The sequence below is a fragment of the Engystomops pustulosus genome, chromosome 3 (genome assembly GCF_040894005.1).
Source record: "Engystomops pustulosus chromosome 3, aEngPut4.maternal, whole genome shotgun sequence".
Classification (NCBI taxonomy): domain Eukaryota; kingdom Metazoa; phylum Chordata; class Amphibia; order Anura; family Leptodactylidae; genus Engystomops; species Engystomops pustulosus.
Genome location: NC_092413.1, coordinates 234,830,546 through 235,407,261, shown reverse-complemented (window position 1 = coordinate 235,407,261; position 576,716 = coordinate 234,830,546). Strand labels below are relative to the sequence as shown.

Below are 576,716 nucleotides of genomic sequence, written 5' to 3'. Positions count from 1 at the left end.
TTTGGGGATATAATTATTTTATACTGGGGGGGGTGCTATATATATTATTTGGGGATATAATTATTTTATACTGGGGGGGATGCTATAGATATTATTTGGGGCTATAATTATTTTATACTGGGGGGGGGTGCTATATATATTATTTGGGGATATAATTATTTTATACTGGGGGGGTGCTATATATATTATTTGGGGCTATAATTATTTTATACTGGGGGGGGTGCTATAGATATTATTTGGGGCTATAATTATTTTATACTGGGGGGGATGCTATATATATTATTTGGGGTTATAATTATTTTATACTGGGGGGGGGATGCTATAGATATTATTTGGGGTTATAATTATTTTATACTGGGGGGGGTGCTATATATATTATTTGGGGCTATAATTATTTTATACTGGGGGGGATGCTATATATATATTATTTGGGGCTATAATTATTTTATACTGGGGGGGATGCTATATATATTATTTGGGGCTATAATTATTTTATACTCGGGGGGGATGCTATAGATATTATTTGGGGCTATAATTATTTTATACTGGGGAGATGCTATAGATATTATTTGGTGCTATAATTATTTTATACTGGGGGGGGATGCTATATATATTATTTGGGGCTATAATTATTTTATACTGGGGGGGTGCTATAGATATTATTTGGGGCTATAATTATTTTATACTTGGGGGGTGCTATATATATTATTTGGGGCTATAATTATTTTATACTGGGGGGGGGGGGCTATAGATATTATTGGGGCTATAATTATTTTATACTGGGGGGGGGGGCTATAGATATTATTGGGGCTATAATTATTTTATACTGGGGGGGTGCTATATATATATTATTTGGGGCTATAATTATTTTATACTGGGGGGGGATGCTATAGATATTATTTGGGGCTATAATTATTTTATACTGGGGGGGTGCTATATATATATTATTTGGGGCTATAATTATTTTATACTGGGGGGGGATGCTATAGATATTATTTGGGGCTATAATTATTTTATACTGGGGGGGGATGCTATAGATATTATTTGGGGCTATAATTATTTTATACTGGGGGGGGGATGCTATATATATTATTTGGGGCTATAATTATTTTATACTGGGGGGGTGCTATAGATATTATTTGGGGCTATAATTATTTTATACTGGGGGGGTGCTATAGATATTATTTGGGGGTATAATTATTTTATACTGGGGGGGATGCTATAGATATTATTTGGGGCTATAATTATTTTATACTGGGGGGGTGCTATAGATATTATTTGGGGCTATAATTATTTTATACTGGGGGGGGGATGCTATAGATATTATTTGGGGCTATAATTATTTTATACTGGGGGGGGTGCTATATATATTATTTGGGGATATAATTATTTTATACTGGGGGGGGGATGCTATAGATATTATTTGGGGCTATAATTATTTTATACTGGGGGGGATGCTATATATATTATTTGGGGCTATAATTATTTTATACTGGGGGGGGATGCTATATATATTATTTGGGGCTATAATTATTTTATACTGGGGGGGTGCTATAGATATTATTTGAGGCTATAATTATTTTATACTGGGGGGGGATGCTATAGATATTATTTGGGGCTATAATTATTTTATACTGGGGGGGGATGCTATATATATTATTTGGGGCTATAATTATTTTATACTGGGGGGGTGCTATAGATATTATTTGGGGCTATAATTATTTTATACTGGGGGGGTGCTATATATATTATTTGGGGCTATAATTATTTTATACTGGGGGGGGTGCTATATATATTATTTGGGGCTATAATTATTTTATACTGGGGGGGGGGCGCTATAGATATTATTTGGGGCTATAATTATTTTATACTGGGGGGGGATGCTATAGATATTATTTGGGGCTATAATTATTTTATACTGGGGGGATGCTATATATATTATTTGGGGCTATAATTATTTTATACTGGGGGGGGATGCTATATATATTATTTGGGGCTATAATTATTTTATACTGGGGGGTGCTATATATATTATTTGGGGCTATAATTATTTTATACTGGGGGGGGATGCTATATATATTCTTTGGGGCTATAATTATTTTATACTGGGGGGGGTGCTATATATATTATTTGGGGCTATAATTATTTTATACTGGGGGGGATGCTATAGATATTATTTGGGGCTATAATTATTTTATACTGGGGGGGGATGCTATATATATTCTTTGGGGCTATAATTATTTTATACTGGGGGGGGTGCTATATATATTATTTGGGGCTATAATTATTTTATACTGGGGGGGGGATGCTATAGATATTATTTGGGGCTATAATTATTTTATACTGGGGGGGTGCTATATATATTATTTGGGGCTATAATTATTTTATACTGGGGGGGGATGCTATAGATATTATTTGGGGCTATAATTATTTTATACTGGGGGGATGCTATAGATATTATTTGGGGCTATAATTATTTTATACTGGGGGGGATGCTATAGATATTATTTGGGGCTATAATTATTTTATACTGGGGGGGGGGGTGCTATATATATTATTTGGGGCTATAATTATTTTATACTGGGGGGGGTGCTATAGATATTATTTGGGGCTATAATTATTTTATACTGGGGTGGGTGCTATAGATATTATTTGGGGCTATAATTATTTTATACTGGGGGGGGGTGCTATATATATTATTTGGGGCTATAATTATTTTATACTGGGGGGGATGCTATATATATATTATTTGGGGCTATAATTATTTTATACTGGGGGGGTGCTATAGATATTATTTGGGGCTATAATTATTTTATACTGGGGGGCTGCTATATATATTATTTGGGGATATAATTATTTTATACTGGGGGGGGGGCTGCTATATATATTATTTGGGGCTATAATTATTTTATACTGGGGGGGGATGCTATAGATATTATTTGGGGCTATAATTATTTTATACTGGGGGGGATGCTATAGATATTATTTGGGGATATAATTATTTTATACTGGGGGGGGATGCTATATATATTATTTGGGGCTATAATTATTTTATACTGGGGGGGATGCTATAGATATTATTTGGGGATATAATTATTTTATACTGGGGGGGTGCTATATATATTATTTGGGGCTATAATTATTTTATACTGGGGGGGGGTGCTATATATATATTATTTGGGGCTATAATTATTTTATACTGGGGGGGGGTGCTATAGATATTATTTGGGGCTATAATTATTTTATACTGGGGGGGTGCTATAGATATTATTTGGGGCTATAATTATTTTATACTGGGGGGGGGGTGCTATAGATATTATTTGGGGCTATAATTATTTTATACTGGGGGGGGATACTATAGATATTATTTGGGGCTATAATTATTTTATACTGGGGGGGGGATGCTATAGATATTATTTGGGGTTATAATTATTTTATACTGGGGGGGGATACTATAGATATTATTTGGGGCTATAATTATTTTATACTGGGGGGGGATGCTATAGATATTATTTGGGGCTATAATTATTTTATACTGGGGGGGTGCTATATATATTATTTGGGGCTATAATTATTTTATACTGGGGGGGGGCGCTATAGATATTATTTGGGGCTATAATTATTTTATACTGGGGGGGGATGCTATAGATATTATTTGGGGCTATAATTATTTTATACTGGGGGGGTGCTATATATATTATTTGGGGCTATAATTATTTTATACTGGGGGGGGGCGCTATAGATATTATTTGGGGCTATAATTATTTTATACTGGGGGGGGATGCTATAGATATTATTTGGGGCTATAATTATTTTATACTGGGGGGATGCTATAGATATTATTTGGGGCTATAATTATTTTATACTGGGGGGGGATGCTATAGATATTATTTGGGGCTATAATTATTTTATACTGGGGGGGATGCTATATATATTCTTTGGGGCTATAATTATTTTATACTGGGGGGGTGCTATATATATTCTTTGGGGCTATAATTATTTTATACTGGGGGGGGGATGCTATAGATATTATTTGGGGCTATAATTATTTTATACTGGGGGGGTGCTATATATATTATTTGGGGCTATAATTATTTTATACTGGGGGGGTGCTATAGGTATTATTTGGGGCTATAATTATTTTATACTGGGGGGGATGCTATAGATATTATTTGGGGCTATAATTATTTTATACTGGGGGGGGGGTGCTATATATATTATTTGGGGCTATAATTATTTTATACTGGGGGGGATGCTATATATATATTATTTGGGGCTATAATTATTTTATACTGGGGGGGTGCTATAGATATTATTTGGGGCTATAATTATTTTATACTGGGGGGGATGCTATAGATATTATTTGGGGCTATAATTATTTTATACTGGGGGGACGCTATAGATATTATTTGGGGCTATAATTATTTTATACTGGGGGGGGGTGCTATAGATATTATTTGGGGCTATAATTATTTTATACTGGGGGGGATGCTATAGATATTATTTGGGGCTATAATTATTTTATACTGGGGGGGGGGGTGCTATATATATTATTTGGGGCTATAATTATTTTATACTGGGGGGGATGCTATATATATATTATTTGGGGCTATAATTATTTTATACTGGGGGGGTGCTATAGATATTATTTGGGGCTATAATTATTTTATACTGGGGGGGGATGCTATAGATATTATTTGGGGCTATAATTATTTTATACTGGGGGGGATGCTATAGATATTATTTGGGAATATAATTATTTTATACTGGGGGGGGATGCTATATATATTATTTGGGGCTATAATTATTTTATACTGGGGGGGTGCTATAGATATTATTTGGGGATATAATTATTTTATACTGGGGGGATGCTATAGATATTATTTGGGGCTATAATTATTTTATACTGGGGGGGGGTGCTATATATATTATTTGGGGCTATAATTATTTTATACTGGGGGGGGGATGCTATAGATATTATTTGGGGTTATAATTATTTTATACTGGGGGGGTGCTATATATATTATTTGGGGTTATAATTATTTTATACTGGGGGGGGTGCTATATATATTATTTGGGGCTATAATTATTTTATACTGGGGGGGATGCTATATATATATTATTTGGGGCTATAATTATTTTATACTGGGGGGGTGCTATAGATATTATTTGGGGCTATAATAATTTTATACTGGGGGGGTGCTATAGATATTATTTGGGGCTATAATTATTTTATACTGGGGGGCTGCTATATATATTATTTGGGGCTATAATTATTTTATACTGGGGGGTGCTATAGATATTATTTGGGGCTATAATTATTTTATACTGGGGGGGTGCTATATATATTATTTGGGGCTATAATTATTTTATACTGGGGGGGATGCTATATATATTATTTGGGGTATAATTATTTTATACTGGGGGGGGGTGCTATAGATATTATTTGGGGCTATAATTATTTTATACTGGGGGGGGATGCTATATATATTATTTGGGGCTATAATTATTTTATACTGGGGGGTGCTATATATATTATTTGGGGCTATAATTATTTTATACTGGGGGGGGATGCTATATATATTCTTTGGGGCTATAATTATTTTATACTGGGGGGGGTGCTATATATATTATTTGGGGCTATAATTATTTTATACTGGGGGGGATGCTATAGATATTATTTGGGGCTATAATTATTTTATACTGGGGGGGGATGCTATATATATTCTTTGGGGCTATAATTATTTTATACTGGGGGGGGTGCTATATATATTATTTGGGGCTATAATTATTTTATACTGGGGGGGGGATGCTATAGATATTATTTGGGGCTATAATTATTTTATACTGGGGGGGTGCTATATATATTATTTGGGGCTATAATTATTTTATACTGGGGGGATGCTATATATATTATTTGGGGCTATAATTATTTTATACCTGGGGGGGTGCTATAGATATTATTTGGGGCTATAATTATTTTATACTGGGGGGGGATGCTATAGATATTATTTGGGGTTATAATTATTTTATACTGGGGGGGGGTGCTATATATATTATTTGGGGCTATAATTATTTTATACTGGGGGGGGTGCTATAGATATTATTTGGGGCTATAATTATTTTATACTGGGGGGGGATGCTATAGATATTATTTGGGGCTATAATTATTTTATACTGGGGGGATGCTATAGATATTATTTGGGGCTATAATTATTTTATACTGGGGGGGATGCTATAGATATTATTTGGGGCTATAATTATTTTATACTGGGGGGGGGGTGCTATATATATTATTTGGGGCTATAATTATTTTATACTGGGGGGGGTGCTATAGATATTATTTGGGGCTATAATTATTTTATACTGGGGTGGGTGCTATAGATATTATTTGGGGCTATAATTATTTTATACTGGGGGGGGGGTGCTATATATATTATTTGGGGCTATAATTATTTTATACTGGGGGGGATGCTATATATATATTATTTGGGGCTATAATTATTTTATACTGGGGGGGTGCTATAGATATTATTTGGGGCTATAATTATTTTATACTGGGGGGCTGCTATATATATTATTTGGGGATATAATTATTTTATACTGGGGGGGGGGCTGCTATATATATTATTTGGGGCTATAATTATTTTATACTGGGGGGGGATGCTATAGATATTATTTGGGGCTATAATTATTTTATACTGGGGGGGATGCTATAGATATTATTTGGGGATATAATTATTTTATACTGGGGGAGGATGCTATATATATTATTTGGGGCTATAATTATTTTATACTGGGGGGGATGCTATAGATATTATTTGGGGATATAATTATTTTATACTGGGGGGGTGCTATATATATTATTTGGGGCTATAATTATTTTATACTGGGGGGGGGGTGCTATATATATATTATTTGGGGCTATAATTATTTTATACTGGGGGGGGGTGCTATAGATATTATTTGGGGCTATAATTATTTTATACTGGGGGGGTGCTATAGATATTATTTGGGGCTATAATTATTTTATACTGGGGGGGGGGGTGCTATAGATATTATTTGGGGCTATAATTATTTTATACTGGGGGGGGATACTATAGATATTATTTGGGGCTATAATTATTTTATACTGGGGGGGGATGCTATAGATATTATTTGGGGTTATAATTATTTTATACTGGGGGGGGATACTATAGATATTATTTGGGGCTATAATTATTTTATACTGGGGGGGGATGCTATAGATATTATTTGGGGCTATAATTATTTTATACTGGGGGGGTGCTATATATATTATTTGGGGCTATAATTATTTTATACTGGGGGGGGGGCGCTATAGATATTATTTGGGGCTATAATTATTTTATACTGGGGGGGGATGCTATAGATATTATTTGGGGCTATAATTATTTTATACTGGGGGGGTGCTATATATATTATTTGGGGCTATAATTATTTTATACTGGGGGGGGGCGCTATAGATATTATTTGGGGCTATAATTATTTTATACTGGGGGGGGATGCTATAGATATTATTTGGGGCTATAATTATTTTATACTGGGGGGATGCTATAGATATTATTTGGGGCTATAATTATTTTATACTGGGGGGGGATGCTATAGATATTATTTGGGGCTATAATTATTTTATACTGGGGGGGGATGCTATATATATTCTTTGGGGCTATAATTATTTTATACTGGGGGGGTGCTATATATATTCTTTGGGGCTATAATTATTTTATACTGGGGGGGGGATGCTATAGATATTATTTGGGGCTATAATTATTTTATACTGGGGGGGTGCTATATATATTATTTGGGGCTATAATTATTTTATACTGGGGGGGTGCTATAGATATTATTTGGGGCTATAATTATTTTATACTGGGGGGGATGCTATAGATATTATTTGGGGCTATAATTATTTTATACTGGGGGGGGGTGCTATATATATTATTTGGGGCTATAATTATTTTATACTGGGGGGGATGCTATATATATATTATTTGGGGCTATAATTATTTTATACTGGGGGGGGATGCTATAGATATTATTTGGGGCTATAATTATTTTATACTGGGGGGATGCTATAGATATTATTTGGGGCTATAATTATTTTATACTGGGGGGGGGTGCTATAGATATTATTTGGGGCTATAATTATTTTATACTGGGGGGACGCTATAGATATTATTTGGGGCTATAATTATTTTATACTGGGGGGGGGTGCTATAGATATTATTTGGGGCTATAATTATTTTATACTGGGGGGGATGCTATAGATATTATTTGGGGCTATAATTATTTTATACTGGGGGGGGGTGCTATATATATTATTTGGGGCTATAATTATTTTATACTGGGGGGGATGCTATATATATATTATTTGGGGCTATAATTATTTTATACTGGGGGGGTGCTATAGATATTATTTGGGGCTATAATTATTTTATACTGGGGGGGGGTGCTATATATATTATTTGGGGCTATAATTATTTTATACTGGGGGGGTGCTATAGATATTATTTGGGGCTATAATTATTTTATACTGGGGTGGGTGCTATAGATATTATTTGGGGCTATAATTATTTTATACTGGGGGGCTGCTATAGATATTATTTGGGGCTATAATTATTTTATACTGGGGGGGGATGCTATAGATATTATTTGGGGCTATAATTATTTTATACTGGGGGGGGATGCTATAGATATTATTTGGGGCTATAATTATTTTATACTGGGGGGGATGCTATAGATATTATTTGGGGATATAATTATTTTATACTGGGGGGGGATGCTATATATATTATTTGGGGCTATAATTATTTTATACTGGGGGGGTGCTATAGATATTATTTGGGGATATAATTATTTTATACTGGGGGGATGCTATAGATATTATTTGGGGCTATAATTATTTTATACTGGGGGGGGGTGCTATATATATTATTTGGGGCTATAATTATTTTATACTGGGGGGGGGATGCTATATATATTATTTGGGGCTATAATTATTTTATACTGGGGGGTGCTATAGATATTATTTGGGGCTATAATTATTTTATACTGGGGGGGTGCTATATATATTATTTGGGGCTATAATTATTTTATACTGGGGGGGTGCTATATATATTATTTGGGGCTATAATTATTTTATACTGGGGGGGGGATGCTATAGATATTATTTGGGGCTATAATTATTTTATACTGGGGGGGTGCTATAGATATTATTTGGGGCTATAATTATTTTATACTGGGGGGGATGCTATAGATTTTATTTGGGGCTATAATTATTTTATACTGGGGGGGATGCTATATATATTATTTGGGGTATAATTATTTTATACTGGGGGGGGGTGCTATAGATATTATTTGGGGCTATAATTATTTTATACTGGGGGGGGGTGCTATAGATATTATTTGGGGCTATAATTATTTTATACTGGGGGGGATGCTATATATATTATTTGGGGCTATAATTATTTTATACTGGGGGGATGCTATAGATATTATTTGGGGCTATAGTTATTTTATACTGGGGGGGGGGATGCTATATATATTATTTGGGGTTATAATTATTTTATACTGGGGGGGTGCTATATATAATATTTGGGGTTATAATTATTTTATACTGGGGGGGGATGCTATAGATATTATTTGGGGCTATAATTATTTTATACTGGGGGGGGATGCTATAGATATTATTTGGGGCTATAATTATTTTATACTGGGGGGGTGCTATATATATATTATTTGGGGCTATAATTATTTTATACTGGGGGGGGATGCTATAGATATTATTTGGGGCTATAGTTATTTTATACTGGGGGGGGGTGCTATATATATATTATTTGGGGCTATAATTATTTTATACTGGGGGGGGGTGCTATAGATATTATTTGGGGCTATAATTATTTTATACTGGGGGGGGGGGTGCTATATATATATTATTTGGGGCTATAATTATTTTATACTGGGGGGGGGTGCTATAGATATTATTTGGGGCTATAATTATTTTATACTGGGGGGGTGCTATAGATATTATTTGGGGCTATAATTATTTTATACTGGGGGGGGGGTGCTATAGATATTATTTGGGGCTATAATTATTTTATACTGGGGGGGGATACTATAGATATTATTTGGGGCTATAATTATTTTATACTGGGGGGGGATGCTATAGATATTATTTGGGGTTATAATTATTTTATACTGGGGGGGGATACTATAGATATTATTTGGGGCTATAATTATTTTATACTGGGGGGGATGCTATAGATATTATTTGGGGCTATAATTATTTTATACTGGGGGGGTGCTATATATATTATTTGGGGCTATAATTATTTTATACTGGGGGGGGGGCGCTATAGATATTATTTGGGGCTATAATTATTTTATACTGGGGGGGGATGCTATAGATATTATTTGGGGCTATAATTATTTTATACTGGGGGGGTGCTATATATATTATTTGGGGCTATAATTATTTTATACTGGGGGGGGGGCGCTATAGATATTATTTGGGGCTATAATTATTTTATACTGGGGGGGGATGCTATAGATATTATTTGGGGCTATAATTATTTTATACTGGGGGGATGCTATATATATTATTTGGGGCTATAATTATTTTATACTGGGGGGGGATGCTATATATATTATTTGGGGCTATAATTATTTTATACTGGGGGGGGATGCTATAGATATTATTTGGGGCTATAATTATTTTATACTGGGGGGGGATGCTATATATATTCTTTGGGGCTATAATTATTTTATACTGGGGGGGGTGCTATATATATTATTTGGGGCTATAATTATTTTATACTGGGGGGGGGATGCTATAGATATTATTTGGGGCTATAATTATTTTATACTGGGGGGGTGCTATATATATTATTTGGGGCTATAATTATTTTATACTGGGGGGGGATGCTATAGATATTATTTGGGGCTATAATTATTTTATACTGGGGGGGGTGCTATAGATATTATTTGGGGCTATAATTATTTTATACTGGGGGGGATGCTATAGATATTATTTGGGGCTATAATTATTTTATACTGGGGGGGGGTGCTATATATATTATTTGGGGCTATAATTATTTTATACTGGGGGGGGTGCTATAGATATTATTTGTGGCTATAATTATTTTATACTGGGGGGGATGCTATATATATATTATTTGGGGCTATAATTATTTTATACTGGGGGGGTGCTATAGATATTATTTGGGGCTATAATTATTTTATACTGGGGGGGGATGCTATATATATTATTTGGGGATATAATTATTTTATACTGGGGGGGGGCTGCTATATATATTATTTGGGGCTATAATTATTTTATACTGGGGGGGGATGCTATAGATATTATTTGGGGCTATAATTATTTTATACTGGGGGGGATGCTATAGATATTATTTGGGGATATAATTATTTTATACTGGGGGGGGATGCTATATATATTATTTGGGGCTATAATTATTTTATACTGGGGGGGTGCTATAGATATTATTTGGGGATATAATTATTTTATACTGGGGGGGTGCTATAGATATTATTTGGGGATATAATTATTTTATACTGGGGGGGGATACTATAGATATTATTTGGGGCTATAATTATTTTATACTGGGGGGTGCTATAGATATTATTTGGGGCTATAATTATTTTATACTGGGGGGGTGCTATATATATTATTTGGGGCTATAATTATTTTATACTGGGGGGGGATGCTATAGATATTATTTGGGGCTATAATTATTTTATACTGGGGGGGGTGCTATATATATTATTTGGGGATATAATTATTTTATACTGGGGGGGTGCTATATATATTATTTGGGGATATAATTATTTTATACTGGGGGGGGGTGCTATATATATTATTTGGGGATATAATTATTTTATACTGGGGGGGGGTGCTATATATATTATTTGGGGATATAATTATTTTATACTGGGGGGGGTGCTATATATATTATTTGGGGATATAATTATTTTATACTGGGGGGGATGCTATAGATATTATTTGGGGCTATAATTATTTTATACTGGGGGGGGGGTGCTATATATATTATTTGGGGATATAATTATTTTATACTGGGGGGGTGCTATATATATTATTTGGGGCTATAATTATTTTATACTGGGGGGGGTGCTATAGATATTATTTGGGGCTATAATTATTTTATACTGGGGGGGATGCTATATATATTATTTGGGGCTATAATTATTTTATACTGGGGGGGGGTGCTATATATATTATTTGGGGATATAATTATTTTATACTGGGGGGGGGGTGCTATATATATTATTTGGGGATATAATTATTTTATACTGGGGGGGGTGCTATATATATTATTTGGGGATATAATTATTTTATACTGGGGGGGATGCTATAGATATTATTTGGGGCTATAATTATTTTATACTGGGGGGGGGGTGCTATATATATTATTTGGGGATATAATTATTTTATACTGGGGGGGTGCTATATATATTATTTGGGGCTATAATTATTTTATACTGGGGGGGGTGCTATAGATATTATTTGGGGCTATAATTATTTTATACTGGGGGGGATGCTATATATATTATTTGGGGCTATAATTATTTTATACTGGGGGGGGATGCTATAGATATTATTTGGGGCTATAATTATTTTATACTGGGGGGATGCTATAGATATTATTTGGGGCTATAATTATTTTATACTGGGGGGGGGTGCTATAGATATTATTTGGGGCTATAATTATTTTATACTGGGGGGACGCTATAGATATTATTTGGGGCTATAATTATTTTATACTGGGGGGGGGTGCTATAGATATTATTTGGGGCTATAATTATTTTATACTGGGGGGGATGCTATAGATATTATTTGGGGCTATAATTATTTTATACTGGGGGGGGGGTGCTATATATATTATTTGGGGCTATAATTATTTTATACTGGGGGGGATGCTATATATATATTATTTGGGGCTATAATTATTTTATACTGGGGGGGTGCTATAGATATTATTTGGGGCTATAATTATTTTATACTGGGGGGGGGTGCTATATATATTATTTGGGGCTATAATTATTTTATACTGGGGGGGTGCTATAGATATTATTTGGGGCTATAATTATTTTATACTGGGGTGGGTGCTATAGATATTATTTGGGGCTATAATTATTTTATACTGGGGGGCTGCTATAGATATTATTTGGGGCTATAATTATTTTATACTGGGGGGGTGCTATAGATATTATTTGGGGCTATAATTATTTTATACTGGGGGGGGATGCTATAGATATTATTTGGGGCTATAATTATTTTATACTGGGGGGGATGCTATAGATATTATTTGGGGATATAATTATTTTATACTGGGGGGGGATGCTATATATATTATTTGGGGCTATAATTATTTTATACTGGGGGGGTGCTATAGATATTATTTGGGGATATAATTATTTTATACTGGGGGGATGCTATAGATATTATTTGGGGCTATAATTATTTTATACTGGGGGGGGGTGCTATATATATTATTTGGGGCTATAATTATTTTATACTGGGGGGGGGATGCTATATATATTATTTGGGGCTATAATTATTTTATACTGGGGGGTGCTATAGATATTATTTGGGGCTATAATTATTTTATACTGGGGGGGTGCTATATATATTATTTGGGGCTATAATTATTTTATACTGGGGGGGTGCTATATATATTATTTGGGGCTATAATTATTTTATACTGGGGGGGGGATGCTATAGATATTATTTGGGGCTATAATTATTTTATACTGGGGGGGTGCTATAGATATTATTTGGGGCTATAATTATTTTATACTGGGGGGGATGCTATAGATTTTATTTGGGGCTATAATTATTTTATACTGGGGGGGATGCTATATATATTATTTGGGGTATAATTATTTTATACTGGGGGGGGGTGCTATAGATATTATTTGGGGCTATAATTATTTTATACTGGGGGGGGGTGCTATAGATATTATTTGGGGCTATAATTATTTTATACTGGGGGGGATGCTATATATATTATTTGGGGCTATAATTATTTTATACTGGGGGGATGCTATAGATATTATTTGGGGCTATAGTTATTTTATACTGGGGGGGGGGATGCTATATATATTATTTGGGGTTATAATTATTTTATACTGGGGGGGTGCTATATATATTATTTGGGGTTATAATTATTTTATACTGGGGGGGGATGCTATAGATATTATTTGGGGCTATAATTATTTTATACTGGGGGGGGATGCTATAGATATTATTTGGGGCTATAATTATTTTATACTGGGGGGGTGCTATATATATATTATTTGGGGCTATAATTATTTTATACTGGGGGGGGGGTGCTATAGATATTATTTGGGGCTATAATTATTTTATACTGGGGGGGGATGCTATAGATATTATTTGGGGCTATAGTTATTTTATACTGGGGGGGGGGTGCTATATATATATTATTTGGGGCTATAATTATTTTATACTGGGGGGGGGTGCTATAGATATTATTTGGGGCTATAATTATTTTATACTGGGGGGGGGGTGCTATATATATATTATTTGGGGCTATAATTATTTTATACTGGGGGGGGGTGCTATAGATATTATTTGGGGCTATAATTATTTTATACTGGGGGGGTGCTATAGATATTATTTGGGGCTATAATTATTTTATACTGGGGGGGTGCTATAGATATTATTTGGGGCTATAATTATTTTATACTGGGGGGGGGTGCTATAGATATTATTTGGGGCTATAATTATTTTATACTGGGGGGATGCTATATATATTATTTGGGGCTATAATTATTTTATACTGGGGGGGTGCTATATATATTATTTGGGGCTATAATTATTTTATACTGGGGGGTGCTATAGATATTATTTGGGGCTATAATTATTTTATACTGGGGGGGATACTATAGATATTATTTGGGGCTATAATTATTTTATACTGGGGGGGGATGCTATAGATATTATTTGGGGTTATAATTATTTTATACTGGGGGGGGATACTATAGATATTATTTGGGGCTATAATTATTTTATACTGGGGGGGATGCTATAGATATTATTTGGGGCTATAATTATTTTATACTGGGGGGGTGCTATATATATTATTTGGGGCTATAATTATTTTATACTGGGGGGGGGGCGCTATAGATATTATTTGGGGCTATAATTATTTTATACTGGGGGGGGATGCTATAGATATTATTTGGGGCTATAATTATTTTATACTGGGGGGGTGCTATATATATTATTTGGGGCTATAATTATTTTATACTGGGGGGGGGGGGCGCTATAGATATTATTTGGGGCTATAATTATTTTATACTGGGGGGGGATGCTATAGATATTATTTGGGGCTATAATTATTTTATACTGGGGGGGATGCTATATATATTATTTGGGGCTATAATTATTTTATACTGGGGGGGGATGCTATATATATTATTTGGGGCTATAATTATTTTATACTGGGGGGGATGCTATAGATATTATTTGGGGCTATAATTATTTTATACTGGGGGGGGATGCTATATATATTCTTTGGGGCTATAATTATTTTATACTGGGGGGGGTGCTATATATATTATTTGGGGCTATAATTATTTTATACTGGGGGGGGGATGCTATAGATATTATTTGGGGCTATAATTATTTTATACTGGGGGGGTGCTATATATATTATTTGGGGCTATAATTATTTTATACTGGGGGGGGATGCTATAGATATTATTTGGGGCTATAATTATTTTATACTGGGGGGGGTGCTATAGATATTATTTGGGGCTATAATTATTTTATACTGGGGGGGATGCTATAGATATTATTTGGGGCTATAATTATTTTATACTGGGGGGGGGTGCTATATATATTATTTGGGGCTATAATTATTTTATACTGGGGGGGGTGCTATAGATATTATTTGTGGCTATAATTATTTTATACTGGGGGGGATGCTATATATATATTATTTGGGGCTATAATTATTTTATACTGGGGGGGTGCTATAGATATTATTTGGGGCTATAATTATTTTATACTGGGGGGGGATGCTATATATATTATTTGGGGATATAATTATTTTATACTGGGGGGGGGCTGCTATATATATTATTTGGGGCTATAATTATTTTATACTGGGGGGGGATGCTATAGATATTATTTGGGGCTATAATTATTTTATACTGGGGGGGATGCTATAGATATTATTTGGGGATATAATTATTTTATACTGGGGGGGGATGCTATATATATTATTTGGGGCTATAATTATTTTATACTGGGGGGGTGCTATAGATATTATTTGGGGATATAATTATTTTATACTGGGGGGGTGCTATAGATATTATTTGGGGATATAATTATTTTATACTGGGGGGGGATACTATAGATATTATTTGGGGCTATAATTATTTTATACTGGGGGGTGCTATAGATATTATTTGGGGCTATAATTATTTTATACTGGGGGGGTGCTATATATATTATTTGGGGCTATAATTATTTTATACTGGGGGGGGATGCTATAGATATTATTTGGGGCTATAATTATTTTATACTGGGGGGGGTGCTATATATATTATTTGGGGATATAATTATTTTATACTGGGGGGGTGCTATATATATTATTTGGGGATATAATTATTTTATACTGGGGGGGGGTGCTATATATATTATTTGGGGATATAATTATTTTATACTGGGGGGGGGTGCTATATATATTATTTGGGGATATAATTATTTTATACTGGGGGGGGTGCTATATATATTATTTGGGGATATAATTATTTTATACTGGGGGGGATGCTATAGATATTATTTGGGGCTATAATTATTTTATACTGGGGGGGGGGTGCTATATATATTATTTGGGGATATAATTATTTTATACTGGGGGGGTGCTATATATATTATTTGGGGCTATAATTATTTTATACTGGGGGGGGTGCTATAGATATTATTTGGGGCTATAATTATTTTATACTGGGGGGGATGCTATATATATTATTTGGGGTTATAATTATTTTATACTGGGGGGGGGATGCTATAGATATTATTTGGGGTTATAATTATTTTATACTGGGGGGGGTGCTATATATATTATTTGGGGCTATAATTATTTTATACTGGGGGGGATGCTATATATATATTATTTGGGGCTATAATTATTTTATACTGGGGGGGGATGCTATATATATTATTTGGGGCTATAATTATTTTATACTGGGGGGGATGCTATATATATTATTTGGGGCTATAATTATTTTATACTGGGGGGGGGTGCTATAGATATTATTTGGGGCTATAATTATTTTATACTGGGGGGATGCTATATATATTATTTGGGGCTATAATTATTTTATACTGGGGGGGTGCTATATATATATTATTTGGGGCTATAATTATTTTATACTGGGGGGGGTGCTATAGATATTATTTGGGGCTATAATTATTTTATACTGGGGGGGGATGCTATATATATTATTTGGGGCTATAATTATTTTATACTGGGGGGGGTGCTATATATATATTATTTGGGGCTATAATTATTTTATACTGGGGGGGTGCTATATATATATTATTTGGGGCTATAATTATTTTATACTGGGGGGGGATGCTATATATATTATTTGGGGCTATAATTATTTTATACTGGGGGGGATGCTATATATATTATTTGGTGCTATAATTATTTTATACTGGGGGGGGATGCTATATATATTATTTGGGGCTATAATTATTTTATACTGGGGGGGTGCTATAGATATTATTTGGGGCTATAATTATTTTATACTTGGGGGGTGCTATATATATTATTTGGGGCTATAATTATTTTATACTGGGGGGGGGCTATAGATATTATTGGGGCTATAATTATTTTATACTGGGGGGGGGCTATAGATATTATTGGGGCTATAATTATTTTATACTGGGGGGGTGCTATATATATATTATTTGGGGCTATAATTATTTTATACTGGGGGGGGGATGCTATAGATATTATTTGGGGCTATAATTATTTTATACTGGGGGGGTGCTATATATATATTATTTGGGGCTATAATTATTTTATACTGGGGGGGGATGCTATAGATATTATTTGGGGCTATAATTATTTTATACTGGGGGGGGATGCTATAGATATTATTTGGGGCTATAATTATTTTATACTGGGGGGGGATGCTATATATATTATTTGGGGCTATAATTATTTTATACTGGGGGGGTGCTATAGATATTATTTGGGGCTATAATTATTTTATACTGGGGGGGGATGCTATAGATATTATTTGGGGCTATAATTATTTTATACTGGGGGGGATGCTATAGATATTATTTGGGGATATAATTATTTTATACTGGGGGGGGATGCTATATATATTATTTGGGGCTATAATTATTTTATACTGGGGGGGTGCTATAGATATTATTTGGGGATATAATTATTTTATACTGGGGGGATGCTATAGATATTATTTGGGGCTATAATTATTTTATACTGGGGGGGGGTGCTATATATATTATTTGGGGCTATAATTATTTTATACTGGGGGGGGGATGCTATATATATTATTTGGGGCTATAATTATTTTATACTGGGGGGTGCTATAGATATTATTTGGGGCTATAATTATTTTATACTGGGGGGGTGCTATATATATTATTTGGGGCTATAATTATTTTATACTGGGGGGGTGCTATATATATTATTTGGGGCTATAATTATTTTATACTGGGGGGGGATGCTATAGATATTATTTGGGGCTATAATTATTTTATACTGGGGGGGTGCTATAGATATTATTTGGGGCTATAATTATTTTATACTGGGGGGGATGCTATAGATTTTATTTGGGGCTATAATTATTTTATACTGGGGGGGATGCTATATATATTATTTGGGGTATAATTATTTTATACTGGGGGGGGGGTGCTATAGATATTATTTGGGGCTATAATTATTTTATACTGGGGGGGGGTGCTATAGATATTATTTGGGGCTATAATTATTTTATACTGGGGGGGATGCTATATATATTATTTGGGGCTATAATTATTTTATACTGGGGGGATGCTATAGATATTATTTGGGGCTATAGTTATTTTATACTGGGGGGGGGGATGCTATATATATTATTTGGGGTTATAATTATTTTATACTGGGGGGGGTGCTATATATATTATTTGGGGTTATAATTATTTTATACTGGGGGGGGATGCTATAGATATTATTTGGGGCTATAATTATTTTATACTGGGGGGGGATGCTATATATATTATTTGGGGCTATAGTTATTTTATACTGGGGGGTGCTATAGATATTATTTGGGGCTATAATTATTTTATACTGGGGGGGGTGCTATATATATATTATTTGGGGCTATAATTATTTTATACTGGGGGGGGGGTGCTATAGATATTATTTGGGGCTATAATTATTTTATACTGGGGGGGGATGCTATAGATATTATTTGGGGCTATAGTTATTTTATACTGGGGGGGGGTGCTATATATATATTATTTGGGGCTATAATTATTTTATACTGGGGGGGGGTGCTATAGATATTATTTGGGGCTATAATTATTTTATACTGGGGGGGGGGTGCTATATATATATTATTTGGGGCTATAATTATTTTATACTGGGGGGGGGGTGCTATAGATATTATTTGGGGCTATAATTATTTTATACTGGGGGGGTGCTATAGATATTATTTGGGGCTATAATTATTTTATACTGGGGGGGGGTGCTATAGATATTATTTGGGGCTATAATTATTTTATACTGGGGGGGGATACTATAGATATTATTTGGGGCTATAATTATTTTATACTGGGGGGGGATGCTATAGATATTATTTGGGGTTATAATTATTTTATACTGGGGGGGGATACTATAGATATTATTTGGGGCTATAATTATTTTATACTGGGGGGGATGCTATAGATATTATTTGGGGCTATAATTATTTTATACTGGGGGGGTGCTATATATATTATTTGGGGCTATAATTATTTTATACTGGGGGGGGGGCGCTATAGATATTATTTGGGGCTATAATTATTTTATACTGGGGGGGGATGCTATAGATATTATTTGGGGCTATAATTATTTTATACTGGGGGGGTGCTATATATATTATTTGGGGCTATAATTATTTTATACTGGGGGGGGGGCGCTATAGATATTATTTGGGGCTATAATTATTTTATACTGGGGGGGGATGCTATAGATATTATTTGGGGCTATAATTATTTTATACTGGGGGGATGCTATATATATTATTTGGGGCTATAATTATTTTATACTGGGGGGGATGCTATATATATTATTTGGGGCTATAATTATTTTATACTGGGGGGGGATGCTATAGATATTATTTGGGGCTATAATTATTTTATACTGGGGGGGGATGCTATATATATTCTTTGGGGCTATAATTATTTTATACTGGGGGGGGTGCTATATATATTATTTGGGGCTATAATTATTTTATACTGGGGGGGGGTGCTATAGATATTATTTGGGGCTATAATTATTTTATACTGGGGGGGATGCTATAGATATTATTTGGGGCTATAATTATTTTATACTGGGGGGGGGGGTGCTATATATATTATTTGGGGCTATAATTATTTTATACTGGGGGGGGGTGCTATAGATATTATTTGGGGCTATAATTATTTTATACTGGGGTGGGTGCTATAGATATTATTTGGGGCTATAATTATTTTATACTGGGGGGGGGGTGCTATATATATTATTTGGGGCTATAATTATTTTATACTGGGGGGGGGTGCTATAGATATTATTTGGGGCTATAATTATTTTATACTGGGGGGGTGCTATAGATATTATTTGGGGCTATAATTATTTTATACTGGGGGGATGCTATAGATATTATTTGGGGCTATAATTATTTTATACTGGGGGGGGTGCTATATATATTATTTGGGGCTATAATTATTTTATACTGGGGGGGATGCTATATATATATTATTTGGGGCTATAATTATTTTATACTGGGGGGGTGCTATAGATATTATTTGGGGCTATAATTATTTTATACTGGGGGGGGATGCTATATATATTATTTGGGGATATAATTATTTTATACTGGGGGGGGCTGCTATATATATTATTTGGGGCTATAATTATTTTATACTGGGGGGGGATGCTATAGATATTATTTGGGGCTATAATTATTTTATACTGGGGGGGATGCTATAGATATTATTTGGGGATATAATTATTTTATACTGGGGGGGGATGCTATATATATTATTTGGGGCTATAATTATTTTATACTGGGGGGGTGCTATAGATATTATTTGGGGATATAATTATTTTATACTGGGGGGGTGCTATAGATATTATTTGGGGATATAATTATTTTATACTGGGGGGGGATACTATAGATATTATTTGGGGCTATAATTATTTTATACTGGGGGGTGCTATAGATATTATTTGGGGCTATAATTATTTTATACTGGGGGGGTGCTATATATATTATTTGGGGCTATAATTATTTTATACTGGGGGGGGATGCTATAGATATTATTTGGGGCTATAATTATTTTATACTGGGGGGGGTGCTATATATATTATTTGGGGATATAATTATTTTATACTGGGGGGGTGCTATATATATTATTTGGGGATATAATTATTTTATACTGGGGGGGGGTGCTATATATATTATTTGGGGATATAATTATTTTATACTGGGGGGGGGGTGCTATATATATTATTTGGGGATATAATTATTTTATACTGGGGGGGGTGCTATATATATTATTTGGGGATATAATTATTTTATACTGGGGGGGATGCTATAGATATTATTTGGGGCTATAATTATTTTATACTGGGGGGGGGGTGCTATATATATTATTTGGGGATATAATTATTTTATACTGGGGGGGTGCTATATATATTATTTGGGGCTATAATTATTTTATACTGGGGGGGGTGCTATAGATAATATTTGGGGCTATAATTATTTTATACTGGGGGGGATGCTATATATATTATTTGGGGTTATAATTATTTTATACTGGGGGGGGATGCTATAGATATTATTTGGGGTTATAATTATTTTATACTGGGGGGGGTGCTATATATATTATTTGGGGCTATAATTATTTTATACTGGGGGGGATGCTATATATATATTATTTGGGGCTATAATTATTTTATACTGGGGGGGGATGCTATATATATTATTTGGGGCTATAATTATTTTATACTGGGGGGGATGCTATATATATTATTTGGGGCTATAATTATTTTATACTGGGGGGGGGTGCTATAGATATTATTTGGGGCTATAATTATTTTATACTGGGGGGATGCTATATATATTATTTGGGGCTATAATTATTTTATACTGGGGGGGTGCTATATATATATTATTTGGGGCTATAATTATTTTATACTGGGGGGGGTGCTATAGATATTATTTGGGGCTATAATTATTTTATACTGGGGGGGGATGCTATATATATTATTTGGGGCTATAATTATTTTATACTGGGGGGGGTGCTATATATATATTATTTGGGGCTATAATTATTTTATACTGGGGGGGTGCTATATATATATTATTTGGGGCTATAATTATTTTATACTGGGGGGGGATGCTATAGATATTATTTGGGGCTATAATTATTTTATACTGGGGAGATGCTATAGATATTATTTGGTGCTATAATTATTTTATACTGGGGGGGGATGCTATATATATTATTTGGGGCTATAATTATTTTATACTGGGGGGGTGCTATAGATATTATTTGGGGCTATAATTATTTTATACTTGGGGGGTGCTATATATATTATTTGGGGCTATAATTATTTTATACTGGGGGGGGCTATAGATATTATTGGGGCTATAATTATTTTATACTGGGGGGGGGCTATAGATATTATTGGGGCTATAATTATTTTATACTGGGGGGGTGCTATATATATATTATTTGGGGCTATAATTATTTTATACTGGGGGGGGGATGCTATAGATATTATTTGGGGCTATAATTATTTTATACTGGGGGGGTGCTATATATATATTATTTGGGGCTATAATTATTTTATACTGGGGGGGGATGCTATAGATATTATTTGGGGCTATAATTATTTTATACTGGGGGGGGATGCTATAGATATTATTTGGGGCTATAATTATTTTATACTGGGGGGGGATGCTATATATATTATTTGGGGCTATAATTATTTTATACTGGGGGGGTGCTATAGATATTATTTGGGGCTATAATTATTTTATACTGGGGGGGTGCTATAGATATTATTTGGGGGTATAATTATTTTATACTGGGGGGGATGCTATAGATATTATTTGGGGCTATAATTATTTTATACTGGGGGGGTGCTATAGATATTATTTGGGGCTATAATTATTTTATACTGGGGGGGGGGATGCTATAGATATTATTTGGGGCTATAATTATTTTATACTGGGGGGGGTGCTATATATATTATTTGGGGATATAATTATTTTATACTGGGGGGGGGATGCTATAGATATTATTTGGGGCTATAATTATTTTATACTGGGGGGGATGCTATATATATTATTTGGGGCTATAATTATTTTATACTGGGGGGGGATGCTATATATATTATTTGGGGCTATAATTATTTTATACTGGGGGGGTGCTATAGATATTATTTGAGGCTATAATTATTTTATACTGGGGGGGGATGCTATAGATATTATTTGGGGCTATAATTATTTTATACTGGGGGGGGATGCTATATATATTATTTGGGGCTATAATTATTTTATACTGGGGGGGTGCTATAGATATTATTTGGGGCTATAATTATTTTATACTGGGGGGGTGCTATATATATTATTTGGGGCTATAATTATTTTATACTGGGGGGGGTGCTATAGATATTATTTGGGGCTATAATTATTTTATACTGGGGGGGTGCTATATATATTATTTGGGGCTATAATTATTTTATACTGGGGGGGTGCTATATATATTATTTGGGGCTATAATTATTTTATACTGGGGGGGTGCTATATATATTATTTGGGGCTATAATTATTTTATACAGGGGGGGGATGCTATAGATATTATTTGGGGCTATAATTATTTTATACTGGGGGGGATGCTATATATATTATTTGGGGCTATAATTATTTTATACTGGGGGGGATGCTATATATATTATTTGGGGCTATAATTATTTTATACTGGGGGGGATGCTATATATATTATTTTGGGCTATAATTATTTTATACTGGGGGGGGGTGCTATATATATTATTTGGGGCTATAATTATTTTATACTGGGGGGGATGCTATATATATATTATTTGGGGCTATAATTATTTTATACTGGGGGGGTGCTATAGATATTATTTGGGGCTATAATTATTTTATACTGGGGGGGGATGCTATATATATTATTTGGGGCTATAATTATTTTATACTGGGGGGGGTGCTATAGATATTATTTGGGGCTATAATTATTTTATACTGGGGGGGGGATGCTATAGATATTATTTGGGGCTATAATTATTTTATACTGGGGGGGATGCTATATATATTATTTGGGGCTATAATTATTTTATACTGGGGGGGGTGCTATAGATATTATTTGGGGCTATAATTATTTTATACTGGGGGGGTGCTATAGATATTATTTGGGGCTATAATTATTTTATACTGGGGGGGGGTGCTATAGATATTATTTGGGGCTATAATTATTTTATACTGGGGGGGGATGCTATAGATATTATTTGGGGCTATAATTATTTTATACTGGGGGGGGATGCTATATATATTATTTGGGGCTATAATTATTTTATACTGGGGGGGGGGTGCTATAGATATTATTTGGGGCTATAATTATTTTATACTGGGGGGGATGCTATAGATATTATTTGGGGCTATAATTATTTTATACTGGGGGGGTGCTATATATATTATTTGGGGCTATAATTATTTTATACTGGGGGGGGGGGGCGCTATAGATATTATTTGGGGCTATAATTATTTTATACTGGGGGGGGATGCTATAGATATTATTTGGGGCTATAATTATTTTATACTGGGGGGATGCTATATATATTATTTGGGGCTATAATTATTTTATACTGGGGGGGGATGCTATATATATTATTTGGGGCTATAATTATTTTATACTGGGGGGTGCTATATATATTATTTGGGGCTATAATTATTTTATACTGGGGGGGGATGCTATATATATTCTTTGGGGCTATAATTATTTTATACTGGGGGGGGTGCTATATATATTATTTGGGGCTATAATTATTTTATACTGGGGGGGATGCTATAGATATTATTTGGGGCTATAATTATTTTATACTGGGGGGGGATGCTATATATATTCTTTGGGGCTATAATTATTTTATACTGGGGGGGGTGCTATATATATTATTTGGGGCTATAATTATTTTATACTGGGGGGGGGGATGCTATAGATATTATTTGGGGCTATAATTATTTTATACTGGGGGGGTGCTATATATATTATTTGGGGCTATAATTATTTTATACTGGGGGGGGATGCTATAGATATTATTTGGGGCTATAATTATTTTATACTGGGGGGATGCTATAGATATTATTTGGGGCTATAATTATTTTATACTGGGGGGGATGCTATAGATATTATTTGGGGCTATAATTATTTTATACTGGGGGGGGGGTGCTATATATATTATTTGGGGCTATAATTATTTTATACTGGGGGGGGTGCTATAGATATTATTTGGGGCTATAATTATTTTATACTGGGGTGGGTGCTATAGATATTATTTGGGGCTATAATTATTTTATACTGGGGGGGGGGTGCTATATATATTATTTGGGGCTATAATTATTTTATACTGGGGGGGATGCTATATATATATTATTTGGGGCTATAATTATTTTATACTGGGGGGGTGCTATAGATATTATTTGGGGCTATAATTATTTTATACTGGGGGGCTGCTATATATATTATTTGGGGATATAATTATTTTATACTGGGGGGGGGGCTGCTATATATATTATTTGGGGCTATAATTATTTTATACTGGGGGGGGATGCTATAGATATTATTTGGGGCTATAATTATTTTATACTGGGGGGGATGCTATAGATATTATTTGGGGATATAATTATTTTATACTGGGGGGGGATGCTATATATATTATTTGGGGCTATAATTATTTTATACTGGGGGGGATGCTATAGATATTATTTGGGGATATAATTATTTTATACTGGGGGGGTGCTATATATATTATTTGGGGCTATAATTATTTTATACTGGGGGGTGCTATAGATATTATTTGGGGCTATAATTATTTTATACTGGGGGGGTGCTATATATATTATTTGGGGGTATAATTATTTTATACTGGGGGGATGCTATATATATTATTTGGGGCTATAATTATTTTATGCTGGGGGGGTGCTATAGATATTATTTGGGGCTATAATTATTTTATACTGGGGGGGGGTGCTATATATATTATTTGGGGATATAATTATTTTATACTGGGGGGGGATGCTATAGATATTATTTGGGGCTATAATTTTTTTATACTGGGGGGGGTGCTATAGATATTATTTGGGGCTATAATTATTTTATACTGGGGGGGGTGCTATATATATTATTTGGGGATATAATTATTTTATACTGGGGGGGTGCTATATATATTATTTGGGGATATAATTATTTTATACTGGGTGGGGGTGCTATATATATTATTTGGGGATATAATTATTTTATACTGGGGGGGGGTGCTATATATATTATTTGGGGATATAATTATTTTATACTGGGGGGGGTGCTATATATATTATTTGGGGATATAATTATTTTATACTGGGGGGGATGCTATAGATATTATTTGGGGCTATACTTATTTTATACTGGGGGGGGGTGCTATATATATTATTTGGGGATATAATTATTTTATACTGGGGGGGTGCTATATATATTATTTGGGGCTATAATTATTTTATACTGGGGGGGGTGCTATAGATATTATTTGGGGCTATAATTATTTTATACTGGGGGGGATGCTATATATATTATTTGGGGTTATAATTATTTTATACTGGGGGGGGATGCTATAGATATTATTTGGGGTTATAATTATTTTATACTGGGGGGGGTGCTATATATATTATTTGGGGCTATAATTATTTTATACTGGGGGGGATGCTATATATATATTATTTGGGGCTATAATTATTTTATACTGGGGGGGGATGCTATATATATTATTTGGGGCTATAATTATTTTATACTGGGGGGGATGCTATATATATTATTTGGGGCTATAATTATTTTATACTGGGGGGGGTGCTATAGATATTATTTGGGGCTATAATTATTTTATACTGGGGGGATGCTATATATATTATTTGGGGCTATAATTATTTTATACTGGGGGGGTGCTATATATATTATTTGGGGCTATAATTATTTTATACTGGGGGGGGGATGCTATAGATATTATTTGGGGCTATAATTATTTTATACTGGGGGGGGCTATAGATATTATTGGGGCTATAATTATTTTATACTGGGGGGGGGGCTATAGATATTATTGGGGCTATAATTATTTTATACTGGGGGGGTGCTATATATATTATTTGGGGCTATAATTATTTTATACTGGGGGGATGCTATAGATATTATTTGGGGCTATAATTATTTTATACTGGGGGGGGATGCTATAGATATTATTTGGGGCTATAATTATTTTATACTGGGGGGGGATGCTATAGATATTATTTGGGGCTATAATTATTTTATACTGGGGGGGGATGCTATAGATATTATTTGGGGCTATAATTATTTTATACTGGGGGGGATGCTATAGATATTATTTGGGGGTATAATTATTTTATACTGGGGGGGGATGCTATATATATTATTTGGGGCTATAATTATTTTATACTGGGGGGGTGCTATAGATATTATTTGGGGCTATAATTATTTTATACTGGGGGGGGATGCTATATATATTATTTGGGGCTATAATTATTTTATACTGGGGGGGTGCTATAGATATTATTTGGGGCTATAATTATTTTATACTGGGGGGGTGCTATAGATATTATTTGGGGGTATAATTATTTTATACTGGGGGGGATGCTATAGATATTATTTGGGGCTATAATTATTTTATACTGGGGGGGTGCTATAGATATTATTTGGGGCTATAATTATTTTATACTGGGGGGGGGATGCTATATATATTATTTGGGGCTATAATTATTTTATACTGGGGGGGTGCTATAGATATTATTTGAGGCTATAATTATTTTATACTGGGGGGGGGATGCTATAGATATTATTTGGGGCTATAATTATTTTATACTGGGGGGGGATGCTATATATATTATTTGGGGCTATAATTATTTTATACTGGGGGGGTGCTATAGATATTATTTGGGGCTATAATTATTTTATACTGGGGGGGTGCTATATATATTATTTGGGGCTATAATTATTTTATACTGGGGGGGGTGCTATAGATATTATTTGGGGCTATAATTATTTTATACTGGGGGGGTGCTATATATATTATTTGGGGCTATAATTATTTTATACTGGGGGGGTGCTATATATATTATTTGGGGCTATAATTATTTTATACTGGGGGGGTGCTATATATATTATTTGGGGCTATAATTATTTTATACTGGGGGGGTGCTATATATATTATTTGGGGCTATAATTATTTTATACTGGGGGGGGATGCTATAGATATTATTTGGGGCTATAATTATTTTATACTGGGGGGTGCTATATATATTATTTGGGGCTATAATTATTTTATACTGGGGGGGGGATGCTATATATATTATTTGGGGCTATAATTATTTTATACTGGGGGGGGGTGCTATATATATTATTTGGGGCTATAATTATTTTATACTGGGGGGGGATGCTATAGATATTATTTGGGGCTATAATAATTTTATACTGGGGGGGAGGCTATAGATATTATTTGGGGCTATAATTATTTTATACTGGTGGGTGCTATATATATTATTTGGGGCTATAATTATTTTATACTGGGGGGGAGGCTATAGATATTATTTGGGGCTATAATTATTTTATACTGGGGGGGGATGCTATATATATATTATTTGGGGCTATAATTATTTTATACTGGGGGGGATGCTATAGATATTATTTGGGGCTATAATTATTTTATACTGGGGGGGGATGCTATATATATATTATTTGGGGCTATAATTATTTTATACTGGGGGGGGGGTGCTATAAATATTATTTGGGGCTATAATTATTTTATACTGGGGGGGGATGCTATAGATATTATTTGGGGCTATAATTATTTTATACTGGGGGGATGCTATAGATATTATTTGGGGATATAATTATTTTATACTGGGGGGGGGTGCTATAGATATTATTTGGGGTATATTTATTTTATACTGGGGGGGGGTGCTATATATATTATTTGGGGCTATAATTATTTTATACTGGGGGGTGCTATATATATTATTTGGTGCTATAATTATTTTATACTGGGGGGGGATGCTATAGATATTATTTGGGGCTATAATTATTTTATACTGGGGGGATGCTATAGATATTATTTGGGGCTATAATTATTTTATACTGGGGGGGGATGCTATAGATATTATTTGGGGCTATAATTATTTTATACTGGGGGGGTGCTATATATATTATTTGGGGCTATAATTATTTTATACTGGGGGGGGATGCTATAGATATTATTTGGGGGTATAATTATTTTATACTGGGGGGGGGGGTGCTATAGATATTATTTGGGGGTATAATTATTTTATACTGGGGGGGGGGTGCTATAGATATTATTTGGGGCTATAATTATTTTATACTGGGGGGATGCTATAGATATTATTTGGGGCTATAATTATTTTATACTGGGGGGGATGCTATAGATATTATTTGGGGCTATAATTATTTTATACTGGGGGGGTGCTATATATATTATTTGGGGCTATAATTATTTTATACTGGGGGGGTGCTATATATATTATTTGGGGCTATAATTATTTTATACTGGGGGGGTGCTATATATATTATTTGGGGCTATAATTATTTTATACTGGGGGGGGTGCTACATATATTATTTGGGGCTATAATTATTTTATACTGGGGGGGGTGCTATATATATTATTTGGGGCTATAATTATTTTATACTGGGGGGGGATGCTATATATATTATTTGGGGCTATAATTATTTTATACTGGGGGGGGTGCTATATATATTATTTGGGGCTATAATTATTTTATACTGGGGGGGAGGCTATAGATATTATTTGGGGCTATAATTATTTTATACTGGTGGGTGCTATATATATTATTTGGGGCTATAATTATTTTATACTGGGGGGGTGCTATATATATTATTTGGGGCTATAATTATTTTATACTGGGGGGGATGCTATATATATTATTTGGGGCTATAATTATTTTATACTGGGGGGGGATGCTATAGATATTATTTGGGGCTATAATTATTTTATACTGGGGGGGGATGCTATAGATATTATTTGGGGCTATAATTATTTTATACTGGGGGGGGATGCTATATATATTATTTGGGGCTATAATTATTTTATACTGGGGGGGTGCTATATATATTATTTGGGGCTATAATTATTTTATACTGGGGGGGTGCTATAGATATTATTTGGGGATATAATTATTTTATACTGGGGGGGGATGCTATAGATATTATTTGGGGCTATAATTATTTTATACTGGGGGGTGCTATATATATTATTTGGGGCTATAATTATTTTATACTGGGGGGGGTGCTATAGATATTATTTGGGGCTATAATTATTTTATACTGGGGGGGTACTATATATATTATTTGGGGCTATAATTATTTTATACTGGGGGGGATGCTATATATATTATTTGGGGCTATAATTATTTTATACTGGGGGGGTGCTATATATATTATTTGGGGCTATAATTATTTTATACTGGGGGGGATGCTATAGATATTATTTGGGGCTATAATTATTTTATACTGGGGGGGTGCTATATATATTATTTGGGGCTATAATTATTTTATACTGGGGGGGCTGCTATAGATATTATTTGGGGCTATAATTATTTTATACTGGGGGGTGCTATATATATTATTTGGGGCTATAATTATTTTATACTGGGGGGGGATACTATAGATATTATTTGGGGCTATAATTATTTTATACTGGGGGGGGGATGCTATAGATATTATTTGGGGCTATAATTATTTTATACTGGGGGGGGATGCTATAGATATTATTTGGGGCTATAATTATTTTATACTGGGGGGGGTGCTATATATATTATTTGGGGCTATAATTATTTTATACTGGGGGGGGTGCTATATATATTATTTGGGGTTATAATTATTTTATACCGGGGGGGGGGGTGCTATAGATATTATTTGGGGCTATAATTATTTTATACTGGGGGGGCTGCTATAGATATTATTTGAGGCTATAATTATTTTATACTGGGGGGTGCTATATATATTATTTGGGGCTATAATTATTTTATACTGGGGGGGGTGCTATAGATATTATTTGGGGCTATAATTATTTTATACTGGGGGGGTGCTATAGATATTATTTGGGGCTATAATTATTTTATACTGGGGGGGGGATACTATAGATATTATTTGGGGCTATAATTATTTTATACTGGGGGGGTGCTATAGATATAATTTGGGGTTATAATTATTTTATACTGGGGGGGGATACTATAGATATTATTTGGGGCTATAATTATTTTATACTGGGGGGGGGATGCTATAGATATTATTTGGGGTTATAATTATTTTATACTGGGGGCGGATACTATAGATATTATTTGGGGCTATAATTATTTTATACTGGGGGGGGGATGCTATAGATATTATTTGGGGCTATAATTATTTTATACTGGGGGGGTGCTATATATATTATTTGGGGTTATAATTATTTTATACCGGGGGGGGGGGTGCTATAGATATTATTTGGGGCTATAATTATTTTATACTGGGGGGGTGCTATATATATTATTTGGGGCTATAATTATTTTATACTGGGGGGGTGCTATATATATTATTTGGGGCTATAATTATTTTATACTGGGGGGGTGCTATATATATTATTTGGGGCTATAATTATTTTATACTGGGGGGGTGCTATATATATTATTTGGGGCTATAATTATTTTATACTGGGGGGGTGCTATATATATTATTTGGGGCTATAATTATTTTATACTGGGGGGGGTGCTATAGATATTATTTGGGGCTATAATTATTTTATACTGGGGGGGTGCTATAGATATTATTTGGGGCTATAATTATTTTATACTGGGGGGGTGCTATAGATATTATTTGGGGCTATAATTATTTTATACTGGGGGGGATGCTATAGATATTATTTGGGGCTATAATTATTTTATACTGGGGGGGTGCTATAGATATTATTTGGGGCTATAATTATTTTATACTGGGGGGGTGCTATAGATATTATTTAAGGCTATAATTATTTTATACTGGGGGGGTGCTATAGGTATTATTTGGGGCTATAATTATTTTATACTGGGGGGATGCTATAGATATTATTTGGGGCTATAATTATTTTATACTGGGGGGGGATGCTATATATATTATTTGGGGTTATAATTATTTTATACTGGGGGGGTGCTATAGATATTATTTGGGGCTATAATTATTTTATACTGGGGGGGGGTGCTATATATATTATTTGGGGCTATAATTATTTTATACTGGGGGGGTGCTATAGATATTATTTGGGGCTATAATTATTTTATACTGGGGGGGATGCTATATATATATTATTTGGGGCTATAATTATTTTATACTGGGGGGGTGCTATATATATTATTTGGGGCTATAATTATTTTATACTGGGGGGGATGCTATAGATATTATTTGGGGCTATAATTATTTTATACTGGGGGGGTGCTATAGATATTATTTGGGGCTATAATTATTTTATACTGGGGGGGTGCTATATATATTATTGGGGCTATAATTATTTTATACTGGGGGGGTGCTATAGATATTATTTGGGGCTATAATTATTTTATACTGGGGGGGGGATGCTATATATATATTATTTGGGGCTATAATTATTTTATACTGGGGGGGTGCTATAGATATTATTTGGGGCTATAATTATTTTATACTGGGGGGATGCTATAGATATTATTTGGGGCTATAATTATTTTATACTGGGGGGGGATGCTATAGATTTTATTTGGGGCTATAATTATTTTATACTGGGGGGGTGCTATATATATTATTTGGGGCTATAATTATTTTATACTGGGGGGGTGCTATATATATTATTTGGGGCTATAATTATTTTATACTGGGGGGGATGCTATATATATTATTTGGGGCTATAATTATTTTATACTGGGGGGGTGCTATAGATATTATTTGGGGCTATAATTATTTTACACTGGGGGGGATGCTATAGATATTATTTGGGGCTATAATTATTTTATACTGGGGGGGGATGCTATAGATATTATTTGGGGCTATAATTATTTTATACTGGGGGGGTGCTATAGATATTATTTGGGGCTATAATTATTTTATACTGGCGGGGATGCTATAGATATTATTTGGGGCTATAATTATTTTATACTGGGGGGGATGCTATAGATATTATTTGGGGCTATAATTATTTTATACTGGGGGGGGGATGCTATAGATATTATTTGGGGCTATAATTATTTTATACTGGGGGGGTGCTATAGATATTATTTGGGGCTATAATTATTTTATACTGGGGGGATGCTATAGATATTATTTGGGGCTATAATTATTTTATACTGGGGGGGTGCTATAGATATTATTTGGGGCTATAATTATTTTATACTGGGGGGGGTGCTATATATATATTATTTGGGGCTATAATTATTTTATACTGGGGGGGATGCTATAGATAGTATTTGGGGCTATAATTATTTTATACTGGGGGGGGTGCTATATATATATTATTTGGGGCTATAATTATTTTATACTGGGGGGGATGCTATAGATAGTATTTGGGGCTATAATTATTTTATACTAGGGGGGGTGCTATAGATATTATTTGGGGCTATAATTATTTTATACTGGGGGGGGTGCTATAGATAGTATTTGGGGCTATAATTATTTTATACTGGGGGGGGTGCTATAGATATTATTTGGGGCTATAATTATTTTATACTGGGGGGGGATACTATAGATATTATTTGGGGCTATAATTATTTTATACTGGGGGGGATGCTATAGATATTATTTGGGGTTATAATTATTTTATACTGGGGGGGGATACTATAGATATTATTTGGGGCTATAATTATTTTATACTGGGGGGGTGCTATAGGTATTATTTGGGGCTATAATTATTTTATACTGGGGGGTGCTATATATATTATTTGGGGCTATAATTATTTTATACTGGGGGGGGGGCGCTATAGATATTATTTGGGGCTATAATTATTTTATACTGGGGGGATGCTATAGATATTATTTGGGGCTATAATTATTTTATACTGGGGGGGTGCTATATATATTATTTGGGGCTATAATTATTTTATACTGGGGGGGTGCTATATATATTATTTGGGGCTATAATTATTTTATACTGGGGGGGTGCTATATATATTATTTGGGGCTATAATTATTTTATACTGGGGGGGGTGCTACATATATTATTTGGGGCTATAATTATTTTATACTGGGGGGGGTGCTATATATATTATTTGGGGCTATAATTATTTTATACTGGGGGGGGATGCTATATATATTATTTGGGGCTATAATTATTTTATACTGGGGGGGGTGCTATATATATTATTTGGGGCTATAATTATTTTATACTGGGGGGGATGCTATATATATTATTTGGGGCTATAATTATTTTATACTGGGGGGGGGGATGCTATATATATTATTTGGGGCTATAATTATTTTATACTGGGGGGGTGCTATATATATTATTTGGGGCTATAATTATTTTATACTGGGGGGGGATGCTATATATATTATTTGGGGCTATAATTATTTTATACTGGGGGGGGATGCTATATATATTATTTGGGGCTATAATTATTTTATACTGGGGGGGGGATGATATATATATTATTTGGGGATATAATTATTTTATACTGGGGGGGGTGCTATAGATATTATTTGGGGCTATAATTATTTTATACTGGGGGGTGCTATATATATTATTTGGGGCTATAATTATTTTATACTGGGGGGGGATGCTATAGATATTATTTGGGGCTATAATTATTTTATACTGGGGGGGGATGCTATAGATATTATTTGGGGCTATAATTATTTTATACTGGGGGGGAGGCTATAGATATTATTTGGGGCTATAATTATTTTATACTGGTGGGTGCTATATATATTATTTGGGGCTATAATTATTTTATACTGGGGGGGTGCTATATATATTATTTGGGGCTATAATTATTTTATACTGGGGGGGATGCTATATATATTATTTGGGGCTATAATTATTTTATACTGGGGGGGGATGCTATAGATATTATTTGGGGCTATAATTATTTTATACTGCGGGGGGATGCTATAGATATTATTTGGGGCTATAATTATTTTATACTGGGGGGGATGCTATAGATATTATTTGGGGATATAATTATTTTATACTGGGGGGGGATGCTATAGATATTATTTGGGGCTATAATTATTTTATACTGGGGGGTGCTATATATATTATTTGGGGCTATAATTATTTTATACTGGGGGGGGTGCTATAGATATTATTTGGGGCTATAATTATTTTATACTGGGGGGGTACTATATATATTATTTGGGGCTATAATTATTTTATACTGGGGGGGATGCTATATATATTATTTGGGGCTATAATTATTTTATACTGGGGGGGATGCTATAGATATTATTTGGGGCTATAATTATTTTATACTGGGGGGGTGCTATATATATTATTTGGGGCTATAATTATTTTATACTGGGGGGGCTGCTATAGATATTATTTGGGGCTATAATTATTTTATACTGGGGGGTGCTATATATATTATTTGGGGCTATAATTATTTTATACTGGGGGGGGTGCTATATATATTATTTGGGGTTATAATTATTTTATACCGGGGGGGGGGGTGCTATAGATATTATTTGGGGCTATAATTATTTTATACTGGGGGGGCTGCTATAGATATTATTTGAGGCTATAATTATTTTATACTGGGGGGTGCTATATATATTATTTGGGGCTATAATTATTTTATACTGGGGGGGGTGCTATAGATATTATTTGGGGCTATAATTATTTTATACTGGGGGGGTGCTATAGATATTATTTGGGGCTATAATTATTTTATACTGGGGGGGGGATACTATAGATATTATTTGGGGCTATAATTATTTTATACTGGGGGGGTGCTATAGATATTATTTGGGGTTATAATTATTTTATACTGGGGGGGGGATGCTATAGATATTATTTGGGGTTATAATTATTTTATACTGGGGGGGGTGCTATAGATATTATTTGGGGCTATAATTATTTTATACTGGGGGGGTGCTATAGATATTATTTGGGGCTATAATTATTTTATACTGGGGGGGGGATACTATAGATATTATTTGGGGCTATAATTATTTTATACTGGGGGGGTGCTATAGATATTATTTGGGGTTATAATTATTTTATACTGGGGGGGGGATGCTATAGATATTATTTGGGGTTATAATTATTTTATACTGGGGGGGGATACTATAGATATTATTTGGGGCTATAATTATTTTATACTGGGGGGGGGATGCTATAGATATTATTTGGGGCTATAATTATTTTATACTGGGGGGGTGCTATATATATTATTTGGGGCTATAATTATTTTATACTGGGGGGGTGCTATATATATTATTTGGGGTTATAATTATTTTATACCGGGGGGGGGGGGTGCTATAGATATTATTTGGGGCTATAATTATTTTATACTGGGGGGGTGCTATATATATTATTTGGGGCTATAATTATTTTATACTGGGGGGGTGCTATATATATTATTTGGGGCTATAATTATTTTATACTGGGGGGGTGCTATATATATTATTTGGGGCTATAATTATTTTATACTGGGGGGGTGCTATATATATTATTTGGGGCTATAATTATTTTATACTGGGGGGGTGCTATATATATTATTTGGGGCTATAATTATTTTATACTGGGGGGGTGCTATAGATATTATTTGGGGCTATAATTATTTTATACTGGGGGGGTGCTATAGATATTATTTGGGGCTATAATTATTTTATACTGGGGGGGTGCTATAGATATTATTTGGGGCTATAATTATTTTATACTGGGGGGGATGCTATAGATATTATTTGGGGCTATAATTATTTTATACTGGGGGGGTGCTATAGATATTATTTGGGGCTATAATTATTTTATACTGGGGGGGTGCTATAGATATTATTTGGGGCTATAATTATTTTATACTGGGGGGGTGCTATAGGTATTATTTGGGGCTATAATTATTTTATACTGGGGGGATGCTATAGATATTATTTGGGGCTATAATTATTTTATACTGGGGGGGGATGCTATATATATTATTTGGGGTTATAATTATTTTATACTGGGGGGGTGCTATAGATATTATTTGGGGCTATAATTATTTTATACTGGGGGGGGTGCTATATATATTATTTGGGGCTATAATTATTTTATACTGGGGGGGTGCTATAGATATTATTTGGGGCTATAATTATTTTATACTGGGGGGGATGCTATATATATATTATTTGGGGCTATAATTATTTTATACTGGGGGAGTGCTATATATATTATTTGGGGCTATAATTATTTTATACTGGGGGGGATGCTATAGATATTATTTTGGGCTATAATTATTTTATACTGGGGGGGTGCTATAGATATTATTTGGGGCTATAATTATTTTATACTGGGGGGTGCTATATATATTATTGGGGCTATAATTATTTTATACTGGGGGGGTGCTATAGATATTATTTGGGGCTATAATTATTTTATACTGGGGGGGGGATGCTATATATATATTATTTGGGGCTATAATTATTTTATACTGGGGGGGTGCTATAGATATTATTTGGGGCTATAATTATTTTATACTGGGGGGATGCTATAGATATTATTTGGGGCTATAATTATTTTATACTGGGGGGGGATGCTATAGATTTTATTTGGGGCTATAATTATTTTATACTGGGGGGGTGCTATATATATTATTTGGGGCTATAATTATTTTATACTGGGGGGGTGCTATATATATTATTTGGGGCTATAATTATTTTATACTGGGGGGGATGCTATATATATTATTTGGGGCTATAATTATTTTATACTGGGGGGGGTGCTATAGATATTATTTGGGGCTATAATTATTTTACACTGGGGGGGATGCTATAGATATTATTTGGGGCTATAATTATTTTATACTGGGGGGGGGATGCTATAGATATTATTTGGGGCTATAATTATTTTATACTGGGGGGGTGCTATAGATATTATTTGGGGCTATAATTATTTTATACTGGCGGGGATGCTATAGATATTATTTGGGGCTATAATTATTTTATACTGGGGGGGATGCTATAGATATTATTTGGGGCTATAATTATTTTATACTGGGGGGGTGCTATAGATATTATTTGGGGCTATAATTATTTTATACTGGGGGGTGCTATATATATTATTGGGGCTATAATTATTTTATACTGGGGGGGTGCTATAGATATTATTTGGGGCTATAATTATTTTATACTGGGGGGGGGATGCTATATATATATTATTTGGGGCTATAATTATTTTATACTGGGGGGGTGCTATAGATATTATTTGGGGCTATAATTATTTTATACTGGGGGGATGCTATAGATATTATTTGGGGCTATAATTATTTTATACTGGGGGGGGGATGCTATAGATTTTATTTGGGGCTATAATTATTTTATACTGGGGGGGTGCTATATATATTATTTGGGGCTATAATTATTTTATACTGGGGGGGTGCTATATATATTATTTGGGGCTATAATTATTTTATACTGGGGGGGATGCTATATATATTATTTGGGGCTATAATTATTTTATACTGGGGGGGGTGCTATAGATATTATTTGGGGCTATAATTATTTTACACTGGGGGGGATGCTATAGATATTATTTGGGGCTATAATTATTTTATACTGGGGGGGGGATGCTATAGATATTATTTGGGGCTATAATTATTTTATACTGGGGGGGTGCTATAGATATTATTTGGGGCTATAATTATTTTATACTGGCGGGGATGCTATAGATATTATTTGGGGCTATAATTATTTTATACTGGGGGGGATGCTATAGATATTATTTGGGGCTATAATTATTTTATACTGGGGGGGGGATGCTATAGATATTATTTGGGGCTATAATTATTTTATACTGGGGGGGTGCTATAGATATTATTTGGGGCTATAATTATTTTATACTGGGGGGATGCTATAGATATTATTTGGGGCTATAATTATTTTATACTGGGGGGGGATACTATAGATATTATTTGGGGCTATAATTATTTTATACTGGGGGGGGGATGCTATAGATATTATTTGGGGTTATAATTATTTTATACTGGGGGGGGATACTATAGATATTATTTGGGGCTATAATTATTTTATACTGGGGGGGTGCTATAGGTATTATTTGGGGCTATAATTATTTTATACTGGGGGGTGCTATATATATTATTTGGGGCTATAATTATTTTATACTGGGGGGGGGGCGCTATAGATATTATTTGGGGCTATAATTATTTTATACTGGGGGGGATGCTATAGATATTATTTGGGGCTATAATTATTTTATACTGGGGGGGGGCGCTATAGATATTATTTGGGGCTATAATTATTTTATACTGGGGGGGGATGCTATAGATATTATTTGGGGCTATAATTATTTTATACTGGGGGGGTGCTATATATATTATTTGGGGTTATAATTATTTTATACTGGGGGGGATGCTATAGATATTATTTGGGGCTATAATTATTTTATACTGGGGGGGATGCTATAGATATTATTTGGAGCTATAATTATCTTATACTGGGGGGGATGCTATATATATTATTTGGGGTTATAATTATTTTATACTGGGGGGTGCTATATATATATTATTTGGGGCTATAATTATTTTATACTGGGGGGTGCTATAGATATTATTTGGGGCTATAATTATTTTATACTGGGGGGGGGGTGCTATATATATTATTTGGGGCTATAATTATTTTATACTGGGGGGGGGATGCTATATATATTATTTGGGGTTATAATTATTTTATACTGGGGGGGTGCTATATATATTATTTGGGGCTATAATTATTTTATACTGGGGGGGGTGCTATAGATATTATTTGGGGCTATAATTATTTTATAGTGGGGGGGTGCTATATATATATTATTTGGGGCTATAATTATTTTATACTGGGGGGGATGCTATAGATATTATTTGGGGCTATAATTATTTTATACTGGGGGGGTGCTATAGATATTATTTGGGGCTATAATTATTTTATACTGGGGGGGGGCGCTATAGATATTATTTGGGGCTATAATTATTTTATACTGGGGGGGGATGCTATAGATATTATTTGGGGCTATAATTATTTTATACTGGGGGGGTGCTATATATATTATTTGGGGCTATAATTATTTTATACTGGGGGGGTGCTATAGATATTATTTGGGGCTATAATTATCTTATACTGGGGGGGATGCTATATATATTATTTGGGGTTATAATTATTTTATACTGGGGGGTGCTATATATATATTATTTGGGGCTATAATTATTTTATACTGGGGGGGGTGCTATAGATATTATTTGGGGCTATAATTATTTTATACTGGGGGGGGGGTGCTATATATATTATTTGGGGCTATAATTATTTTATACTGGGGGGGGGATGCTATATATATTATTTGGGGTTATAATTATTTTATACTGGGGGGATGCTATAGATATTATTTGGGGCTATAATTATTTTATACTGGGGGGGTGCTATATATATATTATTTGGGGCTATAATTATTTTATACTGGGGGGGATGCTATAGATATTATTTGGGGCTATAATTATTTTATACTGGGGGGGGGTGCTATAGATATTATTTGGGGCTATAATTATTTTATACTGGGGGGTGCTATAGATATTATTTGGGGCTATAATTATTTTATACTGGGGGGGGGATGCTATAGATATTATTTGGGGCTATAATTATTTTATACTGGGGGGGTGCTATAGATATTATTTGGGGCTATAATTATTTTATACTGGGGGGGTGCTATATATATTATTGGGGCTATAATTATTTTATACTGGGGGGGGATGCTATAGATATTATTTGGGGCTATAATTATTTTATACTGGGGGGGTGCTATAGATATTATTTGGGGCTATAATTATTTTATACTGGGGGGATGTTATATAGATATTATTTGGGGCTATAATTATTTTATACTGGGGGATGCTATAGATTTTATTTGGGGCTATAATTATTTTATACTGGGGGGGTGCTATATATATTATTTGGGGCTATAATTATTTTATACTGGGGGGGTGCTATAGATATTATTTGGGGCTATAGTTATTTTATACTGGGGGGTGCTATAGATATTATTTGGGGCTATAATTATTTTATACTGGGGGGGTGCTATAGATATTATTTGGGGCTATAATTATTTTATACTGGGGGGGGATGCTATAGATATTATTTGGGGTTATAATTATTTTATACTGGGGGGGGGATGCTATATATATTATTTGGGGCTATAATTATTTTATACTGGGGGGGTGCTATAGATATTATTTGGGGCTATAGTTATTTTATACTGGGGGGTGCTATAGATATTATTTGGGGCTATAATTATTTTATACTGGGGGGATGCTATAGATATTATTTGGGGCTATAATTATTTTATACTGGGGGGGGATGCTATAGATATTATTTGGGGCTATAATTATTTTATACTGGGGGGGTGCTATATATATTATTTGGGGCTATAATTATTTTATACTGGGGGGGGATGCTATAGATATTATTTGGGGTTATAATTATTTTATACTGGGGGGGGATACTATAGATATTATTTGGGGCTATAATTATTTTATACTGGGGGGGGGATGCTATAGATATTATTTGGGGTTATAATTATTTTATACTGGGGGGGGATACTATAGATATTATTTGGGGCTATAATTATTTTATACTGGGGGGGGATGCTATAGATATTATTTGGGGCTATAATTATTTTATACTGGGGGGGTGCTATATATATTATTTGGGGCTATAATTATTTTATACTGGGGGGGGCGCTATAGATATTATTTGGGGCTATAATTATTTTATACTGGGGGGGGATGCTATAGATATTATTTGGGGCTATAATTATTTTATACTGGGGGGGTGCTATAGATATTATTTGGGGCTATAATTATTTTATACTGGGGGGGGTGCTATAGATATTATTTAAGGCTATAATTATTTTATACTGGGGGGGTGCTATAGGTATTATTTGGGGCTATAATTATTTTATACTGGGGGGGGATGCTATATATATTATTTGGGGTTATAATTATTTTATACTGGGGGGTGCTATATATATATTATTTGGGGCTATAATTATTTTATACTGGGGGGTGCTATAGATATTATTTGGGGCTATAATTATTTTATACTGGGGGGGTGCTATATATATTATTTGGGGCTATAATTATTTTATACTGGGGGGTGCTATATATATTATTTGGGGCTATAATTATTTTATACTGGGGGGGATGCTATATATATTATTTGGGGTTATAATTATTTTATACTGGGGGGGTGCTATAGATATTATTTGGGGCTATAATTATTTTATACTGGGGGGGGGTGCTATAGATATTATTTGGGGCTATAATTATTTTATACTGGGGGGGTGCTATAGATATTATTTGGGGCTATAATTATTTTATACTGGGGGGGGATGCTATAGATATTATTTGGGGCTATAATTATTTTATACTGGGGGGGTGCTATAGATATTATTTGGGGCTATAATTATTTTATACTGGGGGGGGATGCTATATATATATTATTTGGGGCTATAATTATTTTATACTGGGGGGGGTGCTATAGATATTATTTGGGGCTATAATTATTTTATACTGGGGGGGGTGCTATAGATATTATTTGGGGCTATAATTATTTTATACTGGGGGGGTGCTATATATATTATTTGGGGCTATAATTATTTTATACTGGGGGGGATGCTATATATATTATTTGGGGCTATAATTATTTTATACTGGGGGGGGATACTATATATATTATTTGGGGTTATAATTATTTTATACTGGGGGGGTGCTATAGATATTATTTGGGGTTATAATTATTTTATACTGGGGGGGTGCTATAGATATTATTTGGGGCTATAATTATTTTATACTGGGGGGGGATGCTATAGATATTATTTGGGGCTATAATTATTTTATACTGGGGGGGTGCTATATATATTATTTGGGGCTATAATTATTTTATACTGGGGGGGGGGGCGCTATAGAAATTATTTGGGGCTATAATTATTTTATACTGGGGGGTGCTATATATATTATTTGGGGCTATAGTTATTTTATACTGGGGGGGGATGCTATAGATATTATTTGGGGCTATAATTATTTTATACTGGGGGGGTGCTATATATATTATTTGGGGCTATAATTATTTTATACTGGGGGGGTGCTATATATATTATTTGGGGCTATAATTATTTTATACTGGGGGGGATGCTATATATATTATTTGGGGCTATAATTATTTTATACTGGGGGGGTGCTATATATATTATTTGGGGCTATAATTATTTTATACTGGGGGGGTGCTATATATATTATTTGGGGCTATAATTATTTTATACTGGGGGGGATGCTATATATATTATTTGGGGCTATAATTATTTTATACTGGGGGGGTGCTATAGATATTATTTGGGGCTATAATTATTTTATACTGGGGGGGGTGCTATAGATATTATTTGGGGTTATAATTATTTTATACTGAGGGGGTGCTATAGATATTATTTGGGGCTATAATTATTTTATACTGGGGGGTGCTATAGATATTATTTGGGGCTATAATTATTTTATACTGGGGGGGGTGCTATAGATATTATTTGGGGCTATAATTATTTTATACTGGGGGGGTGCTATATATATTATTTGGGGCTATAATTATTTTATACTGGTGGGTGCTATATATATTATTGGGGCTATAATTATTTTATACTGGGGGGATGCTATAGATATTATTTGGGGCTATAATTATTTTATACTGGGGGGATGCTATAGATATTATTTGGGGCTATAATTATTTTATACTGGGGGGGATGCTATATATATTATTTGGGGCTATAATTATTTTATACTGGGGGGGGGATGCTATATATATTATTTGGGGTTATAATTATTTTATACTGGGGGGTGCTATAGATATTATTTGGGGCTATAATTATTTTATACTGGGGGGGGGATACTATAGATATTATTTGGGGCTATAATTATTTTATACTGGGGGGGTGCTATAGATATTATTTGGGGTTATAATTATTTTATACTGGGGGGGGGATGCTATAGATATTATTTGGGGTTATAATTATTTTATACTGGGGGGGGATACTATAGATATTATTTGGGGCTATAATTATTTTATACTGGGGGGGGGATGCTATAGATATTATTTGGGGCTATAATTATTTTATACTGGGGGGGTGCTATATATATTATTTGGGGCTATAATTATTTTATACTGGGGGGGTGCTATATATATTATTTGGGGTTATAATTATTTTATACCGGGGGGGGGGGGGTGCTATAGATATTATTTGGGGCTATAATTATTTTATACTGGGGGGGTGCTATATATATTATTTGGGGCTATAATTATTTTATACTGGGGGGGTGCTATATATATTATTTGGGGCTATAATTATTTTATACTGGGGGGGTGCTATATATATTATTTGGGGCTATAATTATTTTATACTGGGGGGGTGCTATATATATTATTTGGGGCTATAATTATTTTATACTGGGGGGGTGCTATATATATTATTTGGGGCTATAATTATTTTATACTGGGGGGGTGCTATAGATATTATTTGGGGCTATAATTATTTTATACTGGGGGGGTGCTATAGATATTATTTGGGGCTATAATTATTTTATACTGGGGGGGTGCTATAGATATTATTTGGGGCTATAATTATTTTATACTGGGGGGGATGCTATAGATATTATTTGGGGCTATAATTATTTTATACTGGGGGGGTGCTATAGATATTATTTGGGGCTATAATTATTTTATACTGGGGGGGTGCTATAGATATTATTTGGGGCTATAATTATTTTATACTGGGGGGGTGCTATAGGTATTATTTGGGGCTATAATTATTTTATACTGGGGGGATGCTATAGATATTATTTGGGGCTATAATTATTTTATACTGGGGGGGGGATGCTATATATATTATTTGGGGTTATAATTATTTTATACTGGGGGGGTGCTATAGATATTATTTGGGGCTATAATTATTTTATACTGGGGGGGGTGCTATATATATTATTTGGGGCTATAATTATTTTATACTGGGGGGGTGCTATAGATATTATTTGGGGCTATAATTATTTTATACTGGGGGGGATGCTATATATATATTATTTGGGGCTATAATTATTTTATACTGGGGGGGTGCTATATATATTATTTGGGGCTATAATTATTTTATACTGGGGGGGATGCTATAGATATTATTTTGGGCTATAATTATTTTATACTGGGGGGGTGCTATAGATATTATTTGGGGCTATAATTATTTTATACTGGGGGGTGCTATATATATTATTGGGGCTATAATTATTTTATACTGGGGGGGTGCTATAGATATTATTTGGGGCTATAATTATTTTATACTGGGGGGGGGGATGCTATATATATATTATTTGGGGCTATAATTATTTTATACTGGGGGGGTGCTATAGATATTATTTGGGGCTATAATTATTTTATACTGGGGGGATGCTATAGATATTATTTGGGGCTATAATTATTTTATACTGGGGGGGGATGCTATAGATTTTATTTGGGGCTATAATTATTTTATACTAGGGGGGTGCTATATATATTATTTGGGGCTATAATTATTTTATACTGGGGGGGTGCTATATATATTATTTGGGGCTATAATTATTTTATACTGGGGGGGATGCTATATATATTATTTGGGGCTATAATTATTTTATACTGGGGGGGGTGCTATAGATATTATTTGGGGCTATAATTATTTTACACTGGGGGGGATGCTATAGATATTATTTGGGGCTATAATTATTTTATACTGGGGGGGGGATGCTATAGATATTATTTGGGGCTATAATTATTTTATACTGGGGGGGTGCTATAGATATTATTTGGGGCTATAATTATTTTATACTGGCGGGGATGCTATAGATATTATTTGGGGCTATAATTATTTTATACTGGGGGGGATGCTATAGATATTATTTGGGGCTATAATTATTTTATACTGGGGGGGTGCTATAGATATTATTTGGGGCTATAATTATTTTATACTGGGGGGGTGCTATATATATTATTGGGGCTATAATTATTTTATACTGGGGGGGTGCTATAGATATTATTTGGGGCTATAATTATTTTATACTGGGGGGGGATGCTATATATATATTATTTGGGGCTATAATTATTTTATACTGGGGGGGTGCTATAGATATTATTTGGGGCTATAATTATTTTATACTGGGGGGATGCTATAGATATTATTTGGGGCTATAATTATTTTATACTGGGGGGGGGATGCTATAGATTTTATTTGGGGCTATAATTATTTTATACTGGGGGGGTGCTATATATATTATTTGGGGCTATAATTATTTTATACTGGGGGGGTGCTATATATATTATTTGGGGCTATAATTATTTTATACTGGGGGGGATGCTATATATATTATTTGGGGCTATAATTATTTTATACTGGGGGGGGTGCTATAGATATTATTTGGGGCTATAATTATTTTACACTGGGGGGGATGCTATAGATATTATTTGGGGCTATAATTATTTTATACTGGGGGGGGGATGCTATAGATATTATTTGGGGCTATAATTATTTTATACTGGGGGGGTGCTATAGATATTATTTGGGGCTATAATTATTTTATACTGGCGGGGATGCTATAGATATTATTTGGGGCTATAATTATTTTATACTGGGGGGGATGCTATAGATATTATTTGGGGCTATAATTATTTTATACTGGGGGGGGGATGCTATAGATATTATTTGGGGCTATAATTATTTTATACTGGGGGGGTGCTATAGATATTATTTGGGGCTATAATTATTTTATACTGGGGGGATGCTATAGATATTATTTGGGGCTATAATTATTTTATACTGGGGGGGTGCTATAGATATTATTTGGGGCTATAATTATTTTATACTGGGGGGGGTGCTATATATATATTATTTGGGGCTATAATTATTTTATACTGGGGGGGATGCTATAGATAGTATTTGGGGCTATAATTATTTTATACTGGGGGGGGTGCTATATATATATTATTTGGGGCTATAATTATTTTATACTGGGGGGGGTGCTATAGATATTATTTGGGGCTATAATTATTTTATACTGGGGGGGGTGCTATAGATATTATTTGGGGCTATAATTATTTTATACTGGGGGGGTGCTATATATATTATTTGGGGCTATAATTATTTTATACTGGGGGGGGATACTATAGATATTATTTGGGGCTATAATTATTTTATACTGGGGGGGGGATGCTATAGATATTATTTGGGGTTATAATTATTTTATACTGGGGGGGGATACTATAGATATTATTTGGGGCTATAATTATTTTATACTGGGGGGGTGCTATAGGTATTATTTGGGGCTATAATTATTTTATACTGGGGGGTGCTATATATATTATTTGGGGCTATAATTATTTTATACTGGGGGGGGGCGCTATAGATATTATTTGGGGCTATAATTATTTTATACTGGGGGGGATGCTATAGATATTATTTGGGGCTATAATTATTTTATACTGGGGGGGGGCGCTATAGATATTATTTGGGGCTATAATTATTTTATACTGGGGGGGGATGCTATAGATATTATTTGGGGCTATAATTATTTTATACTGGGGGGGTGCTATATATATTATTTGGGGTTATAATTATTTTATACTGGGGGGGGATGCTATAGATATTATTTGGGGCTATAATTATTTTATACTGGGGGGGATGCTATAGATATTATTTGGGGCTATAATTATCTTATACTGGGGGGGATGCTATATATATTATTTGGGGTTATAATTATTTTATACTGGGGGGTGCTATATATATATTATTTGGGGCTATAATTATTTTATACTGGGGGGTGCTATAGATATTATTTGGGGCTATAATTATTTTATACTGGGGGGGGGGGTGCTATATATATTATTTGGGGCTATAATTATTTTATACTGGGGGGGGATGCTATATATATTATTTGGGGTTATAATTATTTTATACTGGGGGGGTGCTATATATATTATTTGGGGCTATAATTATTTTATACTGGGGGGGGTGCTATAGATATTATTTGGGGCTATAATTATTTTATAGTGGGGGGGTGCTATATATATATTATTTGGGGCTATAATTATTTTATACTGGGGGGGATGCTATAGATATTATTTGGGGCTATAATTATTTTATACTGGGGGGGTGCTATAGATATTATTTGGGGCTATAATTATTTTATACTGGGGGGGGGGCGCTATAGATATTATTTGGGGCTATAATTATTTTATACTGGGGGGGGATGCTATAGATATTATTTGGGGCTATAATTATTTTATACTGGGGGGGTGCTATATATATTATTTGGGGCTATAATTATTTTATACTGGGGGGGTGCTATAGATATTATTTGGGGCTATAATTATCTTATACTGGGGGGGATGCTATATATATTATTTGGGGTTATAATTATTTTATACTGGGGGGTGCTATATATATATTATTTGGGGCTATAATTATTTTATACTGGGGGGGGTGCTATAGATATTATTTGGGGCTATAATTATTTTATACTGGGGGGGGGTGCTATATATATTATTTGGGGCTATAATTATTTTATACTGGGGGGGGGATGCTATATATATTATTTGGGGTTATAATTATTTTATACTGGGGGGATGCTATAGATATTATTTGGGGCTATAATTATTTTATACTGGGGGGGTGCTATATATATATTATTTGGGGCTATAATTATTTTATACTGGGGGGGATGCTATAGATATTATTTGGGGCTATAATTATTTTATACTGGGGGGGGGTGCTATAGATATTATTTGGGGCTATAATTATTTTATACTGGGGGGTGCTATAGATATTATTTGGGGCTATAATTATTTTATACTGGGGGGGGATGCTATAGATATTATTTGGGGCTATAATTATTTTATACTGGGGGGGTGCTATAGATATTATTTGGGGCTATAATTATTTTATACTGGGGGGGTGCTATATATATTATTGGGGCTATAATTATTTTATACTGGGGGGGGATGCTATAGATATTATTTGGGGCTATAATTATTTTATACTGGGGGGGTGCTATAGATATTATTTGGGGCTATAATTATTTTATACTGGGGGGATGTTATATAGATATTATTTGGGGCTATAATTATTTTATACTGGGGGATGCTATAGATTTTATTTGGGGCTATAATTATTTTATACTGGGGGGGTGCTATATATATTATTTGGGGCTATAATTATTTTATACTGGGGGGGTGCTATAGATATTATTTGGGGCTATAGTTATTTTATACTGGGGGGTGCTATAGATATTATTTGGGGCTATAATTATTTTATACTGGGGGGGTGCTATAGATATTATTTGGGGCTATAATTATTTTATACTGGGGGGGGATGCTATAGATATTATTTGGGGTTATAATTATTTTATACTGGGGGGGGGGATGCTATATATATTATTTGGGGCTATAATTATTTTATACTGGGGGGGTGCTATAGATATTATTTGGGGCTATAGTTATTTTATACTGGGGGGTGCTATAGATATTATTTGGGGCTATAATTATTTTATACTGGGGGGATGCTATAGATATTATTTGGGGCTATAATTATTTTATACTGGGGGGGGGATGCTATAGATATTATTTGGGGCTATAATTATTTTATACTGGGGGGGTGCTATATATATTATTTGGGGCTATAATTATTTTATACTGGGGGGGGATGCTATAGATATTATTTGGGGTTATAATTATTTTATACTGGGGGGGGATACTATAGATATTATTTGGGGCTATAATTATTTTATACTGGGGGGGGGATGCTATAGATATTATTTGGGGTTATAATTATTTTATACTGGGGGGGGATACTATAGATATTATTTGGGGCTATAATTATTTTATACTGGGGGGGGATGCTATAGATATTATTTGGGGCTATAATTATTTTATACTGGGGGGGTGCTATATATATTATTTGGGGCTATAATTATTTTATACTGGGGGGGGCGCTATAGATATTATTTGGGGCTATAATTATTTTATACTGGGGGGGGATGCTATAGATATTATTTGGGGCTATAATTATTTTATACTGGGGGGGTGCTATAGATATTATTTGGGGCTATAATTATTTTATACTGGGGGGGTGCTATAGATATTATTTAAGGCTATAATTATTTTATACTGGGGGGGTGCTATAGGTATTATTTGGGGCTATAATTATTTTATACTGGGGGGGGATGCTATATATATTATTTGGGGTTATAATTATTTTATACTGGGGGGTGCTATATATATATTATTTGGGGCTATAATTATTTTATACTGGGGGGTGCTATAGATATTATTTGGGGCTATAATTATTTTATACTGGGGGGGTGCTATATATATTATTTGGGGCTATAATTATTTTATACTGGGGGGTGCTATATATATTATTTGGGGCTATAATTATTTTATACTGGGGGGGTGCTATATATATTATTTGGGGCTATAATTATTTTATACTGGGGGGGATGCTATATATATTATTTGGGGCTATAATTATTTTATACTGGGGGGGGATACTATATATATTATTTGGGGTTATAATTATTTTATACTGGGGGGGTGCTATAGATATTATTTGGGGTTATAATTATTTTATACTGGGGGGGTGCTATAGATATTATTTGGGGCTATAATTATTTTATACTGGGGGGGGATGCTATAGATATTATTTGGGGCTATAATTATTTTATACTGGGGGGGTGCTATATATATTATTTGGGGCTATAATTATTTTATACTGGGGGGGGGGGCGCTATAGAAATTATTTGGGGCTATAATTATTTTATACTGGGGGGTGCTATATATATTATTTGGGGCTATAGTTATTTTATACTGGGGGGGGATGCTATAGATATTATTTGGGGCTATAATTATTTTATACTGGGGGGGTGCTATATATATTATTTGGGGCTATAATTATTTTATACTGGGGGGGTGCTATATATATTATTTGGGGCTATAATTATTTTATACTGGGGGGGATGCTATATATATTATTTGGGGCTATAATTATTTTATACTGGGGGGGTGCTATATATATTATTTGGGGCTATAATTATTTTATACTGGGGGGGTGCTATATATATTATTTGGGGCTATAATTATTTTATACTGGGGGGGATGCTATATATATTATTTGGGGCTATAATTATTTTATACTGGGGGGGTGCTATAGATATTATTTGGGGCTATAATTATTTTATACTGGGGGGGGTGCTATAGATATTATTTGGGGTTATAATTATTTTATACTGAGGGGGTGCTATAGATATTATTTGGGGCTATAATTATTTTATACTGGGGGGTGCTATAGATATTATTTGGGGCTATAATTATTTTATACTGGGGGGGGTGCTATAGATATTATTTGGGGCTATAATTATTTTATACTGGGGGGGTGCTATATATATTATTTGGGGCTATAATTATTTTATACTGGTGGGTGCTATATATATTATTGGGGCTATAATTATTTTATACTGGGGGGATGCTATAGATATTATTTGGGGCTATAATTATTTTATACTGGGGGGATGCTATAGATATTATTTGGGGCTATAATTATTTTATACTGGGGGGGATGCTATATATATTATTTGGGGCTATAATTATTTTATACTGGGGGGGGGATGCTATATATATTATTTGGGGTTATAATTATTTTATACTGGGGGGTGCTATAGATATTATTTGGGGCTATAATTATTTTATACTGGGGGGGGGATACTATAGATATTATTTGGGGCTATAATTATTTTATACTGGGGGGGTGCTATAGATATTATTTGGGGTTATAATTATTTTATACTGGGGGGGGGATGCTATAGATATTATTTGGGGTTATAATTATTTTATACTGGGGGGGGATACTATAGATATTATTTGGGGCTATAATTATTTTATACTGGGGGGGGGATGCTATAGATATTATTTGGGGCTATAATTATTTTATACTGGGGGGGTGCTATATATATTATTTGGGGCTATAATTATTTTATACTGGGGGGGTGCTATATATATTATTTGGGGTTATAATTATTTTATACCGGGGGGGGGGGGGTGCTATAGATATTATTTGGGGCTATAATTATTTTATACTGGGGGGGTGCTATATATATTATTTGGGGCTATAATTATTTTATACTGGGGGGGTGCTATATATATTATTTGGGGCTATAATTATTTTATACTGGGGGGGTGCTATATATATTATTTGGGGCTATAATTATTTTATACTGGGGGGGTGCTATATATATTATTTGGGGCTATAATTATTTTATACTGGGGGGGTGCTATATATATTATTTGGGGCTATAATTATTTTATACTGGGGGGGTGCTATATATATTATTTGGGGTTATAATTATTTTATACCGGGGGGGGGGGGGTGCTATAGATATTATTTGGGGCTATAATTATTTTATACTGGGGGGGTGCTATATATATTATTTGGGGCTATAATTATTTTATACTGGGGGGGTGCTATATATATTATTTGGGGCTATAATTATTTTATACTGGGGGGGTGCTATATATATTATTTGGGGCTATAATTATTTTATACTGGGGGGGTGCTATATATATTATTTGGGGCTATAATTATTTTATACTGGGGGGGTGCTATATATATTATTTGGGGCTATAATTATTTTATACTGGGGGGGTGCTATAGATATTATTTGGGGCTATAATTATTTTATACTGGGGGGGTGCTATAGATATTATTTGGGGCTATAATTATTTTATACTGGGGGGGTGCTATAGATATTATTTGGGGCTATAATTATTTTATACTGGGGGGGATGCTATAGATATTATTTGGGGCTATAATTATTTTATACTGGGGGGGTGCTATAGATATTATTTGGGGCTATAATTATTTTATACTGGGGGGGTGCTATAGATATTATTTGGGGCTATAATTATTTTATACTGGGGGGGTGCTATAGGTATTATTTGGGGCTATAATTATTTTATACTGGGGGGATGCTATAGATATTATTTGGGGCTATAATTATTTTATACTGGGGGGGGGATGCTATATATATTATTTGGGGTTATAATTATTTTATACTGGGGGGGTGCTATAGATATTATTTGGGGCTATAATTATTTTATACTGGGGGGGGTGCTATATATATTATTTGGGGCTATAATTATTTTATACTGGGGGGGTGCTATAGATATTATTTGGGGCTATAATTATTTTATACTGGGGGGGATGCTATATATATATTATTTGGGGCTATAATTATTTTATACTGGGGGGGTGCTATATATATTATTTGGGGCTATAATTATTTTATACTGGGGGGGATGCTATAGATATTATTTTGGGCTATAATTATTTTATACTGGGGGGGTGCTATAGATATTATTTGGGGCTATAATTATTTTATACTGGGGGGTGCTATATATATTATTGGGGCTATAATTATTTTATACTGGGGGGGTGCTATAGATATTATTTGGGGCTATAATTATTTTATACTGGGGGGGGGATGCTATATATATATTATTTGGGGCTATAATTATTTTATACTGGGGGGGTGCTATAGATATTATTTGGGGCTATAATTATTTTATACTGGGGGGATGCTATAGATATTATTTGGGGCTATAATTATTTTATACTGGGGGGGGATGCTATAGATTTTATTTGGGGCTATAATTATTTTATACTGGGGGGGTGCTATATATATTATTTGGGGCTATAATTATTTTATACTGTGGGGGGTGCTATATATATATTTTGGGGCTATAATTATTTTATACTGGGGGGGTGCTATATATATTATTTGGGGCTATAATTATTTTATACTGGGGGGGATGCTATATATATTATTTGGGGCTATAATTATTTTATACTGGGGGGGTGCTATATATATTATTTGGGGCTATAATTATTTTATACTGGGGGGGTGCTATATATATTATTTGGGGCTATAATTATTTTATACTGGGGGGGATGCTATATATATTATTTGGGGCTATAATTATTTTATACTGGGGGGGTGCTATAGATATTATTTGGGGCTATAATTATTTTATACTGGGGGGGGTGCTATAGATATTATTTGGGGTTATAATTATTTTATACTGAGGGGGTGCTATAGATATTATTTGGGGCTATAATTATTTTATACTGGGGGGTGCTATAGATATTATTTGGGGCTATAATTATTTTATACTGGGGGGGGTGCTATAGATATTATTTGGGGCTATAATTATTTTATACTGGGGGGGTGCTATATATATTATTTGGGGCTATAATTATTTTATACTGGTGGGTGCTATATATATTATTGGGGCTATAATTATTTTATACTGGGGGGATGCTATAGATATTATTTGGGGCTATAATTATTTTATACTGGGGGGATGCTATAGATATTATTTGGGGCTATAATTATTTTATACTGGGGGGGATGCTATATATATTATTTGGGGCTATAATTATTTTATACTGGGGGGGGGATGCTATATATATTATTTGGGGTTATAATTATTTTATACTGGGGGGTGCTATAGATATTATTTGGGGCTATAATTATTTTATACTGGGGGGGTGCTATAGATATTATTTGGGGCTATAATTATTTTATACTGGGGGCGTGCTATATATATTATTGGGGCTATAATTATTTTATACTGGGGGGATGCTATAGATATTATTTGGGGCTATAATTATTTTATACTGGGGGGGGGATGCTATATATATTATTTGGGGCTATAATTATTTTATACTGGGGGGGGACGCTATAGATATTATTTGGGGCTATAATTATTTTATACTGGGGGGGGGTGCTATAGATATTATTGGGGCTATAATTATTTTATACTGGGGGGGTGCTATATATATTATTTGGGGCTATAATTATTTTATACTGGGGGGGGATGCTATATATATTATTTGGGGCTATAATTATTTTATACTGGGGGGGGATGCTATATATATTATTTGGGGCTATAATTATTTTATACTGGGGGGGGATGCTATAGATATTATTGGGGCTATAATTATTTTATACTGGGGGGGATGCTATAGATATTATTTGGGGGTATAATTATTTTATACTGGGGGGTGCTATATATATTATTTGGGGCTATAATTATTTTATACTGGGGGGGATGCTATAGATATTATTTGGGGCTATAATTATTTTATACTGGGGGGGGGATGCTATAGATATTATTTGGGGTTATAATTATTTTATACTGGGGGGGGATACTATAGATATTATTTGGGGCTATAATTATTTTATACTGGGGGGGGATGCTATAGATATTATTTGGGGCTATAATTATTTTATACTGGGGGGGTGCTATATATATTATTTGGGGCTATAATTATTTTATACTGGGGGGGGCGCTATAGATATTATTTGGGGCTATAATTATTTTATACTGGGGGGGGATGCTATAGATATTATTTGGGGCTATAATTATTTTATACTGGGGGGGTGCTATAGATATTATTTGGGGCTATAATTATTTTATACTGGGGGGGGTGCTATAGATATTATTTAAGGCTATAATTATTTTATACTGGGGGGGTGCTATAGGTATTATTTGGGGCTATAATTATTTTATACTGGGGGGGGATGCTATATATATTATTATGGGTTATAATTATTTTATACTGGGGGGTGCTATATATATATTATTTGGGGCTATAATTATTTTATACTGGGGGGTGCTATAGATATTATTTGGGGCTATAATTATTTTATACTGGGGGGGTGCTATATATATTATTTGGGGCTATAATTATTTTATACTGGGGGGTGCTATATATATTATTTGGGGCTATAATTATTTTATACTGGGGGGGATGCTATATATATTATTTGGGGTTATAATTATTTTATACTGGGGGGGTGCTATAGATATTATTTGGGGCTATAATTATTTTATACTGGGGGGGGGTGCTATAGATATTATTTGGGGCTATAATTATTTTATACTGGGGGGGTGCTATAGATATTATTTGGGGCTATAATTATTTTATACTGGGGGGGGATGCTATAGATATTATTTGGGGCTATAATTATTTTATACTGGGGGGGTGCTATAGATATTATTTGGGGCTATAATTATTTTATACTGGGGGGGGATGCTATATATATATTATTTGGGGCTATAATTATTTTATACTGGGGGGGGTGCTATAGATATTATTTGGGGCTATAATTATTTTATACTGGGGGGGGTGCTATAGATATTATTTGGGGCTATAATTATTTTATACTGGGGGGGTGCTATATATATTATTTGGGGCTATAATTATTTTATACTGGGGGGGATGCTATATATATTATTTGGGGCTATAATTATTTTATACTGGGGGGGGATACTATATATATTATTTGGGGTTATAATTATTTTATACTGGGGGGGTGCTATAGATATTATTTGGGGTTATAATTATTTTATACTGGGGGGGTGCTATAGATATTATTTGGGGCTATAATTATTTTATACTGGGGGGGGATGCTATAGATATTATTTGGGGCTATAATTATTTTATACTGGGGGGGTGCTATATATATTATTTGGGGCTATAATTATTTTATACTGGGGGGGGGGGCGCTATAGAAATTATTTGGGGCTATAATTATTTTATACTGGGGGGTGCTATATATATTATTTGGGGCTATAGTTATTTTATACTGGGGGGGGATGCTATAGATATTATTTGGGGCTATAATTATTTTATACTGGGGGGGTGCTATATATATTATTTGGGGCTATAATTATTTTATACTGGGGGGGTGCTATATATATTATTTGGGGCTATAATTATTTTATACTGGGGGGGATGCTATATATATTATTTGGGGCTATAATTATTTTATACTGGGGGGGTGCTATATATATTATTTGGGGCTATAATTATTTTATACTGGGGGGGTGCTATATATATTATTTGGGGCTATAATTATTTTATACTGGGGGGGATGCTATATATATTATTTGGGGCTATAATTATTTTATACTGGGGGGGTGCTATAGATATTATTTGGGGCTATAATTATTTTATACTGGGGGGGGTGCTATAGATATTATTTGGGGTTATAATTATTTTATACTGAGGGGGTGCTATAGATATTATTTGGGGCTATAATTATTTTATACTGGGGGGTGCTATAGATATTATTTGGGGCTATAATTATTTTATACTGGGGGGGGTGCTATAGATATTATTTGGGGCTATAATTATTTTATACTGGGGGGGTGCTATATATATTATTTGGGGCTATAATTATTTTATACTGGGGGGGTGCTATATATATTATTTGGGGCTATAATTATTTTATACTGGTGGGTGCTATATATATTATTGGGGCTATAATTATTTTATACTGGGGGGGGTGCTATAGATATTATTTGGGGCTATAATTATTTTATACTGGGGGGATGCTATATATATATTATTTGGGGCTATAATTATTTTATACTGGGGGGATGCTATAGATATTATTTGGGGCTATAATTATTTTATACTGGGGGGGATGCTATATATATTATTTGGGGCTATAATTATTTTATACTGGGGGGGGGATGCTATATATATTATTTGGGGTTATAATTATTTTATACTGGGGGGTGCTATAGATATTATTTGGGGCTATAATTATTTTATACTGGGGGGGGTGCTATAGATATTATTTGGGGCTATAATTATTTTATACTGGGGGGGTGCTATATATATTATTTGGGGCTATAATTATTTTATACTGGTGGGTGCTATATATATTATTGGGGCTATAATTATTTTATACTGGGGGGATGCTATAGATATTATTTGGGGCTATAATTATTTTATACTGGGGGGATGCTATAGATATTATTTGGGGCTATAATTATTTTATACTGGGGGGGATGCTATATATATTATTTGGGGCTATAATTATTTTATACTGGGGGGGGGATGCTATATATATTATTTGGGGTTATAATTATTTTATACTGGGGGGTGCTATAGATATTATTTGGGGCTATAATTATTTTATACTGGGGGGGTGCTATAGATATTATTTGGGGCTATAATTATTTTATACTGGGGGCGTGCTATATATATTATTGGGGCTATAATTATTTTATACTGGGGGGATGCTATAGATATTATTTGGGGCTATAATTATTTTATACTGGGGGGGGGATGCTATATATATTATTTGGGGCTATAATTATTTTATACTGGGGGGGGACGCTATAGATATTATTTGGGGCTATAATTATTTTATACTGGGGGGGGGGGTGCTATAGATATTATTGGGGCTATAATTATTTTATACTGGGGGGGTGCTATATATATTATTTGGGGCTATAATTATTTTATACTGGGGGGGGATGCTATATATATTATTTGGGGCTATAATTATTTTATACTGGGGGGGGATGCTATATATATTATTTGGGGCTATAATTATTTTATACTGGGGGGGGATGCTATAGATATTATTGGGGCTATAATTATTTTATACTGGGGGGGATGCTATAGATATTATTTGGGGGTATAATTATTTTATACTGGGGGGTGCTATATATATTATTTGGGGCTATAATTATTTTATACTGGGGGGGATGCTATAGATATTATTTGGGGCTATAATTATTTTATACTGGGGGGGGGATGCTATAGATATTATTTGGGGTTATAATTATTTTATACTGGGGGGGGATACTATAGATATTATTTGGGGCTATAATTATTTTATACTGGGGGGGGATGCTATAGATATTATTTGGGGCTATAATTATTTTATACTGGGGGGGTGCTATATATATTATTTGGGGCTATAATTATTTTATACTGGGGGGGGCGCTATAGATATTATTTGGGGCTATAATTATTTTATACTGGGGGGGGATGCTATAGATATTATTTGGGGCTATAATTATTTTATACTGGGGGGGTGCTATAGATATTATTTGGGGCTATAATTATTTTATACTGGGGGGGGTGCTATAGATATTATTTAAGGCTATAATTATTTTATACTGGGGGGGTGCTATATATATTATTTGGGGCTATAATTATTTTATACTGGGGGGGGATGCTATATATATTATTTGGGGTTATAATTATTTTATACTGGGGGGTGCTATATATATATTATTTGGGGCTATAATTATTTTATACTGGGGGGTGCTATAGATATTATTTGGGGCTATAATTATTTTATACTGGGGGGGTGCTATATATATTATTTGGGGCTATAATTATTTTATACTGGGGGGTGCTATATATATTATTTGGGGCTATAATTATTTTATACTGGGGGGGATGCTATATATATTATTTGGGGTTATAATTATTTTATACTGGGGGGGTGCTATAGATATTATTTGGGGCTATAATTATTTTATACTGGGGGGGGGTGCTATAGATATTATTTGGGGCTATAATTATTTTATACTGGGGGGGTGCTATAGATATTATTTGGGGCTATAATTATTTTATACTGGGGGGGGATGCTATAGATATTATTTGGGGCTATAATTATTTTATACTGGGGGGGTGCTATAGATATTATTTGGGGCTATAATTATTTTATACTGGGGGGGGATGCTATATATATATTATTTGGGGCTATAATTATTTTATACTGGGGGGGGTGCTATAGATATTATTTGGGGCTATAATTATTTTATACTGGGGGGGGTGCTATAGATATTATTTGGGGCTATAATTATTTTATACTGGGGGGGTGCTATATATATTATTTGGGGCTATAATTATTTTATACTGGGGGGGATGCTATATATATTATTTGGGGCTATAATTATTTTATACTGGGGGGGGATACTATATATATTATTTGGGGTTATAATTATTTTATACTGGGGGGGTGCTATAGATATTATTTGGGGTTATAATTATTTTATACTGGGGGGGTGCTATAGATATTATTTGGGGCTATAATTATTTTATACTGGGGGGGGATGCTATAGATATTATTTGGGGCTATAATTATTTTATACTGGGGGGGTGCTATATATATTATTTGGGGCTATAATTATTTTATACTGGGGGGGGGGCGCTATAGAAATTATTTGGGGCTATAATTATTTTATACTGGGGGGTGCTATATATATTATTTGGGGCTATAGTTATTTTATACTGGGGGGGGATGCTATAGATATTATTTGGGGCTATAATTATTTTATACTGGGGGGGTGCTATATATATTATTTGGGGCTATAATTATTTTATACTGGGGGGGTGCTATATATATTATTTGGGGCTATAATTATTTTATACTGGGGGGGATGCTATATATATTATTTGGGGCTATAATTATTTTATACTGGGGGGGTGCTATATATATTATTTGGGGCTATAATTATTTTATACTGGGGGGGTGCTATATATATTATTTGGGGCTATAATTATTTTATACTGGGGGGGATGCTATATATATTATTTGGGGCTATAATTATTTTATACTGGGGGGGTGCTATAGATATTATTTGGGGCTATAATTATTTTATACTGGGGGGGGTGCTATAGATATTATTTGGGGTTATAATTATTTTATACTGAGGGGGTGCTATAGATATTATTTGGGGCTATAATTATTTTATACTGGGGGGGTGCTATATATATTATTTGGGGCTATAATTATTTTATACTGGGGGGGGTGCTATAGATATTATTTGGGGCTATAATTATTTTATACTGGGGGGGGTGCTATAGATATTATTTGGGGCTATAATTATTTTATACTGGGGGGGTGCTATATATATTATTTGGGGCTATAATTATTTTATACTGGTGGGTGCTATATATATTATTGGGGCTATAATTATTTTATACTGGGGGGATGCTATAGATATTATTTGGGGCTATAATTATTTTATACTGGGGGGATGCTATAGATATTATTTGGGGCTATAATTATTTTATACTGGGGGGGATGCTATATATATTATTTGGGGCTATAATTATTTTATACTGGGGGGGGGATGCTATATATATTATTTGGGGTTATAATTATTTTATACTGGGGGGTGCTATAGATATTATTTGGGGCTATAATTATTTTATACTGGGGGGGGGATACTATAGATATTATTTGGGGCTATAATTATTTTATACTGGGGGGGTGCTATAGATATTATTTGGGGTTATAATTATTTTATACTGGGGGGGGGATGCTATAGATATTATTTGGGGTTATAATTATTTTATACTGGGGGGGGATACTATAGATATTATTTGGGGCTATAATTATTTTATACTGGGGGGGGGATGCTATAGATATTATTTGGGGCTATAATTATTTTATACTGGGGGGGTGCTATATATATTATTTGGGGCTATAATTATTTTATACTGGGGGGGTGCTATATATATTATTTGGGGTTATAATTATTTTATACCGGGGGGGGGGGGTGCTATAGATATTATTTGGGGCTATAATTATTTTATACTGGGGGGGTGCTATATATATTATTTGGGGCTATAATTATTTTATACTGGGGGGGTGCTATATATATTATTTGGGGCTATAATTATTTTATACTGGGGGGGTGCTATATATATTATTTGGGGCTATAATTATTTTATACTGGGGGGGTGCTATATATATTATTTGGGGCTATAATTATTTTATACTGGGGGGGTGCTATATATATTATTTGGGGCTATAATTATTTTATACTGGGGGGGTGCTATATATATTATTTGGGGTTATAATTATTTTATACCGGGGGGGGGGGTGCTATAGATATTATTTGGGGCTATAATTATTTTATACTGGGGGGGTGCTATATATATTATTTGGGGCTATAATTATTTTATACTGGGGGGGTGCTATATATATTATTTGGGGCTATAATTATTTTATACTGGGGGGGTGCTATATATATTATTTGGGGCTATAATTATTTTATACTGGGGGGGTGCTATATATATTATTTGGGGCTATAATTATTTTATACTGGGGGGGTGCTATATATATTATTTGGGGCTATAATTATTTTATACTGGGGGGGTGCTATAGATATTATTTGGGGCTATAATTATTTTATACTGGGGGGGTGCTATAGATATTATTTGGGGCTATAATTATTTTATACTGGGGGGGTGCTATAGATATTATTTGGGGCTATAATTATTTTATACTGGGGGGGATGCTATAGATATTATTTGGGGCTATAATTATTTTATACTGGGGGGGTGCTATAGATATTATTTGGGGCTATAATTATTTTATACTGGGGGGGTGCTATAGATATTATTTGGGGCTATAATTATTTTATACTGGGGGGGTGCTATAGGTATTATTTGGGGCTATAATTATTTTATACTGGGGGGATGCTATAGATATTATTTGGGGCTATAATTATTTTATACTGGGGGGGGGATGCTATATATATTATTTGGGGTTATAATTATTTTATACTGGGGGGGTGCTATAGATATTATTTGGGGCTATAATTATTTTATACTGGGGGGGGTGCTATATATATTATTTGGGGCTATAATTATTTTATACTGGGGGGGTGCTATAGATATTATTTGGGGCTATAATTATTTTATACTGGGGGGGTGCTATATATATTATTTGGGGCTATAATTATTTTATACTGGGGGGGTGCTATAGATATTATTTGGGGCTATAATTATTTTATACTGGGGGGGTGCTATAGGTATTATTTGGGGCTATAATTATTTTATACTGGGGGGATGCTATAGATATTATTTGGGGCTATAATTATTTTATACTGGGGGGGGGATGCTATATATATTATTTGGGGTTATAATTATTTTATACTGGGGGGGTGCTATAGATATTATTTGGGGCTATAATTATTTTATACTGGGGGGGGTGCTATATATATTATTTGGGGCTATAATTATTTTATACTGGGGGGGTGCTATAGATATTATTTGGGGCTATAATTATTTTATACTGGGGGGGATGCTATATATATATTATTTGGGGCTATAATTATTTTATACTGGGGGGGTGCTATATATATTATTTGGGGCTATAATTATTTTATACTGGGGGGGATGCTATAGATATTATTTTGGGCTATAATTATTTTATACTGGGGGGGTGCTATAGATATTATTTGGGGCTATAATTATTTTATACTGGGGGGTGCTATATATATTATTGGGGCTATAATTATTTTATACTGGGGGGGTGCTATAGATATTATTTGGGGCTATAATTATTTTATACTGGGGGGGGGATGCTATATATATATTATTTGGGGCTATAATTATTTTATACTGGGGGGGTGCTATAGATATTATTTGGGGCTATAATTATTTTATACTGGGGGGATGCTATAGATATTATTTGGGGCTATAATTATTTTATACTGGGGGGGGATGCTATAGATTTTATTTGGGGCTATAATTATTTTATACTGGGGGGGTGCTATATATATTATTTGGGGCTATAATTATTTTATACTGTGGGGGGTGCTATATATATATTTTGGGGCTATAATTATTTTATACTGGGGGGGATGCTATATATATTATTTGGGGCTATAATTATTTTATACTGGGGGGGGTGCTATAGATATTATTTGGGGCTATAATTATTTTACACTGGGGGGGATGCTATAGATATTATTTGGGGCTATAATTATTTTATACTGGGGGGGGGATGCTATAGATATTATTTGGGGCTATAATTATTTTATACTGGGGGGGTGCTATAGATATTATTTGGGGCTATAATTATTTTATACTGGCGGGGATGCTATAGATATTATTTGGGGCTATAATTATTTTATACTGGGGGGGATGCTATAGATATTATTTGGGGCTATAATTATTTTATACTGGGGGGGTGCTATAGATATTATTTGGGGCTATAATTATTTTATACTGGGGGGGTGCTATATATATTATTGGGGCTATAATTATTTTATACTGGGGGGGTGCTATAGATATTATTTGGGGCTATAATTATTTTATACTGGGGGGGGGATGCTATATATATATTATTTGGGGCTATAATTATTTTATACTGGGGGGGTGCTATAGATATTATTTGGGGCTATAATTATTTTATACTGGGGGGATGCTATAGATATTATTTGGGGCTATAATTATTTTATACTGGGGGGGGGATGCTATAGATTTTATTTGGGGCTATAATTATTTTATACTGGGGGGGTGCTATATATATTATTTGGGGCTATAATTATTTTATACTGGGGGGGTGCTATATATATTATTTGGGGCTATAATTATTTTATACTGGGGGGGATGCTATATATATTATTTGGGGCTATAATTATTTTATACTGGGGGGGGTGCTATAGATATTATTTGGGGCTATAATTATTTTACACTGGGGGGGATGCTATAGATATTATTTGGGGCTATAATTATTTTATACTGGGGGGGGGATGCTATAGATATTATTTGGGGCTATAATTATTTTATACTGGGGGGGTGCTATAGATATTATTTGGGGCTATAATTATTTTATACTGGCGGGGATGCTATAGATATTATTTGGGGCTATAATTATTTTATACTGGGGGGGATGCTATAGATATTATTTGGGGCTATAATTATTTTATACTGGGGGGGGGATGCTATAGATATTATTTGGGGCTATAATTATTTTATACTGGGGGGGTGCTATAGATATTATTTGGGGCTATAATTATTTTATACTGGGGGGATGCTATAGATATTATTTGGGGCTATAATTATTTTATACTGGGGGGGTGCTATAGATATTATTTGGGGCTATAATTATTTTATACTGGGGGGGGTGCTATATATATATTATTTGGGGCTATAATTATTTTATACTGGGGGGGATGCTATAGATAGTATTTGGGGCTATAATTATTTTATACTGGGGGGGGTGCTATATATATATTATTTGGGGCTATAATTATTTTATACTGGGGGGGGTGCTATAGATATTATTTGGGGCTATAATTATTTTATACTGGGGGGGGTGCTATAGATATTATTTGGGGCTATAATTATTTTATACTGGGGGGGTGCTATATATATTATTTGGGGCTATAATTATTTTATACTGGGGGGGGATACTATAGATATTATTTGGGGCTATAATTATTTTATACTGGGGGGGGGATGCTATAGATATTATTTGGGGTTATAATTATTTTATACTGGGGGGGGATACTATAGATATTATTTGGGGCTATAATTATTTTATACTGGGGGGGTGCTATAGGTATTATTTGGGGCTATAATTATTTTATACTGGGGGGGTGCTATATATATTATTTGGGGTTATAATTATTTTATACTGGGGGGGGATGCTATAGATATTATTTGGGGCTATAATTATTTTATACTGGGGGGGATGCTATAGATATTATTTGGGGCTATAATTATCTTATACTGGGGGGGATGCTATATATATTATTTGGGGTTATAATTATTTTATACTGGGGGGTGCTATATATATATTATTTGGGGCTATAATTATTTTATACTGGGGGGTGCTATAGATATTATTTGGGGCTATAATTATTTTATACTGGGGGGGGGGTGCTATATATATTATTTGGGGCTATAATTATTTTATACTGGGGGGGGGATGCTATATATATTATTTGGGGTTATAATTATTTTATACTGGGGGGGTGCTATATATATTATTTGGGGCTATAATTATTTTATACTGGGGGGGGTGCTATAGATATTATTTGGGGCTATAATTATTTTATAGTGGGGGGGTGCTATATATATATTATTTGGGGCTATAATTATTTTATACTGGGGGGGATGCTATAGATATTATTTGGGGCTATAATTATTTTATACTGGGGGGGTGCTATAGATATTATTTGGGGCTATAATTATTTTATACTGGGGGGGGGGCGCTATAGATATTATTTGGGGCTATAATTATTTTATACTGGGGGGGGATGCTATAGATATTATTTGGGGCTATAATTATTTTATACTGGGGGGGTGCTATATATATTATTTGGGGCTATAATTATTTTATACTGGGGGGGTGCTATAGATATTATTTGGGGCTATAATTATCTTATACTGGGGGGGATGCTATATATATTATTTGGGGTTATAATTATTTTATACTGGGGGGTGCTATATATATATTATTTGGGGCTATAATTATTTTATACTGGGGGGGGTGCTATAGATATTATTTGGGGCTATAATTATTTTATACTGGGGGGGGGGTGCTATATATATTATTTGGGGCTATAATTATTTTATACTGGGGGGGGGATGCTATATATATTATTTGGGGTTATAATTATTTTATACTGGGGGGATGCTATAGATATTATTTGGGGCTATAATTATTTTATACTGGGGGGGTGCTATATATATATTATTTGGGGCTATAATTATTTTATACTGGGGGGGATGCTATAGATATTATTTGGGGCTATAATTATTTTATACTGGGGGGGGGTGCTATAGATATTATTTGGGGCTATAATTATTTTATACTGGGGGGTGCTATAGATATTATTTGGGGCTATAATTATTTTATACTGGGGGGGGGATGCTATAGATATTATTTGGGGCTATAATTATTTTATACTGGGGGGGTGCTATAGATATTATTTGGGGCTATAATTATTTTATACTGGGGGGGTGCTATATATATTATTGGGGCTATAATTATTTTATACTGGGGGGGGATGCTATAGATATTATTTGGGGCTATAATTATTTTATACTGGGGGGGTGCTATAGATATTATTTGGGGCTATAATTATTTTATACTGGGGGGATGTTATATAGATATTATTTGGGGCTATAATTATTTTATACTGGGGGATGCTATAGATTTTATTTGGGGCTATAATTATTTTATACTGGGGGGGTGCTATATATATTATTTGGGGCTATAATTATTTTATACTGGGGGGGTGCTATAGATATTATTTGGGGCTATAGTTATTTTATACTGGGGGGTGCTATAGATATTATTTGGGGCTATAATTATTTTATACTGGGGGGGTGCTATAGATATTATTTGGGGCTATAATTATTTTATACTGGGGGGGGATGCTATAGATATTATTTGGGGTTATAATTATTTTATACTGGGGGGGGGATGCTATATATATTATTTGGGGCTATAATTATTTTATACTGGGGGGGTGCTATAGATATTATTTGGGGCTATAGTTATTTTATACTGGGGGGTGCTATAGATATTATTTGGGGCTATAATTATTTTATACTGGGGGGATGCTATAGATATTATTTGGGGCTATAATTATTTTATACTGGGGGGGGATGCTATAGATATTATTTGGGGCTATAATTATTTTATACTGGGGGGGTGCTATATATATTATTTGGGGCTATAATTATTTTATACTGGGGGGGGATGCTATAGATATTATTTGGGGTTATAATTATTTTATACTGGGGGGGGATACTATAGATATTATTTGGGGCTATAATTATTTTATACTGGGGGGGGGATGCTATAGATATTATTTGGGGTTATAATTATTTTATACTGGGGGGGGATACTATAGATATTATTTGGGGCTATAATTATTTTATACTGGGGGGGGATGCTATAGATATTATTTGGGGCTATAATTATTTTATACTGGGGGGGTGCTATATATATTATTTGGGGCTATAATTATTTTATACTGGGGGGGGCGCTATAGATATTATTTGGGGCTATAATTATTTTATACTGGGGGGGGATGCTATAGATATTATTTGGGGCTATAATTATTTTATACTGGGGGGGTGCTATAGATATTATTTGGGGCTATAATTATTTTATACTGGGGGGGGTGCTATAGATATTATTTAAGGCTATAATTATTTTATACTGGGGGGGTGCTATAGGTATTATTTGGGGCTATAATTATTTTATACTGGGGGGGGATGCTATATATATTATTTGGGGTTATAATTATTTTATACTGGGGGGTGCTATATATATATTATTTGGGGCTATAATTATTTTATACTGGGGGGTGCTATAGATATTATTTGGGGCTATAATTATTTTATACTGGGGGGGTGCTATATATATTATTTGGGGCTATAATTATTTTATACTGGGGGGTGCTATATATATTATTTGGGGCTATAATTATTTTATACTGGGGGGATGCTATATATATTATTTGGGGTTATAATTATTTTATACTGGGGGGGTGCTATAGATATTATTTGGGGCTATAATTATTTTATACTGGGGGGGGGTGCTATAGATATTATTTGGGGCTATAATTATTTTATACTGGGGGGGTGCTATAGATATTATTTGGGGCTATAATTATTTTATACTGGGGGGGGATGCTATAGATATTATTTGGGGCTATAATTATTTTATACTGGGGGGGTGCTATAGATATTATTTGGGGCTATAATTATTTTATACTGGGGGGGGATGCTATATATATATTATTTGGGGCTATAATTATTTTATACTGGGGGGGGTGCTATAGATATTATTTGGGGCTATAATTATTTTATACTGGGGGGGGTGCTATAGATATTATTTGGGGCTATAATTATTTTATACTGGGGGGTGCTATATATATTATTTGGGGCTATAATTATTTTATACTGGGGGGGATGCTATATATATTATTTGGGGCTATAATTATTTTATACTGGGGGGGGATACTATATATATTATTTGGGGTTATAATTATTTTATACTGGGGGGGTGCTATAGATATTATTTGGGGTTATAATTATTTTATACTGGGGGGGTGCTATAGATATTATTTGGGGCTATAATTATTTTATACTGGGGGGGGATGCTATAGATATTATTTGGGGCTATAATTATTTTATACTGGGGGGGTGCTATATATATTATTTGGGGCTATAATTATTTTATACTGGGGGGGGGGGGCGCTATAGAAATTATTTGGGGCTATAATTATTTTATACTGGGGGGTGCTATATATATTATTTGGGGCTATAGTTATTTTATACTGGGGGGGGATGCTATAGATATTATTTGGGGCTATAATTATTTTATACTGGGGGGGTGCTATATATATTATTTGGGGCTATAATTATTTTATACTGGGGGGGTGCTATATATATTATTTGGGGCTATAATTATTTTATACTGGGGGGGATGCTATATATATTATTTGGGGCTATAATTATTTTATACTGGGGGGGTGCTATATATATTATTTGGGGCTATAATTATTTTATACTGGGGGGGTGCTATATATATTATTTGGGGCTATAATTATTTTATACTGGGGGGGATGCTATATATATTATTTGGGGCTATAATTATTTTATACTGGGGGGGTGCTATAGATATTATTTGGGGCTATAATTATTTTATACTGGGGGGGGTGCTATAGATATTATTTGGGGTTATAATTATTTTATACTGAGGGGGTGCTATAGATATTATTTGGGGCTATAATTATTTTATACTGGGGGGTGCTATAGATATTATTTGGGGCTATAATTATTTTATACTGGGGGGGTGCTATAGATATTATTTGGGGCTATAATTATTTTATACTGGGGGGGTGCTATATATATTATTTGGGGCTATAATTATTTTATACTGGTGGGTGCTATATATATTATTGGGGCTATAATTATTTTATACTGGGGGGATGCTATAGATATTATTTGGGGCTATAATTATTTTATACTGGGGGGATGCTATAGATATTATTTGGGGCTATAATTATTTTATACTGGGGGGGATGCTATATATATTATTTGGGGCTATAATTATTTTATACTGGGGGGGGATGCTATATATATTATTTGGGGTTATAATTATTTTATACTGGGGGGTGCTATAGATATTATTTGGGGCTATAATTATTTTATACTGGGGGGGTGCTATAGATATTATTTGGGGCTATAATTATTTTATACTGGGGGCGTGCTATATATATTATTGGGGCTATAATTATTTTATACTGGGGGGATGCTATAGATATTATTTGGGGCTATAATTATTTTATACTGGGGGGGGGATGCTATATATATTATTTGGGGCTATAATTATTTTATACTGGGGGGGGACGCTATAGATATTATTTGGGGCTATAATTATTTTATACTGGGGGGGGGGTGCTATAGATATTATTGGGGCTATAATTATTTTATACTGGGGGGGTGCTATATATATTATTTGGGGCTATAATTATTTTATACTGGGGGGGGATGCTATATATATTATTTGGGGCTATAATTATTTTATACTGGGGGGGGATGCTATATATATTATTTGGGGCTATAATTATTTTATACTGGGGGGGGATGCTATAGATATTATTGGGGCTATAATTATTTTATACTGGGGGGGATGCTATAGATATTATTTGGGGGTATAATTATTTTATACTGGGGGGTGCTATATATATTATTTGGGGCTATAATTATTTTATACTGGGGGGGATGCTATAGATATTATTTGGGGCTATAATTATTTTATACTGGGGGGGGTGCTATAGATATTATTTGGGGCTATAATTATTTTATACTGGGGGGGGTGCTATATATATTATTTGGGGATATAATTATTTTATACTGGGGGGGGATGCTATAGATATTATTTGGGGCTATAATTATTTTATACTGGGGGGGGTGCTATAGATATTATTTGGGGCTATAATTATTTTATAATGGGGGGGGATGCTATATATATTATTTGGGGGTATAATTATTTTATACTGGGGGGGGATGCTATATATATTATTTGGGGGTATAATTATTTTATACTGGGGGGGGGATGCTATAGATATTATTTGGGGCTATAATTATTTTATACTGGGGGGTGCTATATATATTATTGGGGCTATAATTATTTTATACTGGGGGGGGGGATGCTATATATATTATTTGGGGTTATAATTATTTTATACTGGGGGGGGATGCTATAGATATTATTTGGGGCTATAATTATTTTATACTGGGGGGGTGCTATAGATATTATTTGGGGCTATAATTATTTTATACTGGGGGGGTGCTATATATATTATTTGGGGCTATAATTATTTTATACTGGGGGGGGGATGCTATATATATTATTTGGGGTTATAATTATTTTATACTGGGGGGGGGATGCTATAGATATTATTTGGGGCTATAATTATTTTATACTGGGGGGTGCTATAGATATTATTTGGGGCTATAATTATTTTATACTGGGGGGGGTGCTATATATATATTATATGGGGCTATAATTATTTTATACTGGGGGGGTGCTATATATATTATTTGAAGCTATAATTATTTTATACTGGGGGGATGCTATAGATATTATTTGGGGCTATAATTATTTTATACTGGGGGGGTGCTATAGATATTATTTGGGGCTATAATTATTTTATACTGGGGGGTGCTATATATATATTATTTGGGGCTATAATTATTTTATACTGGGGGGGGATGCTATAGATATTATTTGGGGCTATAATTATTTTATACTGGGGGGGATGCTATATATATTATTTGGGGGTATAATTATTTTATACTGGGGGGGATGCTATATATATTATTTGGGGCTATAATTATTTTATACTGGGGGGGTGCTATAGGTATTATTTGGGGCTATAATTATTTTATACTGGGGGGGGGGATGCTATATATATATTATTTGGGGCTATAATTATTTTATACTGGGGGGGGATGCTATAGATATTATTTGGGGCTATAATTATTTTATACTGGGGGGGATGCTATAGATATTATTTGGGGCTATAATTATTTTATACTGGGGGGGATGCTATATATATATTATTTGGGGCTATAATTATTTTATACTGGGGGGGGATGCTATAGATATTATTTGGGGCTATAATTATTTTATACTGGGGGGGGGATGCTATATATATATTATTTGGGGCTATAATTACTTTATACTGGGGGGTGCTATACATATATTATTTGGGGCTATAATTATTTTATACTGGGGGGGTGCTATAGGTATTATTTGGGGCTATAATTATTTTATACTGGGGGGGGATGCTATATATATTATTTGGGGTTATAATTATTTTATACTGGGGGGGGGATGCTATAGATATTATTTGGGGCTATAATTATTTTATACTGGGGGGGGGTGCTATAGATATTATTTGGGGCTATAATTATTTTATACTGGGGGGGTGCTATAGATATTATTTGGGGCTATAATTATTTTATACTGGGGGGGGGATGCTATATATATTATTTGGGGTTATAATTATTTTATACTGGGGGGGGATGCTATAGATATTACTTGGGGCTATAATTATTTTATACTGGGGGGGTGCTATAGATATTATTTGGGGCTATAATTATTTTATACTGGGGGGGTGCTATAGATATTATTTGGGGCTATAATTATTTTATACTGGGGGGGTGCTATAGATATTATTTGGGGCTATAATTATTTTATACTGGGGGGGGGTGCTATATATATTATTTGGGGTTATAATTATTTTATACTGGGGGGGGATGCTATAGATATTGTTTGGGGCTATAATTATTTTATACTGGGGGGGATGCTATAGATATTATTTGGGGCTATAATTATTTTATACTGGGGGGGTGCTATAGATATTATTTGGGGCTATAATTATTTTATACTGGGGGGGGATGCTATATATATTATTTGGGGTTATAATTATTTTATACTGGGGGGGGATGCTATAGATATTACTTGGGGCTATAATTATTTTATACTGGGGGGGTGCTATAGATATTATTTGGGGCTATAATTATTTTATACTGGGGGGGTGCTATAGATATTATTTGGGGCTATAATTATTTTATACTGGGGGGTGCTATATATATATTATTTGGGGCTATAATTATTTTATACTGGGGGGGTGCTATAGATATTATTTGGGGCTATAATTATTTTATACTGGGGGGGGATGCTATATATATTATTTGGGGTTATAATTATTTTATACTGGGGGGGGATGCTATAGATATTATTTGGGGCTATAATTATTTTATACTGGGGGGGATGCTATAGATATTATTTGGGGCTATAATTATTTTATACTGGGGGGGGTGCTATAGATATTATTTGGGGCTATAATTATTTTATACTGGGGGGGGATGCTATATATATTATTTGGGGTTATAATTATTTTATACTGGGGGGGGGTGCTATAGATATTATTTGGGGCTATAATTATTTTATACTGGGGGGGGGTGCTATAGATATTATTTGGGGCTATAATTATTTTATACTGGGGGGGTGCTATAGGTATTATTTGGGGCTATAATTATTTTATACTGGGGGGTGCTATATGTATATTATTTGGGGCTATAATTATTTTATACTGGGGGGTGCTATAGGTATTATTTGGGGCTATAATTATTTTATACTGGGGGGGATGCTATATATATTATTTGGGGTTATAATTATTTTATACTGGGGGGGTGCTATAGATATTATTTGGGGCTATAATTATTTTATACTGGGGGGGGGGTGCTTTAGATATTATTTGGGGCTATAATTATTTTATACTGGGGGGGGGGTGCTATAGATATTATTTGGGGCTATAATTATTTTATACTGGGGGGGGGTGCTATATATATTTTATTTGGGGCTATAATTATTTTATACTGGGGGGGAATGCTATATATATTATTTGGGGCTATAATTATTTTATACTGGGAAGGATGCTATATATATTATTTGGGGCTATAATTATTTTATACTGGGGGGGGGATGCTATAGATATTATTTGGGGCTATAATTATTTTATACTGGGGGGGGATGCTATATATATTATTTGGGGCTATAATTATTTTATACTGGGGGGGGATGCTATATATATTATTTGGGGCTATAATTATTTTATACTGGGGGGGTGCTATAGATATTATTTGGGGCTATAATTATTTTATACTGGGGGGGGGTGCTATATATATTATTTGGGGCTATAATTATTTTATACTGGGGGGATGCTATATATATTATTTGGGGCTATAATTATTTTATACTGGGGGGGGTGCTATATATATTATTTGGGGCTATAATTATTTTATACTGGGGGGGTGCTATATATATTATTTGGTGCTATAATTATTTTATACTGGGGGGGGATGCTATAGATATTATTTGGGGCTATAATTATTTTATACTGGGGGGGGGATGCTATAGATATTATTTGGGGCTATAATTATTTTATACTGGGGGGGGAATGCTATAGATATTATTTGGGGCTATAATTATTTTATACTGGGGGGGTGCTATATATATTATTTGGGGCTATAATTATTTTATACTGGGGGGGTGCTATAGATATTATTTGGGGCTATAATTATTTTATACTGGGGGGATGCTATAGATATTATTTGGGGCTATAATTATTTTATACTGGGGGGGATGCTATAGATATTATTTGGGGCTATAATTATTTTATACTGGGGGGGATGCTATAGATATTATTTGGGGCTATAATTATTTTATACTGGGGGGGTGCTATATATATTATTTGGGGCTATAATTATTTTATACTGGGGGGGTGCTATATATATTATTTGGGGCTATAATTATTTTATACTGGGGGGGATGCTATAGATATTATTTGGGGCTATAATTATTTTATACTGGGGGGGGATGCTATAGATATTATTTGGGGCTATAATTATTTTATACTGGGGGGGGGGTGCTATAGATATTATTTGGGGCTATAATTATTTTATACTGGGGGGGGTGCTATAGATATTATTTGGGGCTATAATTATTTTATACTGGGGGGGTGCTATAGATATTATTTGGGGCTATAATTATTTTATACTGGGGGGGTGCTATAAATATTATTTGGGGCTATAATTATTTTATACTGGGGGGGATGCTATAGATATTATTTGGGGCTATAATTATTTTATACTGGGGAGATGCTATAGATATTATTTGGGGCTATAATTATTTTATACTGGGGGGTGCTATAGATATTATTTGGGCTATAATTATTTTATACTGGGGGGGATGCTATAGATATTATTTGGGCTATAATTATTTTATACTGGGGGGGATGCTATAGATATTATTTGGGGCTATAATTATTTTATACTGGGGTGGGTGCTATAGATATTATTTGGGGCTATAATTATTTTATACTGGGGGAGATGCTATAGATATTATTTGGGGCTATAATTATTTTATACTGGGGGGTGCTATATATATTATTTGGGGTTATAATTATTTTATACTGGGGGGGGATGCTATATATATTATTTGGGGCTATAATTATTTTATACTGGGGGGGGATGCTATATATATTATTTGGGGCTATAATTATTTTATACTGGGGGGGATGCTATATATATTATTTGGGGCTATAATTATTTTATACTGGGGGGGATGCTATATATATTATTTGGGGCTATAATTATTTTATACTGGGGGGGTGCTATATATATTATTTGGTGCTATAATTATTTTATACTGGGGGGGGATGCTATAGATATTATTTGGGGCTATAATTATTTTATACTGGGGGGGTGCTATAGATATTATTTGGGGCTATAATTATTTTATACTGGGGGGGTGCTATAGATATTATTTGGGGCTATAATTACTTTATACTGGGGGGGTGCTATAGGTATTATTTGGGGCTATAATTATTTTATACTGGGGGGGGGTGCTATATATATTATTTGGGGCTATAATTATTTTATACTGGGGGGGGTGCTATAGGTATTATTTGGGGCTATAATTATTTTATACTGGGGGGATGCTATATATATATTATTTGGGGCTATAATTATTTTATACTGGGGGGGGATGCTATAGATATTATTTGGGGCTATAATTATTTTATACTGGGGGTATGCTATAGATATTATTTGGGGCTATAATTGTTTTATACTGGGGGGGGATGCTATAGGTATTATTTAAGGCTATAATTATTTTATACTGGGGGGGATGCTATATATATTATTTGGGGTTATAATTATTTTATACCGGGGGGGGTGCTATATATATTATTTGGGGCTATAATTATTTTATACTGGGGGGTGCTATAGATATTATTTGGGGCTATAATTATTTTATACTGGGGGGGGGCTATATATATTATTTGGGGCTATAATTATTTTATACTGGGGGGGTGCTATAGATATTATTTGGGGCTATAATTATTTTATACTGGGGGGGTGCTATATATATTATTTGGGGCTATAATTATTTTATACTGGGGGGGGATGCTATAGATATTATTTGGGGCTATAATTATTTTACACTGGGGGGGATGCTATAGATATTATTTGGGGCTATAATTATTTTATACTGGGGGGGGTGCTATAGATATTATTTGGGGCTATAATTATTTTATACTGGGGGGATGCTATAGATATTATTTGGGGCTATAATTATTTTATACTGGGGGGGGGTGCTATAGATATTATATGGGGCTATAATTATTTTATACTGGGGGGGATGCTATAGATATTATTTGGGGCTATAATTATTTTATACTGGGGGGATGCTATAGATATTATTTGGGGCTATAATTATTTTATACTGGGGGGGATGCTATAGATATTATTTGGGGCTATAATTATTTTATACTGGGGGGGGGATGCTATAGATATTATTTGGGGCTATAATTATTTTATACTGGGGGGGATGCTATAGATATTATTTGGGGCTATAATTATTTTATACTGGGGGGGGGTGCTATAGATATTATTTGGGGCTATAATTATTTTATACTGGGGGGGGTGCTATAGATATTATTTGGGGCTATAATTATTTTATACTGGGGGGGTGCTATAGATATTATTTGGGGCTATAATTATTTTATACTGGGGGGGTGCTATAGATATTATTTGGGGCTATAATTATTTTATACTGGGGAGATGCTATAGATATTATTTGGGGCTATAATTATTTTATACTGGGGGGTGCTATATATATTATTTGGGGTTATAATTATTTTATACTGGGGGGGGATGCTATAGATATTATTTGGGGCTATAATTATTTTATACTGGGGGGGATGCTATATATATTATTTGGGGCTATAATTATTTTATACTGGGGGGGATGCTATATATATTATTTGGGGCTATAATTATTTTATACTGGGGGGGATGCTATATATATTATTTGGGGCTATAATTATTTTATACTGGGGGGGGTGCTATAGATATTATTTGGGGTTATAATTATTTTATACTGGGGGGGGATGCTATAGATATTATTTGGGGCTATAATTATTTTATACTGGGGGGGTGCTATATATATTATTTGGGGTTATAATTATTTTATACTGGGGGGGGATGCTATAGATATTATTTGGGGCTATAATTATTTTATACTGGGGGGGTGCTATAGATATTATTTGGGGCTATAATTATTTTATACTGGGGGGGTGCTATAGATATTATTTGGGGCTATAATTATTTTATACTGGGGGGGTGCTATAGGTATTATTTGGGGCTATAATTATTTTATACTGGGGGGGGGTGCTATATATATTATTTGGGGCTATAATTATTTTATACTGGGGGGATGCTATATATATATTATTTGGGGCTATAATTATTTTATACTGGGGGGGGATGCTATAGGTATTATTTGGGGCTATAATTATTTTATACTGGGGGTATGCTATAGATATTATTTGGGGCTATAATTATTTTATACTGGGGGGGGATGCTATAGGTATTATTTAAGGCTATAATTATTTTATACTGGGGGGGATGCTATATATATTATTTGGGGTTATAATTATTTTATACCGGGGGGGGTGCTATATATATTATTTGGGGCTATAATTATTTTATACTGGGGGGTGCTATAGATATTATTTGGGGCTATAATTATTTTATACTGGGGGGGGATGCTATATATATTATTTGGGGTTATAATTATTTTATACTGGGGGGTGCTATATATATATTATTTGGGGCTATAATTATTTTATACTGGGGGGATGCTATAGATATTATTTGGGGCTATAATTATTTTATACTGGGGGGTGCTATAGATATTATTTGGGGCTATAATTATTTTATACTGGGGGGGGTGCTATATATATTATTTGGGGCTATAATTATTTTATACTGGGGGGTGCTATAGATATTATTTGGGGCTATAATTATTTTATACTGGGGGGGGGTGCTATATATATTATTTGGGGCTATAATTATTTTATACTGGGGGGGGGATGCTATATATATTATTTGGGGTTATAATTATTTTATACTGGGGGGGGGTGCTATAGATATTATTTGGGGCTATAATTATTTTATACTGGGGGGGGTGCTATAGATATTATTTGGGGCTATAATTATTTTATACTGGGGGGTGCTATAGATATTATTTGGGGCTATAATTATTTTATACTGGGGGGGGATGCTATAGATATTATTTGGGGCTATAATTATTTTATACTGGGGGGTGCTATAGATATTATTTGGGGCTATAATTATTTTATACTGGGGGGGGGGTGCTATAGATATTATTTGGGGCTATAATTATTTTATACTGGGGGGGTGCTATAGATATTATTTGGGGCTATAATTATTTTATACTGGGGGGGGTGCTATATATATTTTTTGGGGCTATAATTATTTTATACTGGGGGGTGCTATAGATATTATTTGGGGCTATAATTATTTTATACTGGGAGGGTGCTATAGATATTATTTGGGGCTATAATTATTTTATACTGGGGGGGGTGCTATATATATTATTGGGGCTATAATTATTTTATACTGGGGGGGATGCAATAGATATTATTATTTGGGGCTATAATTATTTTATACTGGGGGGGTGCTATAGATATTATTTGGGGCTATAATTATTTTATACTGGGGGGGGGGTGCTATATATATATTATTTGGGGCTATAATTATTTTATACTGGGGGGGGGGTGCTATAGATATTATTTGGGGCTATAATTATTTTATACTGGGGGGGTGCTATAGATATTATTTGGGGCTATAATTATTTTATACTGGGGGGGGGTGCTATATATATTATTGGGGCTATAATTATTTTATACTGGGGGGGGATGCAATAGATATTATTTGGGGCTATAATTATTTTATACTGGGGGGGTGCTATAGATATTATTTGGGGCTATAATTATTTTATACTGGGGGGGGGGTGCTATATATATATTATTTGGGGCTATAATTATTTTATACTGGGGGGGGGTGCTATAGATATTATTTGGGGCTATAATTATTTTATACTGGGGGGGTGCTATATATATATTATTTGGGGCTATAATTATTTTATACTGGGGGGGGTGCTATAGATATTATTTGGGGCTATAATTATTTTATACTGGGGGGGGATGCTATAGATATTATTTGGGGCTATAATTATTTTATACTGGGGGGGTGCTATATATATTATTTGGGGTTATAATTATTTTATACTGGGGGGTGCTATAGATATTATTTGGGGCTATAATTATTTTATACTGGGGGGGGTGCTATAGATATTATTTGGGGCTATAATTATTTTATACTTGGGGGGATGCTATAGATATTATTTGGGGCTATAATTATTTTATACTGGGGGGGGGTGCTATAGATATTATTTGGGGCTATAATTATTTTATACTGGGGGGGGTGCTATAGATATTATTTGGGGCTATAATTATTTTATACTGGGGGGGATGCTATAGATATTATTTGGGGCTATAATTATTTTATACTGGGGGGATGCTATAGATATTATTTGGGGCTATAATTATTTTATACTGGGGGGGATGCTATATATATATTATTTGGGGCTATAATTATTTTATACTGGGGGGATGCTATAGATATTATTTGGGGCTATAATTATTTTATACTGGGGGGGGGATGCTATAGATATTATTTGGGGCTATAATTATTTTATACTGGGGGGGTGCTATATATATTATTTGGGGCTATAATTATTTTATACTGGGGGGGTGCTATATATATTATTTGGGGCTATAATTATTTTATACTGGGGGGGATGCTATAGATATTATTTGGGGCTATAATTATTTTATACTGGGGGGGGTGCTATAGATATTATTTGGGGCTATAATTATTTTATACTGGGGGGGGTGCTATAGATATTATTTGGGGCTATAATTATTTTATACTGGGGGGGTGCTATAGATATTATTTGGGGCTATAATTATTTTATACTGGGGGGGTGCTATAGATATTATTTGGGGCTATAATTATTTTATACTGGGGGGGATGCTATAGATATTATTTGGGGCTATAATTATTTTATACTGGGGAGATGCTATAGATATTATTTGGGGCTATAATTATTTTATACTGGGGGGTGCTATAGATATTATTTGGGGCTATAATTATTTTATACTGGGGGGGATGCTATAGATATTATTTGGGGCTATAATTATTTTATACTGGGGGGGTGCTATAGATATTATTTGGGGCTATAATTATTTTATACTGGGGAGATGCTATAGATATTATTTGGGGCTATAATTATTTTATACTGGGGGGTGCTATATATATTATTTGGGGTTATAATTATTTTATACTGGGGGGGGATGCTATAGATATTATTTGGGGCTATAATTATTTTATACTGGGGGGGGATGCTATATATATTATTGGGGCTATAATTATTTTATACTGGGGGGGATGCTATAGATATTATTTGGGGCTATAATTATTTTATACTGGGGGGGATGCTATATATATTATTTGGGGCTATAATTATTTTATACTGGGGGGGGATGCTATAGATATTATTTGGGGCTATAATTATTTTATACTGGGGGGGATGCTATATATATTATTTGGGGCTATAATTATTTTATACTGGGGGGGATGCTATATATATATTATTTGGGGCTATAATTATTTTATACTGGGGGGGGATGCTATAGATATTATTTGGGGCTATAATTATTTTATACTGGGGGGGTGCTATATATATTATTTGGGGCTATAATTATTTTATACTGGGGGGGGATGCTATAGATATTATTTGGGGCTATAATTATTTTATACTGGGGGGGATGCTATAGATATTATTTGGGGCTATAATTATTTTATACTGGGGGGGATGCTATAGATATTATTTGGGGCTATAATTATTTTATACTGGGGGGGTGCTATATATATTATTTGGGGCTATAATTATTTTATACTGGGGGGGATGCTATATATATTATTTGGGGCTATAATTATTTTATACTGGGGGGGATGCTATAGATATTATTTGGGGCTATAATTATTTTATACTGGGGGGGGATGCTATATATATTATTGGGGCTATAATTATTTTATACTGGGGGGGATGCTATATATATTATTTGGGGCTATAATTATTTTATACTGGGGGGGATGCTATATATATTATTGGGGCTATAATTATTTTATACTGGGGGGGATGCTATATATATTATTTGGGGCTATAATTATTTTATACTGGGGGGGGATGCTATATATATTATTGGGGCTATAATTATTTTATACTGGGGGGGTGCTATAGATATTATTTGGGGCTATAATTATTTTATACTGGGGGGGATGCTATATATATTATTTGGGGCTATAATTATTTTATACTGGGGGGGATGCTATATATATATTATTTGGGGCTATAATTATTTTATACTGGGGGGGGATGCTATAGATATTATTTGGGGCTATAATTATTTTATACTGGGGGGGTGCTATATATATTATTTGGGGCTATAATTATTTTATACTGGGGGGGGATGCTATAGATATTATTTGGGGCTATAATTATTTTATACTGGGGGGGTGCTATAGATATTATTTGGGGCTATAATTATTTTATACTGGGGGGATGCTATAGATATATATTTGGGGCTATAGTTATTTTATACTGGGGGGGGTGCTATAGATATTATTTGGGGCTATAATTATTTTATACTGGGGGGGGATGCTATATATATTATTTGGGGCTATAATTATTTTATACTGGGGAGATGCTATAGATATTATTTGGGGCTATAGTTATTTTATACTGGGGGGTGCTATAGATATTATTTGGGGCTATAATTATTTTATACTGGGGGGGTGCTATAGATATTATTTGGGGCAATAATTATTTTATACTGGGGGGGGATGCTATATATATTATTTGGGGCTATAATTATTTTATACTGGGGGGGATGCTATATATATTATTTGGGGCTATAGTTATTTTATACTGGGGGGTGCTATAGATATTATTTGGGGCTATAATTATTTTATACTGGGGGGGGGTGCTATATATATATTATTTGGGGCTATAATTATTTTATACTGGGGGGGGGTGCTATAGATATTATTTGGGGCTATAATTATTTTATACTGGGGGGGGATGCTATAGATATTATTTGGGGCTATAGTTATTTTATACTGGGGGGGGGTGCTATATATATATTATTTGGGGCTATAATTATTTTATACTGGGGGGGGGTGCTATAGATATTATTTGGGGCTATAATTATTTTATACTGGGGGGGGGTGCTATATATATATTATTTGGGGCTATAATTATTTTATACTGGGGGGGGGGTGCTATAGATATTATTTGGGGCTATAATTATTTTATACTGGGGGGGGTGCTATATATATATTATTTGGGGCTATAATTATTTTATACTGGGGGGGGGTGCTATAGATATTATTTGGGGCTATAATTATTTTATACTGGGGGGGTGCTATAGATATTATTTGGGGCTATAATTATTTTATACTGGGGGGGGGGTGCTATAGATATTATTTGGGGCTATAATTATTTTATACTGGGGGGGGATACTATAGATATTATTTGGGGCTATAATTATTTTATACTGGGGGGGGATGCTATAGATATTATTTGGGGTTATAATTATTTTATACTGGGGGGGGATACTATAGATATTATTTGGGGCTATAATTATTTTATACTGGGGGGGGATGCTATAGATATTATTTGGGGCTATAATTATTTTATACTGGGGGGGTGCTATATATATTATTTGGGGCTATAATTATTTTATACTGGGGGGGGGCGCTATAGATATTATTTGGGGCTATAATTATTTTATACTGGGGGGGGATGCTATAGATATTATTTGGGGCTATAATTATTTTATACTGGGGGGGTGCTATATATATTATTTGGGGCTATAATTATTTTATACTGGGGGGGGGCGCTATAGATATTATTTGGGGCTATAATTATTTTATACTGGGGGGGGATGCTATAGATATTATTTGGGGCTATAATTATTTTATACTGGGGGGATGCTATAGATATTATTTGGGGCTATAATTATTTTATACTGGGGGGGGATGCTATAGATATTATTTGGGGCTATAATTATTTTATACTGGGGGGGGATGCTATATATATTCTTTGGGGCTATAATTATTTTATACTGGGGGGGTGCTATATATATTCTTTGGGGCTATAATTATTTTATACTGGGGGGGGGATGCTATAGATATTATTTGGGGCTATAATTATTTTATACTGGGGGGGTGCTATATATATTATTTGGGGCTATAATTATTTTATACTGGGGGGGTGCTATAGATATTATTTGGGGCTATAATTATTTTATACTGGGGGGGATGCTATAGATATTATTTGGGGCTATAATTATTTTATACTGGGGGGGGGGTGCTATATATATTATTTGGGGCTATAATTATTTTATACTGGGGGGGATGCTATATATATATTATTTGGGGCTATAATTATTTTATACTGGGGGGGTGCTATAGATATTATTTGGGGCTATAATTATTTTATACTGGGGGGGGGGATGCTATATATATTATTTGGGGTTATAATTATTTTATACTGGGGGGGGATGCTATAGATATTATTTGGGGCTATAATTATTTTATACTGGGGGGTGCTATATATATTATTGGGGCTATAATTATTTTATACTGGGGGGGGGGATGCTATATATATTATTTGGGGTTATAATTATTTTATACTGGGGGGGGATGCTATAGATATTATTTGGGGCTATAATTATTTTATACTGGGGGGGTGCTATAGATATTATTTGGGGCTATAATTATTTTATACTGGGGGGGTGCTATATATATTATTTGGGGCTATAATTATTTTATACTGGGGGGGGGATGCTATATATATTATTTGGGGTTATAATTATTTTATACTGGGGGGGGGATGCTATAGATATTATTTGGGGCTATAATTATTTTATACTGGGGGGTGCTATAGATATTATTTGGGGCTATAATTATTTTATACTGGGGGGGGGTGCTATATATATATTATATGGGGCTATAATTATTTTATACTGGGGGGGTGCTATATATATTATTTGAAGCTATAATTATTTTATACTGGGGGGATGCTATAGATATTATTTGGGGCTATAATTATTTTATACTGGGGGGGGATGCTATATATATTATTTGGGGTTATAACTATTTTATACTGGGGGGGTGCTATAGATATTATTTGGGGCTATAATTATTTTATACTGGGGGAGGTGCTATAGATATTATTTGGGGCTATAATTATTTTATACTGGGGGGGGTGCTATAGATATTATTTGGGGCTATAATTATTTTATACTGGGGGGTGCTATATATATATTATTTGGGGCTATAATTATTTTATACTGGGGGGGGATGCTATAGATATTATTTGGGGCTATAATTATTTTATACTGGGGGGGATGCTATATATATTATTTGGGGGTATAATTATTTTATACTGGGGGGGATGCTATATATATTATTTGGGGCTATAATTATTTTATACTGGGGGGGTGCTATAGGTATTATTTGGGGCTATAATTATTTTATACTGGGGGGGGGGATGCTATATATATATTATTTGGGGCTATAATTATTTTATACTGGGGGGGGATGCTATAGATATTATTTGGGGCTATAATTATTTTATACTGGGGGGGATGCTATAGATATTATTTGGGGCTATAATTATTTTATACTGGGGGGGATGCTATATATATATTATTTGGGGCTATAATTATTTTATACTGGGGGGGGGATGCTATAGATATTATTTGGGGCTATAATTATTTTATACTGGGGGGGGGATGCTATATATATATTATTTGGGGCTATAATTACTTTATACTGGGGGGTGCTATACATATATTATTTGGGGCTATAATTATTTTATACTGGGGGGGTGCTATAGGTATTATTTGGGGCTATAATTATTTTATACTGGGGGGGATGCTATATATATTATTTGGGGTTATAATTATTTTATACTGGGGGGGGGATGCTATAGATATTATTTGGGGCTATAATTATTTTATACTGGGGGGGGGTGCTATAGATATTATTTGGGGCTATAATTATTTTATACTGGGGGGGTGCTATAGATATTATTTGGGGCTATAATTATTTTATACTGGGGGGGTGCTATAGATATTATTTGGGGCTATAATTATTTTATACTGGGGGGGTGCTATAGATATTATTTGGGGCTATAATTATTTTATACTGGGGGGGGTGCTATATATATTATTTGGGGTTATAATTATTTTATACTGGGGGGGGATGCTATAGATATTATTTGGGGCTATAATTATTTTATACTGGGGGGGATGCTATAGATATTATTTGGGGCTATAATTATTTTATACTGGGGGGGTGCTATAGATATTATTTGGGGCTATAATTATTTTATACTGGGGGGGGATGCTATATATATTATTTGGGGTTATAATTATTTTATACTGGGGGGGGATGCTATAGATATTACTTGGGGCTATAATTATTTTATACTGGGGGGGTGCTATAGATATTATTTGGGGCTATAATTATTTTATACTGGGGGGGTGCTATAGATATTATTTGGGGCTATAATTATTTTATACTGGGGGGTGCTATATATATATATTATTTGGGGCTATAATTATTTTATACTGGGGGGGTGCTATAGATATTATTTGGGGCTATAATTATTTTATACTGGGGGGGGATGCTATATATATTATTTGGGGTTATAATTATTTTATACTGGGGGGGGATGCTATAGATATTATTTGGGGCTATAATTATTTTATACTGGGGGGGATGCTATAGATATTATTTGGGGCTATAATTATTTTATACTGGGGGGGTGCTATAGATATTATTTGGGGCTATAATTATTTTATACTGGGGGGGGATGCTATATATATTATTTGGGGTTATAATTATTTTATACTGGGGGGGGGTGCTATAGATATTATTTGGGGCTATAATTATTTTATACTGGGGGGGGGTGCTATAGATATTATTTGGGGCTATAATTATTTTATACTGGGGGGGTGCTATAGGTATTATTTGGGGCTATAATTATTTTATACTGGGGGGTGCTATATGTATATTATTTGGGGCTATAATTATTTTATACTGGGGGGTGCTATAGGTATTATTTGGGGCTATAATTATTTTATACTGGGGGGGATGCTATATATATTATTTGGGGTTATAATTATTTTATACTGGGGGGGTGCTATAGATATTATTTGGGGCTATAATTATTTTATACTGGGGGGGGGGTGCTTTAGATATTATTTGGGGCTATAATTATTTTATACTGGGGGGGGGGTGCTATAGATATTATTTGGGGCTATAATTATTTTATACTGGGGGGGGGTGCTATATATATTTTATTTGGGGCTATAATTATTTTATACTGGGGGGGAATGCTATATATATTATTTGGGGCTATAATTATTTTATACTGGGGGGGGGTGCTATAGATATTATTTGGGGCTATAATTATTTTATACTGGGGGGGTGCTATATATATATTATTTGGGGCTATAATTATTTTATACTGGGGGGGGTGCTATAGATATTATTTGGGGCTATAATTATTTTATACTGGGGGGGGATGCTATAGATATTATTTGGGGCTATAATTATTTTATACTGGGGGGGTGCTATATATATTATTTGGGGTTATAATTATTTTATACTGGGGGGTGCTATAGATATTATTTGGGGCTATAATTATTTTATACTGGGGGGGGTGCTATAGATATTATTTGGGGCTATAATTATTTTATACTGGGGGGGATGCTATAGATATTATTTGGGGCTATAATTATTTTATACTGGGGGGGATGCTATAGATATTATTTGGGGCTATAATTATTTTATACTGGGGGGGGTGCTATAGATATTATTTGGGGCTATAATTATTTTATACTGGGGGGGATGCTATAGATATTATTTGGGGCTATAATTATTTTATACTGGGGGGATGCTATAGATATTATTTGGGGCTATAATTATTTTATACTGGGGGGGATGCTATATATATATTATTTGGGGCTATAATTATTTTATACTGGGGGGGATGCTATAGATATTATTTGGGGCTATAATTATTTTATACTGGGGGGGGGATGCTATAGATATTATTTGGGGCTATAATTATTTTATACTGGGGGGGTGCTATATATATTATTTGGGGCTATAATTATTTTATACTGGGGGGGTGCTATATATATTATTTGGGGCTATAATTATTTTATACTGGGGGGGATGCTATAGATATTATTTGGGGCTATAATTATTTTATACTGGGGGGGGTGCTATAGATATTATTTGGGGCTATAATTATTTTATACTGGGGGGGGTGCTATAGATATTATTTGGGGCTATAATTATTTTATACTGGGGGGGTGCTATAGATATTATTTGGGGCTATAATTATTTTATACTGGGGGGGTGCTATAGATATTATTTGGGGCTATAATTATTTTATACTGGGGGGGATGCTATAGATATTATTTGGGGCTATAATTATTTTATACTGGGGGGGATGCTATAGATATTATTTGGGGCTATAATTATTTTATACTGGGGAGATGCTATAGATATTATTTGGGGCTATAATTATTTTATACTGGGGGGTGCTATAGATATTATTTGGGGCTATAATTATTTTATACTGGGGGGGATGCTATAGATATTATTTGGGGCTATAATTATTTTATACTGGGGGGGTGCTATAGATATTATTTGGGGCTATAATTATTTTATACTGGGGAGATGCTATAGATATTATTTGGGGCTATAATTATTTTATACTGGGGGGTGCTATATATATTATTTGGGGTTATAATTATTTTATACTGGGGGGGATGCTATAGATATTATTTGGGGCTATAATTATTTTATACTGGGGGGGGATGCTATATATATTATTGGGGCTATAATTATTTTATACTGGGGGGGATGCTATAGATATTATTTGGGGCTATAATTATTTTATACTGGGGGGGATGCTATATATATTATTTGGGGCTATAATTATTTTATACTGGGGGGGATGCTATAGATATTATTTGGGGCTATAATTATTTTATACTGGGGGGGATGCTATATATATTATTTGGGGCTATAATTATTTTATACTGGGGGGGGATGCTATATATATTATTTGGGGCTATAATTATTTTATACTGGGGGGGATGCTATATATATATTATTTGGGGCTATAATTATTTTATACTGGGGGGGGATGCTATAGATATTATTTGGGGCTATAATTATTTTATACTGGGGGGGTGCTATATATATTATTTGGGGCTATAATTATTTTATACTGGGGGGGGATGCTATAGATATTATTTGGGGCTATAATTATTTTATACTGGGGGGGATGCTATAGATATTATTTGGGGCTATAATTATTTTATACTGGGGGGGATGCTATAGATATTATTTGGGGCTATAATTATTTTATACTGGGGGGGTGCTATATATATTATTTGGGGCTATAATTATTTTATACTGGGGGGGATGCTATATATATTATTTGGGGCTATAATTATTTTATACTGGGGGGGATGCTATAGATATTATTTGGGGCTATAATTATTTTATACTGGGGGGGGATGCTATATATATTATTGGGGCTATAATTATTTTATACTGGGGGGGATGCTATAGATATTATTTGGGGCTATAATTATTTTATACTGGGGGGGATGCTATATATATTATTTGGGGCTATAATTATTTTATACTGGGGGGGGATGCTATAGATATTATTTGGGGCTATAATTATTTTATACTGGGGGGGATGCTATATATATTATTTGGGGCTATAATTATTTTATACTGGGGGGGATGCTATATATATATTATTTGGGGCTATAATTATTTTATACTGGGGGGGGATGCTATAGATATTATTTGGGGCTATAATTATTTTATACTGGGGGGGTGCTATATATATTATTTGGGGCTATAATTATTTTATACTGGGGGGGGATGCTATAGATATTATTTGGGGCTATAATTATTTTATACTGGGGGGGTGCTATAGATATTATTTGGGGCTATAATTATTTTATACTGGGGGGATGCTATAGATATATATTTGGGGCTATAGTTATTTTATACTGGGGGGGGTGCTATAGATATTATTTGGGGCTATAATTATTTTATACTGGGGGGGATGCTATATATATTATTTGGGGCTATAATTATTTTATACTGGGGGGGTGCTATATATATTATTTGGGGCTATAGTTATTTTATACTGGGGGGTGCTATAGATATTATTTGGGGCTATAATTATTTTATACTGGGGGGGTGCTATAGATATTATTTGGGGCAATAATTATTTTATACTGGGGGGGATGCTATATATATTATTTGGGGCTATAGTTATTTTATACTGGGGGGTGCTATAGATATTATTTGGGGCTATAATTATTTTATACTGGGGGGGGGTGCTATATATATATTATTTGGGGCTATAATTATTTTATACTGGGGGGGGGTGCTATAGATATTATTTGGGGCTATAATTATTTTATACTGGGGGGGGATGCTATAGATATTATTTGGGGCTATAGTTATTTTATACTGGGGGGGGGTGCTATATATATATTATTTGGGGCTATAATTATTTTATACTGGGGGGGGGTGCTATAGATATTATTTGGGGCTATAATTATTTTATACTGGGGGGGGGGGTGCTATATATATATTATTTGGGGCTATAATTATTTTATACTGGGGGGGGGGTGCTATAGATATTATTTGGGGCTATAATTATTTTATACTGGGGGGGGGGTGCTATATATATATTATTTGGGGCTATAATTATTTTATACTGGGGGGGGGTGCTATAGATATTATTTGGGGCTATAATTATTTTATACTGGGGGGGTGCTATAGATATTATTTGGGGCTATAATTATTTTATACTGGGGGGGGGTGCTATAGATATTATTTGGGGCTATAATTATTTTATACTGGGGGGGGATACTATAGATATTATTTGGGGCTATAATTATTTTATACTGGGGGGGGATGCTATAGATATTATTTGGGGTTATAATTATTTTATACTGGGGGGGGATACTATAGATATTATTTGGGGCTATAATTATTTTATACTGGGGGGGATGCTATAGATATTATTTGGGGCTATAATTATTTTATACTGGGGGGGTGCTATATATATTATTTGGGGCTATAATTATTTTATACTGGGGGGGGCGCTATAGATATTATTTGGGGCTATAATTATTTTATACTGGGGGGGGATGCTATAGATATTATTTGGGGCTATAATTATTTTATACTGGGGGGGTGCTATATATATTATTTGGGGCTATAATTATTTTATACTGGGGGGGGCGCTATAGATATTATTTGGGGCTATAATTATTTTATACTGGGGGGGGATGCTATAGATATTATTTGGGGCTATAATTATTTTATACTGGGGGGGTGCTATATATATTATTTGGGGCTATAATTATTTTATACTGGGGGGGGATGCTATAGATATTATTTGGGGCTATAATTATTTTATACTGGGGGGGGTGCTATATATATTATTTGGGGCTATAATTATTTTATACTGGGGGGGATGCTATATATATTATTTGGGGCTATAATTATTTTATACTGGGGGGGTGCTATAGATATTATTTGGGGCTATAATTATTTTATACTGGGGGGGGATGCTATAGATATTATTTGGGGCTATAATTATTTTATACTGGGGGGGTGCTATATATATTATTTGGGGCTATAATTATTTTATACTGGGGGGGGCGCTATAGATATTATTTGGGGCTATAATTATTTTATACTGGGGGGGGATGCTATAGATATTATTTGGGGCTATAATTATTTTATACTGGGGGGATGCTATAGATATTATTTGGGGCTATAATTATTTTATACTGGGGGGGGATGCTATATATATTCTTTGGGGCTATAATTATTTTATACTGGGGGGGTGCTATATATATTCTTTGGGGCTATAATTATTTTATACTGGGGGGGGGGATGCTATAGATATTATTTGGGGCTATAATTATTTTATACTGGGGGGGTGCTATATATATTATTTGGGGCTATAATTATTTTATACTGGGGGGGTGCTATAGATATTATTTGGGGCTATAATTATTTTATACTGGGGGGGATGCTATAGATATTATTTGGGGCTATAATTATTTTATACTGGGGGGGGGGTGCTATATATATTATTTGGGGCTATAATTATTTTATACTGGGGGGGATGCTATATATATATTATTTGGGGCTATAATTATTTTATACTGGGGGGGTGCTATAGATATTATTTGGGGCTATAATTATTTTATACTGGGGGGGATGCTATAGATATTATTTGGGGCTATAATTATTTTATACTGGGGGGACGCTATAGATATTATTTGGGGCTATAATTATTTTATACTGGGGGGGGTGCTATAGATATTATTTGGGGCTATAATTATTTTATACTGGGGGGGATGCGAAAGATATTATTTGGGGCTATAATTATTTTATACTGGGGGGGGGGGTGCTATATATATTATTTGGGGCTATAATTATTTTATACTGGGGGGGATGCTATATATATATTATTTGGGGCTATAATTATTTTATACTGGGGGGGTGCTATAGATATTATTTGGGGCTATAATTATTTTATACTGGGGGGGGGTGCTATATATATTATTTGGGGCTATAATTATTTTATACTGGGGGGGTGCGATATATATTATTTGGGGTTATAATTATTTTATACTGGGGTGGGTGCTATAGATATTATTTGGGGCTATAATTATTTTATACTGGGGGGGTGCTATAGATATTATTTGGGGCTATAATTATTTTATACTGGGGGGGGATGCTATAGATATTATTTGGGGCTATAATTATTTTATACTGGGGGGGATGCTATAGATATTATTTGGGGATATAATTATTTTATACTGGGGGGGGATGCTATATATATTATTTGGGGCTATAATTATTTTATACTGGGGGGGTGCTATAGATATTATTTGGGGATATAATTATTTTATACTGGGGGGGGGTGCTATATATATTATTTGGGGCTATAATTATTTTATACTGGGGGGGGGATGCTATAGATATTATTTGGGGCTATAATTATTTTATACTGGGGGGGGGTGCTATATATATTATTTGGGGCTATAATTATTTTATACTGGGGGGGGGATGCTATATATATTATTTGGGGCTATAATTATTTTATACTGGGGGGTGCTATAGATATTATTTGGGGCTATAATTATTTTATACTGGGGGGGTGCTATATATATTATTTGGGGCTATAATTATTTTATACTGGGGGGGTGCTATATATATTATTTGGGGCTATAATTATTTTATACTGGGGGGGGGATGCTATAGATATTATTTGGGGCTATAATTATTTTATACTGGGGGGGTGCTATAGATATTATTTGGGGCTATAATTATTTTATACTGGGGGGGATGCTATAGATTTTATTTGGGGCTATAATTATTTTATACTGGGGGGGATGCTATATATATTATTTGGGGTATAATTATTTTATACTGGGGGGGGGTGCTATAGATATTATTTGGGGCTATAATTATTTTATACTGGGGGGGGGTGCTATAGATATTATTTGGGGCTATAATTATTTTATACTGGGGGGGATGCTATATATATTATTTGGGGCTATAATTATTTTATACTGGGGGGATGCTATAGATATTATTTGGGGCTATAGTTATTTTATACTGGGGGGGGGATGCTATATATATTATTTGGGGTTATAATTATTTTATACTGGGGGGGGTGCTATATATATTATTTGGGGTTATAATTATTTTATACTGGGGGGGGATGCTATAGATATTATTTGGGGCTATAATTATTTTATACTGGGGGGGGATGCTATATATATTATTTGGGGCTATAGTTATTTTATACTGGGGGGTGCTATAGATATTATTTGGGGCTATAATTATTTTATACTGGGGGGGGGTGCTATATATATATTATTTGGGGCTATAATTATTTTATACTGGGGGGGGGGTGCTATAGATATTATTTGGGGCTATAATTATTTTATACTGGGGGGGGGATGCTATAGATATTATTTGGGGCTATAGTTATTTTATACTGGGGGGGGGTGCTATATATATATTATTTGGGGCTATAATTATTTTATACTGGGGGGGGGTGCTATAGATATTATTTGGGGCTATAATTATTTTATACTGGGGGGGGGGTGCTATATATATATTATTTGGGGCTATAATTATTTTATACTGGGGGGGGGGGTGCTATAGATATTATTTGGGGCTATAATTATTTTATACTGGGGGGGTGCTATAGATATTATTTGGGGCTATAATTATTTTATACTGGGGGGGGGTGCTATAGATATTATTTGGGGCTATAATTATTTTATACTGGGGGGGGATACTATAGATATTATTTGGGGCTATAATTATTTTATACTGGGGGGGGATGCTATAGATATTATTTGGGGTTATAATTATTTTATACTGGGGGGGGATACTATAGATATTATTTGGGGCTATAATTATTTTATACTGGGGGGGATGCTATAGATATTATTTGGGGCTATAATTATTTTATACTGGGGGGGTGCTATATATATTATTTGGGGCTATAATTATTTTATACTGGGGGGGGGGCGCTATAGATATTATTTGGGGCTATAATTATTTTATACTGGGGGGGGATGCTATAGATATTATTTGGGGCTATAATTATTTTATACTGGGGGGGTGCTATATATATTATTTGGGGCTATAATTATTTTATACTGGGGGGGGGGCGCTATAGATATTATTTGGGGCTATAATTATTTTATACTGGGGGGGGATGCTATAGATATTATTTGGGGCTATAATTATTTTATACTGGGGGGATGCTATATATATTATTTGGGGCTATAATTATTTTATACTGGGGGGGGATGCTATATATATTATTTGGGGCTATAATTATTTTATACTGGGGGGGGATGCTATAGATATTATTTGGGGCTATAATTATTTTATACTGGGGGGGGATGCTATATATATTCTTTGGGGCTATAATTATTTTATACTGGGGGGGGTGCTATATATATTATTTGGGGCTATAATTATTTTATACTGGGGGGGGGATGCTATAGATATTATTTGGGGCTATAATTATTTTATACTGGGGGGGTGCTATATATATTATTTGGGGCTATAATTATTTTATACTGGGGGGGGATGCTATAGATATTATTTGGGGCTATAATTATTTTATACTGGGGGGGGTGCTATAGATATTATTTGGGGCTATAATTATTTTATACTGGGGGGGATGCTATAGATATTATTTGGGGCTATAATTATTTTATACTGGGGGGGGGTGCTATATATATTATTTGGGGCTATAATTATTTTATACTGGGGGGGGGTGCTATAGATATTATTTGGGGCTATAATTATTTTATACTGGGGTGGGTGCTATAGATATTATTTGGGGCTATAATTATTTTATACTGGGGGGGGGGGTGCTATATATATTATTTGGGGCTATAATTATTTTATACTGGGGGGGATGCTATATATATATTATTTGGGGCTATAATTATTTTATACTGGGGGGGTGCTATATATATTATTTGGGGATATAATTATTTTATACTGGGGGGGGGCTGCTATATATATTATTTGGGGCTATAATTATTTTATACTGGGGGGGGATGCTATAGATATTATTTGGGGCTATAATTATTTTATACTGGGGGGGATGCTATAGATATTATTTGGGGATATAATTATTTTATACTGGGGGGGATGCTATATATATTATTTGGGGCTATAATTATTTTATACTGGGGGGGTGCTATAGATATTATTTGGGGATATAATTATTTTATACTGGGGGGGTGCTATAGATATTATTTGGGGATATAATTATTTTATACTGGGGGGGGATACTATAGATATTATTTGGGGCTATAATTATTTTATACTGGGGGGGTGCTATATATATTATTTGGGGCTATAATTATTTTATACTGGGGGGGGATGCTATAGATATTATTTGGGGCTATAATTATTTTATACTGGGGGGGGTGCTATATATATTATTTGGGGATATAATTATTTTATACTGGGGGGGGTGCTATATATATTATTTGGGGATATAATTATTTTATACTGGGGGGGGGTGCTATATATATTATTTGGGGATATAATTATTTTATACTGGGGGGGGGGTGCTATATATATTATTTGGGGATATAATTATTTTATACTGGGGGGGGTGCTATATATATTATTTGGGGATATAATTATTTTATACTGGGGGGGATGCTATAGATATTATTTGGGGCTATAATTATTTTATACTGGGGGGGGGGGTGCTATATATATTATTTGGGGATATAATTATTTTATACTGGGGGGGTGCTATATATATTATTTGGGGCTATAATTATTTTATACTGGGGGGGGTGCTATAGATATTATTTGGGGCTATAATTATTTTATACTGGGGGGGATGCTATATATATTATTTGGGGTTATAATTATTTTATACTGGGGGGGGGATGCTATAGATATTATTTGGGGTTATAATTATTTTATACTGGGGGGGGGTGCTATATATATTATTTGGGGCTATAATTATTTTATACTGGGGGGGATGCTATATATATATTATTTGGGGCTATAATTATTTTATACTGGGGGGGGATGCTATATATATTATTTGGGGCTATAATTATTTTATACTGGGGGGGATGCTATATATATTATTTGGGGCTATAATTATTTTATACTGGGGGGGGTGCTATAGATATTATTTGGGGCTATAATTATTTTATACTGGGGGGATGCTATATATATTATTTGGGGCTATAATTATTTTATACTGGGGGGGTGCTATATATATATTATTTGGGGCTATAATTATTTTATACTGGGGGGGGTGCTATAGATATTATTTGGGGCTATAATTATTTTATACTGGGGGGGGATGCTATATATATTATTTGGGGCTATAATTATTTTATACTGGGGGGGGTGCTATATATATATTATTTGGGGCTATAATTATTTTATACTGGGGGGGTGCTATATATATATTATTTGGGGCTATAATTATTTTATACTGGGGGGGGATGCTATAGATATTATTTGGGGCTATAATTATTTTATACTGGGGAGATGCTATAGATATTATTTGGTGCTATAATTATTTTATACTGGGGGGGGATGCTATATATATTATTTGGGGCTATAATTATTTTATACTGGGGGGGTGCTATAGATATTATTTGGGGCTATAATTATTTTATACTTGGGGGGTGCTATATATATTATTTGGGGCTATAATTATTTTATACTGGGGGGGGCTATAGATATTATTGGGGCTATAATTATTTTATACTGGGGGGGGGCTATAGATATTATTGGGGCTATAATTATTTTATACTGGGGGGGTGCTATATATATATTATTTGGGGCTATAATTATTTTATACTGGGGGGGGGATGCTATAGATATTATTTGGGGCTATAATTATTTTATACTGGGGGGGTGCTATATATATATTATTTGGGGCTATAATTATTTTATACTGGGGGGGGATGCTATAGATATTATTTGGGGCTATAATTATTTTATACTGGGGGGGGATGCTATAGATATTATTTGGGGCTATAATTATTTTATACTGGGGGGGGATGCTATATATATTATTTGGGGCTATAATTATTTTATACTGGGGGGGTGCTATAGATATTATTTGGGGCTATAATTATTTTATACTGGGGGGGTGCTATAGATATTATTTGGGGGTATAATTATTTTATACTGGGGGGGATGCTATAGATATTATTTGGGGCTATAATTATTTTATACTGGGGGGGTGCTATAGATATTATTTGGGGCTATAATTATTTTATACTGGGGGGGGGGATGCTATAGATATTATTTGGGGCTATAATTATTTTATACTGGGGGGGGTGCTATATATATTATTTGGGGATATAATTATTTTATACTGGGGGGGGGGATGCTATAGATATTATTTGGGGCTATAATTATTTTATACTGGGGGGGATGCTATATATATTATTTGGGGCTATAATTATTTTATACTGGGGGGGGATGCTATATATATTATTTGGGGCTATAATTATTTTATACTGGGGGGGTGCTATAGATATTATTTGAGGCTATAATTATTTTATACTGGGGGGGGATGCTATAGATATTATTTGGGGCTATAATTATTTTATACTGGGGGGGGATGCTATATATATTATTTGGGGCTATAATTATTTTATACTGGGGGGGTGCTATAGATATTATTTGGGGCTATAATTATTTTATACTGGGGGGGTGCTATATATATTATTTGGGGCTATAATTATTTTATACTGGGGGGGGTGCTATAGATATTATTTGGGGCTATAATTATTTTATACTGGGGGGGTGCTATATATATTATTTGGGGCTATAATTATTTTATACTGGGGGGGTGCTATATATATTATTTGGGGCTATAATTATTTTATACTGGGGGGGTGCTATATATATTATTTGGGGCTATAATTATTTTATACAGGGGGGGGATGCTATAGATATTATTTGGGGCTATAATTATTTTATACTGGGGGGGATGCTATATATATTATTTGGGGCTATAATTATTTTATACTGGGGGGGATGCTATATATATTATTTGGGGCTATAATTATTTTATACTGGGGGGGATGCTATATATATTATTTTGGGCTATAATTATTTTATACTGGGGGGGGGGGTGCTATATATATTATTTGGGGCTATAATTATTTTATACTGGGGGGGATGCTATATATATATTATTTGGGGCTATAATTATTTTATACTGGGGGGGTGCTATAGATATTATTTGGGGCTATAATTATTTTATACTGGGGGGGGATGCTATATATATTATTTGGGGCTATAATTATTTTATACTGGGGGGGGTGCTATAGATATTATTTGGGGCTATAATTATTTTATACTGGGGGGGGGATGCTATAGATATTATTTGGGGCTATAATTATTTTATACTGGGGGGGATGCTATATATATTATTTGGGGCTATAATTATTTTATACTGGGGGGGGTGCTATAGATATTATTTGGGGCTATAATTATTTTATACTGGGGGGGTGCTATAGATATTATTTGGGGCTATAATTATTTTATACTGGGGGGGGGTGCTATAGATATTATTTGGGGCTATAATTATTTTATACTGGGGGGGGATGCTATAGATATTATTTGGGGCTATAATTATTTTATACTGGGGGGGGATGCTATATATATTATTTGGGGCTATAATTATTTTATACTGGGGGGGGGTGCTATAGATATTATTTGGGGCTATAATTATTTTATACTGGGGGGGTGCTATAGATATTATTTGGGGCTATAATTATTTTATACTGGGGGGGGGTGCTATAGATATTATTTGGGGCTATAATTATTTTATACTGGGGGGGGATGCTATAGATATTATTTGGGGCTATAATTATTTTATACTGGGGGGGGATGCTATATATATTATTTGGGGCTATAATTATTTTATACTGGGGGGGGGGTGCTATAGATATTATTTGGGGCTATAATTATTTTATACTGGGGGGGTGCTATAGATATTATTTGGGGCTATAATTATTTTATACTGGGGGGGGGTGCTATAGATATTATTTGGGGCTATAATTATTTTATACTGGGGGGGATGCTATATATATTATTTGGGGCTATAATTATTTTATACTGGGGGGGATGCTATATATATTATTTGGGGCTATAATTATTTTATACTGGGGGGGGTGCTATAGATATTATTTGGGGCTATAATTATTTTATACTGGGGGGGTGCTATAGATATTATTTGGGGCTATAATTATTTTATACTGGGGGGGGGTGCTATAGATATTATTTGGGGCTATAATTATTTTATACTGGGGGGGGATGCTATAGATATTATTTGGGGCTATAATTATTTTATACTGGGGGGGGATGCTATATATATTATTTGGGGCTATAATTATTTTATACTGGGGGGGGGGTGCTATAGATATTATTTGGGGCTATAATTATTTTATACTGGGGGGGTGCTATAGATATTATTTGGGGCTATAATTATTTTATACTGGGGGGGGGTGCTATAGATATTATTTGGGGCTATAATTATTTTATACTGGGGGGGGATGCTATAGATATTATTTGGGGCTATAATTATTTTATACTGGGGGGGGATGCTATATATATTATTTGGGGCTATAATTATTTTATACTGGGGGGGGGGTGCTATAGATATTATTTGGGGCTATAATTATTTTATACTGGGGGGGTGCTATAGATATTATTTGGGGCTATAATTATTTTATACTGGGGGGGGGTGCTATAGATATTATTTGGGGCTATAATTATTTTATACTGGGGGGGGAGGCTATAGATATTATTTGGGGCTATAATTATTTTATACTGGGGGGGGGATGCTATATATATTATTTGGGGCTATAATTATTTTATACTGGGGGGGTGCTATATATATTATTTGGGGGTATAATTATTTTATACTGGGGGGGATGCTATATATATTATTTGGGGCTATAATTATTTTATACTGGGGGGATGCTATAGATATTATTTGGGGCTATAATTATTTTATACTGGGGGGGATGCTATAGATATTATTTGGGGCTATAATTATTTTATACTGGGGGGGGATGCTATATATATTATTTGGGGCTATAATTATTTTATACTGGGGGGGTGCTATATATATTATTTGGGGCTATAATTATTTTATACTGGGGGGGGATGCTATAGATATTATTTGGGGCTATAATTATTTTATACTGGGGGGATGCTATAGATATTATTTGGGGCTATAATTATTTTATACTGGGGGGGGATGCTATATATATTATTTGGGGCTATAATTATTTTATACTGGGGGGGTGCTATATATATTATTTGGGGCTATAATTATTTTATACTGGGGGGGGATGCTATAGATATTATTTGGGGCTATAATAATTTTATACTGGGGGGGTGCTATAGATATTATTTGGGGCTATAATTATTTTATACTGGGGGGGATGCTATAGATATTATTTGGGGCTATAATTATTTTATACTGGGGGGGGGGGTGCTATATATATTATTTGGGGCTATAATTATTTTATACTGGGGGGGGTGCTATAGATATTATTTGGGGCTATAATTATTTTATACTGGGGGGGGATGCTATAGATATTATTTAAGGCTATAATTATTTTATACTGGGGGGGGGTGCTATATATATTATTTGGGGCTATAATTATTTTATACTGGGGGGGGGTGCTATATATATTATTTGGGGCTATAATTATTTTATACTGGGGGGGATGCTATATATATATTATTTGGGGCTATAATTATTTTATACTGGGGGGGTGCTATAGATATTATTTGGGGCTATAATTATTTTATACTGGGGGGCTGCTATATATATTATTTGGGGATATAATTATTTTATACTGGGGGGGGGCTGCTATATATATTATTTGGGGCTATAATTATTTTATACTGGGGGGGGATGCTATAGATATTATTTGGGGCTATAATTATTTTATACTGGGGGGGATGCTATATATATTATTTGGGGCTATAATTATTTTATACTGGGGGGGATGCTATAGATATTATTTGGGGATATAATTATTTTATACTGGGGGGGTGCTATATATATTATTTGGGGCTATAATTATTTTATGCTGGGGGGGTGCTATAGATATTATTTGGGGCTATAATTATTTTATACTGGGGGGGGGTGCTATATATATTATTTGGGGATATAATTATTTTATACTGGGGGGGGATGCTATAGATATTATTTGGGGCTATAATTTTTTTATACTGGGGGGGTGCTATAGATATTATTTGGGGCTATAATTATTTTATACTGGGGGGGTGCTATATATATTATTTGGGGATATAATTATTTTATACTGGGGGGGTGCTATATATATTATTTGGGGATATAATTATTTTATACTGGGTGGGGGTGCTATATATATTATTTGGGGATATAATTATTTTATACTGGGGGGGGTGCTATAGATATTATTTGGGGCTATAATTATTTTATACTGGGGGGGGGGTGCTATATATATTATTTGGGGATATAATTATTTTATACTGGGGGGGTGCTATATATATTATTTGGGGCTATAATTATTTTATACTGGGGGGGGTGCTATAGATATTATTTGGGGCTATAATTATTTTATACTGGGGGGGATGCTATATATATTATTTGGGGTTATAATTATTTTATACTGGGGGGGGATGCTATAGATATTATTTGGGGTTATAATTATTTTATACTGGGGGGGATGCTATATATATATTATTTGGGGCTATAATTATTTTATACTGGGGGGGATGCTATATATATTATTTGGGGCTATAATTATTTTATACTGGGGGGGATGCTATATATATTATTTGGGGCTATAATTATTTTATACTGGGGGGGGGGGTGCTATAGATATTATTTGGGGCTATAATTATTTTATACTGGGGGGATGCTATATATATTATTTGGGGCTATAATTATTTTATACTGGGGGGTGCTATATATATATTATTTGGGGCTATAATTATTTTATACTGGGGGGGGTGCTATAGATATTATTTGGGGCTATAATTATTTTATACTGGGGGGGGGTGCTATATATATTATTTGGGGCTATAATTATTTTATACTGGGGGGGTGCTATATATATTATTTGGGGCTATAATTATTTTATACTGGGGGGGGGATGCTATAGATATTATTTGGGGCTATAATTATTTTATACTGGGGAGATGCTATAGATATTATTTGGTGCTATAATTATTTTATACTGGGGGGGGATGCTATATATATTATTTGGGGCTATAATTATTTTATACTGGGGGGGTGCTATAGATATTATTTGGGGCTATAATTATTTTATACTTGGGGGGTGCTATATATATTATTTGGGGCTATAATTATTTTATACTGGGGGGGGGCTATAGATATTATTGGGGCTATAATTATTTTATACTGGGGGGGGGCTATAGATATTATTGGGGCTATAATTATTTTATACTGGGGGGGTGCTATATATATATTATTTGGGGCTATAATTATTTTATACTGGGGGGGGATGCTATAGATATTATTTGGGGCTATAATTATTTTATACTGGGGGGGGATGCTATAGATATTATTTGGGGCTATAATTATTTTATACTGGGGGGGGGATGCTATAGATATTATTTGGGGCTATAATTATTTTATACTGGGGGGGATGCTATAGATATTATTTGGGGGTATAATTATTTTATACTGGGGGGGGGATGCTATATATATTATTTGGGGCTATAATTATTTTATACTGGGGGGGTGCTATAGATATTATTTGGGGCTATAATTATTTTATACTGGGGGGGGATGCTATATATATTATTTGGGGCTATAATTATTTTATACTGGGGGGGTGCTATAGATATTATTTGGGGCTATAATTATTTTATACTGGGGGGGTGCTATAGATATTATTTGGGGGTATAATTATTTTATACTGGGGGGGATGCTATAGATATTATTTGGGGCTATAATTATTTTATACTGGGGGGTGCTATAGATATTATTTGGGGCTATAATTATTTTATACTGGGGGGGGGATGCTATATATATTATTTGGGGCTATAATTATTTTATACTGGGGGGGTGCTATAGATATTATTTGAGGCTATAATTATTTTATACTGGGGGGGGGGATGCTATAGATATTATTTGGGGCTATAATTATTTTATACTGGGGGGGGATGCTATATATATTATTTGGGGCTATAATTATTTTATACTGGGGGGGTGCTATAGATATTATTTGGGGCTATAATTATTTTATACTGGGGGGGTGCTATATATATTATTTGGGGCTATAATTATTTTATACTGGGGGGGGTGCTATAGATATTATTTGGGGCTATAATTATTTTATACTGGGGGGGTGCTATATATATTATTTGGGGCTATAATTATTTTATACTGGGGGGGTGCTATATATATTATTTGGGGCTATAATTATTTTATACTGGGGGGGTGCTATATATATTATTTGGGGCTATAATTATTTTATACTGGGGGGGGTGCTATAGATATTATTTGGGGCTATAATTATTTTATACTGGGGGGGTGCTATATATATTATTTGGGGCTATAATTATTTTATACTGGGGGGGTGCTATATATATTATTTGGGGCTATAATTATTTTATACTGGGGGGGTGCTATAGATATTATTTGGGGATATAATTATTTTATACTGGGGGGGGATACTATAGATATTATTTGGGGCTATAATTATTTTATACTGGGGGGTGCTATAGATATTATTTGGGGCTATAATTATTTTATACTGGGGGGGTGCTATATATATTATTTGGGGCTATAATTATTTTATACTGGGGGGGGGATGCTATAGATATTATTTGGGGCTATAATTATTTTATACTGGGGGGGGATGCTATAGATATTATTTGGGGCTATAATTATTTTATACTGGGGGGGATGCTATATATATTATTTGGGGCTATAATTATTTTATGCTGGGGGGGTGCTATAGATATTATTTGGGGCTATAATTATTTTATACTGGGGGGGGGTGCTATATATATTATTTGGGGATATAATTATTTTATACTGGGGGGGATGCTATAGATATTATTTGGGGCTATAATTATTTTATACTGGGGGGGTGCTATAGATATTATTTGGGGCTATAATTATTTTATACTGGGGGGGGTGCTATATATATTATTTGGGGATATAATTATTTTATACTGGGGGGGTGCTATATATATTATTTGGGGATATAATTATTTTATACTGGGGGGGGGTGCTATATATATTATTTGGGGATATAATTATTTTATACTGGGGGGGGATGCTATAGATATTATTTGGGGCTATAATTATTTTATACTGGGGGGGGGTGCTATATATATTATTTGGGGATATAATTATTTTATACTGGGGGGGTGCTATATATATTATTTGGGGCTATAATTATTTTATACTGGGGGGGTGCTATAGATATTATTTGGGGCTATAATTATTTTATACTGGGGGGGATGCTATATATATTATTTGGGGTTATAATTATTTTATACTGGGGGGGGGATGCTATAGATATTATTTGGGGTTATAATTATTTTATACTGGGGGGGGTGCTATATATATTATTTGGGGCTATAATTATTTTATACTGGGGGGGATGCTATATATATATTATTTGGGGCTATAATTATTTTATACTGGGGGGGGATGCTATATATATTATTTGGGGCTATAATTATTTTATACTGGGGGGGATGCTATATATATTATTTGGGGCTATAATTATTTTATACTGGGGGGGGTGCTATAGATATTATTTGGGGCTATAATTATTTTATACTGGGGGGATGCTATATATATTATTTGGGGCTATAATTATTTTATACTGGGGGGGGTGCTATATATATATTATTTGGGGCTATAATTATTTTATACTGGGGGGGGTGCTATAGATATTATTTGGGGCTATAATTATTTTATACTGGGGGGGGATGCTATATATATTATTTGGGGCTATAATTATTTTATACTGGGGGGGGGTGCTATATATATATTATTTGGGGCTATAATTATTTTATACTGGGGGGGTGCTATATATATATTATTTGGGGCTATAATTATTTTATACTGGGGGGGGGATGCTATAGATATTATTTGGGGCTATAATTATTTTATACTGGGGAGATGCTATAGATATTATTTGGTGCTATAATTATTTTATACTGGGGGGGGATGCTATATATATTATTTGGGGCTATAATTATTTTATACTGGGGGGGTGCTATAGATATTATTTGGGGCTATAATTATTTTATACTTGGGGGGTGCTATATATATTATTTGGGGCTATAATTATTTTATACTGGGGGGGGGCTATAGATATTATTGGGGCTATAATTATTTTATACTGGGGGGGGGGCTATAGATATTATTGGGGCTATAATTATTTTATACTGGGGGGGTGCTATATATATATTATTTGGGGCTATAATTATTTTATACTGGGGGGGGGATGCTATAGATATTATTTGGGGCTATAATTATTTTATACTGGGGGGGTGCTATATATATATTATTTGGGGCTATAATTATTTTATACTGGGGGGGGATGCTATAGATATTATTTGGGGCTATAATTATTTTATACTGGGGGGGGATGCTATAGATATTATTTGGGGCTATAATTATTTTATACTGGGGGGGGATGCTATATATATTATTTGGGGCTATAATTATTTTATACTGGGGGGGTGCTATAGATATTATTTGGGGCTATAATTATTTTATACTGGGGGGGTGCTATAGATATTATTTGGGGGTATAATTATTTTATACTGGGGGGGATGCTATAGATATTATTTGGGGCTATAATTATTTTATACTGGGGGGGTGCTATAGATATTATTTGGGGCTATAATTATTTTATACTGGGGGGGGGATGCTATATATATTATTTGGGGCTATAATTATTTTATACTGGGGGGGTGCTATAGATATTATTTGAGTCTATAATTATTTTATACTGGGGGGGGGATGCTATAGATATTATTTGGGGCTATAATTATTTTATACTGGGGGGGGATGCTATATATATTATTTGGGGCTATAATTATTTTATACTGGGGGGGTGCTATAGATATTATTTGGGGATATAATTATTTTATACTGGGGGGGGATACTATAGATATTATTTGGGGCTATAATTATTTTATACTGGGGGGTGCTATAGATATTATTTGGGGCTATAATTATTTTATACTGGGGGGGTGCTATATATATTATTTGGGGCTATAATTATTTTATACTGGGGGGGGGATGCTATAGATATTATTTGGGGCTATAATTATTTTATACTGGGGGGGGATGCTATAGATATTATTTGGGGCTATAATTATTTTATACTGGGGGGGATGCTATATATATTATTTGGGGCTATAATTATTTTATGCTGGGGGGGTGCTATAGATATTATTTGGGGCTATAATTATTTTATACTGGGGGGGGGGTGCTATATATATTATTTGGGGATATAATTATTTTATACTGGGGGGGGTGCTATATATATTATTTGGGGCTATAATTATTTTATACTGGGGGGGTGCTATAGATATTATTTGGGGCTATAATTATTTTATACTGGGGGGGGGTGCTATATATATTATTTGGGGATATAATTATTTTATACTGGGGGGGTGCTATATATATTATTTGGGGCTATAATTATTTTATACTGGGGGGGTGCTATAGATATTATTTGGGGCTATAATTATTTTATACTGGGGGGGATGCTATATATATTATTTGGGGTTATAATTATTTTATACTGGGGGGGGGATGCTATAGATATTATTTGGGGTTATAATTATTTTATACTGGGGGGGGTGCTATATATATTATTTGGGGCTATAATTATTTTATACTGGGGGGGATGCTATATATATATTATTTGGGGCTATAATTATTTTATACTGGGGGGGGATGCTATATATATTATTTGGGGCTATAATTATTTTATACTGGGGGGGATGCTATATATATTATTTGGGGCTATAATTATTTTATACTGGGGGGGGTGCTATAGATATTATTTGGGGCTATAATTATTTTATACTGGGGGGATGCTATATATATTATTTGGGGCTATAATTATTTTATACTGGGGGGGTGCTATATATATATTATTTGGGGCTATAATTATTTTATACTGGGGGGGGTGCTATAGATATTATTTGGGGCTATAATTATTTTATACTGGGGGGGGATGCTATATATATTATTTGGGGCTATAATTATTTTATACTGGGGGGGGGTGCTATATATATATTATTTGGGGCTATAATTATTTTATACTGGGGGGGTGCTATATATATATTATTTGGGGCTATAATTATTTTATACTGGGGGGGGGATGCTATAGATATTATTTGGGGCTATAATTATTTTATACTGGGGAGATGCTATAGATATTATTTGGTGCTATAATTATTTTATACTGGGGGGGGATGCTATATATATTATTTGGGGCTATAATTATTTTATACTGGGGGGGTGCTATAGATATTATTTGGGGCTATAATTATTTTATACTTGGGGGGTGCTATATATATTATTTGGGGCTATAATTATTTTATACTGGGGGGGGGCTATAGATATTATTGGGGCTATAATTATTTTATACTGGGGGGGGGGCTATAGATATTATTGGGGCTATAATTATTTTATACTGGGGGGGTGCTATATATATATTATTTGGGGCTATAATTATTTTATACTGGGGGGGGGATGCTATAGATATTATTTGGGGCTATAATTATTTTATACTGGGGGGGTGCTATATATATATTATTTGGGGCTATAATTATTTTATACTGGGGGGGGATGCTATAGATATTATTTGGGGCTATAATTATTTTATACTGGGGGGGGATGCTATAGATATTATTTGGGGCTATAATTATTTTATACTGGGGGGGATGCTATATATATTATTTGGGGCTATAATTATTTTATACTGGGGGGGTGCTATAGATATTATTTGGGGCTATAATTATTTTATACTGGGGGGGTGCTATAGATATTATTTGGGGGTATAATTATTTTATACTGGGGGGGATGCTATAGATATTATTTGGGGCTATAATTATTTTATACTGGGGGGGTGCTATAGATATTATTTGGGGCTATAATTATTTTATACTGGGGGGGGGATGCTATATATATTATTTGGGGCTATAATTATTTTATACTGGGGGGGTGCTATAGATATTATTTGAGTCTATAATTATTTTATACTGGGGGGGGGATGCTATAGATATTATTTGGGGCTATAATTATTTTATACTGGGGGGGGATGCTATATATATTATTTGGGGCTATAATTATTTTATACTGGGGGGGTGCTATAGATATTATTTGGGGCTATAATTATTTTATACTGGGGGGGTGCTATATATATTATTTGGGGCTATAATTATTTTATACTGGGGGGGGTGCTATAGATATTATTTGGGGCTATAATTATTTTATACTGGGGGGGTGCTATATATATTATTTGGGGCTATAATTATTTTATACTGGGGGGGTGCTATATATATTATTTGGGGCTATAATTATTTTATACTGGGGGGGGTGCTATATATATTATTTGGGGCTATAATTATTTTATACAGGGGGGGGATGCTATAGATATTATTTGGGGCTATAATTATTTTATACTGGGGGGGATGCTATATATATTATTTGGGGCTATAATTATTTTATACTGGGGGGGATGCTATATATATTATTTGGGGCTATAATTATTTTATACTGGGGGGGGGGTGCTATATATATTATTTGGGGCTATAATTATTTTATACTGGGGGGGATGCTATATATATATTATTTGGGGCTATAATTATTTTATACTGGGGGGGTGCTATAGATATTATTTGGGGCTATAATTATTTTATACTGGGGGGGGATGCTATATATATTATTTGGGGCTATAATTATTTTATACTGGGGGGGGTGCTATAGATATTATTTGGGGCTATAATTATTTTATACTGGGGGGGGGATGCTATAGATATTATTTGGGGCTATAATTATTTTATACTGGGGGGGATGCTATATATATTATTTGGGGCTATAATTATTTTATACTGGGGGGGGGTGCTATAGATATTATTTGGGGCTATAATTATTTTATACTGGGGGGGTGCTATAGATATTATTTGGGGCTATAATTATTTTATACTGGGGGGGGGGTGCTATAGATATTATTTGGGGCTATAATTATTTTATACTGGGGGGGGATGCTATAGATATTATTTGGGGCTATAATTATTTTATACTGGGGGGGATGCTATATATATTATTTGGGGCTATAATTATTTTATACTGGGGGGGGGGTGCTATAGATATTATTTGGGGCTATAATTATTTTATACTGGGGGGGTGCTATAGATATTATTTGGGGCTATAATTATTTTATACTGGGGTGGGGTGCTATAGATATTATTTGGGGCTATAATTATTTTATACTGGGGGGGGATACTATAGATATTATTTGGGGCTATAATTATTTTATACTGGGGGGGATGCTATAGATATTATTTGGGGTTATAATTATTTTATACTGGGGGGGGATGCTATAGATATTATTTGGGGCTATAATTATTTTATACTGGGGGGGTGCTATATATATTATTTGGGGCTATAATTATTTTATACTGGGGGGGGGCGCTATAGATATTATTTGGGGCTATAATTATTTTATACTGGGGGGGGATGCTATAGATATTATTTGGGGCTATAATTATTTTATACTGGGGGGGTGCTATATATATTATTTGGGGCTATAATTATTTTATACTGGGGGGGGGGGCGCTATAGATATTATTTGGGGCTATAATTATTTTATACTGGGGGGGGATGCTATAGATATTATTTGGGGCTATAATTATTTTATACTGGGGGGATGCTATATATATTATTTGGGGCTATAATTATTTTATACTGGGGGGGGATGCTATATATATTATTTGGGGCTATAATTATTTTATACTGGGGGGTGCTATATATATTATTTGGGGCTATAATTATTTTATACTGGGGGGGGATGCTATATATATTCTTTGGGGCTATAATTATTTTATACTGGGGGGGGTGCTATATATATTATTTGGGGCTATAATTATTTTATACTGGGGGGGGATGCTATAGATATTATTTGGGGCTATAATTATTTTATACTGGGGGGGGATGCTATAGATATTATTTGGGGCTATAATTATTTTATACTGGGGGGGGATGCTATATATATTATTTGGGGCTATAATTATTTTATACTGGGGGGTGCTATATATATTATTTGGGGCTATAATTATTTTATACTGGGGGGGGATGCTATAGATATTATTTGGGGCTATAATTATTTTATACTGGGGGGATGCTATATATATTATTTGGGGCTATAATTATTTTATACTGGGGGGATGCTATATATATTATTTGGGGCTATAATTATTTTATACTGGGGGGGTGCTATATATATTATTTGGGGCTATAATTATTTTATACTGGGGGGGGATGCTATAGATATTATTTGGGGCTATAATTATTTTATACTGGGGGGATGCTATAGATATTATTTGGGGCTATAATTATTTTATACTGGGGGGGGATGCTATATATATTATTTGGGGCTATAATTATTTTATACTGGGGGGGTGCTATATATATTATTTGGGGCTATAATTATTTTATACTGGGGGGGGATGCTATAGATATTATTTGGGGCTATAATTATTGTCAGGCTTAGAGGTTGTGGATCCTCTGAACCACTGCGGACGATGGCACAAGCCACTACCTGGGACCGGAGTCTAAGTGGCACCCGGTTTTCACCAGAGCCCGCCGCAAAGCGGGTTGGACTTGCTGCGGCGTGGTACCACCAGGTCGTTCCACAGGCGTGACTTGTCCGCAGTGGCAGCCAAGGTCGAGGTACAGAATCGGCAGGCAATCTCGTAGTCGGGGTCAGGCAGGAGGTCAGGACGGGCAGCACAGGTTCGTAGTCAGAGTCGTAGCAACAGGTCAGGACAGGCGGCAAAGGAGCGTAGTCAAAAACGGAACTGGGGTCACAACAGGAAATCTCAAGAACAGCACAAGGCATCAAAATACAGCTTTCTCTAGGGCGCAAGGCACAAAGATCCGGCAAGGGTAACAGGAAGAGGCAGGGTTAAATAATTAAAGGGAAAAGGCCAGCGCCAATTAGTGGCGCGCTGGCCCTTTAAATTTACAGAACTTGCCGCGCGCGCGCCCTAGCTGTCGGGGACGCGCGCGCACAGCCGAAGGGGACGAGGAAGCTGCGGACGGAGCCGACGCCGGAGGGGCAGGAGCCGGGACCCGTGAGTAGCGCTTGCGGTGCGCTGGCGGGGGACCGACGGCACGGGTGAGCCCGCGATCCGTGACGGGGATCGCGGGACCACCCGTGACAGTACCCCCCCCCTTCGGCCTCCCCCTCTTTCTGGGCTGGAGGAATCTCTGCAGGAGATCCTGGTCCAGGATATTGTCCTCGGGCTCCCAGGATCTCTCCTCAGGCCCGAACCCCTTCCAGTCAACCAAGAAGAACCGCTTACCTCTTACAGTCTTAGCATCAAGGATCTCCTTTACCTCATAGATGTCAGAGGAGTCGGCCACTGGAGCAGGAGGAGACAGCTGTCGGGAGAAGCGGTTCAAGATGACAGGCTTGAGCAGGGATACATGGAAGGAGTTCGGGATGCGCATGGTAGGAGGAAGGCGCAGCTTATATGAGACTGGATTGATGCGATGCATCACCTCGAAGGGACCCAGGAAACGAGGACCGAGCTTGTAGCCAGGAATTTTAAGCCGGACGTATTTGGAGGACAGCCAAACCTTGTCACCAGGAGAGAAGACGGGGGAAGGTCTGCGTCTCTTATCGGCTTGAATCTTAGTTTGCGTCGAGGCCTGTAATAAGGAAAGGCGGGTCTGCTCCCAGATGGTTTTTAAGTCCTGTACCAACTCCTCAACTGCAGGAACATCAGAAGCCACGGGTAGAGGTAGAGGCGGGCGAGGATGGAGTCCATAGTTGACAAAAAATGGAGCAGAACCCGCTGATGCAGAGTCCAAGGAGTTATAGGAAAACTCCGCCCAAGGCAACAATTGGGACCAATCGTCCTGACGGGCAGAAACAAAGTGGCGTAGATAGCAGCCCAAAGTCTGGTTAACTCTCTCCACCTGCCCGTTCGACTGGGGATGATAGGCAGAAGAGAAGTCCAACTTCACCTGTAGTTGGTTACAGAGAGAACGCCAAAATTTCGAGACAAACTGTACTCCACGGTCAGAGACTATGTGTCGTGGAAGTCCATGGAGTCGGAAGATGTGGTGAAAGAACTGTTCGGCAAGACATGGAGCAGCTGGCAAACCTGGTAGAGGAATAAAATGGGCCATCTTAGAGAACCGGTCAGTCACCACCCAGATGACAGTATTGCCTGAAGAAGATGGTAGATCCGTGATGAAATCCATAGCAATATGAGTCCATGGACAGCTGGGTATTGGCAACGGCAGAAGAAGACCAGCAGGCTTAAGACGTGAAGGCTTATTCCGGGCACAGGAAGTACAGGCACCCACAAAATCCCGGACATCTCTGGCCAGGTCTGGCCACCAGTAGAATCGGGTAATGAGGGCGATAGAACGCTGCACCCCAGGATGCCCAGCCACACGGGAGCAATGTCCCCAAGACAGAATTCTCCTCCGTAGCGCAGGTCGTACGTATGTCTTGCCAGGAGGTAATAGACGAAGATCCACTGGCGCGGCCAGTACAAGTCGGTCAGGAGAGATAACATGACGAGGAACCGGTTCTTCCCCAACAACATCCGAAGCACGGGAAAGGGCGTCTGCCTTGATGTTCTTCTCGGCCGGACGAAAATGAATGAGAAAATCGAACCGGGCGAAGAAGAGTGACCAACGAGCTTGGCGTGGGTTGAGTCGCTGAGCAGTCTGGAGATAGAGGAGGTTTTTGTGGTCTGTATAGATGCTGACCGGAAACCGAGCTCCCTCCAGGAGATAACGCCACTCTTCTAGGGCAAGCTTGATCGCCAATAATTCTCGATCTCCTATCCCGTAATTCCTCTCCACGTTCTCTAAATCGCACATCAATCCGGGTGGCTAAGGTGATAAGACCACCCAGGGTAGACGGCAGATCTCGAGCGGCCAGAGCGTCTTTAATATGAGGGGCAAGTCCCTTCTTAAAGGTTGCGGACAGGGCCGCATCGTTCCAGGAAAGTTCCGTGGCCAAGGTACGGAACTGGACCGTATATACTCCCACGGATGAGCCCCCCTGGCGGAGATTCAACAGCGCAGTCTCGGCAGAAGAGGCCCGTGCAGGTTCCTCAAAAACGGACCGGAACTCCGCCAGAAATGCAGTGAGATTGTCTGTGACCGGGTCGTCTCTGTCCCAGAGAGGAGTAGCCCAGGCCAGGGCCTTACCAGAGAGAAGGCTGACGATGAAGGCCACCTTGGATCGTTCCGTGGAGAATTGAGACGGCATCAACTCAAAATGCAGGGAGCACTGGGTTATGAAGCCCCTGCAAGACTTGGGATCACCATCATACTTCCCGGGCATAGACAGCCGTAGCCTCGGTTCAGCGGCGGGAAGAGAAGCCGGGATAGCGGGAGCCACTGGAGCGGCCTCAGGAACCTGTTGTTGCTGCTGGGTGGCCAGCAGCTGCTGCAGCATGGCGGTAACCTGTTCCAGCTGTTGGCGTTGAGCGACAATCTCTCGGGATTGTTGACCCACGATGGCAGCCAGAGTCGGCCGAGTAGGAAGCGGCACCTCAGCGGGATCCATGGCCGGATCTTACTGTCAGGCTTAGAGGTTGTGGATCCTCTGAACCACTGCGGACGATGGCACAAGCCACTACCTGGGACCGGAGTCTAAGTGGCACCCGGTTTTCACCAGAGCCCGCCGCAAAGCGGGTTGGACTTGCTGCGGCGTGGTACCACCAGGTCGTTCCACAGGCGTGACTTGTCCGCAGTGGCAGCCAAGGTCGAGGTACAGAATCGGCAGGCAATCTCGTAGTCGGGGTCAGGCAGGAGGTCAGGACGGGCAGCACAGGTTCGTAGTCAGAGTCGTAGCAACAGGTCAGGACAGGCGGCAAAGGAGCGTAGTCAAAAACGGAACTGGGGTCACAACAGGAAATCTCAAGAACAGCACAAGGCATCAAAATACAGCTTTCTCTAGGGCGCAAGGCACAAAGATCCGGCAAGGGTAACAGGAAGAGGCAGGGTTAAATAATTAAAGGGAAAAGGCCAGCGCCAATTAGTGGCGCGCTGGCCCTTTAAATTTACAGAACTTGCCGCGCGCGCGCCCTAGCTGTCGGGGACGCGCGCGCACAGCCGAAGGGGACGAGGAAGCTGCGGACGGAGCCGACGCCGGAGGGGCAGGAGCCGGGACCCGTGAGTAGCGCTTGCGGTGCGCTGGCGGGGGACCGACGGCACGGGTGAGCCCGCGATCCGTGACGGGGATCGCGGGACCACCCGTGACAATTATTTTATACTGGGGGGATGCTATATATATTATTTGGGGCTATAATTATTTTATACTGGGGGGGGATGCTATATATATTATTTGGGGCTATAATTATTTTATACTGGGGGGTGCTATATATATTATTTGGGGCTATAATTATTTTATACTGGGGGGGGATGCTATATATATTCTTTGGGGCTATAATTATTTTATACTGGGGGGGGTGCTATATATATTATTTGGGGCTATAATTATTTTATACTGGGGGGGGATGCTATAGATATTATTTGGGGCTATAATTATTTTATACTGGGGGGGGATGCTATAGATATTATTTGGGGCTATAATTATTTTATACTGGGGGGGGATGCTATATATATTATTTGGGGCTATAATTATTTTATACTGGGGGGGTGCTATATATATTATTTGGGGCTATAATTATTTTATACTGGGGGGGGATGCTATAGATATTATTTGGGGCTATAATTATTTTATACTGGGGGGATGCTATATATATTATTTGGGGCTATAATTATTTTATACTGGGGGGATGCTATATATATTATTTGGGGCTATAATTATTTTATACTGGGGGGGTGCTATATATATTATTTGGGGCTATAATTATTTTATACTGGGGGGGGATGCTATAGATATTATTTGGGGCTATAATTATTTTATACTGGGGGGATGCTATAGATATTATTTGGGGCTATAATTATTTTATACTGGGGGGGGATGCTATATATATTATTTGGGGCTATAATTATTTTATACTGGGGGGGTGCTATATATATTATTTGGGGCTATAATTATTTTATACTGGGGGGGGGATGCTATAGATATTATTTGGGGCTATAATTATTTTATACTGGGGGGGTGCTATAGATATTATTTGGGGCTATAATTATTTTATACTGGGGGGGATGCTATAGATATTATTTGGGGCTATAATTATTTTATACTGGGGGGGGGGTGCTATATATATTATTTGGGGCTATAATTATTTTATACTGGGGGGGGTGCTATAGATATTATTTGGGGCTATAATTATTTTATACTGGGGGGGATGCTATAGATATTATTTGGGGCTATAATTATTTTATACTGGGGGGGGGTGCTATAGATATTATTTGGGGCTATAATTATTTTATACTGGGGGGGGGGGTGCTATATATATTATTTGGGGCTATAATTATTTTATACTGGGGGGGATGCTATATATATATTATTTGGGGCTATAATTATTTTATACTGGGGGGGTGCTATAGATATTATTTGGGGCTATAATTATTTTATACTGGGGGGCTGCTATATATATTATTTGGGGATATAATTATTTTATACTGGGGGGGGGGCTGCTATATATATTATTTGGGGCTATAATTATTTTATACTGGGGGGGGATGCTATAGATATTATTTGGGGCTATAATTATTTTATACTGGGGGGGATGCTATAGATATTATTTGGGGATATAATTATTTTATACTGGGGGGGGATGCTATATATATTATTTGGGGCTATAATTATTTTATACTGGGGGGGGATGCTATAGATATTATTTGGGGCTATAATTATTTTATACTGGGGGGGTGCTATATATATTATTTGGGGATATAATTATTTTATACTGGGGGGGTGCTATATATATTATTTGGGGCTATAATTATTTTATACTGGGGGGTGCTATAGATATTATTTGGGGCTATAATTATTTTATACTGGGGGGGTGCTATATATATTATTTGGGGGTATAATTATTTTATACTGGGGGGATGCTATATATATTATTTGGGGCTATAATTATTTTATGCTGGGGGGGTGCTATAGATATTATTTGGGGCTATAATTATTTTATACTGGGGGGGGGGGTGCTATATATATTATTTGGGGATATAATTATTTTATACTGGGGGGGGATGCTATAGATATTATTTGGGGCTATAATTTTTTTATACTGGGGGGGTGCTATAGATATTATTTGGGGCTATAATTATTTTATACTGGGGGGGGTGCTATATATATTATTTGGGGATATAATTATTTTATACTGGGGGGGTGCTATATATATTATTTGGGGATATAATTATTTTATACTGGGTGGGGGTGCTATATATATTATTTGGGGATATAATTATTTTATACTGGGGGGGTGCTATAGATATTATTTGGGGCTATAATTATTTTATACTGGGGGGGGGTGCTATATATATTATTTGGGGATATAATTATTTTATACTGGGGGGGTGCTATATATATTATTTGGGGCTATAATTATTTTATACTGGGGGGGGTGCTATAGATATTATTTGGGGCTATAATTATTTTATACTGGGGGGGATGCTATATATATTATTTGGGGTTATAATTATTTTATACTGGGGGGGGATGCTATAGATATTATTTGGGGTTATAATTATTTTATACTGGGGGGGGTGCTATATATATTATTTGGGGCTATAATTATTTTATACTGGGGGGGATGCTATATATATATTATTTGGGGCTATAATTATTTTATACTGGGGGGGGATGCTATATATATTATTTGGGGCTATAATTATTTTATACTGGGGGGGATGCTATATATATTATTTGGGGCTATAATTATTTTATACTGGGGGGGGGTGCTATAGATATTATTTGGGGCTATAATTATTTTATACTGGGGGGATGCTATATATATTATTTGGGGCTATAATTATTTTATACTGGGGGGTGCTATATATATATTATTTGGGGCTATAATTATTTTATACTGGGGGGGGTGCTATAGATATTATTTGGGGCTATAATTATTTTATACTGGGGGGGGGGGTGCTATATATATTATTTGGGGCTATAATTATTTTATACTGGGGGGGTGCTATATATATTATTTGGGGCTATAATTATTTTATACTGGGGGGGGGATGCTATAGATATTATTTGGGGCTATAATTATTTTATACTGGGGGGGAATGCTATATATATTATTTGGGGCTATAATTATTTTATACTGGGGAGATGCTATAGATATTATTTGGTGCTATAATTATTTTATACTGGGGGGGGATGCTATATATATTATTTGGGGCTATAATTATTTTATACTGGGGGGGTGCTATAGATATTATTTGGGGCTATAATTATTTTATACTGGGGGGGGGTGCTATATATATTATTTGGGGATATAATTATTTTATACTGGGGGGGATGCTATAGATATTATTTGGGGCTATAATTATTTTATACTGGGGGGGTGCTATAGATATTATTTGGGGCTATAATTATTTTATACTGGGGGGGTGCTATATATATTATTTGGGGATATAATTATTTTATACTGGGGGGGTGCTATATATATTATTTGGGGATATAATTATTTTATACTGGGGGGGGTGCTATATATATTATTTGGGGATATAATTATTTTATACTGGGGGGGGGTGCTATATATATTATTTGGGGATATAATTATTTTATACTGGGGGGGGTGCTATATATATTATTTGGGGATATAATTATTTTATACTGGGGGGGATGCTATAGATATTATTTGGGGCTATAATTATTTTATACTGGGGGGGGGGTGCTATATATATTATTTGGGGATATAATTATTTTATACTGGGGGGGTGCTATATATATTATTTGGGGCTATAATTATTTTATACTGGGGGGGGTGCTATAGATATTATTTGGGGCTATAATTATTTTATACTGGGGGGGATGCTATATATATTATTTGGGGTTATAATTATTTTATACTGGGGGGGGGATGCTATATATATTATTTGGGGCTATAATTATTTTATACTGGGGGGGTGCTATAGATATTATTTGAGGCTATAATTATTTTATACTGGGGGGGGGGATGCTATAGATATTATTTGGGGCTATAATTATTTTATACTGGGGGGGGATGCTATATATATTATTTGGGGCTATAATTATTTTATACTGGGGGGGTGCTATAGATATTATTTGGGGCTATAATTATTTTATACTGGGGGGGTGCTATATATATTATTTGGGGCTATAATTATTTTATACTGGGGGGGGTGCTATAGATATTATTTGGGGCTATAATTATTTTATACTGGGGGGGTGCTATATATATTATTTGGGGCTATAATTATTTTATACTGGGGGGGTGCTATATATATTATTTGGGGCTATAATTATTTTATACTGGGGGGGTGCTATATATATTATTTGGGGCTATAATTATTTTATACTGGGGGGGGTGCTATAGATATTATTTGGGGCTATAATTATTTTATACTGGGGGGGTGCTATATATATTATTTGGGGCTATAATTATTTTATACTGGGGGGGTGCTATATATATTATTTGGGGCTATAATTATTTTATACTGGGGGGGTGCTATAGATATTATTTGGGGATATAATTATTTTATACTGGGGGGGGATACTATAGATATTATTTGGGGCTATAATTATTTTATACTGGGGGGTGCTATAGATATTATTTGGGGCTATAATTATTTTATACTGGGGGGGTGCTATATATATTATTTGGGGCTATAATTATTTTATACTGGGGGGGGGATGCTATAGATATTATTTGGGGCTATAATTATTTTATACTGGGGGGGGATGCTATAGATATTATTTGGGGCTATAATTATTTTATACTGGGGGGGATGCTATATATATTATTTGGGGCTATAATTATTTTATGCTGGGGGGGTGCTATAGATATTATTTGGGGCTATAATTATTTTATACTGGGGGGGGGTGCTATATATATTATTTGGGGATATAATTATTTTATACTGGGGGGGATGCTATAGATATTATTTGGGGCTATAATTATTTTATACTGGGGGGGTGCTATAGATATTATTTGGGGCTATAATTATTTTATACTGGGGGGGGTGCTATATATATTATTTGGGGATATAATTATTTTATACTGGGGGGGTGCTATATATATTATTTGGGGATATAATTATTTTATACTGGGGGGGGGTGCTATATATATTATTTGGGGATATAATTATTTTATACTGGGGGGGGATGCTATAGATATTATTTGGGGCTATAATTATTTTATACTGGGGGGGGGTGCTATATATATTATTTGGGGATATAATTATTTTATACTGGGGGGGTGCTATATATATTATTTGGGGCTATAATTATTTTATACTGGGGGGGTGCTATAGATATTATTTGGGGCTATAATTATTTTATACTGGGGGGGATGCTATATATATTATTTGGGGTTATAATTATTTTATACTGGGGGGGGGATGCTATAGATATTATTTGGGGTTATAATTATTTTATACTGGGGGGGGTGCTATATATATTATTTGGGGCTATAATTATTTTATACTGGGGGGGATGCTATATATATATTATTTGGGGCTATAATTATTTTATACTGGGGGGGGATGCTATATATATTATTTGGGGCTATAATTATTTTATACTGGGGGGGATGCTATATATATTATTTGGGGCTATAATTATTTTATACTGGGGGGGGTGCTATAGATATTATTTGGGGCTATAATTATTTTATACTGGGGGGATGCTATATATATTATTTGGGGCTATAATTATTTTATACTGGGGGGGGTGCTATATATATATTATTTGGGGCTATAATTATTTTATACTGGGGGGGGTGCTATATATATATTATTTGGGGCTATAATTATTTTATACTGGGGGGGGTGCTATAGATATTATTTGGGGCTATAATTATTTTATACTGGGGGGGGATGCTATATATATTATTTGGGGCTATAATTATTTTATACTGGGGGGGGGTGCTATATATATATTATTTGGGGCTATAATTATTTTATACTGGGGGGGTGCTATATATATATTATTTGGGGCTATAATTATTTTATACTGGGGGGGGGATGCTATAGATATTATTTGGGGCTATAATTATTTTATACTGGGGAGATGCTATAGATATTATTTGGTGCTATAATTATTTTATACTGGGGGGGGATGCTATATATATTATTTGGGGCTATAATTATTTTATACTGGGGGGGTGCTATAGATATTATTTGGGGCTATAATTATTTTATACTTGGGGGGTGCTATATATATTATTTGGGGCTATAATTATTTTATACTGGGGGGGGGCTATAGATATTATTGGGGCTATAATTATTTTATACTGGGGGGGGGGCTATAGATATTATTGGGGCTATAATTATTTTATACTGGGGGGGTGCTATATATATATTATTTGGGGCTATAATTATTTTATACTGGGGGGGGGATGCTATAGATATTATTTGGGGCTATAATTATTTTATACTGGGGGGGTGCTATATATATATTATTTGGGGCTATAATTATTTTATACTGGGGGGGGATGCTATAGATATTATTTGGGGCTATAATTATTTTATACTGGGGGGGGATGCTATAGATATTATTTGGGGCTATAATTATTTTATACTGGGGGGGGATGCTATATATATTATTTGGGGCTATAATTATTTTATACTGGGGGGGTGCTATAGATATTATTTGGGGCTATAATTATTTTATACTGGGGGGGTGCTATAGATATTATTTGGGGGTATAATTATTTTATACTGGGGGGGATGCTATAGATATTATTTGGGGCTATAATTATTTTATACTGGGGGGGTGCTATAGATATTATTTGGGGCTATAATTATTTTATACTGGGGGGGGGATGCTATATATATTATTTGGGGCTATAATTATTTTATACTGGGGGGGTGCTATAGATATTATTTGAGTCTATAATTATTTTATACTGGGGGGGGGATGCTATAGATATTATTTGGGGCTATAATTATTTTATACTGGGGGGGGATGCTATATATATTATTTGGGGCTATAATTATTTTATACTGGGGGGGTGCTATAGATATTATTTGGGGATATAATTATTTTATACTGGGGGGGGATACTATAGATATTATTTGGGGCTATAATTATTTTATACTGGGGGGTGCTATAGATATTATTTGGGGCTATAATTATTTTATACTGGGGGGGTGCTATATATATTATTTGGGGCTATAATTATTTTATACTGGGGGGGGGATGCTATAGATATTATTTGGGGCTATAATTATTTTATACTGGGGGGGGATGCTATAGATATTATTTGGGGCTATAATTATTTTATACTGGGGGGGATGCTATATATATTATTTGGGGCTATAATTATTTTATGCTGGGGGGGTGCTATAGATATTATTTGGGGCTATAATTATTTTATACTGGGGGGGGGGTGCTATATATATTATTTGGGGATATAATTATTTTATACTGGGGGGGGTGCTATATATATTATTTGGGGCTATAATTATTTTATACTGGGGGGGTGCTATAGATATTATTTGGGGCTATAATTATTTTATACTGGGGGGGGGTGCTATATATATTATTTGGGGATATAATTATTTTATACTGGGGGGGTGCTATATATATTATTTGGGGCTATAATTATTTTATACTGGGGGGGTGCTATAGATATTATTTGGGGCTATAATTATTTTATACTGGGGGGGATGCTATATATATTATTTGGGGTTATAATTATTTTATACTGGGGGGGGGATGCTATAGATATTATTTGGGGTTATAATTATTTTATACTGGGGGGGGTGCTATATATATTATTTGGGGCTATAATTATTTTATACTGGGGGGGATGCTATATATATATTATTTGGGGCTATAATTATTTTATACTGGGGGGGGATGCTATATATATTATTTGGGGCTATAATTATTTTATACTGGGGGGGATGCTATATATATTATTTGGGGCTATAATTATTTTATACTGGGGGGGGTGCTATAGATATTATTTGGGGCTATAATTATTTTATACTGGGGGGATGCTATATATATTATTTGGGGCTATAATTATTTTATACTGGGGGGGTGCTATATATATATTATTTGGGGCTATAATTATTTTATACTGGGGGGGGTGCTATAGATATTATTTGGGGCTATAATTATTTTATACTGGGGGGGGATGCTATATATATTATTTGGGGCTATAATTATTTTATACTGGGGGGGGGTGCTATATATATATTATTTGGGGCTATAATTATTTTATACTGGGGGGGTGCTATATATATATTATTTGGGGCTATAATTATTTTATACTGGGGGGGGGATGCTATAGATATTATTTGGGGCTATAATTATTTTATACTGGGGAGATGCTATAGATATTATTTGGTGCTATAATTATTTTATACTGGGGGGGGATGCTATATATATTATTTGGGGCTATAATTATTTTATACTGGGGGGGTGCTATAGATATTATTTGGGGCTATAATTATTTTATACTTGGGGGGTGCTATATATATTATTTGGGGCTATAATTATTTTATACTGGGGGGGGGCTATAGATATTATTGGGGCTATAATTATTTTATACTGGGGGGGGGGCTATAGATATTATTGGGGCTATAATTATTTTATACTGGGGGGGTGCTATATATATATTATTTGGGGCTATAATTATTTTATACTGGGGGGGGGATGCTATAGATATTATTTGGGGCTATAATTATTTTATACTGGGGGGGTGCTATATATATATTATTTGGGGCTATAATTATTTTATACTGGGGGGGGATGCTATAGATATTATTTGGGGCTATAATTATTTTATACTGGGGGGGGATGCTATAGATATTATTTGGGGCTATAATTATTTTATACTGGGGGGGATGCTATATATATTATTTGGGGCTATAATTATTTTATACTGGGGGGGTGCTATAGATATTATTTGGGGCTATAATTATTTTATACTGGGGGGGTGCTATAGATATTATTTGGGGGTATAATTATTTTATACTGGGGGGGATGCTATAGATATTATTTGGGGCTATAATTATTTTATACTGGGGGGGTGCTATAGATATTATTTGGGGCTATAATTATTTTATACTGGGGGGGGGATGCTATATATATTATTTGGGGCTATAATTATTTTATACTGGGGGGGTGCTATAGATATTATTTGAGTCTATAATTATTTTATACTGGGGGGGGGATGCTATAGATATTATTTGGGGCTATAATTATTTTATACTGGGGGGGGATGCTATATATATTATTTGGGGCTATAATTATTTTATACTGGGGGGGTGCTATAGATATTATTTGGGGCTATAATTATTTTATACTGGGGGGGTGCTATATATATTATTTGGGGCTATAATTATTTTATACTGGGGGGGGTGCTATAGATATTATTTGGGGCTATAATTATTTTATACTGGGGGGGTGCTATATATATTATTTGGGGCTATAATTATTTTATACTGGGGGGGTGCTATATATATTATTTGGGGCTATAATTATTTTATACTGGGGGGGGTGCTATATATATTATTTGGGGCTATAATTATTTTATACAGGGGGGGGATGCTATAGATATTATTTGGGGCTATAATTATTTTATACTGGGGGGGATGCTATATATATTATTTGGGGCTATAATTATTTTATACTGGGGGGGATGCTATATATATTATTTGGGGCTATAATTATTTTATACTGGGGGGGGGGTGCTATATATATTATTTGGGGCTATAATTATTTTATACTGGGGGGGATGCTATATATATATTATTTGGGGCTATAATTATTTTATACTGGGGGGGTGCTATAGATATTATTTGGGGCTATAATTATTTTATACTGGGGGGGGATGCTATATATATTATTTGGGGCTATAATTATTTTATACTGGGGGGGGTGCTATAGATATTATTTGGGGCTATAATTATTTTATACTGGGGGGGGGATGCTATAGATATTATTTGGGGCTATAATTATTTTATACTGGGGGGGATGCTATATATATTATTTGGGGCTATAATTATTTTATACTGGGGGGGGGTGCTATAGATATTATTTGGGGCTATAATTATTTTATACTGGGGGGGTGCTATAGATATTATTTGGGGCTATAATTATTTTATACTGGGGGGGGGGTGCTATAGATATTATTTGGGGCTATAATTATTTTATACTGGGGGGGGATGCTATAGATATTATTTGGGGCTATAATTATTTTATACTGGGGGGGATGCTATATATATTATTTGGGGCTATAATTATTTTATACTGGGGGGGGGGTGCTATAGATATTATTTGGGGCTATAATTATTTTATACTGGGGGGGTGCTATAGATATTATTTGGGGCTATAATTATTTTATACTGGGGTGGGGTGCTATAGATATTATTTGGGGCTATAATTATTTTATACTGGGGGGGGATACTATAGATATTATTTGGGGCTATAATTATTTTATACTGGGGGGGATGCTATAGATATTATTTGGGGTTATAATTATTTTATACTGGGGGGGGATGCTATAGATATTATTTGGGGCTATAATTATTTTATACTGGGGGGGTGCTATATATATTATTTGGGGCTATAATTATTTTATACTGGGGGGGGGCGCTATAGATATTATTTGGGGCTATAATTATTTTATACTGGGGGGGGATGCTATAGATATTATTTGGGGCTATAATTATTTTATACTGGGGGGGTGCTATATATATTATTTGGGGCTATAATTATTTTATACTGGGGGGGGGGGCGCTATAGATATTATTTGGGGCTATAATTATTTTATACTGGGGGGGGATGCTATAGATATTATTTGGGGCTATAATTATTTTATACTGGGGGGATGCTATATATATTATTTGGGGCTATAATTATTTTATACTGGGGGGGGATGCTATATATATTATTTGGGGCTATAATTATTTTATACTGGGGGGTGCTATATATATTATTTGGGGCTATAATTATTTTATACTGGGGGGGGATGCTATATATATTCTTTGGGGCTATAATTATTTTATACTGGGGGGGGTGCTATATATATTATTTGGGGCTATAATTATTTTATACTGGGGGGGGATGCTATAGATATTATTTGGGGCTATAATTATTTTATACTGGGGGGGGATGCTATAGATATTATTTGGGGCTATAATTATTTTATACTGGGGGGGGATGCTATATATATTATTTGGGGCTATAATTATTTTATACTGGGGGGTGCTATATATATTATTTGGGGCTATAATTATTTTATACTGGGGGGGGATGCTATAGATATTATTTGGGGCTATAATTATTTTATACTGGGGGGATGCTATATATATTATTTGGGGCTATAATTATTTTATACTGGGGGGATGCTATATATATTATTTGGGGCTATAATTATTTTATACTGGGGGGGTGCTATATATATTATTTGGGGCTATAATTATTTTATACTGGGGGGGGATGCTATAGATATTATTTGGGGCTATAATTATTTTATACTGGGGGGATGCTATAGATATTATTTGGGGCTATAATTATTTTATACTGGGGGGGGATGCTATATATATTATTTGGGGCTATAATTATTTTATACTGGGGGGGTGCTATATATATTATTTGGGGCTATAATTATTTTATACTGGGGGGGGATGCTATAGATATTATTTGGGGCTATAATTATTGTCAGGCTTAGAGGTTGTGGATCCTCTGAACCACTGCGGACGATGGCACAAGCCACTACCTGGGACCGGAGTCTAAGTGGCACCCGGTTTTCACCAGAGCCCGCCGCAAAGCGGGTTGGACTTGCTGCGGCGTGGTACCACCAGGTCGTTCCACAGGCGTGACTTGTCCGCAGTGGCAGCCAAGGTCGAGGTACAGAATCGGCAGGCAATCTCGTAGTCGGGGTCAGGCAGGAGGTCAGGACGGGCAGCACAGGTTCGTAGTCAGAGTCGTAGCAACAGGTCAGGACAGGCGGCAAAGGAGCGTAGTCAAAAACGGAACTGGGGTCACAACAGGAAATCTCAAGAACAGCACAAGGCATCAAAATACAGCTTTCTCTAGGGCGCAAGGCACAAAGATCCGGCAAGGGTAACAGGAAGAGGCAGGGTTAAATAATTAAAGGGAAAAGGCCAGCGCCAATTAGTGGCGCGCTGGCCCTTTAAATTTACAGAACTTGCCGCGCGCGCGCCCTAGCTGTCGGGGACGCGCGCGCACAGCCGAAGGGGACGAGGAAGCTGCGGACGGAGCCGACGCCGGAGGGGCAGGAGCCGGGACCCGTGAGTAGCGCTTGCGGTGCGCTGGCGGGGGACCGACGGCACGGGTGAGCCCGCGATCCGTGACGGGGATCGCGGGACCACCCGTGACAGTACCCCCCCCCTTCGGCCTCCCCCTCTTTCTGGGCTGGAGGAATCTCTGCAGGAGATCCTGGTCCAGGATATTGTCCTCGGGCTCCCAGGATCTCTCCTCAGGCCCGAACCCCTTCCAGTCAACCAAGAAGAACCGCTTACCTCTTACAGTCTTAGCATCAAGGATCTCCTTTACCTCATAGATGTCAGAGGAGTCGGCCACTGGAGCAGGAGGAGACAGCTGTCGGGAGAAGCGGTTCAAGATGACAGGCTTGAGCAGGGATACATGGAAGGAGTTCGGGATGCGCATGGTAGGAGGAAGGCGCAGCTTATATGAGACTGGATTGATGCGATGCATCACCTCGAAGGGACCCAGGAAACGAGGACCGAGCTTGTAGCCAGGAATTTTAAGCCGGACGTATTTGGAGGACAGCCAAACCTTGTCACCAGGAGAGAAGACGGGGGAAGGTCTGCGTCTCTTATCGGCTTGAATCTTAGTTTGCGTCGAGGCCTGTAATAAGGAAAGGCGGGTCTGCTCCCAGATGGTTTTTAAGTCCTGTACCAACTCCTCAACTGCAGGAACATCAGAAGCCACGGGTAGAGGTAGAGGCGGGCGAGGATGGAGTCCATAGTTGACAAAAAATGGAGCAGAACCCGCTGATGCAGAGTCCAAGGAGTTATAGGAAAACTCCGCCCAAGGCAACAATTGGGACCAATCGTCCTGACGGGCAGAAACAAAGTGGCGTAGATAGCAGCCCAAAGTCTGGTTAACTCTCTCCACCTGCCCGTTCGACTGGGGATGATAGGCAGAAGAGAAGTCCAACTTCACCTGTAGTTGGTTACAGAGAGAACGCCAAAATTTCGAGACAAACTGTACTCCACGGTCAGAGACTATGTGTCGTGGAAGTCCATGGAGTCGGAAGATGTGGTGAAAGAACTGTTCGGCAAGACATGGAGCAGCTGGCAAACCTGGTAGAGGAATAAAATGGGCCATCTTAGAGAACCGGTCAGTCACCACCCAGATGACAGTATTGCCTGAAGAAGATGGTAGATCCGTGATGAAATCCATAGCAATATGAGTCCATGGACAGCTGGGTATTGGCAACGGCAGAAGAAGACCAGCAGGCTTAAGACGTGAAGGCTTATTCCGGGCACAGGAAGTACAGGCACCCACAAAATCCCGGACATCTCTGGCCAGGTCTGGCCACCAGTAGAATCGGGTAATGAGGGCGATAGAACGCTGCACCCCAGGATGCCCAGCCACACGGGAGCAATGTCCCCAAGACAGAATTCTCCTCCGTAGCGCAGGTCGTACGTATGTCTTGCCAGGAGGTAATAGACGAAGATCCACTGGCGCGGCCAGTACAAGTCGGTCAGGAGAGATAACATGACGAGGAACCGGTTCTTCCCCAACAACATCCGAAGCACGGGAAAGGGCGTCTGCCTTGATGTTCTTCTCGGCCGGACGAAAATGAATGAGAAAATCGAACCGGGCGAAGAAGAGTGACCAACGAGCTTGGCGTGGGTTGAGTCGCTGAGCAGTCTGGAGATAGAGGAGGTTTTTGTGGTCTGTATAGATGCTGACCGGAAACCGAGCTCCCTCCAGGAGATAACGCCACTCTTCTAGGGCAAGCTTGATCGCCAATAATTCTCGATCTCCTATCCCGTAATTCCTCTCCACGTTCTCTAAATCGCACATCAATCCGGGTGGCTAAGGTGATAAGACCACCCAGGGTAGACGGCAGATCTCGAGCGGCCAGAGCGTCTTTAATATGAGGGGCAAGTCCCTTCTTAAAGGTTGCGGACAGGGCCGCATCGTTCCAGGAAAGTTCCGTGGCCAAGGTACGGAACTGGACCGTATATACTCCCACGGATGAGCCCCCCTGGCGGAGATTCAACAGCGCAGTCTCGGCAGAAGAGGCCCGTGCAGGTTCCTCAAAAACGGACCGGAACTCCGCCAGAAATGCAGTGAGATTGTCTGTGACCGGGTCGTCTCTGTCCCAGAGAGGAGTAGCCCAGGCCAGGGCCTTACCAGAGAGAAGGCTGACGATGAAGGCCACCTTGGATCGTTCCGTGGAGAATTGAGACGGCATCAACTCAAAATGCAGGGAGCACTGGGTTATGAAGCCCCTGCAAGACTTGGGATCACCATCATACTTCCCGGGCATAGACAGCCGTAGCCTCGGTTCAGCGGCGGGAAGAGAAGCCGGGATAGCGGGAGCCACTGGAGCGGCCTCAGGAACCTGTTGTTGCTGCTGGGTGGCCAGCAGCTGCTGCAGCATGGCGGTAACCTGTTCCAGCTGTTGGCGTTGAGCGACAATCTCTCGGGATTGTTGACCCACGATGGCAGCCAGAGTCGGCCGAGTAGGAAGCGGCACCTCAGCGGGATCCATGGCCGGATCTTACTGTCAGGCTTAGAGGTTGTGGATCCTCTGAACCACTGCGGACGATGGCACAAGCCACTACCTGGGACCGGAGTCTAAGTGGCACCCGGTTTTCACCAGAGCCCGCCGCAAAGCGGGTTGGACTTGCTGCGGCGTGGTACCACCAGGTCGTTCCACAGGCGTGACTTGTCCGCAGTGGCAGCCAAGGTCGAGGTACAGAATCGGCAGGCAATCTCGTAGTCGGGGTCAGGCAGGAGGTCAGGACGGGCAGCACAGGTTCGTAGTCAGAGTCGTAGCAACAGGTCAGGACAGGCGGCAAAGGAGCGTAGTCAAAAACGGAACTGGGGTCACAACAGGAAATCTCAAGAACAGCACAAGGCATCAAAATACAGCTTTCTCTAGGGCGCAAGGCACAAAGATCCGGCAAGGGTAACAGGAAGAGGCAGGGTTAAATAATTAAAGGGAAAAGGCCAGCGCCAATTAGTGGCGCGCTGGCCCTTTAAATTTACAGAACTTGCCGCGCGCGCGCCCTAGCTGTCGGGGACGCGCGCGCACAGCCGAAGGGGACGAGGAAGCTGCGGACGGAGCCGACGCCGGAGGGGCAGGAGCCGGGACCCGTGAGTAGCGCTTGCGGTGCGCTGGCGGGGGACCGACGGCACGGGTGAGCCCGCGATCCGTGACGGGGATCGCGGGACCACCCGTGACAATTATTTTATACTGGGGGGATGCTATATATATTATTTGGGGCTATAATTATTTTATACTGGGGGGGGATGCTATATATATTATTTGGGGCTATAATTATTTTATACTGGGGGGTGCTATATATATTATTTGGGGCTATAATTATTTTATACTGGGGGGGGATGCTATATATATTCTTTGGGGCTATAATTATTTTATACTGGGGGGGGTGCTATATATATTATTTGGGGCTATAATTATTTTATACTGGGGGGGGATGCTATAGATATTATTTGGGGCTATAATTATTTTATACTGGGGGGGGATGCTATAGATATTATTTGGGGCTATAATTATTTTATACTGGGGGGGGATGCTATATATATTATTTGGGGCTATAATTATTTTATACTGGGGGGGTGCTATATATATTATTTGGGGCTATAATTATTTTATACTGGGGGGGGATGCTATAGATATTATTTGGGGCTATAATTATTTTATACTGGGGGGATGCTATATATATTATTTGGGGCTATAATTATTTTATACTGGGGGGATGCTATATATATTATTTGGGGCTATAATTATTTTATACTGGGGGGGTGCTATATATATTATTTGGGGCTATAATTATTTTATACTGGGGGGGGATGCTATAGATATTATTTGGGGCTATAATTATTTTATACTGGGGGGATGCTATAGATATTATTTGGGGCTATAATTATTTTATACTGGGGGGGGATGCTATATATATTATTTGGGGCTATAATTATTTTATACTGGGGGGGTGCTATATATATTATTTGGGGCTATAATTATTTTATACTGGGGGGGGGATGCTATAGATATTATTTGGGGCTATAATTATTTTATACTGGGGGGGTGCTATAGATATTATTTGGGGCTATAATTATTTTATACTGGGGGGGATGCTATAGATATTATTTGGGGCTATAATTATTTTATACTGGGGGGGGGGTGCTATATATATTATTTGGGGCTATAATTATTTTATACTGGGGGGGGTGCTATAGATATTATTTGGGGCTATAATTATTTTATACTGGGGGGGATGCTATAGATATTATTTGGGGCTATAATTATTTTATACTGGGGGGGGGTGCTATAGATATTATTTGGGGCTATAATTATTTTATACTGGGGGGGGGGGTGCTATATATATTATTTGGGGCTATAATTATTTTATACTGGGGGGGATGCTATATATATATTATTTGGGGCTATAATTATTTTATACTGGGGGGGTGCTATAGATATTATTTGGGGCTATAATTATTTTATACTGGGGGGCTGCTATATATATTATTTGGGGATATAATTATTTTATACTGGGGGGGGGCTGCTATATATATTATTTGGGGCTATAATTATTTTATACTGGGGGGGGATGCTATAGATATTATTTGGGGCTATAATTATTTTATACTGGGGGGGATGCTATAGATATTATTTGGGGATATAATTATTTTATACTGGGGGGGGATGCTATATATATTATTTGGGGCTATAATTATTTTATACTGGGGGGGGATGCTATAGATATTATTTGGGGCTATAATTATTTTATACTGGGGGGGTGCTATATATATTATTTGGGGATATAATTATTTTATACTGGGGGGGTGCTATATATATTATTTGGGGCTATAATTATTTTATACTGGGGGGTGCTATAGATATTATTTGGGGCTATAATTATTTTATACTGGGGGGGTGCTATATATATTATTTGGGGGTATAATTATTTTATACTGGGGGGATGCTATATATATTATTTGGGGCTATAATTATTTTATGCTGGGGGGGTGCTATAGATATTATTTGGGGCTATAATTATTTTATACTGGGGGGGGGGGTGCTATATATATTATTTGGGGATATAATTATTTTATACTGGGGGGGGATGCTATAGATATTATTTGGGGCTATAATTTTTTTATACTGGGGGGGTGCTATAGATATTATTTGGGGCTATAATTATTTTATACTGGGGGGGGTGCTATATATATTATTTGGGGATATAATTATTTTATACTGGGGGGGTGCTATATATATTATTTGGGGATATAATTATTTTATACTGGGTGGGGGTGCTATATATATTATTTGGGGATATAATTATTTTATACTGGGGGGGTGCTATAGATATTATTTGGGGCTATAATTATTTTATACTGGGGGGGGGTGCTATATATATTATTTGGGGATATAATTATTTTATACTGGGGGGGTGCTATATATATTATTTGGGGCTATAATTATTTTATACTGGGGGGGGTGCTATAGATATTATTTGGGGCTATAATTATTTTATACTGGGGGGGATGCTATATATATTATTTGGGGTTATAATTATTTTATACTGGGGGGGGATGCTATAGATATTATTTGGGGTTATAATTATTTTATACTGGGGGGGGTGCTATATATATTATTTGGGGCTATAATTATTTTATACTGGGGGGGATGCTATATATATATTATTTGGGGCTATAATTATTTTATACTGGGGGGGGATGCTATATATATTATTTGGGGCTATAATTATTTTATACTGGGGGGGATGCTATATATATTATTTGGGGCTATAATTATTTTATACTGGGGGGGGGTGCTATAGATATTATTTGGGGCTATAATTATTTTATACTGGGGGGATGCTATATATATTATTTGGGGCTATAATTATTTTATACTGGGGGGTGCTATATATATATTATTTGGGGCTATAATTATTTTATACTGGGGGGGGTGCTATAGATATTATTTGGGGCTATAATTATTTTATACTGGGGGGGGGGGTGCTATATATATTATTTGGGGCTATAATTATTTTATACTGGGGGGGTGCTATATATATTATTTGGGGCTATAATTATTTTATACTGGGGGGGGGATGCTATAGATATTATTTGGGGCTATAATTATTTTATACTGGGGGGGAATGCTATATATATTATTTGGGGCTATAATTATTTTATACTGGGGAGATGCTATAGATATTATTTGGTGCTATAATTATTTTATACTGGGGGGGGATGCTATATATATTATTTGGGGCTATAATTATTTTATACTGGGGGGGTGCTATAGATATTATTTGGGGCTATAATTATTTTATACTGGGGGGGGGTGCTATATATATTATTTGGGGATATAATTATTTTATACTGGGGGGGATGCTATAGATATTATTTGGGGCTATAATTATTTTATACTGGGGGGGTGCTATAGATATTATTTGGGGCTATAATTATTTTATACTGGGGGGGGTGCTATATATATTATTTGGGGATATAATTATTTTATACTGGGGGGGTGCTATATATATTATTTGGGGATATAATTATTTTATACTGGGGGGGGTGCTATATATATTATTTGGGGATATAATTATTTTATACTGGGGGGGGGTGCTATATATATTATTTGGGGATATAATTATTTTATACTGGGGGGGGTGCTATATATATTATTTGGGGATATAATTATTTTATACTGGGGGGGATGCTATAGATATTATTTGGGGCTATAATTATTTTATACTGGGGGGGGGGTGCTATATATATTATTTGGGGATATAATTATTTTATACTGGGGGGGTGCTATATATATTATTTGGGGCTATAATTATTTTATACTGGGGGGGGTGCTATAGATATTATTTGGGGCTATAATTATTTTATACTGGGGGGGATGCTATATATATTATTTGGGGTTATAATTATTTTATACTGGGGGGGGGATGCTATAGATATTATTTGGGGTTATAATTATTTTATACTGGGGGGGGTGCTATATATATTATTTGGGGCTATAATTATTTTATACTGGGGGGGATGCTATATATATATTATTTGGGGCTATAATTATTTTATACTGGGGGGGGATGCTATATATATTATTTGGGGCTATAATTATTATATACTGGGGGGGATGCTATATATATTATTTGGGGCTATAATTATTTTATACTGGGGGGGGTGCTATAGATATTATTTGGGGCTATAATTATTTTATACTGGGGGGATGCTATATATATTATTTGGGGCTATAATTATTTTATACTGGGGGGGTGCTATATATATATTATTTGGGGCTATAATTATTTTATACTGGGGGGGGTGCTATAGATATTATTTGGGGCTATAAATATTTTATACTGGGGGGGGATGCTATATATATTATTTGGGGCTATAATTATTTTATACTGGGGGGGGTGCTATATATATATTATTTGGGGCTATAATTATTTTATACTGGGGGGGGGATGCTATAGATATTATTTGGGGCTATAATTATTTTATACTGGGGAGATGCTATAGATATTATTTGGTGCTATAATTATTTTATACTGGGGGGGGATGCTATAGATATTATTTGGGGCTATAATTATTTTATACTGGGGGGGGTGCTATATATATTATTTGGGGCTATAATTATTTTATACTGGGGGGGGTGCTATAGATATTATTTGGGGCTATAATTATTTTATACTTGGGGGGTGCTATATATATTATTTGGGGCTATAATTATTTTATACTGGGGGGGTGCTATATATATATTATTTGGGGCTATAATTATTTTATACTGGGGGGGGGATGCTATAGATATTATTTGGGGCTATAATTATTTTATACTGGGGAGATGCTATAGATATTATTTGGTGCTATAATTATTTTATACTGGGGGGGTGCTATAGATATTATTTGGGGCTATAATTATTTTATACTGGGGGGGTGCTATAGATATTATTTGGGGCTATAATTATTTTATACTGGGGGGGATGCTATATATATTATTTGGGGCTATAATTATTTTATACTGGGGGGGTGCTATAGATATTATTTGGGGCTATAATTATTTTATACTTGGGGGGTGCTATATATATTATTTGGGGCTATAATTATTTTATACTGGGGGGGGGCTATAGATATTATTGGGGCTATAATTATTTTATACTGGGGGGGGGATGCTATAGATATTATTTGGGGCTATAATTATTTTATACTGGGGGGGATGCTATATATATATTATTTGGGGCTATAATTATTTTATACTGGGGGGGGGATGCTATAGATATTATTTGGGGCTATAATTATTTTATACTGGGGGGGTGCTATATATATATTATTTGGGGCTATAATTATTTTATACTGGGGGGGATGCTATAGATATTATTTGGGGCTATAATTATTTTATACTGGGGGGGATGCTATAGATATTATTTGGGGCTATAATTATTTTATACTGGGGGGGGATGCTATATATATTATTTGGGGCTATAATTATTTTATACTGGGGGGGTGCTATAGATATTATTTGGGGCTATAATTATTTTATACTGGGGGGGTGCTATAGATATTATTTGGGGGTATAATTATTTTATACTGGGGGGGATGCTATAGATATTATTTGGGGCTATAATTATTTTATACTGGGGGGGTGCTATAGATATTATTTGGGGCTATAATTATTTTATACTGGGGGGGGGATGCTATATATATTATTTGGGGCTATAATTATTTTATACTGGGGGGGTGCTATAGATATTATTTGAGGCTATAATTATTTTATACTGGGGGGGGATGCTATAGATATTATTTGGGGCTATAATTATTTTATACTGGGGGGGATGCTATATATATTATTTGGGGCTATAATTATTTTATACTGGGGGGGTGCTATAGATATTATTTGGGGCTATAATTATTTTATACTGGGGGGGTGCTATATATATTATTTGGGGCTATAATTATTTTATACTGGGGGGGGTGCTATAGATATTATTTGGGGCTATAATTATTTTATACTGGGGGGGTGCTATATATATTATTTGGGGCTATAATTATTTTATACTGGGGGGGTGCTATATATATTATTTGGGGCTATAATTATTTTATACTGGGGGGGGTGCTATATATATTATTTGGGGCTATAATTATTTTATACTGGGGGGGATGCTATATATATTATTTGGGGCTATAATTATTTTATACTGGGGGGGGATGCTATATATATTATTTGGGGCTATAATTATTTTATACTGGGGGGGTGCTATAGATATTATTTGGGGCTATAATTATTTTATACTGGGGGGGGATGCTATATATATTATTTGGGGCTATAATTATTTTATACTGGGGGGGGGTGCTATATATATTATTTGGGGCTATAATTATTTTATACTGGGGGGGATGCTATATATATTATTTGGGGCTATAATTATTTTATACTGGGGGGGGATGCTATATATATTATTTGGGGCTATAATTATTTTATACTGGGGGGGTGCTATAGATATTATTTGGGGCTATAATTATTTTATACTGGGGGGTGCTATAGATATTATTTGGGGCTATAATTATTTTATACTGGGGGGGTGCTATAGATATTATTTGGGGCTATAATTATTTTATACTGGGGGGGGATGCTATATATATTATTTGGGGCTATAATTATTTTATACTGGGGGGGGTGCTATAGATATTATTTGGGGCTATAATTATTTTATACTGGGGGGGGGATGCTATAGATATTATTTGGGGCTATAATTATTTTATACTGGGGGGGATGCTATATATATTATTTGGGGCTATAATTATTTTATACTGGGGGGAGGGTGCTATAGATATTATTTGGGGCTATAATTATTTTATACTGGGGGGGTGCTATAGATATTATTTGGGGCTATAATTATTTTATACTGGGGGGGGGGTGCTATAGATATTATTTGGGGCTATAATTATTTTATACTGGGGGGGATGCTATAGATATTATTTGGGGCTATAATTATTTTATACTGGGGGGGGATGCTATATATATTATTTGGGGCTATAATTATTTTATACTGGGGGGGGGGTGCTATAGATATTATTTGGGGCTATAATTATTTTATACTGGGGGGGTGCTATAGATATTATTTGGGGCTATAATTATTTTATACTGGGGGGGGGTGCTATAGATATTATTTGGGGCTATAATTATTTTATACTGGGGGGGGATACTATAGATATTATTTGGGGCTATAATTATTTTATACTGGGGGGGGATGCTATAGATATTATTTGGGGTTATAATTATTTTATACTGGGGGGGGATGCTATAGATATTGATTGGGGCTATAATTATTTTATACTGGGGGGGTGCTATATATATTTTTTGGGGCTATAATTATTTTATACTGGGGGGGGGCGCTATAGATATTATTTGGGGCTATAATTATTTTATACTGGGGGGGGATGCTATAGATATTATTTGGGGCTATAATTATTTTATACTGGGGGGTGCTATATATATTATTTGGGGCTATAATTATTTTATACTGGGGGGGGGGCGCTATAGATATTATTTGGGGCTATAATTATTTTATACTGGGGGGGGATGCTATAGATATTATTTGGGGCTATAATTATTTTATACTGGGGGGATGCTATATATATTATTTGGGGCTATAATTATTTTATACTGGGGGGGGATGCTATATATATTATTTGGGGCTATAATTATTTTATACTGGGGGGTGCTATATATATTATTTGGGGCTATAATTATTTTATACTGGGGGGGGATGCTATATATATTCTTTGGGGCTATAATTATTTTATACTGGGGGGGTGCTATATATATTATTTGGGGCTATAATTATTTTATACTGGGGGGGGATGCTATAGATATTATTTGGGGCTATAATTATTTTATACTGGGGGGGGATGCTATATATATTATTTGGGGCTATAATTATTTTATACTGGGGGGGTGCTATATATATTATTTGGGGCTATAATTATTTTATACTGGGGGGGGATGCTATAGATATTATTTGGGGCTATAATTATTTTATACTGGGGGGATGCTATATATATTATTTGGGGCTATAATTATTTTATACTGGGGGGGTGCTATATATATTATTTGGGGGTATAATTATTTTATACTGGGGGGGTGCTATATATATTATTTGGGGGTATAATTATTTTATACTGGGGGGGATGCTATAGATATTATTTGGGGCTATAATTATTTTATACTGGGGGGGGGATGCTATAGATATTATTTGGGGCTATAATTATTTTATACTGGGGGGGATGCTATAGATATTATTTGGGGCTATAATTATTTTATACTGGGGGGGATGCTATAGATATTATTTGGGGCTATAATTATTTTATACTGGGGGGGGATGCTATATATATTATTTGGGGCTATAATTATTTTATACTGGGGGGGTGCTATATATATTATTTGGGGCTATAATTATTTTATACTGGGGGGGGATGCTATAGATATTATTTGGGGCTATAATTATTTTATACTGGGGGGATGCTATAGATATTATTTGGGGCTATAATTATTTTATACTGGGGGGGGATGCTATATATATTATTTGGGGCTATAATTATTTTATACTGGGGGGGGGTGCTATAGATATTATTTGGGGCTATAATTATTTTATACTGGGGGGGTGCTATATATATTATTTGGGGCTATAATTATTTTATACTGGGGGGGATGCTATAGATATTATTTGGGGCTATAATTATTTTATACTGGGGGGGTGCTATAGATATTATTTGGGGCTATAATTATTTTATACTGGGGGGGATGCTATAGATATTATTTGGGGCTATAATTATTTTATACTGGGGGGGGGGTGCTATATATATTATTTGGGGCTATAATTATTTTATACTGGGGGGGGTGCTATAGATATTATTTGGGGCTATAATTATTTTATACTGGGGTGGGTGCTATAGATATTATTTGGGGCTATAATTATTTTATACTGGGGGGGGGTGCTATATATATTATTTGGGGCTATAATTATTTTATACTGGGGGGGATGCTATATATATATTATTTGGGGCTATAATTATTTTATACTGGGGGGGTGCTATAGATATTATTTGGGGCTATAATTATTTTATACTGGGGGGCTGCTATATATATTATTTGGGGATATAATTATTTTATACTGGGGGGGGGGGCTGCTATATATATTATTTGGGGCTATAATTATTTTATACTGGGGGGGGATGCTATAGATATTATTTGGGGCTATAATTATTTTATACTGGGGGGGATGCTATATATATTATTTGGGGCTATAATTATTTTATACTGGGGGGGATGCTATAGATATTATTTGGGGATATAATTATTTTATACTGGGGGGGTGCTATATATATTATTTGGGGCTATAATTATTTTATGCTGGGGGGGTGCTATAGATATTATTTGGGGCTATAATTATTTTATACTGGGGGGGGGGTGCTATATATATTATTTGGGGATATAATTATTTTATACTGGGGGGGGATGCTATAGATATTATTTGGGGCTATAATTTTTTTATACTGGGGGGGTGCTATAGATATTATTTGGGGCTATAATTATTTTATACTGGGGGGGTGCTATATATATTATTTGGGGATATAATTATTTTATACTGGGGGGGTGCTATATATATTATTTGGGGATATAATTATTTTATACTGGGTGGGGGTGCTATATATATTATTTGGGGATATAATTATTTTATACTGGGGGGGGTGCTATAGATATTATTTGGGGCTATAATTATTTTATACTGGGGGGGGGTGCTATATATATTATTTGGGGATATAATTATTTTATACTGGGGGGGTGCTATATATATTATTTGGGGCTATAATTATTTTATACTGGGGGGGGTGCTATAGATATTATTTGGGGCTATAATTATTTTATACTGGGGGGGATGCTATATATATTATTTGGGGTTATAATTATTTTATACTGGGGGGGGATGCTATAGATATTATTTGGGGTTATAATTATTTTATACTGGGGGGGGTGCTATATATATTATTTGGGGCTATAATTATTTTATACTGGGGGGGATGCTATAGATATTATTTGGGGCTATAATTATTTTATACTGGGGGGGATGCTATATATATTATTTGGGGCTATAATTATTTTATACTGGGGGGGATGCTATATATATTATTTGGGGCTATAATTATTTTATACTGGGGGGGGGGTGCTATAGATATTATTTGGGGCTATAATTATTTTATACTGGGGGGATGCTATATATATTATTTGGGGCTATAATTATTTTATACTGGGGGGTGCTATATATATATTATTTGGGGCTATAATTATTTTATACTGGGGGGGGTGCTATAGATATTATTTGGGGCTATAATTATTTTATACTGGGGGGGGGTGCTATATATATTATTTGGGGCTATAATTATTTTATACTGGGGGGGTGCTATATATATTATTTGGGGCTATAATTATTTTATACTGGGGGGGGATGCTATAGATATTATTTGGGGCTATAATTATTTTATACTGGGGAGATGCTATAGATATTATTTGGTGCTATAATTATTTTATACTGGGGGGGGATGCTATATATATTATTTGGGGCTATAATTATTTTATACTGGGGGGGTGCTATAGATATTATTTGGGGCTATAATTATTTTATACTTGGGGGGTGCTATATATATTATTTGGGGCTATAATTATTTTATACTGGGGGGGGGCTATAGATATTATTGGGGCTATAATTATTTTATACTGGGGGGGGGCTATAGATATTATTGGGGCTATAATTATTTTATACTGGGGGGGTGCTATATATATATTATTTGGGGCTATAATTATTTTATACTGGGGGGGGATGCTATAGATATTATTTGGGGCTATAATTATTTTATACTGGGGGGGGATGCTATAGATATTATTTGGGGCTATAATTATTTTATACTGGGGGGGGATGCTATAGATATTATTTGGGGCTATAATTATTTTATACTGGGGGGGATGCTATAGATATTATTTGGGGGTATAATTATTTTATACTGGGGGGGGGATGCTATATATATTATTTGGGGCTATAATTATTTTATACTGGGGGGGTGCTATAGATATTATTTGGGGCTATAATTATTTTATACTGGGGGGGGATGCTATATATATTATTTGGGGCTATAATTATTTTATACTGGGGGGGTGCTATAGATATTATTTGGGGCTATAATTATTTTATACTGGGGGGGTGCTATAGATATTATTTGGGGGTATAATTATTTTATACTGGGGGGGATGCTATAGATATTATTTGGGGCTATAATTATTTTATACTGGGGGGGTGCTATAGATATTATTTGGGGCTATAATTATTTTATACTGGGGGGGGGATGCTATATATATTATTTGGGGCTATAATTATTTTATACTGGGGGGGTGCTATAGATATTATTTGAGGCTATAATTATTTTATACTGGGGGGGGGGATGCTATAGATATTATTTGGGGCTATAATTATTTTATACTGGGGGGGGATGCTATATATATTATTTGGGGCTATAATTATTTTATACTGGGGGGGTGCTATAGATATTATTTGGGGCTATAATTATTTTATACTGGGGGGGTGCTATATATATTATTTGGGGCTATAATTATTTTATACTGGGGGGGGGTGCTATAGATATTATTTGGGGCTATAATTATTTTATACTGGGGGGGTGCTATATATATTATTTGGGGCTATAATTATTTTATACTGGGGGGGTGCTATATATATTATTTGGGGCTATAATTATTTTATACTGGGGGGGTGCTATATATATTATTTGGGGCTATAATTATTTTATACTGGGGGGGGTGCTATAGATATTATTTGGGGCTATAATTATTTTATACTGGGGGGGTGCTATATATATTATTTGGGGCTATAATTATTTTATACTGGGGGGGTGCTATATATATTATTTGGGGCTATAATTATTTTATACTGGGGGGGTGCTATAGATATTATTTGGGGATATAATTATTTTATACTGGGGGGGGATACTATAGATATTATTTGGGGCTATAATTATTTTATACTGGGGGGTGCTATAGATATTATTTGGGGCTATAATTATTTTATACTGGGGGGGTGCTATATATATTATTTGGGGCTATAATTATTTTATACTGGGGGGGGGATGCTATAGATATTATTTGGGGCTATAATTATTTTATACTGGGGGGGATGCTATAGATATTATTTGGGGCTATAATTATTTTATACTGGGGGGGGATGCTATAGATATTATTTGGGGCTATAATTATTTTATACTGGGGGGGATGCTATATATATTATTTGGGGCTATAATTATTTTATGCTGGGGGGGTGCTATAGATATTATTTGGGGCTATAATTATTTTATACTGGGGGGGGGTGCTATATATATTATTTGGGGATATAATTATTTTATACTGGGGGGGATGCTATAGATATTATTTGGGGCTATAATTATTTTATACTGGGGGGGTGCTATAGATATTATTTGGGGCTATAATTATTTTATACTGGGGGGGGTGCTATATATATTATTTGGGGATATAATTATTTTATACTGGGGGGGTGCTATATATATTATTTGGGGATATAATTATTTTATACTGGGGGGGGGTGCTATATATATTATTTGGGGATATAATTATTTTATACTGGGGGGGGATGCTATAGATATTATTTGGGGCTATAATTATTTTATACTGGGGGGGGGTGCTATATATATTATTTGGGGATATAATTATTTTATACTGGGGGGGTGCTATATATATTATTTGGGGCTATAATTATTTTATACTGGGGGGGTGCTATAGATATTATTTGGGGCTATAATTATTTTATACTGGGGGGGATGCTATATATATTATTTGGGGTTATAATTATTTTATACTGGGGGGGGGATGCTATAGATATTATTTGGGGTTATAATTATTTTATACTGGGGGGGTGCTATATATATTATTTGGGGCTATAATTATTTTATACTGGGGGGGATGCTATATATATATTATTTGGGGCTATAATTATTTTATACTGGGGGGGGATGCTATATATATTATTTGGGGCTATAATTATTTTATACTGGGGGGGATGCAATATATATTATTTGGGGCTATAATTATTTTATACTGGGGGGGGTGCTATAGATATTATTTGGGGCTATAATTATTTTATACTGGGGGGATGCTATATATATTATTTGGGGCTATAATTATTTTATACTGGGGGGGTGCTATATATATATTATTTGGGGCTATAATTATTTTATACTGGGGGGGGGTGCTATAGATATTATTTGGGGCTATAATTATTTTATACTGGGGGGGGATGCTATATATATTATTTGGGGCTATAATTATTTTATACTGGGGGGGGGTGCTATATATATATTATTTGGGGCTATAATTATTTTATACTGGGGGGGTGCTATATATATATTATTTGGGGCTATAATTATTTTATACTGGGGGGGGGATGCTATAGATATTATTTGGGGCTATAATTATTTTATACTGGGGAGATGCTATAGATATTATTTGGTGCTATAATTATTTTATACTGGGGGGGGATGCTATATATATTATTTGGGGCTATAATTATTTTATACTGGGGGGGTGCTATAGATATTATTTGGGGCTATAATTATTTTATACTTGGGGGGTGCTATATATATTATTTGGGGCTATAATTATTTTATACTGGGGGGGGGCTATAGATATTATTGGGGCTATAATTATTTTATACTGGGGGGGGGGCTATAGATATTATTGGGGCTATAATTATTTTATACTGGGGGGGTGCTATATATATATTATTTGGGGCTATAATTATTTTATACTGGGGGGGGGATGCTATAGATATTATTTGGGGCTATAATTATTTTATACTGGGGGGGTGCTATATATATATTATTTGGGGCTATAATTATTTTATACTGGGGGGGGATGCTATAGATATTATTTGGGGCTATAATTATTTTATACTGGGGGGGGATGCTATAGATATTATTTGGGGCTATAATTATTTTATACTGGGGGGGGATGCTATATATATTATTTGGGGCTATAATTATTTTATACTGGGGGGGTGCTATAGATATTATTTGGGGCTATAATTATTTTATACTGGGGGGGTGCTATAGATATTATTTGGGGGTATAATTATTTTATACTGGGGGGGATGCTATAGATATTATTTGGGGCTATAATTATTTTATACTGGGGGGGTGCTATAGATATTATTTGGGGCTATAATTATTTTATACTGGGGGGGGGATGCTATATATATTATTTGGGGCTATAATTATTTTATACTGGGGGGGTGCTATAGATATTATTTGAGTCTATAATTATTTTATACTGGGGGGGATGCTATAGATATTATTTGGGGCTATAATTATTTTATACTGGGGGGGGATGCTATATATATTATTTGGGGCTATAATTATTTTATACTGGGGGGGTGCTATAGATATTATTTGGGGCTATAATTATTTTATACTGGGGGGGTGCTATATATATTATTTGGGGCTATAATTATTTTATACTGGGGGGGGTGCTATAGATATTATTTGGGGCTATAATTATTTTATACTGGGGGGGTGCTATATATATTATTTGGGGCTATAATTATTTTATACTGGGGGGGTGCTATATATATTATTTGGGGCTATAATTATTTTATACTGGGGGGGGTGCTATATATATTATTTGGGGCTATAATTATTTTATACAGGGGGGGATGCTATAGATATTATTTGGGGCTATAATTATTTTATACTGGGGGGGATGCTATATATATTATTTGGGGCTATAATTATTTTATACTGGGGGGGATGCTATATATATTATTTGGGGCTATAATTATTTTATACTGGGGGGGGGGGTGCTATATATATTATTTGGGGCTATAATTATTTTATACTGGGGGGGATGCTATATATATATTATTTGGGGCTATAATTATTTTATACTGGGGGGGTGCTATAGATATTATTTGGGGCTATAATTATTTTATACTGGGGGGGGATGCTATATATATTATTTGGGGCTATAATTATTTTATACTGGGGGGGGTGCTATAGATATTATTTGGGGCTATAATTATTTTATACTGGGGGGGGGATGCTATAGATATTATTTGGGGCTATAATTATTTTATACTGGGGGGGATGCTATATATATTATTTGGGGCTATAATTATTTTATACTGGGGGGGGGTGCTATAGATATTATTTGGGGCTATAATTATTTTATACTGGGGGGGTGCTATAGATATTATTTGGGGCTATAATTATTTTATACTGGGGGGGGGGTGCTATAGATATTATTTGGGGCTATAATTATTTTATACTGGGGGGGGATGCTATAGATATTATTTGGGGCTATAATTATTTTATACTGGGGGGGATGCTATATATATTATTTGGGGCTATAATTATTTTATACTGGGGGGGGGTGCTATAGATATTATTTGGGGCTATAATTATTTTATACTGGGGGGGTGCTATAGATATTATTTGGGGCTATAATTATTTTATACTGGGGTGGGGTGCTATAGATATTATTTGGGGCTATAATTATTTTATACTGGGGGGGGATACTATAGATATTATTTGGGGCTATAATTATTTTATACTGGGGGGGGATGCTATATATATTCTTTGGGGCTATAATTATTTTATACTGGGGGGGGTGCTATATATATTATTTGGGGCTATAATTATTTTATACTGGGGGGGGATGCTATAGATATGATTTGGGGCTATAATTATTTTATACTGGGGGGGGATGCTATAGATATTATTTGGGGCTATAATTATTTTATACTGGGGGGGGATGCTATATATATTATTTGGGGCTATAATTATTTTATACTGGGGGGGTGCTATATATATTATTTGGGGCTATAATTATTTTATACTGGGGGGGGATGCTATAGATATTATTTGGGGCTATAATTATTTTATACTGGGTGGGGGTGCTATATATATTATTTGGGGCTATAATTATTTTATACTGGGGGGATGCTATATATATTATTTGGGGCTATAATTATTTTATACTGGGGGGATGCTATAGATATTATTTGGGGCTATAATTATTTTATACTGGGGGGGGATGCTATATATATTATTTGGGGCTATAATTATTTTATACTGGGGGGGTGCTATATATATTATTTGGGGCTATAATTATTTTATACTGGGGGGGGATGCTATAGATATTATTTGGGGCTATAATTATTTTATACTGGGGGGATGCTATAGATATTATTTGGGGCTATAATTATTTTATACTGGGGGGGGATGCTATATATATTATTTGGGGCTATAATTATTTTATACTGGGGGGGTGCTATATATATTATTTGGGGCTATAATTATTTTATACTGGGGGGGGGATGCTATAGATATTATTTGGGGCTATAATTATTTTATACTGGGGGGGTGCTATAGATATTATTTGGGGCTATAATTATTTTATACTGGGGGGGATGCTATAGATATTATTTGGGGCTATAATTATTTTATACTGGGGGGGGGTGCTATATATATTATTTGGGGCTATAATTATTTTATACTGGGGGGGGTGCTATAGATATTATTTGGGGCTATAATTATTTTATACTGGGGGGGATGCTATAGATATTATTTGGGGCTATAATTATTTTATACTGGGGGGGGGGTGCTATAGATATTATTTGGGGCTATAATTATTTTATACTGGGGGGGGGGTGCTATATATATTATTTGGGGCTATAATTATTTTATACTGGGGGGGATGCTATATATATATTATTTGGGGCTATAATTATTTTATACTGGGGGGGTGCTATAGATATTATTTGGGGCTATAATTATTTTATACTGGGGGGCTGCTATATATATTATTTGGGGATATAATTATTTTATACTGGGGGGGGGGCTGCTATATATATTATTTGGGGCTATAATTATTTTATACTGGGGGGGGATGCTATAGATATTATTTGGGGCTATAATTATTTTATACTGGGGGGGATGCTATAGATATTATTTGGGGATATAATTATTTTATACTGGGGGGGGATGCTATATATATTATTTGGGGCTATAATTATTTTATACTGGGGGGGGATGCTATAGATATTATTTGGGGCTATAATTATTTTATACTGGGGGGGTGCTATATATATTATTTGGGGATATAATTATTTTATACTGGGGGGGTGCTATATATATTATTTGGGGCTATAATTATTTTATACTGGGGGGTGCTATAGATATTATTTGGGGCTATAATTATTTTATACTGGGGGGGTGCTATATATATTATTTGGGGGTATAATTATTTTATACTGGGGGGATGCTATATATATTATTTGGGGCTATAATTATTTTATGCTGGGGGGGTGCTATAGATATTATTTGGGGCTATAATTATTTTATACTGGGGGGGGTGCTATATATATTATTTGGGGATATAATTATTTTATACTGGGGGGGGATGCTATAGATATTATTTGGGGCTATAATTTTTTTATACTGGGGGGGTGCTATAGATATTATTTGGGGCTATAATTATTTTATACTGGGGGGGGTGCTATATATATTATTTGGGGATATAATTATTTTATACTGGGGGGGGATGCTATAGATATTATTTGGGGCTATAATTATTTTATACTGGGGGGGGGATGCTATAGATATTATTTGGGGCTATAATTATTTTATACTGGGGGGGGATGCTATAGATATTATTTGGGGCAATAATTATTTTATACTGGGGGGGGATGCTATAGATATTATTTGGGGCTATAATTATTTTATACTGGGGGGATGCTATAGATATTATTTGGGGCTATAATTATTTTATACTGGGGGGGGGGTGCTATATATATTATTTGGGGATATAATTATTTTATACTGGGTGGGGGTGCTATATATATTATTTGGGGATATAATTATTTTATACTGGGGGGGGTGCTATAGATATTATTTGGGGCTATAATTATTTTATACTGGGGGGGGGTGCTATATATATTATTTGGGGATATAATTATTTTATACTGGGGGGGTGCTATATATATTATTTGGGGCTATAATTATTTTATACTGGGGGGGGTGCTATAGATATTATTTGGGGCTATAATTATTTTATACTGGGGGGGATGCTATATATATTATTTGGGGTTATAATTATTTTATACTGGGGGGGGATGCTATAGATATTATTTGGGGTTATAATTATTTTATACTGGGGGGGGTGCTATATATATTATTTGGGGCTATAATTATTTTATACTGGGGGGGATGCTATATATATATTATTTGGGGCTATAATTATTTTATACTGGGGGGGGATGCTATATATATTATTTGGGGCTATAATTATTTTATACTGGGGGGGATGCTATATATATTATTTGGGGCTATAATTATTTTATACTGGGGGGGGGTGCTATAGATATTATTTGGGGCTATAATTATTTTATACTGGGGGGATGCTATATATATTATTTGGGGCTATAATTATTTTATACTGGGGGGTGCTATATATATATTATTTGGGGCTATAATTATTTTATACTGGGGGGGGTGCTATAGATATTATTTGGGGCTATAATTATTTTATACTGGGGGGGGGGTGCTATATATATTATTTGGGGCTATAATTATTTTATACTGGGGGGGTGCTATATATATTATTTGGGGCTATAATTATTTTATACTGGGGGGGGGATGCTATAGATATTATTTGGGGCTATAATTATTTTATACTGGGGGGGAATGCTATATATATTATTTGGGGCTATAATTATTTTATACTGGGGAGATGCTATAGATATTATTTGGTGCTATAATTATTTTATACTGGGGGGGGATGCTATATATATTATTTGGGGCTATAATTATTTTATACTGGGGGGGTGCTATAGATATTATTTGGGGCTATAATTATTTTATACTTGGGGGGTGCTATATATATTATTTGGGGCTATAATTATTTTATACTGGGGGGGGGGCTATAGATATTATTGGGGCTATAATTATTTTATACTGGGGGGGGCTATAGATATTATTGGGGCTATAATTATTTTATACTGGGGGGGTGCTATATATATATTATTTGGGGCTATAATTATTTTATACTGGGGGGGGATGCTATAGATATTATTTGGGGCTATAATTATTTTATACTGGGGGGGGATGCTATAGATATTATTTGGGGCTATAATTATTTTATACTGGGGGGGATGCTATAGATATTATTTGGGGGTATAATTATTTTATACTGGGGGGGGGATGCTATATATATTATTTGGGGCTATAATTATTTTATACTGGGGGGGTGCTATAGATATTATTTGGGGCTATAATTATTTTATACTGGGGGGGATGCTATATATATTATTTGGGGCTATAATTATTTTATACTGGGGGGGTGCTATAGATATTATTTGGGGCTATAATTATTTTATACTGGGGGGGGGTGCTATAGATATTATTTGGGGCTATAATTATTTTATACTGGGGGGGGGATGCTATAGATATTATTTGGGGCTATAATTATTTTATACTGGGGGGGTGCTATATATATTATTTGGGGCTATAATTATTTTATACTGGGGGGGTGCTATATATATTATTTGGGGCTATAATTATTTTATACTGGGGGGGTGCTATAGATATTATTTGGGGGTATAATTATTTTATACTGGGGGGGATGCTATAGATATTATTTGGGGCTATAATTATTTTATACTGGGGGGGTGCTATATATATTATTTGGGGCTATAATTATTTTATACTGGGGGGGTGCTATATATATTATTTGGGGCTATAATTATTTTATACTGGGGGGGTGCTATAGATATTATTTGGGGGTATAATTATTTTATACTGGGGGGGATGCTATAGATATTATTTGGGGCTATAATTATTTTATACTGGGGGGGTGCTATAGATATTATTTGGGGCTATAATTATTTTATACTGGGGGGGTGCTATATATATTATTTGGGGCTATAATTATTTTATACTGGGGGGGTGCTATAGATATTATTTGAGGCTATAATTATTTTATACTGGGGGGGGGATGCTATAGATATTATTTGGGGCTATAATTATTTTATACTGGGGGGGGATGCTATAGATATTATTTGGGGCTATAATTATTTTATACTGGGGGGGGATGCTATATATATTATTTGGGGCTATAATTATTTTATACTGGGGGGGGATGCTATATATATTATTTGGGGCTATAATTATTTTATACTGGGGGGTGCTATAGATATTATTTGGGGCTATAATTATTTTATACTGGGGGGGATGCTATATATATTATTTGGGGCTATAATTATTTTATACTGGGGGGTGCTATAGATATTATTTGGGGCTATAATTATTTTATACTGGGGGGTGCTATATATATTATTTGGGGCTATAATTATTTTATACTGGGGGGGGTGCTATATATATATTATTTGGGGATATAATATTTTATACTGGGGGGGTGCTATATATATTATTCGGGGCTATAATTATTTTATACTGTATGCTCAGGGACACCCCAACCATGACTATCACTGTATCTATAGGGCCGACTGTATGCTCAGGGACACCCCAACCATGACTATCACTGTATCTATAGGACTGACTGTATGCTCAGGGACACCCCAACCATGACTATCACTGTATCTATAGGACTGACTGTATGCTCAGGGACACCCCAACCATGACTATCACTGTATCTATAGGACTGCCTGTATGCTCAGGGACACCCCAACCATGACTATCACTGTATCTATAGGACTGACTGTATGCTCAGGGACACCCCAACCATGACTATCACTGTATCTATAGGACTGACTGTATGCTCAGGGACACCCCAACCATGACTATCACTGTATCTATAGGACTGACTGTATGCTCAGGGACACCCCAACCATGTCTATCACTGTAACTATAGGGGTGACTGTATGCTCGGGGACACCCCAACCATGACTATCACTGTATCTATAGGACTGACTGTATGCTCAGGGACACTCCAACCATGACTATCACTGTATCTAAAGGATTGACTGCATGCTCAGGGACACCCCAACCATGACTATCACTGTATCTATAGGACTGCCTGTATGCTCAGGGACACTCCAACCATGACTATCACTGTATCTATAGGGCTGACTGTATGCTCAGGGACACCCCAACCATGACCATCACTGTATCTATAGGACTGACTGTATGCTCAGGGACACTCCAACCATGACTATCACTGTATCTATAGGACTGCCTGTATGCTCAGGGACACCCCAACCATGACTATCACTGTATCTATAGGGCTGACTGTATGCTCAGGGACACCCCAACCATGACTATCACTGTATCTATAGGACTGCCTGTATGCTCAGGGACACCCCAGGCATGACTATCACTGTATCTATAGGACTGACTGTATGCTCAGGGACACCCCAACCATGACTATCACTGTATCTATAGGACTGACTGTATGCTCAGGGACACCCCAACCATGACTATCACTGTATCTATAGGACTGACTGTATGCTCAGGGACACCCCGACCACGACTATCCCTGTGTCTATAGGACTGACTGTATGCTCAGGGACACTCCAACCATGACTATCACTGTATCTATAGGACTGACTGTATGCTCAGGGACACTCCAACCATGACTATCACTGTATCTATAGGGGTGACTGTATGCTCAGGGATACTCCAACCATGACTATCACTGTATCTATAGGACTGACTGTATGCTCAGGGACACCCCAACCATGACTATCACTGTATCTGTAGGACTGACTGTATGCTCAGGGACACCACAACCATGACTATCACTGTATCTATAGGACTGACTGTATGCTCAGGGACACCCCAACCATGACTATCACTGTATCTATAGGACTGACTGTATGCTCAGGGACACCCCAACCATGACTATCACTGTATCTATAGGACTAACTGTATGCTCAGGGACACCCCAACCATGACTATCACTGTATCTATAGGACTGACTGTATGCTCAGGGACACCCCAACCATGACTATCACTGTATCTATAGGGCCGACTGTATGCTCAGGGACACCCCAACCATGACTATCACTGTATCTATAGGACTGACTGTATGCTCAGGGACACCCCAACCATGACTATCACTGTATCTATAGGACTGACTGTATGCTCAGGGACACCCCAACCATGACTATCACTGTATCTATAGGACTGCCTGTATGCTCAGGGACACCCCAACCATGACTATCACTGTATCTATAGGACTGACTGTATGCTCAGGGACACCCCAACCATGACTATCACTGTATCTATAGGACTGACTGTATGCTCAGGGACACCCCAACCACGACTATCACTGTATCTATAGGACTGACTGTATGCTCAGGGACACCCCAACCATGACTATCACTGTATCTATAGGACTGACTGTATGCTCAGGGACACCCCAACCATGACTATCACTGTATCTATAGGACTGACTGTATGCTCAGGGACACCCCAACCATGACTATCACTGTATCTATAGGACTGACTGTATGCTCAGGGACACCCCAGGCATGACTATCACTGTAACTATAGGACTGACTGTATGCTCAGGGACACCCCAACCATGACTATCACTGTATCTATAGGACTGACTGTATGCTCAGGGACACCCCAACCACGACTATCACTGTATCTATAGGACTGACTGTATGCTCAGGGACACCCCGACCACGACTATCACTGTATCTATAGGACTGACTGTATGCTCAGGGACACCCCAACCACGACTATCACTGTATCTATAGGACTGACTGTATGCTCAGGGACACCCCAACCATGACTATCACTGTATTTATAGGACTGACTGTATGCTCAGGGACACCCCAACCATGACTATCACTGTATCTATAGGACTGCCTGTATGCTCAGGGACACCCCAACCATGACTATCACTGTATCTATAGGACTGCCTGTATGCTTAGGGACACCCCAACCATGACTATCACTGTATCTATAGGACTGACTGTATGCTCAGGGACACCCCGACCACGACTATCACTGTATCTATAGGACTGACTGTATGCTCAGGGACACCCCAACCATGACTATCACTGTATCTATAGGACTGACTGTATGCCCAGGGACACCCCAACCATGACTATCACTGTATCTATAGGACTGACTGTATGCCCAGGGACACCCCAACCATGACTATCACTGTATCTATAGGACTGACTGTATGCTCAGGGACACCCCAACCATGACTATCACTGTATCTATAGGACTGACTGTATGCCCAGGGACACCCCAACCATGACTATCACTGTATCTATAGGACTGACTGTATGCTTAGGGACACCCCAACCATGACTATCACTGTATCTATAGGACTGACTGTATGCTCAGGGACACCCCGACCACGACTATCACTGTATCTATAGGACTGACTGTATGCTCAGGGACACCCCAACCATGACTATCACTGTATCTATAGGACTGACTGTATGCTCAGGGACACCCCAACCATGACCATCACTGTATCTATAGGACTGACCAGGATGCCCCCAGGGTAGGAGATTTTACCTACGGTTGGTGCAACAAGACAATGACCTTCTATACCACTGACAGCACAGGTAACCCTGTATTAGCAGTGTCTGATGTGTATTGGATTTGTGGGGATAGGAGAGTCAGGTCAGGCCTAGAGGCTGGGAAGGTTAGTGTAAGATTTGTGCATTCCTTCCTCGTGATCCCCAGGGATAAGGTTGATCAGACACATAAGAAAAGGTGGAGAATCCCAAAGGATTCTGGAGGTCTGAGAGAAGCACCTAGATGACAACGTTTATATAGATACAGTGGGAGCACCAAGGGGGGTCCCAGATGAGTACAAGGCCCACAATCAGATATGTGCAGGTCTAGAGTCCATTATTCCCCAGAGAGCTATGAGCAAAGATGTTGGTTGGGTTATAACTGGTGTTATTGTAATCAACAGAGATTTGTGATTATATCCGAGATGCTTCCCAGAACCGCATGGCTTTGGACATGATCCTTGCTGAGAAGGGAGGAGTCTGTAAGATGGTGGGAGTGGCTTGTCGCATGTACATCCAGGATGACATCGCCCCCTATGGATCCATTACCCATGCACTTGAAGAGATTGAAGGACTGTCCAGGGAACTCAAGAGAAACTCTGGGGTGGACACTTTGTCCTTCACTTTGTGGTTGGGGGATTGGAAGGGTTTCCTGTAAGTGGGGGGGATATTGGGGATTGTGATTTTGCTCTCGTCACTTATTACGTGTTGTGTGGTCCTCCTCATCAAGTCCACCATGTCCCAGATGGCCGTCCAGGCGGTAAGAACCATGACAGGAGAAGTCCCGGTGTGGAGGATACCGTCTTGTTGAAGAACCAGCTTGTTAATAAACTATGGAAACACAATTATGTAATTTGAGTGTGCAGGCCTGTAACCCCCGAGTGACTGGCCTCCAGGGGATCTGGTGAAGAGTTAACAAGTCCAGCAGGTAAGGGCTTAGCCTACCTGTATGTACCTGGAGCTTGAGGAGGTCACCCTGGACAAAAGTTACAGGCCATGCAAAGCTCAAAAGGGGGGAAATGTTAAAGATATTACACTGGACTCAGACCCATCTTACGTATTGTCGGATATTTTAAAGATTTAGTATCCATTTCATATAACTTTGTGTAGTGATAACTAAGTTTGGGTGTTTCCCTCTGCACACAAAGGCTTAGTGCTCACTAGCAGCACCTAGTGGAAGGTATCCAGGCGAGCACCTGGGAAGTTTCAGTATTTGCATGTAGCCAATAGTATTAGACTCGTTTGTGTGCTTACATCCAATAGTGTTACATTTCCTGGGTGAGAACACCCAATTATAGTTGCTGCTTTCCTAATTACACGCCTTATGTAAAGTGCCTTATGGTTTTCTATAAATGTCCGTCCCTCAATAAACTTATCAGTCTTGTTGCTAACTTCCTGCAAGGACAGGTCTTGTCTTTTCATTCAAGTTAGTCAATTCCAGCGCTGGACACAGACTCATTTAATTTGAAAGTCACCTTACAATGATTAGGGGTTTGAGCCCCAGATATAAATCTATAAGATAATTCATACAGAGCCGACAAATCACATGACTAGGGAGGACGGTACCTCTACTTATAACCTCTCACTGCTGAGCTCTGCCCCTCATGTACTAGTCACATGGTGGGGACATCATCACAGGTCCTTCAGCCTCTCCTCTCACTGCTGAACTCCGCCCCCTGTACTGGTCACATGGTGGTGACATCATCACAGGTCCTGCAGCCTCTCCTCCCACTGCTGAGCTCTGCCCCTCATGTACTAGTCACATGGTGGGGACATCATCACAGGTCCTTCAGCCTCTCCTCTCACTGCTGAACTCCGCCCCCTGTACTGGTCACATGGTGGTGACATCATCACAGGTCCTTCAGCCTCTCCTCTCACTGCTGAGCTCCGCCCCCATGTACTGATCACAAGGTGGTGACATCATCACAGGTCCTTCAGCCTCTCCTCTCACTGCTGAGTTCCGCCCCTGTGTACTAGTCACATGGTGGTGACATCATCACAGGTCCTTCAGCCTCTCTTGTCACTGCTAGGCTCCGCCCCCATGCACTGGTCACATGGTGGTGACATCATCAAAGGTCCTTCAGCCTCTCCTCTCACTGCTGAGCTCCGCCCCCTGTACTGGTCACATGGTGGTGACATCATCACAGGTCCTTCAGCCTCTCCTCTCAACTGCTGAGCTCCGCCCCCTGTACTGGTCACATGGTGGTGACATCATCACAGGTCCTTCAGCCTCTCCTCTCACTGCTGAGCTCCGCCCCTTGTACTGGTCACATGGTGGTGACATCATCACAGGTCCTTCAGCCTCTCCTCTCACTGCTGAGTTCCGCCCCCGTGTACTGGTCACATGGTGGTGACATCATCACAGGTCCTTCAGCTGTTGCAGGTCCTGGTGGGTGGTCGGGGCTGTTGTCTCTCTGTTATCAGCCATTATCAGAGGATATATATACACATATACAGCACTGGCTGCCGGCGCCTCTCACACTCACACCTGCCCCCAGTGACCCCGCTATAAGGTAAGAAGACACCAGGGGAGGGGATATTGTACACCGGGGAGGGGCTGGAGGATATTATACATCGGGGAGGGGCTGAAGGGGGAGGATATTATACACCGGGGAGGGGCTGAAGGGGGAGGATATTATACACCGGGGAGGGGCTGGAAGGGGAGGATATTATACACCGGGGAGGTGCTGGAGGATATTATACACCGGGGAGGGGCTGGAGGGGGGGGAATATTATACACCGGGGAGGGGCTGGAGGGGGGAGGATATTATACACCGGGGAGGGGCTGGAGGGGGGGGAATATTATACACCAGGGAGGGGCTGGAAGGGGAGGATATTATACACCGGGGAGGTGCTGGAGGATATTATACACCGGGGAGGGGCTGGAGGGGGGGGAATATCATACACCGGGGAGGGGCTGGAGGATATTATACACCGGGGAGGGGCTGGAGGATATTATACACCGGGAGGGGCTGGAGGGGGAGGATATTATACACCGGGGAGGGGCTGGAGGGGAGGATATTATACACCGGGAGGGGCTGGAGGGGGGGGGATATTATACACCGGGGAGGGGCTGGAGGGGAGGATATTATACACCGGGAGGGGCTGGAGGGGGAGGATATTATACACCGGGGAGGGGCTGGAGGGGGGAGGGGCTGGAGGGGGAGGATATTATACACCGGGGAGGGGCTGGAGGGGGAGGATATTATACACCGGGGAGGGACTGGAGGGGGAGGATATTATACACCGGGGAGGGGCTGGAGGGGGAGGATATTATACACCGGGGAGGGGCTGGAGGGGGAGGATATTATACACCGGGGAGGGACTGGAGGGGGAGGATATTATACACCGGGGAAGGATATTATACACCGGGGATGGGCTGGAGGGGGAGGATATTATACACCAGGGAGGGGCTGGAGGGGGGAGATATTATACACCGGTCTTATAGATTTATATCTGGGGCTCAAACCCCTAATCATTGTAAGGTGACTTTCAAATTAAATGAGTCTGTGTCCAGCGCTGGAATGTGACTAACTTGAAAGAAAAGACAAGACCTGTCCTTGCAGGAAGTTAGCAACAAGACTGATAAGTTTATTGAGGGACGGACATTTATAGAAAACCATAAGGCACTTTACATAAGGCGTGTAATTAGGAAAGCAGCAACTATAATTGGGTGTTCTCACCCAGGAAATGTAACACTATTGGATAGTAGCACACAAAGGAATGTAGAACCATTGGCTGTCTTCACATACACCAAATGCCCCGGTGCTCCCCTGGATACCTTCCCCTAGGTGGTGCTAGCGAGCACTAAGTCTTTGTGTGCTGAGGGACAAACCCAAACTTATCACTACACAAAGTTATATGAAATGAATGCAGAGTCTTTAAAATGTCCGACAATATGTAAGATGGCGTCTGAGTCCAGTTTCCCCCCTTTTGAGCTTTGCATGGCCTGTAACTTTTGTCCAGGGTGACCTCCTCAAACTCCAGGTACATACAGGTAGGCTAAGCCCTTACCTGCTGGACTTGTTAACTCTTCACCAGATCCCCTGGAGGCCAGTCACTCGGGGGTTACAGGCCTGCACACTCAAATTACATAATTGTGTTTCCATAGTTTATGGGTTTATTAACAAGCTGGTTCTTCAACAAGACGGTATCCTCCACACCGGGACTTCTCCTGTCATGGTTCTTACCGCCTGGACGGCCATCTGGTTCATGGTGGACTTGATGAGGGGGACCACACAACACGTAATAAGTGACGAGAGCAAAATCACAATCCCCAATATCCCCCCCACTTAAAGGAAACCCTTCCAATCCCCCAACTACAAAGTGAAGGACAAAGTGTCCACCCCAGAGTTTCTCTTGAGTTCCCTGGACAGTCCTTCAATCTCTTCAAGTGCACGGGTAATGGATCCATAGGGGGCGATGTCATCTGGGATGTACATGCGACAAGCCACTCCCACCATCTTACAGACTCCTCCCTTCTCAGCAAGTATCATGTCCAAAGCCGTGCGGTTCTGGGAAGCATCTCGGATATAATTCATAAATCTCTGTTGATTACAATAACACCAGTTATAACCCAACCAACATCTTTGCTCATAGCTCTCTGGGGAATAATGGACTCTAGACCTGCCCATATCTGATTGTGGGCCTTGTACTCATCTGGGACCCCCCTACGGCTCCCACCGTATCTATATAAACGTTGTCATCTAGGGGTGCTTCTCTCACACCTCCAGAATCCTTTGGCATTCTCCACCTTTTCTTATGTGTCTGATCAAACTTATCCCTGGGGATCACGAGGAAGGAATACACAAGTGTTATCACCGTACACTCACCTTCCCAGCCTCTAGGCCTGACCTGACTCTCCTCTCCCCACAAATCCTGTACACATCAGACACTGCTAATACAGGGTTACCTGTGCTGTCAATGTTAAAGAAGGTCATTGTCGTGTTGCACTAACCGTAGGTAAAGTCTCCTACCCTGGGGGCATCCTGGTCACTCCTATAGATACAGTGATAGTCATGGTTGGGGTGTCCCTGAGCATACAGTCAGTTATTCTTCTTGCTAGCTGGTCTCTTCTGACTAAGTTTGCAACCGTAAGTGTGGGAAGCGTGCTGACTTCCCTCTAGCTTCACAGACGTGGCACTGGTCAGCAGGACTTGGAAAGGACCGTCGTAGCGAGGCTCCGGACCCTCTCCCTGGTGTCTCTTTACCACCACGTAGTCTCCAGGCTTCAGGTTATGCGTCCTGAGGTCTCTGTCTGGATCTGAAAAAGTAATCAGAAACACTTTCGCGGAGCTTTTCCAAGGCCTGGCTCAACTGTGTGGCATGTTCCACCTAGTTTCCTGCCATCAGCTATAGGGTCTGTGGGAAGTAGGGGCCTAGCCTGGGTGCACAGCCATAAAGTATCTCAAACGGGGACAATCTTATCTTTCTGTTGAGGTTGGTCCTAACTGAATGGTGGGCAGCAAGGAAGGCACTCGCGCCATGGTTTCCCTGTTACTTCCATGGCCTCCTTGGTGCCGTTTAGTCTTTCAATCCCACCACTAACTTGGGAAGGGTATGGGGTGTGCAGGGCCTGTTCTACACCCAGGAGGGACAAGGTTTCAGGTCTTTACCTGTCCAGTGAGTGGGTTCTGCGACTGGGCTCTATGGTCTCTGGAAGTCCAAACCTGCAGAAAAATCTCACTCACCACCTTCTTGGCTGCAGCTCTGGCAGTAGCCTTGGTCATGGGAGAAGCTTCTGGCCACCCTGGAAAGAGATCAATGCACAAACGCACGTATTCCTACGTGCCACTTTTTGGTAGCTGGATAAAATCCATCTGCAGTCTCTGGAAGGGATACAGCGGCTTGGGTGTCACCTTCTGTGGGGTCTTTACCACCTTACCCGGGTTGTGGCGGGCACAGACTATAAAGGCTTTCACTAGTCTAGTGACAGGGGTAGTAATGCCCGGGGCAAACCACTTATGGTTTATGAGCACTAGCATGGCCATTTTGGATGTGTGTGTGTGTCCGTGGGCTACTTGACTTACTGTCGGGTGCAGGGCTCTGGGCAGGCACACCCTCTCTCCCAGCATCCAGGTCCCATCGGCATCTGGGCTCCAGCTTTCCTCCACACTCCCTTCACTTCTGATGACTCTTGGGCCACCAGGGACTGGAACACCTGTGGATCAAACTTTTTAGGTCAGAACTCAGCGCTGAGACTTCAGGACAGTCTCCGGGCTCCATCTGTGCAGCTGCCTTCACATCCCGTCAGCCACATACTTGCCCTTGGCTTGTGGAGTTACCAAATTGTGTGTGCTTTTAGTTTTACTATCCTCACCTCTTGTGGAAGTAAGAGAGCATCCATGAGCTCTATAACCAGCGTGCCATGCTTAACGGGGGTCCCTGCTGAGGTGAGGATATCTCTAGCCTTCCATATGGGTTCATAGTCATGTTTAGACCCCAGAACTATACCTTGAGTATAGATGTTTGCCCTTTTACCTTCCACCGGCTGTAGCACTTCCCTGAGTGCCGTCACTCCACCTCCTGTGCTGACCTGTGTGGAGGGAGTGGTTCTGCTTGTACTACCTCATGTGTGCCACTGACCACTGTATATCCAGTGTAGAACCGTCTGTCTTCTCCTGCAGACCTGGAGCCATCTATGAGAAAAAACTCAACATCTGCATTAATCACCCTTCTCTCCCCCCTCTCTGAATCCTGGAAGACTGGCGATAGAATGAAGGATTCAGAGCTGTGCACCTTATCAGTGTATCCTGGGGCATCAGGAGTGCACACTGGAGTCTGAGCTGTCTGGCCTTTGCTCAGATGCTTGGGCTGTACTTGGGTGAGGACACTGTGCAAGGTATGTGGGGTTTGCACTGTAACTGAGTGATCTAGGATCTGGGATCAACTCACTGGCCTTGCTGAGCAGATTGCTGGCTGCAGCTACTGACACATGAGGGGCTCCCCTCACGACTGAGTCTAAGCGGGCCTAATAATGGGCCACTGGGGAGGCCACCACATTCCTGGACTCGACACCTGTGGCGTGGCCTAGATACTCAGTGCAAAATAAAACAAAAGTTTTATCCAGTGGGATGTGCCTAGGGCCGGGGCAGACAGGATTTGCCAGCTTAAGGCTATAGAATGCATCAATTGCCTCCTGACTAAGGGCAAATGGGGAAGAGGCAATGCAGTCATCAAGGGGCAGCATCAGGCTGGAGGCAGCAGACCTTATCCCAGGCTGCAGGAGCTGGCCAGTCCTAGAAACATGTGAAGAGGCTTAGGGCCTCAGGGCAGGGGCACATTCTGGACTGCCAGCTTTCTTTCTTCTATCAGGTATCTGCCTGTGGCTGAGAAGCAGTGGCCTAGGAAGACCACCTTCTCCTGGCAGTACTGGAGTTTGTCTCTGGGAACTTTACAACCCTTCTGGAACAGAAAACACATAAGGTCAATAAATGCATCCTGGCAAACAACAACAGTAGGTCCTCCGCATACTGAAAAGGAGAACATCCAGTAAGGGGCTAGTCTGCCAGTCTACTCCCTGTAGGGCCGTGTAGTATGGAGCACTGGCTGGGAGAGTTTTACCCCCTTGTGGGAATCTGCATCAGGTACTGAAATACTACACTGGTAAAGGCAAATAGGTCCTGGCAATCCTCCTGTAGGGGCACAGAAAGGAAAACATTTGCCAACAGGGAAGAGTTCTACAATGAACGGCACAAACTCTATTTGGGGGGACTGTTCTTTCAGAAGAGGGGGACTGTTCTTGCTGGCATCCTTGTCCATTACCATCCCCCTTGTCCCGCCCTGTTGGGGCCGTCTCCGTTTCCTAGAGTGTGGGAAGTCACTTCAGTAATGTCTCCTCCCCGTAACGCCTACTTGGGTCGGGGGGGGGTGTCGGCAGAACCCAACTTTCTCTCAGTCTCTTTTTGGCGCGGTCTGTGAAACTAGTCTCTCTTCTTCCTGGCTTTCTGTCACAAGTCTGGCAGAGACGTCTCTAGTCTGCTAACACCGGTCTCCGCTTTATCTCATCTAGCAATATAAGATTCTCTCAACCATCTCTAGTTCAGTGTTCTGTGCTCTCTATAAAGTTCTGGCCAGACTCCAAGTCTCAAACAGAAGTCATGTACAATTGTGTTGGTTTTTAATCAAAAAGGAACAAAAGTCAGTCATAGGCTCTGTAATACAGTTGGGAGGCTTGTTCTTGCTTAGTCTGTTCGTGGGGTACACAGGAGGACGTCACATCATACTGTCTTTTTGTATTCTTATCACAAGCAAATTCCTTTAAGTCTTTTAGATTGTCAGCTCTGTTTCCCCCACTCAACACAGATGCTTTCTGTGTGCTTCAAGGCCACTTCTCACAGACATAGATAAGACAAAGCAAAGCCCAGCTGCACAGAGATCTCCCCCTGATTAACTCTTTCAACTCCAGAAAGCAGGTACCAGAGACATTGCAACACTTTTTCTAGTAATTTTTCTGCAATTGTCAAGATCAAATAAAATAAACAAACAGGGTTGCACACTCAAGACCCTTAGCAAATGTTTGAAATTGTTGAAAATATTCACCTGCCGGCATTTATCTCAAACATCCGCAAAGACGCCTCAAGGGTGACTCAGCTGCTATCCTACAACCAGCCTAAGATGTAGTCATAGGCAATTAACTTACAGGGACTTGAAAAGAATGTACTGTCTTAAGATGGCTGCCACTGAAAAATGGTAGGGCGTGTCATTTTCTCTAACCCCCATACGGGGGTGGAGTCTAAGAGGGTGCTGGTCTGCATTCCAAAAGATTTTTCTTTTCTTTTTTTTCTTTAATGAGCACTCTCTAGGATTCCTGTCCCTCTGTCCTGGTCCGTCCTTTTAGTCACTGGTCTAAGTCTCCAGTAATCAACCCCATCCACTTTCCTTTGTCATTAACTCTCTACTTACATCAAAACAACCTTCTGCCTGGGTGTGCCACTTTTTGTCTTTGAGCCAGCCACCATTTTCATCAAGTGCTGTCTCCCACCTTTGCACACTCAGGGGATCATCTAACATACCCAAAAACTTCAATACCTCATAACTTCCTTTTACCCACTCTTTACCTTTCCCGTGTGACACTATGTCAGTTGCCTTTTTAGGTCTGCAGTGTCCAGCTACAGTCTTACTTTGCTCACTACCCATTTTGTGGAATCTGTGGAATACCTGATTTTGTTCAAGGGCTATAGATATCCTCCGTACATACAGCTCCAGACTACCCCGCTACCTATCAGTAAGTACAAATTAGAGACCTTCACACAATATTTCAGAAATCAAGGAGAACCCTCAACTGTAAAATTCCCGTCAGTGTCCTTCCTGCCTCTACTGTCCTTTCCGCATCAGGGGGCCGATCCCAATCCCGAAGGAACGATACGTAAATTTGGCCAGAATTTGTCTCTGCAAACTTCCAGATTCTATCCGCGCTTACATGAACAAAAATCTCCACCATCACAAACTTTCTGAACTACATCAACAATTCACAAGAGGGCACTGCAGACCTTTTTCTACAACCTACATAGTCACGTCCAGTCTCTGTCAATCACCTTACAAGATATCCTTTGCCGAAATTATAGTGAACATACTATTATATATGGACATGTAAGGCAAAGTACATAATATCACACAAGGAGATGACCTTACCCAGTCCCTTTCAGCCAGTGAAACAGAACTACAGTCAAGGTAGACAAAAATAGACTTGACTTACCCCGACGAGCGCTCATTGTCAGTTCTGGTCACTGGCCGCCTGGACTCTTGCGGAGGTCAACTCGATGGTTAGATGTCCATAAAAGTATGGCCACCCTAGGGGACGCCAATTCTTATAGATTTATATCTGGGGCTCAAACCCCTAATCATTGTAAGGTGACTTTCAAATTAAATGAGTCTGTGTCCAGCGCTGGAATTTGACTAACTTGAATGAAAAGACAAGACCTGTCCTTGCAGGAAGTTAGCAACAAGACTGATAAGTTTATTGAGGAACCGACATTTATAGAAAACCATAAGGCACTTTACATAAGGCGTGTAATTAGGAAAGCAGCAACTATAATTGGGTGTTCTCACCCAGGAAATGTAACACTATTGGATGTAAGCACACAAAGGAATGTAGAACCATTGGCTGTATTCACATACACCAAATGTCCAGATGTTCACCTGGATACCTTCCACAAGGTGGTGCTAGCGAGTGCTAAGTCTTTGTGTGCTGAGGGACAAACCCAAACTTTAGTTATCACTACACAAAGTTATGTGAAATGAATGCTGAGTCTTTAAAATGTCCGACAATATGTAAGATGGCGTCTGAGTCCAGTGTAATATCTTTAACACCGGGGAGGGTCTGGAGGGGGGAGGATATTATACACCGGGGAGGGGCTGGAGGGGGGAGGATATTATACACCGGGGGGGGCTGGAGGGGGGAGGATATTATACACCGGGGAGGGGCTGGAGGGGGGAGGATATTATACACCGGGGAGGGGCTGGAGGGGGGAGGATATTATACACCGGGGAGGGGCTGGAGGGGGGAGGATATTATACACCGGGGAGGGGCTGGAGGGGGGAGGATATTATACACCGGGGAGGGGCTGGAGGGGGGAGGATATTATACACTGGGGAGACGGGGGAGGATATTATACGCTGGGGTAGTTTCCCTGCTCTCTGGGCAGTTACTGCAGTGAAGTTGCGTCCATGGAGATTGTTGCACTTTCTGCAGATACATTTGCAGGACAATCCTTCTCTCCTTGGCTCCGCCCTCACGTTCTGCCATCCAGGTGATTATCTGAGGAAGCTTTTCCCAGGTTAGGTCTGTCCGGGGCGCTACAGTTGGCTGCGATCTTTCTTTAGTAAGCAGCCGTGCCGAGGAAGGACACCTTTTTGGTGTGGGCCCAGGCTCCGTCGGCCACTACCCCCCCCCCATCTCATCAACACACAAGACCCTCCAGCAGCCAGAAAGCGGCCATGGATTTCTCGTGTTATGTGACCTCATGATGGTGGCAGATCTACAGGAGCCTCAGTCTCTCCAGGTGCCAGTGCTAGGGGCCCCACACGTCTTCTATAGCGGGTGAGGAAGATGCTTCTCCCAGTCTCCTCCCTTGAGCAGTTGTTTCATGGCCACGTGTCTGTGAATGACGTGGCTCCAAGGTGTTTATGGGTAAATCCTGGAGACTATCCATGAGCAGAGCATCTGTTGGAGGAGCCAGCGCCGTTGCTGAGTAGCGTCGTATCCTAGGACAATGTTCATCTATAACCGGCAGAGGACGGGCTTTGGGTTGTGTCAGGCTTTGGTGTGTGACACATGAACGGCAATAGTTGGATATATCGGGTCCAGTTTCAGGCCTTAGTTTTAAGAATCTCTAAAGGCCCAGCTAGAGGAACCTCATGGGGACCTGCAGCAGCTCTCCCCCAATGGCTGAGGGACTATGAATTGGCCACAGGGAACGTTCTCGCTGTATAACTTCCCTTTGCACCAGAAGATCCTTTCCTTCTCTGAATCACCAGCGGGTTGCCCGGCCCGGACCCACGGCACCGCCAAATTAGGATCTTAATATAAAGTAGCCTGTCACGAACCCAACTCACCCGAGTGCACACACGGGATATCTACTCTATGGAGTCCCAGAATTTAGCCCTTAAGCTCCGCCCACTCTTACAAAATGGCGTCCTTACGCTAAATTTACTCCACGCAATCTCGGCACCCCGTCCACACTGCCACCACCCACGAGTTACTTGCGCAAAGAAGGCCGTAGGCACCTCAACCACACGGACAATGCACCCTGATTATAACTCAGCGCATGCGCTCTCTACTTACACGATATTACAATTATAAATTCACACAGAACCTGCAATCGCTTACTACATGGACTATGCTAATAATGACCTCTGGTAACACTGACCTCTGGTAACACTGACCTCTGGTAACGTGATTCCCTTCGGAGACTCAGATTCTCTAATGCTACAAGCAGAGACTTATTAAAATTTAACACTTTAATTTACATAAAAAATGCAGAAAACTCACAGAATAAAATTGTCAGATAAAGCGAAAAAGATAAAAGCAATCCACATCCGATACTTACAAACAGTTAGAGAAGAAAGAAACAAACTCCTAGTGGAATAGTAAGAAATTCTTTGACCCGAGGACAGGGCATAGACATCGATCCGGCCTTCTAGTGATATATAGAGTCACTCAGACTGAACACTACTATGTGGCTGCTTCAGCAATGTAAACCCAGGTGATTTTTGCCCCCCCCACCCCTGGCTGTGATGTCACTGTGAGGGGGAGTTTCTCTATTCCCCTCCCATCAGTGAGCTACTTTTTGGGTCTGGATTTTTATCAGAACCCCATAACCTTTGATTGTAAGATGGCACAATTGTGCCATGGCCTCCAACCAGATGGGTACCTTATTCCCATTAACCCCATACCAAACTCGGGGTGTCTTAGCCTAATATCAGGGGTGTTCTGCTATTGGCTGCCTTCCCCTGGAGCTAACGTTCTGATTTTCGGTCCAGGAGTGTGTCTAGACCCCATAACTGTCCTGTGTAACTGGGGACCCATAATTATGAATTATTCCCCATTTATGGACAGCTAGGATATTCCCATTGTGTAAGTTTTGGAGGGAAAAAACTACAGTCTGCTCCTACTTTCACCCCCCACTTCCTGGACCACTCTGGCCTAAGGTATTAATTTCATCACCTGGGAAGAGCACGTTTTCCTAGTCAAACAGAGACTCCCTGGAGTGCTGGTCGTAAATAGCAATGTGCCCATTCAGCCATGTGCTCCGGCCAAAGGGAGCCTCACGACAGATTGAAACAACACAAAGAAAGACAAGAAATTAGGGAAAAAAAAAATAATATTAGTTATATTATCACCTGGCCTAAAACTTGCGTCCCTGTGCAGCTAATGGGCGAGATACAAAGAACGTCTCGCTGGACTCTCTGGGCCATTAGCTCATCCCTTCCCCCACAGGTTATTGTCCAGAACTAAGGGGTCCGGCTAAGGGATCCGGCTCACCCCAGTTACCTGCCACCACTTGCATTTCAAATCATAGATCATCATCATTCATTTAGGTTGGTGCTGGGATCCGTACATTTAACATATAACTTTCCTATTATTCTGCATTTGGACTGCGGGGGGGACACTAGTTGCCCCTGATCTCTCCCCTGTTGCCCATTTGTGGGGATAGTGACAGACAATTGTCCTTCTTTTAACCCCTCCCGGCATCCCAATCTAGGGGCACACGAGTCTCTGACAGCGATGTCTCCCCTGATCCCACTGTGTGGACCCGGACTCTTATCCCTTAGTGACTGTTCTGCCCATGATAACCAGTTGTAGATTGTCTCAGGGTTTTGTCTCTCTCCTTGCCACACGAGACAGATGGTGAGGAGACACGGGATTGGGTGCCACAGGTCCCAGCCCGAAGGGCATATGATGATTTTATTACGTGCTTGTGAGTAGATTATAATAAGCTTTTACCCTGCAGAAGCTTCAGCATTATCTGCTCTACGTGCGCCTCATATTTATCTATAAACCCAATGGACTTAGTGTCAGTGAGGAGGCTGAAGTCCTGAGGAATATGTCTGCGCTGTTGGTGTCAGTATAGTCCTACTTGCCCCCTCTTCCAGCCTGGGGCAGCGATATTCTGTGCCTCCGGCCTGTGGCTGGGGGCAAATGCATCTGCTTCTCTAGGACAGATGTGGGGGACTGGTCCATCAGGTCCTGTGTCACCCTTAGTCCTCATGTGTGTTCTGCGTGGCTGTCGGTTCCCTGCACTGTACAGTTATAAACCATTCTGTTATACCAATGTGTTGAGGTCAAATCTTTGGATTAAGTCGTCTCCTCCGCCCCTAATGTTTTTTTACATTCTGAAATAGACTTTTCATCCAGTAATTGTTGAACGCTGGAAAGTTTGGGAAGATAGCGATCTATAAGCACCAGAAATAAGTAGGTCTTGGAGATCCCGATACGTTCAGAAGTGTAAGGCCCTAGCAATAGGTGTCTGGTGGACCCTGCGAGCCCTTTCTATGGCAAACAGTGAGGACAATACATCATCTCAGACTTCTCCTTAAGCCGGGCTTCAGAGATGTTCAGTAGGTGTGACCCTCAGCCTGTTTTACAACAAAGCCTCGTTTCCAAATCTTCTGACTGCATGAATCAGAAGGCGCTCGATTCTCTGTCAGTAACTCAATGTGTGTGTTCACCATGTGCAAATCATGGCTGTGTAGACTCCTTCATTGTGGGCTCCGCAGCAGGGACAGTGGTTGGGCTGAGGACTGGTTACCTGATACTGGAGCTGTGGGGCCTCCAAATGTTACAGGAGCCAACATCTCTGCTACCGACCCCCATTCTTCGATACCTGGTCACCCTGTGTAGGGGTGGAGGCGGCTCGAGGAAGGTTGAGGCGGATACTCTTCTCCAGCCGCACCTTTACCTTGTGCACTTATGGCTGGGGAGCCATCATATTCTGCCCGTCCTTCCTCAGCTGTGACTTACACATCACCGTGGACTGCATTGGCTCCAGGGGACATCGGGCAGTAAATCGCTGCAGGTTGTTTTTTTATATTCCACTCTTTATTTACTGAGATAACGGCGGATGAGAAATAAACCGTAGCAGAAAACATTGAACCAAAAAAAAGGAAAATAACATTTGTCACACACCACAGATATTCTCATGACACGACCGTGATATTTCAGGAAAACCATCTAGAGTTATAGTCGCCCCATTGAGTCCAGGTCTGCTCTGTAGTGTGGTGAAGCACAGCGGGGATATATTCTATGGATCTGCCGTATAACTCCAGAGCTCCAAAATATATGGAACAGGGAGGCGTCCAATCCTCCACACCTCCAATATGTGTAAAAGCGCCGGCGTGCAATACCAGTTTAGAAACATATGATTCTCCTTATATAGGGGGCAGACAGAAGATTTACGCCCTCGCCCAGACTGCCTGCCTTTCCCACCTAGGACTCCCGTCCGGCCATATATGGATGTGACGCATTAACTCGCATGTTAAGGATTGAGTCCAGGATGGAAAACCTTAGTAGAGGGGCCCTGAGAGCAAATCGGCAAAGGTTTTGGGGTTAGGGGCGCCCTCAGACCCTACAAGGGAAAAAATAAAATGCTTTATTTGATTGTAGGAAAATTAGGCTCCAGCGAGACACGGATCACATCAGATCACTCATAGGATGCAATGTACGTGTAATGGATCTTGTAGTGCTCTAATGTGGAAAGTGCCGGCCTGCACCCAAGGCCTATAGCAATGGTTAAAGGGAACCTGTCACCAGAAACCTCATTTTTCACTAAAGCCAGATTGCAGAAGCCCATGACACCTGCAGAGCACATCGGCCTTTCTGCCTTTTCTAAGCATTTGCATTACAATATAATTGTGTGTTATAACTTACTCTTGCTCCCTGACAAAATCCTGGGGTAGTCACAGGGCTGGACTATGGTTTGGATGCATTTCAAAAAACAACATGTGGCTTGTCTGTGTTACTCCCTCCTCAGAGCTTGGCCCCCACCTTTGTGCTCCTGTACGGCTCCTCCTCCTGCTTCTTCTCAGAGGTCTCAGCCTGACATCAGTGGGGGAGGGATAAGCTGCACAGGAGCACAAACATGGAGGCAGCCTGCAGCTCAGACAGGTCACATGTTGTTAATTGAAATGTATCCAAACCAAAGTCCAGCCCCTGTGACTACCCAGGATTTTGTCAGCATGCAAGGTAAGTTATAACACACAATTACACTGTAAGGCAAATGCTTAGCAAAAAAGGCAGAAAGGCCGATGTGCACTGCAGGTGTAATGGGCTTTTACAATCTGTCTTTAGTGAAAAATGAGGTCCCTGGTGACAGGTTCCCTTTAAGGGAGATGAGGCGTGAACAGAATCGGGGGGGGGGGGGGGGAGTAGAGATTGAATTTGGGCCAATTGAAAACGTATCCTACATTTGTGTCAGATATCACGGGTAATCTGCATAGGACCCAATAGCACTGCTGAGGATGGACAGACAGGGGGGCCCATTTCAAGGTGGCCGGATTTATCAAATCAAAGTTTTCAAGCTCCGTCCATCTGTTTTAGACAGGAAAGATGGCCCACGAGGCGATATCGCGGAGATGGGTCACAAAATAGTACAATATCATATCAGGTAAGGCTAATCCCCTTCTGGATACTCCTGACTTAGCATTCCTATGACTCCTGTCTCCCCACACACACCCAGGCATGGCCATTGGAACCTAAACCGGGAGGGTCTCAAATCGATACAGTAAATAAGGAGAATAGACATTTTAATAGCCGCTATACCCCCTAACAGTGACAAAGGCAATGGCTGCCATTTCGCTACAAGACTCTGAATCTCCTTAATCAAAGGTGGAAAATTGGCTGCATACAATGTTTTAATATTTAATAATATTGAGTGATCTGAACTCCCAAATATCTTAGCGATTCAGCCCCCCCATCTGAAAGAGCTCGAGAGCCGCCAGCTCGTCCAAGGGGATGTTAATAGGAAGGAAGTGTATATATCTGAGATGTTCTGAAGGTTGGGGAGGTTTACAATGGGGTTAGTGTAAGTTATACGTCATCTGCAAAGTGCGAGATCGTAAATGGTTTGTCCGTCACTCGTATTCCAGTGACATCTGTAGAGGATCTAATGTATGCGGGTAAAGGCTCAATGCTCAGGACGTAAAGAAGAGGGGAAAGTGGGCAACCCAGCTGCGGGTAGGGAAAAAAAAGGAGTTAGCATGGGGGAGGTGTATAGCCGCACTGGGAGCAGAGTTTCGCCCTTTCAATGCCTGTAAGAAAGGATCTCTTATACCAAGACGGTACAGGGTTGCCATCATAAAGTCCCAGTCTAGGCGCTCACACGTCTTTTTTTGCGTCTAAGCTAAGTAGAAGAGAACCCCGGCCTGATCCTTGATGAAGTCCAGTAAGTCAGCCAGTCGCCGAGTGTTGTCCCCCGCCTCGGTATTTTTACATCATACTTTAAAAGCGATACGGGCTGATAGCTTGTACAGTCAAGAGGATCTTTTCCTGCTTTTGGGATGACCGTAACATAGCCTCCGGTATTGTGATCCCTGACATAGATGCATTGTACAGCCGGACCTTATACGGGGTCAGGATATCACTATATATAAGTATGTATATGGTAGGCCGCCGGGGCCTGGGGATTTTCCGTGTGGGAGTTCCTTAATTTCCCTTACATCTTCCTCTGACACTTCCTGATTCATTGAAGCAGGTGCACTCGTTGACGGGAGTAGCGTAGTAATTTTTCTGCCCTTGCTAAATCTATTTCCTGCAGTTGGGCTCGTAGGGCTGTGACTTTTTGCAAGATTGTAAGAGATGGGTGAAGCTTTAGGCTCCTGCATACATTGCAGCCTTACTGCCCTCTTTATAGACAGCTTAGGAGATAGCATGACCGCAAAAGACGACTTTATGTGCTTCCCACAATAGTGACAAAGAGGGAGCTGAAGAAGAGTTATCAGCAAAATATTGGAGAGGTAATGTCCGTAATTCCACCCTTACACTGTGTAAAGAAGAGTCTTGTTTAACCTCCAATGCAATGGTCTGGGTGGGGAATTTAGACGTGATAGTTCTACCGTGACTGGGGCGTGGTTCAACCAATAAATTAGCCCTATATTTGTGTAATGTTCTTGGCATCGTTCCATCCATGAAAAAATAATCTATGCGGTTGTGTGTTTTGTGTGCTGGTAAATTATGTGGTGGTAAATACAGTAAGAAGGGATCGTAGGGTTATCCACTCACCACAAGTCAAAAAGATCTTATCTACGGATCAATTTCCTAAAACCAGATGACAATCTAACCATCTGTAATGACGGAGGGGTATTGTGTATAGATAAGTAATCCCGCACTTCAGAGAAGATGATATTAAAGGGAACCAAAAAACTCATCTAAGACAGGTTCCCATAGAGCCCTTTAGTCTCAAGGGCTCCCCTTTTTCAACTAACACCAGCCATGCTTAGAAAAGCAGATAATCAAGTTTTATTCTGTACCTGGTAACTTGGGAGAACCCAGCGAGTCAATTTTTTTGAAACAGTGGTGACCGGTTCCCTTCAAAGTCACCCCCTATTATCATCGGTGAGGACCTGTAGGGCGCTGAATGTGATAGGACTATAAAATTAAATCCTAATTTGCCATAATTCGGGGAGTAGATATTGCATAAAACAAGCTGATGGCCACCTAGCACCCCCTGCAAGATAAGAAATCGACCTTCGGGGTCTGTGTAGGAGTCGGACACCTTGAAGGGACAATGCGAGCAATTAGTAACGCTACCCCTGCCATCTTAGTTGCTACAGTAGCCAAGAAACTCTGGGGTAACCATCTCCTAGCAAACCGAAAGGTACCCGGAGCCGGTAGATGTGTTTCCTGTAGGAATGCTATGTCTGGCCTAAGTCTATTCAGCTCCTGCAACAACAAACAAGAGTTCATCCCTTTGACATTACCATTATGTAAAACCCAGGCCTGTAAGATATGGGTAGAAGATTTGAGAAGCAAGGGGTCACCGTCCCATAACTGCAATAAAGATTAAACACCAAGAGGGGAAAATGGTAACGCTTCATCACTGAGCTCTCACTCTCAGGCTTGGGCCTTGAAGAGGCGGGGGAGGCAAGATGATCTTCATCGCTGTTTCTGAGGTGCACTGTTGGTGATAATGTAGGGATCACTGCGGGAGAATTCCGGAATGACTGGGACAGGAAGGTCCAAGGATTTGCAGAGGTTTTGGAGATCCAAAGACCGGAGTACAACAGATCTGCCCTCTTTGCGGGCCGTCAAGCTGAAGGGGAATCCCCAGCGTTATGGTATACTAGCACTACACAGTGAGCACAGGAGTCTCCGGTGCTGCAGGTTGACCAAGGAGAGATCTTGAAAGAGTTGCACTTGAGAGCCCTGTTAATCTATATGGGGCTTATTGCATGCCTTGGCTATGCAGCGGATAATATCTCTGGGGCATCCTCATTTTGGTCTGAGGGCTCGGTGGGCTCAATCCATCTTAATCCCTATCAATGTACTGAACAGGAAATTATGAACTGTCAGAGCCTCAGGGATCCCCCTTCTAATAGATTCCTTCTATTAGCCACCGCCATTAGGTCTTGTTGTATTTTGGCTATAGCCGATCTACAAGTGTCTACAAGTATCAGCTCCTGAATGTCCTGCTTTGTAGGTAACTGATGCACATGTGTTATTAAGCTCTTAGAGAAGGATCCAAGGGGCTGCTAGCTAGCTATTAGTACCCTCTGTCCCTCTTACTCCTTTCCTTTGCAGGACTACTCCTAGAGCCCATGCACACCTTAGCTAAGTTGAAGTGACTCTACAGAATTTCTCCCTAACATAAGGCCCGGAAGGAGAGCTCTGATCCCTAGACTGCCCAACGACTCCCCACTTAGGGTCCCCCTCCAGGTGTATTCCTGATAGACGGATATACCCTGGTGTAGTAGACTACGTTCACTAGTAATTGAGTTTAGAGAGCCGGCCCACCTGGCCACTTCCCCCCCCTTTAGTCGGCTTCCCCCTGCTTATTTTCCCCTCTGATACCCCCCCCCCACCCCCCTTTTTTTTTTTCTACCTCTCCGCCTCTCTATTTGTTCCCCCCCCCCTTTTTTTCTCTACCTCCCCCAGCAAACCCGTGGATCTAAAAAACTAATGTTTAAATTGTCTCTTTTAATGTTAGAGGACTGCGTACTCCAGAGAAGCGACAGATGCTCCTGAGAGACCTATGGCGCCTGAGAGCACAGGTGACTTTCCTCCAAGAAACGCACTTTCGCAACTACAAGATCCAGAGACTCTCCAGCCGCCGCTTTCCGTACTGCTACCATGGCTGTTCAGAGGATTCCCGATCTAAGGGTGTGAGTATTATCATCTCACAGTCACTCCCCTGGGTCTTTTCGGAGTCCAGATCGGATCCGGAGGGACGCTATGGTTTGTCAAGGGAACCATACATGCTCAGACTGTCACCCTCGCGAACCTGTACCTACCAAACTCATGCCAGTCTTCCGCCCTGTCTAAATACCTAGAGGAGCTATACTACTTCCAGGAGGGAATCCTTATTGTAGGGGGAGACTTAAACTTTGCCTTGTCCCCTGACCTGGACACCGGGAGAGGAGTATCCCATGTCCCACGATCACAGTTGACCCGTGTGAGAGACCTCCTACACTCTCATAGGGTAGTAGATGTCTGGAGGACTATGTACCCGAGCTCCCGGGATTACACATGCTTCTCCTCCACCCACGACACATACACATAGACTACTTTCTCATTGATCATTTCCACCTAGATAGAGTAGTGGACACCACCATTCACACCTCTCCACTGTCAGATCATGCCCCCATCTCAATGACACTGAACTTGGCTCCCCCGTCACACTCGATGGGTAGGTGGATTCTCAACAATTCACTCTTGACAGACCCAGAACATGTTCAGGAAGTGAATAGAGAGCTAGAACATTACTTCTCCTCAAACGCCGACTCAGTTACCAACCCCCTGGTGTACCGGGAAGCTCATAAATGTTACATTAGGGAACGTGTTAATGAGAATAGGGGGAAGAGTGAAAAGGGAGCAATACGCTCGAGCAACGGACTTATTGGCCCAGATAAAAGAGACAGAGGATAGACATAAACGGACCCAGAATCCCTCAGATAGGACCTTGATACAATCCCTAAGAGACCAACTTCGTGCCCTATACTTAGTGAAGGCAAAAGACTCACTAGTGAAGTGCCGTAAGATCTTTTATGAGCACGGTAATAAGCCTGGTCGCATACTTGTAAACGCCCTCAGAATGCAAAGAGCCAGAAATTATGTCCCTCACGTTAATACCAGCGCGGGCACTAAGACCACATCCCCAGCGAGCATTGCAGAGGCCTTTAAGAGCTTCCATTCTTCACTTTATCAGCTGCAACCACACAGACCCCCCACCTCAGATGACATAACAGACTACTTGTCCTCTGCAAACTTCCCGACTCTGTCCACAGAGGAGAGACAGTCTAGAAGCCCCGATCACTCCAGATGAAGTAAAATTAGCACTTGACACTGCACAAACAGGAAAGTCCCCAGGCCCAGACGGCCTTTCAGTCCAATATTTCAAAACATTTAAAACCCTCCTCACACAACACTTCCTAGATGCCTTCAATGCCCTCTCTAGTGGACTTACTGCCCCACGCGACATACTTCGAGCGCACATAGTAGTAATTCCCAAGGAGGGCAAGGATCCAGCCACCTGTGCGAGTTATAGGCCAATTTCTCTTCTCAACACCGATCTTAAACTCTTCTCCAAAATCTTAGCCAACCGCTTGGCCCCCTTACTGCCGGATCTAATTCACTACGATCAGACAGGCTTCATCCCCACTAGAGAAGCGAGGGATAACATGACAAAAGCACTTAATTTGATCCACCTGGCCAATGCAAACTCCACCCCGACGGTTATACTGTCAGCAGATGCTGAAAAGGCGTTCGATCGGGTTGGCTGGCCTTTCCTCTTGGGCACCCTGAGACATCTGGGCCTGGGTTCTAACATGATGGCCTGGATAGAGGCATTATACTCGAAACCATCTGCAGTGGTGAGGGTAAACGGGGTCTACTCAGATTCATTAGAAATAAAAAAAACGGAACAAGACAGGGCTGTCCATTATCCCCACTAATTTTTGCCCTAACAATGGAACCCCTCCTCCGCAGAATTAGAAGCAACCCTGACATCTCGGGTCTGAAAGTTGGCTCGCAAGAGGTCAAAGTGGCAGCATACGCTGACGACCTGTTATTTTTCCTCACAACACCCCTCATTACTCTTCCAAACTTGCTCAAAGAACTTTTGGAAGGCTCTCCAATTTTAAGATCAATATGACAAAGTCTGAGGCCATGATGCTAAACACCCCCCGAGATTTGAGAGATCACCTTAGGGAACAATTTTCCTTTAGGTGGGCATCTTCATCACTTCAGTATCTGGACATTCACCTCCCTATAGACACGGAAGATACTTTTCGTCTTAATTTTCCCCCATTACTACAGACACTTAAGTTAGACTTGAAAAGATGGCCCGCGGGCTACCTGTCGTGGTTTGGTAGGATTGGAGCAATCAAAATGAATGCTCTTCCTCGTCTACTATACCTTTTTCAAGCTCTACCCATCAGGATACCAACTAGCTATCTCATTGAGACCCAACGACTGTTTGCATCCTTTGTCTGGGACAATAAACCCGCTAGATTAAAGAGGTCTATACTGCATACGGCAAAAAGGGATGGTGGACTGGCCCTGCCAGATGTCACCCGATATTACCAATCATCACATTTGAACAGAATCATTGATTGGCTAAATCATGAGAGCTCTAAAGCATGGGTTCCATTGGAGAAGCTCGCCACTCAGATTCCACTTTCCTGCCTCCCGTGGATACGGAAGAGGTGGCGGAAGGACCTTAACCGACACCCCACAATCCACACTACCATGACAGTGTTTGATAGGTGCAGGCAGACCTGGGATATCTCCCAGGGAGACTCACCTCTCACGCCAATACTGGGTAATCCGGATTTCCTCAGGGGCTTTCGTCACCGGTCTTTAAGCAGTGGTTGGCCTCTGATCGTTTTAGCGCATGCCACTTTATTGTAGAGGATGAATGGTGCAGAGGGGAGACTCTAACGGCCCCAGCAGACTTGCCTCGGGCATCTCCGTGGCAGGGCATCCAACTGACTCACTACTTAAACTCTCTACCAGCCCCCTCTCTATTCGCAAGACAACGGACGGGGTTTGAGGGGCTTTGCACACGGACGTGCCAGATTAGAGGAGCTCTCTCATCCTCTTACAAGTTATTAACTGCCCCAACACAGGATCACATACCGCCCTACATCCTAAAATGGGAGAGAGACCTGGACATTAGCTTCACGGAAGAGGAGTGTGAGAAAGTGATCCTCATGGCCCACAAAACAACTATAAGCACACTCTACCGAGAAACCAATTATAAGATCCTCACGAGATGGTATAGAGTTCCACATGTCTTACACAAAATGTTTCCAGAGGCCCCCTCATGTTGCTGGCGATGTAGGGTGGAATAGGGAACACTCCTACATATTTTCTGGGAGTGTCCTAAACTCTCCTCTTATTGGGATCCCATACTTGAGGTGGTTCGCGAGGTGACAGGCAAAGCATTACAAAACAACCCGGGCCTGGGTTTTGTTACATCATAATGAGGTCTCCCTTGCCACATACAGGCGTTTGCTGTTCGACATTTATTGAACGCGGCTAAATCCTGTATACCAGCTTGCTGGTTATCTACTGAACCAGTGGTTGAGGAGGGTGGAGGAGATTAGTCGGATGGAGAGTCTGCTGAACTCGGATCCTAAGAGCGCGGCACGCTATCAGAAGACTTGGCAACACTGGTTTATCTTTAAATCATCATTGGCCTACAATACTCTGATGCGCGGTGCCCCGGAGGAGACTGAGGAGATCTGATTGGAAATGGGTTGCTGGGCTGGGGAGAAGGGGGGTCCAAGCCTTCCCTTCCCACCCCCTTCCCCCCTTGGGCTCATGCCTCGTCCTTCTTTTCCTAACCTTACCCAACCCTCTTTCCTCTCTCTATTCTCTCCCCCAACCTGTTTTTTTTTTTTTTTTCAATCAATCTTGTTAAATCATCTGTTACGAGTGCGCCTCACTCTTTATGAGGTGGCTAAGACCCTGTTATTACTGTTAAATGTCTGATACTGGGCTTCAACCCAGTTGTTTTTGCTGGATTATTTTTCTTTTTTGTTTTCTAGACGCTCCTAAAGAGCACTGTTTGTGAAAATTTTGTTTGAAAAATAAATAAAAATTTAATATGAAAAAAAACTGATGCACATGTGACCACCAATCTATCAGTGGGGGCGGTAGCTAGCTAGACAATGAGGAATGTTGGGATTCAGGAGACAACCCCTGGGATGAGAATGGGACCTCAGGGTGGGAGGCATATTGGCGTACTTCATTCCTTCCGGATCCCTGGCAGGAGAACCCTGATGGTAATACTGTGGCCTCTGAGAAAGGGGTAAGGCAGCGAGGGACATTGTGGTCGGGTGATCCAGTCTTGGTTGCAAGCACATATGGCCAGCTGGGATGGCTAGGTTGATCAGCAGAGGCTTTCCCAAGTGAAGTGTAGTACCTTATGGTGGACGGTCTCCTGTCCACTGTTAGCTGCTGCTGTCCCCCTGGGTCTCCCCCTTTGCCGTGCGGAACTGCAGTAGGTGAGGAGGGTGGGCTCTGCTGTGTTCCGAATCACATAATACCAACCGGGTTCAGGAGCAGGGGTGCTGGACTGGTATGAAGAGGCTCCCGGAGCTTTGGTGTGGCGACAGTTCCCCATCCTGGGCCGATACAGGCCGGTAAGTAGCTGCAAGCACTGGCAAGTAGTATTTGGCCTGGGTGGACAGAGCAGTCAATCTGCACGTCCTACTCGGCCGGGGATATGTAGTAGAAGGAGAGGAGGTAGATTGTTTGAGCACTAGCTGCCTGCAGTACTAGACCCTCCAGCTCATCCAGTTTCCTCATCTTCTCCTCCAGACGCTCCTTCTCCTGAGTGACCACCAAGGATGGACAAGGACGAGATCACCAGAAGAATATTCAGCCTCGCCCTGGAGATCATCTACCTGCTGAGCGGAGAGGTAATGGCCTCCAGATATCATCTTTATGGGATGAAGTAACCAGACTGCTATTAGGCGGAGATGTCATAACAGAAGTGACAGGAAGTTGGGGGAAGTGACATCATAGTCAAGACTCCATACATCAGGGATATATTGTGTATATACTAATATATCATAGTGTCTCTACATACACAGGATTACACATTAGTGAACAAGACATCAGATGCCCCTGTGACCCCCAGTAGCCATCTCCAGGAGCCAGGAGGAGGAGGGAGCAGGAGCCGGGGCTCCATCACAGAGCCTCCCCCTCTCTCCCTGATCCATGAGCAGAGGATCCTAGAACTGACCATGAAGATGACTGCGCTGCTGACTGGAGAGGTGACACTGCTGGGGATGCTGGGAAATGATCCGGCACTGGAGGGGTCTGGGTGATGACTGTGTCATTGTGTGTGTCAGGTTCCTATAAGGTGTCAGGATGTGGCTGTGTATTTCTCCATGGAGGAGCGGGAGTATATAGAGGGACACAAGGACCGGTACCAGGACGTCATGATGGAGGACCCCCGGCCCCGCACATCACACGGTAAGAGGGGACCGATACCAGAAGACTTCACTTGCAGCAGCTGTTGGTCTGGTGCATTGTGGTAATATTACAGAAATTATACAATCTCTTATTCACCTTTTCTAGTACAATCTAATTACACTTTTGGATACAGACGTAGAACTAGAATTAAAAACAGACCCAGAGTGCAGTTTGTTTATGGAGAAGGTGCTGCCTTTTCTCACCTTTCAGACCAATGTGTCCATAGAATAAAAGAGTCTATTTTTGGGCCAAAGGGAAATAAATAATTCTAAATATTTTGAACTTTACCTGTATTTATGAGCCCCCGCTATCAGGGTAGCGTCAGGGGAAATCATTTCTGCAAAACCTCAAGCCTACTCAGGGAACCTCCTAGATTTTAAGCCTTGGACCCCCAAATTTGTAATGAGGTAATAGAGAAAGGGGTACAAAGTCAATTGAAGATGTTTTTTTTTTTGTAACCAGAAAATATAAATTATTGGGCTATGCAAATTTGCAAAGTTATTTTGAGCAAGGCTGCCCGAAATTCTCATGCTGGGTCTGAAGGCTCGAGCAACTTTCTAGTATTCACTAGTTAGGATTTTCGCTTTTATCACTTTCTATTTTATAACTGTTTGTATGTTTTGTATGTTTGTTTTTTTTAACCGTTTTCTTTTATATAAAAACTGTGTGTTTTATGTCTGCACTGCATTGTATTGTATTAAATCTTTAAATCTTAATAAATCTCTAAAATAGGATATTGACTTATCTGTAAATTGGGTTTTTAAATTGTTGAGGGACTTGCGTAGAGAGGCTCCTATTTGCTTTTTATTATAATTTAATAGGAAAAGTGTAAGTGGAAGCAGTGAAAGATCTGAGTGCCAGGGCTAAGAGAGTAGAATTTAACGTAAAGCCCCTTCTTGCATAGATGGACAGGGCTTTATGTACGAAATTGTGAGGCCCTCTGGCGTAAGTGCCTGAGAGTGGAGCTTAATGTAATTTTTCACGTAGAAACTACATTCAGCGTAACCCAGGAACAATGGCGTCTACGTATTGGTTTTCTTTTTTATCTTCGGGGCTCTTCTCTCAGACATTGGAGAGTTTGAGTAACTCAAGTCCATGATCCTTTTTTGAAGATCAATGAGTGAGGTTGGTTTCATCTGTAGATGAAGCTTTTTAGATGACTGCAGAAGAAAAAGTCCAATGGCAACAAGTCATGAGAAGAAGCTCCAACTCGCTGGATCTTCCAATCCAATGTCTGTCTAAAAACTGTCAAACTCTTGCAGCAAAGTGCGGTCCTGCAGCCTCTTGCTGACCTTACAGTACATCATAAAAGTTATCAGCTACACCCCGAGCGACCAATGGGGATGGCAATCCATCATTGGTTCACAAGAATCTAAATGGCAATCAAAGTCCCTTCATTTAATGTACTGGATGAATTTTGTAAGGATGAAACCTAATTTTATGCTAAAACCTGCCCACAGCCGTGACACTGATGTCATGTACTTGAGATGAGGATCGTCAATGAACGAGAGAGAAACTTCAAGCTGTTTAACCCCAAGAAGTCGATGTTTTTGATTGACCGGGAATGTTAGGGTTTCTAATAATCGCTGTTTCCAGTTTTCTTGACAGAGGATTTCTAAATAGGATTGTTTGACCAACAAAAATCTGCTTTAAATATTGTCCTTCCTTCAGCATCCGACCTAACACTCCACACATGCATCATCAAAATAGGGATTTTTTTCAGAAAGGTCAACGTTACATTTGAGTAAACCTTAAATATTTCACATCTACCGACTGGTATGACAGTGGCTATAGAAAAGCTGCAGAGCCGCAGAGTATCCCAAGTGATGCCCAGACAACTCGGGGATGTTCCCTAACTTGCATCTTTAATGTGAACAAGGACAAACACAAGCACAGACATGAGGTCAACAACAAATCTTATGTCACAACAAGATGGCAAACAAGGTCCCAAATCACAAAAACAGAAGAATAAATCCTCGTACTCCAGGTGCTGGAGGAGAACCTGAGCCTGAGCTTTATCACCTTGAGCTATAGCACCTCTACTAAGGAATTCCCACCGTATACTACTACTAACTGTGCATTGGAGGTGATAGAACCTGAGCCTGAACTATATCAACTTGAGCTATAGCACCTCTACTAAGGAATTCCCACCGTATACTACTACTAACTGTACATTGGGGGTGATAGAACCTGAGCCTGAGCTTTATCACCTTGGGCTATAGCACCTCTACTAAGGAATTCCCACCATATACTACTACTAACTGTGCATTGGGGGTGATAGAACCTGAGCCTGAGCTTTATCACCTTGAGCTATAGCACCTCTACTAAGGAATTCCCACCATATACTACTACTAACTGTGCATTGGGGGTGATAGAACCTGAGCCTGAGCTTTATCACCTTGAGCTATAGGACCTCTACTAAGGAATTCCCACCGTATACTACTACTAACTGTGCATTGGGGGTGATAAAACCTGAGCCTGAGCTTTATCACCTTGAGCTATAGCACCTCTACTAAGGAATTCCCACCGTATACTACTACTAACTGTGCATTGGGGGTGGTAGAACCTGAGCCTGAGCTTTATCACCTTGAGCTATAGCCCCTCTACTAAGGAATTCCCACTATATACTACTACTAACTGTGCATTGGGGGTGATAGAACCTGAGCCTGAGCTTTATCACCTTGAGCTATAGCACCTCTACTAAGGAATTCCCACCGTATACTACTACTAACTGTGCATTGGGGGTGGTAGAACCTGAGCCTGAGCTTTATCACCTTGAGCTATAGCACCTCTACTAAGGAATTCCCACCGTATACTACTACTAACTGTGCATTGGGGGTGGTAGAACCTGAGCCTGAGCTTTATCACCTTGAGCTATAGCACCTCTACTAAGGAATTCCCACTATATACTACTACTAACTGTGCATTGGAGGTGATAGAACCTGAGCCTGAGCTTTATCCCCTTGAGCTATAGCACCTCTACTAAGGAATTCCCACCGTATACTACTAACTGTGCATTGGGGGTGATAGAACCTGAGCCTGAGCTTTATCACCTTGAGCTATAGCACCTCTACTAAGGAATTCCCACCGTATACTACTACTAACTGTGCATTGGAGGTGATAGAGCCTGAGCTTTATCCCCTTGAGCTATAGCACCTCTACTAAGGAATTCCCACCGTATACTACTACTAACTGTGCATTGGAGGTGATAGAGCCTGAGCCTGAGCTTTATCCCCTTGAGCTATAGCACCTCTACTAAGGAATTCCCACCGTATACTACTACTAACTGTGCATTGGAGGTGATAGAACCTGAGCCTGAACTATATCACCTTGAGCTATAGCACCTCTACTAAGGAATTCCCACCGTATACTACTACTAACTGTGCATTGGAGGTGATAGAACCTGAGCCTGAGCTTTATCCCCTTGAGCTATAGCACCTCTACTAAGAAATTCCCACCGTATACTACTACTAACTGTGCATTGGGGGTGATAGAACCTGAGCCTGAGCTTTATCACCTTGAGCTATAGCACCTCTACTAAGGAATTCCCACCGTATACTACTACTAACTGTGCATTGGAGGTGATAGAGCCTGAGCTTTATCCCCTTGAGCTATAGCACCTCTACTAAGGAATTCCCACCGTATACTACTACTAACTGTGCATTGGAGGTGATAGAGCCTGAGCCTGAGCTTTATCCCCTTGAGCTATAGCACCTCTACTAAGGAATTCCCACCGTATACTACTACTAACTGTGCATTGGAGGTGATAGAACCTGAGCCTGAACTATATCACCTTGAGCTATAGCACCTCTACTAAGGAATTCCCACCGTATACTACTACTAACTGTGCATTGGAGGTGATAGAACCTGAGCCTGAGCTTTATCACCTTGAGCTATAGCCCCTCTACTAAGGAATTCCCACTATATACTGCTACTAACTGTGCATTGGGGATGATAGAACCTGAGCCTGAGCTTTATCACCTTGAGCTATAGCACCTCTACTAAGGAATTCCCACCGTATACTACTACTAACTGTGCATTGGGGGTGATAGAACCTGAGCCTGAGCTTTATCACCTTGAGCTATAGCACCTCTACTAAGGAATTCCCACCGTATACTACTACTAACTGTGCATTGGAGGTGATAGAGCCTGAGCTTTATCCCCTTGAGCTATAGCACCTCTACTAAGGAATTCCCACCGTATACTACTACTAACTGTGCATTGGAGGTGATAGAGCCTGAGCCTGAGCTTTATCCCCTTGAGCTATAGCACCTCTACTAAGGAATTCCCACCGTATACTACTACTAACTGTGCATTGGAGGTGATAGAACCTGAGCCTGAACTATATCACCTTGAGCTATAGCACCTCTACTAAGGAATTCCCACCGTATACTACTACTAACTGTGCATTGGAGGTGATAGAACCTGAGCCTGAGCTTTATCACCTTGAGCTATAGCCCCTCTACTAAGGAATTCCCACTATATACTGCTACTAACTGTGCATTGGGGATGATAGAACCTGAGCCTGAGCTTTATCACCTTGAGCTATAGCACCTCTACTAAGGAATTCCCACCGTATACTACTACTAACTGTGCATTGGGGGTGGTAGAACCTGAGCCTGAGCTTTATCACCTTGAGCTATAGCACCTCTACTAAGGAATTCCCACCGTATACTACTACTAACTGTGCATTGGGGGTGGTAGAACCTGAGCCTGAGCTTTATCACCTTGAGCTATAGCACCTCTACTATGGAATTCCCACCGTATACTACTACTAACTGTGCATTGGGGGTGGTAGAACCTGAGCCTGAGCTTTATCACCTTGAGCTATAGCACCTCTACTAAGGAATTCCCACCGTATACTACTACTAACTGTGCATTGGAGATGATAGAACCTGAGCCTGAGCTTTATCCCCTTGAGCTATACCACCTCTACTAAGGAATTCCCACCATATACTACTACTAACTGTGCATTGGAGGTGATAGAACCTGAGCCTGAGCTTTATCACCTTGAGCTATAGCCCCGCTACTAAGGAATTCCCACTATATACTGCTACTAACTGTGCATTGGGGATGATAGAACCTGAGCCTGAGCTTTATCACCTTGAGCTATAGCACCTCTACTAAGGAATTCCCACCGTATACTACTACTAACTGTGCATTGGAGGTGATAGAACCTGAGCCTGAGCTTTATCCCCTTGAGCTATAGCACCTCTACTAAGGAATTCCCACCGTATACTACTAACTGTGCATTGGGGGTGATAGAACCTGAGCCTGAGCTTTATCACCTTGAGCTATAGCACCTCTACTAAGGAATTCCCACCGTATACTACTACTAACTGTGCATTGGAGGTGATAGAGCCTGAGCTTTATCCCCTTGAGCTATAGCACCTCTACTAAGGAATTCCCACCGTATACTACTACTAACTGTGCATTGGAGGTGATAGAGCCTGAGCCTGAGCTTTATCCCCTTGAGCTATAGCACCTCTACTAAGGAATTCCCACCGTATACTACTACTAACTGTGCATTGGAGGTGATAGAACCTGAGCCTGAACTATATCACCTTGAGCTATAGCACCTCTACTAAGGAATTCCCACCGTATACTACTACTAACTGTGCATTGGAGGTGATAGAACCTGAGCCTGAGCTTTATCACCTTGAGCTATAGCCCCTCTACTAAGGAATTCCCACTATATACTGCTACTAACTGTGCATTGGGGATGATAGAACCTGAGCCTGAGCTTTATCACCTTGAGCTATAGCACCTCTACTAAGGAATTCCCACCGTATACTACTACTAACTGTGCATTGGGGGTGGTAGAACCTGAGCCTGAGCTTTATCACCTTGAGCTATAGCACCTCTACTAAGGAATTCCCACCGTATACTACTACTAACTGTGCATTGGGGGTGGTAGAACCTGAGCCTGAGCTTTATCACCTTGAGCTATAGCACCTCTACTATGGAATTCCCACCGTATACTACTACTAACTGTGCATTGGGGGTGGTAGAACCTGAGCCTGAGCTTTATCACCTTGAGCTATAGCACCTCTACTAAGGAATTCCCACCGTATACTACTACTAACTGTGCATTGGAGATGATAGAACCTGAGCCTGAGCTTTATCCCCTTGAGCTATACCACCTCTACTAAGGAATTCCCACCATATACTACTACTAACTGTGCATTGGAGGTGATAGAACCTGAGCCTGAGCTTTATCACCTTGAGCTATAGCCCCGCTACTAAGGAATTCCCACTATATACTGCTACTAACTGTGCATTGGGGATGATAGAACCTGAGCCTGAGCTTTATCACCTTGAGCTATAGCACCTCTACTAAGGAATTCCCACCGTATACTACTACTAACTGTGCATTGGGGGTGGTAGAACCTGAGCCTGAGCTTTATCACCTTGAGCTATAGCACCTCTACTAAGGAATTCCCACCGTATACTACTACTAACAGTGCATTGGGGGTGATAGAACCTGAGCCTGAGCTTTATCACCTTGAGCTATAGCACCTCTACTAAGGAATTCCCACCGTATACTACTACTAACTGTGCATTGGGGGTGATAGAACCTGAGCCTGAGCTTTATCCCCTTGAGCTATAGCACCTCTACTAAGGAATTCCCACCCAACCTATCAGAGAGAGCCAGACTTACACAGATGCTTTTTTTTTGCAAAAGATTTCAAAAAAAGTTTATTGATTATAATCATAAATCAGGAAGGGGACAGACGTTTTTACAGAAATGTCAGCTGATGCTGATCTAATACATCTGGGGGACATGACATTTAACTTACATGACATTTTACTATTCATCTAAGTGTCAGGGACCACAGTTAAATACATTAAGTTACACTCAGGAAATGCTCAATTAAAAATGCTTCAATTGAAGATGGAGATGACTCCCCCAGCCGCACCCTAATGTGATACAAGTGACGATGACTCCCCCAGCCGCACCCTAATGTGATACAAGTGACGATGACTCCCCCAGCCGCACCCTAATGTGATACAAGTGACGATGACTCCCCCAGCCGCACCCTAATGTGATACAAGTGACGATGACTCCCCCAGCCGCACCCTAATGTGATACAAGTGACGATGACTCCCCCAGCCGCACCCTAATGTGATACAAGTGACGATGACTCCCCCAGCCGCACCCTAATGTGATACAAGTGACGATGACTCCCCCAGCCGCACCCTAATGTGATACAAGTGACGGAGGTTCAAGCGATGGAATCGTCAATGGAAAAATAATGAAATAAATTACACTTTAATATCAAGCGACTTGGAAAATCAGACTAAAGAACTGAGCGAGGAAATCCCTGCACTCGGTGATCGCACAATGTGGTGGTCACCGGCAACTCTTCAATACCTCCAGCCAGCGGCAAGAGCTAAACCGATGGAACTGGAAGAACAACCTACGCTTTAGGGGGATTATACAATCAGTAACGGATGCCGAGCTCCATAATTTTGTATGGGATCTGATGACCATGGTTCTTCCCGAGGCTACTGACTCTGAATAGATGATTGCCAGCCACATAATGCTCCGTCAGCAGCTGGAAGAGACCTAAGAAAGGACTGGATCCCGGAGAAATGCAAAAATACCAAGGTCTTCAATGACGTCTCGCCAGCAACAATCTCCAAAGGAGGGAATTCAATGCAAAAACAACAATCCTACAACAAAAATATATTCGCTATAAGGGGGATTTCCTTTGAGACTTAGATTTCAGAAGGACTCAGAGACTTTTTTATGACGCAGAGAACCTGCTTATAGGCTGGGGTTAGTGGGGTTAGTGGATGTGACCATCATGAACGCTCCGCAATTTCCTACAAAGCCGTCAGTTGAATGGCATACAGTGTAACAGGTCGCTTCCTGTTGGTCTCTCCCGGCCAGGTGTCCGATACTTAGTTTTGGATCCTGGATATGGATTGGTCCTACAGCCTCCTATGGGTGGTAGATGGGTTTAGAGGAAAGGACAGCGGAATCTGTCTGACCACTGGTATAAATAATGTTTTCTCTCACTAGGTTTTCTCATTTTTTTCTTTCTGTCCGCATAATTCCAGGTCCATCCCATTGTCCCATCAGGGGATGGGACCACTATTATTTGGAGCATGACAGTGGTGTATAATCTATTACATAAATACAATTATTCTGGCTGGTTTGTATATCTGTATATAAATAATTAGCATGGATAGTTTCCACATTCTTAGCTGGAATGTTACCAGTTAAAAGACTTAGAGTTTGGAAAGAAGTTAAAAGAAATAACTGTGATTAATACTTTGACGCATTTATTGGGAAAAGATAATGACAGATCTACCGACCTTCAGTTTCCTGTAATATTCCATATAAAGTATAAAGGGCAAAAGAATTATTATCTCATAAATTAAAGAAAAAATAAGGAAAATAGAAAAATAAATATTTATATAAAATAAACGAGAGTTTTAGTGAGTTTTAGTGCCGGGGAAGTAGTTAGACCCTCGAGAGAAGTAATGAGGGAGCAGCCGGACACCTCAGGACTCCCGGAATTAAATTCTAATCAAAATCTGGTTCTGGGCTCGGTGAAGTGAAACTGTCCATTGAAAAAGGAGAATCCCGGCCCGATGGGTTTTCGAATGAATACGATACTGAGTTGAAAGATGCCCTGCCCCTCACCTGACTCAATACATTTAGGTTGGGGGAGGAAATACCAGAGGAAATGTTGGAGGCAAAATTAGTCACTATTCCTAAAGATAATAAAGATCCATCACGGCCCAATAATTACAGACCAATATCCCTCTTGTACAACGATCTTAAAATGTTGTCTTCCATGTACGCCTCCAGATTGGCTTCAGTTCTAAACGCCTTATCACACCTCCCAGACCAAGTGCCACACGCAGAATACTCCAGGGGTCCCGGGTGCAGTCCTGTCCATAGAGAAAGCGCTGGGTGCACTGGGGATTCCTGGAAACTGTCCTAACCCAGTCGGGTTTTTCTCCTACATTTTTGGGATAAATAATGTCTTTATATTCAAATCCAAAAGCATTTGTTTCGGGGTTGGGGCATATTTCAAACAAGTTTTTAATCTGTAATGGGGTTCGGCAGGACTTCCCCCTATCACCATTGATTTCCAATGTAATAATGGAGCCTCTAACTCAGCCTAAGACAAAACCTGGACATTCATGGGATGAAAAGTAAAGAGTCAGAGCATAGAATAGGCCTATACGCGGCTATGTAATCTTTATCCCTGGAAGCCGTAAGTATCTATCATACTACTTTAGTATCTGTTTAGTTCATGAAACAAGGGACCTTAAACATCATATCAGCCCGAAATTCTCTTTTGCTTGGGCGCAAAGCGGTTTGAAATATTTGGGAATTGTGTCAGGCCCCACAATGGAGTCAATTATTAATATGAATAGAATAAATGTAATAAATACATTAATAAACGACCTAACTCATCATCGTGGTTGGAAAGAATAAGTTCCATTAAAAGTCATTCACTTCCAAAGATACTTAATTATTTCCGTAACATTTCCCGATCATTCCCTAAATATCTGTTCAAGAAAATTCCAAGTATTCTGATTCCATTTGTGTGGAACAACAATCCTTCGAGAGTCTCTAGAGAATAGATGGTGGGGAGGGGTAGGACATTCTTATATACCACCAGGCGGTGATCTTGGAGGCCGGCAGTCAGATACCCCCAAGATGCCTGGATGCGGATGGAGGCGGACTATGCCGCGCATGAGCAACTAAAAGACCTGCTTATATTCACCAACCTAAATCTAATAAAGGGAAACCTCGAACTCCTGGATACCACTAGGTAGAGATGATCAGTGCCTGGCTTAGATTCTGTAAAAAAACATTAGGGGGGTAGAAAACATCTAATACTGGAACCATCACATATAAGATTGTCCCTGCCGAACAAATGCGTAACTAACCGAAGCCTAAACAGCTGGGAAAGACAAGGGGTCTCCTCATTCCCTGACATCTGGCAGAAGGGGGTCCATGTTTAAGTTTCATATCCCCTCATCAGAACTTCTGGCTTATGCAGAATTGATTTTTTGCCTAAGGACCATCAGAAGTTTTATTTGTATAAATAGTGAAGAGTCAAAGCTTTAGATTTTTAACATTGAAAGTTAAATTTAAAGGCAGAATCTCGATAGCCTAGTAAAGGGGAAACTCTGTTATATGAGCAAATGGGAGCAGGACCTGGGGAGGTCCTTTGCCCTAGTTAGGACGGCCAATAAAAATTATATTTTGTACCAACTACAGTGAGATCTTATCTAAGATACAAACCAGATGGTATTAACTCTCCCCCCCCCCCCCCGCGCTTCTCTCACATGGTCACTGATCATTCTGACTTCTGCTGGAGACGCTGCGGACACAGTTTACTTCATGTACTTTGCCTGTGTCCCAAGTTAAGTAGTTACTGGTTGGGTGTTGCCAAAATCATAGAGTTGGTAGTCAAAGATTTCTTTGTACTGTCTCCAGAACGGGAACTTTTAAACATTATGTCAAGAGCCTTAACAGAAAAAAAGAAGGAATATGGATGGATGATCCACAAAATTCTGACGGTGGCTCGAGTGGTACTCTGGGAGGGTGGAGCTTCCACAACCATACATGATGTCATGTACATAACTCCACATGGAGAATGGAACCAATGTCTCTGGGAACAAGATATTATAAAGGCTAAACATTTAGATACTTATGGAATCCTGGCTATGAAAATATTACTATTTATATTTACCTTGTGACAAAAGAAAACCTTTAATTCTCATATTTCCTTTTCTTTACCTCTTCGTCCTCTACCTCTCTCTCAAAGCATTGAACACACGAGGCAGAATATATAAAACGCTACAAATGGAAGTAATTTACCATAGAAATATTTATTGGTATACTCTAAAAACACCTAAAAGGCACTCCCAAAATGTGCCATCCTATCTCTGTAAAAATAAGACAGAGTAATCCTCCTCACTAATGCCTAAATGTCTGGCATACACATGGACAAAGTGCAGATAGTTTTCTCCTCCTTACACACATGGACTTGGGTGATATTTATTTATAATATTCACATTTCCATTCAGCTAGTATGTTTATCTTCCATTGTTGTATTATTGACCTGTACTATCTGCACTTTGTCCATGTGTATGCCAGACATTTAGGCATTAGTGAGGAGGATTACTCTGTCTTATTTTTACAGAGATAGGATGGCACATTTTGGGAGTGCCTTTTAGGTGTTTTTAGAGTATACCAATAAATATTTCTATGTTTTATCTTTATTAGTGATTGGTTTTTGGTACATGACACTGACCTAGTAGTTTGTTCAGCATGTTGTGCAATTTCAGTGTTTCTTCCACTTATATTATATACTAGTGGAGAGGCTATCAGCTTTACACACAAATGGAAGTAATTGTTATTATTTTCTTATTTGAATTCTGTGTTTTTGTATCTTGTAAATAAATAAATAAGATTTTTAAATCCCCACCGCCCCCACCAGCAGGGGGGGAGGGTAGGAGGGCAAGTTTGGTATCATGGAATAGATTTTTGAAAAATATTTACACATATTTTAGTTTTTTTGGATTTGATACTGGGAAACTCCCGCTTTCTATCGCTGATGGAATGTTTAGACGTGATGTCACCGTCTCCTATCCTCATGGTGAGCGGCCAAAATGGCTTCTCTCCTGTATTTCTCTCTCCACACTTGCTGTATGTGACTGGCAGAGAAGGTGGGATCTCCTGCTAGTTTTCTCTCTAGGGCCTATTGCCCATGAGCGGGTCTAATGCGTCCAACTTGCTGGAACATCCACCACGAACACTCAGCAACCGCCAGGGAAGTGACATCCCGAGTTCAGTTCAGTTGCTGAGTGTTGAGAGCTGATGTTCCAGCAAGCACATGATGCAGTTGGACACATCAGGCTTGTTCGTGTGCAATTGACCTAAAAACAGATCGCACCAAGGATGAAAGCTGAAACTCTGGAGTAAACAGCAGCTTCTGGTTTGTGGTCCTCGTTTCAGAAGATTATATTACAGCAGAAGGTTGGTGAGGATTGTTATTAGGTGTTGATAGAGTTTTCATAGATAGACCCGTGTACAGCAGCTCATGTATTCTGTCGCTATGTTATTGCATCTCCATAGATGGATTCAGTAGGAGAAATCCACCAGAGACGTTTCCCAGTCGCCTGTATCCCCAGGACGACCCAGAGGAGGTTGAGATTAAAGAAGAGGCAGGTGAAGAGACGGATCCATGGACTGATCACCAGTGTAAGTAGGAGACTTCTTTGTCATCTAGATACTTCTCCCCATCACCTGCAAATCATCTATCCCATCACTGTGTCTCCTACAGTTGGAATCATTGATGGAAATCCACCAGAGAGATGTCCCAGTCTTCTGTATCCCCAGGACGTTCCAGAGGAGACGCCCAATGTCCCAGAGAGTCATCAGGTAGATGGAGCTGAACCCGGGACCTCATCTATACAGGGGGTGGGGCGGCTGTCCTGTGCTCATAGATTGTGGGGGCTCTTGTGTCATCTGTTCCTCCTGTCTCCTGTAATGTACTGACAAATCAGGGAGAAGATGGGACTTATATTATATCGGAGGCTGAAGAAGAGAGGATGAGGGGCGATCACCCGTATAAGAGGGAAGTGGTGGAGGACATTCCTGGAGGTGACACCACAGGTAGGTGATAATGGAGGGAGAAGAGAGGATGAGGGGCGATCACCCGTGTAAGAGGGAAGTGGTGGAGGACATTCCTGGAGGTGACACCACAGGTAGGTGATAATGGAGGGAGAAGAGAGGATGAGGGGCGATCACCCGTGTAAGAGGGAAGTGGTGGAGGACATTCCCAGAGGTGACACCACAGGTAGGTGATAATGGAGGGAGAAGAGAGGATGAGGAGCGATCACCCGTGTAAGAGGGAAGTGGTGGAGGACATTCCTGGAGGTGACACCACAGGTAGGTGATAATGGAGGGAGAAGAGAGGATGAGGGGCGATCACCCGTGTAAGAGGGAAGTGGTGGAGGACATTCCCAGAGGTGACACCACAGGTAGGTGATAATGGAGGGAGAAGAGAGGATGAGGAGCGATCACCCGTGTAAGAGGGAAGTGGTGGAGGACATTCCCGGAGGTGACACCACAGGTAGGGGATAATGGAGGGAGAAGAGAGGATGAGGGGCGATCACCCGTGTAAGAGGGAGGTGGTGGAGGACATTCATGGAGGTGACACCACAGGTAGGTAATAATGGAGGGAGAAGAGAGGATGAGGGGCAATCACCCGTGTAAGAGGGAAGTGGTGGAGGACATTCCTGGAGGTGACACCACAGGTAGGTGATAATGGAGGGAGAAGAGAGGATGAGGGGCGATCACCCGTGTAAGAGGGAAGTGGTGGAGGACATTCCTGGAGGTGACACCACAGGTAGGTGATAATGGAGGGAGAAGAGAGGATGAGGGGCGATCAACCGTGTAAGAGGGAAGTGGTGGAGGACATTCCTGGAGGTGACACCACAGGTAGGTGATAATGGAGGGAGAAGAGAGGATGAGGAGCGATCACCCGTGTAAGAGGGAAGTGGTGGAGGACATTCCTGGAGGTGACACCACAGGTAGGTGATAATGGAGGGAGAAGAGAGGATGAGGGGCGATCAACCGTGTAAGAGGGAAGTGGTGGAGGACATTCCTGGAGGTGACACCACAGGTAGGTGATAATAGAGGGAGAAGAGAGGATGAGGGGCGATCACCAGTGTAAGAGGGAAGTGGTGGAGGACATTCCTGGAGGTGACACCACAGGTAGGTGATAATGGAGGGAGAAGAGAGGATGAGGGGTGATCACCCGTGTAACAGGGAAGTGGTGGAGGACATTCCTGGAGGTGACACCACAGGTAGGTGATAATGGAAGGAGAAGAGAGGATGAGGGGCGAGCACCTGTGTAAGAGGGAAGTGGTGGAGGACATTCCTCGAGGTGACACCACAGGTAGGTGATAATGGAAGGAGAAGAGAGGATGAGGGGCGAGCACCTGTGTAAGAGGGAAGTGGTGGAGGACATTCCTCGAGGTGACACCACAGGTAGGTGATAATGGAGGGAGAAGAGAGGATGAGGGGCGATCACCTGTGTAAGAGGGAAGTGGTGGAGGACATTCCTGGAGGTGACACCACAGGTAGGTGATAATGGAGGGAGAAGAGAGGATGAGGGGCGATCACCCTTGTAAGAGGGAAGTGGTGGAGGACATTCCCGGAGGTGACACCACAGGTAGGTGATAATGGAGGGAGAAGAGAGGATGAGGGACGATCACCCGTGTAAGAGGGAAGTGGTGGAGGACATTCCTGGAGGTGACACCACAGGTAGGGGATAATGGAGGGAGAAGAGAGGATGAGGGGCGATCACCCGTGTAAGAGGGAAGTGGTGGAGGACATTCCAAGAGGTGACACCACAGGTAGGGGATAATGGAGGGAGAAGAGAGGATGAGGGGCGATCACCCGTGTAAGAGGGAAGTGGTGGAGGACATTCCTGGAGGTGACACCACAGGTAGGGGATAATGGAGGGAGAAGAGAGGATGAGGGGCGATCACCCGTGTAAGAGGGAAGTGGTGGAGGACATTCCTGGAGGTGACACCACAGGTAGGGGATAATGGAGGGAGAAGAGAGGATGAGGGACGATCACCCGTGTAAGAGGGAAGTGGTGGAGGACATTCCTGGAGGTGACACCACAGGTAGGGGATAATGGAGGGAGAAGAGAGGATGAGGGGCGATCACCCGTGTAAGAGGGAAGTGGTGGAGGACATTCCTGGAGGTGACACCACAGGTAGGTGATAATGGAGGGAGAAGAGAGGATGAGGGGCGATCACCCGTGTAAGAGGGAAGTGGTGGAGGACATTCCTGGAGGTGACACCACAGGTAGGTGATAATGGAGGGAGAAGAGAGGATGAGGGGCGATCACCCGTGTAAGAGGGAAGTGGTGGAGGACATTCCTGGAGGTGACACCACAGGTAGGGGATAATGGGGGGAGAAGAGAGGATGAGGGGCGATCACCCGTGTAAGAGGGAAGTGGTGGAGGACATTCCTGGAGGTGACACCACAGGTAGGTGATAATGGAGTGAGAAGGGAGGATGAGGGGCGATCACCCGTGTAAGAGGGAAGTGGTGGAGGACATTCCTGGAGGTGACACCACAGGTAGGTGATAATGGAGTGAGAAGGGAGGATGAGGGGCGATCACCCGTGTAAGAGGGAAGTGGTGGAGGACATTCCTGGAGGTGACACCACAGGTAGGTGATATTGGAGGGAGAAGAGAGGATGAGGGGCGATCACCCGTGTAAGAGGGAAGTGGTGGAGGACATTCGCGGAGGTGACACCACAGGTAGGTGATAATGGAGGGAGAAGAGAGGATGAGGGGCGATCACCCGTGTAAGAGGGAAGTGGTGGAGGACATTCCCGGAGGTGACACCACAGGTAGGTGATAATGGAGGGAGAAGAGAGGATGAGGGGCGATCACCTGTGTAAGAGGGAAGTGGTGGAGGACATTCCTGGAGGTGACACCACAGGTAGGGGATAATGGAGGGAGAAGAGAGGATGAGGGGCGATCACCCGTGTAACAGGGAAGTGGTGGAGGACATTCCTGGAGGTGACACCACAGGTAGGTGATAATGGAGGGAGAAGGAGGTTCAGGGGTTGGTTCCTCCTTAGTGATGTTACAGAAACACCTCAGCAGTGGGAGGCCTCTGCTTCTCGCTCTTGGTCTTGCAGTGTCCAATCTTTAGGATTTGTGCCATCAATGGTTCCTACTAGGGTGACAAGTCCTGGAGCGGATGTTTCCTGTGCTGAACGGTCTTCAGGGGAGGCCCAGGCCGGGCTCTAGCTGGTTTATGATCCAAAGCTTCGCGTTATTACTTGTACTTCTGCCTTCTGCTGACTGTTTTCTGTCTACATAGAAGTGGATTTCCTACGTTACTTCGCGTTAGTAAGAGGAGATGTTCATCTACTTTGTGATAAGTCAATCCTGAAATCCTTAATTTTATGTTAACAGAATATTCCCATCAGAATTCCGGGGGAAACATCATGTTATCGTCAGGAGAAGATGAAGATGTCACTGAGGACTCCACAGGAGAAGACCTCAGTAATGATCCTCCAGGAGATCCTTCATCTAATCCTCCTCATCCTGAGGAACCTTCTCCTGACCCGTCACACGTGGTCACCACAAGCACCGGACAAGAAGGGAGTAAGAAGTTCCAATGTGATGAATGTGGAAAACTCTTTACACAAAGATCACATCTTAATACCCACAGAAGAACCCACACGGGAGAGAAGCCCTATTCCTGTTCACAATGTGGGAAATGTTACGCGGATCGTTCAGCTTTTGCTAGACATAAGAGAAGTCACACGGGCGAGAAGCCACACACGTGTTTAGAATGTGGGAAACGATTTGTAGATAAATCCGACCTTGGTAGACACATGAAGATTCACACAGGAGAGAAGCCGTATCCGTGCCCAGAATGTGAGAAATGTTTCAGAAAAAAATCACATCTTGCTGTACATCAGAGAACTCACACGGGAGAGAAGCCATATCCATGCTCAGAATGTGGGAAATGTTTTGCTACTCCATCACAAGTTGCTAGACATCTGATCAGTCACACAGGAGAGAAGCCGTATCCGTGCGCAGAATGTGGGAAATGTTTCACTGATAAATCTGACCTCGTTAAACACCAGAGAGGTCACAGAGGAACAAAGCCATTTCCATGTTCAGAATGTGCGAAAGGTTTTACAAGAAGAACAGATCTCGTGAAACATCAGAGAAGCCACACAGGGGAGAAGCCATTTCCATGCCTAGAATGTGGCAAGTATTTTGCAACTCAGTCAAATGTTATGAGACATCAGAGAATTCACACAGGAGAGAAGCCCTATCCATGTCCAGAATGTGGGAAGAGTTTTACAGATAAATCAGATCTTATTAAACATCAAAAAATTCACACAAGAAAGAAAACCTATCAATGTGCCGTGTATCAAAATAGTTTCATTTTATTTTGCTAAAGATAAGCCGGAGAACTCACACGGGGAAGCCCTTTAGGAGCTCGCACTTTTGAGTCTCATTTGCGGAGCTGGGAATTACATACAGATGGTTAAAATAACATCAGAGTGATAAACATTCCAATCAAACGGTAATGGGTGCAGCGGTGCCGGAGCGGGCGAGGATCCTCCATAGACAGAACCCAGAAGATAAGCGGCACCAAACATCAACAATGGTGGAAAATGTGCGGAGCCTTCCTCAAGCCAACAATCCGTGTACACAGCAGGGCAGTCATGTGACTGTGTAAGCCCCGCCCACCACATTCATATACATAGTATCAATGTGATATATATTTCATTATACAAAGTGTCCATAGTTATACATTTATAATACAAAGTATAGAGCAATAAATCGAATAATCCCGACATCGATAGAGTGTAACGTGTGCCATCTGAGGCTGGAGAAATTTCCTCCGTGTGTTCACAATCCTCATATTGTCCTGATAAGTTGTGTGTAACACCATCTAGATGGAGCGCAAGCCTGGAGAACTGGACTGCGCATGCGTCAGACTGCCGGAAGTGCCCGGACGCTGCAACAGTCAGACCGCAGCATGTAGCCGCTAGATCGTAACCTTAAAAACTAAGTACACATAAAAAGGGACCATGACGCGTCCTGGGGGCGTCCACTCTACTGTGTATAATACAAAATATAACACAAAACGTCCCGTTATATCAGGCGCCAACACTTCTGTGTATCCGAGTGTGTACGGGCCTGGGGGTCCGCAATACATGAGCTCCCACCACTACACTATGATGTAAGGTAGACGCCCCCAGAAAACCGCGGGCAGAATTGTGTGTGACCGGAGTTCATAATATCAGAAATAACTAAGTATCTGTGTGTGTGGGCACCAATCACCTCCCAATCATTTACATCATGGGGAACAACCGGATAAACGGATCCCTAATACTCTGTCATCTCCGGTAGGGGATTCTCAAATTCTGGAGCTCCTATTGCTGCCGGATAATCTCGAGCAATGTTTGGGGACAGTCTTGGCGATCACTCTGATCCTTGTATGTAGAGATACCTGGAATAGCTTTCATGTCCTGGACCTCTGTTGTCTTTGAGGTCCAATCTCCATCAGTTCTGGGACATGATAGCCTCAGGGTGACGGCGGTTTTTACATTTTCTGGCCTTGTCCATATTAGATGTCAGTCTAGATGGGTCACTTGTCATCCTTGTACCCTCCACATGTGGCTATAGGGTAGAGATTGATGGCGGCTCGAGGGCGGTTACTGTCTGTCGGTTTAGTGTAAATATCCGTGTCAAATCTGTCACCACGTGGTCACAAGAACATCAAGAAATTGTGAACACGTCTGGGAAAAGACTCCTATATGCTGCCAGTGTTACACACAACTTATCAGGACAATATGAGATCGGAGGATTGTGAAGACACGGAGGAAAGTTCTCCAGCCACAGATGGCACACGTTACAATCTATCGATGTCGGGATTATTCGATTTATTGCTCTATACTTTGTATTATAAATGTATAACTATGGACACTTTGCACTTTATATATTTGTATTGAAACAATGAAATATATATCACATTGATACTATGTATATGAATGTGGTGGGCGGGGTTTACACAGTCACATGACTGCCCTGATTGTTGGCTTGAGGAAGGCTCAATGTGAGCCGAAACGTTGCTGTTGCTGCACATGGAATAAAAGAGACCACATTTTTTCACCATCATTGATGTCTGGTGCTGCTTATCTTCAGGATATTGGCTTACACAAAGTGACAATCAGGTGGTTTATTTATGGGAGGAATAGACTTAGATTTGCCAAATCCACAAATTTAATTTTCCTGTGGTCACTAGTGAGAGGGATCCGTGGAGGAGATTGTCGTGGATGGAAGGAGGAATAGAAGATCCTCGTTTACTACCAAAGTCGTGAGGCTGAACTGTCCCCATGACGTCTTCTTATTACTGGAGTCATATAATACCCGCCCTGCAGGAGGCGCCAGGGGGACATCGAGGACAGGAAGGACTTGTGTCAAGATCTGATCTTCACCCATACAAGATAGAAAGTTGAAGATGATGAGATTCAAGAAAACCAAAGACAGACTGAATGTTTTATAATTAAATAAAAAACTCAGGATTGGATTATTGTTTTGTCTTTTTTTTGTTATGAAAATCTTAATAATTATTAAGTAACATAACAAACTGTAAAGCAAAAACCATAAAGGAGAGGCACGTGACCTCACAGAAACGGAAAGGAACCAACAATGTGGATGCACTGGCAGATTGTTAATGGATCAAGCAGTCAGGTGCTTGATACAAGGACCTGAAGCTCGAACACCTGTACTCTGTAGGCGCATCCTCTGTAGGCACATCCTCTGTAGGCCTGTCCTCTGTAGGCACATCCTCTGTAGGCGCATCCTCTGTAGGCATGTCCTCTGTAGGCGCATCCTCTGTAGGCGCATCCTCTGTAGGCCTGTCCTCTGTAGGCGCATCCTCTGTAGGCATATCCTCTGTAGGCCTGTCCTCTGTAGGCATATCCTCTGTAGGCCTGTCCTCTGTAGGCGTGTCCTCTGTAGGCGTATCCTCTGTAGGCATATCCTCTGTAGGCCTGTCCTCTGTAGGCATATCCTCTGTAGGCCTGTCCCCTGTAGGCGCATCCTCTGTAGGCCTGTCCTCTGTAGGCGCATCCTCTGTAGGCCTGTCCTCTGTAGGCCTGTCCTCTGTAGGCACATCCTCTGTAGGCCTGTCCTCTGTAAGCGCATCCTCTGTAGGCCTGTCCTCTGTAGGCCTATCCTCTGAAGGCCTGTCCTCTGTAAGCGCATCCTCTGTAGGCCTGTCCTCCTGTAAGCGCATCCTTTGTAGGCCTGTCCTCTGTAGGCCTGTCCTCTGTAGGCCTATCCTCTGAAGGCTTGTCCTCTGTAGGTCTGTCCTCTGTAAGCGCATCCTCTGTAGGCCTGTCCTCTGTAGGCGCATCCTCTGTAGGCCTGTCCTCTGTATCCTGTCCTCTGTAGGTCTGTCCTCTGTAGGCATATCCTCTTTAGGTCTGACCTTTGTAGGTGTGTCCTCTGTAGGTGTGTCCTCTGTAGGGGTGTCCTCTGTAGGCGCATCCTCTGTAGGCCTGTCCTCTGTAGGCGCATCCTCTGTAGGTCTGACCTCTGTAGGCCTGTCTTCTGTAGGTGCATCCTCTGTAGGCCTGTCTTCTGTAGGTGCATCCTCTGTAGGCCTGTCCTCTGTAGGCACATCCTCTGTAGGCCTGTCTTCTGTAGGCACATCCTCTGTAGGCCTGTCCTCTGTAGGCGCATCCTCTGTAGGCATGTCCTCTGTGGGAGCATCCTCTGTAGGCATGTCCTCTGTAGATGCATCCTCAGTAGGTCTGTCCTCTGTAGGCGCGTCCTCTGTAGGCGCGTCCTCTGTAGGCCTGTCCTCTGTGGGCCCCTTCTCTATAGGCCTGTCCTCTGTAGGCGCATCCTCTGTAGGCCTGTCCTCTGTAGGGCTGTCCTCTGTAGGTGCATCCTCTGTAGGTCTGTCCTCTGCAGGCATGTCCTCTGTAGGCCTGTCCTCTGTAGGCACATCCTCTGTAGGCGCGTCCTCTGTAGGCACGTCCTCTGTAGGCCTGTCCTCTGTAGGCACATCCTCTGTAGGCGCGTCCTCTGTAGGCACGTCCTCTGTAGGCCTGTCCTCTGTAGGCACATCCTCTGTAGGCGCGTCCTCTGTAGGCACGTCCTCTGTAGGCGCATCCTCTGTAGGCCGGTCCTCTGTGGCCTCAGGTCGCACACGTTACACTCTATCGATGTCGGGATTATTCGCTTTATTGCTCTATACTTTGTATTATAAATGTATAACTATGGACACTTTGCACTTTATATATTTGTATTGAAAAAATGAAATATATATCACATTGATACTATGTATATGAATGTGGTGGGCGGGGTTTACACAGTCACATGACTGCCCTGATTGTTGGCTTGAGGAAGGTTCAATGTGAGCCGAAACGTCGCTGTTGCTGCACATGGAATAAAAGAGACCACATTTTTTCACCATCATTGGTGTCTGGTGCTGCTTATCTTCAGGATATTGGCTTACACAAAGTGACAATCAGGTGGTTTATTTACGGGAGGAATATCCACAAATTTAATTTTCCTGTGGTTGCTAGTGAGAGGGATCCGTGGAGGAGATTGTCGTGGATGGAAGGAGGAATAGAAGATCCTCGTTTACTACCAAAGTCGTGAGGCTGAACTGTCCCCATGACGGCTTCATATAACCGGAGTCATATAATACCCGTCCTGCAGGAGGCGCCAGGGGGACATCGAGCACAGGAAGGACTTGTGTCAAGATCTGATCTTCACTCATACAAGATAGAAAGTTGAAGATGATGAGATTCAAGAAAACCAAAGACAGACTGAATGTTTTATAATTAAATAAAAAACTCAGGATTGGATTATTGTTTTGTCTTTTTTTTGTTATGAAAATCTTAATAATTATTAAGTAACATAACAAACTGTAAAGCAAAAACCATAAAGGAGAGGCACGTGACCTCACAGAAACGGAAAGGAACCAACAATGTGGATGCACCGGCAGATTGTTAATGGATCAAGCAGTCAGGTGCTTGATACAAGGACCTGAAGCTCGAACACCTGTACTCTGTAGGCGCATCCTCTGTAGGCACATCCTCTGTAGGCACATCCTCTGTAGGCCTGTACTCTGTAGACACATCCTCTGTAGGTCTGTCCTCTGTAGGCGCATCCTCTGTAGGCCTGTCCTCTGTAGGCCTGTCTTCTGTAGGTGCATCCTCTGTAGGCCTGTTCTTTGTAGGCGCATCCTCTGTAGGCCTGTCCTCTGTAGGCGCATCCTCTGTAGGCCTGTCCTCTGTATCCTGTCCTCTGTAGGCATGTCCTCTGTAGGCGCGTCCTCTGTAGGCACATCCTCTGTAGGCCTGTCTTCTGTAGGCACATCCTCTGTAGGCCTGTCCTCTGTAGGCGCATCCTCTGTAGGCATGTCCTCTGTGGGAGCATCCTCTGTAGGCATGTCCTCTGTAGATGCATCCTCAGTAGGTCTGTCCTCTGCAGGCATGTCCTCTGTAGGCGCGTCCTCTGTAGGCCTGTCCTCTGTGGGCCCCTTCTCTATAGGCCTGTCCTCTGTAGGCGCATCCTCTGTAGGCCTGTCCTCTGTAGGGCTGTCCTCTGTAGGTGCATCCTCTGTAGGTCTGTCCTCTGCAGGCATGTCCTCTGTAGGCCTGTCCTCTGTAGGCACATCCTCTGTAGGCGCGTCCTCTGTAGGCACGTCCTCTGTAGGCCTGTCCTCTGTAGGCACATCCTCTGTAGGCGCGTCCTCTGTAGGCACGTCCTCTGTAGGCCTGTCCTCTGTAGGCACATCCTCTGTAGGCGCGTCCTCTGTAGGCGCATCCTCTGTAGGCCGGTCCTCTGTGGCCTCAGGTCGCACACGTTACACTCTATCGATGTCGGGATTATTCGCTTTATTGCTCTATACTTTGTATTATAAATGTATAACTATGGACACTTTGCACTTTATATATTTGTATTGAAAAAATGAAATATATATCACATTGATACTATGTATATGAATGTGGTGGGCGGGGTTTACACAGTCACATGACTGCCCTGATTGTTGGCTTGAGGAAGGTTCAATGTGAGCCGAAACGTCGCTGTTGCTGCACATGGAATAAAAGAGACCACATTTTTTCACCATCATTGGTGAAAAACAGGAAAATTGCTGCTTATCTTCAGGATATTGGCTTACACAAAGTGACAATCAGGTGGTTTATTTACGGGAGGAATATCCACAAATTTAATTTTCCTGTGGTTGCTAGTGAGAGGGATCCGTGGAGGAGATTGTCGTGGATGGAAGGAGGAATAGAAGATCCTCGTTTACTACCAAAGTCGTGAGGCTGAACTGTCCCCATGACGGCTTCATATAACCGGAGTCATATAATACCCGTCCTGCAGGAGGCGCCAGGGGGACATCGAGCACAGGAAGGACTTGTGTCAAGATCTGATCTTCACTCATACAAGATAGAAAGTTGAAGATGATGAGATTCAAGAAAACCAAAGACAGACTGAATGTTTTATAATTAAATAAAAAACTCAGGATTGGATTATTGTTTTGTCTTTTTTTTGTTATGAAAATCTTAATAATTATTAAGTAACATAACAAACTGTAAAGCAAAAACCATAAAGGAGAGGCACGTGACCTCACAGAAACGGAAAGGAACCAACAATGTGGATGCACCGGCAGATTGTTAATGGATCAAGCAGTCAGGTGCTTGATACAAGGACCTGAAGCTCGAACACCTGTACTCTGTAGGCGCATCCTCTGTAGGCACATCCTCTGTAGGCACATCCTCTGTAGGCCTGTACTCTGTAGACACATCCTCTGTAGGTCTGTCCTCTGTAGGCGCATCCTCTGTAGGCCTGTCCTCTGTAGGCCTGTCTTCTGTAGGTGCATCCTCTGTAGGCCTGTTCTTTGTAGGCGCATCCTCTGTAGGCCTGTCCTCTGTAGGCGCATCCTCTGTAGGCCTGTCCTCTGTATCCTGTCCTCTGTAGGCATGTCCTCTGTAGGCGCGTCCTCTGTAGGCACGTCCTCTGTAGGCCTGTCCTCTGTGGGTCCCTCCTCTATAGGCCTGTCCTCTGTAGGCCTGTCCTCTGTAGGCCTGTCCTCTGTAGGCGCGTCCTCTGTAGGCGCGTCCTCTGTAGGCACATCCTCTGTAGGCGCGTCCTCTGTAGGCACGTCCTCTGTACGCCTGTCCTCTGTGGGCCCCTCCTCTATAGGCCTGTCCTCTGTAGGCGCATCCTCTGTAGGTGCGTCCTCTGTAGGCATGTCCTCTGTAGGGCTGTCCTCTGTAAATGTATCCTCTGTAGGCGCTTCATCTGTAGGCCTGTCCTCTGTAGGTGCATCCTCTGTAGGCGCGTCCTCTGTAGGCCTGTCCTCTGTAGGGCTGTCCTCTGTAGGTGCATCCTCTGTAGGCACATCCTCTGTAGGCCTGTCTTCTGTAGGCATGTCCTCTGTAGGCGTATCCTCTGTAGGCCTGTCCTCTGTAGGCGTATCCTCTGTAGGCCTGTCCTCTGTAGGCGTATCCTCTGTAGGCGTGTCCTCTGTGGGCCCCTTCTCTATAGGCCTGTCCTCTGTAGGCGCGTCCTCTGTAGGCCTGTCCTCTGTAGGCCTGTCCTCTGTAGGCATGTCCTCTGTAGGCATGTCCTCTGTAGGCCTGTCCTCTGTAGGTCAGTCCTCTGTAGGCATGTCCTCTGTAGGCATGTCTGTGATTGGCTGGGCTGGACTGCAGTAATTGTATAGGAATTTCACAGCACTCCTTGTAGTATTTGACGGTGGCAAGCTAAGGTTCCAACCCCAGATATACATGAAAGTAGAGAAGACGGCACTCCTAACAATCCACTTTCATACATGATTTTTTTTTGGTCTAAATGACCTTCAGATGCTGTGGATAATATATACAGTGCGAATAACAAATGCACAAAAAGTAGGAAATGTGGAAAAAAAAAATGACCATTTCAAATGGCACAAATACAATCCATAAGTTCTCATGAAGAAAGGTTCACAGTAGACTTCACAGAGAGTCCAGCGGAAACTTCGTGCATGGTCCCGAACACGGCAGAAAGGGAGGGGAAGCTGTAAAATACTGAATGTATGGGTCTGACAGTACAACTGGTTTAGGTATATACGAGCCAATGGTATCTTGTATAAAGGGGACCTGTCTTTGATCCTATATATAGTCGTGTACAATCCTATGGGTCTCCTACATAGCGATGCAAAACGGTGCTGATCCAGCATAGAGCTTGCAGACCATAGTAAAGTCACTCACCGGATTGCTGCGAATAGCGATCATAGAAATGTGCGGTGGAATGTCCATGTGATAAGATAAAGGATGGAGCTGGAATCACACGTGTGGTAATAATAATAATCTTTATTTATTTAGCGCCATCAAATTCCGCTTAACAAATCATTAGATACCTCTTGCCAGTGTCAGGCTCCAGGGGTAGTGGACCCACTGGACCACCATGGACGATGACGTAAGTCGAATACCTGGGACCGGATACTAAGTGGCACCCGGTTTCCACCAGAGTTTGCCGCAGAGCGGGATGGATTTGCTGCGCCTGGAACCAGGCAGGGTGTGATACACATAGAAGAATCACATCCAGTTTAAGGTCATTGACTCGCCCAAGCCAGATAACTACTACGATATATGGTGAGGTATCTGATTGTGTCATCCTGGAGAGTTTTATAGGGCCCAAGTATAGAGCCTGACCATATCCAGAAGTCTAGGCCCCACTCCAATTTGGGCAGAAGCTCCCCACTTTTTGGCATCCACAGATCAGCTGTTTTGCAGTTTTAGCCCTCAAGATTAACAAGAGTGTTGGTGTTGTCCCGAGGAATTCCTGGCCCTATACCCAAGATATTTCTGATCTATTATGTTCTTCAATTCCTCTCTGGTATTTAGCAACTTGTTCAACACTGTTTGGGAGCCCATTTCTTTATAGGACCTCTCCAGCATCTGGATCTCATTAAGCCTTCTCATGCTTCACGAGCACTCTGTTTGATCAGTTCCCCTCGGATCATACCTTTTAAGGTTTCCCACTACCCGGAGGGAAGGCCGATCATCAGAGCTGGAGATCCATTGCCTGTCATCCGCCATACAGTCCGCATCTTAAAGGAGGTTATCATTTAAATGCCATCCCCAAGGAGTTGAGTAGTGGCTGGGTATATTCAGAGTGAAGGAGATTGGGGCGTGGTCAGACCATCGCGCCAGAGCAAAAATGGCCACAGACTGCCAGGACAGAGCATATCAATGCTTGGGTCCACGGTAAAGTGGCACCCCTAGTATAATTACACGGACCAGCAGCAATAATAGTGAGCACACGGCATAAGTCAAAGAGGTGAGTGGACACTCACTGGAGCACAAAACATACTCAAGAACAAACTGTTGCCCTATGAGCACTTCTTTCCCTTTTCTTATTTCATTATACAATTTATACTTCTATATAAGGAAATAACGCCTTCTGCCCATGGTCTTAACCCGGGGACTTATAAACCATCACCAGGAGCAGGAAGGATCCAACCGCTTTCCCCAATTAGTCCATCCCAAGGAATTACTCAGGAATTGCTTACCCTCACCCTACGCTTGTCTCTATTGTACATAGTATTTTGCCCCTAAGGCAATTGAATATAAAATGTAACTTGCAATGTTCTTTTATCTGGATCCATGAATCCCTACAATACGCTAGGGAGGTGACTCTGACAGTACCGACCGGTATCTACGAGAGTTGGTGGCAGTCTACTGTGCGGCGCTGTCCAGTTGTGAGCTCGTGTTGTGCCCTACCGGAGGAGCACTCCACGAATAAAAATCTTGTAGTCTTTATCTTACCCCAGCACAGTAACACGACGTTTCGACTCACCAAGAATCTTTATCAAGCACTGAAACATCGTGCTAATACGCTTGGATAAGATAAAGACTACAAGATATTAATTCCGCGGTTGCTGTGGCTTCCTCCGTTGAATGTATGGATATTGGGTTTGTGCACCCGGACCATCAGCTGCGAGCACCGACTCTGGGCCACACAGACTTTTTATGGTTCAGTAAAAGGTTAATCGAAAGACTGAATGACAAGTAGTGGTAACAATAATAGTAACAATACGAACAGTAATGCAAGTACCAGGTGACCTACATGGCGGTCAAAATATTCAGGACGCAGCCCCATAGTGCGGACAAGAAAAGAGCTTATATCGCTAATGTAAGTATTCAAGGTACTTTTAACAATATATATTAAAAACACAAACTAAGAGGTAGAGGGATAGGAGAGGATAGGGAGGGTGGGTGAGGGGGAAGGGGGGGGGCCTGGCTCAGCGGAGTCGTGGTGAAGGCAAGTCTAGTTCAAGGGGGAAAGAGAGAGAACCCCTTTAGGGGTTGCCAGAGAGCCAGTTATTGAGCGAGTCTGAGTTTCTCCACTGGATCTATTTAGACCAGGTGGAGTAATAAGCCTCCATCCGGTTGCCGTCTGATGCCCGGAGTTCTTCCATACGACTGATACTTAATTTAAGCAAACAAATATTTACTTCGTCACATGTCAGCCTTTTGTCCAAAAGTTTAAAGTACATCCCAGATAGGAGGATGAATAAATTTGATGTATTCATAGATCCATAAACCTCAAAAAATATTTTATGTTGCTCCCCTATGAAATCTCACAGAAATCTACTAAATACATTCATAGTGGTCTGAAAGAAAAATCCCAGTGTACCCCGAATTTGTCAAATAATGATTGTATAACAAGCGGTAAACAGTGTAAATCTAACTCTACCCTTTCTAATAAAGAGAATAATGCATTACACGACCTTCAGAAAGACCGCTCAATAGTGGTAACACCAGCGGATAAGGGGGGGGGGGTTATTATTATGGATAGAAATTACTATTTGGATGAGATGTACCGGATATTATCTGATGAAACCACATACTGTAAAAGATAATCCCACTGAAAAATTTAAAACAGAATTGAGGTTGATCTTAATGGGAGCAAAAGAGTTAAGTATTATTGATAATAAAGAGTATGAATTTCTTAATTAAATTTCCAACTATATATTTTTTTCCTAAGTTACACAAGAACAAAAAGACTCCCCCAGGACGGCCGATAGTCGCGGGCATTGACTCTCAGCCCTACGTGTGCAGCGCCCCTCAGGTGCCCCACTAACAATCATTGAGGATATGGATGTAGACGAGGGCACTCTCCTTCGTACCGGTGACCTCACCTCATTATACACTTGTACCGCACCCGAAAGGTTTAGCTGCTGTCAGAGACTTTCTAGAGAAAGATCCGTGCGTTTTAGAAGAACAAAAAAACTTTAGAATTGATTTGATAAATTTTGGTTTGGAGAGGAATTATTTTGGTTTGAAGGAAAGTTCTTCTTACAGATATCAGGGGCGGCTATGGGGATACATTTGCCCCCTGTTATGTGAATTTGTAGATGGCCACCGGGAGGAGAAGTAGATTATTAATAATAACCCGTTTAAAGGTCATTTAAAATTGTACAAGAGGAACAAAGATGACGTCATAGTTTTATGGCCCTCGAGAATTACTAGAGGAGTTTATTAGGTTTATTAATTTAAATGATTTTTACCTCCAATTAGGTTTATCAAATATACAATTTTTAGACTTAGTATAAATTGTATTCTTATCTTTATTTAGCTCTAAGACCTTTTTCAAAGATACCGATAAGATACACGCCGCGGCTGAGGAACATTCCTAAGGGACAACTAAAAAGAATAAAAAGAAATTGTACCAGGAAGGAAGACTACGAGGCGCCGGCCGCAATACTAAAAGAAATGATAAAATGGAAGATTTAAATAAAGCCCAAATCGAATTGGAGCAGGAAACCCCCTGCCAACGACAAATGGGGGGAAGAGTAAAATAATGGAGGAGAATGAGAGTAGTTGTCCCATTCATTACTGATTGTACGAAGGATTCATATGTTATTAAAAAATGTATTTAACAAAAGTGGCATATCCTAAAACATGACCCAGTCACAGGACGCCTTTTAACGGAACCTGAGATTGTCCATCGAAAATCAAAAAATGTGAAGGATTTTATAGTACAGAGCAGAATAAATCAGGACGATCAGCACAGAGAGGGTGTTATAGGTGCGCACATTGCAAGGTATGTAGGAGCACGGGAGAATCACTTACAGGAGGCATCCACAATTTTACTTTGTCGGATAATTTACAAGTGTATAATATAAAGCATTTTGCCACTTGTGACTCCAGAAGAGTCATATATATGATCATTTGCCCTTGCGCCTTGAAATACATCGGGAGAACTAGAAGAAAACTAAAAGTTAGGATTGGAGAACATTTTAGAAATATTAAAAATGCTCTGTCTGCTCACTATGCTAAATTTCACCAGAAAAACCCAAAGGGTACAAAGTTCTGTAGTTTAGAAAAGTGTCCCCACACTGGAGAGGAGAAGAAAATGAGCCAAAGAGAATCCTTCTGGATTTTTCAAATAAAAACTTTGATCCCAATGGAACTCAATGCGGATTTCGAAATTAAATGTTTCCTTTAACCTCCCCGGTATCTGGATATAACACTATGGAAGTAGCTCACGTAGCACTTTATGTCTTCTACACATAAACACTACAAGTAATGGGTATATATTATGTTTTACATTTTTATATGTCATTTATTATACATAGAACCTTCCTTATAATTTTAGAATATATAAAAATATTTTGTCACCGGTGATATCAACTTTAAGAAAACGCCATAAAAATTAATGTTGGAGAAGAATTTGTTTTTTAAATATCAATTAGATATTATAGTTTTTTCTGGTCACTATATTCACTACTTTGTACGTCTCACTAAAGGATGAATATATTGAAAATGCATGACAATATCAGTAAACCTGGGATAGATCAATTTCTATAAATAGTTAACAATGCACGCACGTCGGTAAGCCCCGGAAGAAGCCGTGGAGGCGAAACTCGGAGTCGGGCAAGGAGGACCGAACGTGCTTTTTAATAATTAATTTTTGCTATCTACATCTATACACCTATCAGAGATGACCATAAGGGTCTTTGGATACACGAGGCTTTATCCGTCCTCGTCCGCATTGTAAAGGTGAGTTTGGAATTATTTGAGTCTGGTTTCCAGCACTGGAATGGAGTAACACAGGAAAGACGCACTGTCCTTTCTGAAGATTAGCTCTAGACTGCTTTATTCTCCTGGCACTGAAACTCTTATATGGAAAGTCATAACACACTCTGCAAGGGGCGTGCAAGTACACAAGCGGGCGATACTATTGGGTGGTGTGACCCTGGAAATGCAACACTATTGGATGTAAGCACACAAAGGAATGTAGAACCATTGGCTGTCTTCACATAAACAAAATGCCCCGGTGCTCCCCTGGATACCTTCCTCTAGGTGGTGCTAGCGAGCGCTAAGTCTTTGTGTGCTTTGCTTATGGATGAACCCCACCCAAACTTTAGTTTTCACTACACAAAGTTATGTGAAATTAATTCTGAGTCTTTCACTAGTCTAGTGACAGGGGTAGTAATGCCCGGAGAAACCACTGGTGGTTTATGAGCGCTAGCATGGCCATTTTGGATATGTGTGCGTGTCCGTGGGCTACTTGACTTACTGTCGGGTGCAGGGCTCCGGGCAGGCACACCCTCTCTCCCAGCATCCAGGTCCCATCGGCATCTGGGCTCCAGCTTTCCTCCACACTTCCTTCACTTCTGATGACTCTCGAGCCACCAGGGACTGGGACACCTGTGGATCAAACATTTTAGCTCAGAACTCAGCGCTGAGACTTCACGACAGTCTCCGGGCTCCATCTGTGCAGCTGCCTTCACCATCCCGTCAGCCACATACTTGCCCTTGGCTTGTGGAGTTACCACATTGTGTGTGCTTTTACTTTTACTATCCCGACCTCTTGTGGAAGTGAGAGAGCATCCATGAGCTCTGTAGTCAGCGTACCATGCTCAAAGGGGGTCCCTGCGGAGGTGAGGAAATCTCTAGCCTTCCATATGGGTTCATAGTCGTGTTTAGACCCCAGGACTACACATTGAGTATAGATGTTTGCCCTTTTACCTTCCACCAGCTGTAGCGCTTCCCTGAGTGCCGTCACTTCACCTCCTGCGCTGACCTGTGTGGAGGGAGTGGTTCTGCTTGTACTACCTCATGTGCGCCACTGACCACTGTATATCCAGTGTAGAACCATCTGTCTTCTCCTGCAGACCTGGAGCCATCTATGAGAAAAAAACTCAACATCTGGGTTAATCACCCTTCTCTCCCCCCTCTCTGAATCCTGGAAGACTGGCGACAGAATGAAGGATTCAGAGCTGTGCACCTTATCAGTGTGACGCTCTCGGAGTTCACACTGGAGTCTGAGCTGTCTGGCCTTTGCTCAGATGCTTGGGCTGTACTTGGGTGAGGACACTGTGCAAGGTATGTGGGGTTCACACTGTAACTGAGTGATCTAGGATCTAGGATCAACTCACTGGCCTTGCTGAGCAGATTGCTGGCTGCAACTACTGACACATGAGGGGCTCCCCTCACGACTGAGTCTAACCGGGCCTAATAGTGGACCACTGGGGAGGCCACCATGTTTTCTGGGCTAGGACACCTGTAGCCTAGATACTCAGTGCAATATAAAACATAGGTTTTATCAAGTGGGATGTGCCTAGGGCCGGGGCAGACAGGATTTGCCAGCTTAAGACTATGGAATGCATCAATTGCCTCCTCAGGGCTGCCAGCTTTCTTTCTTTTTTTTGCCTCAAATTCTTTCCACATCAAAAACTTTGAAATGTCCCTTATTGCCCATCTCTTTCTCAATGGGCACTCTGTAGGATTCCTGTCACTCTGTCCTGGTCCGTCTGTAGTAACTGGTCTAAGTCTCCAGTAATCAACCCCATCCACTTTCCTTTCCTTTGTGACACTATGTCAGTTGCCTTTTTAGGTCTGCAGTGTCCAGCTACCTTACTTTGATCAATGCTCATATTGTGATCTGTGGAACACCTGTTTTTGTTCGAGGGCTATAGATATCCTCCATAAATACAGCTCCAGACTACCCCACTACCTATCAGTAAGTACAAATTAGAGACCTTCACACAATGTTTCAGAAATCAAGAAGATAACGCTCAACTGTAAAATCTCCATCAGTGTCCCTGAGACTCTACTGTCCCTTACCGCATCACAGGGCTGATCCCAATCCTGGAGGAAAGGTATGTAACCTGGCCAGGGTTTGTCTCTGCAAACTTCCTGATTCCATACGCCACTTAAAGAACAAAAACTCAACACAGTCACAAAAAACTTGCTGAACTGCCTCAACAATCCACAATAGGGCACTGCAGACCTTTTTCTACAACATATATGGTCACTGCCAGGTCTCAAAGGTCATCTCACCTTGCAAGGGTTCTTTGTCATCATTACAATGAACTCAGGTTATAGTGAACAGTTTAAATATATTACACACAGAGGCAAGCTTGCTCTATCCAACCAGTCCACTTCTGAAACAGAAGTGATATATCAAGGTAGACAAAAAAATAGTTTGCTTACCTTTGGTGCACCATTGTCAATTCAGTTCACAAGAGCGGCACAGACTAATATGAAGCTTGCCTAAGTGGTCAGCTGTCCACACCTGAGCCCCACGATTTGGGCGTGAAAACATGAGAGATGACCATAAGGGTCTTTGGATACACGAGGCTTTATCCGTCCTCGTCCGCGTTGTAAAGGTGAGTTTGGAATTATTTGAGTCTGGTTTCCAGCTTTAGAATGGAGTAACACAGGAAAGACGCACTGTCCTTTCTGAAGATTAGCTCTAGACTGCTTTATTCTCTTTGCACTGAAACTCTTATATGGAAAGTCATAACACACTCTGCAAGGGGCGTGCAAGTACACAAGCGGGCGATACTATTGGGTGGTGTGACCCTGGAAATGCACCACCATTGGATGTAAGCACACAAAGGAATGTAGAACCATTGGCTGTCTTCACATAAACAAAATGCCCCGGTGCTCCCCTGGATACCTTCCCCTAGGTGGTGCTAGCGAGCGCTAAGTCTTTGTGTGCTTTGCTTATGGATGAACCCCACCCAAACTTTAGTTTTCACTACACAAAGTTATGTAAAATGAATTCTGAGTCTTTAAACTGTCTGACAGTATGTAAGATGGCGTCCAAGACCAGTGTGATATCCTTAACACATCTATACATCATTAAGCTGTGTTAAGGTGCAGTATTAAAGTTTTCATCTGACAAAAACGTGAAAATAGATTCAAATGACAGAAAGGTTACGGAGAGAGGTGTCATCATCCACCCATGGACCAGATGCAAAAGTCCCATAAAAACTTTGGAGTTTATTTAGCAAAAATGGTAAAAACTGATTTGTAGAAAAATAGAAGACAAATACCAGGATCTGCAGGCAAAGCGATTGGACAGAATATCTCAGTAACGGCTCAGCCTATAGATCTGACGTATTCCCTCGATGAACCGCTGTCACGTGATGCTCGTTACTGCCGGAATCCATTTCTATACTTACTCATATGGTTCTCTGTACTAGACACCAGATAAAATAGACGACGTTTGTCACATTATAAATCCGTAATGACTGATAAATATATGTGACGTCTTGGTGACTGTTCAGACCTCAGGGAATGCCTTATGTTTTCGCATCTTTTATGCCCCTTCTTGGTTTGCCCACCTTTTCATCCGCCACCACTCTGCAGGAAGCGCAGTCTCGGGCATGTACGTCTGGGAAGGGCTTTGGTAGTGAGAAGGTAGATGACATGTGGCGTGCTGCAGTTGTACAGACATCATGGCCTCTCTGTAGCCCCTGGAGAACAGGCTGGGAGATCGCTGCATTGCCAAACAGCACTCCAGGTGCTAAAAGTGGATAAAGTGCCGTTTGGAGTTCAGGTAGTGGTGTCCTTTCCCTGATCCTGTACGTTATAGGTGCTGGAGAAGGTCAATGGACTACTGATATCACCGTCTCTATGGATTTTGGTGACCTCTGCTCGTTTCCCCATCCACGGAGAATATTTTGTCGCTGTGACAAGTTATTAAACATCTCAGGTTTTTTTTCTGATTCAAAAACTTTTATGTGCAATTTGTCTTTCATCTGATAAGTTCACCCAGCGGAATATTAATAATTAGATGTTGAGGGTGGGATGAATCCGCGCGGAGGTTTTGTGTACGGGGAGATACGTTTGGTCTGGTCACTGGTCTCAATGTATCGCAGACTATTTGATGGTTCCCTCGGCCATTGTGGCCGGCATTGGGTCTCGGAGTGAGAGATTGGGAGAATGGGTGGAGAGTTACCTGCGCCCCTTAGTTGTGTCACTCCCCAGCTATTTAAGGGACACCAAACATGTGGGTAAAAGGTGACGTGTGGCTTTCATGTGTGTGACTTCTCTCCCTACAGTGCTTACATCTCTGACATAAAGCAATTTCTGACGATGGCCGTGGAATATTTATTATTGCTACAGAAATGTGGAGCCTCTATGGGCGGTAAGTGCTCCCCATCGTTGGCCAATATTTATATGAGCAGATGGGAGGAACTTTTTTTTTCCAAATTTTATCTTTTCCGCCCCCGTATCAGGTGGTAAGGTCGTTATATCTGCCCCTTATAGGGGGGGGGGGACGAGACAAGGGGCATTAGATTTCATTCAATTCATAAACAGCAACAACATGAATTTTAAAATTTACTTTTTCATTACATGATAAAATTATAATTTTTTTAAACTCTTACCAGTGACCAGACCATAGACATCTCCCCAGACACTAAACCATAGGCTAAAGCGCAGGCTCTATGGACAATATACAGGCTGGGCGCAGGCACTACAGACAATACATGAGCCGGGCGCAGGCTCTGGGGACAATGTACGAGCCGGGCGCAGGCTCTAGGGACAATGTAGGAGCCGGGCGCAGGCTCTAGGGACAATGTACGAGTCGGGCGAAGAGTCTAGGGACAATGTACGAGCCGAGCGCAGGCTCTAGGGACAATGTACGAGTCGGGCGCAGGCTCTAGGGACAATGTACGAGTCGGGCGCAGGCTCTAGGGACAATGTACGAGCCGGGCGCAGGCTCTAGGGACAATGTACGAGCCGGGCGCAGACTCTAGGGACAATGTACGAGCCGGGCACAGGCTCTAGGGACAATGTACGAGCCGGGCGCAGGCTCTAGGGACAATGTATGAGCCGAGCGCAGGCTCTAGGGACAATGTATGAGCCGATCGCAGGCTCTAGGGACAATGTATGAGTCGGGCCCAGGCTCTAGGGACAATGTATGAGTCGGGCGCAGGCTCTAGGGACAATGTACGAGCCGGGCGCAGGCTCTAGGGACAATGTACGAGTCGGGCGCAGGCTTTAGGGACAATGTACGAGTCGGGCGCAGGCTCTAGGGACAATGTACGAGTCGGGCGCAGGCTCTAGGGACAATGTACGAGTCGGGCGCAGGCTCTAGGGACAATGTACGAGTCGGGCGCAGGCTCTAGGGACAATGTACGAGTCGGGCGCAGGCTCTAGGGACAATGTACGAGTCGGGCGCAGGCTCTAGGGACAATGTACGAGTCGGGCGCAGGATCTAGGGACAATGTACGAGTCGGGCGCAGGATCTAGGGACAATGTACGAGTCGGGCGCAGGATCTAGGGACAATGTACGAGTCGGGCGCAGGCTCTAGGGACAATGTACGAGCCGGGCGCAGGCTCTAGGGACAATGTACGAGCCGGGCGCAGGCTCTAGGGACAATGTACGAGCCGGGCGCAGGCTCTAGGGACAATGTACGAGCCGGGCGCAGGCTCTAGGGACAATGTACGAGCCGGGCGCAGGCTCTAGGGACAATGTACGAGCCGGGCGCAGGCTCTAGGGACAATGTACGAGCCGGGCGCAGGCTCTGGGGACAATGTACGAGCCGGGCGCAGGCTCTAGGGACAATGTACGAGCCGGGCGCAGGCTCTGGGGACAATGTACGAGCCGGGCCCAGGCTCTAGGGACAATGTACGAGCCGGGCGCAGGATCTAGGGACAATGTACGAGCCGGGCGCAGGCTCTAGGGACAATGTACGAGTCGGGCGCAGGCTCTAGGGACAATGTACGAGCCGGGCCCAGGCTCTAGGGACAATGTACGAGCCGGGCCCAGGCTCTAGGGACAATGTACGAGCCGGGCGCAGGATCTAGGGACAATGTACGAGCCGGGCGCAGGCTCTAGGGACAATGTACGAGTCGGGCGCAGGCTCTAGGGACAATGTACGAGCCGGGCGCAGGCTCTAGGGACAATGTACGAGCCGGGCGCAGGCTCTAGGGACAATGTACGAGCCGGGCGCAGGCTCTAGGGACAATGTACGAGTCGGGCGCAGGCTCTAGGGACAATGTACGAGCCGGGCGCAGGCTCTAGGGACAATGTACGAGTCGGGCGCAGGCTCTAGGGACAATGTACGAGCCGGGCGCAGGCTCTAGGGACAATGTACGAGTCGGGCGCAGGCTCTAGGGACAATGTACGAGTCGGGCGCAGGCTCTAGGGACAATGTATGAGCCGGGCGCAGGCTCTAGGGACAATGTACGAGCCGGGCGCAGGCTCTAGGGACAATGTACGAGCCGGGCGCAGGCTCTAGGGACAAGGTCAGGATCAGGGTCGGGGTCAGGGTCCGTTCCAGAAGTTTATACTTGTTGTCTGGTTACTATGGCGATTACCCGGATCACAGCGCGTGTAACATCCGGGAGCGGCCGCCGCTGGTTTCCATAGGATGAAGGAATTATCCAGGGACACCAATGGTTAATTACACAGCCCCTCCTGTGCTGGTCACATGGTGGTGACATCATCACAGGTCCTTCGGCCTTCCCGCTCACTGCTAAGCTCCGCCCCCATGCACTGGTCACATGTGAGTGACATCAACATAGGTCCTTCAGCCTCTCCTGTTACTGCTGAGCTCCGCCCCTCATTTACTGATCACATGGTGGTGACATCATCACAGGTCCTTCAGCCTCTCCTCTCACTGCTGAGCTCCGCCCCCTGTACTGGTCACATGGTGGTGACAACATCACAGGTCCTTCAGCCTCTCCTCTCACTGCTGAGCTCCGCCCCCTGTACTGGTCACATGGTGGTGACATCATCACAGGTCCTTCTGCTGTTGCAGTGCAGGTCCTGGTGGGTGGTCGGGGCTGTTGTCTCTCTGTTATCAGCCATTATCAGAGGATATATATACACATATACAGCACTGGCTGCCGGCGCCACTCACACTCACACCTGCCCCCAGTGACCCCGCTATAAGGTAAGAAGACACCGGGGGAGGGGGTATTATACACCGGGGAGGGGCTGGAGGGGGGGGATATTATACACCGGGGAGGGGCTGGAGGATATTATACACCGGGGAGGGGCTGGAGGGGGGGGATATTATACACCGGGGAGGGGCTGGAGGATATTATACACCGGGGAGGGGCTGGAGGGGGAGGATATTATACACTGGGGAGGGGCTGGAGGGGAGGATATTATACACCGGGGAGGGGGAGGATATTATACACCGGGGAGGGGGGAGGATATTATACACCGGGGAGGGGCTGGAGGGGGAGGATATTATACACCGGGGAGGGGAGGATATTATACACCGGGGAGGGGATATTATACACCGGGGAGGGGCTGGAGGGGAGGATATTATACACCGGGGAGGGGCTGGAGGGGGAGGATATTATACACCAGGGAGGGGCTGGAGGGGAGGATATTATACACCGGGGAGGGTCTGGAGGGGAAGGATATTATACACCGGGAAGGGCTGGAGGGGAGGATATTATACACCGGGGAGGGGCTGGAGGGGGAGGATATTATATACCGGGGAGGGGCTGGAGGGGGAGGATATTATACACCGGGGAGGGGCTGGAGGGGAAGGATATTATACACCGGGAAGGGCTGGAGGGGAGGATATTATACTCCGGGGAGGAGCTGGAGGGGGAGGATATTATACACCGGGGAGGGGCTGGAGAGGGGAGGATATTATACACCGGGGAGGAGCTGGAGGGGGAGGATATTATACACCGGGGAGGGGCTGGAGGGGAGGATATTATACACCGGGGAGGGGCTGGAGGGGGAGAGGATATTATACACCGGGGAGGGGCTGGAGGGGGGAGGATATTATACACCGGGGAGGGGCTGGAGGGGGAGAGGATATTATACACTGGGGAGGGGCTGGAGGGGGGAGGATATTATACACCGGGGAGGGGCTGGAGGGGGGAGGATATTATACACCGGGGAGGGGGGAGGAAATTATACACCGGGGAAGTGCTGGAGGGGGAGTATATTATACACCGGGGAGGGGCTGGAGGGGGGGAGGATATTATACACCGGGGAGGGGCTGGAGGGGAGAGGATATTATACACCGGGGAGGGGCTGGAGGGGGGAGGATATTATACACCGGGGAGGGGCTGGAGGGGGGAGGATATTATACACCGGGGAGGGGCTGGAGGGGGGAGGATATTATACACCGGGGAGGGGCTGGAGGGGGAGGATATTATACACCGGGGAGGGGCTGGAGGGGGGAGGATATTATACACCGGGGAGGGGCTGGAGGGGGGAGGATATTATACACCGGGGAGAGGGGAGGATATTATACACCGGGGAGGGGCTGGAGGGGGGAGGATATTATACACCGGGGAGGGGCTGGAGGGGGGAGGATATTATACACCGGGGAGAGGGGAGGATATTATACACCAGGGAGGGGCTGGAGGGGGGAGGATATTATACACCAGGGAGGGGCTGGAGGGGGGAGGATATTATACACCGGGGAGGGGCTGGAGGGGGGAGGATATTATACACCGGGGAGGGGCTGGAGGGGGGAGGATATTATACACCGGGGAGGGGCTGGAGGGGGGAGGATATTATACACCGGGGAGGGGCTGGAGGGGGGAGGATATTATACACCGGGGAGGGGCTGGAGGGGGGAGGATATTATACACCGGGGAGGGGCTGGAGGGGGGAGGATATTATACACCGGGGAGAGGGGAGGATATTATACACCGGGGAGAGGGGAGGATATTATACACCGGGGAGAGGGGAGGATATTATACACCGGGGAGGGGCTGGAGGGGGGAGGATATTATACACCGGGGAGGGGCTGGAGGGGGGAGGATATTATACACCGGGGAGGGGCTGGAGGGGGGAGGATATTATACACCGGGGAGGGGCTGGAGGGGGGAGGATATTATACACCGGGGAGAGGGGAGGATATTATGCACCGGGGAGGGGCTGAAGAAGGAGGATATTATACACCGAGGGGAGGATATTATACACCGGGGAGGGGCTGGAGGGGGAGGATATTATACATCGGGGAGGGGCTGGAGGGGAAGGATATTATACACCGGGGAGGGGGGGAGGATATTATACACCGGGGAGGGGCTGGAGGGGGGGAGGATATTATACACCGGGGAGGGGCTGGAGGGGGGGAGGATATTATACACCGGGGAGGGACTGGAGGGGGGGAGGATATTATACACCGGGGAGGGTATTATACACCGGGGAGGGGCTGGAGGGGGGGAGGATATTATACACCGGGGAGGGTATTATACACCGGGGAGGGGCTGGAGAGGGAGGATATTATACACCGGGGAGGGGCTGGAGAGGGAGGATATTATACACCGGGGAGGGGCTGGAGGGGGGGAGGATATTATACACCGGGGAGGGACTGGAGGGGAGGGTATTATACACTGGGGAGGATATTATACACCGGGGAGGGGCTGGAGAGGAAGGATATTATACACCGGGGAGGGGCTGGAGAGGAAGGATATTATACACCTGGGAGGGGCTGGAGAGGGAGGATATTATACACCGGGGAGGGGCTGGAGAGGGCGGATATTATACACCGGGGAGGGTCTGGAGAGGGCGGATATTATACACCGGGGAGGGTCTGGAGAGGGCGGATATTATACACCGGGGAGGGTCTGGAGGGGGGAGGATATTATACACCGGGGAGGGGCTGGAGGAGGAGGATATTATACACCGGGGAGGGACTGGAGAGGGAGGATATTATACACCGGGGAGGGGCTGGAGAGGGAGGATATTATACACCGGGGAGGGGCTGGAGAGGGAGGATATTATACACTGGTATCAGAGATGACCATAAGGGTCTTTGGATACACGAGGCTTTATCCGTCCTCGTCCGCGTTGTAAAGGTGAGTTTGGAATTATATGAGTCTGGTTTCCAGCTCTGGAATGGAGTAACACAGGAAAGACGCACTGTCCTTTCTGAAGATTAGCTCTAGACTGCTTTATTCTCCTGGCACTGAAACTCTTATATGGAAAGTCATAACACACTCTGCAAGGGGCGTGCAAGTACACAAGCGGGCGATACTATTGGGTGGTGTGACCCTGGAAATGCAACACTATTGGATAGTAGCACACAAAGGAATGTAGAACCATTGGCTGTCTTCACATAAACAAAATGCCCCGGTGCTCACCTGGATACCTTCCCCTAGGTGGTGCTAGCGAGCGCTAAGTCTTTGTGTGCTTTGCTTATGGATGAACCCCACCCAAACTTTAGTTATCACTACACAAAGTTATGTAAAATGAATGTTGAGTCTTTAAATTGTCTGACAGTATGATGGCGTCCAAGACCAGTGTGATATCCTTAACATTTCCCTCCTTTTGAGTCTTGCATGGCCTGTAATTCCATCCTGAGTGACCTCCTCAAACTCCAGGTACCCACAGGTAGGCTAAGCCCTTACCTGCTGGACTTGTTAACTCTTCACCAGACCCCCTGGAGGCCAGTCACTCAGGGGTTACAGTCCTGCACGCTCAAATTACATCATTGTGTTCCCATAGTTCACAGGTTTGTACACAGGATGGTTCTCCAACAGGCAGCATCCTCCTCCGCACCGGGCACTTCTCCTGTCGTGGTTCTTACCGCTTGGACGGCCATCTGGGACATGGTGGACTTGATGAGGGGGACCACACAGTGCGCAATAAGTGACGAGAGCAAAATCACAATCCCCAATATCACCCCCACTTACAGGAAACCCTTCCAATCCCCCAACTACAAAGTGAAGGACAAAGTGTCCACCCCAGAGTTTCTCTCGAGTTCCCTGGACAGTCCTTCAATCCTTCCAAGTGCATGGGTAATGGATCCATAGGGGGCGATGTCATCCGGGATGTAACAAGGCGCTCTGGTCTCTGGAAGTCCAAACCTGCAGAAAAAAAAACTTACCACCTTCTTGGCTGCGGCTCTGGCAGTAGCCTTGGTCATGAGAGAAGCTTCTGGCCACCCTGGAAAGAGATCAATGCACACAAGCACGTACTCCTACGTACCACACTTTGGTAGCTGGATAAAATCCATCTGCAGTCTCTGGAAGGGATACAGCGGCTTGGGTGTCACCTTCCGTGGGGTCTTTACCACCTTACCCGGGTTGTGGCGGGCACAGACTATAAAGGCTTTCACTAGTCTAGTGACAGGGGTAGTAACGCCCGGGGAAACCACTGGTGGTTTATGAGCACTAGCATGGCCATTTTGGATGTGTACGTGTCCGTGGGCTACTTGACTTACTGTCGGGTGCAGGGCTCCGGGCAGGCACACCCTCTCTCCCAGCATCCAGGTCCCATCGGCATCTGGGCTCCAGCTTTCCTCCACACTTCCTTCACTTCTGATGACTCTCGGGCCACCAGGGACTGGAACACCTGTGGATCAAACTTTTAGCTCAGAACTCACCGCTGAGACTTCAGGACAGTCTCTGGGCTCCATCTGTGCAGCTGCCTTCACCATCCCGTCAGCCACATACTTGCCCTTGGCTTGTGGAGTTACCACATTGTGTGTGCTTTACTCATTCTAACCTCACCTCTTGTGGAAGTAAGAGAGCATCCATGAGCTCTGTAGTCAGCTGCTTAAAGGGAGGGGGGAGGATGATATTATACACCGGGGGGGGAATTTTATACACCAGGGAGGGGGGGAGGATATTATACACCGGGGAGGGGGGAGGATATCATACACCAGGGAGGGGGGAGGATATTATACACTGGGGAGGGGCTGGAGGGGGGAGGATATTATACACCGGGGAGGGACTGGAGGATATTATACAACGGGGAGGGGGGAGGATATTATACACCGGGGAGGGACTGGAGGATATTATACAACGGGGAGGGGGGAGGATATTATACACCGGGGAGGGGCTGGAGGGGGGAGGATATTATACACCGGGGAGGGGGGAGGATGTCATACACCGGGGAGGGGGGAGGATGTCATACACCGGGGAGGGGGGAGGATGTCATACACCGGGGAGGGACTGGAGGGGGGTCCCTAGAATACTAAAGTTTGAAGACAGAGTGGGACATACCATGGAGGAAGTCCAAGTTTGCCAGCACTGGTGTCGGGGAGATGCCATGGGAGATGTCTACTCTTTTCTTACATGTCTCAAACACCAAGAAAGTGGGAAATATCTTTTGATGGAACCACGAAAAAAGCTGATGGACTATTTATTGAAATCTGAATAGTTCCAGCAGGGAGGGGGGATTAGATGTGAAGGTGCGTTCTACCCTAGAGGACAGTAATTGATGGAGTTGCTGTATCTGTTGCTGTGACCTGTTTAGTGCTACGTGGATTTCTGATACCTCGGCTGAACATTACAGGAAAGCTGCTGCTATCAGTGCGATCTGCTGTGGTCCTCCCTTTATAACCAGATCCCATCACTGCTGCCCGAAGGACAAGAGAAAGACCAAAGTGTTACTTACTTTTACAATAAAATAGTTTTATGCTGCGTCATACGATAGTCACAGAGCAGTCAGCCCTTTATAGCTAACCTATAGGACCTCTGACTCCGTATCCATCAGGTAAGTGAAATGTACAGAAGCTGCTGCTCCCACCCAGACATCACGGGAGGAGAAACCATCACAGGAGGGAATGTGTGAGGCTTCCACGCTACACAAAGGAGACGCACATAAAAGCAAAACAATAAAATCTAAGGGGATAAAAGAACCGAGGACCTTGATCAGCTCTGCAGGTTGGACCTGATTCTGATGGAGAATCTTTTGCATATCTCCCTAATCCCGCCCCTTTTTGTGTGAGGGGTGTGGCCACACCTGCACCGGGGTGAGAGGATGGGGTTATCTTCTCTCTGTCTAGTAATATCCGGCTTCATGATGATCATTGATGCAGCCAGAGGGCGCAATAACAGTTTTCTGAGAAAATACTTTTAAGGAGTATTATTAAAGGAGGAGGAACAAGAAATTTTTGAGTAAAGCAAATTAACATGTAAGAAGATACATTATATATAAAAAACTACTATTTGGATGTCTACTCGCATCTGTGAACGGGTAACAAAGAGCCTTAGCCCTGCACAGTCCTATTTTACAGGAGTTTAGAGGACAATAGGGCCACCGCTCATCTGAAGACGTAAGTGTGACCTCAGCTCTACCCACCTAAGCCCCAGACTAGGAACAGGCCCCGGGGTATACGGCTCTCACCTGCTGCAGGAATAGAGACCTCCCGAATGAAGCCTCACTGCCTATTCATGAGCAGTATCACTTAGCCGCAGCTCGGCCCCTACGGCAAGCGCAGGGAAGACGCCGCGTGTGTGCATGATGTCCACCACACTTGTGCAGATGTTAATGCAAGAAATATCCAAGAATCTGGATCAAAAAAGTATAAACAAGGAATTAAAATCTATGAATTATGACAGCGTTTGCTTTGAAGTATTGTTTTTGCATAGTCCTAAGTAGCCATTTCAGTAGACGAGACACAAGGAGTGACGGCGGGTGACGATACATCTACTGGCCTAGTGACCAAGAGTGACTCCGGTGATCCTGCTCACCCTGGAGTAAATATCAGCAATTGGCCTTGATAACCGTTCATATAACAGAAGGTTTTTTTTATTTAGTATTTTTTTCCTGCATATTATTCCAACCCTACGTGATGACTTCTCCAATCTTCTGCTGATCTTCAGTATGGTATATATTAGATGGTGCCTGTGAGGTCTGGCCCTCGTAGACATTTGTAGCTGGTGGCCTGGAGACCATTGACATGCCTGTGACATCTAGATGGGTAATTCTTTCCAAACCTGTTACTTCTGAATCTTGTAGTAATGTTAAGGAGTCCGCACCGCACTGCAGACTTTCGGTTCTGGTTCAGTCGCAGCGCCAGACAATTAATGTGCTGGGGGAACATTTCCCGCACAGGTGTAATCGCATGGTGGAGAGTAGGAATAGTAAATCCAGCAGTGGAGGCTCAGGTGATGTGGCCCCTGTATGGGTGAGGGCCCCTCCTCTCACCATGCACCTGCCTACAGTAGTGGGCCCTCCAGCTTATCCAGTTTCCTCATCTTCTCCTCCAGACGCTCCTTATCCTGAGTGACCACCAAGGATGGACAAGGACGAGATCACCAGAAGAATATTCAGCTTCACCCTGGAGATCCTACATCTGCTAAGTGGGGAGGTAAACCTTTTTTTGAGTTTATGAGTGAGAAACGCAGTAGTCGATGGAAGGAGGCATCACAAGAAAATAAAGTACCATCAGGGAAAGAGAGGAGCTGTGACCAATTACTACTGACCAATCATTTAACCAATTATAGCTCCGATTAGAAGAGACATGACTGCTGTCATTGTGCCATATTATGTTCCCATGGTTTTATCCAATGGCGCACTTCATGTCTGATGGTTTTCAAGTGCAGAAACTTTTCCAGGTTTGAAAGGAGAATCCTAAGCAAAAGTATTTTGGATAGAGGGGGTCTAGTCCCAACCAGGTCTGTAGAATAGCTTGTAGTTGTACATAGAGATTAAGAAGAGTGGGTCCATGTGGATAGGAGTGTTCGGAAGTGTAGACCACAAACCTTTGCTACAGCATCTAATAAAGGAGAAAGAATTTCCCTAAATCTGTCCAAGGGCTGAAATTTGTAAGTTTCAGTCATTTAATTGAGCATAGTTTTCCAGGATAGAGCAGAATGCTTCAGACGTCATTTTGTAAGTGTGATATTTGAAGTCACATGAAACGTTGTGTGAGGGGGGAAGCATCACATTTGGAAAACAACTTCTAAAGCAATAGGTCCCATTCCACTTCACTTAGACAAACTGTATGGAAAAAATTAGCTCTTGCAGTTCGAATTGACCATAGGCTAAAGGGCAGACGTAAAGTGATAGTAGAGCTTGTTCATCCCTTTGTGTTGTCTTCTCTTACTTCTAAAACATCTTCCTCCCTTCTGCTATCTCTGAACCAAAACCAAAGCAACTGGGGCCTATGGATGCAAAGAATTTCACGTGTCTGTATTGCTGTAAACGAGGCCACTTCCTGCGGAACTGCCCCACCAGACCCAGGTCATCGTAACCGCCCCCTCCCCTCCCAGTGCCTGAGTAGTAGTCGGAAGATTTACCTTTATTGATTTTGCATCTGGCTTGGTAGAAGTGAAGCGGGACCAGATTGGCTTGGGGGAAAATCAGTTTCAAAACATTTCAGGTATACATGCAGGTTAATAGTGGCATCGAAAACCAGCTCACCTTCCAGCAATGTAAAGTGTCCTGGTAGGGCACGGATCGCCCCTCTGTTCGGGCCATATAGACAATTAAAAAATTCCGATATCCAGCCTTGTCAGGAACAACTTATTTTCTTTATTTCAGGCAAATATTAAAATTCCATAGCAAGTAATCTTGGCCAACGCGTTTCAAACAGGCTAGCCGTTCTTAGTCATTGACCTAGTCGTTGTCATGCTGGAAAGGTTGTGTGAGCAGCAGCAGGCAATAGTGGAATTCCAGCTCCTGGAAAGTAGTAGCAAACAGCACTTCACCAATGACTGGGCCTGCGTGAGGGACATTTGTTCAGTGCTGCACTGCTTCCACTATACCACCAATATGATGCCATTATCCGATTTACCATCCCCATTTTCTGCCTGCTTGAAAAATCTCTTGAGACCATGAGGGATGATGTAATGTTGGCACAGGAGGAAGAAAAGGAGGAACAAATGTCAGGCCGATCCACACATGGCACGCAGGTTGGGTTGCTGATTAGTGGTTAGTTACTGCACTGTATAGCTAAGGGACAGTTTTGGAAGAGGAGAATTAGGTTGAGGTTTCCCCAAGCAGGATAACTCCCAGAGAAGCTCAGAGACATCACTGAAGCGTGGCTGAGGGATACTGAGGACAGCTTGTCCTTGATTCTGCTGCAGCTGTAGTGCCTGCACAATGACACCTGAGTTGCCAGAATAGTCACCATAGTCAATAGGAGACAGACTGTCATTCACCTGGTGGAAGATTACCTGTCCACTTGTCTCTTGATACTAAAGATGGGTCCTTCCCGTTCAATTTCTGAGGTGCTGTCCGGCCCTGTGGCTAGTGTGCTGTCAGAGCGCTTGTTCAGCATGGGCCATGATCCATCCTCTACAACCAACGTGGACATCCTTTTGTCCATTAAGATGAACCAGGCAGCGCTTGTATGAGTGGTTAGGGAGTCCAATAGTTAGAGTCCAAGTCAAATTCACTGGATATAAAATTGAAATGGTCAAATACCACATTCAATGAATTTCAAAATGTGGCAGCTGCCCTGTTCTTACCCCATTACACCTTATGACTTCCATTTTAAGGCCATTTTTGGATGTTAAAATTCGAGTTCCCATTGACTTTAATAAGGTTTGCGTTCGTCTGTATTCCGAACCAGATTTTACAATCTTTCGACAAACTTAATTGCTCATCAATACTCGCAAACCATAGTAGTAAGGGACAAGTATGAGACATTCCCTCCCTGCACAAAAGTAAAAAACATAGAGGTGACGACAATGCAAAAACAGAAGAATATTCTCCATAGCCAGATCACAGCCAAGGGAGCAAACCCAGTACAAAATCACAGGGTGCAAGAATAAACAGAAAAAAGGCAAGAGTACAGAGAAAATAGGATACCAAGATACCAGGAGTTCACTACAAACTAAGACTATAGTAAGCAAAATGTATCGACCAGCAGGAGCGTATAGCAGAACTGTGGTTCTGGCCCAGAATGTGATTGGAATCAGTCACCGTCAGTCACCCTTATTCCTTCAGCCAGGCTTCATCATGGTCTGCTTAGCTAAGTCGTCTTATACCTCACTAATGAGAGGCGATCCCAGACACCTGACTTTTCTCCAGATCAATCGCAAGGCGTGGACTGAAGAGGGTGAGAATGGCAAGTACCAACCTACCTGCTATTCCCTACAAATCCATCCCAATACACAGTTTCTTTTACTGATAATGAAGCATTGTGAATTTCTTTTCATCTTTCCTATCTAAGTAACCGGGTGAGATGTAGCCCCCTTCATTGAACAGACATTGGGGGCCTTTAGTGTCCACGAGAAAAAGAGATCGGATCTTGTCTAGTCTCAGAAAATAGCCAGAGACCAGGTAAACGGCTGAATATCGAGAACAAAAGCTGTGGGAGGACCAGCAGGAAAGTGACTGGTTTGTTCCTCCTAGCTTCCTCCTTTCTTGCTTGCGATCATCCATGGTGGATGTAACCAGTCAAACAATGGGATAGATAGTGATAACGATCTTGTGAACCACTATTAGACTCCGTAATGACTTTGGCTCAGGCCGTTCTAAATAAAGGAGTGCTAGAGACTGTGAAATGTGTTATGGAAGGATATTGTGTATGTAAAAATGTCATAGAGTTTCTCTATACACAGGAGTATACATTAGTGAAGAGGACTTCAGGAGATGGTGTGGCCTCTAGCAGCCATGAGTCCAAGGGATGTAGGACCCCCATCCCAGAGCCTCCCCCTCTCCCCCTGATCCATGAGCAGAGGATCCTAGAACTGACCATGAAGATGACTGCGCTGCTGACTGGAGAGGTGACACTGCTGGGGATGCTGGGAAATGATCCGGCACTGGAGGGGTCTGGGTGATGACTGTGTCATTGTGTGTGTCAGGTTCCTATAAGGTGTCAGGATGTGGCTGTGTATTTCTCCATGGAAGAGTTGGCATATTTAGAGGGACACAAGGATCTGTACCCGGATGTCATCATGGAGAACCCCCGGCCCCGCACATCACACGGTAAGAGGGGACAGATCCTATGATAATATTCTGGTGTGTGGGATATGTTGTATTCTAGCTAATTAAATACATAATGTTCTAGCGATGAAAGCTCTAACACAACAATATGTCCTGGGCCACATGCACGGCCATTTCTAATTGTATATGATCCACCTAATAAGTCAAAGCTTAGGAAACTCGTATCGCCACAATCACTTGTACTTCCCGAGCTTCATGGAGTGTCCCTTGCTGGCAGCTGTCCTCGGGTTTCATCCTCAGGGATTGGCATTGGCATTGATAATATAGTAAAACTAGCACATTGGAGGAGATATATATATAGAGAGAGAGAGAGGTATATAGACAGATATCGCCACTTACGAAATTTACTTTCAATCCTAACAGATAATTTCAGTAAGAATTCTGAGGGAAACGTCCTGATATTTTTACAAGGAGCAAATGAAGTTGTCCTGCCGCCCTCTTCCAGAGAAAATCTCATTACCTTTATTATATCTCCAGGATCTCAGGTTACAAATCCGTTATACGAACCTTCTTCCAGCCAGATTATCGCCACAAATGAAGGGTTTAAGTGCAGTGAATGTGGACAGCTGTTTGTTAATAAATCAGGGCTTGTTAAGCACAGCAAAGTCCACGCACGAAAGATGCTCTGCTCATGTTCAGAGTGTGGGAGAAGCTTCACCGACATGACAAGTCTTGTTATACACGAGAAGAGCCATGCAAAGAAACGGCACGCAAAGGAGAAGCCGCATCCGTGCTCCGTGTGTGGGAAACGCTTCTCTGATCCGACCATTCTGGCTGCCCACGAGAGAAGCCACAACGCAGAGAAACTGCTTTTATGCTCAATATGTGGAAAACACTTTACGGATAAATCGTCGCTCGCTGCACACGAAGAAGTCCACAAAGTAGAGCGGCCGTTCTCCTGCTCGCAATGTGGCAAGAGCTTCATAACGATTATTGGTCTTAAGGCACATAATAAAGTTCATAGGGAAGAAAAACCCTATTGCTGTTCGGTGTGTGGGAAACGCTTTGCAGGTAAATATGGTCTAACCGTACACCTAAGAATTCACACCGGAGAGAAGCCATTTTCTTGTTCAGAATGTGGGAAAAGTTTTACAAATAAATCGGATCTTGTTAAACATCATAGAAGTCACACGGGAGAGAAGCCTTTCTCATGTACAAAATGTTTGAAATGTTTTATTACTAAAACCAAACTTCGAGATCATCAGCGAACTCACACGGGAGAGAAGCCCTATTCATGTTCTATCTGTGGAAAATGCTTTGGTGATAAAGCCCAACTGCTTAAACACGATAAAACTCATACGTGATAGAAGCCAAATGCATCTCCAAAGGTCATAAAGCTACGAGCCGCGCAGCAGAGAAGCAAATCACACGAAAACCCGAGGGATGGAAAATGCTAAAAGAGCGCAAATGGATTTGTTGTTAATTTAGTTTTTTGGTTTCTTACCTATCACTCCTTCCGTCTGACTCCTCTATTCTTCCCTTTATTTGTATGACATCTACATTTACGTGATTTACTCTCTACCGCTCCCTGCTTGCACCTACTGCTCTTAACCCCTTAACACTTTGCGCCATAGCTCTATGTCGCAGAGGTGCAGGGAAAGTATGAAGAGGGCTCACAGGCTGAGACCTCTTCATACAAGGGTGGGGGTTGTTGCATATTGCTGCAAACCCCCACCGCTAATAACCTCTCCGTTGCCACCGGTGGCATTTAAAAGACGGCGGCACGTGGTTGCTATGGTAGCCTCAGGTCTTCGTTTGACCCGAAGCTATCTGGCTTCTGCAGATTCGTTACAATGAGCCAGTGGCTCATTGTAATGAATGACCTGCAAAAATGCCATATATTGCAATACAGAAGTATTATACAGGAGTATTGTCCAAATGTCCGAAATGCGACTTTTACACCATTTTACATGACATAAAAAATGGAATAAAAAGTGATCAAAATGTCGCACAGACCTCAAAATGGTAGCAATGAAAACGTTGGCTCATTTCACAAAAAATGACCCCTCCCCCAGCTCCGTACCCCAAAGTATGAAAAAGTTATTAGCGTCAGAAGATGTACACATTCATTTAATTTTTGAAATTGTATTAAAATGCAATAAAACCTATAAATCTGGAGTCACCGCGATCGCACCGAACCACAGAATAAAGCTGAGGTGTTATTTGGAGTGCACAGTCAAAGTCGTAAAAACTGAGCCCACAAGCACGTGACGTGCATTTTAAAAAAATTTTTTTCCACATTTGGAATTTTTTTTCAGCTTCGCAGTACACGGCATGTTAAAATAAATAACATTACGGGAAAGTAAAATTTGTTACGCGCAAAATAAGCCCTCACACAGGTCTGCACACGGAGACAGGGAAAAGTTATGGATTTATGAAGATGGAGTGCGAGAAATGAGCGGAAAAAAAACAGCGTCCTTAAGGGGTTAAATTACAGGTTTGTTGCTGTATATTTCATTCTCCTGGAAACGTTTAATAAAAACTGTTTTTAAAAAGGTGGCAAATTCTTCACAGCTAATTTAATTTTTTTTATACAATTTCCCTGAGGTCATTGGTGAGCGGGATCCAAGGAGGAGAAATATTGTGGATAGAAGGAAGAAGACAAGAGCCGCGTTTAGTACCAAAGCCGTGATGCTTCTTATTACTGCAGTAACACACGGGGGACAGGAAGGACCACGAGATTATCACTTCTATCAGATCTCATCTTCACTCATACAAGATAGAAAGATAAGGAGATTGAATAGAAGAAATCCAAAAACAAACTAAATTTACAGAGAAAAAGAGAGAAGAAAAAAGAATAGGACCTAAACAGTTCCAGGCAGGATCAGTACAAACCTAATGTGCAAAGGGAGAGCAACTATAAAGCGATCTCCCTGCAAGGATCAACTAGTGTGTTACTGTAGAGGCAAAATCATTGCCAGACCGTATAGCGAGCAGAGACTTTGTCGTAATACCATGGTACTTTAGCCACCATTAGGGTCAGTGGACCACTGCGGGAGATGGCACCTGGGACCGGAATCTAAGTGGCACCCGGTCTTCACCAGAGCCCGCCGCAAAGCGGGAGGGTCTTGCGGTGGCGTGCTGCCACCAGGTTGGTCCACCACGAATTCAGCAGGCAGTCTCGTGGTCAGGAGCAAGCAGAAGTTCTGGGCAGGGGGCAGAGGTGCAGAGTCGGGAACGGAGCAGAAGGTCAAGGTTGGCAGAACAGGAGCAATGTCAGGGTCAGATCCGGGGTCACAACAGGAGATCAACGCAGGAGAATAGGGAATGCAGGGAACACGCTAAGGAAGCTTTCTCTAAGGCTGGTATCTCAAATATCCGTCGGAGGTTGATGGGAGCAGCCGACCTTTATGGAAAACCCAAAAGTGGCAGCGCCAATCAGCGCTGCGCTGGCCCTTTAAATTTTCTAGAGCCAATACAAGTGCACCCTAGCCAGGACAGGAGCAGTAACGTGGAGAGGTGAGTGCAACCAGGGGAAGGGCGCCACGAAGAGGGGCACGGGTGTGCCTGTGATCCGAGTCATGGATTGCAGGGACACCCATGACAGTACCCCCCTTCAGCCTCCCCCTCTTCTTGGTTTGAAGAGACTTCAGTCCAGGTGATCTCTTCAGGCTCCCAGGATCTCTCCTCTGGCCCGAACCCCTTCCATTCTACAAGGAAGAACTGCTTACCTCTCACGGTCTTCATGTCCAACACCTCCTTGACCTCATAGATATCAGTGGAGTCAGCCTCAGGAGGAGTAGATTGCTGAGAGAAGCGGTTCAAGATGACGGGTTTCAGGAGGGAGACATGGAAGGAATTCGGGATGTGCATAGTAGGAGGAAGTGGCGTTTGTACGCCACAGGATTGATGCACTGAATTACCTCAAAGGGACCAGGAAAGAGAGGACCAAGCTTGTAACTGGGGATTTTCAGCCAGACGTATCTGGAGGATAACCACACTTTGTCACCCGGAGAGAGGACCGGAGGATTTCTGCTCTTCTTATCAGCCTGGGCCTTGGTGTGGTCAGTGGCACGGAGAAGATACTGATGAGTCTGTTTCCAGATGGATTTGAGGTCCTGCACCAGTCCCTCTACCGCAGGAACATCCAAAGGAGTGGACAGAGGAACCGGAGGAAGAGGCATACATCCGTAAATCACAAAGAAAAAAGCTGCCCCAGCAGACCCAGAGTCCAGGGAATTATAGAAGGACTCAGCCAAAGGTAACAGATCGGACCAGTTATTTTGACGGGCAGAGACGAAGTGGCGGAGGTAACATCCCAAAGTCTGATTCACCCTTTCTACTTGATCATTCGACTGTGGGTGATAGGCAGAAGAAAAGTCTAGATTAACTTGCAGCTGGTTACACAAGGAACGCCAGAACTTGGACACAAACTGAACCCCTCGGTCGAACATGATGTGTTGCGGATGTCCGTGCAGCTGGAAGATATGCTGCAAGAAGAGCCCTGGAAGGGGAACAAAATGGAACATCTTGGAAAACTTGTCAGTCACCACCCAGATGACGGTATTGCCAGAGGAGAGAGTAAGATCAGTGACAAAGTCCATAGCCACGTGAGACCACGGGCGACTGGGTACTGGCAGTCCAGCCGAGACAGAAGTAACAGTCCAGTCGGTTTAAGGCGTGAGGCCTTGTTACGTGCAGGTACTGACACTGAGGAGTACAGGAATTGTCAGGCGTGGAGAAGCTGTATCCACACCTAGGGACGCTTCTCCCAAGAACCCTAGGTGCTGGCGTTTCTTAGACGTTGGGGGCGCACAGGACAGGACCCAATGAAGTGCTTAGGACTGGCACAGTACAGGCAGAGATTCTCCTGACAACGTCTGGAATGTTCCTGGATGGAGAGTCGTGTTTTATCCACTTGCATAGGCTCCTCTGCAGTGCGGCCGGAGGCTGGAGCGGCCTTTGGAAGGCAGGAGCCAAGGGAGGTTGACATCGAAGCCGGGCTTGCAGATGCTCATGACGCAACTCCTCATCACGCTCCATGAACTGGTTGTCAATCCAGGTGGCCAGGGTGATGAGACCACTCAGAGTAGCCGGTAGTTCACGGGCGGCCAATGCGTCCTTAACTTCAGAACAGTCCCTTTTTAAATGTTGCAGACAGAGCCGCATCGTTCCAGGAGAGCTCGGAATCCAGGATACAGAAGTGGACTGCATACTCGCCAACCGATAAGCCCCCTTGGCGCAGGTTCAGCAGCGCTTTTTCAGCTGAGGAGGCTCATGCAGGTTCCTTAAACACTGACCGGAATTCCGCCAGGAATGCAGTATGGGTAGCCGTGACTGGATCACCTTGTCCCATAGAGGGGTAGCCCAGGCCAGGGATTTCCCAGAGAGTAAACAATAAATGCCACCTTGGACCGCTCAGTGACAAACTGAGCTCATGAGTTCTATGTGCAAGGAGAACTGAGTAATAAAGCCCCTGCACAACTTGGGGTCCCCATCATACTTGTCAGGCATAGGCAGTCTGAGCCTAGGTTCAGCGGCAGGGAGACAAGCCGGGGTAACAGGAGACGTCACAGGAGTAGTCGCAGGAACCTGACGTGGAGTAATCAGCAACTGTTGTAGCACGGCCGTGACTTGTCCTAGGTCTTCTCCTTGTGAAGAAATCTGCTGGTAAGATCAGACCGTTTCGGAAGCAGCACCTTGGCGGGGTCCATGGCCAGACCTTACTGTCAGGGCTCGGGGTCAGTGAACCTCCTGGACCACTGCTGGAGATGAGGCTAGCCGACACCTGGGCAACCGGTCTTCATCAGAGCCGCCGCCAAGCGAGATGGTCTTGCTGTGGCGTGGTGCCACCAGGTGGTTCCACAGGTGCAACCAGCCAACAATGGCAGCCAAGGTCAAAGTACCAATTCAGCGGGCAATCTCGGAGTCAGGAGCAGGCAGATGTTCAGGGTAGGCGGAAGAGGTGCAGAGTGGGGAACGGAGCAGAAGGTCAAGGCTGGCAGAACAGGAGCAATGTCAGGGTCACAACAGGAGATCAATGCAGGAGAATAAGGAACACAGGGAACACACAAAGGAAGCTTTCTCTAATGCTGGTAGCTTAAAGATCCGGCGGGGTTTGATGCTAGCAGCTGGCCTTTATGGAGAACCTGGAAATGCCAGCGCTTGCCTTGAAATTTTTGAAAGCCGGCACGCGGCCCTAGGGAGCAGGGATGCTTGCGCTGCCTAGCCGGGACAGGAGAAGGAGCATGGAGAGGTGAGTGCTGGTCAGGGGACGGGGCGCCACGGAGAGGGGCACGAGTCATCCGAGTCATGATTTGCAGGGACACCCGTGACAGTTTCCATGCGTTTAATGGTGGGTAACAGAGGATTTCTGTGGTCTTTACAGCATGAGAAAGTATTGCAGGAGTCCATTTTTAATAGTTGAAATGGGAGAATAAGAGAGCGGAACCCAAATAATGATGTCACACAGGACATTATATGATATATATATATAACTATACAGACACCTAATAGATGTCACACAGGACATTATATGATGTATATATGACTATACAGATACCTAATAGATGTCACACAAGTAGGTTTGTCCCTTGGGCAATCCCAATGTGAAGTTCCAATAAAGGACTGCAAGTTGAATATTTTACCAACGTTGCCTCTGAGTGATCCCTGTGCCAGGCTGTTTACCCCCAAGGTTGCCCCATCCTCCATCACCCAGGATTGCCCCAGGGACAAACCAACACCTTCAGCCTTTTCTTGTACCTTCCACCTGCCAGGCTGTGGCCTCCGTTCTCTGGTACCAAGCACCGCGACCACCTACAAGTGCTAGGCCATGCTCAGCCAGCTGCTCAGGTACCCAGGGTTCTGACTCCCACAAGCCCCCCAAAAGACTAGGCCCTGGTGGGGGATGTTGCACATTAAGAGGCTAATATTGATGTATTGCACCCATTCACATTGTAAGAACCATTGTCGGCCTTTATAAAAACTTTTTTGACTACTTAAAAGTTCCATGCACTAAGTTGGGATTCCCGTCACTTGAAATATGTATGGCTGTTAGTTTCTTAAAGTTGTTTGCCCGTAAAAGAAAGTTCTCAAATTCTCCTTTATTGTACAGTGTTATTGGGGTTTAGCTCCTATCACTCAGTGATGGTCGGTGTAAGATTCCAGAGTGCGAGCGGCGACTCTCTGAGCAGACACTTCATGATCCCTCTGTGCTGTGAGCGGGGAGTCTCTGAGCAGACACTTCATGATCCCTCTGTGCTGTGAGCAGGGACTCTCTGAGCAGACACTTCATGATCCCTCTGTGCTGTGAGCGGGGACTCTCTGAGCAGACACTTCATGATCCCTTTGTGCTGTGAGCGGGGACTCTCTGAGCAGACACTCCATGATCCATCTGTGCTGTGAGCGGGGACTCTCTGAGCAGACACTTCATGATCCCTCTGTGCTGTGAGCGGGGACTCTCTGAGCAGACACTTCATGGTCCCTCTGTGCTGTAAGCGGGGACTCTCTGAGCAGACACTTCATGATTCCTCTGTGCTGTGAGCGGGGACTCTCTGAGTAGACACTTCATGATCACTCTGTGCTGTCAGAGGGGACTTTCTGAGCAGACACTCCATGATCCCTCTGTGCTGTGAGCGGGAACTCTCTGAGCAGACACTTCATGATCCCTCTGTGCTGTGAGCGGGGACTCTCTGAGCAGACACTTCATGATCCCTCTGTGCTGTGAGCGGGGACTCTCTGAGCAGACACTTCATGATTCCTCTGTGCTGTGAGCGGGGACTTTCTGAGCAGACACTTCATTATCACTCTGTGCTGTGAGCGGGGACTCTCTGAGCAGACACTTCATGATCCCTCAGTGCTGTGAGCGGGGACTCTCTGAGCAGACACTTCATGATCACTCTGTGCAGTTAGCGGGGACTCTCTAAAAAGACACTTCATGATCCCTCTGTGCTGTGAGCAGGGACTTTCTGAGCAGACACTTCATGATCCCTCTGTGCTGTGAGCGGGGACTTTCTGAGCAGATACTCCATGATCCATCTGTGCTGTGAGCGGGGACTCTCTGAGCAGACACTTCATGATCCCTCTGTGCTGTGAGCGGGGACTCTCTGAGCAGACACTTCATGGTCCCTCTGTGCTGTAAGCGGGGACTCTCTGAGCAGACACTTCATGATTCCTCTGTGCTGTGAGCGGGGACTTTCTGAGCAGACACTTCATGATCACTCTGTGCTGTGAGCGGGGACTCTCTGAGCAGACACTTCATGATTCCTCTGTGCTGTGAGCGAGGACTCTCTGAGTAGACACTTCATGATTCCTCTGTGCTGTGAGCAGGGACTCTCTGAGCAGACACTTCATGATCCCTCTGTGCTGTGAGCGGGGACTCTCTGAGCAGACACTTCATGATCCCTCTGTGCTGTGACCGGGGTCTCTCTGAGCAGACACTTCATGATTCCTCTGTGCTGTGAGCGGGGACTTTCTGAGCAGACACTTCATGATTCCTCTGTACTGTGAGCGGGGACATTCTGAGCAGACACTTCATCAACCCTCTGTGCTGTGAGCAGGGACTCTCTGAGCAGACACTTCATGATCCCTCAGTGCTGTGAGCGGGGACTCTCTAAGCAGACACTTCATGATCACTCTGTGCAGTTAGCGGGGACTCTCTAAAAAGACACTTCATGATCCCTCTGTGCTGTGAGCAGGGACTCTCTGAGCAGACACTTCATGATCCCTCTGTGCTGTGAGCGGGTACTTTCTGAGCAGATACTCCATGATCCATCTGTGCTGTGAGCGGGGACTCTCTGAGCAGACACTTCATGATCCCTCTGTGCTGTGAGCGGGGACTCTCTGAGCAGACACTTCATGGTCCCTCTGTGCTGTAAGCGGGGACTCTCTGAGCAGACACTTCATGATTCCTCTGTGCTGTGAGCGGGGACTCTCTGAGTAGACACTTCATGATCACTCTGTGCTGTGAGAGGGGACTTTCTGAGCAGACACTCCATGATCCCTCTGTGCTGTGAGCGGGAACTCTCTGAGCAGACACTTCATGATCCCTCTGTGCTGTGAGCGGGGACTCTCTGAGCAGACACTTCATGATTCCTCTGTGCTGTGAGCGGGGACTTTCTGAGCAGACACTTCATGATCACTCTGTGCTGTGAGCAGGGACTCTCTGAGCAGACACTTCATGATTCCTCTGTGCTGTGAGCAGGGACTCTCTGAGTAGACACTTCATGATTCCTCTGTGCTGTGAGCGGGGACTTTCTGAGCAGACACTCCATGATCCCTCTGTGCTGTGAGCGGGAACTCTCTGAGCAGACACTTCATGATCCCTCTGTGCTGTGAGCGGGGTCTCTCTGAGCAGACACTTCATGATTCCTCTGTGCTGTGAGCGGGGACTTTCTGAGCAGACACTTCATGATTCCTCTGTACTGTGAGCGGGGACATTCTGAGCAGACACTTCATCAACCCTCTGTGCTGTGAGCAGGGACTCTCTGAGCAGACACTTCATGATCCCTCAGTGCTGTGAGCGGGGACTCTCTGAGCAGACACTTCATGATCACTCTGTGCAGTTAGCGGGGACTCTCTAAAAAGACACTTCATGATCCCTCTGTGCTGTGAGCGGCGACTCTCTGAGCAGACACTTTATGATCACTCTGTGCAGTGAGCAGGGACTCACTAAGCAGACACTTCATTAACCCTCTGTGCTGTGAGCGGGGACTCTCTGAGCAGACACTTCATGATACCTCTGTGCTGTGAGCGGGGACTCTCTGAGCAGACACTTCACGATTCCTTTGTGCTGTGAGCGGGGAATCTCTGAGCAGACGCTTCATGATCCCTCTGTGCTGTGAGCGGGGACATTCTGAGCAGACACTTCATCAACCCTCTGTGCTGTGAGCAGGGACTCTCTGAGCAGACGCTTCATGATCCCTCGGTGCTGTGAGCAGGGACTCTCTGAGCAGACACTTCCTGATCCCTCTGGGCTGTGAGCAGGGACTCTCTGAGCAGACACTTTATGATTCCTCTGTGCTGTGAGCGGAGACTCTCTGAGCAGACGCTTCATGATCCCTCGGTGCTGTGAGCAGGGACTCTCTGAGCAGACACTTCCTGATCCCTCTGGGCTGTGAGCAGGGACTCTCTGAGCAGACACTTCATGATCCTTCTGTGCTGTGAGCGGGGACTCTCTGAGCAGACACTTCATGATCCCTCTGTGCTGCGAGCGGGGACTCTCTGAGTAGACACTTCATGATCACTCTGTGCTGTGAGAGGGGACTTTCTGAGCAGACACTTCATGATCCCTCTGTGCTGTGAGAGGGGACTCTCTGAGCAGACACTTCATGATCCCTCTGTGCTGTGAGCGAGGACTCTCTGAGCAGACACTTCATGATCCCTCTGTGCTGTGAGCGGGGACTCTCTGAGCAGACACTCCATGATCCCTCTGTGCTGTGAGCGGGAACTCTCTGATCAGACACTTCATGATCCCTCTGTGCTGTGAGCGGGGACTCTCTGAGCAGACACTTCATGATTCCTCTGTGCTGTGAGCGGGGACTTTCTGAGCAGACACTTCATGATCATTTTGTGCTGTGAGCGGGGACTCTCTGAGCAGACACTTCATGATTCCTCTGTGCTGTGAGCAGGGACTCTCTGAGTAGACACTTCATGATTCCTCTGTGCTGTGAGCGGGGACTTTCTGAGCAGACACTCCATGATCCCTCTGTGCTGTGAGCGGGAACTCTCTGAGCAGACACTTCATGATCCCTCTGTGCTGTGAGCGGGGTCTCTCTGAGCAGACACTTTATGATCCCTCTGTGCTGTGAGCGGGGACTCTCTGAGCAGACACTTCATGATTCCTCTGTGCTGTGAGCGGGGACATTCTGAGCAGACACTTCATCAACCCTCTGTGCTGTGAGCAGGGACTCTCTGAGCAGACACTTCATGATCCCTCTGTGGTGTGAGCGGGGACTCTCTGAGCAGACACTTCATGATCACTCTGTGCAGTTAGCGGGGACTCTCTAAAAAGACACTTCATGATCCCTCTGTGCTGTGAGCGGCGACTCTCTGAGCAGACACTTCATGATCACTCTGTGCAGTGAGCAGGGACTGTGCAGTGAGCAGGGTGGTTTGCAGCCAGATCTTGTGCAGTGAGCTCTGCAGATTTTTGTGGCAGATAACTTATAAAAAAGCATTAGCAAAGCGAGTGTATGAGCTTGGCGGCGAGTGTGCATTGATCCTCAGTGTGTGCAGTGTCTTAAGTGTGACTTACGTTTAAGGGACTTAAGTTTGAGGGGCTTTAGCGGTAACTTCTGTGTTCTGTGTTACTTTGACTGTAAATTCTTCTTTCTGTGCATAATTCTATTGTAATCCCCATTAGAATAATGGACTCCATAAGTGGAATTGCTACACGGTGTACATCCTGTGCCATGTATGCTTTCCTTGAACAGCCGTTCGAGGGGGAATACTGCTGTGTGGGGTGTGTGAAAATTGCTCATCTGGAAGCCCAGATTCTGGATCTAAATGAGCAGGTTTCAAGGCTACGGGCAATTGATAATATGGAACGAAGTTTGCTGCTCCTGGAGCACAAACTCTCTGGGGAAGATGGGTGTGGGGAGGGAAGTATGGAGGTGCAGAGTGAGGGGGCAGATGGGTGTGGGGAGGGAAGTATGGAGGTGCAGAGTGAGGGGGCAGATGGGTGTGGGGAGGGAAGTATGGAGGTGCAGAGTGAGGGGGAAGATGGGTGTGGGGAGGGAAGTATGGAGGTGCAGAGTGAGGGGGCAGATGGGTGTGGGGAGGGAAGTATGGAGGTGCAGAGTGAGGGGGCAGCTAGTTGGGTAACATGTAGAAGGCGGGGTAGAGGGAAGAGTTGTAGAGAGTCTAGTCCTGATCTGGTGCACCCCAATAAGTTTGCCAGGCTGGCGGATGAGGGGGATATCAGCTCTGGGGTAGCAATGCTGCAGAAAGATGTGGCCGCTAGCAACCAGGGGAATGTCTGCTCCAGTAAGAAGGGTAATGGGAGCACAGGCAATGTCAGACAGGTGCTGGTAGTGGGAGATTCGATTATTAGGGGAACACACAGGGCAATCTGTCACAAAGACCGTGCATACCGAACAGTGTGTTGTTTGCCGGGTGCTCGGGTTCGGCATGTTGCGGATTGGGTTGATGGATTACTGGGAGTGGTTGGTGAGGAACCAGCGGTCATGGTCCACATTGGCACTAATGACAAAGTAACAGGTAGGTGGAAGGTCCTTAAAAATGATTTCAGAGATTTAGGCCATAAGCTCAGGGCAAGGACCTCAAAGGTAATTTTCTCCGAAATACTGCCTGTACCACGTGCCACACCAGAAAGGCAGCGGGAGATCAGGGAGGTAAATAAGTGGCTCAAAAGTTGGTGTAGGAAGGAGGGGTTTGGGTTCATGGATAACTGGGCTGACTTTTCTGTGGGCTACAGGCTCTACAGTAGGGATGGGCTGCACCTCAATGGGGAGGGGGCTGCTGTTTTAGGGGAAAAAATGGCCAGAAGGTTGGAGGAGTGTTTAAACTAGAGACCTGGGGGGAGGGCAACTACACTTGTGCAGGGCACATAGACGGTGTACATAGAGAGCTGGGAAGGGTCATAGTCCATGGGGGAGGAAGGGGGGCTGGAATGAGATTGGGGAATAAGGACAAAAGGTATACGGACAGGGAAAACAATATAAAGTGCATGTACACAAATGCCAGAAGCCTCACAAACACAATGGAGGAACTGGAACTCTTGATGTTGGAGAGGAAATCTGATATAGTGGGTATCAGCGAGACATGGCTGGACAGTAGCTACGACTGGGCTGTTACTATAGATGGTTATAGTCTTTTTAGAAAGGATCGTATAAATAGACAAGGGGGAGGGGTTTGTTTATATGTGAATTCTTGCCTCAAGCCCGTCCTGCGAGATGACATCAGTAACGCAAATGCAAATGTGGAGTCCCTATGGGTGGAGATAAGGGGAGGGAAAAAGAATAATAAAATATTACTAGGGGTTTGTTATAAGGCTCCAAATATAATGGAGGCAGCAGAGGAAATGCTGATAAGTGAAATGTATGCGGCTTCAAAGCACAAGGAAGGACTTATCATGGGGGACTTCAATTACCCAGATATTGACTGGGGGGCAGAAACCTGCAGGTCCTTCAAAGGTAGCAGGTTCTTGTCAACAACAAAAGACAATTACCTGTCGCAACTAGTCCTGGAGCCAACAAGAGGGGGGGCAGTGCTGGACCTTATCCTTACCAACAGACCTGATAGGGTATCAAAACTACAGGTTGGGGGGAACCTGGGGAATAGTGATCATAATATCATTGATTTTGTATTACGCTTTACTAAGCACGTTAGTGAAGGGACAACCAACACTCTAAACTTCAGGAGGGCAAATTTTCATCAACTAAGGGAAGACCTTAAAGGCATAGACTGGGATAATGTTCTCAAAGACAAAAGCCCCCCCCCCAAAAATGGGACTTTTTCTCATATATTCTGAAAAAGTCCTGTGAGAAACACATACCTTATGGGAAAAAGCATAAAAGAAACAAGAAAAACCCTATTTGGCTAACTAGTCTTGTAAGGAAAGCAATAAGCGAGAAAGATAAAGCGTTTAAGGTGCTAAAACGTGAAGGTAGCGATGAGGCATTACAGGATTATAGAGAGAAAAATAAATCCTGTAAAAAGCAGATAAAGGCCGCAAAAATAGAGACTGAGAGAAATATTGCCAGGGAGAGCAAAAATAATCCCAAATTATTTTTCAAGTATATAAATGATAAGAAACTAAAAACAGAGAGTGTGGGTCCCCTTAGAAATAACATGGGGGTCATGGTGGAAGGAGATGAGGAAAGGGCCAATCTACTGAATGTCATCTTCTCAACTGTCTTTACCCAGGAAAATCCCCTGGTGGAAGACACAATGAGGAATAATGTAAATTCTTTTTATAATGTCAACAGTTTAACCCAGGAAGAGGTACGGCGCCGCCTCGCAACCACTAAGATAGATAAATCACCGGGGCCAGATGGCATACACCCCCGGGTTCTGCATGAGTTATGTACGGTGATAGACAGACCGTTATTTTTAATATTTGAAGATTCACTGAGGACTGGTTATGTTCCACAGGACTGGCGCATAGCAAATGTGGTACCAATATACAAAAAAGGATCAAATAGCGATCCTGGAAACTACAGACCCGTGAGTCTAACTTCTGTGGTGGGGAAAATATTTGAGGGGTTTATTAGAGATGCTATCCTGGAGTATCTCACTGTGCACAACCTTATAACCCAGCGTCAGCATGGCTTTATGAGAGATCGGTCCTGTCAGACTAATCTGATTGGTTTCTACGAGGAGGTAAGTTCAAGACTGGATCTGGGGGACGCTGTGGATGTTGTATATCTGGACTTTTCAAAGGCATTTGACACCGTGCCACATAAAAGGTTGGTATATAAAATGAGACTGCTGGGAATAGGAGAAAATCTGTGTATCTGGGTAAGTAATTGGCTTAGTGATAGAAAACAGAGGGTGGTCATTAATGGCACATTCTCAGATTGGGTTGATGTTACCAGTGTAGTGCCACAGGGGTCAGTATTGGGGCCACTTCTTTTTAATATTTTTATTAATGACCTTGTAGTGGGTTTACACAGTCAAGTTTCAATATTTGCAGATGATACTAAGCTGTGTAAAGTAATAAATACTGAGGTCGATAGTTTAGCATTACAGAGGGATTTGTGGAAGCTTGAGGGATGGGAAGAGAAATGGTTGATGAGGTTTAATGTAGATAAATGTAAAGTTATGCACTTGGGCCATGGAAACAAAAAGTATAATTATGTTCTAAACGGTCAATTACTTAGTAAAACTGAAGCTGAAAAGGACTTGGGGGTATTGGTGGATGGTAAACTTAATTTTAGTGACCAGAGCCAGGCGGCTGCTGCTAAAGCAAATAAAATAATGGGATGTATCAAGAGAGGAATAGATTCTCATGATAAGGACATAGTTTTGGCCTTATACAAATCCCTGGTCAGACCACACATGGAATATTGTGGACAGTTTTGGGCACCAGTATATAAAAAGGATATAGTAGAGCTGGAACGGGTGCAGAGGAGAGCAACCAGGATTATTAGGGGAATGGGGGGACTAGAATACAATGACAGATTACAAAATTTGGGATTATTCAGTTTAGAAAAAAGACGACTGAGGGGAGACCTCATTACAATGTACAAATACCTGAACGGACAGTACAAGGATCTCTCCAAAGATCTTTTTATACCTCGGCCTGTGACCAGGACAAGGGGGCATCCTCTACGCCTAGAGGAGAGGAGGTTCTACCATCACCATAGACAGGGGGCATCCTCTACACCTAGAGGAGAGGAGGTCCTACCATCACCATAGACAAAGGTTCTTTACTGTAAGAGCAGTGAGACTATGGAACTCTCTGCCGCAGGAGGTTGTTATGGCCGACTCTATGTACATGTTCAAGAGAGGCCTGGATGACTTTCTGGAGAGAAAAAATATCCCGGGTTATGGGGATAAAACATTTATTTAATTCTTGAAGGTTGGACTTGATGGACTTGCGTCTCCTTCCAGCCTTATATACTATGATATACTAAGCAGACACTTCATTAACCCTCTGTGCTGTGAGCGGGGACTCTCTGAGCAGACACTTCATGATACCTCTGTGCTGTGAGCGGGGACTCTCTGAGCAGACACTTCATGATTCCTCTGTGCTGTGAGCGGGGAATCTCTGAGCAGACGCTTCATGATCCCTCTGTGCTGTGAGCGGAGACTCTCTGAGCAGACGCTTCATGATCCCTCGGTGCTGTGAGCAGGGACTCTCTGAGCAGACACTTCCTGATCCCTCTGGGCTGTGAGCAGGGACTCTCTGAGCAGACACTTCATGATTCCTCTGTGCTGTGAGCGGAGACTCTCTGAGCAGACGCTTCATGATCCCTCGGTGCTGTGAGCAGGGACTCTCTGAGCAGACACTTCCTGATCCCTCTGGGCTGTGAGCAGGGACTCTCTGAGCAGACACTTCATGATTCCTCTGTGCTGTGAGCGGAGACTCTCTGAGCAGACGCTTCATGATCCCTCGGTGCTGTGAGCAGGGACTCTCTGAGCAGACACTTCCTGATCCCTCTGGGCTGTGAGCAGGGACTCTCTGAGCAGACACTTCATGATCCTTCTGTGCTGTGAGCGGGGACTCTCTGAGCAGACACTTCATGATCCCTCTGTGCTGCGAGCGGGGACTCTGAGCAGACACATCATGATCCCTTTGTGCTGTGAGATGCTGTGTGCTGACAATGTGCTTAGATTATCAGGGTACAGGGTTATATAAACTTTTATTTACCTTCTGAACATTCACTAGTATCTGACACATAGAAAGAGATGAGACAGATCAGAGATGATGAGATTCATGAGATGGATACAAGATACAATAACACACTCAGCACTGCTATGCCCCCTTCCCCTTGGATCCAGAGTTTATCTTGTCTGTAGAGCTGCTGCTGGACAGGAAGTGCCTGTGTCTGTGGTGCTCTCTGCCTCTGTAAGCAAGAGGAATCTGCCCGACCGTAGTCAGGAGTTTACGGTCAGATTCAAGGACAACCAAATTATAAACAGCAGAACTGATAGAGAGAGGTCTGTGAAATGCTGGATTAGAGAATGTGATATTTTGTTATCCTGAGTCTATTTAAGAATCTCATCTTCTTGGGAGGAAAACACCTTTACTGATAGAACTGGAGACTTTATGACATGCAAAACCCCAGTACCCAGGAGTGTTTTACTGGCTCCATCACGGGATTTTATATAAATTCAAGGCCTTTTTATTTATAGTTTGTGAATATATCAAATAAATGCTTAAGATTCTTGTATGTGTCTGCACATTATTGCTGATCCTTCCTTCCACAGAACAGACTCCGGGACTAATGGCCTCTTTCTTTGAGATCTGCGATTGATTCCGGCAAGAAAGATTTTACATGGATCTCTACTCCGGATTACGAATAGACCTTGTTACTACAATTTTCACTTCGCGTTTGGAATGAGAATTTGGTAGCAGAAAGGTGCAGTTCTATATGTCCAGGATGAGTAGAGTGTGAAGTGTCTACCCTCTGATCCGCTGCCTCCATCTGTTGCTGTAATGTTCCTGCACTGAGGTAGCACTCATCTTACTCTGCTGATCAGAATCTCTGGAGGGATCTCAGAGCGCTCAACGTTTCTAAGCCAAAGAGGAGGATTTTGTTTTTCAGGTTTTGAATATCCACGTCAGCGGCCAGAAGTAAGCGGAATATTTTTGAGCCTTTAAACAATCCGAAGATGGTAAAGAGTCTGTTTAGTGGGGAGCCTTGTACATGGAGCCTTGTACATCCGTTCAGTCCCGTAGGCATAAGAAATATTCCAGTGAATCTGGTGGCGACTCGTTATATTCTTGTTGCTGAGCTCTAGGATGTCATGAAACGTTTTTACAGAACGTGTTTAAATACTTGGGTCAGAAATGGAGACAATACATTGTAAAATGATTTATAGATTTTGTGGTTACTGAAGAGAGATCCTTTAATCACCTGTGTGACCTCCACTAACGAGTAAAGTAAGGTGTGCATCAGGCACAGTGGGCAAGGCCGTCTCTTCACAATGGGTGTCCAGGAGACGGGTCTGAGCTGCTAATAGCGTAAAGATTCTTTATTAAGTTTAAATGCATCAGTTGTGTATAAGTCTTGTGTAGGGCATTCCAGAGAATTGGTGCAGCTCAGGAGAAGTCGGGAGAGCAGGGATGTAAGGCCCTAGCCAAGGGTCTGCCACAATCGTCTGCAAACTCATAAAAGTGTCTGTGATAATAATATTACCACTCTACAGTTTGTTTTATTTTTTTTAATTTTCTTTTGTGGTGTTTCAGTCTGTCCTGTTATGAGTCATTAGGCTCCATTTGTTTTAAGAGCAGCCAGGAAGAGGAGCTGGGCAGTATGTTTATAACACCCCAGGGAGTCTCTGTTTGATCAGAGGAGAATGGACTTCCTGAGTGGTAGATTTGGCACCTTTGGCCAGAGATGGTCCAGGAAGGGGGGGGGGGGGGGGGTGAAAGAACCAGCAGACTTTGTTCTTCCCTCCAAATTTAAACAATGGGAATATCCTAGCTGTCCGTAACTGAGGCATACTTCATAATTATGGGTCCCCAGTTACACAGGACAGTTATGGGGTCTAGACACACTCATGGAGCGAAAATCATAATGTTAGCACAAGGGGAAGGCAGCCAATAGCAGAACACCCCTGATATTAGGCTAAGACACCCCGAATTTGGTATGGGGTTCATGGGAATAACATGCCCGTTTGGTTGGAAGCCATGGCACAATTGTACCATCTTCCAATCAAAAGTTATGGGGTTTTGTTAAAAACCCAGACCCAAAAAGTAGCTCACTGATGGGAGGGGGATAGAAAAACTCCCCCTCACAGTGACATCACAGCCAGGGGTGGGGGGCAAAATGCCCCTGGGTTTAAATTAGTGAAGCAGCCACATAGTAGTGTTCAGTCTGGGTGACTCTATATATCACTAGAAGGCTGGATCGATGCTTATGCCCTGTCCTCGGGCCAAAGAATTTCTTCATATTCCACTAGCAGGAGTTTTTTGTTTCTTTCTTCTCTAACTGTTTGTAAGTATCGGATGTGGATTGCTTTTATCTTTTTCAGTTTATCTGACAATTTTATTCTGTGAGTGTTCTGCATTTTTTATGTATATTAAAGTGTTAACTTTTAATAAGCCTCTGCTTGTAGCCTTAGAGAATCTGAGTCTCCGAAGGGAATCCCGTTACCAGAGGTCATTATTACCAGAGGTCATTGTTACCAGAGGTCATTGTTACCAGAGGTCATTGTTAGCGGAGTCCATGTAGTAAGCGATTGCAGGTTCTGTGTGATCATCAGTGTAATATCTTTTAAGTAGTGAGTGCATGCGCTATGCGTTATCATCAGGGGCATTGTCTGTGTGGTTGAGGTGCCTACGGCCTTCTTTGTGTAAGTAATTCTTGGGTGGTGGCAGTGTGGATGGGGTGCCGAGATTGCGTGGAGTAAATTTAGCGTAAGGACGCCATTTTGTGGAAGTGGGCGGAGCTTAAGGGCTAAATTCTGGGACTCCATAGAGTAGGTATCCCCGTGTGTGAACTCCGGTGAGTCGGGTTCGTGACAGTGTCATCTAACTTTATCTTTGAAAACACAAGGAGAGTCACAGGTAGAGAAAAGTTTTGCCAGGAGAGAGGGTGACTGAGACATTTATGGGTGACCTCTAGGTCTTGCTAGACGAGACATTTCACAGTGCGAGCTTTTTCTATGCGAGGCTGGAGCCATTATGATATCATGTTCATGAACCTTTAAGAACAGGGCGGCAATAAGAGCGAGGAAAGAATCTATGAATCAATGGCGTTTGAAGGAGATCGATGGATGTGGGACAAATCAAGAAATGAATTCTCCAGCGTTCAGACCAGTGAAACAAATGGCCACTCTCAGCGCTCTGTATCCCCCGACTATCTGCACCGCGCTCCTCGGATCCATATCTCCGTTTCTATCGTCTTGGTATCTGTGTTTGCACAGAACATGTCGCTTCCTACTAGTAAGAAGGAGAAGACCCTCAGGACCCACCGTCTCGGTCACCTCTCTGTTCCCTGCACATCACAGAGATTGGAGGATCTGATCCTGATTCGGGTCACAAGTTCTGATGATTGAGCCCGGGTTCCACGAGATAAGAACATTTTTTTTTGTAGACCTGAAACTGAATCCAAACTCTATTGAAATCACTGGGGGCCCAAACTTTGTGACCAGAAAATGGCTGTAAAATGAGGGCAGTAACCGGGCAATCACCCTAAAAGGGGAAACTACCGAAAACAACAACAAACTAAAACAAAAGAAGATAAAGAAAAATAATTAAAACGAGTGGGGGGGGGGGGGGGGAGGTTCGGTCCGGGCGTCAGCCCTGGCTCACAGCTTTGGTTTCCTAACGTCAGCCCTGGCTCACAGCTTTGGTTTCCTAACGTCAGCCCCGGCTCACAGCGTGGGGGGTCCGAGCGTCAGCCCTGGCTCACAGCGGGGGCGGTCCGAGAGTCAGCCCTGGCTCACAGGGGGGGGGGGGGTCCGAGTGTCGGCCCTGGCTCACAGCGGGGGGGTCCTGAGGGAGGGGCAAGCGCTTTATTTCTTCATTCCATGATGACCACTTTAATGTCCTGGAAATATGAGATGTAACTCCCTGCCCCGGGAGGGGCAATTATCAACCTCTCCTCGTCCTTCCCTCCTCCACCTCCTCTCCCTGTCCTTCCCTCCTCCTCCTCTCCCTGTCCTTCCCTCCTCCTCCTCTCCCTGTCCTTCCCTCCTCCTCCTCTCCCTGTCCTTCCCTCCTCCTCCTCGTCCCTCCCTCCTCCTCCTCGTCCCTCCCTCCTCCTCCTCGTCCCTCCCTCCTCCTCCTCCCCTTGTCCTTCCCTCCTCATCTCCTTGTCCCTCCCTCCTCCTCCTCTCCCTGTCCTTCCCTCCTCTCCTTGTCCTTCCCCCCTCCTCCTCTCCCTGTCCTTCCCTCCTCTCCTTGTCCTTCCCCCCTCCTCCTCCTCTCCTTGTCCTTCCCCCCTCCTCCTCCTCTTGTCCTTCCCCCCTCCTCCTCCTCTCCTTGTCCTTCCCCCCTCCTCCTCCTCTCCTTGTCCTTCCCCCCTCCTCCTCCTCTCCTTGTCCTTCCCCCCTCCTCCTCCTCTCCTTGTCCTTCCCTCCTCCTCCTCTCCTTGTCCTTCCCTCCTCCTCCTCTCCTTGTCCATCCCTCCTCCTCTCCATGTCCTTCCCTCCTCCTCCTCTCCTTGTCCTTCCCTCCTCCTCCTCCTCTCCTTGTCCTTCCCTCCTCCTCCTCTCCTTGTCCTTCCCTCCTCCTCCTCTCCTTGTCCTTCCCTACTCCTCCTCTCCTTGTCCTTCCCTCCTCCTCCTCTCCTTGTCCTTCCCTCCTCCTCCTCTCCTTGTCCTTCCCTACTCCTCCTCTCCATGTCCTTCCCTCCTCCTCCTCTCCTTGTCCTTCCCTACTCCTCCTCTCCTTGTCCTTCCCTACTCCACCTCCTCCTCTCCTCGACCTTCCCTCCTCTCCTTGTCCTTCCCTCCTCCTCCTCTCCTTGTCCTTCCCCCCTCCTCTCCTTGTCCTCCCCCCCCTCCTCCTCCTCTCCTTGTCCTTCCCCCCTCCTCTCCTTGTCCTTCCCCCCTCCTCCTCTCCTTGTCCTTCCCTCCTCCTCCTTCTCTCCTTGTCCTTCCCCCCTCCTCCTCCTTATCTCTGTCATGGCAGCTCCGGCTCACAGATCAATGCCCCGGCGCAATGCTGGGTCATGTGCTGCTCAGCTGCGCCCCCATGTACTGGTCACATGGTGAGGACATCATCACAGGTCCTTCAGCCTCTCCTGACTCTGCTGAGCTCCGCCCCCTGTACTGGTCACATGGTGGTGACATCATCACAGGTCCTGCGGCCTTCCTTGTCTCTGCTGAGCTCCGCCCCTCATGTACTGGTCACATGGTGATGACATCATCACAGGTCCTTCAGCTTCTCCTGTCTCTGCTGAGCTCCGCCCCCTGTACTGGTCACATGGTGGTGACATCGGCACAGGTCCTGCTGCCTTCCTTGTCACTGCTGAGCTCCGCCCTCTGTACTGGTCACATGGTGATGACATCATCACAGGTCCTTCAGCCTCTCCTGTGTCTGCTGAGCTCCGCCCCCTGTACTGGTCACACGGTGGTGACATCATCACAGGTCCTTCAGCCTCTCCTGTCTCTGCTGAGCTCTGCCCCTCATGTACAGGTCACATGGTGGTGACATCATCACAGGTCCTTCAGCTCTTGCATTGTTTCAGATGAGCAGCCGCTGGGTCAGTAGTTATTTCTTGTATCTCGTCCTGTCTCCGGGCTGTGGGGGGGCTGAGAGTCTGCGGGGGTGGAAGTGCCGGGGGGACTGAGGGGGGCTGCGGGGGTGGAGGTGCCGAGGGGACTGAGGGGGGCTGCGGGGGTGGAGGTGCCGGGGGGGCTGCGGGGGTGGAGGTGCCGGGGAGGGAGGGGGGGGGGGGGGGGGTGCCGGTGGGGTGCGTCTCGTCTCATGAGTCTCTGTCACCGGTGCGATGTACACTTGGGGCCTTTCCATAGAGTGACAGCAAGCAGAGATCTGGCAATATTCCGCACTGTATGTAGGTTGTGAGAAATATATTTTTCCGTATTTGCATCATTTAAGGGTCTCAGTTATGAGGAAAGATTAAAACAACTGGATTTATTTAGACTGGAAAAGAGACGACTACGAGGGGACATGATTAATGTATATAAATATATGAATGGTCCATACAAAAAATGTGGTGGTAAGTTGTTCCAGATTAAATCAAATCAAAAGACAAGTCTGTGCCTGGCTTTTTTACTATGAAAACTCAATCTATGGAATGGCCTGCCTCAGGCGCTGGTCACAGCAGGGACAGCAGAGAGCTCAGGCGCTGGTCACAGCAGGGACAGCAGAGAGCTCAGGCGCTGGTCACAGCAGGGACAGCAGAGAGCTCAGGCGCTGGTCACAGCAGGGACAGCAGAGAGCTCAGGCGCTGGTCACAGCAGGGACAGCAGAGAGCTCAGGCGCTGGTCACAGCAGGGACAGCAGAGAGCTCAGGCGCTGGTCACAGCAGGGACAGCAGAGAGCTCAGGCGCTGGTCACAGCAGGGACAGCAGAGAGCTCAGGCGCTGGTCACAGCAGGGACAGTAGAGAGCTCAGGCGCTGGTCACAGCAGGGACAGCAGAGAGCTCAGGCGCTGGCCACAGCAGGGACAGCAGAGAGCTCAGGCGCTGGTCACAGCAGGGACAGCAGAGAGCTCAGGCGCTGGTCACAGCAGGGACAGCAGAGAGCTCAGGAGCAGAGCACAGCAGGGACAGCAGAGAGCTCAGGCGCTGGTCACAGCAGGGACAGCAGAGAGCTCAGGCGCTGGTCACAGCAGGGACAGCAAAGAGCTCAGGCGCATAGCACAGCAGGGATAGCAGAGAGCTCAGGCGCTGGTCACAGCAGGGACAGCAGAGAGCTCAGGCGCTGGTCACAGCAGGGGCAGCAGAGAGCTCAGGTGCTGGTCACAGCAGGGACAGCAGAGAGCTCAGGCGCTGGTCACAGCAGGGACAGCAGAGAGCTCAGGAGCAGAGCACAGCAGGGACAGCAGAGAGCTCAGGCGCTGGTCACAGCAGGGACAGCAGAGAGCTCAGGAGCAGAGCACAGCAGAGAGCTCAGGCGCTGGTCACAGCAGGGACAGCAGAGAGCTCAGGCGCTGGTCACAGCAGGGACAGCAGAGAGCTCAGGAGCAGAGCACAGCAGGGACAGCAGAGAGCTCAGGCGCTGGTCACAGCAGGGACAGAAGAGAGCTCAGGCGCTGGTCACAGCAGGGACAGCAGAGAGCTCAGGCGCTGGTCACAGCAGGGACAGCAGAGAGCTCAGGCGCTGGTCACAGCGGGGACAGCAGAGAGCTCAGGCGCTGGTCACAGCGGGGACGGCAGAGAGCTCAGGAGCAGAGCACAGTTGGGACAGCAGAGAGCTCAGGCGCAGAGCACAGCAGGGACAGCAGAGAGCTCAGGCGCTGGTCACAGCAGGGACAGCAGAGAGCTCAGGAGCAGGGGACAGCAGAGAGCTCAGGAGCAGAGCACAGTTGGGACAGCAGAGAGCTCAGGCGCAGAGCACAGCAGGGACAGCAGAGAGCTCAGGCGCTGGTCACAGCAGGGACAGCAGAGAGCTCAGGCGTTGGTGACAGAAGAGAGCTCAGGAGCAGAGCACAGCAGGGACAGCAGAGAGCTCAGGCGCTGGTCACAGCAGGGACAGCAGAGAGCTCAGGCGCTGGTCACAGCAGGGACAGCAGAGAGCTCAGGCGCTGGTCACAGCAGGGACAGCAGAGAGCTCAGGCGCTGGTCACAGCAGGGACAGCAGAGAGCTCAGGCGCTGGTCACAGCAGGGACAGCAGAGAGCGCAGGCGCTGGTCACAACAGGGACAGCAGAGAGCTCAGGCGCTGGTCACAGCAGGGACAGCAGAGAGCTCAGGAGCAGAGCACAGCAGGGACAGCAGAGAGCTCAGGAGCAGAGCACAGCAGGGACAGCAGAGAGCTCAGGCGCTGGTCATAGCATGGACAGCAGAAAGCTCAGGCGCTGGTCATAGCATGGACAGCAGAGAGCTCAGGAGCAGAGCACAACAGGGACAGCAGAGAGCTCAGGGGCTGGTGACGGCAGGGACAGCAGAGAGCTCAGGCGCTGGTCACAGCAGGGACAGCAGAGAGCTCAGGAGCAGAGCACAGCAGGGACAGCAGAGAGCTCAGGAGCAGAGCACAGCAGGGACAGCAGAGAGCTCAGGCGCTGGTCACAGCGGGGACAGCAGAGAGCTCAGGCGCTGGTCACAGCGGGGACAGCAGAGAGCTCAGGCGCTGGTCACAGCGGGGACAGCAGAGAGCTCAGGCGCTGGTCACAGCAGGGACAGCAGAGAGCTCAGGCGCTGGTCACAGCAGGGACAGCAGAGAGCTCAGGCGCTGGTCACAGCAGGGGCAGCAGAGAGCTCAGGCGCTGGTCACAGCAGGGGCAGCAGAGAGCTCAGGAGCAGAGCACAGCAGGGACAGCAGAGAGCTCAAGAGCAGAGCACAGCAGAGAGCTCAGGCGCTGGTCACAGTGGGAACAGCAGAGAGCTCAGGCGCTGGTCACAGCGGGGACAGCAGAGAGCTCAGGCGCTGGTCACAGCGGGGACAGCAGAGAGCTCAGGCGCTGGTCACAGCGGGGACAGCAGAGAGCTCAGGCGCTGGTCACAGCGGGGACAGCAGAGAGCTGAGGCGCTGGTCACAGCGGGGACAGCAGAGAGCTGAGGCGCTGGTCACAGCGGGGACAGCAGAGAGCTCAAGCGCTGGTCACAGCGGGGACAGCAGAGAGCTCAGGCGCTGGTCACAGCGGGGACAGCAGAGAGCTCAGGCGCTGGTCACAGCGGGGACAGCAGAGAGCTCAGGTGCTGGTCACAGCGGGGACAGCAGAGAGCTCAGGCGCTGGTCACAGCGGGGACAGCAGAGAGCTCAGGCGCTGGTCACAGCGGGGACAGCAGAGAGCTCAGGCGCTGGTCACAGCGGGGACAGCAGAGAGCTCAGGCGCTGGTCACAGCGGGGACAGCAGAGAGCTCAGGCGCTGGTCACAGCGGGGACAGCAGAGAGCTCAGGCGCTGGTCACAGCGGGGACAGCAGAGAGCTCAGGCGCTGGTCACAGCGGGGACAGCAGAGAGCTCAGGCGCTGGTCACAGCGGGGACAGCAGAGAGCTCAGGCGCTGGTCACAGCGGGGACAGCAGAGAGCTCAGGCGCTGGTCACAGCGGGGACAGCAGAGAGCTCAGGCGCTGGTCACAGCGGGGACAGCAGAGAGCTCAGGCGCTGGTCACAGCGGGGACAGCAGAGAGCTCAGGCGCTGGTCACAGCGGGGACAGCAGAGAGCTCAGGCGCTGGTCACAGCGGGGACAGCAGAGAGCTCAGGCGCTGGTCACAGCGGGGACAGCAGAGAGCTCAGGCGCTGGTCACAGCGGGGACAGCAGAGAGCTCAGGCGCTGGTCACAGCGGGGACAGCAGAGAGCTCAGGCGCTGGTCACAGCGGGGACAGCAGAGAGCTCAGGCGCTGGTCACAGCGGGGACAGCAGAGAGCTCAGGCGCTGGTCACAGCGGGGACAGCAGAGAGCTCAGGCGCTGGTCACAGCGGGGACAGCAGAGAGCTCAGGCGCTGGTCACAGCGGGGACAGCAGAGAGCTCAGGCGCTGGTCACAGCGGGGACAGCAGAGAGCTCCGGCGCTGGTCACAGCGGGGACAGCAGAGAGCTCAGGCGCTGGTCATAGCGGGGACAGCAGAGAGCTCAGGCGCTGGTCACAGCGGGGACAGCAGAGAGCTCAGGGGCAGAGCACAGCAGGGACAGCAGAGAGCTCAGGCACTGGTCACAGCAGGGACAGCAGAGAGTTTAGGCGCTGGTCACAGCGGGGACAGCAGAGAGCTCAGGGGCAGAGCACAGCAGGGACAGCAGAGAGCTCAGGAGCAGAGCACAGCAGAGAGCTCAGGAGCAGAGCACAGCAGGGACAGCAGAGAGCTCAGGAGCAGAGCACAGCAGGGACAGCAGAGAGCACAGCAGGGACAGCAGAGAGCTCAGGAGCTGGTCACAGCAGGGACAGCAGAGAGCTCAGGCGCTGGTCACAGCAGGGACAGCAGAGAGCTCAGGCGCTGGTCACAGCAGGGACAGCAGAGAGCTCAGGAGCAGAGCACAGCCGGGACAGCAGAGAGCTCAGGAGCAGAGCACTGCAGGGACAGCAGAGAGCACAGCAGGGACAGCAGAGAGCTCAGGAGCAGAGCACAGCAGAGAGCTCAGGAGCAGAGCACAGCAGGGACAGCAGAGATTTCAGGAGCAGAGCACAGCAGGGACAGCAGAGAGCTCAGGAGCAGAGCACAGCAGGGACAGCAGAGAGCTCAGGCGCTGAGCACAGCAGAGAGCTCAGGAGCAGAGCACAGCAGAGAGCTCAGGCGCTGAGCACAGCAGGGACAGCAGAGAGCTCAGGAGCAGAGCACAGCAGGGACAGCAGAGAGCTCAGGGGCTGGTCACAGCAGGGACAACGGAGAGCTCAGGCGCTGGTCACAGCAGGGACAGCAGAGAGCTCAGGAGCAGAGCACAGCAGGGACAGCAGAGAGCTCAGGAGCAGAGCACAGCAGAGAGCTCAGGCGCTGGTCACAGCTGGAACAGCAGAGAGCTCAGGCGCTGGTCACAGCAGGGGCAGCAGAGAGCTCAGGAGCAGGTCACAGCAGAGAGCAGAGAGCTCAGGCGCTGGTCACAGCGGGGACAGCAGAGAGCTCAGGCGCTGGTCACAGCGGGGACAGCAGAGAGCTCAGGCGCTGGTCACAGCGGGGACAGCAGAGAGCTCAGGCGCTGGTCACAGCGGGGACAGCAGAGAGCTCAGGCGCTGGTCACAGCGGGGACAGCAGAGAGCTCAGGCGCTGGTCACAGCGGGGACAGCAGAGAGCTCAGGCGCTGGTCACAGCGGGGACAGCAGAGAGCTCCGGCGCTGGTCACAGCGGGGACAGCAGAGAGCTCAGGCGCTGGTCACAGCGGGGACAGCAGAGAGCTCAGGCGCTGGTCATAGCGGGGACAGCAGAGAGCTCAGGCGCTGGTCACAGCGGGGACAGCAGAGAGCTCAGGGGCAGAGCACAGCAGGGACAGCAGAGAGCTCAGGCACTGGTCACAGCAGGGACAGCAGAGAGTTTAGGCGCTGGTCACAGCGGGGACAGCAGAGAGCTCAGGGGCAGAGCACAGCAGGGACAGCAGAGAGCTCAGGAGCAGAGCACAGCAGAGAGCTCAGGAGCAGAGCACAGCAGGGACAGCAGAGAGCTCAGGAGCAGAGCACAGCAGGGACAGCAGAGAGCACAGCAGGGACAGCAGAGAGCTCAGGAGCTGGTCACAGCAGGGACAGCAGAGAGCTCAGGCGCTGGTCACAGCAGGGACAGCAGAGAGCTCAGGCGCTGGTCACAGCAGGGACAGCAGAGAGCTCAGGAGCAGAGCACAGCCGGGACAGCAGAGAGCTCAGGAGCAGAGCACTGCAGGGACAGCAGAGAGCACAGCAGGGACAGCAGAGAGCTCAGGAGCAGAGCACAGCAGAGAGCTCAGGAGCAGAGCACAGCAGGGACAGCAGAGATTTCAGGAGCAGAGCACAGCAGGGACAGCAGAGAGCTCAGGAGCAGAGCACAGCAGGGACAGCAGAGAGCTCAGGAGCAGAGCACAGCAGAGAGCTCAGGCGCTGAGCACAGCAGGGACAGCAGAGAGCTCAGGAGCAGAGCACAGCAGGGACAGCAGAGAGCTCAGGGGCTGGTCACAGCAGGGACAACGGAGAGCTCAGGCGCTGGTCACAGCAGGGACAGCAGAGAGCTCAGGAGCAGAGCACAGCAGGGACAGCAGAGAGCTCAGGAGCAGAGCACAGCAGAGAGCTCAGGAGCAGAGCACAGCAGAGAGCTCAGGCGCTGGTCACAGCTGGAACAGCAGAGAGCTCAGGCGCTGGTCACAGCAGGGGCAGCAGAGAGCTCAGGAGCAGAGCACAGCAGAGAGCTCAGGCGCTGGTCACAGCGGGGACAGCAGAGAGCTCAGGCGCTGGTCACAGCGGGGACAGCAGAGAGCTCAGGCGCTGGTCACAGCGGGGACAGCAGAGAGCTCAGGCGCTGGTCACAGCGGGGACAGCAGAGAGCTCAGGCGCTGGTCACAGCGGGGACAGCAGAGAGCTCAGGCGCTGGTCACAGCGGGGACAGCAGAGAGCTCAGGCGCTGGTCACAGCGGGGACAGCAGAGAGCTCAGGCGCTGGTCACAGCGGGGACAGCAGAGAGCTCAGGGGCAGAGCACAGCAGGGACAGCAGAGAGCTCAGGCGCTGGTCACAGCGGGGACAGCAGAGAGCTCAGGGGCAGAGCACAGCAGGGACAGCAGAGAGCTCAGGAGCAGAGCACAGCAGGGACAGCAGAGAGCTCAGGAGCAGAGCACAGCAGGGACAGCAGAGAGCTCAGGAGCAGAGCACAGCAGGGACAGCAGAGAGCACAGCAGGGACAGCAGAGAGCTCAGGAGCAGAGCACAGCAGGTACAGCAGAGAGCTCAGGCGCTGGTCACAGCAGGGACAGCAGAGAGCTCAGGCGCTGGTCACAGCAGGGACAGCAGAGAGCTCAGGAGCAGAGCACAGCCGGGACAGCAGAGAGCTCAGGAGCAGAGCACAGCAGGGACAGCAGAGAGCACAGCAGGGACAGCAGAGAGCTCAGGAGCAGAGCACAGCAGGGACAGCAGAGAGCTCAGGAGCAGAGCACAGCAGGGACAGCAGAGATTTCAGGAGCAGAGCACAGCAGGGACAGCAGAGAGCTCAGGAGCAGAGCACAGCAGGGACAGCAGAGAGCTCAGGAGCAGAGCACAGCAGGGACAGCAGAGAGCTCAGGAGCAGAGCACAGCAGAGAGCTCAGGCGCTGAGCACAGCAGGGACAGCAGAGAGCTCAGGAGCAGAGCACAGCAGAGAGCTCAGGGGCTGGTCACAGCAGGGACAGCGGAGAGCTCAGGCGCTGGTCACAGCAGGGACAGCAGAGAGCTCAGGCGCTGGTCACAGCGGGGACGGCAGAGAGCTCAGGCGCTGGTCACAGCGGGGAGAGCAGAGAGGTCAGGCGCTGGTCACAGCAGGGAGCTCAGGCGCTGGTCACAGCAGGGACAGCAGAGAGCTTCAAGAAGGGTCTAGATGCCTTTTTACACCTAAATAACATTGATGGTTCTGTTATATAGAATTGTTTCCCCTAAATCCCTTCCTTATCCAATCCCTTCCCTTCCTTGGTTGAATTTGATGGACAAGTGTCTTTTTTCAACCGTATAAACTATGTCTGATGTCCCATGAGCCGCAGACGTGTTCTAGAAGATGTTTGTAGGAATTTTCTTAAGACCTGAGGGAACATTTGTCTTTTTATGCAGAGTGGAATGTGGTCCCACCCAATACGTGTCTCCGGTCATACAAGGGCGGTTCTCGTTCTCGTGTTAGAAATGAAGACAACATTTTTCTAAATTTTTTTTTAACATAGTCCCCTTTTAGAAGGATTCACTTCTCCCAACGTTCCTGCCTTTTTTTTTAACCCCTCCAAAAATAAGAATTTGTCAAACTCTCCAAAATACTCCTCTGTCTCGGCGAAGACTTCCTTGTTTTAGCAAAAAAATTTTTCCAGAGAGCCATCGTGTTCGGGAACTAGAAAATGTCACAGGGAGCCCGATGGGGTGAATACGGGGGGTGTGGCAGGGAGGCCAGATGGGGTGAATACGGGGGGTGCGGCAGTCGCGGGGAGGCCAGATGGGGTGAATACGGGAGGTGCGGCAGTCGCGGGGAGGCCAGATGGGGTGAATACGGGGGGTGTGGCAGTGAGCCAGATGAGGTGAATACGGGGGGTGCGGCAGTCGCGGGGAGGCCAGATGGGTGAATACGGGGGGTGCGGCAGTGGCAGGGAGCTAGATGGGGGGAATACGGGGGGTGCGGCAGTCGCGGGGAGCCAGATGGGGTGAATACGGGGGGTGCGGCAGTGGCGGGGAGCTAGATGGGGGGAATACGGGGGGTGCGGCAGTCGCTGGGAGCCGGATGGGGTGAATACGGGGGGTGCGGCAGCAATTCATAACGCAATTCATGGAGTTTGACAACTCCGGATGAATGTGCTGGTGCGTTATCGTGGTCATGCGGCTGAGTCTCCTTCAATTTTTTGTCGAAGCGTTCCAATAACTCGCTGTAGTATTGTCCAGTGATCGTTCTTTCTTTTTCTAAAAAATCCATGAGGATGATGCCGTTTGCATCCCAAAAAATCGTTGCCATGACTTTTCCGGCAGATGGGAGCGTCTCCGCCTTCTTTGGAGCGGATTCCCCGGGATTGTTCTGATTGCTACTTAGTTTCTGGTGTGTAATGATGAATCGAGGTTTCATCAACGGCGACAACTCGACGCAAAAACTCTTCGGATTTCGCTTAAATTGCTCCAAACACGAAGCTTCGGAGTTACCAGCCGCATCCGCTTGTTGTCCACCGTGAGCAATCGCGGAAGCCATCGGCCGACAATTTTTTTCAGTGCCAACTTATCATGTAAAATATGACTTGCTGTTCCGGTCGTCGCACCTACGTCTTCTGCTACTTTGCGCACTTTCGTTCGCCGAGTTTCATGTTGTGGACTTTTTGAATGATTTCCTCGGTAACCGCGTCTGCCGGGCGTCCTGGTCGCTCCTCATCAAAAACTGATGATCGCCCACATTTAAATTCATTGAACCAATGTCTAACTGTGGTCATAGATGGCGAAGTGTCCCCATAAACAGCCAATCACTTTGCTTCTATCTCCTCACATTTTTTCCCATCCAAAAACAAAAAGCAAATTAGCGAACAATAATCACTAAACACGTCTTACTCAAATGGCGCCAAATCCAAACTAACCAATCAATCAGTCTGCAATTGGTTTTGTCGTTGTTTGATAGATGGCAGCACATCGATGATAACACCAACTTCCCTCAGGAACGTCCTCTGTCCTCAAACACGGGGACTTATTGTACCGCCCTCGTATTTGGTCTCTTCGGTCACGAGTTTTTCCAGCTGCTTTTCATCTCCGATGGATCATGTGAGGTGATGGGATAAGGATTGGTGCCGCTGCACGTTAAAGCCCTACGTGACAAGTCTCCAGTATCCCATTACCCAGTCATGATCGGGCCAGTTCCTTCAGGGAAACCAACTGTTCTGTGCACATATTTGGTCTTCGGTTTCCTCCATCTTGGCACCTTCTCACCTATCAGCTTTTCCACCTTGACTTCTAGGATGATAACATGGACCTGCATTTGCTCACAATATTTTTGCATATCACTTATTAAAACATAAGACTCTTAATCTGACTGCTCCACCAATACCTCCTCCCATCCATGTACAGCGGCTGAGGTATCATGTAGCGTTGGTTCAGGCAGAGGCTCACTATTTCCTGGAGAAGAACTAGTAATTCTTTCCCACAATACTTACTATGTAAGACTATTGTCCCGGATGATGTGGCCCCTGTATGGATGAGGGCCCCTCAAGTACTAGATCATCCAGTTTCCTCATCTTCTCCTCCAGACGCTCCTTCTCCTGAGTGACCACCCAGGATGGACAAGGACGAGATCACCAGAAGAATATTAAACTTCACCCTGGAGATCATCTACCTGCTGAGCGGAGAGGTAATGGCCTCCACATTTCTAATAAATTCAGAAGAGACCTGGATGTGTGGAAGGGTTCCCCCTAAATGTCCTTTCCCATACACAGGCTTATACATTAGTGAAGAAGACATCAGATGACCCTGAGGCCCCCAGCAGCCATCTCCAGGAGTCAGGAGGATGGAGTTGGAGCCCCAGTGCAAAGCTTCCTCCTCACCCCCAGATCCATGAGCAGAGGATCCTAGAACTGACCATGAAGATGACTGCGCTGCTGACTGGAGAGGTGACACTGCTGGGGATGCTGGGAAATGATCCGGCACTGGAGGGGTCTGGGTGATGACTGTGTCATTGTGTGTGTCAGGTTCCTATAAGGTGTCAGGATGTGGCTGTGTATTTCTCCATGGAGGAGCGGGAGTATATAGAGGGACACAAGGACCTGTACCAGGACGTCATGATGGAGGACCCCCGGCCCCGCACATCACACGGTAAGAGGTGATCTATATACAGGATAATCTATAAACCAAGAGTAAAAGTCACATACATAAATTATTTTATCATAAAAATACTATAAACAACGATTCCCAAACTTACAAAAGTCCTGAAAAGTCTTATATGGGATAATCCTCCCGACATGTAACCTATCAGTATAAATACGTAGTGTACAGTATATATATATACATAGGATGCGGCCGATGGATACCCCCCTGCGTTTCGCTGTAATCCTGCTTCCACAGGAATGTACAAGGTAAGTATTCAAAGCAATTACTTGGTTCAGATTAGCAAAAGCAAAACCTAAAAGCAATAAATAACTAGTCACTTGCTCTCCTTGCTTATGAAATCAACTTTTAAAATGATGCTAATGAGCATGGAGTGTTTTCACCAGGTGGTCTATCTTCACAGGCTGTTACACTGTCTCGCTCACCCCCTGCAACCCTCCCTCTTCTTCCCTCTTATTGTGTGTTGCTGCTTTGAGCTTACAGTAGGCAGAGGAAGGGGGAGACAGTGTAACAGCCTGTGAAGACACAGTACGGAGGGGCTCAGGAAGAGTCCTTTGGTTTATTAGCATCATTTTAGAGTAAAGGAGGCCGTGGATAACAAGTATGAGACGCTTTCCACAGTCCTTGTGCCTGGACCTGTGAGTCTCTCTGCTCTATCATGATGGATTCTGATGGGTGATTTCCTTTCATGGCTCTCAGCTCTGAGAAGATTGAATATGACATGGAACCCCTGTTGCTCCAAAAAGGGGCCCTGTATTCTGAGAGAATCTGCTTCTTTGTTCTGCCAAAGATCAAGTTCTAGTGGGTCTTCCCTGATTTCGGCTACATACACCAGTTTTGAACTGGGTCAGTGATGAAGTCCTGCAATAGGGACCTCGCTGCTGTCTGAGACACTGGCCATGTTTGCGTATATCAAGAGAACCTAGAAAGGTTCCGGAGACAAAGTCTTCTCCAGCCTGAGCTGGGCTTTTCATAGAGAAGAAGGATGGATCTCTCCGTCAATGCAAAAACCACCGTGGTCTGAACACGATCAAGAAAAAGTTTCCCTTGCTGGTAATCTTGGATCTCTATGCCAGGATCTGAGGAGCTGAAACCTTCACAAAGCTGCATCTCCAAGGGAGGGACCTATAACTTGAGTTGTATCCATGAAAATGATGACGTTCAACACCAGAGACGGTCGTTATGAGAATCCAGTGAAGCCCTGTGGTATTTGTAACGCTCCAGTTGTATCCCATGATTTTCTGGAGGACGTCTTGTTGTACACCTTCTGGTTGGCATCTGTTCCTCTGATTTGACGATGCACTGGAGAAACGTTTGTTTAGATTTATCGGAGTTGAGTCATCTGTCGGGAGGATCTGCAAACCCAGTGATTATTTATACTGACACAAATCCTGACTGACTTATAATCTGTGTCTGAATATCAAGCTCCATTTCATCATCCTGAAAGAGGATCATTAGTGTATATATATATATATCTCAAAGTGTATTGACCAAGAAAATGTACGGATTATAGAAGCCAATGGCCAGAGAAGAAAATCGACTCCCGTAGCAATGGTATAAGCACAATAAAACACCTACATCTTATACTGACAATGAAAGCTACACAGTTACATCTTTACACGATTCTTCAAAAATGGGAAAATCCGAACGTTTCTGCAACCATGTGTCATAGTGTAATGATAGGATTAGATCAGGGATCAGAAGGACAGCCCTAAAGCATCTTAAAGTCAAGGCAGTGCAGGTTCCTCACAGAATACAATCCCACGCTAGGGCCTCAATTGCCTCCATTGGGGAAGCTCCATGAGCATATCATTGACCCTTCTCTAATTGTTGTTCCACTCCATCCAATAACTTACAAGAGTAGAATTGCACAGGCACTGCTAATTATCTGGACAATATCCCATTAAGAATGGGGGGTCGGAAGGCGCCGGTGTGCTCACAGGTGGTTCTCAACTGCTTCAAACTGACACATATGCAATGAATGGAGAAGCAAAGAATAACGGCACCGAAGAAAGTGAAAACACACGGGGGGTGAGCGGCACCAGGCAGCGCCGTCTCCAGGCAATGCGGCTCTCAAGATTTTTCACTGCCACTTTTGTTCCTACAGCTGACAGAGAAAAGATTATCTCATGGGGCACAATTCTTGTTTATTCCTAGACTCGAAAGACTCTGGACTTTATTGCTCTCCAATACTGGTAACCTACATTCTCCAAGAATGTGCAGGAGTCTCTACCCATTCTAGACCCACAGCCGCGTCCTGATAGACCTTGACATCATATCGCCATGGATTTCATCACTTACTCCCTACATTGACCATATATTATACCATCTGGGTCTATGTTGACTACTTTTTTAAAATGGTGCGCGTCATTCCGCTGTCTGATCTTCCCTCATCTTCCTTCTCGTCTTGCAATTCTGTTTATTCCGCACAAATTCCCTTCATTGTCTCTGACCGAGGTGTCTAATTCACATCTACATTCCGGAGAGCTTTATGTGAACTGCTAGATATAAAATTGGACTTTTCTTCCGCATAACATCCAGATTCCAATGATCAAGTAAAACGTTTCAGGCTGATTTTTGAGGGACACCATTGCCTAGATTTTTTTGGCCCATTTGAAGTTCTGCAACGAATTATCCCTGTGCCTTACAATCTTTGTTTGCCTAGGAATTCTTTACTCCTTCCATGTTTCTCTACTCAAACCCCGTGGCCCCTTATAGTTTTTGTATAAACTCGGTTGCACTTTTTTCTCCAGGTGGTTCCACTGATGTTTTGGAGGTTGCGGTTACCTTTTGTCTTGTAGACTGGAGGGGCTTTGGTGCTCAAGAAAGAACATTTAAAGAAAATATGAATTCTCCAGTTTCAAAAGGCTTCTCAAAACCTTGTTTTGTGCCTGTGTTTCCCTGTGTGGCTTGTTTCCGATCCTGTCCTGCCTGCCACAACTGTCTGTCCTTTCCCGGACACTGCTTGTATGCAGGCCATTCACTTGCCTGATCCCTTGATGCCACGCATCTGTGCCTCCTTGCCCACTGGGCCAGCAGCTATCCACACTGGGACCACCACAAGAGAAAGCAGCTCTGCAGCAAAGTCCAGGTCCCTGTATAGGGGTGAAAGGGTGAATAGCAGAGAGGAGAATGGAGAAGAAGCTAAATGCATGAAAACATGAATGCCCGTGGCAGCCTGAAGAAGTCCAATCCTTTCGCTTTCTCGCTTGTACTGTGTGAAGGTCGGTGATTAACTGTTCCCCATGAACCAAGTCCCAGAGGTGATCAACGGGAGAATCCTCATGAGGAGCAGAATACTCAAAATATAAAAAACTAATCTAAATACTTTGTGTAAATAAGTGAATAAAGTTGTCAAGGAAAATTGCCCAAATTGGCGAGTTACACTACCAAGGCAAGGAGGAGGAGCTGAAATGGTTAATAGTGTAAGAAAGGGAAAGTAGAATCACAAAGCAACTCACATAATGTCACAAAACTGAAAAAAATTACGGGCCAAAGATACTATGGGAGATGACCATAAGGGTCTTTGCATACACAAGGTTTTCAAACCGTCCTCGCTGCAAAGGTGAGTTTGGAATTATTTGAGTCTGGTTTCCAGCTTTGGAATGGAGTAACACAGGAAAGACGCACTGTCCTTTCTGAAGATTAGTTCTAGACTGCTTTATTCTCCTGGCACTGAAACTCTTATATGGAAAGTCATAACACACTCTGCAAGGGGCGTGCAAGTACACAAGCGGGCGATACTATTGGGTGGTGTGACCCTGGAAATGCAACACTATTGGATGTAAGCACACAAAGGAATGTAGAACCATTGGCTGTCTTCACATAAACAAAATGCCCCGGTGCTCCTCTGGATACCTTCCTCTAGGTGGTGCTAGCGAGCGCTAAGTCTTTTTGTGCTTTGCTTAGGGACGAACCCCACCCAAACTTTAGTTTTCACTACATGAAGTTATGTAAAATGAATGCTGAGTCTTTAAAATGTCTGACAGTTTGTAAGATGGCGTCCAAGACCAGTGTGATATCCTTAACATTTCCCCCCTTTTGAGTCTTATTGGCCTGTAACTTTGTCCAGGTACCTTTAGGTAGGCTAAGCCCTTAGCTGCTGGACTTGTTAACTCTTCACCAGATCCCCTGGAGGCCAGTCACTCGGGAGTTACAGGCCTGCATACTGAAATTACATCATTGTGTTTCCATAGTTTATGGGTTTATTAACAGGCTGGTTCTTCAACAAGACGGTATCCTCCACACCGGACACTTCTCCTGTCGTGGTTCTTACCGCCTAGACGGCCATCTGGGACATGGTGCACTTGATGAGGGGGACCACACAACACGCAATAAGTGACCAGAGCAAAATCACAATCCCCAATATCACCTCCACTTAAAGAAAACCCTTCCATTCCGCCAACCACAAAGTGAAGGGCAAAGTGTCCACCCCAGAGTTTCTCTTGAGGTTTCCTGGACAGTCCTTCAACCTTTTCAAGAGCATGGGTAATGGATCCATAGGGGGCGATGTCATCCGGCATGTACATGTAACAAGCTGCTCCCAGCATCTTACAGACTCCTCCCTTCTCAGCAAGGATCATGTCCAAAGCCATGCGGTTCTGGAAAGCATCTCGGATATAACTCACAAATCTCTGTTGATTACAATAAAACAGTTATAACCCAATCAACATCTTTGCTCAGCTATCTGGGGAATAATGGACTCTAGTCCTGCTCATATCTGATTGTGGGCCTTGTACTCATCTGGGACCCCCCTTGGTGCTCCCACTGTATCTATATACACGTTGTCATCTAGGGGCTTCTCTTAGACCTCCAGAATCCTTTGGGATTCTCTACCTTTCCTTTATGTGTCTGATCAAACATCCTTGGGGATCACGAGGAAGGAATGCACAAACTTTATCACTGTACACTCACCTTCTCACCTGACCTGACTCTCCTATCCCTACAAATCCTGTACACATCAGACACTGCTAATACAGGGTTACCTGTGCTGTCAATGTTATAGAAGGTCATTGTCTTGTTGCACCAACCGTAGATAAAGTCTCCTACCCTAGGGGGCATCCTGGTCACCCCTATAGATACAGTGATAGTCATGGTTGGGTGTCCCTGAGCATACAGTCAGTCAGAAGAGACCAGCTAGCAAGAAGAATAAGTAAGTTTGAAGATAGAAAGCATGCTGACTTCCCTCTAGCTTCACAGACGTGGCACTCGTCAGCAGGACTCAGAAAGGACCAGACTCTCTCTCTCTGGTGTCTCTTTACTACCACGTAGTCTCCAGGCTTCAGATTTTGCATCCTGAGGTCTCTGTCTGGATCTGAAAAAGGAATCAGAAACACTTTTGTGGACCTTTTCCAAGGCCTGGCTCAACTGTGTGGCATGTTCCACCTGGTTTCCTGCCATCAGCTGTAGGGTCTGTGGGAAGTAGGGGCCTAGTCTGGGTGCACAGCCAAAAAGTACTTCAAATGGGATAATCCTGTTAAGGGTGGTCCTAACTGAATAGAGGGCAGCACGCGTGCCATGGTTTCCCTGTTACTTCCATGGCCTCCTGGATCTCTAACTTAAGAGTGCCATTTAGTTTCTTAATCCCACCACTAACTTGGGAAAGGTAAGGGGCGTGCAGGGCCTGTTCTACACCCAGGAGGGACAAGGTTTCAGGTCTTTACCTGTCCAGTGAAGTGGGTTCTGCGACCGTACTCTATGGTCTCTGGAAGTCCAAACCTGTAGGAAAAATTTCACTCACCAACTTCTTGGCTGCAGCTCTGACAGTAGCCCTGGTCATGGGAAAAGCTTCTGGCCACCCTGGAAAGAGATCAATGCACACAGGCACGTACTCCTACGTACCACACTTTGGTAGCTGGATAAAATCCATCTGCAGTCTTAGGAAGGGATACAGCAGCTTGAGTGTCACCTTCTGTGGGGTCTTTACCACCTTACCCGGGTTGTGGCGGGCACAGACTATACAGGCTTTCACTAGTCTAGTGACAGGGGTAGTAATGCCCGGGGCAAACCACTGGTGGTTTATGAGCACTAGCATGGCCATTTTGGATGTGTGTGTGTCTGTGGGCTACTTGACTTACTGTCGGGTGCAGGGCTCCGGGCAGGCACACCCTCTCTCCCAGCATCCAGGTCACATCGGCATCTGGGCTCCAGCTTTCCTCCACACTTCCTTCACTTCTGATGACTCTCGGGCCACTTGGGACTGGAACACCTGTGGATCAAACTTTTTAGGTCAGAACTCACCGCTGAGACTTCAGGACAGTCTCTGGTTCCATCTGTGCAGCTGCCTTCACCATCCCGTCAGCCACATACTTGCCCTTGGCTTGTGGAGTTACCAAATTGTGTGTGCTTTTACTTTTATTATCCCCACCTCTTGTGGAAGTAAGCGAGCATCCATGAGCTCTTTAATCAGCGTGCCATGCTCAAAGGGGGTCCCTGCAGAGGTGAGGAAATCTCTAGCCTTCCATATGGGTTCATAGTCGTGTTTAGACCCCAGGACTATACCTTGAGTATAGATGTTTGCCCTTTTACCTTCCACCAGCTGTAGCACTTCCCTTTTTTTTAAAAGAATTTATTTTTGCAGTTTTTTGAAATTTTATACAATTACAATAAACAAAACCGAAGAACAAGATTGTCTGTCACATATTTCCTTCCCCCCATTACAGGATTATTATGTAACATCCATGGTAACAGTCAGGGTCTTGCTGCGTTCCAAAATTAACTGAGGGATATTACACAGTAAATGACAGCAGGATACTGTAGCCAGACGTCTTGATACAACACAAATAACTATTGACACATAGACAATCAGTCACACACATAGACAATCAGTCACACACACACACCAGAACACTCAGTCTCCTTCATTATGGAGAGAAGTAGATATCACATGTGATTATAAGGCAGTATGGGGAGTCACACACACACACACACACATACCAGCACGCTCAGTCTCCTTCATTATGGAGAGAAGTAGATATCACATGTGATTATAAGGCTGTATGGGGAGTCACACACACACACACACATACACACCAGCACGCTCAGTCTCCTTCATTATGGAGAGAAGTAGATATCACATGTGATTATAAGGCTGTATGGGGAGTCACGCACCATCTGGACCAGATGTCATCAAACTTCTGGGGACACTTCCTGTTGGCATACAGAGACCGGTAGTGGGGAATGACGCTGTTAATGAGTAGTATCCATCTTTAATGGGGGGGCTCCTGGTCCTTCCAGGTCATCATCACCACTTTTCGGGCGTAGTATAAGACAAACCTAAAGAAAATTTTGTCATAGTGGCCATTGATAACTTCATTTATAATGCCGAGGAGACACACAGAGGGAGACAGTAAACGTGTGAAATCAAAGTGTAGATTTAGGAACTCCAGCACTTCGGACCAGAAGACATGAACCCTAGGACAGGACCAGACACAGTGCAGGAAGGATCCGACTTTAGCCTGACAGCGAAAGCAAAGATCATTGGGCATTGCTCCTATGCGGAATGGTCTAGCAGGGGTGAAATATACTCGATGGAGGAATTTAGATTGGATCAGGAAGTCCCTCGCACTCACTACAGATGTGAAGTAGGACAGTTCGACCTCCCTCCAGTCATCATCTGACAGGTCAGGGATATCCTGTCTCCAGCGTTCACAGGCTCTATCAAACGTTCTGGAGTTTTGCTCTTGTAATAGAGCATAGCACTGAGTGAGTGGCTTAGGGAGGTCCGGGGTACTCATCAGAGTCTCTAGTTTCACTGTCAGGCTAAAGGAGCCAAATTGGGCTTTGAATGCGTGTCGCAGTTGCGTGTAGTGGAAGCTGGCCGTATCGGGTACAGTATGTCTCTCCCTTATCTCGTTAAAGCTGAGTAATTCTGCTTCCGGAGATAATAGCTGACCTACAAATTTCACCCCCGCCGCCCCCCACATTGTCCAGCCTGGGAGGGAGAGGAAGTGAGAAAGCCACGGATTGAGCCACAATGGAGTCCTAGGCGAAAGAGGGGGAGAGCTGCTCGGTTCTACCAGGGATTGCGCCCTACGCCAGCACACCGCTACCGTACGTAGGGGGAGTGGGGTATCAGATGGGGACTTGTATCTGTACAGCAGGTTTGTAAGGGCTTCGTAGGAACCTACCAGGGCCCCAGCCAGTGCAGTAGCTGCATTACCCATGTCTATATCTATCCACCACTGGGCATATACTAGCTGGGAAGCCAGGTAATAAAGATACAGATCCGGGGCAGCCAGTCCACCCCTAGACTTGGGCACCACTCTGCCAGTAGAAGGACCTGAGAATGCCGTCTATGCGTTTAAACAGGCTCTTAGGAAGCAGTATAGGACAGGCATGGAAAAGGTATAGAAATTTTGGGAGAAAGATCATTTTAAATATATTAATGCGCCCGTACAAAGACAGGGGGAGAGTGGACCAGGCTTTTAGGCGCGATTCCGTTGCAGCTATCAAGGGTGTAATGTTTAACTCCGTATATGCCTGGACCCTGCGTGACACCTGGACTCCCAGATATTTAAAGGTGGACACCACCTGGACTGGGACGGGGAGGGAGTGTACCCCTACATCAGGTAAGGGAAAGAGGGCCGATTTGTCCCAGTTAACCCGGAGACCTGAGAACCCCCCATAGCGTTCTATCAGGGACAGAAGGGATTCCAGAGAGGGGCCCACATCCCCAAGGTATACAAGTGTATCATCAGCATAGATACCTTTTCCATAATAGTACCTCTAGTAATGCCTTTAATGCCCTCAGAGTGGCGGATCGCCACAGCGAGGGGTTCAATGGCGAGTGCGAAGAGGAGGGGAGATAGTGGGCAACCCTGTCTAGTGCCCCTGGCCATAGGGAGAGTAGGTGAGATATTAAGATTGGTCCGTACCCTAGCCTTAGGATCGTTATACAGTAGTTTAACTAATGCTGTAAATCGAGGGCCAATACCCATTCTAGGCAAGAGGGTCCACAAATAGGGCCACTCCACAGAATCAAACGCTTTGCAATTATCTAAGGATAATATAAACCCAGGGTCTGGAGACCGCTCTGCCTCTGCAATGTTCAGGTGTAGTCTTTGTATATTTATGTCAGCTCCCCTCCCAGGCATAAAGCCTGTCTGGTCTGGGTGAACCAAGGATAATATTACTTTGTTGAGCCTTGTTGCCAGAATTTTTGCTAGTATTTTAACATCTGAGTTTAGGAGGGAAATTGGATGGTATGAGTCGGGAAGCAGAGGGTCCTCGCCAGGCTTAGGAAGAACTACAATAAGGGCCTCTCGCATGGAGTCAGGAAGGGAACCGCTGTCAAGCGCATCGGAGTACAGGCTAAGGAGATGGGGGACCAGAGTCTCACAGTTATCCCTATACCACTCACCTCCCAGCCAGGTGTCTTACCGGGGGGCAACGATTGGATGGCCTGTTCCACCTCCTCCGCCGAGAGCAGGGCATCAAGCTCCGATGTCTGTGCCGGTGTGAGTCTCCAAAGTGGAAGACTGTCAAGGAATCTGGAGATCTCGACGGAAGAGGCGGACAATCTGGAGCTGTAAAGAGAAGAATAGAATTCATGAAATACCATGTTAATGGCCCGGGGTTCTGTGATCAATACTCCGCCACCATTGATAATAGAGGGAACGGAAGCACAGGGACATTCAGCCCGCGAGAGATACGCAAGCAGCTTCCCGTTTTTATCTCCGAATTCAAAGATAGACACCTCCCTGGCTAGCAGGCGCTTGCTGGTGCGCTCCTTCACTACAGCTAGGTGATTTCTCTGCGCTTGAGCCCAAGTCTTTTTATTCCCCGGAGTAGGTTTCTCTAGATAATCCTTTTCTGCAGTCACCAGTGCAGCGGTCAGCCTTTCCTCCTGCGCATTTAAAGACTTTCTATGGCCAGCTATGCCCGACATGAATGCTCCCCGCACCGAGGACTTGTACGAGTCCCAGACTAGAAGGGGATCAGGATGGGTTGAGTGTACATCCCAGAACTCGCTGTGTGCTGCCCTAACAGTACTCTGGACCGCTGGGGATAGGAGCCAGGCCGGGTGCAGGCGCCATAAGTGGGAGTCGCTGGGGGGGCCTATAAGGAGACTGATGAGCAAGGCGGAGTGGTCTGATGCACTGCGCGGGCAATAGGATACCTGATCAACGTGCGGCAACATATCTGGGGAGACAAAGGCCAGATCAATCCGAGAGAAGCTCTTATGCACAGAGGAATAAAATGAGTATTCTCTCTCTTGAGGGTGTTTACTACGCCAAACATCGGCGAGGTCTAGGGAAGTGAGCCACTCATTCAGACGGACCGAGCCTGTGTCTAGGCCACTTGTGCGATCCAAGGAGGGATTAGGGACAGCATTGAAGTCACCAATGCAGAGTATCGGACTTGGAGGCATAGCAGCCAGTTTACTGGATATTAGGTGCAATACAGCTGGGTCAAAGGGAGGGGGGACATAGACGCTATAGTGAAGGTAAAGCCCCACAAGGCGCAATGTACGATCACATAACGACCAAAGTGATCCGGCGCTACCTGTATGACTTCTATGGGAAGCGCTTTAGAAATGAGTATAGATACTCCCCTAGCGTAGACAGAGTAAGAGGAATGATAACCTCTAGCCACCCATGCCCGCTTCAGAGAGAGGACCTTCTGACCCGTAAGGTGTGTCTCTTGGATACATACAATGTGGCGGGCCTGACTCTTAATGACATCTAACATCAGGGCCCTCTTGAATTTGGAGTTGAGTCCCCTCACATTCCAACTCATTACCTTAAGTGTAGACATATTAGCGGAAGGGAAAGGGGTGTGGGGAAGGTGACGTGAGCAACCAAGCATTCATCCATTCATATCACATAGACATAGACAGACAGACAACAGTGAGCATAACAAATATAACCAGAACTGAACTAACAATCCCAAGAATACAAACCCCCTGTCTAACACCCTAACAGCAGTAGTGTAGACCTATACCCACTAACAGTCAAATAGTAGAACAGTGGTCCCTAACTCAAGACAAACCTACACCATTTGTCCCGGGACCTTCAACCCTTAATGTATAGATGATCAGGAGATTATTAGGCAGCCATATTTTGAGAGAACCAAAGAGGAGATAGGGGAGGGGGGGGGAGAAAGGAGGGAGACGTAGGGAGGTAGTGGTAACAGGGTAGTGGGGGGGAGGGAGAGGGAGGAGGAAGGGGGGGGAAGTAGGGGGGGAAGGAGAGGGGGAAGTGCCATATGTGGCGCACTGGCCAAGATGACCAAAAAGAGAACGCAAATCAGTCACAGGGTACATTTTGTGAGGCACGTAATATGTAAACAAATATTAGAAAACTGTAACAGTGATTTGGATAGATAACTATTCAAGACTAAGTCCAGCATTGTCATTGCATATCAGATAAAAGGATATGAGTCCAGTCATTCAGGAGGTGCGGGCCTCCGAGGGGCTGCATCAGCCCAGTGAAGTGCTTCGGTTGGGCAGGTGAAGAATCGAGTCTTCTGCCCGTCCACAATTGTTTCCTGACTGATGCAGAGAAATCAGGGTAGAAGGACACTCTGCTGTTGGCATAGAGAATTTCTCCCTTGGTACGGACCGCCCTGAGGATAGAGTCCCTGTCCCTAAAGTGCAGCAGTCGGGCCAAGAAGGGTCTTGGATTGCCCCCTGTAGGGCCAGGGCGGGATGGCACTCGATGGGCCCTTTCCACTGTGAAGAACGGGGAGAAGGTATCTGCAGGAAGCATATTTTTGAGCCAATTTTCAAAAAAGGATGCAGGGTCAGACCCCTCCACTTTTTCGGGGAGGCCAACCACTCGGACGTTGTTCCGTCGCAGGCGGTTTTCGAGGTCATCAGCTCTGTCGATGGATGCAGACATTTGGCGCTGAAGCTCTCTGATCTGTGTCGGCATGGGCCTCTGGACATCCTCCACCTCAGATATTCTGCGTTCAGTTTCTGTAATTCGCTCTTTAGCTTTGTGGACATCGTGTCTTAAAAGAACAAAGTCCTGTCGCAGCTCATCCACCTTGGTGACAAGTTTGGATTGGCACCCGTTAATGGCCGCCAGCACCTCTGCAAATTTGCGATCCAACTCCGTGGCCGCGTCAGGCGGATCAGCACCCTCTTCATAGCTTACAAGCTGCGGCGGGCTCTGGGAGCCTTCAAAGAGGGAGGGAGAGGAGTTTGGGGACCCCTGAGGAGAGCAGGGCTGTGTGCGGGAGAATTTCCCCAACTTTTTGGCAGCGTTCGACTGTATCTGTGCAAGAGCGGCTTGGGATGTGGAGCATTCCTGCATATCCAGGGACTGGAATGGAGGATCTTCATGGACGGATTCATCATCCGATGGAGGCGCAGATGCCCCGGACGCTGCTTTGAGCAATTTATGGTTCAATAAAAGTTTTATTGAGAAAAAAACAGAGTTGTGAAAAAATGACAGTAGTATGAACAGTAAAAACAAAGTGCAAGTACCCAGAGACCTACATAGCGGTCAAAATATTCGGGACGCAGCCCCATAATGTAGTCATGAGAAATGGCGAATAACGCAAGTGCAGACACTCAAGGCACCTTTTTGCAAAAATAAGTAATAAGAACAAACTGGGGGAAAGGGGTTAAGGGGGAGGATGGAGGGGGGAGGAAGGGAAAGTAGGGGGCGGGGGGAGAGAGAGGCCCCCCTGACTCTGCGGGATCATTGAAAAAGATATAGGTGTATCGAGAAAATGGAAAATACCTCAGTTATCAGGGGATACCCGTAAGCCAGAGTTTCTCCACTGGGTCCATTTCGACCAGGTGGAGAAGTAGGTCTCCATCCGGTTGCCGTCAGACGCACGGAGTTGTTCCATACGGCAGATACGATCTACTTCCTCGACCCACATCAAAGGGGTAGGGGGGGTCGTAGATTTCCAAAGTCTGGGGATCACCAACCTGAAGGCCACCAAAAAATGTCTTAAGATACCTTTCTTAATGTCGCGAAGGCGACCTGGTAGCATTGAGAGTAGCGCAATTGCAGGTGAGAGATCCCCAGAAGCTCCACAAATATCCTTATAGAGGTCCCAGACGGCAGACCAGATGGAGGCCACAACCTTACAATGCCACCAAACGTGGCGCATAGTTCCCAGAGCGGAGAGGCAGCGCCAACAAGTTGTCGAAGCAGATGGAAACATGTTGTGGAGGCGAACTGGGGTTCTATACCAGCGAGTAAGGATCTTGTAGTTCGTTTCTTGTATTTTACCAGAAACGGACATTTTGTGGGTGAGGATTAGGGATTTCTCCCGTGATTCCTTGGCAAAGTTCTCCCCTAGTTCCTTTTCCCAAGCCGACATGTACGGCAGGAGATGGTCCTCGGTATTGGTATCAGATAAAAGCCTATATAGGAAACACACACCATGCGAAGGTACAATTTGTTTAGAACATAGGTTCTCAAACGTGGTTAGGTCCTTGAAAAAACACTCTGTGGGGGACAGGGAAGCTAAAAAGCTCCTCAATTGGAGGTAGTGGAGCCAAGCCCCTGGGTAGCTTCCCTTTTCACCTAAAATATCAGTGAGGGGGCGTATTCCTGTATCAGAGATAAGGTCAACAATTTTTTGGGGTTTCCCATCAATAGGTTCCAGGAGTGGGGAGGATGTGAGCACTTGGGGGAGGCCTGGGAAGTCCCTGGCAGAAGAGAGTGTGCCAGGAATGTTAGTTACTTTAGAATTAGCTGCAAACTTGCTCCAGGCTTTGAATACCCCTGACATTAGGGGAGAGACTCTCAAGAGCTCCCAGTTGGTTTTGGGGGGTAACCAAAATAGGCCAGGTAGATTACTAGGGTTAGGGAAAGCACTCTCAATACCAACCCATAATTTGTCTTTGTTCTGTGAAGCGATGTCGAGGAACACTTTGCATATGGATGCTCTATAGTAGCGGGTAAAGTCCGGTAGTCCTGCCCCCCGTCCTCTTTATGTCTAGTCAGGAGGCTGTATTTTATTCTGGAGGAAGAGTCCTTCCAGATGAATTTAGTGGCAAATTTACGTAGGTGTTGGAGAAAAGATCTCGGTAGATTTAGTGGGATCGTCTGGAAAAAATAAAGGATTTTAGGTAGCGAGTCCATTTTAAGAGAGTTTATTCTGCCAAACCACGAAAGTGAGAGGGAGCTCCAGGATTTGAGGTCTGTCTCTAGAGTTCTAAGAAGAGGGGCGTAGTTGAGGTCAAATAGTCATCCAGTATCCGACGGGATCCGGACTCCTAAGTATTTTATATGACCCTTAGCCCAGGAAAAGGGAAGGGAAGAGCGTAGCGAGGAAACCATCGTTTCGGGAAGGGAGATGTTAAGGATATCGGATTTTTGTATATTAACCTTAAAGTTACTGACCTTGCTATAAATCTCGAATTCTTTCAAAATGTTGGGGAAACTGTTAACAGGGTCTGTGACATACATAAGTAGGTCATCGGCGAAGAGCGATAGTTTGTGATTTCTACCCCCTATCCTGACCCCCCCAATCGCCGGGTTTTTCCTCAGAGCGCGCGCCAGAGGTTCCAAAACTAGGGTATATAGGAAGGGTGAAAGAGGACAGCCCTGGCGGGTGCCGTTACAAATAAGGAAAGGAGCTGACAGGGAGCCGTTGACTCTGACGCTGGCAGATGGGCCTCTATATAGAGCCATGATCCTCTCCCTCGTACGACGGCCTAGGCCCACTCCTCTGAGCGAGGCCTCGAGAAACCCCCAATGGACCCTGTCAAAGGCCTTTTCGGCGTCTACTGTCAATAAACATAGGGGAATCCCCGAGCGCCTCGCCCAGGAGGAAATAGCTAAAGTTTTTATCGTGTTATCTCTCGCCTCACGTCCCGGGACAAAACCAACTTGATCTGGGTGTATGAGGTCGGGGATGAGAGGGGAGAGACGAGTTGCTATAATTTTGGCGTACATTTTGACGTCGATATTGATTAACGAAATAGGCCTATAATTGCTACAGATTTTGTGATCCTTACCGGGTTTCGGAATTACAGACATATGAGCTCTTAGCGTTTGGGGTGAGAAGGGACAGCCGCACGAGATAGAGTTGAAGAACTTGGTTAGGGTCGGAGCCAAGACCTTGCCGAAAACTTTATAAAACCTGTGGGTGAACCCGTCCGATCCCGGGCTCTTACCTACTTTAAGGTTTTTTATTGCGGACATGGTCTCCTCCTTGGTGAAGTCACTATCTAGTGAGGAAGCCGAGTCCGAGGGGATCTTCTTATGTGGGTGTTTGTCTAGATAGGAAGAAATCTCGCTATTTATCGAGGTCTGAGATTCTGAGTCTGAGATGGGGTTTAGATTGTAGAGAGGCGCGTAATAGTTCCTAAACTCCTGTAGGATCCCGGCTGGGGAATTGATGGTGTCTCCCTGAGGGGAGTTAAGAGAGATGATTGGGGGTTGGGAAGATCGTGGGTGGAGCGCTTTGGCAAGAAGCTTTCCGCATTTGTCGCCATATTCATAATAATCCTTCTTTATTTTATCTCTGAAACAGAGACTTTTTTGGTCTAGAATTTGGAGAATCTGGTGACGAATAGCGGAAATTTCAGCTCGGGTGGCATCTAGAGGGGAGGTCTTGTTCGAGGATTCTTTCGAACATAACTCTGAGAACAAGGAGAGCAGTTTGGCAGAATTTTCCCTCTTGAGACGGGCTCCGTGAGACATAAAGGTGCCCCTAATGTTTCCCTTCAGTGTCTCCCATAAGACTGGGGGGGGGGGAACTGAGGCATGGTCTATCATGAACTTAGCTACCATATCTCTGACCTCTGTTGTACAGAGTGCGTCGTTCAGGAGATTGTTGTTAAGTCGCCACGAAAAATTCTTTCGAACGTCTGCCTATGTTACCCAGCCGTCCATATACAGGGGCGTGGTTGGACCATAGGATGTTGTCAATGGTGCTCTTAGGGCCTCTGTCTAACAAAGAGTGGGAGACAAATAGGTAGTCCAGCCGACCATAACTATTGTGGGCATAGGAGTGGTGACTGTAGTCCCTAACACCAGGATGTAGAACCCTCCACAGATCTATCAGTTTTAGTTGAAGCATGGTGTGTCTTGGCCTACGAATTGCAGTATGTGATACCGAGGACCTACCTGTGGATGAGTCGAGCGAGGGTTCAAACGGGATATTGAAATCACCACCCAAGATTATTGCTGATCCTTCAGCGAAGTCGGTTAACCTCTTCAGAATTTGTAAACCAAAGTGGACCTGACCCTGGTTTGGAAAATAAACATTAGCAAAGGTGAGAATATTACCAAGGAAATCAACTTTGAGAAAAATAAATCTGCCCTCTGGGTCTACCTCTGTATTTAGCACCTTGGGCTGAAAGGACTTATGGAAGGCTATAGATACTCCACATATTTTTTGTGAAGGATGGGGGCCATGGTACCAAGATGGATAAAATTTACTAACACATCTCGGGATCTTGTCAGCTTTAAAATGAGTCTCTTGGAACATGGCCACCATGATTCTCTTCTTGTGGAGTCTATAGAGAATCTGACTTCTCTTCTCGGGTTTATTGAGGCCTCTAGTGTTATATGTACAAAATGTTAGGTCTGTCATGAGGAAGTAAGTGAGAAGCAAGGTCCGATGAGTGTCCCGCAGGCTGGAGAGAGCCAGGGGGGGAGGGGAGGCATGGGAAGGGAAAAAGGGAAGGAAAAGGGGGGGGGGAGGGATATACAAAATAAAACATAAGCATAAACATATACAACCTGGGTGCCATACGGTACCCAGTCAGACTAAGTAACGGCTATATGAGCCTTATGTGGCGACTAGCACCACCGCCCTAGCTGGGGGAAACACGGCAAATGGGAGGACAGAGCCCCCGGCCTCGCTAACAACATGGAGACCTAAAATAGGTCTGAATTATAGGGCATCCAACACGGAAAGGTTTAGCTAGAGGATAACTAGCATTTGTGGAACAAAGAGCAATGAGGCATATTACAAGATACTTATAGTAGACATGGCAGTCCATCTAGTGGTCCAGCAGTCAGGTTTCGGAGGAGCGGTCGGCAGGCTTGTTAGGGCTTTTCCTGGTAGGGGTCACCCATTTTTCTCTCGGAGGGGGTACCGGGGCCGAGTTGACTGTTGGTCAGTCCGGAAGTGATATTAGTGGGAGCTCAAAGGTACCCAGGAATTTGGGCAGGTCGCCCAGAGATCTGAATACGGCTGATTTACCATTTTTCTTAGCTATGAGCTGGAAGGGGTAGCCCCAACGATAAGGAATGTCCTTTGCTTTCAGTTCAGCCAAGAGAGGACGCAGTGCTTTACGAAGTTGGAGAGTTCGTCTTGCCAGATCAGGAAGTACAATCACCTTAGAGCCCCGGAAAGAAATCTCATTTAAGTCCCTAGCTCTGTGAAGAATAGTTTCTTTCTCCTTGTAGAAGTGAATTCGGCAGAGCCCTATGAAATATACAACGTTTAACATCCCTTTCTCTTCCCCATGAGGCACATCGTCTCCTGTCATTTGTAATAGGGCAGGGCATGGCATGGTTCCATAAACAGCTAAGAATGAAATGCCAATAATGGACATGAAAAAGAAAAAATCCAAGAACACAAAACATTAGACAGAAACATTCAGGAAAGAACATGTAGGGGAGGGGATCCTATAGTGTGTCACCCCTCGGGTCAGGAAGAGGGATGAAAGATTCAGATATTCCCATCCTCTGTAACAGTTTTGTTCATACCTCTTAAAGAGAGACGAGGGAGCCCATCAGGTGGTTTGAGCTTCAAAGAGAGCCTTAAAATCCTGGGAGTCCAATCTTATATCCCTTATCCTGGGCCGAGCAGGCAGAGGACATCTTGTGTGTGAATAGGAAAGATTTATTCTAGTCTTCCTGCATCAGGGGGGCCCCTAACTCTCTTTCCCAACTTCTTACAAATGGGAGCTCTGATGTCTTAGAGTCACCTGTCAAGATGGAGTAAATTTGGGTGATGGCATGTGGTGGGGCTGAACCCAGTCGGAATAACCCTTCGAATGCTGTGAGAGAGTCGGTGAAGGTTGCTACATCCCCAGCCCCAACTATGAAGGATCGCAGTTGCGAATACTCAAACCACGAGCTATCTGTGCGACCCTGGCATTGATTGAAGTTCCCATGTAGAGGTAGAGGGGAACCCTGCAGAATATCATACATCCGTGGGTCTTCAAGAACCCCAGAAAAGACAGCCTGGCCATTCCCGGTGGGAAGCTCGGATTGCGGAATATCTGGGTGAGTGGGCTGAGTTCACGGGACAGGGACTTCTTAACGATCAGAGATCCCCATAAACGTAAAGCGTCCCTGCGGAAGTTCGCCTGGGGCGCCGGCACAGGAAAGGTCCCCACGGCAACAGTTTGAGAAGTGAGGAGGAGCACGTCTGTTCCATCGCAACCCACTGTTTAGATACCAAATTGTATGTCCAATAAAGCAATCCAAGAAGTATAGACGCCTGTTGGTACAGTTTAAGGTCAGGAAGGCCCGCCCCCCATTGACTTTGGTCTGATCAGTGTACCTATGGATAATAAACAGGAGGGGATGGATCGTGCCTGTGTGCGTGGGGCATCAAAAGGATGGTTTTATTTAAGTTGTCCCGAGCCTCACAGCCAGGAATGTGTGTACCACTATCGGAATATGGGGGGCCAGCCTCTCTTCCAATACCTTAAACAGTGAATAATATGTCACTCCCGGGGACTGCTGCCACTGTGGGCTAGGGACCAGTGGGCTTCAGTACACTCATTGGCAGCTTGGAGGTCATAGACCGTCCTACATGTATCCGGCTGTTCTTTCTGTGTCTTTTCTTGACTGGGAAGCGGTTAAAATCATCATCTGGCTAGCAGGGGAGGAGTCTCACATCAGTTCTTGTGCGTGCTGACGTCCTCTTTAGTTAACACTCACTTTAGTCACCTCCGTAATTTCTCCTCCCAGCAGTCGAAACACGCCCCCTTGAGCTGGGCTCTTCCGGGATCGAAACTTATGTCAGTCTTACTTTGGCGTGGTCTGTGAAACTACCGACCCTGGTCTCTGTTCGTCAATCTGTCAGAGTCTTATCGATCCCTCTGTACGTCAAGTCTGGCAGAGATGTCTCTAGTCTGCTAACACGTTTGGTAACAACTCGTTACAAAACAGATGTACACTACACTGTCAGGTCATCCCCCTTATGTCCTAAAGCTGTAAACAGTTCCCGTGGATCTCCTCCATTACCGTTTTAGTCTCCGCTTTATCTCATCCAGACATACAGGACTCTCTTAACCATCAGCGTTCTGTGCTTTCTATAAAGTTCTGACTCCAACGTCTCAAACAGAAGTCATGTACACTTGTGTTGGTTTTTTAGTCATAAAGGAATAAAAGTCAGTCGTAGGCTCTGTAATACAGTTGGGAGGCTTGTCCTTGCTTAGTCTGTTTGTGGGGTACACAGGGGGACGTCACATCATACTGTATTCTTGTATCACAAGCAAATTCCTTCAAGTCTTTTAGGCTGTCAGCTCTGTCGCACCAACTTAACACTGATCGCTTTCTTTGCGCTTCAAGGCCAGTTCTCACAGACACAGATAAGGCAGCTCAGGCAGAGCCCAGCTACATAGCTGCCCCCATGATCTGACCCTGGTTAACTCTTTAAACTCCAGAAAGCGGGTACCAAAGACATTGCAAGACTTTTTATAGTAACTTTTCTCTAATCGTCAGGATCAAATAAGTTTTAACTAGACCATACCCAAACAAACAGCATCCAAGAATAATCCGAACAGAGAACTGGAATAAGATGAAATCATCTCAGCCGGTGTTTATTTCAGACATCTGTCCAGGCCCTTCAAGGGTGCTCAGCTGCTAAACTACAAGAAAACCCACAACCAGCCTTTATGGCTGCCAACAGAGTAGAGTCATAGGCAATTAATTTTCAGGGACTTGAAGGGAATATAGACTGTCCCAAGATGAAAAATGGTAGGGCGTGTCATCTTCTCTAACCACCAGATACGGGGGTGGAGTCTGCATTCCAGGCGCCATCTTTCCCTCCAAAGAAAATATAATAAAATCTCTTTTTCTCAAATTCTTTCCACATCAAAAACTTTGATATGTCCCTTATTGCCCATCTCTTTCTTTAATGGGCACTCTGTAGGATTCCTGTCACTCTGTCCTGGTCCGTCCGTAGTCACTGGTCTAAGTCTCCATTAATCAACCCCATCCACTTTCCTTTCCTTTGTGACACTATGTCAGTTGCCTTTTTAGGTCTGCAGTGTCCAGCTACAGTCTTACTTTGCTCACTACTTATATTGTGATCTGTGGAATACCTGTTTTGTTCAAGGGCTATAGATATCCTCCGTACATACAGCTCCAGACTACCCCGCTACCTATCAGTAAGTACAAATTAGAGACCTTCACACAATGTTTCAGAAATCAAGGAGTTAACGCTCAACTGTAAAATCTCCGTCAGTGTCCCTGAGGCTCTACTGTCCCTTACCGCATCACAGGGCTGATCCCAATCCTGGAGGAAAGGTACGTAAACCTGGCCAGGGTTTGTCACTGCAAACTTCCAGATTCCATACACCGCTTACAGAACAAAAACTCAACACAATCACAAATGCTCGCTGCACTGCCTCAACAATCCACAATAGGGCACTGCAGACCTTTTTCTACAACATACACTCACCGCCCACTTTATTAGGTACACCTGTCCAACTGCTTGTTAACACTTAATTTCTAATCAGCCAATCACATGGCGGCAACTCAGTGCATTTAGGCATGTAGACATGGTCAAGACAATCTCCTGCAGTTCACACCGAGCATCAGTATGGGGAAGAAAGGTGATTTGAGTGCCTTTGAACGTGTCATGGTTGTTGGTGCCAGAAGGGCTGGTCTGAGTATTTCAGAAACTGCTGATCTACTGGGATTTTCACGCACAACCATCTCTAGGGTTTACAGAGAATGGTCCGAAAAAGAAAAAATATGAGCGGCAGTTCTGTGGGCGGAAATGCCTTGTTGATGCCAGAGGTCAGAGGAAAATGGGCAGACTGGTTCGAGCTGATAGAAAGGCAACAGTGACTCAAATCGCCACCCGTTACAACCATGGTAGGCAGAAGAGCATCTACGTCGAACTTTGAGGCAGATGGGCTACAGCAGCAGAAGACCACACCAGGTGCCACTCCTTTCAGCTAAGAACAGGAAACTGAGGCTACAATTTGCACAAGCTCATCGAAATTGGACAGTAGAAGATTGGAAAAACGTTGCCTGGTCTGATGAGTCTTGATTTCTGCTGCGACATTCGGATGGTAGGGTCAGAATTTGGCGTCAACAACATGAAAGCATGGATCCATTCTGCCTTATATCAATGGTTCAGGCTGGTGTTGGTGGTGTCATAGTGTGGGGAATATTTTCTTGGCACTCTTTGGGCCCCTTGGTACCAATTGAGCATCGTTGCAGCACCACAGCCTACCTGAGTATTGTTGCTGACCATGTCCATCCCTTTATGACCACAATGTACCCAACATCTGATGGCTACTTTCAGCTGGATAATGCGCCATGTCATAATGCTGGAATCATCTCAGACTGGTTTCTTGAACATGACAATGAGTTCACTGTACTCAAATGGCCTCCACAGTCACCAGATCTCAATCCAATAGAGCATCTTTGGGATGTGGTTGAACGGCAGATTCGCATCATGGATGTGCAGCCGACAAATCTGCGGCAACTGTGTGATGCCATCATGTCAATATGGACCAAAATCTCTGAGGAATGCTTTCAGCGCCTTGTTGAATCTATGCCACGAAGAATTGAGGCAGTTCTGAAGGCAAAAGGGGGTCCAACCCGTTACTAGCATGGTGTACCTAATAAAGTGGCCGGTGAGTGTATATGGTCACTGTCAGGTCTCAAAGGTTGGTCATCTCACCTTGCAAGGGTTCTTTGCCATCAGAATGAGCTCAGGTTATAGTGAACAGTTTGAATAAATTACACACAGAGGCAAGCTTGCTCTATCCAACCAGTCCGTGAAACAGAAGTGACATATCAAGGTAGACAAAAAAAGTTTGCTTACCTTTGGTGCACCATTGTCAATTCAGTTCACAAGAGCGGCACAGACTAATATGAAGCTTGCCTAAGTGGTCAGCTGTCCACACCCGAGCCCCACGATTTGGGCGTCAAAATATCAGAGATGACCATAAGGGTCTTTGGATACACGAGGCTTTATCCGTCCTCGTCCGCGTTGTAAAGGTGAGTTTCGAATTATATGAGTCTGGTTTCCAGCTTTGGAATGGAGTAACACAGGAAAGACGCACTGTCCTTTCTGAAGATTAGCTCTAGACTGCTTTATTCTTTTGGCACTGAAACTCTTATATGGAAAGTCATAACACACTCTGCAAGTGGCGTGCAAGTACTCAAGCGGGCGATACTATTGGGTGGTGTGACCCTGGAAATGCAACACTATTGGATGCAAGCACACAAAGGAATGTAGAACCATTGGCTGTCTTCACATAAACAAAATGCCACGGTGCTCACCTGGATACCTTCCCCTAGGTGGTGCTAACGAGCGCTAAGTCTTTGTGTGCTTTGCTTAGGGACGAACCCCACCCAAACTTTAGTTTTCACTACACAAAGTTATTTAAAATGAATGCTGAGTCTTTAAAATGTCTGACAGTATGATGGCGTCCAAGACCAGTGTGATATCCTTAACAACACCCAACGTTATCATTCACTTCATAGATTTTTACCACCATTTTTTCTACCTCACAACAGAAGAAAGAATCGGGGTTCTGGATTTGTATTCATTGGACTTTTCTTTTACATTGATTTCTTTCTCACGTTTTTTTAAATATTATTATATATAACTGATTGTTTACTTCAGTTACTTTATTAATGTCAGTTGCATCTTTACCACTCCCCCTCTTTGTGTGTAGTGCATCTTACTGCAGCCCCAATGTTACCTTCACGATTCTGGGAAACCTTGCAGCTGCCCTGTCTTTCCACCATCATTCTTCAGTCCGTTGGTACCAGTATACACAACAAGCACCAGCTCAGAAGTTTCTTTATTTAGTTATTTTTGTATCGTCTCTCAACTCTCCTCATGGACCCAGAAGGTTTATGTTGTCCTGACAATGTCCCTACTCTCCGTAATGACGTGGCTCTAGTTTGTCTCCTCATCTTTGCTTTGGTCAGGAGTCCAGGAAGATTGTTGCAGTGCGGTTTGGTCTGGTGCTCCTCCAGGCTCAGCTTCTGGCTTTAGATGACGGATGTACAGAAGGTCGACCCCTGCTCCCATGGCACCATTAATGATGAAGTTGTCTGCGGCTGATGTTAGGACCTCTGTGACATTCAGGGACATTACACAAATGGGCCTTAAATAATTGTCTGTGTCTTGCTTTATGGTGGTACAAATCAGACTCCAATGCTTGAAGAACGTCAGGCTCAGGAGACTTGGCCTCTTCCATAACAGCGTAGAAATCTTCTTGCCCAATATTTCCTCTCCATGTACCACCAGATGGGATTGTCTTAATAGATGTGTCATCTACTGTATCCTCATGCCCCTGGCTTAACCCCCCCCCCCTTCCCGAGCACCTACCATGCAGTCAGCCTGTACACTGGGAATGCTGCCCCCTACAAATCTCCCTTACCTTTAGCATGGAGCTACCACTTCCACGGGTCAGTTCATGTCCCATCTCCTAGATATTTTAGGAGCTGCAGCATATCACCCTCAGATTATCTTTGTTATATTAATGAATTTTTCCCGCTCTCTCACATGGTGAAATACAATTACTGGTGAATGTCATTATGAAAGGAATAATCTCCTTAAGAAGAATTTGAATCTATTTCTTACAGGTCTAAAGCAGCTCATGTATCCTATCACTGTGTGTGTCTCCACAGATGGATCCAGTAGGAGAAATCCACCAGAGATGTTTCCCAGTCGCCTGTACCCAGAGGAGGTTGAGATTAAAGAAGAAGAGATGGATCCATGGTCTGATCCCCAGTGTAAGGAGGAGACTTCTACGTCATCTAGATACTGCTCCCATCATCTCTCCATCACCTACATATCATCTATCCCATCACTGTGTCCCCTGTACCCATCACTGTGTCTCCTGTACCTATCACTGTGTCTCCTGTACCCATCACTGTGTCTCCACAGATGGAATCATTGATGGAAATCCACCAGAGAGATCTCCCAGTCTTCTGTATCCCCAGGACGGTCCAGAGGAGACGCCCAATGTCCCAGAGAGTCATCAGGTAGATGGAGCTGAGCCCGGGAGCACAAATATACAGGGGGTGGAGGGTCTGTCCTGTGCTCATAGATTGTGGGGGCTCTTGTGTCATCTGTTCCTCATGTCTCCTGTAATGTACTGACAAATCAGGGAGAAGATGGGACTTATATTATATCAGAGGCTAAAGAAAAGAGGATGAGGAGCGATCACCCGTGTAAGAGGGAAGTGGAGGAGGACATTCCTGTAGGAGACACCACAGGTAGGTGATAATGGAGGGAGAAGAGAGGATGAGGGGCGATCACCCGTATAACAGGGAAGTGGTGGAGGACATTCCTGGAGGTGACACCACATGTAGGTGATAATGGAGGGAGAAGAGAGGATGAGGGGCGATCACCCGTATAAGAGGGAAGTGGTGGGGGACATTCCTGGAGGTGACACCACAGGTAGGTGATAATGGAGGGAGAAGAGAGGATGAGGGGCGATCACCCGTATAAGAGGGAAGTGGTGGAGGACATTCCTGGAGGTGACACCACAGGTAGGTGATAATGGAGGGAGAAGAGAGGATGAGAGGCGATCACCCGTGTAAGAGGGAAGTGGTGGAGGACATTCCTGGAGGTGACACCACAGGTAGGTGATAATGGAGGGAGAAGAGAGGATGAGGGGCGATCACCCGCGTAAGAGGGAAGTGGTGGAGGACATTCCCGGAGGTGACACCACAGGTAGGTGATAATGGAGGGAGAAGAGAGGTTGAGGGGCGATCACCCATGTAACAGGGAAGTGGTGGAGGACATTCCCGGAGGTCACACCACAGGTAGGTAATAATGGAGGAAGAAGAGAGGATGAGGGGTGATCACCCGTGTAAGAGGGAAGTGGTGGAGGACATTCCTGGAGGTGACACCACAGGTAGGTGATAATGGAGGGAGAAGAGAGGATGAGGGGCGATCACCCGTGTAAGAGGGAAGTGGTGGAGGACATTCCTGGAGGTGACACCACAGGTAGGTGATAATGGAGGGAGAAGAGAGGATGAGGGGCGATCACCCTTGTAACAGGGAAGTGGTGGAGGACATTCCTGGAGGTGACACCACAGGTAGGTGATAATGGAGGGAGAAGAGAGGATGAGGGGTGATCACCCGTGTAAGAGGGAAGTGGTGGAGGACATTCCCAGAGGTGACACCACAGGTAGGTGATAATGGAGGGAGAAGAGAGGATGAGGAGCGATCACCCGTGTAAGAGGGAAGTGGTGGAGGACATTCCCGGAGGTGACACCACAGGTAGGTGATAATGGAGGGAGAAGAGAGGATGAGGGGCGATCACCCGTGTAAGAGGGAAGTGGTGGAGGACATTCCTGGAAGTGACACCACAGGTAGGTGATAATGGAGGGAGAAGAGAGGATGAGGGGCGATCACCCGTATAAGAGGGAAGTGTTGGGGGACATTCCTGGAGGTGACACCACAGGTAGGTAATAATGGAGGAAGAAGAGAGGATGAGGGGCGATCACCCGTGTAAGAGGGAAGTGGTGGAGGACATTCCTGGAGGTGACACCACAGGTAGGTGATAATGGAGGGAGAAGAGAGGATGAGGGGCGATCACCCGTGTAAGAGGGAAGTGGTGGAGGACATTCCTGGAGGTGACACCACAGGTAGGTGATAATGGAGGGAGAAGAGAGGATGAGGGGAGACCACCAGTGTAAGAGGGAAGTGGTGGGGGACATTCCTGGAGGTGACACCACAGGTAGGTAATAATGGAGGGAGAAGAGAGGATGAGGGGCGATCACCCGTGTAACAGGGAAGTGGTGGAGGACATTCCTGGAGGTGACACCACAGGTAGGTGATAATGGAGGGAGAAGAGAGGATGAGGGGAGACCACCAGTGTAAGAGGGAAGTGGTGGGGGACATTCCTGGAGGTGACACCACAGGTAGGTAATAATGGAGGGAGAAGAGAGGATGAGGGGCGATCACCCGTGTAACAGGGAAGTGGTGGAGGACATTCCTGGAGGTGACACCACAGGTAGGTGATAATGGAGGGAGAAGAGAGGATGAGGGGCGATCACCCGTATAAGAGGGAAGTGGTGGGGGACATTCCTGGAGGTGACACCACAGGTAGGTGATAATGGAGGGAGAAGGGAGGATGAGGGGCGATCACCCGTGTAAGAGGGAAGTGGTGGAGGACATTCCCGGAGGTGACACCACAGGTAGGTGATAATGGAGGGAGAAGAGAGGTTGAGGGGCGATCACCCATGCAACAGGGAAGTGGTGGAGGACATTCCCGGAGGTCACACCACAGGTAGGTAATAATGGAGGAAGAAGAGAGGATGAGGGGCGATCACCCGTGTAAAAGGGAAGTGGTGGAGGACATTCCTGGAGGTGACACCACAGGTAGGTGATAATGGAGGGAGAAGAGAGGATGAGGGGAGACCACCCGTGTAAAAGGGAAGTGGTGGAGGACATTCCTGGAGGTGACACCACAGGTAGGTGATAATGGAGGGAGAAGAGAGGATGAGGGGAGACCACCAGTGTAAGAGGGAAGTGGTGGGGGACATTCCTGGAGGTGACACCACAGGTAGGTAATAATGGAGGGAGAAGAGAGGATGAGGGGCGATCACCCGTGTAACAGGGAAGTGGTGGAGGACATTCCTGGAGGTGACACCACAGGTAGGTGATAATGGAGGGAGAAGAGAGGATGAGGGGCGATCACCCGTATAAGAGGGAAGTGGTGGGGGACATTCCTGGAGGTGACACCACAGGTAGGTGATAATGGAGGGAGAAGAGAGGATGAGGGGCGATCACCCGCGTAAGAGGGAAGTGGTGGAGGACATTCCCGGAGGTGACACCACAGGTAGGTGATAATGGAGGGAGAAGAGAGGTTGAGGGGCGATCACCCATGTAACAGGGAAGTGGTGGAGGACATTCCCGGAGGTGACACCACAGGTAGGTGATAATGGAGGGAGAAGAGAGGATGAGGGGCGATCACCCGTGTAAGAGGGAAGTGGTGGAGGACATTCCTGGATGTGACACCACAGGTAGGTGATAATGGAGGGAGAAGAGAGGATGAGGGGCGATCACCCGTGTAAGAGGGAAGTGGTGGAGGACATTCCTGGAGGTGACACCACAGGTAGGTGATAATGGAGGGAGAAGAGAGGATGAGGGGCGATCACCCGTGTAAGAGGGAAGTGGTGGAGGACATTCCTGGATGTGACACCACAGGTAGGTGATAATGGAGGGAGAAGAGAGGATGAGGGGCGATCACCCGTGTAAGAGGGAAGTGGTGGAGGACATTCCTGGAGGTGACACCACAGGTAGGTGATAATGGAGGGAGAAGAGAGGATGAGGGGCGATCACCCTTGTAACAGGGAAGTGGTGGAGGACATTCCTGGAGGTGACACCACAGGTAGGTGATAATGGAGGGAGAAGAGAGGATGAGGGGTGATCACCCGTGTAAGAGGGAAGTGGTGGAGGACATTCCCAGAGGTGACACCACAGGTAGGTGATAATGGAGGGAGAAGAGAGGATGAGGAGCGATCACCCGTGTAAGAGGGAAGTGGTGGAGGACATTCCCGGAGGTGACACCACAGGTAGGTGATAATGGAGGGAGAAGAGAGGATGAGGGGCGATCACCCGTGTAAGAGGGAAGTGGTGGAGGACATTCCTGGAAGTGACACCACAGGTAGGTGATAATGGAGGGAGAAGAGAGGATGAGGGGCGATCACCCGTATAAGAGGGAAGTGTTGGGGGACATTCCTGGAGGTGACACCACAGGTAGGTAATAATGGAGGAAGAAGAGAGGATGAGGGGCGATCACCCGTGTAAGAGGGAAGTGGTGGAGGACATTCCTGGAGGTGACACCACAGGTAGGTGATAATGGAGGGAGAAGAGAGGATGAGGGGCGATCACCCGTGTAAGAGGGAAGTGGTGGAGGACATTCCTGGAGGTGACACCACAGGTAGGTGATAATGGAGGGAGAAGAGAGGATGAGGGGCGATCACCCGTGTAACAGGGAAGTGGTGGAGGACATTCCTGGAGGTGACACCACAGGTAGGTGATAATGGAGGGAAAAGAGAGAATGAGGGACGATCACCAGTGTAACAGGGAAGTGGTGGAGGACATTCCTGGAGGAGACACCACAGGTAGGTAATAATGGAAGGAGAAGAGAGGATGAGGGGCGATCACCCGTGTAAGAGGGAAGTGGAGGAGGACATTCCCGGAGGTGACACCACAGGTAGGTGATAATGGAGGGAGAAGAGAGGATGAGGGGCGATCACCTGTGTAAGAGGGAAGTGGTGGGGGACATTCCTGGAGGTGACACCACAGGTAGGTGATAATGGAGGGAGAAGAGAGGATGAGGGGCGATCACCTGTGTAAGAGGAAGGTGGTGGAGGACATTCCTGGAGGTGACACCACAGGTAGGTAATAATGGAGGGAGAAGAGAGGATGAGGGGAGATCACCCGTGTAAGAGGGAAGTGGTGGAGGACATTCCTGGAGGTGACACCACAGGTAAGTGATAATGGGGGGAGAAGAGAGGATGAGGGGCGATCACCCGTGTAAGAGGGAAGTGGTGGAGGACATTCCTGGAGGTGACACCACAGGTAGGTGATAATGGATGGAGAAGAGAGGATGAGGGGCAATCACCCGTGTAAGAGGGAAGTGGTGGGGGACATTCCTGGAGGTGACACCACAGGTAGGTGATAATGGAGGGAGAAGAGAGGATGAGGGGCGATCACCCGTGTAAGAGGGAAGTGGTGGAGGACATTCTTGGAGGTGACACCACAGGTAGGTGATAATGGAGGGAGAAGAGAGGATGAGGGGCGATCACCCGTGTAAGAGGGAAGTGGTGGAGGACATTCCTGGAGGTGACACCACAGGTAGGTGATAATGGAGGGAGAAGAGAGGATGAGGGGCGATCACCCGTGTAACAGGGAAGTGGTGGAGGACATTCCTGGAGGTGACACCACAGGTAGGTGATAATGGAGGGAGAAGAGAGGATGAGGGGCGATCACCCGTGTAAGAGGGAAGTGGTGGAGGACATTCCCGGAGGTCACACCACAGGTAGGTGATAATGGAGGGAGAAGAGAGGATGAGGGGCGATCACCAGTGTAAGAGGGAAGTGGTGGAGGACATTCCTGGAGGTGACACCACAGGTAGGTGATAATGGAGGGAGAAGAGAGGATGAAGGGCGATCACCCGTGTAAGAGGGAAGTGGTGAAGGTCATTCCCGGAGGTGACACCACAGGTAGGTGATAATGGATGGAGAAGAGAGGATGAGGGGCGATCACCTGTGTAAGAGGGAAGTGGTGGAGGACATTCCTGGAGGTGACACCACAGGTAGGTGATAATGGAGGGAGAAGAGAGGATGAGGGGCGATCACCCGTGTAAGAGGGAAGTGGTGGAGGACATTCCTGGAGGTGACACCACTGGTAGGAGATAATAGAGGGAGAAGAGAGGATGAGGGGCGATCACCCGTGTAAGAGGGAAGTGGTGGAGGACATTCCTGGAGGTGACACCACAGGTAGGTGATAATGGAGGGAGAAGAGAGGATGAGGGGCGATCACCCATGTAAGAGGGAAGTGGTGGAGGACATTCCCGGAGGTCACACCACAGGTAGGTGATAATGGAGGGAGAAGAGAGGATGAGGGGCGATCACCCGTGTAAGAGGGAAGTGGTGGAGGACATTCCCGGAGGTGACACCACAGGTAGGTGATAATGGAGGGAGAAGAGAGGATGAGGGGCGATCACCCGTGTAAGAGGGAAGTGGTGGAGGACATTCCTGGAGGTGACACCACAGGTAGGTGATAATGGAGGGAGAAGAGAGGATGAGGGGCGATCACCCGTGTAAGAGGGAAGTGGTGGAGGACATTCCTGGAGGTGACACCACAGGTAGGTGATAATGGAGGGAGAAGAGAGGATGAGGGGCGATCACCTGTGTAAGAGGGAAGTGGTGGAGGACATTCCTGGAGGTGACACCACAGGTAGGTGATAATGGAGGGAGAAGAGAGGATGAGGGGCGATCACCCGTGTAAGAGGGAAGTGGTGGAGGACATTCCTGGAGGTGACACCACAGGTAGGTGATAATGGAGGGAGAAGAGAGGATGAGGGGCGATCACCCGTGTAAGAGGGAAGTGGTGGAGGACATTCCTGGAGGTGACACCACAGGTAGGTGATAATGGAGGGAGAAGAGAGGATGAGGGGCGATCACCCGTGTAACAGGGAAGTGGTGGAGGACATTCCTGGAGGTGACACCACAGGTAGGTAATAATGGAGGGAGAAGAGAGGATGAGGGGCGATCACCAGTGTAAGAGGGAAGTGGTGGAGGACATTCCTGGAGGTGACACCACAGGTAGGTGATAATGGAGGGAGAAGAGAGGATGAGGGGCGGTCACCCGTGTAAGAGGGAAGTGATGGAGGACATTCCTGGAGGTGACACCACAGGTAGGTGATAATGGAGGGAGAAGAGAGGATGAGGGGCGATCACCCGTGTAAGAGGGAAGTGGTGGAGGACATTCCTGGAGGTGACACCACAGTTAGGTGATAATGGAGGGAGAAGAGAGGATGAGGGGCGATCACCCGTGTAAGAGGGAGGTGGTGGAGGACATTCCTGGAGGTGACACCACAGGTAGGGGATAATGGATGGAGAAGAGAGGATGAGGGGCGATCACCTGTGTAAGAGGGAAGTGGTGGAGGACATTCCTGGAGGTGACACCACAGGTAGGTGATAATGGAGGGAGAAGAGAGGATGAGGGGCGATCACCCGTGTAAGAGGGAAGTGGTGGAGGACATTCCTGGAGGTGACACCACAGGTAGGGGATAATGGAGGGAGAAGAGAGGATGAGGGGCGATCACCCGTGTAAGAGGGAAGTGGTGGAGGACATTCCTGGAGGTGACACCACAGGTAGGTGATAATGGAGGGAGAAGAGAGGATGAGGGGCGATCACCCGTGTAAGAGGGAAGTGGTGGAGGACATTCCTGGAGGTGACACCACAGGTAGGTGATAATGGAGGGAGAAGAGAGGATGAGGGGCGATCACCCGTGTAAGAGGGAGGTGGTGGAGGACATTCCTGGAGGTGACACCACAGGTAGGGGATAATGGATGGAGAAGAGAGGATGAGGGGCGATCACCCGTGTAACAGGGAAGTGGTGGAGGACATTCCTGGAGGTGACACCACAGGTAGGTTATAGTGGAGGGAGAAGAGAGGATGAGGGGCGATCACCCGTGTAAGAGGGAAGTGGTGGAGGACATTCCCGGAGGTGACACCACAGGTAGGTGATAATGGAGGGAGAAGAGAGGATGAGGGGCGATCACCCGTGTAAGAGGGAAGTGGTGGAGGACATTCCTGGAGGTGACACCACAGTTAGGTTCTTCTATAAACATAGAAGAACGCCGATCCCACGTGCTGAGAGATGGAATAAACTCCCAAATGTCATGTCACCATCTTCTCTCACCACCTATGAAACATTAGATAAAAAGGGATTAAATTGACACCTTTGACAGGTCGTAGAACAAAGTATGAAAAAAAGTTCTGGGTGTCATTGTCAACAAGAGAAGACTATAAATGTGGTGTCTTATTATCCCAAGAATAAAGGTCACCTGGACCCCACATAAGAAATGAGCAACTCTGGGTCTTCTGTGAATTTCACCACATTTGGAGTTTGTTTCCAGCTTCTCGGTGCACAGAATCTTCCATGGTGACACCAGGACGTAGAATGAGTCCTGCCGGTAGCACAAGCGAGTCTTGTAATGGCTCCCAGTCACTTGAACCCTCCATATCTTAGAGGAGCAGCTTCTCTTTCCTGTTTGATTCTACAATTGTGAAATATTGTAAATGTTTCTACTTTGTGATCTGATTAAAACACGACATTTAATCCTAACAGCAAATCCCAATGGAAATTTGGAGGAAAATATCATCTCGGTAAAGGTAGAAGATGAAGATGTGATGGCGGACTCTACAGAGGAAGACCTGGACAATGGACCTCCTGGAGATCACAGTCCAGATCCATCATCTAATCCTGAGGGACCTTCTCCTGACCCGTCACACGTGGTCACCACAAGCACCGGACACAAAGTAGGGAAAAGGTTCCAGTGCGGAGAATGCGGGAAACAATTTACACACAAATCAAGCCTCGTTACACACAGAAGAATCCACACAGGAGAGAAGCCCTATTCATGTTCAGAGTGTGGGAAGTGTTTTGCTACCAATTCCCGATTTTATGTTCATCTGCAAAGTCATATAGGGGAGAAGCCTTATTCATGTTTAGAATGCGGAAAAAGTTTTATAACCAAAGTTAAGCTTAAGGATCATCAGAGAATTCACACTGGAGAGAAACCGTATTCATGTTTAGAATGTAGAAAATGTTTTACTACAAAAGCCAAACTTAAGGATCATCAGAGAAGTCACACAGGAGAGAAGCCCTATTCATGTTTAGAATGTGGGAAACATTTTACGAGTAAATCAATTCTTATTATACATCAGAGAATTCACACAGGGGAGAAGCCATATTCATGTTTAGATTGTGGGAAAAGTTTTATTACTAAAGTCAAACTTGGGGATCATCAGAAAATTCATTCAGGGGAAAAACCGTATTCATGCTTGGAATGTAGGAAATGTTTTATTACCAAATCTAAACTTAGGGTTCATCAGAGAATTCACACCGGGGAGAAGCCACATTCATGTTTAGAATGTGGGAAAGACTTTGTTACTAAAACCAATCTTAGGAACCACCAGAGAATTCACACAGGAGAGAAGCCCTATTCATGTTTAGAATGTGGGAAATATTTTATCACCAAAGCCAATTTAAGACACCATCAGAGAAGCCACACAGGGGAGAAGCCATATTCCTGTGCAGAATGTGGGAAATGGTTTACAAACAAATCTAATCTTAAAACACACGCAAGACGTCACACAGAAGAACGTTCCTGTTTAGAATATGAAGCTTCTTGTATCGATGACGTTCAGCTTGGTGATCAGCAGAGAATTCCCAAAGAAGAGATGCAGTATTCATGTTCAATATGTGCTAAGTCGTTCACCAGGAAATCGGGTCTCGTCAGACATAAGAGAAGTCACACGGGGGAGAAGCCGTATCCATGTTTAGAATGTGGGAAAAGGTTCACAAATAAATCCTATCTTGCTACACATCAGAGAAGCCACACGGGAGAGAAACCATTTTCGTGTTTAGAATGTGGGAAGTTTTTTACATATAAATCAGATCTTGTCAGACATGAGAAAAGCCACACGGGAGAGAAGCCCTATTCATGTTCAGAATGTGGGAAAAGTTTTATCACTTCTGTAAGACTTCGCGATCACCAGAGAATTCACACGGGGGAGAAGCCATTTTCATGCTTAGAATGTGGGAAAGGTTTTATTACAAAAGCCAAACTACGAGTTCATCAGAGAAGCCACACAGGAGAGAAGCCCTATTCATGCGCACAATGTGGGAAAGGTTTTCTAACGAAAGCCAATGTTAGAAATCATCAGAAAATCCACACAGGAGAGTAGCCACATTAAGCTTTGGGGGAAATGGTTTATCAGGTTAGGTTTTTAACATGTGAAACATTAAACAGACAATAACATCGACAGTAAAAGGTTATTTTTTGGGAGATGAGAGGGATCCGTGGAGGAGATTGTCGTGGATGGAAGGAGGAAGAGAAGAGCCTCGTGAGGCTGAACTGTCCCCATGACGGCTTCTTATTACTGGAGTCATATAATACCCGCCCTGCAGGAGGCGCCAGGGGGACATTGGGACTGGAAACTTCTGGTAACTCTTTCTGGAAGTTAAAGGGACGTTTACCTGTTTGATTTTACCTGTTTGATGTTGCAGATGTTCTCTTGAAGGAATACACAGGCATGGAGCAGAGCATGTGCACTTGCAATCATGGAGAAATACTTCAGGGGCTCCAATGCTTCCAACTGTCACTGAATGTTAGCATTTGTGTGGAATAAGTAGGTAGTTTTTCTTGGCTGCCATTTTGTGGTTAGGGATTTGGGGTTTATGTTGGGGGGGGGGGGGGATGCTGTGTTCCACAAAAGAGTATTACAGTTTTCAGCACAATTATGGCAATGTTTGTATAATTTAGGATTTGTCTGTATTTTTCTGTATTGTATTTTGAACTTTGCTTTTTTACAAATTAAAATCACTTTTTAAAAATTTGTTTTAGAGTTTCTAAATCTCGGGAACTTTGCCCTTGTAGGTTCAGTGTCAGTGCTGTTGGGTATCATTAAGAGACTTATTAAGTTTTGAAGATTTAATACACTTATGTGCAGTGCAGACATTTATAAAATATCAGTTGTCAGAAGAAAGGAATTTCAATGAATATTCACACAATACAGACATAAACAGTTGTAAAATATAAGGGAATAAAACAAAGAGACCTTACTACTGAAATAGAAGACTTATCCGGCCGGGAGGTTCGGCAGAAGATCTTTTAGACAGCCAAACCCACAGAGACTGACAACAGGTATTTGCATCGCTGATTAATCCCCCAGCGTGTGACGTCCATATGCTAATGTCAGCTCTGTCACCCTCGCAGTAAGACATTTCTAAGTGAGTTGTTCTGGGTTCTAAAGTATAAATGAGATTTGTAAATGAGAATATGTGCAAAAAGGGGAAACTGATAAATAAACATCAAATCCAAAATCAGAAATAGACGTTTGCAATATTTTTCTGAAAGCTTCCAATGTTCCCAAATTCCAGCACTGAATGGAGAAACCTTGAAAATGTTGTAAGCAACGAGAAAAATCATCACTATAGGGTTAAATTTCCGCAGAAAGGTAATTGGGGAAATACAAAAGTCAACACTGAACCACACGAATATCTAAAAGATTGTTATAAATACCAATTTCCAAAGAGGGGTACGGGGGGGGGGGCTGTTTATTAGAGGGAATCATGGACAACAACTAGTGCCAGAAACTGGGAGCTCTTGGAAAAGTCCATAAACAATAATACAGCAACGAAAGAAATTTGTCTGCATCTTTTGTTAACATCAAAATGAAAACAGACGATGAAACCGTGATATTCCTAAAACGATTTCCCGCGGTTGGGCTTAGAATTACGAAATGCAGGAAAGGGATGAGAATGAATCAAGCCGATTCTCATCTTCAATACCTAGAACTTTAGATTGTTACCTTGGACATCTAAAAGAAGTCTCTGACAAAGGTAAACGACTGAAATCTGGCACAACGACCTCCAGCTGCCGATACCTCCAGATCAGAGAAGATTTGTGAACAAATAAAATACTTGAAGCAATAGCTGAAGCTCTTAGGTCACTATATGGCGCTTTTCTTCAGTCTAATCATTGCATCTCCATCATATATTCGGAATTGCTATCCACCACAAGTAGCTATGAATGAAGCGACATGATGACATGGGAAGGCTACCTTAATAAACAGTTCACTTCTGAGGAGTGGAGGAGACCATTGCACTCCGCGGCTAGGACAACCATTTGTGTGTATCACATAGAACCGATGAAGACAATGCAGTCAGGCCGGCGCCTCTCACCTCTAGAATCTCAAAAGCTTTCCATAGCTACAGTGACAAATGTTGGAGAGGGGGTGGTGCCCATCATCTCTTGTGCTCCTGCCCCAAGATCTTTGGGATGGCATCGGTACCATTATCTCTGAGATATCTGCTATTGTGATTAATCCATTGCCGAAATAATTCCAATAAAAGTAAGATGGATAAGTGATGTATCCGGGCTGAGCTGCTGACAAAGCCCATCCTCCCACTATAGATATGGAGGATATATATGGATATAAAGCAATTTAGAGAGGAATGGGCTCCTTACCAGAGAGAGAGTCTGAGCTCAGGACCCCAAGGCCTCTGTTGTAGCATATTAGTAGTAGGTACTGGGAACCTACCACCACAAATCTATCTATAAAGGTAGATTGGGTGGTAGGTGGATCAATAGGACGTGAGGATAGACCTTTTCATTTTGTTATGCTATTGATCCACCTTTATAGGTAGATTCGTGGTGGTAGGTTCCCTTTATTGTTAACTATTGTATTTTGAGATCCCGCTAGATTATATGTTCCATTTTGGGATTGGGATTAGACATTTTTATGTCATTTTTTTCATGTTTTATGTATGTTTGTTTGTATGTGTACGATATTGTTATTGTTTTTTTTTGTGGAGAGAAAAATTTAATATAAAAATGTCAAAAAAATGTTTTGTGGCATTTCTTATTGATTTATTGCTTTATTTTTTATTGAATAACATTTTTTTAAAACTTTTTTTATTATTTTCACTATGGGACATGATCAAGCAATCATCTGATCGCTTGTACATGATAATATCCTGCAATACTGATGTATAATACTGATGTATTGCAGGGTATTAGCTGTGTCAGCCGATGCACATATATAGGCTGACACTGTGCCTTTAAGATGACAGCAGAGACTCCACCCTCCAGGCAGTGCCGGCAGAGACTCCACCCTCCAGGCAGTGCCGGCAGAGACTCCACCCTCCAGGCAGTGCCGGCAGGGACGCCATTTATCTAGAATTATCCGGGACTTCTCTGGCCTGATGGTTACACCCTGTAATGGCCATGTTCTCCATTCTGTAGACTATGTAACCCTGGGAATCATGTGACTGGTATGTACCTACCTCCGATGTGTGACCCTGGTGATCATGTGACTGCTATGTACCTACCTCCGATGTGTGACCCTGGTGATCTTGTGACTGGCATGTACCTACCTCTGATGTGTGACCCTGGTGATCTTGTGACTGGTTTGTACCTACCTCTGATGTGTGACCCTGGTGATCATGTGACTGATATGTACCTACCTTCGATGTGTGACCCTGGTGATCATGTGACTGGTCTGTACCTACCTCTGTTGTGTGACCGAGTGATCATGTGACTGGTATGTACCTACCTCCGATTTGTGACCCTGGTGATCATGTGACTGGTCTGTACCTACCTCTGATGTGTGACCCTGGTGATCATGTGACTGGTATGTACCTACCTCCGATGTGTGACTCTGGTGATCATGTGACTGGTATGTACCTACCTCTGATGTGTGACCGAGTGATCATGTGACTGGTATGTACCTACCTCCGATGTGTGACCCTGGGGATCATGTGACTGGTATGCACCTACCTCTGATGTGTGACCCTGGTGATCATGTGACTGGTATGTACCTACCTCTGATGTGTGACCCTGGTGATCATGTGACTGGTATGTACCTACCTCTGATGTGTGACCGAGTGATCATGTGACTGGTATGTACCTACCTCTGATATGTGACCCTGGTGATCATGTGACTGGTATGTACCTACCTCCGATGTGTGACCCTGGTGATCTTGTGACTGGTATGTACCTACCTCTGATGTGTGACCCTGGTGATCTTGTGACTGGTTTGTACCTACCTCTGATGTGTGACCGAGTGATCATGTGACTGATATGTACCTACCTTCGATGTGTGACCCTGGTGATCATGTGACTGGTCTGTACCTACCTCTGATGTGTGACCGAGTGATCATGTGACTGGTATGTACCTACCTCCGATTTGTGACCCTGGTGATCATGTGACTGGTCTGTACCTACCTCTGATGTGTGACCCTGGTGATCATGTGACTGGTATGTACCTACCTCCGATGTGTGACCCTGGTGATCATGTGACTGGTATGTACCTACCTCCGATGTGTGACTCTGGTGATCATGTGACTGGTATGTACCTACCTCTGATGTGTGACCGAGTGATCATGTGACTGGTATGTACCTACCTCCGATGTGTGACCCTGGGGATCATGTGACTGGTATGCACCTACCTCTGATGTGTGACCCTGGTGATCATGTGACTGGTATGTACCTACCTCTGATGTGTGACCGAGTGATCATGTGACTGGTATGTACCTACCTCTGATATGTGACCCTGGTGATCATGTGACTGGTATGTACCTACCTCCGATGTGTCACCCTGGTGATCATGTGACTGCTATGTACCTACCTCCGATGTGTGACCCTGGTGATCTTGTGACTGGTATGTACCTACCTCTGATGTGTGACCCTGGTGATCTTGTGACTGGTTTGTACCTACCTCTGATGTGTGACCCTGGTGATCATGTGACTGATATGTACCTACCTTCGATGTGTGACCCTGGTGATCATGTGACTGGTCTGTACCTACCTCTGATGTGTGACCGAGTGATCATGTGACTGGTATGTACCTACCTCCGATTTGTGACCCTGGTGATCATGTGACTGGTCTGTACCTACCTCTGATGTGTGACCCTGGTGATCATGTGACTGGTATGTACCTACCTCCGATGTGTGACTCTGGTGATCATGTGACTGGTATGTACCTACCTCTGATGTGTGACCCTGGTGATCATGTGACTGGTATGTACCTACCTCTGATGTGTGACCCTGGTGATCATGTGACTGGTATGTACCTACCTCTGATGTGTGACCGAGTGATCATGTGACTGGTATGTACCTACCTCTGATATGTGACCCTGGTGATCATGTGACTGGTATGTACCTACCTCCGATGTGTGACCCCGGTGATCATGTGACTGGTATGTACCTACCTCCGATGTGTGACCCCGGTGATCATGTGACTGGTATGTACCTACCTCCGATGTGTGACCCTCGTGATCATGTGACTGGTATGTACCTACCTCCGATGTGTGACCCTCGTGATCATGTGACTGGTATGTACCTGGCTCCGATGTGTGACCCTGATGATCATGTGACTGGTATGTACCTACCTCCGATGTGTGACCCCGGTGATCATGTGACTGGTATGCACCTACCTCTGATGTGTGACCCTGGTGATCATGTGACTGGTATGTACCTACCTCTGATGTGTGACCCTGGTGATCATGTGACTGGTATGTACCTACCTCTGATGTGTGACCGAGTGATCATGTGACTGGTATGTACCTACCTCTGATATGTGACCCTGGTGATCATGTGACTGGTATGTACCTACCTCCGATGTGTCACCCTGGTGATCATGTGACTGCTATGTACCTACCTCCGATGTGTGACCCTGGTGATCTTGTGACTGGTATGTACCTACCTCTGATGTGTGACCCTGGTGATCTTGTGACTGGTTTGTACCTACCTCTGATGTGTGACCCTGGTGATCATGTGACTGGTATGCACCTACCTCTGATGTGTGACCCTGGGGATCATGTGACTGGTATGTACCTACCTCTGATGTGTGACCCTGGTGATCATGTGACTGGTATGTACCTACTTCTGATGTGTGACCCTGGTGATCATGTGACTGATATGTACCTACCTCTGATGTGTGACCCTGGTGATCATATGACTGATATGTACCTACCTCCGATGTGTGACCCTGTTGATCTTGTGACTCGTATGTACCTACCTCTGATGTGTGACCCTGGTGATCATGTGACTGGTATGTACCTACCTCTGATGTGTGAACCTGGTGATCATGTGACTGGTATGTACCTACCTCCGATGTGTGACCCTGGTGATCATGTGACTGGTCTGTACCTACCTCTGATGTGTGACCCTGGTGATCATGTGACTGGTATGTACCTACCTCCGATGTGTGACCCTGGTGATCATGTGACTGGTCTGTACCTACCTCTGATGTGTGACTGAGTGATCATGTGACTGGTATGTACCTACCTCCGATGTGTCACCCTGTTGATCATGTGACTGGTATGTACCTACCTCCGATGTGTGACTCTGGTGATCATGTGACTGGTATGTACCTACCTCCGATGTGTGACTCTGGTGATCATGTGACTGGTATGTACCTACCTCCGATGTGTGACCCTGGTGATCATGTGACTGGTATGTACCTACTTCTGATGTGTGACCCTGGTGATCATGTGACTGCTATGTACCTACTTCTGATGTGTGACCCTGGTGATCATGTGACTGGTCTGTACCTACCTCCGGTGTGTGACCCTGGTGATCATGTGACTGGTGTGTACCTACCTCTGATGTGTCACCCTGGTGATCATGTGACTGGTATGTACCTACTTCTGATGTGTGACCCTGGTGATCATGTGACTGGTATGCACCTACCTCCGATGTGTGACCCTGGTGATCATGTGACTGGTCTGTACCTACCTCCGATGTGTGACCCTGGTGATCATGTGACTGGTATGTAGCTACCTCCGATGTGTCACCCTGGTGATCATGTGACTGGTATGTACCTACCTCCGATGTGTGACTCTGGTGATCATGTGACTGGTATGTACCTACCTCTGATGTGTGACCCTGGTGATCATGTGACTGGTCTGTACCTACCTCCGATGTGTGACCCTGGTGATCATGTGACTGGTATGTACCTACCTCTGATATGTGACCCTGGTGATCATGTGACTGGTATGCACCTACCTCTGATGTGTGACCCTGGTGATCATGTGACTGGTATGCACCTACCTCTGATGTGTGACCCTGGTGATCATGTGACTGATCGCGCTCATTACTCCTGTGACCGTTTGTCACCGCAGACTCGTTTTCTCTTATTTATCTGAACGTGGAATAAATAAAACTGATTTGACCTTTTCCTTTTGCCGATATTTTTATTTTTTCCTTCCTAACGTATAAATGCACCGGACTATCCCTAAAGAGACTCCTTAACCCCTTCAGGACGGGGCCGGCCCCATTACCGATCTGTGAGATCCCCGCACGTTGTTCTCCGTGTTACTGGTGAATGTCGGATGATAACTTTGTGTTTATTTACAAAAAAAAAAGAATTGATGAATTTTTTAAAAAATTAGCATTTTTGAAATTCTAAATCATTTCGTTTTCAGGAAGATAGATTTACCACCTAAATAATCTGCCGAATAACATTTCCCATCGTCTACTTTACATTTTCATCCTTTGTGAAATGTTTGGAGAATTTATTTTGATGTCACGGCTACAAATCAAAAATATCGGTTTTCTGGATTTTCAGAATTGACTATTTTGGGGATAAATACAGTTTTGAATAAAATTTTACATATTTAACAACAAAACCCCCTATATAATCTACCCATTTTCAGATCTGCCCCCCTCAAACAATCAGAACAGCTTTTAGGAAGATTGTTAACCCCTTGAGATCTTCATAGTTAAGAAATCAAAATGGAGGTGACATTTAGAATGGTCAAATTGTGCCGGATATACGCTCATTTAGCCTTAAAATTTACACATTTCCAAAAGATAAAAAGAGAAAATCCACCATACAATATGTTCTGCAATTTCTCTGGAGTGCAGAGACCCCCCACATGTGGCCGTTACTTCTCCCGAGTGCAGAGACCCCCCACATGTGGCCGTTACTTCTCCCGAGTGTAGAGACCCCCCACAAGTGGCCGTTACTTCTCCCGAATAGAGAGACCCCCCCCCCCCACATGTGGCCGTTACTTCTCCCGAGTACAGAGACTCCCCCCACATGTGGCCGTTACTTCTCCCAAGTGCAGAGACCCCCCACATGTGGCCGTTACTTCTTCCGAGTGCAGAGACCCCCCACATGTGGCCATTACTTCTCCCGAGTGCAGAGACCCCCCCACATGTGGCCATTACTTCTCCCGAGTGCAGAGACCCCCCACATGTGGCCGTTACTTCTCCCGAGTGCAGAGACCCCCCCACATGTGGCCGTTACTTCTCCCGAGTGCAGAGACCCCCCCACAAGTGGCCGTTACTTCTCCCGAGTGCAGAGACCCCCCACATGTGGCCGTTACTTCTCCCGAGTACAGAGACTCCCCCCACATGTGGCCGTTACTTCTCCTGAGTAGAGAGCCCCCCCCACATGTGGCCATTACTTCTCCCGAGTACAGAGCCCCCCCACATGTGGCCGTTACTTCTCCCGAGTGCAGAGACCCCCCACATGTGGCCGTTACTTCTCCGGAACACAGACCCCCACACACACACATGTGGCCGTTACTTCTCCTAAGTAGAGAGCCCCCCCCCACATGTGGCCGTTACTTCTCCCGAGTACAGAGCCCCCCCCCCACATGTGGACGTTACTTCTCCCGAGTACAAAGCCCCCCCCCACATGTGGACGTTAGTTCTCCCGAGTGCAGAGACCCCCCACATGTGGCCGTTACTTCTACTGAGTACAGAGACCCCCCACATGTGGCCGTTACTTCTCCCGAGTACAGAGACCCCCAACATGTGTCCATTACTTCTCCCGAGTGCATAGACCCCGCACATGTGGCCGTTACTTCTCCCGAGTGCAGAGACCCCCCACATGTGGCCGTTACTTCTCCCGAGTGCAGAAATCCCCCACATGTGGCCGTGACTTCTCCCGAGTGCAGAGACCCCCCACATGTGGCCGTTACTTCTCTCGAGTACAGAGACGCCCCACATTTGGCCGTTACTTCTCCCGAGTGCAGAGACCCCCCACATGTGGCCGTTACATCTCCCGAGTGCAGAGACCCGGCCCCCACATGTGGCCGTTAGTTCTCCCGAGTGCAGAGACCCGCCCCCACATGTGGCCGTTACTTCTCCCGAATGCAGAGACCCCCCACATGTGACCGTTACTTCTCCCAAGTACAGAGAACCCCCCCACATGCGGCCATTACTTCTCCCGAGTGCAGAGACCCCCCCGCATGTGGCTGTTACTTTTCCCGAGTAGAGACCCCCCACATGTGGCCGTTACTTCTCCCGAGTACAGAGATCCCCCCCCACATGTGGCCGTTACTTCTCCCGAGTACAGAGCCCCCGCCCATATGGCCGTTACTCCTCTCGAGTACAGAGCCCCCCCACATGTGGCCGTTACTTCTCCCGAGTACAGAGACCCCCCCACATGTGGCCGTTACTTCTCCCGAGTACAGAGCCCCCCCCACATGTGGCCGTTACTTCTCCCAAGTACAGAGACCCCCCACATGTGGCCGTTACATCTCCCGAGTGCAGAGACCCGGCCCCCACATGTGGCCGTTACTTCTCCCGAGTGCAGAGACCCGCCCCCACATGTGGCCGTTACTTCTCCCGAGTGCAGAGACCCCCAACATGTGACCGTTACTTCTCCCAAGTACAGAGAACCCCCCCCACATGCGGCCATTACTTCTCCCGAGTACAGAGACCCCCCACATGTGGCCGTTACTTCTACTGAGTACAGAGACCCCCCACATGTGGCCGTTACTTCTCCCGAGTACAGAGACCCCCAACATGTGTCCATTACTTCTCCCGAGTGCATAGACCCCGCACATGTGGCCGTTACTTCTCCCGAGTGCAGAGACCCCCCACATGTGGCCGTTACTTCTCCCGAGTGCAGAAATCCCCCACATGTGGCCGTGACTTCTCCCGAGTGCAGAGACCCCCCACATTTGGCCGTTACTTCTCCCGAGTGCAGAGACCCCCCACATGTGGCCGTTACATCTCCCGAGTGCAGAGACCCCCCCGCATGTGGCTGTTACTTTTCCCGAGTAGAGACCCCCCACATGTGGCCGTTACTTCTCCCGAGTACAGAGACCCGGCCCCCACATGTGGCCGTTAGTTCTCCCGAGTGCAGAGACCCGCCCCCACATGTGGCTATTACTTCTCCCGAATGCAGAGACCCCCCACATGTGACCGTTACTTCTCCCAAGTACAGAGAACCCCCCCCACATGCGGCCATTACTTCTCCCGAGTGCAGAGACCCCCCCGCATGTGGCTGTTACTTTTCCCGAGTAGAGACCCCCCACATGTGGCCGTTACTTCTCCCGAGTACAGAGATCCCCCTCCACATGTGGCCGTTACTTCTCCCGAGTACAGAGCCCCCGCCCATATGGCCGTTACTCCTCTCGAGTACAGAGCCCCCCCACATGTGGCCGTTACTTCTCCCGAGTAGAGAGCCCCCCCCCACATGTGGCCGTTACTTCTCCCGAGTACAGAGCCCCCCCCACATGTGGCCGTTACTTCTCCCAAGTACAGAGACCCCCCACATGTGGCCGTTACATCTCCCGAGTGCAGAGACCCGCCCCCACATGTGGCCGTTACTTCTCCCGAGTGCAGAGACCCCCCACATGTGACCGTTACTTCTCCCAAGTACAGAGAACCCCCCCCACATGCGGCCATTACTTCTCCCGAGTGCAGAGACCCCCCCACATGTGGCTGTTACTTTTCCCGAGTAGAGACCCCCCACATGTGGCCGTTACTTCTCCCGAGTACAGAGACCCCCCTACATGTGTCCGTTACTTCTCCCGAGTACAGAGCCCCCCCCCATGTGGCCGATACTCTTCCCGAGTACAGAGCCCCCTCCACATGTGGCTGTTACTTCTCCCGAGTACAGAGACCCCCCACATGTGGCCGTTACTTCTCCCGAGTAGAGAGCCCCCCCCACATGTGGCCGCTACTTCTCCCGAGTACAGAGCCCCCCCCCCCACATGTGGCCGTTACTTCTCCCGAGTACAGAGACCCCACACATGTGGCCGTTACTTCTCCCGAGTATAGAGACCCCCCACATGTGGCCGTTACTTCTCCCGAGTGCAGAGACCCCCCTCCACATGTGGCAGTTACTTCTCCCGAGTACAGAGACCCCCCACATGTGGCCGCTAGATCTCCCGAGTACAGAGACCCCCCCACATTGTAGAATACAGCCACCAGCCCCCCTGTAGTATTTAGCCAGCCAGCCCCCTGTAAAATAGAGCCAGCCCTCTGTAGAATACAGCCAGCCAGCCCCCTGTAGTATATAGCCAGCCAGCCCCCTGTAGAATATACCTGCCAGCTCCCTGTTGTATATAGCCAGCCAGCCCCCTGTAGTATCCAACCACCAACCCCCTGTAGTATATAGCCAGCCAGCCCCCTGTAGAACATAGCTGCCAGCCCCCTGTAGTATACAGCCACCAACCCCCTGTAGTATATAGCCAGCCCCCTGTAGTATACAGCCACCAGCCCCCTGTAGAATAAAGCCTTCAGCCCCCTGTAGTATTTAGTCAGCCAGCCCCCTGTAGAATACAGCCACCAGCCCCCTGTAGTATACAGCCAGCCTTCCCACTGTAGTATACAGCCACCAGCCCACTGTAGTATACAGCCACCAGTCCCCTGTAGTATATGGCCTGTCAGCTCCTGTAGTATATAGCCTGCCAGACCCCTGTAGTATATAGCCTGCCAGCCCCCTATAGTATATAGCCTGCCAGCCCCCCTGTAGTATATAGCCTGCCAGCCCCCTGTAGTATATAGCCTGCCAGCCCCCCTGTAGTATATAGTCAGCCAGCCCCCTGTAGTATATAGCCTGCCAGCCCCCTGTAGTATATAGCCTGCCAGCCCCCTGTAGAATACAGCCACCAGCCCCCTGTAGAATATAGCCACCAGTCCCCAGCAGTATATAGCCACTAACCCCCTGTAGTATACAGACTGCCCCTGTAGTATACAGCCTCCCAGCCCCCTGTAGTATACAGCCGCCCGCCCCCAGCAGTATACAGCCACCAGCCCCCTGTAGTATACAGCCGCCAGCCCCCAGCAGTATACAGCCACCAGCCCCTGTAGTATATAGCCAGCCCCCTGTAGTATACAGCCACCAGTCCCCTGTAGTATACAGCCTGCCAGCCCCCTGTAGAATAAAGCTACCAGCCCCCTGAAGAATACAGCCACCAGCCCCCTGTAGTATATGGCCAGCCAGCCCCCTGTAGTATGCAGCCACCAGCCCCCTGAAGAATACAGCCACCAGCCCCCTGTAGTATACAGCCTGCCAGCCCCCCTGTAGAATAAAGCCACCAAGCCCCCTGTAGTATTTAGTCAGCCAGCCCCCTGTAGTATATAGCCAGCCAGCCCCCTGTAGTATGCAGCCACCAGCCCCCTGAAGAATACAGCCACCAGCCCCCTGTAGTATACAGCCTGCCAGCCCCCTGTAGAATAAAGCCACCAAGCCCCCTGTAGTATTTAGTCAGCCAGCCCCCTGTAGTATAAAGCCAGCCTGCCCATGTAGTATACAGCCACCAGCCCCCAGCAGTATACAGCCTGCCAGCCCCCTGTAGTATACAGCCACCAGCCCCCTGTAGTATACAGCCACCAGCCCCCTGTAGAATAAAGCCACCAGCCCCCTGTAGTATACAGCCACCAACCCCCTGTAGTATACAGCCACCAGCCCCCTGTAGAACAAAGCCAGCAGCACCTTGTAGTATTCAGTCAGCCAGCCCCCTGTAGTATACAGCCACCAGCCCCCTGTAGTATACAGCCGCCAGCCCTCAGCAGTATACAGCCACAGTCCCCTGTAGTATACAGCCACCAGCCCCCTGTAGTATACAGCCACCAACCCTCGTAGAATACAGCCACCAGCCCCCTGTAGAATACCGCCACCAGCCCCCTGTAGTATATAGCCAGCCAGCCCCCTGTAGAATATAGCTGCCAGCACCCTGTAGAATACAGCAGCCAGCCCCCTGTAGAATACAGCCACCAGCCCCCTGTAGTATATAGCCAGCCAGCCCCCTGTAGAATACAGCCACCAGCCCCCTGTAGTATATAGCCAGCCCCTGTAGAATATAGCTGCCAGCCCCCTGTAGTATACAGCCACCAACCCCCTGTAGTATATAGCCAGCCAGCCCCCTGTAGTATACAGCCACCAGCCCCCTGTAAAATATAGCTGCCAGCCCCCTGTGGTATATATCCAGCCAGCCCCCTGTAGTATACAGCCACTAACCCCCTGTAGTATATAGCCAGCCCCCTGTAGTATATAGCCAGCCAGCCCCCTGTAGTATACAGCCACCAGCCCCCTGTAGTATATGGCCTGTCAGCTCCTGTAGTATATAGCCTGCCAGCCCCCTGTAGTATATAGCCTGCCAGCCCCCCTGTAGTACATAGTCAGCCAGCCCCCTGTAGTATATAGCCTGCCAGCCCCCTGTAGAATACAGCCACCAGCCCCCTGTAGAATATAGCCACCAGTCCCCAGCAGTCTACAGCCACCAACCCCCTGTAGTATACAGCCGCCAGCCCCCAGCAGTATACAGCCACCAGCCCCCTGTAGTATATAGCCAGCCAGCCCCCTGTAGTATGCAGCCACCAGCCCCCTAAAGAATACAGCCACCAGCCTCCTGTAGTATAAAGCCACCAAGCCCCCTGTAGTATACAGCCTGCCAGCCCCCTGTAGTATACAGCCATTCTGCCCCCTGTAGTATACAGCCATCAGCCCCCCAGCAGTATACAGCCTGCCAGCCCCCAGTAGTATACAGCCTGCAAGCCTCCAGCAGTATACAGCCACCAGCCCTCAGTAGTATACAGCCGCCAGCCCCCAGCAGTATACAGCCTGCCAGCCCCCTGTAGAATACAGCCACAAGCCCCCTGTAGTATACAGCCGCCAGCCCCCAGCAGTATACAGCCTGCCAGCCCCCTGTAGTATACAGCCTGCCAGCCCCCAGCAGTATACAGCCACCAGCCCCCCGTAGTATATACCCAGCCAGCCCCCTGTAGAATACAGCCAACAGCCCCCTGTAGTACACAGCCACCAGCCCCCTGTAGAATACAGCCACCAACCCCCTGTAGAATACAGCCACCAGCCCCCTGTAGAATATAACCACCATTCCCCTGTAGAATACAGCCACCAGCCCCCTGTAGAATAAAGCCACCAGCCCCTTGTAGTATACAGCCACAGTCAACCCCCTGTAGTATACAGCCACCAGCCCCCTGTAGTATACAGCCACAGTCCCCGGTAGTATACAGCCACCAGCCCCCCGTAGTATACAGCCAACAACCCCCTATAGAATACAGCCACTAGCCCCCTGTAGAATACAGCCACCAGCCCCCTGTAGTATATAGCCAGCCGGCCGCCTGTAGAATATAGCTGCCAGCCCCCTGTAGAATACAGCCGCCATCCCCCTGTAGAATACAGCCACCAGCACCCCTGTAGTATATAGCCAGACAGCCCCCTGTAGTATATAGCCAGCCAGCCCCCTGTAGAAAATAGCTGCCAGCCCCCTGTAAAATACAGCCGCCAGCCCCCTGTAGAATACAGCCACCAACCCCCTGTAGAATACAGCCACCAGCCCCCTGTAGTATACAGCCACAGTCAACCCCCTGTAGTATACAGCCACCAGCCCCCTGTAGTATACAGCCACAGTCCCCGGTAGTATACAGCCACCAGCCCCCCGTAGTATACAGCCACCAACCCCCTATAGAATACAGCCACTAGCCCCCTGTAGAATACAGCCACCAGCCCCCTGTAGTATATAGCCAGCCAGCCCCCTGTAGAATATAGCTGCCAGCCCCCTGTAGAATACAGCCGCCATCCCCCTGTAGAATACAGCCACCAGCACCCCTGTAGTATATAGCCAGACAGCCCCCTGTAGTATATAGCCAGCCAGCCCCCTGTAGAAAATAGCTGCCAGCCCCCTGTAAAATACAGCCGCCAGCCCCCTGTAGAATACAGCCACCAACCCCCTGTAGAATATAGCCAGCCGGCCCCCTGTAGTATACAGCCACCAACCCCCGCCTAGAATACAGCCACCAGCCCCCTGTAGTATATAGCCAGCTAGCCCCCTGTGGAATATAGCTGCCAGCCCCCTGTAGAATACAGCTGCCAGCCCCCTGTAGAATAAAACCACCAGCCCCCTGTAGAATAAAGCCACCAGCTTCCTGTAGTATATAGTCAGACAGCCCCTTGTAGAATATAGCTGCCAGCCCCCCATAGTATACAGCCACCAGCCCCCTGTAGTATACATCCTCCAGCCCCAGCAGTATACAGCCACCAGTCCCTTGTAGAATACAGCCACCAGCCCCGCATAGTATACAGCCACCAACCCCCTGTAGAATACAGCCACCAGCCTCCTGTAGAATAAAGCCAGCCAGCCCCCTGTAGAATACAGCCACCAGCCCCCTGTAGTATATAGCCAGCCAGCCCCCTGTAGAATATAGCTGCCAGCCCCCTGTAGAATACAGCCGCCATCCCCCTGTAGAATACAGCCACCAGCACCCCTGTAGTATATAGCCAGACAGCCCCCTGTAGTATATAGCCAGCCAGCCCCCTGTAGAAAATAGCTGCCAGCCCCCTGTAAAATACAGCCGCCAGCCCCCTGTAGAATACAGCCACCAACCCCCTGTAGAATATAGCCAGCCGGCCCCCTGTAGTATACAGCCACCAACCCCCGCCTAGAATACAGCCACCAGCCCCCTGTAGTATATAGCCAGCTAGCCCCCTGTGGAATATAGCTGCCAGCCCCCTGTAGAATACAGCTGCCAGCCCCCTGTAGAATACAGCCACCAGTCCCCTGTAGAATAAAACCACCAGCCCCCTGTAGAATAAAGCCACCAGCTTCCTGTAGTATATAGTCAGACAGCCCCTTGTAGAATATAGCTGCCAGCCCCCCATAGTATACAGCCACCAGCCCCCTGTAGTATACATCCTCCAGCCCCAGCAGTATACAGCCACCAGTCCCTTGTAGAATACAGCCACCAGCCCCGCATAGTATACAGCCACCAACCCCCTGTAGAATACAGCCACCAGCCTCCTGTAGAATAAAGCCAGCCAGCCCCCTGTAGAATACAGCCACCAGCCCCCTGTAGTATACAGCCAGCCAGCCCCCTGTAGTATACAGCCACCAGCCCCCTGTAGTATAAAGCCACCAGCCCCCTGTAGAATAAAGCCACTAGCCCCCTGTAGTATACAGTTAGCCAGCCCCCTGTAGAATATAGCTGCCAGCCCCCTGTAGTATACAGCCACCAGCCCCCTGTAGTATACAGCCACCAGCCCCCTGTAGTATAAAGCCACCAGCCCCCTGTAGAATAAAGCCACTAGCCCCCTGTAGTATACAGTTAGCCAGCCCCCTGTAGAATATAGCTGCCAGCCCCCTGTAGTATACAGCCACCAGCCCCCTGTAGTATACAGCCGCCAGAACCCAGCAGTATACAGCCACCAGTCCCCTGTAGTATACAGCCACCAGCCCCCCGTAGTATACAGCCACCAACCCCCTTTAGAAGACAGACACCAGCCCCCTGTAGTATATAGCCAGCCAGCCCCGTTGTAATACAGCCAGCCCCCTGTAGAATACAGCCAGCCCCCTGTAGTATATAGCCAGCCAGCCCCATGTAGAATATACCTGCCAGCCCCCTGTAGTATATAGCCAGCCAGCCCCGTTGTATATAGCCAGCGAGCCCCTTGTAGTATACAACCACCAACCCCCTGTAGTATATAGCCAGCCAGCCCCCTGTAGAACATAACTGCCAGCCCCCTGTAGTATACAGCCACCAGCCCCCTGTAGAATAAAGCCTTCAGCCCCCTGTAGTATTTAGTCAGCCAGCCCCCTGTAGAATACAGCCACCAGCCCCCTGTAGTATACAGCCAGCCCCCTGTAGTATACAGCCACCAGCCCCCTGCAGTATAAAGCCACCAGCCCCCTGTAGAATAAAGCCACTAGCCCCCTGTAGTATACAGTTAGCCAGCCCCCTGTAGAATATAGCTGCCAGCCCCCTGTAGTATATAGCCACCAGCCCCCTGTAAGAAATAGCCACAAAATTATAAACTTTATACTCACCTTCCCTTCCAGTGATCCCACGACGCTGCAGGCTTTTCCTCATTCTTCGGGCAGCTGAGGGAGATCACCGATGCATTGCTTTGGCGGGAGCATGCAGTGATCGGACACCGACAGCGCGACGTCATCACTCGCCGCCGGCGTCCAAACAGAGTCTGCTGCTGCCGGAACATTAGGGTTGGCGATCTCCCCCAGCAATGGCAGCTGTGTCTCACTGACCCCTAGACCCCTATGTGCGATGCGGGCGGCCACGGGTCGCTGCGCATTGCAGCTGAGCTGAGTCGCTGACTGTCGGAAACTGGTGGGGGCCCCTTTAAAAGTGAAAGTCCTTTAATCCGGCCCTGAGTGTAACGCTACGGCATATGATGGCGATATATAAGGATTATTATTTGTTTGGCCTAATGTTTCCCAGACATTTGGTTTCAGATTTGGCAGCTCATGTTCTTCTTGTGCACTTGGAGTTATTCTTCTATCCCCTTTCTCTTCACCTTCTCCAGGTTGGGGACGGTCACTTAGGGTGGGTTGTCAGTTGGGGACTATCCCCTCCAGTCCTTGCAGCAGTATTGATGTACCCCAGTATAGTGCCCATGGTGCTAGTCTTAAGGCAAGTTCACATCTCTGTACTGTTCTCAGGTATTTACATCAGTTATTGTGAGACCTAATCAGGTGCGGTTGAATGGCAACATTTTCAGTTTCATTTACAATAGTTATTTAAACAGTCCTCCTCATCATGCTGCTCAAATGTTAACAAGAGACCAAGACAACACCTGGCAGATGTGGCCACTGAGAGAGACTGGAGGAGTCCTAGAAATGCAGAGAAGTGACATCCCATGGCCACAGCCCACACTGATGACCACTTCATTGTGAGCAATGCCCTGCGCCACACATGTCCAGGCAAATGTTAGGGAAGTGACAGGCACCAAGTTTTACGACAGACCATTACAAACCATTTCTGTCAGCATGGTAAGTGCTGGACAAGCTGCTAGGTAAGTGACCACACAAACATAGACAGGCCGAGAGTATGTGCACATCTGAAAAGTAGAAAAACTTGTGTCTAACTTTACATTGAGCAAAAATAATCGATTCCCTATTTTACTCTAGCGATCAGCAGGTACCAGAGGTTTACTCTGAGATTTGGAAATCTTCAATGTGGCTTCCACTTACCCAACTTCCATAACTTTCACCCAAAAGCCAAAAATAGCCCTCATTTTTTGTATGTGTCTTAGTAGGGCACCTACAGGGTCATTTGTATGTATATACCATTTCATTTCATGCATTATGAAGCAAGCATACCCTGAGAATGCTGTAGCTACACTGATGCAGAAACATATCTTGTTTAATCCCTGTGCTGAGTAGTTTTGCTGAAAAACAATTATAACATTCAGGACCTTGGGAAAGCTGGATAACATGCTGCTTTCAGTACATGAAGCTGTCTGCGATGTCCAGACAGGACTAATCAACCTGAGCTGGATGATACACAGCAGATGGGGGATGGTGCAGTGATTGATTACTTCTGCCTGTCAGGGATAACACTCATCTCTGATGTGAGAGGAGAAGCCCCTGAGGCCGGGCACCGGAGCGGCAGAGCCTCATTATCAGCATTTTATATTTGTTTTATCAGCAAAACCACTCAGCTCAGGGATGAAACAAGATATGTTTCTGCATCAGTGTAGCTACAGCATTCGCAAGGTGTGTTTTCTTCATAATGCATCACATCACATGGTAGGTTTCCTCTAAGCCTATTTACTGTCCACAATTGTGGCCGTCACCATAGCAACAAAAAAAGATTCCAACACAAAATTAATCTACAGTATTTACAATATGATTTTTAGGACGAGAAATGAGAACAAATCACTGTCCAATTCCCATCTATTTTATTGAGATATTGAAGTCATAGTCTCCACCTCCACGGACGCTGCTCTCCGTAATCTCCGGAGACATATCGGACGCTCCGCCGGAAGCTTTCAGACCTCACCGCGGTCACTGGTCGCTCATTATGATACGGAATTATACGAAAACATTTTCCCGCTTCTTCTCAGTGTGAACTTTCTGATGTTTCATAAGTTTGGCCTTAGTCAGGAAACATCTCCCACACTCGGAGCAGGAGTAGGGCTTCTCCCCTGTGTGAATTCTCTCATGAGCCCTAAGATAGACGGAAGTGATGAAACATTTCCCACATTCTGGACATGGATACGACTTCTCCCCAGTGTGAATTTTTTCATGTCTAACAAGATCAGATTTATTTATAAATGGTTTCCCGCATATGGAGCAGGAATAGGGCTTCTCCCCTGTGTGAATTCTCTGATGTATAAGAAGCACAGATCTATGGAGAAAGCTTTTCCCGCACTCTGCACAGGAATGTGGTCTCTCTCCCGTGTGACGTCGCTGATGTATGGAAAGATAGGATTTGGTTGCAAAACATTTCCCACATTCTGAACATGGAAAGGGCTTCTCTCCCGTGTGAGTTCTCTGATGTTTAACAAACCCTGATTTCAATGTGAACCATATCCCACATTGTGAACATGAATACGGCTTCTCCTTGCTATGAATTTTCTCATGTTTAACAAGATTGGGTTTATTTGTAAAACATTTCCCACATTGTGAACATGAATAAGGCTTCTCCCCCGTGTGACTCGTCTCATGATCACGTAGTTGGGTTTTGGAGATGAAACATTTCCCACATTCAGAACATGAATATGGTTTCTCTCCGGTGTGAATTCTCTCATGTGTAACAAAATTTAATTTATTTGAAAAAGACTTGTGGCAATGAGAGCATGGATAGGGCTTCTCCCCCGTGTGGCTTCTCTCATGTCTAACAAGATTGGATTTACTTGTGAAGCCTCTGCCACATTGCGGACATGTGAACGGTTTCTCTCCGCTGTGAATTCTTCGGTGTGTAATGAGACTCGAGCGTTTTGTGAATTGTTGTCCACAATCCTGGCATTGCACCACGTGTGAGGGGTCCGGAGATGGAGGTGTAACGAGAGGCGCTGCACGTGTCATGGCGGTCGGGAGGTTTTCTCCTGGATTCTGCGCGGTCACAGATTTTTCCTTCTCGCTTGGATTTTCTGTGAGGATTAAAAACAAATCTTGTGATAATTTAATCTAAAGATCTGGACTCCGAGAAGTTACGGGACGATCCGGGACACTGAACCCCAGCTCCTGTAGGACGGGCAGTTGGTTCCTGATTTGCCCAGGATTTACCTTCTCTGGGTCCAACCACAGAATCCATTGTGATGTATGGGTCAGGAAATGCTGTGATTGCGAGTGATAGAGGCCATGCACTGGGGCTCATTTACTAAGGGTCTGCTGAGCGCATTTTTGTCGGTATTCCCAACGATTTACGTTTTGCGCCGCATTTAACAGGGTTTTTGGCGCATGCAATCGAATTTTTGGGCAATTGCGCTGACTTTCATGCGACGTAAATCGGGGGGGGGGGGGGCGTCAGACAACCCGTCGGATTCGGACTGAGCACGGGATTTAAATTCAAATTGTGTCGCAAGACACGCACTTACATGCACCAGGAAGGTGAACCCCGGGGACCTGAGCGGGGAAGCGACACATGCAGGATATCGGGTGCAGGATCTTAGTGACTCCCCGCACAGCGCATTATACACGGACAATGCACTTACATGCACCAGAAAGAAGAAGGTGAACTCCGGGGACCTGAGCGGGGAAGCGACACATGCAGGATATCGGGTGCAGGATCTTAGTGACTCCCCGCACAGCGCATTATACACGGACAATGCACTTACATGCACCAGGAAGAAGAAGATGAACTCCGGGGACCTGAGCGGGGAAGCGACACATGCAGGATATCGGGTGCAGAATCTTAGTGACTCCCCGCACAGCGCATTATACACGGACAATGCACTTACATGCACCAGAAAGAAGAAGGTGAACTCCGGGGACCTGAGCGGGGAAGCGACACATGCAGGATATCGGGTGCAGGATCTTAGTGACTCCCTGCACAGTGCATTATACACGGACAATGCACTTACATGCACCAGGAAGAAGAAGGTGAACTCCAGGGACCTGAGCGGGGAAGCGACACATGCAGGATATCGGGTGCAGGATCTTAGTGACTCCCCGCACAGCGCATTATACACGGACAATGCACTTACATGCACCAGGAAGAAGAAGGTGAACTCCTGGGACCTGAGTGGGGAAGAGACACATGCAGGATATCGGGTGCAGGATCTTAGTGACGCTCCGCACAGCGCATTATACACGGACCATGCACTTACATGCACCAGGAAGAAGAAGGTGAACTCCGGGGACCTGAGCGGGGAAGCGACACATGCAGGATATCGGGTACACGATCTTAGTGACTCCCCGCACAGCGCATTATACACGGACAATGCACTTACATGCACCAGGAAGAAGAAGGTGAACTCCAGGGACCTGAGCGGGGAAGCGACACATGCAGGATATCGGGCGCAGGATCTTAGTGACTCCCCGCACAGCGCATTATACACGGACAATGCACTTACATGCACCAGGAAGAAGGTGAACTCCGGGGACCTGAGCGGGGAAGCGACACATGCAGGATACCGGGGGCAGGATCTTAGTGACTCCCCGCACAGCGCATTATACACGGACAATGCACTTACATGCACCAGGAAGAAGAAGGAGAACTCCGGGGACCTGAGCGGGGAAGCGACATATGCAGGATATCAGGGCACGATCTTAGTGAATCGCGCCGGACTTCATCGTCGTCAGATCGGGGATCGTGACAGGACCAGGTAAGTAAGTGTCACCCCAAGGTCCCAAACCAATAAAACACAACAAGCCATCACAGCACCCGGAATCAATAAAGAGACGACACACCACAAGAGTTAAGCAGTAATCTAACGCTGGCGCCAGGAGCTGCACCCAGAGACTTCCAGGACACATCCCAAGACACCACGGGGACCTACCTGCCAAGAGAAGCATTACCCACAAACAGAAACATCTCTGGAGTTTAGTCTCACCTGGACCCCTAAGTGCATCCCAGACCTCAATAAAAAGACCCCCTATCTGTGATTGGCAGAACCCTACTGGATCTCCTAGGAACTGGAAACCACAAGGAGAAGACCTTGACATACAGGTATCTAGGTTTCCTCCATTTCATGATGCTGATTAGAGTGAAAAATTATGTCTCCTCTTACCATGTGATGTGCGGGGCCGGGGGTCCTCCATCATGACGTCCTGGTACCGGTCCTTGTGTCCCTCTATATACTCCCGCTCCTCCATGGAGAAATACACAGCCACATCCTGACACCTTATAGGAACCTGACACACACAATGACACAGTCATCACCCAGACCCCTCCAGTGCCGGATCATTTCCCAGCATCCCCAGCAGTGTCACCTCTCCAGACAGCAGCGCAGTCATCTTCATGGTCAGTTCTAGGATCCTCTGCTCATGGATCAGGGAGAGAGGGGGAGGCTCTGGGATGGGGCCCCGGCTCCTGCTCCCTCCTCCTCCTGGCTCTGTGATGGGGCCTCGGCTCCTGCTCCCTCCTCCTCTTGGCTCTGTGATGGGGCCCCGGCTCCTGCTCCATCCTCCTCCTGGCTCTGTGATGGGGCCCCGGCTCCTGCTCCATCCTCCTCCTGGCTCTGTGATGGGGCCCCGGCTCCCGCTCCATCCTCCTCCTGGCTCTGTGATGGGGCCCCGGCTCCCGCTCCATCCTCCTCCTGGCTCTGTGGGGCCCGGGCTCCTGCTCCATCCTCCTCCTGGCTCTGTGATGGGGCCCCAGCTCCCTCCTCCTCCTGGCTCTGTGATGGGGCCCCGGCTCCATCCTCCTCCTGTCTCTATGGGAATGTTTCTGGGGGCCTCACTGTCACTTGATCTGTTCTTCAGTAATGTGTATTCCTGTGTATGGAGAGACATATTATTATATATCCCTGATGATCCATAGATTGGTAAATTATATTCCTGGAGCAGGAGATTACCATCTGCCTCCCGATCTGTGGTTATCGAATTATCACTGATATCCTTATACAGTCCCTCTCCCCTCCCACCGTGTCCGGTCCCTCTCCCCTCATACGTCGTACAGTCCTTCTCCCCTCACACCTCGTCCCTCTCCCCTCGCACTTTGTACGGTCCTTCTCCCCTCACATCTCGTCTGTTCCCTCTCCTCTCACACATCGACCGGTCCCTCTCCCCTCACACCTCATGCGGTCCTTCTCCCCTCACACCTCATCCCGTCCCTCTCCCCTCACACTTTGTACGGTCCTTCCCCCCTCACACCTCGTCTGTTCCCTCTCCTCTCACACATCGACCGGTCACTTTCACCTCACACCTCGTGCGGTCCCTTACACGCCGTCCGCTCCCTCTCCCCTCACACTTTGTACGGTCCTTCTCCCCTCACACCTCGTCTGTTCCCTCTCCTCTCACACATCGACCGGTCACTTTCACCTCACACCTCGTGCGGTCCCTTACACGCCGTCCGCTCCCTCTTCCCTCACATTTTGTAGGGTCCTTCTCCCCCTCACACCTCGTCCGGGCCCTCTCCTCTCACACGTCGTCCAGGCCCTCTCCCCTCACACCTCGTGTGGTCCCTCACACATCGTCAGGTCACTCTCCCCTCACACTTTGTAGGGTCCTTCTCCCCCTCACACGTCGTCCGGTCACTCTCCCCTCACACTTTGTAGGGTCCTTCTCCCCCTCACACCTCGTCCGGGCCCTCTCCCCTCACACCTCGTGTGGTCCCTCACACATCGTCAGGTCACTCTCCCCTCACACTTTGTAGGGTCCTTCTCCCCCTCACACGTCGTCCGGTCACTCTCCCCTCACACTTTGTAGGGTCCTTCTCCCCCTCACACCTCGTCCGGGCCCTCTCCCCTCACACCTCGTGTGGTCCCTCACACATCGTCAGGTCACTCTCCCCTCACAGCTCGTGCAGTCCCTCACACGTCGTCCGGTCACTCTCGCCTCACACTTTGTACAGTCCCTCTACCCTCATCCTTCTACTCTCTAGCCTTAATTAGCTTAGTCTTACTTCCCACACCACACAGATTATTCTCTAGCTCTCCTTCTCTTGAAGCACTTGTTTTATTTTCTCTTAGAAGATCCTGAAGTCTGACTGGTTACATCCTCCCATAAAGATGATAGAAATGTGGAGGCCATTACCTCTCCGCTCAGCAGGGAGATGATCTCCAGGGCGAGGCTGAATATTCTTCTGGAGATCTCGTCCTTGTCCATCCTTGGTGGTCACTCAGGAGAAGGAGCGTCTGGAGGAGAAGATGAGGAAACAGGATGAGCCGGAGGATCTAGTATTGAAGGCGTCTGCATAATTTCAGGCGCATATAGTATTTTTATGAAGAAAATACTATGTGGGAAGACCAGACTGGTGTTCATCAACGCTATGACAAACCAAGGAACGATAATGAACCCCTTGAACCCTACTTTGACAAATCTAAACACAATACCAAAAACCTCTTTTTTAGGGACACCAGTCCCGAATATGCAATTACGGGACCGCGAGAAGTGGGGGTTCAATGGGAAATGAGTTCCCATAATGAATGCATTGATATCAAGACCCTAAACGAAAGGGACAAGTTAGTGATCAATATTTCTACATATACGTTAGAGGAGGATGAACTAAAAATGTTAAGAAAAGGATTGTCTTTTACACCAACTCCATCTTTTGATGCCTTTAATTGGATAAAAGACATCAATCTGTTTGCGCGGAAACTTGCATTACATAAGCAACATCAAAAATGGGATGAAAAGGGTCTAGAAGAAAGGAGAGATGAGAGAGTTTTACAAACTCTCCTAGACTTAGAAGAAGAGAATATTAGTCGACCTAAAGGAATCAATCCACCCCTTACATCTTTAAGACCGAAATCAAAAAATACGCCTCCCTTCTCCTCATATCCTATGATCGAGACATTTGTACAATTGGTCACTAAAGACATCAAAAAAATTAAACCCTATAGGAATGGAACAAAATCCAATCTGAGCAAACAGGAACAACAAGCTCTATTTAAATTACGGGACAATAACGGGATTGTTCTGAAACCATCAGACAAGGGGGGTTACATTGTCATAATGGACTGTGAACAATACACAGACATGGTAAAAAGAATCCTGGAGGATAGGGAGACATATGAGGTACTACCATGCGATCCTACCACAGAATACTTGAAAGATCTCAAAAATATTTTGGACGATGGATTTGGTAGAAATTTGATAACATTAGATGAATATAAATACATGTTTAACAACAAACCTACCATATCAACCATATATGCCCTCCCCAAAGTACATAAACAAACCATACCTATACCAGGACGCCCGATTGTGTCGGGTAATAACAATCTGACACAGGGCATCAGTGAATATGTGGACAGGATTCTTCACCCCTTTGTATCTACCTTACCTTCATACTTGAAGGATACCAAGGATGTAATCAACAAGATACAAGATATCAGAGTACCCCCTGGGACATTTTTAGCCAGCCTGGACGTTGAAGGCCTATACTCAAACATTAAACACCATCTAGGTCTGACTGCAGCTAAAAATTTTCTTGACACTAAAGGTACACAATTTTCAGATCACAACTACTTCACCCTGACACTACTTGACTTTTTACTTTCTCACAATTATCTTCTTTTTGGCGGTACCTTCTACCACCAGGTGAAGGGTACCGCCATGGGCACGACTTGCGCACCTACTTACGCGAATCTTTTTCTTGGGTGGTGTGAATCTGTATATGTCTTCTGCGATGAAAACATACATTACACCAATCACATTTTATTTTGGGGCCGTTATATAGACGATATCCTCGTCCTCTGGGAAGGGGACGAGGACACGTTCTATGGCCTAGTTGACATCCTAAATCAAAATGACCTGGGTATGAAATTTACACCAGAGTTCCACACATCACAAATAAACTTTTTGGACCTCACAATCAGTATAAACCACAGTGGCGACCTTCAGACTACAATTTACCGGAAAATTACATCAACAAATAGCCTCCTCAACTGGGAAAGCTGGCACCTCAAACCCCTGAAAAGGGGAATTCCCATAGGCCAATACCTAAGGGCAAAGCGAAACTGTTCCTCAGACGAAACTTTTGAAATTGAATCCAAAACCCTATATAAACGTTTTCTTGAAAGGGGTTACCCCAAAAAAACTCTTAAACAAGCTTATAGGAGAGCAAAATTTACAAATAGAGACACTTTAATCTCGGAATCAACAAAGAAAATGGAAACCCCCAAAACTATACGTTGTATAGGGACGTTCGACTCATGCACCAAGGAAATTATGAATATCCTTGATAAATACTGGCCCATCTTACAATCAGATGAGGATCTAAAGGATGTTCTAAGTGAGAGACCAAATATTACATATCGCCGGGGTAGGAACATCAAAGATATCCTAATTCATAGTCATTACCAACCGAAATTTCCTAATAAACCAATGTGGCTAGAAAGATCTGTCACAGGATCTTACCCCTGCGGTGACTGCAGTTTCTGTAAATATATACTAAAATTGAAACAGTTTACAGTAGATGGGAAAGTCTACACAATTCGCTAATTCCTAAACTGCAAGAGTGCCTGTGTAATCTACATAGCACAATGTGCATGTCCTAAAATATACGTTGGCAAGACAATCCAGGAACTGAGAAGACGAATCTCGGCACATCTCAGCACGATAAGAACTGACAAGGAAACGTCCCTGGCGAGACATGTAAAACTAAAACATGGAGGCAATATGAACCATCTGAAATTTTGGCCCATTGATCAGATTAAAATAGGTCCCCGAAAGGGAAATATAGAAAAACTATTACTTCAACTGGAAGCCAGATGGATAGAAAGACTGGAAAGTCTAAGTCCCAGAGGCCTTAATGAAGGGTTCACTTTCTCGGCATTTCTATAGTCTGTTTGAAGTACACATTGGCCCCACTAGCCAGCTATAAAGACTAACTCCAAATAGTGTACAAAAATATAAACTGGTTAAAATTATAATAGATACAAGAAATTGTTTATTTATGGAATAGTACCTTCAACCGGTTCTCCGAATAGAGAGAGATTCAAATCATTATTTTTAGACAAATTGTATATGGTACAGGATAATTTACTATACAGTTGGACAATCCCATACAGATAATGTTGCTCTAGAAAATTCTTTTGCTCCTTCGAATATCGAGATACATCTCCAATTTCTCAAATTTGAGAGAATAAATATGATACAAATTGTGATCTAAACGATAGACGAGAAACAAGTGTCGAAAATCCCCTCCAATAAATAAACAGTACAGTACAAAGCGGAGACTAATAACTTACCAACAAGAAAAATCTGAAAACAAGTTTTCACGCATGCGCCCCTTAGATTGAAAAGAATCATGATATCCTTTCAATACATGCGTATCTGTATGGGAAAGAGTCTAAGTCCTCGCGCATGCGTCTCATAGATTGAACAAATTACGACATCCTCTTAGCGCATGCGCTTTCATACTTCCCCGATTCTCTATTTGCAACTGCACTTGCGCATGCGTGATCCACGGACATTCAGAGCCAAATAGATCTCATTGGTTGACGCTGAAGTCGAGCCCATCGGAGAGAGACAATACCCACGAATGGGATACCTCCGATATAGCGGCTCTCCATTCGCCTATTGGTAACAGCGTAGGTTATTGGCTAATGATGAGGGGAACGTCACCATGACGAAACAAACGGAAGTGTTATAGTTTGGAGCTGAGCAGTTACGAGCACACTCTAGCCCCGGCACCCCTGAGGACGCCACGTATGTGGCGAAACATGTCGGGGGGGCGTTAGTGTGAATCTAGTTTTTAGCTAGCAGGCAAAGTGGCAAGTGTGTGTTTAAACTTAAAAATGAGTGAATGAATGATGACTGGGAAGGTAGAAGTCTAGGAATTGAGACATAGTTGTATTCCAGAGAAGGCAAACATTGAGTAAAATATATTCAGTTCGATGACAGTGGCAATAACTGTCAATAGGACAAAACAGAATATAGGATTGACGTTTGTACCTAAATATGGTCCTCGACAATTAATTATTTGAAACGATCCTATTAATGAATACAACAATGTTGCAACCTCAGGTTTATTAAGTCAAGTGGTACAGTGTACAAGACTGACATCTAGTGGTATTATTGGGGACAAATCCTTACAATACCTATACCTCAGTGTGCCTTCCCCCTCAAGTCGTCAAAACACGATAAATATCATAATTTCACACAAGATAATTGCCACGTTGGTACTGCATAACTTTTAATAATTACAGGGAATTGTCCTCACAAAATTACCCTTCTAGTAGGTTAACTATTGAGATCTTTTATAAATAAGAAATAAAAGTGAAGTTTTAATTGACCAATGGGTTTCAGTGAGGCTGTAAAAAGCCTTTTTTGTAAATAAGTTTGTAAATTGGACCCAGTCAAATACAATTGTCCACATCCCTTGGTTTATCATCATGAAACTGGTCCCTTCACCAGTAATTACCACCCTATTTGGGTCGGTTCAGTACATCGTAGGTTTGGTCTCAGCTTAGCTGGTTGATTAGTCTCCCTGTGCGGTGATATTCCTCCCTGCATGGTGGCGATATTCCTCCCTGCATGGTGGCGATATTCCTCCCTGTAGGGTGGCGATATTCCTCCTTATAGGGCGGTGATATTCCTCCCTGCATGGTGGCGATATTCCTCCCTGCATGGTGGCGATATTCCTCCCTGTAGGGTGGCGATATTCCTCCTTATAGGGCGGTGATATTCCTCCCTGCATGGTGGCGATATTCCTCCCTGTAGGGTGGCGATATTCCTCCCTGTAGAGCGCTGATATTCCTCCCTGTAGGGCGGCGATATTCCTCCCTGTAGGGCGGCGATATTCCTCCCTGTAGAGCGCTGATTTTCCTCCCTGTAGGGCGGCGATTTTCCTCCCTGTAGGGCGGCGATATTCCTCCCTGTAGGGCGGCGATATTCCTCCCTGTAGGGCGGCGATATTCCTCCCTGTAGGGCGGCGATATTCCTCCCTGTAGGGCGGCGATATTCCTCCCTGTAGGGCGCTGATATTCCTCCCTGTAGGGCGCTGATATTCCTCCCTGTAGGGCGGCGATATTCCTCCCTGTAGGGCGCTGATATTCCTCCCTGTAGGGCGGCGATATTCCTCCTTATAGGGCGCTGATATTCCTCCCTGTAGGGCGGCGATATTCCTCCCTGTAGGGCGCTGATATTCCTCCCTGTAGGGCGGCGATATTCCTCCTTATAGGGCGCTGATATTCCTCCCTGTAGAGCGCTGATATTCCTCCCTGTAGGGCGGCGATATTCCTCCCTGTAGGGCGCTGATATTCCTCCCTGTAGGGCGGCGATATTCCTCCCTGTAGGGTGGCGATATTCCTCCTTATAGGGCGGCGATATTCCTCCTTGTAGGGCGCTGATATTCCTCCCTGTAGGGCGCTGATATTCCTCCCTGTAGGGCGCTGATATTCCTCCCTGTAGGGCGGCGATATTCCTCCCTGTAGGGCGCTGATATTACTCCCTGTAGGGCGCTGATATTACTCCCAGTAGGGCGGCGATATTCCTCCCTGTAGGGTGGCGATATTCCTCCTTATAGGGCGGCGATATTCCTCCTTATAGGGCGCTGATATTCCTCCCTGTAGGGCGCTGATATTCCTCCCTGTAGGGCGCTGATATTCCTTCCTGTAGGGCGCTAATATTCCTTCCTGTAGGGCGCTGATATTCCTCCCTGTAGGGCGGCGATATTCCTCCCTGTAGGGCGGCAATATTCCTCCCTGTAGGGTGGCGATATTCCTCCTTATAGGGCGGTGATATTCCTCCCTGTTGGGGTGGCGATATTCCTCCTTATAGGGCGGTGATATTCCTCCCTGTAGGGCGGCGATATTCCTCCCTGTAGGGCGGCGATATTCCTCCCTGTAGGGCGGCGATATTCCTCCCTGTAGGGCGGCGATATTCCTCCCTGTAGGGCGGCGATATTCCTCCCTGTAGGGCGCTGATATTCCTCCCTGTAGGGCGCTGATATTACTCCCAGTAGGGCGGCGATATTCCTCCCTGTAGGGCGGCAATATTCCTCCTTATAGGGCGCTGATATTACTCCCAGTAGGGCGCTGATATTCCTTCCTGTAGGGCGCTGATATTCCTCCCTGTAGGGCGCTGATATTCCTTCCTGTAGGGCGCTGATATTCCTCCCTGTAGGGCGGCGATATTCCTCCCTGTAGGGTGGCGATATTCCTCCTTATAGGGCGGTGATATTCCTCCCTGTTGGGGCGGCGATATTCCTCCCTGTAGGGTGGCGATATTCCTCCTTATAGGGCGGTGATATTCCTCCCTGTAGGGCGGCGATATTCCTCCCTGTAGGGCGGCGATATTCCTCCCTGTAGGGCGGCGATATTCCTCCCTGTAGGGCGCTGATATTCCTCCCTGTAGGGCGCTGATATTACTCCCAGTAGGGCGGCGATATTCCTCCCTGTAGGGTGGCGATATTCCTCCTTATAGGGCGGCGATATTCCTCCTTATAGGGCGCTGATATTCCTCCTTATAGGGCGCTGATATTCCTCCTTATAGGGCGCTGATATTCCTCCCTGTAGGGCGCTGATATTCCTTCCTGTAGGGCGCTGATATTCCTCCCTGTTGGGGCGGCAATATTCCTCCTTATAGGGCGCTGATATTCCTCCTTATAGGGCGGTGATATTCCTCCCTGTAGGGCGGCGATATTCCTCCTTATAGGGCGCTGATATTCCTCCTTATAGGGCGGTGATATTCCTCCCTGTTGGGGCGGCGATATTCCTCCCTGTAGTGCACTGATATTCCTCCCTGTAGGGCAGCGATATTCCTCCAAGTAACTACACCGGAAATTGAAACAACTCATTTTTTATTCAGTATGTTTTATCAGCATATACATGGTTACAAGAGAAGGGAGGTAAATAAGTAGGCCATCATGGTGGACTAATGGAAACAGAATTACCGGTAAATACTAACTCACCATTTCCATGTTGTCCCCCCATGACGGTCTAACCGGGAGATTTACTAAATAAGTAGCCAAGTTACGGTGGAACTACAGCCCGAAGCACCTTCCTACCAAAGGACAGGTCTTGGGAACTAGACAAGTCTAAGCAATTATGCTTTGTAAAGGTAAGAGAAGAACATGCAGCGGCCTTGTTTATTTGTTCCAATAACAAGACACGCGTGGAATGTGCCCTTAGGCTGGGGGGACTGTCTTCCCTTGTTCCGTTTGACAGAATGCAACGAAGCGAACTTGCAATGGTTGTTTTGGACGCCTCCCTCCCCTTGTTCTTCCCCTGAAATTGAATAAAGAGGTTGTGTTAATGCACCAAGGGCCTGTGACCTGAGGATAATGTAGCACTGCCACCTTACATCTAGCAAATGCCCTCCATCTCCTCGCTTGAAGAGGGTCCTGGTCCCTGTGGAAGCTGGAGACTACCTTGGTGGTGAAGCTTGGATCTAGGGCAAGAACAATTCTGTCAGCCAGGATCCTCATGTATGGCTCTTTAATTGATATAGCTTGAAGCTCTTCCAGTCTACTAGCTGAAGTGACGGCTATCAGTAACGATGTCTTGAAGGTTAAATCTCCGATGTTGGTGCTCTCAATAGGCTCAAGCAGAGCTTTAGAGAGGGCATCAAGAAGGATGGTCAAAGAAGGCACTGCGAGCAAACACTTTTAGCTTACCCGGGGTATAGTGTCCTAATCAGACTGGTCGTTCAGTTTAGTGGATAGGGGACCGTTTTTAACACACTTTTGGACATCTTTAGTAATGAAATACTAACTTTCTAAAATAGCAGGAGGCGCTCAGAATGATGGCGCCCGAGCGCCTCTTAGCTTCCCTGGCTTTTATGCACGCCCCCGCTGCAAGCCTTCTCCTGCTTGCAACCAGGGAACTAGGAGAGGGCACATGCCCTCTGACGTCACCGGCCGGAGAAGGCTTACAGTGGAAGTGTGCATAAATTAAAAGCCAGGGTAGCCGAGAGGTCCCACCATCCCTTAGTAAACTGGTGGTAGGGATTAGCTTGAGAAGCAGGTTTGTCCTAACAGAATGTTACTAGCTTTTTCCAAATCTTATGATATATGGAAAACGTGATTGGTTTTCTACTTGCCTTAAGTGTTCAGATGACTTCTTTAGATAGGCCATGTGAACTCAGGAAGCCAGCCTCAGGATCCCAGCTGAAAGTTGTCGTTTCCCTGGATCTGGATGGAAGATTGGTCCCTGATGTAGAAGGTCCTCCTCAACCGGAAGAATTATCGGTTTTTGGAGACCAATGGATGTCAGAAGTGGGTACCAGCTCTTCTTGGGCCAATAAAGACAGATTAGTGCATCTTCCTTAGAACTTTTGCTACTAAGGGAATAAGGGGGAAGGCGTACGAGAGAGGCTTGTCCCATATTTGGCTGAATGCGTCTGTCCGGTCTCCTGTTTCCAGCAAGTAGAAAAGACTGCGCTTTGAGTTCCTCCTTGTAGCAAAGAGGTCTACCTCTGGAAAATCCTAGATATTGGTTATATGAAGGAAGATCTCCCGATTTAGGCACCAATCATTCGGGTGAACATATACTCGGCTCAGAAAATCTGCTCTGTATTTAGGTCCCCTCGCAGGTGAGTTGCTGATATTGAAAGCATGTTTCTTTCTGCCCAAGAGAAAATAGTACGAGTTAGGGGGGAACCAAATCTCCAGCACTGTTGTCTGAGGTAGGATAATGTCGAGGTGTTGTCCGACAAAATATGGATATGACAGCCTGTCAGGTAAGGGTTTTTTGTTTATTAAGGCTTCCCATATGGCTTTTAGTTCCCTGCAGTTCAAATTTTCCCTGGAATGGTGTACTGACCAGAATCCCTGGGCAAGATGGAGGTGCTTCCCAAACCGTACTGTTTCCATCAGTCTTTATTGAAATGCAAGAATATTGTGCCAGGTCACTCCTTTCCTTAAGTTCTCTGTTTTGAGCCACCACAAGAGATCCTTTTTCACCGGAGCGGGAATGATGACTTTCTTGTCCAAACCCACAGGCTGTCTGTTCCAAACCCTCAGGATCCAGCTTTGTAGGAGACCAGAGTGGTTTTGCTCCATGCCACGGAAGGTAAACAGGATGTGAAAATCCCATCTTGGATGGAGATTGACGATCTCTTCCTGAATGAGTGAATCTGACCCATAATCTTAGTTTCCTTTTATGAGTCAAGTGGAACTCCCAAAAATTTCTTGTGGGTAATGGAAGATAGGTCTTATTTTTTTAAGTTGACAATCCACCCTTATCGAGACTCTGTAAGGTAATGTCCCTGGAGGTAATTATGCTGGTTCTGTCTCTTCCTACAATGAGGGGTTCGTCCAAGTAAGGAACTATGGAGACGTCCTGAAGTCTTAAATAAGCCACCACTTCTATCATGATTTTTGTAAAAACATGAGGAGAAGAGGAAATTCCAAAAGGCAGTGCACAAAGCTGGAAATGAAGAGTGAGACCGGTAGGACATAAAACAGAAAATATTAGAAACTTCTGAGAAGAATGATGAATGGGGACGTCATAGTAGGTGTCCCGAAGGTCTATAGCGCACATAAAAGAAATTTGTGGGGATAAGGAGAGTGGCAGATCTTACTGACTACATGCGGAACTTTCTGTATGTTAAGATGTGTGTTGAGCCGCTTCAAGTTTATGATGAGGCATTTGGATCCATCTGGCTTCTTCACCAGGAACAGAGGAGAGTAGAAGCCTCTTTTTTTCTTGTTCCTGAGGAACACCAGAGGAATTGAGAGAAGAAACCTTGCGCCAGATAACGAAGAAAATAAAGGATAAGGAGGAAGAAGTTACACATGTGGGAGCAACATATCTTTCTGGGGAAGATGGTTGAATTCTATTCTGTGCCCCTGGCTTAGGGGTTGGATGTTATTTCTGACCAGTGATCTTCAAACCTGAGAAGTCTTCCACCCACCCTTAAGTCACTGTTTTTTGCTTCTGTTGGCTGGATGTGAGAACAGGAAACCCCTACCTTTTCCTCCCCTGGGGTAGCTCCAGCGGCCTTGTTTACCTTTGTCCCGAAAGGTGTCCCTGGGGATTCTGAAGCCACGAAAGGATTTTTTGGCCCCTGGCTTGTTTTATGGAAATTGCTTTTTTTTATCGGAGGCCTTTTCTAGGATTAGATCAAGCTCCCGCCCGAACACAAACTCGCCTGCAAATGGAATACTGCAAAGCTTGGTCTTTGAGCGGACGTCGCCACCCCATTGCTTCAGCCAAATAGCTCTTCTAGTGGCATTTGTCAAAGCACCTTCCTTTGCCGAAATATATACTCCTGCTGCAGCATCGGCAAGGAAGGCAGTGTCGGATTTTAATAATCGCAGGCTCTCCATTATGGCGGCCTTTGCGGTAGCTTCTTGGGTCTCTAGCTCTCCCAACCAGAAGAGGAGTGTTATTGCCAACGATGTAGAGGTGAGATTTGATTTAAAGGACACCTGTCATCAGGTCTCTGTCACTAGTCCTGTCACCTCTACCTGTTGGAGCAGCTCACAAGGATCCCATCCCAGCCTTTATCTAGTTATGTCATACATTAATCATTGTAAAATCATCTATTCTTTATCATGTAAATGAGGCTGGTCACATGGTCAGAGGCAGTGATGTCACCCCTGTTCCCCCTCCCCCTGCTCATGTCTGTGTGTAATGTATAGTAAAGCATGGCTAGTGTGTGTGCTGCATCTGCTGACATGCTGCATCCTCCTAATACACATGTGAGAGACACAGACATGAGCTACACATGAATCTGACATGTTCTGCTGTAACATGGCTGTATCCTGGAGCTGCTGTATCTCTCCTAAACACACACACATGCACACACAGGCTGCAGGGGGCGTGGCCACCAGCACCAGGAAGCACATCATTATACAGCCTCACATCATTATACAGGCTGTCAGTCATGCTCTGGGGGTGTGGCTGTACCTCCCACTCATGAATAGAGTGGACAGCTTGAATATGCTAATGCTTCATTGGACATTTCACAGGTCATTTGCATACAGCTTTAGGACCTCATTGCTTAGGTGTACAGGCATGTAGAGGGACAATGAAGGTATAGAGGCAATGCTTTCTAATGGCAGTTTATGAAAATATATTTAGTTTAGGGGGGTTATTTTGCATGACGGGTTCTCTTTAAGGACCAACATAGATGTCTCCCAAGCCTTTGTTTAGGAGCGAATCCGACTTCCTATCCATGATATCCCGGAGCTTGGCCCCGACAACCTTCGCTACTTGAACATCTTCCTGGTCAAATTTTAGACGTCTCTTGAAGTTTTGTATTTTCCTCTCCTTCCATTCCTCCCAGTAGAGTTCCGTCAGTGTACTATTTACCGGAAACACCCACTGACGTTTAGCTCATCCCCCCCTAGGCATGGGAGGGACTACCTCTTCGATGTCTAATGTTTCCCTAATTGCTTTTAGGAGGTTCTCCAGGTCTTCCATTTGGAATATGTGTCGAGAGTCATATATCTGTTATGAATCTTGAAAGAGTCCTCTATCATCCGTATCTGCAGTGGAACAACACGGTTCCTTCGAATCAGAGAAAGAAGAGTCAAACCTGATCCGTGGTCTCTTAGAAGGTGGTTCTCTATGTGTAGCGGTGGCCACAGAGGAGGCCACCTTTTCTTCTATAAATGATTTAAACTCATCCATAAAAGACTATCTTTTCTCAAGCATAAAGTTTTCTATGCAGGGTTTGCAGTGGTTAAGAACCACGGTCCTAGCCCCTTCTTTTTCCTGGGGGGAAAGCAAAAAAGGGGAAAATCTTCAGCTTCAAGTATGACATAGAATTTGCCACAACAGCACGAGTTACATGACCAGGAGGGTGGAGGTGGCCCAAGTCTGCCTCATCAGCCGTATTCAAGGACTGGGACTGTGTTTTCGTCGCGAGACAGCGTGATGTGAGGACGCACGTCACAGGCCGCTCCCCCTCATGCCGGATCTCTTCTCCAGCAGCGCTGCTTGGCGTCCGCATGCTGGGTTTGAAAGCCGGCGTCTGGATGCAGGGTGGCGCAACATAAACTGTGCCAAGCCGCCTCCATCTCTCTCTCCTGGACTCTGTTCGGAGTTACGAGGCAGCGGATGAGCGGAGCACCGAATTGCAGGACCCGAATGCCAGGAATATTGATCTGAACTGCGGTACCTGTGGGGGAAACTGGCGGACGGAGGTTGCAGAGGTACCAGTCTACACGGAGGTTGTGTACTGCAGCTTCTAGGCAAAGATCCAGGACATTGGACATGGGAGTCAGACAGAAGCAGGACTTCCAGGCAGCTGCTGCCCATTCCTTGCTCATCTATTCTACATGACAATAGCTGCTTACATTGGATTCCTGCCTTGCTTTTGGTGTTGTCAATGTTGCCCACTTCTGTATACAGTAACTTTGGCTACTAACATTTGGAAATATAGTTATTGGTGCGGCTCACACTTGAACTGTCTGACTTCTCTATTCTTATCATGGATTAACACCGCAGCTCATCTTTATACCTTATGCTGGTTGTATCTTCATCCTATATGTATTTTATGTATTTTATGTTATAAGAAATTGAGGATATTAGAGATGTACATACGCATTGTGGGTTATGGTTATAGTAAGAATTAATGATGGATAATCTGCATTGAAAATGATATTTCTTTTGGTTTTGATATCATTACTGTATTAAGCATGGGTACCCTTTAGGGATCTAAGTAAAATCATAAATAGAGAGGTCAGGTGGTGAGGGGAAGGAGGAAAAGGGGAATTTACTGTGTTGTGAGACGGGTCCTCTAGGCGCTAAATATGCCCCCTAAAAATTCCTCCCATAAGTCCACTGGCCTGGATAAAATGTGGAAGGCCTCGCCAGTGAAATCACGGAATACAAGTCAAGAACTAACTGGGGTGCCCCGGGAAGGGGATACAGGCCCAAGTGATTCCGGGTCCAGATATTCTGCTATACAGGTAGAGGACACAACGCAGGAACAGCGTACAATGTTAGCAGAAATTTTAGGACACCAAGTCTAAAGTGGATTCACTGAATTCCCAAATGGAGGAGGTTCGTTCAGATATTGCGTCAATTAGAGACAAAGTAAGCAAGCTGAAAGATAGATATAAAGATACAGAAAAAAAATATGAGATTTTGGAGAGAGAAGTAAAACAGATAAAAACTGAGCTAAAGGAAACCAAAAAAGACAACGCCCAACTGAAACATAAGTTAAATGACTTGGAAAATCGCTCAAGAAGAGCTAATATTAGGATTGTGGGCTTCCCAGAAGGAAAGGAGGCGGGAAATATGTCCAGTAAGATTCCGGAATGGCTGATAGGGGAATGTGGCAGGAGATAGTCTCCCCCTTCTGTAAGATAGAAAGGGCTCCCAGGGAACCTCCGGCAGGGTCACCTCCAACAGCCATACTCAGGATAGAGACGCAGTCCTGCGATGCTGTACAGACAAAGCTCCCATCATGTGTAATGGGTCTCGAGTCTCCATATTTCCAGACTTCTCTAGAGAGACACAAAACATTAGGGAGGTAAAAAGGTGCTGAAGGGATCCAACATCTCCTATTCTACCAGGATTATTTACAAGGAGAAAACATTTTTCTTTGATAATTCAGAAGCCTCTGTCTGGCTGGAGGGAAAAGGAATTAAATAAGGAAGTCTATAAATAAATTCTGATTGTTATTCAGAAAAGGACTGAGTATATCATGGTGTGTTGGTAACGGCTGAAGTCAGGCCTTTGGGGTCAAATGTGTAAAATGTAATTGATAGAGGGAGGAGAAAAGGCCAAGAGGGAAGGCGTAGAGAGTAAAGGAGGCCGACGCATGGAGAGAAGGGGGGGGGACACCTCCACTGGGAAATTTTTTTTGGTTTATTAGGTAATGGCAACTAGAATTGTTACTTGGAATGTCCGGGGTGTAAGTGATAAAGTTAAAAGGAGCGCCATCTCCCAGCTATAATCTGTCTGTTAGAGACCCATTTAACTAAAGAAACTTTGGGTAGGATTAAGAGACGATGGAGTGGAGAAGAATACCATCCTGTGGGAGTATTTAGAGGAGTTTCGGTTTTGATTCATAGGGAGATAAATTATTCTGCAATTAGCCAAGTGGTAGATCAGGATGGACCATTTGTGTTCTTATCTGGTGGATTGGATGGTGAACTTGTAGTTTAAGCCTTTGTATAGAACCCGCCCCCTTTCTTCCTATCTATTATTAGGCTTCTATTGTCCTTCCTAAAAGATAAAGATCTCTGTCCTATCTTGGTAATGGGAGACTTAAATAACATCATGGACCCAGGGTTGGACAGAATGAGTTTAGAGGGTAAAAAGCAGGATAACATTGGCAGGACATTGTGTATTGCAGAGCTCAGGAAGGAATTGGAGTGGTTAGATGTATGGAAATAGAAGAGTCGTTCATAGAAAACACTGTCAAGAATTGACTTATGTTTTTCCAATTTGGCTATGTTACCCAGAGTTTTGAAGATGGACTATGAACCGATAGTCCCGTCTGATCACGCACCGGTAGTTGTAACCTAGGGGTCAAAGAAAAGGTCAAAAGACCCTTTAGGCTCAGTCCACACTGGTTAGCTATTCTGGAGCCAACACTGAACATGAAAGAAGACATTGAGTCTTTTTGGTAAATGAATAAGGATTCAGCTAATCTTTTGGTAGTTTGGGATTATTTGCAGGGTCACATCAGGGAAACCTGCATAAAGCCATAGAAGCTGCAAAATGTAGACATTTCCAACAGGAAGATTATCTTAATGGAAAACTCGCAGCTGCTGAGTGTAGCCTGAGCAGGAATCCAACGGAGGAATGAAGGATACAAGTAGCGGAGACGCAAAAACAGTACAGCGAGTTCCTGGATACAAAAATCAACACAAGACCTTTCTTCAGGGGTATCGCTCCTTTATAGAAGGGGGCAGGCCGGGGACAAACCTGACCAATAAGATACAAAATCCGCCAAAGCAGCAATTACAGGTCAGGATGGATGGACAGGTTAAAGAGGAGCAGGCACAGATGGAACAACAATTTGCTGCTTTTTATGAAGAATTATATAGATCATCGATTAAAGGATCGGGAATACCTCTCGAAAATCTGCTTTCCTAAATTAAAAGCAGATCAGACAGAGAATCTTGATAGCCCCATCCTGATGGAAGAGCTAAGAGAGACTGTACTACTATGTGCTAAAGATACTTCTCCTGGCCCGGACGGCAGGAAGGATCTGGATGAAACACTTCCCCATGGGTTTGAAACAATAAATGACATTTTTGTATCAGGTAGAATCTCTGACTACATGGCGGAGGATAACATGGATATGGGCTCCTATAGGCCCATCTCTCTTTTAACCCCTTCCCGACATTTGACGTGATAGTACTGAATGGCAGGAGGTGCGTTCCGGCATTATGCAGTAATATTACGACATGCTTCTGGTGCCGGCTCCTTAACGTGCTAGGGTCAACACATTCATTTAGCCAAAAAAAATATGTAATTGCAGCCGATTTTGTTTTATCCCCTGTAAAACAATTAAAGGGTTAACAAACTTCATAAAAGTTGTTTTACGTACATTGAGGGGTGTAGTTTCTATATTGGGGTAATTTATGGGGTGTCACTATTATTTAGGCCTCTCACAGTGACCCGAAACCAGAGCAGGTCCCTCAGGATTTTGCGTTTTTTATAAAAATGTGAAAAATTGCACCGAACGTTCAAAGCCCCAGAACATCCTACAAAAATAAGAGTATGCATAAAGAACCACGGAGACATAAACCAGGCATTCGGGGAATGTTAGTTATTATGGTTTTTACTATTATGACTTTGTGTGGAAAAAGTAGAACATTTGGAATTTTGAAAACGGAGAATTTTTCCAAATTTTCACCAAATATCAGATTTTCTCATAAATAAATGCAAAACATACCAACAAAATTTTTTAACTAACATAAAGTACAAAGTGTCACGAGAAAATCACTTGGATATGTTAAAGCTTCCAAAATTATAACCATTTATAGTGTCACAGGGAAGATCTGAAAAAATGGGCCGCGCCAGGAAGGTGAAAAGTGGCTTCGGCGTTAAGGGGTTAATCACGGATATAACAAATTTCTAAAAAAATTGATAGCTACTCAGCTACAAAAAGAAATATTAGATAGAATACACGTGGATCAAAATGGTTTTCTGCCGGGAAGGAAAGCAAGTGATTGTCTGCAGCGGCTGGAGATGGGGGAGGGGAGCTCCGCCTGTCATTAGACGCTATCGAGGCCTTTGTCAGGGTGGAGTGGAGTTTTCTTTGGGAAACCCTCAGGGGATTCGGCTTTGGTCTCCAGTTTATACATTGGGTACAATGTCTATCCAGCGCCCCTAGGGCAAGGGTTATGGTCGTGCAGCCGCTCAGTTTGATCATTTCAGGGGCACGAGACAGGGCTGTCCGCTGTCTCCATCGCTCTCCGCGCTGTTCATTGAGCCTCTGGCGATACGGATACAAGAAGATCAAAGGAAGTGGGCGTGGGGGAATAGGAGACAGGATTCGTTATTTATGGGAAGCGCCGAGGTTATGGGAGTGATGGAGGCCGTAGGGGACCTGGACGGGGTTAATGTAGATATTTGTAAAACTCAATTTAAATATTTGGGAATTTGGGTATCAGCAAAAACTGAGGACTACATCAAGGTAAATGTGATTCTGTCAATGAACCTGATAAGACACAAGGCGGGGGGGGGGGGGCTGGTAAAAGTTGCCGTTGACTCGATCAGACAGGATTGGGTCGGTGACGATGGAGCTGCTACCCCAATTATTGTCAGCCACAGTCCAATGCGGATTCCTGACGCTTTCTTTAAAATTCTTTGAATTGAGGCATCAATGAACCATCTTATTTGGGATTGCAAAAAAGTAGGGATGAAAATCTGACATATGTACAAGAAGGTCGGAGGAGGTCGGGACTTCCCTTTTTCTTTGGTTATTTTATTAGTTCACAATTAAGTAGGTAAATAATGTGGAAATGTAATAAAGTTTGGCGCGCACTTGTCGGGTACAAGAAGATGAACACAATATGGAGAGGTGCGAGGTCCCTCATGTGTCGTGGTGTGAGATGTGGGGGATGTCCACGATGCTCCACTTTGGGGGAATTCTTATCTTCCGGAGCTTCTGTCCATTCCCGACCCCTTCCTTCTGGCTTCATCGGGGGGGGGGGGGGGGGGTCGGTGTCACGGTTTCGATGTGATGAATAGTAGATATGGATTAAAGGCTGGAGACTTTCTTAGATACTTAGAACTCTCGCTCGATATTCAAATAAGTAAAACGGGGAAGAATTTTCTGATAAATACGCGGATGGATGGAGTGATTGCACAAGTAATAGCGAAAGTATAAAGGTTTTTGCTGAATAGTCATGGGGTCACGTATGAGCTGGGAAAAGGAGGTTGGAGTAATTTCGGAATATTAGTGGTCACAGATATATAGAAACATTAAGAATTATTCAGTAGAATGTTATTTTTAGACTTTACTACACTCCGGCAGATTTATTTAGAATGGGGTTTTGGGTGTAAAGAATGTGGAGCATTGGTGGGAGGCCCTAAGACAGCCGGCCGCAGGGGCACGGGGCAAACACTCAGACACTCCGGCTTTCGTTCAATTTTTGGTCTAACAGAGGATCAGGTTTTGGATTCAAAATATGTTCCTTTGCTTGTTAAGATTCTGCCCTTACCCTGTGTATAAATGCATTGCCAGAAAATGGGGGGAAAGGCATCCACCCCCCAGGAAGGAACGGCAAAGTTTAGTGAGAAGTGTGAGGAGATGCACACACGATAGATAGAAAAGGATGAGATAAATAAGGTCATGAATTCTCCGCTTGTGTATCCGATGCTTCATTGTATGTTAAGATTCTGGATGATGAGATTGTTATTTGTAAACAATGTAACGTTTTTATGGAAAGTTGATTAAATTCTAATAAAGAGACTTGTTAATAAAAAATACAAAAAAAAAAAAAGAACTGGGACGGCAGGAGCAGGAACACGGGGCAGGGCCACCTCTGTCCTCTATCCTCCTCCTCCAGACTCCTCTGTCCTCCCCCAGACTCCTCTGTCCTCCTCCTCCAGACTCCTCTGTCCTCCTCCAGACTCCACTGTCCTCTATCCTCCTCCTCCAGACTCCTCTGTCCTCCTCCTCCAGACTCCTCTGTCCTCTATCCTCCTCCTCCAGACTCCTCTGTCCTCCCCCAGACTCCTCTGTCCTCCTCCTCCAGACTCCTCTGTCCTCCTCCAGACTCCTCTGTCCTCTATCCTCCTCCTCCAGACTCCTCTGTCCTCCTCCTCCAGACTCCTCTGTCCTCCTCCTCCAGACTCCTCTGTCCTCCTCCAGACTCCTCTGTCCTCCTCCAGACTCCTCTGTCCTCCTCCAGACTCCTCTGTCCTCCTCCTCCTCCCCCAGACTCCTCTGTCCTCCTCCAGACTCCTCTGTCCTCCTCCAGACTCCACTGTCCTCCTCCAGACTCCACTGTCCTCCTCCTCCTCCTCCAGACTCCACTGTCCTCCTCCTCCTCCCCCAGACTCCACTGTCCTCCTCCTCCTCCCCCAGACTCCACTGTCCTCCCCCTCCCCCAGACTCCACTGTCCTCCCCCTCCCCCAGACTCCACTGTCCTCCCCCTCCTCCAGACTCCTCTGTCCTCCCCCTCCTCCAGACTCCTCTGTACTCCTCCTCCTCCCCCAGACTCCTCTGTCTTCCTCCTCCTCCCCCAGACTCCTCTGTCTTCCTCCTCCTCCCCCAGACTCCTCTGTCTTCCTCCTCCTCCCCCAGACTCCTCTGTCTTCCTCCTCCTCCCCCAGACTCCTCTGTCTTCCTCCTCCTCCCCCAGACTCCTCTGTCTTCCTCCTCCTCCCCCAGACTCCTCTGTCTTCCTCCTCCTCCAGACTCCTCTGTCCTCCCCCCCTCCAGACTTCTCTGTCCTCCTCCTCCCCCAGACTCCTCTGTCCTCCTCCTTCCCCAGACTCCTCTGTCCTCCTCCAGACTCCTCTGTCCTCCTCCTCCTCCTCCAGACTCCTCTGTCCTCCTCCAGACTCCTCCAGACTCCTCTGTCCTCCTCCAGACTCCTCTGTCCTCCTCCAGACTCCTCTGTCCTCCTCCAGACTCCTCTGTCCTCCTCCAGACTCCTCTGTCCTCCTCCAGACTCCTCTGTCCTCCTCCAGACTCCTCCGTCCTCCTCCGTCCTCCTCCGTCCTCCTCCGTCCTCCCCCAGACTCCTCCGTCCTCCCCCAGACTCCTCCGTCCTCCCCCAGACTCCTCCGTCCTCCCCCAGACTCCTCTGTCCTCCCCCAGACTCCTCTGTCCTCCCCCAGACTCCTCTGTCCTCCCCCAGACTCCTCTGTCCTCCCCCAGACTCCTCTGTCCTCCTCCTCCTCCCCCAGACTCCTCTGTCCTCCTCCTCCTCCCCCAGACTCCTCTGTCCTCCCCCAGACTCCTCTGTCCTCCTCCTCCTCCAGACTCCTCTGTCCTCCTCCTCCAGACTCCTCTGTCCTCCTCCTCTTCCAGACTCCTCTGTCCTCCTCCTCTTCCAGACTCCTCTGCCCTCCTCCTCTTCCAGACTCCTCTGCCCTCCTCCTCTTCCAGACTCCTCTGCCCTCCTCCTCTTCCAGACTCCTCTGCCCTCCTCCTCTTCCAGACTCCTCTGCCCTCCTCCAGACTCCTCTGCCCTCCTCCAGACTCCTCTGCCCTCCTCCTCTTCCAGACTCCTCTGCCCTCCTCCTCTTCCAGACTCCTCTGCCCTCCTCCTCTTCCAGACTCCTCTGCCCTCCTCCTCTTCCAGACTCCTCTGCCCTCCTCCTCTTCCAGACTCCTCTGACCTCCTTCTCTTCCAGACTCCTCTGCCCTCCTCCTCTTCCAGACTCCTCTGCCCTCCTCCTCCTCCTCCAGACCCCTCTGTCCTGCTCCTCCTTCAGACTCCTCTGCCCTCCTCCTCCTTCAGACTCCTCTGCCCTCCTCCTCCTTCAGACCCCTCTGTCCTCCTCCTCCTCCAGACTCCTCTGTCCTCCTCCTCCTCCAGACTCCTCTGTCCTCCTCCTCCTCCAGACTCCTCTGTCCTCCTCCTCTGTCCTCCTCCTCCAGACTCCTCTGTCCTCCTCCTCCTCCAGACTCCTCTGTCCTCCTCCAGACTCCTCTGTCCTCCTCCTCCTCCAGACTCCTCTGTCCTCCTCCTCTTCCAGACTCCTCTGCCCTCCTCCTCCAGACTCCTCTGTCCTCCTCCTCCTCCAGACTCCTCTGTCCTCCTCCTCCTCCAGACTCCTCTGTCCTCCTCCTCCTCCAGACTCCTCTGTCCTCCTCCAGACCTCTAATACTTATTTCCCCACACATGGACAGTGGTGACGTCTCTGCCCCTCTCCCTGGCGGCAGTGACCACATACACGAGCTTCCTCCAAAGTACAAGAAATAACTACTGACCCAAGGAAACTGCACATCCACTTCTAGAGATGAAGGACCTGTGATGATGTCACCACCATGTGACCAGTACAAAAGGGTTAACTCCTCGCGTGCAGGTCACATGGTGGTGACATCATCACAGGTCCTTCAGCCTCTGTTGTCACTGCTGAGCTCCACCCCCTTGTACTGGTCACATGGTGGTGACATCATCACAGGTCCTTCAGCCTCTCCTGTCACTGCTGAGCTCCGCCCCCTGTACTGGTCACATGGTGGTGACATCATCACAGGTCCTTCCGCCTCTGCTCTCACTGCTGAGCTCCGCCCCTCATGTTCTGGTCACATGGTGGTGACATCATCACAGGTCCTTCAGCCTCTCCTCTCACTGCTGAGTTCCGCCCCCGTGTACTGGTCACATGGTGGTGACATCATCACAGGTCCTTCCGCCTCTGCTCTCACTGCTGAGCTCCGCCCCTCATGTTCTGGTCACATGGTGGTGACATAATCACAGGTCCTTCAGCCTCTCCTCTCACTGCTGAGCTCCGCCCCCGTGTACTGGTCACATGGTGGTGACATCATCACAGGTCCTTCAGCTGTTGCAGTGCAGGTCCTGGTGGGTGGTCGGGGCTGTTGTCTCTCTGTTATCAGCCATTATCAGAGGATATATATACATATACAGCACTGGCTGCCGGCGCCTCTCACACTCACACCTGCCCCCAGTGACCCCGCTATAAGGTAAGAAGACACCGGGGGAGGGGGTATTATACACCGGGGAGGGGCTGGAGGATATTATACACCGGGGAGGGGCTGGAGGATATTATACGGAGGGGAGGGGCTGGAGGATATTATACACCGGGGAGGGGCTGGAGGGGGGGGATATTATACACCGGGGAGGGGCTGGAGGGGGGAGTATATTATACACCGGGGAGGGGCTGGAGGATATTATACACCGGGGAGGGGCTGGAGGGGGAGATATTATATACTGGGGAGGGGCTGGAGGGGGGGATATTATACACTGGGGAGGGGCTGGAGCGGGAGGATATTATACACCGGGGAGGGGCTGGAGGGGGAGGATATTATACACCGGGGAGGGGCTGGAGCGGGAGGATATTATACACCGGGGAGGGGCTGGAGGGGGAGGATATTATATACTGGGGAGGGGCTGGAGGGGGAGGATATTATACACCGGGGAGGGACTGGAGGGGGAGGATATTATACACCGGGGAGGGGCTGGAGGATATTATACACCGGGGAGGGGCTGGAGGGGGGGATATTATACACCGGGGAGGGGCTGGAGGGGGAGGATATTATACACCGGGGAGGGGCTGGAGGGGGGACTATATTATACACTGGGGAGGGGCTGGAGGAAATTATACACCGGGGAGGGGCTGGAGGATATTATACACCGGGGAGGGGCTGGAGGGGGCTGGATTCAGCGCTGCGCTCGGATGATCAGGGCAGCTCCGCTCATTTCGGGGAGCGATAAGGGGTCTTATTGAGTTCCTCGGATCCCATGGACCCCTGTTCTTTATTAATCCTACAATAAAAGGTGATGTGTAATGAGCCCTGACAGGGGTGAGGCTGCTCCGGGTATCGGGTGAGGGGCGGCTCCCGGGGCAGGGATAAAGGTTCCACCTCTTATTTACTACTCGGTGCCATGTGTAACAGTACAGGCCGTTCTTAAGTTGAATTCGTATGTAAGTCGTGAAGGTGCAGTTATCTGTGGGTGTGAGAATAAGAAAGACAGGGGGGGGCGTGTCCGGATGCAGGCCAGAACGGACGCTTGAGACTGGAGCTCCGTCCACCCGCGCTGATTTCAGCTTAATAAGCGCCTACCGTGGCCCTGGATTGGCGCCATATGGGGAACCACCACCGTGGCAAGGCACCGGGAGCCTCGGCAGACCGCTCCAGCACCCCTGCTCCCTGCACACTGGACGAATTTGTGGTCCGGGAAACATGCGCCGGATCCAAGATGGCGCAGAGCGCGGAGGTTCCGCTACAGTCGGGCACAGCGGAACCGCCTCCACCTGCCACAGCAGCTCTGCAGCCCGGCGATCAGAGGAAGAAGCGGGGAGCAGCCAGAGACAGCAGAGGGCAGCGGGAGAACGGCCCTCCTAAGGTACATCCACCTGCCCAGAGCCCCCTACCTCTATCTGAGGGGAGTCATACAGGGGAGCTGTCCCTGCTTATTGATCTAGCCACACCAGCAGGAGCCAAGCCCTAGCCACCAGGCCTTATCATCTGCCCCTCCCACAGAGGCCACAATATTACCATATGCAGAGTCCCTCTAATAGGGAGTTGGAAGATATGGATTATGCTAATACACCCCCTGCCCTGAGACCCCAACTGGATCCCGGAGACTGGTCTCCAGAATCGCATCAATCTTCACTGTCAGGTCCACAGCGACATCTGCAGGCAGATTGATGGTCTCATGTGCAGGATTTTCAGGCGCTGATACTTGAAGTTAAGGACACATGCAGGTCGGCTGAAATGCGACAGGACCTAACAGCAATAGAAGATGACCATGCTTCCTCTAGAAGAGTAGTGAACACTCTCCATTCCCGCCTCTTAGAGCAATCTGAGAAGATTCAAGATCTACAGTCGCATGTGGAAGACCTTGGTAATCGAGGTCGTAGAAACAACAGTTCCGGAAACGTAAAATGTCGAAAAATGTCCCAGAGTACTCAGTCTTCTGTTCTCATCCCTGCTGGGAAGATACCCAGAGGATCCTATCAAAATGGACAGAGCACACCGAGCACTTAGGCCAAAGCCACTTTCTGGGCGCCCCAGAGACATTATTTGTTGCATTACAGATTTCCTTCTGAAAGAGGAGATTATGGCTAAAGCACGAAACAGGCCACATATCGATTTTAAAGGTGCTCAGGTCCAGTTATTCCAGGACCTCTCGTGGGTCACTTTGCAGCGTAGGAGAACAGTATGCCCCCTGCTGGAGACACTGCGGAAAGCTGATATATCCTATAGATGGGGAGATGGCAGAACAGCCATATTACGCTCTCCAGCGGATTTGAGTGACTTTTGCACTGCCCTGGACCTGCAGGTTCCAGTTATCCCAGAATGGAGATTACCCTCACCGGATCCGCCATTATCACCGACCTGGCAACGTAACACTAATAGAAAACAGCGCAGAAGATCCCCGGAGTCGTCTGGATCCCCTCCGACCTTCACACGCTCACGCACTGCTCCGAAAGGACCAAGAAGTTAAAGGAAGAGGGGTTGCACGGCCTGCGGGGACCCCGGTGACTTGGGGGTTTTTTTTCTTTCTCTCAGGCGATGGCTCCCTGTCACCTATGGTATCCTTTCCAAGTTTATGATGCAAGCCCGTGGTGGTCGGTATCGTTTTGGAGTTGAGTCAAGGGTTTGATGTCCGACACATTTCCCGTGATTGGGTTTGTTTGCCTCCTTCTGTGTTGGCCCCGTATTCGGGATCATAACACGAATGGACGCATAGGAAACAACCTGGCACTCTTCGCATCATGTCATGTTCATATATTAGGCTTGCGCTTCGCTATGTTTTACATCATAACTAATGGTGAAGATTATTACATTGAATGTTAAGGGGCTGAACTCTAATGCTAAACGTCAGTTGTTGCTGCAGGAGTTGAAGCGACCTAAACCAGATATAGCGTTTTTGGTTCGTTCAGATTTGCCAGGAGGGGTTACCCTCAGAGTTTTCAGGCCACTGCAGCAACAAAGACAATGGGAGTAGCTATACGAATAGCTCGCTCCTGTCCCTTTCAAGTACTAGATACTTATACAGACCCCGAGGGGCGGTTCATTATTCTGAAGGGGACCCTTGTGGGACGCCAGCTGGTCCTTTGTAATGTATACTCTCCGAATTCTGGGCAACTAGGATTTCTATCAAATGTCCTGTCACGTTTAGCTCAATATCGGCCAACACAACTGTTATTAGGAGGAGACTTTAACGTTATATTCTCTGAGATCCGGGACCGTATGTCCATACAGGGTGTCCCTCCATCACAACAACAGTGTAGACTCTCATCGGGCTTTAGGAAATTGATATGTAGACACGATCTCTTCGACCTATGGCGGGTGGACAATCCCACAGCCCGGGGATACTCATACTATTCACACCCACATAAGACACATACACGTATAGATTTTTTTTTTGGGAGATATCTCGATACTTCGCAGTATATGCTCTGCCGATATAGGTTTAATATCCTGGTCGGATCATGCACCGGTCACGGCTGAATTGTCGTTCCTAAATCCCCCTCCTCGACCTCTCCACTGGAGACTCAATGAGACCCTCCTATCCCACAATGTTACCAAAGAAGCTTTACTCACTTCCTTACTACAATATTTTGCCGATAACTCCCCATCAGCCCCATCACTGCCTATCTTATGGGAAGCACATAAAGTAGTTTACTGTGGATATGCTATATCCCAGGGCGCTTATACAATGTGTACGGGAGCTTAAAACATTGGAAAGCAAGTTGGTTGCCCGCCCATCTCTCACGATCTTGCAAAAAGTCGTAGCCACCCGGGCCCAATTAAGAGAGATCTAGTAGTAGCTGCTACGCTACTCCCGCCAGCGTTTCTTTGAATACGGTAACAGGGCACATACGCTACTAGCCCACCAACTCCAGGATAGGGCAGTGGCAACTAACCCACATAGCCTCAGGGATAATACAGGTACTGCCCACTATAAACCTGAGAAGATAGCACAAATATTTGAAACGTATTATCATGATCTGTATAATCTTCCTACTCGTCCCTCCTCAGGTTCCCAGGGGTCTTTGGAGCAATACCTTAGTGAATGTAACTTTCCTAAATTGTCCTCTACTGCTCTGGGATTACTGAACCAAGAGATTACGGAAGAGGAAATACGGGAAGTAATTAACCCCTAGGGGACACAGCCTATTTTGGCCTTAAGGACGCGGCCCCATTCTTCAAATCTGCCCTGTGTCACTATAAGTGGTTATAGTTTTGGAACGCTATGAGATATCCATGGGATTTTTAGATTGTTTTCTCGTGACACATTGTACTTCAAATTAGTTTAAAAATTTGGATGAAATCTTTTGCGTTTAGTTATGAAAAAAAACAAAATTTGGAAAAAATTTGGAAAAATTCTTTATTTTCAACGTTCTAAATTCTCTACTTTTGATGCAGATAGTCATAGCACCCAAATAAATTCATAACTTACATTTCCCAAATGTCTGCTTTATGTTTGATGGTTTTTTAACATTCCACATATTTTACTAGAATGTTATGAGGCTCAGAATTTAGGTATCATTTTTCACATTTTTTGTAAAATCACCAAAACCCGTACTTAGATGGACCTGCTCAACTTCTAATTGACACTGAGAGGCCTAAATAATAGCGAGACTCGTAAATTACCCCATTGTGGAAACTACACACCTCAACGTATGAAAAACCACTTTTAAGAAGTTTGTTAACGCTTTACGTGTTTTATAGGGGTTAAAACAAAATGGAGGTGCAGTCTGCAAATTGTAATATTTTTTCACAATACACCCATTTTGGGTGGAAAATTAAACATTTACAATGGATTAAATGAATAAAGGCTCCACAAAGTTTGATACCCAATTCCTCCCGAATGCACCGATACCCCAAATGTGGTGGTAACCTGTTGTATGGGCGCACGGCCGGGCATAGAAGGGAAGGAGGCGCCATCCAGATCAGATTTTCTATGTCACATTGTACAGGCTATAATTTTTTTCTTTTTTTTAATGTGGACCTATAGGGGCTTATTTCTTTTGCCACATGAGATGCACTTTTCTGGTAGGTAATTTAGGGGAATCTATAGGCTAATTGGTGAGATTTTATTAACTCTTTGTTGGTGGAGAAAAATCATCACTTTTCAGGAAGATTTTTATGGGTTTTTTTTTTTTGCCCGTTTACCATACCATGAAAATAGTATATTATTTTTATTCTATGAGTCGCCACGATTACAAAAAGACCTCATTTATATAGATTTTTTATTTTTTTCCCATTTTTACTGCATAAAAAGTAATTTGGCAAAAATGTTGTTAATTTTAGCATCACCGTCTTTCATATGCAGAACTTTTTTATTTTTTGCCTCACAAATCTGTTTAAGGGCTTATTTTTTGCGAGAAGGATTGTTCTTTTTAGTGGTCTTATTTTAGAGTGCAAAACATTTTTTAAATCCCTTTTTAGAGCATTTTTATAGGGTATTAATTGAAAATGATCTTTTTTATGGAGCTTTTTTTTGTTTTGTTTTTTACGGGGTTCACTTTGCGGAACTAATAACGATTCAGTTTTATTATGCAGATTGTTACGGACGCAGGGATACCAAATATGTGGGGGTTTTGTGTATTTTATTCAATTGTACTGAATAAAAACCAATTTGGAGAAAATCTTGTTCATTTTAGCATCACCATCTTTTTATATGCAAAACTTTTTTATTTTTCGGCTGACAAATCTGGTTAGGGGCTTATTTTTTGCGAGAAGAGTTGTTCTTTTTAGTGGGCTTATTTTGGAGTGCATAACATTTTTTAAATTACTTTTTAGAGCATTTTTTGATAAGGTATTAATTAAAAATTATCTTTTTTTGGAACGTTTTTGCGTTTTTTTTCTACGGCGTGTACCGTGCGGGTCCAGTAACGATTCTGTTTTATTATACAGATTGTTACGGACGCGGCAATACCAAATATGCGGGGTTTTTTGTGTTTTTGTGTTTTTTATACTTTATTAAGTGTTTTTATGGGAAAGTGACATTTTAGGGGCTTATATTTTTATGTATTTATTTTTTATTTATTATAATGTGTAGTGTTAAGTGTTTTTGCATATTTTTACTTCTACATACTTGAACTTGAACCAGTGATGCTCTGATCACTGGTTTAAGTTCAATACACTGCTCTACAATACTATTTTATTGTAGAGCAGTGTAAACTGTCTGAGCAAGCTTGCGCATGCTCAGACAGTTTACAGCCAGACCCGGAAGGGGTCTGGCTGCCATGGAGACTGGGCAGCTCCGGGGCACATGCCAGTCCTCGGAGCTGCCCAGAAGTGGATCGGATCCCCCGGTAAGCGGCACGGGGGATCCGATCCACAGCGCAAACACCCTTACACGCCGCGGTCATGTTTGACCGCGGCGAGTAAGGGGTTAACACCCGCGATCGGAGCCGGCTCCGATCGCGGGTGTTAGCGCAGGCTGTCAGCTGTACTAGACAGCTGACAGCCACTGCTTCTGGTACCGGCTCCGTTCGTGAGCCGGTGCCAGAAGCAGGACGTTATAGAACGTCCCCGTGCGCTAAGCATCTAGCGCCGGGGACGTACTATAACGTCCTGGTGCGCCTAGGGGTTAAAGGACACCTGTCATCAGGTCTGTGTCACTTCTCCTGTCACTACTACCTGTGGAGCAGCTCACAAGGATCCCATCCCAGCCTTTATCTAGTTATTTCATACATTATTCATTGTAAAATCATCTATTCTTTATCATGTAAATGAGGCTGGTCACATGGTCAGAGGCAGTGATGTCACCCCTGTTACCCCTCCCATCTCCTCCCCCTGCTCATGTCTGTGTGTAATGTATAGTAAAGCATTGCTGGTGTGTGTGCTGCATCTGCTGACATGCTGCATCCTCCTAATACACATGTGAGAGACACAGACATCAGCTACACATGAATCTGACATGTTCTGCTGTAACATGGCTGTATCCTGGAGCTGTTGTATCTCTCCTACACACACACACACAGGCTGCAGGGGGCGTGGCCACCAGCACCAGGAAGCACATCATTATACAGCCTCACATCATTATACAGGCTGTCAGTCAAGCACTGGGGGTGTGGCTGTGCCTCCCACTCATGAATAGAGTGGACAGCTTGAATATGCTAATGCTTCATTGGACATTTCACAGGTCATTTGCATACAGCTTTAGGACCTCATTGCTTAGGTTTACAGGCATGTAGAGGGACAATGAAGGGATAGAGGCAATGCTCTCTAATGGCAGTTTATGAAAATATATTTAGTTTAGGGCTGTTATTTTGCATGACGGGTTCTCTTTAAAGGGCACCTACCACCACAAATCTACCTATAAAGGTAGATCGGGTGGTAGGTGGATCATTGGGACGTGAGGATAGCCCTTTTAAGGGCTAATCCTCACAACCCTGCACTTTTTTGAGAACTTTAATTTGATATTTATTCAAATGTACTTATGTGGCTACCGGGGCGTGGAGTAGCCGCTTATGAGATTACACGAGGCGGCTACTCCACGCCCCGGTAGCCACTTTACTCCTCCTACTCACCCATCTTCGGCGCGCAGCTCCGCGTAGCTGCGCGCCCTCGTCCGGCGAGCCTGCCGTCTGCGCATGCGCAGAAGAGCAGGCCCGCGCCTGTTTCGGAGTTGTGACCGCGCAGGCGCGGGCCTGCTCTTCTGCGCATGCGCAGACGGCAGGCTCGCCGGACGAGGGCGCGCAGCTACGCGGAGCTGCGCGCCGAAGATGGGTGAGTAGGAGGAGTAAAGTGGCTACCGGGGCGTGGAGTAGCCGCCTCGTGTAATCTCATAAGCGGCTACTCCACGCCCCGGTAGCCACATAAGTACATTTGAATAAATATCAAATTAAAGTTCTCAAAAAAGTGCAGGGACGTGAGGATTAGCCCTTAAAAGGGCTATCCTCACGTCCCAATGATCCACCTACCACCCAATCTACCTTTATAGGTAGATTTGTGGTGGTAGGTTCCCTTTAAGGCCCTTCCAAATGGAAAATCACCGGGTCCTGACGGCTTGCCATATGCTTATTTTAAAACATATCTGGATATCCTGACCCCTTATATGATCAAACTATTTAATGCTTTTATGACAGGCACCCCAATCCCTGAGGCTATGTTGCGATCTTTTATTACGGTAATCCCGAAACCAGGAAAAGATCCCCTAGATTGTACCAGTTATCGCCCTATATCCTTGTTGAACTCCGATCTGAAGATCTTTACTAAAATATTGCCGAACAGACTAGGGGAGTGGCTCCTGCACCTTATACATAAAGATCAGGTGGGCTTTGTGCGTTTCAGGCAGGCAGGGGATAATACACGGCGACTAGCTGATTTACTTGAGGTTATTAGAAAAACAGACGAGAGCGCTCTCTTCTTAAGCTTAGACGCTGAAAAGGCGTTCGATCGCCTGGATTGGGGGTTCATGATGGCGACTCTACGGCACTTTGGTATGAAGGGGCCGTTCTTGCAGGCTTTGCAGGGACTTTACTCTAATCCTAGTGCGGCAATACGTCTTCCTCATGCTAACTCCTTGTTTTTTGCAATCCGTAATGGAACTAGACAGGGATGCCCACCTATTATGTGCCCTGAGTATAGAACCGTTGGCAGCATACATTCGCTCATCAGTAGATGTGACCGGGATACGAGTGAGGGACAAACAATTCAAGATCTCTCTTTTCGCTGATGATGTGCTTTTGACACTTACAAACCCTATAATAAGTCTCCCAAATCTCCACAAATTATTGGATAACTACAGCCACTTCTCCGGATATAAGATCAATAATAATAAAACGGAAGCCCTTCCCATAAACCTCTCCCTAGAGGAGCTAAGCGCCCTTAAGAGCTCTTTCAAATATACATGGCAAACAGAGTCACTGAAGTACTTAGGGACCAGGATAACCCGCACATATAAGACTCTATATGCAGCAAACTTTCCACCAATGATTAAGGAAATTCAGGACCTTCTAACTAAGTGGCAGCCTCTGCATATTTCCTTGTTGGGCCGTATAGCGGCCGTAAAGATGTCTATTTTGCCAAAATTGCTATATTTGTTCGAAACTCTTCTGATGGAGGTCCCGATGGCGGTCCTGGGTAGATTGCAATCAATGTGTTTGGGGTTTGTATGGGGAGGTAGGAGTCACAGGATATAAAGCGGTACTGACGGCAGGAACTACTAGTGGAGGATTAGCCCTCCCTGATATTAAGCTTTATTATCTGGCGACTCATCTCCGTCATATCACCTCATGGTCCACAATGCATGCATATAATAGATGGACAGAGCTGGAGAAACTATGGCTAGCCCCATTACACCCGGCCACGCTAATATGGGGCCCCCCACCAGTCAGCATAGTACCCCCTCTGTTAGGTCCTATGCAATTTACCCGAGATATCTGGTTTAGATGTAGGGTACGTTTCCATTTAGCTCCTCTGCAATCCTTACTTACCCCAATTCTTTTTACATCGCACCTCCCAGATAGTCTCACTAGTAGCTATAGACCCTGGGTTCAGGCAGGTACATTTCAAATTCGAACTCTATTAGACCCCCTTACACCTAAGATACTCACTCTAAGGGAATTAGTGGAGAAACATTCTTGCCTGACGGGGGCGGACTTCACCTATCATCAGATCAAACATTTTATCTCATCTCTATAGGGATCGGAACCCCCCCCCAGACCCAAACCCTTTGAGTTGATATGTTCAGAAGGTCCTTCTACCAAGGGCCTGATCTCCAGTCTGTACTCCCTTCTCAATGAACGTACTAATGTATCACACCCATGCATGAGTAAGTGGGAATCGTGGTTGGGTAAACAACTCACCCCTGAACAATGGCAGAACGTCTGGGCACGGTCACGCCAATCATCTAACCCTGTATAAAGAGAACCAACTCAAAATCCTACTAAATTGGTATCGTACTCCCCAGCTCCTACACAAGTTCTACCCATCTGTTCCTAATAAATGTTGGAGATGTGGAGGACCTGATGCTACATTGTTCCATATTTTCTGGAGTTGCCCCGCCTGGCTGGAGGTTAGGTCCCTTGTTGGGGGGATCCTTAATTTGCAAGTCCCATTGGACCCTGAAATGTATATACTGAATCTATATCCTAGTTCTCTCAGGGGTCCGAGTGCCAGGTTATTCCTACACATTATAACGGCAGCGAAGTGCTTGATTTCTCTGAATTGGAGACGTCCTGCTTCTCCATCCTTACTGGATTTGTATGCACGTCTTAGGGACCTCCGATCAATGGAATCTATTCCGGCTGTACTTCGTCATACCACAGATAAGTTTGAGAAGATCTGGACTCAATGGGACGTACATAACGCTAGATTGATTCTATTATTTAGGATGTTATCACATCTACGCTGCACCATAAGGAATGCTTTATTTATGTGACGATTGTTACTTTGTTCCTTCTCCTTTTTCTTTATTTGTTCTTTTTGTTTTTCTTATTGTTTTTTGATATTTTGCAATTGCAAGATTTAGTAGTATTTTTAATACTTTTCTATGCCTCTTGCGAATCAGCATATATATGATTGTTCTTTTCTTTATGAAAAATACAAAAATAAAGAGTTGATTAAAAAAAAGGGGTAGATACAGAGACACCGGTGACACGTGTTGCTTAGTGCTCCATCTCGTTCCTTTCACTCCCCCCCCCCCCCCCGAGCATTATAATCTTTATTATTTCTAGTCAAATCCTGGGACGGACCCTCATAATCTGTACACATGTGACTGGTGACATAAGAGAACACATGATGTCATATATGTCCTTTACATAAAGCTACAAGGTGCAACTAATTCTAAAGATGGTCTAGTGTGGGGGAAGTGTCCTGCAGAGTCCAGCTACAGCTGTCACTCAGAGCTGTCATTGCAGACACATGGCAATAACTGTGTTCAAATCCACTCATTACAATTATTAATTAATTTGCATTCACAGTCGGGACCGGGATATTTTATCATTGTAGCTCCAGTCAGCATTTTTTTTATCCCTGTGACATTCGGGTTTTGTGCCGTCATGCAAACGGGGATCATAAATAAAGTTCATTACAGATGCATCAGTGCAGCCTAAAGGGCTAAAGCAAAGCAACCAGTGACTTTACCAGAGGTCACAGGTCAGAGAGGAATGTCTGTAACTAGGGGTCGTCTGTAAGTCAAGTGTCCTTAAGTTGGGACACCTGTGTATTTTATAATTGGATGAAGTTCCCACGGCCTAGGAGAAAGGCTTGTGTTATATACACTCACCGGCCACTTTATTAGGTACCACCTGTCCAACTGCTCGTTAACACTTAATTTCTAATCAGCCAATCACATGGCGGCAGTGCATTTAGGCATGTAGACATGGTCAAGACAATCTCCTGCAGTTCTCCCGAGCATCAGTATGGGGAAGAAAGGTGATTTGAGGCCTTTGAACGTGGCATGGTTGTTGGTGACAGAAGGGCTGGTCTGAGTATTTCAGAAACTGCTGATCTACTGGGATTTTCACGCACAACCATCTCTAGGGTTTACAGAGAATGGTCCGAAAAAGAAAAAACATCCAGTGAGCGGCAGTTCTGTGGGCAGAAATGCCTTGTTGATGCCAGAGGTCAGAGGAGAATGGGCAGACTGGTTCGAGCTGATAGAAAGGCAACAGTGACTCAAATCGCCACCCGTTACAACCAAGGTAGGGAGAAGAGCATCTCTGAACACACAGTACGTCGAACTATGAGGCAGATGGGCTACAGCAGCAGAAGACCACACCGGGTGCCACTCCTTTCAGCTAAGAACAGGAAACTGAGGCTACAATTTGCACAAGCTCATCGAAATTGGACAGAAGAAGATTGGAAAAACGTTGCCTGGTCTAGTGAGTCTCGATTTCTGCTTAGACATTCGGATGGTAGGGTCAGAATTTGGCGTCAACAACATGAAAGCATGGATCCATCCTGCCTTCTATCAACGGTTTAGGCTGGTGGTGGTGGTGTCATGGTGTGGGGAATATTTTCTTGGCACTCTTTGGGCCCCTTGGTACAACGCCACAGCCTACCTGAGTATTGTTGCTGACCATGTCCATCCCTTTATGGGCACAATGTACCCTGTAACATCTGATGGCTACTTTCAGCAGGATAATGCGCCATGTCATAAAGCTGGAATCATCTCAGACTGGTTTCTTGAACATGACAATGAGGTCACTGGACTCAAATGGCCTCCACAGTCACCAGATCTCAATCCAATAGAGCATCTTTGGGATGTGGTGGAACGGGAGATTCACATCATGGATGTGCAGCCGACAAATCTGCGGCAACCATGTGATGCCATCATGTCAATATGGAGCAAAATCTCTGAGGAGCTTCCAGCACCTTGTTGAATCTATGCCACGAAGAATTGAGGCAGTTCTGAAGGCAAAAGGGGGTCCAACCCGTTACTAGCATGGTGTACCTTCACAGGTCGGGGAATCCTCTGTATAGATGTGAGGTAGGGGGAATCCTCTGTATAGGTGTGGGGGGGTCGGGGAATCCTCTGTATAGATGTGGGGGTTGGGGAATCCTCTGAATAGATGTGGGGGGTCGGGGGAATCCTCTATATAGATGTGGAGGGTCGGGGAATCCTGTGCATAGATGTGTGGGGTCGGGGAATCCTCTGTATAGATTTGTGGGGTCGGGGAATCCTCTGTATAGGTGTGTGGGGTCGAGGAATCCTCTGTATAGGTGTGTGGGGTCGAGGAATCCTCTGTATAGGTGTGTGGGGTCGAGGAATCCTCTGTATAGATGTGTTGGGTCGGGGAATCCTCTGTATAGGTGTGTGGGGTCGGGGGAATCCTCTATATAGATGTGGAGGGTCGGGGAATCCTGTGCATAGATGTGTGGGGTCGGGGAATCCTCTGTATAGATTTGTGGGGTCGGGGAATCCTCTGTATAGGTGTGTGGGGTCGAGGAATCCTCTGTATAGGTGTGTGGGGTCGAGGAATCCTCTGTATAGGTGTGTGGGGTCGAGGAATCCTCTGTATAGATGTGTTGGGTCGGGGAATCCTCTGTATAGGTGTGTGGGGTCGGGGAATCCTCTGTATAGATGTGGGGGGTCGGGGAATCCCCTGTATATATGTGCTGGGTCAGGGAATCCCCTGTATAGATGTGGGGTCGGGGAATCCTTTGCATTGATGTGCCGGATCGGGGGAATCCTCTGCATTGATGTGCCGGATCGGGGAATCCTCTGCATTGATGTGCCGGCTCAGGGAATCCTCTGCATAGTTGTGCCGGCTCAGGGAATCCTCTGCACAGGTGTGCCGGATCGGGGAATCCTCTGTATAGATGTGCCGGTTCGGGGAATCCTCTGTATAGATGTGCCGGCTCGGGGAATCCTCTGTATAGGTGTGGGGGGTCGGGAATCCTCTGCATAGGTGTGCCGGCTCGGGGAATCCTCTGCATAGGTGTGCCGGCTCGGGGAATCCTCTGCATAGGTGTGGAGGTCGGGGAATCCTCTGTATAGATGTGGGGGGGATCGAGAATCCTCTGTATAGATGTGGGGGGGATCGAGAATCCTCTGTATAGATGTGGGGGGGGGGGTCGGGAATCCTCTGTATAGATGTGGGGGGGGGGGTCGGGAATCCTCTGTATAGATGTTGGGGGGGGTCGGGGAATCCTCTGTATAGATGTGGGGGGGGGGTCGGGGTATCCTCTGCACTGATGTGCCGGCTCGGGGAATCCTCTGCATTGATGTGCCGGCTCGGGGAATCCTCTGCATTGATGTGCCGGCTCGGGGAATCCTCTGCATTGATGTGCTGGCTCGGGGAATCCTCTGCATTGATGTGCTGGCTCAGGGAATCCTCTGCATAGATGTGGGGGTCGGGGAATCCTCTGTATAGATGTGAGGGGTTGGGGAATCCTTTTTTTAAATGTATCGGATCATCGGAAGAGCAGGAACCATGTCATCCTCAAAATATCATGAAATGATATCTCTATATGGTGTCTCTACATCTCCCAGTTGATTTTTAATCTACTTTTCCATATCGTCCCCCATGATGGTCCCCTGGAGGGTGCTTCATCTTCCTCTGTAGGGACAGGAAACTGAGAGCATTAAAAAGCTCCTCCCTCAACCTCCCACCAGTGTTTTTCCTGTCCCTACAGGGGTGCTTGCTCCACCGGGGCCTTCCTAGTCCGGGCTCCTTGGAAGTTCTACTTGGGGTCTACAGGTCCCGGGTTGCCCATCGGGCTGTGCTGGCGGCCACACGGCTCCATGCAGGTCAGCAGCAGCCCATAATAATAATACGGCACATAATACTCGTCCGGTGTTACTGGAAGTGAGGCCACCGCGACACAGCCTAGGAGACGGGCTGTAATTGATGGCGTCAGACGTCGGAAGGTAAGCATGTAAGGACTGCGGCGTAGTCAGTCTGCTGAGGTCTCCATGGAACACACATTGGCCGATGAGGCGGAGATTTGTTCCTGACCCCTGGGCTCTGTAAGTAAAGATTACTGGCACTATATGCACTGTGTAATAAGCATCGCTCCTCTTTTCCTTTCTGATGACTGGAGATCTCACTGCAAAAAAGAAGACTAAGGAGTCTGAAAAAGATAAACCAAAAAAGACATCTTCCAAACGTTGTTAAATCTGAAATACAAAAATGGATGTTTCTAACAAAAAGAGATTGTTTGGTTAAAATATTGAAGGAGGAAAAGCAGTCCTTTTTAGATGAATTATGTGTGGTTATGCGTGAAGAAATGAAGGCTTCAGGAAGTCCTCCGCATAAAAGAGTTAGGGGAATCCTATATACATAGAAACTGATGATGGACAACCTTCTTGCTCTTATCAGGTAGATATGTGATGCAACAGCCTTTACTGAATGACCCTAAGTAACTGTTTCCGAATGACGACATGGATGTGCTAATCAACACTTTAAGAGACACCCTGAACATTGAGGACACTGTTGAAGAAAAGTCAGTAGTGGACGAGCTTTTTGGAGGACTGAGACAAAAAGAAGGTCAGAGTTTTTCCTATCATTGATAGCCTTAAAGGCCTTATCCAGGATGAGTGGAAGGACCCGGAAAGAGGTTTAAACGTCCCAAAGGAATTCAGAAGTCGTCTTTTGTGTGACACAGAGGAAACAAAGATTTGGGACAATGTACCAAAAGTAGATGTCCCTATTGCTAAGGTGGTTAAGAAAACCGATCTACTGTTTGAAGATTCTACTCCGTTAAAAGATGCCATGGATAGGAAAAACTCCAAGAAGCGTGGGAGACCTCATTGGCTACTCTGAAAACAAATATTGTGACAACTTCTTTTTGGTTAAGGCAACTAGAAGATCACCTTAAAGAAGGAAGTTCCAGAGAAGAGATCTTAGACTCCCTTCCGTTACTAAAATCGGCTACGCCTTTTTTGGCTGATGCTTCAGCTGAAACCATTAGTTTCTCAGCAAGAGAAGCAGCATTATCTAATGCGACAAGGAGGACACTCTGGCTGAGGCAATGGTTAGGGGATGTTCGTTCCAAGTCAAAATTTTGTGGCCTTCAATTTTCCGGTGAATTCCTCTTCGGGTAAGAACTGGATGAAATCCTAGACAAGGCAGCAGATAAGAAGAAAGGGTTTTCTGAGTCTAAACAACGACCAAAGAAGCAGTTTTTTCGTAATTTCCGATCAACTGAGGACCAGTCAAAATCCAAAAACAGACAAACCTGGAAACAAGGATTCTGGAAGGAAGTGTCTGGCCTGTTGAACCTAAATGTGATCAGCCCAGTCCACCCAGAAGAAAAAGGTACGGGTTATTATTCTCCTCTGTTTTTAATTAAAAAACCAAATGGAGCTTTTAGACTAATCACAAACCTAAAATATCTCAACAATTGGGTGACATATGTCAGATATAAAATGGAATCAGTAAAATGTGCTTCTCCATTGATATCCTACAAGGCCCTTTTATGTACCTTGGACCCAAGGATGCATATTATCATGTTACTATTCACCCAGAGCCGCAAAAATACTTACAGTTTGCGGTGTTATCACCTTCAGGAGAAGAGTTTCATTTTGAATTCACGGTGTTACCTTTTGGTCTCTCCTCTGCGCCTCCGATCTCCACCAAGATCATGGCAGAAGTTGTAAAATACTTACGAACAGAAGAAGTCTTTGTTGTTCCATACCTAGACGAATTCCTACTGATCTGAGACTCTGTAAGCCACTTAGAGATTCAGAAGAAGTTCACAACATAAGTTCTACAGACTCTAGGATGGATCATAAATTTGGAAAAATCAGATCTTGCCCCAAATCACATAAAGGAATTCTTAGGAGTATCATTGAACTCTATAACACAAACCTCTAATCTTCCACAGGAGAAAGCAGACAGACTGCTGAAGAAGATCAGAGATTTCCAAAAGAAGGAATCAGTTTCAGTCTGGACAGCAGTGAGCCTTCTGGGGACCATGACCTCATGCAATCAGAGTGTGACCTGGTGCCAAAATCACTCAAGGATTTTGCATTCTGGATCCTTTCAAAATGGAACAGAAGCTATGACCATTTACATTTACATCTAGTAATTCCCTCAAAAGTAAAGAGGGGAGTAGACTGGGTACAATGGCTGGTGGTCCAGATTCTAACAGATGCCAGCAGTTCAGGGCCACTGGCCCCGGAAAATGGGGCAGGTTTCCTCAAACGAAAAAGAGTTGTGGGCAGTTTTGAAGACATTAAAATCTTGCTCCAACGACCTGAAGGTGCAACACTTGAAAATCCTATCCGACAATACAACTACGGTTGCCTATCTAAAAAGACAAGGCGGAACCAGATCAGAAAAACTTCAGAAGATATCGCAAAAAATATTTTGGTGGGCACAAGAAAACATTCGGTCAATGTCAGCTATCCATTTAAAAGGCTCAGAGAATGTGGTAGCAGACTATCTCAGCAGGACTCAGATCCTTCCTCATGAATGGAGCCTGAATGAAGAAATCTTCATTCTAAGATGGGGTCTACCTGCTATCAAACTATTTGCTTCAAGAAAGAATTGCAAGGTGGAAAAATTCTACTCTGAATCCAAGACCGGTTCCTTGGGGACTAGATGCCTTCTCACAAGTCTGGAATCAAGACCTTGAATATGCCTTTGCCCCAATTCCGGTGATATACAAAGTGCTACATAAGCTATTAATCAGCCCAGCCAAAGTAATCCTAGTAGTGGCCGAAGAAAATTTGGTTCCCATTCCTACAAAAATTAGCACTGGATTTTCTGTTCATCCTTCCAAAGAGACTGGACCTCCTACATCAGGGCCCAGTCCTACATCAGAACCTGGGCTTCCTAAACTTATCTGCCTGGATCCTAAAAGCTCCTTCTTAAACTAGAATGGACTGTCATGTAAGGTAATAAAAACCTTAAGAAATAGTAGAAAACCGGTAACTCATGCTATATATTTAAAAATATGGAAAAACTTTTGTTCGAAGGACATGCCTCATCAAGATACTCTCAATATCTGTCAGATTCTTGATTTTCTACAGGAAGGGTTCGAAAAAGGTCTACGGCCCAGTACCCTGAAATCCAGGTCTCGGCCTTAAGCTCCTTCTTTGATACAGCTCTGGCGGAACACAGGTGGGTAAAAAGATTTTTCCAGGCCTTTCTTCGCCTACGTCCTACAATTAAGGAGTCATCCCTTCAGTGGGATTTATCATTAGTCTTAGATGCTTTAACCACGGATCCCTTTGAACCTAATGACCCTCACAACATGCGTTTCTTGACACCTCCGGGCAGCCATCACATCGGCTAGAAAGCTAAGTGCGCTGCAGGCCTCATCTGTTTGTGAACCTTACTTGATAGTCGCAGAAGATAGGATTGCACTCAAACTTGATATAAATTTTATGCCTAAGGTTGTTTTTAACTTCCATAGGAATAAGGAAATCATTTTACCAAAGAATTTCACTGAAGAGAAGTGGCATCTCGTAAGTCGTACTGTACTTAGATATATTGAGGCTTCCAGTACCTGGAGGAAGGATTCCAATTTATTTATTCGATTTGCAGGAAGAAACAAAGGCAAGTCCACGATTGGTCGATGGATTACAGATCCCATCAAGGAATGTTATAATCTTAAGGGTGTTCCTCTACCGCTCTTTGTTACAGAGGAGGAGCATCAATTGATGAAATTTGGAAAGCAGCCACTTGGAGCACAAATGTCACCTTTGTAAGACATTATAGATGTCTGGAAAGTTCTTCAGGTTGTGTTCCCCCTAGTAACTTAGGCATAATTTGGTGTGTCTCCAGGGGGCCGTCATGGGGGACGATATGGAAAAAAGGAATTAGTCCTTCGGTAATTGGGTTTCCATTAGTCCACCATGACAACGCTGATTTTTCCCTCCCATATATTTGCTGTAAAACTTGTATGTCATGACCTGAAAACTTGTATGTCATGACCTGCGGACGCGTAGGCCGAGACCTGCGGACGCGAATTCACATACTAAATAAAATTGAGTTGAAGCCGATACTGGTCTAGTTATTTGGTAAAACACTGGTGGGAGGTTGAGGGTGGACCTTTTAATGCTCTCAATTACAGAGGAAGGGGAAGCCACCTCCAGGGGGCCGTCATGGTGGACTAATGGAAGCCGAATTATTGGTGAGGACTAATTCCTTTTTTGCTTCACCAGTTTGTCGCCTTACAACATTTGAGAAAAATTGGATTGCTTTCATGTCATTCAGGTTTTTTTTTTGCAGATCTATTGCCATTTTTGGAGGTACGTGGTCTTCATGTGAGACAAAAAATAGTGCTGGCTGCAATTTTTTTCCTCACTGTCTGCACATCCGTGTAAAAAAAGGACATATGAATAGACCTATAGGAAACACTGGGTCTGTATGCCATCCGCAAAAACACCGATAGCACACGAACATCAAAAATTCTGAATGAGCCCTAAATGGTACATTACCAGGACAACCTTCACAATACACATAATATACTAAGAAACTAAATCTCTCCTCACAAAACACTAGGGGACTTTTACTGATCGTGTTTCCATGATGCGATTGGGCCGAGCCCTTCCCCCTGCATTGCATTTCTAATGTTCCAATGTTATCGTCCCATGTGACTGCACTATAAACATTCAGACTTTTTTTATTTTCATGAAAATATTGTATCGTTTATCGTGATACTTCTCAAGATATCGTATTGCACTTAAAATTCTGGTATCGTTGCAACCCTCCTCCAAATAATTACATCAACAATTTACTGTTTTCCTGCCTTTTGTAGTTTTCACCCACAGCTTAATCTTAGTTTTCTGTGCAGGTTTGATTTCCTTAAATCAGTGTCCCAGGATGATGTGGCCCCTGTATGGGTGAGGGGCCCGCAGTACTAGATCCTCCAGCTCATCCAGTTTCCTCATCTTCTCCTCCAGACGGTCCTTCTCCTGAGTGACCACCAAGGATGGACAAGGACGAGATCTCCAGGAGAATATTCAGCCTCGCCCTGGAGATCATCTACCTGCTGAGCGGAGAGGTAATCGCCTCCACATTTCTATCATCTTTATGACCAGTCAGACATCGGGGGAGGCTCCATAATAGGAAGAGACCGGAAGAAGCCCACATCCTCTAGAACAGCTTCCAGACTTAAATAAAGGAAAAGAGAAGAACAGAATACGGCCCAGAATTGTATGTGAAATTTGTCATCCAGCCAGGAATTGCATTTATTTCCTCCCTTACACTCGGGGGTTTGGCGGCTGTAGAGTGGGGCTGCCCGGTGCACCAGGAGCAGGCTATAGTGCAATTCTATGGCAGGCCAGACCAAATCCACTGCTATCCGTCGGATTTATCGGGCGGCCATAGCCCCGGGGGAGAATCATATGCCGGCGCTAAGTGCTCCCATATGATAAATGGAAAGACTAAAGCTTAGAAGAAAGCAAAAGACAAGGACCCTGGTGTTGCTGCTGCAATCAGTCTGCTCTGAACTCGTGGTCCGGTGGTTGCAGCCAGTGTGTCATCCACCTCTGAGCTGCAAAATCGGGCAGAAATAAATCTGCTCTGATATTTTTGGTGCAGAAATGGGGCCGCAGAAACAACCAACAGCCATGTATCTGAGCCCATTGAAGCCCGCGCTAGTTGTGGGGAAAAACAACGAGCACACGTTCCTATAAAATAAATGGTCATATTTATTTCTTAGTCAATGTACAATGAATCTAATATACTAATGCAGTGTCTAAATTACTGGAGATGGGACTGATCCAGGGATTATTCTCATTGTCCAATATGGAGTTGGGAACAATTTTTCTACCACTAAATGTCTCTTTCCATACGCAGGATTGCACAATAGTGAAGAAGACATCAGGTAACAATATTGCCCCCAGCAGCCATTATCAGCTGTCAGGTGGGTGGAGCAGGAGCCGGGGCCCCATCACAGAGCCAGGAGAAGGATGGAGCAGGAGCCGGGGCCCCATCACAGAGCCAGGAGGAGGATGGAGCAGGAGCCGGGGCCCCATCACAGAGCCAAGAGGAGGAGAGAGCAGGAGCCTGGGCCCCATCACAGAGCCAGGAGGAGGATGGAGCAGGGGCCCCATCACAGAGCCAGGAGGAGGATGGAGCAGGAGCCGGGGCCCCATCACAGAGCCTCCTCCTCTCTCCCTGATCCATGAGCAGAGGATCCTAGAACTGACCATGAAGATGACTGCGCTGCTGACTGGAGAGGTGACACTGCTGGGGATGCTGGGAAATGATCCAGTAACGGCACTGGAGGGGTCTGGGTGATGACTGTGTCATTGTGTGTGTCAGGTTCCTATAAGGTGTCAGGATGTGGCTGTGTATTTCTCCATGGAGGAGCGGGAGTATATAGAGGGACACAAGGACCGGTACCAGGACGTCATGATGGAGGACCCCCGGCCCCGCACATCACACGGTAAGTAATCCTCACGTAGCAGGTGATTGTGTTGCCTTAATACCACATAATATGCACACGTCTACTTGCATTTACTGTGTACATTGTCCTTATCTGTTGGACCTTACTGAGCCATCAAATACCAGAACACTTCTAGCCTCCTAGCGGCAACCTACTAGTACAATAACTATCTGGATATCATTTTGTTACATCTGTGGACTAAAAAGGTTAGCGGTTCTGTTGTCGAAAGAAATTGAACTACATGTCCATCTGAAACTACCCACCTAGGTTTCCGTTAACTCGCTCTTTGGGTTGAAAACCAGATTGTAGTTTGCCAATCCCTTCACGGAGACTGGCCTGACCAAAGTCTCTAATGACCTAATGTCAGCCAAGGGAAGACATCACTACTCTGCTCTCCTCCTCCTTGACCGCTCCTCTGCCTCTGACAGTGGTGACCATTCTGCTGCAGACGCTTTCTTCTCTTGGTATCACTGACCGTGCCCTCTCTTAGATTTCCTCATCTCTCCAACCGGACGTTCAGTGTCTATAACTCTCACACCACCCCCCACCTCGCCCCCTCTCTGTTGGGGTCCCTCAAGGTTTTGTCCTGGGATCCCTGCTCTTCACCGTCTACACCAAAGGCCTTTGACATCTAATTGGGTCCCGTTACATCTTTCAATACCATCCTATGCAGATGACACACATCTATATCTCTGGCCCACATTTCACCTCTCTCTCATCCAAAATTCCAGTGTGTCCATCAGCAACATCCTTCTCTTCAGTTTTCTAAAACTTTGCATGGAAAAAATGGAACTCATAGGCCCAGATATATAAAAATTGGTGATATCTGCCTTTGTGCAGTTTCCTCACTCCTGTGTTAGTTGCGCCAGATAATTTAATAATGGGTCACAGTGTTCAATTATCTTCTGCAATCTGTACTGCTTGGGAAAGTGTGGACCCTGTGGCAGCTTTTTATTTTTGGTGCATTTTCATTGTAGACCGTGCACCACAATAAATCTAGAGCAAACTCCAACTAAGCACTACCACTCCCCTATAGGTGCAGAAGTTTCAGAAGTGGTGGCCATAGTGCAACCGGTTATAGCGCAGACACTTTAAAAAGCACACTGGACATTTTTGGGGCAAAGTCAGACAAAAAACTGGCACAACAGCCAATCTGGCCCATAGTCCATCCCCCAAGTTTCCTAACACATCCCTCTCAGCAGAACGGACCATCACAGTCCATGTCTCTACGCTATCCCTAATCCCAAAAGTCCACTACAAAACAAATATCCAAAGGAAGTGGCATTAGGGTAATTTTTGCCTTCCCATTTAATCCTCACATCCAATTCCTTACTACAACCTGCTGCCTCCATCGTAAGAACATCTCTCTCATCTGACCCTTCCTCTGAGTCCATGCCCTCATCATTTCCCCTTTGGACAATTGCAATATTCTTCTTTGTGGTATTTTTACCCGTTTACTGAAACATATTCAATTTAAACTGAATGGACATTAAGTCCAAACTTCCAGTTTTCATTTTAGGGGGTCCACTTTAAAATTGAAATAGTGTGTCATGGGCCTGTGTGGGCAATTCCTTCACTGATGATTGGCGTCCTGGAGGATAAAAGTCCTGGAGTTGATTTGAGTTGCGGTGATTGCATTTGGAAGTTTTTGCTGTGAAGAAAACGTGGTCAAAGGAGCTTTCCGTGCAGGTCATGCAAGCCATGCTTAAAAATAAATGTCCTGCAAAAACTGAAATAAACGCATCCCAAAAAATTGCTACAATACTAGGAGCGGCAAAATCTACAGTTTGGTGCAAAGACCTGGATGCCCACAGAAGACAACAGTGGTGGATGATTTCCATGGAGAAGACAAACCATTAAGTGATCACCACTCTCCGTGATGTCGACAATGGATTAATATCCAAAACTATATATATCCAAATCCATAAAGAGAAGACTGTATGAGAGTAAGTCCAGAGGGTTCTCTGCATGGTGCAAGCCACTCCTAAGCCTCAAGAATAAAAAAGCTAAAAACCATCTAAAAGTTCTGAACCAAGAGCAACCTCTACCAGAATAATGGAAAGAAGAAAGTCTGAAGGGGAGGTCCAGCTCCTGATCCAAGCAGCACAGCCCATCATTTGTCTGCACACAGCGGAGGTAGCATGAGCTGGGGCAGGCGCGGCGGAGGCGGTGTAATGGCTGCGGGCAGGCGCTGCGGAGGCGGTGTAATGGCTGCGGGCAGGCGAGGCGGTGTGCTGGCTGCGGGCAGGCGAGGCGGTGTGCTGGCTGCGGGCAGGCGCGGCGGAGGCGGTGTGCTGGCTGCGGGCAGGCGGAGGTGGTGTGCTGGCTGCGGGCAGGCGGAGGCGGTGTGCTGGCTGCGGGCAGGCGGAGGCGGTGTGCTGGCTGCGGGCAGGCGGAGGCGGTGTGCTGGCTGCGGGCAGGCGGAGGCGGTGTGCTGGCTGCGGGCAGGCGCTGCGGAGGCGGTGTGCGGGCAGGCGAGGCGGTGTACTGGCTGCGGGCAGGCGAGGCGGTGTACTGGCTGCGGGCAGGCGAGGCGGTGTGCTGGCTGCGGGCAGGCGGAGGCGGTGTGCTGGCTGCGGGCAGAGGCGGTGTGCTGCCAGGGGCTCTGGTTCACTAGTAGTTATTGATATTGTGAAACCTAAAACAAGGCGACCCCAGAGTTTATTTAAGCAAAGAAGTGGAACATTCCTGAATGGTCTCTGATCTCAGATTTTTTGCGCCTTATTTCACTTACTAAAGACTAAACTTCAGACAGAAACCAACGAGCAGCCCTGCAGTAGTGGAGGAGACCGCAATGTCTGGTGATGTCCATGAGCTCTAGATGTCAGGCAGCTACTTCCCACCCAAGTATTAGTAAGATATATTGTATATACTTGAGTATAAGCCGTGGTTTTTGGCATAAAAAATGTGCTAAACACCCTAACTCGGCTAGTCTAAGGAAAAAAAACCCTCTGTGCTCACCTTTCCAATGTCCCCCGCAAGTCCTCTTCTGTCTGCAGCTTCGGCTCAGTCTTTGGGTCCCCGCGCACTGGGTCGCACACACCATGACTTCAGCTGCTTGCTGATATCATAGTGTGTGCGCTGCATCGGCACGCGCTATGATGTCAGCAAGCGGCTGAAGGCATGGTGTATGCGACCGCATCACGCGGGGACCCGAAAACTGAGCCAGAGCTGAATACAGAAGAGGGGGGGTGGGGTGCGGGGGGATGTCGGAAAGGTGAGTACAGAGGTTTTTTTGTAGGCTGGACGGGTGGCTGGCACTGGCTATATACTGGGGGTGGAGGCACTGGCTATGTACTGGGGTGGAGGCACTGGCTATGTACTGGGGGTGGAGGCACTGGCTATGTACTGGGGGGGGCAGGCACTGGCTATGTACTGGGGGGGCAGGCACTGGCTATGTACTGGGGGGGCAGGCACTGGCTATGTACTGGGGGGGGCAGGCACTAGCTATGTACTGGGGGGGCAGGCACTGGCTATGTACTGGGGGGGCAGGCACTGTCTATGTACTGGGGGGGCAGGCACTGGCTATGTACTTGGGGGGCAGGCACTGGCTATGTACTTGGGGGGCAGGCACTGGCTATGTACTGGGGGGCAGGCACTGGCTATGTACTGGGGGTGGAGGCACTGGCTATGTACTTGGGGGCTGGCATTGGCTATGTACTGGAGGGCAGGCACTGGCTATATACTAAGTGGCAGGGGGCTATATACTGGGGAACATGGGCTGCTGGTTATATCATAGGGGCAGGGGGGCTACTGGCTATGTGCTTGCTGGCTATATACTGGGAAGGCCGCGACCAATACATTTCCCACCCTAGGATTATACTCGAGTCAATAGGTTTTCCCAATTTTTTTTTGTGTTAAAATTGGGTACCTATGCTTATACTCGAGTATATACGGTACATACTTTTTAATGACTTTATTTTGAAGCTTTGTAATACGTAACAATACATAGAAGTAGTAGACCAAACAATGACCAGCTCACCGATGCAGCCAAGAATCCCTAGGCGCTCCGAAAAAAAGGATCGACACCATCTACGACTCGTCATACATTGGAAAGGACACTCCAGCACCTCCACAGGATTCATAAAAACACTTCTCAATTCATTTGCTCCATATTAAAATCCACGTATAACATCACTTCATGGGTACGGACACAGCAAACCAACGCGGTTCGTCCAAAAGGACTTAATCATGGTAGCACATGAGCACAGGAGTAGCATTGCTTTATACTAAGGACTTCATCGCAGTCTCTCAAGTGCAGATCTTAAGTGTTTAGCATCAGAATTAAACCAGGATTGAACACATGACACTATGTAAGTAACACATCACTAATCCTGCCTACAAATATGGGGGACTTTAACATTCCCATTGATATAGTTCATTCTGCTCCTTTAAACTGCTCTCACTTAGCACCTCATTCGGCCTCTCAGAATGTCCTCCACAGCCACTCACAAAGAGGGCCACACACTTGACCTCATCTTCACCCGCCTGTGTTCCCTATCCAATCTAGTAGTACCAATGAGAGAGGGGAATGAGCAAAGATGGTGGTAAAAAAGTCAAAAATTTATTGAAATCAATTTAAAAATAGAACATGACAATAGGGTAGTAAGATGTGGGTGCTGGGCAGCGGGCACACAATGGCTTACAATACAGAAGGTGCAAATACATCAAAGGCAATTCATGTTACCAACACAACAGTACATATATAAAAAGCACACAAAAAAAGATAATAAGCTATACCTGGTAGGTCTGAATAGAGAGGACGCTGCCCAGCACCTCCCCGACACGTGTTTCGTCCAACAGGACTTTGTCAAGGGGTGGTACTGGGAGGTTAAATGCTGGTGGCCGGCCAATAAGAGGATGGATCAACTAATGAATACACACCTGCATGGGGAAGACGTGTGGAGTGGAGTATTGGCGGCGCAGGCTCTGCGGCATGAGCAGCAGCGCGGACTGGGGGGCGGGACAACAACAACATCCATGCCGCCAATACTCCACTCCACACGTCTTCCCCATGCAGGTGTGTATTCATTAGTTGATCCATCCTCTTGCGTCCTCTCTCTTGCGCCCCTGTACTCCAGACCTACCAGGTATAGCTTATTATCTTTTTTGTGCGCTTTTTATATATGTAGTGCTGTGTTGGTAACATGAATTGCCTTTGATGTATTCGCACCTCCTGGCCATGCACTAAGCACTTTAACATTCCTATTGTATTGTAAGCCATTGTGTGCCCGCTGCCCAGCACCCACATCTTACTACCCTATTGTCATGTTCTATTTTTAAATTGATTTCAATAAATTTTTGACCTTTTTACCACCATCTTTGCTCATTCCCCTCTCTCATTGGTACTACTTTATTTCTGAGCATTTGTTGCAATTTTTGTGTCCTTTCGTATTGCATTGCGCAAAGTTACGTATATGTGCATGGTCCATTGGCACTTATAGGTTTTGCGTCCCTATCCAATCTGTCTAAATCTACTCTCCTCCAATCCAACAACAACTTACTCACTTTCTCTACCAATCTGGTTTCAACCACTCCTGCAGTCCACAGGCCTATACACCCATGTAGGAATCTCAAACATCTGTATACTAGCAAACTCCAAGATTCTCCTTCCTCTCTTCCATATCCTCATTGGAGGAGGTAGACACTGCTGCCACCTTCTACAACAGCACAGATTCTTCAGCCCTGGACTCTGTAGCCCCCCTCACTCTCACTACAACTAGACAACCCAACCGGACACCCTGGCACCAACCTCACAAAACATCTGAGGCAAAGCACCAGGAGAGCTGAACAGTGTTCGAAGAAATCCCTCTCAAAGGAAGACCTTCTGTCATACCAGCAGGCGGTTTTCACCTACAAATCCGCACTTCCATCTGCTAAACAGGATTATTTCATTAATCATATATCTTTCTCTCACAACCCCAGACAACTATTTGCTACTTTTAGTTCCCTTCTCCGTCGTCCTGCACCTCCCCGACCTCTCTCATTTCGAGGAATTTGCCTCACACTTAAAAAAAAATAAATAAATAAAATGGATGACATCGGAGAAAGTTTCAACCTTCATCCCCTGCAACCACCCACAATATCCAAGCGCCGTCCCTGTTAACCAAGAGTATCCAATCCCAGTCCCTGTTAACTAGCTTCTCCTCTTCCTTTACTTGCGAGAAAGTTTCCTCCATGTTGTCAAGCTCACATCTCACCACATGTGCTCTTGACCCTATTCCATCACATCTTATCCTCAACCACTGCGCTCATTCCAGCCCTAACTCATCTCTCTAACCTTTCTGTATCCACTTGTTCCATCTTTCTTAAAACATGCAACTGTCACCCCCATCCTGGAGAAGCATCTCTGGACCCATCCACTCCGCTGAACTATTGCCCTATTTCACTACTTCCATTTGCCTCAAAACTCCGGGAACAACATGTCCACCTAAAACTATCTTCCTACCTCTGATCCAACTTTCTCCTTGACAAACTACAATCTGGTTTTCGACCCAATCACTACACTGAGACCAAAGTTTCCGATGACCTACTGTCAGCCAAGGCAAAACATCACTACTCTGTTCTCCTCCTCCTTGACCTGTCATCTGCCTTTGCCTCTGTAGACCCTTCTCTCCTGCTGCGGACGCTTTGTTCTCTTGGTATCACTCACCATGCCCTCTCCTGGATCTCCTCATACCTTTCCATCCGGACATTCAGTGTCTATCACTCTCCCACCACCTCTTCACCTCGCCCCCTCTCTGTTGGCTTTCCTTTGGGCTCTGTCACCCTCTACACCTCTGGCCTGGGACACCTAATTAAGTCTTCCAATACCATTCATATGCAGATGACACAGATCTATATTTCTGGTCCAGATATCTCCTCTTCTAGCCAGAATTCCTAGCCGGAGTATCTATCAGCCATATCCTCCTTTTTCTCTTCCTGTTTTCTAAAACTTAACTTGGACAAAACATGAATCTTTCCTCCACCTAACACATCCCATCTGACCTAGCCATCACAATTCATGGCTCCACACTCTCCCCGGTCCCTTAAGTCCGTTGCCTTTGAGCCACCTTTGACTCTGCCTTATCCTTTAAGCCTCGCATCCAGTCCCTTACTACAACCTACCGCCTCCATCTCAAGAACATCTCTCACATCCGATCCTTCCGCATCCCGGAGTCTACAGAATTACTCGTCCATGTCCTCCTCATCTCCCGCTTGGATTACTGCAACATTCTCCTCTGAGGCCTCCCAGCTAACTCTCTAACTCCAATCCATTCTTAACTCTGCCGCATTCCTAATTTTCATTCGTAATAATAAAGCTGGAGTATAATAAATTCTATGTACCATGTTAAAGTGCATAACCCTATGTTCCACTTGTGTTCTTATAGACTCCCCCCCCCCCCTGTTTTAATTAATTCTATACATTTGTATTTGTACATGAGTTTCTTTTTTAAATTTAATCAAATGTTTACCCCTCTAAAGTTCTTGTGACAATTGCATGTACCTAAACAGGTCACCTCTCTGTGGCCTATATTTCCCATTTAAAACCTTGAATGCAGTTACTTTATCCTCCAACACCACATGTGATAACTATTTTACCACAAATTCATATCGGGCAGGTTGTCATTAAACCACAGTAGCGTCTCATCCAAAAATCTATGCAGTGATAATATTGTTTTAACTGTTAGCTGCTATTTGACCAAGGATTTACACATTTAGAGAATGGTTCATCTAATAGTATGGAGGATTCCAACAGCTCAAAAACATTACTAACCTTGCGGTCAGCCGACTGTACTAGATTGCCCAAAGTTGGATTCATTTCCCATCTGGCTAAATTGCCAATTTGGACTGCCAGATAGTATTCCTTAAAAAAGGGTTTATATAGATGAGCCTTCTTTATTCTAACCCTATTTCTCTCCCATAGTAGATCATTCAAAATCTTCTCCAACAGCTTAAACTTTCATCAATCCAGATAGGGCAATCTGATAAGGTAAATAACACTTTTGGGAGCAAAATCATTTTATTTAGGCCAATCTTAAGGCAGTTTACTCCAAGTCACCGCTTTACTCCTTATTACCTGTAGCAGGGGTTTTAAGTTCATACTCTCAAAATCCCTCAGTTTCCCCATTACAACAGTACCGAAGTATCTAAATTGATCTGTACATAACAATGCACTATTATTTGAAAATAATTCCTGGACCTCTGGACATAATGGCATAAGTATGGATTTCCAACTATGTCCCCCATGACAGCCACCTGGAGGATGCCCTTTGACCTCTGTGGGAACAGGAAAGGAGAGAGGTTAAAGGTCCCCTTCCACATCCTCCCGCCAGTGTCTTTCCTGTTCGAACGGGGTCAGGATGGAGAGAAATCTCTCCCTCTCAGGTGGGGGGGGGAATAAAACAGTTACCTGCTCGCGCGTTCCCCCGGGACTAAGCCAGTCTGTGGCACCCTTGCGGTCGACATCCGTCCTCCCTAAGTAATAAGTTAGGGCGGCTAATGAAGGCAGATTGCGACATTCCCTGTGTATTCCCTGCGTTGCATGGAGCTCGAGTTCCCACTTCCAACCGCGACCGGTAGTGACGTTCCTGGGCGAGAAAATTCAAATCCAGACGCTATCTGCAGCTTCCATCCTAGTCATACTATGTCTGATGAGGCAGATTTGGGGACCCTGCTGGTACCTGTAAGTAAGCTGAAGGGTTCCCTCACCCATTTACACATACCATATTTTTTGGCCTATAAGGCGCGCCAAAAATTCTTTAATTTTCTCAGAAATCAAAGGTGCGCCTTATAGGCCAGTGCGCCTTATATATGAACTTATACAGAAATGTACTACAGACAAGATGTACTGTACATTTACCAGTGTTTAATAGCTCCAACCCCAGAAATTTCCTGCACCTTCCCACACAGTATACAGGGTCCCTAGCTCCTGAAGTGCCCCCATCCTGCCCTCCCCTAGCACGGAGAGACCGGAGCTGCCATAGTGCCGACCACGAGGCAATCATCATCAGTAAACAATCCCCCATACCTGACAGCCCTGTAACAGGGGAAAGAGAAGGAGCCACAGGGAACCCCACAGGAATAACACCCTGGCTGCGGAGGGAAGGAGAAGGGGCAGAGGGAGACCGCTTAACCCCTGCTGCATCACCCTGCATTAACCCCCAGCAGCCCATACCTCTGAGATCGGAGCTCTCTGACACGCTGAAGACAAGTTTCCCGGGAAGTGTAGCTGGCTTGAACTGTGCACAGTCATTTTTAGGTACTGCATTTGATCCTGCGCCTTATACTCCAGTGCGCCTTATATATGAACCTAGATGTCTTAGCAGGCATTTATTAGAGGTGCGCCTTATAGTCCGGTGCGCCTTATAGGACGAAAAATACGGTAAATGTAATTTTCAGTGGGTACAAATTTCTCCTCCTTCCTTTCCAGGATGAATCAGGAGGTAAAGGGAAAGGCAAGGAAGAGAAACGGGATAAAAAGAAGCCAGATATCTTTTTCCCATTGATGAAATGGTGAGATTAAAAGCAGTAAGGGACACGTTAAAAATTGGAAGACGTATCCCTCCTAAGTCCATACAAGACCATCTATGCAGTGGCCACAGATCCAAATGCAAGAGTGTTTTTCTGTGAATAACACCCTAAAGGAGCTTATAATGGATGAGTGGCAAGATCCTGAGAAAAAAATTCTGTCCCAAACAATTTTGGGAAAGTTGTAAAAGTAACAAAGAAGATGGACCTGCCACTTGAAGACTCCCTCAATTACGGGATCCTATGGACCGTAAATCAGATTCTCTTTTCAAAAAAGCTTGGGATACGTCCATGCTAAACCTGAAGACCAACATCACAGCCACATCCATGGCTAGGACTCTCCCCTTCTGGTTAAATGAGCTTGAAACACACATCAAGGAACATGCACCTAGGGAAGTTATCCTGGAGAATATCATCTCTGAAAATTAACAACTGCTTGTCTGGCGGAGGCTTCAGCCGAGTCTATCAGGTAGTGGGAACACTTTGTATGTTTGCCAGAGAATGGGCAGGAATAACATCAAATCTCTGTGTTCTGGATATCATCCAAAATGGCTACAGAATAGAATTCTCAAGTCTTTCTCCCCCAAAATTCATCAATCCATCTCTCACCTTCCGCACAAATTATTTGGCAAGAGGTTAAACTTCTTCTCCAGATGGATGTTGTAGTACAGGTCCCGGCAGAATATCAACACTATGGATTCTACTCCCCTCTCTTCACGGTCAGGAAACCCAATGGCTCGAACTGTCTGATTATAAATTTAAAGAATCCAAACCGCTTCATCATCTATAGTCGCTTCAAAATGAAGTTGGTAAGGTCCGCCACCCCTCTCATTCACCAGGAGTCCTTCATGTGCGTGATGGATTTAAGGGATGCTTATTATCATGTCCCCATGTTTCTTCTATTTCTCCAGAAGGGGTTACTCATCACTTTCAATTTCGTGCACTACCTTTCGGAATATCCTCCGCTCCCAGAGTCTTCTCAACAACAATGCTATAGGTTGTGGCTTTTCTAAGGACCCAAGGGGTTTCTATTGTTCTGTATCTAGACAATCTCCTAATCATAGCCAGATCGTGAAATTGGAATGGATAGTAAATTTCAAAAAATCGAACTTTGTTCCCTTTGTCAGGTGATATTTTTGGGAGTACTACTGGACTCACACAACTTCTTTTCTTCCACAGACAAAGAACAACAACATCTCGGAACACATCAGATCGTTCAGAAGTAAATCCAAAAGTTCTGTGAGATCAGCGATGAGATTACTAGGTCAACTAACAGTCTGTATTCCAGTCTGTAAATCACACGAGGACTCTACATCACTGGATTCTATCTACATGGAACAAGACCCCTTCAGGCCTAGAAAGAAAGTCAACATTCCCATGTCAGTAAAACGAGAAGTTCGCTGGTGGCTTAAGGAATCAAACTTAGCCCAAGGAGTGGCTTGGATCCATTATCCTCTGATAACGATAAAAACAAAAAAATATGCCCGAACTGGAGGAAAAAGAGCTGGTACCCGCTTCTCAGATCTATGGCTCTCCAGGATCCTCTAATCTTACCACCAGAAGATCTTCTTTTTCAAGGACCAGTCTACATCCAAGATCGGACTATCAAGACCTTGCAGCATGGTTCCTGAAAGGCAATTCCTGATGTCAAAGGATCTTTCTTCTAGAGTAATAGACACCTTAAAGGCAAGTAGGAAACTGGTGACATTTGCCATTTATCACAAAATTTGGAAAAGATTTGTGTCCTTTTGTGGTGATAAAGGTCCTTCTCAAGATTCACTTAATATCTTGCAGGTTTTTTAATTTCTTCAGGCGGGTCTAGAAAAGGGACTCTCTACAAGTACCCTGAAGGTTTCTGCTTTGAGCGCCTTCCACGACTGCTGTCTGATGGACAACAGGTGGGTAAAAAGATTCATTGTAGCCTTATCACGAATTAGACCTCAGGTGTTAAATCATGCCCCTACCTGTGATCTTTCCCAGGTCCTTGACGCCCTATCCAAAGGGCCCTTTGAACCAGTGGAGGAATCTAGCATTAGAAACCTGACTCTACAAACATCAGCCCTAATATTAGGAGAACGTCAGGCTATTTCAATTCGGGAACCATATCTCAGAATTCTGGACAACAGAATCATAATAACTATTGATCCTACCTTTCTCCCTAAAGTGGTTTCGGAGTTTCACAAGAAGCAAGAAATTATCCTTCCATTTTTTTGTGGAAATTCTTCCTCTTCCAGAGAATCTGAATGGCACACTCTTGATGTAAGACGCATTGTCTTAAGATATCTGAAAGTAACACACCCTTGGCGTTTGGACAATAACCTTTTTATTCAATTTCAGGGGAGAAATAAGGGGAAAAGGGCATCTAAAATCACCATCGCTAGATGGCTTAAGACGGCAATTGCAAACTGCTATTCTATCCAGAAAAGACGGATTCCAAGCCACCCGAGAGCCCGCGTTACCAGAGCGATCTACGTCCTGGGCAGAGAATAGAGGAGCATCGCTAGAACAAATCTGCACAGCACCTACCTGCTCATCCACTCAAACATTGTCAAAGCTTTACAGATTGGACATTCCAAGATCAAGAGAATTATCTTTTGGATTTGGATCATTTGATAGGTCTCCAGGTAGCTGTCATGGGGGACGTGGTGGGAAATGTGGATTTGGTTTCCACTAGTCCACCATGACGGCCTATATATATTCCCTCCCTCTTTTTCTTGGTTATGTTGTGTGTATTTGGTGTGTAAAGTTAACATACTAACTAATAATGATTTTTGTTGCATCCATTCCCGGTGTGGTTATTTGGTAGTTGCAGGCGGGAGGATGTGGGTGGAGACCTTTAACCCCTCTCCTGTTCCCATAGATGTCAAAGGGCATCCTCCAGGTGGCCGTCATGGTGGACTAGAGAAAATCTACATTTCTGCCAGTTTATATATCTTCCAAATTCCAATCAACTCAATTACTCTAGGGACAGATTGTAAGGAGTCGCTCAGATATAATACCATATCCTCCCCATACAAGCAGAATTCCAAATGTGTGTCTTTTAGCATCCGATAGAAGGGTGCGTTTTTTTACCCAGTCTTGAACGCTAAGAAATGGCGCTGGTTCCCTCGGGTTAGCCTGATAAAAAACTTCTTTTATTTTTATATAAAACAATCATATTCAATAAAAGGGTTTAAAAATAGAATAACGCGTTTCGCGCTTGTACCAAGCGCTTCATCAGATTCCTATACATGTAGTCTTAAACATTGAATTTATAAGAGTTCATATGTCATTCACCGGAAGTGACCGGAAATGTCCCGGTTTCAATTTTGTTAAGTTCAGTGTTTGAGTACCTAAGTGATTTCAATATATAGATAAATAACCTGTACATACAACTCATTATCAACAATAAATAGTACAACATATATAGAGTTTTAGGATATATAAAAAATCTAATCAAATTTTAAGTTTATTTGGTTTCTTCTAAACGTTTACTGGAGATAGTGGGACTACAAAGATGGTGCTGCACCCTAAACTACAAGTTTAGAATAGAATTGTAGTTAACTCTGTAGTGTACTCTAGACTACAAGTAGTACAGCGCCATCTTTGTAGTCCCAGCTGCGGCAAAATCCGTTAGGTATTTACCTTTAGGTATTTATCCTAAAATACTAAAGGCAGAGGGGCCTTTAGTATTTAGTGATTTACACAATATAAACCGACTGTTGCACTGTCCCATAAATGTATTACCGCAATTAACGGCGGCAATAGCTGAATCCTCCAGCTGCTTCAAGCAGGTCCAGTTAGAATTTGGTGTCGGCATAATTTTGAGGAGATGAACCCCTCAGTGTTTTGGCTGAGTATTCCACTGGCCCTTAGCCCCAATCAGCTGTTAATGGCCGAGAGTATGTTATAACAGAGTGGTGACTGCATAAAAATAAATGACCAAGGTGGAAAAAAGAAAACTTAGGATCTTCTGAGCCAGTGTTCGGCGATTACAGGGGACAATCCGTCCTCCATTAGCGCAGGTCTTCTTTCAAGCACCGATCAGGATCCTTCCACTGTGTTCAGCAAGGTAAGCCAACTCCATGGGCAAAGTTAGAGGGACCTCTGCTGGCCCCAATCAGAGGGAGCCTCCGAAGGAAAGAGGGCAATGGGGCCTAGGTACAGTGTTCCCCCTGTTCCCATCCAGCTGCCATGGCCACAGTCACGGGGCTCAATATTCAAGCACCCACCTCCAGGACATACCCTCAAACACCTTCCGCGGCCGCTGCTCCCAATCCAGTATCCCAGACGGCCTGCGAGCTAGGCGGGAGGAGGAAAGGGCGGAGAGCGCGGCACTGACAAGCTCCTTACGTCATGCCGTCACACGTCCAGCCGACCTAGCTGCAACTCTTGAATGTTCCTCAAGCATATCCTTAACACTCATGCCCATCTAATCCTCGCTTCTCCTCTGTCAGTCTCTCCCCTGGTTACACTTATTACAAATATTAACCATCACTTTCCGTCCACTTTTCCCATTCTTGAACTTTCTACCAAAATGTGTCAGGCTGTCTTCCACATTCCACAATTTCGGAGCTGCTGAGGTGACCATCTATTAGTGGAAGGAACCCCACACTGGCTACTAAGGAATCTGACCCCTGAGTTGGCCTTTGGCTTTTTGCAATACTGCAGGTGGTACCCAGGTGAGCCCCATTATTTACCAAACCTGTAGATCAATTTTCCTTGAAGTAATCACACGAGGCGACATTCTCTCTTGCTGCCATTTTATTTTCTTCACCTACTGTTAAGGCTTTGGCACTACACTTCCCATAATCTCATACATAAGTCATCCTCATTTATTGTTCATCAAAAGTAAAATAAAATTAGTAACTGCATCTATTATTTTATTTCTGGAATTCAACTATGATGATCTTTAAAGATAGAAGCACATTTTTACATCAAAAAGTCTCCTTGAAGCCAACTAGAGGACACATTTTCAGAACACATATCACTGGAGGTAAAGACAAAACCTAAACCTAACCCTAAACCTAATACGTAAAGCAGCAAGAACCTTCCTAAACCTAACTGGAAGCTTTCAGAGCTCATATAGTCCACCACTGCCTGGGTCTGAAGATGCTAAGAGAAGGATCTGGTATACAGAGTGGTCTAAAACAGCTCCTGTATCCATCACCATGTGTTTGTGTCTCCACAGATGGAATCGTTGATGGAAAGTCACCAGACAGATGTCCTAGTCGTCTGTATCCCCAGGACAGTCCAGAGGAGACGCCCAATGTCCCAGAGAGTCATCAGGTAGATGGAGCTAAAGTCTCGCCATAAAGTTTTAGAAACAAAGCTCATTTCATATTTTCTTCTTCTCTGTTAAGGCTGAAAATCTGATTGATATTAAGGTTAAGATTAAAGAAGAAGCAGAAGAGACGGATCCATGGGCTGATCAGCAGTGTAAGGACATCATCCTCCAAATAGGACATGATCATGTCTGCTTTTAGGATCCTTTGTTAAAAAAAAAAGATCAAGAACACTTGATCGTCCCCAGTCAGTGACACTTGGGTGGTCAATGTCCCCTTAGGAATCTGAAGTCATTGTGAATTCATTGTTTTCACGGATTCAGTTCTTCTCTAGTTATGTCTTTATTACTACTGGAACAAGAAGCAGAACAGGTAGTCCAGCTCCTCTAGGACCATAGAAGGTAAATATTAGAGATTAGATACCAGGACATGAGGACCTGGACCAGTGATGGTGCAGGAGGCATACCTCTAGAGGGTTCACAAAAAGCTTCTCATGAAGACATTGATGCCAATGACGGCCCTCAAGCTCCTCAGACCTGAATCCTTTAGATTATTCCTGTATAATCTGGAATCCAGCCCACATTAGTTCCTGATTGTATTTTCCATTGCATCATTTTTTTTATCAGTAGTTGATCACTTTCTTTTAGTGAAGATTTTTCACCTGAATCTTTTATGTGTTTGTTCTACAGATTACCTCATTGATGGAAATCCCAAAGACAAATGTTACAATCAACTGTATTCCTGGGATTGCCAGGTAGGGGAACCTGTAGGCGTGGAGGGTCTGTCCTGTGATCATTGATTGTGGGGGTCTTCTGTATTGAACTGAATTGTGACATATAATAAATCAGGGAGAAGATGGGACTAATATTATATCGGAGGCTGAAGAAGAGAGGATGAGGGGCGATCACCCGTGTCAGAGGGAAGTGGTGGAGGACATTCCTGGAGGTGACACCACAGGTAGGTAGTAATGGAGGGAGAAGAGAGGATGAGGGGCGATCACCCGTGTAACAGGGAAGTGGTGGAGGACATTCCTGGAGGTGACACCACAGGTAGGTGATAATGGAGGGAGACGAGAGGATGAGGGGCGATCACAAGTGTAAGAGGGAAGTGGTGGAGGACATTCCTGGAGGTGACACCACAGGTAGGTGATAATGGAGGGAGAAGAGAGGATGAGGGACGATCACCCGTGTAAGAGGGAAGTGGTGGAGGACATTCCTGGAGGTGACACCACAGGTAGGGGATAATGGAGGGAGAAGAGAGGATGAGGGGAGATCACCCGTGTAACAGGGAAGTGGTGGAGGACATTCCCGGAGGTGACACCACAGGTAGGTGATAATGGAGGGAGAAGAGAGGATGAGGGGCGATCACCCGTGTAAGAGGGAAGTGGTGGAGGACATTCCTGGAGGTGACACCACAGGTAGGTGATAATGGAGGGAGAAGAGAGGATGAGGGGCGATCACCTGTGTAAGAGGGAAGTGGTGGAGGACATTCCTGGAGGTGACACCACAGGTAGGTAATAATGGAGGGAGAAGAGAGGATGAGGGGCGATCACCCGTGTAAGAGGGAAGTGGTGGAGGACATTCCTGGAGGTGACACCACAGGTAGGTGATAATGGAGGGAGAAGAGAGGATGAGGGGCGATCACCCGTGTAAGAGGGAAGTGGTGGAGGACATTCCTGGAGGTGACACCACAGGTAGGTGATAATGGAGGGAGAAGAGAGGATGAGGGGCGATCACCCGTGTAAGAGGGAAGTGGTGGAGGACATTCCTGGAGGTGACACCACAGGTAGGTGATAATGGAGGGAGAAGAGAGGATGAGGGGCGATCACCCGTGTAAGAGGGAAGTGTTGGGGGACATTCCCGGAGGTGACACCACAGGTAGGTGATAATGGAGGGAGAAGAGAGGATGAGGGGTGATCACCAGTGTAAGAGGGAAGTGGTGGAGGACATTCCTGGAGGTGACACCACAGGTAGGTGATAATGGAGGGAGAAGAGAGGATGAGGGGCGATCACCCGTGTAAGAGGGAAGTGGTGGAGGACATTCCTGGAGGTGACACCACAGGTAGGTAATAATGGAGGGAGAAGAGAGGATGAGGGACGATCACCCGTGTAAGAGGGAAGTGGTGGAGGACATTCCTGGAGGTGACACCACAGGTAGGTGATAATGGAGGGAGAAGAGAGGATGAGGGGCGATCACCCGTGTAAGAGGGAAGTGGTGGAGGACATTCCTGGAGGTGACACCACAGGTAGGTAATAATGGAGGGAGAAGAGAGGATGAGGGGCGATCACCCGTGTAAGAGGGAAGTGGAGGAGGACATTCCCGGAGGTGACACCACAGGTAGGTGATAATGGAGGGAGAAGAGAGGATGAGGGGCGATCACCCGTGTAAGAGGGAAGTGGTGGAGGACATTCCTGGAGGTGACACCACAGGTAGGTAATAATGGAGGGAGAAGAGAGGATGAGGGGCGATCACCCGTGTAAGAGGGAAGTGGAGGAGGACATTCCCGGAGGTGACACCACAGGTAGGTGATAATGGAGGGAGAAGAGAGGATGAGGGGCGATCACCCGTGTAAGAGGGAAGTGGTGGAGGACATTCCTGGAGGTGACACCACAGGTAGGTGATAATGGATGGAGAAGAGAGGATGAGGGGCGATCACCCGTGTAAGAGGGAAGTGGTGGAGGACATTCCCGGAGGTGACACCACAGGTAGGTGATAATGGAGGGAGAAGAGAGGATGAGGGGCGATCACCAGTGTAAGAGGGAAGTGGTGGAGGACATTCCTGGAGGTGACACCACAGGTAGGTAATAATGGAGGGAGAAGAGTGGATGAGGGGCGATCACCCATGTAAGAGGGAAGTGGTGGAGGACATACCTGGAGGTGACACCACAGGTAGGTGATAATGGAGGGAGAAGAGAGGATGAGGGGCGATTACCAGTATAAGAGGGAAGTGGTGGAGGACATTCCCGGAGGTGACACCACAGGTAGGTGATAATGGAGGGAGAAGAGAGGATGAGGGGCGATCACCTGTGTAAGAGGGAAGTGGTGGAGGACATTCCTGGAGGTGACACCATAGGTAGGTGATAATGGAGGGAGAAGAGAGGATGAGGGGCGATCACCCGTGTAAGAGGGAAGTGGTGGAGGACATTCCTGGAGGTGACACCACAGGTAGGTGATAATGGAGGGAGAAGAGAGGATGAGGGGCGATCACCCGTGTAAGAGGGAAGTGGTGGAGGACATTCCCGGAGGTGACACCACAGGTAGGTGATAATGGAGGGAGAAGAGAGGATGAGGGGCGATCACCCGTGTAAGAGGGAAGTGGTGGAGGACATTCCTGGAGGTGACACCACAGGTAGGTGATAATGGAGGGAGAAGAGAGGATGAGGGGCGATCACCCGTGTAAGAGGGAAGTGGTGGAGGACATTCCTGGAGGTGACACCACAGGTAGGTGATAATGGAGGGAGAAGAGAGGATGAAGGGCGATCACCCGTGTAAGAGGGAAGTGGTGGAGGACATTCCCGGAGGTGACACCACAGGTAAGTGATAATGGAGGGAGAAGAGAGGATGAGGGGCGATCACCAGTGTAAGAGGGAAGTGGTGGAGGACATTCCCGGAGGTGACACCACAGGTAGGTGATAATGGAGGGAGAAGAGAGGATGAGGGGAGATCACCCATGTAAGAGGGAAGTGGTGGAGGACATTCCTGGAGGTGACACCACAGGTAGGTGATAATGGAGGGAGAAGAGAGGATGAAGGGCGATCACCCGTGTAAGAGGGAAGTGGTGGAGGACATTCCCGGAGGTGACACCACAGGTAAGTGATAATGGAGGGAGAAGAGAGGATGAGGGGAGATCACCCATGTAAGAGGGAAGTGGTGGAGGACATTCCTGGAGGTGACACCACAGGTAGGGGATAATGGAGGGAGAAGAGAGGATGAGGGGCGATCACCTGTGTAAGAGGGAAGTGGTGGAGGACATTCCTGGAGGTGACACCACAGGTAGGTGATAATGGAGGGAGAAGAGAGGATGAGGGGGGATCGCGGAAGGGTCATAACATCTGAATTGAAGGTGAAAGGAGGCATTTTTATGTGTGCTTATATAAGAGACGTGCACAGTGATGTTTGGATATAGATTTTCAGAACTGACTTCCTATAAACATTCTTAAAGGGAACCTGTCACCAGGAATGTCATTATTAGCTGGTGTCAGGTTCCAAAAGCCTCTGATTTGTCAGTATTCTAAATCATGTCTGTACTTTATATCATTTTATTTCACATTATCTGGCTCCCTGCCAGCAGCGTGGGGTGAACCAGCTGCCACTCCCCAGGGACTCCTCACACCCTGCTGGCAGGGAGCCAGGTAATGTGAAATAAGCTTATATTTAGTACTGCGGCACAGAAAATCTGGTAAAAGTCAGTTTTGCAAAACAAAGGAAAGTCACCATTTGGAAACCTATGGAAACAGTTAGGAAAGACATGAGGGGAGATTTAACAACAGTTTGAGAGCAAAACAATTCCAGCTACTCAATGTTCTGCTTATCTCTATCTCTTATCTCAGCAGTGATCTGTGTATTGGTGTCTATAATACCGGCCAGTGATTGCCAGGAGTTGTGCTGCAGCGCAGAATGATGGCAGTTTATGATTTTGTGTGTTGTGAGGACATATTGCTGGAGTAAATCTTGCAGCCAGTACACTATAGGTGCTGATACTCCTAGATTATTCGGACCACAGCAGAACCTCCTCTATCTCACATCTTCTCTCTTTCCTCCCTCCTCTTTATTCCCTGTCATTGTTCTCCTCTCGCCAGCTTGTATTATAGGTACTGTGAAGAACATCCACATTAACAAGAATAAGTGTTTCAGTTTTTCAGTCTAACGTCAAGTCTATTAAAGGAGATCTACCACTGGTTTATAGGTGACGGGAGCTCCCAGCTGGGGAATATAGATCAAGGTCATTACCTGAGACCCTCTAGTCTCTGTGCTGCTGGGTCTTTAACCCCCCTCCTGGCCTCTGGCTCTTCCCCTCTGCACTCTCCCTCCCCAACCAGGGCTCTGGCTCTACTCCTTCTCTGCTTGTTCTATCCCCCTCTGGGGCTCTGGATCTTCTCCCTCTGCACCCCCCCCCCCCACCAAAGTAGGGCTCTGGCTCTACTCCTTCTCCTTCTGTTCTCTCCCCCACTGGGGCTCTGTCTCTATCCCCTTCCTCACTGGGGCTCTGTCTCTATCCCCTTCCTCACTGGGGCTCTGTCTCTATCCCCTTCCTCACTGGGGCTCTGTCTCTATCCCCTTCCTCACTGGGGCTCTGGCTCTATCCCCTTCCTCACTGGGGCTCTGGCTCTATCCCCTTCCTCACTGGGGCTCTGGCTCTATCCCCTTCCTCACTGGGGCTCTGGCTCTATCCCCTTCCACACTGGGGCTCTGGCTCTATCCCCTTCCTCACTGGGGCTCTGGCTCTATCCCCTTCCTCACTGGGGCTCTGGCTCTATCCCCTTCCTCACTGGGGCTCTGGCTCTATCCCCTTCCTCACTGGGGCTCTGGCTCTATCCCCTTCCTCACTGGGGCTCTGGCTCTATCCCCTTCCTCACTGGGGCTCTGGCTCTATCCCCTTCCTCACTGGGGCTCTGGCTCTATCCCCTTCCTCACTGGGGCTCTGGCTCTATCCCCTTCCTCACTGGGGCTCTGGCTCTATCCCCTTCCTCACTGGGGCTCTGGCTCTATCCCCTTCCTCACTGGGGCTCTGGCTCTATCCCCTTCCTCACTGGGGCTCTGGCTCTATCCCCTTCCTCACTGGGGCTCTGGCTCTATCCCCTTCCTCACTGGGGCTCTGGCTCTATCCCCTTCCTCACTGGGGCTCTGGCTCTATCCCCTTCCTCACTGGGGCTCTGGCTCTGTTCTCTCTCCCTCTGCACTCGCCCCAACCAGGGCTCTGGCTCTACTCCTTCTCCCTCTGTTCTCTCCCCCTCTGGGGCTCTGGATATTCTCCCTCTGCACTCACCCCCCACCAGGACTCTGGCTCTACTCCTTCTCCCTCTGTTCTCTCCCCCTCTGGGGCTCTGGATATTCTCCCTCTGCACTCACCCCCCACCAGGACTCTGGCTTTACTCCTTCTCCCTCGGTTCTCTCCCCCTCTGGGGCTCTGGCATCAGTTCTCTCCCCCTCTGGGGCTCTGGCATCGGTTCTCTCCCCCTCTGGGGCTCTGGCATCGGTTCTCTCCCCCTCTGGGGCTCTGGCATCGGTTCTCTCCCCCTCTGGGGCTCTGGCATTGGTTCTCTCCCCCTCTGGGGCTCTGGCATTGGTTCTCTCCCCCTCTGGGGCTCTGGCATTGGTTCTCTCCCCCTCTGGGGCTCTGGCATCAGTTCTCTCCCCCTCTGGGGCTCTGGCATCGGTTCTCTCCCCCTCTGGGGCTCTGGCATCGGTTCTCTCCCCCTCTGGGGCTCTGGCATCGGTTCTCTCCCCCTCTGGGGCTCTGGCATCGGTTCTCTCCCCCTCTGGGGCTCTGGCATCGGTTCTCTCCCCCTCTGGGGCTCTGGCATTGGTTCTCTCCCCCTCTGGGGCTCTGGCTCTGTGAATATAAACCAGTGATACATTTCCTTTAAAGTCAAAACCAAGGTTATTGAGCAGCACAATGCTATCAGGATTCTGATCCAATGTGGGTGCAAGCTTCCAGGGATTAGACTCAAGGTCCCGTCGTTCAGATATCCAATATAGGGAGGCAGCGCTCCGTAATCACCAGTGGTACATCCAACGTTTCAGTGATCTCCATGTAGCCAAACAGTGATACAAGGCGGCTTTATATGCCCGCAGGATGTGACATCATCAGTGGAAAACAAATGTAAATGACAGTTCATATAAATACATCAATTCCCATAATGCATAAATAATATAACAGATCCCATTATGTATAATCCACAGTCTGCCCGGCGTTCCGTCACCAGAGCGCATGTCCAAAAGGTTGCTAGGTAACCCCACTCACAAAGGCGATATATCACATAACTTACAATCGCGCCACACAACAAGGAAGGACCAGACCTTGTGTCAATGGAGTCGTGATCCCGAAGTGACCGGCCGGTCATCGCGTTGCGGGTCTATGCACCAGCGCCATCATCCATGTCACTCAGCGCTGTCTAACTCTCGGATATCAGTCACGCTCTCGCGAGAACCATCAGACGGGTCCGGAGCCATCCTGGAAGTGGGCACGTGCAGATAGAGTCCGTGCTAAGGTAAGTACAAGGAAGAAATGTCCACACCAGTGGACAAACACCTTCTATACACATGACAGGCCCTTCATCCTTCAGCCCTTAGTCATTTTACCTGATTCTCAGTTGGTGCCATTGGTCAGGATCTCATTCCGTAAGTAGTGGGGGGTATAGGGACGTATATGATAATGATATATAATGACACAAAAGAGACAGCAGCCAACGGTCTGGGGTCCAAATACAGGAAGACGGTAAGTGCTCGCTCCATGTGAATTGTGATCTGTAGAAAAACAGAAACAACAAATAATAAAACATTAGTCCAGACATAACCGGACCATCACCTTCCTCACAGCGATAAATACTGGGAGTATCAAAGGGAAACTGAATTTAAAGTCCACATGCAGACCCAGAGGTTGTAGAGAATGAAGTCTGTGAATCCACTTCTGGGTGGTACATGATCAGTGATACAACAATTGGTGGACACTGTGTGCCCAGGAGCTGGTAAGTCTTAGAGGACCCATGGTTGTGTAGCCTCAGTCTGCACACATATATTTTCGGGCAGGGGCACAACAGGACATAAATAACAGTCAGACCTACATGTCACATGATGTTTGATGATGTATTGCCTGCCAGTCAATGGATTGGTGAATCTCCTTTCGGCACGTAGCTGCAGTTCTTGCCCAGTTTGAAAAAACATCTGCCCGGTTGCTTTTTCTATCAATTGGTCCAAAGTCACTCGTAACCAAATTGTCCCTCAGATTTTTAGGTTGTTTATAAAAAAAAAGTGGAGGTACCTGGAATTCTTTAATATTGCTATGAAAGTTGAAAGTTGGCCAGTGCTTACGAATCACCTTGGAGATGGCCAAAAGTAGTTACAAATGGTATTCTATCTGGTATCGTGTGGTCCTTCACCGTTGATTTATCGAGGTCTTTCACCCTATCCCTGAGTAACCTCTAGCTAGAAACTTATTTGACATTTCGTCGAGTCTATCATTGACCCGACTAGGGTCATCAACGATTCTCAAAGATCAGTCTTTAATCTATCAGCCTCAAGTATACGTTGGTGTCCAGGAACTGGATATTCGTCTGAGAGAAAGAATGGGTAAACTTAATATCTGGATCCATTAAGATCACCTGTCCAGATCAGGAAGATGCCCTCGATAAACCTCCACCACTTAAGTACATGTACAAAAAGTGGGGACGTCTCCTCCAGATCTGCCATAAATATATCGGCATAGGTGGGGCCCCTGTGGCCCCCATTCCTGACCACGTAGCTGTAAAAAGAAACATAAAATAATTACATGTCCAAATGATCTCTAAGAGATCTAGAAGAAGCATCTGGCAGCATCAGAATGTGTAGTGGCAGAAAGCACTTTCTTTACCCCGCTCATGACATGAAGGGATGCTAGAAGAGCGTGCGGAGGAACCTCTAGATTTTGTATCTTGGTCAAAAAATCTGAGGTATCCCGGATATAAGATTGTGCTGACCGAGCAAAGTCATGTAAAATCTTATCAACAAAAATGGCTGCAGGCGATAATACCTAATGCCTCCCCAATACTATCGGTCTACCAGGGGGGTCATTTAATCTCTTATGGATTTTGGGTAGACAGTATAGTACAGGGGTGACTGGTTTATCAGGAGACAAGAACAATCACATCGTTAGCATATGCATTATCCACAAGTAATTTATAATGATTCATTTCTAGTATCCATCCTCATCGGCCAGTTGTATCTCATTCAAATAATGATCTCGATCCATGACGACAACTGCCCCGCCTTTGCCGGAAGGTTTTATGACCAGTCTGTCTTCATGGATGAGGTCGGACACGGCCACCGGCAGACGAGGGCAGGTTGTTATGTAATGTTGGGTGAAATGTTTGACTCCCGCATCTGTAGTGCAGAAATCTCCTTCTTAACCCCTGAAATGAATGTTTCAACAGCATTCGAACTAACAAAGTGTAAGAAACCAATTAGTGGGGTTACCTAGCAACCCTTTGGACATGCGGTCTGGTGACGGACCGCCGGGCATTATACATAATGGGATCTGTTATATTATTTATGCATTATGGGAATTGATGTATTTATATGAAGTGTCATTTACATTTGTTTTCCACTGATGATGTCACATCCTGCGCGGATATAAAGCCGCCGTGTATCACTGTTTGGCTACATGGAGATCGCTGAAACGTTGGATGTACCACTGGTGATTACGGAGCGCTGCCTCCCTATATTGGATGTCATTTCCTTTACAGTCTGTGGAGAATGGAACACAAGTCATTTCACCTTAAACGGAGTCCAACAGTAAAAGCCCGGGGGAGGTGTGAGCCGGACCTCGGAGACATCAGACATTAGAGAGGAACATTACCAGAATCTCAGATCTTGGTGCAGAGAGTCAGTTACTGGACTGCGTACAAAAGAATTGGGATTGGCACAAGAACAAGTGGCCAGATCTGGTTCTGGTTCTGGTTCTGCTGGGGGCTTTTCCAGCTGCTATTGGAATCACAAGGTTTATATTTTATTTTTACAGAAATTTCAAGCAAGAAGCTGATGTTCTCCCCGTCCTATAAAGCAGAAGATGATGAGGATGATGTTATCACCTTCATTGTACATCCAGATTACGATCCCAGCAATCACGAGGAGCCTTCCCCCGAGCCGGCGCAGGTCTTCACCACCAGCTCCAGGGTCCAATGTGGTGAATGCGGGAAACCCTTTGCTAAAAACTCCCATTTTTTTGCACAGAGAATTCACCCAATAGAAAAGCCGTTTTCATGTTCAGAATGTGGGAAATGTTTTGCCAACAAGTCGCATCTTCTCGCCCATCAGAGAAGCCACACAGGGGAAAAGCCTTTCACTTGTCTAGAATGTGGGAAACGCTTCACAAACAAATCGAATCTTGTAAGACACGAGAGACGTCACACCGGGGAGAAGCCGTTCTCCTGCTCCATGTGTGGGAAGTGCTTCACCAACACATCAGACCTCGTAAAACACGAGAGAATTCACACCGGAGTCCGGCCCTATTCATGCTCCGAATGTGGCAAATGTTTCATCACAAAAGCCAAACTGAAAGATCACCAGAGAAGCCACACGGGGGCCAAGCCCTACAAGTGCTCCCAGTGCCCGAAATGTTTTACTCACAAATCAAACCTGGTCAGACACGAGAAGAATCACACCGCCGAGAAGACGCTGTGATGTTATATTTCATCTGAGCAGCCATATTTAACCCATTGTGGATTCACAGACATTAAACTACCACTAAGTGAGAGGGATCCAAAGTCGTGAGGCCGAACTGTCCCCATGTCCCGGGGTTCTTGAGTCACATTCCTTACAGATGTTTCTTTATATTGTTTTTATTTTTTTCCTCCATCCAGATGTTTTCTGAAGGTTCCTGACCCACATCCGGTGCATGACGCCTCTTTTACTGTGCACATGAATGTGTATATGGGACTATGAAAACATGTCTGAAAGAAGTATTTTCGTAAATTAGTAGGGACCAGAGTTTGTGTCCCCTGATTGTCCCATATGGGGGTTTTAAAAATCTGTTTTGTATCCAGGTGTCCGAGATGTATGTGTCACCCATTCACTTATATTGTACACAAGGGTCGATGAAAAGGGAGCAGGCTAAGGGTGCGTTCACACGTCGCGTTTAACGCATGTGTTTAAAAACGCATTGCAATAGCTGAAGAGTGATTTCCCTAATTAAACAGCTGTTAACACTTGCGTTTACAAAGAGCAAATGTTAACGCTTGTGTTAACAATGCCTTAACAGTTGCATTTTGTAAACACGTGTTAACAGTTGTTTAATTAGGCAAATCACGCTTCAGCTATTGCAATGCGTTTTTAAACACATGCGTTAAACGCGACGTGTGACCGCGCCCTAAGACATCCATGAATTTAAAAAATGGTTGCCTCAATTTAAAAAGTATTGTTTAAGTGCAGTCACCTGCAGGAAATGAGATGTAACTCCCCGGTCATCAGCATTCTGGCCATGAGTCCTCCCTTACGAGGCTCCACCATGACGCACTCGCTCGGCACCAGTGACGGTCCCTGGACGCTCCGGATAGAGAGATCTCATCCATAAGGTCTCATCCACCCGAAAAGGTAAAATGAAAGAAATGTAGAAAATGGAGTTGTCCGCTTGTATCGTTACTTTGTTAGGGGTTAATATTGGGATGTCCTACTGATGAATGAGGTCCAGGTTATGTCTCATCCTCGGCATCTGCTGACCTTTTACTACATCTTTATGATTGATCCCTTTCTGTTTTATTGTAATTGGTTTTCTATATATTTCTTTGTGTAAAAAATCATCTTTTCTTCCTGAATAAATTCAGGTGAGAACAGAATCTTCATGATGACAAAGCCATCGCGGGAATACGATAAAACCTTCCCAGGAAGACAAGCCCCAGCCATCACACTACCTCCACCGTTCCTGCACCAGCCATCACACCACCTCCACTGTTCCTGCACCAGCCATCACACTACCTCCACCGTTCCTGCACCAGCCATCACACCACCTCCGCCGTGCCTGCCCCAGCCATCACACCACCTCCGCCGCGCCTGCCCCAGCCATCACACCACCTCCACCGTGCCTGCACCAGCCATCACACTACCTCCACCGTTCCTGCACCAGCCATCACACCACCTCCACCGTTCCTGCACCAGCCATCACACTACCTCCACCGTTCCTGCACCAGCCATCACACCACCTCCGCCGTGCCTGCCCCAGCCATCACACCACCTCCGCCGTGCCTCCCACTACCATCACATCCCCCCCCAATGCTTACACCAGCCATCACACCACCTCCGCCGTGCCTGCACCTGCCATCACACCACCTCCGCCGTGCCTGCCCCCAGCCATCACACCACCTCCACTGTTCCTGCACCAGCCATCACACTACCTCCACCGTTCCTGCACCAGCCATCACACCACCTCCGCCGTGCCTGCCCCAGCCATCACACCACCTCCGCCGCGCCTGCCCCAGCCATCACACCACCTCCACCGTGCCTGCACCAGCCATCACACTACCTCCACCGTTCCTGCACCAGCCATCACACCACCTCCACCGTTCCTGCACCAGCCATCACACTACCTCCACCGTTCCTGCACCAGCCATCACACCACCTCCGCCGTGCCTGCCCCAGCCATCACACCACCTCCGCCGTGCCTCCCACTACCATCACATCCCCCCCCAATGCTTACACCAGCCATCACACCACCTCCACCGTGCCTGCACCAGCCATCACACTACCTCCACCGTTCCTGCACCAGCCATCACACCACCTCCACCGTTCCTGCACCAGCCATCACACTACCTCCACCGTTCCTGCACCAGCCATCACACCACTTCCGCCGTGCCTGCCACAGCCATCACACTACCTCCACCGTGCCTGCACCAGCCATCACACCACCTCTGCCGTTCCTGCACCAGCCATCACACTACCTCCACCGTTCCTGCACCAGCCATCACACCACCTCCGCCGTGCCTGCCCCAGCCATCACACCACCTCCGCCGTGCCTGCCCCAGCCATCACACCACTTCCGCCGTGCCTGCCACAGCCATCACACCACCTCTGCCGTTCCTGCACCAGCCATCACACCACCTCTGCCATGTGCAGACACATGATGTGCTATATTGCTAGGATCAGGAGCTGGACCGCATCTTCACCAGACTTTTTTCTTTCAATGATTCTGGTAGAGGTTGATTTTGCTTCTTCCATAGTTGTGCGGCTTTATAGATGTATTTGAGCCCTTTTATTCTTGATTCTTATGAGTGGCTCTGGATTTGCTTTCATGCAGTCTTCTCTTTATGGTAGATTTGGATATTGATACCTGGTCTACATCCTGGAAAGTGGTGGTCACTTGGCTGTGGTGAATAGGTTTCTGTGATCGTCCACCACTATTATCTTCTGTGGAAGTCCAGGTCTTTTTGAATTGATGAGGTTTCCGACGCTTTCATGTTTCTCAGAATGTACCGAACCTGTCCAGCAAGTGAACAACAACAACCAGACTTGGCGCTAGCTGTCAGACCGGGTGGCGAACCTACCCTGCGATGTCCCTGCCAACTATGGCCCTGTCAGCAGCAGATACACCGCCCTGACAAGGGCAAATCTGCTGAATGACCCTACAAGGTGACGGGGAAGGCTTACTTTGTCTGGCAGCAGCTGGATGGAGGAGAGGTAACCAGAATGTTCACACTGTCCTACAGAAAAGTGTCAAGCCAGAAACAAACAAACCTGGGACAGGGGAAGCAGGGTAACACCGGGATATGCACGACACATACACGATACAAGCAGAGTCGGACAGAACGGGTCAAAACCAAGATGGCAGCAAAGGTACAGAATCATATAGCAATAGAATAGTCAGTAAGTGAAGCAAAGGTTAAATACACAGGATAGCAAACAAGATGATACTAAGAGCACCAGATACAGAGATCAGACTGAATAACCAGCAGCCTCTGATGGAACTGGGCAGAATATACGGACAGAATGGACACTGCCTCCAGCACTGACCGCTTCATCTGTCCATTACTCAAGCCACAGCTGAAGAGGGGTTAAAGGACACCTGTCACCTCAAATTAGTGCCCCCATCCAAACATTCCTACTAAATCTACTGCCCTGGCTTTAATCAAACTTCACTAATTGTCCCTTAACCCCTTAAGGACCAGGCCCTTTTTCGTTTTTGCGTTTTTATTTTTCACTCCCCACCTTCAAAAATCTATAACTTTTTTATTTTTCCATGTACAGAGCTATGTGATGGCTTATTTTCTGCGTAACAAATTGCACTTCGTAGTGATGTTATTAAATATTCCATGCCGTGTACTGGGAAGCAGGAAAAAAATTCTAAATGCAGTGAAAATGATGAAAAAACACATTTGCGCCATTTCTTGTGGGCTTGGTTTTTACAGCTTTCAGTAAGCTCCCCAAATGACAGGTCTACTTTATTCTTTGGGTCGGTCTGATTACAGGGATACCAAATTTGTATATGTTTTATAATGTTTTCATACATTTACAAAAATTAAAACCTCCTGTACAGAAAAATAATTCATCATTTTGCTGTGTTCTTGCGCTAATAACTTTTTCATACTTTAGTGTATGGAGCTGTGAGTGGTGTCATTTTTTGCGACTTCTGATGACGTTTTCAATGCTTCTATTTTTAGGACTGTGCAACCTTTTGATCACTTTTAATAGAATTTTTTCTATTTTTCAAAATGGCAAAAAAATGCCATTTGCGACTTGGGCGCTATTTTCCGCTACGGGGTTAAACGCAGTGAAAAACGGTTACTTTATTTTGATAGATCGGGCATTTTCGGACACGGCGATACCTAATGTGTTTATGATTTTACTGTTTATTTATATTTATATCAGTTCTAGGGAAAGGGGGTGATTTGAATTTTTATGTTTTTTTAATATACTGTAATTTTTATTTACAGAGAGCCGCCGGCTCTCTAATTGCCGCCGGCAGCTGTGCCGGCGGCGATCAAAGGGTTAACACCCGCGATCGGTGCAAGCACCGATCGCGGGTGTTAGCGACGGGCGTTTGCTTCATTATTACTCCCCCATGCGCAGCAAGACGTAAGGGTACGTCTTATTGCGCTATGTCGTAAAGCAAGTGACCCATAGAGACCATACCATCTATGGTGATGGTAGAACCTCCTCTCCTCTAGGTGTAGAGGATGCCCCCTGTCTATGGTGATGGTAGAACCTCCTCTCCTGTAGGTGTAGAGGATGCCCCCTGTCTATGGTGATGGTAGAACCTCCTCTCCTGTAGGTGTAGAGGATGCCCCCTGTCTATGGTGATGGTTGAGCCTCCTCTCCTCTAGGTGTAGAGGATGCCCCCTGTCTATGGTGATGGTAGAACCTCCTCTCCTCTAGGTGTAGAGGATGTCCCCTGTCTATGGTGATGGTAGAACCTCCTCTCCTCTAGGTGTAGAGGATGCCCCCTGTCTATGGTGATGGTAGAACCTTCTCTCCTCTAGGTGTAGAGGATGCCCCCTGTCTATGGTGATGGTAGAACCTCCTCTCCTCTAGGTGTATAGGATGTCCCCTGTCTATGGTGATGGTAGAATCTCCTCTCCTCTAGGTGTAGAGGATGCCCCCTGTCTATGGTGATGGTAAAATCGCCTCTCCTCTAGGCGTAGAGGATGCTCCCTGTCTATGGTGATGGTAGAATCTCCTCTCCTCTAGGTGTAGAGGATGCCGCCTGTCTATGGTGATGATAGAACCTCCTCTCCTCTAGGTGTAGAGGATGCCCCCTGTCTATGGTGATGGTAGGACCTCCTCCCCTCTAGGTGTAGAGGATGCCCCCTGTCTATGGTGATGGTAGAACCTCCTCTCCTCTAGGTGTAGAGGATGTCCCCTGTCTATGGTGATGGTAGAACCTCCTCTCCTCTAGGTGTAGAGGATGCCCCCTGTCTATGGTGATGGTAGAACCTCCTCCCCTCTAGGTGTAGAGAATGCCCCCTGTCTATGGTGATGGTAGAACCTCCTCTCCTCTAGGTGTACAGGATGCCCCCTGTCTATGGTAATGATAGAACCTCCTCTCCTCTAGGTGTAGAGGATGCCCCCTGTCTATGGTGATGGTAGATCCTCCTCTGCTCTAGGTGTAGAGGATGTCCCCTGGCTATGGTGATGGTAGGACCTCCTCCCCTCTAGGTGTAGAGGATGCCCCCTGTCTATGGTGATGGTAGAACCTCCTCTCCTCTAGGTGTAGAGGATGCCCCCTGTCTATGGTGATGGTAGGACCTCCTCCCCTCTAGGTGTAGAGGATGCCCCCTGTCTATGGTGATGGTAGAACCTCCTCTCCTCTAGGTGTAGAGGATGCCCCCTGTCTATGGTGATGGTAGAACCTCCTCTCCTCTAGGTGTATAGGATGCCCCCTGTCTATGGTGATGGTAGAACCTCCTCCCCTCTAGGTGTAGAGAATGCCCCCTGTCTATGGTGATGGTAGAACCTCCTCTCCTCTAGGTGTAGAGGATGCCCCCTGTCTATGGTGATGGTAGAACCTCCTCCCCTCTAGGTGTAGAGAATGCCCCCTGTCTATGGTGATGGTAGAACCTCCTCTCCTCTAGGTGTAGAGGATGCCCCCTGTCTATGGTGATGGTAGAACCTCCTCTCCTCTAGGTGTACAGGATGCCCCCTGTCTATGGTAATGATAGAACCTCCTCTCCTCTAGGTGTAGAGGATGTCCCCTGTCTATGGTGATGGTAGAACCTCCTCTCCTCTAGGTGTAGAGGATGCCCCCTGTCTATGGTGATGGTAGATCCTCCTCTGCTCTAGGTGTAGAGGATGCCCCCTGTCTATGGTGATGGTAAAACCTCCTCTCCTCCAGGTGTAGAGGATGCCCCCTGTCTATGGTGATGATAGAACCTCCTCTCCTCTAGGTGTAGAGGATGCCCCCTGTCTATGGTGATGGTAGAACCTCCTTTTCTCTAGGTGTAGAGGATGCCGCTGTCTATGGTGATGGTAGATCCTCCTCTGCTCTAGGTGTAGAGGATGCCCCCTGTCGATGGTGATGGTAGAATCTCTTATCCACTAGGTGTAGAGGATGCCCCCTCTCTAAGGTGATGGTAGAACCTCCTCTCCTCTAGGTGTAGAGGATGTCCCCTGTCTATGGTGATGGTAGAACCTCCTCTTCTCTAGGTGTAGAGGATGTCCCCTGTCTATGGTGATGGTAGAACCTCCTCTTCTCTAGGTGTAGAGGATGTCCCCTGTCTATGGTGATGGTAGAACCTCCTCTTCTCTAGGTGTAGAGGATGCCCCTGTCTATGGTGATGATAGAACCTTCTCTTCTCTAGGTGTAGAGGATGCCCCTGTCTATGGTGATGGTAGAACCTCCTCTCCTCTAGGTGTAGAGGATGCCCCCGTGTCTATGGTGATGGTAGTACCTCCTCTCCTCTAGGTGTAGAGAATGCCCCCTGTCTATGGTGATGGTATAACCTCCTTTTCTCTAGGTGTAGAGGATGCCCCTGTCTATGGTGATGGTAGAACCTCCTCTCCTCTAGGTGTAGAGGATGCCCCCTGTCTATGGTGATGGTAGTACCTCCTCTCCTGTAGGTGTAGAGGATGCCCCCTGTCTATGGTGATGGTAGAACCTCCTCTTCTCTAGGTGTAGAGGATGTCCCCTGTCTATGGTGATGGTAGAACCTCCTCTCCTCTAGGTGTAGAGGATGCCCCCTGTCTATGGTGATGGTAGAACCTCCTCTCCTCTAGGTGTAGATGATGCCCCCTCTCTATGGTGATGGTAGAACCTCCTCTCCTCTAGGTGTAGAGGATGCCCCCTGTCTATGGTGATGGTAGAACCTCCTCTCCTCTAGGTGTAGAGGATGCCCCCTGTCTATGGTGATGGTAGAACCTCCTCACCTCTATTTGTTAAGGGCAAAACTATGTCTTTATCATGAGAATCTATTCCTCTCTTCATACTTCCGATAATTTTATTTGCTTTAGCAGCAGCCCTCTGGCTCTGGTCACTAAAATTAAGTTCACCATCCACCAATACCCCAAGTCCTTTTCAGCTCCAGTTTTACTAAGTAATTGACCGTTTAGAACATAATTATACTTTTTGTTTCCATGGCCCAAGTGCATAACTTTACATTTATCTTCATTAAATCTCATCAACCATTTCTCTGCCCATCCCTCAAGCTTCCACAAATCCCTCTGTAATGCTAAACTATCGGCCTCAGTATTTATTACTTTACACATCTTAGTATCATCTGCAAATATTGAAACTTGACTGTGTAAACCCACTACAAGGTCATTAATAAAAATATTAAAAAGAAGTGGTTCCAATACTGACCCCTGTGGCCTCCACTGGTAACATCAACCCAATCTGAGAATGTGCCATTAATGACCACCCTCTGTTTTCTATCACTAAGCCAATTACTTACCCAAATACACAGATTTTCTCCTATTCCCAGCAGTCTCATTTTATATACCAACCTTTTATGTGGCACGGTGTCAAATGCCTTTAAAAAGTCCAGATATACAACATCCACAGCGTCCCCCAGATCCGTCTGGAACTTACCTCCTCGTAGAAACCAATCAGATTAGTCTGACAGGACCGATCTCTCATAAGCCCATGCTGACGCTGGGTTATAAGGTTGTGCACAGTGAGATACTCCAGGATAGCATCTCTAACAAACCCCTCAAATATTTTCCCCACCACAGAAGTTAGACTCACGGGTCTGTAGTTTCCAGGATCTCTATTTGATCCTTTTTGTATATTGGTACCACATTTGCTATGCGCCATTCCTGTGGAACATAACCATTCCTCAGTGAATCTTCAAATATTAAAAATAACGGTCTGTCTATCACCGTACATAATTCATGCAGAACCCGGGGGTGCATGCCATCTGGCCCCGGTGATTTATCTATCTTAGTGTTTGTGAGGTGGCGCCGTACCTCTTCCTGGGTTAAACTGTTGACATTATAAAAAGAATTTACATTATTCCTCATTGTGTCTTCCACCAGGGGATTTTCCTGGGTAAAGACAGTTGAGAAGGCGACATTCAGTAGATTGGCCCTTTCCTCATCTCCTTCCACCATGACCCCCATGTTATTTCTAAGGGGACCCACACTCTCTGTTTTTAGTTTCTTATCATTTATATACTTGAAAAATAATTTGGGATTATTTTTGCTCTCCCTGGCAATATTTCTCTCAGTCTCTATTTTTGCGGCCTTTATCTGCTTTTTACAGGATTTATTTTTCTCTCTATAATCCTGTAATGCCTCATCGCTACCTTCACGTTTTAGCACCTTAAACGCTTTATCTTTCTCGCTTATTGCTTTCCTTACAAGACTAGTTAGCCACATAGGGTTTTTCTTATTCCTTTTATGCTTTTTCCCATAAGGTATGTGTTTCTCACAGGACTTTTTCAGAATATATGAGAAAAATTGCCACTTTTGGGGGGGCTTTTGTCTTTGAGAACATTATCCCAGTCTATGCCTTTAAGGTCTTCCCTTAGTTGCTGAAAATTTGCCCTCCTGAAGTTTAGAGTGTTGGTTGCCCCTTCACTAACGCTCTTAGTAAAGCGTAATAGAAAATCAATGATATTATGATCACTATTCCCCAGGTTCCCCCCAACCTGTAGTTTTGATACCCTATCAGGTCTGTTGGTCAGGATAAGGTCCAGCAGTGCCCCCCCCTCTTGTTGGCTCCAGGACTAGTTGCGACAGGTAATTGTCTTTTGTTGTTGACAAGAACCTGCTACCTTTGAAGGACCTGCAGGTTTCTGCCCCCCAGTCGATATCTGGGTAATTGAAGTCCCCCATGATAAGTCCTTCCTTGTGCTTTGAAGCCGCATACATTTCACTTATCAGCATTTCCTCTGCTGCCTCCATTATATTTGGAGCCTTATAACAAACCCCTAGTAATATTTTATTATTCTTTTTCCCTCCCCTTATCTCCACCCATAGGGACTCCACATTTGCGTTACTGATGTCATCTCGCAAGACGGGCTTGAGGCAAGAATTCACATATAAACAAACCCCTCCCCCTTGTCTATTTATACGATCCTTTCTAAAAAGACTATAACCATCTATAGTAACAGCCCAGTCATAGCTACTGTCCAGCCATGTCTCGCTGATACCCACTATATCAGATTTCCGCTCCAACATCAAGAGTTCCAGTTCCTCCATTTTGTTTGTGAGGCTTCTGGCATTTGTGTACATGCACTTTATATTGTTTTCCCTGTCCGTATTCCTTTTGTCCTTATTCCCCAATCTCATTCCAGCCCTGCTCCCTCCCCCATGGACTATGACTCTTCCCAGCTCTCTATGTACACTGTCTATTTGCCCTGCACAAGTGTAGTTGCCCTCCCCCCAGGTCTCTAGTTTAGATGCTGGCGAGGATGGAATCCAGTGCGCATGCGCTGTCAGCTTCCTGCTCTCATCGCTCACGGGGACTTACTGCGCATGTACCGCCTCACTGATGTCTCCAGGAGAGTGGAAGAAGAAAGAGGAGTCCCTGGACGGCCCTCTAATGATTAAGCTGGACCGCAGGGCCGATGCTCGGACCTATAAGTATGTTATATCCTTAAAGGGGTATTCCCATCTGGGCATTTAAATTTAAATTTAATTCATTTTCCATATGTAACATTTCTTCAATTGGATGTTATTAAAAAAAATCTTCCTGTGTGAAGATCATTTCTTAAGTGTGGCCATATTGTCCCTTAGAAATGAGATGGCTTCTTCGGATACGACCACCTCACACTCTGGTGGCCGGACATACTGTATTGAGCTCTGCCTGACCTCCAGGACTCAGCGATCATTACCACAGGACGGCTGCAGGACCTGCAGTAACTCCCGGACATTTCATACACAAAAACTTTTTGTTTCTTTGTGCAATCCCACAAGCAGAGGTGGTCGTATCCAAGGACACAGTCTTGTTTCTAAGGGACCATATAACTACATTTATGAGAAATTATCTTCACACAGGAACATTTTTAATGACATCTAATTGAAGAAATGTGGCAGATTAATGAATCTGGATGTGAATGGCCAGACGAGAGGAGACCCCTTTAAGAGATGATTAGTGAAGTTTGTTTAAAGCCAGGGTTATGAAATGGACTGCTTCTTTAGAAAGGGGCTGAGGAGTAGATTTAGTAGGAATGTTTGGATGGGGGGCACTCATTTGTGGTGACGGGTGTCCTTGGCTTGTTTCATCTGCACAGAGAGCTCCATTGACCGCAGGTACCACACCTCACATCTCCTCCAGGCCTTTAGAGAAGATGTCATGAAGGAAACAACCAGAGTCAATTTTCCAATTACTTTTGGTCCCACAAGATAATGAAATGAAACTCCTAAACCCTTCATCCCTTTTAAACGTGGCCCCCCCCCCCCCCTCAAATGAAAGCTGAACGTCCATATTCATTAGAGAACTCTAACCTGAATACGTTTCTATAGACGTGTAGTCAATGTCAGCATGCAAGTGATGAGAGCCTGGCCTCCAGGAGAAGACAAGTACCAAGATATGGAAGAAGATATGTGTGAAATGTCCTGGAGGAGGCAGCAGGAGTTAATGTGCACCTACTGCTGGACAGATGAGATAGATACATAAGGGTCTGATAGAAGAGACGTGTTAATTAGACTAATTACATGATACCATGGCATGTGGGAGAAAGTTACAGATAGGATGCTGTGCTGCCTATGGACTCCAGGAAATAGACATTTCAGGTGAGCACATTTCTCACTTCCTGTTAGGCCGGTTCCACATATGTCAGTGTGATGTGATGAACTCGCATCGAGTGCTGTCTGAATCGCCCGGCCTGAGCGCTGCAAACCGGAACCAAACTGACATGCTGAGGCGGGAGATGCAGGCAGCACTCGATGTGTGGAACCGGCCGTAATCTTATGGCAGCACATACATAAGGCACCTAAGTAGCAGAACCACCCAGGGAGGGATTTGTGGAAGGCCCCTCTGCAGACACAATGTCCAATGCTTCATTCATTGGTTGGGGGTTGTCCATGATGCTGCCTTACATATTGTTCGATTTCCCAGCCCATGATGTAGATCTGGAGGAATGCGCCTGTGTCCCTGCAGGAGTTCAATACCTTCCAGTAAGTTACACTTTTTGATAACATCCCGAATCCATCAAGTTGACTTGGTGGTTTTCTTCTGATTTCCTGAAGACTTTAGAAGCTTCTGGATACGCCAGGATATCCCTCTTAACATCCAAGTTCTGAAAATGAGGTTCAGAGACAGAAGGGAGAACTATTTCTGTATTGATGTCAGACACAGATGACCTTCGATAACTTCTTATGTGAATGTCAGGCAGAGGTCCAAAGGCTTCTGAGGCTCATTGCTTCAGGACCAAGGAGGTAAAGGATGATGAAAGGTAGGTCTAGACTTCTGGATGCCCTTCAGGAATCTGGATCACAGAGGATTACCAGAAAATTTCCCCTCCAAGGTGATATATAATGAGCGCAGAACTGGGGAGCTTTGGCGTTTTGGTTGGCTGCCATGACATGTATGTGATTTGATGGAAAACTTTCTGATGGATGAAGAGTGTTCCTGCTCAGTAGGTTCTTTGCTGTTCGGAGCCCCTTTTCATATGCACTGCTGACAGGGTGGAAACATACTTTTCCACCCAAGATTATCATTATTGTCATTGTCTGCCGTTTTTTGGGCCTGAAATCCAATAAAGTAGCTTTGTGTCTGGAAGAGGACCCTAGGTCTTGGAATGGATGAGTGGTATAAAGTGCACTGGCGATTCAGTTTTTGCATTCGTTCCTGTCTTACTGTAATGTATGTGAACCCCTTACTGATTGTACAGAGACGCAGAATTAATTCTGACCCGGAAATAGAAAATCAAACAGGACAATGTGAATACACATCTACAGCCCACTCTCGCAGTGGGGGCTGAAATACATCATAATGCCCAAAGGCAGATGGACGGGTATATAGAGAACAAAACGTGCATTATAGAAAATTGCATCAGTGGCAGTGTATCAGTATGGATAGCACTGAGTGGACAGCAGGAACACAAAATACACATGGAATAGTAGTGTCCAAGAAGCTAATTGACTCAGTACTGTAATGTAGTGTAAATTGTAATATGAGTAATAAGTGTATGGAAGTAAATGTGATCATGGAAGGCCAGAAGGGTGTCCAATGGGTCCCCCAAATGCAGAAAATATTGTCATGTTTATTTGGGAACGTTACATTGATGATATTTTCTGCATTTGGGAGGGGCCCATTGGGCACCTTCTGGTCAATTAGCTTCTTGGACACTACGATGCACAAATCAGCCACGGTGTCAGGCTGCTGGGGTAGTGGACCCACTGGACCACCAAGGACGATGACATAAGCCGACACCTGGGACCGGAATCTAAGTGGCACCCGATTTTCACCAGAGCCTGCCGCAAAGCGGGTTGGACTTGCTGCGGTGTGGTACCACCAAGTCATTCCACAGGTGCGACTTTGTCCTCGGTGGCACCCAAGGTGAGGTACAAAGACATTGAGCAAAATAGTAGTCGAGGACAGGCAGGAGGTCAGGACGGGCAGCACGGGATCAGAGTCAGGGATGTAGCAATAGTTCAAGGCAGGCAGCGGAGGAACCTAGTTAGGTATGGAACCAGGGTCACAATGGGGAATCACAATAACAGCAAAGGCCATGGAACACAGCTTTCTCTAGAGCACAAGGCACAAAGATCCAGCAGGGGACACAGGAAAGGGCTGTAATCTAAACAGAATGGGCAGCCGTCCAGCAGCAATTATCGGCATGCTGGTCCTTTAAATCTCAGGAAGCCGGAACGCACGCGCCCTAGGAGGCAGGGACATACACGCTGCACCGCCAAAGTCACCGCTGGATCGCGGCGAGGTAAGTGAGCCGACGGGACCAGAGCAGAAGAGGGGCACGGGTGCGCCTGCAACCTGGGTGGTGGGTCGCAGGAGCACCCGTGACAGTACCCCCCCCCCCCCCCCTTTTCAGCATCCCCCTCTTCTTGGACTGGAGGAATTTTTGCAGAAGGCCACGGTCCAAGATGTTATCCTCTGGCTACTGAGCCCTCTAACTGTCTTCATATCCAGGGCCTCCTTTACCTCAAAGATATTAGTGGAATCAGCCTCAGGAGCAGGAGGAGTCACTTGCCGAGAGAAGCAGTTCAGGATGACTGACTTCAAGAGCAAGACGTGGAAGGCTTTCGGGACGCGCATGAAGGTAGGAAGGCAAACCTTATACGCCACAGGATTGATGCGCTTTAGAACTTGAATGGACCCAGGAATCGAGGACCACGTTTATAGCTAGGAATCTTCAAATGGACGTACCTAGAAGACAGCCATACTTTGTTCCCTGTAGAGAAGACTGGAGGAGACTTGCGCTTCTATTCCTCCTTGGTTTTGGTGTAGGCGGATGCCCGAAGTAAAGATTGATGTGTTTGCTCCCAGATGGATCTGAAATCTCGGACCAATTCCTCCACGGCAGGAACATCAGAGCTCTCGGCAAGAGGGAGAGGAGGATGTAGTCCATACACAATAAAAAACGGAGCGGAGCTGGCAGATTCAGAGTCCAGAGAGTTGTAAGAGAATTCAGCCCATGCAGCAGGGTGGACCAATTGTCCTGTCGGGCGGAGATAGCAGCCCAGGGTCTGATTAACCCTCTCAACTTGTCCATTGGACTGTGGTTGGTACGCAGACGAGAAGTCCAGCTTCACTTGTAGTTGACTGCACAGGGATTGCCAGAAATGGGAAACAAACTCGACCCCGCGGTCCGAGACAAGTCCATGAAGCCGGAAGATGTGCAGAAAGAACAGACTGGCAAGACGTGGAGCCGACAGCAGACCTGGAAGAGGAACAAAGTGGGGCATCTTTGAGAACCAGTCGGTTACCATCCAGATTACGGTATTACCCGAGGAAGATGGACGATCGGTAATAAAGTCCATTGCCACGTGAGTCCACAATCAGCTGGGTATTGGTAACGGCAGAAGAAGACCAGCAGAAGATAACGCCATTCTTCCAAAGCAAGTTTAATAGCCAGAAGCTCCCGATCACCAATAGAGTAGTTCCTTTCTGTGGCTGAAAAGGACTTGGAGAAGAACCCACAGGTAAGAGTTCAGCCTTTGGGCCCCTTCTGGGTGAGAACAGCTCCAGCACCAACGCATGAGGCATCGACCTCTAGCAGGAATGGTTTCTCAGTATCAGGCTGGGTAAGAACAAGAGCAGAAGGAAAGGCAGACTTCAGGTAAGTGAAAGCTTCTTCAGCTGCCGGAGGCCAGAGCTTAGGGTTGGCGTTCTTGGTCAGCGTCCTAATGGGAGATACCAGCGAGGAGAAATGTGGGATAAACTGCCGGTAGTAATTGGCAAAGCCCGGGAATCTCTGGATAGCTTGAGGCCCCACTGGACGCGGCCACTGAAGTCCTGCAGACAACTTTGCAGGAACCATCTGTAGTCCCTTGTCTGAGATCATATACCCTAGGAATGGGAGACTCTTCTGATGGAATTGGGACTTCTTACGCTTGGCATATAGGCGATTGGCCCTTAGGAGCCTGAGTACTTGCTGTACATGGAACCAATGGGACTCAATGTCTGCGGAAAACACCAGGATATGGTGTAGATAGACCACGACACAGGTATAAAGTAAGTTTCTGAATATGTCATTGACAAGCTCCTGGAACACCACCAGTGTGTTACAGAGTCCGAAGGGAATAAAAAGATACTCAAAGTGGCCATCTTGAGTATTGAAGGCGAGACAGCGGAGATGGGACAGGGCAGTTTCTGACATCGTGACTGGCATTTTGGTCCCCAGCGGAGAACTTCACCCGTCTGCCAGTCGAGCACAAGTGCATGGCGCTGCAATCATGGAAGGCTCAGAAGAACTTAAGAAGTACACGGTGTTAGCAGGTAAGAGAAAGGTCTCTCCTTGTGCAATACCCCCACTTGTAGGCATAGATGTTCAGTGCGGTACCAAATCGCTTCTTGGTAAATCTGGCCGCTAACTGATGAGATGACCAGCAGCTTCTCGAGACGGACCACAGGAAGACGGTACTGAGAGACAAGTGCAGCATCCACAAAGTTTCCTGCCGAACCGGAATCCAGTAAGGCAGAGCCTGGAAACGGATTACCTTCACTTGATAATATAAAATCTGATCATGCCACTGTTGAGCCCAAAGGCGACGTTCTCCATCTTCTCTCCCCGGCCAACAGACAAAAAAGAAAAGGAGGACTTGAGGATGTAGGGGAGGGAAAAATCGGAACAAAAAAATAAACCACTAACCAATAACAAAGCCCAAAAAGTAAAAATCTTTAACCTCTGGACACACCTCCTCACTCCCAGCGAAACCACCATACTGAGCAAGGGGCTCTCCTTCTGCCCCTCCACTGTTTCGAAGGAATTTGATCTCTTCCTCGACCTGGACCAATTTATTTGTAAGATGACCCTAACCAGACACTTCTCCCTCAAAAATACCACCAATCCCGCTCCACTCTAGGATCCTCCTGACAATTTCTTGCACACTGATCTAAAACCTCCCTCTTCCTTCAACCCCACACAGAGTAGGGGGCCATTTATTGACACCTTCTTTCATACAGTATCCACGGAATGTAGGACTCTAACAAGAGGAACCAGCGAAAAAAGGGCACTAAAACAACTCATGGACAACACCACGATAGTCATCAAACCCGCCGACAAGGGGGGCGGCACTGTCATCCTTAACAGAGATGACTACATAACCGAAAGTACCACTATTTTCCCAGACTCCCAATATTATCTCCGCTTGGACCAGTACCCTAAATCCGATCAACTTAACCAACTCTCCTCTTTGGTCCAAAAAGCCCAGTCCTACTCTGGTATCCTTATAAAAATGAGAACTACCTAATCCCAAAAAACCCTCGCAGCTCTCTTTTTTAATTAACTCCCAAAGATTCACAAAAACCCAGAAAAAACCCCCAGACATGCAACTTGTCGAATATGTTGACATACTCCTCCAAAGTGTGTAATAGCACTACCAACTTTCTTTAGAGATTCCGCCCAACTCATACTTGAACTAGAACAAATCAAATGGCAACCGGGATACCTCCTCAGTACGATGGATGTAACCTCCCTGTATACTAACATTTCCCACGAATTAGGAATCCAGGCCATTCGAGAAACACTCTTAGCAGACCCCCTGATGCCATCCGAACAGACTGAATTTGTACTTGACAGCATCCGCTTCATCCTATAACATAACACTTTCACCGGGGACAGCAATGGGCACCAGATTCGCTCCTAGTTACGCGAATATTTTTATGGGAGCCTTTGAGAAAAGCCACCTTACAGAAAACCCACATTTCTCCCACAGACTAAAATACTTCAAAAGATATACAGACGACCTCTTTATCATCTGGGAAGGCACAGAAACCCAAGCGCTCCAATTCACAGAACAAAATCGAATACCTAGATCTTTTAGTCTCCGTAAACCAGCTACACTCTGGAATGACCACTGAGACCTTCTTCAAAAAAGTTGACGTTAACAGCTTTCTAGACTTTACAAGTTCACACTATTAAAAATGGCTTTTAAACTGACAACCCAGACTTCCCCCCTGGCACTCATGCGGAGTTCCTAGCCCCCCTCAGAACTACATCCCCGCTCATATTTAAAGATCTCCTAGAAGACTCCTCATTACGCCCATTGAATGGCTTCCCTAGCTCTAACACTTGCACCCCTCGTACAACCTGGGAATATACTCAACTGCAACACTTTTATAACAAGCATAAGGTACATCTCAACCTCCACAGAGAACTCCACTCCTTTGAGCGTCTATGCCTCTCCTCCACTGCCATTCCTCATCCAATTTCAGTGCTATACGGACTCTTCCAGGACGAGTGGGCCAAAACCTCCCCTCCGTATGTAAGGGCCTGGGAGGAGGAACTAGGGCGGACATATTCTCCAGATGATTGGTCCAAGGCCTATGAATTGTGTCATAAATTGTCCATTTCCGGCAAGGCTCAGGAAACAAACTTTAAAATTCTATCTAGGTGGTACTGGACCCCCGCCAAGTTGCACTCGATCTACCCCTCATGTCCCGCTGAATGCTGGAGATGCCAACAGACCATTGGTAACATGACACATATCTGGTGGGAGTGCCCGGTTTTACAGCCCTTTTGGATAAGGGTTGTGGACTTGATAAATAAACTGACCGGTCATACACTAAACAATAACCCAGCTCAACTGGACATTGTCCATACTTCCAATGTCCCTCCCCAAGACTAAAAGATCTCTGACAGGTTTCCTACTGATTGCAGCACGGTCACTAATCCCGAGACTGTGGAAATCCACTCGGGTTCCTTCCATGTCTGAGTGGTTCGCAGAAATCCTCTACCTGCAGAGAATGGAGGAACTATCTGCGGAACTACACCGATCGGGAGAAATTCACATTCAGACATGGGGGCCCTGGATGGACTTTATGCGTTCCCCGACCTATACCACACTTGCAGATTAAGACCCTTTTGCTCATACCTCCCCTCCCCCTCTTTCCTACCCCTCTCACCCTCCCCATACCCGAATTTGAGTTTGATTCTGTTCCATTCATATTTGTTTAGTTATACGATTGAAGATTATGTTATGACGACACCTGCTAAAATGTACCCTCTCTACAGCTGTTGCGTCTTAAACTTCTGTAGATACAAGCTACTTTCGCATAAAGCGAATACTTTGTAGCTGTATGCTAAGTACGCTTTGATCTCATGTATGTACATTAATTAGCTTTCAATAAAGGAATTTGAAAAAAAAATGGCTTTTAAACATACCCTATAGCCAATATAAACGGGTTAGAAGAATCTGCACAGATACAGACACCTTTAGAACCCAGTCTAAACTGCTTAGAGACCGCTTCACACAAAAAGGCTACCCATCGAGAGTTCTCAAAGATGCCTACAGCAAAACCCATGTCTAGCACCCTCCCGACAGACCGAAACTACTCATATGAATAGGAATGCCAACTTCATCACCAAGTACACTACGGATCACAAAACCATTAGAGAAATTTTAACCAAACATTGGAACATCCTACAGAAGGACCCCCATATCAACAAAACCCTCCCAGAGGGCACCCACGCTAAAAAACCTCCTAGCCCCCTCCAAACTTCGCAAAAAGCCCCCCACTCGAACAACTGTCAGCCTTTTTCCCAAATATAAGGGGGCCTTTAAATGTGGAGTGGCAAAATGTAAAACCTGCGAGATCCTCCTTCCACCAAATTTTCATCCAACACCTCTGGAGAAACCTTTTCTATCAACTCATTCATCAATTGCAGCTCTGACTTTGTTGTCTCCTCGAGTGCCCCTGCACCTTACAGTACGTAGGCAGAACATCAGTAACACTCAGGGAACGTATGAACACCCACCGCAGCGAGTCCAAGGCAGGATTTCTCCTACATTGTGTTTCTGGACACTGCCTCACTCACCACCATAGGGATTTTTGCAGTCTTTCCCTGATCCCCATCAAACAAATCCCAAAGAACCACCTGAACAGACTGGACCAGCTCATCAAGCGGAAAAACGACTGGATCTTCAAACTGAATACCCTGTCCCCCAACGGTCTCAATGGAACGTGTCTAAAGACTACTTACCCAAAGAACAGCCACCATAAAATTTCCTCTGTTAATCAACTATCGGGCTCTAATAACCGTCCCACAATATGGACCCTATACGTTTATTATTTATTTCTTATTTGTTACCCTATGTGTATACTTTCCCATTGTTATTAATGATTATATATATATTTTCTGTGTCTTTTATGATCATAATCTCCAGCGTTTTGTATAACAAGTGGATATATATTCACATCCATCCTTGCCCTTTATCCTTATAATGTTTTATTATTATCATTTAGTAGGCCCCAGGGCTGTTGCTATTTGATTATACTTATTATATATTTATCCCATTTTCTGTACTTTTCTCAACTTTTTTTTTGCACTTACTACTTGGCATCACATCTAGATCATTTACCCCCCCCCCCCCATTCCCTTCTTCTCCTATATACCTACCCACATCCTCTGGTCCACCACCTCTCTCCACCATCAGTCAGATAGACGAGACCCGACCTAACTAGGTCCCCTGCCCTGCGCATGCGCCATCTAGGGCGCTGGTATACCGAACCAAGATAGCGATCCCCTTCTGCGCATATGCCATCCCATGCGCCGGCATATTAACACGCCCAGCCCCTCGCACTGCCGCTATACCCTGGCGTGCAGTGTGTCCAGCCACATCTCCTCGGACCTTCACTTCTTATGCCATCGACTCTCTCTAATTAACCCTATCCTGCCTACTGCTAGCGGCATTGCCCTGCGTCTTGGCTCCATCACCTCTACACGTAACACTCCATTCATCGCCTCCCTTTGCTCAGCCCCCCCCCCCTCTATTCATCCACGTATTTCCTCCCCTTGTCACCCTCAGGTTCGCAGCACTACTCCATCTACCTGCTATACTAACATCTCCTGCTGACACCGCTAATTCCACCGCTTACCCCTCCATCGCTGCTCCTCTTCCTCATTATCCCTATAGAAATATACTTATTCAGGCTCATGTAGATTTTTATATTTCTATATATATTTTTTATTCTGCAGCTGTTAATTGTATAGAATGTCATCCTTTTATGTTCTTCTTATTATCCTGGTATAACTACATGAACGTATATGTATTTTTACTGCTTCTATGAACTTCTAGATAACAACGTGTGTATATATGAATTTTTGACAAATGACATATTTATTTATTTTGACGCCCCCTTTTCCATCTTATCCAATGTCTTTTTATGTATTATGTTAATGGACCTGATGAAGTGGACAATCCTTGAAACGCGTCGTCCACTGTTCATATACCTTGGAGTTCACCTTTTCCATTATAGCCATAGGGGCAGCGTGCACATACCAAGCCTTCACTGTCTTCTTCCTACCTTCATTTTGAACCGCAGGCTATCCTGCGTGCTACAGGGTACGCTGCCGCCAATCCTATCTTTCTCCCCACAACCTACTACATCCAACTGTAGACCTTCTCACCTACAATACCATCACCTTTTTCACTATATAGGTGCCACGTGACTTCTATCCTAAATACTACGGAGCTGAGTAAGACAGGTTCAACCGGATGTCATAGTCACCAACAGATGAGTCCCCTTGATGCAGGTTCAGCAGTGCTGTCTCAGCTGAAGACGCCCGTGCTGGTTCCTCAGAGACAGACCGGAAGAAGGTGATGTCAGCTGTAACCGGGTCTTTTCTGTCCCAAAGGCTAGTAGCCCATGCCAGGGCTTTCCCGGAGAGGAGGCTGATGATGGTAGCCACCTTAGACCATTCCGTGACGAACTGTGACGGCATAAGCTCAATGTGCAGGGAGCACTGGGTGATGAAGCCCCTGCACAAGATGGGATCCCCATCATACTTAGACGGCATGGAAAGTCTCAGCCTAGGTTCAGCAGTAGGTAGGCTAACCGGAGTAGCGGGAGGAGCCACAGGAGCTTGGCAATCTGCCAGGACTGCTGGACCACGACGGTGGTAAGATCAGCCAGAACAGGTAGCGGAACCTCAGCGGGTCCATGGCCGGATCTTACTGCCAGGCTGCTGGAGTAGTGGACCCACTGGACCACCACGGACGATGACGTAAGCCGACACCTGGGACCGGAATCTAAGTGGCACCCGCTTTTCACCAAAGCCTGCCGCAAAGCGGTTTGGACTTACTGCGGCATTGTACCACCAGGTCATTTCACAAGTGCGACTTTGTCCGCGGTGGCAGCCAAAGCGAGGTACAAAGACGTTGAGCAAAATTGTAGTTAGGGTCAGGCAAGAGTTCAGGACAGGATCAGAGTTGGCGACATAACAATAGGTCAAGGCAGGCAGCGGAGGAGCATAGTCAGGAACGAAACCGGGGTCACAACGGGAAATCACAATAACAGCAAAGTTCATGGAACACAGCTTTCTCTAGGGCACAAGGCACGGAGATCCGGCAAGGGACACCGGAAGGGGCTGGAATTTAAACAGAACGGGCCGCCGGCCAGCACCAATTATCGGTGAGCTGGCCCTTTAAATCAGGAAGCTGACGCTTTCCACACGGCCGGGGTCAGCGCTGGATCGCGGCAAGGTAAGTGAGCCAGCAGGGGACCGGAGCAGCAGAGAGGGGCACGGGTGAGCATGCCACCTAAGAGGTGGGTCACAGGAGCACCCATGACACGGGATGACATACTACAGATCTTTACAGAAAACCGACAGATCGCAATAGCATACTACACCACGACAGCTGTCACCCCCGCCACAAAGAATTCCACCCCCCGGTCACAATTCCCAAGGGTCAAGAGACTTGTCACTACACGATTACAGGAAATGACCTCATGTTTTAGGGACAAAGGATTCCCTGAGAAGGTTATCAAAACTGCCCTCCAACCCTCCCCATGACGTAGAGGATACACGTAGACCCTTTGTACACACTTACCATCCCCATGACGTAGAGGATACACGTAGACCCTTTGTACACACTTACCATCCCCATGACGCAGAGGATACACGTAGACCCTTTGTACACACTTACCATCCCCATGACGTAGAGGATACACGTAGACCCTTTGTACACACTTACCATCCCCATGACGTAGAGGATACACGTAGACCCTTTGTACACACTTACCATCCCCATGACGTAGAGGATACACGTAGACCCTTTGTACACACTTACCATCCCCATAACGTAGAGGATACACGTAGACCCTTTGTACACACTTACCATCCCCATGACGTAGAGGATACACGTAGACCCTTTGTACACACTTACCATCCCCATGACGTAGAGGATACACGTAGACCCTTTGTACACACTTACCATCCCCATGACATAGAGGATACACGTAGACCCTTTGTACACACTTACCATCCCCATGACGTAGAGGATACACGTAGACCCTTTGTACACACTTAACATCCCCATGACGTAGAGGATACACGTAGACCCTTTGTACACACTTACCATCCCCATGACGTAGAGGATACAAGTAGACCCTTTGTACACACTTACCATCCCCATGACGTAGAGAATACACGTAGACCCTTTGTACACACTTACCATCCCCATGACGTAGAGGATACACGTAGACCCTTTGTACACACTTACCATCCCCATGACGTAGAGGATACACGTAGACCCTTTGTACACACTTACCATCCCCATGACGTAGAGTATATACGTAGACCCTTTATACACACTTACCATCCCCATGACGTAGAGGATACGTGTAGACCCTTTGTACACACTTACCATCCCCATGACGTAGAGGATACACGTAGACCCTTTGTACACACTTACCATCCCCATGACGTAGAGGATACACGTAGACCCTTTGTACACACTTACCATCCCCATGACGTAGAGGACACACGTAGACCCTTTGTACACACTTACCATCCCCATGACGTAGAGGACACACGTAGACCCTTTGTACACACTTACCATCCCCATGACGTAGAGGATACACGTAGACCCTTTGTACACACTTACCATCCCCATGACGTAGAGGATACTCGTAGACCCTTTGTACACACTTACCATCCCCATGACGTAGAGGATACACGTAGACCCTTTGTACACACTTAACATCCCCATGACGTAGAGGATACACGTAGACCCTTTGTACACACTTACCATCCCCATGACGTAGAGGATACACGTAGACCCTTTGTACACACTTACCATCCCCATGACGTAGAGGATACACGTAGACCCTTTGTACACACTTACCCTCCCCATGACGTAGAGGATACACGTAGACCCTTTGTACACACTTACCATCCCCATGACGTAGAGGATACACGTAGACCCTTTGTACACACTTACCATCCCCATGACGTAGAGGATACACATAGACCCTTTGTACACACTTACCATCCCCATGGCGTAGAGGATACTTGTAGACCCTTTGTACACACTTACCATCCCCATGACGTAGAGGATACACGTAGACCCTTTGTACACACTTACCATCCCCATGACGTAGAGGATACACATAGACCCTTTGTACACACTTACCATCCCCATGACATAGAGGATACACATAGACCCTTTGTACACACTTACCATCCCCATGACGTAGAGAATACACGTAGACGCTTTGTACACACTTACCATCCCCATGACGTAGAGGATACACGTGGACCCTTTGTACGCACTTACCATCCCCATGACGTAGAGGATACACGTAGACGCTTTGTACACACTTACCATCCCCATGACGTAGAGGATACACGTAGACCCTTTGTACACACTTACCATCCCCATGACGTAGAGGATACACGTAGACTCTTTGTACACACTTATCATCCCCATGACGTAGAGGATACACGTAGACCCTTTGTACACACTTACCATCCCCATGACGTAGAGGATACACGTAGACCCTTTGTACACACTTACCATCCCCATGACGTAGAGGATACACGTAGACCCTTTGTACACACTTACCATCCCCATGACGTAGAGGATACACGTAGACCCTTTGTACACACTTTCCATCCTGCTGAATCTCTGTTCTATCCTGATCATATCACTTCCCGGGATAGTGGAACACCTTACTACCAGTCAGACGAAGGTCCAAGAACTTACCTGCTACATTGGTGAGGGCCAACCCAACGACCAGACAACGATTCCTGGCTCCTCCAGTAGAGGAACCTTCCCCTCTCTACAGTGTACAAACCTCTTAGGGGGTGACATGGGCAAACAGCACCCCACAAAGGAACACTTTACATGTGACATTACATAGGGGATCGCATTGGCCACCATCAATCCACCATTAGGACTAACGAGGGGTGACAGGAGGACATGCGGGAGGTGTATATATTGTGTGTGTGATATATATATGTAGTATGGAGGGGTGACAGGAGGACATGCTGGAGGTGTATATATTGTGTGTGTGATATATATATGTAGTATGGAGGGGGTGACAGGAGGACATGCTGGAGGTGTATATATTGTGTGTGTGATATATATATGTAGTATGGAGGAGGTGACAGGAGGACAGGCTGGAGGTGTATATATTGTGTGTGTGATATATATATGTAGTATGGAGGGGTGACAAGAGGACATGCTGGAGGTGTATATATTGTGTGTGTGATATATATATGTAGTATGGAGGAGGTGACAGGAGGACATGCTGGAGGTGTATATATTGTGTGTGTGATATATATATGTAGTATGGAGGAGGTGACAGGAGGACATGCTGGAGGTGTATATATTGTGTGTGTGATATATATATGTAGTATGGAGGAGGTGACAGGAGGACATGCTGGAGGTGTATATATTGTGTGTGTGATATATATATGTAGTATGGAGGGGTGACAGGAGGACATGCTGGAGGTGTATATATTGTGTGTGTGATATATATATATGTAGTATGGAGGGGTGACAGGAGGACATGCTGGAGGTGTATATATTGTGTGTGTGATATATATATATGTGTAGTATGGAGGGGTGACAGGAGGACATGCTGGAGGTGTATATATTGTGTGTGTGATATATATATATATATGTAGTATGGAGGGGTGACAGGAGGACATGCTGGAGGTGTATATATTGTGTGTGTGATATATATATGTAGTATGGAGGAGGTGACAGGAGGACATGCTGGAGGTGTATATATTGTGTGTGTGATATATATATGTAGTATGGAGGGGTGACAGGAGGACATGCTGGAGGTGTATATATTGTGTGTGTGATATATATATATATGTAGTATGGAGGAGGTGACAGGAGGACATGCTGGAGGTGTATATATTGTGTGTGTGATATATATATGTAGTATGGAGGAGGTGACAGGAGGACATGCAGGAGGTGTATATATTGTGTGTGTGATATATATATGTAGTATGGAGGAGGTGACAGGAGGACATGCTGGAGGTGTATATATTGTGTGTGTGATATATATATGTAGTATGGAGGGGTGACAGGAGGACATGCTGGAGGTGTATATATTGTGTGTGTGATATATATATATGTAGTATGGAGGGGTGACAGGAGGACATGCTGGAGGTGTATATATTGTGTGTGTGATATATATATATGTGTAGTATGGAGGGGTGACAGGAGGACATGCTGGAGGTGTATATATTGTGTGTGTGATATATATATATATATATGTAGTATGGAGGGGTGACAGGAGGACATGCTGGAGGTGTATATATTGTGTGTGTGATATATATATATATATATATGTAGTATGGAGGGGTGACAGGAGGACATGCTGGAGGTGTATATATTGTGTGTGTGATATATATATATATGTAGTATGGAGGGGTGACAGGAGGACATGCTGGAGGTGTATATATTGTGTGTGTGATATATATATGTAGTTTGGAGGGGTGACAGGAGGACATGCTGGAGGTGTATATATTGTGTGTGTGATATATATATATGTAGTATGGAGGGGTGACAGGAGGACATGCTGGAGGTGTATATATTGTGTGTGTGATATATATATGTAGTATAGAGGGGGTGACAGGAGGACATGCTGGAGGTGTATATATTGTGTGTGTGATATATATATATATATGTAGTATGGAGGGGTGACAGGAGGACATGCTGGAGGTGTATATATTGTGTGTGTGATATATATATGTAGTATGGAGGAGGTGACAGGAGGACATGCTGGAGGTGTATATATTGTGTGTGTGATATATATATGTAGTATGGAGGGGTGACAGGAGGACATGCTGGAGGAGTATATATTGTGTCTGTGATATATATATGTAGTATGGAGGGGTGACAGGAGGACATGCAGGAGGTGTATATATTGTGTGTGATATATATATATATGTAGTATGGAGGGGTGACAGGAGGACATGCTGGAGGTGTATATATTGTGTGTGTGATATATATATATATATATATGTAGTATGGAGGGGTGACAGGAGGACATGCTGGAGGTGTATATATTGTGTGTGTGATATATATATATATATATGTAGTATGGAGGGGTGACAGGAGGACATGCTGGAGGTGTATATATTGTGTGTGTGATATATATATATATATGTAGTATGGAGGGGTGACAGGAGGACATGCTGGAGGTGTATATATTGTGTGTGTGATATATATATGTAGTATGGAGGAGGTGACAGGAGGACATGCTGGAGGTGTATATATTGTGTGTGTGATATATATATGTAGTATGGAGGAGGTGACAGGAGGACATGCTGGAGGTGTATATATTGTGTGTGTGATATATATATGTAGTATGGAGGGGTGACAGGAGGACATGCTGGAGGTGTATATATTGTGTGTGTGATATATATATATATATATGTAGTATGGAGGGGTGACAGGAGGACATGCTGGAGGTGTATATATTGTGTGTGTGATATATATATGTAGTATGGAGGAGGTGACAGGAGGACATGCTGGAGGTGTATATATTGTGTGTGTGATATATATATGTAGTATGGAGGGGTGACAGGAGGACATGCTGGAGGTGTATATATTGTGTGTGTGATATATATATGTAGTATGGAGGGGTGACAGGAGGACATGCTGGAGGTGTATATATTGTGTGTGTGATATATATATATATATGTAGTATGGAGGGGTGACAGGAGGACATGCTGGAGGTGTATATATTGTGTGTGTGATATATATATGTAGTATGGAGGGGTGACAGGAGGACATGCTGGAGGTGTATATATTGTGTGTGTGATATATATATGTAGTATAGAGGGGTGACAGGAGGACATGCTGGAGGTGTATATATTGTGTGTGTGATATATATATGTAGTATGGAGGGGTGACAGGAGGACATGCTGGAGGTGTATATACTGTGTGTGTAATATATATATGTAGTATGGAGGGGTGACAGGAGGACATGCTGGAGGTGTATATATTGTGTGTGATATATATATATGTAGTATGGAGGGGGTGACAGGAGGACATGCTGGAGGTGTATATATTGTGTGTGTGATATATATATGTAGTATGGAGGGGGTGACAGGAGGACATGCTGGAGGTGTATATATTGTGTGTGATATATATATGTAGTATGGAGGGGGTGACAGGAGGACATGCTGGAGGTGTATATATTGTGTGTGTGATATATATATGTAGTATGGAGGGGTGACAGGAGGACATGCTGGAGGAGTATATATTGTGTGTGTGATATATATATATATATATGTAGTATGGAGGGGTGACAGGAGGACATGCTGGAGGTGTATATATTGTGTGTGAGATATATATATGTAGTATTGAGGGGTGACAGGAGGACATGCTGGAGGTGTATGTATTGTGTGTGTGATATATATATGTAGTATGGAGGGATGACAGGAGGACATGCTGGAGGTGTATATATTGTGTGTGTGATATATATATGTAGTATGGAGGGGTGACAGGAGGACATGCTGGAGGTGTATATATTGTGTGTGTGATATATATATGTAGTATGGAGGGGTGACAGGAGGACATGCTGGAGGTGTATATATTGTGTGTGTGATATATATATGTAGTATGGAGGGGGTGACAGGAGGACATGCTGGAGGTGTATATATTGTGTGTGTGATATATATATGTAGTATGGAGGAGGTGACAGGAGGACATGCTGGAGGTGTATATATTGTGTGTGTGATATATATATGTAGTATGGAGGGGTGACAGAAGGACATGCTGGAGGTGTATATATTGTGTGTGTGATATATATGTAGTATGGAGGGGTGACAGGAGGACATGCTGGAGGTGTATATATTGTGTGTGTGATATATATATATATGTAGTATGGAGGGGTGACAGGAGGACATGCTGGAGGTGTATATATTGTGTGTGTGATATATATATGTAGCATGGAGGGGTGACAGGAGGACATGCTGGAGGTGTATATATTGTGTGTGTGATATATATATGTAGTATGGAGGGGTGACAGGAGGACATGCTGGAGGAGTATATATTGTGTCTGTGATATATATATGTAGTATGGAGGGGTTACAGGAGGACATGCTGGAGGTGTATATATTGTGTGTGTGATATATATATATATGTAGTATGGAGGGGGTGACAGGAGGACATGCTGGAGGTGTATATATTGTGTGTGTGATATATATATGTAGTATGGAGGGGTGACAGGAGGACATGCTGGAGGTGTATATATTGTGTGTGTGATATATATATGTAGTATGGAGGGGTGACAGGAGGACATGCTGGAGGAGTATATATTGTGTCTGTGATATATATATGTAGTATGGAGGGGGTGACAGGAGGACATGCTGGAGGTGTATATATTGTGTGTGTGATATATATATGTAGTATGGAGGGGTGACAGGAGGACATGCTGGAGGTGTATATATTGTGTGTGATATATATATGTAGTATGGAGGGGTGACAGGAGGACATGCTGGAGGTGTATATATTGTGTGTGTGATATATATATGTAGTATGGAGGGGTGACAGGAGGACATGCTGGAGGTGTATATATTGTGTGTGTGATATATATATGTAGTATGGAGGAGGTGACAGGAGGACATGCTGGAGGTGTATATATTGTGTGTGTGATATATATATGTAGTATGGAGGGGTGGCAGGAGGACATGCTGGAGGTGTATATATTGTGTGTGTGATATATATATGTAGTATGGAGGGGGTGACAGGAGGACATGCTGGAGGTGTATATATTGTGTGTGTGATATATATATGTAGTATGGAGGGGTGACAGGAGGACATGCTGGAGGTGTATATATTGTGTGTGTGATATATATATGTAGTATGGAGGGGGTGACAGGAGGACATGCTGGAGGTGTATATATTGTGTGTGTGATATATATATGTAGTATGGAGGAGTGACAGGAGGACATGCTGGAGGTGTATATATTGTGTGTGTGATATATATATGTAGTATGGAGGGGTGACAGGAGGACATGCTGGAGGTGTATATATTGTGTGTGTGATATATATATGTATTATGGAGGGGTGACAGGAGGACATGCTGGAGGTGTATATAATGTGTGTGTGATATATATATGTAGTATGGAGGAGGTGACAGGAGGACATGCTGGAGGTGTATATATTGTGTGTGTGATATATATATGTAGTATGGAGGGGTGACAGGAGGACATGCTGGAGGTGTATATATTGTGTGTGAGATATATATATGTAGTATGGAGAGGTGACAGGAGGACATGCTGGAGGTGTATATATTGTGTGTGTGATATATATATGTAGTATGGAGGGGTGACAGGAGGACATGCTGGAGGTGTATATATTGTGTGTGTGATATATATATGTAGTATGGAGGGGTGACAGGAGGACATGCTGGAGGTGTATATATTGTGTGTGTGATATATATATGTAGTATGGAGGGGGTGACAGGAGGACATGCTGGAGGTGTATATATTGTGTGTGTGATATATATATGTAGTATGGAGGGGTGACAGGAGGACATGCTGGAGGTGTATATATTGTGTGTGTGATATATATATGTAGTATGGAGGGGGTGACAGGAGGACATGCTGGAGGTGTATATATTGTGTGTGTGATATATATATGTAGTATGGAGGGGTGACAGGAGGACATGCTGGAGGTGTATATATTGTGTGTGTGATATATATATGTAGTATGGAGGAGTGACAGGAGGACATGCTGGAGGTGTATATATTGTGTGTGTGATATATATATGTAGTATGGAGGAGTGACAGGAGGACATGCTGGAGGTGTATATATTGTGTGTGTGATATATATATGTAGTATGGAGGGGGTGACAGGCGGACATGCTGGAGGTGTATATATTGTGTGTGTGATATATATATGTAGTATGGAGGAGGTGACAGGAGGACATGCTGGAGGTGTATATATTGTGTGTGTGATATATATATGTAGTATGGAGGGGGTGACAGGAGGACATGCTGGAGGTGTATATATTGTGTGTGTGATATATATATGTAGTATGGAGGAGTGACAGGAGGACATGCTGGAGGTGTATATATTGTGTGTGTGATATATATATGTAGTATGGAGGAGGTGACAGGAGGACATGCTGGAGGTGTATATATTGTGTGTGTGATATATATATGTAGTATGGAGGGGTGACAGGAGGACATGCTGGAGGTGTATATATTGTGTGTGAGATATATATATATGTAGTATGGAGGGGTGACAGGAGGACATGCTGGAGGTGTATATATTGTGTGTGAGATATATATATGTAGTATGGAGAGGTGACAGGAGGACATGCTGGAGGTGTATATATTGTGTGTGTGATATATATATGTAGTATGGAGGGGTGACAGGAGGACATGCTGGAGGTGTATATATTGTGTGTGTGATATATATATGTAGTATGGAGGGGGTGACAGGAGGACATGCTGGAGGTGTATATATTGTGTGTGTGATATATATATGTAGTATGGAGGGGTGACAGGAGGACATGCTGGAGGTGTATATATTGTGTGTGTGATATATATATGTAGTATGGAGGGGGTGACAGGAGGACATGCTGGAGGTGTATATATTGTGTGTGTGATATATATATGTAGTATGGAGGGGTGACAGGAGGACATGCTGGAGGTGTATATATTGTGTGTGTGATATATATATGTAGTATGGAGGAGTGACAGGAGGACATGCTGGAGGTGTATATATTGTGTGTGTGATATATATATGTAGTATGGAGGAGTGACAGGAGGACATGCTGGAGGTGTATATATTGTGTGTGTGATATATATATGTAGTATGGAGGGGGTGACAGGCGGACATGCTGGAGGTGTATATATTGTGTGTGTGATATATATATGTAGTATGGAGGAGGTGACAGGAGGACATGCTGGAGGTGTATATATTGTGTGTGTGATATATATATGTAGTATGGAGGGGGTGACAGGAGGACATGCTGGAGGTGTATATATTGTGTGTGTGATATATATATGTAGTATGGAGGAGTGACAGGAGGACATGCTGGAGGTGTATATATTGTGTGTGTGATATATATATGTAGTATGGAGGGGGTGACAGGAGGACATGCTGGATGTGTATATATTGTGTGTGTGATATATATATGTAGTATGGAGGGGTGACAGGAGGACATGCTGGAGGTGTATATATTGTGTGTGTGATATATATATGTAGTATGGAGGAGGTGACAGGAGGACATGCTGGAGGTGTATATATTGTGTGTGTGATATATATATGTAGTATGGAGGGGTGACAGGAGGACATGCTGGAGGTGTATGTATTGTGTGTGTGATATATATATGTAGTATGGAGGGATGACAGGAGGACATGCTGGAGGTGTATATATTGTGTGTGTGATATATATATGTAGTATGGAGGGGTGACAGGAGGACATGCTGGAGGTGTATATATTGTGTGTGTGATATATATATGTAGTATGGAGGAGGTGACAGGAGGACATGCTGGAGGTGTATATATTGTGTGTGTGATATATATATGTAGTATGGAGGAGGTGACAGGAGGACATGCTGGAGGTGTATATATTGTGTGTGTGATATATATATGTAGTATGGAGGGGTGACAGGAGGACATGCTGGAGGTGTATATATTGTGTGTGAGATATATATATGTAGTATGGAGAGGTGACAGGAGGACATGCTGGAGGTGTATATATTGTGTGTGTGATATATATATGTAGTATGGAGGGGTGACAGGAGGACATGCTGGAGGTGTATATATTGTGTGTGTGATATATATATGTAGTATGGAGGGGTGACAGGAGGACATGCTGGAGGTGTATATATTGTGTGTGTGATATATATATGTAGTTTGCCTCCTGTGCCCCGGGGGATTGTGGGTGATGTAGTTTTCTTTGTTGTTCCTTTGAGATTGAATTTCTAATAATAAACTACACTTCCCATGATGCATCTGGATCCTCCCCTCACCCAGAATCCTGTGTGTCCTAGACCACGCCCACATTCCGCATCTTCTGCAGAGAACATCACAGACAGGTAACAGCACAATATACAGAAGATCCCGTATGTATGATGTGTGCACATGTGCTGTATACTGCCCCTATATATACACATGTGCTGTATACTGCCCCTATATATACACATGTACTATATACTGCCCCTATATATACACATGTGCTGTATACTGCCCCTATATATACACATGTGCTGTATACTGCCCCTATATATACACATGTGCTGTATACTGCTCCTATATATATATATACTCATGTACTATATACTGCCCCTATATATACACATGTACTGTATAGTGCCCCTATATATACACATGTACTGTATACTGCCCCTATATATACACATGTACTGTATACTGCCCCTATATATACACATGTGCTGTACACTGCCCCTATATATACACATGTACTGTATACTGCCCCTATATATACACATGTGCATTATATTGCCCCTATATATACACATGTACTGTATACTGCCCCTGTATATACACATGTACTGTATACTGCCCCTATATATACACATGTACTATATACTGCCCCTATATATACACATGTGCTGTACACTGCTCCTATATATATACACATGTACTGTATACTGCCCCTATATGTACACATGTACTGTATACTGCCCCTATATGTACACATGTACTGTATACTGCCCCTATATATACACATGTACTGTATACTGCTCCTATATATATATATACTCATGTACTGTATACTACTCCTATATATATATACTCATGTACTGTATACTACCCCTATATATACACATGTACTGTATACTGCCCCTATATATACACATGTGCTGTATACTGCTCCTATATATATATATACTCATGTACTATATACTGCCCCTATATATACACATGTACTGTATAGTGCCCCTATATATACACATGTACTGTATACTGCCCCTATATATACACATGTGCTGTATACTGCTCCTATATATACACATGTACTGTATACTGCCCCTGTATATACACATGTACTGTATACTGCTCCTATATATATATACTCATGTACTGTATACTACCCCTATATATACACACATGTACTGTATACTGCCCCTATATATACACATGTGCTGTATACTGCTCCTATATATATATATACTCATGTACTATATACTGCCCCTATATATACACATGTGCTGTATACTGCCCCTATATATACACATGTACTGTATACTGCCCCTATATATACACATGTGCATTATATTGCCCCTATATATACACATGTACTGTATACTGCCCCTGTATATACACATGTACTGTATACTGCCCCTATATATACACATGTACTATATACTGCCCCTATATATACACATGTTCTATATACTGCTCCTATATATATACACATGTTCTATATACTGCCCCTATATATTCACATCTGCTGTATACTGCTCCTATATATACACATGTGCTGTATACTGCCCCTATATATACACATGTGCTGTATACTGCCCCTATATATACACATGTGCTGTATACTGCCCCTATATATACACATGTACTGTATACTGCTCCTATATACACATGTGCTGTATACTGCTCCTATATATATACACATGTGCTGTATACTACCCCTATATATACACATGTGCTGTATACTGCCCCTATATATACACATGTGCTGTATACGGCCCCTATATATACACATGTGCTGTATACTGCCCCTATATATACACATGTACTGTATACTGCTCCTATATATACACATGTACTGTATACTGCTCCTATATATACACATGTGCTGTATACTGCTCCTATATATACACATGTACTGTATACTGCTCCTATATATACACATGTACTGTATACTGCTCCTATATATACACATGTACTGTATACTGCTCATATATATATATATATATATATATATATATACTCATGTACTATATACTGCCCCTATATATACACATGTGCTGTATACTGCCCCTATATATACACATGTACTGTATACTGCTCCTATATATACACATGTACTGTATACTGCTCCTATATATACACATGTACTGTATACTGCTCATATATATATATATATATATATATATATATATATATATATATACTCATGTACTATATACTGCCCCTATATATACACATGTGCTGTATACTGCCCCTATATATACACATGTACTGTATACTGCTCCTATATATATATACATGTACTGTATACTGCTCCTATATATACACATGTGCTGTATACTGCTCCTATATATACTCATGTACTATATTCTGCCCCTATATATACACATGTGCTGTATCTGTATACTGCCCCTGTATATACACATGTACTATATACTGCCCCTATATATACACATGTACTGTATACTGCTCCTATATATACACATGTGCTGTATACTGCCCCTGTATATACACATGTGCTGTATACTGCCCCTATATATACACATGTGCTGTATACTGCTCCTATATATACTCATGTGCTGTATACTGCCCCTATATATACACATGTGCTGTATACTGCCCCTATATATACACATGTGCTGTATACTGCTCCTATATATATATATATACTCATGTACATATATGCCCCTATATATACACATGTACTGTATACTGCTCCTATATATACTCATGTACTATATACTGCCCCTACATATACACTTGTGCTGTATACTGACCCTATATATACACATGTGCTGTATACTGCTCCTATATATATATACTCATGTACATATATGCCCCTATATATACACATGTACTGTATACTGCCCCAATATATACACATGTACTGTATACTGCCCCTATATATACACATGTACTGTATACTGCCCCTATATATACACACATGTACTGTATACTGCTCCTATATATACACATGTACTATATACTGCCCCTATATATACACATGCACTGTATACTGCTCCTATATATACACATGTACTATATACTGCCCCTATATATACACATGTACTATATACTGCCCCTATATGTACACATGTGCTGTATACTGCTGCTATTTATATATATACACACACTCATGTACTATATACTTCCCCTATATATACACATGTGCTGTATACTGCTCCTATATATATATATATATATATATATATATATACTCATGTACTATATACTGCCCCTATATATACACATGCACTGTATAATGCTCCTATATATATATATATATATATACACACTCATGTACTATATACTGCCCCTATATATACACATGTGCTGTATACTGCCCCTATATATATTTACTCATGTACTATATACTGCCCCTATATATACACATGTGCTGTATACTGCCCCTATATATATTTACTCATGTACTATATACTGCCCCTATATATACACATGTGCTGTATACTGCCCCTATATATACACATGTACTGTATACTGCCCCTATATATACACATATACTATATACTGCCCTATATATACACATGTACTGTATACTGCCCCTATATATACACATGTACTATATACTGCCCTATATATTCACATGTACTGTATACTGCCCCTATATATACACATGTACTATATACTGCCCTATATATACACATGTACTGTATACTGCCCCTATATATACACATGTGCTGTATACTGCCCCTATATATACACATGTGCTGTATACTGCCCCTATATATACACATGTACTATATACTGCCCTATATATACACATGTACTGTATACTGCTCCTATATATACTCATATACTATATACTGCCCCTATATCTACACATGTACTATATACTGCCCATTATATAAACATGTACTATATATACTGCCCATTATATAAACATGTACTATATACTGCCCCTATATATACACATGTACTGTATACTGCCCCTATATATACACACGTACTGTATACTGCCCCTATATATACTCATGTACTATATACTGCCCCTATATAAACATGTACTATATACTCCCCCTGTATATACACATGTGCTGTATACTGCCCTGATATATAAACATGTGCTATTTACTGCCCCTATATATACGCATGTACTATTTACTGCCCCTATATATACACATGTACTGTATACTGCCCCTATATATACTCATGTACTGTATACTGCCCCTATATACTGCCCCTATATATAAACACATGTACTGTATACTGCCCCTATATATACACATGTGCTATATACTGTCCCTATATATACACATCCGCTGTATACTGCCCCTATATATACACATGTGCCGTATACTGCCCCTGTATATACACATGTACTATATACTGATCCTATATATACACATGTTCTATATACTGCCCCTATATATTCAAATCTGCTGTATGCTGCCCCTATATATACACATCTGCTGTATACTGCCCCTATATATACAAATGTGCTGTATACGACCCCTATATATACATATTTACTATATACGGATCCTATATATACACATGTGCTGTATACTGCCCCTATATATATACATGTACTATATACTGATCCTATATATACACATGTTCTATATACTGCCCCTATATATACACATGTGCTGTATACTGCCCCTATATATACACATGTCCTGTATACTGCCCCTATATATACGAATGTGCTGTATACTGCCCCTATATATATACACATGTACTATACATTGATTCTATATACACATGTACTATATACTGATCCTATATATACACATGTTCTATATACTGCCCCTATATATACACATGTGCTGTATACTGCCCCAATATATACACATGTACTATCTACTGATCATATATATACACATATTCTGTATACTGCCCCTGTATATACACATGTGATGTATACTGCCCCTATATATACACATGTACTGTATACTGCCCCTATATATACACATGTACTATATACTGCCCCTATATATACATATGTACTATATACCGCCCCTATTTAAACACATGTACTGTATACTGTCCCAATATATACAAATGTACTGTACACTGCCCCTATATATACACATGTACTATATACTGCCCCTATATATACATATGTACTATATACTGCCCCTATATATACACATGTGCTGTATACTGCCCCTATATATACACATGTACTATACATTGATTCTATATACACATGTACTATATACTGATCCTACATATACACACATGTTCTATATACTGCCCCTATGTATACACATCTGCTGTATAATGCCCCTATATATACACATGTGCTGTATACCGCCCCTATATATACACATGTGCTATCTACTGATCCTATATATACACATGTGCTGTATACTGCCCCTGTATATACACATGTGCTGTATACTGCCCCTATATATACACATGTGCTGTATACTGCCCCTATATATACACATGTACTGTATACTGCCCCTATATATACACATGTACTGTATACTGCCCCAATATATACACATGTACTATATACTGCCCCTATATATATATACATGTACTGTATACTGCCCCTATATATACATATGTACTATATACTGCCCCTTTATATACACATGTACTGTATTCTGCCCCAATATATACACATGTACTGTATACTGCCCCTATATATACACATGTACTATATACTGCCCCTATATATACATATGTACTATATACTGCCCCTATATATACACATGTACTGTATACTGCCCCAATATATACACATGTACTGTATACTGCCCCAATCAATACTACCAATGTTCTCCCTTAACACTTCGGGGAGCTCCCTGGCAGAACACAAATTATCAGAGAATGAACCTTCCCTGGACAACTGAAAGGGAATAAAGAAACCAGAACTGAAGCCAAAATGAAGCACCTCCGCATCCTGCCTATTGTGGTACATGGCGAGCCACGGCTCCATCGCAGCCACTCTCACCGGGGTCTTTAAGACCGAGGCCCTGCCTAACTGGCTGTTTTCCAGAGGACCTGGAACACCGCACTGAGGGGAAAGAGCCCCCACATGACGAGCGTTCATGCTTATATTTACAGAGGCTGAAGAATCTACAAGGCCCTTCATTAAACCACCAACACGCCCCGGGGCGCTCGATGGCCACCATCCCCGAGGCTCCAGCCCTGGACATGGTGGCCGCAGACTGAAAGGAAGGCTTTTGTGCTACCATCAAACTAAGCCATACATCAGCAGCTTTAACCCCCCAACCCATATCCGGATTCAGAGATAACCTCCTACAGAAATCCTCATCATACCGCCACCATGCGGAACCCCCATGGGACTTATAGGAAGAATAAACCACATCCATATAAGAAAATATCTCCGAGCACCATAACTCCCCCAAGAACCATAATGGCCTGAAGCCAATTATTAATCGTCTTAGCTACCTTCAAACCCTTATCCTGAGAACGCTCTGACCACACTCTCCTCTCCTTATCAATGGTATGGAGGTCTATGACACCAATGACCATATATCAACATATGAATTAGCACATATCTTCTCCTTATCTTCCATATCTAAATGAGATCCCAAGGGGCTAACTGCACAAAAAACTGAGTCTTTATGAACTCCCGGGGGAGGGGAGGGAGAGGGGGATGGGACAGGGAAGGCGCAGGCACTGGAGACGGGGCCACTGAATCAGGGAATTTATTCAACAATTGCTTCAATGACAATAAAATCTCAGACCCCACATTATTCCCTTGCTCTCCAGCAACCCAAGCATTGGTAAACGTAAACTCACCAGCCGCTGCACCAGGAGGAACCGCTGGCGACGCATTCACTGCTGGAACCACCGGAGAAGAAACCAGGCCGCCGCCCCTGGAAGACCTACACGGCCACGTACACGGCCACGTCTACCAGGCACCGCCGATGCACCCGATGAACCGTCCGAGGATGACGGGGAGCGCCATCTAGACGACCTGGACCTTCTTGACCGTCACGAGGACCTTGAATCCCTGTTCTCATGTCCATTGCAATACACCGCGGAGCCCCGGCACGTCCGCCTGCGGGCATCCCGGGCGGGCAAGGATGATGAAGACCTGTTGCCCCTCCCGCGGCTGGCAATACTGATACTGGCTGGCATTCCAGGGGCATAGGAAATGAAGGAACCGGAGGAAATGGTATTTTAAAAGGCTTCCCAATCCCAGCTGGGGGAGGGGGAGTAGCCCCTATTACTGATGGTGAGGGAGGAACCGTCACCTGCCCAGCATTAGCCTGTGGTAGTGACTCCTCTGGTAGTGCTACAGCTTGCAGGGGCAGATGGGGGCATATCCTGTGACACAGAGGAAGTATCCTCTGAAGAAGAAGAGCTATGATGACCACCCATGATACCTGACAGCCCCACCTGGGAGGCGCTGGAAGACACCGCTACAGGAAGGGAGGAGATGCTGGAAGACGGCGCTACAGGAAGGGAGGAGACGCTGGAAGACGGCTCTACAGGAAGGGAGGAGACGCTGGAAGACGCCGCTACAGGAAGGGAGGAGGCGCTGGAAGACGCCGCTACAGGAAGGGAGGAGGCGCTGGAAGACACTGCTACAGGAAGGGAGGAGACGCTGGAAGACACCACTACAGGAAGGGAGGAGGCGCTGGAAGACGCCGCTACAGGAAGGGAGGAGGCGCTGGAAGACGCCGCTACAGGAAGGGAGGAGGCGCTGGAAGACGGCTCTACAGGAAGGGAGGAGACGCTGGAAGACGGCTCTACAGGAAGGGAGGAGGCGCTGGAAGACGCCGCTACAGGAAGGGAGGAGGCGCTGGAAGACACCACTACAGGAAGGGAGGAGACGCTGGAAGACACCACTACAGGAAGGGAGGAGGCACTGGAAGACACCGCTACAGGAAGGGAGGAGGCGCTGGAAGACACCGCTATAGGAAGGGAGGAGGCGCTGGAAGACACCGCTACAGGAAGGGAGGAGGCGCTGGAAGACACTGCTACAGTAAGGGAGGAGACGTTGGAAGACACCTCTACAGGAAAGGAGGAGACGCTGGAAGACACCGCTACAGGAAGGGAGGAGACGCTGGAAGACACCGCTACAGGAAGGGAGGAGGCGCTTGGAGAGGTGACCGGGCCATAACCCCAGGAGAGGTGACCGGGCCGTGCGCTTAGGAGAGGTGACCGGGCCGTGCGCTTAGGAGAGGTGACCGGGCCGTGCGCTTAGGAGAGGTGACCGGGCCGTGCGCCCAGGAGAGGTTACCGGGCCGTACCCCCAGGAGAGGTGACCCGGCCGTGCGCCCAGGAGAGGTGACCCAGACGTGCCCCCAGGAGAAGTGACCGGGCCGTGCCCCCAGGAGAGGTGACCGGGCCGTGCCCCCAGGAGAGGTGACCGTGCCATGCGCCCAGGAGAGGTGACCCGGACGTGCCCCCAGGAGAAGTGACCGGGCCATGCCCCCAGGAGAAGTGACCGGGCCGTGCCCCCAGGAGAGGTGACCGGGCCGTGCCCCCAGGAGAGGTGACCGGGTCGTGCCCCCAGGAGAGGTGACCGGGTAGTGCCCCCAGGAGAGGTGACCGGGCCGTGCCCCCAGGAGAGGTGACCGGGCCGTGCCCCCAGGAGAGGTGACCATGCCGTGCACCCAGGAGAGGTGACAGGGCCGTGTGTCCAGGAGAGGTGACCATTTCCAGAGCAAGGGTGAGGGAGGACAGCATGTCATGATATATGTATACTTGACATCATCCATACATGACATCATACAGTAAGGTCAGTGACTGTATGATAAGACATATATCTGGGCTTGTGTTGCAGTTTTGTGACGTACAAGCCCTGAAATAATCGTAAAGCCTTGCAAACTGCCAGACATTGCGATTATTTTGCTCCTCACCCCAAGAGGGCCCTGCTATAACCTGAGACTTCATGACTGAAAGTTTGCAAGTTACTAAGGAATTCCACACGTGTCTTACCTAGGGGGCAAGTAGCCTAGAGGGGCGGAAGATTTTAAAAAAATACATAAATCCCATAAAAATTCACATCCCCCCCTTTCCCTAAAACTGATATAAATAAACAGTAAAAATCCTAAACACGTTCGATATCGCGGCGTCCGAAAATGGCCGATCCATCAAAATACAATAACGGTTATTCCCAGAGCTTCACTCTGTAACGAAAAATAGCTTCCAAGTCACAAAATGCTGATTATAAAAGATGTAATAAAAAGTGATTCAAAGGTCGTACAGTCCTGAAAAAGGTCATCTCATCTCGCAAAAATTGACTCCGCCCACTTCTCTGCCCACCCAAGTATGAAAAAGTTCTCAAGATTCATTTTTGTAAATGTATGAAAACATGATAAGATGTATATCAATGTGGTGTACCCGTGATCGCAGCGACCCACAGAATAAAGGAGACAAGTCATTTGGGGCTCAGTGATGTAGAAATGATGCCAACAACAAAATGGCGCAAATCCGTTTTTTCAACAATTTCATTTGGAATATTTTCCTGCTTTCCAGTACATGCCATGAAATATTAAATACCGTCCCTATGAAGCGCCCACCATGCTAAGGCTACACTCAAACGACGATGTTCCCGCCGTACCGTATCAGGAGGAGGGGTGCCGACGCGTATCAGGAGGAGGGGTGCCGACGCGTATCAGGAGGAGGGGTGCCGACGCGTATCAGGAGGAGGGGTGCCGACGCGTATCAGGAGGAGGGGCGCCGACGCGTATAAGGAGGAGGGGCGCCGACGCGTATAAGGAGGAGGGGCGCCGACGCGTATAAGGAGGAGGGGCGCCGACGTGTATAAGGAGGAGGGGCGCCGACGCGTATCAGGAGGAAGGGTGCCGATGCGTAGAAGAGGAGGGGCGCCGACGCATATCAGGAGGAAGGGTGCCGACGCATAGAGGAGGAAGGGCGCCGACGCGTAGAGGAGGAGGGGTGCTAGCGCGTAGAGGAGGAGGGGCGCTGATGCGTAGAAGCGGAGGGGCGCCAACACGTATCAGGAGGAGGGGCGCTGACGCGTAGTAGAGGAGGGGCGCTGACGCGTAGTAGAGGAGGGGCGCCGATGCGTAGAGGAGGAGGGACGCCGACGCGTAGAGGAGGAGGGACGCCGGCGCGTAGAGAAGGAGGGGTGCCGGCGCGTAGAGGAGGAGGGGCGCCGACGCGTATCCGGAGGAAGGGCGCTGACGCGTAGAAGCAGAGGGGCACCGAGGCATATCAGGAGGAAGGGTGCCGACGCGTAGAGGAGGAAGGGCGCTGTCGCGTAGAGGAGGAGGGACGCCGTCGCATAGAGGAGGAGGGGTGCCTGCGCGTATAGGAGGAGGGGCGCCGAAGCTTACAGGAGGAGGGGCGCTGTCGCGTAGAGGAGGAGGGACGCCGTCGCATAGAGGAGGAGGGGTGCCTGCGCGTATAGGAGGAGGGGCGCCGACGCTTACAGGAGGAGGGGCGCCAACGCGCGTTCCATTCATCTCTATGGAGCTAACGGAGATCGCTGAGCGCCGTGCTCGGTTATTTCCATCAGCTCCATAGAGATTACTGAAGCAGGACGGTCTTTCGCGGCCGTCTGCTCCATTATTCTGAGGGGTCCAACATTTTCGGGATCTGTGGGGGCCCCAGCACTATCCTCAGCACATAACTTTTGTTGATGGGAGAACCCCTTTAAGAACCCCGATTGGTTGAGCCGGCAGTGGGTATTGGCTGCACATGGCCTCTTCCTCCCTCGGGGTAACTCCACTGATTTCCCTCCGTCTCTGAATCCATTGTCCGGAGTTCTGCAGGGAGGACAGGAGCGAGCCGGCTGCTCTCTAATTCTGACATCTCTGCCTCTAAGAGCCGGTCACAAGGTTTCCAGCCCAGCATTGCCATGACAGAACACGGCTGAGAGCTGCCCCGGGAGGTGCGGGGCACTGAGACCCCACCAATCAGCCGCGAGGATAGGGCCTAACTTATGTGTGTGGGCAAAGCCCTTTAACCATTTGGTTGGACGGTCATCTGTAGTCGGATCAGATTTTCCGTATTTTTAGAATCGACTATTTTGGGGAGAATTACAGTTTTTAATGAAATTTTAAATGTATAACAATAACCCCCCCCCCCCCCCCCCTATATAACCAACCCATTATCACATCTGCCCCCCTCAAACTATCAGAACAGCTTTTAGGAAGATTGTTAACCCCTTGAGATCTTCATAGTAATTACATAAAAATGGAGGTGAAATTTAGAATGGTCAAATTGTGCCGGTTACACGTTCATTTAGCCCTAAAATTTACACATTTCCAAAAGATAAAAAGAGAAAACTCATTATACAATTTGTTCTGTATTTTCTCCCAAGTACAGAGACCCCTGACATGTGGCCGTTACTTCTCCCGAGTGCAGAGACCCCCCACATGTGGCCGTTACTTCTCCCGAGTACAGAGACCCCCCACCTGTGGCCGTTACTTCTCCCGAGTGCAGAGACCCCCCACATGTGGCCGTTACTTCTCCCGAGTACAGAGACCCCCCCCACATGTGGCCGTTACTTCTCCCGAGTACAGAGACCCCCCACATGTGACCGTTACTTCTCCCAAGTACAGAGACCCCCCACATGTGACCGTTACTTCTCCCAAGTACAGAGACCCCCCACATGTGGCCGTTACTTCTCCCGAGTACAGAGACCCCCCACATGTGGCCGTTACTTCTCCCGAGTACAGAGACCCCTGACCACATGTGGCCGTTACTTCCCCAGAGTGCAGAGACCCCCGACCACATGTGGCCGTTATTTCTCCAGAGTGCAGAGACCCCCCTACATGTGGCCGTTACTTCTCCCGAGTACAGAGACCCCCCCCCCCACATGTGGCCGTTACTTCTCCCGAGTGCAGAGACCCCCCCCCACACACATGTGGCCGTTACTTCTCCCGAGTACAGAGACCCCCCGCATGTGGCCGTTACTTCTCCCGAGTGCAGAGACCCCCCCCCACACATGTGGCCGTTACTTCTCCCGAGTACAGAGACCCCTTACATGTGGCCGTTACTTCTCCCGAGTACAGAGACCCCCCCCCACATGTGGCCGTTACTTCTCCCGAGTGCAGAGACCTCCCCCCACACACATGTGGCCGTTACTTCTCCCGAGTACAGAGACCCCCCGCATGTGGCCGTTACTTCTCCCGAGTGCAGAGACCCCCCCCCACACATGTGGCCGTTACTTCTCCCGAGTGCAGAGACCCCCCCCCACACATGTGGCCGTTACTTCTCCCGAGTACAGAGACCCCCCACATGTGGTCGTTACTTCTCCCATGTACAGAGACCCCCCACATGTGGCCCTTACTTCTCCCGAGTACAGAGTCCCCCCACATGTGCCCGTTACTTCTCCCGAGTACAGAGACCCCCCACATGTGGCCGTTACTTCTCCCGAGTACAGAGACCCCCCCCACATGTGGCCGTTACTTCTCCCGAGTACAGAGACCCCCCACATGTGACCGTTACTTCTCCCAAGTACAGAGACCCCCCACATGTGGCCGTTACTTCTCCCGAGTACAGAGACCCCCCACATGTGGCCGTTACTTCTCCCGAGTACAGAGACCCCCCACATGTGGCCGTTACTTCTCCCAAGTACAGAGACCCCCCACATGTGGCCGTTACTTCTCCCGAGTACAGAGACCCCCCACATGTGGCCGTTACTTCTCCCGAGTACAGAGACCCCCCACATGTGGCCGTTACTTCTCCCGAGTACAGAGACGCTTTTTCCAGTGTTACCATTTTGGGGTCGGTTTCTCCTATTGTTGAAAATGTATGAACTTTTTTTTGAGGGCAGAAGTAGAAAAGCCTCAATTCTGTTCTGGATTTTTTCCTTTTTTTCTGGTGTTCCCCTTATATAATAACCCTGTGATCTTTATTCTATGGGTGACACGATTACGGGGACCGGACATATACTTATATTTTTTCTTACGTTTTACTATATTTGACAAATAAAACCCTAATGTGGGGAAAGATCTCTCATTTGTGCATCGCGTCTTCCAAGTGGCAGAACATTGCTACTTTTTTGGCTGTGGAGATGGTTGATGGCTTGTTTTTTGTGGAACATGTTGTACTTTGCACCAGGATCATTCTGCAGTACAGATGTTTTTTGATCACTTTTTATTGCAATTTTTGTTGGATGAAATAGGTAAAAATCATAATTTTTTTTTTTTTATATTAGCAAAGTATTTTATTAATCAAATTCAGAATTACAGGATATCTGTCCAATTAAATACAGTACAAATGGATAAAATTACAAATATCAGGTAAGTTAATATACAATTTCAAAACATCCTACCCTTAAAGGATTTTCTATAAAATCCAAGTGTTGACCATCATTTATTCTTTACATAAATGTAGATAACCAAGAGTAATACCGAACTGCGTCCCTTATATTACCTTCCACAAATACCGTAAAGAGAATCCTTTATTTCTTTAAGTACCAGCAAAATTCAGTTGTTCAGGAATTTCAAAAAGAAATTTAAATAATAATATAATCCAGAGCAGTACAAAAATATACTTTAGACATCTAAGCCTTATTAGAATCCTATTTCTACCTGTATCTGACTGTCAATATAAACCAAGTGTTTAACCCCCCCCCCCCCTTCCCTCCCCTCCCCTTTGTGGCTTGCAGACTTCCATCTTTGTTTCGCTTAGCACTTCCCAAAAAAAAAAAAAAAAAAAAGGAAGGAAAAGATTCAGATCTACACATTCAGGGTCCTGGAGGGGAGCAAGATTTGCTCCTGTACCTTTTATCCCCAAACCGTCTCCCCATACTCCCTCCTACCTATTGTTTTGTAATGTGTGATCTCATACTTCCCCACTAGTTTAACCAGATCTTTCCAGTTCCTAAACATTGGTGGATCCTTGCTACCCCATTGTCTGACCACTAACAGTCTTCCTAAAAATAACATTTTATTACATTTATCTCTGTCGACCCTCGAGAGCCTCTCCAAATCGACTACCCCGAATAGAGCATCCATTCTTGAGACCCTCCTGTTCCCAGTACATCTTCCTTCTACTTCTTCTATCACTTCCCTCCAGAAGGGCCGAATCTTTGGGCACTCCCATATTTTGTGAAGATAGCCGGCATTTGGATTAGAGCATTTCTCACAATCGGCATTTTCTCTCAGCTTCATTCTATACAATTTTTCGGGCGTGTAATGCAATCTTTGTACGATGTTAAATTGTACTATTCTATGATTACCACTTAGTGAGGAATGTTTAATATTCTTATAAATCCTACCCTCTATATTCCCTAAATCCCTCTCCCACCCTTTTCGTGCAGGATAGTGTTCATACTTACATTTCTCCTTCATTATACTCTTATATAATCGTGACAAGACCCCTTTATGAATAACTCCTGACCTTATCATTTCCACACTTTCATGTATCTCTAAACCCAATCTTTCCCTCTCAATTTTGCGTGCTGCATGATAAATTTGGAAGCCCCTAAATGACCCCATCCGTGTTAATTCTGGCCTTTTCATCAAAAAATCCATAGTTATTGTCACGGGTGCTCCCGCGATCCATGTCGCGGATCGCGGGTACACCCGTGCTCCGCTGCCTGGCGGTCCCCGTCCCCCTGCCTCTCCTGGCTCCTGTCTGTGCTCCAGCTCCTGGTGTGTAGGCCGCAGGCCTCCTTGCCTGCAGTTGCTCGCTCTCACCACTAGAGGGCGCACACGGACTTCTCAAGCCTTAAAGGGCCAGCGTCCTCCTGATTGGCTGCTGCTAATCTGGCTCGCCCTTATATTCCGGCAACTCCCTTCTCTCCCTGTCGGATCTTCTCCTAGGATCTCCTATGGTTTCCATGCCAGGCTTCCCTAAGCCGTTCCTGTGGAAGAGAAAGCCCTAACCCTAAAGCCTTTTAGTTCCGTTGTCTGTTTGACCCGTTACAGTTATTCTACCATCCTTATCTACTATTTGTGCAATATATTTAATCACCTGTCCAATCCAAACATTCTGCTCTGGAATAGTTAAAAATTCCTTAAAATTAAAATTGTGCCTAATTGGGCTAAATGAAAAAACACCCCTAACCTTCAGCCACTCTTTTACTTTATCCCAACTTTTTTTCAATAATTTACTGATATCCATTTTCCGATTTTCATCTTGCATTAACACGCCACTCTCCAGTAATTCCATTAAGTTCCCATATTTACCCTTGCTCAAATCCAACAGTTTTTGAAATGCTGAACATTCCTTTCTTAGGGCCAGAAAACTCATTTGAGATGCCAGGAAGTACCCCCTCAAATCCGGGATAGCTAAACCCCCTTGGTTCACTGGGTTGTATAAATAAGAGATCTTTATTCTGGCTCTCTTCCCTCCCCAGATCATGTCCCCCAAAATACCTTCTATTTTTTTTTAAATATTTGATTAGATCCAAACCGGTGAACAGCTGAGAGGGTACAATAATTGGGGCAGCACCACCATTTTAATAAGACTAACTCTGTCTGCTTTTGAAAATGGCATTTTTTTCCAACCATTTACCCTTTTCTTGATTTTTTCAATTAGAGGGTTGATGTTCAATTCTACAAATCTACCTAATTCCTCCGAAACCTGAACCCCCAGGTATTTGAAATTCCCTCCCTTTTTGAGGTTCCTCAGCTTATATTCCTGTAAGTTGATTTCCTCCCCCAATGGGAGAACTATAGATTTTTCCCAGTTTATTAACAGTCCGGAGAACCTCCCAAACTCTTCCACTACTTCAATCACTTTGGGGATCCCTTCCTCTGAGTCCTTCAATGTAAACAGAATATCATCTGCGTACAGGGATATCTTGTCCCTCTCCCCGCCGCTCCCGCATCCCTGAATATCCTTCATTTCTCTTATTTTAATAGCCAAAGGCTCAATATACAATGCAAAGAGAAGCGGGGAGAGGGGACACCCCTGCCGCGTACCCCTGCTCAAGGAGAAACAAGACGAGCTGCTTCCCCCCACTCTAACTCTAGCCTTCGGGGACTGATACATTGCCCTCACCGCCTCAACAAACCCTGGTCCAAAGCCAAATTTATGTAATACTACCCAGAGGAAGCGCCACTCCACCCTGTCAAAGGCCTTAACGGCATCTAATGACAGGATGGAGCGATGCCCCCCCACTCCCAACCGGACATCAGAAAAAAGACAATGTAGATTGTTACTTGTACTCCTCCCGGGTATAAACCCGTTCTGATCCGGGTGCACCAAAGAGGCGATCACTTTTTTTAATCTATTCGCCATAACCTTGGCATAAATTTTAATATCTGAATTTAGAAGAGATATCGGCCGATATGAGCCTACATCCCTTAAATCCTTGTCCTTTTTAGGAATAACCACTATCACTGCCTCCTCCATAGACTGTGAAATACGACCCAGTTTCCTCACCTCATTAAACACCCGAAACAGAAGGGGCCCCAACACTTCGGAATATTCCCTGTAAAGCCTATATGGAAAACCATCCGCTCCTGGGCTGGAGTCAGGCGATGTCCCAATAACCTCCATTAATTCCTCGATGGACATTGGCGCCTCAAGTTCCTCTCTCTCCTCCGATGTCAACTTAGGGAATTTAATATTATCCAAGTAGGACTGTAGTTCTGAGGATGAATCATCCCACTCTGATTGGTACAGTTTCTGATAAAAAATCCTAAACTGTTCCAATATTCCTTCCTCCGTCTTTTCCAGTCCTCCCTCCTGATTTGCTATATCTTTAATTTTGTTATCCTGTAAACCAGGGTCTATAATAGAAGCTAAAACTTTTCCCGGTTTTCCTGTCCCCTAAAGAAGGTCTTTTGCTGTGCCTTTTCTTTCATATATGTATTCATAGAGTTCTTTGCCTCCTGCCATGCTATCCTCCTTTCTCTAGTTGGATCATCGGCCAATTCCCTTAGTTTTTTTCCATGTCCCTTCTCAGGGACCTTTCCTGTACTCTAAATTCCTTCTTTTTAATCTCAATCTTATCCCTAAATATCCCTCTAAGGTACGCCTTTAAGGTATCCCAGACTAAGAGCAAATCATACCTGCCACAATTGTTCTCCCAGAATTCAGTAATGAGCCCCGAGATTCCATCTTTGTTATCTAAGAGACTGAACCAATGGGGGTTCATTCTGAAGGAGATTTCTCCCTTACTTCTTCCCCCAGCTTTCAACCTTAAAGCCACCGGGGCATGATCAGAAATAGTGATGGTTTCATACTTCATCCCATTTATTAAATCCAGGGCCTTGTTGTTTACCAGACATAAATCTATTCTGGAGAAGCTCTCGTGGGTCTGACTAAAACAAGAAAAAGCTTTTTTTTCAGAATATAGGAACCGCCAAACATCAACAAAACCGGCTTTCATACAAAAATTCCTCAAATTTGGTGTGCTACTGTTCTTGTAGCTCGTGTTACCCCTCATCCTCATTCTGTCTTTTTCCCCATCCATAATGGCGTTGATATCACCCATTATAAAGACTGGGAATGGATCCCTTACCTCCATAAATTCCAAAAGCTTTCCAAAAATTATGAATGAGAATGGCGGGGGAATGTAAACAAACGCCAAGATATTAACTTGCTCCCTCCAGGACCCATAAAAAAATATATACCTCCCCAATTTATCAATCTCCACTTTAAAGATTTTGTAATCAATCCTATTGTGGAACAGAACTGTTACCCCCCTGGAGTATGAGGAACCAAACGAGTGAAATACCTTTGAGGCCCATTTCTTTTCCAACCATTGTTTTGATTCTACAGTGAGATGAGTTTCTAATAGGCAGACTATGGATGGAAGATGCCTTTTTATGCAGTCCTCCACCATACACCTTTTCGTGCAGTAACTATCTGTAGTTCCATTTGTCAGAGAGGGAAAAAAAAAAAAGGTCTGCAGCCACAAAGTACCCCCCCTTTGAGTTTAGAAGTTTTGCTAATATCACTCTGGGGGGAGAGCCCACCGGAGGGAATTTTCCTGGGACCCTATGGGCCCTTTCTATTGAAATAGTCCTAGAAAGCCCTTCTACTTTCAAAGTATCTTCTATCCATTTTTCCAGAAATATTTCTAATTCCTTGTCCCCTGAATCCTCGGGGAACCCCACAATCCGCAGATTGGATCTTCTGGACCTATCTTCTAGGTCTGTTAATTTTTCCCTCAGGAACTTATTCTCCTTCTCTAGTTTTTCTGTTGATTTTCCTAGGGCCCTCTGCTCTTTTTCTAATGTTTTTACTTGTGCCCTAGTCTCTGCCAGGGAATTTCTGATTTTACCCAAATCCCCTCGGATGAGGGAAATATCTGATTTGACATCTCCCGTTTCCTTTTTCAATTCTTAAGGAGGAGTTAAGTTTTTGAACATTTACCTAAGAATGGGATTTTGCTCTCCCTCTTCTCCCTGCACCGGGAGTACCTCATACCTAGAACCCCCCCTGTTGCCCCATCTTCTGGAGGGTCTGCCTGGCTTTGAGGGGTTTTCCCCACCTGTCTTGTCTTGATACTGGGGGATTTCCACAACTTGTCCAACTTTCCTGTGGATTCTACTTTCCCCTCAGCCTTTTCTTTCTCCTTTGGAGAGGATAAACCTCTGGATTTTACTTCCTTGGTTTTTGGGGGGCTTTTTCGTAATTAAACAATTTAATAGAGTTAACAATGACAGAGCAACTGCCGCGTGGAAAGCAAACAAACAATTATAAAGCAACCTTCAAATGCATAGGAAATTAACCCCTGCAGTAAATAGACCACCAACAGACCTTTCCCCAAAAGCTCTGGGGTTAGCAAACAGATATAGACTATGTATAGACAGAGGTAATAAGCAGATAATTTTGACAAATGTTAGTTAGCCCACCGGCAGACATACACAAGATAAGCCCCGTCAATTAATACAACAACTTTCCCATGTCCCAGGAAACCGGGGACACCGATAAATTTGGCCAGTTAATTAGCCAGCCTGCTGTTATTCAGTTAGCCGGAATCTGCAAAGAAAAGTGTTACAAAAAAAATATAAAAAATACAGATATAAGAACAAAAGTCCATCCCTGGATAACTCTGGGGTCGAGAAGCAGATGTCGATTCTGTGCACTCTTGGCAAAGTTAAGGCAGTTAGTATAGTAATCCACTTAACCGGTAATTAGTACAGTTGTTAGAAATTAGAAAGCCAGCCATCACTCAGTATTTTGACACAGTCAGAGTGGTTATGGGCAGATACAGGTATAGGAGAAACAATCCGTTCCCAGAAAACTCTGGGGTCAAGAGACAGATATCAGATTCATGTAGATTAGCTGAGTTAGTACAGTTAGTATAGTAATCCGCCTGCCCAAAAGTTAGAACAGCTGTTAAATGTTAATAAGCCAGCCAGCACTCAGGGAGGGAACCCCTCAGTATATTGATACAGCCGCAGACTTAGTTCAACAGACATATGGGTTAAAGGCCAATAAAAATGCCATGTTGCAGTTTCATTAACTTGGTACTTATCTGGCTTCACATTCCCTGTTCTTCAATCCGGCTTCTTTGACCCACACAGCCCTTTTCCGGAGCGGGAACCACCAACCTCGGTGTAGACCTGCTGGCAGCGTGGCTTTGGATCAGGAGCTTCGATCGTCTCTCCTCTGCATCCAGATTGCGCCCAGTACTGCCACTGATGCCGTAGCCCGGGTCCGATCCTGGGAAACCCCGGGCAAAGAAGATCCTCAGCAGCCCCCTGGACACAGTATCGGTAACGGCACGACATTCAGGACCGCTTAGAGGACGCAAACGGTGGGGCAGCGGAGCGTTCTGACCCAGCAAGGCCGTTCATACTCCATACTGCTCTAGGCTGGGATCGCCTCATGGAGGACGCGGAGGAGCAGAGCGGGGAGGAGGTCTAAGCGCGTCGTGCTCACGTCATGCCGCTGCACCGGGGACAGATGATAATTTTTGGGTTTTTAACGTTTTTTTTTTCTACAGTGTTCATTGTGAGGGATCAATAATCTTTTTCAATTCTACGCTTCCTCTGGATGTGGGGTTTGTGTTATGAGTTATACTTTTTTGTGTCTTTTATGTCTCTTTATATGTTTATGGGGCTTATGGCCATTTTTATTAATTTATTTTTATTTGAGGACATTTTTTTAACCTTTTTATTAGATGGGACATGAAGAATCAATCATCTTATGTGTTTGTGATAATAGCCTGAAGTACTGATGTATTGCAGGGGGTTAGCTGTGTCTGCACATGCACAGATGGCATCTTACAGCTGCTATGACAGTGATTGGCGCCCCCTTAGATGGCACAGGAAGGGGGGGGTCGTAGGGGAGAGACCCCTGTGAGCCAAGTTAAATGGTTAACAGGTTAAACGCTTGCGGTCAGAGCCCACTCCGACTGCAGGTGTTACACTGGGGTGTCAGCTATTGGCTACAGCTGACACCCAGTGTATTCCACTGCCGGCTCAGCTCTGATCTCTAGCTGATCCGGTGTCATCTCTGCGGCCGACATATCGTTAAGGGGTTAATGATTCCTGATATGTGATAATTTTCTGTCATTTGGGACTTCATGTAAAATAGAATTGGACCTTCCTAATTTAATTCCTTTGGTATTTTACAATAATATTTGGGGTTTTTGGGTAACTTGAAGTCCATGGTCTTGTAGTTGTAGGGATGGTTTTGGGTCATGGTGAACTCATGGAATCCCAATTACCGGTAAGTCTATTTTCTCAGCTTTCTAGTTCCTCCTAGTATTGCTGTCCACATGTCTACATTTGGTCTCCAGTCTTCTCCTGCCTCCGATGACTTATAGAACCCTCTTAGCACTTCCTGGAGCACCCACACCTCAACTGTGTGAAGTGCCCAATGCCCCGATTTTCGAGCTGTAACATAGGCCATGAAGTATGTGGTGGATCTGGTCACACCAATGTTGCTAATTAGACCTAGAGTTAGCAAGTAGGGTCTAGGAGTAAGAGGGTCTCTATGGAGGAATTGTGGCACAGAACTTATGTTTTCTGTCCATGTGTCTGACTACAATAAATGCTCTTATTACAGATATCTAGACCTGGAGGCTTCATGTCCACTATAATGGGACAGAGACGTGGTGACAACACATATTAGTAGTGTTCATCTCTAAAACCTCCAGCTCCCTGCTTTGTTCCTTCACATCTTCCACGTCCTGTAATGGCCTTTAAACATGGACACCATGTCACCAGCATAACATGAGACCCTAGTGAAGAGCTGATGGGTGGCTGGACTCTTCAGTAACAGAATGACCTGCAACATCTGCTGAAGTATATGGCCAATGTCATGTCCGAGAGAGAAGAGGAAGAGCCAGATCTGTACAACGTGTCCTTCAGCGGTAAGTCCCAAAAGAATAAGAGATTCTCCACCCCAAATGAGCTCATGTTGTACATTCATCAAAATATCAAGGGCTATTGGAAAAATACATTTTCTAAGTATCTGATTTTGATCCAGGCCAAATTTTGGGTTGGGAAGGAATTTTAGCAGCCATGGATTTTGTTTTTTTTTTTGCCTTTTCCTGGGTTGACACTAATTTATGGACTGGAGTTAATGGAGGATGTGTCTTTACCCACCTTTTTCTACAATGATCATTTATCATATTGATGATATCTTGGGACATGATGCTCAAATCTTCTCAAGGGGTTACTAGCAGATATCAAACCCTCATCATCACATCATCCTGGAGTCGCCAGCGGAAATGAGGACCTCATCACCATCGCACCCTGGCATCACCAGAAGATATCAGGTCCTCATCATCACATAATCCTGAGTCACCAGCAGATATCAGGACCTCATCACCATCGCATCCTGGCGTCACCAGCAGATATCAGGCCCTCATCATCACATAATCTTGGAGTCACCAGTAGATATCAGGACCTCATCATCACATAATCTTGGAGTCACCAGTAGATATCAGGACCTCATCATCACATAATCTTGGAGTCACCAGTAGATATCAGGACCTCATCATCACATAATCTTGGAGTCACCAGTAGATATCAGGACCTCGTCATCACATAATCTTGGAGTCACCAGTAGCGATCAGGACCTCATCATCACATAATCTTGGAGTCACCAGCAGATATCAGGTCATCATCATCATCACATAATATGGAGTCACCAGCAGATATCAGTACCTCATCATCACAAAATCCTGGAGTCACCAGCAGATATCAGGACCTCATCATCACAAAATCCTGGAGTCACCAGCAGATATCAGGCCCTTGTCATCACAAAATCCTGGAGTCACCAGCAGATATCAGGACCTCATCATCACAAAATCCTGGCGTCACCAGCAGATATCAGGACCTCATCATCACAAAATCCTGGAGTCACCAGCAGATATCAGGACCTCATCATCACAAAATCCTGGAGTCACCAGCAGATATCAGGACCTCATCATCACAAAATCCTGCAGTCACCAGCAGATATCAGGAACTCATCATCACAAAATCCTGGAGTCACCAGCAGATATCAGAACCTCATCATCGCATAATCCTGGAGTCACCAGCAGATATCAGGACCTCATCATCACAAAATCCTGGAGTCACCAGCAGATATCAGGACCTCATCATCACAAAATCCTGGAGTCACCAGCAGATATCAGGACCTCATCATCACAAAATCCTGCAGTCACCAGCAGATATCAGGAACTCATCATCACAAAATCCTGGAGTCACCAGCAGATATCAGGAACTCATCATCACAAAATCCTGGAGTCACCAGCAGATATCAGGACCTCATCATCACAGAATCCTGGAGTCACCAGCAGATATCAGGACCTCATCATCACAAAATCCTGGAGTCACCAGCAGATATCAGGAACTCATCATCACAAAATCCTGGAGTCACCAGTAGATATCAGAACCTCATCATCACAAAATCCTGGAGTCACCAGCAGATATCAGGAACTCATCATCACAAAATCCTGGAGTCACCAGCAGATATCAGGCCCTTGTCATCACAAAATCCTGGAGTCACCAGCAGATATCAGGACCTCATCATCACAAAATCCTGGAGTCACCAGCAGATATCAGAACCTCATCATCACAAAATCCTGGAGTCACCAGCAGATATCAGGACCTCATCATCACAAAATCCTGGAGTCACCAGCAGATATCAGGACCTCATCATCACAAAATCCTGGAGTCACCAGCAGATATCAGGACCTCATCATCACAAAATCCTGGAGTCACCAGCAGATATCAGGACCTCATCATCACAAAATCCTGGAGTCACCAGCAGATATCAGGACCTCATCATCACAAAATCCTGGAGTCACCAGCAGATATCAGGACCTCATCATCACAAAATCCTGGAGTCACCAGCAGATATCAGGACCTCATCATCACAGAATCCTGGAGTCACCAGCAGATATCACAACCTCATCATCGCATAATCCTGGAGTCACCAGCAGATATCAGGACCTCATCATCACAAAATCCTGGAGTCACCAGCAGATATCAGGACCTCATCATCACAAAAAATCCTGGAGTCACCAGCAGATATCAGGACCTCATCATCACAAAATCCTGGAGTCACCAGCAGATATCAGGACCTCATCATCACAAAATCCTGGAGTCACCAGCAGATATCAGGACCTCATCATCACAAAATCCTGGAGTCACCAGCAGATATCAGGACCTCATCATCACAAAATCCTGGAGTCACCAGCAGATATCAGGACCTCCTCATCACAAAATCCTGGAGTCACCAGCAGATATCAGGACCTCATCATCACAAAATCCTGGAGTCACCAGCAGATATCAGAACCTCATCATCACAAAATCCTGGAGTCACCAGCAGATATCAGGACCTAATCATCACAAAATCCTGGAGTCACCAGCAGATATCAGGCCCTTGTCATCATAACACACTGGAGTCACCAGCAGATATCAGAACCTCATCATCACAAAATCCTGGAGTCACCAGCAGATATTCAACCTTCATCTCAATCACATCCTGGAATCGCCTGTGGATATTGGGCCCTCATCACCATCACATCCTGGAGTCACCAGCAGATATCAGGACCTCATCTCAATCTCATCCTGGAATCACCTGTGGATATTGGGCCCTCATCTCCATCTTATCCTGGAATCACCTGTGGATATTGGGCCCTCTTCTCCATCTCATCCTGGAATCACCTGTGGATATTGGGCCCTCTTCTCCATCTCATCCTGGAATCACCTGTGGATATTGGGCCCTCTTCTCCATCTCATCCTGGAATCACCTGTGGATATTGGGCCCTCATCTCAATCATATCTTGGAATCACCTGTGGATATTGGGCCCTCATCTCAATCATATCTTGGAATCACCTGTGGATATTGGGCCCTCAGCTCTATCTCATTCTGGAATCACCTGTGGATATTGGGCCCTCAGCTCTATCTCATTCTGGAATCACCTGTGGATATTGGGCCCTCATCTCAATCATATCCTGGAATCACCTGCGGATATTGGGCCCTCTTCTCCATCTCATCCTGGAATCACCTGTGGATATTGGGCCCTCATCTCCATCTCATCCTGGAATCACCTGTGGATATTGGGCCCTCATCTCAATCATATCTTGGAATCACCTGTGGATATTGGGCCCTCTTCTCCATCTCATCCTGGAATCACCTGTGGATATTGGGCCCTCTTCTCCATCTCATCCTGGAATCACCTGTGGATATTGGGCCCTCATCTCAATCATATCCTGGAATCACCTGCGGATATTGGGCCATCTTCTCCATCTCATCCTGGAATCACCTGTGGATATTGGGCCCTCTTCTCCATCTCATCCTGGAATCACCTGTGGATATTGGGCCCTCATCTCAATCATATCTTGGAATCACCTGTGGATATTGGGCCCTCATCTCAATCATATCTTGGAATCACCTGTGGATATTGGGCCCTCAGCTCTATCTCATTCTGGAATCACCTGTGGATATTGGGCCCTCATCTCAATCACATCCTGGAGTCACCAGCAAATATCCGGCCCTCGTCCTCATCACATCCTGAAGTCACCAGCAGATGTCAGGACCTCCTCATCACATAATCCTGCAGTCACCAGCAGATGTCAGGACCTCCTCATCACATAATCCTGCAGTCACCAGCAGATATCAGGACCTCCTCATCACATAATCCTGCAGTCACCAGCAGATGTCAGGACCTCCTCATCACATAATCCTGCAGTCACCAGCAGATATCAGGACCTCCTCATCACATAATCCTGCAGTCACCAGCAGATGTCAGGACCTCCTCATCACATAATCCTGCAGTCACCAGCAGATATCAGGACCTCCTCATCACATAATCCTGCAGTCACCAGCAGATGTCAGGACCTCCTCATCACATAATCCTGCAGTCACCATCAGATATCAGGAACTCATCATCACATAATATGGAGTCACCAGCAGATGTCAGGACCTCCTCATCACATAATCCTGTAGTCACCAGCAGATATCAGGACCTCCTCATCACATAATCCTGCAGTCACCAGCAGATGTCAGGACCTCCTCATCACATAATCCTGCAGTCACCAGCAGATGTCAGGACCTCCTCATCACATAATCCTGCAGTCACCATCAGATATCAGGAACTCATCATCACATAATATGGAGTCACCAGCAGATGTCAGGACCTCCTCATCACATAATCCTGCAGTCACCAGCAGATGTCAGGACCTCCTCATCACATAATCCTGCAGTCACCAGCAGATGTCAGGACCTCCTCATCACATAATCCTGCAGTCACCAGCAGATGTCAGGACCTCCTCATCACATAATCCTGCAGTCACCAGCAGATGTCAGGACCTCCTCATCACATAATCCTGCAGTCACCAGCAGATATCAGGACCTCTTCATCACATAATCCGGCAGTCACCAGCAGATATCAGGACCTCCTCATCACATAATCCTGCAGTCACCAGCAGATGTCAGGACCTCCTCATCACATAATCCTGCAGTCACCAGCAGATGTCAGGACCTCCTCATCACATAATCCTGCAGTCACCAGCAGATATCAGGACCTCTTCATCACATAATCCGGCAGTCACCAGTAGATATCAGGACCTCCTCATCACATAATCCTGCAGTCACCAGCAGATGTCAGGACCTCCTCATCACATAATCCTGCAGTCACCAGCAGATGTCAGGACCTCCTCATCACATAATCCTGCAGTCACCAGCAGATATCAGGACCTCTTCATCACATAATCCTGCAGTCACCAGCAGATGTCAGGACCTCCTCATCATATCTTGGAGTCACAAGCAGATATCAGGCCCTCCATTTCATCCTGGAGTTGCCTACGGATATTAGGCTTTCATCATCACATCTCCCAGGAGCCATCAGCAGTAATCACGACCTTGTTGTTAGTTCCTCCTGCAGTCACATTCTGGTATCATTCCTCTCTTTCTAACCTTGACCCAGTGTCACCAGAAAATTACTTCTTACTCTAACTGTACCTAATCTGTGTGACAGGCTGAGGGAATGGTAAAGGATGATGCCTAAATTAACCCAGACATGTATCCTTCAATCCTGGACTTTTCTGACAGGATCTAAAGGCTCTAGACCTCAGGACTTGTGCCTGGCGGATGGCCTAGAGTAGGAGTGACTGATCAGATACCTCTTACATACAGAATATCCACCTCAGCTTTTCCTGCCATACAACTGCTATCTGTTCCGACTGCAACACAAAGATCTACCAGGTGTGATTGTGCACTTGAGAAGATTGTGGATTTGGACCGTCTAGACAGTTTAATCTCAACCATTTCCCATTCTACTATCTCTTGAAATCTACCATCAGGGACTATTGGGAGGTCCTGTACACAGTAAACATCTCCAATGTTTGTATTTATTAATGGCCAATGGTTATCTCTATCTGCTGTAAGCTTGGCCTTACGTAGGCTGACGGGACAGGAGCCGGGACCAAACCCTGAGGGATCCTTTCTCGTAGATATCACTCAAACACTATATATAGGACATGACACCATGTGCCCCAGGAGCTTATATACTAAGTGCTTGCCATCGTGTCCGCCATGTAAACATTCTGGATAGATCTTCACAACCGGTTATCAGATTCTTCATTCGTTCCTGTAGTGACATAATGTTTCATAGACCTTGTTGATGATTGCCACCCCATTGATTTCTGGGATTGTAGAGCAGGCTGTATTCAGCAAGTATCTTCTGTTTGTTGTAGGTGATGATTTTCTGCTTTCCCATGAGATGAGACCCTCACCCTTATTCTCCTTCCACTCGGATGATGTACCTGATGACAGTGGGGAAAGTGATGTGATGGTGGGACCCTACGCAGGTGAGGACTGTGTCCATGGCCTCATCTTCCCATCATCTTTGACCTCCGCACATGTGCACTGGTTAAACGTCTTCAACTGTTGAGAATGTCGTTTAAATGCAAAAATTCTAAAATAATTGGCACAAAGGAGAGAGAACCTCGTCACAAAGGCTACCAGTCTACAAGGCAAGGTGCACAGAGACAGCAGAAAGGTGGAACCTTCAAAGATTTGTGTGATGTCAATATGTTCTGTGGTGAGTTTTCAGATATATGGGGAGGACAGGCTGTGGACTGGAGATTACATGTGGGGAGGTATCAGGAGATTAGGAGAGATGTATGGAGAGGACAGGGGGAGGACTGGAGATTACATGTGATATATATCAGGAGATTAGGAGAGATGTATGGAGAGGACAGGGTGAGGACTGGAGATTACATGTGATATATATCAGGAGATTAGGAGAGATGTATGGAGAGGACAGGGGGAGGACTGGAGATTACATGTGATTTATATCAGGAGATTAGGAGAGATGTATGGAGAGGACAGGGAGAGGACTGGAGATTACATGTGATATATATCAGGAGATTAGGAGAGATGTATGGAGAGGACAGGGGGAGGACTGGAGATTACATGTGATATATATCAGGAGATTAGGAGAGATGTATGGAGAGGACAGGGTGAGGACTGGAGATTACATGTGATATATATCAGGAGATTAGGAGAGATGTATGGAGAGGACAGGGTGAGGACTGGAGATTACATGTGATTTATATCAGGAGATTAGGAGAGATGTATGGAGAGGACAGGGGGAGGACTAGAGATTACATGTGATTTATATCAGGAGCTTAGGAGAGATGTATGGAGAGGACAGGGGGGGACTGGAGATTACATGTGATATATATCAGGAGATTAGGAGAGATGTATGGAGAGGACAGGGGGAGGACTGGAGATTACATGTGATATATATCAGGAGATTAGGAGAGATGTATGGAGAGGACAGGGGGAGGACTGGAGATTACATGTGATATATATCAGGAGATTAGGAGAGATGTATGGAGAGGACAGGGTGTGGACTAGTGATTACATGTGAGGAGATATCAGGAGATTAGGAGAGATGTATGGAGAGGACAGGGGGAGGACTGGAGATTACATGTGATATATATCAGGAGATTAGGGGAGATGTATGGAGAGGACAGGGTGAGGACTGGAGATTACATGTGATATATATCAGGAGATTAGGAGAGATGTATGGAGAGGACAGGGGGAGGACTGGAGATTACATGTGATATATATCAGGAGATTAGGAGAGATGTATGGAGAGGACAGGGTGTGGTCTGGAGATTGCATGTGAGGAGATATCAGGAGATTAGGAGAGATGTATGAAGAGGACAGGGTGAGGACTGGAGATTACATGTGAGGAGGTATCAGGAGATTAGGAGAGATGTATGGAGAGGACAGGGTGTATACTGGAGATTACATGTGAGGAGGTAGCAGGAGATTAGGAGAGATGTATGGAGAGGACAGGGTGTGGACTGGAGATTACATGTGATATATATCAGGAGATTAGGAGAGATGTATGGAGAGGACAGGGGGAGGACTGGAGATTACATGTGATATATATCAGGAGATTAGGAGAGATGTATGGAGAGGACAGGGTGTGGTCTGGAGATTGCATGTGAGGAGATATCAGGAGATTAGGAGAGATGTATGGAGAGGACAGGGTGAGGACTGGAGATTACATGTGAGGAGGTATCAGGAGATTAGGAGAGATGTATGGAGAGGACAGGGTGTATACTGGAGATTACATGTGAGGAGGTAGCAGGAGATTAGGAGAGATGTATGGAGAGGACAGGGTGTGGACTGGAGATTACATGTGATATATATCAGGAGATTAGGAGAGATGTATGGAGAGGACAGGGTGAGGACTGGAGAATACATGTGAGGAGATATCAGGAGATTAGGCAAGATGTATGGAGAGGACAGGGTGAGGACTGGGAGATTACATGTGAGGAGATATCAGGAGATTAGGAGAGATGTATGGAGAGGACAGGGTGTGGACTGGAGATTACATGTGATAAATATCAGGAGATTAGGAGAGATGTATGGAGAGGACAGGGTGTGGACTAGTGATTACATGTGATATATATCAGGAGATTAGGAGAGATGTATGGAGAGGACAGGGTGAGGACTGGAGATTACAAGTGATATATATCAGGAGATTAGGGGAGATGTATGGAGAGGACAGGGTGAGGACTGGAGATTACATGTGATATATATCAGGAGATTAGGAGAGATGTATGGAGAGGACAGGGGGAGGACTGGAGATTACATGTGATATATATCAGGAGATTAGGAGAGATGTATGGAGAGGACAGGGTGTGGTCTGGAGATTGCATGTGAGGAGATATCAGGAGATTAGGAGAGATGTATGGAGAGGACAGGGTGAGGACTGGAGATTACATGTGAAGAGGTATCAGGAGATTAGGAGAGATGTATGGAGAGGACAGGGTGTATACTGGAGATTACATGTGAGGAGGTAGCAGGAGATTAGGAGAGATGTATGGAGAGGACAGGGTGTGGACTGGAGATTACATGTGATATATATCAGGAGATTAGGAGAGATGTATGGAGAGGACAGGGTGAGGACTGGAGAATACATGTGAGGAGATATCAGGAGATTAGGCAAGATGTATGGAGAGGACAGGGTGAGGACTGGGAGATTACATGTGAGGAGATATCAGGAGATTAGGAGAGATGTATGGAGAGGACAGGGTGTGGACTGGAGATTACATGTGATAAATATCAGGAGATTAGGAGAGATGTATGGAGAGGACAGGGTGTGGACTAGTGATTACATGTGATATATATCAGGAGATTAGGAGAGATGTATGGAGAGGACAGGGTGAGGACTGGAGATTACAAGTGATATATATCAGGAGATTAGGATAGATGTATGGAGAGGACAGGGTGTGGTCTGGAGATTACATGTGAGGAGATATCAGGAGATAAGGAGAGATGTATGGGGAGGACAGGGTGAGGACATGAGATTACTTGTGAGGAGATATCAGGAGATTAGGAGAGATGTAGGGAGAGGACAGGGTGAGGATTGGAGATTACATTTGAGGAGATATCAGGAGATTAGGAGAGATGTATGGAGAGGACAGGGTGATGACTGGAGATTACATGTGATATATATCAGGAGATCTGAGATGTATGGAGAGGACAGGGTGAGGACTGGAGATTACATGTGAGGAGATATCAGGAGATTAGGAGAGATGTATGGAGAGGACAGGGTGTGTACTGGAGATTACATATGAGGAGGTAGCAGGAGATTAGGAGAGATGTATGGAGATGACAGGCTGTGGACTGGAGATTACATGTGAGGAGATATCAGGAGATTAAGAGAGATGTATGGAGAGGACAGGGTGTGGACTGGAAATTACTTGTGAGGAGATATCAGGAGATTAGGAGAGATGTATGGAGAGAACAGGGTGTGGTCTGGAGATTACTTGTGAGGAAATATTAGGAGATTAGGAGCGATGTATGGAGAGGACAGGGTGAGGACTGGAGATTATATGTGAGGAGATATCAGGAGATTAGGAGAGATGTATGGAGAGGACAGGGTGTGGATTACATGTGATATATATCAGGAGATTAGGAGAGATGTATGGAGAGGACAGGGTGTGGACTAGTGTTTACATGTGAGGAGATATCAGGAGATTAGGAGAGATGTATGGAGAGGACAGGGTAAGGACCGGTGATTATATGTGAGGAGGTATCAGGAGATTACGGTAGATGTATGGAGAGGACAGGGTGTATACTGGAGATTGCATGTGAGGAGGTAGCAGGAGATTAGGAGAGATGTATGGAGAGGACAGGGTGTGGATTGGAGATTACATGTGATATATATCAGGAGATTAGGAGAGATGTATGGAGAGGACAGGGTGAGGACTGGAGATTACATGTGATATATATCATGAGATTTGGAGAGATGTATGGAGAAGACAGGGTGAGGACTGGAGATTACATGTGAGGAGATATCAGGAGATTAGGAGAGATGTATGGAGAGGACAGGGTGAGGACTGGAGATTACATGTGATGAGGTATCAGGAGATTAGGAGAGATTTACTCTCCAGTCCTCACCCTGTCCTCTCCATACATCTCTCTTAATCTCCTGATACCTCCTCACATGTAATCTCCAGTCCCCAGCCTATCCTCTCCATACATGTGAGGAGATATCAGGAGATTAGGAGAGATGCATGGAGAGGACAGGGTGTGGTCTAGAGATTACATGTGAGGAGATTTCAGGAGATTAGGAGAGATTTATGGAGAGGACTAGGAGATTTCATGTGAGGAGATATCAGGAGATTAGGAGAGATGTTTGGAGAGGACAGGGTGTGGACTGGAGATTACATATGAGGAGATATCAGGATATTAGGAGAAATGTATGGAGAGGACAGGGTGTGGACTGGAGATTACATGTGATAGATATCAGGAGATTAGGAGAGATGTATAGAGAGGACAGGGTGTGGACTGGAGATTACATGTGATATATATCAGGAGATTAGTAGAGATGTATGGAGAGGACAGGGTGTGGTCTGGAGATTACATGTGAGGAGATATCAGGAGATTAGGAGAGTTGTATGGAGAGGACAGGGTGAGGATTGGAGATTACATGTGAGGAGATATCAGGAGATTAGGAGAGATATATGGAGAGGACAGGGTGTGGACTGGAGATTACATGTGAGGAGGTTTCAAGAGATTAGGAGAGATGTATGGAGAGGACAGGGTGTGGACTGGAGATTACATGTGAGGAGATATCAGGAGATTAGGAGAGATGTATGGAGAGGACAGTGTGAGGACTGGAGATTACATGTGATGAGATATCAGGAGATTAGGAGAGATGTATGCAAAGGACAGGGTGTGGACTGGAGATTACATGTGATGAGGTATCAGGATATTAGGAGAGATGTATGGAGAGGACAGGGTGAGGACTGGAGATTACATGTGATGAGGTATCAGGATATTAGGAGAGATGTATGGAGAGGACAGGGTGAGGACTGGAGATTACATGTGAGGAGGTTTCAGGAGATTAGGAGAGATGTATGGAGAGGACAGGGTGTGGACTGGAGATTACTTGTGAGGAGGTATCAGGAGATTAGGAGAGATGTATGGAGAGGACATGATGTGGACTGGAGATTACATATGAGGAGATATCAGGAGATTAGGAGAGGTGTATGGAGAGGACATGGTGTGGACTGGAGGTTACTTATGAGGAGATATCAGGAGATTAGGAGAGGTGTATGGAGAGGACAGGGTGTGGACTGGAGATTACATGTGATATATATCAGGAGATTAGGAGAGATGTATGGAGAGGACTGGGTGTGGACTAGTGATTACATGTGAGGAGATATCAGGAGATTAGGAGAGATGTATGGAGAGGACAGGGTGTGGACTGGAGATTACATGTGATGAGGTATCTGGAGATAAGGAGAGATGTATGGAGAGGACAGGGTGTGGTCTGGTGATTACATGTGAGGAGATATCAGGAGATTAGGAGAGATGTATGGAGAGGACAGGGTGAGGACTGGAGATTATATGTGAGGAGGTATCAGGAGATAAGGAGAGTTGTATGGAGAGGACAGGGTGTGGAGTGAAAATTACATGAGATTAGGATAGGAGATTAGGATAGATGTATGGAGAGGACAGGGTGTGGACTGGAGATTACATGTGATGAGGTATCTGGAGATTAGGAGAGATGTATGGAGAGGACAGGGTGTGGTCTGGAGATTACATGTGAGGAGATATCAGGAGATTAGGAGAGATGTAGGGAGAGGACAAGGTGTGGTCTGGAGATTACATGTGAGGAGATTAGGAGAGATGTATGGAGAGGACAGGGTGAGGACTGGAGATTTCATGTGAAGAGGTATCAGGAGATTAGGCAAGATGTATGGAGAGGACAGGGTGAGGACTGGGAGATTACATGTGATAAATATCAGGAGATTAGGAGAGATGTATGGAGAGGACAGGGTGTGGACTAGTGATTACATGTGATATATATCAGGAGATTAGGAGAGATGTATGGAGAGGACAGGGTGAGGACTGGAGATTACAAGTGATATATATCAGGAGATTAGGATAGATGTATGGAGAGGACAGGGTGTGGTCTGGAGATTACATGTGAGGAGATATCGGGAGATAAGGAGAGATGTATGGGGAGGACAGGGTGAGGACATGAGATTACATGTGAGGAGATATCAGGAGATTAGGAGAGATGTATGGAGAGGACAGGGTGAGGACTGGAGATTACATGTGATATATATCAGGAGATTAGGAGAGATGTATGGAGAGGACAGGGTGTGGTCTGGAGATTACTTGTGAGGAGATATCAGGAGATTAGGAGAGATGTATGGAGAGGACAGGGTGAGGACTGGAGATTACATGTGAGGAGATATCAGGAGATTAGGAGAGATGTATGAAGAGGACAAGGTGTGGTCTGGAGATTACATGTGAGGAGATATCAGGAGATTAGGAGAGATGTATGGAGAGGACAGTGTGAGGACTGGAGATTACATGTGAGGAGATATCAGGAGATTAGGAGAGATGTATGGAGTGGACAGGGTGTGGTCTGAAGTTTACATGTGAGGAGATATCAGGAGATTAGGAGAGATGTATGGAGAGGACAGGTTGTGGACTGGAGATTACATGTGATGAGGTATCAGGAGATTAGGAGAGTTGTATGGAGAGGACAGGGTGTGGAGTGGAAATTACATGAGATTAGGATATATGTATGGAGAGGACAGGGTGTGGACTGGAGGTTACTTATGAGGAGATATCAGGAGATTAGGAGAGGTGTATGGAGAGGACAGGGTGTGGACTGGAGATTACATGTGATATATATCAGGAGATTAGGAGAGATGTATGGAGAGGACTGGGTGTGGACTAGTGATTACATGTGAGGAGATATCAGGAGATTAGGAGAGATGTATGGAGAGGACAGGGTGTGGACTGGAGATTACATGTGATGAGGTATCTGGAGATAAGGAGAGATGTATGGAGAGGACAGGGTGTGGTCTGGTGATTACATGTGAGGAGATATCAGGAGATTAGGAGAGATGTATGGAGAGGACAGGGTGAGGACTGGAGATTATATGTGAGGAGGTATCAGGAGATAAGGAGAGTTGTATGGAGAGGACAGGGTGTGGAGTGAAAATTACATGAGATTAGGATAGGAGATTAGGATAGATGTATGGAGAGGACAGGGTGTGGACTGGAGATTACATGTGATGAGGTATCTGGAGATTAGGAGAGATGTATGGAGAGGACAGGGTGTGGTCTGGAGATTACATGTGAGGAGATATCAGGAGATTAGGAGAGATGTAGGGAGAGGACAAGGTGTGGTCTGGAGATTACATGTGAGGAGATTAGGAGAGATGTATGGAGAGGACAGGGTGAGGACTGGAGATTTCATGTGAAGAGGTATCAGGAGATTAGGCAAGATGTATGGAGAGGACAGGGTGAGGACTAGTGATTACATGTGATATATATCAGGAGATTAGGAGAGATGTATGGAGAGGACAGGGTGAGGACTGGAGATTACAAGTGATATATATCAGGAGATTAGGATAGATGTATGGAGAGGACAGGGTGTGGTCTGGAGATTACATGTGAGGAGATATCAGGAGATAAGGAGAGATGTATGGGGAGGACAGGGTGAGGACATGAGATTACATGTGAGGAGATATCAGGAGATTAGGAGAGATGTATGGAGAGGACAGGGTGAGGACTGGAGATTACATGTGATATATATCAGGAGATTAGGAGAGATGTATGGAGAGGACAGGGTGTGGTCTGGAGATTACTTGTGAGGAGATATCAGGAGATTAGGAGAGATGTATGGAGAGGACAGGGTGAGGACTGGAGATTACATGTGAGGAGATATCAGGAGATTAGGAGAGATGTATGAAGAGGACAAGGTGTGGTCTGGAGATTACATGTGAGGAGATATCAGGAGATTAGGAGAGATGTATGGAGAGGACAGTGTGAGGACTGGAGATTACATGTGAGGAGATATCAGGAGATTAGGAGAGATGTATGGAGTGGACAGGGTGTGGTCTGAAGTTTACATGTGAGGAGATATCAGGAGATTAGGAGAGATGTATGGAGAGGACAGGTTGTGGACTGGAGATTACATGTGATGAGGTATCAGGAGATTAGGAGAGTTGTATGGAGAGGACAGGGTGTGGAGTGGAAATTACATGAGATTAGGATATATGTATGGAGAGGACAGGGTGTGGACTGGAGATTACATGTGATGAGGTATCTGGAGATTAGGAGAGATGTATGGAGAGGACAGGGTGTGGTCTGGAGATTACATGTGAGGAGATATCAGGAGATTAGGAGAGATGTATGGAGAGGACAGGGTGTGGTCTGGAGATTTCATGTGAAGAGGTATCAGGAGATTAGGATAGATGTATGGAGAGGACAGGGTGTGGTCTGGAGATTACATGTGAGGAGATATCAGGAGATCAGGAGAGATGTATGGAGAGGACAGGGTGTGGGCTGGAGATTACATGTGAGGAGATATCAGGAGATTAGGAGAGATGTATGGAGAGGACGGTGTGAGGACTGGAGATTACATGTGATGAGGTATCAGGAGATTAGGAGAGATGTATGGAGAGGACAGCGTGAGGACTAGAGATTACATGTGAGGAGATATCAGGAGATCAGGAGAGATGTATGGAGAGGACAGGGTGTGGGCTGGAGATTACATGTGATATATATCAGGAGATTAGGAGAGATGCATGGAGAGGACAGGGTGTGGACTGGAGATTACATGTGAGGAGATATCAGGAGATTAGGAGAGATGTATGGAGGGGACAGGGGGAGGACTGGAGATTACATGTGATATATATCAGGAGATTAGGAGAGATGTATGGAGAGGACAGGGTGAGGACTGGAGATTACATGTGAGGAGATATCAGGAGATTAGGAGAGATGTATGGAGAGGACAAGGTGTGGTCTGGAGATTACATGTGAGGAGATATCAGGAGATTAGGAGAGATGTATGGAGAGGACGGTGTGAGGACTGGAGATTACATGTGATGAGGTATCAGGAGATTAGGAGAGATGTATGGAGAGGACAGCGTGAGGACTAGAGATTACATGTGAGGAGATATCAGGAGATCAGGAGAGATGTATGGAGAGGACAGGGTGTGGGCTGGAGATTACATGTGATATATATCAGGAGATTAGGAGAGATGCATGGAGAGGACAGGGTGTGGACTGGAGATTACATGTGAGGAGATATCAGGAGATTAGGAGAGATGTATGGAGGGGACAGGGGGAGGACTGGAGATTACATGTGATATATATCAGGAGATTAGGAGAGATGTATGGAGGGGACAGGGTGTGCTCTGGAGATTACTTGTGAGGAGATATCAGGAGATTAGGAGAGATGTATGGAGAGGACAGGGTGTGGACTGGAGATTACATGTGAGGAGGTATCAGGAGATTAGGAGAGATGTATGGAGAGGACATGGTGTGGACTGGAGATTACATATGAGGAGATATCAGGAGATTAGGAGAGGTGTATGGAGAGGACAGGGTGAGGACTGGAGATTACATGTGATATATATCAGGAGATTAGGAGAGATGTATGGAGAGGACTGGGTGTGGACTAGTGATTACATGTTAGGAGATATCAGGAGATTAGGAGAGATGTATGGAGAGGACAGGGTGAGGACTGGAGATTATATGTGAGGAGATATCAGGAGATAAGGAGAGTTGTATGGAGAGGACAGGGTGTGGAGTGGAAATTACATGAGATTAGGATAGGAGATTAGGATAGATGTATGGAGAGGACAGGGTGAGGACTGGAGATTACATGTGAGGAGATATCAGGAGATTAGGAGAGATGTATGGAGAGGACAGGGTGTGGACTGGAGATTACATGTGAGGAGGTATCAGGAGATTAGGAGAGATTAGGTATCACACAGCGTGTGGGGGCAGTGTTGCTGTCCCCGTTGATTGAGGTCCGAAAAAGGCAGATATTTTTTACTTTTAATTGGATTTGCCTCATATTTATATGATGAAACATTGTGTTCTTCCTCCTTCTCAGTGTCTTCAGACTTTCATATGAGAAGAGATGCACAGGATTTGGATAGAACCAAACTGGGGATTAATTCTTTACTCCAGACTCCAAAAAGGCGCAATCGTAGAACAATCTGTGAACCCATGAAGATGCCAAAAACTCTTTCTGTTGAAATTCCTTTTTCTGTCTCGACCACCCAGCGTAGAGACCTCCTCCATTCCGACCTCTGTTTTGAAAGCTTAGGATGTGAAGACAGCACAGAGTCGACCCCCACTATGAGCTTCAAGTCTTTTATCTGTATTGAGTGTGGAAAGAGCTTCTCCCAGCAGGCAACTTATGCAGAACACCAGAAGTTACACAGCCCGACAAACCTAGAGATTAATCCTAGGGCAGGGTCTACACTTCACTCTCACGAGCAAAAGCGAGCAGGTAGAGAGTTTGTCTGTGCAGATTGTGGAAAAACCTTTATTGGGAAATCCAACCTTATTGTCCACCAGAGGACACATACAGGGGAGAAGCCTTATGGCTGCATCTTCTGTGGGAAACACTTTGGAAGAAGTTCTGTGCTTCGAAAACATGAGCGGATCCACACGGGAGAGAAGCCCTACTCTTGTGTCTACTGTGGGAAGCAGTTCAGTCAGAATTCTGGGCTGAAGAACCATGAGAGGATCCACACCGGAGAGAAACCTTATGCCTGTATGGAGTGCGGCAGGAGGTTCAGTCAGAGTGCCGATCTGATGGTTCATTATAGGACTCACACTGGGGAGAAACCTTTTATTTGTATAGAGTGTGGAAACAGCTTCATCCGCAGCTCAGACCTCGTCATACACCAAAGAACTCACTCCGGGATCAAACCTTTCTCATGCACTGAATGTGGCAAGAGCTTTAGCCAAAGGTCCCAGATTATACGACACAGGAGAACCCACACAGGTGAGCGCCCATTTACCTGTGATGTCTGTAGAAAAAGCTTTATCCTGAGCTCGGAGCTGAAGAAACATCACCGGGTCCACACAGGAGAGAAGCCTTATAAGTGCAAAGGGTGTGGCAAATCCTTCCGGCACTGCTCTAACATGAGCCGCCACCAGAAGATGCACGCCGAGCTTGATGCTCTCTAGCCCGTATCGCTGGCCCATTGGTTGTCCTCTAGAACACTAGAGAAAGACTGATGTGGAGCAGCTGTTGGCCATTGCTGGAATCTCTAATGCGGTTCCCACCAGACGATTACGTGTCTTTCACTTCTTTGTTGCTTTCTAATAATAAACATCCGTTGCTTGAAATGTACGAAACCTTGAATGAACATGACCATAGAAATGGGCCCTATGATCGTGGCGTTTCTACTAGAGAAGGGGGTCAAAATCTTTTTTCACAGGGGACACATAAGCCTCATTGTTGTAATTTTATTTCTGTATAAATGCAGCCAGTAGTCGTAGTGCCCTCACAGCAGCCAGTAGTCGTAGTACCCCCACAGCAGCCAGTATTCAGAGTGCCCCTGTAGAAGTCAGTAGTCGTAGTGCCTTAACAGCAGCCAGTAGTCGTAGTCCCCCTGGAGCAGTCAGTAGTCATAGTACCCTCACAGCAGCCAGTGGTCGTAGTGCCCCCGTAGCAGTCAGTAGTCAGAGTGCCCCCACAGCAGCCAGTAGTCGTAGTGCCCCCGGAGCAGTCAGTAGTCGTAGTGCCCCCGGAGCAGTCAATAGTCCTAATGCCCCCACAGCAGCCAGTAGTCGTAGTGCCCCCGGAGCAGTCAGTAGTCGTAATGCCCCCACAGCAGCCAGTAGTTGTAGTGCCCCCACAGCAGCCAGTAGTCAGAGTGCCCCCATATCAGCAAATAGAGGTTTCCACCCCTCCTTGATAGTAGCTAAAGAGCCCCCTCCATAGCTTCCCCTGTTCTTTCTCTGCTGTATATCAAATTGTGGGAAATAAAGCTAAAAAAATATTTACTCACCTTTCCCCAACCCCAGCCCCCTTCTTTACTCCTGTGTGCGGTGGCTGTACGCTCAGGAACAGAAGCCTGCAGATGTAAAAGTGCATACAGTCGCCACACACACAACTGCTGCTGCTTAGCGGGAGCAATGAAAGGCGAGAATAGGGGTAGGCTAGCTTATATAGGTGGGAATACAAGGTGAGGACACTATCTATATGGAGGGTAGATGGAGAAACGAGGTGAGGACACTATCTATATGGAGGGTAGATGGAGACACGAGGTGAGGACACAATCTATATGGGGGGTAGATGAAGCCACGAGGTGAGGACACAATTTATATGGAGGGTAGATGTAGACACGAGGTGAGAACACAATCTATATGGAGGGTAGATGGAGACATGAGGTGAGGACACAATCTATATGGAGTGTAGATGGAGACATGAGGTGAGGTCACAATCTATATGGAGGATAGATGGAGACACGAGGCGAGGACACAATCTATATGGAGGGTAGATGTAGACACGAGGTGAGAACACAACCTATGTGGAGGGTAGATGGAGACAAGAGGTGAGGACACAATCTATATGGAGAGTAGGAGACACGAGGTGAGGTCACAATCTATATGGAAGGTAGATGGAGACATGAGGTGAGGACACACTGGGGGTCATTTACTAAGGGCCCGATACGCGTTTTCCCGACGTGTTACCCAAATATTTCCGATTTACGCTGATTTTCCCTGTATTGCCCCGGGATTTTGGCGCATGCGATCGGATTTTGGTGCATCGGCGCTGGCATGCACGCGACGGAAATCGGGGGGGCCTGGCCAAACGAAGACCCGACGGATTCGGAAAAAACGCTGCATTTAAAAAACAAAAAGCTTGCACTTACCTTTACCATGAGGTGAGGACACAATTTATATGGAGGGTAGATGGAGACACGAGGTGAGGACACAATCTATATGGAGGGTAGATGGAGCCACGAGGACACAATCTATATGGAAGGTAGATGGAGACATGAGGTGAGGACACAATCTATATGGGGGGTAGATGAAGCCACGAGGTGAGGACACAATTTATATGGAGGGTAGATGGAGACATGAGGTGAGGACACAATCTATATGGAGGGTAGATGGAGACATGAGGTGAGGACACAATCTATATGGAGTGTAGATGGAGACATGAGGTGAGGTCACAATCTATATGGAGGATAGATGGAGACACGAGGTGAGGTCACAATGGATAAGGAAGGTACATGGAGACTCGAGGTGAGGACACAATCTATATGGAGGGTAGATGGAGACATGAGGTGAGGACACAATCTATATGGAGTGTAGATGGAGACATGAGGTGAGGTCACAATCTATATGGAGGATAGATGGAGACACGAGGCGAGGACACAATCTATATGGAGGGTAGATGGAGACACGAGGTGAGGTCACAATGGATAAGGAAGGTACATGGAGACACGAGGTGAGGACACAATCTATATGGAGGGTAGATGGAGACACGAGGTGAGGGCACAATCTATATGGAGGGTAGATGGAGACACGAGGTGAGGTCACAATGGATAAGGAAGGTACATGGAGACACGAGGTGAGGACACAATCTATATGGAGGGGAGATGGAGACACGAGGTGAGGTCACAATCTATATGGAGGGAATATGGAGACACGAGGTGAGGTCACAATCTATATGGAGGGTAGATGGAGACACGAGGTGAGGTCACAATCTATATGGAGGGTAGATGGAGACACGAGGACACAATCTATATGGAGGGTAGATGGAGACACGAGGACAGAATCTATATGGAGGGTAGATGGAGACACGAGGACATACTCTATATGAAGGGTAGATGGAGACACAAGGTGAGGTCACAATCTATATGGAGGGGAGATGGAGACACGAGGTGAAGTCACAATCTATATGGAGGCTAGATGGAGACAAGAGGACCCAATCTATATGGAGGGTAGATGGAGACATGAGGTGAGGACACAATCTATATTGGGGGTAGATGAAGCCACGAGGTGAGGACACAATTTATATGGAGGGTAGATGGAGACATGAGGTGAGGACACAATCTATATGGAGGGTAGATGGAGACATGAGGCGAGGACACAATCTATATGGAGTGTAGATGGAGACATGAGGTGAGGTCACAATCTTTATGGAGGATAGATGGAGACACGAGGCGAGGACACAATCTATATGGAGGGTAGATGGAGACACGAGGTGAGGTCACAATGGATAAGGAAGGTACATGGAGACACGAGGTGAGGACACAATCTATATGGAGGGTAGATGGAGACACGAGATGAGGGCACAATCTATATGGAGGGTAGATGGAGACACGAGGTGAGGGCACAATCTATATGGAGGGTACATGGAGACACGAGGACACAATCTATATGGAGGGGAGATGGAGACACGAGGTGAGGTCACAATCTATATGGAGGGAATATGGAGACACGAGGTGAGGTCACAATCTATATGGAGGGTAGATGGAGACACGAGGTGAGGTCACAATCTATATGGAGGGTAGATGGAGACACGAGGACACAATCTATATGGAGGGTAGATGGAGACACGAGGACACAATCTATATGGAGGGTAGATGGAGACACGAGGACACAATCTATATGGAGGGTAGATGGAGACACAAGGTGAGGTCACAATCTATATGGAGGGGAGATAGAGACACGAGGTGAAGTCACAATCTATATGGAGGGTAGATGGAGACAAGAGGACCCAATCTATATGGAGGGTAGATGGAGACACAAGGACACAATCTATATGGAGGGTAGAAGGAGACACGTGGACACAATCTATATGGAGGGTAGATGGAGACACGAGGTGAGGACACAATTTATGTGGAGGGTAGATGGAGACACGAGGTGAGGTCACAATCTATATGGAGGGTAGATGGAGACAAGAGGACCCAATCAATATGGAGGGGAGATGGAGACACCAGCTGAGGTCACAATCTATATGGAGGGTAGATGGAGACAAGAGGACCCAATCAATATGGAGGGGAGATGGAGACACGAGGTGAGGTCACAATCTATATGGAGGGGAGATGGAGACACGAGGTGAGGTCACAATCTATATGGAGGGTAGATGGAGACACGAGGTGAGGACACAATCTATATGGAGGGGAGATGGAGACACGAGGTGAGGTCACAATCTATATGGAGGGTAGATGGAGACACGAGGTGAGGTCACAATCTATATGGAGGGTAGATGGAGACACGAGGTGAGGTCACAATCTATATGGAGGGTAGATGGAGACACGAGGTGAGGTCACAATCTATATGGAGGGTAGATGGAGACACGAGGACACAATCTATATGGAGGGTAGATGGAGACACGAGGACACAATCTATTTGGAGGGTAGATGGAGACACGAGGACACAATATATGGAGGGTAGATGGAGACACGAGGACACAATCTATATGGAGGGTAGATGGAGACACAAGGTGAGGTCACAATCTATATGGAGGGGAGATGGAGACACGAGGTGAAGTCACAATCTATATGGAGGGTAGATGGAGACACGAGGACACAATCTATATGGAGGGTAGATGGAGACACGAGGACACAATCTATATGGAGGGTAGATGGAGACACGAGGACACAATCTATATGGAGGGTAGATGGAGACACGAGGACAAAATCTATATGGAGGGTAGATGGAGACACAAGGTGAGGTCACAATCTATATGGAGGGTAGATGGAGACACGAGGTGAGGTCACAATCTATATGGAGGGGAGATGGAGACATGAGGTGAGGTCACAATCTATATGGAGGGTAGATGGAGACAAGAGGACCCAACCAATATGGAGGGGAGATGGAGACACGAGGTGAGGTCACAATCTATATGGAGGGTAGATGGAGACACGAGGTGAGGACACAATCTATATGGAGGGGAGATGGAGACACGAGGTGAGGTCACAATCTATATGGAGGGTAGATGGAGACACAAGGTGAGGTCACAATCTATATGGAGGGGGGTAGATGGAGACACGAGGTGAGGACACAATCTACATGGAGGGTAGATGGAGACACGAGGTGAGGACACAATCTATATGGAGGGTAGATGGAGACACGAGGTGAGGACACAATCTATATGGAGGGGAGATGGAGACACAAGGTGAGGACACAATCTATATGGAGGGGAGATGGAGACACGAGGTGAGGACACAATCTATATGCAGGGTAGATGGAGACATGAGGTGAGGACACAATCTATATGGAGGGTAATTGGAGACACGAGGTGAGGACACAATCTATATGGAGGGTAGATGGAGACACAAGGTGAGGGCACAATCTTTATGGAGGGTAGATGGAGACACGAGGTGAGGGCACAATCTATATGGAGGGTAGATGGAGACATGAGGTGAGGTCACACTCTATATGGAGGGTAGATGGAGACATGAGGTGAGGGCACAATCTATATGGAGGGTAGATGGAGACACGAGGACACAATGTATATGGAGGGTAGATGGAGACACGAGGACACAATGTATATGGAGGGTAGATGGAGACACGAGGACACAATCTATATGGAGGGGAGATGGAGACACGAGGTGAAGTCACAATCTATATGGAGGGTAGATGGAGACACAAGGTGAAGACAATCTATATGGAGGGTAGATGGAGACACGAGATGAGGACACAATCTATATGGAGGGTAGATGGAGACAAGGGGACACAATCTATATGGAGGGTAGATGAAGACATGAGGTGAGGTCACAATCTATATGGAGGGGAGATGGAGACACAAGGTGAAGTCACAATCTATATGGAGGGTAGATGGAGACACAAGGACACAATCTATATCGAGGGGAGATGGAGACACGAGGTGAGGTCACAATCTATATGGAGAGGAGATGGAGACACGAGTTGAGGTCACAATCTATATGGAGTGGGGTAGATGGAGACAGGAGGTGAGGACACAATTTATATGGAGGGGAGATGGAGACACGAGGTGAGGACACAATCTATATGGAGGGGAGATGGAGACACGAGGTGAGGTCACAATCTATATGGAGGGTAGATGGAGACACGAGGTGAGGACACAATCTATATGAAGGGTAGATGGAGACATGAAGTGAGGACACAATCTATATGGAGGGTAGATGGAGACACGAGGTGAGGACACAATTTATGTGGAGGGTAGATGGAGACACTAGGTGAGGTCACAATCTATATGGAGGGGAGATGGAGACACGAGGTGAAGTCACAATCTATATGGAGGGTAGATGGATACACGAGGACACAATCTATATGGAGGGGAGATGGAGACACAAGGTGAGGTCACAATCTATATGGGGGGTAGATGGAGACACGAGGACACAATCTATATCGAGGGGAAATGGAGACATGAGGTGAGGTCACAATCTATATGGAGAGGAGATGGAGACACGAGGTGAGGACACAATCTATATGGAGTGGGGTAGATGGAGACACGAGGTGAGGACACAATCTATATGGAGGGTAGATGGAGACACGAGGTGAGGACACAATCTATATGGAGGGGAGATGGAGACACGAGGTGAGGCCACAATCTATATGGAGGGTAGATGGAGACACGAGGTGAGGACACAATCTATATGAAGGGTAGATGGAGACATGAAGTGAGGACACAATCTATATGGAGGGTAATTGGAGACATGAGGTGAGGACACAATCTATATGGAGGGGAGATGGAGACACGAGGTGAGGCCACAATCTATATGGAGGGGAGATGGAGACACGAGGTGAGGCCACAATCTATATGGAGGGTAGATGGAGACACGAGGTGAGGACACAATCTATATGAAGGGTAGATGGAGACACGAGGTGAGGACACAATCTATATGGAGGGTAGATGGAGACATGAGGTGAGGCCACAATCTATTTGGAGGGTAGATGGAGACACGAGGTGAGGACACAATCTATATGGAGGGTAGATGAAGACATGAAGTGAGGACACAATCTATATGGAGGGTAATTGGAGACACGAGGTGAGGACACAATCTATATGGAGGGTAGATGGAGACACGAGGTGAGGACACAATCTATATGGAGGGGAGATGGAGACACGAGGTGAGGACACAATCTCTATGGAGGGGAGATGGAGATACGAGGTGAGGACACAATCTATATGGAGGGGAGATGGAGACACGAGGTGAGGCCACAATCTATATGGAGGGTAGATGGAGACACGAGGTGAGGACACAATCTATATGGAGGGGAGATGGAGACACGAGGTGAGGACACAATCTATATGGAGGGGAGATGGAGACACGAGGTGAGAGCACAATCTATATGGAGGGGAGATGGAGATACGAGGTGAGGACACAATCTATATGGAGGGGAGATGGAGACACGAGGTGAGGCCACAATCTATATGGAGGGGAGATGGAGACACGAGGTGAGGTCACAATCTATATGGAGGGTAGATGGAGACACGAGGTGAGGACACAATCTATATGAAGGGTAGATGGAGACATGAAGTGAGGACACAATCTATATGGAGGGTAGATGGAGACACGAGGTGAGGACACAATTTATGTGGAGGGTAGATGGAGACACTAGGTGAGGTCACAATCTATATGGAGGGGAGATGGAGACACGAGGTGAGGGCACAATGTATATGCCCACTTTGACCTCTGGTGAAGCTGTCGTAATGCTTTACCATAGTCCCAGACTGCAATGATCAGCTGTAAGGTGTCTGTAATGAGGCTTTCTTGATAATCCTTGGTCCCATTAGAACAAAAAAGTTTGATACTCCCATTGCCACTGGGGCAAAACAATTTTTTTTGTCTGAATTTACACTTATAAAATATACAGTTATGACTTACATACAAATTTAACTTAAAGGGGTATTCCGGGAATATGAACGTCTGATACAAAAACCCATGATGATATAAATAAATGAATACAACAAAACTCAATGTCATTAGTCACAAAACGGAGCTTAAATAAATTGATTTTATGATTTACAAAATTTATGGCCTCTCTAAAGTAGGTGGAGTTATCACCAAGATGGCCGCCACTGGAAAATACAAGTCCCATGATCCTTTAGTTCTCAGTAACTCCTCCTACCTCTTTTGCTCTGCTCCCCTAACAGGTTTTCTAGCTCTGTTACCATAGTAATGATGTGTAACTGCCATTACCACAACACTGTCCATACTGGATGCGCTGCAACCAACCAACTACAGCTAAATGTAGTGGTGATCACATGACCTGCCCAGGCAGGTGCAGGACATGTGATGTGGACATGTCTATATCACCAGCATTTTTCTGCTAAGGGGAGCAAAATTTTAAATAACAACCAATTACACATTAGCTTATATTTTGAGTATCCATTTGCATATGAATTGTGCTGATTCCTGGAATACCCCTTTAAGAACAAACCTATGGAACCTATCTTGTTTGTAACCCGGGAACTGTCTGTAATGTCCATTTCCTTAACCCCTTAAGGACGCAGCCATTTTGTAGCTTAAGGCTCAGCCCGATTTTTTGGATTCGGACTTGCTTCGCTTTATATGGTTATAACTTTTGAACACTGTTACTTATCAAAGCGATTCTGAGATTGTTTTTTCCCCACATGTTGTACTTCATTTTAGTGGTAAATTTTGGCAGATAAGTTTTGCGTTTATTTACAAAAAAAAAGAAAATATGATAATTTTTTTGAAAAATTTGCCATTTTCGAAATTCTAAATCATTGCGTTTTCAGGCAGATAGATTTACCACCTAAATAAATTGCTGAATAACATTTCCCATTTGTCTACCTTACATTTTCATAATTTCTGAAATGTCTGGATAATTTATTTTGATGTCACGCGGCTTACAAATAGAATATCGCTTTTCCGGATTTTCAGAATTGACTATTTTGGGGATAAATACAGTTTTGAATGAAATTTTACATATTTAGCATCAAAACCCCCTATATAATCTACCCATTTTCAAATCTGCACCCCTCAAGCTATCAGAAACAGCTTTTACGAAGATTGTTAACCCCTTGAGATCTTCATAGTAATTGAATCAAAATGGAGGTGAAATTTAGAATGGTCAAATTGTTCCCTTATACGTTCATTTAGCCCTAAAATTTACACATTTCCAAAATATAAAAAGAGAAAACCCACCATACAATTTGTTCTACAATTTCTCCTGAGTACAGAGACCCCCCACATGTGGCCGTTACTTCTCCCGAGTGCAGAGACCCCCCACATGTGGTCGTTAATTCTCCCGAGTACAGAGACCCCCCACATGTGGCCGTTACTTCTCCCGAGTGCAGAGACCCCTTACATGTGGCCGTTACTTCTCCCTAGTGCAGAGACTCCCCACATGTGGCCGTTACTTCTCCCGAGTGCAGAGACCCCCCACATGTGGCCGTTACTTCTCCCGAGTGCAGAGACCCCTTACATGTGGCCGTTACTTCTCCCGAGTGCAGAGACCCCCCACATGTGGCTGTTACTTCTCCCGAGTGCAGAGACCCCTTACATGTGGCCGTTACTTCTCCCGAGTGCAGAGACTCCCCACATGTGGCCGTTACTTCTCCCGAGTGCAGAGACCCCCCCACATGCGGCCGTTACTTGTTTTATGGGGGCACAGCGAGGTGCAGAAGGGAAGGAGGGCGCTGCAGCTGCCAGGATTTTAGTTTCCTCATTGGCCCCTTTTGAAGGCTATAAAATTTTCGCTTTTTCGTTATTGGGGCCATGTGACGGCATTTTTTTTGCGGGATGAGATGCTTTTTCCATTGTTACCATTTTGGGGTTGGTATCACCTATTGTTGAAAATTTAGGAACTTTTTTTGAGGGCAGGAGTAGAAAAGCATCAATTCTGTACTGGATTTTTTACTTTTTTTTTTTTTGGTGTTCACCGTATAGACTAATAATCATATTATCTTTATTCTATGGGTCGATACGATTACGGGGATACCAGACATGAATATATTTTCTTACGTTTTACTAAATTTGTCAAACAAAACCCTAATGTGGGGAAAAATCTATCATTTATGTATTGCCGTCTTCCAAGTGGCATAACATTGTTACTTTTTTGGCTACGGAGCCGGTTGATGGCTTGTTTTTTACGGGACATGTTGTACTTTGCACCCGTATCATGTCTGAGTACATATGGTTTTTTGATCGCATTTTATAGCATTTTTTGAGGGATTGAAAAGGTAAAAATCATAATTTTTGGAGGGTTTATAACAGTTTTTTTTTACGGCGTTTATCGTGGGGGTTCAATAATGATTTACTTTTATTCTACGGGTTGTTACGGACGCGGTGATACTATATATGTGGGGTTTGTGTTATGATTTAGACTTTTTTTTGAGTTATATGTCTCTTTATATGTTTTGGGAGTTTGGGGCATTTTTAGTGATTTATGACTTTATTTTTTTTACTTTTTCACTTTTATACCATGTGATATGAACAAGCAATCATCTGATTGCTTCTTCATGATAATATTCTGCAATACTCATGTATTGCAGAGTATTATCAGTGTCAGCCTATACACTTGCATAGGCTGGCACTGTGCCAGTAAGATGACGTCACAGACGCCATCTTACCAGCAATTCTTGCAAGTAACTCTGGGGTCCAGATCGGACCCCAGAGTTGCTATAGCAACGATCGGCGCCCCCCGAAAACGGTTCGGGGGGGGCCGATCGTGGGGGAAAGACCCCCCAGATGCATGTTAGATGCCGCGGTCGCGCTGACCGCGGCATTTAACGGGTTAGGCACCCGCGATTGGAGACAACTCCGATCGCGGGTGTTACACTGGGGTGCCGGCTATTAGTTACAGCCGGCACCCCGTGTTTCCCGATGCCGGTTCGGCTCTGATCCAGAGCCGAGCCGGCATAAGCGCCGTGGCGGATATATCCGCCACTGAGCGCTAAGTCACTGCGCTCCGTGGCGGATATATCCGCCACGGAGCGTGAAGGGGTTAATTGTGCTTCTGCAATGTTTCGAAGGTGTGATAAATGTGACCATGGGGAGGGGGGCCTTAACCTACTTTCCCCCAGCCTCAGCTTAATTGGCCTAGGTTGTTTATGATCACTACAAGAGGGGTGGCTTCAAAGGTCCTCTGCAGCCGAAGCGTCTCCATGCATCTCCTCCCATTTTTAAACAAGAGACAAAGAGCCATAAAACCTGTTAAACCAATAGGTTCAATAGGGACAGTCATAGAGTTCTGGTCCATCTCACCCCAAAGGCCAACTACATTTTGGATTTTTTATGGTCAGGAAATCACAATGGTCCACTTCCTGAGGCTCTAGCAACCTTGGGTCCAGAGATATCAATATCTCTGGATAGGACCATAGCAAATGGATCAGGTTTGGTATCAATGGGATCCAGGGATTCACCCAGATCCAACGATACCAGAACCCTGACCCCACGACTTCCCCTGAGAAGCTATGGTGGTATGTTTTGCATTTATTTATGGGAAAATCAGATATTTGGTGAAAATTTGGAAAAATTCTCAATTTTCGAAATTCAAAATGTTCTACTTTTTCCACACAAAGTCATAACAGCAAAAACCATAATGACTAACATTCCCCGAACGCCTAGTTTATGTCTCCGTGGTTCTTTATGCATACTCTCATGTTTGTAGGATGTTCTGGGGCTTTGAACGTTCGGTGCAATTTTTCACATTTTTATAAAAAACGCAAAATCCTGAGGGACCTGCTCTGGTTTCAGGTCACTGTGAGAGGCCTAAATAATAGTGACACCCCATAAATTACCCCAATATAGAAACTACACCCCTCAATGTACGTAAAACAACTTTTATGAAGCTTTTTTTTTTAACCCTTTAATTGTTTTACAGGGGTTAAAACAAAATCCGATGCAATTTCGAAATTTAAATTTTTTGGCTAAATGAATGTGTTTTTCATAAAATGTACAAATTCTCAGTGGATACAATACTAAAACGCTCCACAAAGTTTGATCCCCAATCCCTCACGCATATAATAATCCCCCATATGTGGTGGTGACTGCTGTATGGGCACACGCCAGGGCATGGGGGGAGCTGCGCCATTCACAGCAGATTATGCATTGTCACTTTTTATTGGCTATACAATCTTTATTTTTTTGGTAATTTGCATATATAAGGGGCTTATTATCTGTGACATGAGATGTACTTTACAAATATTTCATGTTAGTAGGTCTGTAGCTTATTGATGAGATTTTATTAACTTTATTGTATGTATGGAGGAAAAGAAAATTGTAAATTTTGGGTTTCCTTTTTTTGTATCTTTTTGGGGGTCTTACACCGTACACTAAAAATACTATATTATCTTTATTCTACAGATCACTACGATTATGGTGATACTTCATTTATTTAGGTTTTCATTTATTTTTACAATTTTACTGGATAAAAACTAATATAGAGAAAATCTCATTTGTTTTTGTATCGCCATCTATTCGGAGACGTAACTTTAATATTTTTTGGCTGCCAGAGCTGGTTTAGGGCTTATTTATTACGTGTTGAGTAGTCCTTTTCAGTGATACCATTTTGGCGCACATAACTTTTTTTAATCACTTTTTGGAACATTTTTGTGAAGGGATTTTATGAAAAATTTACATTTTTGGCGAGTTTTTCGGGTTTTGTTTTTACAGAGTTCACCGTACAGGTCCAATAATGGTTCTGAGTTATTGTACAGATTGTTACGGACGCGGCGATACCAAAGTTGTGGGGGGTTTCAGTGAATTTCAGTTTTTTTTAACTTTATTAGATTTGTGTAGGGAATGTTTGTGTTTAGGGGACTTTAATTATTTTTAATAAAAAGTGTGTTTTATTTAATGCTTTTAACTTTTCTTCTTTACTTTTACAGGTTAGCTTGATTTTCTGATCACTTGTTCAAGCTCTTCTCCACCTAATACAGTGTAATACAGATGTGATACACTGTATTGTGTGCTGCGCATGCTCAGTGTGTCACAGCCGGGTCCTGCCAGAAGGAAGATCATCGCGCAGCCCCGGGACACTGGCAGATTGGAGCCACGGACCCCCGGTAAGCGCCATGGGGGGGGGGTCCGATTCCTGTAAAATGCCCCTGACACACCGCGGTCAGCGCGTCTGCGGCGTGTTAGGGGTTAGCACCCGCGATCTGAGAAATCTTCGATTGCGGGCGTTAGAGGCCGGTGTCGGTAGTTCTACATGTGTATTTTGTACTCTGTGTAACTGTATCCCAACTGTATATATCTATTGTGTCTACCATATTGTCTAGTGCGCCCTTAAGTCAAATAAATACCTGCATTACTCTTTTATCTCGATATCGAATCCAAATGTCCGTGCGTCGCTCATTTACATGCTACCGGGTTGGTTCCTCACCCTTTATAATCCCGATATGGACCGAACTGGTGGCAGCTTCCAAGGGTTGATAAGGTTCTGTCTCACTGAGGCTAGTGCAAGGAGCCCTATAGCCTGTGATTTATTGTTGTGCCATATCCGGAAGTTGTGTGGACAACTTTAAATCAGTTCCTACGCCTCTCAGAGCCCGTGCGTTCTGGGAGTGTCTAAAACGGATAACTAAAGGCGTCCAAAACGTTGCGGTTTCCTTCATAGAAGGTGCATGAAAGTGTTTTATGTTATGTTCACTTTATTAAACATTATTTGTAAATTTTAACAAAAGGTAATGTATATACAAGTAGAACAGTCAAATAAGAAAAAATGGGGAAATTATGTAGGTGTACAAAGGTTACATTACACCCCCGTGTGGCAGTAACAAAACATTGTATCGCAAGAAAGTCCAACCTGTGGAGAAGCAAAGGCATAGATATACGACTTCCTCTGCCTCTGCGATGAAGTGTGTAAGAGAAAGGAGCATCTGGAAGGCCTGGTGTCTGGAGACAGAACAAGTCTGGAACAGAGTGTGCAATCTCCTCTTCCCCGGTAGTGCTCCCAGCCTCCGAGTCCTCCTCTGCTCTCTCGAGCTTTGGTTCCCGGCAGAAATTGGAGCTTCTTAAGCCGATATTGATAGAGGTCATCTGATTTTTAGCGGTCCCCGTCGGTGCCGGATGTTGCCTGGGACACACATCTCTTCCCCGGTAGTGCTCCCAGCCTCCGAGTCCTCCTCTGCTCTCTCGAGCTTTGGTTCCTGGCAGAGATTGGAGCTTCTTAAGCCGATATTGATAGAGGTCATCTGATTTTTAGCGGTCCCCGTCGGTGCCGGATGTTGTCTGGGACCGTTACCTCCGTATTTTACCACGGTCTTTCTTTCGGGCAGCAGCCATGAGGAGGTGAGGTCTCAAGCAGCCATCACGGTTCGCGGCCCCCGGATTTGTTATTTCATGCTGTTATTCAGGTGCGCAGATCTTCTCGTAAGACCATTGGAAGAAGATCTGACATAATAAGGAAAATGTCCCCAACTTTCCAGCTTGATTCAGGTGGAGCCATGCAAAGAATCACATAGACACAGCCCTGGTCTCCAAGATTCTCTCATTTATTACTGAACTACAGGGAATTTATCTAGGCCAAGAGGGAGGAGCCTGTTTGGTACTATGCTTAGTTGTGATTGGCTTATCGAAAAATATCATGCGATTTATTGATATACATAAGGGTCCAGTCTTCATGGTGGTGCTTGGGGGGGGGAGGGTAAGTGATGGAGCCTCTCCAAGGCCATGTTGGAGACGATGATGTCCTGAAGGCCATAGCACACAGACGCCATCCTGCATAGCTTCATAATTAGAGATGAGCGAACACTAAAATGCTCGGGTACTCGTTATTCGAGACGAACTTTTCCCGATGCTCGAGTGCTCGTCTCGAATAACGAACCCCATTGAAGTCAATGGGAGACTCGAGCATTTTTCAAGGGGACCAAGGCTCTGCACAGGGAAGCTTGGCCAAACACCTGGGAACCTCAGAAAAGGATGGAAACACCACGGAAATGGACAGGAAACAGCAGGGGCAGCATGCATGGATGCCTCTGAGGCTGCTTAATCGCACCATTATGCCGAAATTATGGGCAACAGCATGGCCATGACAGAGTGACAGAATGAAGCTAGATAGCATGTAAAACATCCAATAATTGACCCTGACACTATAGGGGACGGCATGCAGAGGCAGAGGCAGCGGCAGCAGGCTAGAGAGTGGCATGGCGACATACCCTAATTGGACTCAGGCTTCAAACCAATGGGTGTCAGAGAGGAACCAAAGGAGGTGAGCAAGAAGCGCTCAAATAATATCGGTACATGATAAAAGTTTGCCAGTATATTTTGTGGATTACACAGCAGGGTGGCGACAAAGTTAACATGGAAGCCATGAAAACAACCCAAAATTCTGCCTGACACAGCTCGTTTGATAAGGGGACCATGTATGCTTACAGTTCATGCCAGTCGCTGCACTGGCTGCCAGTCTCCTTTCGAATACAGTTTAAAATAATAATAACCCTCATCCATAAAGCTCTGTATAATGCTGCACCCCCCTACCTCTCCTCTCTTATCTCAGTCTATCGCCCAACCCGTGCTCTTAGATCCGCCAGTGATCTTAGATTAACCTCTACCCTAGTGCGGACCTCCCACTCGCGTCTCCAAGACTTCTCTAGAGCTGCACCAATTCTATGGAATGCTCTGCCCTGGACTATCAGACTAATACCTAACCTCCAAAGTTTCAAACGTGCTCTTAAAACCCATTTCTTTAGGCAAGCCTATAACACTCATTAACTGCATGAAGTTTTAACTCTTCTACTAACCCGTCCTGTGTCGTCCTCCCATCTGTTATCCAGCAACCAACAGGCACCAGACTTCTCTGCAGTCCCATTCACCCTGGACCTGGTATATAAGATGACGGCTGAGTGGTTCAAGCGACAGCAATTCCATTTATTATATTTTGTTCTATTCCCTAAGAAGAATGGCTTGACCGTTAAATATTCTTTTACCTCGTGTTACCCCATCATCTTCATAAACCGTAAGCTCTGGCGAGCAGGGACCTCACTCCTGTTGTTCCATACAAATGTTGTGCTCTGTTACATTACATTTGTATTTGTTTCCTATGATTTGTAAAGCGCTACAGAATATGATGACGCTATATAAATAAAGATTATTATTATTATTATTATGGAGGCAGTGAACTAGTAGTAGATTAAAGGTGCTGCAGTTAAAACTATGTTAGTTGGATCTTGGGATGGAGCTGGCGCTCTGCAGCCAGGCGAGCTTTTGCCAATCCAAGCCCCTGTCTCTAGGCTACTCCCCAAACAGCACTTCTAAGAACCTTTTGTATAAGATCAAGTGTAGTAGCGTTCTTATAAGTTTAGGATATGGCGGGTGAGGGGAATGTAAACAGATGCGCAAGAAGCGCTGAAATAATATCCCTAAATGGTAAAAGTTTGCAAGTATATTTTGTGGATTACACAGCAGGGTGGCGACAAAGTTAACAACTTTGATGTGGAATGCCCTGTAATAGCTCTTGGGCGGTGTGCCTTTTATCGCCTAGGCTCAGCAGTTTCAGCACCGCCTGCTGTCGCTTAGCGACGGCACTGCTGCTGTGCCTAGAGCTACCGACTGATGGCGCCATGCCCACGGATGGTAATTCGGAGGAGGAGGAGGTGGAGGAGGGGTGGGAGGAGGTATAGTAGGCCTTTGAGACCTGGACCGAGGTAGGCCCCGCAATTCTCTGCGTCGGCAGTATATGACCAGCCCCAGGGTCAGACTCGGTCCCAGCCTGCACCAAGTTAAGTGTAGTAGCGTTCTTATAAGTTTGGGATATGGCGGGTGAGGGGAATGTAAACAGATGCGCAAGAAGCGCATGATGCGCATGGAGCTGGCGCTCCGCTGCCAGGCGAGCTTTCGCCAATTCAAGCCCCTGTCTCTAGGCTACTCCCCAAACAGCACTTCTAAGAACCTTTTGTATAAGATCAAGTGTAGTAGCGTTCTTATAAGTTTAGGATATGGCGGGTGAGGGGAATGTAAACAGATGCGCAAGAAGCGCTGAAATAATATCCCTAAATGGTAAAAGTTTGCCAGTATATTTTGTGGATAACACAGCAGGGTGGCGACAAAGTTAACAACTTTGATGTGTAATCCATGAAAACAACCCAAATTTCTGCCTGACACACCTCGTTTGATAAAGGGACGATGTATGGAGGCAGCTATATGGACGACTTTTGGAGGTAGCAATGGAGACAACGTGTGGAGGCTGCTATGGAGACAATTTAATTTGGATAGTGCCTGTATGTGGCAGTCCCAAACATTTTTCAAACCAGAGGAGCAGGTAGGTGGCCCTCCAGTAAAATGGAATAGATTGAGTGCCTGTATGTGGCAGTCCCAAAAATGTTTCAAACCAGAGGAGCAGGTAGGTGGCCCTGCAGTAAAATGGAATAGATTGAGTGCCTGTATGTGGCAGTCCCAAAAATTTTTCAAACCAGAGGAGCAGGTAGGTGGCCCTCCAGTAAAATGGAATAGATTGAGTGCCTGTATGTGGCAGTCCCAAAAATGTTTCAAACCAGAGGAGCAGGTAGGTGGCCCTGCAGTAAAATGGAATAGATTGAGTGCCTGTATGTGGCAGTCCCAAAAATGTTTCAAACCAGAGGAGCAGGTAGGTGGCCCTGCAGTAAAATGGAATAGATTGAGTGCCTGTATGTGGCAGTCCCAAAAATGTTTCAAACCAGAGGAGCAGGTAGGTGGCCCTGCAGTAAAATGGAATAGATTGAGTGCCTGTATGTGGCAGTCCCAAAAATGTTTCAAACCAGAGGAGCAGGTAGGTGGCCCTGCAGTAAAATGGAATAGATTGAGTGCCTGTATGTGGCAGTCCCAAAAAATTTTCAAACCAGAGGAGCAGGTAGGTGACCCTCCAGTAAAATGGAATAGATTGAGTGCCTGTATGTGGCAGTCCCAAAAATGTTTCAAACCAGAGGAGCAGGTAGGTGGCCCTGCAGTAAAATGGAATAGATTGAGTGCCTGTATGTGGCAGTCCCAAAAATTTTTCAAACCAGAGGAGCAGGTAGGTGGCCCTCCAGTAAAATGGAATAGATTGAGTGCCTGTATGTGGCAGTCCCAAAAATGTTTCAAACCAGAGGAGCAGGTAGGTGGCCCTGCAGTAAAATGGAATAGATTGAGTGCCTGTATGTGGCACTCACAAAAATTGTTTCAAACAGAGGACCGGGTAGGTGGCCCTCCAGAAAAATTAAATGCATGAAGTACTATAGCAAGAGCCAGTGGGCCCTGTCAAAAAATAGCCATTTTCCTCTGCTTTACTGTACAAAGAGGAGGAGAAGGAGGAAAATGAGGAGGAGGAGGAGTGGATCAATTATTCAGGTTGAGCTTCCTTCACCTGGTGGAGATTGGAAATTCTGAGAAATCCAGGCTTTATTCATCTTGATAAGCGTCAGCCTGTCAGCGCTGTCAGTCGACAGGCGTGTACGCTTATCGGTGATGATGCCACCAGCTGCACTGAAAACCCGCTCGGACAAGACGCTAGCGGCAGGGCAGGCAAGAACCTCCAAGGCGTACAGCGCCAGTTCGTGCCACATGTCCAGCTTTGAAACCCAGTAGTTGTAGGGAGCTGTGTGATCATTTAGGACGATGGTATGGTCAGCTACGTACTCCCTCACCATCTTTCTGTAAAGATCAGCCCTACTCTGCCGAGACTGGGGACAGGTGACAGTGTCTTGCTGGGGTGACATAAAGCTGGCAAAAGCCTTGTAAAGCGTACCCTTGCCAGTGCTGGACAAGCTGCCTGCTCGCCTACTCTCCCTCGCTACTTGTCCCGCAGAAGTAGCTAGCGCTGTCAGAAGGGAAATACTGTTTCAGCTTGTGCACCAGGGCCTGCTGGTATTCATGCATTCTCACACTCCTTTCCTCTGCAGGGATGAGAGTGGAAAGATTTTGCTTGTACCGTGGGTCCAGGAGAGTGAACACCCAGTAATCGGTGCTGGAATAAATTCTTTGAACGCGAGGGTCACGGGATAGGCAGCCTAGCATGAAATCTGCCATATGCGCCAGAGTACCAACGCGTAAGAATTCACTCCCCTCACTGGCCTGACTGTCCATCTCCTCCAACTCCTCTTCTTCTGCCCATACACGCTGAACAGTAAAGGACTCAACAATGGTCCCCTCTTGTGTCTCACCAACATTCTCCTCCTCTTCCTCCTCATCCTCCTCCACCTCCACCTCCTCCGATATGCGCTGAGAAACAGACCTGAGGGTGCTTTGGCTATCAACAAGGGAATATTCTTCCCCTGTCTCTTGTGACGAGCGCAAAGCTTCCGACTTCATGCTGACCAGAGAGTTTTTCAACAGGCCAAGCAGCGGGATGGTGAGGCTGATGATGGCGGCATCGCCACTGACCATCTGTGTTGACTCCTCAAAGTTACTCAGCACCTGACAGATATCAGACATCCACGTCCACTCCTCATTGTAGACTTGAGGAAGCTGACTGACCTGACTACCAGTTCTGGTGGAAGTTGACATCTGGCAGTCTACAATCGCTCTGCGCTGCTGGTAAACTCTGGATAACATGGTCAGTGTTGAATTCCACCTCGTGGGCACGTCGCACAACAGTCGGTGAGCGGGCAGTTGGAGGCGGCGCTGCGCTGCCCTGAGAGTGGCAGCATCTGGGCTGGACTTCCTGAAATGCGCACAGATGCGGCGCACCTTCGTGAGCAAATCAGACAGATTGGGGTATGTCTTGAGGAAACGCTGAACTATCAGATTTAACACATGGGCCAGGCATGGCACATGTGTCAGTCTGCCGAGTTGCAGAGCCGCCACCAGGTTACGGCCGTTGTCACACACAACCATTCCCGGCTTGAGGTTCAGCGGTGCCAGCCACAGATCAGTCTGCGCCGTGATGCCCTGTAATAGCTCTTGGGCGGTGTGCCTTTTGTCGCCTAGGCTCAGCAGTTTGAGCACCGCCTGCTGTCGCTTAGCGACGGCACTGCTGCTGTGCCTAGAGCTACCGACTGATGGCGCCGTGCCCACGGATGGTAGTTCGGAGGAGGAGGTGGAGGAGGGGTGGGAGGAGGAGGAGGCATAGTAGGCCTGAAACACCTGGACCGAGGTAGGCCCCGCAATCCTCGGCGTCGGCAGTATATGAGCAGCCCCAGTGTCAGACTCGGTCCCAGCCTCCACCAAGTTAACCCAATGTGCCGTCAGCGATATATAGTGGCCCTGCCCGGCAGCACTCGTCCACGTGTCCGTGGTCAGGTGGACCTTGTCAGAAACGGCGTTGGTCAGGGCACGGATGATGTTGTCTGACACGTGCTGGTGCAGGGCTGGGACGGCACATCGGGAAAAGTAGTGGCGGCTGGGGACCGAATACCGAGGGGCGGCCGCCGCCATGAGGTTGCGAAAGGCCTCGGTCTCTACTAGCCTATAGGGCAGCATCTCCAGGCTAAGCAATCTGGAGATGTGCACATTAAGGGCTTGGGCGTGCGGGTGGGTTGCACTATATTTGCGGGGAGGGGGCAGACTGGGGGGGGAGGAGGCTGAGGTGCAGGAGCTGGAGGAGTGGCGATTTCGGTGACATGGGTGGACTGCGTGGAAGACTGACTGGTGGTGGACAAATTGCTCGAAGCATTGTCAGCAATCCACGACATCACCTGTTCGCACTGTTCTGGCCTCAACAGTGCTCTACCACGAGTCCCAGTAACTTCAGACATGAACCTAGGGAGTGTAGCTCTGCGGCGTTCCCCTGCTTCCTCATCAGCAGGTGGTGTCTCACCCCGCCCAGGACCACGGCCTCTGACCCCTGCAGTAGTTGGACGCCCACGTCCCCGCCCTCGTCCTCTACCCCTAGCCCTCGGGTTAAACATTTTTAAAATGAGAGTTATAACTTTATTTTTTTTTTTACTTTTTTTTGTTTTTTTTTGTGTGTTTTTTTTTTGTGTGTTTTTTGTTTTTTTTTGAGTTTTTAAAACCAAACAATGCTATCCTATTGCTATGGCTATTTTCTAGCCAAGTATCAAAGCACACTACTATGCCAGATGAGATGACACTGAGTTAGTGCCTAATTGAAATCCAACCCCTACTAAATTTTCCCACTTCGGTCTTTGCTATGGATATGTGCGTCACTAAGCGCAGAACACAGCGGTCGCAAGTCTCACTACAAATTGCTCAGAATTGGCTAGTACATGCACTGCAGAAAGTACAGCCACCAGCAGATCAACCAGAAATCAAATATATAGAACGCTACTGTATGCGTAAGTAAGCTCTTTGTATTCTCCTATGGCTATTTTCTAGCCAAGTATCAAAGCACACTACTATGTCAGATGAGATGACACTGAGTTAGTGCCTAATTGAAATCCAACCCCTACTAAATTTTCCCACTTCGGTCTTTGCTATGGATATGTGTGCCACTAAGAGCTAAACACAACGGTAGCAAGTCCCCCTGCTAATTCCTCACAAAATGGTACTAGATGCAAATTAAAATAAAAAAAGTATAACGTTATTGTAGCCCTAAGAAGGGCTGTTGGGTTCTTGTAGAATCACTCCTGCCTAACAGTAAGCTAATAGAACACCCTAACGCTTTCCCTGACCAGCAGCAGCTCTCTCCCTAGCGGCATCCAGACACAGAATGATCCGAGCAGCGCGGGCAGCGGCTAGTCTATCCCAGGGTCACCTGATCTGGCCAGCCAACCACTGCTATCGACGTGTAAGGGTACCACGTCATGCTGGGTGGAGTGCAGAGTCTCCTGGCTTGTGATTGGCTCTGTTTCTGGCCGCCAAAAAGCAAAACGGCGGGAGCTGCCATTTTCTCGAGCGGGCGAAGTATTCGTCCGAGCAACGAGCAGTTTCGAGTACCCTAATGCTCGACCGAGCATCAAGCTCGGACGAGCATGTTCGCTCATCTCTATTCATAATATAAAACTGAGTGAGGTCCGTAAGTTAACTCTTTCTTGAATAACTTCAACCAGAAAGCATAGTCATAACCAGAACACCCGTTATGGAGGAAGCAACCACCTGCCCACAGCTGGAAAGTGTCCACATATCTGGAGTCTACAATTTCTGGAGCATAAATCTGGGTGAGAGTGTTCAATCGCCGATTACTATGAGCAGCTCTAGCCCTAAGCTCTCGCCCACACAGGTGGAGGGGAACAGCCACCGGCTCGGAGGAGCAGGAGAACGGGTACAGACAGCAGGGACTTCGTATTCCACTGCAGCCTTTGTTTTTTGACTTGTTGGTTTAATGCACAGAGAAAGAGAAACAGATTTTCAAATTAAAATCTTATTGATATTTATTAAAATATAATGAAAAGCCACAGGGGCCAATAAGCTTTTTATTCAGAATTTTTTGTAACTTTTTTTAATAACTATAATATAACAAACAAAATAATTAATTTGTGACATCCATCTTGGCGTGTCGGGTGCGGGTCCTCATCTGAGGAGGTGGCAGACGACCACTGAACCCTTCCATTTCAGCCCGAAATTCATGACCTTTCCTGGAAGCTGCTACAGATGAGGGACTGGAAGCAAAATGGGTAAGACATGACTGGGAGGTAGATGGGGTGGGATAAGGCACGGCAGCAGGTGTCTGGGACAATTGATGCGAGTGGGTGGAGTCTGGTGCCTGGGATAGGTGATAGGAATGGGTTGGGGGTTGGGTGTGGGGTTTGGGATAGGGATGGAAGTCAGGGTGGTGTAGCATTTCCCAGGAAAGTTCGGACAATGCCATCCGCGCTTCATGCGCCCGCTGGGGCGTCATTTGGTCAAGCACAGGGATGAGAGTCTGGACAAATAGACGATTGACAGACGGTTCACCCGCCAGTCCAGCCCCTGCCAGCTGTCGCATCACATTGTCCTCAAATCGCATAATCCGCTTGTCTAATCTCAACAGGGCCTCACCAGTGACCCTCGTAAGATCCTCCCATACTCTGTGCCTTCTCCTGCCAGACCGCTCCCGCCTTAGAAGTTGGGCAAATCTAGATGAAACAGTCTGTCTGACCACCACAGGAGGAGAGGACTCTGGTAGAAGACCTGGGGTGTCCTCAGTGGGTGCAGAGCCACCAGAGGAGCCGGCTGTGGGCTCTAGTACAGGGGCTGCTTCAGGAGGGACTTCAGGCTCCCGAGTGCTTGTGCTGGTCCTAAAAATGTCAGAGTAAATAAGAAGACATTTTAGAATTTGACGCATTTTTGATACCAATAAATGTCAGGACTAGAACTCTGAATGTTGTGTTCTGGGTGCGATGGGTCGACTCACGTTGGGTTGTTGGTTGTGGGGTGGACGATCATTAGAGCAGAATATGGAAAACTTCACTCTCTGCTACAGTATCAAAATAAATGTTACAGCCAGTTCAGAGATCGTTGCTCGCTAAAGTTTTGGGGACAAGTCAAGTTTCTTAAATGTCCTCAGGATAACAAAATATCACATTCTCTAATTCACTGTTATTAACAAAAATCCAGCATTTCACAGATAGAAGTCAAGTCTGTCTCTATCAGTCCTGGTGTCCACAATTTCAGTTGCCCCTAGACACGACCCTGTAACTTCTGACTTGGGGTCGGAGAAGACAGCATTCTAGGACGGAACTTACAGACACTAACTCACTTCCTGCCAGCAAACACCACATCCTGGGGAGGGGGGGGGGGAGAAGCTGCAAGCTACAGGCAGATAAGTTATCCGGGGGAAAGGGGAGGCACAGGAGCTCTCATAGTGTGAGAACAGGTATGTAGCAGAGCTGACAGTGTGTAATAGGCATCTCATCTCTCTTTCTATGTGTCAGATACTAGTACAATGTTTAGAAGCTAAATGAAAGTGTATATAACCCTGGACCCTGATAATCTCACCACACTGTCAGCTCACAGAACTAGATGGATCATGAAATGTCTGCTGAGGGAGGCCACATCCTGGAATGTGATAGCTAAAACAGCAATAAAACTGAGTAAAATTGTAAAGTAAGGGGTTAAAAATTATCTTTATTGTATAAACATCACTAGGGGATTGAGAGAATTTTCTTTCATGGAAAAACTTGTTAAAGGTAGAGATTAATCTAAGATCACTGGCAGATCAAAGAGCATGGGTTGGGTGATAAAGAGGTGCAGCATGATGCAGAGCTTTGTGGATGAGGGTTACTAATTGTAAACTGCATTTGGAAGGAGACGGGGAGCCAGTGCAGTGATTGGCACAGACTGGAGGCATCCGTGTAGCGTTTGGTCTGATAGACCAGCCTGGCTGCTGCATTACGTATAGATTGTAGAGGAGAGAGTTTAGCGAGTGGAAGATGATTAGTAGGGAGTTACAGGAGTCTAGACGAGAAAGAATCAGAGCAACAATTAGCATTTTATAGGTTTCCAGTGTAAGAAATGGGCAGATTCTGGAGAGGTTTCTGAGATGCATCCGGCAAGAGATTGAATAAACAATGCAAATAAGAAGAGGTCAGAGTCCAGCACAACCCCAAGACAGCGGCCCCGGGGCTATAGTGACCCCACAGACTGAGATGGAGAGGTCAGAGTCCAGCATAACCCCAGGACAGCGGCCCCAGGGCTATAGTGGCCCCACAGACCGAGATGGAGAGGTCAGAGTCCAGCACAACCCCAAGACAGCGGCCCCGGGGCTATAGTGATCCCACAGACTGAGAAATCATCATGGGCTTGTTTAGTAGATGGTGGAAAGAGAAGTTCAGTATAAGAAAGAAAAGAGAGGACATGATGTTGGCAGAGTTACAGGTTTTGAGCACAAAGTCGGCAGATGGGTGTGATTCTCTCCACAGACGTTTAGCAATCCTGGAGCACTGCTGAAGGAAACAAGTTTTTTCCGTGTGCCAAGGTCGCCTGCGTCTGTGTTGATAATTTCAGATAGTGAGTGGTGCCATCTCATCTAGGGCTTCTGACCTAGTGTGATTATAGGGGTTAGTAGCCGGGGAGGACGGGGGAAGAGAGGCGATGGGGGACAGGGGCGATGGGGGACAGGGGAGGCTGTAAGGTGTCTATCTATTGCACGTGGGTTCCGGGATGAATGATGGGTGGAAGGATTCTGAGAAGGTGAAGGATTATTGAAAGTAAAAGAAAGGAGGTTGTGACCTGATAGTGGAAAGGAAGAATTAGTAAAATTATATATTGAAGATGTTTCCCTCAATTTGAGTGGGGGTTGTGAGATACCTAGAGAAGTAGTTAGTGCTAAGAGCTGAGAGGCCAGAGGGGAAATGGGAGTGTTAACAGGGATGTTGAAGTCTCCCATGATGATGGTTGGAACGTCACAGGATAGAAAGTAAGAGAGCCATGAGGCTAAGTGGTCAAGGAACTGATAGGGTGAGCCAGGAGGACGGTATACTACAGCCACACGGAGAGAGAATGGGTGGAAAAGTGAGAACCTCAAAAGTTAGGAAAGTAAGAGAGGGCACAGGAGGAATGACCTGGAAAGTGCCTTCCCCTCCTCCCTGCCTATTCTCAGGTCTGGAGCAGAGTGAGAAGAGTGTAAGCCACCATAAGACAAAGCAGTGAGGGAGGCAGAGTCATCCTGCTGGATCCATGTTTCCGTGATGGCCGCACGTCAAAGGTCATGAACAGATTTTAGTTTATTACACACAGAGCGGGCGTTCCATAGGGCATATTTACAAGGGGTTACATTCTTAGACTAATCTTTTTGCCAGGTTGGCGCCACTTCTTGTGGCCGGCAGTTGCTGGCCCGTATAGCAGGTTCTGGGCTGTTATAATCACAGCAGGATAGGAGGTTCCTTTGTCTTTAGATGCTACTGGAGGGGGTGAGGCACCTGGTCGGCAGCACTTTCACATTGCAGGACAGCGATGAGCACCACAGAGCGATCACACAAACTTTCACTTGTCACTTTCAAAGGTTTGAACCTCTGGAAAAAGCTAAAGCTGAACTGCAGCAAACCCCAGATAGAAAAGATGAAAAACTTACTGGCGATGCTCCGCCGCTCTCCGGAGGAACTGGAGGGATGACGCATAGCGATAAGTTCTTCTTCTAGCGGCGGGGGGTCCGCTCGGGGACAGGCTCTCACGAAGGTCCCTCATGAAGCGGTCTCTTATGGACCTCCAGTTTATCCGGATGTTTTTCCCTGTGACATAAATCTATTCTTATAAATGTAGAATATAAAACCAGAAACCTAGAAAAGAGGAAGAAGCGAAAGTCCAGACTGACAGCAAGCGTCACGCTCCTCCGCCGAGAGGCTGCCCCACTCCGCAACCAGATCCCTGGCGATGCGCTCCCAGACCTGCTGCACGTGGACGTAGTCTGAATGGCGCTCATTAGACGGGTCCCAGAGGCATGGCTCCGCCTCCACCAACTGGATGAGGAGGATTTTGTCTACATGTGCAGCGTAATCCTCCTCACCCCGGGCGGATGCCCCAGGGGCTGTTTGGCCCTAAAACGAAAAAAAAAGATATAGATCCTTTAAAATAATATCATATTTTTTTATAAATGATGGATCAATAGACCCGGATTTACCAAACTGAAGAAAATCTGCACATTTACTATAGGTTTCACCCGATATTTTATCTATAAGAAGGTCACTAAATGTAAGGAAACAAAAAGGAACCCACCCGTCCTCGCCCACGACCGCGTCCACGACCACGTCCTCGACCACGCCCCCGCCCAGAGAAGGTCCGGCCCAGAGGCGGAGCTGGCATTCTCTGGAAACAGGAATTATTAGTGGTTTGTGATCACGTCACCAAAGGTGCATTCTGGGGGTGAGGGGATCATTATAGTAACTAATGCTACATGTATCATAGGGATCATTATTATTGACTAATGCTACAGGTATGATGTGGCTCATTAAAGTGACTGTGGAGATCATACAGAGTCATTATTCAGGGTGGTCCATTAAAGGGCCAGGATTAATCTCAGCCTTGAGAGGCAGCGGAATGTTGATGCCCCTGTGATGGCGCTCTATGATCCGGGGGCCAGCAGAGTGTTGCTGCCCCTGTGATGGCGCTCTATGATCCGGGGCCAGCAGAGTGTTGCTGCCCCTGTGATTGCGCTCTATGATCCGGGGGCCAGCAGAGTGTTGCTGCCCCTGTGATGGCGCTCTATGATCCGGGGGCCAGCAGAGTGTTGCTGCCCCTGTGATGGCGCTCTATGATCCGGGGGCCAGCAGAGTGTTGCTGCCCCTGTGATGGCGCTCTATGATCCGGGGCCAGCAGAGTGTTGCTGCCCCTGTGATGGCGCTCTATGTTCTGGGGCCAGCAGAGTGTTGCTGCCCCTGTGATGGCGCTCTATGATCCGGGGCCAGCAGAGTGTTGCTGCCCCTGTGATGGCGCTCTATGTTCTGGGGCCAGCAGAGTGTTGCTGCCCCTGTGATGGCGCTCTATGATCCAGGGGGCAGCATTACCAGCTCTATACTTACATAAGGCCGGTCTGCGGCTTCCATGTGCTGGAATTCCTGAACTTTCTGAAAAATTAAAACACTTAATAATAAGGAAGTGATGTTATAAATATAAAGAAGATAGAATTGAGCAGATGATACCTCCGCCTCCAGGGAGCAGGGACCCTCCACATGTGACGACGACAGCAGACGCTAAACAATAAAATAAAAAAACTAATTTTAAAATATTCCTGAAAAAAATTAATAAATAAAAACAAAGAAAAAGGCCCCTCACACGATGGCGCTTCAGGAGTCTGTGGACTCGGCTGTCGGCCTCCTACAAAGGAAAGAAGAGAAAATGGGTCACCACATCCAGTATATACATATATATATATACACACATACATATAGTCAGGGCCATAAGTTCTGAGAATGACACAAATGATAATTGTTACAAAGTCTCCTGCATAAGGGTTTTATAATGGTAATTTGCATATTCTCTAGAATGTTATAAAGAGGGATCAGCTTAACAGCAATTCATTGCAAAGTCAATATTTGCCCAGAAAATTAACTTTTCCCCCCAAAACACATTTCCCCTTCATTCCAGGCGCCTTAGGCGGAGCAGCTGCCATGGTGTCAGTGATGTCTCCAGTAACACAGGTGCGGGGGCTGGTGAGGACAGGGCTGGAGATCAATCTGTCAGGATTAAGTAACAATCACACCCCTGGACACTTTACAAGGAGGCTGGTGCTTGGCATCATTGTTTCTCTTCTGTTACCCATGGTTATCTCTAAAGAAACACGTGCAGTCATCATTGCACTGCACAAAACTGGCCGAACAGGGAAGAGTATCGCAGCGAGAAAGATTGCACCTCAGTCACCGATCTATCGCATCATCAAGGAATCCAAGGAGAGAGGCTCCATTGTTACCAAAAAGGCTCCAGGCGCCCAAGAAGGACCAGCAAGTGCCAGGAGCGTCTCTTACAAGTGTCTCAGCTTGGGGATGGGGCTCCCAGCATCGCAGAGCTCAGGAATGGCCGCAGCAGGTGTGAGGCATCTGCACGCACTGTGACACTGCGGAGACTCCTGGAGCAAGGCCTGGTGTCCAGGAGGGCAGCACAGAAGCCGCTTCTCTCCAGGACCCATCAGGGACAGACGGATATTCTGCAGGAGGTGCAGGGAGAGGACGCTGAGGACTGGGGGACAGACGGATATTCTGCAGGAGGTGCAGGGAGTGGACGCTGAGGACTGGGGGACACACGGATATTCTGCAGGAGGTGCAGGGAGTGGACGCTGAGGACTGGGGGACAGACGGATATTCTGCAGGAGGTGCGGGGAGTGGACGCTGAGGACTGGGGGACAGACGGATATTCTGCAGGAGGTGCAGGGAGTGGACGCTGAGGACTGGGGGAAAGGCATTGTCTCTGATGAATCCCCTTTCCGATTGTTGGGAGAAGACAAGGTGAGCGATGCCCCCAGTCCTGTCTCCTGCACCTGTAAAGCTCCTGCAGCCATTCATGTGGGGGGGGGGGGGGGGCTTCTCAGCCAAGGGAATCGCCTAAAAACACCTCCATGAATAAAGAATGGAGCAGAATGTCCCCCAGGAGCCGCTTCTCCCGACCCTCCAGGAGCAGATGGTGATGAGCAGAGCCTCCTCCAGCATGATGGAGCACCGGCCATAAAGGGGAGAACTAAATGGCTCCGGGAACAGAACACAGAGATTCTGGGTCCATGGCCCGGGAACAGAACACAGAGATTCTGGGTCCATGGCTCCGGGAACAGAACACAGAGATTCTGGGTCCATGGCTCCGGGAACAGAACACAGAGATTCTGGGTCCATGGCTCCGGGAACAGAACACAGAGATTCTGGGTCCATGGCTCCGGGAACAGAACACAGAGATTCTGGGTCCATGGCTCCGGGAACAGAACACAGAGATTCTGGGTCCATGGCTCCGGGAACAGAACACAGAGATTCTGGGTCCATGGCTCCGGGAACAGAACACAGAGATTCTGGGTCCATGGCTCCGGGAACAGAACACAGAGATTCTGGGTCCATGGCTCCGGGGACAGAACACAGAGATTCTGGCTCCATGGCCTGGAAACTCCCCAGATCTTATCCCATTGAGAACTTGTGGTCAATCATCAGGAGACGGGGGACAAACAAAACCCAACACATTGTGACAGAATGCAGCAGTGATTGTGCAGGAATGGACGGGATCAGTCAGGACCTGGTGCAGGAGGTGAGTGAGAGCTGCCAGGGAGAATTGCAGAGGTCCTGGAGAAGAAGGAGAGGTCCTGCAGATACTGACTCGCTGCAGTAACTCCTCCCACCTGACTATAAAAGCTTCTGCTCCCCATAATATGATTGCACTTGTATCTCTGTATGTGATAAACATCTGACAGACCAGAGGGACACATCATGTGACAAGAGGAGATTGTGTCATTCTCAGATCTTATGGCCAGGACTGTATATACTGTATCCTCTGTATACAGGGCTGTATATACTGTATCCTCTGTATACAGGGCTGTATATACTGTACCCTCTGTATACAGGGCTGTATATACTGTACCCTCTGTATACAGGGCTGTATATACTGTACCCTCTGTATACAGGGCTGTATATACTGTACCCTCTGTATACAGGACTGTATATACTGTGTCCTCTGTATACAGGACTGTATATACTGTGTCCTCTGTATACAGGACTGTATATACTGTACCCTCTGTATACAGGACTGTACCAGAACCACAACTTCATTTACAAAGTAGAGAAATAAACTTACATTTTGAAGGAGAATTTTCGCAGCTGTTGAGAAAAAAACAAAGAAAACTTGGATGTAATGGGAGTAGTAGGACGTCCTCTACGCGTTGTACAGATGCTGCTGCAGGGGTTAAATATAGGACACTATGCTCTACAACATGCGGCCTGCAGATAGGACACTATGCTCTACAACATGCGGCCTGCAGATAGGACACTATGCTCTACAACATGCGGCCTGCAGATAGGACACTATGCTCTACAACATGCGGCCTGCAGATAGGACACTATGCTCTACAACATGCGGCCTGCAGATAGGACACTATGCTCTACAACATGCGGCCTGCAGATAGGACACTATGCTCTACAACATGCGGCCTGCAGATAGGACACTATGCTCTACAACATGCGGCCTGCAGATAGGACACTATGCTCTACAACATGCGGCCTGCAGATAGGACACTATGCTCTACAACATGCGGCCTGCAGATAGGACACTATGCTCTACAACATGCGGCCTGCAGATAGGACACTATGCTCTACAACATGCAGCCTGCAGATAGGACACTATGCTTTACAACATGCAGCCTGCAGATAGGACACTATGCTCTACAACATGCGGCCTGCAGATAGGACACTGTGCTCTACAACATGCGGCCTGCAGTTAGGACACTATGCTCTACAACATGCAGCCTGCAGATAGGACACTATGCTCTACAACATGCGGCCTGCAGATAGGACACTATGCTCTACAACATGCAGCCTGCAGATAGGCCACTATGCTTTACAACATGCAGCCTGCAGATAGGACACTGTGCTCTACAACATGCGGCCTGCAGATAGGACACTATGCTCTACAACATGCAGCCTGCAGATAGGACACTATGCTCTACAACATGCGGCCTGCAGATAGGACACTATGCTCTACAACATGCAGCCTGCAGATAGGCCACTATGCTTTACAACATGCAGCCTGCACATAGGACACTATGCTCTACAACATGCGGCCTGCAGATAGGACACTATGCTCTACAACATGCAGCCTCAAGGCAGAATTATCAGGTTCCCCGCTTCTGAATCGCTCTTTAGGGCCGAGTGGATTGTAGGATTCATAGCATCCTTCCTGCACTCTGCATAACATCCATCACTTCCGGGGTGTTACTGTAATGTCACCAAGGAGGAACCAACCTCTATATCCACTTCTCCCTCCATTATCACCTACCTGTGGTGTCACCTCCAGGAATGTCCTCCACCACTTCCCTCTTACACGGGTGATCACCCCTCATCCTCTCTTCTCCCCCCATTATCACCTACCTGTGGTGTCACCTCCAGGAATGTCCTCCACCACTTCCCTCTTACACGGGTGATCGCCCCTCATCCTCCCTTCTCACTCCATTATCACCTACCTGTGGTGTCACCTCCAGGAATGTCCTCCACCACTTCCCTCTTACACGGGTGATAGCCCCTCATCCTCTCTTCTCCCTCCATTATCACCTACCTGTGGTGTCACCTCCGGGAATGTCCTCCACCACTTCCCTCTTACACGGGTGATCTCCCCTCATCCTCTCTTCTCCCTCCATTATCACCTACCTGTGGTGTCACCTCCAGGAATGTCCTCCACCACTTCCCTCTTACACGGGTGATCGCACCTCATCCTCTCTTCTCCCTCCATTATCACCTACCTGTGGTGTCACCTCCAGGAATGTCCTCCACCACTTCCCTCTTACACAGGTGATCGCCCCTCATCCTCTCTTCTCCCTCCATTATTACCTACCTGTGGTGTCACCTCCGGGAATGTCCTCCACCACCTCCCTCTTACACGGGTGATCACCCCTCATCCTCTCTTCTCCCTCCATTATCACCTACCTGTGGTGTCACCTCCGGGAATGTCCTCCACCACTTCCCTCTTACACGGGTGATCGCCCCTCATCCTCTCTTCTCCATCCATTATCCCCTACCTGTGGTGTCACCTCCAGGAATGTCCTCCACCACCTCCCTGTTACACGGGTAATCGCTCCTCATCCTCTCTTCTCCATTCATTATCCCCTACCTGTGGTGTCACCTCCAGGAATGTCCTCCACCACCTCCCTCTTACACGGGTGATCGCCCCTCATCCTCTCTTCTCCCTCCATTATCACCTACCTGTGGTGTCACCTCCAGGAATGTCCTCCACCACTTCCCTCTTACACTGGTGATCGCCCCTCATCCTCTCTTCTCTCTCCATTATCACCTACCTCTGGTGTCACCTCCAGGAACGTCCTCCTCCACTTCCCTCTTACACGGGTGATCGCCCCTCATCCTCTCTTCTCCCTGCATTATCACCTACCTGTGGTGTCACCTCCAGGAATGTCCTCCACCACTTCCCTCTTATACAGGTGATCGCCCCTCATCCTCTCTTCTCCCTCCATTATCACCTACCTGTGGTGTCACCTCCAGGAATGTCCTCCACCACTTCCCTCTTACACGGGTGATCGCCCCTCATCCTCTCTTCTCCCTCCATTATTACCTACCTGTGGTGTCACCTCCGGGAATGTCCTCCACCACTTCCCTCTTACACGGGTGATCGCCCCTCATCCTCTCTTCTCCCTCCATTATCACCTACCTGTGGTGTCACCTCCAGGAATGTCCTCCACCACTTCCCTCTTACACGGGTGATCGCCCCTCATCCTCTCTTCTCCCTCCATTATTACCTACCTGTGGTGTCACCTCCAGGAATGTCCTCCACCACTTCCCTCTTACACAGGTGATCGCCCCTCATCCTCTCTTCTCCCTCCATTATCACCTACCTGTGGTGTCACCTCCAGGAATGTCCTCCACCACTTCCCTCTTACATGGGTGATCGCTCCTCATCCTCTTCTCCATCCATTATCACCTACCTGTGGTGTCACCTCCAGGAATGTCCTCCACCACTTCCCTCTTACACGGGTGATCGCCCCTCATCCTCTCTTCTCCCTGCATTATCACCTACCTGTGGTGTCACCTCCGGGAATGTCCTCCACCACTTCCCTCTTACACGGGTGCTCGCCCCTCATCCTCTCTTCTCCCTCCATTATCACCTACCTGTGGTGTCACCTCCAGGAATGTCCTCCACCACTTCCCTGTTACACGGGTGATCGCCCCTCATCCTCTCTTCTCCCCCCATTATCACCTACCTGTGGTGTCACCTCCAGGAATGTCCTCCACCACTTCCCTCTTACACGGGTGATCGCCCCTCATCCTCTCTTCTCCCTCCATTATCACCTACCTGTGGTGTCACCTCTGGGAATGTCCTCCACCACTTCCCTCTTACACGGGTGATCGCTCCTCATCCTCTCTTCTCCCTCCATTATCACCTACCTGTGGTGTCACCTCCGGAAATGTCCTCCACCACTTCCCTCTTACACGGGTGATCGCCCCTCATCCTCTCTTCTCCCTCCATTATCACCTACCTGTGGTGTCACCTCCAGGATTGTCCTCCACCACTTCCCTCTTACACGGGTGATCGCCCCTCATCCTCTCTTCTCCCTCCATTATCACCTACCTGTGGTGTCACCTCCGGGAATGTCCTCCACCACTTCCCTCTTACACGGGTGATCGCTCCTCATCCTCTCTTCTTTAGCCTCTGATATAATATAAGTCCCATCTTCTCCCTGATTTGTCAGTACATTACAGGAGACAGGAGGAACAGATGACACAAGAGCCCCCACAATCTATGAGCACAGGACCCTCCACCTCCTGTATAGATAAGGTCCCAGGCTCAGCTCCATCTACCTGATGACTCTCTGGGACATTGGGCGTCTCCTCTGGACCGTCCTGGGGATACAGAAGACTGGGACATCTCTCTGGTGGATTTCCATCAATTATTCCATCTGTGGAGACACAGTAATAGAGAAATGATGGGAGAAGTATCTACAGAAGTTGTTCCAAAACTTGATGAAGACAGGACCCAGTTTTGAGCATCAATTATTTGAAACACATGATATCATTCATAGATGACATTGCAAGAAAACCCTGGGCCCTTTGGGTGACTCACAATGATGTCCTCTTCAGGCTCGTATATATTCTCTTTCATACATTGGTTTTATTCAAAAATGGTCTTAACAGAGAAAAATATGGTTGTCAAGGTCCTCTCAGATCAGAGAGAATTTCTTCAATTGCTGCTAGCTGAGCACCAACAGAGCTCCGGAGGATTGAGGAGTGCCCATCCGACCCCCATCTCCTGAGCACCGGTGGTTACACGCTTGATTTATCCCCGAGCTGACATCCCTCTGTTCAACTGGTCTCTCAGATCAGGTCTATGTTGCTCTATGAGCTGGACTGCTGACCACCAGGAGGTCCGGGTGAGGTCACTACAGGTTTTCTGAAGGGGAGGTTTGGGAATGTTGCACAATTCCCATCTACACTCACCGGCCACTTTATTAGGTCCACCATGCTAGTAACGGGTTGGACCCCCTTTTGCCTTCAGAACTGCCTCAATTCTTCGTGGCATAGATTCAACAAGGTGCTGGAAGCATTCCTCAGAGATTTTGGTCCATATTGATATGATGGCATCACACAGTTGCCGCAGATTTGTCGGCTGCACATCCATGATGCGAATCTCCCGTTCCACCACATCCCAAAGATGCTCTATTGGATTAAGATCTGGTGACTGTGGAGGCCATTTGTGTCCAGTGACCTCCTTGTCATGTTCAAGAAACCAGTCTGAGATGATTCCAGCTTTATGACCTGGCGCATTATCCTGCTGAAAGTAGCCATCAGATGTTACAGGGTACATTGTGCTCATAAAGGGATGGACATGGTCAGCAACAATACTCAGGTAGGCTGTGGCGTTGTACCAAGGGGCCCAAAGAGTGCCAAGAAAATATTCCCCACACCATGACACCACCACCACCAGCCTGACCCGCTGATACAAGGCAGGATGAATCCATGCTTTCGTGTTGTTGACGCCAAATTCTGACCCTACCATCCGAATGTCGTAGCAGAAATCGAGACTCATCAGACCAGGCAACATTTTTTCAATCTTCTACTGTCCAATTTCGATGAGCTTGTGCAAATTGTAGCCTCAGTTTCCTGTTCTTAGCTGAAAGGAGTGGCACCCGGTGTGGTCTTCTGCTGCTGTAGCCCATCTGCCTCAAAGTTCGACGTACTGTGTGTTCAGAGATGCTCTTCTGCCTACCATGGTTGTAACGGGTGGCGATTTGAGTCACTGTTGCCTTTCTATCAGCACGAACCAGTCTGCCCATTCTCCTCTGACCTCTGGCATCAACAAGGCATTTCTGCCCACAGAACTGCCGCTCACTGGATGTTTTTCCTTTTTCGGACCATTCTCTGTAAACCCTAGAGATGGTTGTGCGTGAAAATCCCAGTAGATCAGCAGTTTCTGAAATACTCAGACCAGCCCTTCTGGCACCAACAACCATGCCACGTTCAAAGACCTTTCTTCCCCATACTGATGCTTGGTTTGAACTGCAGGAGATTGTCTTGACCATGTCTACATGCACTGAGTTGCCGCCATGTGATTGGCTGATTAGAAATTAAGTGTTAACGAGCAGTTGGACAGGTGTAACTAATAAAGTGGCCGGTGAGTGTAGTTCTATATATACACTGACAAACAGTAGGGAACTTTGTTTCCTTGTTTTAACTCGATGGTGTTTTTTTCCCAACTGTATAAATGATGATAATATAATGAAAACCTGACTGTTGGTTACTACATTAGACCTACGTTTAGTTAAAGACAATTTTCCACAAACCACGCCCCTTCCTATTAAGATCGTGCCCATTTTGAGGTCACGTCCCCTTAGTTGGAAGTGGAAAAAGTGCCAAAATAAAAAGACTAAAAGCCTTGATAACCCAAGATTATAGGTTATTAAAAAAAGTGTGTTAATAATTTCCCCACAGCCTCCCCGGGGTGTCATTAGGTTGATCCCAGAGTGAAAAAGTAATTGGATGGAATTAAAGAGCAGTCAACCAGCACAAGTCCATCCCAAAGCCAAAAGGTGGACGTCCAGACTAATAACACAAGCCGCACTAATGCTTCATAATAGTGAGATCACCGACGTCCAAGTACAAATCACGGGCATCACAAGTCGAATGGTGGGCCGAGATAGATAAGGGTCTCAGCATCAATATCATCATAAGAAGAATAGGCTCCCATTTACAAAAACGTATGAAGAAGACAATTGGAACTGAGCGAAGCAGTGAGACTAAAGTCAGCAGACTGGACATTGATGGGTACAAAGGGCTCTCGAAGAGTCAAGAGGCTAATAGATCAAGAAATTACAAGAACTCTGAACCCCTTAATAAGCATATGCTAGGAAGTAGAAGGTCAAATGTATGTGCGAGAGGATTGTCTGCAACATGACAGTGGTCACATGCTCAACGATGTAGGGCCCGGACCTTGTTGCCCATCTTCTGCAGAATCTCTATTGTTTTCAATGCAGGATTTCCAGTTTGGGTCGGACGTTCCGCTTCTATTTATGGTTATAATTCTAGGATGTGCGTTTCAGTAGAATGTAATATGGTTACAAAGAAGCTGACAAGTTGTGTACCGTATTTGCCAGTTAGTTGAAGAAATTCCTGTTGCTTTTGATAGGTCAAATAAATTTGTTTTCTTGAGATTGTGATAGTATTAATGGCTACTGAAATATAAGATGTTTCAAGCTTTCGGGGTATCTTGGGTCTCTTCATCAGACAGGTATAACAGGATAACTGAAGTGACACAGATCTTATACACCATGGACAGAGAAGTGATGCAAAAAATGGAAACAAAAGGACAGAAACAAAATGTTGAGACAACAGGTCGTGAATTAGAAGACTTGGGCAGTGTGATGGTTTATTGTCTCCATGAACCATTATCTCAAGATAACATCTTTTAGAGGTTGTATTGAGCCATGAATCCCTTTGATAGATTGATTCCTGTGTGGAGGAGGTCAAAGAGGGTAATATACCTGTATTCCCAAATTCGTCTCATTTTTTGACGGGAAATTGCCCTTTAATACTAGAACCTTTATATCCAGGGTGTCCTGGCCAGGACTGCAGAAGTGTTTGGCCACACTGTTTATTGTGTGGTGATGAGACCTTAACCGGGCTTTAATTTCGCCCCGTTTCTCCAACATAAAGACCCCCATAGGTTATTCAATAGACAAAATCAGGTAGACCATATTGGAAGTGGAACAAGAAATTTCCCCTTGATGTTATATCCCTGCTGTGCTGGGGATCTGTATCCCGTCACCATCAGAGAGCAGGGGAAAGTTCCTTTCTGTGGTGTCCTAGAGGAAGCTGGTGGTATTTCTCACTAGTGGTTTGAGGATACCCTCCACCATCTCCAGCGCCACCAGCATACCCAGGAGCCACCATCTCCAGCAGGATACCCAGGAGCCACCATCTCCAGCACCACCAGGATACCCAGGAGCCACCATCTGCAGCACCACCAGGATACCCAGGAGCCACCATCTGCAGCAGCACCACCAGGATACCCAGGAGCCACCATCTGCAGCAGCACCACCAGGATACCCAGGAGCCACCATCTGCAGCACCACCAGGATACCCCGGAGCCACCATCTGCCGCACCACCAGGATACCCAGGAGCCACCATCTGCAGCATCACCAGGATACCCAGGAGCATCTTCTCCAATACAAAGAAAAAGTGAACAACAATCGGGTACCACTGGTTGTGACTTACAATCCACATTTGGAAATACTAAGAATCTCAAGAAAACTCCACCACATGCTCCACAAACATGACGGCCTGAAGACAATGTTCCCAGACCCTCCATTGCTGTGCTGCAGGCAACCCCCAAACCTGAGGAACATTGTGACCAGGAGCTCCCGACCACCTGACATACAGAAAGGAACTTTCCCCTGTAATGTCAAGAGCGGCAGGACCTGCTCTCTGATAACATCCCGGGGACATTCTCATGTGATCTACCTGATTGTATACACAAAATGTCCTATGGGGGTCTTTATGTTGGAGAAACGGGAAGCCCTGATAAGGGCTCATCACCACACAATAAAAGAAGAGCAGAAACATCTACCTGTGGCCAAACACTTCTGTAGTCCTGGCCAGAACACCCTGGATATGAAGGTTCAAATATTAAAGGGCAATTTCTGAACACAAAAAGAGAGACAAATTTGGGAATACAAGTATATTACTGTCTATGACCACCCTGACCACAGGTGTTACTCGGGGATGTCAGCGGTAGATTACCGCTGACTCCCGATGATGTCTCAGCTCCGGTGCAGAGCCGAGCACTGAGCGCGAATAGCGGGAGCCCACGCAAGACTAGAACAGCAATGAGCAGTAAGGGGTTAAGGACCTGTTGTCTACACTTCTTTTTCCATGTCTTTTCTGTCCATGGTGTACAAGATCTGTGTCGCTGATGAAGGGACCATAGACGTCCTGAAAGTTTGTAAAATTAAAGGTATCACAATCTCAAGAAGGTTTACAAAAAGCTGAAACATAACAACCAGTCCAGACGCTCCATCTGTATGAAAGTGCTTTTTTGTAGTTTTTTTTTTTTTTTTTTTATGTAATGAGCTTTTCTTAAATCATCAATTCCAAATTGCAACATCTACATTCATATCCGGGACGTGGGGCAATCCCTGCTTCAGCTCAGATCTGCTCACCCTCCCTTCTGCATTCGCATTTATAAAACCAGCCTCCTTCCCTTCTCCTGCGTTTTACATAGACTGAAAAATATTTTTATTCAAAAGCATTTTATATCTCTTACATTACTTACAGTGAAAGAGAAAAGAATGAGCAGATGATTTCCTGAGGGAGAAAAGCAGCAGGATTGCGCAGTATTAGACTGGGCTATGTGCTGTGAGATGTGAGGGAAGCGGCAGGATGGAGCTGTATTACACTGGGCTATGTGCTGTGAGATGTAAGGGAAGCGGCAGGATGGAGCTGTATTAGACTGGGCTATGTGCTGCGAGATGTGAGGGAAGCGACAGGATTCAGATGTATTACACTGGGCTATGTGCTGTGAGATGTAAGGGAAGTGACAGGATTGAGCTGTATTAGACTGGGCTATGTGCTGTGAGATGTAAGGGAAGCGTCAGGATGGAGCTGTATTAGACTGGGCTATGTGCTGTGAGATGTAAGGGAAGCGGCAGGATTGCGCAGTATTAGACTGGGCTATGTGCTGTGAGATGTAAGGGAAGCGGCAGGATTGAGCTGTATTAGACTGGGCTATGTGCTGTGAGATGTGAGGGAAGCGACAGGATTGAGCTGTATTAGACTGGGCTATGTGCTGTGAGATGTGAGGGAAGCGACAGGATTGAGCTGTATTACACTGGGCTATGTGCTGTGAGGGAAGCGACAGGATTGAGCTGTATTACACTGGGCTATGTGCTGTGAGATGTAAGGGAAGCGACAGGATTGAGCTGTATTACACTGGGCTATGTGCTGTGAGATGTGAGGGAAGCGACAGGATTGAGCTGTATTAGACTGGGCTATGTGCTGTGAGATGTAAGGGAAGCGGCAGGATGGAGCTGTATTAGACTGGGCTATGTGCTGTGAGATGTGAGGGAAGCGACAGGATTGAGCTGTATTAGACTGGGCTATGTGCTGTGAGGGAAGCGACAGGATTGAGCTGTATTACACTGGGCTATGTGCTGTGAGATGTAAGGGAAGCGACAGGATTGAGCTGTATTAGGCTGGGCTATGTGCTGTGAGATGTGAGGGAAGCGACAGGATTGAGCTGTATTAGACTGGGCTATGTGCTGTGAGATGTGAGGGAAGCGGCAGGATTGAGCTGTATTAGACTGGGCTATGTGCTGTGAGATGTAAGGGAAGCGGCAGGATGGAGCTGTATTAGACTGGGCTATGTGCTGTGAGATGTAAGGGAAGCGGCAGGATTGTGCAGTATTAGACTGGGCTATGTGCTGTGAGATGTGAGGGAAGCGACAGGATTGAGCTGTATTACACTGGGCTATGTGCTGTGAGATGTAAGGGAAGCGACAGGATGGAGCTGTATTACACTGGGCTATGTGCTGTGAGATGTAAGGGAAGCGACAGGATTGAGCTGTATTACACTGGGCTATGTGCTGTGAGGGAAGCGACAGGATGGAGCTGTATTACACTGGGCTATGTGCTGTGAGATGTAAGGGAAGCGACAGGATTGAGCTGTATTACACTGGGCTATGTGCTGTGAGGGAAGCGACAGGATTGAGCTGTATTACACTGGGCTATGTGCTGTGAGATGTAAGGGAAGCGACAGGATTGAGCTGTATTACACTGGGCTATGTGCTGTGAGATGTAAGGGAAGCGACAGGATGGAGCTGTATTACACTGGGCTATGTGCTGTGAGATGTGAGGGAAGCGGCAGGATTGCGCAGTATTAGACTGGGCTATGTGCTGTGAGATGAGGGAAGCGGCAGGATGGAGCTGTATTAGACTGGGCTATGTGCTGTGAGATGTAAGGGAAGCGGCAGGATGGAGCTGTATTAGACTGGGCTATGTGCTGTGAGATGTGAGGGAAGCGACAGGATTGAGCTGTATTAGACAGGGCTATGTGCTGTGAGATGTGAGGGAAGCGACAGGATTGAGCTGTATTAGACTGGGCTATGTGCTGTGAGGGAAGCGACAGGATTGAGCTGTATTACACTGGGCTATGTGCTGTGAGATGTAAGGGAAGCGACAGGATTGAGCTGTATTAGGCTGGGCTATGTGCTGTGAGATGTGAGGGAAGCGACAGGATTGAGCTGTATTAGACTGGGCTATGTGCTGTGAGATGTGAGGGAAGCGGCAGGATTGAGCTGTATTAGACTGGGCTATGTGCTGTGAGATGTAAGGGAAGCGGCAGGATGGAGCTGTATTAGACTGGGCTATGTGCTGTGAGATGTAAGGGAAGCGGCAGGATTGTGCAGTATTAGACTGGGCTATGTGCTGTGAGATGTGAGGGAAGCGACAGGATTGAGCTGTATTACACTGGGCTATGTGCTGTGAGATGTAAGGGAAGCGACAGGATGGAGCTGTATTACACTGGGCTATGTGCTGTGAGATGTAAGGGAAGCGACAGGATTGAGCTGTATTACACTGGGCTATGTGCTGTGAGGGAAGCGACAGGATGGAGCTGTATTACACTGGGCTATGTGCTGTGAGATGTAAGGGAAGCGACAGGATTGAGCTGTATTACACTGGGCTATGTGCTGTGAGGGAAGCGACAGGATTGAGCTGTATTACACTGGGCTATGTGCTGTGAGATGTAAGGGAAGCGACAGGATTGAGCTGTATTACACTGGGCTATGTGCTGTGAGATGTAAGGGAAGCGACAGGATGGAGCTGTATTACACTGGGCTATGTGCTGTGAGATGTGAGGGAAGCGGCAGGATTGCGCAGTATTAGACTGGGCTATGTGCTGTGAGATGAGGGAAGCGGCAGGATGGAGCTGTATTAGACTGGGCTATGTGCTGTGAGATGTAAGGGAAGCGGCAGGATGGAGCTGTATTAGACTGGGCTATGTGCTGTGAGATGTGAGGGAAGCGACAGGATTGAGCTGTATTAGACTGGGCTATGTGCTGTGAGATGTGAGGGAAGCGACAGGATTGAGCTGTATTAGACTGGGCTATGTGCTGTGAGGGAAGCGACAGGATTGAGCTGTATTACACTGGGCTATGTGCTGTGAGATGTAAGGGAAGCGACAGGATTGAGCTGTATTAGGCTGGGCTATGTGCTGTGAGATGTGAGGGAAGCGACAGGATTGAGCTGTATTAGACTGGGCTATGTGCTGTGAGATGTAAGGGAAGCGGCAGGATGGAGCTGTATTAGACTGGGCTATGTGCTGTGAGATGTAAGGGAAGCGGCAGGATTGTGCAGTATTAGACTGGGCTATGTGCTGTGAGATGTAAGGGAAGCGACAGGATTGAGCTGTATTAGACTGGGCTATGTGCTGTGAGATGTGAGGGAAGCGACAGGATTGAGCTGTATTACACTGGGCTATGTGCTGTGAGATGTAAGGGAAGCGACAGGATTGAGCTGTATTACACTGGGCTATGTGCTGTGAGATGTAAGGGAAGCGACAGGATGGAGCTGTATTACACTGGGCTATGTGCTGTGAGATGTGAGGGAAGCGGCAGGATTGCGCAGTATTAGACTGGGCTATGTGCTGTGAGATGTGAGGGAAGCGGCAGGATTGAGCTGTATTAGACTGGGCTATGTGCTGTGAGATGTAAGGGAAGCGGCAGGATGGAGCTGTATTAGACTGGGCTATGTGCTGTGAGATGTGAGGGAAGCGACAGGATTGAGCTGTATTAGACTGGGCTATGTGCTGTGAGATGTGAGGGAAGCGACAGGATTGAGCTGTATTAGACTGGGCTATGTGCTGTGAGGGAAGCGACAGGATTGAGCTGTATTACACTGGGCTATGTGCTGTGAGATGTAAGGGAAGCGACAGGATTGAGCTGTATTAGGCTGGGCTATGTGCTGTGAGATGTGAGGGAAGCGACAGGATTGAGCTGTATTAGACTGGGCTATGTGCTGTGAGATGTGAGGGAAGCGGCAGGATTGAGCTGTATTAGACTGGGCTATGTGCTGTGAGATGTAAGGGAAGCGGCAGGATGGAGCTGTATTAGACTGGGCTATGTGCTGTGAGATGTAAGGGAAGCGGCAGGATTGTGCAGTATTAGACTGGGCTATGTGCTGTGAGATGTGAGGGAAGCGACAGGATTGAGCTGTATTAGACTGGGCTATGTGCTGTGAGGGAAGCGACAGGATTGAGCTGTATTACACTGGGCTATGTGCTGTGAGATGTAAGGGAAGCGACAGGATTGAGCTGTATTAGGCTGGGCTATGTGCTGTGAGATGTGAGGGAAGCGACAGGATTGAGCTGTATTAGACTGGGCTATGTGCTGTGAGATGTGAGGGAAGCGGCAGGATTGAGCTGTATTAGACTGGGCTATGTGCTGTGAGATGTAAGGGAAGCGGCAGGATGGAGCTGTATTAGACTGGGCTATGTGCTGTGAGATGTAAGGGAAGCGGCAGGATTGTGCAGTATTAGACTGGGCTATGTGCTGTGAGATGTAAGGGAAGCGACAGGATTGAGCTGTATTAGACTGGGCTATGTGCTGTGAGATGTGAGGGAAGCGACAGGATTGAGCTGTATTACACTGGGCTATGTGCTGTGAGATGTAAGGGAAGCGACAGGATTGAGCTGTATTACACTGGGCTATGTGCTGTGAGATGTAAGGGAAGCGACAGGATTGAGCTGTATTACACTGGGCTATGTGCTGTGAGGGAAGCGACAGGATGGAGCTGTATTACACTGGGCTATGTGCTGTGAGATGTAAGGGAAGCGACAGGATTGAGCTGTATTACACTGGGCTATGTGCTGTGAGGGAAGCGACAGGATTGAGCTGTATTACACTGGGCTATGTGCTGTGAGATGTAAGGGAAGCGACAGGATTGAGCTGTATTACACTGGGCTATGTGCTGTGAGATGTGAGGGAAGCGGCAGGATTGCGCAGTATTAGACTGGGCTATGTGCTGTGAGATGAGGGAAGCGGCAGGATTGAGCTGTATTAGACTGGGCTATGTCCTGTGAGATGTAAGGGAAGCGGCAGGATTGAGCTGTATTAGACTGGGCTATGTGCTGTGATAGATGGGACTGGTGTGGTGAACTGCTTGACATACTGCAGCTAGCCTACACTTATTGAGACAAGCCTAAAGTCCTGCACTCCTATGGATCAGATAATCTGTTTGGCACAAACCACTCCTTCCTCCCCCTTGATTTTGTGGCCATATCCTCTTCCTGCAATCCAATAGCCCTGATGGAGGCCATTGTGACATGAAGCAATGCAGTGATCATAATATGTTAGACAGGGGATCGAGGGTAACGGGGGAGGGGGTTGGACACCCACACTGAAAGCCTTACACTGCTGATCAGCCCAAAAATCCATCTCTTCTTCCGCTTCATCTTTGAGTTCAACCTTAACATCGGTCACATCTTCAGCCTAATTAGAAAAGTGAAAAGTGTTAAAGATGTAAAATGATGTTTATGGCATCAACCAATTCATTTACATATTTTGGCAAAACTTTTTACCTGATGAAAACTGGGACATCGCTCTGTGGGATTTCCATCAAGGATCCGGTCTGTAGGGGACACACAGTGATGGGACAGCTGATCTACGGGTGATGGAGAGATGGTGGGAGTAGGACTACCCCATGTATCGAAACCCAATACCCTTATTGTGGAAATGGTGTGATACAGGGAACATGGAAGTTGCAATTCTCTTGTCAGGATTACATGAAGTGGCAGAGACTGTGGGGGGTGGCCCCGGTCTCCTACGAGCTCCGCGTGACTGCACTTACAGTGAATGAAGCGTTCACCGCGCGGTTATCCGCCAGTAAGCAGTTTTTCATTATCGAAAATATTTAATTTGTTACCAGCATTTTAGGCAACACATAATCACCCAAGTCTATAGAATCCGGCTTGAACTCCAGGGGAACGGGCTGAGCTTTGGAAAAATCCAATACACTGGAGGGTATAATCAGAGGTCCATAATTAAAAAATGGGTTATTTTTTAACCCTAACCCCAATGGTCATTCTGGTGTCTTCTTGTTGTGGTCGGGTGGAGTTTGCTGATATTCTGAATATTTGGTAAATGACCTCTGAATATGAATTGTTACTTATGTATCGCGCCGCTTCTATTTCTTATTGCCAATGGTTTCTAAATCTTTGTGTCTTTTAGAGCAATTTGCATATTGGCCGCTGTATTTCTATTGGTGGTGGGATTGTCTGAAGAAGGGGCCACGCCCCGAAACGTCACACGATGTGCTGGATGCCGCCCCCCTTAATGGAGTAACCGCATGCTGTGCTCAGCCCGTTCCCCTGGAGTTCACGCCGGATTCTATGGACTTTCACAATTATATGTAACAATTTAAGTATTTTCGATAAAGAAAGACGGCTTAATAGTGAATAACAGCGCGGTGAAACCTTTACAAACCATCAGGTCAGTAAGACACACAGAGAATAGTTTCATTACGTATCAGAGCCACTTGGTAAATTTGGGTAGTAAAACAACTTTAGTTGTGAGGACCCGACAGACACAAAGTTCTTCTCCTTACACTGCTGATCGGCCCATGAATCCGGCTCTTCTGCTTCTTCTTTCACCTCAACTTTAATATCAATCAGATCTTCAGCCTAAACAGAGAAGAAGGAAATATGAAACGACTCAATCCCTTTATGGTGAGACGTTGGCGAGACCTGAGCTCCATCTACCTGATGACTCTCGGGGCCGTCCTGGGGACATCTCTCTGGTGGATTTCTCCTACTGGTTCCATCTGTGGAGACACAGACACCATGATGGATGCACAAGCTCCTCTACTCCAGACCCTTCCATCAGCATCTTTAGACAAGACACTGAACTGCTGAAGACAAAGGGGGACATTTACTATGGCGTTTCCGCCAGTTTTGTGGCGCTCTCACCACATGTTCTGCTCTCAGACCTATTTATTAGTTGGCGGCGCCAGAAAAAAATGCCTTTTTCCGTCTGCTCCGACTCTTCTCCGAAAAGGGGCGTGGCTTTGGCGGAGTGGAAACTCAGACACAATTAATATGTGTCGCAGCCCTTTTTGGGCGCTGAAAACTGGCGTTAAGTAGACCAAAAGAAAACTGGTCTAGCAGGGACTGTTGGACATATTTTTGGTGCTCGGGACAGATTTTCGTCCCAGGGACAGAAAATGGTCTCGGCGCCAGAAATGCACAGCTCTACAATATTACATGTGTATCTTCTTTCCCAGAGCAGGTCGGTAACAAAGCCAATGCAGACACCGACACTAAGTAAATGTCCCCCAAAAGGTTTAGAAATTCCACATTTCCAGCAAAGGACAGCAATGAAGAGCGTCTTCTCCCATCTTCTCCAGAGATTGGTTATAAAGACGGTTGCTGTATTTTTTGGGAAATATGATGAAGTACTTAGAAAATGGGAGATAATAGCGATCTCCCAGAGACAGAGTAATGGCAAATATTTGGGGAAAACCTCATGGTGGTCATGGCTTCACTATTGATGATCAGCAGTTCAGGTCATCAGCCTTTCCTGGTGAAGATATGTAGAGATGCCAAAAAGTAGAAGACCATATAGCAGAGGCCTCGTCACTGTCCTGTCACAGCTCCTGCTGCTCCTTGCACACCATTCAACTTCTGGCTCCTAAGTCTCCACCACACACCAGTTCCCTACATTTTATTTTTTTATTAATAAAAATTTTAACAATATACAAAAAACATCAATACATTTTTTAAAAGCAAAAATAGCCTTATGACGACATATCATACAGTACAAGTTCCAGACAATTTTGATTGCTCCATATTTTCATATTCCTCCCACCCCAGACCCTCCCTCTGGCGGTTGACAATATTTATTTAAACCATTTTGTATCCAACAGAAAGAATTTAAATTTATATTTAAGATTCCAAATGGCAACCTACTGTAATGATCTATTTATCCATTCCTCCCAAATCTTTCCTGGCATTTTGCCTCTCATTCCTTTACCTTCGGTGGTTCCCTATTCTTCCACAAATATAAGATTGATTGCTAACAAAATACCTTTTAATATGCAACTGATGTGGCCAGCTGATCCCAAAAGTGGCCATTTTTGAGCCCAAAAGACACACCTGTGTATTCCATGGAATATCGCACTTCAATACTGACTGCAATCTATCTAGTACTCCCTGCCAATAACGAGGTAGCTTTGAGCAATTCCAAAGCATATGTGTAAGATCCACATCAATCAAGTCCCACCTAGGACATTTTTCCACCTTCTTCCTCCCAAATTGGTTTAATCTTTTTGCTGTATAATGCACCCTATGTATTATGAACAACTGTGAAACAATATGGGAATTTTTTTGGTGTTTTTTTTATCGTCTCCAGTGCATCCACCCACTCATAGCATGTCTTTGCAGGGAGGGTGTCTCGATCTTCTGTCAATACCTTATATACTTTGACATAATACCTTTATTATTGGGTTGTAGACAAAGAAGAACTTCCATTGGGTGAGGCAATTGCTCATACTGATCTCCCCTTCGACACCCACTGAAGATGTTTCTCAGCTGGGCACAGAAGAACCAGTCCCTTGATTCCAAGCCTAAATCCACCGTCGGATCTTCATAAGACTTCAAAGTACCCCGCTTCATTACCTGATGTATGAAAGTATCCCTCTCTCTCGTATAGCCCTTGAATAGCCAGTCGGAACTAAAGTATACTTTTTAAATCCCCACAAGTGATACCCTCAAATATCCCTTACACCCTCTTATTTTAAATCATCTCCCATACCCACTGCATAAAAATACAGATAGAAAATTGGGCTTTAAATTACACCAGGTGAAAAACCCCTGCTTCCAACACTCCCCATATATCATACATTTTAACAAAATCATATTTTTCCTACTATATAATCTATTATTCCCTAATCCCTATCAATAATATTCAACCACTGTGCAGCCAAAAAATAACTGAAAAGGTCAGGGATCCCCAATCCCCTTTCTCTATCCGTGCATATAGTTTCTCTAACTTTATTCGTGCCCCTTTTCCGTTCCATATGAGATCTCGCAAGAGAGAATCTACAATCCTAAAAATTTTCTTTTGAAAACAAAACAAAATCTGTGGTAACACCATCATTTTGAACACCACTATCCTCGCGGCTAACGATAGGTTCATCTTTTTCCATACAGTCATCCTTTTCCTTAGTTTTAAAATTAGAGGTTTAACATTGAGCTCCACATAATCCCTGGGGTCTTTGCGGATTATGATTCCTAAATATCGCAGCTTTTCCGCCGCCGGGAGGTTCTTTATATATTCCACTTCTGGGACCCTGTCAAGTGGCAAATATGAGGATCTCCCCCAATTTATTTTAATTCCTGAGGATTATCCAAATTTTTCTATTAACTCAACTACTACCTTTAAACCCTGTTCCGAATTACCCAAGAACAGGAGCAGGTCATCAGCGTATAGCAGAAGTCTAACTTCCCTTTGTCCCCATACGAAAACTTTTAGGGTTTTGGAGGCCCTAATGCTACATGCTAACGGTTCTAATGCCACTGCAAATAACAAAGGGGAAAGAAGGCACCCCTGTCTAGGCTGCTGATGCCTTGCCATTTATACTTATTCTAGCGGAGGCCCCTTTATAGAGCAATTTAACCCATCCAGTAAACTGAGTTCCAAAACCCATCCTTTCTAGGACATCAAAGTCTCACTCGACGCGGTCAAAAGCTTTAACTGCGTCGAGTGAGACCACCGCCCGCATCCCTGTTGTTTCACCAGGAGTCTGTAGATACCACCAGATACGCAAGATATTATTTCTGACTGATCTCCCCGGCATGAACCCCGACTGATCTTCATGCACTACTGATCGCACAACCGTTTGCAATCTGGTAGCAAGTACTTTTGCTAACAATTTATAGTCAGAATTCAGCAGGTAGATCAGTCTGTATGACTCAAGTTCCTGTGGACATTTCCCTTCTTTTAGAATTAAAACGATAATTGCCTCTTTCATGGAGTGTGGCAACCAACCCCCCGAGAATGAATGATTATAAACCCTCAGTAGCAAGGGGAGTAACACTTCCCTATATTCAATAAATACCTCTGGTGGAATCCCATCCGAACCCACCGCTTTCCCCCTTGTCATGTTCCTCAGGGCATCTGCCAATTCTTCCAACCTCAAGGGTCTCTCCAACATTTCTCTTTCCACGTGAGATAGACTGGGAACAGGGACCGAATGCAGAACCTCACTCAATCCCCCTCCCCTGAATCTCTCTCCGAGGTATATAACTTTTCAAAAAAATATCTAAACTCTTCCCTAATTCCTTCCTGTGATACCACTAATACACCACTCCTCCCCTTAATCGCTCCTATTTTATTCCTCGAGTTCTGACTTTTCAGTATATTTGCTATTTGTTTCATAGATTAGTATTGCCCTAATACTGCCTTCCCAGAATGCCGTTTGGCATCCTGTGTGGATCTTCTGAGACTTTCCTGTGTCTCTAACCATGCCCGTCTGGTTTCATCTGTGGGATTATTTTTTCGCCTTTTTTAATTGATTAATCTGGTCACAAATTTGCCCCCTGAGGAAAGCCTTCAATGCATCCCAGACCACTACAGCCCCCAAATTATTACTGAGGAAGAACTGGATTTCTCTATCGAGGTCGATTTCATCTTTCACAAGACTGAACCAAAAGGGCTTCACCTTATAAAACTGTGATCCCCGTTGGCCTGGCCCTTTTTAATGTGAGGCAAACCGGGGAGTGGTCTGAGAGACCCCTTGCCCCAAAAGTTATCCCATCAACCAGGTCCATACCCACTTCATTGACTAGTACCAGGTCTGTCCGTAGCAAGTGAAGGCTCTTCTATCAGGGTTCCTCTCTCTCCATACATCTCTGTATCCCAGCTCACCAATTAATCTACCAAATAGTAGGACTCGGCAGAGATGGAGTATGTTGATTTCTACCCTTCAGTCGATCTAACCCCTCGTTAACCACAAAATTAAAATCCTCTATTAAGAATATGCTTATCTCTTCAAATTTTCTCAATTTATTTACAATGTTCACTAGAATGTCTACTGGAGCCGCAGGAGGAAGATAAATTCCGACTAGAACCACCTCCAATCCATATACAATCACATATCTACCACTTCTGTCAATTATAACCTCCTTTTCCTGAAAGTTTACTTTATTACAAACCAGTATGCTCACCCCACGGGAAAAAGAAGAGAAGGTTGCGTGATAGTAGTGGCTCAACCAGGGCTTTAACACTTTCTTACAGGTTTCATCTAACAAGTGTGTTTCTTGAAAACAAGTCACATCTGGCTGGTAAGAAGAACTCAAATCAAATAGCGCTTTCCTTTTTAGCCTATCATTTAAACCACGCACATTCCAAGATGATAAAAAAAAAAGGGGGAGCAGAGGAGCGCAGGTAATGTCAATATACACGTGGTTAGATGAAGAACACGACAACAATCGCCAATTCCACTGAAGGTCAGAGGATAAATGCACATAAGCAAATTGGTTAATACGCTGCACCCATTATCTACCCAATGACCTCTGCAATAGAGTGGCATAAAATGCGGGAGAAAGGCAATGAAAAAGAAAAAAACTGATAGTTTACAGGCAGAAAAAAAAAACACCTCCACAGTCAATAGTTCCACTAATAAGGTCCAAAGGGTGAGCACACATACGCACCAACTAAACTGCTCATCCCAAACTCCACTGATCAATATCTGAAAAAAAAAGAATATTGACTACAGTGGGGAGTCTTACGGTTGATACCCACACACGCACATGAAGATGTTAGCAGACCAAGGATTGGGTCACAGCTGAGGACCGTGGTAAACTTTAACACAGCAATGGAACCGATCCTTTAATAATTGGAGTTGAGTAGATGATTAGACAGTTAGTCTTGCAGGGAAGGTGTTAGGCTGTGTTCACACGTTGCAGTTAAAACTGCATTGCAATCAGCTTTGAGGCGGTTTTAGGCGCAGTTTCGTCAATTTAACAGGTGAAAGACATGAACTGAACGAGTGAATGACATTTGTGGAGCAGGTTTTCCCTTCAAAATCAAATTCACTCATTCAGTTCATGTATTTCACCTGGTAAATTGACAAAACTGCCCCTAAATCCGCCTCAAAGCGGATTGCGATGCAGTTTTATCTGCAACATGTGACCGCAGCCTCAGTCACAGCAGCTCACTAGTCGCACAATGTCATTAAAGGATCCATATACAGTCTCTTGCTACACATAATCAGGAGAATTTAGACCAGTGATTACTCATCCACATGGAACCCCACCAGTCCCAGGAGACAAGATTACTCAACAATTTGGGAGATTTTACAGTCCGGATAGCATCCAGGTAGATACCATCCCCACCACAGCATCTGTACTAATGTAGACAACGTGGTTCCTATAGCTCAGCCGGGCATCTCCAGCTCTGAACACTAGCCAAGGGTCCGCTCATCCGTGGCATTCCATGTTGGCTATCAGCGCTTCTCCACCCTCCCACAAAATCTTGGCGGTCAGTGCTCTGTCACTCAATGCACGGGAGGTACGGAGTGGGCATCCAGCGAGGCTGTCTCAGCGTGCAGCTCCATCGCTCCAGCTACGTCCGCACGCCACCCGTACCATGCTCCTCCCTGCCATCATGCCTTGGCCAGTTCCCTACACTTTAAGGACCAGTGCCTACACATATCCTCCGTCCCCACCAACCGGTGCACCTTCCCCGTTGGTAGGTGCCTCAGCAGGTGGTTCTAAAGGGGGGATCAGGGGTGCACAGGCCGCGCTGCACGCCACGCTCCATCAGAGTTGGTTGGTGCAGGAGAAGTCCTCGCTGCTGCCGGGTCCTCTCCGGACACGGCTTGTATGCCCCACACTAAACTGTAGCAGCCCCTCAGGTGCAGAGGGTCCGAGCCGTAAATACTAAAATACAAGTTCCTTTTACTGCACCGAACATCAGGTCCACAATGAGAGGAGATACTGAACACAGAAATATTTCTCAGTACTATTAAGTGCACAAGTAGAAGAGACCAGAAGGATCCAGATATATATACATATACATATACACACACACACACACACACACACACACACACACATACATATGCACTCACCGCTCACTTTATTAGTTACACCTGTCCAACTGCTCGTTAACACTTAATTTCTAATCAGCCAATCACATGGCGGCAACTCAGTGCATTTAGGCATGTAGACATGGTCAAGACAATCTCCTGCAGTTCACACCGAGCATCAGTATGGGGAAGAAAGGTGATTTGTGGCCTTTGAACGTGTCATGGTTGTTGGTGCCAGAAGGGCTGGTCTGAGTATTTCAGAAACTGCTGATCTACTGGGATTTTCACGCACAACCATCTCTAGGGTTTACAGAGAATGATCCGAAAAAGAAAAAACATCCAGTGAGCGGCAGTTCTGTGGGCAGAAATGCCTTGTTGATGCCAGAGGTCAGAGGAGAATGGGTAGACTGGTTCGAGCTGATAGAAAGGCAACAGTGACTCAAATTGCCACCCGTTACAACCAAGGTAGGCAGAAGAGCATCTCTGAACACACAGTACGTCGAACTATGAGGCAGAGGGCTACAGCAGCAGAAGACCACACCGGGTGCCACTCCTTTCAGCTAAGAACAGGAAACTGAGGCTACAATTTGCACAAGATCATCGAAATTGGACAGTAGAAGATTGGAAAAACGTTGCCTGGTCTGATGAGTCTCGATTTCTGCTGCGACATTCGGATGGTAGGGTCGGAATTTGGCGTCAACAACATGAAACAACAACAACAACATGGTCAAGGTTTCTTGGGGCATGTGTCACACTGATAAATGGTTTGCCTCCTTATGCCTCTTTTGGAGCAAACCCTGCACCTCTTCTGTGTCCTTCCCTTGCTGACAATTTGGGGAACTTCTCCTGGAAAGAGCTGCATTGGTACAATCCGTGTTGTTTCATCACTTCCAGAAGTTGCTGGCTCCCCCCTTCCTGGTCTCCATACAGCAAATGCTTGACTACCACCTCTTGAAATTCCAGGACAGTTCCCCTCTGGCCGGCACATCGATGTAACACATAAGCATTATATAGTGCTATCTGCATGATGTGCACGGAAAGCTTCTTGTACCACACCCTCGACTTCCACATGGCGTTATATGGCTGAAGCACCTGATCCGACAAGAACACCCCTCCAATGTACTTGTTATAATCTATAGTACAGTCCGGCTTGGGGGTTTCTGTACTGGTACCCCGAACTGGGACAGGGGTGGTGGTGTGTACACACAGTACAGAGGCGCTGCACAGTGCCCGGCTCTCCCGTACAGAGGCGCTGCACAGTGCCCGGCTCTCCCGTACAGAGGCGCTGCACAGTGCCCGGCTCTCCCGTACAGAGGCGCTGCACAGTGCCCGGCTCTCCCGTACAGAGGCGCTGCGCGGGGTCTGGCTCTACCGTCTCTAAAGTTTTTCTCAAAGCAGCGACTGGGGACCTCTCTGATTTCTTCTTACAGTGCCGCATGCCGCAGTATTTCTGGAAGGGAGGCTATTGAATAGTGTAGTGTTGGTGTAGAAATTGTCCAGGTAGAGGTGTTAGCCCTGGTCTAGTAAAGGGTGCACCTACTCCCAAACTACTTTTCCAGCAATTCCCAGAAGGGAAGGCATTCTGGGGGCTCTATTCTGGAGTCCTTCCCTTCATACACTCGGGACCTATAAGTGCACCTGGATGCCCTCTGCACGCCAGACCTTGACCTCTTATCCGCCAGTAACTGCCCAATTTCTCCCCAGGGACTCGTCAATAGATAGGTGGCTCTCGGGGGTGTATACTTCCATAAATTTGGCACTTACACGGTCTGTCCTTTATATACACAATCATATCTGGGGTAATTTCTGGGTGGGCGCTTTGTGTTGTCCACATAATGTAACAATCTTATGGATGGCTTCCAAGCGCTTCCTGCTCATCCCCAGGCAGAACATAGGGTCTTGGCTCATAAGAAGTATTATCCCCAATATTTCAGCGCTGGAGCACGGAGGGGTAAGCGAGTCTGCAGCAGAGGGGCCCAGGTGCGAGACCTGGGTGGCAGGGCCCCCCCGTGACTAAACCCTTCTGATCAGATAGCAAGTTTCGGTCTCTGGGTTATTACCAAAACCCTATAAATTTTGATTGGAAGATATCACAAGTGTGCCATTGCTTCCAATCATCAGGGTACCTAGCTACCTCTTACCCCATACCAAGCATGGGGTGTCCAGACCTAACATTAGGAGTTCCTGGCAGGGTTCGCCTGTAGCTAGACTTTTGATAGTTGAGCCATGGCGGTATCTAGATCCCATAAGTCTGGGATAAGCAACATGGGGACCCATAATTTTGGCTCAAGTCCTAGTTGTGGAGCAGCTATGATCTGAGCTGCAGACCAGGCTTTCCACCAGCCATGGTCACAGAGACCTCCTGGGGTGGTCGAGGCTCAGCCAACACCTCCCTTCCTGGCTGCTCCGCCAAATGGAGTCTCAGGACTGGACTCAAAGCTGATGTTTAATTGCTTACCCGTAATGGGTCATGTGGCCAGGGGACGACTGCTCTTGGGCCGGTCTAAAAATAAACCATGTACTTACCTTTCTGACGCTCCCCCGCAGCTCCGCTGATGCAGTCCAGCCAGGAGTGAGAGCTCCGCTTGCCAACGTCATCATCTGTGCAATGTCGGCACACACGGAGCAGTCACTGCCGGCCGTGCATCAGCGGAGCTGCGGGGGGAGCGTCAAAAAGGTAAGTACATCGTTATATTCTTGTACATAGGAGGCAGTATTATAGTAGTTATATTCCTGTACATAGGGGGCAGTATTATAGTAGTTATATCCCTGTACATAGGAGGCAGTATTATAGTAGTTATATTCCTGTACATAGGGGACAGTATTATAGTAGTTATATTCTTGTACATAGGGGGCAGTATTATAGTAGTTATATTCCTGTACATAGGGGGCAGTATTATAGTAGTTATATTCCTGTACATAGGGGGCAGTATTATAGTAGTTATATTCCTGTACATAGGGGACAGTATTATAGTAGTTACATTCTTGTACATAGGGGGCAGTATTATAGTAGTTATATTCTTGTACATAGGGGGCAGTATTATAGTAGTTATATTCCTGTACATAGGGGGCAGTATTATAGTAGTTATATTCCTGTACATAGAGGGGCAGTATTATAGTAGTTATATTCCTGTACATAGAGGGGCAGTATTATAGTAGTTATATTCCTGTACATAGAGGGGCAGTATTATAGTAGTTATATTCCTGTACATAGAGGGGCAGTATTATAGTAGTTATATTCCTGTACATAGAGGGGCAGTATTATAGTAGTTATATTCCTGTACATAGAGGGGCAGTATTATAGTAGTTATATTCCTGTACATAGAGGGGCAGTATTATAGTAGTTATATTCCTGTACATAGGAGGCAGTATTATAGTAGTTATATTCCTGTACATAGAGGGGCAGTATTATAGTAGTTATATTCCTGTACATAGGAGGCAGTATTATAGTAGTTATATTCCTGTACATAGAGGGGCAGTATTATAGTAGTTATATTCCTGTACATAGAGGGGCAGTATTATAGTAGTTATATCCCTGTACATAGGGGGCAGTATTATAGTAGTTATATTCTTGTACATAGGAGCAGTATTATAGTAGTTATATTCTTGTTTATCGGATAAGGTATTGTAGTAAGGTGTTTTGCATAGACTGCGTTCTAGCAGATGCAGTGGAAACACTAATGTAACCTCAGAAGTGATCAAGGCCAAAGCCTTTGGAATGTGTCAAAACCCCATTAAAAAAAATACGACGCATGGTGTGAACGCGCCCTGAAATGTAACCCTTTTGCTGCATGGAAATAAACCTGAAGAAATAATGTCTTCTCTGATCCCGAGGGCAGGTGACAGTCTGCAGGAGTGTAAGGAAGTGGCATCGAAGAAATAGATGATTGGACCCGAATATCTACCCGCCTGAGGTCAGTGAGTGACCGTGGATGGCATATGATCATATCCTGGGGGGGGGGGGCAGTGACTCCTGTAAAACAGAGGAGGCTCTATCCCGGAGGGGGGGGGGGGGGAGGCAGTGACTCCTGTAATACAGAGGCTCTATCCCGGGGGGAGGCAGTGACTCCTGTAATACAGAGGCTCTATCCCGGAGGGGGGGGGGGCAGTGACTCCTGTAATACAGAGGCTCTATCCCGGAGGGGGGGGGGGCAGTGACTCCTGTAATACAGAGGCTCTATCCCGGAGGGGGGGGGCAGTGACAAGTGGCTTTGGCCTCTTGTAGTGTATTTCTGGAACTGTAATGTTATATCTGTAACCTTTGTTAAGGATATCACACTGGTCTTGGACGCCATCTTACATACTGTCAGACATTTTAAACACTGAGGCATTTTGTTTATGTGAAGACAGCCAATGGTTCTACATTCCTTCGTGTGCTTACATCCAATAGTGTTGCATTTCCAGGGTCACACCACCCAATAGTATCGCCCACTTGTGTACTTGCACGCCCCTTGCAGAGTGTGTTATGACTTTCCATATTTTCAGGTTAAAGCCTCGTGTATTCAAATACCCTTATGGTCATCTCTCATATTTTGACGCCCAAATCGTGGGGCTCGGGTGTGGACAGCTTACCAAAAGGTAAGCAAACTTTGTCTACCTTAATATTTCACCTCTTTTTCACGGTCTGGTTGGATAGAGCAAGCTTGCCTCTGTGTGTAATATATTCAAACTGTTCACTATAACCTGGGCTCATTCTGATGGCAAAGAACCCTTGCAAGGTGAGATGACCTTTGAGACCTGGCAGTGACCATATATATTGTAGAAAAAGGTCTGCAGTGCCCTATTGTGGATTGTTGAGGCAGTTCAGCGAGCTTTTGTAATTGTGTTGAGTTATGTTTCTTCAAGCGTTTGCAGAGACAAACCCTGGCCAGGTTTACGTACCTTTCCTCCGGGATTGGTATCGGCCCCGTGATGCGGTAAGGGACAGTAGAGACTCAGGGACAATGATAGAGATTTTACAGTTGAGCGCCAACTCCTTGATTTCTGAAACATTGTGTGAAGGTCTCTAATTTGTACTTCCTGATAGGTAGCGGGGTAGTCTGGAGCTGTATTTACGGAGGATATCTATAGCCCTTGAACAAAACAGGTATTCCACAGATCACAATATGGGTATTGATCAAAGCAAGACAGCTGGGTATTGTGGTCCTAAAAAGGCAACTGACAGTGTCACAAAGGAAAGGAAAGTGGATGGGGTTGATTACTGGAAACTTGGACTAGTGACTACGGATGTACCAGGACAGAGAGTGTCAGGTATCCTACAGAGTGCCCATTGAGAAAGAGATGGGCAATAAGGGACATTTCAAAGTGTTTGATGTGGAAAGAACGAGGGGAAAAAAAAAAAAAAAAGTAAAAAAAAGAAAGATGGCGTCGTCTGGAATGCAGACCAGCACCCTCTTAGACTCCACCCCCGTATCTGGCTCTGTTGGCAGCCATAAAGGCTGGTTGTGGGTTTTCTTGCAGTTTAGCAGCTGAGCACCCTTGAAGGGGCTGGACAGATGGCCGACGTTTATTTCAGACGAGATGATTTCATCTTATTTCAGCTCTCTGTTCGGATTATTCTTGGATGTGTGACGCTGTTTGTTTGGGTATGGTCTAGTTAAAACTTATTTGACCCTGACATTTTCAGAAAAATTATTTCTGCCGTTTAAAGGGTTAAACAGGCAGAGAACGGGAATGGGGGATGAATCTGCATTTTGTTATGTGAAGAACTGACATGCAAGTGGCCTTTACGTCCAAATTTCTCCATAGAGCTGCTTGGAATCTGTGTTTTGTTATCACGTAGTTCAAAGACAGTGGTAATGCAGTATGCCCGGTAATGTGCTGGTGATGTCCCACTGTGTACCCCAAGAACAAGCCCCCCAACTGTATTACAGAGCCTGTGACTGACTTTTATTCCTTTATGACTAAAAAACCCAACACAAAAGTGTACCTGACTTCTGTTTGAGACGTTGGAGTCTAGCCAGAACTTTATAGAAAGCTGAGCTAGAGATGGTTAAGAGAGTTCCGTGTGTCTGGATGAGATAAAGCGGAGATGTCATGGAGGAGATCCACGGTAACCATTTACAGCTTTAGGACACATGGGGGATGACCTGACAGTGTAGTGTACATCTGTTTTGTAAAGAGATGTTACCAAAGCTGTTAATGGACTAGAGACATCTCTGCCAGACTTGTGTACAGAGGGACTGAGAAGACTGACAAAGCCAGGAAGAACAGAGACTAGTTTCATAGACCACGCCAAAGTAAGACAGAGAAAGTTGCAGTCCGCTGACAGCCCAACCCAAACGAGCGTTACGGGTAGGAGACATTACTGAAGTAACTTCCCACACTCTAAGGAGACGGCCCCAACAGGGCGGGACAAGGGGGAGGGTGGTAACGATCTCGGAGCAAGTACACCAGACAGAGTTAGCTCCTCTCATTGTAGAGATGAAAGTGTGACTCCTCCCCTGCTAGCCTGACGATTTTAACCCATTCGCAGTCAAGAAAAAGACCCAGAAAGAACAGCCGGATACATGTAGGATGGTCCATGACTAGAGATGGGCGAATTGATTCTAAAGATTCTAACTTCGGTTAGAATTTCAGGGAAAATTTGATTCGTGACAATCCGAAGTTTATGCTGATTCGCGGGAACAAAGTTGTTATTTTTTCCTCTTTTTTTCAGCTAAATGGGCGTGAGAACAACGTGTTACATGGGGCAGAGAACTCTGGGAAGGAGAAAGGAACACCCCCAATGACATCTGCAGACCTGTAAGCCAATCAGCGACCGGCAGTCTTATGCGATGTCACACAGCCCTATAAAACCAGCCTTTTTTACATCTCGCACTTCATACTTCATGTGCTGCCTGTAGCGTCCAGCTGCTTGTTCTGTGCATGTGCTGTCTGTAGCCTCCAGCTGCTTGTACTGTGCATGTGCTGCCTGTAGCGTCCAGCTGCTGCTACTCTGCTGTGTAGTAACGATTCTTGCTGCAATCCCTGGTTGTTCTTTAACCCCTTAAGGACGCAGCCTGTTTGCACGTTAAGGCTCGCTACTTTTTTATGAAATTTGACCAGTGTCTCTTCCTGTGGTAATAACTTTTCAACGCTTTAAGATATCTCTGTGATTTTGAGATTGTTTTCTCGTGAGACATTGTAGTTTATGTCAGTAGTATCATTTCGGTGATCCGTTCCTTTTTTGGGGGGTAAAAATTCAAAAATTTAGGAAAAATTTGAAAAAAAACGACTATTTTCAAAGTTTCAAATGTTATACTTTTTAGACAAAAAGTGATACCACAAATTTTTTTTGATAGAAACCTTTTTCCATTGGTCTTCTTTTTATATCCATTATTTGTTTTACGTTTCCATTTTTTTAATGGATGTGATAAGGTTTGAAGTTTTAGTAGCAACTTCTCAGATTTTCTTGAAATTTGAAAAATGCTAACTTTTTGGTGATCAATTCAGTTTGGAAGTGCCCTACAAAGGCTTATGTACTATATACCCCCACAAGTAACACCATTTTATCTACCGAACATCTCAACCTATTCAAATCAGCATTTAAGAAGTCTGTTAACCATTTAATTATATGAAAATGGATTGGAAATTTTGAAATTTCAATTTTTGATTTCAATCTTTCTAATTTAGCCCTAAAATGGATACATTCAGAAGGAATTTGAGATAAATATATATTCCTAATTTCTTGCCCTGCTTCTTCCGAGTACGGCAATACCAGACATGTGGATGTCAGCTGCTGTTTCCCCGCACAGTGATGTCCAGGACAGGGTTAGCGATACTGGGAATTTGGAAGGCCAATTTGGCTGCAATTATTTTGTGGTGCCACAGTGTAATTGAAGAGCCCCTGAAGTAAAAGTACAATAGAAAACCCCCCAAAATGTCACCATTTCGAAAACTAGACCCCTCAAAGAATTTATCGGTGGTTGTGGTGAGCATTTTAACCCCCAACACGCTGGTCAAAATTGAATGCAAAGTAAATGGTGCAGAGTAAAAATTGTGTTTTTATCTCAAAAATGTCATTTTAGTGCCTCATATACTGTGCCCAACCCATGCCACTTTAGACAAACACCCCAAAAATCATTCTGCGGGTTGTCCCGAGTACAGCTATACCACACATGTGCCAATAATTTACAGGCTGGGCACACGGCAGGGGTCAGGAAGAAAGAAGCACAATTTAGGTTTTCAAGCTTCGTTTTCACTAGATTGGTAATGGGGGGTACCCCCGAGGTACCAGTACAATAGAAACCCCCAAGTAGTGACCCCATTTTGGAAAGGGCACCCCTCAAAGAATGTATGTAGGCTTGTATGAGCATTTTAACCTCTAAGGTGCGGGCTCAAATGTAATACAAAGTGAGTAGTGCAGAGAAACAATTGTATTGCAACTTATCAAATCTGCCATTGTAGTGCCCAACTCCTGCCACTGGGGAAAAACGCATCCGGTTAGGGCAATACCCCATAGGAGGCAATAATCTGTAGGATGGAGACACGGCAGGGCTCAAAAGGGAATAACTTGTTGGAGCACAGACATTGTACATTTTTTTTCTTTTTGGCATCATGAAAGATTTGTAGATGCCAATAGGGGCCAGTACAGTAGAAACCCCTAAGAACTGACCCTATTTTGGAAACTACACCCCTCCATGAATTAATCTAGGGGTATAGTTAGCATTTTAACCCCACAGGTGGACCCCTGAAAAAGTGCATAATGGATAGTGCATAGTAAAAAATAACCATTATGTTATGTGCCCAGCTGCTGCCATGGGAGACAAACACCCTAAAAATCATGATGCATGTTTTCCCGGGTAAAGCATACGGGGCAGTAATCTACAGGCTGGGCACATGGCAGGGCTTAGAAGGGAAGGTGCGGCATGTGGCATGATGTATAAGCTGTGCGTCAGGGTAACAACAGGGTACTCTAAAATCCAGGGATGTATGATAAATTCGGAAGCAATCTTTCATACATAACCCTGGTTTTTCTGGGCATGTCTCACAGTGATGAATGGTGTCCTTCCGAATGCCATTTTTGGAGCACACCCTGCACCTCTTCTGTGTCCTTCCCTTGCTGGCTGTTTGGGGAACTACTCCTGGAAAGTGCTGCCCTGGTACAATACGAGATGTGGCCTCACTTCCAGATGTGCTAGCACTCCCCCCTTCCTGGTCTCCAAAAAGAAAGTACTTTATTACCACCTCTTGAAATTACAGGAAAGTTCCCCTGGCCTCGGAGGTGTGGCTATTTTTTGTAAAGACACCAGAGGAGCCGAGAGTGGGTAGATGTCGTATCTGCGGGCAGAAAGTGAAGCGTGGCCAGGGAGCTAACCTTGGCACCACAGCCCTACGCCAACACATGCAGCGCTACCATCCAATGGCCTGGGAGAAACGGGTGTCAGATGTGGTCCATCCTGCAGGCGCAGCAACGCCTAGTGGCACACATGCCGTTTCAGCAAGTCAAGGCTCCAGCACCTCTGCCGAAGGGAGCTGTTTGTCTTTGACATCATCTCCCGGTCCAGATGCTCTTGCTCCTCCCTACGCATGGCGCCAGCAGTCGTTGAGCGAGGCGATTACAAAAGAAAAACTCTATGCGTCCAGCCATCCTAAGGTGCAGAAGCTGACTGTGCTCAACACCAAAGGTGTTGGTACTGTAGTCTCTCCCTTTCCAAGTTGTGGACTCTGCACCCTTCAGAGCTAATGGCTTGTGCCGAACCGAGGTGGAGAGTTCCAAGCTGCAATTTTTTTTCCAAAAAGGCACTGCCAGCCCTTCACCAATATGTACAACAGAAGGTGGGCCAGTCCTTGAGCTCATCAGTTTCTTCCAAGGTGCACGGCAGCGGCTGTCCAGGCGGTAAGAACCATGACAGGAGAAGTGCCCGGAGCGGAGGATGATGCTGCCTGTTTACAAACCTGTGAACTATGGAAACACAATTATGTAATTTGAGTGTGCAGGCCTGTAACCCCCGAGTGACTGGCCTCCAGGGGATCTGGTGAAGAGTTAACAAGTCCAGCAGGTAAGGGCTTAGCCTACCTGTGGGTACCTGGAGTTTGAGGAGGTCTCCCTGGACAAACTGTCAGACAATTTAAAGAGCATTCATTTCACATAACTTTGTGTAGTGAAAACTAAAGTTTGGGTGGGGTTCATCCATAAGCAAAGCACACAAAGACTTAGCGCTCGCTAGCACCACCTAGGGGAAGGTATCCAGGGGAGCACCGGGGCATTTGGTTTATGTGAAGACAGCCAATGGTTCTACATTCCTTTGTGTGCTTACATCCAATAGTGTTGCATTTCCAGGGTCACACCACCCAATAGTATCGCCCGCTTGTGTACTTGCACGCCCCTTGCAGAGTGTGTTATGACTTTCCATATAAGAGTTTCAGTGCCAGGAGAATAAAGCAGTCTAGAGCTAATCTTCAGAAAGGACAGTGCGTCTTTCCTGTGTTACTCCATTCCAAAGCTGGAAACCAGACTCATATAATTCGAAACTCACCTTTACAACGCGGACGAGGACGGATAAAGCCTCGTGTATCCAAAGACCCTTATGGTCATCTCTGATACCTTGTAAATCAATAAAGTTGTATCGATTTGTATCCTGTAGCAATAGCAGGTGGGAGGCGTCACAGTCACATGACCCTGAGTCTCCTCTTACCGTGTGATGTGCGGGGCCGGGGGTCCTCCATCATGACGTCCTGGTACCGGTCCTTGTGTCCCTCTATATACTCCCGCTCCTCCATGGAGAAATACACAGCCACATCCTGACACCTTATAGAAACCTACAAGATGGCCACCAGTCACATGACATTGTCACAGGTCCTTCAGCCTATCACCAGTACTCCGCCCCCTGTGTACTGGTCACATGGTGGTGACATCGTCACAGGTCCTTCAGCCTCTGTTGTCACTGCTGAGCTCCGCCCCCATGTACTGGTCACATGGTAATGACATCATCACAGGTCCTTCAGCCTCTGCTCTCACTGCTGAGCTCCGCCCCTCATGTACTGGTCACACGGTGGTGACATCATCACAGGTCCTTCAGCCTCTCCTATTACTGCTGAGCTCCGCCCCCATGTACTGATCACATGGTGGTGACATCTTCACAGGTCCTTCAGCCTCTGCTCTCACTGCTGAGCTCCGCCCCCATGTACTAGTCACATGGTGGTGACATCATCACAGCTCCTGCTGCCTCTCCTGTCACTGCTGAGCTCCGCCCCCATGTACTAGTCACATGGTGGTTACATCGTCACAGGTCCTTCAGCCTCTCCTCTCACTGCTGAGTTCCGCCCCCTGTACTGGTCACATGGTGGTGACATCATCACAGGTCCTTCAGCCTCTCCTGTCACTGCCGAGCTCCGCCCCCGTGTACTGGTCACATGGTGGTGACATCATCACAGGTCCTTCAGCTGTTGCAGTGTAGGTGCTGGTGGGTGGTCGGGGCTGTTGTCTCTCTGTTATCAGCCATTATCAGAGGATATATATATACACATATACAGCACCGGCTGCCGGCGCCTCTCACACTCACACCTGCCCCCAGTGACCCCGCTATAAGGTAAGAAGACACCGGGGCAGGGGATATTATACACCGGGGAGGGGCTGGAGGATATTATACACCGGGGAGGGGCTGGAGGGGGAGGATATTATACACCGGGGAGGGGCTGGAGGGGGAGGATATTATACACCGGGGAGGGGGAGGATATTATACACCGGGGAGGGGCTGGAGGATATTATACACCGGGGAGGGGCTGGAGGGGAGGATATTATACACCGGGGAGGGGCTGGAGGGGGAGGATATTATACACCGGGGAGGGGCTGCAGGGGGAGGATATTATACACCGGGGAGGGGCTGGAGGGGGAGGATATTATACACCGGGGAGGGGCTGGAGGGGGAGGATATTATACACCGGGGAGGGGCTGGAGGGGCAGGATATTATACACTGGGGAGGGGCTGGAGGGGCAGGATATTATACACCGGGGAGGGGCTGGAGGGGGAGGATATTATACACCGGGGAGGGGCTGGAGGGGCAAGATATTATACACCGTGGAGGGGCTGGAGGTGGAGGATATTATACACCGGGGAGGGGCTGGAGGGGGAGGATATTATACACCGGGGAGGGGCTGGAGGGGGAGGATATTATACACCGGGGAGGATATTATACACCGGGGAGGGGCTGGAGGGGGAGGATATTATACACTGGGGAGGGGCTGGAGGGGGAGGATATTATACACCGGGGAGGGACTGGAGCGGGAGGATATTATACACCGGGGAGGGACTGGAGCGGGAGGATATTATACACCGGGGAGGGACTGGAGCGGGAGGATATTATACACCGGGGAGGGGCTGGAGGATATTATACACCGGGGAGGGACTGGAGCGGGAGGATATTATACACTGGGGAGGGGCTGGAGCGGGAGGATATTATACACCGGGGAGGGGCTGGAGGGGGAGGATATTATACACTGGGGAGGGGCTGGAGCGGGAGGATATTATATACCGGGGAGGGGGTGGAGGGGGATGGATATTATACACCGGGGAGGGGCTGGAGGGGGATGGATATTATACACCGGGGAGGGGCTGGAGCGGGAGGATATTATACACCGGGGAGGGGCTGGACGGGGAGGATATTATACACCGGGGAGGGGCTGGTCGGGGAGGATATTATACACCGGGGAGGGGCTGGTCGGGGAGGATATTATACACCGGGGAGGGGCTGGAGCGGGACGATATTATACATCGGGGAGGGGCTGGAGTGGGAGGATATTATACACCGGGGAGGGGATGGAGGGGAGCATATTATACACTGGGGACGGGCTGGAGCGGGAGGATATTATACACTGGGGAGGGGCTGGAGCGGGACGATTTTATACACCGGGGAGGGGCTGGAGGGGGAGTTTATTATACACCGGGGAGGGGAGGATATTATACACTGGGGAGGGGCTGGAGGGGGAGGATATTATACACCGGGGAGGGGCTGGAGGGGGATGGATATTATACACCGGGGAGGGGCTGGAGGGGGATGGATATTATACACCAGGGAGGGGCTGGAGCGGGAGGATATTATACACCGGGGAGGGGCTGGACGGGGAGGATATTATACACCGGGGAGGGGCTGGACGGGGAGGATATTATACACCGGGGAGGGGCTGGACGGGGAGGATATTATACACCGGGGAGGGGCTGGACGGGGAGGATATTATACACCGGGGAGGGGCTGGACGGGGAGGATATTATACACCGGGGAGGGGCTGGACGGGGAGGATATTATACACCGGAGAGGGGCTGGAGCGGGACGATATTATACATCGGGGAGGGGCTGGAGTGGGAGGATATTATACACCGGGGAGGGGATGGAGGGGAGCATATTATACACTGGGGACGGGCTGGAGCGGGAGGATATTATACACTGGGGAGGGGCTGGAGCGGGAGGATATTATACACTGGGGAGGGGCTGGAGCGGGACGATTTTATACACCGGGGAGGGGCTGGAGGGGGAGTTTATTATACACCGGGGAGGGGAGGATATTATACACTGGGGAGGGGCTGGAGGGGGAGGATATTATACACCGGGGAGGGGCTGGAGGGGGAGGATATTATACACCGGGGAGGGGCTGGAGGGGGATGGATATTATACACCGGGGAGGGGCTGGAGCGGGAGGATATTATACACCGGGGAGGGGCTGGACGGGGAGGATATTATACACCGGGGAGGGGCTGGACGGGGAGGATATTATACACCGGGGAGGGGCTGGACGGGGAGGATATTATACACCGGGGAGGGGCTGGACGGGGAGGATATTATACACCGGGGAGGGGCTGGAGGGGGAGGATATTATACACCGGGGAGGGGCTGGAGGGGGATGGATATTAGACACCGGGGAGGGGCTGGAGGGGGAGGATATTATACACCGGGGAGGGGCTGGAGGGGGAGGATATTATACACCGGGGAGGGGCTGGAGGGGGATGGATATTATACACCGGGGAGGGGCTGGAGGGGGAGGATATTATACACCGGGGAGGGGATGGAGGGGGATGGATATTATACACTGGGGAGGGGCTGGAGCGGGAGGATATTATACACTGGGGAGGGGCTGGAGGGGGAGGATATTATACACCGGGGAGGTGTTGGAAGGGGGAGGATATTATACACTGGGGAGGGGCTGGAGGGGGGAGGATATTATACACCGGGGAGGGGCTGGAGGGGGATGGATATTATACACCGGGGAGGGGCTGGAGGGGGATGGATATTATACACCGGGGAGGGGATGGAGGGGGATGGATATTATACACTGGGGAGGGGCTGGAGCGGGAGGATATCACACCTGCCCCCAGTGACTCCGCTAGAAGGTAAGAAGACGCAACTATTGGATTATAAAAAGCTTGTGACTGAATCCCATAAGTCTGAGGCCTCTGCAGCGGCTTCTGCTTCCTGTAATGTGCAGGGACCATTGCGGAGAGGTCCTTCTGGGCTGTGGGATACAGGACCCTCATATAGAAGGGGCTATTTCTCATAACCCAGAAAGAGCTCATTGAAGATTATATTGGCCTCTCAGCCGCCAATCAGAGCTCAGCTGTCATTTCCCACAGCAGGTTGTATAATGAAAGCTCAACTGTGATTGGCTGCATTGAACAACTTGAACCTTTTTGCTCTCAGACACTTGATAAATGCGGCCGTGTCTCTCTCTCTCTCTCTCTCTCTCTCTCTCTCTCTCTCTCTCTCTCTCTCTCTCTCTCTCTCTATATATATATATATATATATATATATATATATATATATATATATATATATATATATATATATATATATATACACATATACTGTGTGTGTGTGTATATATATATATATCTATATAGTGTCTTCAGATAATCTTTCTTGTGGTTCATGTCATGTAGACACAGTTGTCTTCCTTATAGTGATTCACCGGAGCTGTCACTATTCTAGGCTGTACAGAGACAGATACACCAGTGCTGTCACTATTCTAGTCTGTACAGAGACGGATAGACCGGAGCTGTCACTAGTCTAGTCTGTACAGAGATGGATACACCGGAGCTGTCACTATACTAATCGGTACAGAGATGGATAGAGCAGAGCTGTCACTATTCTAGTCTGTACAGAGACGGATAGTCTGGAGCTGTCACTATACTAGTTGGTACAGAGATAGATAGACCAGAGCTGTCACTATTCTAGTCTGTACAGAGACGGATAGTCTGGAGCTGTCACTATACTAGTTGGTACAGAGATAGATAGACCAGAGCTGTCACTATTCTAGTCTGTACAGAGACGGATAGTCTGGAGCTGTCACTATACTAGTTGGTACAGAGATAGATAGACCAGAGCTGTCACTATTCTAGTCTGTACATAGTTGGATACACTGGAGCTGTCACTATTCTAGTCTGTACAGAGACAGATACACCAGAGCTGTCACTATTCTAGTCTGTACAGAGATGGATAGACTGGAGCTGTCACTATTCTAGTCTGTACAGAGATGGATAGATTGGAGCTGTCACTATTCTAGTCTGTACAGAGACGGATACACCGGAGCTGTCACTATTCTAGTCTGTACAGAGACGGATACACCGGAGCTGTCACTATTCTAGTCTGTACAGAGACAGATACACCAGTGCTGTCACTATTCTAGTCTGTACAGAAACGGATACACCGGAGCTGTCACTATTCTAGTCTGTACAGAGATGGATAGACCAGAGCTGTCACTATTCTAGTCTGTACAGAGACGGATACACCGGAGCTGTCACTATTCTAGTCTGTACAGAGATGGATAGACTGGAGCTGTCACTATTCTAGTCTGTACAGAGACGGATAGACTGGAGCTGTCAGTATTCTAGTCTGTACAGAGACGGATACACCGGAGCTGTCACTATTCTAGTCTGTACATAGACGGATACACCGGAGCTGTCACTATTCTAGTCTGTACAGAGATGGATAGACTGGAGCTGTCACTATTCTAGTCTGTACAGAGATGGATAGACTGGAGCTGTCACTATTCTAGTCTGTACAGAGATGGATAGACTGGAGCTGAGCTAGTCTGTACAGAGATGGATACACCGGAGCTGTCAGTATTCTAGTCTGTACAGAGACGGATACACCGGAGCTGTCACTATTCTAGTCTGTACAGAGATGGATAGACCAGAGCTGTCACTACTCTAGTCTGTACAGAGATGGATAGACTGGAGCTGTCACTATTCTAGTCTGTACAGAGATGGATACACCGGAGCTGTCACTATTCTAGTCTGTACAGAGATGGATACACCGGAGCTGTCACTATTCTAGTCTGTACAGAGATGGATAGACCAGAGCTGTCAGTAGGCAGCTTGTTTTTGAACGCGCCACCCAAGTGTTCTGGTCGCTAGAATGGAGAATGACGAGTTCCTCCCTGTGATGACGTCTTCTCCAAGGGTCGGGCTGGGATGTGTCGCTGTGAGGTCACTTGTTATATTACTGTTATTCCTCATTAGGGAACATTTTTTTTTTTTAAAGTATTTATTTTTGCAGTTTTTTGAATTTTTATACAAACATAATAAACAAAACCAGAAAACAAGATTGTCTGTCACATATTTCCTTCCCCCCAATACAGGATTATTATACAACAGCCATGGTAACAGTCAGGTTCTTACTGCGTTTCAAAACTACCTGAGGGATATTACACAGTAGATAACAGCAGGATACTGCAGCCAGACATCTCGATACAATACAAATAACTATTGACACATAGACAATCAGTCACACACACACACACACACCAGCACGCTCAGTCTCCTTCATCATGGAGAGGAGTATATATCACATGTGATTATAAGGCAGTATGGGGAGTCACACACACACACATACCAGCACGCTCAGTCTCCATCATGGAGAGGAGTATATCTCACATGTGATTATAAGGCTGTATGGGGAGTCGCGCACCATCTGGACCAGATGCGATCAAACTTCTGGGGACACTTCCTGTTGGTATACAGAGACCGGTAGTGGGGAATGACACTATTAATGAGTAGTATCCATCTTTTTAATGGAGGGGGCTCCTGGTCCTTCCAGGTCATCACCACCACTTTTCGGGCGTAGTATAGGACAAACCTAAAGAAAATTTTGTCATAGTGGCCATTGACAACTTCGTTTATGATGCCGAGGAGACACACAGAGGGAGACAGTAAGCGTGGGAAATCAAAGTGTAGATTAAGGAACTCCAGCACTTCGGACCAGAAGGCATGAACATTAGGGCAGGACCAGACACAATGCAGGAAGGATCCGACTTCAGCCTGACAGCGAAAGCAAAGGTCGTTGGGCATTGCTCCCATGCGGAATAGTCTAGCAGGGGTGAAGTATACTCGATGGAGGAATTTAGATTGGATCAGGAAGTCCCTCGCACTCACTACAGATGTGAAGTAGGACAGTTCGACCTCCCTCCAGTCATCATCCGACAGGTCAGGGATATCCTGTCTCCAGCGTTCACAGGCTCTATCAAACGGTCTGGACTTTTGCTCTTGTAGGAGAGCATAGCACTGAGTGAGTGGCTTAGGGAGGTCCGGGGTACTCATCAGAGTCTCTAGTTTGGAGAATTTCACTGTCAGGCTGAAGGAGCCGAATTGGGCTTTGAATGCGTGTCGCAGTTGCGTGTAATGGAAGCTAGCCGTATTGGGTACCGTATGTCTCTCCCTTATCTCGTTAAAGCTGAGTAATTCTGCTTCCGGGGATAAGAGCTGACCTACAAATTTCACCCCCGCCGCCCCCCACATTGTCCAGCCTGGGAGGGAGAGGAAGTGAGAGAGCCACGGATTGAGCCACAATGGAGTCCTAGGCGAGAGAGGGGGAGAGCAGCTCGGTTCTACCAGGGATTGTGCCCTACGCCAGCACACCGCTACCGTACGTAGGGGAAGTGGGGTATCAGATGGGGACTTATACCTGTACAGCAGGTTTGTAAGGGCCTCGTAGGAACCTACCAGGGCACCAGCCAGTGCAGTAGCTGCATTACCCATGTCTATATCTATCCACCACTCGGCATATACTAGCTGGGAAGCCAGGTAATAAAGGTACAGATCCGGGGCAGCCAGTCCACCCCTAGACTTGGGAGCCTGAAGCAGCGCTAGACTGAATCGCGGAGCACTACTCTGCCAGTAGAAGGACCTGAGAATGCCGTCCAAGCGTTTAAACAGACTCTTAGGAAGTAGTATAGGGCAGGCATGGAAAAGATATAGAAATTTTGGAAGAAAAATCATTTTAAATATATTAATACGCCCGTACAAAGACAAGGGGAGAGTGGACCAGGCTTTTAGGCGCGATTCCGTTGCAGCTATCAGGGGTGTAATGTTTAACTCCGTAAATGCCTGGACCTTGCGTGACACCTGGACTCCCAGATATTTAAAGGTGGACACCACCCGGACTGGGACGGGGAGGGAGTGTACCCCTACATCAGATAAGGGAAAGAGGGCCGATTTGTCCCAGTTAACCCGAAGGCCTGAGAACCCCCCATAACGTTCTATCAGGGACAGAAGGGATTCCAGAGAGGGGCCCACGTCTCCAAGGTATACAAGTGTATCATCAGCATAGAGAGATACCTTTCCAATAATAGTACCTCTAGTTATGCCCTTAATGCCCTCAGAGTGGCGGATCGCCACAGCAAGGGGCTCAATGGCGAGTGCGAAGAGGAGGGGAGATAGCGGGCAGCCCTGCCTAGTGCCCCTAGCCATAGGGAGAGTAGGTGAGATGTTAAGATTAGTCCGCACCCTAGCCTTGGGATCGTTATACAGTAGCTTAACCAATGCTGTAAATCGAGGGCCAAAACCCATTCTAGGCAAAAGGGTCCACAAATAGGGCCACTCCACAGAATCAAATGCCTTACAATTGTCTAAGGATAATATAAACCCAGGGTCTGGAGACCGCTCTGCCTCTGCAATGTTCAGGTGTAGTCTTTGTATATTTATGTCAGTTCCCCTCCCAGGCATAAAGCCTGTCTGGTCCGGGTGAACCAATGATAGTATTACTTTGTTAAGCCTTGTTGCCAGAATTTTTGCTAGTATTTTAACATCTGAGTTTAGGAGGGAAATTGGGCGGTATGAGTCGGGAAGTAGGGGATCCTTGCCAGGCTTAGGAAGAACTACAATAAGGGCCTCTCGCATGGAGTCGGGGAGGGAACCGCTATCAAGCGCATCGGAGTACAGGCTGAGGAGAAGGGGGACCAGAGTCTCACAGTTATCCCTATACCACTCACCTCCCAGCCCATCAAGTCCAGGTGTCTTACCGGGGGGCAACGATTGGATGGCCAGTTCCACCTCCTCTGCCGAGAGCGGAGCATCAAGCTCCGATGACTGTGCCTGTGTGAGCCTCCAAAGTGGAAGACTGTCAAGGAATCCGGAGATCTCGACGGAAGAGGCGGACAATCTGGAGCTGTAAAGAGATGAATAGTATTCATGAAATACCATGTTAATGGCCCGGGGTTCTGTGATCAATGCTCCGTTACCATCAATAATAGAGGGAACGGAAGCACAGGGGCGTTCAGCCCGCGATAAATACGCAAGCAGCTTCCCGTTTTTATCTCCAAATTCAAAGATGGACGCTTCCCTGGCTAGCAGGCGCTTGCTGGTGCGCTCCTTCACTACAGCTAGATGGTTCCTCTGCGCCTGAGCCCAAGTCTTTTTATTCCCCGTAGTAGGTTTCTCTAGATAATCCTTTTCTGCAGTCACCAGTGCAGCGGTCAGCCTCTCCTCCTGTGCATTTAAGGACTTCCTATGGCCAGCTACCCCCGACATGAATGCCCCCCGCACCGAGGACTTGTACGAGTCCCAGACTAGAAGAGGATCAGGATGGGTTGAGTGTACATCCCAGAACTCGCTGTGCGCTGCCCTAACAGTACTCTGGACCGCTGGGGATAGGAGCCAAGCCGGGTGCAGGCGCCATAAGCGGGAGTCGCTGGGGGGGCCTATAAGGAGACTAATGAACAGGGCGGAGTGGTCAGATGCACTGCGCGGGCAATAGGATATCTGGTCAACGTGCTGCATCATATCAGGGGAGACAAAGGCCAGGTCAATCCGAGAGAAGCTCTTGTGCACAGAGGAATAGAATGAGTATTCTCTCTCTTGAGGGTGTTTACTACGCCAAACATCGGCGAGGTCTAGAGAGGTGAGCCACTCGTTCAGACGGGCCGAGCCTGTGTCAAGACCACTTGTACGATCCAAGGAGGGGTTAGGGACTGCATTGAAGTCACCAATACAGAGTATCGGACTTGGAGGCATAGCAGCCAGCTTACTGGATATTAGGTGCAATACAGCTGGATCAAAGGGAGGGGGGACATAAATAGACGCAATAGTAAAGGTAAAGCCCCACAAGGCACAATGTATGATCACATAACGGCCAAAGTGATCCGGTGCTACCTGTATGACCTCTATGGAAAGCGCTTTGGATATGAGTATGGATACTCCCCTAGCGTATACAGAGTAGGAGGAATGGTAACCTCTAGCCACCCAGGCCCGCTTCAGGGAGAGGACCTTCTGACCCGTAAGGTGTGTCTCTTGGATACATACAATATGGGGGGCCTGACGCTTAATGACATCTAACATCAGAGCCCTCTTGAATTTGGAGTTAAGTCCCCTCACATTCCAACTCATTACCTTAAGTGAAGACATCTTAGCGGAAGGGAAAGGGGTGTGGGGAAGGAGACGTGAGCAACCAAGCATTCATCCTTTCATACCACAGAGACATAGACAGACAGACAACAGTGAGCATAACAAATATAACAGAACTGAACTAACAATCCCAAGAATACAAACCCCCTGTCTAACACCCTAACAGCAGTAGTGTAGACCTAGACCCAATAACAGTCAAATAGTAGAACAGTGGTCCCTAACTCAAGACAAACCTACACCATTTGTCCCGGGACCTTCAACCCTTAATAAATAGATGATCAGGAGGTTATTAGGCAGCCATATTTAGAGAGAACCAAGAGGAAATAGGGGAGGGGGGGGGGAAAGAAGGAAGACGCAAGGAGGTAATGGTAGGGGGAGGTGGGGAGGGGGGGGGGGGAGGGAGAGAATGGAGTGCCATAAATGGCGCACTGGTCAAGATGACCAAGAAGAAAGCGCAAATCAATCACAGGGTACATTTGTGAGGCACGTAAAGTATAAGCAAATATTAGAAAACTGTAACAGTGATTTGGGACCCCTGGATAACTATTCAGGACTAAGTCCAGCATTGTCATTGCATATCAGATAAAAGGATATGTGAGTCCAGTCACTCAGGAGGTGCGGGCCTTGCAACTGGAGCCCGTGGAGCTGCATCAGCCCAGTGAAGTGCTTCGGTTGGGCAAGTGAAGAATCGAGTCTTCTGACCATCCACAATTCGGAGCTTGGAAGGGTACATCATGGAGTATTTATACCCCTTGTCACGGAGACGGGCACGGACCTCGGTGAATTGTGCTCGCTGTTTCCTGACGGATGCAGAGAAATCAGGGTAGAAGGACACCCTGCTGTTGGCATAGAGAATTTCTCCCTTGGTACGGACAGCCCTGAGGATAGAGTCCCTGTCCCTAAAGTGCAGCAGCCGGGCCAGGAAGGGTCTTGGATTGCCCCCTGGGGGGCCAGGGCGGGATGGCACACGATGGGCCCTTTCTACTGTGAAGAACGGGGAGAAGGTATCTGCAGGAAGCATATTTTTGAGCCAATTTTCAAAAAAGGATACAGGGTCAGACCCCTCCACTTTTTCGGGGAGGCCGACCACTCTGACGTTGTTCCGTCGCAGGCGGTTTTCGAGGTCATCAGCTCTGTCGATGGATGCAGACATTTGGCGCTGAAGCTCTCTGATCTGTGTCGGCATAGGCCTCTGGACGTCCTCCACCTCAGATATTCTGCGTTCAGTTTCAGTAATTCGCTCTTTAGCTTTGTGGACATCGTGTCTTAAAAGAACAAAGTCCTGTCGCAGCTCATCCACCTTGGTGACCAGTTTGGATTGGCATCCGTTAATGGCCGCCAGCACCTCTGCAAATTTCCGATCCAACTCCGTAGCCGCGTCAGACGGATCAGCACCCTCTTCATAGCTTACAAGCTGCGGCGGGCTCTGGGAGCCTTCAAAGAGGGAGGGAGAGGAGTTTGGGGACCCCTGAGGAGAGCAGGGTTGTGTGTGGGAGAATCTCCCTAACTTTTTGGCAGCGTTCGACTGTATCTGTGCAAGAACAGCTTGGGATGTGGAGCAATCCTGCGCGTCCAGGGGTTCCAGGGACTGGAATGGAGGATCTTCATGGACGGATTCATCATCCGATGGAGGCGCAGACACCCCGGACGCTGTTTTGAGCATTTTAGCCGTCCTCCTCCGGTTACCCATGGCGTCTGGGCAGGGGGGGCCAGTGATAAACAATCAAGGAGCCTAGTGTCCAGTAGTTAGCAGAGATACAGTCCAAACCCACGTGGAGTATTGCAGCGGCACTGCAAGGGTTAATATAAAACAGAACCCAGGAGCAGGGGATCACTGGGAGTATGGAGGACTCAGTGCTGGGCTGTATAGCTTGGGGTCCCCAGGGCAGAGGTTGGCAGCAGCAGGGGAATTTCTTCCCTACCTGGTCCTGGATCAGTCCAGCAGTGTCAGGGTTAACCCTGCGCGCCTAGGCCTCAGGCAGCGCAGGGGAGTCCACAGGATGGCGCCTCCAGCAGGATGCAGTGCTGGCTGGAGCGCTGTCACGGTGCCTCCGGTAGTGGGAACGGAGTCGCAGGCTGCCGGAGGGGAGGATGATTTCCCGGGATCGTTACAGCTGCACCGGGCGGCTAGGAGCGGGCCGCCGCGCGGGTCACGTGGTCGGCCGCGGCGAGGTACGGAGGAGCGGCGCGGAGTCCGCAGCCGCCTCCAAATCGGGACCGGAGGACAGCGGCAAGCTTGTGGGGCACCCCGGAGCTGAAGGGGACAAGTATAGGTGAGGGATGGCTGCCTTAGGAGGGAGATGGGGTGTCGGGTCCCGGGAGCTCCGCGGCACACGTCTCCTCAGTCCGGCATCAGGCCACGCCCCCCATTAGGGAACATTTTTGAATGTTCAGTAACTGAAGTGAGAAAAAATAAAAGGACATTTTTTTCTATAAATGTATTCAACTTTTTATTGATTCTTTATTGTGGTACAATGAAACAATGGTACAATCCGGGCCTCAGAGGCCAAGCGTATAACACATCCCTTTAAGAGGACTTCCCACCATGTTTTACTAAACTTCCTGTCATGTTGGGGCTTGACGTGGGTTCGGGGACATTTTGTTTCTAGTCGCTGAGATCTCAGATTTGGTTCTGCGCAGCACAGACATCACGACGTGTCCCGACCCCTTGCTGGAAATTCTATATAAATGAAGAAATTCCCCAAGATCCAGAGAAAAGAGGAAAACACAAAGTCAGTTTTAATACTAATTTTATGATTAGTTTTTAGTTGGAAGTTCATTGCGGGATCGGTCTCTGGTCACACTGGACATCCTTACCTTCATTACAGGGATTGTCCCGATCTTCAGGCGGCTGAGGAGGTAAGTTTATAGCTGTCCTCCCCTCCTCTGTCGCTCCTGGGGTCCCGCGCTGCCGCTTCGCTGGTCCGTGCCCCTGTTTGTTTACAGATCACGGAAGCTCCGCTGCATTCTGCTTCCGGTCCGACCCGTCCCTCATATCTCAGTGAAGGAAGAGCACTGGGAATAGGGATGGGTGGGCATGGCCGGCCGGAAGGAGCTTCAGCGGAGCTTCCTTGTAAACAAACGGGCACGGACCAGCGGGACAGTGGCGCGGGACCCCAGGAGCGACGGAGGAGGTGAGTACTGCTTTCTTTTTTACAACTTACCTCCCCAGCCGTCTGCTTGTTTTTCTAAAGAGTCGGACAACCCCTTTAACATGAACCAAACTTGAATCCCTCATGATTTACATGTGCCAGTGAATGAGTGTTTAAAGGAAATATACCACCAGGATGAAGGATTGTAATCCAAGCACCGACTTCCTTGTGTGCGCCCCCTCTGGCAGGGTCTGCTGTTCTTTAAAGGACATCTAGCACCAGGAGGCAGGACTGTACACCCAGCACACTGACATACTGGTGGGCTCCCCCTCTGGCAAGATCTGCTCTTCTTTAAAGGACATCTAGCACCAGGAGGCAGGACTGTACACCCAGCACACTGACATACTGGTGTGCAGCCCCCCCCCCCCCCCGGCAGGGTCTGCTGTTCTTTAAAGGACATCTAGCACCAGGATGAAGGACTGTACACCCAACACAGTGACAAACTGGTGTGCGCCCCCTCTGGCAGGATCTGCTGTTCTTTAAGCTTCCTATGCCCTTGTTTTTAAGAAAAAATGCCATAAAAGTTAAGCAAATGAGACTGAGGGGCTCCAGGCTCCATTAAAGGGGTATTCCCACAAAGACAAGTCTCTTATAAAAAAAAAAAATATCACATTCTCTAATTCACTGTTATTAACAAAATCAGTCCTGCTGGACACAATTCCAGTTGCCACTAGACACGACCCTGTAACTTCTGACTTGGGGTCGGGTGGCCGCCATCTTGGATTTCTGTGTGAAATTGTGGAGCTGAGTTTTCTGTCTCTCTCTGCTGTGTGTCTGTAGCCCCACCCCCTGCACGGAGCTCAGACTGACACATACACTGATTCACTTCCTGCCAGGAGATTGTGAGCAGAGAGAAACTGCAAACTACAAGGATATATGTGATCCGGGGGAAGGGGGAGGCAGGCACAGATCTGTGAGAGGTAGCAGAGCTCACAGTGTAAGGCTACATTCACAAGACCGTATGATTTCTCCAGTCCCGTATTTACGGGCCGTATGAGCCCGTATATACGTGACGTTTTTCATCCGTATGCAGCACGTATGTGATCCGTATTTTATACCTCCCCATAGACTTCTAGGACATACAGGACTGAAATACGGGAGAAAATAGGACATCCTCTATATTTTTATACGGCTAGTATACGATACGGTACGCTACAGTGTCAAAAACGGCAATATAAATGGTTAGACGTATTGTCCATTGAAATGAATGTGGTCGTATGTAACCCGTAAAAAAAACGGTATGGATACGGACGTTTTCATACGTCTGTGTGAATGTAGCCTAACAGTGTAATGGTCTATCAGCCTCTGTGTAATCTCCTGCATCTCTCATCTCTCTATATGTGTCAGTGTGTTAGTGCAATGTCAGACAACAGATGAAAGTGTATATACACCTGTACCCTGATAATCTAACCACATTGTCACCCCACAGAACTAGATGGATTATAATGTGTCTGCTTAGAGAGGCCACTGGCCAGCCTAGAGAGTGATAGGAGGTAAAACAGCAATAACACTGAGTAACATTGTAGAGTAAGGGGCTAAAATGATCTTTATTGTCTTTACATCACTAGGGGATTGAGATGTAAGAATTTTTTTTTGAGGGAAAACCCTTTTAACACTTAAGGAACCTGGAGCCCCTCAGCCTCATTGGATACTTTTAAAACCCTTTTTAGTAAAAACTAGGACATAAAAAGCTAAAAGAACAACAGATCCTTCCAGAGGGGGGAGCACACACCAGTATGTCAGTACCAGAGGGGGGAGCACACACCAGTATGTCAGTACCAGAGGGGGGAGCACACACCAGTATGTCAGTACCAGAGGGAGGAGCACACACCAGTATGTCAGTACCAGAGGGAGGAGCACACACCAGTATGTCAGTACCAGAGGGAGGAGCACACACCAGTATGTCAGTACCAGAGGGAGGAGCACACACCAGTATGTCAGTACCAGAGGGAGGAGCACACACCAGTATGTCAGTACCAGAGGGAGGAGCACACACCAGTATGTCAGTACCAGAGGGAGGAGCACACACCAGTATGTCAGTACCAGAGGGAGGAGCACACACCAGTATGTCAGTACCAGAGGGAGGAGCACACACCAGTATGTCAGTACCAGAGGGAGGAGCACACACCAGTATGTCAGTACTAGAGGGGGGAGGAGCACACACCAGTATGTCAGTACCAGAGGGGGGAGCGCACACCAGTATGTCAGTACCAGAGGGAGGAGCACACACCAGTATGTCAGTACCAGAGGGGGGAGGAGCGCACACCAGTATGTCAGTACCAGAGGGGGGAGCGCACACCAGTATGTCAGTACCAGAGGGGGGAGCGCACACCAGTATGTCAGTACCAGAGGGAGGAGCACACACCAGTATGTCAGTACCAGAGGGAGGAGCACACACCAGTATGTCAGTACCAGAGGGGGGAGCGCACACCAGTATGTCAGTACCAGAGGGGGGAGCGCACACCAGTATGTCAGTACCAGAGGGGGGAGCGCACACCAGTATGTCAGTACTAGAGGGTGGAGGAGCACACACCAGTATGTCAGTACCAGAGGGGGGAGCACACACCAGTATGTCAGTACCAGAGGGGGGAGCACACACCAGTATGTCAGTACCAGAGGGGGGAGCGCACACCAGTATGTCAGTACCAGAGGGGGGAGCGCACACCAGTATGTCAGTACTAGAGGGTGGAGGAGCACACACCAGTATGTCAGTACCACAGGGGGGTGCACACACCAGTATGTCAGTACCAGAGGGGGGAGCACACACCAGTATGTCAGTACCAGAGGGGGGAGCACACACCAGTATGTCAGTACTAGAGGGGGGAGGAGCACACACCAGTATGTCAGTACCACAGGGGGGAGCACACACCAGTATGTCAGTACCAGAGGGGGGAGCGCACACCAGTGTGTCAGTACCAGAGGGGGGAGCGCACACCAGTGTGTCAGTACCAGAGGGGGGAGCGCACACCAGTGTGTCAGTACCAGAGGGGGGAGCGCACACCAGTGTGTCAGTACCAGAGGGGGGAGCGCACACCAGTGTGTCAGTACCAGACGGGGGAGCGCACACCAGTGTGTCAGTACCAGAGGGGGGAGCGCACACCAGTGTGTCAGTACCAGAGGGGGGAGCGCACACCAGTGTGTCAGTACCAGAGGGGGGAGCGCACACCAGTGTGTCAGTACCAGAGGGGGGAGCGCACACCAGTGTGTCAGTTCCAGAGGGGGGAGCGCACACCAGTGTGTCAGTACCAGAGGGGGGAGCGCACACCAGTATGTCAGTACCAGAGGGGGGAGCGCACACCAGTATGTCAGTACCAGAGGGGGGAGCGCACACCAGTATGTCAGTACCAGAGGGGGGAGCGCACACCAGTATGTCAGTACCAGAGGGGGGAGCGCACACCAGTATGTCAGTACCAGAGGGGGGGAGCGCACACCAGTATGTCAGTACCAGAGGGGGGGAGCGCACACCAGTATGTCAGTACCAGAGGGGGGGAGCGCACACCAGTATGTCAGTACCAGAGGGGGGGAGCACACACCAGTATGTCAGTACCAGAGGGAGGAGCGCACACCAGTATGTCAGTACCAGAGGGAGGAGCGCACACCAGTATGTCAGTACCAGAGGGGGAGCACACACCAGTATGTCAGTACCAGAGGGGGAGCACACACCAGTATGTCAGTACCAGAGGGGGGAGCACACACCAGTATGTCAGTACCAGAGGGGGGAGCGCACACCAGTATGTCAGTACCAGAGGAGGAGCACACACCAGTATGTCAGTACCAGAGGGGGGAGCGCACACCAGTATGTCAGTACCAGAGGGGGGAGCGCACACCAGTATGTCAGTACCAGAGGGGGGAGCGCACACCAGTATGTCAGTACCAGAGGGGGGAGCACACACCAGTATGTCAGTACCAGAGGGGGAGCACACACCAGTATGTCAGTACCAGAGGGAGGAGCACACACCAGTATGTCAGTACCAGAGGGGGAGCACACACCAGTATGTCAGTACCAGAGGGGGGAGCACACACCAGTATGTCAGTACCAGAGGGAGGAGCACACACCAGTATGTCAGTACCAGAGGGGGAGCACACACCAGTATGTCAGTACCAGAGGGAGGAGCACACACCAGTATGTCAGTACCAGAGGGGGGAGCACACACCAGTATGTCAGTACCAGAGGGGGGAGCACACACCAGTATGTCAGTACCAGAGGGAGGAGCACACACCAGTATGTCAGTACCAGAGGGGGAGCACACACCAGTATGTCAGTACCAGAGGGGGGGAGCACACACCAGTATGTCAGTACCAGAGGGGGGAGCACACACCAGTATGTCAGTACCAGAGGGGGGAGCGCACACCAGTATGTCAGTACCAGAGGGGGGGGGGCACACCAGTATGTCAGTACCAGAGGGGGGAGGAGCACACACCAGTATGTCAGTACCAGAGGGGGGGAGCACACACCAGTATGTCAGTACCAGAGGGGGGAGCACACACCAGTATGTCAGTACCAGAGGGGGGAGCACACACCAGTATGTCAGTACCAGAGGGGGGAGCGCACACCAGTATGTCAGTACCAGAGGGGGGGGGGCACACCAGTATGTCAGTACCAGAGGGGGGAGCACACACCAGTATGTCAGTACCAGAGGGGGGGGGGCACACCAGTATGTCAGTACCAGAGGGGGGTACTTTGTATTGTTTATGACATGTGAGATATTCAATTGATAGAATTTATTTTATTGCTAACTTTTTGAAACAGAATTAGTGCAACCCACGTGCCTGTATCGATCTCTGTCTGCAGCTTACAAGGCGTTGATTCTCCTCAGTGTTTTGTGTGTGTGAATTGAGGTTTAGATTGCTGCTATGTTGTGATTGAGCCACACCCTGCTCCCTGCATCCCAGCAAGGGTTAGTAGATTGATGAGTGGCCTATCCAGTCAGCTGCTGTGGGCGGCTTCCAGGATCTCCACTGCCATTACACCTTATACCAGTGATGGCAAACCTTTTAGAGGCCGAGTGCCCAAACTACAACAAAGACCCGCTTATTTATCGCAAAGTGCCAACACAGAAATTTTGTGATTTATACTCCCTTCTCTGTCACAGTTTTCATTGATAGCAGCCCCTGAGGACATTAATAAAGCAGAAAATAGTCCCAGGTAGAGCTGTCACTTTAAAATAGCTCTGTGCACAGCAAGTCCTGGGCTGCCTGGGACTGCAGGAAGATACCTGGAGTCATCTCTGGTGATGGCCTGAGTGCCCACAGAAAGGGCTCTGAGTGCCACCTCTGGCACCAGTGCCATAGGTTAGCCATCACTGCCTTATACCTTTCCCTGTTGCTTTGCTATTCTGTGTATCCGACCTCTGCCACATTTACTCAACCTCTCTCTCAATTCTGTGCTTTGTCATCTTGGTTTTGACTCGATTCTGTCTGGTGCCACTTGTCCCTCTGTTTCCTTGTGTGAACATTGGTCTGTCTCAGACTTCCTGTTACCCAGCAGCTGCAAGAAGAAGTAAGTTTCCCTGTCTCCTTGTAGGGTCTCTCGGGGTCCGTTAGGTTCCTGATTGCAGGGCGGCTTATGTACTTTAGGCAGGGCTGTAGCCTGCAGGGACATTGCAGGGTGAGTTTGCCACCGCTTACCCAGTCGGACAGCAGCACCAAGTCTGGTTGTGGTTGCGCTGTTTGCTTGACGAACTAAAGATGTGCTAAAATATTGCTATTCTAGTTCCAGCTTTCACATGCAGCAGTTTTATTACCTCTGTTTGTTGGATTGGAGCCATTGAGTTAAATTTATTTTTTAATTTATTTATTTACTTGGGCAAATAATAGAAAAATATTCGATGGCTTCATCCGTAACCTCCCTATATTGTTGTTTTATTTGTCTCGCACAAATGTCACAGCAAAAGGAACATTTAAAGTACAACAGTAAAGTATAGAAACGTTTGCCTAAATCTGCACTAAGCAAAAATAAGCGATTCTCCAATTGACCGTAATGAGCAGTTTAGCAGGTTCTACTCTAATCCAAACCAAAAGACTCGTCCCAAATTATCCACATCCAAGTATTAAAATGTAACATAAAATATTTGTACAAGCGGTGAAGTAAACCACACAATAAAAGCGCAGTAATCTCGCTGGTTGTGTAATGATGGGCGTCCCAGTGGGCCGGTACCCCCGAGCCCCCCACTACCAGATCTCAGTCATTCGCATAAGAGCCGCAGAATACGTGGATCTATTTGGAAATGTAGATACAATTATTTGGGGTGAAGGGTCTATAAGACTTGTGGTTGGACCTTCTCTTGTAATTCCAGAGGTGAAGTTGCCATAAATCCTCAGAGGATCTGGTGTGTATTCACATGGGTGACCCCCCGCCCTGTCTAGATTGTCACCACTTTGTCTGAAGCTTCATCAGGGGTTCTTCACTTCTGACTGTGACTACAGAAGCCTGCACCCCAAATTATTCTATTTCTCTTTCCACCATGTCTAGAACAAATAAATCCACGTATACTGCGTATCTGACGGAGATCTGGTAGTGGGGGGCTCGGGGGTACCGGCCCCCTGGGACGACCATCATTATACAACCAGCGAGATTACAGCGTTTTCATTGTGTGATTAACTTCACCGCTTGTACAAATATTTTATGGTTTATCACTAAGTTACGTTTTAATACTTTGATGTGGATAATTTGGGGCGGATTTACAGTCTTTTTATTTGAATTCATCACATGCTTCAGATCGGCCAATTACAAACAGTGGGAGGGTAATGATGTCACAACCAGGAAGTGCTCCCCCCCCCCCCCCCACATCTGGAATAACTGAATCTAATGTTATATACCAGATATATCTGGGCCTAGGAAGAAGCCGGAGCAGGATACACATCTCTCCAGCTGTTATTGCTGTTATTTCTTCACATGCATCTGAAAAGGAGGAATAAATAGCCTTAACATAAATGTCGAAATGAGCAAATCAATAAAGCCCATCACCATCACCAGGCTCTGACAAGTCGTTCTCTCTTGATGAGGTCCTCCAGGGGATAGATACCCCGCACTAGACCCTCCAGCTCATCCAGTTTCCGCATCTTTTCCTTCAGAACACTCCTTCTCCTGAGTGACCACCAAGGATGGACAAGGACGAGATCACCAGAAGAATATTCAGCCTCGCCCTGGAGATCATCTACCTGCTCAGCGGAGAGGTAATCGTCTCCGGAATTCTAACATAGTCAGAAAGAGACCCGGATGTGTGGATTCCCCTCCCCCATAAATGTCCTTTCCCATACACAGGCTTATACATTAGTGCAGAAGACATCAGATGACCCTGAGGCCCCCAGCAGCCATCTCCAGGAGTCAGGAGGATGGAGTTGGAGCCCCAGTGCAAAGCTTCCTCCTCACCCCCAGATCCATGAGCAGAGGATCCTAGAACTGACCATGAAGATGACTGCGCTGCTGTCTGGAGAGGTGACACTGCTGGGGATGCTGGGAAATGATCCGGCACTGGAGGGGTCTGGGTGATGACTGTGTCATTGTGTGTGTCAGGTTCCTATAAGGTGTCAGGATGTGGCTGTGTATTTCTCCATGGAGGAGCGGGAGTATATAGAGGGACACAAGGACCTGTACCAGGACGTCATCATGGAGGACCCCTGGCCCCGCACATCACACGGTAAGAGGAGACTTGTGTACGGGGAACTATTTACAGTGTACACGTGTATACTGTGATGGGACTGCAGAGTTATCAAGTTGGAAATAGATATGTACATCTCTTGATGGCAGCTGGGCTGCAGGTGTCATGGTAGTCTTGTCCTAGAAGAGTGGGAGGCCGTGTGAGAGAGTTAAGGTTGGGAGTAAGTGACAGATCCCCCGCTGAGGTAGATGGGAGGCCTGTGGTGGTTGTGGCAGGCTAGGAATACACACAGAAAACAGAGATCTTGTAAACTACCATGGAACAGCATCTAATAAGAGGCTGATAACAAAGTCCTTACTCTGATAGAAGTACCACAGCCAGGACCCTTGGAGATCATTTCCAGACAAGCTGACCCTGGCCGCTGTTCTGCATTGGCAGCACAGAATAGCAGCAGTACTGTAGTAGCAAATCTGAAGACCGGGACAAATAAGCCCAGACAGAGCCCATATTTCTAGGTTTGCTCTGTCTAGACAGCTCTGGGCTGCCAACCAATAAACCTCCCGCTAAGCCTTAGGAAAGATGCAATAGTTTCAGATAAAGATAAATAAACTGATTAACCTGGTGAGGACATGGGTTCTGTAAGATGGGATGGGAGTGCTGGCCATGATATCTGGGTATATCATTTATTGATGTCCTGCAGGACATTAAAGCCCCTTTTCCAGGGGTCTATCACTCAAGATCACACTCTCTCCAGTGATGTTTTTTATCTTCTGTGGTGATTCCATAAGCTTCAACAATAATTCAAGGGACTTCAAGCCCTGATGCTGGATCTTATTATCCACTATATTTCCCTTCTTTGCTTTTCTTTCTAAAATCTGGACTGAATTCTACTTTGGTAGTTTCCTTCCTGAAACTGTCTCAAGAGGCAGGGTACATAGAAGTTTTATAGGTGTGGGAGGGGGAGCACTCCCAACAGACAAAGGAGAGGACATAAAGACCAGGATCAGTGATTACTGCTCATGCATAGTGATGAGCATGCCCAAACAGCAAAGCTCCAGTCTGTAGGTGCCGGATACATAGGGTTCAGGATCCAGGTCAATGTTCAGGAAAAAGCGCCAAGCTGCTTGATTGACTGCTGAGCAACCAATCCTGTAGCTTGCAGCCCCTTTGTACTACAGGGATGTCCACAGCCAACGGCTGTGCTTTCTGTGCAGACTGAGGAGGGAGAGAAGAAGGGCTGGATAATAGAAGAAGCCAGAGGTGATGATGAGGAGCAAAATCTGACTTGGGTGGCACACAGTGATACTTTGGACAAAGATGTGGTGGTCAGGAAGCTCTTGGCAGCCAACAGAAGAAGCGTAAGGGGGCCAAAGCGCAGCAGTCAGCCCGCAATCACATTGTCGCCTGCTACTGCCTGTGCTCAGGGACCCGTTAAACAAAGACCATCCCACAGGGAGTCTGCAGCATGGCAGATTTTTCTTTTTTTTGCACAACACTTGTAATTTGTAGGCAAACAGTCCGAATGTGGAGCAGCACAGCGAGTATAATGGATCAAGTCCAGTGGTGGGTGCACACATCCAACAAACCCCATCCACCGGTTTGTATGGTCAGATATCCAAAAAAATGCAATGAGGCAGCACTCCAGTAAGTATAAAGGTGATCTTTATTCACCCATGGCAAAATAAGGTGCAACGTTTCAGCTCATCCATAGAGCCATTATCAAGTATCTCTGGACTCTATGGATGAGCTGAAACATTGCACCTTATTTTGCCATGGGTGAATAAAGATCACCTTTATACTTACCGGAGTGCTGCCTCATTGCATTTTTTTGGATGTCATTTGTAGGCTGTGCCACCATCCAATAAAGCGTGGCCAAAGCCGTAACAATCTGAGCACCCCCCATGTATGACCAGGCACCGGCAGAGTAAACATGAGCGATGGCTGAGGCACCAAAAAGGCCTAGCCTGTACCACGGCAATCACAGCACCACCGTCACTGAGCCGGTCCTTGCCATCCGTTCAGCTTTCCATCCCGAAAATAATGGAGAGAAAGCATAAGTTTGCCCCATGACACACACAAGCATTTCCAAATTGCTGGCCTTTGAAATTATCACTTTAACTCCGGGGCAGCAAGTGCTGGACTCTGACCTCTCCATCTCAGTCTGTGGGGCCACTATAGCTCCGGGGCCGCTGTCTTGGGGTTGTGCTGGACTCTGACCTCTCCATCTCGGTCTGTGGGGTCACTATAGCTCCGGGGCCGCTGTCTTGGGGTTGTGCTGGACTCTGACCTCTCCATCTCAGTCTGTGGGGCCACTAAAGCTCCGGGGCCGCTGTCTTGGGGTTGTGCTGGACTCTGACCTCTCCATCTCAGTCTGTGGGGCCACTATAGCTCCGGGGCCGCTGTCTTGGGGTTGTGCTGGACTCTGACCTCTCCATCTCAGTCTTTGGGGCCACTATAGCTCCGGGGCCGCTGTCTTGGGGTTGTGCTGGACTCTGACCTCTCCATCTCAGTCTTTGGGGCCACTATAGCTCCGGGGCCGCTGTCTTGGGGTTGTGCTGGACTCTGACCTCTCCATCTCAGTCTGTGGGGTCACTATAGCCCCGGGGCCGCTGTCTTGGGGTTGTGCTGGACTCTGACCTCTCCATCTCAGTCTGTGGGGCCACTATAGCTCCGGGGCCGCTGTCTTGGGGTTGTGCTGGACTCTGACCTCTCCTTTTCACCATATATCAATCTCTTGCCGCATCTCAGAAACCTCTCCAGAATCCGACTATTTCTGACTATTGAAACTTTGAAAATGCTAATTGTTGCTCTGATTCACTCTCAACTAGACTCGTGTAACTCCCTACTAATCGGTCTTCCACTCTCTAAACTCTCTCCTCTTCAATCTATTCTTAAAGAGAACCCGTCATGCAAAATAACCCCCCTAAACTAAATATATTTTCATAAACTGCCATTAGAGAGCATTGCCTCTATCCCCTCATTGTCCCTCTACATGCCTGTAAACCTAAGCAATGAGGTCCTAAAGCTGTATGCAAATGACCTGTGAAATGTCCAATGAAGCATTAGCATATTCAAGCTGTCCACTCTATTCATGAGTGGGAGGCACAGCCACACCCCCAGTGCATGACTGACAGCCTGTACAATGATGTGAGGCTGTATAATGATGTGCTTCCTGGTGCTGGCGCCCCCTGCAGCCTGTGTGTGCATGTGTGTGTGTATAGGAGAGATACAGCAGCTCCAGGCAGCCATGTTACAGCAGAACATGTCATATTCATGTGTAGCTGATGTCTGTGTCTCTCACATGTGTATTAGGAGGATGCAGCATGTCAGCAGATGCAGCACACACACCAGCAATGCTTTACTATACATTACACACAGACATGAGCAGGGGGAGGAGAGGGGAGGGGGAACAGGGGTGACATCACTGCCTCTGACCATGTGACCAGCTTCATTTACATGATAAAAAATAGATGATTTTACAATGAATAATGTATGAAATAACCAGATAAAGGCTGGGATGGATCCTTGTGATCTGCTCCAACAGGTAGAGGTGACAGGACTAGTGACACAGACCTGATGACAGGTGTCCTTTAATGCAGCAGCCAGGCTCGTCTATCAGACCAAACGCTATATGGATGCCTCCATCATACACTCTCTTATATCTCTTATATCTCTTGTGCCCCCCCCCCTCATCCTCATAGACTGTAAGCTCTTTATTCCCCCTCATCCTCATAGACTGTAAGCTCTTGTGTCACGTCACCTCCTCATCCTCATAGACTGTAAGCTCTTGTGCCCCCCCTCATCCTCATAGACTGTAAGCTCTTGTGTCACCCCTCATCCTCATAGACTGTAAGCTCTTGTGTCCCTCCTCATCCTCATAGACTGTAAGCTCTTGTGTCCTCCCCTCATCCTCATAGACTGTAAGCTCTTGTGTCCCCCTCATCCTCATAGACTGTAAGCTCTTGTGTCCTCCCCTCATCCTCATAGACTGAAAGCTCTTGTGTCATCCCCTCATCCTCATAGACTGTAAGCTCTTGTGTCTTCCCCTCACCCTTATAGACTGTAAGCTCTTGTGTGATCCCCTCATCCAAATAGACTGTAAGCTCTTGTGTCACCCCTTCATCCTCATAGACTGTAAGCTCTTGTGTCACCACCTCATCCTCATAGACTGTAAGCTCCTGTGTCCCTCCTGATCCTCATAGACTGTAAGCTCTTGTGTTCCCCCCTCATCCTCATAGACTGTAAGCTCTTGTGTCCCCCTCATCCTCATAGACTGTAAGCTCTTGTGTTCTCCCCTCATCCTCATAGACTGAAAGCTCTTGTGTCATCCCCTCATCCTCATAGACTGTAAGCTCTTGTGCCCCCCTCATCCTCATAGACTGTAAGCTCTTGTGTCACCCCCTCATCCTCATAGACTGTAAGCTCTTGTGTCACCACCTCATCCTCATAGACTGTAAGCTCCTGTGTCCCTCCTGATCCTCATAGACTGTAAGCTCTTGTGTTCCCCCCTCATCCTCATAGACTGTAAGCTCTTGTGTCCCCCTCATCCTCATAGACTGTAAGCTCTTGTGTTCTCCCCTCATCCTCATAGACTGAAAGCTCTTGTGTCATCCCCTCATCCTCATAGACTGTAAGCTCTTGTGCCCCCCTCATCCTCATAGACTGTAAGCTCTTGTGTCACCCCCTCATCCTCATAGACTGTAAGCTCTTGTGTCCTCCCCTCATCCTCATAGACTGTAAGCTCTTGTGTCCTCCCCTCATCCTCATAGACTGTAAGCTCTTGTGTCACCCCCTCATCCTCATAGACTGTAAGCTCTTGTGTCCCCCCTCATCCTCATAGACTGTAAGCTCTTGTGTCCTCCCCTCATCCTCATAGACTGTAAGCTCTTGTGTCACCCCTGATCCTCATAGACTGTAAGCTCCTGTGATCAGGGCCCTCCCTCCTATGACTGTTTGTACTCTGTAATGTAATATATTTGTCCCCTGTGATGTGTTACGCTATGGAATATGATGGCGATATATACAGATTATTATTATTATCCCCATTACTACAGGGTCTCCCCTCTACAGCATCGGGGACATCCTAATGTTATAAGATAACCCTGTACCGGATCCCACGCGTTTTGTCCGAATACTTTCTGTATTGTTAGAGATTTTCCTTGACATTTTAGTGATTCTCATCACCAGCAGCGAGTGCAGAAAGGATAACCGGGTCTGAAAACCCAGAGCATCTGACATCAGTGTGATACTCACCTGGCTACTGATCCAGGGCAGACCACCTTGCTTCTTCTTCCAGAGGCAGATTTCAGGCCCAGAGATCCCCAGACATTGGTGTTAATATATATTGTCCATTCAGCCCAACAGAGCAATCAGTGTAGCGTCCCTTCCATTCCTCCTCACTAAGTAACTGTATACAGATTATTTCCCATTCACCAGCATGTGGAAGATATCTGACCCTGGAGGAAGCCATAAACTGCCCCTGGATGAGGTCGCCCCCCTGGATGGGGTCTCCCCCCTGCCCCTTTAGATGGGGTCTCCCCCCTGCCCCCCTAGATGGAGTCGCCCCCTTGCCCCCCTAGATAGGGTCGCCCCCCTGCCCCCCTAGATAGGGTCGCCCCCCTGCCCCCCTAGATGAACCTGTTGAACCTGAGTTTAGACCAACCAACTCATCTAAAATGTAGAGGTGAGTTTTAAGGAGCGCAACAACCGAAGATATGAACTGAGAGAATGGTCTGATGTGTAGAGCAGTCTCCAGCTTCTCCTGTACCCATCACTGTGTGTCCTACAGATGAAATCATTGATGGAAATCCACCAGAGAGATGTCCCAATCTTCTGTATCCCCAGGACGGTGCAGAGGAGACGCCCAATGTCCCAGAGAGTCATCAGGTAGATGGAGCTGAGCCTGGGACCTCATCTATACAGGGGGTGGAGGGTCCTGTGCTCATAGATTGTGGGGGCTCTTGTGTCATCTGTTCCTCCTGTCTCCTGTAATGTACTGACAAATCAGGGAGAAGATGGGACTTATATTATATCGGAGGCTGAAGAAGAGAGGATGAGGGGCGATCACCCGTGTAAGAGGGAAGTGGTGGAGGACATTCCCGGAGGTGACACCACAGGTAGGTGATAATGGAGGGAGAAGAGAGGATGAGGGGCGATCACCCGTGTAAGAGGGAAGTGGTGGAGGACATTCCTGGAGGTGACACCACAGGTAGGTGATAATGGAGGGAAAGAGAGGATGAGGGGCGATCACCCGTGTAAGAAGGAAGTGGTGGAGGACATTCCTGGAGGTGACACCACAGGTAGGTGATAATGGAGGGAGAAGAGAGGATGAGGGGCGATCACCCGTGTAAGAGGGAAGTGGTGGAGGACAATCCTGGAGGTGACACCACAGGTAGGTGATAATGGAGGGAGAAGAGAGGATGAGGGGCGATCACCCGTGTAAGAGGGAAGTGGTGGAGGACATTCCCGGAGGTGACACCACAGGTAAGTGATAATGGGGGGAGAAGAGAGGATGAGGGGCGATCACCCGTGTAAGAGGGAAGTGGAGGAGGACATTCCCGGAGGTGACACCACAGGTAGGTGATAATGGAGGGAGAAGAGAGGATGAGGGGCGATCACCCGTGTAAGAGGGAAGTGGTGGAGGACATTCCCGGAGGTGACACCACAGGTAAGTGATAATGGAGGGAGAAGAGAGGATGAGGGGCGATCACCAGTGTAAGAGGGAAGTGGTGGAGGACATTCCTGGATGTGACACCACAGGTAGGTGATAATGGAGGGAGAAGAGAGGATGAGGGGCGATCACCCGTGTAAGAGGGAAGTGGTGGAGGACATTCCTGGAGGTGACACCACAGGTAGGTGATAATGGAGGGAGAAGAGAGGATGAGGGGCGATCACCTGTGTAACAGGGAAGTGGTGGAGGACATTCCTGGAGGTGACACCACAGGAAGGTAGTAATGGAGGGAGAAGAGAGGATGAGGGGCGATCACCCGTGTAAGAGGGAAGTGGTGGAGGACATTCCTGGAGGTGACACCACAGGTAGGTGATAATGGAGGGAGAAGAGAGGATGAGGGGTGATCACCCGTGTAACAGGGAGGTGGTGGAGGACATTCCTGGAGGTGACACCACAGGTAGGTGATAATGGAGGGAGAAGAGAGGATGAGGGGGGATCACCAGTGTAAGAGGGAAGTGGTGGAGGACATTCCTGGAGGTGACACCACAGGTAGGTGATAATGGAGGGAGAAGAGAGGATGAGGGGTGATCACCAGTGTAAGAGGGAAGTGGTGGAGGACATTCCTGTACTGGGGGGCAGGGGCTGGCTGGCTGTATACTGGGGGGCAGGGGCTGGCTAGCTATATACTGGGGGGCAGGGACTGGCTGGCTGTATACTGGAGGGCAGAAGCTGGATGGCTTTATACTGGGGTGTAAGGGCTGGCAGGCTATATACTGGAGACAGGGGCTGGCTTTATACTGGGGGCAGGGTCTGCAGGGTCTTTCTGGCTGTATACGGGGGGCAGGGGCTGGCTGTATACTGGGTGCAGGGGCTGGCTGTATACTGTGGAGCAGGGGCTGATAGGCTGTGTACTGGGGAGCAGGGGCTGGCTGTCTTCTGTGGGTCAGGCTGGCTGTCTGTATTCTGGGGGTCAGGGGCTGGATGGCTGTATACTGGGGGGCAGGGACTTGCAGGCTGTATACTGGAGGCAGGGGCTGGCTAGCTGTATACTGTGGAGCAGAGGCTGGCTGGCTGTATACTGGGGGGCTGGCTGTATACTGTGGAGCAGGGGCTAGTTGTATACTGGGGGCAGGGGCTGGCTGGCTGTATACTGGGGGGCAGGGGCTGGCTGTATACTGGGGGGCAGGGGCTGGCTGTATACTGGGGGGCAGGGGCTGCAGGGTCTGGCTGGCTGTATACTGGGGGGCAGGGGCTGGCTCTATACTGGGGGCAGGGACTGGCTGTATACTGGGGGGCGGGGGCTGGCTGGCTATATGCTGTGGAGCAGGGGCTGGCTGGCTATATACTGTGGAGCAGGGGCTGATAGGCTGTGTACTGGGGAGCAGGGGCTGATAGGCTGTGTACTGGGGAGAAGGGGCTGATAGGCTGTGTACTGGGGGGCAAGGGCTGGCTGGCTGTATACTGGGGGGCAGGAGCTGGCTGGCTGTATACTGGGGGGCAGAAGCTGGATGGTTGTATACTGGGGTGTAAGGGCTGGCAGGCTATATACTGGAGACAGGGGCTGGCTGTATACTGGGGGGCAGGGTCTTTCTTGCTGTATACTGGGGGGCAGGGGTTGGCTGTATACGGGGGCAGGGGCTGGCTGTATACTGGGTGCAGGGGTTGGCTGGCTATATACTGTGGAGCAGGGGCTGATAGGCTGTATACTGGGTAGCAGGGCCTGGCTGTCTTCTGTGGGTCAGGCTGGCTGTCTGTATTCTGGGGGGCAGGGGCTGGATGGCTGTATCCTGGGGGGCAGGGACTTGCAGGCTGTATACTGGGGGCAGGGGCTGGCTGTATACTGTGGAGCAGGGGCTGATAGGGTGTGTACTGGGGAGCTGAGGCTGCAGGGTTTGGCTGGCTGTATACTGGGGGGCAGGGGCTGGCTGGCTATATAATGTGGAGCAGGGTCTGATAGGCTGTGTACTGGGGAGCAGGGGCTAGCAGGCTATATACTGGGGGCAGGGGCTGGCTTGCTGTATACTGGGGGGCAGGGACTGGCTGGCTGTATACTGGGGGGCAGGGACTGGCTGGCTGTATACTGGGGGGCAGGGACTAGCAGGCTGTGTACTGGGGGCAGGGGCTGGCTGGCTGTATACTGGAGGGCAGGGGCTGGCTGGCTGTATACTGGGGGGCAGGGGCTGGCTTGTTATATACTGGGGGGCAGGGGCTGGCTGGCTGTATACTGGGGGGCAGAAGCTGGCTGGCTGTATACTGGGGGGCAGAAGCTGGATGGCTGTATACTGGGGTGAAAGGGCTGGCAGGCTATATACTGGAGACAGGGGCTGGCTGTATACTGGGGGGCAGGGTCTTTCTGGCTGTATACTGGGGGGCAGGGGCTGGCTGTATACTGGGAGCAGGGGCTGGCTGGCTATATACTGTGGAGCAGGGGCTGATAGGCTGTATACTGGGGAGCAGGGGCTGGCTGGCTGTCTTCTGTGGGTCAGGCTGTATACTGTGGAGCAGGGGCTGATAGGGTGTGTACTGGGGAGCAGGGGCTGCAGGGTCTGGATGGCTGTATACTGGGGGGCAGGGGCTGGCTGTATACTGGGGGGCAGTGGCTGGCTGTATACTGGGGGGCAGGGGCTGGCTGTATACTGGGGGGCAGGGGCTGGCTGTATACTGGGGGGCAGGGGCTGGCTGTATACTGGGGGGCAGGGGCTGGCTGTATACTGGGGTCAGGGGCTGGCTGGCTGTATAATGTGGAGCAGGGGCTGATAGGCTGTGTACTGGGGAGCAGGGGCTGGCTTGCTGTATACTGGGGGCAGGGGCTGGCTGTATACTGGGGGGCAGGGACTGGCTGGCTGTATACTGGGGGGCAGGGACTGGCTGGCTGTATACTGGGGGGCAGGGGCTGGCTGTATATTGTGGGGTAGGGGGCTGGCTGACTATACTGGGGGGCAGCGGCTGGCTTGCTGTATACTGGGGAGCAGGGGCTGGCTGGCTGGCTGTATAATGGGGAGCAGGGGCTGATAGGCTGTATAATGGGGAGCAGGGGCTGATAGGCTGTTTACTGGGGAGCAGGGGCTGATAGGCTGTGTACTGTGGGGCAGGGGCTGGCTGGCGGTATACTGTGGGGCAGGGGCTGGATGGCTGTATACTGGGGAGCAGGGGCTGGCTGTATACTGGGGGGCAGGGACTGGCTGGCTGTATACTGGAGGCAGGGGCTGGCTGGCTGTATACTGTGGAGCAGAGGCTGGCTGGCTGTATACTGGGGGTAGGGGCTGGCTGGCTGTATACTGGGGGACAGGGGCTGGCTGGCTGTATACTTGGGGGCAGAGACTGGCTGGCTGTATACTGGGGGGCAGGGGCTGGCTGTATACTGGGGGGCAGGGGCTGGGTGGCTGTATACTGGGGGGCAGCGGCTTGCTGGCTGTATACTGGGGGGCAGCGGCTGGCTGTATACTGGGGGGCAGCGGCTGGCTGTATACTGGGGGGCAGGGGCTGGCTGTATACTAGGGGGCAGGTGCTTGCTGGCTGTATACTGGGGGCAGCGGCTTGCTGGCTATATACTGGGGAGCAGGAGCTGGCTGTATTCTGTAGGCAGGGGCTTGCTGGCTGTATACTGGGGAGCAGGGGCTGGCTTTATACTGGAGGCAGGGGCTGGCTGGCTTTATATTGGGGGTAGGGACTGGCTGGCTTTATACTGGGGGGCAGGGACTAGCTGGCTGTATACTGGGGGGCAGGGGCTGGCTGGCTGTATACTGGGGGGCAGGGGCTGGCTGGCTGTATACTGGGGGACAGCGGCTGGCTGGTTGTATACTGGGGGGCAGGGGCTGGCTGGCTGTATACTGGGGGGCAGGGGCTTGCTGACTGTATACTGTGGAGCAGAGGCTGGCTGTATACTGGGGGGCAGGGGCTGGCTGGCTGTATACTGGGGGGCAGGGGCTGGCTGGCTGTATACTGGGGGGCAGGGGCTGGCTGGCTGTATACTGGGGGGCAGGGGCTGGCTGGCTGTATACTGGGGAGCAGAGGCTGGCTGTATACTGGAGGCAGGGGCTGGCTGGCTTTATATTGGGGGTAGGGACTGGCTGGCTTTATACTGGGGGGCAGGGACTAGCTGGCTGTATACTGGGGGGCAGGGGCTGGCTGGCTGTATACTGGGGGGCAGGGGCTGGCTGGCTGTGTACTGGGGGACAGGGGCTGGTTGGCTGTGTACTGGGGGGCAGGGGCTGGCTGGCTGGCTGTATACTGGGGGGCAGGGGCTGGCTGTATACTGTGGAGCAGGGGCTGGCTGGCTGTATACTGGGGAGCAGAGGCTGGCTGTATACTTGAGGCAGGGGCTGTCTGGCTGTATACTGTGGAGCAGGGGCTAGTTGTATACTGGGGCAGGGGCTGGCTGGCTGTATACTGGGGAGCAGAGGCTGACTGTATACTGGAGGCAGGGGCTGGCTGGCTGTATACTGGGGGACAGGGGCTGGCTGGCTGTATACTGGGGGACAGGGGCTGGCTGGCTGTATACTGGGGGGCAGGGGCTGGCTGGCTGTATACTGGGGGCCAGGGCTTGGTTTTTGTGTTAAAATGAGGTTCCTTGGCTTATACTTGTGTACATACGGTATATATTTAATTGCCTTAAAGGGAACCTTTCACCAGGGACCTAATTTTCACTGAAGACAAGTTACAGAAACCCATCACACCTGCTGCACTTCTGCCTCTCTCCCTTCTTTAAAGGACACCTGTCATCAGCTCTCTGTCACCACTACCTGTTGTAGCAGCTCACAAGGATCCATCCAGCCTTTTATCTAGACAATTCGTACATTAACTGTATTCACCGCGGCGGTCGGGCTGAGCCCTCTCCATAGCCGGTAAGTCTTTGCTGCATATTGCACCAAAGACTTACCGGTAACACCCGCGATCGAGCGATCACTGATCGCTTGTGTTATCACAGCGATGGCCGCCGGCAAAACTGTCGGCAGCCTCAAAAAGATAGCACATTGAAAGCACATTGTAATGAATGAGGAGGAAATCCCCATATACTGCCCCATATACTGTAGTATGGCAGTATATGATAGGATCGATCAGACAATCTAGGGTTAAAGTACCCTAGGGAGTCTGAAAAATAGTAAAAATAAAAATAAAAAAAGTTAAAAAAAAAAAATTGTAATAAAAAAACCTATAAATTCAAATCACCCCCCTTTCCCTAGAACTGATATAAATAAACAGTAAAAATCATAAACACATCAGGTATCGACGCGTCCGAAAATGCCCGTTCTATCAAAATATATTAACGGCACTTATGGCACTTTTTTGCCATTTTGAAAAATATAAAAAATCTATAAAAAGTGATCAAAAGGTCGTACAATACTAAAAATGATATCATTGAAAATATTATCAAATTTCGCAAAAAATGACACCACCCACAGCTCCGTACAACAAAGTATAAAAAAGTTATTAGCGCCAGAAGATAATAAAAATAAAAAAAATTTTGTACAGAAGGTTTTAATTTTTGTAAATGTATGAAAAGATTATAAAACCTATACAAATTTGGTATCCCCGTAATCGTACCGACCCAAAGAATAATGTAGACCTGTCATTTGGGGCGCTCAGTGAAAGACGTAATATACAAGCCCACAAGAAAATGGCGCAAATGCGTTTTTTCACCATTTTTACTGCATTTGGAATTTTTTTCCCGCTTCCGAATACATGGCATGGAATATTAAATACCATCACTATGAAGTGCAATTTGTTACACAGAAAACAAGCCCTCGCAAAGCTCTTTACATGTAACAATAAAAAAGTTATAGATTTTTGAAGGTGGGAAGTGATAAATGGACATGAAAAAACAGGAAAGGGCCCTTAACCGGTTAATCATTATAAAATCATCTTTTCTTTATTATGTAAATGAGGCTGGTCACATGATCAGAGACAGTGATGTCACCCCTGTTACCCCTCCCCTCTCCTCCTGCTCATGTCTGTGTGTAATGTATAGTAAAGCATTGCTAGTGTCTGTGCTTTACCTGCTGACATGCTCTCTCCTCCTATACACATGTGTGATACACAGACATCAGCTACACATGAACCTGACATGTCCTCTCCTCCTATACACATGTGATAGACACAGACATCAGGTACACAAGTGCCTGACATGTTCTCTCCTCCTATACACATGTGAGACGCAGACATCAGCTACACAAGTACCTGACATGTTCTCCTCCTATACACAAGTGAGAGACACAGACATCAGCTACACAAGTGCCTGACATGTTCTCTCCTCCTATACACATGTGATACACAGACATTAGCTACACAAGTTCCTGACATGTTCTCTCCTCCTATACACATGTGATACACAGACATCAGCTACACATGAACCTGACATGTTCTCTCCTCCTATACACATGTGATACAGACATCAGCTACACATGAACCTGACATGTCCTCTCCTCCTATACACATGTGAGAGACACAGACATCAGCTACACAAGTACCTGACATGATCTCTCCTGCTATACACATGTGAGAGACACAAACATCAGCTACACAAGTACCTGACATGTTCTCTCCTCCTATACACATGTAATAGACACAGACATCAGCTACACAAGTACCTGACATGTTCTCTCCTCCTATACACATGAGACACAGACATCAGCTACACAAGTACCTGACATTTTCTCTCCTCCTATACACATGTAATAGACACAGACATCAGCTACACAAGTACCTGACATGTTCTGCTCATATACACATGTTATAGACAGACATCAGCTATACAAGTAGCTGACATGTTCTCTCCTCCTATACACATGTGATAGACAGACATCAGCTATACAAGTAGCTGACATGTTCTCTCCTCCTATACACATGTGTGATACACAGACATCAGCTACACAAGTACCTGACATGTTCTCTCCTCCTATACACGTGTGATACACAGACATCAGCTACACAAGTACCTGACATGTTCTCTCCTCCTATACACATGTGTGATACACAGACATCAGCTACACATGAACCTGACATGTTTTGCTATAACATGGCTGCCTGGAGCTGTTGTACCTCTCCTATACACGCACAGGCTGCAGGGGGTGCCAGCACCAGGAAGCACATGGAGGAGCCATTATACATCACATCATTATACAGGCTGTCAGTCATGTTTATAGGAGCATCTCATACACACACAGGCTGCAGGGGGTGTCAGCACCAGGTGTGTCACATCATTATACAGGCTGTCAGTCATGTGTATAGGAGTATCTCATACTCACACAGGTTGCAGGGGGCGCCAGCACCAGGAAGCACATAGAGGAGCCATTACACCATTATACCTTACAGCATTATACAGGCTGCCAGTCATGTGTACAGGAGCATCTCATACACACACAGGTTGCAGGGGGCGCCAGCACTGGGAGTGTCACATCATTATACAGGCTGTCAGTCATGTGCATAGGAGTATCTCATACACACACAGGCTGCAGGGGGCGCCAGCACCAGGAAGGATATCATTATACAGCCTCACATCATTATACAGGCTGTCAGTCATATGTATAGGAGTATCTCATACACACAGGCTGCAGTGGGCGCCACCACCAGGAAGCACACGGAGGAGCCATTACACCATTATACCTCACATCTTTATACAGGCTGTCAGTCATGTGTATAGGAGTATCGCATACACACAGGCTGCAGGGGGCACCAGCACCAGGAAGCACATGGAGGAGCCATTACACCATTATACCTCACATCATTATACAGGCTGTCAGTCATGTGTATAGGAGTATATCAGACACACAGGCCTCAGGGGGCGCCAGCATCAGGAGTGTCACATCATTATACAGGCTGTCAGTCATGTGTATAGGAGTATCTCATACACTCAGGCTGTAGGGGGCACCAGCACCAGGAGGCACATGGAGGAACCATTACACCTTTATATATTACACCATTATACAGGCTGTCAGTCATGTGTATAGGAGTATCTCATACACACAGGCTGCAGGGGGTGGCAGCACCAGGAAGCACACGGAGGAGCCATTACACCATTATACCTCACATCTTTATACAGGCTGTCAGTCATGTGTATAGGAGTATCTCATACACACAGGCTGCAGGGGGCACCAGCACCAGGAAGCACATGGAGGAGCCATTACACCATTATACCTCACATCATTATACAGGCTGTCAGTCATGTGTATAGGAGTATCTCATACACACAGGCTGCAGGGGGCACCCGCACCAGGAAGCACATGGAGGAGCCATTACACCATTATACCTCACATCATTATACAGGCTGTCAGTCATGGGTATAGGAGTATCTCATACACACACAGGCTGCAGGGGGCGCCAGCACCAGGAGGCACATGGAGGAGCCATTACACCATTATACCTCACATCATTATACAGGCTGTCAGTCATGGGTATAGGAGTATCTCATACACATACCTCCCAACCGTCCCGGTTTCAGCGTGACATTCACGGTTTTACACCAATGTCCCGCTGCCCCGGGCGGTTGAGAGATATTCACGCTTTTCCTGCCATTGTCCCGGACCGAGAGACGAAGTCCCGTCTCCTGGTCCCGGGACACACTGCTGTAGATGCAGAGACACGGGCTCTGGAGCAGCGCGGCTGCAAGGAAGTGAGCTGACAGCTCCCAGCACTCCCCCCTCCTCCTCCCCCGGGCCGGACCCTCCCCCCTTTGAGAGCTGAGCCTCCTGTCCGGAGTCAGTGCAGGTATCATCCCAGGGAAACAGCAGGACCCGGCCATAGGAGACTCACCTGCAGCTCCTGCTTGTTCCCCCTCCTCCTCTTTCCCCTGTGTGAGCTTTTCCTGTGTCTCCAGGCATCACGGGGCACAGCAGGAGAGGTGACCCGGCCATAGGAGACTCCTCTGCAGCTCCTGATAGCTGTGGAGGGGGAGGGAGGCAGCACAGACAGAGACCACATCGCTGCCACCTCTACAATGACCATCTCCACTGCAGGAGAGGACAACTACTCCCATCAGTGAGTAAGGTGACTGTATGATAGAAGACATTTATCAGGGCTTGTGTGTCAGTTTTGTGACGTACAAGCCCTGAAATAATCGCAACGCCTTGCAAATCGTCAGACATTGCGATTATTTTGCTCCTCACACCTTCTCCGTGCCAAGAGGGCATGAGGGAGATGTAGACAGCGGCGCCTGCGCCCTCGCTATAACCTGTGAACTTTCATGACTGAAAGTTTGCAGGTTACAAAGCATTTCCACACGTGTCTGATTGTAACCGATCTATTACAATGTGCGATTTACACATTGTAATAGATGATGTGGAAAATCCCCATATACTGCCAGACTGTAGTATACTGTAGTATGGCAGTATATGGTAGGATTAATCAGACAACCTAGGGTTAAAGTACCCTTGATGATCTGAAAAATTGTAAAAGAAATAAAATAAACAAAGCCCATAAATATTCAAATCACCTCTTTCCCTAGAACTGATATAAATACAAATAAACAGTAAAAATCATGAACACATTAGGTATCGCCGTGTCCGAAAATGTCCGATCTATCAAAATATAATAACAGTTATTCCCAGAGTTTAACTCCGTAACAGAAAATAGCGTCCAAGTCAAAAAATGCCACTTTTTTGCCATTTTGCAAAATATTAAAGATGTAATAAAAAGTGATCAAAAGGTCTTACAGTCCTAAAAATGGTAGCATTGAAAATGGCATCTCATCTCGCAAAAAATGACCCCAACCACAACCACGTGCACTGAAGTATGAAAAAGTTCTTAGCGCCAGAAGATTCATTTTTGTAAATGTATGAAAACATTATAAAACCTACAAATTTGGTATCCCATCACACAGCTCTGTACATGGAGAAATATAAAAAGCTCAGGATTGAAAAATGCAAAAATTAAACGGGCCATTAATGATGCAGGATTAAACTAATGTCTCTAACTCCGCACCAGAATGAGGCTGCATTCACATGAACGTATGGGGGACATATATACGGCCAATATACGCCCCCCATACACTTCTATGGGCTCACGGCCCTGTACGGGAGCGTTACGGTACAGCACACGTGCGGCACCATACTGTTCCGTAGCCCATAGAAAGTTGGGACATGTCCTATCTTTCTATGTGATACGGCGCCGTGCGCTGTAAATCCCTATGGAGAGCGGCGGGGGTGAGCTGTGCTCATCCCCTGCTCCTCTCCCCTGCACCGGTGTATGCCCGCCGTACTACGTTACAGCGGGCATACATCGTGTGAATGTAGCTTATTGCTCACCATTCAGATGGTGCCAAGAAGCAGATGGGCACGTGTGGGCATTCTTGAGGGCACTATTGCATATTGCATGTATACACATCGAGGTGCGGTCACACGCACCACTAGGGTAGTGTTTACACACGTAACACTAGCGCATGAGCGAATGCCTCGGCCCCATCTCATTTGCATTTCCATGTGATTGCTTAGCGATCACATGCTTTCATTGGAAACGCAAATGCGATTGAGCCAAGACGCGCCCAATACACTAGCGTTGCATTTGTAAATGTAGCGCTAGTGGTACATGTAACCGCACTCTGAGGCTTTCAAAAATTATGTGATCACCTTTGTAAAATTCAGCTTTGAAAGAAAACAATCACTGAACAGCGAGAAGGGGGTGTGGCTAGGGGGTGTGGCCAAGGGCGTGGTTAATGTCCCTCTTTCTATTTGTGAAAAGTTGGGAGGTATGCATACACACACAGGCTGCAGGGGGCGCCAGCACCAGGAGGCACATGGAGGAGCCATTACACTATTATACCTCACATCTTTATACAGGCTGTCAGTCATGGGTATAGGAGTATCTCATACACACACAGGCTGCAGGGGGCGCCAGCACCAGGAGGCACATGGAGGAGCCATTACACCATTATACCTCACATCATTATACAGGCTGCCAGTCATGTGTATAGGAGTATCTCATACACACACAGGCTGCAGGGGGCGCCAGCACCAGGAGGCACATGGAGGAGCCATTACACCATTATACCTCACATCATTATACAGGCTGCCAGTCATGTGTATAGGAGTATCTCATACACACACAGGCTGCAGGGGGCGCCAGCACCAGGAGGCACATGGAGGAGCCATTACACCATTATACCTCACATCATTATACAGGCTGTCAGTCATGGGTATAGGAGTATCTCATACACACACAGGCTGCAGGGGGCGCCAGCACCAGGAGGCACATGGAGGAGCCATTACACCATTATACCTCACATCATTATACAGGCTGCCAGTCATGTGTATAGGAGTATCTCATACACACACAGGCTGCAGGGGGCGCCAGCACCAGGAGGCACATGGAGGAGCCATTACACCATTATACCTCACATCATTATACAGGCTTTCTCCAATCCTTCCTCCTCCTGACACGTATCTAGTGGGAGACTTGTATCTGATTTTGGTTTTTATTCATGTCATCTCTTTTTATCCCTAACAGGAAACATCTGTGTGAATTCTCAGGAAAATGTAGTGTTATTAATAAAAGAAGATGAAGATGTGATGGAGGACTATACAGGAGAAGACCTCAGTAATAGGACAGGTCCATCATATCATCCTCCTCATCCTGACCCGTCACAGAATAAACATCACACAGACAAAAATCATTTATGTTCAAACTGTGAGGAATATGTTACAGATGAGAGAACTCACACAGGGGAGAAGCCACATCCGTGCTCAGTATGTGGGAAATGTTTTGCAGAAAAATCTAATCTTGTTTTTTTTCCAGGAGAGAAGCCATATTCATGTTCTGAATGTGGGAAAAGCTTTAGTCAGAAATCCTATCTTACAGAACATGTAAGAATTCACACAGGAGAGAAGCCTTATACATGTTCAGAATGTGGGAAATGTTTCAACAAAAAATCTAATCTTGTCATACATGAGAGAATTCACACGGGGGAAAAACCCTATTCCTGCTTAGAATGTAGCAAATGTTTTATACATAAATCTCATCTTGTTATCCATGAGAGAATTCACACAGGAGAGAAGCCCTATTCATGTTCACTTTGTATGAAGTGTTTTATCAGTACATCAGATCTTGCCCGGCATCGGAGAAGTCACACAGGAGAGAAGCCCTATTCATGCTCACAATGTAGAAAGAGTTTTACAAACAAGTCCAGTCTTGTCACACATGAGAGAAGTCACACAGGGGAGAAGCCATATTCAGGTGCAGAAGGTGTGAAAGGATTTATTACAAAAGCCAAACTAAAGGAACATCAGAGAAGCCACACAGGAGAGACGTGACGTTTTATGTACAACGAAATGGGATGTGGAAACCAGAAGAAAATGCTAGAAGAATGAAAACATAAAAGTCTAGGATACAACTGGATATTCTGAAGCATGAGGAGAGCGGGGGATCCGTGGAGGAGGAAGACAAGTCGTGAGGCTGAATGGTCCCCGGCTTCTTACTGGAGTCGTTAATTCCCCGCACTGCAGGAGGCGCCAGAGGGACATTGGGGCAGGACTCCCCCGTCTGTGGTCACTTCAATATCTCATCTTCATCCAAACAGGATGGGATAAAAAAGAAGCTTGAATTATTATAATTTCCTTAACCCTATAAAGCTTCCTACTATGTTATTCCGCATTCCCATCAGAATTTGTAGGAGTGGAGTTCACCTAGAATGAAAAACTGTAGGAAAATGGTGGAGTTCATCTCCATGTCATGGTTTTTTTCATGCTTTTCCAGATTTTTTCATACATTTATTTTACTAGTGATAAATGCCTGAAGAAGCACTTGCTCGGAGCACCGGGGGCGGGAGAACGGGCGTTAAGTTGCTATTTGTAGATTTTCAACTTGAGGAAGTGGAAAGAAGAGTTTTGATTTAAAGGGGTCCTCTCATCCGGGCGGTCACATTCAGTTTCATTAATCTTCCTTATATAAACATTTCTTCAATTGGATGTTATTACAAAAAAATGTTCCTGAGTGAAGATAATTTCTCATAAATGTAGTCATGTTGTCCCTTAGAAACGACGTGGCTTCCTCGGATACGACCACCTCACATTCTGGCAGCGGTGGTCAGACAAGCGCCATTCAGTCCTGCCTGACCTCCTGGACTCAGCGATCATTACCACAGGACGGCTGCAGGACCTGCAGTAACTCCCGGACATTTCATACACAAAAACTTTTTGTTTCTTTGTGCAATCCCTCCAGCAGAGGTGGTCGTATCCAAGGACACAGTCTTGTTTCTAAGGGACCATATGACTACATTTATGAGAAATTATCTTCACACAGGAACATTTTTTAATAACATCTAATTGAAGAAATGTTTATATATGGCAGATTTATCAAACTGAATGTGAGTGCCCAGACGAGAGGAAAATACAGGCAGTCCCCTACTTAAGGACACCCGACTTACAGACAACCCATAGTTACAGACGGACCCCTCTGCCCCCTGTGACCTCTGGTGACCTCTCTGGATGTTGCTATAGTCCCAGGCTGCAATGATCAGCTGTAAGGTGTCTGTAATGAAGCTTTATTGATAATTCTTGGTCCAATTGCACCAAAAATTTTGAAACTCCAATTGTCACTGGGACAAAAGAAAAAAAATTGTCTAGAACTTCCATTATAAAATATACAGTTTCGACTTACATACAAATTCAACTTAAGAACAAACCTCCGGACCCTATCTTGTATGTAACCCAGGGACTGTCTGTACCCCTTTAAGTTAACACATTAAAAAAATTGGAATTTTTTTTTGAGGCAGTGAACCCCAATACTTACATTTGTGGGATCACATCGACCACAGTTATTAAATTCTAGTATATTTTGGAAGAAATGACCAGACCTTCCGCAGCAGCGCATATGTAGTGACATACTGATAATGACCCCCCTATTAGAAATGTCACTGTACACATCCAGCTCGTCCTGTGTGTGGCATAAACAACTCGTAGCGTGGGACCTATGGATATATGTTGTATTGTATAGTACAAGTGCGGAAGAGGAGGCAGGTGAGACCCCGCTGTATAAGAGGAGGCAGGTGAGACCCCTAATATGCAAATTTTCTAAAGAGACTATTAACACATGAAGTAGCCGAAGTTTAGGCTACTTAGCGCAGCTACTCCATGCCCCAATAGCCTCTTGCGTTCCGCCTACCAAAGTATATAAGCAGAACCCTGCTCTGCAGATGAGTGCGTGCGGCTCATTGTATTCCGCGCTGAGCCTGCATGTCTAGTGGTGTGACAAGATGACTGCTAGAGAGCTGAGCGTGCATGTCTAGTGGTGTGACAAGGTGACTGCTAGAGAGCTGAGCGTGCATGTCTAGTGGTGTGACAAGGTGACTGCTAGAGAGCTGAGCGTGCATGTCTAGTGGTGTGACAAGGTGACTGCTAGAGAGCTGAGCGTGCATGTCTAGTGGTGTGACAAGGTGACTGCTAGAGAGCTGAGCGTGCATGTCTAGTGGTGTGACAAGGTGACTGCTAGAAAGCTGAGCGTGCATGTCTAGTGGTGTGACAAGGTGACTGCTAGAAAGCTGAGCGTGCATGTCTAGTGGTGTGACAAGGTGACTGCTAGAAAGCTGAGCGTGCATGTCTAGTGGTGTGACAAGGTGACTGCTAGAGAGCTGAGCGTGCATGTCTAGTGGTGTGACAAGGTGACTGCTAGAGAGCTGAGCGTGCATGCCTAGTGGTGTGACAAGGTGACTGCTAGAGAGCTGAGCGTGCATGTCTAGTGGTGTGACAAGGTGACTGCTAGAGAGCTGAGCGTGCATGTCTAGTGGTGTGACAAGGTGACTGCTAGAGAGCTGAGCGTGCATGTCTAGTGGTGTGACAAGGTGACTGCTAGAGAGCTGAGCGTGCATGTCTAGTGGTGTGACAAGGTGACTGCTAGAGAGCTGAGCGTGCATGTCTAGTGGTGTGACAAGGTGACTGCTAGAGAACTGAGCGTGCATGTCTAGTGGTGTGACAAGGTGACTGCTAGAGAGCTGAGCGTGCATGTGCAACCTCCCCCACCGGGGCCTAGCCTTTTCTTGGGGCCTGGAGACAGCTGGGGACCGCAGTACCTGAGTGGCTGGCGGTTGCGGCCTAGGCACGCTAGTGTCACGGTCCTTGGCATGGGGAACCGGAGGGCTGTCCTACAGCCTGGCAGGTCTCCAGCAGGGTGGTGTTGGCAAGAAATGATGAGGGAGAGGCTGCTATAGCGGTTCTCCCTGGGGCAACCCTTTGGGGTCTGGAGTATGAGTCCCTGTGTAGTGGACAGGGTGCCCGTGATGGTAACAGCCGTAGTAGCAGGGACCAGACGGAGGCAGACGTTGAACAAAAATAACTTACAGTTCTTTATTGGAACCGGCAGGAACAGTAGCAACGTGCCTTGACAGAATGGTTGAATGCTGGAGATGCAGTTGGAGGGAGCCACAGGAGTAGTTCATCAGCCTGGATGCAAGGGCAGGCTGGGAGGTAGCTGTAGTTTCCTGACCAGGGGTTTTGTTACTCCCACTGGTCAGGTGGTGGCTACTCCTCCAATTGCATCTCAGCTCACAGACATAAAGTATAACACATGTGATTGGTTGCTGGAATTACATCACAGAAAACAATTAACTCCTGCCTTACCAGGCAGGCTCTACCGCTGCAGTGCTCATCTGTGTTATGTAGTGACCTGCTGTGGGGTTGATCAGACCCTTCACAGGCTGCAAGCTACATGGTGGGACGTATTCGCAACAACCTATCTGCCTTGCATCGGCGAGGGTGTTGCATACCCCCGGGGCAATTGAAAGAGCCGCCCTCGGCTCGACTACGGACTGGTTGGGGCGCAGAGGACCAACCGCTGGCCATCAGTGGGGAACCTCTGGCCGGTAGAGGTAGATATAAAGAGGGCACTTCGGTGAAGTGCAGGCTAAGCGATCTGTAGGGACAAACCGCCCATGGTCCTGGAGACAGGCACCTGGGTTGGTGTCGGACTAAGACAAGTACATGTGTATGCGAAGTATGACAGTTGGTCGCTGACGCCATTAAACCAAACTGTACAGTAGGAAAGGTGTGGTGTCATGTACTGTAATCCACTCCTTGCACCAGGGCCTGTATATTTGTTATATAATCACTTCTTCCCTGGCGACAAATATATAGTATATATGCATTACATTGGCATATGTGACACAATGAGACATTATACAATGTACAAGTACCTGCCGACTGACATTCTTACCCCTGTATGAGTGGCATCCAGGTGCTATTGCTTTAACTCCCCCGGTCCCCTAAGGACCCGCAGTTTACGGACTACCCCCACTTACAAAACTTCTGTTTGAGGCATAAGATAGCGGTCAGGGTTTACATAGAAACGGTCCGACACAGCCACACTACAATCTGAAAAGCCTACAAAAAGGTTAGTGCAAACTTCTGACATAAATTGACAGTGTGCAAACATATTTTGTAAATTCTCATTGGCTTAGGAGCCCAATGGGTACACATCTTACAACATTAACGTTACAAACTCAGGGTAGCAGAATAGAATGTCTCTTTCCTATGGAGAAAGGCATAATAGTGCATACAGAATGTCCATACCTAAAAAGGAAGGCATTAAGTGCAATATAAGTCAATAGCAATAAAGTAGCAACTTTTCCTTGTAGTATCTGGCAAAAGTCTCACAGAAGGTCTTTAATAGCAAAGTCCATCTTCTGGGTACAGCCCTTGATGTGGGGAAAAGTGCAATAAAAGAAGAAAGGGTCTCCTCTATGTGTAGAGGGACAGAGTCCTTTGTAGGCATCTCTGCTGTGGCAGAGGAAGGGGTGCTATCATAGCGCATGACAGTGGACAGTTCAAGGTATGTCTCTTGACTGAGATAAGTAAATAGGGGAAGAGTCTCAGGACAGTTTCTGGCTCTTGTGGGATAGGGGCGCTCAGCCCAAATGGGAGTAGTAGAAAATAATAGGGGCGCTGTCGCCCGGTGTGTCGGCTGTTCCAGCCAGGGGCTCAACAGAGCCAGGGACAAAGGAGGGGTCCAGAAATAAATAAATGGGAACCTGCAGCAGCGCCGCGGCTCCTTCCAGCTCCAATTCTTCTGGGGCCGGGTCGTCACCCCACTGGTAGCCGGCAGGTGGAGATGATGGTCTATTTGGAGCCTGCGGATAAGGCCCACCAACCGGGATATCTTCCACCATGGAGGAACCGAGGGATCCGGCAGCGCTTCCTGCAGGGGAGACGGTGGCTCCCTGAATCATGCCCGGCCCGTGGATGGCAATGGGGCCTGTACTCACGATGACCGTGGATGGGGCATTCACATGGGTCACCGCCCGGGGACTCACCGCCGAGGAAGAAAACGAGTTCGGAGACTCCGGCCATTCGTCGTCCTCATACAGCTCATCACAAGATGGGTAGCGGTCCTCATCAGGGTCTGGGATCCGGATCACGCCAGCCGCCCATGATCCTCGGGGTCCGTCCTGGAGGGAAAATTCTATATACTCCCCTGGCTTCAAGTTATGGAGCTTCTCCGGCAAATCGGGCCTTTTGACGGACCGGCGGGGAATAAATACCTCCCGTCCGGTGTAGTCCTGGGTGGCGAAGCCATAACCCCGCTGACGGTCAAAGTAGCGGACCATGCCGGTGGTGCAATTCTTCCTTACCCAGGCACCTTCCTTCGATCGGCCGGCCATGTAGCGCTGGGCCTCCTTCTCTCGGCGTCGCTGTTCCGAGACAGCGTCTCGGAGATGCCGGCGGAGGGCCTCACCGAGGCTGCGGAGGTGCCGGTGTTGCAGCTGGTCTCTCCAGGGCAGGCTCTGGTCTCGCAGATGGTCGGACAAGTGCCGGAACTGGAGCGGGAGCAGTAGGAGGGCAGGAACCACAGCAGCAGGTATGGCAGGCTGGTCGGCAGCAGCAGTAGGCCTCGGTGCAGGTTGTACAGCAGCAGTAGGCCCGGGCGCTGGCTCAACAGAAGTCAGGGCCTCCCCACGTGGCGCCTCCACGTGGGCCCGCGGTACCAGCATGGTAGCCGGGAGAGGCAATAGGAACCACCCGGGTGGTGCTTTGCGCTCCGTCACCAACTGGAGGTACGTCCTCATGACAGAGGCTCCGGTCAGTCCACGATGCAGCCAGTGCCCAGCGAAGGGCCTCCAGACCGGCTGAGCAGAGACCACAATCACAGTCTCAAGAGCTTCCAGGAACTCCGGTTGTTCCACGGAGGGGAATGGCCGAGGACCGCACATGGTGTTGACCTCACTGCGCAAAGTCCACACTAGTTCTGGCACTGCGTTGAGGTGGGGCAGGAAGTCCGCTTGGTGCAAGAGGTAGGAGTCCAAGTCTTTCCCGCCAAGAGCTGTGGCGGGCTCTATTTTTCCCTGCGCCACAGGAGGCGGGGTTCGCGCCATGCGCACGTGGGTGAAGCTTGGTGAGTCATCTGGATTTCCCGCCAGTGCAGATTTTGGCGGGCTGGAAATACTTGCTGCGCCACAGCCTCTGAGGTAAAATGCTTCAGACGCGGCAGCGCTGGATGTAGCAGAGCTGACAAAGTTCTTTGCAGAGTTTAACCTCTTGAGTGCTGGAGCAGAGCTTGACAGCATGTGCACAAAATCACTTGGGCCTAAACCCGAATGGCAGCAGGGTTAGGCAGCACAGTCTTTGTAATAAAGGACAGTCTATGACGCCACTTGCAACATCCCCCACCGGGGCCTAGCCTTTCTTGGGGCCTGGAGACAGCCGGGGCCCGCAGTACCAGAGTGACTGGCGGTTGCGGCCTAGGCACGCTAGTGTCAGGGTGCTTGGTATGGGGAACCGGAGGGCTGTCCTACAGCCTGGCAGGTCTCCAGCAGGGTGGTGTTGGCAAGAAATGATGAGGGAGAGGCTGCTATAGCGGTTCTCCCTGGGGCAACCCTTTGGGGTCTGGAGTATGAGTTCCTGTGTAGTGGATAGGGTGCCCGTGATGGTGACAGCCGTAGTAGCAGGGACCAGACGGAGGCAGACGTTGAACAAAAATAACTTACAGTTCTTTATTGGAACCAGCAGGAACAGTAGCAACGTGGTAGAATGCTGGAGATGCAGTTGGAGGGAGCCACAGGAGTAGTTCATCAGCCTGGATGCAAGGGCAGGCTGGGAGGTAGCTGTGTCCTAGTAGGATGCTTCAGCTTGTCCTGGGTTGCTTCAGATATCACCCTTGAAGGTAGGATGATATCCCTTTCTCTCACTGACTAAATCACTACACTCTTCAGGCAGGGAGCTGAGCTCTCCTGCTCTGGTCTGGTGTGCTGGCTGCACAGACTCCTCTGAGTCTCTAATCTGATCTGTTCAGACTCCTTGGTCTGACTGACTGCCCTCTAGAACTTTCCTGACCAGGGGTTTTGTTACTCCCACTGGTCAGGTGGTGGCTACTGCTCCAATTGCATCTCAGCTCACAGACATAAAGTATAACACATGTGATTGGTTGCTGGAATTACATCCCAGAAAACAATTAACTCCTGCCTTACCAGGCAGGCTCTACCGCTGCGGTGCTCATCTGTGTTATGTAGTGACCTGCTGTGGGGTTGATCAGACCCTTCACAGGCTGCAAGCTACATGGTGGGACGTATTCGCAACAACCTCTCTGCCTTGCATCCGCGAGGGTGTTGCACATGTCTTGTAGTGTAACAAGGTGACTGCTAGAGAGCTGAGTGTGCATGTCTAGTGGTGTGACCAGGTGTCTGCTAGAGAGCTGAGCGTGCATGTCTAGTGGTGTGACAAGCTGACTGCTAGAGAGCTGAGCGTGCATGTCTTGTGGTGTGACAAGGTGACTGCTAGAGAGCTGAGCGTGCATGTCTAGTGGTGTGACAAGATGAGCAGCGTCTTGCACTGGGAGCAGCATTACCCTATGGTACGCAAACGTGCCCATTAACCCCTAGGCGCACCAGGACGTTATACTACGTCCCCGGGGCTACATGTTAAGCGCACAGGGACACACTATAACGTCCTGCTTCTGGCACCGGCTCACAAACGGAGCCGGCACCAGAAGCAGCAGCTGTCAGCTGTCTATTACTCCGATCGCGGTTGTTAACCCCTTACACGCCGCGGTAAAGCATGATTGGGATCCAATCCAGTTCTGGGCAGCTCCGAGGACTGGCATGTGCCCCGGAGCTGCCGGGTCTGACTGTAAACTGTCTGAGCATGCGCAAGCATGCCAGACATTGTACACTGCTCTACAATAAAACAGTATTGTAGAACAGTGTATTGGACTTGAACCAGCGATCAGAGCATCGCTGGTTCAAGTTTAAGTATGTATAAGTAAAATAAAGTAAAAAATTAATAGCCCGCAGGCGCTTAGCCGTGGGGCTAATGACTGCCTGCAGGTTCAGGCGTGAAAATTTAGCAAGGTTTTTAGCAGGTGCAGCATGGCCCCTTTAAGAAAAGTTTGTTTATCCCCCGGGTACATGGGCTACGTGACTGGGGGTGGGCTACAGGTGTGGGTGGTATCTAGGGGTGGGCAAAAGTGATAAAGCAGGCTGCAAGCCTGAGCTCACCCTCTTTCCTGCGAATCTTCTGGAGTGTGTACATCACCATGGCTTCTGACGATGTCGCATCAGGGAAGAGGGATCTGCGTGGCTGGCCTCACTGCTGGCTGAAGCTCAGGCTTATGGCCTCCCAGCGAATGCTGCTCCCCCGGCATCCAATGGGGTTCGTCGTTCAGGTAGGCAATCACGGCCGCCTCAGCGCTTGTCTCCATCAGCGCAGGCGGCCGTGCATAATATCCCTGCCACCCCTCCCCCGTCAGGCTCGGGAGCTGGTGCTGCTCTGGCCCAGCCTGCTATCATGGCTTCCCCGGACTGCATCCCGCCCACGCCGATGCAGGCCTCCTCCTCCTCGGTCCGGCACCTGCAGCCCCTAGCTAGTGCTACTGTCGGGAGCAGCAGGGCCCGGCGCTCTGCCTCCCGTTGAGTAGAATTGACAGGCGGAGTAGATGTACTCACCTCGGTCAGTGAGGTTTCCCCTCCCGTCCAGACATCCTTCAGTACTCTGGCGCCATCTAGTGGTGGGAGTGCGGTAATGACAACACCACTCACCCGGCTCCCACCTATGGCTGTTAATTCCCCCTCTATGCTTTCCCCAGGTCAAATTAATTCCGACGAGGACTTACTGGGTGCTGACCTTGCTCCGCTGGGCGCTGGCACCCTTGTGGTCCCGCCTCCGCTAGTCGCCCCAATGCTGTCCGGGGGTTTGGGTCCGGGTTACATAGTCCCCGTAGCCGCCAGGCGTGATTCCGTCATCTCCGGCTGTCGGTGAGTCCGCCTTCTTGCAGGCTTGGGGGGGGGGGGGGTGACTGATTCTGCTCTTGTAGCTTCGAATCGTTCCCTGCTGGGATAAGCGACGGCGGCTCCTGCTGCGCCGGCCCCATTAGGTAAAACCACGGCAGAGGTTTCCACTTCCACATTTACCCCTTCTGTTCCTGTTTTCAGGGATTCTTATTTCTGTGGGGTTTTACCTCTTGGTTCTCACCTTTCTGAGGATACCAGGGACCGTTTTTTACAAAACGATTATGTCGATATTGGTCTCTGGTTTCCGTGGACATGGTGACGGTCGACAAGGAGCGCCGTTACGAGCGCGGTGTGGAACGGAAGCCAAAAGTCGCCAAGACCTTTCATAATTGGCTCCAAGCCTTTTCAGTGTTAGGCTGTGTGTTAACTCAAAAAAAAATGCCAGAAAAGGTGCCTCAACTGTTTGTTTATTTAGATACCATTTTCAATGCCTTTCGCACCCACGGGGGTGCTGCATGGTGGCCTCATGACAAGGATTTCAGGAGGCGTATTGCTAAAAATCCTGAGATCGGCTGGGACACAAAAGCAACTGATCCCTGGTTGCGCTTAATGACTGCTCAGAAGCCCTTTCCGACCGCCGCCTCCTCCTCCTCGTCCACGGTCTCATCAGACCCCCCGGGGGTTGGGAGCGGCTCGCAGGTCGGGAACGTGTTTTATGTTCAATGACGGACACTGTCGCTTCTACGGGTCCTGTAAGTTCCGGCATGAGTGCTCCAACTCCGGTGGTGCCCATTCTGCCATCCGCTGTTCCCGCCCTGCTACCGCCCTCCCCCGCCCCCAAGGTGGTGGTCACCAGCAGAACCCCAGTTCGCGTTCTAGAGATGCTCCCCTGGCTAAACAGTTATCCCAGGAAAGCGGAGGCCGCCCTGCTTAGGACGGGTTTCACTTTTGGTTTCTTAATCCCTTTCAAGCCTAGTAGTTTACCCGTTTTTTTCACATAATCTGAAGTCGGTCCGGGATTTTCCTGAGATTGCGAGAAGTAAGGTGTCCAAAGAGGTAGAGCTGGGTAGAATGGCGGGCCCCTTCCGGGTTTTGCCCCTTTTCTAACTTGCGGATTTCCCCTTTTGGGGTGGTCCCCAGGAAGGAGTCGGACAAATTCCGTTTGATTCTTCACCTGTCCTATCCCATCGGCACGTCTGTTAACGATGGCATACATAAGGATTTAGTGTCGGTTTCTTATGTTTCCTTCGACCGGGCCATTGAGTTAGTGCGTGCCGCGGGCCCAGACGCCCTCCTGGCAAAGTCGGATATTGAGTCCGCATTCAGATTGTTACCAGTTCATGAAGATTGTTTCCATCTTTTGGGTTGCCAGCTGGATGAGTATTTTTATTCCGACATGTGTTTGCCTATGGGCTGCTCCATTTCATGCTATTACTTTGAAGTGTTTAGAACATTTTTGGAGTTCCTTCAAAAATCCTCCAGACTGGTTACTCATTATTTGGACGATTTTTGTTTGTTGGCCTCGTGATTCTTCTCACTGCTCTTTCCTCCTGACTCCTTTCCAATATTTGGCGCAGCGCTTTGGGGTGCCTCTGTCAGCTGAAAAAACGGCTGGCCCATGTACAGTGTTATCTTTTCTAGGCATTGAAATCGATTCATTAGCTATGGTATTTCGGCTGCCTGAGGATAAATTGCTAAAATTGCGTTTAGCATTTGCGGCTTGTTTAGCAGCATCAAAAGCGACGCAGTCCTTGCTGGGTCTCTTGGTTTTTGCGTGCCGGATTATGCCCATGGGTCGGGTCTTCTCACGCAGCCTTTCCTTTGCCACCGCCTGGATCGGGTCCCCATCCCACAGAATCAGGATTACACGTAACATAAAAGATGACCTGCGGGTATGGGATCTGTTTTTGTCCTCTTATAATGGGAGGACTTGCTGGCGGGAACCTGCCATTGCTAGCCCTGATTTGCAGCTGTTCTCTGATGCGTCTGGAAGTTTGGGTTTTGGTGTGCTGTTTGGCTCTGCCTGGTGTGCCGAGCCCTGGCCCGAGTGCTGGCGAGAGAGGGGTTGGTGCGGAAATTTGGCGCTTTTAGAGTTATTCCCAACATTAGCAGCAGTGGAACTGTGGGGTTCGGCCATGTCCAACATATCCATAATCTTCTGGACTGTTGTGCAGGCTTGTTTTGAGGTGTTTGCAAAATAATATTTCTTTCAGAGCCCGTCACGTTCCGGGAGTGGATAAATCCGTTGCTGACGCATTGTCTCGTTTCAATTGGCAGGTCTTTCGGAGTCTATGTCCTTTGGCGGACGCGCAGGGAACCCCATGCCCAGGCACCCTATGGTCAACCCTGGAAGCCAGCTTCTCCCGCTGCTGAGATCATCAGAAGGGCTCAAGGGGTATCGGGTGTAGGGGCACAACGGTGGTTGGCAGGCGTTTCCTTCTTCTTCAAGCTTTATGGGTGGTCTGATGTAACGCAGTGTTTTTTCATTCGGCAGGTGTTGAAGGGTTGGAAAAAGGGCTCCGTGCGGCGGGAGGCACGTCGTCCTGTCTCGTTCTCAATTCTATTGCGCCTTTTGCCTTTCTTACATGCAGTGTGTAAGGATTCCTTTGAGGTTCTTTTGTTTTGGGTCGCTTTTGTTTTTGCTTTCTTTAGGGCATTGAGAGTGTCGGAGTTGGTTTCACCTAGCGCAGCGCGTCCTGGGGGTCTGCTTTTTGAGGATGTGTCAGTCTCGGCAGGAGGATTGAGGTTTTGGATTCGTCGTTCCAAGACGGATGTGTTTGGTAAGGGCTGTTGGGTAGCGCTGCATCAGGTAGGGGGTCCTGCTTGCCCGGTGGCTGCTGCAACGGAATTTATGGAGGTTAGGGTTGGGGGTACCCAGTTTTTTCTCACATGCTGATAGTTCGCCTCTGACTCGTTTCCAATCTACGTCCATATTTAAAAGGGTGCTTGAGGAAGTAGGCCTTCCATCGGGTGAGTTCGGTACTCACTCTTTTCGTATTGGCGCTGCGACTACTGCCAGTGAGTTAGGCCTGTCAGATGCTGACGTGCAGAGGATAGGGCGCTGGCGTTCTGATTGCTTTGCAGGTTATATTCGCCCCGATCTGGTTATTAATTAATTGTTTTTTCATTATAGATTCACGTCCAAACGTTTGGATCCTGGGGCATTCTCACGTCTATTGGGCCGAGCAAAGAGCCATGATACGACCTGGTGGCAGATCAATGGGTTTTTACAATGCGGATGTCCGCTGGCGGGGAATTCGAGGCCTGCGATGACTGCAGGCCCTACCGGAACTCGTGGACATCAGCCGCTACGCCGAAGCCCCTTCCATCTTGGTTTTACATTTGGGGGGAAACAATTTATGTTTTGTGCATTTAGGAGAACTGAAAGCCCTTATTCAGTCTGATTTAGAGCGTTTCTCCTCATTCTTCTCTCGATTCATTTTGGTATGGTCTGAAATTCTCCCTCATGCAGTATGGGAAGGCGCCAGGGATGTGGCCGCCATCGAGCATGGGAGGCGGCTTCTGAACACCAGAGTGTCGCGTTTTGTTAGCGAAAGAGGCGGTGTTGTGGTCAGGCATCGAGAGTTGGAGGGGGATAACAGGGGCCTGCTGCTACCTGATGGGGTCCATTTGGCCGATATAGGTTTGGATATTTTCCTATCGGATTTGTTGGGGGGTCGGAGTGACATGTAAGGGGTACATGTCATCCTCCCTGGCGGTTTTTATATCGGGTTTGTGACCTACATGCCCTCTGAAAGGCGGGTCACAGGTGCCCGGGTTTATTTGTTATATTTGACGGTGCTACTCTACGAGTAGGAGTTACTTGTTATAAGTTAAATAAAGCTGTGGCCGACTCTCTAGTCGTCATACCACAAAGTTTAAGGTTAAAACGTGTCTGTGGTCTTTTCCGGCTGAGTTAAAGGGGACATTTGGGTGGACCTATCTGGGTTTTGGGGAAAGGATATGCAGGCAGTCCACTAAACACTACACATTAGAATAAATAAAAAATAAATACATTAAAATATAAGCCCCTAAAATGTCACTTTCCCATAAAAACACTTAATAAAGTATAAGTAACACAAAAACCCCCCGCATATTTGGTATTGCCGCGTCCGTAATAATCTGTATAATAAAACAGAATCGTTACTGGACCTGCATGGTAAACGATGGAGAAAAAAAACGCAAAAACGTTCCGAAAAAAGATCATTTTTAATTAATACCCTATAAAAAATGCTCTAAAAAGTGACTTAAAAAATGTTATGCACTCTAAAATAAGCCCACTCAGAGCAATCCTTCTCGCAAAAAATAAGCCCCTAACCAGATTTGTGAGGCGAAAAATAAAAAAGTTCTGCATATGAAAAGATGGTGATGCTAAAATGAACAAGATTTTCTCCAAATTGGTTTTTATTCAGTACAATTGAATAAAATACACAAAACCCCCACATATTTGGTATCGCTGCGTCCGTAACAATCTGCATAATAAAACTGAATCGTTATCAGATCCGCAAAGTGAACCCCATTAAAAAAAAACCCAAAAAGCTTAAAAAAAAGATCATTTTCAATTAATACCTTATAAAAAAAATGCTCTAAAAAGTTATTTAAAAAATGTTTTGCACTCTAAAATAAGACCACTAAAAAGAAAAATCCTTCTCGCAAAAAATAAGCCCTTAAACAGATTTGTGAGGCGAAAAAAAATAAAAAAGTTCTGCATATGAAAGACGGTGATGTTAAAATTAACAACATTTTTGCCAAATTACTTTTTATTCAGTAAAAATGGGAAACCCTAAAAAATCTATATAAATGAGGTCTTTTCGTAATCGTGGCGACCCATAGAATAAAAATAATATACTATTTTTACAGTAGGGTTAACGACCAAAAAAAAACCCCATAAAAATCTTGATAAAAAATTGATGATTTTCATTTCCTTCACCAACAAAGAGTTACTAAAATCTCACCAATTAGCTATAGAAGCCCCAAAATTACCTACCAGAAAAGTGCATCTCATGTGGCAAAAGAAATAAGCCCCTATAGGTCCACAATAAAAAAAGAAAAAAAATTATAGCCTGTACAATGTGACATAGCAAATCTGATCTGGATGGCTCCTCCTTCCCTTCTATGCTCCTCCCCGTTATATGCTCCTCCTTCCCTTCTACGCCCGGCCGTGCGCCCGTACAGCAGTCACCACCACATATGGGGTTTCCGCACTCGGGAGAAATTGGGGATCAAACTTTGTGGAGCCTTTTTTCATTTAATCCATTGTAAATGTTTAATTTTCCACCCAAAATGAGTGTATTGTGAAAAAATATTACAATTTGTAGACTGCAGCTCCATTTTGTTTTAACCCCTATATAACACCTAAAGGGTTAACAAACTTCTTAAAAGTGGTTTTTCATACATTGAGGGGTGCAGTTTCCATAATGGGGTAATTTATGAGTCTCGCTATTATTTAGGCCTCTCACAGCAGCTCCATCTAAATACGGGTTTTGGTGATTTTACAAAATATGTGGAAAATGGCCCCAAATTCTGAGCCTCATAACATTCTAGTAAAATATGTGGAATCTTAAAAAACCATCAAACATAAAGCAGACATTTGGGAAATGTAAGTGATGAAGTTATTTGGGTGCTGTGACATCTGCATCCAATGTAGAGATTTTAGAACGTTGAAAATAAAGAATATTTCCAAATTTTTGCAAAATTTAGTTTTTTTCATAACTAAACGCAAAAGATTTCATCCAAATTTTTAAACTAATTTGAAGCACAATGTGTTACGAGAAAACAATCTCAAAATCCCCTGGATATCTCACAGCGTCCCAAAGCTATAACCACTTATAGTGACACAGGGCAGATTTGAAAAATGGGGCCGCGTCCTTAAGGCCAAAAGAGGCGGAGTCCCGTAGGGGTTAAGCTGATCCAACTTGTGGGAGGGGCTTCTAGCAGGAGAACGGGTGTATCATGGAGCCAGCAGCAATTCCATGCAGACACACGTTACCTGCTGCAGCTCAGTGTTACCTCCCCCTGGTCCTGGTCCTGCAGCACCTGAAGCCTCGGTCCGGGGTGTCACCAGGTGTAGAGATTTGCCGTGTATTTGTGTGTTCTTACGCACGTTACACTGTTTTCTAGCAGTCGTGTTGTGTCAGTATCATTATGTATCATTACCATATGAATGCTGCAGATAACCTAAAGGTGTGTTCACATGCAGCAGTTTCACTGCGTTTTTAAATGCAACAGAAATGCAGCGTGGAGGGTTTGGCCAAAATAAGCTCCAGACGTTTAACATTACCTACCTGCTGATCGGGTGGTGCTCATTACTAGATGGAAGTGCCAAGGCCCCTCTTAGGTTCTTGGGTTGAGGCTGCAGCATTATCATGATACCTGCACATGTGGTGTGTCCGAGCGAGTCCTGCTCACTGGTGTGTAAGAAGACCCTACTCATGGATGACACACGGGACAGTAAGAGGGCACAAGGTTTGGAGGCTGGTGCCATCAACATGACCTCAGCAGTGAAGAGAGGGAAATACTTCATTGTTCTAAGCCAACGATCCTGGACAACACCTTTAACTCATCATCTGTAATGATTGGGCAGTGTGATGTCTCTGATGACCCCAATACTCAGGAGAATGTGTTAGATGTTGTGGTGGGTCATGAATCTCTCTGATAAGTTGAGGTCTGTGGGGGATTGGAGGGTCATAAATTTATATTCTCAAAATCATTGTGTGCCCGGAAATTGCCCTTTAATGCCAGGGCGTTCTGACCAGGACTGCAGAAGTGTTTGGCCACAGGCAGATGTTTCTGCTCCTCTTTTATTTTGTGGTAAAGAGTCCTCAGCTGGTCCTTAAGTTTTTGTCCTATCTCTCCAACATAAAGACCCCCAACAGGACATTTGCAACACCACCCACCGGGGCCTTTTCTTGGGGCCTGGAGGTAGCCGGGGCCCAGAATACCGGAGTGGCTGGTGGTTGTGGCCTAGGCATGCTAGTGTCGCGGTGCTTGTTATGGGGACCGGAGGTCAGTCCTACAGCCTGGCAGGTCTCCAGCAGGTGGTGTGTGCAAGAAATGATATGGAGGGAGAGGCTGATGTACTGGTTCTCCCTGGGGCAACCCCTGAGTGTCTGTAGGATGAGTCCCTGGGTGATGGATGGGGAGCCCGTGGTGGTAACAGCCGTATCCAGGGACCAGACAGAGACAACGTTGTGAAAATCAACTCATAGTTCTTTATTGAACGGCAGGCAATGGCCAAAATGGGTAATAGCAGATTCTCAAGCTGGGGGAGTCATGGAGAGGCGGTCCACAAGAAGATTACACGCTGTCTGATAGTAGATGCAGGCTGGGCTGTTGCAGATGGAACTGAGTCCGGTGGTGGAGCTGCAGTTCTGGGCTTAAGTCTGAGGCACTAGAAGTTCCTGAAGTTGGGATGCTGTCTGTGGCAGACAGACCATGAGGTAAGACTGAACCATGTGCTTCTGGCCAACCAGGGGTTTATATGCTCCCCTGGTCAGGTGGTACAACCTATCCAATCACCTTCCAGCTTTTGTTACAGAAACATTAGACAATTAAATTTCACAATTAACAGTTGCCTTGCCAGGCTGTAGTTACAGCTGCAATTACACAATATCCCAATTCTAGTTAAAAACCAGGTATTTCCTGGCTGCAGAGAGCCTGTAGGGTGTTGTAGAACGTTGTGCCATGCTTAAATATGCATAGGGAGCGCGGTTTGGTCTGTGTTCTTAGTATGACACGCACATGACAGCCGCCGCTCTTAGAATCGTTTCACTTCCATGTGCACTTACAGAGGCCAATTTAACCAAATAAGCGAAGCGGGAACGCAGCCTGACAAGGTAACGTCTGTGCCAGCTCTAAAGGACCGAGCTGAGGTCCAAGATCCCACTATGACATCACAGAGTGCACTCTTCTTACAGTGACATCAGATGATTCCATAGATTACGACAGAACCTGTTCTGTTACACGCAGATACATGTAGAAACCCCCCCAAAGAGTGCAGAGGGTGTCGGCAGTAATTCTGCATTGACGTCACTGATCATTTTGCCCTTCTTTTCGTCCGTCAATGTCCTCTTTTGGTCAATAATCCATCAGTATTGCTAAAGCCAAAAACAAACGGGAGCTGATCCAGAATAGAGATGACCAGTAAATGGGATACTTGCATGTCCTCTGTGTTCTACAACCACTCCAGCTTTTTGCTATCGTTCCTGAGGCTTTTCATCCTTCTGACAGAGGGGAAAACAAAACATAGTGGCAACATCATAGAGCGGCGGAGGGTGAAAACAGCATTATGGAAATCAGAGGGTGTTCCAGGGTGGCACAATGACAAATTATGGAGGTGGCCAGAGTGGCACAATGACAGAGTGTGAAGGTGGGTGAAAATTCCATTCCCTGGTAAAGATGGTAGGAGGCAGGTGGAGCAACTGGCACCAGATGTGTGGCATCAGGCGGGTGGCAGCATCAGAATAGTGGCTGAGTCCGGTAGTTAGAACCCAGACTCATTTCTCAATGTTTGGGGGAGGCTTCATGACTGATCTAATCTGATGCATAAGGAATTGCTGTGTTGAAATCCTGGCCGATCCAAGCCAATCTTGACAAAGGTCAGTCTCACCACATTCAGGGTGGACAAGCGGGTTCTCATTAGGGTAACAATGGCCCTCACCGCACTGAACACCCCCTCTGATGCCACACTACTGGCCGGGCAGGACAGCTTCTCTACTGCAAACTCTGCAAGTTGCGGCCACGTATCAAGTTTGGCTGCCCAGTAGTCCAGGGGATCCTCTACCTGGGGTGGTAAACTGCTGTCCAAGTAGGCCACCACCTGCTGGTGCAGGATCTGCTCCATGTCCTGCGGCTACCCTCCTCACTAGGCAGGTGAAGGAAGCTGCTCATTAAGGAATCCAGATTTAAGCTGCTCCTGATGGAGCTGCTACTGCTCTTACCCATCTCCCCACAGCAGCAGTGGCAGTAGTACGTGAGCGATGACTGTCAGACCTGACAGAGGATGGACAATGGCGCACATAGGCAGCGGCCAACTCTGTGCACAGTATTTCTCTATAGTATGCCAGTTGTTCCTCCCTCTCAGCAGCTGGGAAAAAGTCACCCATTTTTGACCGATAGCGAGGTTCCAGGAGGGTGGAGAGACAAAACTCATCCCTATGGCGGATGTTGACTATTCGGCTGTCACTAGTTAGGCAAAGTAGCATTCTGCGGGCCACCTGCGCAAGTGACTTTGAGGACTCCCGGCCTCCATCTCCACAGTATACTGCCACGGTGCTTCTGGGTCATCTGCCTCGTCTTCTGCCTCCTCCGGATGCTCCTTCTCCATTCTCTTTCACTTCCACTCACCTGAGTAGAAAAAACATTAATTTCACCAGACTCTGCTTGTGCTCCAATGTCCTCCTCCAGTTCAGCCCCCACTGGACTTATGTGGCCATGAGATGTAGTCTCCACTTCTCCAGTGCCCTGACCAGACAGATTTTGCAGCCTGAGTTCCAGGACATAAAGCAGTGGAATGATGTTATTCATCCTGCAGTCCTGGCGACTGCCAAATAACGTGGCCTCTTCAAAGGGCCTGAGCAAGCGACAGGTGTCACGCATGAGCTGCCAGTGGCTGACATCAAAGTTACACAGGGGAGCACTACGGTCCACTTACATCATCAAAAAATCATTAATGGCTGTTCTCTGTTCATACAGACGGTCTAACATATGGAGGCTGGAATTCCAACGGGTGGAAACATCGCATATCAGACTATGTTGGGGTAGGCCGTTCTGGCGCTGCAACTCGAGGAGGGTGTGCCTTTCTTTGTAAGAATGGCTGAAGTGCGTGCACAGTGTCTTTTTTAGAATGTCTTTTTTAGAATGTCTTGCAGATGGCTGGAAGACTTCAGGAACCTTTTGACAACCAGATTGAACACAAGCGCCATGCAGGACGCATATTCTATACAAAAAACAATGGACCTTATTGTCACAGCAGGGATTAGACTCAGAGGAAATATTTTACAAAACTGCCTTTGGGCAGTCAAGATTAACCCATATCCGGACAAATGAAAAAATAAAGTAAAACATCACTTTTATTAGGGATTCTTAAAAAAGATTGCACTATATTACAAGCTGTTGTGGCACAAACCACTAGATGCACAGGACAAACAGTGGATTAAAAGCACCGTGTGAACTGGGTCATAGGCAGTTTGCAGGTGGTCAGTGGTATGAAATGTGATATAGTGGGCACAATACGGGGTCCATATCCACCTATAATAATTGCTATAAGTCCACTATTGGCCAGATAAAGAGGACTGTCCTAAGCAGTATTGTCTGCTACAGTAATGTATCTTATTGTATGGATTAGAGCCCTAAAATGACCATCTAGAGCAGTGATGGCGAACCTATGGCACTGGTGCCGGAGGTGGCACTCGGAGCCCTTTCTGTGGGCACTCAGGCCATCACCAGAGAGGACGCCAGGTATCTTCCTGCAGTCCCAGACAGCCCAGGACTTGCTGTGCATAGAGCTATTTTAAAGTGACAGCTCTACCTGGGACTATTTTTTGCTTTATTGGTGTCCTCAGGGGCTGGTATCAATGAAAACTGTGACACAGAAGGGAGTATAAATCACAAATTAAATTTCTGTGTTGGCACTCTGCGATAAATAAGCGGGTCTTTGTTGTAGTTTGGGCACTCGGTCTCTAAAAGGTTTGCCATCACTGACCTAGACCATGAATAACAGTGTTGCCTGTACTGCCCCAGCAGGGGCCGCTGTGGTAGCAGGCTGTATTGTTATAGATCAGTGGTGGCGAACCTATGGCACGGGTGCCAGAGGTGGCACTCAGAGCCATTTCTGTGGGCACTCAGACCATCACTCCAGGATAGATTTCACCAAATAGGACCAAATCCACCTAACTCCCAGACAACTTTAGAGAAGCTTCTCTTAGCGCTGTATTAAAGAGACATTTCATTGGCTGTTTGGAACTGTGGGAAAAGTGAGAAGGTGTTGACAGAACTGCATTGTCTGTGGAGGTCCCCATTCTGGACCCAACATTCTTCTATAGAGAGACCCTGGAGAGAAGCTACGAGTCTGAATTTACCTTCCTTCTTTCAACTGTATTGGTGGCCTCAGGGGGCCAATACGATTGAAAGATGAAGAAGAACAGGTAGCAATAAGTTACTGCTTAAAATGCCATGTTGGCACATGGTAAATAAGTGGATTTTGGTTGTAGTTTGGGCACTCGGTTTCTAGATGGTTCGCCATCACTGTTATAGATGCTGTATGGAGATCCTAGTCCTATCGTTAGAGATATAGTGGACTGAATGGTCTAGGTGTGATCTAGGTCTGATACTATCTATTCCTATTGCAACTGATGGTATTATAATTATTGCCACTGCCTGCCTAAGATTCTGCCACACTGCTGATTAAAATTTTCCAAACATTAGCCCCCTGACATGTTTCACCAGTACAACTGGCTTCATCAGGGGTTTGGGCTAAATGCTATGCGCGGGGCTGTCACGCCGAGTATATAACAATGAAGCCCCTCCCCGTGGGACCAAGTTGAACCTATGAAAGTGGGTCCTTCACAAAGAGGCGCATCCCATTTAAAACATCAGTGATGGGCACCATGAAACACCAATGAAGTGTCCAGGAGGAGGCAATGACTCCTCCCAGTAGGAAATGATGGGGGTGTAGCCCGTACTATTCTCCAATAGCGGCTAAATATGTCATCAAGCCCCCTGATCAGCTGACTCATGGGCTGTCCGTCAGCTGACTGTCGGCCCGACGAAAACACGTGCATGACATTGAACTTAGTGCAAATATCGGCACCAAGCCCTGTCAAGACGCGCATGACTGTGGACTTAGTGCAAGGTACATCATTAGCCTTGGGAAATGATGGTCTGCATGACAGTACGTATGACAGCAGACTTGATGCAAGCTACGCCACTGATTTAGGGTGTGGCGATCAGCATAATATTTGGTAAGTATCTTTAGAAGGTGAAATATCCTCAGTATGTATTAAGCATAGCTTGCTAGATTTGATACCTCATAGGCTTGATGGTATATGTGCAAATTACATTGGATAGACATTGTGCACCACAATGGATGCATGATGAATCGTTACAGGTAACCCCAGTGGTATGTTGGACCGGGAGTAGCACTTAAGATGGTTACGAGGAAGGTTGTGAGTGTTATAACAAATCACTTGGGGTACATGTTTGTGATATGTCTCCAATCATTATGAGTCATATTGGCTGTTTTGAAAAATTATGCATATATTCTCAAATATATGGATCACATGTCACACAATTTTCAAATGGCCTGAAGAATTTTATTGGGGTATTGCCTTCTATGGAGAGAGTTGTTGGGGAGAATAGATCTGAAAAAAAATGTTGAAAAAAAATAAAAAATTTTTTTTTTTTTTTTTTAAAAAAAATTTTTGAAAATTTTTTAAAGGGATGCATATTGGAGAAGGAGTTAAAGGGATGCATTTTGGAGAAGGAGTAAACATTGGTCAAAGTAGCCTCTAATGGGGCCTACAGGGGAGGCTGTAGTGTCCACATGCAGCATAGTGGAGTACTAAATATACATGAAGGATAATCATCTGGGTGGTGATAACAAATCAAATATATTACTAATATTTACAAGTATGAGTACATAAAGTCAAAGGGCTCAAATGTATGCAGTGAAGGTAAAACCTTCATTAAGGCCCAACGGGCTCAAAGATTTGGGGCGATGGATCCACCTTGATTCAAGTTGTAACTGTTTGCGGTCAATGTTACCTTTGCGAGGTCCAGTTTTACTTGCATTACCCCCATGGTGAAGTCTCACATGTCT

At 44.7% G+C, this 576,716-nt stretch overlaps 9 protein-coding genes and 2 long non-coding RNA genes across 22 annotated transcripts; 8 read left to right on the top strand and 3 right to left on the bottom strand.

Annotated features, from left to right (window-relative positions):
• Nucleotides 1-156,346: 156,346 nt before the first annotated feature.
• On the top strand, nucleotides 156,347-283,086 carry LOC140123034 (uncharacterized). The gene is made up of 7 exons (XM_072144286.1): nucleotides 156,347-156,495; nucleotides 178,464-178,564; nucleotides 258,329-258,502; nucleotides 258,581-258,704; nucleotides 282,488-282,592; nucleotides 282,747-282,844; nucleotides 282,970-283,086. The coding sequence occupies exons 2-7, from the start codon at nucleotides 178,493-178,495 to the stop codon at nucleotides 283,084-283,086; spliced, it is 690 nt and encodes a 229-aa protein (XP_072000387.1). The 5' UTR covers nucleotides 156,347-156,495; nucleotides 178,464-178,492.
• Nucleotides 188,817-196,160, top strand: LOC140120781 (uncharacterized). The gene is made up of 6 exons (XM_072139724.1): nucleotides 188,817-188,923; nucleotides 190,674-190,759; nucleotides 191,239-191,364; nucleotides 191,447-191,544; nucleotides 191,670-191,778; nucleotides 195,113-196,160. The coding sequence occupies exons 1-6, from the start codon at nucleotides 188,817-188,819 to the stop codon at nucleotides 196,111-196,113; spliced, it is 1,527 nt and encodes a 508-aa protein (XP_071995825.1). The 3' UTR covers nucleotides 196,114-196,160.
• Nucleotides 215,704-228,302, top strand: LOC140122811 (uncharacterized). Its single transcript, XM_072144037.1, has 5 exons — nucleotides 215,704-215,888; nucleotides 222,919-223,019; nucleotides 226,222-226,386; nucleotides 226,465-226,588; nucleotides 226,970-228,302. Exons 2-5 carry the CDS (start codon nucleotides 222,948-222,950, stop codon nucleotides 227,908-227,910), a joined length of 1,302 nt encoding a protein of 433 aa, XP_072000138.1. The 5' UTR covers nucleotides 215,704-215,888; nucleotides 222,919-222,947; the 3' UTR covers nucleotides 227,911-228,302.
• Nucleotides 283,087-285,822: 2,736 nt separating the features above from the next.
• On the top strand, nucleotides 285,823-294,524 carry LOC140122807 (uncharacterized). 3 transcript variants are annotated; one of them, XM_072144024.1, is made up of 2 exons: nucleotides 285,823-286,298; nucleotides 290,683-294,524. In XM_072144024.1, exons 1-2 carry the CDS (start codon nucleotides 286,217-286,219, stop codon nucleotides 292,302-292,304), a joined length of 1,704 nt encoding a protein of 567 aa, XP_072000125.1. In that variant the 5' UTR covers nucleotides 285,823-286,216; the 3' UTR covers nucleotides 292,305-294,524. The 3 variants fall into 3 exon arrangements, with proteins under 3 accessions (XP_072000125.1, XP_072000126.1, XP_072000127.1); XM_072144025.1 differs by lacking the exon at nucleotides 285,823-286,298 and adding an exon at nucleotides 286,964-287,034; XM_072144026.1 differs by lacking the exon at nucleotides 285,823-286,298 and adding an exon at nucleotides 289,390-290,070.
• Nucleotides 294,525-311,001: 16,477 nt separating this feature from the next.
• Nucleotides 311,002-336,575, bottom strand: LOC140122806 (uncharacterized). Its single transcript, XM_072144022.1, has 5 exons — nucleotides 336,494-336,575; nucleotides 316,270-316,370; nucleotides 314,506-315,009; nucleotides 314,304-314,427; nucleotides 311,002-312,221 (listed from the first exon to the last, which is right to left on the bottom strand). Exons 2-5 carry the CDS (start codon nucleotides 316,339-316,341, stop codon nucleotides 311,161-311,163), a joined length of 1,761 nt encoding a protein of 586 aa, XP_072000123.1. The 5' UTR covers nucleotides 316,342-316,370; nucleotides 336,494-336,575; the 3' UTR covers nucleotides 311,002-311,160.
• Nucleotides 336,576-337,021: 446 nt separating this feature from the next.
• On the top strand, nucleotides 337,022-555,002 carry LOC140122810 (oocyte zinc finger protein XlCOF8.4-like). 3 transcript variants are annotated; one of them, XM_072144034.1, is made up of 5 exons: nucleotides 337,022-337,204; nucleotides 356,514-356,614; nucleotides 357,412-357,795; nucleotides 357,880-358,003; nucleotides 554,200-555,002. In XM_072144034.1, exons 2-5 carry the CDS (start codon nucleotides 356,543-356,545, stop codon nucleotides 555,000-555,002), a joined length of 1,383 nt encoding a protein of 460 aa, XP_072000135.1. In that variant the 5' UTR covers nucleotides 337,022-337,204; nucleotides 356,514-356,542. The 3 variants fall into 3 exon arrangements, with proteins under 3 accessions (XP_072000135.1, XP_072000137.1, XP_072000136.1); XM_072144036.1 differs by lacking the exons at nucleotides 357,412-357,795; nucleotides 357,880-358,003 and adding exons at nucleotides 535,757-535,930; nucleotides 536,009-536,132 and having other exon boundaries at nucleotides 337,028-337,204; XM_072144035.1 differs by lacking the exons at nucleotides 337,022-337,204; nucleotides 356,514-356,614; nucleotides 357,412-357,795; nucleotides 357,880-358,003 and adding exons at nucleotides 516,106-516,262; nucleotides 535,567-535,668; nucleotides 535,757-535,930; nucleotides 536,009-536,132.
• Nucleotides 367,729-370,357, top strand: LOC140122822 (uncharacterized). The gene is made up of 3 exons (XR_011854379.1): nucleotides 367,729-369,411; nucleotides 369,678-369,772; nucleotides 369,851-370,357. It is a non-coding gene; the product is annotated as an uncharacterized lncRNA (long non-coding RNA).
• LOC140122820 (uncharacterized) lies at nucleotides 372,320-383,637 on the top strand. 2 transcript variants are annotated; one of them, XM_072144056.1, is made up of 4 exons: nucleotides 372,320-372,781; nucleotides 372,856-372,931; nucleotides 373,467-373,531; nucleotides 382,493-383,637. In XM_072144056.1, the coding sequence occupies exons 3-4, from the start codon at nucleotides 373,498-373,500 to the stop codon at nucleotides 383,152-383,154; spliced, it is 696 nt and encodes a 231-aa protein (XP_072000157.1). In that variant the 5' UTR covers nucleotides 372,320-372,781; nucleotides 372,856-372,931; nucleotides 373,467-373,497; the 3' UTR covers nucleotides 383,155-383,637. The 2 variants fall into 2 exon arrangements, with proteins under 2 accessions (XP_072000157.1, XP_072000156.1); XM_072144055.1 differs by lacking the exons at nucleotides 372,320-372,781; nucleotides 372,856-372,931; nucleotides 373,467-373,531 and adding an exon at nucleotides 375,774-376,586.
• Nucleotides 415,260-454,291, top strand: LOC140122812 (uncharacterized). Of its 3 annotated transcripts, XM_072144038.1 has the most exons (4): nucleotides 415,260-415,331; nucleotides 436,042-436,348; nucleotides 442,188-442,301; nucleotides 452,399-454,288. In XM_072144038.1, exons 2-4 carry the CDS (start codon nucleotides 436,285-436,287, stop codon nucleotides 453,484-453,486), a joined length of 1,266 nt encoding a protein of 421 aa, XP_072000139.1. In that variant the 5' UTR covers nucleotides 415,260-415,331; nucleotides 436,042-436,284; the 3' UTR covers nucleotides 453,487-454,288. The 3 variants fall into 3 exon arrangements, with proteins under 3 accessions (XP_072000139.1, XP_072000141.1, XP_072000140.1); XM_072144040.1 differs by lacking the exon at nucleotides 436,042-436,348 and having other exon boundaries at nucleotides 415,314-415,331; nucleotides 442,188-442,534; nucleotides 452,399-454,291; XM_072144039.1 differs by lacking the exon at nucleotides 415,260-415,331 and having other exon boundaries at nucleotides 436,322-436,348; nucleotides 442,188-442,534; nucleotides 452,399-454,291.
• Nucleotides 475,419-486,039, bottom strand: LOC140122808 (uncharacterized). Of its 4 annotated transcripts, none has more exons than XM_072144027.1 (9): nucleotides 485,642-486,039; nucleotides 483,249-483,271; nucleotides 480,762-480,803; nucleotides 480,629-480,679; nucleotides 480,509-480,553; nucleotides 479,706-479,795; nucleotides 479,305-479,527; nucleotides 479,065-479,221; nucleotides 475,419-476,290 (listed from the first exon to the last, which is right to left on the bottom strand). In XM_072144027.1, exons 1-9 carry the CDS (start codon nucleotides 485,721-485,723, stop codon nucleotides 475,543-475,545), a joined length of 1,461 nt encoding a protein of 486 aa, XP_072000128.1. In that variant the 5' UTR covers nucleotides 485,724-486,039; the 3' UTR covers nucleotides 475,419-475,542. The 4 variants fall into 4 exon arrangements, with proteins under 4 accessions (XP_072000128.1, XP_072000129.1, XP_072000131.1 ...); XM_072144028.1 differs by lacking the exon at nucleotides 485,642-486,039 and adding an exon at nucleotides 484,722-484,945; XM_072144030.1 differs by lacking the exon at nucleotides 485,642-486,039 and adding an exon at nucleotides 484,538-484,616.
• Nucleotides 554,792-563,589, bottom strand: LOC140122823 (uncharacterized). Of its 2 annotated transcripts, none has more exons than XR_011854381.1 (2): nucleotides 563,168-563,589; nucleotides 554,792-555,374 (listed from the first exon to the last, which is right to left on the bottom strand). It is a non-coding gene; the product is annotated as an uncharacterized lncRNA (long non-coding RNA). The 2 variants fall into 2 exon arrangements; XR_011854380.1 differs by having other exon boundaries at nucleotides 554,792-555,254.
• Nucleotides 563,590-576,716: the final 13,127 nt, after the last annotated feature.

What these genes read in the sequence shown, in the direction of transcription:
- LOC140123034 (XM_072144286.1), top strand. Translation starts at nt 178,493, where the DNA reads ATGGACAAGGACGAGATCACCAGAAGAATATTCAGCCTCGCCCTGGAG. An exon ending in CTGCGCTGCTGACTGGAGAG is followed by an intron (nt 258,503 to 258,580) that starts GTGACACTGCTG and finishes TGTGTGTGTCAG; the next exon opens with GTTCCTATAAGGTGTCAGGA. An exon ending in TCCATGGTCTGATCCCCAGT is followed by an intron (nt 282,593 to 282,746) that starts GTAAGGAGGAGA and finishes GTGTCTCCACAG; the next exon opens with ATGGAATCATTGATGGAAAT.
- LOC140120781 (XM_072139724.1), top strand. Translation starts at nt 188,817, where the DNA reads ATGCGGATGGAGGCGGACTATGCCGCGCATGAGCAACTAAAAGACCTG. An exon ending in GAACTCCTGGATACCACTAG is followed by an intron (nt 188,924 to 190,673) that starts GTAGAGATGATC and finishes CACATATTTTAG; the next exon opens with TTTTTTTGGATTTGATACTG. An exon ending in CACCGTCTCCTATCCTCATG is followed by an intron (nt 190,760 to 191,238) that starts GTGAGCGGCCAA and finishes GCATCTCCATAG; the next exon opens with ATGGATTCAGTAGGAGAAAT.
- LOC140122811 (XM_072144037.1), top strand. Translation starts at nt 222,948, where the DNA reads ATGGACAAGGACGAGATCACCAGAAGAATATTCAGCTTCACCCTGGAG. An exon ending in TACATCTGCTAAGTGGGGAG is followed by an intron (nt 223,020 to 226,221) that starts GTAAACCTTTTT and finishes CTCTATACACAG; the next exon opens with GAGTATACATTAGTGAAGAG. An exon ending in CTGCGCTGCTGACTGGAGAG is followed by an intron (nt 226,387 to 226,464) that starts GTGACACTGCTG and finishes TGTGTGTGTCAG; the next exon opens with GTTCCTATAAGGTGTCAGGA.
- LOC140122807 (XM_072144024.1), top strand. Translation starts at nt 286,217, where the DNA reads ATGGAGGGAGAAGAGAGGATGAGGGGTGATCACCCGTGTAAGAGGGAA. An exon ending in TCCCAGAGGTGACACCACAG is followed by an intron (nt 286,299 to 290,682) that starts GTAGGTGATAAT and finishes TAATCCTAACAG; the next exon opens with CAAATCCCAATGGAAATTTG.
- LOC140122806 (XM_072144022.1), bottom strand. Translation starts at nt 316,341, where the DNA reads ATGGACAAGGACGAGATCTCCAGAAGAATATTCAGCCTCGCCCTGGAG. An exon ending in CTGCGCTGCTGTCTGGAGAG is followed by an intron (nt 314,428 to 314,505) that starts GTGACACTGCTG and finishes TGTGTGTGTCAG; the next exon opens with GTTCCTATAAGGTGTCAGGA. An exon ending in CCGGCCCCGCACATCACATG is followed by an intron (nt 312,222 to 314,303) that starts GTAAGAGGAGAC and finishes TAATCCTCACAG; the next exon opens with AAAATCCAAGCGAGAAGGAA.
- LOC140122810 (XM_072144034.1), top strand. Translation starts at nt 356,543, where the DNA reads ATGGACAAGGACGAGATCTCCAGGAGAATATTCAGCCTCGCCCTGGAG. An exon ending in CTGCGCTGCTGACTGGAGAG is followed by an intron (nt 357,796 to 357,879) that starts GTGACACTGCTG and finishes TGTGTGTGTCAG; the next exon opens with GTTCCTATAAGGTGTCAGGA. An exon ending in CCGGCCCCGCACATCACACG is followed by an intron (nt 358,004 to 554,199) that starts GTAAGTAATCCT and finishes TATCCCTAACAG; the next exon opens with GAAACATCTGTGTGAATTCT.
- LOC140122820 (XM_072144055.1), top strand. Translation starts at nt 376,505, where the DNA reads ATGGAGGGAGAAGAGAGGATGAAGGGCGATCACCCGTGTAAGAGGGAA. An exon ending in TCCCGGAGGTGACACCACAG is followed by an intron (nt 376,587 to 382,492) that starts GTAAGTGATAAT and finishes TTATTTTTACAG; the next exon opens with AAATTTCAAGCAAGAAGCTG.
- LOC140122812 (XM_072144038.1), top strand. Translation starts at nt 436,285, where the DNA reads ATGGCCAATGTCATGTCCGAGAGAGAAGAGGAAGAGCCAGATCTGTAC. An exon ending in GTACAACGTGTCCTTCAGCG is followed by an intron (nt 436,349 to 442,187) that starts GTAAGTCCCAAA and finishes TGTTTGTTGTAG; the next exon opens with GTGATGATTTTCTGCTTTCC. An exon ending in GATGGTGGGACCCTACGCAG is followed by an intron (nt 442,302 to 452,398) that starts GTGAGGACTGTG and finishes CCTCCTTCTCAG; the next exon opens with TGTCTTCAGACTTTCATATG.
- LOC140122808 (XM_072144027.1), bottom strand. Translation starts at nt 485,723, where the DNA reads ATGGAGGGAGAAGAGAGGATGAGGGGCGATCACCCGTGTAAGAGGGAA. An exon ending in CGAAAATTCTCCTTCAAAAT is followed by an intron (nt 480,804 to 483,248) that starts GTAAGTTTATTT and finishes TTTCCTTTGTAG; the next exon opens with GAGGCCGACAGCCGAGTCCA. An exon ending in AGAGCGGCGGAGCATCGCCA is followed by an intron (nt 476,291 to 479,064) that starts GTAAGTTTTTCA and finishes TGACATTTTTAG; the next exon opens with GACCAGCACAAGCACTCGGG.